This window comes from Caretta caretta, chromosome 1, assembly GCF_965140235.1.
Source record: "Caretta caretta isolate rCarCar2 chromosome 1, rCarCar1.hap1, whole genome shotgun sequence".
Classification (NCBI taxonomy): Eukaryota; Metazoa; Chordata; order Testudines; family Cheloniidae; genus Caretta; species Caretta caretta.
This window is the reverse complement of record NC_134206.1, coordinates 263,897,716-264,373,015: the sequence shown is the minus strand read 5'-3', so window position 1 is coordinate 264,373,015 and position 475,300 is coordinate 263,897,716. Positions and strand designations below refer to the sequence as shown.

The window sequence follows — 475,300 nt, the reverse complement described above, 5'->3', positions numbered from 1 at the left end:
CTCCTTGATGAAACCCCCCGCCCCTTGGTTCACTCTACTTCCCTGTAAGCTAACCACTCTCCCCTCTTCCCTTTGATCACCGCTTGCAGAGGCAATAAAGTCATTGTTGCTTCACATTTATGCATTCTTTATTCATTCATCACACAAATAGGGGGATGACTACCAAGGTAGCCCAGGAGGAGTGGTGGAGGAGGGAAGGAAAATGCCACACAGCACTTTAAAAGTTTACAACTTGAAAATTTATTGAATGCCAGCCTTCTGGTTTTTGGACAATCCTCTGTGGTGGAGTGGCTGGTTGGCTGGAGGCCCCCCCACCGCGTTCTTGGGCGTCTGGGTGTGGAGGCTATGGAACTTGGGGAGGAGGGCGGTTTGTTACATAGGGGCTGTAGTGGCAGTCTGTGCTCCTGCTGCCTTTGCTGCAGCTCAACCATACACTGGAGCATACTGGTTTGATCCTCCAGCAGCCTCAGCATTGAATCCTGCCTCCTCTCATCATGCTGCCGCCACATTTGAGCTTCAGCCCTGTCTTCAGCCCGCCACTTGCTCTCTTCAGCCCACCACCTCTCCTCCCGGTCATTTTGTGCTTTCCTGCACTCTGACATTATTTGCCTCCACGCATTCGTCTGTGCTCTGTCAGTGTGGGAGGATAGCATGAGCTCAGAGAACATTTAATCACAAGTGCGTTTTTTTTTCTTTCTAAGCTTCACTAGTCTCTGGGAAGGAGAAGATCCTGTGATCATTGAAACACATGCAGCTGGTGGAGAAAAAAAAAAGGGACAGCGGTATTTAAAAAGACACATTTTATAAAACAGTGGCTACACTCTTTCAGGGTAAACCTTGCTGTTAACATTACATACATAGCACATGTGCTTTCATTACAAGGTCGCATTTTGCCTCCCCCCACCGCGTGGCTACCCCCTCAACCCTCCCCCCTCCCCATGGCTAACAGCGGGGAACATTTCTGTTCAGCCACAGGCAAACAGCCCAGCAGGAACGGGCTCCTCTGTGTCCCCTGAAGAAAAGCACGCTATTTCAACCAGGTGACCATGAATGATATCTCACTGTCCTGAGGATAACACAGAGTGATAAAGAACGGATGTTGTTTGAACGCCAGCAAACATACACTGCAATGCTTTGTTGTACAATGATTCCGAGTACGTGTTACTGGCCTGGAGTGGTAAAGTGTCCTACCATGAAGGATGCAATAAGGCTGCCTTCTCCAGATACCTTTTGCAAAGGCTTTGGGAGTACATCCAGGAGAGCCGCGAATGCCAGGGCAAATGAATCCTTTCACATGCTTGCTTTTAAACCATGTATAGTATTTTAAAAGGTACACTCACCGGAGGTCCCTTCTCTGCCTGCCGGGTCCAGGAGGCAGCCTTGGGTGGGTTTGGGGGGTACTGGCTCCAGGTCCAGGGTGAGAAACAGTTCCTGGCTGTCGGGAAAACCGGTTTCTCCGCTTGCTTGCTGTGAGCTATCTACAACCTCATCATCATCATCATCTTCTTCTTCCCCAAAACCTGCTTCCGTGTTGCCTCCATCTCCACTGAAGGAGTCAAACAACACGGCTGGGGTAGTGGTGGCTGAACCCCCTAAAATGGCATGCAGCTCATCATAGAAGCGGCATGTTTGGGGCTCTGACCCGGAGTGGCTGTTTGCCTCTCTGGTTTTCTGGTAGGCTTGCCTCAGCTCCTTAAGTTTCACGCAGCACTGCTTCGGGTCCCTGTTATGGCCTCTGTCCTTCATGCCCTGGGAGATTTTGACAAAGGTTTTGGCATTTCGAAAACTGGAACGGAGTTCTGATAGCAGGGATTCCTCTCCCCATACAGCGATCAGATCCCGTACCTCCCGTTCAGTCCATGCTGGAGCTCTTTTGCGATTCTGGGACTCCATCATGGTCACCTCTGCTGATGAGCTCTGCATGGTCACCTGCAGCTTGCCACGCTGGCCAAACAGGAAATGAGATTCAAAAGTTTGCGGTTCTTTTCCTGTCTACCTGGCCAGTGCATCTGAGTTGAGAGTGCTGTCCAGAGCGGTCACAATGGAGCACTCTGGGATAGCTCCCGGAGGCCAATACCATCGAACTGTGTCCACAGTACCCCAAATTCGACCCGGCAAGGCCGATTTAAGCGCTAATCCTCTTGTCAGGGGTGGAGTAAGGAAATTGATTTTAAGAGCCCTTTAAGTCAAAATAAAGGGCTTCATCGTGTGGACGGGTGCAGGTTTACATTGATTTAACACTGCTAAATTCGACCTAAAGTCCTAGTGTAGACCAGGCCTAGGGGGGATGGCATTGTGAGATGGAAGATCAGCTCACAGTTTCATCACTTTCTCCATTTTCAGTTCCAACAATTCTAGGGTCTGAATCTCAGCAAGGGTCCAGTTCTTAATTTCCTGCAGTCAGATCAGGACATGGTAGCATGTGCTGTTCTAGTTCCCAGCTTCTTGGCGAAGTTCCTTACTTCCCTTTACACACTAGTCTAGACATTTCCAGTTCCTGAACCATGGCAGCTCCTCTCACCAAGCCCTGGAACTTCCTGCCTTTGTTCTGCAAAGTGAGATGCTCAACTGGTGCCCGAGGGGATGCTGAACAGTGCTCTGCTCCCTTCATCCTGTAGTTCTCATTCATTTAACACTGCACAGAAAATACTTAGTTCATTTACTCAGACTTATCAAAGAACCAAACCCCACAGTAGGTTCAGAGCTCTGTAATAAAGCACAACACTGGAACCTCACACCATTAGTGCCACTAACCCAAAGCAAAAACTTCTCTTTTGGGCCACCTTGTGACAATGGGCTGCCCATTAGAGCAGAGCCTCCACACTGAATGCATCTCATCAGAATTTAATGCTTTTATTAAAGAAATGCTACCAGACCAAGGAGCTAATATTCCAGTAAGCTCTAGCCCAACATACAAAGCTTCAGGACTGTAAACAACCAAAAACTCTTCCTATGCTTGCTAGTTTTCCACAGGCACGGGTGCACGGGCTGCATTCCCCAGCTGATGTCAGACAAGGATCCTGAAAGTCTCCAATGGAGTGGATGGGAAATACTGTATGGCTACAATTGCTCCTCCCTCATTTCTAAAGTAACCTAAGGGAGGATTCTGGCAGTTCCCCTAGACCCCACACCATTGCAGCCAGTCGGACACTTCCAGGGCTGACCGAGTGCTGGGACGTGGCGGGGGAGAGGGGGGTCAGAGCCAGCCCTGAGATATCAAGCAAACTTTCAGCAATTTGACAAAGGTGATGCAGCTCTCAGCCCCATCTGCCTCCCCTTGCCCACCATTCATACTCCGTTCCCCCAGCATGCACGCACGGGGGAAAGAGAGGAGGAGCTAGCGCTACAAGACCTGTAGCTGACACCCCTCCTTCCTCAGATGGCAGCGGTATGTCTCTCTCTCTCTCCCACTCTCCCCAGGTGGCTGGCAAGAGAGACGGAAGAGACGTGAACTTTAACTTTTCTCCAGGATGGCAACATCCATTGGGGCGGCTTCCCACACATGCAGCAAGGATGTTCGTCCACAGCCATGAAAATAACTTGACTGGGTGATGGCATCTCAATGCCAGGAAATGCAACTTCAAACCCCTGCCGCACTCCTGCCGGCACTCAGCACTGAAGGCTCCTCACTACTCTGGGATTAACTGCCCTTCTTGGGTCACTAGCTGCACCATTGCTTTCTGCTGCTTGTGCACTGGCTGGAGCAGTTAGAATTACACTGTGCATTGACAGCTCTTTTCATGCTCAAAAGGTTCTACAAACAGTAGCTAGATTCTCTATGCGCCTATGAGAACGATACAGGTTATCCTCATTTAGCCAGGGAGGAACAGGTAAAGTTCACTTTCCCAAAGCCTCACAGGGACTCTGCATGAGCTAGAATTAGACCTCAGTCCAAGGTAAAACAAATCCCAGCCTCGTCTTTAACCCCTTTAAATCTCTCAGAAACTGACAGGCCATTGGGGGCTTGTTGGTTTCTTATTCAACAGACTAGACCCCATATCCCTGCATTTTTGGCTAGTCTATCTGGAATCATATTTATTAAATACAAAGACTGGGTGTAAAGGCACCGTCATGCGCTGCCTGGAGTGACGGGGCTCCTGCCCTAGCAGACTGCATGAGTGAGACTGTGCTGCCACCTGCCGGCGTATAATGGGGAGTGTTAGACAAGGACAGAGCCAAATGGTAAGGGGAGGAAAGCTCATTCCCCCCTCCCTCCCCGGCTGCCACACGACTGTACCACTAAATTCCAAGTGGATCAATTCATTAGATACTGGTCCTGTTTTAAAAGACATTTTTATTTATCGGGCAATTAAAAAAGGAATAAAGGCAAGTGGAGTGTTTGACACTTTGTACACATTAAATATAACTGTCCTCTATTCACGCCTACAGAGGAAGCAACAAGTGTAACAAATGTACCTACACACTGCTTTTATGGAACTTAAGTAGTACCAGCCAAATGTAAAAGACATTACTTCCATCAAGGGCAGAGAAGCGATTACTGTATTCAAAACCCCATGCAAAGTGACATAAGGGAGCGGGTGGTGCGTCAGTCCAGCTGGGAGCCTCAGCAGGCCCAATAATTACAACTGAAAAGTCCCATTCTCCTGCTTTCTCCATCTGTGGTGATGGTGTTCAGGCAGCGAGCCAAAGCCCTCAGTTGGACGTGTTGCAATAGAAATGGCTAATTTATAGTCATATTATTTTGTTACCTTTCATTTATTTCAAGAATTAAATTGTTCTTCAACTGCATGCATCCCTGCCCCCACATTCTCCTTGCGCTAGGCTAACACTCCCCCTCCCCTTACATTTGCAAGTATTTGTTGTACAGGGCCTCCTGGAGAGAGAAACCCTTCCTTTCCATGCCCACAGTGTGTTTAGCCACAATAAAATTCACCCCATGTTATATCTGTGCAACAGCTTGATCCCAATAGGTCAGTTATGTCTTTCCTTGGAGAAGATTGCCCCTTATAGTGAATTAGTCAGACCATATAGGCACAAACTGCTCACCCTTGAGTCAGGAGCTCTAGCACGTTGGCCAATCTGGCATATGGAGCTTTGAGGAAAGACCAAAATAAACCCACTTTTCCCCCTTCATATGAATAAATACTAGGACTTAGAGAATCTTAGGTTGGACAGTAAGCTCTTCAGGGGCAAAGACTGTCTTTTTGTTGGGTGTGTACACAGTGCCCAGGACAATGAAGCCCTTGACCATAAATGGGGGTCTAGGCACTACCATACAAATAATAAATGGAGGTTACTTAGCTGGAACTGGAGGTTCTGTATTCTACACAAGCGCGCACACACACACCATGTGCCTCAGCTGGGGAACTCTTGCAAGCCGTGTCCATTGGACTGTGGCTGCACCCTGGAGTTCCCCCATGCTCACCATCGAAGCTGTAAGGGGAGGTGCTGATTGACCACTTCTCCAATTTCTTCTCTAACATGAAGCCAGTCATGATCTGAAGCAGACGGGAAGGAGCAGGGGTAATGGAATACAGATAGGGACCACACCGCTCAAAGAACCTCCAATGACAGGTAAGTAACCGCCATTTCTTCTTCCAGTGCTGGTCCCTGTGTGTATTCCACATGTGGGTGACTGGTAAACAGCAGTCAAATAGGCATGAGATGCAAGGATGCAGGCGATATAGATGTCTATAATACTACTGTTCCATGGGCTGTGTCTCCAGGAGGGCCTTGGACTAAAGCAGAATGCTTTGTGGCAGTGTGGATGGAATGCCAGGTTACTGCCTTACAAGTGACCAGCACAGGACCAGCTCAAAGAGATGCTACTGAGGTTGCCTATACGCTAGTGGAATGGGCCCCCACCCCCATCTGGGGAAGGGAGATGCACTAACTGAGAGTAAAGGAGGCTACAGCCAGAAATCCACCAAAAGTGTCTCAAAGCTGCTATTGCTTGCTCCGTGCTCATCCGCTATAGCAACAAATAGACTAGGCATTTTTCTAATTGGTTTTGTTCTTTGCAAAGCTTGTCTGACGTCAAGAGAGTGAAGCCTCCGCTCTTTGCTGAAGTTATGTGGTTTCAGAAAGAATATTGGTGATCTGATTGATGTATGTGAAATTTGGAAATTACCTTAGGGATGAATTTCGGTTGGAGTCACAGGGAAATCTTTTCTTTATGAAAAGCAATGTTTGGTGGGTCAACCATGAGTACCCCTAGCTCATTCACGCTCCTGGCTGATATGATGGCGACAAGGAAAGTCCTTCATAGACAGGTGGGACATCAAGCACATGGCCAGTAGTTCCAAGGGTGGTGTGTTAAGTATTGAGAGTAGAAGATAGAGGTCCCATTGAGGTGTTGGTTTCACCACTGGTGGGAAGGGCCTAGGAGACCCTTCAGGCATTTGGTTGTTAGGGGGTGCGTAAAAGTAGCACTGCCCTCTGTCTGAGGGTGGAAGGCACTAACTGCTGCTAGGTGGACCCCCAACGAGCCAACAGAAAGGTCCAACTTCCCGAGAGTGAGGAGGTAGTCTAGAAAAGCAGAAATACCTGCAGTCCCTGGAGATAAATGCTTGTGTTGTGTCCAGATAAATGCCTCCATTCAGCTAGATAGCAGAAAAGACTCCACCAGAAAATACTGTGGCTGAGAATAGTTTCAGTAGCCTCTAAACATGAATGCTCTAGGCCTGACACCCACCCAAATACCAGGCCGTGAGGCAAAGAGAGTCCAGGTTAGGGTGTCTGTTCCATGCCATTCTCCTGCGTTAGGAGATCTGGGAAGGGTTGGTTTGACATTCACAGGAACCAGAATTGTCTGGGCTAGCTGTGAGCACTGAGAGTGAGTTGTGTTGGGTCGTGATGAATCTTCAGTAGAACCTGGGTAGCAGAGAAATGGAGGAAAGGCATACCTTGGGTGGGCTGCCCAGGAAAGTAGAAAGAGGGAGGTTACTATTGGAACTCCACATAGATCAGCCTGGGACCAATCTTATTTAACATTTTTATTACTGACCTTGGCACAAAAAGTGGGAATGTGCTAGTAAAATTTGCAATGACACAAAGTTGGGAGTTATTGCCAATACAGAGAAGGACCGGAATATCATACAAGGTAACCTGGACGACTGTGTAAACTGGAATAATAGAAATAGGATGAAATTTAATAGTGCAAAGTGCAAGGTCATGCATTTAAGGGCTAACAACAAGAATTTTTGCTATAAACTGGGGACATATCAGTTGGAAGTGACAGAGGCAGAGAAAGACCTGCTTATATTGGTTAATCACAGGATGAATATGAGCCACCAATGTAATTTGGCTGTGAAAAAGGATAATGCAGTCCTAGGATGCATCAGGCAAAGTATTTCCAGTAGAGACAGGGCAGTGTTAGTACCATTATGAAGGCACTGATGAGACCTCATTTGGAATACTATATGCAGTTTTGGTCTCCCATGTTTAAGAAGGATGAATTCAAACTGAAACAGGTGCAGAGAAGGGCTACTAGGATCATCCAAGAAATGGAAAACCTACCTTATGAGAGGAGATTCAAAGAGCTTGGCATGTTTAGCCTAGCCACAAGAAGGCTGAGGAGAGATATGATTGGTCTCTCTAAATACATCAGAGGGATAAATGCCAGGGAGGGAGAGGAGTTATTTAAGTTTAGCTCCAATGCGGACACAAGAACAAATGGATATAAACTGGCCATCAACAAGTTTAGGCTTGAAATTAGGCAAAGGTTTCTAGCCACCAGAGCAGTGAAGTTCTGGAACAGCCTTCGAAGGGGAGCAGTGGGGGCAAAAAACCTAACTGGCTTCAAGGCTGATCTTGATGATAACATAAGTGTATGGAGGGGATGGTATATTGAGACTGCCTGCAATGGCATGTAGCCAATCTGCAACTGCTACCAGCAAATATCTCCAATCGCCAGTGATGGGACACTAGATGGGGAGGGCTCTGAGTGACTACAGAGAATTCTTTCCCAGGTGTTTGGCTGGTGGCTGTTGCCCACATGCTCAGGGTCCAACTGATCACTATATTTGGGCTTGGGAAGCAATTTCCCCCAGGATCAGATTGGCAGAGACTCTGGGGGGGTTTCACCTTCTTCTGCAGCATGAGGCAGGTGTTACTTGCAGATTTAAACTAGTGTAAATGGTGGATTCTCTGTAACTTGAAGTTTTTAAATCATGATTTGTGGACTTCAGTAACTCAGCCAGAGGTGAGGGGTCTATGGCCTGCAATGTGCAGAAAGTAAGACTAGATGATCATGATGGTCCCTTCTAACCTTAAAGTCTATGGGTCTGAGTCCTGACCTAGTGCTGCTCTGGAGCAGTATATGCTGAACTTCTTGTTCATCTGGGAGTCAAACAGGTCCCAAGAATGGCATTCCCCACTGAGCAAAGTTTTCATTTAACACAATTCAGTGTATCTCCCACTCATGGTCATGGAGAATTGCCTCCTGAGATTTGTCCACTGGTGAGTTTTGTGCACTTGGGAAGTATGTTGCTGAGAGCGTGATGTAGTCCGGGTTACACCGGTTCCATAAGTGCACCACTTCTACACAGAGAGGAAGAGATTTCATTCCACCTTGTTTGCTTAAACAGAAGACAGTCGTTATGTCGTCCATTATCCGGATATGTCAGGGCCTTTTAAGTAGGAGGTGTGCATTGCAGGCCCATCTGACTGCTCTTAGTTCCAGGAAATTGATATTCATCCATGTAGCTTGTATCGTGTGGTTGCCTATGTGTGCACCTCAGCCTATGAGGGGTGTGTCTGTGATTATGGTTGTGTCAGGCATGGGAGGAAGGGAAAAGACTCCTATGCACACTTGCTCCAGTTTCATCCTCCAGGCAAGGGAAGCCCTGATGTTGGTGGGGACTGTCACTTTTTGGTATTCATGCTGTCCCTGTGAGTATACAGGGTGGAAAACAGCATTACACAAGTACAAGAAGCCATCTGGCCTAGTAGGGAAAGACAGACCTTGACTGTAGTTCAAGGTCTGTGAGTGACTTGTCTTATCAGGCTGCTCATGGCCTAGAATCTATCCATAGGCAGGTTGGCCCTTGCTGAGGTTGAGTGTAGGGTTGCTCCCATAAAGTCTATTATCTGTGTGAGAGCCAGAGTAGACTTCTCCATGTTTACACAGATTATCATAGGTGCCAGGAGGCAGAGCGAAGATAAGATTGTCACCTGAACTTCCTGGCTAGATCTGCCTATTAGAAGCCATTTGTCCAAGTACAGGAAAATGGGGTTGCTGTTTTGTCTCATCTGTGCTACTACCACTGAGAAGACCTTTCTGAAGACTCTGGGTGCTGTTGCCAGACAGAACAGGAGTGCTCAGAAATGGAAGTGTCCCTGTGCTACCAGAAACCTGAGGAATCTCCTGTGGGAATGGTGAATATTCACACACAAACACCTTTCCTGAACCATATTTCTTTTTCCAGGGAGGGAATTACTGATACCAATTTAGCCATGGGGAATTTTAATTTGCAAATAGAAGTATTTAGCTGATGCAAGTCAAGAATGGGCAGCCATCCTCCCTTTTTCTTGGGAACTGAGAAATATTGGGAATAGAGTCTTTACCTTGATGCTGCGGTGGCACTCGCTCGATAGCCCCTCATTCGAGCAGGGAGTGCCCCTCTTATTGGAGGATCTCGTGAAAGTGGTTGCTGAAGAGAGGCTGGGAGGAGGGGTTGTGGGGAGGTGGGAAAGAAACTTGATGGTACAGCCCAAGTGGATAATATCTAGTACCTACTTGTCCATTGTTGTAGCCCTCCAGCTGTGCGTGAAGTATGTTAGATGGCCACCAAAGGTTTGGGAAATAGGTGGGGAGTGATTTGGTTTGCAACTCTCAAATGTCCTTTCAGAAGTAAACTTTAGCTGGTGGATGAGGTTGGATGGCTGACATCGAGATTGATGGGTTTGCATACGTTGGTCTTTGCAACTTTTGATGCTTGCATAGCGCTTTGTATGGTCATTGGCTGCAAAAAAACTGTGGAAGAAGCCTGGGTTTATATATCTGTTTATGTTTCCTCTTTGGGGCTACGGTATAAATGCCCAGGGAACAGAGGATTGTCCTTGAGTCTTTTAATGAGTGCAAGCCCTCAATGGTGTTCTGAATCTCTCAGAGGAATCCTCAAGAGAGAAGCCACAATTCATGCCACATTACCATTGCAATTGCTATGGTTCTAGATATGGGATCAGCCATGTCAACTGCAGCTTGGAGTGAAGTTTGTGGCATGAATCTACCCTGTCCTCCTGAGTAAGTTTATCTGTATAGTCCAAGAACTTGGAATCATTCATAAAATCATACTTCACTAACAGGGCCTGGTAGTTAGCAACTCTAAACTGGAGGCTGATGGATGCAAACACCTTCCGCCTCAGAATGTCAAAACATTTAGCACCCTTCTCTGCAAGGGTAGTCTTGGGGTGTTGTTGCCTAGATCCTTCCATGGCTGCTCGTACAACTAGAGAGTTAGAGGCAGGACGGGTGAAGAAAAATTCTGACCCTTTCACAGGGACAAAGTATCATCACTCAGCTCTTTTGGGGGTAAAAGAGCATGATGTAGGTGTGCCATCCCAACCTGGTAGGTTCCATGATAGCCTCATTTACTGGGAGACCTACCCGATTGGGTCCCCTGGGCTGTACGATGAACAAGAGCTTATGCTGTGTGTCATGAACTTCCTCAAGTGGGATCTGAAGTTCAGTTGGCACCCTCTGCAAGAGTTCTGGGTAGTGCTTGTGGTTATCCGGCAGGGATAATGAAGATGGGGCAATTGCCTCATTGGGCAAGGAGGATGATTCACCTGTCTGTACCAGTAGATCCAGCTCAACGTCTTCCTCCTCTGTTTACTTCAGAGGCGCCAACTGCTATTGCCTAAGGGAAGAGGACTGGTGAGACTCACATGGATCCAGGATACCATATATAGGGATCCCATGGACCCCAATAAGGCCAGTTCAAAGGCTGGTGGGGGGAGGATCCCCAAGGCATTGGGCCAGGGCCAATCATAGGGGGGACCAGGAGGGCCATTTGGCCTGGGCCTCAAGCTCAAACGGGGCCTCAAATTTAGACATTTCTTATTTTTTTTGGCATTTGATAAGTTTCGCAACTTGTTTTTATGCGCATTCCTATCGGACCAAAATGTGACACTCTCTCTCGGCTTAGAGCTTCAAATTTAAGCAAATAAGAGATGTGATTTGGTAAAAAAACCATTGTTTTGCACAGAAAAAGGCTAGAAAAGCATTTGTTAAATAAAAAAATATTCAAATTATTTCTCACTTTTTTTGGTGCCTTATTTTGTTTTCATGTGTCGTTATTTTTTATTTTTATTATGGCTAGGGGCCTCAAAAGCTGGAAGGTGGCACAGGTCTCTCTGGACCTCTGAAAGGGCCTGCTTTGGGCACCAGTGGTCCCTGGGAGGGTAGTCTTGTCTGGTTGGAGGATGGCTCCAGGACAGTCTAGAAGCTCTCTCTGGGCTAACCTCCCTTTGTGGAGGTGATGGTTCCCCCTGGACATCAACTTCAACCCATGTAAAGGTCAGATCCAGTTCCATCACTGGTACTCTGTGCTGATAGATGGAGCAGGGGAGTAGCTCTTTCTCCTTGAAGTGGATTCATTCCTCTTCTGATGTCAGAACAGTCCCACCTGGAGCTTTTGATCAGTGCCAGAAAATACCAATTCTTCAGCTTACTAGCAGGTACCTGAGTCAGTACCACTGGATCCTTGTCCTCGGCCCCTTGCTCTCATGATCAGGAGGCTTAAGCAGCCCTTAAGTCTGAAGTACCTAAACATAAGGACTCACCTGAGTTGGAAGGAGTCGGGGAGGGATCCTTTCTTTTTGGAGCAGATGTGGAAGGAGATATGTTCTTGTGCCCATGAGGCTGCCCTTACTCCTGTGAGAAGCCTAAGACAACCAGTCTTTGGCTATATCAGATCTGGCCTCCGCTCCAGTGCTCGTGGTTGGAGGGGCACTACTCAAGGGCTGAGGCTGATGAGCAGGGAGGTGTGAAACTGCACCCCATAGTCTTCAGAGTGATATGACATAATTAAAATGAATTTTATGCAAGATAAGTCATGTGAAATGTCACTGGAAAGGTTATGATTTGCTGAATATGATTATCCTATTTGTATGCATGTATCATTTTTGTATCTGAAGTTATGAATATTGACTATGTCTCTGAATTTCAAATGTAGTTACACCTGGGGAATGCCTGCTAGACAAGATGATTTCATTCTAGACAGTGAGTGGGGAATGGGTCATTAGGAAAACAGTAGGCCTTAGGAGAAGCTTATCTCCCACCTGGAGAGTCTTCTTGAGAATGCTACTGACAGCCTCAGAGTAATGCCTGCTAGGACTCTGCAAGGACATGCGATGAGACCACGTGTCTCTAGACTCCATCTTGGGATGTCAGTGTTTTTCCACAGTCCAGTCTGGGAACCAAGAGTTGAAACAAACTGTTCCCACCATATGCAAAAGCTATATAAGGCAGGGAGTGACATCAACTGTTGTTCTTTGTGCCCCACTCAAGAAGATCCTGGAAACACCTGAGGAACAAGGACTGAACTGTGGGAACTGCTGGACCCAGGCTAAAGGGATTTCTAGCTTGTGAATGGAACACTTGGGAATTCCAAGCTGTAAGCAAGTGCAGCTTGCCCCTTAAGAATCTGCAGCCTGCTTGTATCATCTCTTAGGGTGAGAATCTGCTATTCATATCCAATCTATATTAAGTTTAGTTTGTGTTTTTATTTGCTAAGTAATCTGATTTGATTTGTCTGCTATCACCTATAATCACTTTACCTCTATCTTTTGTGGTTAATAAACTTATTTTTGCTTTATCTAAACCAGTGTGTGGTAATCATATTTCAAGGGCAAAAGGCTGTTGCATATTCCTCTTCACATTGATGGAGGGGGCAAATTTTATGAGCTTAAGCTGTACGGTTCTCTGTGTAGCGCAAGATGGCATAATTTTGGGTTTATACTCCAGAGGGGGTGCTTGCCTGACAACCTGGTAGTTGCCCTAGCTGTAGCCTTCCCATGCAGGGGCTGGTAAAAGAGCCTGCATGTACTGCAGCTGGGTGTGTCCCTACCTGTATGTAGGCTGGTGAAAGTACAGGCTGGAGAGGGCTTTGCAGCTTGTCACAGCAGTACAGTGTAAAAGGGAGCCCAGGCTGGTGGGTCGGGGGGGTTCACTGGTACCCCAGTTCCAGGTGGCACCCTAGAAAGAACCAACATAGGAGGAATATCCCCAGCCTGGATCTGATTGGGGTCTCATGGCTTTCTCCATGAGGTACTTCTTTAGCTGAAGTGCTCATCCCTCTCAGGAGAGGGAAGGAGGAGCAGATCCTGCACCTGCAGAGATATATGCCTCCCCAAGGCAGTAAAGACAGTGGTTGTGGTCATTGCTGACCGAGAAGCAAGAACAGGAGATATGATTCTTAAACCTCAGAAATCTCTGCATAGTCCTTCTCCCAAGGGTGCGGAAAACTAATCTACACAAACTCCTAAAGAGACTATTAAAAACACTAAGAACCATCTACAGTTATAGTTACAGATAAGAAATCTGGTGCTAAGACAGCTTCAGGCTCAGAGGATTTCAACTCAGGCCATGAGGCATTAAGGATGAACTTGGAGAGGTGGACAGTCCGCACTTCCCCTTATACCCTTCGTGTTGACCTAAAGGATCTTCAGGGAGCAGTTGTGGACCAATGGACACTACTTGCAAGGTTTTCCAGTCTCAGGCACATGGGTATCGAAGAAATAATAGCTACAGTACTGCTCCTTCACAGATGTTATAGATTCATAGATACTAAGGTCAGAAGGGACCATTATGATCATCTAGTCTGACCTCCTGCACAACACAGGCCACAGAATCTCACCCACCCACTCCTGTGAAAAACCTCACCTATGTCTGAGCTATTGAAGTCCTCAAATCATGGTTTAAAGACTTCAAGGAGAAAAGAATCCTCCAGCAAGTGACCCATGCCCCATGCTACAGAGGAAGACGAAAAACCTCCAGGGCCTCTTCCAATCTGCCCTGGAGGAAAATTCCTTCCCGACCCCAAATATGGTATCTCACAGAGGAGGATAAGTTCCTATGCCCCTTTTGCAGACTTGACAGAGAGTCTGTGCCCTGGTCTACACTAGGACTTCAGGTCGAATTTAGCAGCGTTAAATTGATGTAAACCTGCACCCGTCCACATGATGAAGCCCTTTATTTCGACTTAAAGGGCTCTTAAAATCAATTTCCTTACTCCACCCCTGACAAGTGGATTAGCGCTTAAATCGGCCTTGCCAGGTCGAATTTGGGGTACTGTGGACACAATTAGACGGTATTGACCTCCGGGAGCTATCCCAGAGTGCTCCATTGTGACCGCTCTGGACAGCACTCTCAACTCAGATGCACTGGCCAGGTAGACAGGAAAAGAACCGCAAACTTTTGAATCTCATTTCCTGTTTGGCCAGCGTGGCAAGCTGCAGGTGACCATGCAGAGCTCATCAGCAGAGGTGACCATGATGGAGTCCCAGAATCGCAAAAGAGCTCCAGCATGGACTGAACGGGAGGTACGGGATCTGATCGCTGTATGGGGAGAGGAATCCCTGCTATCAGAACTCTGTTCCAGTTTTCAAAATGCCAAAACCTTTGTCAAAATTTCCCAGGGCATGAAGGACAGAGGCCATAACAGGGACCCAAAGCAGTGCTGCGTGAAACTTAAGGAGCTGAGGCAAGCCTACCAGAAAACTAGAGAGGCGAACGGCCGCTCCGGGTCAGAGCCCCAAACATGCCGCTTCTATGACGAGCTGCATGCCATTTTAGGGGGTTCAGCCACCACTACCCCAGCTGTGTTGTTTGACACCTTCAATGGAGATGGAGGCAACATGGAAGCAGGTTTTGGGGACGAAGAAGAAGATGATGATGATGAGGTTGTAGATAGCTCACAGCAAGCAAGCAGAGAAACCGGTTTTCCCGACAGCCAGGAACTGTTTCTCACCCTGGACCTGGAGCCAGTACCCCCCAAACCCACCCAAGGCTGCCTCCTGGACCCGGCAGGCGGAGAAGGGACCTCTGGTGAGTGTACCTTTTAAAATACTATACATGGTTTAAAAGCAAGCATGTGAAAGGATTCATTTGCCCTGGCATTCGCGGCTCTCCTGGATGTACTCCCAAAGCCTTTGCAAAAGGTTTCTGGGGAGGGCAGCCTTATTGCGTCCTTCATGGTAGGACACTTTACCACTCCAGGCCAGTAACACGTACTCGGGAATCATTGTACAACAAAGCATTGCAGTGTATGTTTGCTGGTATTCAAACAACATCCGTTCTTTATCTCTCTGTGTTATCCTCAGGAGAGTGAGATATCATTCATGGTCACCTGGTTGAAATAGGGTGCTTTTCTTCAGGGGACACTCAGAGGTGCCCGTTTCTGCTGGGCTGTTTGCCTGTGGCTGAACAGAAATGTTCCCCGCTGTTAGCCATGGGGAGGGGGGAGGGTTGAGGGGGTAGCCACGCGGTGGGGGGAGGCAAAATGCGACCTAGGAACGAAAGCACATGCTATGTATGTAATGTTAACAGCAAGGTTTACCCTGAAAGAGTGTAGCCACTGTTTTATAAAATGTGTCTTTTTAAATACCGCTGTCCCTTTTTTTTTTTCTCCACCAGCTGCATGTGTTTCAATGATCACAGGATCTTCTCCTTCCCAGAGGCTAGTGAAGATTAGAAAGAAGAAAAACGCACTCATGATGAAATGTTCTCTGAGCTCATGCTGTCCTCCCACACTGACAGAGCACAGACGAATGCGTGGAGGCAAATAATGTCAGAGTGCAGGAAAGCACAAAATGACCGAAGGAGAGGTGGCGGGCTGAAGAGAGTAAGTGGCGGGCTGAAGACAGGGCTGAAGCTGAAAGGTGGCGGCAGCGTGATGAGAGGAGGCAGGATTCAATGCTGAGGCTGCTGGAGGATCTAACCAGTATGCTCCAGTGTATGGTTGAGCTGCAGCAAAGGCAGCTGGAGCACAGACTGCCACTACAGCCCCTGTGTAACCAACCGCCCTCCTCCCCAAGTTCCATAGCCTCCACACCCAGACGCCCAAGAACGCGGTGGGGGGGGGGGGCACCGGCCAACCAGCCACTCCGCCACAGAGGATTGCCCAAAAAACAGAAGGCTGGCATTCAATAAATTTTAAAGTTGTAAACTTTTAAAGTGCTGTGTGGCATTTTCCTTCCCTCCTCCACCACCCCTCCTGGGCTACCTTGGTAGTCATCCCCCTATTTGTGTGATGAATGAATGAAGAATGCATGAATGTGAAGCAACAATGACTTTATTGCCTCTGCAAGCGGTGATCAAAGGGAGGAGGGGAGGGTGGTTAGCTTACAGGGAAGTAGAGTGAACCAAGGGGCGGGGGGTTTCATCAAGGAGAAACAAAGAGAACTTCCACAACGTAGCCTGGCCAGTCATGAAACTGGTTTTCAAAGCTTCTCTGATGCATACCGCGCCCTCCTGTGCTCTTCTAACCGCCCTGGTATCTGGCTGCGCGTAACCAGCAGCCAGGCGATTTGCCTCAACCTCCCACCCCGCCATAAACGTCTCCCCCTTACTCTCTCAGATATTGTGGAGCACACAGCAAGCAGTAATAACAGTGGGAATATTGGTTTCGCTGAGGTCTAAGCAAGTCAGTAAACTGCGCCAGTGCGCCTATAAACGTCCAAATGCACATTCTACCACCATTCTGCACTTGCTCAGCCTGTAGTTGAACAGCTCCTGACTACTGTCCAGGCTGCCTGTGTACGGCTTCATGAGCCATGGCATTAAGGGGTAGGCTGGGTCCCCAAGGATACATATAGGCATTTCAACATCCTCAACAGTTATTTTCTGGTCTGGGAATAAAGTCCCTTCCTGCAGCTTTTGAAACAGACCAGAGTTCCTGAAGATGCGAGCATCATGTACCTTTCCCGGCCATCCCACGTTGATGTTGGTGAAACGTCCCTTGTAATCCACCAGAGCTTGCAGCACTATTGAAAAGTACCCCTTGCGGTTTACGTACTCGCCGGCTTGGTGCTCCGGTGCCAAGATAGGGATATGGGTTCCGTCTATGGCCCCACCACAGGCCAGGGGAAAGCAAGTCACAAAGTTCCATGAAAGTGCCCTTACGCATGCGAAAGTTTCGCAGCCACTGGGAATCGTCCCAGACCTGCAACACTATGCGGTCCCACCAGTCTGTGCTTGTTTCCTGAGCCCAGAATCGGCGTTCCACAGCATGAACCTGCCCCATTAGCACCATGATGCATGCATTGGCAGGGCCCATGCTTTGAGAGAAATCTGTGTCCATGTGCTGATCACTCACGTGACCGCTCTGACGTCGCCTCCTCGCCCGGTATCGCTCTGCCAGGTTCTGGTGCTGCATATACTGCTGGATAATGCGTGTGGTGTTTAATGTGGTCCTAATTTGCCAAAGTGAGCTGAGCGGCCTCCATGCTTGCCTTGGTATGGCGTCCGCACAGAAAAAAGGCGCGGAACGACTGTCTGCCATTGCTCTTACGGAGGGAGGGGCGACTGACAACATGGCTTACAGGGAATTAAAATTAACAAAGGGGGTGGCTTTACATCAATGAGTATTTCAGGCAGGACTTCACGGAGGGTTCCAATAAGAAATGGTGCACCTAAGTAATTGTTCTTATTGGAACAAGCAGGTTGGTCTGGCCTCTGATACATGGCTAGATTTACCTCGCTGCACCTTCTCTGTGAGTGACTGCAGTGTGACCTAGAGGAATGAGTCCCCTAGACGGGGGATGGGGGGAAGCAAATGAGTACAAAACAAATCTAGTCTATTTCTTGTTTTGATCCACTCCATCTATCTTTTACATCTTTGGCTGGCAGCAGATGGTGCAGAAGGACTGCAAGCCATCCACATCTCATGGCTGCTTGGCAGAAGATGGTGCAGTAGGACTGCTAGCCATCCTCATCTCTTGCCTGCCTGGCAGAAGATGGTACAGTAGGACTGCTAGCAATCCGTATTGCCTGCCTGCTCACCATAAGATGGTTCAATAGGACTGACTGCAGGACTAAAGAGAATGACCTGGTCAAGTCACTCCAAATTTAGTCCCTGCGCCCACGTCTGCCCTGGCGCTCCTGATCGACCTCACAGAGGCGAGCAGGAGCACCTCGGACATGACGATGACAGCTACCAGTCCTATTGCACCGTCTGCTGCCACAAGGCAATGGGTTGCTGCTGCTGTGTAGCAATGCAGTACCACGTCTGCCAGCACCCAGGAGACATACGGTGACGGTTACCTGAGCGGGCTCCATGCTTGCCGTGGTATGGCGTCTGCACAGGTAACTCAAGAAAAAAGGCATGAACCGATTGTCTGCTGCTGCTTTCACGGAAGGAGGGAGGGAATGGGGGCCTGACGATATGTACCCAGAACCACCCGCGACAATGTTTTAGCCCCATCAGGCATTGGGATCTCAACCCAGAATTCCAATGGGCAGCGGATACTGCGGGAAGTGTGGGATAGCTACCCACAGTGCAACACTCCAGTAGTCGACGCTTGCCTCGGTACTGTGGAAGCACTTCGCCGAGTTAATGCACTTATTGCACTTAGAGCATTTTCTGTGAGGGGACACACACTCGAATATATAAAAACAATTTCTAAAAAAACAACTTCTATAAATTCGACCTAATTTCGTAGTGTAGACATACCCTGTGACTCATACAAGGCCACTGAACAATTCAGTAGATAAGATAGTAACAAATTCCATGTCTCTGGCTGCCCAGTCACATGCCTGTATGTAGAGAGGAAAATACCTCGCTTTCCACTAAACTATTCCTCACAGCTATTGACTCGCGCCAATCTAGCCACAAAACAGCCTGTTTGAGTCCAAAGGTTTCTACAAAGCCTCCCTTCTGTATATGACTGCCTCTCGGGTTCCAGGGCTGGATTTTTAATGGCATTTAGGCATCTGGTGGGAAAATCGCACCAGGTGCCTTTCTGCATCGTTAGCTTTAACACAAACTACTGAAAAGAATGCACTGTAGACAGGACAGTTTCCACCCAGCCCCAGGGAGCAGCACTATCAGAGCCTCGTTGTGAAGTGGACCTGTTCTGCCTCTAATTTGTAATAATAATATTTAACTCTTGTATAGACTTTTCACCCATGGCTCTCAGATGTACCTTACAAAGGGAAGGCAAGCGTCATCCAAATTTTACAGATGGAGAAATTCAGGCACAAAGAAGTGAAGTGACTTGCCCAAGGAGCCTCCTCATTCACTGCTGGTTTGTGTCATTATTCTCATTCTTTGACTGCAGTTTGTGAATAACTCATGTAAGATACTATGTTCTTACAGGACTGATTAGATGGTGCCTCCCCAAGCCCATTGCCTCATAGAACAAAGCTCTGGAAGCTAGGTAAGCAGAGGGCAGTTAAGGCACAAGCACAGGGACTTAAAGAATGTTTTATTTTGTGGGAGAATGAAAGTTTTCAGAAAAAGGAAAAATATTTTTTCATCAACGCTGATACCAGTTTCACAGGATTGGCCTCATGGTGACGAAGTCAAAGTTGTAGAATTCTGGCAGACCCTGATGCTTGGTCCCATTGAATTGTTTCCAGCTGAAAACAGGAAGCCCATCCTCTACAGGTGGGCCACTGACAGCATAGGCTGCAAACACTGAAGCCATATGGAAATCTGCCACCTGTGAAGGACAGGGCAGGATTTTATAGCTAGAGGATACGTTGTTCTATTGCATTTGAAGTGTTTAAACACTATGGAGAGGGAGGGCATTGCTCAGGTTGGTCCAAGCGGGTATATGCAGGAGTAAGGGAAAGAAACTGAGTAGAGGAAAACTTATGCTAGTTCAAGCAACATCCCCCCAAACAGAAAGGTTTATTAAACCAAGCATTGCCCACACCTTAAGACACCAAGGACCCAAGTGGCTTATGGCCCCAATGATGTAAAGGCAGCCCCCTGGGGAATACCCCCAGCATAAGGGTCTCCCCAGCTGGTGGGGAGGGGACATGGCCAAAACAGTGCTGTGCTCCAGCTGTTCTTGGCTACTGCAACAACCACTTGGGGGACTTATTGAGAAAATACAGGGAGGTATAAAGCCACTTTAGCCACCTTCCCATTCACATTTCTGCACCCAGTGTAACTGCCAGAACGAGGCCCCTGGGTCCCTGCTGACCCCTGCTATCTGACACAAGTCAGGCAAGCCAGGGAAGAGCAGAAATCCTCAGAACTGGATCTGCCAAAAATTTCTGATGCTGCCTGTCCTTGCAGCCTCGCACACAATCCCTGAAACAGGCTAGCCCTGACAAGGTAAAACACTTTAGACCTTGCCAGTGTTTTAAGGGTTATTATTAATTTGCCTAGCATTTGTACTAGGAACAAAGCTGCCATAAATCCTGCCTGTAAAAATCATTCCTCTTTATTGAATCATGGCTTAAAACTAAAAGTTACTTGACCTTTGCCATCTTTGTGCTGAGAATAATTATACAGGTTAAGTCTAGAGAAAATGACTCACTGAAGAGTAAGGCATTAGCAAACACAGGGGTCACTGGAGGTCAGGAGGAAGAAACTTTCCTGCATGGTCCCCGTTAATGAGAGCAGACAGCTGCGTGGCAAATTCCCATTCCCTCTGTGCCACCCTGAAAATAAGATAACTTTGAGGGCCTTTGATCACTAGTACACTCCTGAGCCCTACTTACTGCCAGGCTTTAATAGAATTTGGGTATTAATCCTTAGACCCCTAAGGGTAAGCAATCTCACCCCAGCATTCTGCACCTGGATACACAGGACAAGTATGTACCCACGTACCTTGGGGTCCAGCATCCATCCACCCACAAAATGTACAGCTCACCTCCATCTGCCATCTGGTTCCAGCCCTCTTGCTCCCTGTGTTTAAGTGAGACTGACCTCACCCCAGCTAGTCGTGACCCTGGCTCTCCCAGTGCCACCTTGAGGAGAAGGACCAGAATGCAGCTGCAGGGAGGAGATGTGGCCAAGCAAGACTCACGGCAGGCAGAAGCCCTATCCTGTGTGGCCCAGGTGCTTCCCCTCCACCCCACAGCACTCCCTTGTGGCCTCAGGAAACCCTGGCAATTAGCTAATCCTTTGGAAAGCAACTAATTCCCAGATGGTGCAGAGGATCAGAGATCCTAGAAACCACATAACACTGTACAGAGCGGTCAGTTAGGCTGGCAGGGCCCTAGCTAAGTAAGCAAATACAGCAGCCAGTCTCCCCTAACCCTGCCCTACAGATGCTTTTCTTTAATCGCTGGTAAGAAGTGTTGGCCAGGATAGTGTTTTATTCCTGACTCTCCCCCACTGTCGAAGTTTGGGGGACAGAAGGGACAGACAGGGAACCTCCTTCTGCAGAGTACAAAGACTTGGTTGGCAGGTCCAGAGCAGGCGCCCTACTTTCACTCAGACAGTATGTAAGGCAGGCCATGGGCTTTAGGGGTCTTTACCTTTGAGTCATAGCAGCCTGCTGGCACTGGGAGAGAAGGGTTCAGGTCTTCGCGGCAGCAGATAGTGTTGCACGGATTGTGCCTGGCATAGGGCTCCTTCAGATAGTCTGGGAAATAAATGGGGAAGAGAAAAGAAATAAAGCCAGTCTACTCACACGACCGTCCCCAGCAGGGGCTAAGGGCTCCTCCTATACAGTCCCAAATGGAATACTCTGCAAGCTGATGCGACACTACCTGGGAGGTTGTAATGAGAGAAAGTCAACTCGTACAAGAGAATGGGGGAGGGATCAGGAGAGAGAAGGTAGTGAGCAGCTCTGGCCTTAATATTTTAGTCTAGAACAGAAGAAAAAAGATTACAAAACAAGAAACTAAAAATGAAGATGGCAAGGAGCAAGGTCTATCAATGCCCCCTGCAATAGTAGGAAATTGGGGAGTGGGGGAAAACTATGCCCATCTGATTGCAGTAGTGTATTGCTACTCAGTGAACCAAAGAAAGGCAGTCCCCAGGCCCTTTCCCTCAGATCACTTCCAGTTCACCATGCGGAAAAGCCCTTCCAAACTTCACATGTGGCAAACAAATGTTATATGCAAAAGAGAATAAAAATAAAGCAGCTATGGTCATCTGTACCTAGAGATGGTGTTTATTCAGACCACTTTTTCCCATTAATCCCAGTAAGGCGGATTCTGACAGCACCAAGACAGAGGATTGTGCATTGAAGGACATTCCTTCTGAGAGGGGAAAGTTAAAGGAGTCTTTTAAAACGATTTTATGCTAAATCCTCTATGTTAGTATTATAGACACATTGCCTAGTACTTAAGGCTTTGCAAGACCCTTTCCTTGCTCCAGCTGTGCTCAAGAACAGTTCTCCCCAGAGAGCCCTAACAAGTCTTCTAATTCTGTTGGTGTTTCAGATGTTCTCTGGAACGGTTAGCTAGAATAGACCTCAATGGCATGTGCACTCAGAAATGAAAACCTCCCTTGTTCCTGCATGGGGTTTAAAAAAAAAAAAAGATTTTCAAGTCTTATTTCAGACATAGATTGTAAGCGCCTCAGGGCAGGGACTGTCTCTTTGTCCTGTGTTTGTACAGCGCTGAGCACAATGTGGTCCTGAGCCATGACTGGGGCTGCTAGGCAACAACATAATACAAAAAATAAATAAGTAATAAAAAATCAGATCAATGGAAAACAAATGAGCTTCTTACTGTTATATCTCATTATATACTTCATGGTCTCCAAGTCAGTCACTTTCCCCTGGTCCCGTCGGAAGATTTTTGCTCTGGGGGCCAGTTCATAAGAAAACTCCAAGCCATATTTCTCAACGTACTTTGCATATCCACTGAGGTTGTAGATCCTTTCATGGAAAGGGATGTTGTACGAAGGCCAGTATCCTGCAAGGGAGATAACCCATTCTGTTGTTTAATTATTTAAACAAACTGTGCACTCATTTAAAAAAAATGTTTAATTGCTGTGTTGCCTTAACAGTGCCGGCTAGGGAACAGGATCTAGACCCAGTCTGACAGCAGCAGAACATATCAGTCGCCATTGGAAGCAGATGAGTTAATTCATAAGTAATTCCACTGGAGAGACGGTGCTAACAGAGTCTCAGGCCTCCGGTTTCCACTTTGAAGGCTTATCCCACAAAGCAAGTTTGAGCCAGTTTCAAGTTAGACTTACAGGAGGATCTTGAGGTCTGAGAGGTTCAGGTCTAGATAGTGCCCACAGGAAGAGCTGACCACCTGTGCGCCCTCATGATCTGATGAAGCAGAGGATGCAGCAACAGTGCTCATCCACAGTAATACATGCCTCCTGCAAGCACATCTGGAAGCCACTGAGCTTCTTTCTTGAAAGAAAAAATGATTCCTAAAATGAAAAGCACATCAACCTCACACACCAAATATATGCATCAAAGCGGCATGCTGAAAAGTTGAGATGTGCCAAAGCACCAAACAAATGCAGAAGTGAGGAAAAAATTGTGTGCCAAGGCACTGAACAAACAGGCACCCAAGACATCAGGGATACAATTAAGGCCCTGAAACAACAAGCAGAAAGAGAGGTCACAGCAAAACAAACCATGAAACCAAAGAGGCCAGTAGCCTTCAACTCAAGTAACCCAGAAAGGAGCCACAGTGAAGTAAGCTTATGCTCAAATAAATTTGTTAGTCTCCAAGGTGCCACAAGTACTCCTTTTCTTTTTGCAAATACAGACTAACACGGCTGCTACTCTGAAACAGAACTAACTGTTATTATAGACCTGATCGGAAAGCAGATCAACACAAAAGGATCCCCAGAGAAACAGGCGACAGGCTAGTGAGAGCCAGAGTGGAGAAGGCTGGAAGGTTGTGGTAGCTGATGGCACATATTGACCAATAAGGGAGAGAGAGAGAATCTTGTGCTTGCCACTGCCATCACTGCCTCAGCAAGCCCAAAGACTTCGAACTAGGAGAGTTTTGTCCTATCTCACATAAGACAACGGTCAAGACAATCCTGTCATGAAAGTACCTGTAAAGAATACTGTATCCAACTGAAATTACAGGGAGATTATTCGGAAGGCAGAATGCAATTGTCTATAGTACAAATAAGTTAGGAACCTCCTCAGTTTGCAAAAAATACAAAAATGACATGGGATCATTCAGGACCATAAATAGGACCTGGCTCTGAAGTGAAATCCTAGAAGAATTAAAATGTGATCCTTTTCTGCCAATTAAAAATGTACAGTAATGTAGTCTTTTCCCCCATGGGGGAATGAGGTGGTAATGGGATGGCATATATTGAAACATGGCACCTAGAGCTACACAGCCATCTTCATCCCCAGCCTAGGGCACTGGTTTGCTACTGACAAAGAGAGATTGTCACCTACTGAGTCTCAACACCAGGGTTTTGCTAGGTCTCCCACCTCAATACCGACTGATGTAACGCCCCTTGTTCTGAGGAGTTGGAGTGGGGGAATCTGATTGGTTGATGCTCAAATAATAAGTTGGGGCTCATTAGGCAACTGTTACAAAAATACAAACCAAGCGTTTAGACATATAAAGTTTTGAACTAGTAGCCAATATGTGGGAGCCATGCACTTCTCTGAGTAGGTGGCTTGCAGTCTTATGTCTCAATACATACATGGCACAGAAGTGGGTGTCCTGTATAACTGCACAGCCTGCATTGTCTGACATGACACACAACCTAGTTGAAGGGAACATCCAGTGTAACATGTTTCTCTGAGCAGTAAAAGAGATGTCCTCCATAGATTAATGTACTTGAGCCATCCTCCAAAGAAGTAGCTGGCAAGGTGTGGGCGGGACAGCTTTCAGGAACATTCATTTCCAAACAGAAGGGGGTTAATTATTATTTAGCAATAAGTTCTACAGTTGTACTGTCTCAAAGGAAGGCAAAGAATGCAGATGCCTCCCTACCCCCACCTGGAAAGCAATATATTTAAAAACTACAGCAAAGTAACCCACGTTAAGTTCTCCTCAAGTAAAGCCTCTCCCTCACCGTTCCCTGCTTCTGCAAGGCTGTAAATCCCACCTACATAGTGCAGTGCCCTCATGTAACAACTCCTGGGTGAGTTTCTGCTCCAGATAGAGGCATGCCGTTGCTGCAGGTTAGACCATGCAGAGTGCACAACGAGCAGTACATAGAGCTGGGAGTATGGGGGGCGGCTGGCCCATGCATACAGCAGGGACTCTCCTGGGTCTCTAGGAGGAACTTTCTTTTTTACTTTTCCTGATTGTGAAGCAGCAAGGGACTGTACTGAGTGCTGTGTGGGGAATCAAGGACTGTCTTGTGGTTAATGCACAAGACTTAAGAGTCCAGAAATCTTGACTCTATTCCTGGCTCTAATACAGGCATGTTTTCTGACTGTAGGCAAACAACCTCTTGGGACTCTGTTTTCCCATCTATAAAATGGGGATAATACTTGCCAACCTCGCACAGGGGCTGGAAGGCTTAATTCATTACTATTTGCAAAGTGCTGTGAGATCTTTGGATGGAAGGTGCTATGTAGATGCAAAGTAAGAGGTTCACAATCTCGGTGTCTTACCTGACTCACCTCTGCTCCAGAGGCCAAAGACAGATGCAGTGGCCAGCAAGTCCTTCTGCATTTAAGGCTGGCTAAGAAATTGCATCCTTTTCTCTCAGATATGGACCTCGCCTCAACAATCCATGTCTTTGTCACCTTAAGGTCTCCACTGCTGCTACCTGCTGTACCTAGGGCTCCCCATGAAGGCCACCTAGACGCTTAAGCCAGTACAAATGCAGGTGCCTGACTTTCAGTAGAACAGGGAGGTTAGAGCATATTGCTCCTGCTCTGAGCTCTGCACTGGCTGCCAGTTCACTTACAACTAAAACTCAAGGTGCTTGTGTCTATCTGGATCCTGGCTTTCAGAGACCTCCTCTCCACCTTTACTCTGCAGCATCACCTGTGTTTTGCGGGAGCACATCGGCTGCCTGTCTCATACGTGAAGCTCAAAGGAGACAAAGATATATCCTTGGTTGCAGTGGAGAAATACACTTAGAAATGTTACCTAAGCCCAAGCCTGGACAACTTTAATGAACACTGCAAGATTCTCCTCTTTGCTCCAGCTTTCCCTTAAAGTAAGTCTTGAGTCCCTTGTCATTCAGCTCACTTGCTCCGCAAGAATGCTTTAAGGGCTATTATTTTGATGCTGCAGTGTATATATTCTTCTCTTGACACCATCTTTAGTTGCTGAGACTCTTCTTTCCAGAACTTTTGCTTGTCCAATCTTTGTGATTTCGTCACTGCTTTGGGCAACTGCAACACTTTTATTTCTTCCACTTTCCCAGCAGTCTTGGCTTGTTTACACTTTTCCTGTAATGTTCTTGTTTCATTGCATGTCCAGCTTTCCCTTGTTTGCTTACACCTTCCAATAACTTCCTCCACTGTATTTTGTCACTTCCTTGAATATTTCCCATCCAGTCTGTAGTGAGTTTTCTTCATCAAACACAAATTAATGAAACACCTTTCAAGCATCAACTTGTACACCTCCCTCACATAGCTAGCCTTATCAAGATCAAATTTGGCTCCAGTTACACCCCTCTGTTTCTTGGACTTTAACTTACTATTAATTTTTCCCATTCGTCATTCATGATCACTGCCACAGCCAGCACCTCTATAGTCTAACATCCAAAAGTGCCCTTCTATGCTTTTTACTAATAATAATGTGGTCAATCTGGTTTTTAGTTTGACCGTCTGCTGAGCTGCACATAATCTTGTGCATATTTTCATGAAGAAACCAAGCTCCACCAATAATCAGATTGTGTATCTCACAGCAAGTTCATTTGCCATCCTGATACCATGTTGTCCCAACTTTATTCATTTGCTTATCATATCCGCTACCAACCTTTGCATTCATATTTCCCATTATAAAAATCATATCATGATCAGGAATCTCATCTACAATGCCATCCACCTGTTGTTACAATCCACCCTTCTCTTCCACTTCTGCTACTTCTGGTGGTCCATAACAACAGGTCACAGTTATGCATAGTTTACTGCAGGCAGTAGCAAACCTTGCTATGACCATCTGCTCAGACACTGGTTTCCAGCAGTTATTTGAAGTAACTATTCTCTTGTCCATTGCTATAGCAACCCCATCCCTATGCTTCACTTGTCCACCTGAGTGTCCTGAGTAAAAGAAAGTATAATGTCCAACTGTGAACTCTCCTGTTCTCAGCCAGTGTGTCTTCTGTTTGGCAGCAAAGGTAATGTGTAACTTCCTTAACTCCTCCACTACTACCTCAGTCTGGCCTGACACAAACAGTTCTAACATTCCACTTGCAATATGTGTAATATGTTTAGCTGTTAATCAAAATCCATGACCATTCCCATTTGTTAGGCCATATAAATCAGTCTGGCTTGCTGTATTGTTTCTATAACAAATCAACTTCAGATGTAATGGCTTGTTAGCACATTCTACCCCATCCAGTTCATGGGAACGCGATGTCATAGCCTGCTGGCCTGCTAGGAACAGGCACGATCAACAGTTCCACCTTACTTGCCCTTCAAGGCTAACAAGCTTGGACTGCTTGGATTTGAAATCAGTTTTCCTTCTCCTAGACAGACTTGCCTAAAGAGGTGAAACAAGCCCTATCTGCCCTGGTTTGAAATCAGAGTTCCCATCTATATACAAAAAGGTTAAATTGTACAGAAACACAATCAAGTCAACAATGCAAGTGGTAAGAAATGCTACCAGTGAACCAACAACAAATATCGAAGAGTTCCTGGAAGTATGGAAGGAGCATTTTGACAAAGAGCTGAACCGTGTAATTTTTCCAGATGCAAGCATTCTAGACATGCCAGATGAACAGGGCAGAATGGATATAAGCACTAAACCACCATCTGAAAAAGAAACAGAAAGAGCAATGAAGCAGTTAAAAAATGGGAAAGCTTTAGGAATGGATAATATAACAGCTGAGCTGCTAAAAGCTGGTGGAATAAGTGCTATCAAAGCATTAGAAAAATATATAAGGTCTGGGAGCAAGAGAAAGTACCTGATGACTGGGTAAAGGCAATAGTTGTACCAATCCTGAAGAAAGGAGATCCTGCCAATTTGAATGATTGAAGAGGTAAAAGCTTATTATCAGTACTGGAAAAATCATGATGAAAGTAATTGTCAACTGATTATGGCCAGTTTTAGAAGTAGCAGTAGGCAAGGATCAGTGCAGCTTCATACCAGGCCAAAGTTGAACTGATCTGACACACACTCCAACAGCTGATGGAAAAAAAGCGAGAATGGGGATTAAAGATGTTTGCTCTTTTCGTCGACTTCATGAAGAAATTTGATTTGGTTTGGAGAAAAGCATTATGGAAAGTAGTAAAATCATATGCAGTTCCAGACAGAATAACTGCAATTATAAAAGTTATGTACAAAGATTCCTGTGGTGCCGTAAGAACTGGTGGAAAATTAAGCAACTAGTTCAAGTCAAAGTTTGGTGTAAGACAAGGGGGCATGGAATCACCATCACTTTTCATCATGTTCTTAAATTGGACATTAAAAATGGTATACAAGTTGGAGGGCGTGACGCTGGGTGATCTAAAGTTAAGCTCTTTGGCTCATGCAAATGACACTGTACAACTAGCAGACATGTTTGAATTGATGATGACGCTCTTCACTACCTTGGAAAATTGGTGTAGTTGACTTGGACTTACAATAAATGCCAAGATGATGAAGTGGTTGCATCTTGGAAAAGGGACAATATGTAAAGTGTTGAAATGCAGCAGTGGTGAAGTCATAGAACAAGTAAAACCTTACACGTACCTAGGAAGATTGATCAGAACCAACAGTTCCACCAAAGATGAGGTTAAAAGGACATGTGCTTCAGCTACACAGAAGTTGATGAAATTATGGACTGACAAAAACACTGTTTGGCATCAAAATGAAAATGAATCAAACCAATGTACTAGCAGTATTATTCTGTGGTCTGGAAGCAGCTGCGGTAAATGAAACAGACATCAGAAAGCGGCTGGAGATAACAGAGATGAGAGTTCTTTGGAAGATGGAAGTGTACGTACTGTGGAATGACATTGACAACTGACGAAATTAGAAGGAGCAGGATGTGAAGTGACGGTATAGGTCTGGCTGAAATCAAAAAGATTATAATAATTACAACACTTTAGAAGGCAAACAGGATGCAGAGGAAAATAATGCAAACGCAACCACGGTCAGTCAGACCTGAAGGCTGACCACCAACTACATGGCAGGAGATTGTATGCAGGGACTTGACCAGGCTGGGCTTAATGGAGGGACAAGCCACAGACAGGAATGAGTGCCGGTTCTGTAGTGCTCCTCATGCTTTGGGATGAGAAGAAGAAGTGTATGTATTTCAGACTTTGGGGAAATGGTTGATTTGTACTGTGCTTGATCCAACATATGCAAAACATGTCCAGAAACTTGGGAAATGGCCATGTTATCAAAGCACGTAATGTAAAATGTTATTTTTTTCTAACATTTAACACACATGAAGATTTTCCCAAAGCAGTAAGTTGTTTAAGCCTCACAATTCATTTCATTTTCCACTCCTGCATATTCTCTTCTCTAAAGCCTCCAATCCTTTAAAACTTAGCCATACACAACAGCTAAAAAACTTCTTTTAAAAAATTACATGCTTTTAGTTTTCCCAAGTGCCTCTGAATTGCACCTTTTGGCTCTGCCTCTACCCTTCCCTAAAATCTTCTACATGTGGTACAAAAAACATTCAAATACAGAGTTGATCTTTCTGTTTTTTGCCAAAATTTCAGTTTGTGGGTTGTTTTTGTAAATGCCCCAGCTGTGACTTGTTCCTCTTCCTGCTCTGATTTCCTTTAACTCTTTAGTCCTCACTGCACATTTTCTATCTTCCTCTCTCACACCTGCTGGGTGGCCACTCATGGACCACCAGCTTGGAAGACACCAGGACTTCCCCAATGACTTCTGATGTTACCCCATCACTTTTCAGGCCCTTAATTGACCAGAGCCATTGCTAGCCCTGACAACCTGAGGGAAGGAGCCAACTGGCAGCACTGGACCCACCGTCTCTCAGTTGCTCTTTCTGGTGGGCAGGAAGATAGCCACTGAGATCAGCTGCCTGAAGTTGCTGAACAGAGGGATTCCGGGTTCTGCTCATCTGGAGACAAGGGACAGGCCATGAGTCTATTTGCTTGGCTCTCATGCAAATGTTTAGGCCTTAAAAAGGAGCTCCAGGCTTAGGGCAGAACATTCTGTACAAACTATGGAGAGGAGTGACTGCAGATCCTGGCGTGAGGGGTAGGTCAGGTCCAAATACAGCCTGACTATAGACAGGCTCCAGGAAGTAGCTATAGCTGGGGGACGAGACCAGCAGCTTCCCTGACTGTAGCCCAAATGCATAAGTCAGGAAGACTTAGGGTTTGGAAACACATAGAATAGCTTAAACCACACCCAACCAGCAGACGACCTGAATCAGACTTCCCCATGTTCTCTTGAACTGAACACATGGTACAAGTGAATGGCCAGGCCAGGGGGCCTGGAGACAGAAGCATAGTCAGAGAACACACCTTAATCTGGTCCAGAGACAGAGGGACTTGACTAGGAAAAACACAGATCATCAACAAAATGGGCTAGAAGGATAATACTAGACAGGCAACTGGCCTCCCAAATGAGGACTTGGCAGAAGCAGGCAAAAATGACTGTGCCAAGCACAAGACCAAAATGAAACTGCACGACAGCAGTTCCAGCTCAGTCTAAGAAAGGCTTGGCCCAATCACGCAGGGCAGATGGTCTGGTCCCAGTCACTGATGCATCATCCTCTGCCATCACCAGTGGGCACTGCACCTCAGGTATCTGTCGCAATCCCAGAGCAATGGGAAGGAGGAACCACCTCTCTAAAGACCTCTCTCCTGCTACCCCACTTGAGATCAGCTATTAGGCTCCTTCATTTCTAGCCCCTCGGAAGAGCCACCAGAGTAGCGATGCTAAGCCCACCCACGCAGCAGCAGGAACAACCAACTGCCATATAAGTAGCCATGTTTCAGATCCTCAGTGAGAATCTGGGAGAAGCATGTGTCCACAATGTCCAACATCAGATTCTCTAGGTTTGCAGGTAGTGAAGTTTGCCATGAGCTCCCCAGTCAGAGGGGATTAATGAGGCCTCAATTTGTTAGTCTGTCCCTAATTAAGCCATTTCAAAAAGTGAGAAACAGAAGGAGAAAAACCACTTATTTCTGCATCTTCAGCAGATTAGAGGTACACAAAACATAAAGCAGATGAAGAAAATTTATAGATTATTCATGATAAGCACACCCCCCCCAAAGCGTTATTTATATTGCGATAGCACCAAAAATCTTCTAGACGCTTCCACGGAATTAGAGAGGGCAGAAAGCCAGAACAAACCCACCACAGTTATGACTGATGCATCTTCCTGAATGTTTGTGTATGTGGGTCAATTCTGAAACTCATCACATCTTCAGCTGTGCAACTGCACAATAGAACAATGGAAACAAAACAATGAAGTCTGTGGACAGAGCTCAGACACAAGTGCCTGGGAAATGCTTGTGAATGTGCCCTGATTGCTGATGCTGGCTGCTAGCATGATTTCTTACAATGCCTTTGGGTTATATTTTCAGTCAACCTGTCACTAGCTTTGCTGTGGGCTTAAGATATCTTCTGGAGAGCAAATATTTGCTAGATAACATAGCCCCATGAAAGCTCAGCTCAGAGACTGAGTCTATCGGAGTCCTTTTTTTTCTTTTAAACCCATTTCCCTCTGGGGTGACAATCACAAAAAGGTTCAAGTGACTCTCAATGTCAAAATAATTCAGCACTAATTAAAAATGCTTCTTCCCGCCTCTGAGAAAAAAATAAAGGCACTCCAGTAGAGAGGAAAACCATGCAGGAGAAAGCCAAGTCAGCGAAAGAAGAACAAGTCACCAATTCTTACCTTCAGCACATCCTAAAAAGATGTTCACGGTGGCCATTTGCATTCAGATGCAGCAGGTGGGAGCCAGTTTCATATGAAACACCAAGGTGCACACAAGAAATTACTGCCATTGGATCTCGGTGACATTTACACAAAAAGCTTCCCAACTTGGAGTCCCAGAAGTAAAATAACACTCCCATCAGTTTGCACAAATGGTTGAATTTTCCTAACCCTAAAGCTATCAAAGCAGTGATTACCTTTACGGAGAACACTTGTCTGATCAGAATACTCCACGAGTGTTGGGATCTGCTCAACGATATAGAGTGCTCCGTCCTCCAGGCTTCCTTCCAGCTTAACCTTCTTCATATCCAGGACCATGTACTGATTGTTATAGGTTCCTAGGGGGCAAGTAGGAGGAGGTTAGATCTTTCACTACTGCCTGGAGAAGCTGGGTGGGAAAAAAAGTAGGGAGTGTTTTCTTTATTCAGAAGTTCATATAAACTTACTTACCAGAGTTGCATCTTAAAAAAGTTTGTGCCCAGGTTTTGCCACTGTCTGCCATCATGTTGGCAATACGGACTCTCTGCCAGGCAAAGAGAGATTCGGGCACCACTTGTTTAAGTAAAGTTTGGTTAAACACATTGTTTGTGGTCTGCAACATTACCAAGCCACTGCCAAGTAAGTAAAAGTCATCCAGAGACATCAAAAAACCTTAAACAAAACAGAAGAGTTCCTGTTATCTTTGTGGGCTCTTAACATGGAATAGACTCCAGCTCTGCCTCACAGTCCCATGCTTTAACCAAAAGATGTTCCTTTCTCAAACAAAAAAGGCATATAACTTGTATCAGGCATATGTGCTACAATAGAGCCAGAGCAACTTTGAAGGCTCAAGCCATTATCCTCTCTCATAAATCAGGATTCCATGGCTTTTCTCAGATTGGAATACACCTAGAAGAGAATTACTCTACAAATAATTGTTCTCTGAACATAGAGCAATAACAGGTTTCTGCAAGCACAAAACAGGCAGGGAACACTCATAGCTTGAAGTTCTGAGTAGTTAGTTCCAAAAACCAAAATGCAGCAATAAATAAAACCTATCCCAAGCACAGCTTTAGAATCATAGACTATCAGGGTTGGAAGGGACCTCAGGAGGTCATCTAGTCCAACCCCCTGCTCAAAGCAGGACCAATCCCCAACTAAATCATCCCAGCCAGGGCTTTGTCAAGCCTGACCTTAAAAACTTCTAAGGAAGGAGATTCCACCACCTCTCTAGGTAACACATTCCAGTGTTTCACCACCCTCCTAGTTAAAAATTTTTTCCTAATATCCAACCTAAACCTCTCCCACTGCAACTTGAGACCATTACTCATTGTTCTGTCATCTGCTACCACTGAGAACAGTCTAGATCCATCCTCTTTGGAACCCCCTTTCAGGTAGTTGAAAGCAGCTATCAAATCCCCCCTTATTCTTCTCTTCCACAGACTAAACAATCCCAGTTCCCTCAGCCTCTCCTCGTAAGTCACGTGTTCCTGTCCCCTAATCATTTTTGTTGCCCTCCGCCGGACGTTTTCCAATTTTTCCACATCCTTCTTGTAGTGTGGGGCCCAAAACTGGACACCGTACTCCAGATGAGGCCTCACCAATGTCGAACAGAGGGGAACGATCATGTCCCTTGATCTGCTGGCAATGCCCCTACTTATACATCCCAAAATGCCATTGGCCTTCTTGGCAACAAGGGCACACTGTTGACTCCTATCCAGCTTCTCGTCCACTGTAACCCCTAGGTCCTTTTCTGCAGAACTGCTGCCGAGCCATTCGGTCCCTAGTCCATAGCAGTGCATGGGATTCTTCCGTCCTAAGTGCAGGACTCTGCACTTGTCCTTGTTGAACCTCTCAGATTTCTTTTGGCCCAATCCTCTAATTTGTCCAGGGCCCTCTGTATCCTATCCCTACCCTCCAGCGTATCTACCTCTCCTCCCAGTTTAGTGTCATCTGCAAACTTGCTGAGGCTGCAATCCACACCATCCTCCAGATCATTTATGAAGATATTGAACAAAACCGGCCCCCGGACCGACCATTGGGGCACTCCACTTGATACCGGCTGCCAACTAGACATGGAGCCATTGATCACTACCCGTTGAGCCCGACAATCTAGCCAACTTTCTATCCACCTTATAGTCCATTCATCCAGCCCATACTTCTTTAACTTGCTGGCAAGAATACTGTGGGAGACCGTGTCAAAAGCTTTGCTAAAGTCAAGGAACAACACGTCCACTGCTTTCTCCTCATCCACAGAGCCAGTTATCTCGTCATAGAAGGCAATTAGATTAGTCAGGCATGACTTGCCCTTGGTGAATCCATGCTGACTGTTCCTGATCACTTTCCTCTCCTCTAAGTGCTTCAGAATTGACTCCTTGAGGACCTGCTCCCTGTTTTTTCCAGGGACTGAGGTGAGGCTGACTGGCCTGTAGTTCCCAGGATCCTCCTCCTTCTCTTTTTTAAAGATGGGCACTACATTAGCCTTTTTCCAGTCGTCTGGGACTTCCCCCGATTGCCATGAGTTTTCAAAGATAATGGCCAATGGCTCTGCAATCACATCCGCCAACTCCTTTAGCACTCTCCTTTAGTTTTCTATCATCAGATATGGGAGAAGAGCTAGAGATGCCAAGAAGGTCAGAAGACTCTTCTCTATTGATAGTCTATTTTACACACTTGGATACTCCAGTGATGAGTGGCAGTACAAAATGCTTAGGACTTGTCTGTAGTTGTAATTAACACCTTGAGTTATTTGGGAGCAAACCTGTGTGTGGACACTCATTCGGAATAAAAGTAGATTTTACCAATTTAAATTATATTGGAATAGGCCATTCTTACTCTGAAATAAGTGTCCACACACAGGCTTGCACCAAAATAACTCAAGCTGTTAATTATAAACCAGTTTAGTTATATTGGTTTCAATTTCCATGTAGACAAGCCTTAGATATCCATATACAGGCCCTGTAATGGAGTAATAGCCCCTACCATGTGACTGCAAAGGCCAATTCCTGTTCCTCCTTGAAGATATAGTGGTCTGATGGACCTGACTCAAACAAGCCATCTTTTAGAATACCATGTCTTTCAAGGATCTTAAAAGTAGACATTTCCAGGAGATTGTGTGTGGTTGTTTGTAGTGTGTGGTCTGGCTGGCTGGGTCCCCCTCCCGGGCAGGTCACATCTTCTGTTATTTGTGATTTTTTTCTTAATTTATACAATAAATTGTTATTTAAAAGTGGAATTTTTAATTACAAAAACATCAACATCCAGGTAAGCTAGAAAGGATGATTTCTTCCTGGGTTTTCATATTCACTGATTTTTATCCTCAATTCTTTTTCAATAAAATATCATCTGTCATCCTTTCCCAGCCTAATAACATACGTGCAAATATGCCAGTGTGGCCTGGAATATATCAATATTTGGAGAAAGGAAAAAGTTAAATGCATGCTACAAGTTCAACAAGGGGAAAAATCCCTCAGAAATAAGGACAAGTGGAAACTAGAGATATCAGCAGATGGCTGGAGTTCCATTCATTCATCTTTGTCTTTGTCATCTATGTTTAAGGATGCATGAGAGCTTGATGTAACTGAAATTGCTTTTTTTTGGTCAATTGTTGCCTCTCTGTACAATCCATCTAACCTATCTGTAAACCAGTCTCCCATCGTTATCAGCATCTCTCAAACAAACTTCTCAAATGAACCCTGTCACTCCTGTATCAAAGCCAACACAAGCAATCTGATTACATCTTCTGGATCAGAGCCATTTACCTTATCTCCAAACAATGTAGGAAACTGAAGTTTCCAGGACCTGGAGCCTCATTCATCATGGCACTATTAACTGCTGAGTAAAGTGAGGCCCTACACTTAACTTGATGGCATTTCTCGGTTTGTCTGCATGTAACACAATAACTTTTGACCACTGCATCCATAAATTCCAAAATTACAAGAATGTTCTAGACATCACTTAGAATACAAAGGTGAGGCAGTGACCTTAAAAAAGCCTGTAACAGGGCAGCAGAGTCACTCTGGATACAGGGGTGAGGAAGAGATCTCAAGGTTAGGGAAAGGGTAAGAATTGGGTATGAGTTAGTGGCCCCCTCACTCTATTCCAGCCAGACTCTTCACCCCAACTCCAGCCTGCCCCCCAACCGGCATGCTTGTTCCCACTTCAGCCAGAACCCTCCACCCCCCGCAGGGCCACTCACATCCCTGCTCCTTCCAGGCCCCTCACCCTTCACATTCCAGGCAGAACCTATTGGTTTTGGTGATGTGACTAATGCTTCTCTGCTCCATGTCCTGGCAGAAGCCTGACCAGGAGGCGTCCAGGATTATTGTCAGTAGACAGGTGTAGTTGGAGGTGGCTCTCAATTAGTTTGCTTAAATGGAAGGTTAGATATCAATAAGTAACTCGCTCAATCCACAGGGTCCGGAGATGGCTACTCGACAGCTGGCTAATGTATTGTGTTCTTTAGTTTTCTTCTTCAAAAATGGCTATAATTATCTCTTTCAGGAGGGGGGCCCAAGTGATTCTGAGTGGGGATCCCATAAGTGGGAGTCTTTCCAAAGGAAGCAGGCATATTATGCAAGTCGTCTTCATCAAGAAAGCAATCTCTGTTTTGCTCCTTCACGCTGAAGGCCTTCTTTGAATTCTTGAACAGAGCTGCACACAGCAAACACATTGGAGAGTCCATGATGAAGCCACTTCTTGCCTGGCTTTCTTTGCTCTTTTGCTAGACATGCTGGGAACCACACCCAATGGAACATCATAGTGCTAGGGCCAGGGCTGGCTCCAGCATTTTTGCCACCCCAAGAGGCAAAAAAACCCCAACTTGCCACCAAACGGGGAGGCAGAATCCTTCCCGCCGAACATGGAGGCGGAGTGATGGTGCGGCTGCCGAATTGCTGCTGGTGACTGAAGAAGAGTCATGTCCCCGCCGCCGAATTGCCGCCAAGTGCGAAACGTGCTGTGACAGAGCGGCCACCGAATTCCCGCTGCCACTGAGGGCAAATTGCCACCCCGGAGCGCAACGTCCTGCCGCCCCTTTACATTTGCTACCCCAGGCACCTGCTTGGTTCGCTGATGCCTGGAGCTGGCCCTGGCTAGGAGCATCAGGCTCTGGTTCCTGCCTGAGGCTTGGCTCCATGGTCCATGCAGCAGGGCTTCCCACAGCAGCTGCAAAAATCAGGTCCTGGCCTGTGCAATTTTGTATTTTATCTGCTGTATTTAGATTCATGTGGTATTCTCTATAGGGGTAACCCGGTGGCTAAAGCATCATTTATTTCAGCCTGGTTTTGAAATCTTAATTGGCTGAGCAAAGCCAGGCCTTACACTCAACTCAATGGCATTTCTCTTTGTGTCTGTTGTCACAATGCTCCTCTGTGTGCAGCATCACATGGGCAATGTCCAGGGGAGAGATGACCAATGCAGGCAGCAAGGTTAGGGTTAAGGTCGCTGAAGGGAGTGAGTGATAACTGGCTGAGTTACCTCTGTTGTCACAATGCTACTGCTCAGGCTCCTCTGCCCGCAGCACCAAATGGGCACCATCAAGGAGAACTTGTTGTTGACAGGAAACTGATAAATCAACAAAGAGGAGCGGCTAAGACAAACTGACAATAAAATGTAGGTTTTGTGGCAGTATCCTGTAAAATTGCTGCAGTTTCAGAGATGGAGAGTGCATTGCTACCTCCCTCCACCCCTATCTGTCAGCTCGACCGACATAAGCAATGAAGCGTACGACCCTCTAGTTGTATCTATTGTTAACTACAAAATAAAGGATGCTTAATCAAAAACATAATATGTGCTGTGACCCAATGTTAACTAACTAACAACCTCTTTACCAGACTGCAAAAGATAGGGTGCTATAATAAAAAAACAGTATTTATTGCGACACAATGTGGAGGATCTGCTATCTGGGGCAACGTGACTCGTGTTGGGGTCAAACAGTACACTGACTGGAGAGGAGGTATATTTTTTTTTCTGGGAGGACATGTCACTTCTTACAGGGGATGTGAAGCAGCTTTGGAAAGTAGAAGAGCCAAGACTTTTCTGTCATGAGGTAGGCCAGATATAATCTAGAATTACTTTTTGTAAACTAATTATCAGGGATGGCTTGGAGGGATGGCTGTCTCTGTTTTATGCCTTTCATACCGTCTCTATCTGTGAAATGTCAATTAATACTTATATTTACACTGAGCTGATTTGCGTTTCCAATTACAGTAGATTCCGCTTATTGCTATTATCCAGCATTTGCTAGTAAGTGGAAGTGAAGCAACAGCCAGAGAAGGAAGCGTTGGGACGTGCCTTCCATGGATGCAGCCCTGCAAACTTGTCTGGGGGCAGGGCAGCAGCAGGGAGGGGAGCTGCAGCCTGGATGCTGGGGCTTTCTGTGGGGAGTGGGAGACTGGGGCCCACGGAGCTACATGGCACCTTTCCCTGCGCTCTCCAGGGGTCAGAGTTCAGCATGTCCCAGCGCTTCCTTCTGTGTGTGCAGTCCCCCAGAGAGCACAGAGAGGTACCGTGCAGCTCCGGGATCTGGGCTGCAGACCCCCGGCCTGCAGCCCTTTATCTCCTGTGGTCCCTGTGTGCAGGCCAGTTTGCTGGGATATAGCCCCAGAAGGAAGTGGCTGGGACATGCGAAGCACTGGCCTCAGGCAGGTTTGCACATCCCAGTGCTTCCTTCCGGGGCTGCAGTCTTGCAAACATGCCTGCAGGTGGCCCTTTCTTTAAAAAAAAAAGCTGTTAATAAGAAGCATGCTGTTGCTAATATCCAAATCCCATTAACACTGATGTTAATGAGATGGGACTGGTTCCCAACAATATGTTGCCCTTAACCAGAAGTTGCTAATAGCACGATTGCAACCAGGCAGAATATAGTGTATTTTATCAAGACAGTTTGCTGGCTGGCTCTGTCAGAACAAACTTCTCTTGGCTCAGGGGAAAAAGTGATAGCCTGGTGTGGGTCATGTACATGGAAAAGGCTGCAGTCTTCATTTGGAGCTGTGACATGGGACCTGTGGGTTCCACTGTAGACCCCAGAGGGCTAAATGACCGAAAGGTACAAGACTCCATCACATTACTGCAACTTACAGCAGAAGAATTTGGAAGTTTTCCTTATTGCAGGATGTCCCTAGACTGACACCAAGCTTGCGTCTCAGTTGTTGTCCATCATTTGGAAAAGTGCAAGAGTCTGTGAGCCGTACTGTCAGCTAGTGCCAACTGATGAGGTCACTGGATCTGGCTCTCCTAATGGCATGTGATACTACACCATAATTCAGAGTCTGCTGAATTTCTCTCATGTAGACACATACCCTGGGAGCCAGGAACCTCACTGTGGCCATGACACCTAACTTTTGTAGCTTTTTGTCTTTGCTGAAATTTGCAGGTAATGGCAAATTCTACCATATCATTGTATCAGAGTCTGTCCTGGCACAAGAAAGCTTTAAGATGAGCCATGTCTACAACATTTCTGGGCTATTCTGACTGTCTCTAGGGAACAAGTTGAGACTTTGGGTCTTCTAGAATGAACTCTAGTTATACCAGCACCTCAGTGGCTGATTCTTTGATATCTTCCAAGGTGAAGTGTTTGACGAGCCAATTGGTCAAATCAGGGAAGACTCAGATTTTTGTCTTGTGTGACGAGGCCACAAAGATTGCAAAGCATTTTGTAACACTTGGCACATATGCCAGCCCAAATGGCAACACTTTAAATCGGTAGTTCTGGTTCCATATCTGAAGCACAGAGAGTATGTCTGTACACATGTAAGCTCCATCTCCCTTTCTAAAGGGTGCAATGGTTCTCAACAGCATCTTTTCAGAGAGATCTCAGATCCAGGTTGGCCCTTAGCCTTCTGTCTGTTTAGGTACCTAGACAGTACCTTTCCTTCTCAACAGGTGACAGAGACTGAGTGGCATTCCTTGCCAGTGGGGACTGGAATTACTATAGAGACTTTCTTCCTAATACTGTTAGAATGCACTACTGAAAGGAGATAATTTGGTGGAAATTTTCTAATCTGACTTCAGTAGCCTCTCAAAGATGAGAGCCCAAATCTCTAAGAGAAGGTGGTGCCTAAGGACCATTGCGGAGAGAGAGGATGCACAAGACAAGCAGTCCCTCAACCTCAATTTCATTCAAATGTCATTCAAAAAAACACTACCACCCCAGGGTTATTGCTGTTTGTAGGTAGAGACACTGAGGACCCTTCAGCTTCTGTTGCAAGGGAAACACACCAACTAACTGGAGTACTGAAATCCTCAGCTAAACAAATTGATGACCACAGTTCTATCAGAATTAGCCTCTGCCTGCATACCCATCTCAACTATTTTTTTAAAAAAACGATTTTAAGTTTTGAATTTCAGCTTCAAACGTGTGTGATGCAAACACAAACAGCTTTTCATTTTGCTTACTTTTTCCAGTCCTGAAGTTTAGAATAATTTCCACCACCCATCCATCTGAACTCCCACCCATTTTTTTAAAACCAAGAATCCACATTTTAACATTAACTACTGGCACTTTCTAACATTGCTCTAGGATGAGGAGAATGAGATGTGCTGCCAAGTCTGTCTGTGGCAGTTTATAAGTAGTTTTGGCTACATAACTAAAACATGAAGCATACATAAAGAACAAGAAAAAAAGACCATCCTCTGAAGGGAGAGTAAGCCTAAAGTTCGCTGGTCAGGTAGAATCGCCCTCCCCCAACACGTACCCCCACCTTCACAAATCAAAAAGGCGATTGAAAAATCAATTTGAGGACTGGCAACCAAATGTCAAAGATGATGTAAATTTGATACTCCCTAGTAATCCCATTAGTATCAGTCACACCACTAAAGTGAAGTGTTCAGAACTGTATTATCACCAGAGACACACTAGCACTGTAGGGCTACTCTTGGGCAGGGTGGGGAAAAGATCAGTAATGCAGGCGAACATGTACCAAGCAAGCAGAATTCAAACTCTTTCAAAAGGAATGACATTTGCGCCAGGGGGTTGCAGAATATTTAACAAGTACTCTTCAGAACACAATCTCAGACAATTTTTTTAAAAAAGGACACATTCAAAACAATAAATCTGGAAAATATTTTCCTCTATTGGCTTCTAAGGGTATTAAGGTAGGTCAGCCTCAGTGCCTACAGTAACAGTGTCCTGTCTATAAGGCTTTTATAGAAGAGTCCACAAGAGTCAGTGAGCTGTGGAGAAGGCACATACAGACATAGATGCATTTATGAAAGCTGAGTATGAGGTTTCCTATTCTCACCCCAGTTACCTGGGTAACTGCTGAATGAGATCCGACCAGTAACAGTCTTTGGATCAGTGATGTTGAAGTCCCAATGTTTATATATTCTCAGCGTAGCTGCATATGTAAACCAACTGGAATGAGCAAAATAGATGTTCTCATATCCGGGGAGAACCTAGAAAACAGAAGCAGAACAGTGAGTAATCCTGATTATTGTAACACTCTACTCTACACCAGTAGACCTGGAAGAACAACTTGTTGCAAAAAACCCATATGATGGATTTTGCCTTTGTTCAAGAATTATCAGACTATCAAGTTTGAATCTCTTGTTATAATGGGAGATTATAATCTTTATAAGATTTAATAATCTTTAAAGCCAGAGAGGGGATGCCTGGGAGACCAGGAATTCTGGAGCAGATATAAGGGCCTAAGAAATGACAGCTGCAGGTGCTGGGAGAGAAGAAGTGGTCTGAAGGTGACAGTGTCTGGGGAAACCCAGGGTACTGTTTCTTTAAGGGCCTGGGATTAGGAGCTTTGCAGTGTGGTGTGGGACAAGGCTCCCCTCTCTGTCCGCCATCCAGAATAAGTTCTGGGAAAAAGCATGGCATACAACCTGACTCTTGCCTTACTCTGAGAGAGACGTGAGCAGGGGAAGCACTGGTTGCCTGCTGACCTCTCCCAGCCCACAGGAGAAAAGATTGAGGTGGTGTGACCTGGCCTCCAAGTTGGGGAGGAAGGCTAACACCTTCACCCCAGACAAGGCACCTGGGAGGAAAGAATTTTTGTTATGAAGGTTTGTTTTGTGTTCTGTTTGCTTTTTTTAAAAAAAGAACGTGTTGCCAACCTGGGTGGAACCGGTTAAGGGAAATTTACAGAGGTCAGCTTGGAGAAGCTGCCCTACAATGGCAGCCAGCTATAGCTGTTAAAAATTAGTCACTGACATTTCTGGGAATAATCCTTGGTCAGTTCGCTGTTTACAAGCAATTAGTAGTAATTATTTGAAATTAGTTAGTTTAGTTTTTATTGGACACATGTATTATGATATGTTTCAGTTCCCTGAGTGCTACTTAGAATCAAGTTTCCTGCTTAAATACTCATATTTACAAATGCAAAATTTGCTTTCTACAATATTCTTCAATATGAGCTGAAAATATGCTGGTTTTGTGTATGTTCCTCTTGGTGACCTGGTTAAATAGAAAGTACAGAAGGCAAAGACAAGGGACCTTGTCAGTAAAAGCAAATTTGTTTAAAATTTTAAATGTATATTGACAGAACATTTTTAAGTTTTCACTCAGCTCTAATATCCAGGAGCCAGTTACAGTACATAAATATCGGACTCTTTTCAAGGTTAAGCTAAGGTTCCTGAGATGCGACATTCCCCACACCAAAAGGGAGTGTCCCAGAAGTCTTCAGATCCCATCTGGAACCCTGAGAATTCCCCATTTTGTCACCTTAATCTTTGAAGCACCATGTTGCGGCCACCATCTGCAGTGAGATTCTTTCCGAAGCCCAATAACAAAACCTCTCTCAAAAATTCTTTTTTAAATCAAACCAAGACTGCCTGTTGATCTAGATGGCACTCCCTCCTCAGAGCACTGTGCCCACACCTGCAGTGTTCCAACCCCGTACCAGCACAGGGAAGGAGACCACCCCTAGAAACGAAAAACCAATTTCTAACCATTTTTATATCACACCAATTGCCATAGGACCATAGTGCTTCTCCTGGATGATTGTGAAAATCACCAGTTGCACAGCCTCCTATAGCATCTTTAACTCCCCAAATTTACACAAAGAGGTTACCTCTAAATCAGATACAGGTATCCCCCGGTCCTCCCCCCAGAAAGCTAAAATGCTGCCTCAACAGTCTTCCTGATCACTACCAGACCAAGGGACAGAGACTGGCTCTGGAAAATCAGATGCTGACCTTTTCAAAGGCATGCTGCAGAGTCACATGATTGGCCATTCTGAGATGTTTTGTACCCCTTAAAAAATGCATGGGAACTTATCATCTATCTCTCCAAAGTGGCTTTTAGCCATCTTCAGATCTTAAACAACTTCAATTTAGAGACAAATGAAAGACCAAATACAAGAGTAACATGATACAAAAGCAAGAACTAGAATGATTTGTTAGAAAAATTATCTATGTACAAAAAGAAAAGGAGTACTTGTGGCACCTTAGAGACTAACCAATTTATTTGAGCATGAGCTTTCGTGAGCTACAGCTCATTTCATCGGATGCATACTGTGGAAACTGCAGAAGACATTATATACACAGAGACCATGAAACAATACCTCCTCCCACCCCACTCTCCTGCTGGTAATAGCTTATCTAAAGTGTTCATCAAGTTGGGCCATTTCCAGCACAAATCCAGGTTTTCTCACCCTCCGCCCCCCCCCACACAAACTCAATCTCCTGCTGGTAATAGCCCATCCAGAGTGACCACTCTCTTTAAAATGTGTATGATAATCAAGGTGGGCCATTTCCAGCACAAATCCAGGTTTTCTCACCCCCTCACCCTCCTCCAAAAACCACACACACAAACTCACTCTCCTGCTGGTAATAGCTCATCCAAAGCGACCACTCTCCCTACAATGTGCATGATAATCAAAGTGGGCCATTTCCAGCACAAATACAGGTTTTCTCCCCCACCCCCACCCCCATACACACACAAACTCACTTGATAATAAATGGCCCACCTTGATTATCATACACATTTTAAAGAGAGTGGTCACTTTGGATGGGCTATTACCAGCAGGAGAGTGAGTTTGTGGGGGGGGGGGGGGGGGGGGCGGAGGGTGAGAAAACCTGGATTTGTGCTGGAAATGGCCCAACTTGATGAACACTTTAGATAAGCTATTACCAGCAGGAGAGTGGGGTGGGAGGAGGTATTGTTTCATGGTCTCTGTGTATATAATGACTTCTGCTGTTTCCACAGTATGCATCCGATGAAGTGAGCTGTAGCTCACGAAAGCTCATGCTCAAATAAATTGGTTAGTCTCTAAGGTGCCACAAGTACTCCTTTTCTTTTTGCGAATACAGACTAACACGGCTGTTACTCTGAAACCTATCTATGTACAGTATCAGTTAAAACAAAATGGAATCAAGATGATGGGGCCCTGACGCCTGATTGAGGCCCCTATGTGCTCCTGAAATATAAATAATAATGAGGGTTACATCAACATGATCATGATACAAGTCTACTCAGGGGCTAGAAGCTATGAGAAATTTTGTTGCCCTCACCTTGATAAGAGCAGAGCAGTGACCGATGTCCCACTGATATCTCCCAAAGCCTGCTGGGTCATCCTTATACCAACCCACTACTGAATACGTGAATAATGCAGGAATAAGGTCCAGTAAATCTCCAACTGCATTCAGGAAGCGGACATCAAAGACACTCAGGGGCTGGGAGGCAAAGAGACCAAAACAAAATTATTTTCAGATGGAGAAGTGACTAAGTGAGCAACTTCAGCTGTTAATACAAGTTTGTTTTTCTTTCACCCCCAAAGGAATCATTAAGTTATTCCCTTTACATAAAACATTTGTTCATATAATGCCATAATTACACTATATTGATACTGGAATACTGCTACGGAGAAAACAACTAAGGAAGAAAAGGAGAAGTTAACAAGAATTATTAAAACCTGTTGTATCTGTACAGAAAGCCCAGAGTCAGCAGCTACTGTACTGTTAGGTTTGAAAACTTAGTCAGTTGTACATTTATCTAAATGTCTTTATTAATGACCCAGATGAGCACTAAGGTCTCACAAAGACTTTGGGCTTGTCTACATGAGAAAAAAAAGCCCACAATAGCTAATGTGTTTAGCTATTCATACTAACTTCCCTGTGTATACAAACTCTTTGATCAGACACATCCTGAGGTTGGAAAGACTGGAGATAAATGATGCATGGGGAGCTAGGTAAGCTTAGTGATACTAGCCAAATGTGAAACTACTTACTCAGATTGGTTAATAGAGAAAGCCAATCACCAGGAACTAGACTAAGGACTTTCAAAAATCCCATCCTGGCTTTAGGAGACCAGAGTGATCTAATTCACAGTTCATTTGTAACCTATCATTTGGTAGTCTCTCCCCTGGCCTCTTCCAGATAAACATATAAACAGAATTCTAATCTTAAGCCTTCTTGACACCAGGGTAATTTTTAGAAAATTCTCCATGGTTGTTAACACCATACCCTTTGTGTAGACAAGGCTCAATAGGGTGACAGAGTGCTTGTGGCTGGAAGAATAAGACTGGTTGATTTGCAAGGGGAAGCAACCAGGTAGGAAAGAAGTACAGTGCTTCCATGAAGCCCTGTTCCTAACCATGAAGCTGGCCTCTCTTAAGAGAGACTGCTGGGGAGAGGTGGAAGAGAAGAGAATGGTGTTCTCTCAATTGCTACCTATTTTAACATGGAAGTAAAATGGAGAACTGTATTGTCCACGAGCTATTCAAACTATTCTGCTTTTCAAGTGGAAGTAATCAGCAGAAAGAATGTAATACACTGCTTTGTGCACATGTGCACAAAGGGGAAGGGAAAAACCTTCCAAAAATAAAGCATTTGCCAAAAGTTCCAATAATAAGCAAAATTTCCCCACTAAGCTAAGATCTTGTATAGCAGGTGACCCTAATATTGGCTGTGATTTAGAGGCGGAAGGCCGAGACATACATTTAACTTTTATTATATTGCTTTATACTCTCACATTTTTTAGTGAAAAGATATGGCAGGGGAGGGGCAGGCAAGGTACCTCAGGTCTATAAACAGCGGGATGACTCAAGTGTTGAGTTTTTTTTAAACAACAGTGTGATGTACCCAGAAGAGGGTCCTAGGAGTCGGTATATAGGACAACTTTAGTTTCTATATTAAATTATACATGAGAAACCACTTTCAAAAATAATCAAGAGTTGGACTGAGAGATTGCAGGGGAGAAGGCCTGACAAGCTGAGTAGGAAGAAGCCCATGGAGGTAGCAGCAAGAAGTGAGATGGAGCAGTCTTTGGCTGCTGGTTATAGGTTCCCTGGGCTAGGAAGTGGTGTACTGTGTGTGCCTGGGTTCCCATACCAACCACTGGTATGGTGGCACAAGGCCAGAGAAGGGGAAAGGACTACAGGGCCCAGCATTGGAGCCAGACACCAGATATAAGGACTGGATTTTTATTTTGTTGGACTGTATGTCACCCTGGAATGGGTGGACTTAAATCATGACCTGGCTGTAGGATCATCCCAGGAAGAGGCTGACCTCCAGAGGACCAGAGCATCGGTCGGCAGGGGGTGCCAGACAGGGTGAGAGCTGCCATGCCTGACCACAAGGAGCAACTCCAGAGGTGAGCTGAGCCCTTTACAGTGATCTACTTAAAAGGGCCATGTTTTTTGGCACTGTGTACAAGGTAAGTGATTGTGATGATGCATACACCATTGCTGACTGGATCAGGACAATACTTTGTATACTGTCTGCATGGGATTTTCAAAAGCGCTCAGTGCTGGTCTAACTCTTTCCCCCACTGACATCAATGGTAAAATTCCAAATGACTTCAATGGCAGCAGGACTAGGCCAATGCTGAGTGCTTTTGAACATCCTGCATCTGGCTTTAAGTCATGACCACCCAGAACCTGGAACAAGCATTCCCCCTAGGGAAAAGTGGGAGAGGTGAGATGGAGAAAAGGGGACATCACAAGCATACTCCTACATGTCTAAAGTCTTCCGATGAATCCATTTGCTCAGGAATTAGCATCTTGTCTTCAGGATTCTGGGAGAGCCTCAAGACACTGATCGAAGTCCTGCAACAAATCCTTTGAAGTCCAAAGGATGCTGTGTAGTCAGGGCCCTACCAAATTCACCATAGGTGCCGACTTCCCCTCTACCCAGGGGGTGCTTGGCCCCCATTCCCCCCCTAGGCCCCACCCCCACTCCACCCCTTTCCGCCCCACCCCTTCCCCCAAACCCCTGCCCCACCTCTTCCATCCCTGGCTCCTCCCCAGGCCCTGCCCCCACTCCACCCTTCCCCCAAGCTCCCACCCCGCCTTGCCCCGCCCCGCTCCGCCTCGCCCCGCTCCCACCCTTACTTCTGCACTGCTGCTGGCAGGGCACTGTCTTCAGAGCTGGGTGCCCGGCTAACAGCTGCTCCTCTCCAGCCACCCAGATCTGAAGGCAGCACAGAAGTAGGGGTGGCAATACTGAGACTCCCCTAAAATAACTTTGTGACCCCCCTGCAACTCCCTTTTGGGTCAGGACCCCCAATTTGAGAAATGCTGGTCTCCCCCATGAAATCTGTATAATATAGGATAAAAGCACACAAAAGACCAGATTTCACGGTCCGTGATGTGTTTTTCGTGGCCGTGAATTTGGTAGGGCCCTAGTTATGAAAGCTTGTGCAGTCTTGTCCGAGAGTCAAGCTTTCTTAACAGAATCTCAGCAACTCTGGCCTACAGAGAAGTGTCTCTCCATTATTCTGAACGGACCCTGTCTCTTTCTTTTTCACTGTCTGGCTCCCCCTGCAATAAAGGCCCAAAGCAAATTCTACAGAAAAAAAAAAAAGGGCTTTGCTATTTTAAATGTTTCTGCCTTGCAGTTCACCACTCCCAACCTTCCCTCTTCCTTGCAGTCCTAGGCAAAGATTGAAAGGTCAGTTACTGAAGTCCTTACTTTCACTGTGTGACATGCATTAGACATTTTGGGACAGATCCTTAGCCGTTGTAAATTACTGTAGTTCTACTGAAGTTCATGGAGCTACACTGTTTTACACCAGCTGATGATCTGGATCTTTGAAATGATACTTCCAATACAAATTCTAATATGAATCACAAACAACTCTGCCATAATACTGTCACACACACTCTAAAATGAAAGACTAATTTTTTTTAAAAAATCCAGGGCTTTAAAGTTACCTTTGAAAATAAAGGTGAAAGCTTTAGTGACCTCCCAGTTTTTTATTCACAATATTCTTGCCACTTTGAACACCCAAGAATTATTTGCCCAGAAACCAATTAAGAGTGCAATCTTCCAATCTGAGTGTGCATTATAAAATCATTCCCCACCAGCATTCAAGAAGACAGAGTTGCAAATTAGTTTTAGGGAAAATTTCTCTGATCTGCACTGAAGACTTCTTACATAATCCATATCGAATATCCACTAATGTTAATGAAAGCTTTGTTTGCTGAATAGGTCAGCAGAGACCCTTGTCTTTAAATATCTTCTACATCTTTGACTTTGAATTACCCTATCCTTCCCTCCTCCCCCTAGAATCACTTAGAGAGCTTCATCACTCTTACTCTTTGCTTGTGGTGCTTAGCCCATTCTTGGGCTCCCATGTACAGCCCATCCAGCTGTGCAATAACATAGCCAGCATGCCTCCAGAAGGGGTCATCCTTATTATTTTTGATTTGTTGTCTGGTCCATTGATCCTGTTTCCTGCAAAGGAAAAAATTTGGTTTTACAGAGCACTCTTCATATTCCATGTTTCCTACAAAGAAAAACACTTTACACCATAATTAACTAAATAATAGAGAGGATTAACCATGGACAAATGTAGTTGTGATAATGCTGCTCAGCCATAGCTGTCTCTCCCCTTCCCTCCCCACTCCACCTCCCAGACAGAGCTTAGAATATAAAACACCATGTTTTGTTAAAATAGGCCAGACCAAATTCTGGCCCCTGCTCCAGCCCCTTTACCCAAGTCTGGTAAGCATACAGGAGTGTAAAATGACTGCAACCGAATTCCCTTGGTGCTGTCGCAAGGTAGGGCTGACATAAATGGCTCTATGATGCCCCCATTCCCTCCCTCCACAGGCTCAGGAATAGTGTGCATCCTGGGAACATTTGGGGGCATGGTCATAGCTCTCAGGCCTACAGGTTTTCTGTACTGTATAGCAGCCTATAGCCAGCCCAGCAAAGGTTGCTGTAAAGCAGATCAATCCCCACAGCAATCCATAGTCTGGGCCATGCAATGGTGGGTATAAAGCCACTTTCACCCCCATCCACCTCCCTGAGCTGCACCTGCTGTGCAGCGTCTCTTTGGAGATGCAGCATAGAACTTCGCCTGGAATGTTTACCAGGGCATAGTGATTGCCTGCTATTTTTTTCATTGAGGAAAGGCTGGTGGTTAGAGGGGTATAAGGAAGCATTGGGATCCTTAACTTCTGCTTCAACAGGCCAAAAAAATGCCTTTAATGTAGTACCTTATGAGAGGGATCACTACTTATATGTGCAGCAATAACAGCATGAGCCACAAGCACAAGTCCTAGTGTGGGGTCCAGAACTACTGAAAGCATGCTACCCATGGAGCCATCACTTCCTAGCATAAAAATGGGCAAAAGGCACAGCTTACAGAAATGGCTGAGGTTTTGCAGAAATATTTGTAGTCGAAGAAAGAAAACAGAAATTATATCAACACATGAACCTAAGGAAATAAATAAGTTAGGCCAAATGCTGAGCCACCCAATTTAGAGCCTGGTTCTCTTCTCATGTGCACCAGTTTTAAACTAGTGTAACTCCATTGACTTGAACAAAGTCACTCCTGATTCTCGCAGGTGTAAGTGAAAGATTCCAGCACTTAGTAACTAACATACAATGTACTTGACCTTATAGAATATACACTATACAAATGTCTACAGTAGGAAATATATAGGAAAAATTACAGGTGCCAAGAGATAGTCCAATGTGGTATTCAGTACACAAGCTTGTCCATAAAGTAACTGAATACAGTAAGCTTGTGAATTAGTTGGCATTAATTAAACCTGTTTGTGAGAGTTCAAATGCCTCTTTGAAGGAACAGAATAGGGAACAGGGCATATTCCCTTCTTAATATATGTTTGCACTTTTTATTCTTGTTAGGTACATAATCATAACAGAAGGAGCCTCTACTTCCTCTTTAGCACACAAACAAGATCAACAAACTCTGCTGAAAGACCTGAGGATTCCATCATTCTTTTATTTCTAAGCCATGAATGCAAGAATCACATTTCTAGTAACTCAATACATACCCCATAAACTCCTGAATGGTGCTTAGAATGGTGGGATTCTTAATTAGTTGTGGATACAGGTTTGAAGTATGGTCATACATACGCCTGAAAGAGTAAGTGTCAAAAGTTATTTTCTGCCATTTTTCCTTCATTTCTTTCAATTCTGGTTTCATGAATAGTAACAGATAAGCAGCATAGTTTGCAAGTCAGCTGTTTCTTTATCACAGTATTAGCTTTGCATCTCTGGTGCAAGACAAACCATGATGCATGTAATAAGAGGAGACTTTTCAGAGTATAAATGGCGTAGCTCACCACCCACTCAAACTGTCTTACAATGGAAAAAGATGAGAAAATGAGATTAAAGTATCTCTATAATGAAACTTCTGTTTTCCAGCATGCTTTAGGTCAGTAGCATCTTGGATGTCCTAACACGTTAACTGAAAGTATGACACAAATGGTTTACTGGAAGATGATCCCATTTGGGATCAAGAAAGCATTCAGGTGGATGCTGATTTGATAGCTTGTGAAAAACTCAACTGATATCTAACAGTGTTTTACTACCAATTAACCAAGTGTTTCTTCCTCAATGGATTAGCTAAATATCTATGCAAAAATGTATATTTAAAGAGGAAAAAAGGGGTCCTGCACACTTCCAGAGCACTAAAGACTCTCTCTGGCCTTACTGTTTTGAGGAAGAGGAATGGATGGGAATTGCCAGGAGCTTTGCTGGGATCCAGAGTGAGCAGAACTAAGCCACTCATCTGTGTAGGGAGCTCCCGCCTAGCATTGAGAGCAATACATCATGGCCAACTATGTAACCTGGGTTGCATATGATCATGCTGAGCACTTGTCACAAGGCCAGACTTCTTTCTGTTAAAGTCTGCAACAATCCTAGGTCATTTCACTGTAAGGGCAACCCTCATTGGGACGAATAGGTTTGCAAGATCCGCAGGCCTTATTCCCAGTTCCTATCTGAGGGTGAAATGCATTCCTCTGCAGAGGGCCTATGTACCACTTAAGTCCTATGTAAGCAGAAAACTCTCATCTCTGCTTTGCTCCCATTGTACCACTCAGGCAGCACAAAGGAAGGAGAGACTCACCATGACTCCACCTCTGGGGATTCTCACAGCAGGCACAGAACCTGCAGAGTGGGCCCCTACATAGTGCTCCCCCTCAGACCCCAGCGGAGGGGGCATGTTGGGGACAGGGAAGGGGAATGGCCAGAGTGCAGTACACTACATCTGGCAGATGCTCCCTTGGGGATGACAGCCAGATAAGCAAGTTAGAGAAGCTCCCAGGTTGTTCTAATAAGTGCTTGGGCCAGGGCAGGTAATCAAGGAGTTGTAACCAGCCCCCCGACAAACACCTCTATCTGCCACACCTAGTGAATGTCCAGCAACAGAGGGCACACTTTACACCAGTGGCATCTCTAGGCTGCTCACTGACCAAGCCAGTGCAGAATCAGGGACTTGTAGCTTCTTGAGAGGCCTCGCCTCCTTATACGAATCAGAGATCAGACAGAAGGGAGGAAGGAGTTCAGGGACTCAAGTGATCTTTTTTTTAATTGCCTTGAGATATTAAATGAAACGTCTAAGTCCTTCATGCTTTATAATGGTGTCATACTCAAGCAGTAATCAGCTCATTAGATTAAGTTTAAGCTTTTCTGTTCTACCTAGGACAAAATGTAAGGCAATTAGGAAACCGGACTGAGAATCTCAAGGTACACGCCAAAGGAGAATTTCAATTTACCTCTTTAAATCAAGAGGAGCATCACTTGCAGGATGCAGGCTGGGAGAGATCATACCAGAGTGATGTTTGACCAATGATATTTCAAGTTTAAAGTTAGCTCTCTCGGACCTATCATGTTCCATTGAAGTACATGAGAAACGCAGGGGCTCAGTGTGATGGATTTGGAGTTGCTCTGTAATTGGATGAGCAAAATGAGGCCTAGTACTCCTTTCAATTTTATTTCTGTCTGCCACTGAAAGGAAGTATGACGAGACCCAAACCCAGTCAGGTCTGCAGGGGTAAGTGCAGCTGATCCACAGATACTGTAACCCAGGGCCACGTCTAAGTGAGCATTGTAGGATTCCACCCTGGAAAAGGTGAGGACATGAGGGCTATTACCTGTGGGGGTGCACTCAGAGACCAGAGAAGGGATCCGAGGTGCAGCCAGCCCTGTAACTGTGACACTCAGTGCCTCTGAAAGTCAGGACATTGATTTAGCTGCCTAAACATGGATTTAGGTGCCTAGCTTCAGGCACCTGCTTTTGAAAATCTGTGCCAATAATTCTCAGTTCATGTATAAAACAAGGGTACTTGAAAGAACTCAGAGCCATTTCTAGTCCAAGCAATGACAGATTGCATCCCAGTCTGAATACAACTAGTTAGTATTAAGGAATTTAACAGGTAGCGTCCACCAGATTTGAACTGTGAATTCTGAAAATCCAAAAGCAATTATAAAATAAACTATTTTCCCCCTCACTCCTTATAGTACCAGGTAATGCAGCTTTTGGGAGCAATGCTAAAAAATAAAATTGTCCTCATTTTAATCAGGGTACTAAATGAACACAGGTACAGGGTGTTCAGGGTACTAAATGAACACAGGAACAGCCAAATTATTCCCTTTTAAGAGTGGAGGGGTGTGTGGGGGATAGGGGGGATGAAGTGGTGATTTTCCTTTATTTGCAAGTCATTTTGTTTTTACAAGTTAAAAAAAAAAAAAGCACAACAGGACACATACTTTTAGTCTATGTGGTAAAGGATAAGATCTAGTAGAAGAGCATCAGCACCTCTTAGTTTATTTCATCATACATTTTTTTCATAAGTTTTCTGAAACATAGGGAAGTTCTATGTGCTCCTTAGTGAAATAGAGCATGCCAGTCTATTTAGATAGCTTTGCTGTAGCCTGATGCCTGACAGCTGAGCAGTTGTTGATGCAAGTAAAGCCTTCAGCATCTTGGAACAGACTGTTATGCTTTCCACTTGCTGTTATCAGACGAGGAGAGTCTTTAAAAGCAATAGTTAAGCTGCATGGTCACAGCTGTGTGCAAAAGGAGAGAACAAGGGCATAAAGAGACTTACTTATCTCTTATGGGAGAAAATTCAGACAATGCTGGCTCTTGGAGAACAGACCTTCCAAATGCACAGAGATGAATGTGGCAGGCAGTTAGATGGGGAAGCTTGAGATGCCCCCATTTGTTTCCAGATTTCAACATGGAAGACTTATGCAAGTGTCCCAAGGGAGAACAACTGCCTTATGTTAACTCGGGTACTTTCAGCATTTGAGCAAGGAAAGGAAGGGAAGATGTACGTATCCCTCCATAAGAGCTATTTTTCAAGAATGACTAATTCATCCATTTGTGATCTACTTGGGGGAAATGTGAGACAGGACTCTGGGCTTGCATTCCAATTGTTGAATTTTAGAAAAGTTACTTAATCTCTGTAAAAAGAAAAGGAGTACTTGTGGCACCTTAGAGACTAATCTCTGTGGTTCAATTCCTCATCAGTAAAATGGGTTTAATACTCATCTCTCTCTCTCCAGCCTGTTGTGAGACTCTCTGTTAAAAAACAAACTTTTTGAAATCTTTGAATGAAAGGTGATAAGTATTATATTGTAACAAATATCTGAACTGCCACATTTATAGTTAACTTATATGCATCAAAATAGAGAGGGAGAAAAGAGACCTGAAGAAAAAGCTGGCAGTATCATGCACTGAAATTAGGTACTTACAGAGTAAGCTAACTTGAAAGGTACTTACGGAGCTGTGAGATAGCCCTCCAAAAAGCCAGCTGCATACATGAGGTGTTCATTGCCTATGGACTGACTCCCATAGCCTGCTCTGATCTCCAGAATCCCCCACCCTGTTGATTGTATGGTGTCATTGTAAAAGCCATAGGCATCTCCATTTCTGTCCAATATATCTTTGACCTGGATTGTTTTCTCAGTTTTCATCCAATATACAGTTGCATAGCGGATTTCTGCAAGCAAAAACCAAGGAGGAGAAAGTTAGAAGGTTGTATTACATATCTCCAGCAATAAGACGTGTGGGGACCTCATTCCACTGCAATATCCTATCCCTCATGGAGAACTAGATGGATGAGACAATTGGTAGTGAAGTTTATGCAGCCAACCAATTCTAGGTCACTAGTTTCAATCTATAATTAATGATCTAGAATAATCATCATCAGATGCCTGTTTGCTCACTTAAGTAACAGACAACTGGACAGACTGGTTGGTTCACCATATCTGATACCTCTGTTCACAATCTTAAAGGGTGAAAAAAATGAAAAGCTACAAAAACCAGACTACCTACTCAGGCCTCGAGATGGCCCCTGAGGAACAGAGCTAAGGTCCAGTTCATTGGCAGGGCAGAGACGTGGAAAAGCATGTAGAGCCACTTCCTGTCTCATATTGGACCTGTGGACATCCTCAGTTTCCAGGACTGAAATTCTGGCACATTTCAAAACAATTATACTGACTTTTTTTTTTTAAACAAAACGCTCCACCCAGTACTCGCTCAATTAAAGTTAACACATTTTACACTACAGCAAACTCTCCTACTGCCTTTCCAAAGATAGAAACATATTACATTAGCTGCACACACTGTGACTGTATTAAGAGTAACCCTCTAAAAAGCTAGTGACCATGTGCTATATCACTTGCAGGAAACTATGTCCACAATCTTTTCAACGCATAGCATGAGCCACAGTTGAGTCCTGATATAGAAAAGAAGATGCTCCCATACCTGACCCAGAAGAAATTCTACAAAGAGAGGTTTCAGAGTAACAGCCATGTTAGTCTGTATTCGCAAAAAGAAAAGGAGTACTTGTGGCACCTTAGAGACTAACCAATTTATTTGAGCATAAGCTTTCGTGAGCTACAGCTCACTTCATCGGATGCATTCTGTGGAAAGTGTAGAAGATCTTTTATACACACAAAGCATGAAAAAATACCTCCCCCCACCCCACTCTCCTGCTGGCAATAGCTTATCTAAAGTGACCACTCTCCTTACAATGTGTATGATAATCAAGGTGGGCCGTTTCCAGCACAAATCCAGGGTTTAACAAGAACGTCTGGGGGGGGGGGGTAGGAAAAAACAAGGGAAAATATTTCCCCTATTTCCCCTTGTTTTTTCCTAACCCCCCCCCTCCTCAGACGTTCTTGTTAAACCCTGGATTTGTGCTGGAAACGGCCCACCTTGATTATCATACACATTGCAAGGAGAGTGGTCACTTTAGATAAGCTATTACCAGCAGGAGAGTGGGTTTGTGTGGGGGGGGGGGCGGGGGTTAGAAAACCTGGATTTGTGCTGGAAATGGCCCAACTTGATTATCATACACATTGTAAGGAGAGTGATCACTTTAGATAAACTATTGCCAGCAGGAGAGTGGGGTGGGGGGAGGTATTTTTTCATGCTTTGTGTGTATAAAAGATCTTCTACACTTTCCACAGTACGCATCCGATGAAGTGAGCTGTAGCTCACGAAAGCTTATGCTCAAATAAATTGGTTAGTCTCTAAGGTGCCACAAGTACTCCTTTTCTTTCTACAAAGAGACATATGGAAAGCAATTTACGAACAGAGTACCATAAGCATCATCAACTTTGATTTCCAGTTGAGATTCAAAAGATTGCAAAGGTTTTTTTTAAATAGTTCTCCTGTTTAACTAATTGTGAAGGAGCCACTTGATAGCTGCTTTGCACCTCTAATCCAGGCAGGCAACCCCAAGTTATTATGACACTGGCTCCCTAGAACTTGAGATTTCATCTTGCTTTTCTATAGAATCCTGACAAAAACACAAGCTTATTTCCTTTAGCATTTTGAAAATCACATTAAATAAAACAGCAATCTTGCTAAAACAGCAATGCACTTAAGTTAGACTGATGGTTTCCTCAAATTTCAACACCATGTTCACTCTTGTCTTATATACAAATACATGGATGTTTCTCAGTATAATTTCTTCAAGGCACAAGACTGAAAGGATGATGATGGTTACATCCAGCTTCCCACAAAACTTATATAATCAGTGCACTTTCCCACTGATGAAGATGTGCCCCCAGCAATCCATGTATTAGTCACCTACAGACTGGCCAATTTTAAATCGCCAGATCAGAGGCTGAAGGTGAAGGCAGCACAGAAACTCAACTGTACAGAATACAGGAAAAGATGCCAAGAGCATATCACTCTGCTGTTCTATGACCTGTCCCTATTCACTTATTCTACCAATTCAAAATCCTAGTCTTCAGCTGGCATTTTGAAAAAGTGCTCAGTTAGCCTAACTCTGCTCTGGTAGGAAGTCAATGGCAAAAGACCAATGCTGAATACTTTTGAAAATCCCAACCTTCATCTTTCAGCCCTCAGTGACATGGGACCTGGTAACATCAGGACTCCATTCACAACCCATCAAGACACCTGCATAGTACCGCAAACACCAAAAGTTAAAAAATCAGGAGTCAGAACCCCCAAAATTATGAGGTTGTCTCAAATTGTAAGGTGGTGGTTGTTTTTTTTTAATTTTAACGATTACTGAGCTGTCTTCTGACTTTAACTTCCCCTGTCCGCCTCCAATACGTTTGTCAATTCACATTGCCAATTTACAGTGAGAAATACAATTTTGGCCAACACAAGTAATTTTATGTCCCAGCCCCCACATCAACGTTGCACTCCCAACCCCAAAACAACTTATTTTGTGACAAATCCCTAGCCCTCACACTTATCCCAGTTACATATCAACTCCACACACCCAGCCACACAACAATTCTGTGCACCTCTTGCCTTGCAACCCTGTATGTGCCCCTTACTCCCAGCACACCTCTGCTCCTCCAGTGTAGGTTATTCATCCCCATCTAGACCTAGTCAGAGGAAAAGCTCCAGAGGGAGAGAGAGAGAGGCGCGCAAACGCACACACCTGGGAGGAGGGGCAGCTCCACTGGATCTTCACAACACACCAGGCCTAGGCAGCTTCAGAAGATCTTCACAAACACCCCTCTCACAGGCCTTGGGAGAGGGCAGCTCCAAGAGGGCCTTCTCCTCCTCCTCCATCCCAGGCCTGGTATGGCAGCATTATAGAAGAGGAAAGGGGAGGATAGAGGAGCAGAGAGAAGACTGACCCATTTTTCGAAAGAAGGGTGGGACAGGGACACCCTGAGCTGCTGGGTAATTTTTGTTCTCTCCTCCCCTTCTTCTCTTGAGAAAATAGTATTGGCTGCTCTCTTTCCCTCCTCCAAAACCTTCTTGGCTCTTGAGGAGAGAAGAAGTGTTCTGCAAGTCTCTTATCGCAGCTGTGATTGAGTGACTATACAAACAAACAAACTCCCCAGGAGGTGAGGACATGGGGGAAGGCAACCTATCAGACGGGATTTTCTCCAGACAGCCTGAAAAAAATCACTTGAAGGATGAGCCTCTCACGTCATGGGAAGACTGGCTCCAGCAAGGGCCAAATTTGTGTTTCTTATGATAAATATGTGAGAGTGGGCAACACTGCCTACATTCCTCTAGGACAATACAGCTAATGGTGCCAAGCACAAAACTTGCAAGAGCTAGAGACAAGGCATATTTGGTTAAAGGCTACTGACCATGGAACTTTATTCTAGAAGAGATAAGACTAAGCCCAAGGCTGAATTTTCAGAACAAAATACATGACTCACCTTTGTGCAAAAGGTTTCCTGCAAGAACTGAAGACAAGGAAAAACAGAGGAGAGAAAAATAAAAGAAACACACTAAGGAAACCTGCCAAGCAGAGAGCTGAATGCAGCATGGACAACCGTGAAAATCTCACCATATTTAGCTTTCATACTATGATGACTGGCACCATATAAACAGCTAAGATATGAGTATCAGCATAATATCTAATGCTTTGCAAAGGCAGTATGTAATGGCATTCATGATTGGATACCTAGCTTGATTTCAAATAAAATGCACCCATTTTGCTCAGTGCCCTAAAATACCCTGTTAAGAAGTAATTTTTTTCCATCATAAGCTATGAAGTTTTTCAATTAAAAAAAACTATTTTCTGAATTGCTAAGCTCTTGCTCAAGCACTTCTGACACGGTGATAACTCAGTTGCTTTAAGGCAGTTTTCATTCTTTTTACTTCAGTGTTTATTACTTTAAAAGGTTGTAACTTTACAGTCAGAAACACTTTATTGGCTAGTCTAGTGTTCAGAGGCAGAGCAGTAACTGTTTCTAATCATGTCAGTGTTCATAATACTCAGCTACATAAGAGGTACAGCTCTCTTGAATCAAAATTTAAAGTCCAGCTCTGGTTATTATTTACCAGTGAACTACATTTCTCTTTTTCCAGACTCAGTGTTATAGGAGTTCTGAGGATATCAGGTACTTTGGGTGTAACGCAAACATGTATATTTGGGAAGGGAACCACTCCAGTACTCCCTCCCAAATGGCAGTTGGAGCAGATGTTTTAAAAGGTGTTGCTTGACTAGTGTGGATGGAAGCTAAATAGAGGGTGCTTTGAGACATGAAAGACTTGACATTTCTTCAAGCACATATGGCAGAGAAGACAGGTTAAACCTCCTTAGTTATCATCTAGTAATGCATAATGTATCTGTACTGCTCTAGGTTTAGGAGAAACTGAAATCTGTAGCTCACGAAAGCTCATGCTCAAATAAATTGGTTAGTCTCTAAGGTGCCACAAGTACTCCTTTTCTTTTTGCGAATACAGACTAACACGGCTGTTCCTCTGAAACCTGAAATCCCATTGTCATGTGAGACTCACTTGGGCTGAACGACCGAAAGCTGAACAAATAAGAGCTGGTTTCATCAGGCTGGTAAGCAGGTAGTGCTGAAAAGAGTTACAAACAATCCCTGCAAGCCAGGGTGGATTTGATTTAAATCAAATTGATTTAAATCATTATTTAAATCACTAGTCCGGAAGACTCAATTTAATCATGGATTTCGACATCAAAGTGCTTTCTTGTTGGTTGTTATAACCTTAATACATATTCTTCACAACTCAGAGGTAGATGTAGGTTTCATTTTTAGAAGGTACATTTTTAAAGTGATTTATTTTGAAAACTTTTCAGATTAGTTTTACAGCTATATCAGAAAATGAATGATTGGTTATTTCATTTACCAAAGGTAATTGAAGCAGATATTTATGAAATCAATGGGAGGTGAACTATCTCCAATTCAACAGGTTAATCATTAATATTTGGCGGATTTTCTTGCCATGCTGTATTAGGAGAAGAACATCACCAGACAGACATTTAAATTATTTTATTTAACTAAAACAACAACGTTATGTATTCTAGATGGTTTTCTTCAACAGCAAACATATAATATTTTAACAAAACAAGCATATGATTTTTTAATGTAGTTAAACATTCAAGTTTTTTAAAATCAGGTTTGTTTTTGTTAAACTTGTTTTTAACTAAAATAATAAAATGAAATATATTTTTTAAAAAATAAAAAATTAAATTGATACTGTCAGCCAGGTCAACATGAGAAACTTAAAATATTGGCTTCTGCAGCTAACCCAGTCGTCTTCACCTTCATTTTCCTGTTTGTTCATAATCTGGAAAAGAAAAACAAGCTTTCCTGCTTTTTCAGGTCCCAAACGATTTCTCAATTTGGAATGAATTAGTCCAAAGGAAGAAAATATTCTTTCTACACCAGCAGAAGAAGCTACTGCTGTTAAAAGTGAGATTATCACTTCAACAGTCTCTGAATCCAAGTGCTTCAGTGACTTCCACCAGTTCCCTGGTGTGACTTTCTTTAAAACATCAGCAGCAAGCATATTTATTGAGTGGTTCACCCTGAGCTCTGAAGTTTATTATAGTTGGCATTATGTAGGGATGATTGCTGGATGTCCATGTCATAGCCAACTCCTCTTCTTCAGCAGTTAAGGTTTGACCCTGGTACCAAGTACTGAGAATATTTGTAAGAAAATGAGCTGGAAATAGTGCTTGTCCCATTCATTTTTTTAATGCTTGTAATTTAACTTCATCATTGCATATTTCTCTTTTTAAGATCTCACTCAGTTCCTTCCAAATTTCGCCAGCGTCTTCAATAAAACAGCTATTTCCCTGAATTTTGTTCAAGGCTACAGAAATAGGCTTCAGGGTATTCAGCATGTGTTCCACATTTCTCTTAAGCCCAATGTTAAGAACTTTGGCTGTGACAGTGCCATCTATTTTTTCATGTTTTTGTTCGCAAACTATCATCAGATTAGGCCAGTTCTTGATATAGTGCTCAAAAAAGTCCACTACTGAGTTCCATCACACATCTTGTGGGAGAGTTAGGTTGGTTCCTCCCACTTTTTTCAGAGCAGCTGCTGAAAAGTGGTTGTTATGGAAATATTTTGCAATTTCAACAACATTAGCCTTTATTTCTGGAACACTGAAGTATTTGGCTAGGAGGTTCACCAAATGAGCACTGCAACCATACGTTATTAGCTTGGGACTTTCCTCACTCTCTTCTAAATAATTTCTTCTCATCTTGGATACATTTGCAGCATTGTCTGTGACCAAGCTGCATACTAGACATTTGAATTTTTTCCCACAGTTTATAGCTTTTACTGCTACTTCTTGTAAGTATTCTGTTGTGTGTGCATTTCCTGATGTATCAATTGTTTCTGTAAGGAAGACATTCCCTTCTTCTGTTGTCACACAAGCACATATAACAGGATTATTGTGGACATTGCTCCCCACCCATCAAGACTCAGGTTAACAATTTCACCCTCTAGACCTTTTGCACACTGCTCACTTCCTTTTTCATACACTTTATCCAGCAATTTGCCTGCGACATCTGCTCTGTTGGGTGGACTGTATCCTGGTCTTAATGACTGAACCATGTTAATAAAGTGTGGGTTGTCAATCATACAGAAAGGAGAGTTGGTTCCATAAACAAACCAGGCAATTTTTTCATCAATTACCTCTTTCTGTAATCTGCTCGTTCTTATCACAAACTTATCTGTGGTTGTTTCTGGATGATGGAGATTTTCTTTTCTTTTTGCTGCAGGTGATATACTGTGGCTATGTGACATACATGATGTGACTGAAACACTATCACTGGCAGATAACTCTGAAACTACAGAAAATGATGGTGATCTTGAAGGTGGACAGTCTTCAGAATCCTGTATGTTGAGGATGGGTTCTCCTAAACAAAATAAGTCAGTGCAGTTATTTAATTATTATTACCATACTGCTCATTTAGTATTACTCATTGCATTCACTGAGACTCAGTACTACTTTAAAGGTGAAATTGTAAAAGGAAGATCTGCCTATTTCAACTATTTATTTTTTATCACAACTGCATCTAAAATGATAGTACCATAGAATAACAACTATATTTTTTGCTCAAACGTGAGAATTCAAGAATAGTCCAGAAGGAAGACAGGCAGTCCTTAAGAAAGAAGTATGAAATAAAAAAGTTTACCAACCTGAAGATCCTGCATGTTCAGACATGTTTCTTTCATCATCTTCAACGCAGCGTCCTCCTGAGAAGGAACACTTCTCATGATGTTGTTTCATTCGGGCAACTGGGCCTTGCATTTCGTTGTTGCACTGTTTGCATTTTGCACGCATGCCTGTCTTACCCACAGGTAGAGGAACTTCATTAAAATATTCCCAAACTGGGTCTCTTTTACGGCCTGCTGCCATTATAGGTTTTCCCTTCTAGTGAGAGAATGGTATGATAGATCTCAAATCAGTGAAGGCTACACTCAGAAAGACCTCAAGACTTCTGGAATATGCTGCTCAAACAGTTTCACTTTTGTTTCTGCTGCCTGTCCCTCCCTTCTCACATTTATCTCCAGACTTATTCTCCTTGTCCAGATCTATTCCGCCCCCAATAATCTTCTATTCATTGAACTTTTTGAAACTTTGCACTTTTAGAGAGAGGTAAGGGATTGACTCTGTGTACACAAATTTGCAGAGGGACAGGGTTGAGGTCTGTTATTTCTCATCTCTACATATTATTTATTTAAAAACATTTTAGCTGTTAACAAGCATGTTATCTCTGGAGACACAAATCCAGTTTGAGAACTGCAAAACTAAGTATCTCTGATGGTATCTTCTAGACTGAACACTGAGTCCCATTGAGCAGATAGAAAGATTAACCTAAATCTATACAGAAGCCCCTGGAACCTCATAAAATTGGGTGCCTAATCCATGAACTATTGGAACTCATTTACAAAACTTTTCTTAAACGTTACATGAATATATTGTCTCATACTATAGAATTAGAATTTATAATCTCTATTCCATGATGAGATATCTTTGAGCTATAATATATCTTTATCTTTAGATAGGTTTTTTCCTCAAAAAGCATTTTATCAAAAAAATCCTATTTAAATTAAAAAAATCCGATTTTTAATTTTTTTTTAAAAAATCATTGATTTTTATCCATCCTGCTGCAAGCTGAGTTCACAAAAACTGACCATGTAGGAGTGAAGGGTAAGGAAGGGGGAGAGAACAAGAGTTAATAAACAGTGGTACAATCCAGATTCCCCTGAAAACAGATGGTGCAACAGGTCCACTACAGAGCAGCACTAGCATCTCCATCTACTAAGGTAGAAGCTAGCTTCCAATTATAAGTCTGACTTCCAGCCTGCTCCGCAAAGCTCATCTTACTCAAAGAAGCTAATACCCTGAATGTCACAACCCAGAACCATTTTTACCCAGGGATGAGAAATTTCTCAAGACTGTTTTGACTCATCATATCTCCAAAATGAGTTGGCCTACAAACTCCAAATGTATATATTTATTTTGTTGGCCTTGCTGAAGAGTAGAATCTTTCAGTGTTTGAGTTTGTTTGTTTGTTTGTTTTTCCAGCGATAGAGAGGAAGAGTTAGTGGAGAACTTGTAAAGATTTATAATATAAAGAGCTTATGTGAAGGGGTCTGTGCTCTGTGCTTCAGTAGGGAGGACAGGCATTAACGAGGAGCGTATAAGAACAGGGATACAAAGAGGAGGAATTGGAAAACTGGGTGCAGAGGACAGCAAGTACTCTATTCCTCCTTAACCTAGTGAATAAATGGGAAGCAACTAAGAACAAGTAGAGAAGTTAATTATTGTTCTTACACAGAAGGATTAATTTAGTAATATAAGGATTTGCATGTTGCAAGGTGTTCTCTTCCTTGAAGTGAGCCAACTGTTTGCTGTTTTGCCTTTAAAAAAAAACAAACACATTGAAGTAAAACCTGATCCTGACTCTCAACCAGTTAAACTAAGGTGGAGAAACAGTCTGTGCAGAGGTGCTTCAAAACTGCAAGATGCAATATTTTACTTTACGCCCTCCCTTCTTGTAATCCATGGCTCCATTCTGGGCCACACTGGTACAGAGCTGTCTTTATGAGGCTATTATAGTAGGCTTTCAATTTATTTTTAAATGTTTATAAATATAATCTGACCTGCTGCTGACAGCATGGTTTCCTGAGCCTAAACTAGGGGATGCTTGGATAGGTTGAGAGCAGGAGACCATGGGAAGCATTAAAGGGTAGGATTTGTGGGAGCCATGGAGAGCTGTACTCCCTGGTCTAAAAATGAGGGCAAGGGGCAATGAGGGAGGCAAGAGGCTTTGTGAAGAACTGCTTTAAACTATGGATGAAAAGAGCTAATTAACTGTTCAGTCTTATTATTAAAGGGAGAAGGCATGCATGTATGTGTGGGCATGTGTGTAGAATCTGGGAGCACAAAAAAGGGACATCAAAAGTAAGTATGGAATGGGGAAAGCTGGAGGTTTTTATCCACATTTAAAAACTAGACACTAACATTTTCTAAATATAAAAATCTGTTAAGTGCATAAAGTTTTCGGTGTGAATAGAAGACTCTCCCCCTCTGTCATCCACTATTCTCACATCTCAAGCGGGTATAATTCTCTTCCTCCATCCCCAACTCACTCCTCCCCTTCTATGACTTACTACAATCTGCAGAAGGGGAGACAAGCTTTGATGTGCTCACAAGAACTGCCAGAAAAGTACTCTCCTCTCACAGGCCTTACAAGCTAACCCAATTTAAACTTTTGCTGTTTGTTTTCTTTCTTTGATTTTTTTTTTTAAATGAAGGAAATCCCCAACAAAAATATCCATTCAAAACGAAGTTAAGTTGTTTCAGTAGAGTCCAGCTAACTTCCAAAAACATTTTATACTTTTTTAAAAACTCAAACACTACTACTAGAGTCTGAAAAAGTACATTTAAGGGATCCATCCAGTCCTTCTTAACTCACTCCACCTGGCTTGCAGTCAACCTATTCAGCCTTAGCACTGCCCTGTAACACTTCTAAACACATGAAACCGCAAACTAGCAAGGTCTGAATGCACTTACATAAATTTACATCACAATATAATCCAAACTTTTTCAACACAGAGACCATTTCAGTTTTTCTATTCTACTAGCATTTCACTCTGTAAGCAAACACACAGAACTGACATATGATGATGGACCTTGTGATTATAGTTCTTCTGAACTTTTGTCACATTAATAAACCTTCTATGAAAATCAATAGCATACACAGGACTTGAGAAAACTTGTCTGGAATCTTTCCCAGGTGAATAATATCAACTTCTGCAGAGTCTAAAGTGTCTTAAAAATAAATAAAAAATTAAAATTTCTACCCCTGGTATTTGCAAAGATAAAGAGGAACCAAGTGTAAGTGATGCAAACAGTTTCAGTGCCGCAGCTGCTCATAGATTTGCTAAACTGCAGCAGAGTGAAAGCTGGTCACTGTCTTATCAGTTTCCACTGCAGTCCACAGGGATTCTGAATAACAGCAGTACCACTGATAATAATTGGGTCAGTTTCTGTTCTGTTGCTGCTTGGGAAGGTCTGAGTAGCAACCAGAGGTGAACATTGGAGCTATTCACTGAGGATGAGTCAAAAAAAAAAAACCAACCCTGCCGACAGGGTAGTTTGTGGAGATACCTACTACCACACCCTACAGCAGCCAAGACACCATAGGGGTGGGAAAGCAAATGAAACAAGAATACTCCTCCTCCCTTCCAGTAGTCATTGAGGGTTACGGGGGGAATTCAAATTTAGCAAATACATACTGGCTGGGGGCTGATAGGAAAGATTGACTTCCTCAAGGAAAGATCTAGAGACAGCACTCTAGTATTAATCCTAGCACCCTCCCCTTTCCCAAAAGCTAAGTGGTGTTTGCTTTCAACTAATGATATCCTAGACAGTGGAAGCCACTTCCCATCTTTTATCAGTCTGTGTCTGGTAGATGGTGGTCCTCCGTTGTCAGGTGCTGGTAAAATTCCCAAGCCCTGTGTCTGCATGTGTGGGTAGGTATGGGAGAGAGGGAGAGATTAATGGGATATGCTAAAAATGAGGTGCTCTTTTATTTGGTGGTGTAGAAAAAAGAAGAGATATACAAAGCATGGTAGACAGTGGAGCACACAATGAAGAGAAATAAGGAGAGAACAGATTGAGGGAGAATGGAGGAAAAGAGGAGACAGACACTGCTGATGATGTCCAGAAAAAAAATCACAATCTACTATAAGAAATAAGAGAAAGTAGAGAGAAAAGCAAAGAAAGCAGGTTCAACAGTATTCAGTATATGTTATTTGACAAATGTAATTAATATTTATCAAATAAGTTAAAGACTGTTCCCCCCCAGCATTCAACCAGCTCCAAAGCTATTCAAATACCATTTGGCACATCTCATAACACCAATAAAATTCTTCAAGTGTTGCTTAATTACTATTTTTTTCCTTTGCTGCTCGGCCAGTCCTAGGTTAGATTTACATATTTTAAAAAGCTTATTAAATAATGGACCTTATCTTAAAATTAGACATCTTAAACAAGCAAGGAGGGATAGCTCAGCAGTTTGAGCATTGGCCTTCTAAACCTAGGGTTGTGAGTTCAATCCTTGAGGGGGCCATTTAGGGATTTGGGGCTTGGCCCTGCTTTGACCAGGGGGTTGGACTAGATGAGGTCCCTTCCAACCCTGATATTTTATGACTTATTCCTTAAAACTGCAGGAGTTGCAACTTTGGAGGAGCGATAGCACCAGTATTTTTTGCCCAAGTTTGCAGGCTTAGTCCTCAGTGGTGTTTGGGTGTATTCACCAAGTGCTTTGAATGTACTAAATAACATATTTTAATTACAAAAAGTATGCACAATTAAGTTTGATGGACAGTATAAATTAGGTGGGGTAATGCAGAGGATTAATTGTACAACACCATACCTACCATCTCCGTGAAAGTGATTTCTGCAGAACTTGGCAACCACAAATGCAGAACTTGTACAAATTTGTACCTCTTTCATTTTCAGCCCACAAACACATTGCTCAATAGTTAGATGTCAAGCTTTAGTGCAACATTTCAGTTCAACTACAGTGAGGAACTTATGGTGTTTTTCCAGTTTTATTTTTATTTTGATACTGCTTGTACTATCTGCTTAATAAGATTTCAGAAACCCCGCCCCAAAAATAGGAAGTTTACACTCTTTCAAAGTACATTTAAGACTGAAATATGTATCAAATGTTAAATCTCTAGTACTTGTTCATAGATTTCCTTATACTGCATATATATGAGAGAAGAAACCTAATCCTTTCCAAATTAAGAAACAAATCTAAGGACAATACCTTCTGTTTTATTTGGATATACACTACTTGGGTTTTCCTTCTTCCAGTAGGGAGACTTAATTACTGGTCCAAACTCATGTTTATTCCCCCCATACTATCAAGTCAAAGCAAGATATTTCATCTCACCACACTTACCATTATATAAAACTAGTTACTTGATATGTGCAAATGGTGGGAAGGTGTGAGGGGGGAACATTCAAACCCTATGTGAATTATGTATTGCATTTTGAATCTTCCATGCATGATTTTCACAAACATACATACAAGCATAAGCTCCGGAGCCTCACCACTTTTTTAGCCAGGCCAAACCTAAGTGGTACTACAACCCCACGCACCAGGTCTCAAGTCCACTCACTCAAATTTGGAGGGGAGGGCATAGGGGTTCATTGGCCAAGTGAATCAGGCTCTTGGGGGACAGGGGAATGCCTAAGTACAAAGCTGTTGAGGCAGTTAGATACTGGCTATAACACTTTCTCCATAGCTCAAGTTTCTTTTTGAGTTTCCTTACCTTCTGAATCACACAAATGATTCATGTTCTTTGAAAAATAGGTCTTTGAGATAAGGTAGGACAGCTTTACATCTCTTCCTATGACCACCCCTCCCACAAAATTGGACTCTCATCCATTTTACAGCAAAAGTTTCTTGATTTTTTTCACTGTTCTGTGGTAAGAAAAAAGAAAAGGAGTACTTAGAGACTAACCAATTTATTTGAGCATAAGCTTTCGTGAGCTACAGCTCACTTCATCGGATGCATACTGTGGAAAATACAGAAGATGTTTTTATACACACAAACCATGAAAAAATGGGTGTTTATCACTACAAAAGGTTTTCTCTCCCCCCACCCTACTCTCCTGCTGCTAATAGCTTATCTAAAGTGATCACTCTCCTTACAATGTGTATGATAATCAAGGTGGGCCATTTCCAGCACAAATCCAGGGTTTAACAAGAACGTCTGAGGAACAGTGGGGGGGGGGGAGGGGAGAGGAATAAACAAGGGAAAATAGGTTACTTTTTATGATGACTCAACCATTCCCAGTCTCTATTCAAGCCTAAGTTAATTGTATCCAATTTGCAAATTAATTCCAATTCAGCAGTCTCTCGTTGGAGTCTGTTTTTGAAGTTTTTTTGTTGAAGGATAGTCACTTTGAGATCAGAAATCGAGTGACCAGAGAGATTGAAGTGTTCTCTGACTGGTTTTTGAATGTTATAATTCTTGACATCTGATTTGTGTCCATTTATTCTTTTACGTAGAGACTGTCCAGTTTGCCCAATGTACATGGCAGAGGGGCATTGCTGGCACATGATGGCATATATCACATTGGTGGATGTGCAGGTGAATGAGCTTTTGATAGTGTGGCTTATGTTATTAGGCCCTGTGATGGTGTCCCCTGAATAGATATGTGGGCACAGTTGGCAACGGGCTTTGTTGCAAGGATAGGTTCCTGGGTTAGTGGTTCTGTTGTGTGGTATGTGGTTGCTGGTGAGTATTCGCTTCAGGTTGGGGGGCTGTCTGTAAGCAAGGACTGGCCTGTCTCCCAAGATTTGTGAGAGTGTTGGGTCATCCTTCAGGATAGGTTGTAGATCCTTGATAATGCGTTGGAGGGGTTTAAGTTGGGGGCTGAAGGTGACGGCTAGTGGCGTTCTGTTATTTTTTTTGTTAGGCCTGTCCTGTAGTAGGTGACTTCTGGGAACTCTTTTGGCTCTATCAATCTGTTTCTTCACTTCCGCAGGTGGGTGTTGTAGTTGTAAGAATGCTTGACAGAGATCTTGTAGGTGTTTGTCTCTGTCTGAGAGGTTGGAGCAAATGCGGTTGTATCGCAGAGCTTGGCTGTAGACGATGGATCGTGCGGTGTGGTCAGGGTGAAAGCTGGAGGATGTAGGTAGGAATAGCGGTCAGTAGGTTTCCGGTATAGGGTGGTGTTTATGTGACCATTGTTTATTAGCACTGTAGTGTCCAGGAAGTGGATCTCTTGTGTGGACTGGACCAGGCTGAGGTTGATGGTGGGATGGAAATTGTTGAAATCATGGTGGACTTTCTCAAGGGCTTCTTTTCCATGGATCCAGATGATGAAGATGTCATCAATATAGCGCAAGTAGAGTAGGGGCGTTAGGGGACAAGAGCTGAGGAAGCGTTGTTCTAAGTCAGCCATAAAAATGTTGGCATACTGTGGGGCCATGCGGGTACCCATAGCAGTGCCGCTGATTTGAAGGTATACATTGTCCCCAAGTGTAAAATAGTTATGGGTAAGGACAAAGTCACAAAGTTCAGCCACCAGGTTAACCGTGACATTATCGGGGATAGTGTTCTTGATGGCTTGTAGTCCATCTTTGTGTGGAATGTTAATGTAAAGGGCTTCTACATCCATAGTGGCCAGGATGGTGTCATCAGGAAGATCACCGATGGAGTGTAGTTTCCTGAGGAAGTCAGTTGTGTCTCGAAGGTAGCTGGGAGTGCTGGTAGCGTAGGGCCTGAGGAGGGAGTCTACACAGCCAGACAATCCTGCTGTCAGGCACCCTATCAAAGGCTCGTTCACCTACACATCCACCAATGTGATATATGCCATCATGTGCCAGCAATGCCCCTCTGCCATGTACATTGGGCAAACTGGACAGTCTCTACGTAAAAGAATAAATGGACACAAATCAGATGTCAAGAATTATAACATTCAAAAACCAGTCGGAGAACACTTCAATCTCTCTGGTCACTCGATTTCTGATCTCAAAGTGACTATCCTTCAACAAAAAAACTTCAAAAACAGACTCCAACGAGAGACTGCTGAATTGGAATTAATTTGCAAATTGGATACAATTAACTTAGGCTTGAATAGAGACTGGGAATGGTTGAGTCATTATAAAATAACCTATTTCCTCTTGTTTATCCCCCCCTTCCTCAGACGTTCTTGTTAAACCCTGGATTTGTGCTGGAAATGGCCCACCTTGATTATCATACACATTGTAAGGAGAGTGATCACTTTAGATAAGCTATTAGCAGCAGGAGAGTAGGGTGGGGGGAGAGAAAACCTTTTGTAGTGATAAACACCCATTTTTTCATGGTCTGTGTGTATAAAAACATCTTCTGTATTTTCCACAGTATGCATCCGATGAAGTGAGCTGTAGCTCACGAAAGCTTATGCTCAAATAAATTGGCTAGTCTCTAGGGTGCCACAAGTACTCCTTTTCTTTTTGTGAATACAGACTAACATGGCTGTTACTCTGAAACCTGTGGTAAGAAAGAAACTAATTTAGTTCCTGCCTCCTACTCTGATATATTTCTATTGTTCCTGTGCTGGGGGAGATGTCAGACTACTTCTTGCAAATTTGAACTCTGGATAGTATTTTCTATACCATGGGCTATTGCCTTAACTTCCTGCTCCTCTCCTCAAAAAGAACAGGAGTACTTGTGCCACCTTAAAGACTAACAAATTTATTTGAGCATAAGCTTTCATGGGCAAGAGCCCACTTCAGATGCATAGAATGGAACATATAGTAAGAAGATATATATACATACAGAGAACATGAAAAGGTGGAAGTTGCCATACCAACTCTAAGAGGCTAATTAAGATGAGCTATTATCAGCAGGAGAAAAAAAACTTTTGTAGTGATAATCAAGATGGCCCATTTCAGACAGCTGACAAGAAGGTGTGAGAATACTTAACATGGGGAAATAGATTCAATTTGTGTAATGACCCAGCCACTCCCAATCTCTATTCAAGCCCAAGTTAATGGTATCGAGTTTGCAAATTAATTCTAGTTCGGCAGTTTCTCTGTTCTTGAAGCTTCTTTGTTGCAAAATTGCCACTTTTAAGTCTGTTACTGAGTGACCAGACTTTTCCTTTTAGTTTCTCTTTCCTCCTTCCTTCCAGTTACTGAATAATCTTTTCTGTTCTCATCACGACGTTTCGTATTTCCACTGAGGTTAATAGGACTGTTCACACTTCTCAGGGGCTATTTTTTTCTAGCTGCATACAATTAGACCCATGGCATTCATTCATATCTGCAAGGTTTCTCAAATGAAATAGGTGGGAAATTAATTTTTAAAATAGAAGCTCCAGTTCTACGGAAAATTGCAGGGCTACCAAAAATGTACATCTCAATTAAATCCAACCCTTGGCTTTGAAGTCACCAGGGAGTGGGACAATAGACAGAATAAACAGGATGCAGAAAAATCAAAGCAATCCATGAAGGAGTTTGAAAGTGCTACAGCAGTTTTACAAAAAGAAAAGGAGTACATGTGGCACCTTAGAGACTAACTAATTTATCTGAGCATAAGCTTTCGTGAGCTACAGCTCACATCAGTTTTAGTTATTAAATTAACCTAATTTTAACCTTACAACTTTGGCTACAAATATCTTATGCAGATATAAAATGAAAAGCAGCTCTGTGCAGGATCGCTTCTCGTCTTTGTAATATAGACAAGAAACTTTTTTAAAATAACCTGATATTTTCCCACTGACCACAGTAAAAGCAACAAGTTAATATACAGACACAAAACACCAGATCTTTAATTTATGTAGCACTTCTGGGGCTAAAAGGACAATATTTATTATACACCCACAAATCAGAACATTAAAGTTACAGATTGTAACATTGTATCACGGGGTCCCCACTGCGGTGCCCACGGGTGCAATGGCACCCGCCGGGGTAGTTGTGTGCACCCGCAGGACACCACGCTGCCGAAATGCCGCCGAGAAGCATTGCCATTTCTCGGTGGCATTTCAGCGCCGGAGTGTCTGGCACCCACCACAGTCTTCTGGGAATAGGAATATGCTATTCCCACAGAAAGGTTGGGGACCACTGTAATGTATCATATTCTTTACTATAATATTTCGTGCCTACAGCCACTATTCTCCACTGGGTATGTTAGCTATACACAAGGAAATATGGGCACCTAAATAAACTTTTTTGTACTGACTGCCCTCTGGCCTGCAGGGCATGATCTGCTCTGGAAGTAGTGCTGCATCTATTCTTGCCTACCAGTCGGCTATCATTAATTCCTATCAGAACTGAAGGACTTGACCGAGGGGACGTTTGTTTTAAATCCCTTTATAATGTGTCCTGGCTGCCTCAAACATCCCTATCATGGCTAGACCCTCGACTTCATGCCAGTTCAGCTACACTGATCCTTCTGGGCAGCAAGGGGCACAGTTATCGGCTCACTAGGGAATGGACCTGGAGATGCACAACACAATCACTGAATTTGCACCTGCTTCCACTTTGAGGGGTTTATTATAGAAAATAAGAAGATTAAGAAGAGTAACTCCACAAGCAGCAAGAAGGGTTTGTAGCTATGGGCGTCAGTGGCAGACAAAACCAGCTCCAGCTGCCTTTCTGATACAACGTGACTCGCTGAGAAGACCCAGAGGGACGAGCTCAGGCAGGCAGGCAGAGCCATGGAACTGATCAGCCCTTTGCCCGGCGAGGCCGCGCCGCGCGGCGCTCAGGGTGTGGAGGGGGAGCCCTGCGGGGGTCTGTCTGTCTGTCACTGCGCTGGGAAGCCACCCTGGGTGCCTGGCACAGACTCCGACAGGTTGTGGGGGCTGCAGTATCTGTCTGGCCCCCAGACGGCCCCCGTGTCTGTCTCTCTCTCCATCCCGCTGAAGGGGCTGTGTACTGTCTCCCTCCATCCCCTGCCGGAGGGGGGTCAATCTGTCCGTCCCCCGGGGCAGCGGCGGTGTCTGTCTATCGCCAGGGGGCCGCTCTCACCTGCTCGGGCCGCCGCCCACAGGAGGATGAGCCCCCAGCAGCAGCAGGCTGCGTGGCGGAGTCGGGCCATGCTGCTCCCCGCGTCTCCCGGCTGCGGGACTTGGGGAAGTTCGGAACAGCTCAGGGCAGGTCCCGCCGCTGCCCCCGCCTCCTCCCGGGGCCGGCTCACGCCCCGTCCGCTGAGCCCTGTGCTGGGGGAGAGGCTGCGGCTACACAGGACAGACTCGCTGCCCGGGAGCCGCCCTCCCGCCCGGGCTGTGCCTTGGCGGGGGGCTTGTCCGGGGGACACTGGCACCGCCGTAGAGGGGGCGGGCGGCAGCGCCACCTGGACGCTCCCGGGCCCGCCTCGGGCCAGCATTTCCCGCCAAACACGGGGGCGGGGCAGGCCCTGCCTGGCTCGCTCCGCTCGTGGCCCACAAAACCCACCCAACACAAGCCCCTCAGCGCCGCAACAGCCCCAGGGCTGCGCCACCCACCAGCCCTTGCTCACACTTGTGTCTCTCTACCTAGGTGCCTGTGTATTCCTCAGCCCTGACGCTCAGCAAGGGACTTATGGGCTGGGGGAGGGGAGAGAACGGCTCCTATTTTACAGGTGTGTTGGGGACACTGGGCACTATTCTAGGTAACTCGGGAGGGTGGAAGACCAGGAGTGTCCATGAAGCCTTCCTGCTCTAGGCCCGGATAAACCAAGGCCCCTTTGCTTCTTGAACCCTCTGTGATCCTGCATAACACTGAGGAAGCTAGCGCACAAACAGACAGGTTTGCACACCGCTCGCCAGCCAAGGCCAGCCTCAGCCTGGGAAACAGATGGATAAGGCAGAAATGTTTAGCAAAAACTAGTAACAAATAGGACCAAATAAGGCAAGGCTCGGGCAATGCTGCTGAGAAAAAACACAACTGGCTGCTTTCGCCGATTGGCTACGGTATTGTACGGGGCAACAGGTAATTGGTTGCATAAGCTTGTGTAGTGAAGTAGGAAAAGGTATAAAATGTATACTGGAATCTGTTGCACTGCTGCAGGATTTGAGACAGCTCACTCTCCCTGCGCCCTATTTGGAGCTCCAAATAAATTTCTCTGCTTCTCCACCCCATTGTGGTCATTGGCGCGACGCACACTGGGCAACAAACCCAGCTGTTGCTTGCCTCGGGCACTCTGTGCCGGTGTTGGGGACACTGGGGCATGGCCACTAGGTAACTCGAGGGGATGGAAGACCACGAGTGTCGATGAAGCCCCCTCACACTAGGCCCAGATGTCCTTGGCCCCACCCCACCCCGCCTGGAGGCACTCACAGGAGCTCTGAGTAGGAGGCCCAAGTGTCCTTCCCCCTCCCCCTGCCCCCCCTCCCCCCCGCCTGGAGGCACTCACAGCAGTTATGCTGAGGATCTGCAACAATATGTTGTTGCAGAGTCAGACTGTCTGAAACTAAGCAAGGCCGAACAGGGCAGATATGGAAGAACGATGCTGACTAAAGCAGCTTTATGTATGGTTTAACAAATGATACAGAGAACAAGGGAACTAGCTGGGAACTGGATTGGCTGGCTATATGGATACTTAGGGCAGCTTGCTATTGGATAAATATGCTGGGGAAAAAGATGTATAAAAGCCTGTGTAACTTCCTGCTCTGGGTGCAGGATTTGAGATTTTATTCTCCCTGTATCTTTTTGCAGCTGCAAATAAACTTTTCTGCTTCTCCACCCCGTTGTGATTATTGGGTGTAGCACACCGGGTAGCGAACCAGCCCCAGCTGTTGTTTAGCCTCTCGGCACTGGGTGCCGGCAACAGCTTTTGGCATCCCTGGGTGGGTGACGGGGCTGCTATTTTGCCTTGCCCGGACCCCTCCTGGAGGTCGAGGATTGCGGCGAGAGCCAGCGCGCACCGGTGAGTTCATCGGGGGCCTCAGAGGAGACGCGATTTGATCGACCCCGGAGGGCACAACGGTGCAACGCACTCATATAGTGGAGAAGCAGCTGTGGACGACGGTGAGGAACCGGTCCCTTGGATAAGGTAGGAACCTTTTGAAATCCGGATTGTATGCTCTGTTGGAACCTGGGGATGCCCAGAGTTACCCTGTAGGTATGGGACAGAGACAGAGCTCGGGGATTAGGGCATGGTGTACGCCCCTAGAGTGCATTCTAGCAAACTGGAAGGTATTTGGTGAGGATCCGATGACTAAGAGCCAATTAAAATGATTCTGTACAGTTGACTGGCCTCAATATCAACTAGAGGACCAGAAGTGGTGGCCACCAGGAGGGTCAATTAATTACAACACGATCCTTCAGTTACTCCTGTTCTGTCAGAGAACAAGGAAATGGAATGAACATATGTATGCGCATTTGTTTCTGACTTTATGTACTCGACCAGATATTTTACAGCACTGTAATCTGACTCCGACTGGTTCGGTAGCAGCTAATGTTAGTCCCCAGACCCCCACCCCCACTGTAATGGCAGAGCCGGTGTCCCCTTTGGCCCCTACACTCACACCTTGTAAGTCCCCAATGGTTGGCCTATACCCCTTAATCACCGAAACTAAAGTTGCCCGGTCTGGATCGGATAGGCGTCCGGCGACGACTATACAGGTTTATACTTATGTGCCCTTTAATCCTGTGGATTTGGCTGCCTTCAAAGCACAGGCAGGAGAGTTTTCCACCAACCCAAGCAGGTTTATATCAGTCTTTGAGAGGTGCCTCAGTAGTCACAAGCCGGACTGGGATGATTGTAACATCCTCCTGCGAACCCTATTGTCTGAGGTTGAAAGACAACAGGTTGTGTCCAAGGCAAGGGAGGAGGCGCAGAAACGGTATGACCGGGATCGTATTAATGTCCCTGACCCGGATGCACAAGTCCCCCGAGCAGACCCCAGGTGGGATCCAAATGATCATGGGGATATGACCCGCCTTACCTCCTATAAGGAGTTACTTTTGCGTGGACTCCGTCACTCGGCTGTCCGACATAATAATTGGGCAAAGCCATATGAAGTAATGCAGGATTTAAAAGAAAGCCCAGGGGCCTTTCTACAGCATATTCGGGACACAATTTGACAGAACACTAATGCAGACCCCGATGATCAGGCAACTGAGTCAATTATTAAGGGAATTTTTATGAGCAGAGCAGCCCCTGATATTAAGAGAAAGTTACAAAAAAAGGAGGATTTAATGGGCATGACCATGGCACAAATCTTAGAGACTGCAAACCGAGCTTATAGTCTGAGAGAGACAGAGAAGGATAGAAAGCAAGTGAGACTGATGGTAACAGCTGTACAGGCCGGCACTAAGGGAAGTGGCCGGGGAGGAAGGGGCCGTGGACAAGAACGTCCAGGCTCGCAGGAGAGACAACTGGGTCGCAACCAGTGTGCCTTGTGTTGACAAGAGGGACACTGGAAAAATGAGTGCCCAAAGAGGAAGAAAAGGGGGGTGCATCTATGATGGCGATGGCGGAGCAGGAATAGGGGTGTCAGGGGAGACGGACCACCCTACCCGCGGAACCCTGAGTAAAGATGCGGGTGAGAAGCTCAGAAATAGATTTTTTAGTGGACTCTGGAGCGGCACGAACTGCTGTAAATCGACCCCTTCAGTTGCCAGTAGCAGATTCCCTTACTGTGGTGGGAGCCACAGGCAGGGACACCAAGTGCCCAGTGTATGCCCCAGCAGAATGCGCTTTGGGAAACCGAACTATATCCCACAAGCTGGTATACCTCCCTGAGAGTCCAACACCTCTGCTGGGATGGGATCTGCTTTGTCGCCTCGGTGCCACCCTGCATTTTACTGAGGATGAAATAACTCTTACCTTACCCCCTGAGAATGCATGGATCATGACCCTTGCAGTTGAGCCCTCAGCCATGCAAGCCCCAGAATGGAGCCCGTGGGAAGACCAGGTGTACCCTCTCGTGTGGGCATCAGGAATCCCAGGAAAGGCTACCCACTAGACCCCCATTACTATTCAGCTCATACCAGGGAAAGGCCCTGTGCAAGTAAAACAGTATCCAATCAAGAGGGAAGCCAGAGAAGGTTTACAGGAAACTATAGATCAATTCCTAATGTATGGTATTCTCCGGGAATGTCAGTCAGCCTGGAACACTCCCATTCTACCAGTACAGAAGCCTGATGGCACTTATTGGCTGGTACAGGACCTAAGCGCAGTCAATGAACGGGTTAAGACTCTGCACCCTCTTGTCCCTAACCCGTATACCTTATTGGCTTCTACAGGGGGACAGTATACCCATTTTTCAGTCCTCGATCTGAAAGATGCTTTCTTTACCATCCCAGTTGCCACCCCGTCACAGGAGATTTTCTCCTTCGAGTGGGAGGACCGAAAAAGGGTCAAAAAGCAACTTTGCTGGACAGTGTTGGCCCAGGGATTTAAAAACTCCCCCACCCTCTTTGGCCAGGCTCTGGCCAGGGACCTAGAGGAGTGGGATAATGCGGAGGCCCTCCTTCTGCAGTATGTAGATGATTTGTTAATTGCCACTGTGGGCCAAACCCCCTGCCTTAAAGCCACCGTGAGCCTCCTGAATTTTACTGGACTCCGGGGATATCGGGTAGCATGGAGTAAGGCTCAAATTGCCCTCCCAGAGGTACAGTACCTCGGGTTTCACATACGGCAAGGGGAGCGTCAGCTTTCAAGTGAAAGAAAGGAAGCTATCTGTCAAGTTCCTACCCCAAGTAATCGTAAGCGGCTCAGGGCATTTCTGGGTATGGCAGGCTTTTACAGGATATGGATCCCAGAGTTTGGACTGTGGGCTAAACCCCTGTGTGACTGTGTAAAAGGAGCGGATCATGACCCCTTCTATTGGACCCCAGAGGCTGACGGGGCATTTAAAATCTTGAAAAGGAAGTTGATGGAAGCCCCGGCTCTGGGCCTGCTGGATCTCTCTAAGCCATTTCAGGGGGTGGCCCTAGGAGTGCTCACACAGCTGTTAGGAGCATGGAGACGTCCTGTGGCTTATTTTTCTAAGCACCTGGATCAGGTTTCAAAGGGTTGGCCGGCATGTTTACGGGTGATCGCAGCTACTACCCTAGTGCTTGAGGAAGCCGAGAAGCTAACATTGGGAGGGGTTATGCAAATCTATACTCCCCATATGGTCCGAGCCTTATTGGATGCAAAGGGAGGGCTTTGGCTCACCCAGGCTCGGATTGCTCGGTATCAGGCTAAGCTGTTAGAGAACTCTGAAGTCACCTTACAGCCTTGCCCCTCCCTTAACCCAGCCACCCTCTTGCCAGAAACAGAGGAACACAAACATGACTGTTTAGAGATCATAGATGTCCAGTACTCCAGCCGTCCGGATTTAAAGGATGTACCCCTCCCAAATGCAGATTATGAGTGGTACACTGATGGTAGCAGTACTGTAATAGATGGGCAAAGGAGGGCGGGTTATGCTGTTGTGACCCTCCATGACACCGTGGAAGCTGAAGGTTTGCCTGCTGGGACCTCTGCCCAGCTTGCCGAACAAATAGCCCTGACCCGTGCACTTGAACTGTCAAAAGGAAAGCGGGTCAACATTTTTACTGATTCAAAGTATGCTTTTGGTGTGCTGCATGCTCATGCTGGCCTATGGAAGCAAAGGGGAATGCTGACAGCCCAAGGCTCCCAGTCAAGTACGGGCCCCAAATCCTCCGGCTCCTAGAAGCCATACAACTTCCCTTGGAAGTGGCGGTGGTACACTGTAAAGCCCATCAAAGGGAAGACCAAGATGTGGCCAGAGGTAATGCCCGGGCAGATAGAGAGGCTAAGCATGCTGCCACGCTGCCATCCCCTCAGACTGAGAACATCCATATGCATGCCCTTATCCCATCAATAGGGGAGCTTCCAGTACTCTGGGGAGGAGAGACAGCTAACTGACAAACTCGGTCTCCGGGAAAAGGAGGGATGGCTCCATTCCCCGGAAGGGAAGGTCCTCTTACCAAAGGGCCTGATCCAGCCGGTGCTGCAGAAACTACATCAAACCATTCATGCTGGCAGGGAAGCACTTATCCAGCTAATGGCAAAATACTTTATCACTTCCGGACTCCGACCCTTGGCTGCCCAGGTACAAGTGGACTGCTTAGTCTGCCAAAAGAATAACCCCCGACCGGGACATCCTGTGCCACCAGCTGCCCTAGAACCCACTCCGGGCTATAGACAAATGTGGCAAATAGACTTTACTGAGTTTCCCCGGACCCAAGGGTTCAAATATCTCCTTGTCATAGCGGATCGGTTCAGCGGATGGCCAGAAGCCTTCCCATGCCGTAATTGCACTTCCAGAACAGTGGCCCTCAAGTTTGTTAAGGAGATCATTCCTCGCTTTGGACTCCCCCTGTGGATGGAATCTGACAACGGGACACACTTCACGTCAAAAATCATTCAAAGCATCTCACATGCCTTACAGATCCCCTGGAAACTCCATACGCCCTGGAGACCGCAAGCCAGTGGTGTAGTGGAGCGTACCAATCAGACCCTTAAACGACATCTCTCAAAAGTGTACCAAGAAGCCTCACTGCGATGGCCTGATGCTTTGCCCCTCGTCCTACTCCATATCCGCGTTCTCCCAAAGGGTAGATTAGGGCTTAGTCCCTTTGAAATTATGTTTGGAAGGGCATGGCCTATGAATGGCACCCCGGTTCTGTCAGGGGAATGGGGAGCTGGGTAATGTTTTTTTGTCACAGTATATGTGTTCCCTGTCTGCTGTTCTCTTGTCTCTTCACAGGTATACAAGGATTCCCAGCCTCTCCCCTTGGACTCTCCCGTCCACTCCTTACAGCCTGGTGACTCCGTGCTTGTTCGTACCTGGAAAGACGAGCCTCTCCAGGAAAAGTGGAAAGGGCCCTATACCGTCCTGCTGATCTCCCATACAGCAGCAAAGGTTGAGGGACACAAGAACTGGATCCATCACTCTCGTCTGAAGGTACCCGCCCCCTCGTCAGCAGAACAGTGGGCCGTCCAACCTGCTGACTCCTCATCTAGTGACGATCTCGGGCTAAAGCTACTGTTTAAAAGACACAAATAGCGGGCACCTTAACGCGAAAATGGGCCCACCCAGGTACTGGAGACCCTGGGTTGGGAAGACTCTGGTGATAATTAATTGGGTAACATTGTTTTTCTCTGTATTGTTATTTCCAAACTGTCCATATCGGGAGCATAACTCCTTTGTTTCGCTTGCGCACAATGTTGCTCATTTAACAAACCAGACTGATTGCTGGGTATGTGCTCCAACTCCACTGTCCCCCAAAACGGGAATGCCCCTTGACATGCTGCCCCTGACCCTAGCAGAATTAGCCGCCACCAAAGAGCAGGAAAGAACGGACTCGCCGTTCTGGAATAAGACCTCTTTACAGCAAGCCACCTATCAGGACCAGGAGTATTCAGTTGCAGTACTCACTGAGGAAGTGTTATGTTTTACCCTAAGCCAATCTGATCACTATGGGTGTCCTGTGGGAAAAAGCTCCTTTGTTATTACACAGTGGGCTGATGGGTATTGGATAAAGACCAAAAGGGGACGCCAACAGTGTAGGTGTAATGGTTCCTCCTCTTTTAGGGAAACTCTTACAAATAATCTTACCACAAAAGAAAGGTTTGGAAATATAACTTGCCGTCCAGTTAATATCTCCAATGTAGCAAGCCAATGATGGGTTTGTAGTGGTCCCTATGGCGAGTGTAATTTGAACGGCACAATTAGAAACGCCCCCACTTGTACCCAATCAGGAGGATGGGATGCCCCCTTAGGGGCATATGAACTGTTTGGAAAAGCAGCCAAAGCAGCCTTAAATATCCCAGGAATCCCCTTAAGAAACAGTCCTTACTGGGCCCTACACGGTCACTATTTTGTATGTGGCCAAAAGGCTTACAAGGTGCTGCCAGTCAACTGGACAGGTAGCTGTTATATAGCTCATGGAGTTCCTCTTCTTTCCATAACTGCCACACTGCCCAAAGGAAAGATTAGAAATGCCCGAAATACCTCTGTTGAGTCACGAGAAAAGACCCTGCGGCGACTGACTACGGCATTGGAGGGCAATATGAAGAATTCCCTCACAACCGAGAAGCTTGTAGGGTGCTCTGTACTGGGAATAGCGCCACTGTTTACTGGGCCAGCCCTGGCATGCATAGGCCGCTATACTGTAAGGCTGCAAATGGTACTTGAGAAAGTTGCCTTAGAGTTAGAGGACTCGGTTAGTGATTTAGGGTCAGAAGTAAAAACATTAAATAAAGAGGTACAGCAGCTCAGGACGTTTTCCCTCCAAAACAGGCTGGCTTTGGACTATCTCTTGGCATCCCAAGGAGGGGTTTGTGCCCTCGTCGGGCCCCAATGTTGTATATATTTAAATGATAGCAGTTATGAAATCTATGAAAAGGTGGTACAGGCTGAGGCCCATGCCCGAGCCGGAGCACAGGTGGCCTATGCCGCCCCAGAGAGCGATTGGTTGCAAACCTTGTTTTCAGGCTGGGGTTTGTCGTTTTGGCTTGGTGGTTTATTTAGCCTGTTATTGAAACTTCTCTTTCCTGTATTGCTTGTATTACTGGTATTATGCTGTGCAGTATCATGTGTCAGGGCCCTTTTGCAAAAGTTAATAAGTCATTCTCTTCAGGGCTATCACAAAGTGCTTATGCAAAGTCCTATTTGTAAAGAAATAAGTAGCCCAAGTGAGAAAACTCAGAGCCAAGGTTGTTGAGTGTTCTCAAAGGAGGGAGTTGTTGGGGACACTGGAGCATGGCCACTAGGTAACTTGAGGGGATGGAAGACCACGAGTGTCGATGAAGCCCCCTCGCACTAGGCCCAGGTGTCCTTGGCCCCCCGCTCCCGCCTGGAGGCACTCGTAGCAGCTCTGCGTACGAGGCCCAAGTGTCCTTGCCCGCCCCCCTCCCCCCCCCCACCTGGAGGCACTCACAGCAGTTATGCTGAGGATCTGCAACAATATTTTGTTACAGAGTCAGACTGTCTGAAACTAAGCAAGGCCGAATAGGGCAGATATGGAAGAACGATGCTGACTAAAGCAGCTTTATGTATGGTTTAACAAATGATACAGAGAACAAGGGAACTAGCTGGGAACTGGATTGGCTGGCTATATGGATACTTAGGGCAGCTTGCTATTGGATAAGTATGCTGGGGAAAAGGATGTATAAAAGCCTGTGTAACTTCCTGCTCTGGGTGCAGGATTTGAGATTCTATTCTCCCTGTACCTTTTTGCAGCTGCAAATAAACTTTTCTGCTTCTCCACCCCGTTGTGATTATTGGGTGTAGCACACCGGGTAGTGAACCAACCCCAGCTGTTGTTTAGCCTCTCGGCACTGGGTGCCGGCAACACCGGCAACAGGTGGGAGCTCATTACAGGGTGAATCGACTTGCCCAAGGTCACAGGGGAAGCCTCTGACCTGGGAAATGAACCAAGATCAACTGTCTTTAGTGTCTCATGCCCTATTGTCTACTTAATACCAGTGATTCACCATCTGGGGTCTGATGCCCCTGTGGGGGCCATCAAAGTAAACCAGAGAGGAGGACTAGCATTGGAAACGCTGGGGCTTAGGCCAGGAAGCTGAAGCCTGAGCCCCACCGCGCAGGGTTGACGCCACAGTCTGAGCAACAAAACTTCACTGGGCCCGCTATGGTATGGGGCTCCAGGAGGTTGCACTGCTTGCTATCCCCTAATGCTGACCCTGGCTTTTAAGCTACTGGATATGCAGAAAAACAGTTGTGGCACAGACGGGCCAAGGAATTTTTATAGCATTTGAGGAGGACCTCAGGAAGAAAAAGGTTGAAAACCCCTTCTCTATACCATTCTTCCCACTGCTGGGATCAGGGCTGGCCTCTCTTCAGCTTCCCCTATGGATGCTTGTCTTCCAATCCTAAATCCTTGCTCTTCCTGCCAGAGGCAGATTCATCACAGCAGCAATTTCCTATATGTTGCGTGGGTCATGCTGTTATGCCTCGGACTTGCTGCTTCATCCAATGGCCCATAGCACCTAGTTCCAATAGGTGCCATTTTAACCCATCGCTTCCAGGTACGTTCAAGAACCACAAAGTGGCTGTCAGAAAAGCACGCAATATAACAATGTATTTATTACAAGAATGAGGCCATGCCCTGTGAGACCACACATTTTCCATCAAAGAAAGACCAGTTCCTTATGCTGCTAAAAAAATATGTCCAACATGGTCATGCCTCAGAAGGCGAGATGATAAAGCAGCAGCATCCCTCCTCTGCCCCCTGCAATCCAGATTACTTGTAGATCCTGTAGACTTTCTTGTCCTATTTTGGGTATTCCTCCTGATGTTCTAAAGCAGCTGTTAATACATGCCCACACCTTGAATACTGCGTGCAAAAAAAAGATATATTAGAATTGGAAAAAGTACAGAGAAGAGCAATGTAAATTATCAGGGATATGGAGCAGCTTCCATGTGAGGATTAAAAAGACTGGAACTCTTCATCTTAGAAAAGAGATGAGTGAGGGACATATGATACAGGTCTATAAAATCATAAAGCGTGTGGAGAATGTGAATAAGGAAGTGTTATTTACTCCTTTGCATAACACACAAACCAGAGGTCACCCCATGAAATTAAGAGGCAGCAGGTTTAAAGTCAACTTGTGGAACTCATTGCCAGGGGATGTTATGACAGTCTAAACTATAACTGAGTTTAAAAAAGAGAGAAGTTCATGGAGGATAGGTCCATCAACGGCTATTAGTCAAAATGGTCAGGGACTCAACCCCATATTCTGGGAGTCCCTAAACCTCTAACTGCTAGAGGCTGGCACTGGAATGTCAGGAGATGGATCACATCATAAATTGCCCTGTTCTGTTCACTCTATCTGAAGCATCTGGCACTGACCACTAGATGGACCATTGGTCTGAACTAGTATTGCCATTCTTACCAGGACTCTTTTAAAGGTTGTCACTGTAGTTTGTGTGGTAGCTCTTTCATATCTGGGTCAGATGAGCTCTCATTCAAGTCACACACCAAGGCTTGGGCTCATGCCCAAAGCTCATATTGCAGTACTGTAGCAGTAGCAGGGATGCAGCACTACTAAATATACCATCCTTGTGCAAAACTGTTTTGTCCTTGTTGCTATTCTAGTTGAAAGGTAAAGGTCCCAGAGTGCTTCTTAAAAAGAGGTGAGGATAAACCCCCAGTGCGGTGGCTAACTATTCCTCCTTCAATAAAATTAGTTCTAATGTCTAAGGCTGAATGCATAAGTGCTAGGTTTGCCTGAAAACAAATATTTCATGATTTTTCGTTTATGAAACATGCTTCATAAAATGAAAAATTCACTTTTATCACATGCTCTCTCCATTTGACATTACTGGCAAGGAAGGAATATTTAAATGAGTTAAATATATATCTATGTTTAGCTCCAATATGTGATTTACAGCTGATTGTCATAGCAGAAAAGTTTTAAAACACGGTTGGAACTATCGTCAGGGTGATAAAGGACACGCTGCGTCTAGCTGCTCTTTCCTTTCAACACCTCTCTCTGCATTCCTCTCAGATCATCATACAGGAGATTACTGCAGTTCTATTAGCAAGGAAAACATTTCAGGTTTTAGTCTTTCCTTTGGTTTCCCTATATTTTCTAGGATCTCCAAGTGAAGGGCCTGTAGTGCTGTGTTGGGCGCAGAATATTAATTTGTTCCTCATTTACTTTAATCAAACCCATAGCAAGGTATTATGTTTAAGAAGCCACTGTGTTCTAATGTGAGTTGTGCTGAGATAGGTTTGGAATCAATTACCTATAGAGCTACATAACACCACCACAGACTATCTTCAATCCATGAAGATATGCCATAACACAGAATGTATGCAGAGATGAACATGGCCAGCGGGATTGCAGGTGATGCACAAATGGAAAGGGAATACAGACAAGCAATGCTGTTATGAACATGAAGTGCAGATGTACAAACTCAATAGAAGGAAATGTAGATGCTCATTAACCAAAACACAAGGCTCTCACGCTGATCAAAGACAGCTAGCTGTAGGTGGTATTTGGTGAGATGACTTCAAATGAGCAAGTGAAAGGTGCAACCAAAATCTTCTCCAGTTGTGGGGCAGAAGAATGTCTCACTAAGCCATTTGGAATGCAATGCCTTGCAGTTTGTTTTTAAAACAAGCAGGGAGAAATTTGGGGTTGAAATAGCAGAAAGGGAGAAGATTTCTGGTAGTAGAAGGCACTCTGATCTAGCAAAGACATAACAAGATCCAGTGGTTGGAAGTTGAAGCTAGACAAATTCAAATTAGAAACTGCATATTTTTTAAGTGAGGGTAAATGAATATGAATTTGCCTTGATATATGTGGAAAGGAAATGCACAGGACTGGAATATGTGGACAGGAGACACATAATAACACATTCCAACTGATTCATCAGTGGTGTAACTATTTAAATCAAAGGACTTATGCAGGAATTAATGACCCCAACCGTGCATGAGAGGAGAGGTCTAATAAAAACTGCATTTAGGGACTGTAAATGTAATACATTGGTGGCTGCAAATATGGGGTCTGTGCTAACCTGTACATGAAAGGCATCGGGGATGGAACCCATAATATTTATCTCCAAAAACATAGTCCATTGCAACTTGAGTTAAGGGAGAATCTCTGTTTAGGATAATAACATTAGACCTTTTCTGTCCTGAGTGATCTAGACACCAGAGTGTGATTTGGTTATGCAGACTTAAACAGGTCAGATATTCCACCAAGTAGAGTGGTGTCAGATAGCCAGTATATTATACCAGCTTGCAGAAATTTTTGGCCATTCAGGGAGTGCAGACATGCACATGAAGATTTGTGAATAGGCAGCAAAATTGGGACAGGGGATAGAGGATGTGTTGTAATTATCTTTGTTAATATTTCAAGACTGAAAAAGATCCATCTTAGAAAGACAGGGCATTTAAACTACTACTTTAAAGTAAGGGAGCGTACCCTTTTGCTCACCCACTTAAAACTAATTTAATAAGGAGCCAAACAGAAGTGCAGGGCAACGGTTCTCAATTTTTATTTTTATTTTTATTATTTTGGAACTATGGACAAGCCATCTTTTGGACCTCCTACCTTCTTCCATTTTCATCCAAGTCCTCCCCATTCCCTGTAGCAACTATAATGCTATAATACAGGGAAGAAAAGTAATTTAAAAATAGTAGTCAGAACACAATATTACAATTTAGTTCAATCTGGTCCATATGTTTGCTTGGTTATATACCCAAGTTGTTTCTGTGGTGTGTATTTCTTCTTCCTGAGTGTAGGATTTTACATTAATATGATCCCTTGATGCCTGCAGCCCTGGCTACTGCTCTCATTTTTCCAGGAAACTTAGCACTTCAATTCTGTCCTGATGTATGTTCGCTCCACCTTCAATTTTTATGTTTAAAAAAAAAATCACTGTTGGACTTAATCAAAGAAATACATGATCAAGAAAGACACAAAGCAGCTGCTCAAGGAACAAGTTTGGGGTTGTTATTGTTTTATAAAGCATTTCCTTAGTCAAAGAAGTTTCTGGAAACCATAATGTTGCCGGCACCCAGTGCCAGAGGCAAACAACAGCAGGGGTTTGTTGCCCGGTATGCGTTACTCAATAAACACAACAGGGTGGAGAAGCAGAAAGTTTATTTGCAGCTGCAAACAAGGTACAGGGAGAATAGAATTTTAAATTTTGCACATTAGAGCAGGTTATTATATACATTTTTATATTTTTTAATGTTACTGTACTACACATTAGCTAATTAAAACTTTGCATAAATACTTTGCTTTTTTCATATGGGTTATAATAATGTTTATTTTTTGCAACTTTTAATAAGCATTTTTAGTAACTTAAACAACCAGCACATTTTGTTTGGCTTTGTAGCTGTTTCTTTTGTTATTTTTAATTTGGCGTTAGCAAACTTTATATTATGAGGCATTATTTGCGGCTGCAACATTATTTTAAGAGCAAAAGAGCTTACTTAAACCAGCCAGGCCTGAGTTTTATTAAGGGGGGGTTGAAAAGAAGTCCTTAGCCCTACAGCAGGGAGACTTTTTTGATTTTTATGGCCTTTTATTTTTTTGACTTAACTAGTGGCCACACCCTGGGGTTTTTAATAATTTTTTTTTTGAGAATACTTATTTTTGTTGCTTGAGTTTTTTTATTTTTATTGCTTACTAGTGGGCTATGCATAAAATTAAAATTTTTAAAGCTATGCAAAATAAGCATTTTTACACAGGATTACATACAACACAGTAAACATAATATGATTAATACAGGAAAAAAAGCTTAAATTATAGGCTAAACAATTTACTTAGTTACAAGGAAAGGCTTTAACCAGAAAATAAAGAGCCCAGCCAATTTTTTTTAGTTTGTTGATGAATGCTTTTTTATTTATTTTTTTGCCTTCCCGGCGGGCTGCCGTTTGAATAGTAATTTTAGTTTAAGATTTTTAGTGGAGGGGGCTGAATGCACAGTTTACCTTTCAGCCGGGGGCGGGGAGGGGGTTGACACCGCTTTTAGCTAGGTATAATTAATTTAATTTTTGTGTTTTTTTACTTTTGTTGCCATATGGGAGACTACAAGGATGGTATAGGGTTTTTTTTACTTTTTTTGGAGGGGCTTGGTTTTTTAGGTACATACCAGCACTGAATTACCAGGCTGCAGGGAGTGGATGGGTGAGTTTAAGGGTAGAGGCTGGGAATTTTTAGTATACCTGTGAAGAGACAAAAGAACAGCAGACAGGGAATATATATACTGAGACCGAAACCCATTTTTTAATTTTAATTTTTATTTTGATGCAACTGGTGTATTATTTATAGCCCATGTTTTTTTAAATATAGTTTTAAAGGGACTGAGCCCTAATTTACTTTTTGGGAGAGCACGGATGCGGAGCAGAACTAGGGGCAGGGCATTAGGCCACCGTAGGGAGGCTTTTTGGCATACTTTTGAGAGATGTTGCTTAAGGGTCTGGTTGGTTTGTTTTACTACTTTACTGGCTTGCGGCTTTTAGGGTGTATGGAGTTTTTAGGGAATTTGTAAAGCGTCTGAGATGATTTGGACGATTTTTGACGTGAAGTGTGTTTTATTGTTAGATTTTATTTACTGGGGAAGTCTAAAGCGAGGAATGATTTTTTTAACAAACTTGAGAGCCACTGTTTTGGCAGTGCAATTGCGAAATGGAAAGGCTTTTGGCCATTTGCTGAATTTATTTACTATGACAAGGAGATATTTGAACCCTTGGGTCCGGGGAAACTTAGTAAAGTTTATTTGCTACACCCGTCTGGGGCCTGGAGTGGGTTCCAGGGCCCCTGGTGGCACTGGGTGTTTTGGTCGGGGGTTATTTTTTTGACAGACTAGGCATTTTGCCTGTACCTGGGCAGCCAGGGGTCTGAGTCTGGAGGTTATAAAGTACTTTTTTATTAGTTGGGTAAGTGCCTTTTTGCCAGCACGAGTGGTTTAATGTAATTTTTGTAATATTGGCAGGATTAGGCCTTTTGGTAAGAGGACTTTTTTTTCTGGGGAATGAAGCCATTTTTTTTTTTGGAGATTAAGTTTGTTAGCTAGCTGGGTTTTTTTTTTAAGAATACTGAGGGGTTGGGAGCTCCCTTACTGATGGGATAAGGGCATGCATATAGGTGTTTTTAGTTTGAGGGGACATCAGGGTGGCAGCATGCTTTGTCTTTTTATATGCCCTGGCATTACTCCTGGTTATATTTTGATTTTTTTTTTTGATGGGCCTTACAGTGTACTACTGCCACTTCCAAGGGGAGTTGCACTGCCTTTAGAAGCTGTAGAATTTGGGGCCCGTACTTGACTGGGGAGCCTTGGGCTGTTAGCATTTTTTTTTGTTCTTACAGGCCAGCATGAGCATGCAGCACACCAAAAGCATATTTGGAATTAGTGAAAATATTGACCCTTTTTTTTTGGGACAGTTTGAGTTCACGGGTCAGGGCCACTAGCTTAGCCAACTGGGCAGAGGTCTTAGTGGGCAAACTTTTAGCTTTTATGGTGTTATTGAGGGTTACAATAGCATAACCCGCTTTTTTTTTGCTTATTTATTACTATGCTGCTACTATTAGTGTACCACTTATAATTTGCATTTGGGAGGGGCACATTTTTAAAGTTTGGGCGGCTAGAATATTGGGCATTTATGATTTTTAAATAGTTATGGTTTTGTTTTTTAGTTTTTGGTAAGAGGGTGGCAGGGTTAAGGGATGGACAAGGCTGCACCGTGACCTCGGGGTTTTTTAAGAGCTTTGCTTGGTATTTTTGCTTGTGGCGCCCATCACAGTGAGGGAGTCTGCTACTGGCAACTGAAGGGGTGATTTATAGCAGTTTGTGCTGCTTTAGAGTTTACTAGAAAATTAATTTTTTTATTTTTTACCCGCATTTTTACTTGGGGTTTTGGGGGTAGGATGATTTGGGTTTTTTTGATATTTTTATTTTTGTTTTCTTATTGTTATTATAGAGGTACTGCGTTTTTTTTGAGGCCCCCGATGAACTCACCGGTGCGCGCTGGGCGTCGGTTGTCGCTGCAATCCTTGACCGCCGGAAGGGATTCGGGCAAGGCTAAATTGCAGCCTTACGCCCACCCAGGGACGCCAAAAGCTGTTGCCGGCACCCAGTGCCAGAGGCAAACAACAGCAGAGGTTTGTTGCCCAGTGTGCGTTACCCAATAGGGTGGAGAAGCAGAAAGTTTATTTGCAGCTGCAAACAAGGTACAGGGAGAATAGAATCTCAAATCCTGCACATTAGAGCAGGTTATTACACACACTTTTATATTTTTTAATGCTACTGCACTACACATTAGCCAATTAAAACTTTGCATAAATACTTTGCCTGTTTTATATGGGTTATAATAATGTTTATTTTTTGCAACCTTTAATAAGCATTTTTAGCAACTTAAACAACCAGCACATTTTGTTTGGCTTTGTAGCTGTTTTTTTTTGTTATTTTTAACTTGGCATTAGCAAGCCTTATACTATGAGGCATTATTTGCGGCTGCAACATTATTTTAAGAGCAAAAGAGCTTACTTAAACCAGCCAGGCCTGAGTTTTATTAAGGGAGGTTGAAAAGAAGCCCTTAGGCCTACAGCAGGGAGACTTCCTTGACCCTTATGGCCTTTTATTTTTTTGACTTAACTAGTGGCCATGCCCTGGGGTCTCCAACAATAAGAGTGCTAGACTGAATGACAGCTCAAGCAGTAAGCTTCATTGTTTGAATACTGACTAATGCTTCACCACTGTTACAGAAGCAACCCTGCAGACAACCATTTGCATACAGGTCATTTACAAGTCCATGGACCACAGTTTGAAAGCCACTTATGTAGAGAAAGTCATTTGCCAAAATCTTGCTTGCTAGTGATTATTTCTTCAGTGAAATGCCAGTTGTCTCCTCTGTTACACATCTGTATTTTGTCTCTTTGCTAAAGTGGATAATTAATATCAAGTGTTGATTTTAGCATATGGTTGAGCCAGCTCAGATAAAATCCAAACAAAATGCTCACCCATGAAACTTCACCCAAAAGTTGAAATGAAACTCTTTAAGTTATGTTATGTTCCGTTATGTTTTATTTTTAATGTTTGCAGTGGTTTATGTGTTTCTGGTTTTGGGGCCAGAAGCAGAAGTAGCGAAATACTATGACAGAGCCAGTTTTTGCAAGATTTCCAACTTAACTCTGTAGACCCAAGAGATTCAGATATGCTTCAGAAACCATCCAAACTTTGGAATATTCTCCTTAGAGAAACAGTGGAGGCACCATTTTTTGAGCTAGATTAATTTGACTAAACAAAACACTTGAGAATATACAGTGGGGAAATTACAAAATTGCAAAATATCCAGGTCCATATCTACATACATTTTAAATATTTTCAAAAATACATACAGGCACTTTTTTCCAAATAAAAAATTGACAGTTAAACACAAAGTTTTAAATCACGATAAATTAAGACTCTACAGAGAAGACTTTGGGAAATGGGTCATTGAACAGCCAATCACATTTAAAAAAAATATTAGACAATTATCTTTCAGTCTCAAATGGATATTTTCTCTTTCCCCAGATCAGGGTGGATGTGCATGGGTGAAGCAGTCAGGTGATTGGGAAGATGCAGCAAGCATGGAGGTAACTACATTTTGGCACCACAGCAAAGGGTCTATCTGATTCGCTGATAAAAAGTCAAGTGGTAGAGACATTTCCCAAAGAGAGAACAGTTTCGTTTTTTCCCCCAGCTCTCCCTGAGAGTGCCAGTCTCCAGCCTCTGTGTAGTATCTTCCATAGCCTGTACATGGTTTTTATGTCACACTAGACATCCAGTTTTACAGATAGGTGGTGGAATTTTCTGTGGTGGCCAACTGCAGGTACTCTAGGGTGCCTTTTCGGTAGCTGCCCACCCGGGAAGGCTCACGGACCAGGACCCCTTCAGATTGCCTTTTCCCCAGAGACTCTGTTATCATCCCTGCTAAGTCATCTTGCAATCGCTGTTGATTCTCCCTGGAAATAGCAGGAGAGGAAAGATTTCAGTGACCCATGCAATACAGGTACTATGATCCTCAGTTCCCAAGCCATTTTTAGACAATTTCTATCCTACCATCTTTCCAGAAGCCCTCAATATACTAATAAGATTGATTCTGCCCACAATCTATTTCAAGTGGACATAGAAATCCAATTCAGGATCTACTTGTGACTGTTCCTGACAATATGGGTTATTGTCTCTGCCAAGGAAGTTTGCTTTAGCATCACAATCTCCCACCTGTAGAGTCTGTGAAATTACTTGGAATGAAGAGGAGAAAAACCTGAACTGGATTCACAAACCTAGTTGAAATGGACTATGGCTCTGACTCTGTGACCAGACCCAGTTTTAAGTACCTGTAATATTCAGCTGCAGGTGTCTCTCAAAATAGTGGTAGTATTCTTAGAATTGCCACTCTGCCAGAAATTCATGGGACACATATGATTTTCACAGGCATGTCCCATGCAGAACAATTAAAAAATTCCCATATATATCATACTGGTGCCATATCACAGAGTGAAGACAAACATCACAGATAGCAACGGGTAGGGTCTGAGGGATACCTTCAAACACACCTTCAGAGGGAGAGCTAAAACCCTAAAGACAATACTCTCTACTGCTCTTTTTAAAATTTCTTTAGGTTAAAAAAGTGCCTAGTTAGAAAATAAGTGTACTGAAAAAAGTAGGCCAGGAATATCACTTCCTAAGCCCACAGATGAATGTGTGTACAACAAATCTCTCAAGAGTGCATGGGATTTTAAACTACCCAGAAAACTTGATGCTCTCTGGTCTGGAAAGACCCTGACAAAAATCACCTCTTATCCCTTAGAGAAGGGCAGTCTCTTCTGCTTTAGCTAGATATGAATGAATGGTCAGAGTGTTGAATTTGTGCAATGGGACATGACCTAATTCTCAAAAAACTTTTGCAATAAAAATAATAATTAATAGTATCATATTTATTTAGTGCCTTTCACCCTAAAAGATCCCAATGTGTTTTACAAACTACCATATACAGTATGTAAAGGAATTACTTCAATCTGTATTGAAACACAGTCACTCCTGAGGTGGATCACAACAGCTGCATAAATAGTACACAGCAACACTACACAACGGGTTAGGATAGGAAGTGAAGAAGAACTCCATATCTCACTGAAACTATTTGGAAAAATGTAATCAGCCAGACTTGAATTTGATCATGTCACTGGAACTAATGCCCTTTGTACGGAGCAAAGTACATCTTAAAATTACCACAAGTGGTCAGGAACTCAGTTTTATGTCACTTCTGAAAGGCAGCACTTCAGTGTCACCACACCCCTTTACTTTGGAAACTGACTGAGTGTCAATTCAAAAGGAAGACTGTTACCTACCTGGATCTGATTAAACCAGGACATCAACCTAGTATTTTTTTCCTGGTAACTCCTCTCTTATGCTCCAGAAACTGAAGTTTTGTTTAGAAGTTTTTAAAAATTAAGTCTCTAGACCTTATGCCTGTGAAGGTAATCTTCAAAATGAGAACCCAATATCAACAAAGAGGTGCCTGAGTCTGCAGACAACCTCAAATGGTAACTAAGAGGTGTGAACTGCTCTCATTCATCTCATTTTGGTATTGAGTCTGAAGCTTCATGATGACAGTTTAATGTTAATGTTATTAACTGTTTCACTACTGATCAAATCATACAAGAAAAAAAGAAGGGAAATTACATAATGAAATCTGCACACATTCTATTGTGATTGGTGCTTGGACTGGGGATAAAGCTTGGGAGAGTATCACCACTCTTTTTCCCCCAATCTGAACTTGCACCTACTAAATCAACACCCCTTTCTGGTGAGTTTTCCTTGAATGTCTCCCATCCAAGGCCCTGATCCAGTAAAGTATGTAAGCCTATTAGCAATCCCAGAACTAATACTATTATGTATACTTGCATGTGTTCATATGCACATACACTGCTGTGTCCTTGACATGAGCCCAAGGAATACCAAAAAGTATAGTAAGTTAAAAATTCTGAGGGGAGAAGTGCACTTCAGCACTTTTGGTGAAGGCTGAAGTGCAAGGCCTGAAAGTTTCATTTCTCCCTTCCCACAAATAAAGAACATCTTACACAGAAGGAGGTGTTGGGAGATTATACTGCTGGTCCTTCACCCCTGTCAGCCAGTAGGTAATCTCAGTTCCTTTGCCCTAATATGTCAGAGAAGAGAGAAGCACAATTTAGGGATTAGATAGGCACAATATATGATTTATATGCTTTATGTTGCACTGTATTATATGATTGTTCTATTATCTTTGCTTACTGTATTTAACAGGCACCCAGAGCATAGGATGGGCACCTATCAAATTTTATAAACTGAAACAAATAAATGTAACAAAGCAAAGGTGAGCAAATTAATAGGCCTCTCCCACCATACCCATTCACCACTGCCTCCTCGCCAAATTTTTATTACCAATGATATGTTTCACCTACAGTACTTCCCAGACATCTGCGTTGCCTTGACTTTTGTCTCAGATGCTTTTTCAATGGCTATATTAACTCTAGAGGGGTGTCTCCATCACCCTGTGGCTGTGTTGCCAACAGATACGTCTCTCTTGCTCTCCTGCTCTGTGTCCCTGGTGTAGCCTCTCTCCACTATGCCCTGTGCAATTTTGGCATATATATTACAATTTTTTCTTTTTGATCGGAGTTCTGCCTGCACAGATTCTTCTCCCCATACAACAATCAGATCCAGTGTCTCCTGTTCACTCCATGCTGGAGCTTGTTTGCTTTTCTGGGACTGCATAGTCACCTGTGCTGCTGAGCTCGCCATGCTGAACAAACAGGAAATGAAATTCAAAAGTTCCCCAGGGGCTTTTCCTGTGTACCTGGCTAGTGCATCAGAGTTGAAAGCGCTGTCCAGAGTGGTCACATTGGAGCACTCTGGGATAGCTCCCAGAGGCCAATTCCATCAAATTGCACAACGCTGCATCTGCACACTACCCCAAATTTGACCCAGCAAGATCGATTTTAGCACTACTCCCCTTGTCAGGGCGGAGTACAGCAGTAATTTTAAGAGCCCTTTAGGTCGATGGAATGGGGTTGGTTGTGTAGCCACATTGCTTATAAAATCGACCTAACGCAGCTAAATTTGACCTAACCTCGTACTGTAGACCAGGGCCAAGATAAGTGAACATCTCAGGTGTGTGATACCTTTAGATAAAATTTCATTCCTGTGTGTTTGTAGGCATGGTCTATGTTACCTTCAAGTAAGTCTTTCCTCTCACTTTATACTGAAAATGGCAGTCTGTCCTCTTCAGGATGGCGATAGTAGATGCACTTACATGAATCCGTAGAGCTAAAAATAAACAAACAAGCAACAAATGTTTGATTCAGAAACAACGCATGAACATATTCATTTTCTGTGAAAACCTGTGCTATGGTAGAGGTGTATCTAATTGTCACTGATGTCTTAGGACTAATTCTGTGCGCAAATGACATTAATGCTACCCATATATTGTTGAACCCAAAAATAACTACTCCGTCACATAACATTATATACAAGGAAAGACTAAAACTACTAAATAATTATAGCTAGACCAGCCAATGCCTCAGGATAGAAGTGATAACAGTATCTGCGGGGTAGGGGGACAGGGTAAATATCAAGAAGGGGAAGGAATGGGAAGAAACTGAGCAAAGGGAAGAAAATTTAGGCTGGATCTCAGGAAACATTTTTAGTTGCAAAACTATTAGATTGTGGGATATTTATTTATATATATTTATATAATAAAGATGCCTATCCAAGTCACCAGGCGCCCGAACATAATCAATTAAATTAAATCTCAGCAGCATTAAAATCACCAGTTCCACAGGAACTGAGCCAGCCAGCCACCTACCCCCTTCATCAACTAGGAAGCAAAAGAACTAGGAATAGGCCTGTATTTTCCAGGGTGGAGTGGAGGAATGGAAAATTTGATCTTCTATCTTTAAACGTCTATGCTTTGATGATAAAGTTGTTCTTGGCTGGAGAAGGAACTCTAGATTTGAATGCACAACTAGCCTAGTGTCAGATTACACAGAGAGGTGAGGTTCAATTCTTACGTAAACCTGTGGATTCCATCCTTGAAGCTGTGTTAACCGTGTCTCCAAATAAACAGTAACGAGGCATCTTAATCCCAACCACACCAGCAGCACATGGACCTGAAAGCAGAGGACAGGGTGAGGAAAGAGGAAGACAGAGAGGCTGTTATTCCATGGGGATTCAGAGAAGCCCTTGAGGTCTCAGACGTGGCTGAAAGAAATTGAAACTTAGGAATTAGCGTGATGCCATCATAACTATGGGAGTTATCTGTTAGTGTCCTGGAGTGGGTGAGTGGTCTCATCTCGAAGATGGCACTTCTAGCAGCAGAGCAGGGGCACTGGGGTCAGCAGTGATTGAAAGCACTATCTACATCACCTTGTACAGTGTCTGGAGGTCTCACATCCAACTGTAGACCAGGCCTGTCTCTGTTCAGCTTGTAAAATATATTAAATATATTAAAAGACTATTCATACTATTTGAATATATTTCTGAGCAGACAAAAATGCAGAAGTATTAGCATAATTCCTAAGTGTCAGCTCTGGAAGCAGGGGATGGAAAGAATTAACTTAATTATGGAGAAGTTTCTGTTGGTGTCTTTAGGGCCTTCCCGAATAACTGAATTGTTATATTCCTTCTCTTGTGATGGACATAAACAACAGAGTACTGAAACAAGCAAAAATAAAAAGAAAGTTTCCCCAAGTACTTGGGTTCTTTGGATTATCCACAATGCCATTCTAATAAAGTAAATCAAAAACTGATTCTCAAGTGGGCCTGGTGAGAACATTTGCCTCAAAAGCATTTAATGTAAGTCTGCTTTTCAGTGGGGGAGGAAAGGTCTCTAAGGACTCAGGTGGGTATAATGTCACCAACTCAATCTCATAAAAAGAAAAGGAGTACTTGTGGCACCTTAGAGACTAACAAATTTATTTGAACATAGGTGCCACAAGTACTCCTTTTCTTTTTGCAGATACAGACTAACACAGCTGCTACTCTGAAATCAATCTCATAAGGAACTACAGAGGTTGGTTTGCTCAGCTACCAACCTCACAGAGATGGAGTTGTTAAATGGAACGGGAGCAAGCCAATGGTCTATTTAAGTCCACCGCCTTTCCTCTAACAATGGTCTTTTATACCTGACGCTTTTGAGGAAGGCAATTGACAGTGCTTCTGGCCAGTTGTGTCATGCTATACCACAGTCTTCACAGAGAATCAATTTATGAACAATGAGGCATGAGCTCTTTTAACCATTGTTTACTTTTTGATCTAGATAGAATAGCTATGTCATTCATATTCACATGCCGTGACCCCATACCAGAGTGAATCCCTATGCGAATCCAAACAGGCAGGCCAGGAAGATGTCGTAATTCAAAGGATCCCATGAAACTAAGGATATCCAGTGCCATCATAGAGATGTCCACTGCGTGGCGGTTGCCATTTCTCTTTGGTAAGCCACTCACCACCATGTACGCATCACCAATGGTCTCCACCTGTGGAAACACGATTAACAGTTACCATTCCCGTTTACTAGAAGATGCATATAAATTGCAGATGGAAATGGGCTTTTAGAGTCATTTTCTTGATCTCTTCTTTGGCAGTGCAGGGTTGCCAAATTCCTTCCAATTAGATGACCTCTTTCTGGTAGTGAAGTGCTCAGTACACAGCATTCTAGGTAATGAATCTGTGACCACTTGGTATCAAAAACCATTTACAGAGAGCTATGTGAAGCACATTAGAGAGACGTAATCTTGGCCTGTACTTCTTTCATTTGTCTTTACTTAGTGTACTGGTTTTGAGCCTTTGTTACCACATTCTATTCCCAATTACTCTGACTGCGATGTTTTATGTATCCTGATTATTATTTAAGTGTAAGTGAGGCTCTGTTCACCTTGTAAACATCATGATGGTCGAGAATGTGGTCAAAGTTCTTATAGATGTCATTGAGCATGTCCACCACTTCCATGGGGGTGCTGTATTGGCATAGCGTGGTGAAGCCGACAATGTCGCTGAAATAGATGGTGACTGCTTCGAACAGCTCTGGCTCTACCCGCCCAGTTTCCTTCAAAGATTTTACCACTGGCCTGTGAAGAAAGGTGGAAGGGAAATGGAGATAAATATACCTTCTGCTTTAGAGGACAACTCAACCTCCTAGACCTGTCGGCCGTAAGTGTTCCAGAAATAGAAGTAAACAAACCAACATTCTGGTAATGAGTTCAACGGGCACTTGGAAAGTCAGACACGCTAGCATTTCTGGCTACTAGAGCCTTCTAGATTATGAGCTCTTATTTAGATTGTAAACTCCTTGGGAAAGAGACTTTTCTTATATTTTTGTAAAATGCTATGCATCCCTACGCTTCCCTATACATAATAACTGAGAAAATCCAGAGACAAGACTGTATCAGGCAGGCAGTCTCCTCCGAAGACTTGCTTTCAAGTTTCTAGCGTGGAATTGTGCACACTAAAGCCAAGGAGACACAGGGCTTGTCTACACAGCCCCACAGTTTTGACTATGGGCCATAGTCGAATTGCAGCACACACTTGTGTGCTATGCTATAACTCCCCTGTGTGGCTGCTGTGGATGCAATCTAAAAGGTACCTAGTTTGTACTAATTTAGTCCTGTTTAAAGAGGACTATGTTAATGTGAAGTAGTTAGTTCATGCCCGCAGCATCCATATGGAGAAGTTACAGCAGAACACACTAGAGTGTGCTTCAGTTCACACCCTCATCGTGCAAACTGCAGGGCTGTGTGGACATAGCCATACTGCTTTCTGCGTAGTTCCAATCTGTCTGGTGAACATCTGACAGCTTTGGAAGTTGAATCCAGTTTTCAATTTTCTTTTGTACACATACACTTTCTCTGTACATCTTGTTCTTGACAAGACTGGGGGTGTTTGGCTTGGTATCCTGGCCAAATTCCACGTTGGTTAATTACATTCTGCCTCCCTGAAGTCCCACTCCTGTTTCAGTTGTCAGTGGCAGTCTGTCATTCTTCACATCCTAGGGCTTTGGAAGTATATTAAGCTAAAGCACATAAAGACCATTTTAGTGCAAACAAGAGTGTCTATACGGGGAGCAAAATAGATAGTGTGCTTTAAATTCACACCCTAGTTTACTCTACACTAACTTCCCTATGTAAGACAAGACCTTAGCGTTGTTGTTTGCTGTTGAAACTGCTGCTGTATGCCACCACAGAGGTGGCTGCATTTCTGCAGAAGGTGAATTGATTCTCATATATATCATTTGTAAGGCTTGTAAAAAAAATTCAGGTTCCTTGAATATGAAAGAAGCTAAAGATATGTAAACATTACATTCAAAATTCACTGGTTAGGTCACCTAATTAACTGAAAAGTCATCTTAAAAATAGGTGTTAATTCATTTTGTGAAATGTTTGTTCACTGTACTCCCAAGGACCTCATTCCTTCCTCAAGCTAGTTTTTAAATCAGTCAGTCTGAATGTCCATCATCGTGTATAATGATTACATGAAGTCTGGGAATCCATGATGTTTCAAATTATCTTCAGACTGTTTAGCCCTCTGTTTGCACATGGCACCTACAGGTCTCCCTCTAGCATCTTCCTGTAAATCTTTCAGATGTGACACCTAGATATACTGAGGAGGACTGGTTTAGCCAGTTCTAGGCAAACAACCCTCTTAAACATCATTAGCATTCAAATAGATCAGTTATTTTATTGGTCATGGTGAGACATGCATAAGATAGAAAGTGCTCATCTATTGCAAGACAAATGTAAATATTTCAGTTACAAATCTTCTCTACAAGTGAATCAGAAAGGGCCTGCCACAATACTACCCTTTTCCACTCAACCACACTTTACAGAAAACAAACTGGAGTACGACTACACTACAGAGACTATACTGGCATAGTTAAATAGCCATAGCTATGCTGGCATAACCCTGTAGCGTAGACGCAGCCTCCACCAACTGAAGGGGATTTTTTGTTCGTTTAGGAATACCACTTCCCTAAACAATGGTATTCTTCCATCAGCATAGCTGTATCAACACTGAGGATTAGGTCATCACAGCTGTGTGTGTGTGGGGTGGGGGGTTGCTTTTTTCACACCTCTGACTGATGTAGCTATGTCAACCTGACTTTTAAGTGTAGACCAAGCTTGGATTTTTTTCTCCCATCTTTTAAATCATTAAATAGTATTTTAATTCTAGATCAGATCTGGGTTTTTTTGAGCATCTGCAGGTACTTCCTCGTTAAGGCTCTGATTTAGAAAATAATTTTAACTTTAAGCATGTGCTTAAGTGATGTGCTGAATTGGAGCCTTAGACAGGGACTTCCTGGGCACTGGCAGGTCAGAGCAGTTCCTAGGTAGCTGACAAACTCTGTTGAAACTTTGAAACTCTGTCTGTGCAAACAATGTCACATTTTCCCTCTCTGCTATACATTTTCCCCAAAGATCTTGTATGGGGAATCAGAAAGAGTAGAGTGCAGAGGGAACTGGGAGCCCTGCAAATTTACCATCTGCTGAGCTGGGTAGATGAGGGAAATAGAACAGAGGAGAGGTGGAAGCAGCCTTTGATTCTCTGATTCAAAGAAATACAGGATGAGTGTTAGAGAATATCTGTAAATAAACTGCAAGTAAGAACTTTCAAAATGGTAGACACCTTTTATGATAATAATTTTATGTTTCTCTAGAATCATTCATCTTGGAGGATCCCAAAGCACTTGTGGACATTGTGGGTATAAGGATTATTTCATCCACTACTGAAATACAATAATTTCTGGGTTAGAATATGGCAACTTGTTAGTAGCACATAACAAAAACAATGCTTCCATTTTAGAAAGAACCAAGACTTTCTCCAAATGAAACTGCAGGCTGATTTTAGGTTAGCAGAATATAATTCTCCAAGTTGGAATTTGTTAGGACCACCAACACTGACCCCCACCCCCATTCATGTAAACAGTGACATTCAGTTATGTTTATGAATTTACTTTGATTTATAACTCTAATACCAACAGACACACATTTAAAGCTCTGAGTGTCCTCACAACAAATAAAAATCACAATATCAAATACAAGCATAAATTACATTGCTCTCATTTTTTCCATCCACCTCATCTACAAATGGACCCTGTAGCATGTGATGGGGGATACCAGGCCTTCCCTGCCCCCATGCTGGAGGCATCACCACCCTGAAAAATTTGCCCAAAGGCAGAGTGTCTCCTGGGAAAGAGGGGCCATGAGAAGTGGTGAGCTGGAGCCAGTTGTTAAATTTAGAAGCCCTTTTAGAACCAGTTGTTCCGCGAGGGACAACCGGTTCTAAAAGGGCTTCTAAATTTAACTGGCCAAAAGTGGCACCTTGGGCACCGACTCCATGGGTGCTCCAGCCCTGGAGCACCCAAGGGGAAAATTTGTGGGTGCCGCCGGCTTCCTGCGAATCAGCTGTTCGCGCGGGAAGCCGGGGGGCTGAGAAGCAAGCCATGGCTTCCCGCTCAGGCCCAGGGAGGCGGAAGTGAGCTGGGGCGGGGGGGCGCGAGGAGGGCTGCCCGCGCTGCAGCAGGTAACCGGGGGGGGGGGGGCGGGGTGCAGGGGAACCGCTCCCCACCCCAGCTCATCTCCGCCACCCTCAGCCTGAGTGGGAAGCTGCGGCCTGCTTCTCTGCCCTCCCCGGCTTCCCAGCCGAACAGCTGATTCGCGGGAAGCCGGGTGGGGGGGAGGGGGGGCTCGGAGAAGCAGAGCGGGGCGGTGCGTTCAGGGGAGGAGGTGGAGCGGAGGTGAGCTGGGGACGGGCGCGGGGTGGGGAGCTGCCGGTGGGTGCTCTGCACCCACCAAATTTTCCCCATGGGTGCTCCAGCCCCGGAGCACCCAGGTTGTCAGCGCCTAAGGAGCCACTTTTGATGTGATCAGTGGGGGGAGCGGCCGCTCCCCCTGCTACCCCCCTAGCTATGCTCCCCCCGCCCCTAGGAGCCAGAGGGACCTGCCGGATGCTTCCTGGGAGCTGCCCCAGGTAAGCACCACCGGGACTGCCACCTCGCCCCCCGGCAGGTGCCTCTGGCTCTTAGGGGTGGGGTGGGCACCCACTACGGTAGCCCACAAGACCCTCCTGTCTGGTTCTGGGGGCAGTCAGGGGACAGGGGAGAGGGGTGGATGGGGCAGGAGTCCTGGGGGGCGGGGGTGGGCAACGACCCCCTCGTGGGGTGAGGAGGGATCCTGTTGTTAAGATTTCGGCAGCTCATCACTGGCCATGAGTATAGAAGCCACTCAGGCTTTGGTACTGGCAGGACCAATAAAACTTGGTCCTTCAGCCGCTAGAAGAGCCCTGAGGAGGCAGTAGGCAATCAGACTCACCTGTCTGCTTCTGCTAAGAGCGGGGGAAGCTGGGGCAGGAGAGCAGCTCCCCAGTGTTAACTCACAGCATCCACACCCAGGTCAGGGGCTCACAATTTGACTTCACCTTCAGTTTAAGCATGCAACAAACTCTTCATTTTTATTGAGAGTTTAGAAGTCCAGGTGGCCATTTTTTAGATTAATTTCAACTAACTGTGACTCGTCTAGCAAAGGGCATATGGCACAAGTTGCCTTGCTCCTGACAAGCTGTGACGTAGCTTCTCTGGAAAGCTAGCTAATCTGGCAGACCAGGTGAGAAGCACGATCCAGAGCAGATCAGGCTTCACAGAGAACGACCTGTTGACAGCCCCATTTCTTCTCTATCAAGGTCTTCTGTTGAACACAATTGCAGCAGTATAGTTTGGGGAAAGAGGTGGTCTCATGGGCAACCAAGTCCCAAACTATTTAGTACTTTATAGGTGAAACCCAACCCTTAACTCCACTTGGATACCAACAGGCAGTCAGTGCAGATCCCAGAGCACCAGCATTATAGGCTCTTAGTGTGACATTCCACTCAATAAGCAGGCAGCTGCATTCTGCACCAGCTTCAGTTTCCAAATGATCTCATCTCATTAAAGTAGTCTAGGCTAAAGGTGACAGAAGCATGAACAACGGTGGTGAGGTCTGCCTGCATCTGAAAGAAACTGTCCCATTCATCTCACCAGATACAAGACTATTGGCTATAGCTTCTATCAAAGCACCCTGAAGCAGTCGTCAGTCTAACAAAACACCCATATTACCAACATGTTCCATAAATGGCTATCCCTCCATCTGGGGATCTGATATAATCTTTGCAAGTTCTTTTGATACTTTCCCTCAACCCGCTAACATAACCTCAATCTTATGTCTATGATGCTTCAGCCAGCTAGCTCTCAGCTAGCTTTCCACAAACAAATCTTTCTTTGCCTCCTGCACAGCCATGGCATAAAACTGTAAAAGTTCTTAATGTCCCAGTTAGTCTAATTAGCACAAAACTTCCTCCTCAAGTGCTCTAGCAGTCACTCCCACTTGCCCCCCTCTTGCAAGTCATCTGTAAACCATGGCGTCTTAGGAGATGAAAAAACTGTTAGAAAGAGCATGTTGGGGATACTGTATTAATAGCTGTGGACAAAAAATCATTATAAAGTTCAACCAGGCCATGAATATTATAGTCTGAGGGCAAAACAGTATTTTCAATCAGAGCACTGCAGAATCAAACCAAATCCATCACCTCAAGAGGAGAGGAGTGTCCTAATGTGCATTAACAGTCAGTAAAGGCTAAATGATAAAAACATGGGATCTTTAATCACCTTACAAGTTCAGGACCTCAGTTCTACAGCTCATTTGAAAGGTGATAATGCCAATCATAGGGAAAAAAAGAAAGAAAATGGGCCAAATTCTGCTTTTAGTCACTTGTTATAACTGACAGAATAATTTAGCCCATTTTGTCTGACCTGGATCCGGAGGCAAGCACTATGAATTGTTACAATTTATTCTGTGGAGTAAGTATTATTCATGCCTTCATGCTCACTGTGGTTGGAGCCTCCCACAATGATTCTGATGCATTACACACCAGTGGGCTTCACAGTCAATATTGAACGCTTCCTACTGCATGGAAGCCCCTGCTGGTCAACACTCACCGTGGGAGCAGCATGAAGTTAAGCCTGTCCGCTCTGTCCCTTTCTGCCTTGTATAGCTCCGTCCTCTCCTCTACCAGGTGCTCTAGGTTCCGGGAATACAGCTGCAGACGCCGGATCAAGGTATCCATGTAGCTTTCATTGGTCTGACTATGGTAGTTACTGGGAACAGTGGTTGGGAAAAGGATGAAGAAAGCTTATGCTCAAATAAATTGGTTAGTCTCTAAGGTGCCACAAGTACTCCTTTTCTTTTTTTAAAATAACCTGAGATACAAATATTCAATGGGAGAGAGTACCGTGGAAAGCGAGAATCCTGAGAAGGAGAAAGAGGTGATAGGAGGCAGCAAATTAGACAGGAGTTTGCAGTGGGAAAGAGCACCAAAAAAAGCCAATGCAATTTTGTGCTGCCTTTGCAATGGCATCTTATCACCAAAAGGGGAAGTAAACAGGCTGTGGGTCACATTCACTCATTGAGATCTGCAGGTTTCCACTGGTGGGACCTGGACTGAAGACTCCCATCAGTGGACCATCTGCCAGAAGCAAAGATGATATAGCACAAGCCAGTCATAATCTCTGCTTCACTGGGGGTCCTGAGCTAGCAGATGCAGCCCATGAAGTGGATGGGGCCAAGATGACTGGAAGATCCAATAATTCGGATTCTGATTTTAAAATCTGGCTGGATTTTAAAACTGCCTTTTCCCCAAGCAAAACATCCATGTTAAGGTGGCAGTGGAACCAACTGCCCTCCCCTAAGGTAAGCCCCCCTCTAATGCAACTGCCGCTGCAGTTGTAGGGCGTGAATTGTGTGTTCCTCCATACCCTCGGAGGCGAATCTAACTATTTTCCTGCACTTCTTTGGTGTGGCCTCATCTGGAATGTTGTGTTCAGTTACAGACACCACATTGTCAGAACAATCATGACAATCTGGAAGAAGTTCAGAGAAGAGCAATAAAAATATAAGCAAGCGGCTGGTGGGACAGACTTATGGGGATAGGTTTAAAAGTTGTGAAATAGGCTCTGAAGGGAAGTGGCTGAAAACCCATTGCTTGGGACTTTTAAATAACTAGATTAGAAAAGGTATGGCAGGGAAGTCATTTCACTCAAACCCTATAATTATCTTACTCTGGGTAACCTGATCTTTTCAATCACCTCACTTTGTGGTCACTTTGAATCCATTAATCTCACCAAAACAAGTCACCTAAACTTTCTAATCATCTCATCCCCAGAATGTCCAACTTCATTAAATTTCCTGAAACCTGGATATCTGACCCACTATCGGACACTTGGGTAGTCCCTATTTACAAAATGTAATAATTTGGGCTCTGAGTGATCATCTCTCTCATGCACCCACACCTCCCATTTTGTCAAAGGATGAGGAAGGGCCCAGTCAGTGAGCCCTGTTTTTTCACTGATTGAATCATGTTGCCTCAGACTACACCTATAACTATCAGCTTCCAAATAGCTGGGAGTTTGGAACACAGTGCTTACCTGAATATTTTAGCCAGAGTGCTCTCAATTTTCTTAAAGTCAGGTCTTTTCTCTGGATCTTCCTCCCAGCAACTTTTTACAAGCATGAACACCTGAGAATGTACAAACCAGTGGAAATTCAGGTGAGCAGTTACAAAGAATGGTAATAGGGTTAAACAGCAAGACCAGGAGCTGTTCACTAGTCAGTATGGAATTCCGCTCCCATCCCACTTGGCCAGTAACTTATTAAAATGTGACCAGTTGTTATTAATCTGTGATGAGGGAATTCATTATAGGCACCTTACAGCAATACTCTCTTCACATTAGCCACTGATCAGCAGACAGATGATACTGACATTCAGTAATGACTACCAACCTGAACAGAATTTGAATCAGTGGTCCATAAATGAAAGCCAAGTGAAAGGATTCAATCCCCCAACCTGGTATCAGACTGTAATTATTGACCTAAAAGTGAAAGCCTTAGTAATTCCATCCCCAATTCTCTGAGCTTGGGTTCTGGCTGGAACTGGTGACTCAGAGATAAAAAGTCATGCTATTACCAGTCCCTTGAGATATCCACTCTAGTGTTTAATGATTATTGTGGTTTAATAATATCAACATTTTAAAAGACATGCTACTGTAATATAGAAATTAATACTGTAATACTGTTTGAAAGTGTTGTCAAAAGATAATAGTAGTCCTTTCCCAAATAGTTACATAGACCCCATAAATCACTCCATTTAAGAATATAGGATTTGCCACACTGGATCAGACAATCCATTAATGAAGTCCAGTATCTGGGCTCTTGTCATGTGGAATCAGATGACTAATCACTTAGCCCAGTTATCCCACATGCAGAATTGGCTAATAGTTGATGCTTCAGACAAGGTAAAACACCCTCCCCATGATGCATCTGGTCAAGATGAACAGACACTGTGCCATACTAAACATACATGTGTTCCTTAAAATGAAACAGGGGTCTTCTTTGTCCCAGATGTCCCATCAAAAAATTAATGCAATTTTAAAAAAATAATTCTAAAAGTGGGGAAAATATCCTCTGATCTGTGTGCTTTTTTTTTCTTTTCCAGTGGATTGGCAAACGCCTCCCACTGGACACCATGTGAATTCAGAAAGAGCCACCCTTAACACATGTTGTAATTATTAGAAGTTACCAGGTGCAGAATAAAAATGCTGTGTTGTGGGTACTGGAGTGAGGAGGAAAGAAGTCCAGTGAATTACATTTCACTGCACTGATGTTAATTATGGGACATTTTTTCTTCCTGAAAGGCCACAGCATTGGAACGTGTAGTGTGTATAGCCTTCATCCTCCCACACCAGCCATCTCTGGCCTGGCTAGAAGCATTTCCTCTTTTCCTTTAGCGTAGGCTTACTTCCAGCTCTCTTTCTCCTGCAGTCTCTAGGATCAGGTCTGGGCGGAAGGGTCTAACTCCTTTGCCACTCTCCACTCTGTAAAGTTTCTCTAATGAAAAAAAAAGTGCAATATTTAAACAATAAAGTGGCAGTGCATCTACAAAAGGTTTTTTTCTCCTTCTGATAATAGCTCACCTTAATTGATCACTCTCACTATAGTGTGTATGGCAACACCCATTTTTTCATGTTCTCTGTGTGTATATATGTATCTTCCTACTGTATTTTCCACTGGATGCATCCGATGAAGTGGGTTTTAGCCCATGAAAGCTTATGCTCAAGTAAATTTGTTAGTCTCTAAGGTGCCACAAGGACTCCTCGTTCTTTTTGCTGATACAGACTAACACGGCTACCACTCTGAAACCTGAGTGAATTCAGTATGCCAAGGTAGTTTTATAAATAGAGATGGGCCCAAAGCAAAAGCATGGCTCTGGACACCCATGTTTTTTTTATCTGGATCTGAACTTTGGGGGGTTTCTAGTTATAAGGCTGAAGGCCAGAACAGAGTGTCTTGAAGCCACCTGAGAAATGAAAGGAACAGAAATGTATACATGCATGTATCGCGGCGAACCGGGGAAGTCCCGGATGACTGGAAAAAGGCTAATGTAGTGCCAATCTTTAAAAAAGGGAAGAAGGAGGATCCTGGGAACTACAGGCCAGTCAGCCTCACTTCAGTCCCTGGAAAAATCATGGAGCAGGTCCTCAAAGAATCAATCCTGAAGCACTTGCATGAGAGGAAAGTGATCAGGAACAGCCAGCATGGATTCACCAAGGGAAGGTCATGCCTGACTAATCTAATCGCCTTCTATGATGAGATTACTGGTTCTGTGGATGAAGGGAAAGCAGTGGATGTATTGTTTCTTGACTTTAGCAAAGCTTTTGACACGGTCTCCCACAGTATTCTTGTCAGCAAGTTAAGGAAGTATGGGCTGGATGAATGCACTACAAGGTGGGTAGAAAGCTGGCTAGATTGTCGGGCTCAACGGGTAGTTATCAATGGCTCCATGTCTAGTTGGCAGCCGGTATCAAGTGGAGTGCCCCAAGGGTCGGTCCTGGGGCCGGTTTTGTTCAATATCTTCATAAATGATCTGGAGGATGGTGTGGATTGCACTCTCAGCAAATTTGCGGATGATACTAAACTGGGAGGAGTGGTAGATACGCTGGAGGGGAGGGATAGGATACAGAAGGACCGAGACAAATTGGAGGATTGGGCCAACAGAAATCTGATGAGGTTCAATAAGGATAAGTGCAGGGTCCTGCACTTAGGACGGAAGAACCCAATGCACAGCTACAGACTAGGGACCGAATGGCTAGGCAGCAGTTCTGCGGAAAAGGACCTAGGGGTGACAGTGGACGAGAAGCTGGATAGGAGTCAGCAGTGTGCCCTTGTTGCCAAGAAGGCCAATGGCATTTTGGGATGTATAAGTAGGGGCATAGCGAGCAGATCGAGGGACGTGATCGTTCCCCTCTATTCGACATTGGTGAGGCCTCATCTGGAGTACTGTGTCCAGTTTTGGGCCCCACACTTCAAGAAGGATGTGGATAAATTGGAGAGAGTCCAGCGAAGGGCAACAAAAATGATTAGGGGTCTGGAACACATGAGTTATGAGGAGAGGCTGAGGGAGCTGGGATTGTTTAGCCTGCAGAAGAGAAGAATGAGGGGGGATTTGATAGCTGCTTTCAACTACCTGAAAGGGGGTTCCAAAGAGGATGGCTCTAGACTGTTCTCAATGGTATCAGATGACAGAACGAGGAGTAATGGTCTCAAGCTGCAGTGGGGGAGGTTTAGATTGGATATTAGGAAAAACTTTTTCACTAAGAGGGTGGTGAAACACTGGAATGCGTTACCTAGGGAGGTGGTAGAATCTCCTTCCTTAGAGGTTTTTAAGGTCAGGCTTGACAAAGCCCTGGCTGGGATGATTTAACTGGGAATTGGTCCTGCTTCGAGCAGGGGGTTGGACTAGATGACCTTCTGGGGTCCCTTCCAACCCTTATATTCTATGATTCTATGATTCTATGATAGACATGGACACGACAACTTCCCAACTGGGCAGTAGCCATATTAGTGCCTCTCTCAGGATGGGGTGTAGCCATAGTAAAAGGCAATGTGAGAAGCCCTTTAGGATATTATGGCCTGATTTTCAGAAGTGCAGAGCACAATCTCACAAAGGGAATTGGAGCTGCAGATGCTCAGACCCTTTAAAAATCAGAGCATTAATATATATGAATATAATTTTGAAACACAGCAGTTTGTTGCCTTATTTGTACCCATAAGCAGGAAGACACTGTCCCATCCTAGCAAAACTCTCTGACTCCTGACCACGTCAGAATCCAGGTCATGTTTTCAAAACTCATTCATACTGTGCCATCAACAAACCATTAGTTTGCTTCCTAACTTGCAGTAATGAATGTTCTGCTAGTCCAACCATGTAAAGGGCTTCTGTAAGAGATATCACAAATGATTCTACACATTCAGCAGGGGGATTTTTTGCCTATTACTGGTCCTTCTATGTGTCTAGTTTCTATCTACCTACCTACCTAAGGTATTTACAGCATGTCAATCATCATAGTATCTTGGTGCTTCATTTCAAAAGCAGAATATGACTCAAGCATATTCAAAAAATTCTTCATTTGTTACCTGTCCTCTCTCTGATCCTAGCTAATGAATTAGGCCAAACATTTACAAATGAGGAGCTGTTGAGGGCCTTCAAAACCTTCCTAATAGTGAGTCCCAATCCCCCTGATTCTTGGCAATAAAAACCTAACCCCTCAGCTGTCTGAATGTATGCTGAACTTATTTAACCAACTTCTGAAATCAGAATCAATATCAGATCCCATTACATTAACCACTCATATATCCCTAATACTAAAATAAAGGGAAAAGCTCCATGGAGTGTGGATGTAATCTCGTTGCTAAAGAGAAAATTTAAAATCTTAACAAAAGATTGGCCCACAGATTTAAAATTAATTACTCGGTGAATCCAGAGTGGCCAAAGAGGCATCAGGCCCAGTAGATTTAACCACTACTACTATTAGGAGACTATTAAATGTCCTGTCACCTGTGAGCTGGCTCCAGCAAGAGGCATGGATTGCATCCCATGATGCTGACAAAACTATCAGTAAGTTGGTCTAAGTCTACAGGATGGAAACACTAAAGTGATTCGGAATGGACCAAACTTTTCTAAAATGGTGAAGCTTCATGAAAAAACATAGGTCAAAGCCAACACAGAGACAGATTGTGACCCTAACACCACTAGCTAAGTGGGGGTGGCAGGCAGTGAGGACCTAGGAACATTGTGCCTGAGCTGGCATAATGCCTCCAGCACAGCAGGGAGAACATGGCCACTGAATCACTTTTTTGAAAGAGTGCAACTTGCTCCCTCACCCTCACATGCAGCAAGCCCTGCTGGCTGAAGCATGGAAGGGGAATATATCCCTTTCCCCTCTCCGCCCATTTAGGGAGTCTTTTGCCAGTAGTGACACTACACTTATAAAATCCTTGTGTTCACTGGGATTGTGCCTACCCCCTGCAAAAGGAGGAATAAGACCTCTTATACTCTGCTCCCAATTGTACTCCCACACAGAACCAGGCATCATTTGACACACAGTATGCTCTTGGGCAGACAGGGCTATAAAGATGACGAATATGCCGGGAATATAGTATGTTTAGCTAATGATCCCCTATCTTCTAACTAAGTAGAGCACGGTAAACTTTGCTTGTTTGTTTTTTAGACAAACGGAAACCCAAAAGTAAATCTGAAATGTCCCCTCCCCTCAAAACGAGCTCTCTCAAATGTTCATTTGTATTGAGTTAGCAATTTGAAAGGCTGTGTTTCCCAGAGTATAAACATTACATGCCTGGGCAGGGAGCATGCTGAGGTTACCCCAGAAATCCTTTGAACATGTTTAGAGGGAAAGAGCTAATTGGGAGGCTGAGGTGCTGCTGTATTACCTGTTTAAACAAAAACAGGGAGGGTTTGCAGGATGACTCAGAGGTAGAAGAGGTGTCTGAACTCATTATTAATATGCAGTCTGGGGAATTCTAAACTCTTACATTCTTGTGGTTATTCTAATTTATAAAATGATAGATGGATTCTGGTGCTGTGGCATTACTGGATTTACATCATATAAACAAAATTTGTCCATTTCAGGAACAATACACAGTTGGCTTCCCAATAAAAGAAACTTCTTCGATATCTGCAAACAAGAAGCTTCATAGTTAAGTTTGTCCATTGTGGGTCTTTTATTAGCATAGCCTTCTATCTGTGTAAACCTAACACAATTATCTCACTGGCCTACAAAGCTTTTGGCAAAGTCTTTTGCAAATCAGGCATATAGAGACCTAAAAGTTATGTTCATAATATGAGGAAGGGTCATGCATTGTCCACAATAAGATGAAAACTAGACTAAAGGTAAAATTTTCAGAACTGCCTAAGTGACTAAGAAACCCACTAGGACTTAAGTTTACGTCACTGAGGCAGTTTTGAAAATGTTGCGTTTAATTCCCACTGAAGGTGAAGCCCCAGCTGGCCTCAAACAGAACTTTAATGGAGTTCTGCTTTAATAGTTGTATAGACTTACTGTTTCATCATTTACACAGTGTATACAAAATTCACTCCTAAAACTCCAGCTACCTGACAAAAATATGGGCACAGAAGACTTAACTGTATCCACATGGTCTGGGACTACCCATCTTCTGGATCAAAGGATTCAAAACCTTCCTGCTTGCTTTTACTAGCCATGAGAGGTATAGGTCCATAACTCAAAAATCACAAACTGATGTTCACCCAGTAATTCCAGAACCTCATGTAGCAAAACTTCCTAGAATGCCCCTCAAGGCATGGATCTGCTCTCTAAAATAGCAGTCAATTTGGCACAAATATAATTAATCTTCTCCCTGAAGGATGTGGAAAATTCCCTGCAGCACAAAAGATCTGATTAGGTTTCTGAGCCAAGGAACCAGAATTTACCAGGCTGTCAACTATTTCGAACAGTACCATGAAATGTGATTTCATGGATGCAGTGGAGAAGAAAATGTTCTTCTCCTGAAGCATTATTGGTGAGATCTGCAAAATGCCATAGTGAATGCCTAACGAGCCCACCTATAAATGCCAAGCACTCTTATTTCATGTCATTGGGTTTCTTTTGCCCTTTTGGTGTCCATGTGGGTTTGTTGATGTTTGGTATTACTGAATTGTAACATGTTGGAATATGTAATGTTGCAAGGGGGAAGGATGGAAGGAAAAACAGTACAAATCTTAATTTAAAAAAATCACAGCAATTACTCCCATGTGTCACTACTATTCGACTCTTCATTCATTGCCCAGTGAGAAAAGTAGCAGCTCAAGTACTTAACAGAGACAATGTTTTTCACTAAAATTGTGGAAAATGTGACAGTCACCGCCACAACATCCAAACGTTACGTTTGTAGTGTAAGATAGATGTGGGTTTTTAGTCTCTTACCTTTATGGTCCCGGCAGAAGTTAGTGTAGAAGGTCTCCCTGCGCAAGATGATCTCCTGTGCAACGATTCCATAGCTGTATACATCACCTTTCTGAGACACATCAGCATGACGAAGGTGTTCAGGAGCTGTCCACAGATCTGAGCAGCCAGAAGAGGTAGATATATATATATAGAGAAAGAGAGAGAGAGAGAGATGAAACTGATTTTTGTGAGCTTCTTCAGAACCTCATCCCCTTCGCATTGTTTTAATTTTATCTTTTTACTATTGTTATCCCCACCCCCACTAGAGCTTGGTATTGTTTAGATATTTGTTCAGCTATTGTGTGGAAGGGCCAACTTCAATACACACTGGATAACTGACTACCAGATATGCTTAGGTTCAAACACAAGTTGTTGAGCCGGATGCAGGAATTACTGGGTGAGGTTCTATGACCTGTGTTTTGCAGAAGGTCAGATTGGATGGTCATAAGGTCCTTGCTGGCCTTAAATTCCATGAACCTATGAAAATAATCCCCAAATGTTTTTGAGGCTGACAACATCATTGTGTCATAACATCTGTGGCTGTATAACAATATACATATGTATTTCTTGTACACCAGTCACGATATCTAGACATTGTGGTGTTATTCTGTTGTGGCAACCTACCATGACATGTTGATATTGTATCATAATGTAAAGCAAAATCATTCTATTAGCTGCAACACAGCAGTCAAAATGCAACCACCACCCTGTTGTGATGAAATAACTTTGTTTCAAGGGATGAATTCTAACACCCAGAAATTCTCAGTATGCTTGTAACAACATTTCCCCCTGAGCTACCAGAGAAAGAAGTGAAACCTGTTACTAATAAAAAAATAAGAACATAAGAACGACCATACTAGGTCAGACCAAAGGTCCATCTAGCCCAGTATCCTGTCTTCCAACAGTGGCCAATGACAGATGCCCCAGAGGGAATGAACAGAACAGGTAATCACCAAGTGATCCATCCCCTGTCGCCCATTCCCAGCTTCTGGCAAACAGAGACTAGGGACACCATCCCTGCCTATCCTGGCTAATAGCCATTGACGGACCTATCCTCCATGAATTTATCTAGTTCTTTTTTAAACCCTTTTATAGTCTTGGCCTGCACAATATCCTCTTGCATGGAGTTCCACAGGTTGACTGTGTGTTGTGTGAAAAAATCCTTCCTTTTTTTGTTTTAAACCAGCTGCCTATTAATTTCATTTGGTGATCCCTAGTTCTTGTGTTATGAGGAGGAGTAAATAACACTTCCTTATTTACATTCTCCACACCAGTCATGATTTTATAGACCTCTATCATATCCCCTCTTAAGTCATCTCTTTTCCAAGCTGAAAAGTCCCAGTCTTATTAATCGCTCCTCATATGGAAGCTGTTCCATACCCCTAATCATTTTTGTTGCCAATAATTTCAATAAAATGAATATAAATATGAAATGTGACAATGAGAAAAACCTGAGCAGGAGGAATGTAACATTTACATTCAGTGCACTTTTCCTAGCCACGAATTTTCCATATTCCTACCTCTATTACTACAAATGTTTGTGTGTGAATCTAAGAACTTTCTCTTGCAATTCCAGCCCCAGGTTCTCTTCTGTCCACATATCACAGAGATGATACAATATGTGTTTATGACATTCCAGCTGGTAATCATACAAAATGATTCCAGAGTCACAATTTCAGGTTTATATCTTCACTCAAAAATCAAGTGGGAGGAGAAGATAGGTGGGGAGAAGAGAGGAATGGTTATTTATACAGAAATACCCCATGATGATTAGCAGAAATAGAAAAAAGGTGATGAAAAAATCAGTGAAAGCTATAATTTACTGACACTCCATCTAAGGAATATAATATATTAAGAATCTCTTTAGAGAATTATATAAAAATGTAAAAATTATGTAAATTTATGTAAAATGACATGTTAATATTTGAATTACATCATAGTACATCACAAGATATTGTGATATTTCATGCAGACACTCCACTGGACAGTGGGGTGGGAGGAAGTATTGTTTCATATTCTCTGTGTATATATAAAGTCTGCTGCAGTTTCCACGGTATACATCTGATGAAGTGAGCTGTAGCACACGAAAGCTCATGCTCAAATAAATTGGTTAGTCTCTAAGGTGCTACAAGTACTCCTTTTCTTTTTGCGAATACAGACTAACACGGCTGTTACTCTGAAACCTGAATAATATCATGGTGTACCTAGCCTCTTTTCTGCCCTGTCACACAATCTCATTGCTATTGGTGTGTCAGAGTGACTCTCTCCTTTGAGAGGGAGCAGGATCCAGTGCACTGTAACTGATCAGCTGCTTCCATATTGGGTTTCAGAGGGGGCAGTAAGGCTCTAGGGAAAGAGAGAAAGGGCAGGTGAGAGCTGCCTGAGAAAGAAAGGAGAGACCAAGAAACAGATAGGAGCAGCAAAGGAGAGTTGTTGGAGACAGAGAGCAGCAGAGGAGAGCTGGCAAGAGTTACTGGGAGAGAGCTACAGGAGACTTGGAGGGTGGGGGGAAAGATGGTGATACCGAGCTGGTACCGAGGGCTGTTGGGAAGACCTGAAGTTGAAGAAAGTTGTTAGTGAGCCCTGCCAAGTTGCAGGAGAGCTTGTACAAAAGCTCCAGGGCAAAAAGGAAAAATCAACTTGGTCAGGGAAAGCTGAGAACAAAACAAAAGGGCTGATGCCAATTTTTAAAAAGGGCTCCAGAGGTGACCCTGACAACTACAGGCCAGTAAACTTCACTTCAGAATCGGGCAAATCGGATGAAACTATCGTAAAGAACAAAATTTTTCAGACACATACATGAACATAATTTGTTGGGAAATAGTCAACATGTTTTTTGTAAAGGGAAATCATGCCTCACCAATCTACTAGAATTCTTTGAGCGGGTCAATAAGCGTGCGGACAAAGGAGATCCAGTGGATATAGTTTATTTAGATTTTCAGAAAGCCTTTGACAAGATCCCTCACCAAAGGCTCTTAAGCAAAATAAGCAGTCATGGGATAAGAGGTAAGGTTGTCTCATGGATAGGTAACTGGTTAAAAGATAGGAAACAAAGGGTAGGAATAAATGGTCAGTTTTCAGAATGGAGAGAGATAAACAGTGGTGTCCCCCAGGGATTTGTACTGGGCCCAGTCCTATTTAACATATTCACAAATGATCTGGAAAAAAGTAAACAGTAAGGTGGCAAAATCTGCAGATGATACAAAACTACTCAAGATAGTTAAGTCCCAGGCAGACTGCAAAGAGCAGCAAAAGGATCTCACAAAACTGGGTCACTGGGGAACAAAATGGCAGATGAAATTTAATGTTGATAAATGCAAATTAATGCACATTGGAAAACATAATCCTAACTATACATATACAATGATGGGGTCTAAATTAGCTGTTACCACTCAAGAAAGAGATCTTGGAGTCATTGTGGATAGGTCTCTGAAATCATCCACTCAATGTGCAGCGGCAGTCAAAAAAGTGAACAGAATGTTGGGAATCATCAAGAAAGGGATAGATAATAAGGCAGAAAATATCTTATTGCCTCTGTATAAATCCATGGTACGCCCACACCTTGAATACTGGGTGCAGATGTGGTCGCCCCATCTCAAAAAGATATATTGGAATTGGAAAAGGTTCAGAAAAGGGCAACCAAAAATGATTTGGCGTATAGAACGGCTTCCGTATGAGGAGAGATTAATAAGACTGGGACTTTTCAGTTTGGAAAAGAGGCGACTAAGGGGGGATATGACAGAGGTCTATAAAATCATGAATGTTATAGAGAGAGTAAATAAGGAAGTGTTATTTACTCCTTCTTATAATACAAGAACAAGGGGCCACCAAAAGAAATTAATAGGTAGCAAGCTTAAAACAAACACGAGAAAGTATTTTTTCATGCAACGCACTGTCAACCTCTGGAACTCCTTGCCAGAGGGTGTTGTGAAGGCCAGTACTATAACAGGGTTCAAAAGGGAGCTAGATAGATTCATGGAAGATACGTCCATCAGTGGCTATTAGCCAGGGTTTGTTTTTTAAATGAACACTGTAGTTAATCTTTTAAATGTAAATATTTCAATGGCTGTTAGTCAGGATGGGCAGGAATGGTGTCCCTAGCCTCTGTTTGCCAGAAGCTGGGATTGGGTGACAAGGCATGGATCACTTGATGATAACCTGTCTGTTCATTCCCTTTGGGGCACCTGCCATTGGACACTGTCAGAGGACAGGATACTGGGCTTGATGGACGTTTGGTCTGACCCAGTATGGCCGTTCTTATGTTCTTATGCTGGAGTGTGGATCTCAGGAGCAGAGGTAGGACTCACAAACAAGGAGGCCTGGGGAACTGGAACATTGTGCGGAGCCCTCTTGTACCAGGCCTGAATGGAGGGCTGCAGGAAGCTGAGCCCAGAAACAAGAGGGTTGAACCTGGAGGGATGTTCCTTAAGCAGGATAGGACTTACAGGCAGGAAGGCCTGGGAAGTAGAACTCTGCAGTGAGCTCTCTTGAGGAAGACCTGACTTGGGAAACTCTGGTACCAGAGTTGTGGTAGAAAAGCAACTCTGATAACTCTCCAGGATATGGCCTGGAGAGTGGGCCCTGGAACAAGGGCAAAGGAACTGTGAACAGAGTGGTGACTGACTCTTGGGTGGGTGACGTGGAAATGACATCACTGAAGAGCACATGAAAAACTGTTTCGTTTATACCTGCTGTACCTTTGGATTTGGAGAGAATGGTTTTATCAGGAGGGTTATGTAGATTACTGAATGTGTACACGAATACATTATGCCTACACGTGGGCTTTTGAATTGGACATTGAGAGAGACTGTGTTGTTTTTTTTATGGCTGGACCAGGGAACTAGTGCTGCAGTCTGCCACAGGGGGACACTTTAGCTGGGGCCGCCCTGCACATGCTGTAAGAGAGAGCCTTTTCCTTGCAGTCCCTGCCAACCTTCCTGTCTTTCCCTCTCACAAACTCCCTGTGCTTTTCAAATATCAGTTGAAAATATCTTTTTTCTCTCTCTTCTTTTTACCACTTGTTTTCTTTTTCCTTCTTCCATTACTGCTCTCTATGATTGTATTATTTAACTCAGTAAAATGTTTTCAGACACAGTTTGTATAAAAGATGCTATACAAAATAAAGTTGTATTGCATGTCATGCATTCATTTCTCTGTACTCAGTACATCTAATGCATAATAGATCACAGGATATCATGTAGCTTTCTAGAGAGTAAACATTAAAAAGTCTCCGTGGACTAAGAAAATCTAATTTTCCTCAACATTATAGTGAATATGTGTTAGACAAACCAGTAAGTGTACTTTTGAATAGAAACATACATATTGCTTTCACTTAAGCCTATTTTCCCACATGCTGTATTTTGGCCTAATAGTCCCACAATCTTATTCCAGGGCTGGGAAGAAGATGAGAAGAGTTGGGATTGTGACTATTTTTGCATACCTTTCCTTGGAGGAAGAATGGAATTGCAGCCAAAATCAGTGATCTTTACCACCATGCGACTGTCCACTACACAGTTTGTGGACTTGAGGCGGCCATGGACCTCAGTTTTGCTTGAGTGTAGGTAGGACATTCCCTGTGAGAAAAAGAGAGAGCGAGACTGTATGTGACTTGATTGTTACCAAAATTAGTAGGAATTTGAAGGTTCATCATAAAATATATTTAGGTACTTACATGGCCCTCATCAGCATAGTATGTGAGCATGTCACAATTATTAAAGAATTTTATCCTCACTACACCCTTATGAGGTAGGGAATTATTTTACCAAAGGGGATTTTCCAAGGTCAAATTAGATGTCTGTGGTGGAGCTCAGAAATGAAGCTAGGTCTCTAGAATTCCAGGCCAGTGCCTTAACCAGACTATCCTTCTTTCCAGCTCACACTGTGTGATACTGTGATGTGCTTCTTGACAGTGCTAGATCGCAACAACTGCTTTTATGGTGTTTTCAGTAAAGATTACAGATTTGTATGAGTATTTTACAACCCTAAAAAATGTGGCTGGGGAAATGCTCCAGTTTTTTATTTAGTAAAGAATGAGCACCTTCACTAAATGAAAAATCCCCATTAACTGACAAAAGTATTAGGGTTGTAACCTTTCTGTAAGACATCAATCTACAACTGGGACTCGTAATCAGCCACACTTGAGCAGGTTTGAGTCTCTGAAGCAGAGGGCAGCTGAAGGATCAATGCAGAGATTGCAGGATGACGTTCTGTGGCCTACGTAATGCAGAAGGCCCGGTTAGATGATCATAAAGGTCCTTTCTGATCTTACGATTTATAAATCTACATACACTAGTCAATACATAATACCTGCAGCCTGTGGGCTAATTTCAGAGGTGAATCTTCCAGTTCCCTCAGCATGCAGGTTATGCTAATTCAGATATTTTTAGACTCCAGCTTCCTGAACTCTCTGTCTCTGACACACATGCTTGCAGACATGTAATCTGCACTCCTTTACTCATCACTTCTGAATTTGGCCCACTTAGTCTAGGGGAGTCAAGGATGGCATATCTGATATGTCAAGGAGCTGGAAGAGCGATGTAGTAGGAGCAACAACTGGTAGGTAGGTGTAAGTTTAAGCAGGCGGTGTACAATTTACACCTATTTACAGTCTCCTATTAGTTGTTTTTCCTTCTACACTTCTCTCTTCCAGCCCTTTGATATGTAAAATGCAATCTGTATGCTGAGGAGGCTAGAAGGTCTATATGACCCCAGTTTGGAACCCCTCTGAATTTGGCCCCATAACTTTAAACACACATATGCAAATGTCATCCTCAAGGATGACAGATGATAATCATGAATCTGGATTATACAAATTGAGTGATCATAATCATAGGGTGTGACATGCCGCTCTTTCACAAGAGAGAACTGTGCTTTGCTTATAGTAGGGGAAGAGTCAAATAGTGTTGTGAAACAGCAGAGGTATATTTGAACCCCAACCCTAGGGGGATACAAGCATCCCTAAAAATGTGGTTGGAAATGGTTATGTTGTGCATACATATATCATGCTGGAACCTGTGGACACTATGTAATAATGTGTGTCCAAAGGAAACACTTCTTAACACTGCTGCTACTCCCATGGAACCCTGCTGCCACCACCTAGTTTAGAGAGCCTACAACAGCAGGCCCTTCTGCAAGCTTCAGGGCCCACTTTCTGCTGCTACATCTCGTGTGCACTCCTGCTGACTCCAACCCAGGGAGCAAACCCACTAGAGCAGAAACTCCTCACCACTTTTGGCCTCCTATGAGATGATTCAATGATACTGTGGTCTACATGTGACAGAATTCTCTCATCTTCAAGTTGAGGAGCTGGTGTGTCTGAGAAGGCTTTCTCCTCCGCAGCCATCCTTTTTACTGGGGAAGCGGGTTTGGAAGCAGAAAGCCTGGTAAGCACCCAGGTGAAAATTTCAAAATTGCCTAAGTGAGTCAGGATCACAAATCCCATTGACTTCCAGTGAGGTTTGTGCTCCTGTATCTCTTAAGGACAAATCAATGGGAGTTAGATGGCTTGGCACTTTTGAAAATCCCAGTAGGTGCCTCTCTGTATCTTTAGGCAACAAAATAACTTTTCAAATATAGCCCCAAGGCACTTTTGAAAATCTCATCCTTCAGTTTTAATTCTGACCAAGCCCTTTCAACAGGGCCATTTTTCTGGTATGGTACAAAACCATTGTATTCAGCTGTACAATTTCTTTCAACTTATTTAACAATGCCCTCTTGTTTAACAAGCAACAGCTTGCAACAGCAACGTGGGCCCTTGTGCCCATAAGGCTCAATTACTGTAATTCCTTTGTATCATGGCTGTTGTCAGGTCTTTTCTGTCACTTGCACCTAGTACAGAATACAGATATGCCAGTCCTGGGGTCCTGATATATCTGCTGAAGAAGGTGCCAGTCCTTCGACGTGTCAGCAGTCACTGGCTCAAAACTACCTCTGCTGCTGGAGCCTGCACTGTCTCCTCCACATTGCCAGGGGCTGCTACAGTGGCTCTCTTTCTGGCTGCAGCTAGCAGGAAATCAATGAAGATAGCACCAGCTGCCCTGCACAGTAACAATGAGCTGCTATAGGAATCAGCCCCTGCACCAGCTCTCAAGGTCAGCTGAGGAGCATGGGAAGCAGAAGGCAGAATTCATAGGTTGGGTAGCAGTCAGGGAGGCAGGAACTGGGGTGCAGGGGAACAAGAGGTGGTGATGGAGGGCGCACGGCTGCAAGAACTGGGTGTTGGATTATTGAACTGCAGGAAGTAGCAGTTGGGTCTGAGGGATGCAGGAGCTGGGTATTGAGGGAAATGGGAGCTGGAAGGCAGTGAAACAGGAGACGGATATAAGCAGAGAAGGAGTTGTTGGGATAAAAGTAGGAAATTGTGTGTGTGCATGAGGGTCAGGTAAGGTGATGACAGCAGAGTGGTGTATGGTAATCACTAGGCCACACCATAGGCCGCCATTACAATACCATTTCCAAATTGCAAATAACCTTATGTGTTTAGGAGGACTCCTCAGAGAACTTTTCTGAATCATCTTGACTGGTTCAAATAACATCAGGTGATATGCCACAGAAAGGGCCTCGTACCCCTTTTATTCTTGGCTCCCATATCCATTTACAAATAGTACAGTGGCTAGCAGGTAGTCTGTGAAATCCTGGCCCCATTGAAGTCAACAAGAATTTTGCCAGAGACTTCATTGAAGCCAGTATTCGCCCTCTATCTCAGTGTATGATCTCATCAAATCTGATACTCTCATCAGGGCCAGGCTTGGTCAGTGCCTGGAAGGGAGTCCTATAAAGATTAACTGCAAAGGATTAAGAAAACTTGCTTGTAAGATTCCCGAAGAGAGGGAAGCATGTCCACAGTTGTTATTTAAAAGAGCTCTTAATGCTGAAGGTTAACTGAATGTGAAATAGTCATTAACAGGACCAACAAACTGTGACAATTTGGATTAAGGAGATTTTAATAAAGAGTGCGATTTTCATTATCACATTGAAACAGACATAGCAGAATCATTCATCACAGAGACCACATCTGAGCTGAGGCATGTAGGGAAATGGGAGGACTGGCCAGGAATGGTGGTAGGATTTTGATGGAGCAGTAAGAAAGGTAAGGGCATAGATTATCTAAATCTGTGTGTGAAATTCTTGGGCCCCCATTTCACTAAAAATAAAACAAATACATATTTAATTTAAAAAACTCTTGTTTTACTACCCATCTCAACTCTCCACCTTCCAAAAATGCAAATACAGTAAAAGCTTTGTTATCTGGCATGTTAGGGGAATGGGGGGTGCTGGTAAGTCAAAAATTCCAGTTAACTAAGAGGGAGGGAGTTTGGGTGCAGGAGGGGGTCCAGGGCTGGGGGTTGGGATGCGGGAGGGAGTGCAGGGCGCAGGCTCTGGGAGGGAGCTTGGGTGCAGGAGGGGGCTCGAGCATAGGTGCCAACTCCATGGGTGCTCCAGGGTTGAAACACCCATGGAGAAAAAATTAGCTGGTGTTTAGCACCCATCAGCAAAGCTCCATCCCTCCCCCCCACTCCTGCTGGCGGCCCCCACCAATCAACTCCTCCCCCGTCCTCCCAGCACCTCCTGAACGCTGCGGATCAGCTGTTCAGTGGCAGTGGTGTGCAGGAGGCACCAGGAGGGTGGGGGAGGAGCGGGGATGGGGCACGCTCGGGAGCCGGGGGTGGAAAGAGGCAGGATGGGGTGGAGCGGGGCATGAAGGGGTGGAAGTGGGGGCATGGCCAGGGGCACAGCGGGGGCGGGAAGAGGTGGGCCAGGGGTGGGCCAATGAGAGCTGTGGAGCCAGTGGGCGGGACGGGGGCAGCGCACAGAGCCGCCTTGCCGTTCCTCTGCCTAGGAGGAGCCGGGATGTGTCACTGCTTCCAGGGAGCCACACGGAGCCAGGTAGGGAGCCTGCTGGTCCCATACCAACCGGACTATAAACCGGACTTTCAATAAAAATCAGAAATGCGTTTATAGAGCTTTCCGGCTGGTAAAGTGCCGGATAACACAGCTTTTACAGTACGTAGTGAAGGTTACTTAAAATCAGCCTTGATTTCACTGCAGGATTAATTTCTTCCCATGCTAATTTGCCCTAACTTCCTGAAATGGTTACACCTAGTACTAGTAGTGAGTTTTACCATGAACATAAGATTGGCCATACTGGGTCAGACCCAAGGTCCATATAGCTCAATATCCTGTCTTTCGACAGTGGCCAATGCCAGGTGCCCCAGAGGGATTGAACAGAACAGGTAATCAAGTGACCCATCCCCTGTCGCCCATTCTCAGCTTCTGGCAAACAGAGGCTAGGGACACCATCCCTGCCCATCCTGGCTAATAGCCATTGAAAGATTTACATTTAAAAGATTAACTACAGTGTTCATTTAAAAAACAAACCCTATTCTGTTGTTTTTGATACAAGATGGTGCGAGTCTACCATTTTGAACAAACGCTGGAGTTTTCCTTTAAGCAGCTTGCCCAACCCCACACACTGTAAATCAGCAGAAGAGCTAGGAATAGAACCTAGGGCTCCAAGTGCCTAAATCCCTTCTCTAGCTGCTGGACCACACCTTTTCTCGTGGTAGCCTAAAGCATATATTATGTTAGGCCCTGTCACCTATAGCTACCCACTATGTAAGTTTCATAGCATGTGGACAGGTTTATAAATGCTTCAGTGCCACCGATTCACTTACCTTGGCAATATCATACATGACAGAGATTTTAAACTCCCAGTCCATGAAGGTGCCATCTGGGTAGGAGATCTTATCATTTAAGACATCCTGGGAGGACAAGAAGGAGACAAAGGGGCTAACCTATAGCAAGGAAACAGCCAGGGAAGGCAAGGCGTCTCTGTGTAATGTTAACAAAGCTCTGAATCACGCAGCCTTTTGGCCAGTGACTAAAAAGGGGTTCCTCTCTGTTTTACTTAAGAAGTACATAAATTATGACAGACACTGGGTTACTTGGAGGCTAGGGAATGGAATATAAATTTTTCCTACACAGGAACTACAAAAAGGTGAGAACCTAACTTCTAGCCACTGTAACAAGGAGTCCAGTGGCACCTTAAAGACTAACAGATTTATTTGGACATAAGCTTTCATGGGTAAAATACCCACTTCTTCAGATGCATGGAGTGAAAATTACAGATGCAGGCATTGTATGCTGACACATGAAGAGAAGGGAGTTACCTCACAAGTGGAGAGGAAGATGATGTTTGTCTGTATCTGTGCGAGTTTTTTGTTAAGGTTGACGGATTTCCACTCCATACGGCTAAGTATATAATGCCTGCATCTGTAATTTTCACTCCATGCATCTGAAGTGGGTTTTTTACCCATGAAAGCTTATGTCCAAATAAATCTGTTAGTCTTTAAGGTGCCACCGGACTCCTTATTGTTTTTGTGGATACAGACTAACATGGCTACCCCCTGATACTTTCTAGTCACTGTGGTTTCCGGAGGCAAAAAATGAGCCTCTATGAATATGTTTGCCTATATGAACACTGCAAAGCCTAGCAAGACATTCTGACTTGTCTGTCACTGCATCCTTTAATTATGAGAGTGATCTAAAGCCCACTGAAGTCAGTGAGAGTTTTTCCACTGACTCAGGAGCAATGTCAGCTTACACCTGCTGAGGATCGACTCCAAGCAGGAGAAGGGAGAGAAGCAGAAGAGAAGTCAGTGAGATTACTTCATAGAAGTACTGAAGTAATATTACTGACTTCACTTCTGCTCCTCTCCCTTCTCCTGCCCTAGGACCCAGCCATCTGGCAGGTTAGCTTTTCCTTTTACAAACTGGTAAGAGGGGCTTGCACAGTTATTTACCCTCAATGATCCTCTCTCACAGTATTCAATCACCCCAAAGATCATCGTGTCCATCTTCACTGTGCCATAGAATTTTGTCAGGTTGTAATAGTCCATCTGGAAGAGCTAGAGCAAAAATAATGTATCCATTAAAAACATTGTGGGAGCCAAAATTAAGTCTGATGGTGTGAAGGGGCTCTCAATCCCAGACCCTGATATGATGTGTGGGTTCTCTGTGTGCAGGTGTGTGGAGAACCAAAGTGAGTGATCAGAGCCTTCTGATCTAGGAGATAAGGGTGGGGAGTGACTGTTGACTGTATTCCAAACTCCGCTGTCTCCATTATTGCCTCTGCAGTAGAACCTCACAGTTTCACACTCTGGACACGGATACCCATTATAAATGACTGAATGTTGCCAATTAGTTCATAAATGAACAAATAATAGAAATATGAGGATCCTGCATGATAGTATGTACTTTGTTCATTTACTTAGGCTATTGCAGTTTCATTAAAATTATTTATAATACTTTACAATGTATCTGTCCCTAATGTAAAAATGTACTTCATAATTTTTTAGAAAATATACTATTAAAGCCAAATTATGTAGGACATAACTCTGTGGAAGTTAATGGAGATGTATTTGTATACACCAGAGATGCATTTAGCCCTTAGTAATAGGAGATTTGACGACAACACTCCACTATTAAATGATTGGTATGAAGTGAGGAAAGAGAAAGCATCAGTTTTCCCACTGATTATAAAAATGTGGATTAACAAGGTTCTATCAGGTTCATGAGAGATCTCAGTCATCTTCAACGTCCAAGGCTTACAGTCCAGAATCAGAACTGTGCATAAGACCCCCCCATAACACACACAGAGGGACCCTCAGGCTGCAGTAGCCTGTGGGATGGACACACACATGGATTTGGTGGAATGAGTTCACTAATTAGTTTCATTCACTCTGTAGTGTCTAGCTGCTACATGAAACAGTTACCTTGTTCAGTTCTATCTTTTGTTTCTCTGTGAAATTCCCATCATGTCTGAGATCTTTCAGGATCACCACCTGGAAAGAAAAAAACAAACTGGGAGGAAACCATAGCAGCAGAACAACAACAATCCGTGCTCCCCTAAACTACTTCTGGTATTTGAGTATATCCTTATCCACTAATAAGTAATGGAGTTATATTATTTTTTACAAGATTTACCAAGTTGATAGTTCTGTTGTTCTGGAACAGACTCAGTGGCTGATCTTTCAAACCCTTCATTCACATGAGTGACCTTATTCAGGCAAAAAGTTCAGCTGACATTCAGGGGACTTCACACATAAATAAGAGTCCTCCTTTGCCCATCTAGTCCACTAATTTACCTCATGCCACATCAAAACAGACCAGTGATCTATTGTGTCCTGGATCCTGCCTTTTGCCATTCGGGACCAGGCCAGTGGTTCACTGAGTCCAACATTCTGCCTCTGGCAGTTGCTAATAAAAGGGGGCCTCAAAGGAAAATGAACGCCTCACCCCTTCCATTAACTTACCAGTTTTGCAAGGTTGGATGAGAATGGGGGTGGCATTGCTTCCTGTTCTCTAAAGAGAATCAACTGCCTTTCACAGAAGCCTCTCACTAAAGAAGGGAAGGGGAGCAGAGATGCTGTGGTCATTTTACCTTCTTGTCATATTTGGCTTGGCACTGTCTCTGGATTGTGTCACGCCTCTTGTCTTCATCAATCTGGGGAACAAAGAAGACTCATTAGCCAGCAATTATAAAATACCCCACCCTGGCAGGCACCAGACTGCAGAGAGAAAAATAATGCCAAACTATGCCATTGTCTGCATGGGTGTCTTTCTTTTTAGAGCCCAACTAAATCCCAGAACATGCAATCACCATTCATGCGACTCCCATATGCCGTCAGGGTCTCTTCCTCTGATCAGTACTATTGGCCTGTGTTTTACAGACAAATCAAGGATCAACTCCTTCTTGAAAAGGGATGTCATTTGTGATATGAATGGTGTGGGAATCCAATGGAAGAGCCTGGAAAGAAATACCCTGCCTATTTCACAGTTGTGCAAAGAACTTGTACTTGCTGTATTAAGTGGGGAAGTTACTGGGGATTAATCTCATTCCTCTTCTGCATAGTGCATAGAAGGTGAAAAGACAGTGAACCAGTTTTAACAGATACTTCTACCACTGTCAGAGCCCAAGCAGTAGTCTTGATAGTGCAGAGACTCTGAACCCCCCAACCCTCCCTCCATGGGGATATCTTGTCTCTCCTACCTTCAGACTGACGTGGCTTGTCTCATTGGTCTCCAGAGGCAGGATCTTGTCAGGTGGTATGTGAGACCATTTCTTCTGCCGAAGTGCAATATCTCTCCTGTATTTCCTGTGAAATAAGCGAACCTGTTTAAGATCATCCTATCAAACAACTGGAATCCATACTGCTGAGTGCAGTGGGGAATCTTGGAGTACTAGAGAGAATTCTGCACACCAGCTCCTGTACTCTCTTCTTCATGCATTCCTGGAGAGCTTGCTCCTACAGATCCCAGCTTTGAGGCCTGGAAGGGAGAAATACCCTCTCCATCACATACTCCTTTTTCCCCTGACCCTAGGGAAATCTGGGCTCTCTGAGGTTTCAGCACTATAGATTTGAAGGGGTCAATGCAGAAGACGAATTGCTGGCAGGTTGCTGCCGAATTCTTCACATTCACACACAGGGGAACACAATGCAGAATGAATCTGCGATAGTTTATACTGTTTACTTTTCTATGCTATTGAACATGCTCTGAGGGCAATCCCAGAGGCAAACATGGATCAGATGAGCCCCTGGCAGCAAGGCTCTTGCAGAAATAAGTTGTACTAGCCAGGAAAAGCAGGAAGCCAGTGAGGAGGCAGCAGAATGAAGTAAGGTGACTTCTTGTAGAAGGCCTTTGCCTCTGGCAGATTTCCTGATTATATCAGGGAATAATCCTTGGAATTGAGGCATGGAATCCCCTGTCTTTTCTGTAGGAATGTCCTCCCTCAACAGAAGAATAATAAGAAAACTGTGAAACAGGAAAACAATTCATTGGAATTTCTATTCTTCGATGCAGGTTACTCCTGTATAAAAAACATGGGCACCACAGATTGGTTAGTGGAATGCTGGCAAATCCTGGACAGTGATTGACTGCTGGAGAATGCTCTGGAACACTGAAGATCCTAGAATGCTGACTGACATAAATATTTTATGTTTCTAACATATTTTAACTACCATTGCTAAGGGGAAAGGGAGGAAGTGTCCATTTTTAGATGTAAATGTTTTTTCTGATTTTAGTCTGAAATGTTTAGTTGCATTTGAACCATCATAATTTGCCAGTAGGAGCACCAGTTAAAGTGCTAGACAGTTAGGAGATCATGGGGCTCTAGTTATATGGGTCTCCCTGTATCTCTCCTGAATTCCCCACATGAAGCTCTAACAGCATTCAAGAACAGACAGATTTCATAAGGGAGAAATTTCAAGATGGTTAGGAAAACATTAAATTGTGGAAAATTCCCATTTCATAATCTTAACTAGAAAATTCTATAAACTATCAATAAATAAGCCAAATAATCCCAATAGAAAAGAAATCAATTTTACTTGTTAGTATCTAAGCACTTATTGGACTGGAATGACATGTCCAATGTCTAATACTGGTTTTGTGTTTTTTGAGGACTCTGGATTGATTTGTTTACTTGGAAGTCAGAACTACCCAGAAAAGTGTGGGATAGTTTAAGAACTCCACACACTGGGTGATATGTAAGGAATGATTTGAGCTCTTGTTCATTTTCTTGCCTAATGGATTCTGAGGAGTATTATTATCATCTATCAAGAGATGAGATTTACTAGAGCAGGAAATCACTGCACAATTGAAACTCGGGTCAGAAGACCTCAGTTTAGGTAAGCCGCTTGTGGAGCCTGGCTATATTGATGGGAAGAGCAAAATTGGTATCAGTTGTAAACAGTCATTAATCAGGTCATTAACTGGCTGACAAAAGAGAATGACATTGTCAGGTCTGTCTTCTTCCTTGAGAATTATGAGGTGATCCACTGCATCATCTGAATTAGCTAGGACTGTGAAGTTTGGTAACATTTCTACATGCAAAGTGTAAATTTTTTGGAAAAAATAGCAAGAATTGATTCTGAGGAATCCCCAAGAATTTCTTACTGCATTGGAGGCTCTCGGAGACCACAGTGATGGGTGTGGCATAAAACTCTAAATAGAATTCAATGATTAATTATCTTTGCCATCAGTAGATTCATTGGAATAGATTCAGGAGGGGTAACAGCACCTTTGGCAGAAGTACAAAGTGTCTGGAAATAGCCTTTTGTCAAATTTCTGCTAGCTCTTCAACAAATAAACAAATACAGATTAACTTTGTCTGTCAGTCTGTTGACATGTTTGTCCTTAGGTTTGGGAACAATGAACTCTTCTGTTTCTTGGGTACAGCTGGGCATCCAAGTGTGGACTGACTACATCAGCTTGGATTCTTACCTCATGGAGAGTGTTAACTAGCAAAGAGAACACATCAGGGCAAAATGACAATGGTTAAAGTGTGTTACAAATCAGGTGTTCAAAGACAACAAGAAAATTGGATTCGTATGAAGTCCTTTGATCTGTGGAAAAGGAATCATCTGAGCTACTAAAGGTGGAAGGTCCAGGTAAAATATACATCTCTGAAACCGCTGAAAACGACGGTTCTGAGTCTTATGAATATGAGAGATATATAGATGCACTGGAAATGGGTTGAATTTTTTCTCTGAGAGGATCCTAGAGTGGGTTTCAGTTTCTATTTATCTGATTTTTTCCATCATGATAGAAGCTTTACCACAATCTAGTCAGAAAATTTTAGCCATAGAAAAAGTGAGTGAACTAGCTGCAATGAAGCAGGACAAGTCTGGGAAAATAGTAAGAGACAAAGTTGATCTAGACACTGTGGTGCCAAAACTTTCTGGTATTTTTATTTGTGCAATGACACAAGATTGAGTCATCCTTCCAGGAAGAACTGTTGGAAGTCACCAAAAGGGTAAAGAAACATAGTAGAGTAATAGAAAGGACTAAGTGTGATCAATAAGTGAGAAAAAATCTGAAGGTTGGCCTTGTCCTCACAAAGACACTTGCTAAGTTTGTGTGTGTATGCAAAGCAGTGCTTTCTAGGGGGTGGAATAGGCCTGACCACCTGTCACGTCTACCCACCTGAACAACTGGATCATTTCTCAAAGCAGGGAGTGCTGAATGCAGGTGCCATGCGTGGTGTCTACAATAGAGTGGCACACACAGAGAGAGAGAAGCCAGCAAGAGCCTTGCCAATGGGTAGGAGATAATTGGACATATTTTCAAGGAGCGATCAAACAACCCATGCCCAGAAGTACCAAATGGAGGAGAAAAGAAACATGAGGCTGATACCTCAACACCAGCAGAGCGATGATCACAACCAACACCACGGTCCCTGTGAGTGCAAAGACAGCGATAGTCAGGATGTGCGGGCCTGCAAAGGAGGGAAATTGGAAAATATACAACCTTAGTGAGAACACTGAACACATTGTATTAAAAAATACATACCCAGGGCCTGATGCAAAGCCCGTTGAAATCAGTGGAAGATTGCCTCCAGTTAGGAAGGCAGAACATCAGGTCATCAATAAATCCGTCAAGCAGATATGCATGAGGAGTCATGAGGTGTCTTGTCTCCCTGCCAACCCCCTGAAACATGTGTCTCACTTGTTGAAGACTGCACGATTCCAAACTCACATTTTAATAATGTGACTGGGTGATGTTTGAAATGGGAGTATTAGAGCACCAGTTTTGTTCTTGAGGCTATGCTACCCTCTAGTGGCTACTGACACTATAGCATGCTAAACAGTATTCCACCACGAATTAATATTCTGTATTCTTCCTAAAGAACCAGAATGAAATTTATGTTGGAGTGTATAGACCCATCCAGGGATTGGTAGGGTGGGCATTAACACTCTGAGCAATAGAAAAATCAAAGGTAAAAGCCCTAATTTCAAGGAATGTCATGGGAAGAGTAGCAGAATTGGATCAGCAGTTGCAAATTACAAATTAAAGTTGCCAAATTGCTATAAAAGGGTTGTGTTCTAGCTATTGAGTTTGGTTAGCTTGCTAGAGGAAAGAGCACATAGCTAGCTAAAAAAGTTTTGATAGGAGGTGGATGGTAACAGTGACTTAAACTTTGGCTATCTAAAGCGATTTTCTGTTTGCATATATTTGTTTGGAAACTGGCTGGAGGAAGCCTTTTTAAATTCTTGGCTTTGGAAAGTGTTTTTGTTTGTTTGTTTTGCCTAAGCTGCAAAAAATCTGGTTATATCAGAAGTTGGACTTCTAGATTTGCAAGTATTGGTCCCGTGCTTTACTATAGCCTGCTTGGCTGCTACAAATTGAAAATGGTAGTTCAGGATTAAGCATATACTAAGCTTAATAGCTTTGCATTTGTGTTTTCATAGACTTTTGGACGGTTCAGGCAGCCTATTTGTGGGGCTAAAACATATGATCTGGTCTCATTACACTGTTTCTACTATAGAGGAAACTAAACTGTGTAAAAACATCGGGTTTCCTACTTTGGGGCTATAAATGACTCCCTGAGGCATTTTCTTAAGGAGTTTGAGGGTGGTGGAAGAATGTAAATGAAAATACTACACTCCATGTAACATTTTACTGCAAATGGACTCAAAATTGGGGGGAAACAAATGAGTGGTACCTCATCTTAGCTACGTTTGCACCATAACACTTATCAACATAGACAGGTAGGACTTTAGCTTAATGTGCTAAGTAACTCTCATGCTAAATAATCAAAGTGCTCATTTGCTCTCTACTGGGCTTTTGGTGCCACTGTGTTCCACAAAACTCTGAATTCTAGTAGTCTGGATTTAAAATCTGATTGAATACAGAAGGAAATTCTGGTCACCAAGAGAAAGTGGTATGTCATGGTTCTGTGGTCCAGACTTGTCTTGGGTCACACAGAGGATCAGTAGAAAGCTATCAAGAACTGAAACACAGTCTGGGTCAAGCCAGTGGGAGCTAGGTTGAGCTGACTTTTACTGAGAGCCTCCCCTTGCTTGTTTCATTTGCAAAGAGTGAAACTGAATGCAGGTTAAGTTGAACAAGTGGAACTTCATTAAACCCTGTGCACTGCTCTCTCCCTGAGGCTGGAAGCAACTCAGACAAACTCCACCCATTCCCTGTCCCCTCCTGTGCTGTCAATAACAGTCCCCATCCCTTCAGGGAACATGGCTCCAGTTCCACTGATCACACTATACTGATGGCTGAGTTAGTATCAGCCTGTGATGGAGAGTCTGTCTCAACAGGACAAGGGAGAAGGGGTTAAAGTGGTTAGCTGGGCCAATTAACTGCCCAGGCTGCACCTGGAGGAGGAGCCAGAAAGCAGGGATTAATTAGAGTCAAGGCTTAGCTAGACAGGAACAGGAGCGGTCTGTATAAAGCCCAGAAGATGACAGCAGCTGGGGGCTGCAGGGAAGTAGTCTGCAGTCACTCCCTGGGAGAAGGGAGATATGTTTAGGACTGGAGAGTAGTCTACAGCTACTCCCTGGGAGGATGGAGTTTGGGCTGGCAAACCCATAGAGCCAGAAAGGTGGGAAAAGCAGCAAGGTATGGGATAGAGAAAACCCTAGCAGCTGATGGAAGGGCCCCTGATCTGGAACCCAGAGTAGAGGGCAGGACCAGTTTCCCCTGCCAGCCACTGGGGAAGTAGCGCAGACCAGGAGGCATGGAGCAGACTGCCTGGGACAATTTGTGTTAAAAGATTTTGATACCCTGGAAGGGGAAAACACTGAGTAACCTAGCTGGAGGGAAGCAGGAGCTCTTGAAGCAAGAGGGGGACTGTTGACAGATTGATGGGGTAGAACCAGTGGTGAGCTGGAGCCGGTTCGCGCAAACTGGTTGTTAAATTTTGAAGCAGTTTTAGAACCGGTTGTTAACCCGCTTCCCTGCAGGGGGCGCTGAGGCTTTGATGGGCTCCAGCCGGGAAGTAATGTAATTCCTCCTCCGGCCACCGGGGGCGCTGCGCTGCGGGAGCCATGTGGGCTGCCGCCTGGCCCTGGACACAAGCCCTGTTGCTGCTGCTGCTCCCCTGGCCCTGGGGCTCCCGATGCTGCCTGGTGGGTCCCCGGCTGCTCTGCTGGGCCTAAGCTGCGTCCTGCTGCTCTCCCCATGAGTACCCACCACCCTGCCCGCAGCCAGCTCCTGCAGCCAGCCACCCCCGCAGCCGCTACCCGCAGCCAGCCCCTGTCTCCAGCCACCCCCCGCCCTGCCTGCAGCCAGCCCCGCCGCACCCCCCGCCCTGCCTGCAGCCAGCCCCTGTCTCCAGCCAGCCCTGCACCCCCCCGCACCCCCCTTGCCTCCAACCAACCCCGCACCCCCTGCCCTGCTCGTAGCCAGCCCTGCACCCCCTGCCTCCAGCTAGCCCTGCCCCACGCCCCTGTCTGCAGCTGGCCCCACATCCACTGGTGCCCTGCAGTTCCCAGGGCAGTAACCCTGCACACCTGCTTCAATGAGGGGGGCAGGGAGCAGCTGGGACCCACACATGTGCACACCCCAGGGTGACCAGACAGCAAGTGTGAAAAATCAGGACAGGAGATGGGGGGTAATAGGAGCCTATATAAGACCCCAAAATCGGGACTGTCCCTATAAAATCGGGACATCTGGTCACCCTAGCAAACCCCCAGGGAGTGGCGGGGACCCACACATGTGAAACGGAGCTCATTTCTAGTTCAGGCCCATCTTTTTAAAAAAGAACTTTAGGCAGGGTTAACATACATCTGTATTTTCCCGGACAGGTCAAGCTTTTTGGTTCTTAAATCGCCGTCCAGGAGGAATTTTTAAATTTAAATCGCCGGGAAAATACGGACGTATGGTAACGCTGTTGGTACAAAAATACATACTGGGGCACATCCCTTAAATCAGAACTTTTTATAGGGAACCAGTTGTTAAGATTTTGGCAGCTCATCACTGGGTAGAACTGCAAGAAGGGGTGTTGCCCTGGCAGAGCTAATCCCCAGAACAGCCAGAGGAGGCACCATCTAGTCGTGAGTGAAGTATAGCCATACTGAACTGTTCTCTACCTGAAGCTTTTTGTACACCTTGCAGCTACTTGCATACAAGACACTTTGTTAATATAGAGTTAAGCTTTCTGGCTCTCCACACTGCCCTAGGCTCTTCATGCTCATCCACAACATAAGAGTTTGTGTCCAAAAATCCAAATGTTAGAAAACCAGTAAATGAGCAGTTCAGGTTCCAGGATTATGGAGGTACTATTGCATGGGCCAGGGAAGCACAAATCTTACAAATGTAGGAAATGCAAAGTTAGGGAGACACCTGCCATGCAACATTAACTCTGCCCTTTTGGTCCATCACAGTGCCATTGCACTTCAGTAAAGGTTTTATTGTCCAAAGTGATCTCTTCCAGCCACCATCATGTACACCACAGATCAACTGTGTTGCATAGAGAACAGCAAGGCTCCTAGCAGTATATGAACAGAAATGAACATTTGAAGTTGTATTGGGTACACAGAAAATGACAAGTTTAGTTAGGGTAGGATAAGGTACTGTTATATTCTCAGCTCCTATTGACATCCCTATGGCAGTTAAGATTGGGTGGCCACATTGCTTAGTAAGTGTTATCTTAACCATGCATGAGCCCCCTCCATTAGGAACCAGTTTTAGTAGGTATCTCACCAGCACTTGGAATGTCACTAGGCAGCTTCTGGTTCCTCCAGCTGAAAGATGGGCTGGTAGTCATTGGTTTTGTCTTATTCTGATGAGTGTCATACTGCAGGAGGGGCCGGAACTGTGAGAGAGTATAGAAATGAACTTTGTTAATAGCTGTCACACTCAGTCCCTTTCCTTTGCTTCATCCTCCCATAATGCACTACAGACTCTCAGAAAAATAGACTCATGCCCTCTACTGCACTGCTGTGTCCCCTCCAGCCTGGTTCATGTTTCTGTTTTTCATATTCTGCCTGTACTACTACTCTGTCCTTCCCAGAAGTGCAGCAGTCTACCAAATAATCAGGGTGACTTCTTTCCCCACTTGCCTCATTGTGCTGCTGTGAAGAGGCATGCCCTCAAAATAGCAGAGAGGGGATAAACAAGTTCCCCTGGGCCTGTTCAACACCAACAAGGCACACCTGCAAGGCTTGTTCTGCCTGGAGTCGGGGGAGCTTAAAAGGGAACACCTGCCCCAGGAAGGGGCAGTGAAAAGGATGAAAGCTGCCCTGCCTCAGAAAGCCAAGATAGGTTCATTGAGAGACAGCAACAAGCTTCACTTCTCCCAAAGCTGCACAACTGAGCCTCAAAACAACATGCCTTATGAGGAGGGGCTGGAGATTAGACCCCCGCATCTAGATTAAGCCCAAAGAGCTGACCTAGGGAGACTGCCTGAGTCCCAGGTCACTCTTACTTTTCTTTAATTTCCCTTGGACTCCTCTTGCCCAGAAGGGAAGAAAGAGAGAAGACTTTTCATTTGTTTGCTTGCTCCAAGAACCCCTTGGGCAGCTTCTAGCAGGGTGAGAAAGACAGTACAAGGACCTGAAGTGGGGTCTGGGGGGGGACTTGGAGGGACCCCTCCCCTACACCAACAGCTCTAGTACACCTCCATTTCAGCTCTCTCTCTTGTCATAATCACACCCTAACCTAGGGCCTCTAGTTTCCCTCTCACAGTTCACCACAGGATACCTTCTTAATGGAATTACATACTTGATAGGTATCTACTGATGTATACAATAGGGACAAATTGACATCAAGATCTCCAAATTCATCCAGGGTTACTGGACCCAATGCACCTGTAGACACAAGGAACAGATCAGTGAAGGAGCCTAGCACTTTCCCAAGAAGCATGAACATGTGACAAGAAGAGAGGTGTAAATTAAGAGACTTCTGATGTTAGGATTTTTCTTCCCATTAACCTTCTGCATCTACACTAGAGCATCCTTCTTAGCACGCACCTCAGCTTATTCAGCCTCTGCTTCTCCCTTATTTGCATACTATTTTTTGCTTTAAAATATGAGTTTGACATTGGTAAAAGGAGTAGATCTAACAATACTGAAGAATGAAGCCCTCCCTAGCCACAGAAAAGATACAACTTATGTAGCAACCAGTCTGTTTTATTTCCATACACTGATCCTGCCACTGTGCCTTTAAGGGACCATCTCTAGAGGTGAGAGGGAAACTCTGATTCTATCCTTGGCCTCAAAGTCGGTCAACAAGGAGGGAAATACAGAGATAATTTATGTTCTTTTCTGCTGGCTTCACTTGGTCTAGATTTTCATCTTTTGAGGGATATCTGTTTGGGTCTAATAACCTTGTGTACCTTGCCATTTTAACCATACTTTTTCTTACCCTGCTGCTTGCTTTCTTATGGTGGGGAATGCATACATTCCATAACTCAGGATATGTTAATGTTACAGACTAAGGATTTTAGGGTGGAATCTTCAAAAGCACTTAGTATTGACCTAATTCTGCTCCCTCTGAAGTCATTGGTGAAATTGATGCTGATGCTTTCTTGGCCAATGTTAGCTGTGGCTGAATATTTTCTACTATACATACTCCCCACACTGCCATCCAGGACAATGACAAAAGAAGAACTTGCTACATTTCTGGGGATGAAGATGAGAGATGGATTTGGTTCAATGTTATGTATACTTCATCCTCATCCAACCTTGTGTTTAGCCTAAAATAAAACCTGGATGCCAGTCAGATGATAGGAAAGAGTCTAATGGACTCTGCAACCCACTTGGATGCCTCACTATTACACATCCTTTGGTCCACCCAGGCAATAGTTCCCATGTAGACAATTAAGTACTCTATACCTACATCAGAAAAGCACAATGTAATAAGGCCAGGGAGCTTAACATATGTCATCCTATTCTGTGCTGACCAGGGAGTGCCCCTCCCACTATACAGGAATATTCCTCCTTTGTCATTTCTGTACCCTTTACACCGCAAGATCAGTATGAAGAGCCTGCAGCCCAGGAGAGATTCTGGCCCCCAAACACTTTGGTCCTCATTGAAATTTATAAAAAGTTTCACCTCTTTTTTGTAGGTGATGTATACGGAAGGGGATTCTCTGTGTATGGATATTACTTAGTCTGTTTCTTCAGTGCTGATTATCATAGTATATTTGGGAAAATCAGTTGAACAGAAAAAGAGGGAAGATAACTCATTGCAGAGTCTAAACCCATTCAGCAATAAGGGGAGTTCCCCTCATGCCCACCTGGAAAATGAACTCCCTCTCCCCACAGTCCACTCAGTGAGCTGTTGCTCAGAATTGTACTTTATTACCTTTAAATGTGATGTTCCGAAAATGTTCAATGAAATCAGCAGGACTCCCAACTGACTGTTGGGAGAGCAGAAGTTTCTTCAGGACGTGTCCAAAGAGCAAGACTCCATCCAAATAGCCAACAATATAGTCATTATTCAGCTAGAATAGGGGAAAAAAAGAAGTTGGCAACACAGCCTGTTTATACCTCCATCCAAAACTGCAGCATCGTTTGGAGTATCAGCTCAGGAGAAACTTCAGAAATGGAACAGCAGAAGCTGCTGCAGGTCAGTCAGGTGCATTGGCAGTGGCGTGTGGGGGCTCAGGCTTGGGAAAATAGGATGCTGCAAGATGGGATTGAGGTGCATAAGCGGAGTGAGGTGACGAAGCCACCGGTCTGTAGTAAGAGGATATTGCGGGTCAAGATTAAGGTGCAGTAGTAGAACTGGGGAGGTCCTAGGACTGGAATAGCAAGAGGTGCTGTGGGTCAAAAGTATTTTCCAGTCGACACCTCATGACAACTGTTGGTTTCTGCATCTTCCATGCCTTGGGTTTAGTTCACGAGTCTATAATACTTGATGGTGCCTCAAAGGTTTCTAGAAGCCTGCAGGGGAGACTTGGTGATATTAAAGGTACATAAGGCACTAATCCTGCCTGACTTTTTTCTGATGCAACCCAGGTAGCAGAAAGTTGACCCAGAAAAGAAATGCAGCGGCACAAGCTTCAAACAACCCTGGATCTGCTGTGACATTGTAGATGACAGGTCCCAAATGGACAGAGTCAGGGCACCCATAAAAAAACAAAAATCACTGAATTACCTTTCATCAGAGTTTAAAGCTGTTGTTCTGTACCAGAGGGCAGTAGCGACACCATTACACTTATCCCCAGGGGCACAAGGGAAGGCAACTAAGCCCTGTAGCTGTACTGCTCAGCTAGAAACCTGTTACAAGAGGCTCTCCCACTTATTCTCCTTTGGGAGCAAGGTGCTTCATCTCTGTCTTCCCACAATTCCCGCAAATCACAATTCCAGACCCTTCCTTTTTCCCTGGCTTCCTCTGTACTGTAGCGGAGTTTCTGTCTCTCAGGCCTTGTTTTCCCCACAGTCTATGTCTCTGAAACCCGGCCACCACTCCTTTTCCCCCCACAGACCCACCACATCTATAAATCCTGCCTGAATTGTGTAGTATAGCTACTCTAGAATACAACTGATAGACTTTATAGTCACCCCAAAACTTGAGATACAGTCTATATTTTCTATTCCTGAGGGCATTCTGTGCCAAAAAAATAAAAAATTCTGTGCACAATATTCTAAAATTCTGCAAATTTTATTTGTCAAATAAATGTGGAGGCTCCAGCATGGCATTGGGGAGCACAGGCCACTGGCTGCACAGAGGTGAGAGATCACTGTGCAGCTCCACCTTCCCTCCCCTCCTCTGGGACACGAACTCAGTGGTGAGGCTGCACCCAACCCTGACACAGCGCAAGAACCAGGCCTGCCCCAGAAACACCCCAGAGCCCTGCCCCTCCATGCCAGGTGTGGGCAGGCAGGCCCAGCAAGGCAGGATCCAAGTGTGAAGGGGCTTAGGATGGGGAGATCCAGGTATGGGTTTAGAGGGTTCTGTATGGGGCAATCTGGGTGCGGGTGGCTCAGTGGGGGATCTGGGTGTGGGGGGAATCTTGATGCACAAGGTCTTGTTGTGGGGTTCTGGGTGCAACACTAATGGGACTCTCCCGGGGGTCCAGGTGAAGGTGGTTGGTGCTCAGCAGCGGGGGGTCTGAGTGTGTGTGGGGGGGATAGAGCTCAGCAGGGAGGGTCTGGATGTGGGGACTCAGTGTGGGGGTTCAGGTGCAGGTGGTTGGGGCTCAGTAGGATGGGGATCTGGGTGTGGGTGGCTCATCGGGGTGGTCCAGGGAGATCATCGGCGGGTTCTGAGTGTGAGGTGCAGGGTGAGGCTCAGCAGGAGAGTCTGGGTATGAGGGGGTCTGGAAGCACGGGAGTTGGACGGATGGGGGAGCAGGTCCCTGTGCAGTGAACCCTCACCCTGCAGCTGAGGAGCTATGGGTGCAGGAAGTTCTTGGGGGGGGGGAGAGGCATTGCAGAATTTCCTACAGCCAGGGGAGAAGTCTGGGGGTGGGTCTGACCTGGCCCCAGATGCCATGCTGGAGAAGAGAAAGTCCCATCCTCCTCAGCTCAGACGGGACTAGCAGCTGAGCCCAGCGCAGGGTAGGAGCCACCAGCCATGTCTTCCCCAGTCCTGCCCCCACCCCACAGTGATTTACTACTCTGCTGGCTGCCCTGGGCACCTGACCGCTTTTGTGGCTTCCCTTTGCTTCCCCATCAGAAAGTCATTTTTCTGTGGGGAAACAAAGAAATCTGTGGGGGACATAAATTCTGTACATGCGCAGTGGCATAGAATTCCTCCAGGAGTAAAAATTTTCACAGTTCTCTCCCAAGTCCCATGAACTAGACATTTGCAGGCCAATTAAAAGCTTTGAACCTAGTTTGGGCCTCATAATGTAGCACAACTATCTTGCATCTTTGCTTTGTGATGCTGTAACTCTACATCATGATGTCAGATTACAGCAGGAGGATGAGAGGTCATCCTGCATCATCACATTGTCATGACATGAAGAGTTAAACATTGCTATATAATGCTGCTGTGTTGTAATGTGATTAATTTGTTTTGTGGGATGAGTACAGTCAGTAGCAGCCATTTTTTCTGGAACACTGTTGTGTGAACACAGGTGAACTGGATGAAATGATCAGATATGAAATAGTGTGGTTACCAGGTATTCATCCGTGGAATTTGGTCTGTAACTGGGTGGTGGCAGCGTCAGGACAAGGACATTCCGCATATAATTGTCTGATGTGGTGTTCTGAAAGTACATGTTACTGTAAAGAAAAACACAAGTGCTTCAGGGACAATGATAGCAGGAGCAGGGGAGACCTACAGCTCTTCATACCTAGAGAGACCTTCCCTCTCCCCAAAAGGAACTGTTGATTAACAGGTTCACATGGTGGTTCTCAGACTTGACATTGTAAATCACTTTTCACTGTGGTAGATATATCTCTTTCCATTGTTCACACTGTCTCTGTGGCAGCTATAGTGTTTAGCTACACAAAATGGTAATATTGAGACAAATCTGAAGAGACCAGATAAAAATAAACACATATGCCTAAGTAGATTCTATTGCCCTGCTTTGTTTCTGTGCTGTTTATTTTCTCTCCCTGCTTGCAGCACTTTACACATAGAGAGACTGAGTCCCAAATCCAAAATGCTATCTAGGCTCCTAACTTCTATTAAAATCAGTGGAAGTTAGGAGCTTAAATACCTGGGCCTGAGTCTCTTCTTGGTGTCTTAAGTCTCCATGACTACAATCTCTCCAGATCACTGGTCAATTTGTTTTTGACCTCTGATGCATTTACTATCCCTCTAATTTTGGTGTCCTTTACAAACTTGATCACAGTACAATTTACACTAAAGAAACACTTGGCCAAGAAGGATATGAAATAGCTAAAAGAGTCTTTGGAAACCATCAAAGTCTGGTGATGAGCTACGATAGCAGGATGAGTCACTGCTTGAAGTTGGCTGCTACTTCACTCCATAACAGAAGCAGCTCCGCAGACTATCTGGAAGTGCTCCACAAACCACAGTCTGAGAACCACTTGCTGAAAGCATCACTGAGAGGAGACTGGCTATAAGTATCAATGGGAAGGGGCAGTATTTGTATTTGATACAGTTGGATTGCTAAAAACTCCTTTTGTGAATCTCATCCATTAACTCACATTTGATTGCTCATTCTTGTCTTTTTAACTTTCAGAATGAATTTGGTGCTAGAATAAGAGCTTTGGGGACCAAAGTCCTCTCTTTAGCCCAAGCACAGGCAGCAGCAGCAGCTTCCCCACCCCCAAACACACTGCCCCTGCCCTTAATAATACCCTCAGACATTCACTCTGCAACTTTCACCCTGAAGGGATCTCAAAGTGCTTTACAATCAGGCGTGGACTGACCAATATGGAAAATTCCCTGGAGCCCACAGGATTTAGTAGCTCTGCAAGATCCCTCCTAGCAGTGGCTGACTTAGTTCTACAGATCAACATGATCTATGCTTGAGTCCTGGCTGGCAGAGGGCTCTTGGCCCAATAGAATTTAAATCCACAGAGCTATCTGGAGAACTCCAGCACTGGAGAAAAGTGGGGCCTGACCCAGTTACCCTGTTTGGATTTAGCATACTTCTGTGTTTGTGTATGAGAAGGCCTGATCCCATAAACTACAGGGTTATTCTAAAATCAAACACAAGCAGCAGTGAATGGCAGCAGGGCGCCACGGCACTGAGGCAGCTGGCCCTGTCAGAAGACCACATGCTGCAGCAACTGCAGTGGTGGCTCCCATCCTCCTACTGAAGGGAGAAAAAATCATCTCATCCTCCCCATCCTGGGCAGAGTGGAGATTTAGTCTGTGCTATCACTGCACAGACCACCCTATCTGTAAATATTTATATGCAAGGTGGTGATGCAGGGCCATGTATAAATGAATTTATCTTCAAAGCACTTCTGTAGAGGTTGTCTATTTGGCATCGGCAAAGCACATTAGAAGGGTGTGATTTGTAAAATGCTTTAACTGCCCCATGTTGACCTTGCTGGCATGAACTAAAAGGTACATAGATCGTGTTAATATAATCCTTTTAGCTTGTTCCAGCAGGATCTACACAGGACAGTAGGAGCACAGTTCATTGAAGCACTCTATCAGTTACACCCCTCTAACGTGCTTTGCCAGTGCCATGTAGACTAACCCTTAGTGACGTGCCCAAGGTCTGTGGCAGAGCCAGGAATGAAGCCCAAGTGTCCGAGTCCAAGGAGCTTGCCTTAACCAGGAGCACATCTTCCTCCCCAGTCTGCTCTTTACAACTATATCAACAAGCACCACTGAAATATAGGCAGCTGGGTGTGGGAGAGAGACAACCAGTTTCAGACACCACTCTGCACGCTAGTGAAGGCAGGGAAATTGTGGCTAAGGACACCAGGGCACCCCCCTGATCTGATGGCAAGTGTCATAGAATCCTTGATGTCAACACAACGCTTATAGGACTCCACGTTTTAAAGGTGCCATCTGAAAAACACAGACACTGAGTGAACTACAGGCTACTTCATGTATTCCCTTTGGAGGAGGAAAGATTGAGCTGAGCCTGCTGGAACTTTAACCTGTGATTCCAAGAGGCGTTTGAACCTAGATCTTAGATTACTAAACTATTCCTTCAGTGCCTCAATCCTGAGCCAGAGAGGCCAGCTCTAGGATTGAGAGGCATTCAGACTCCATGGTCCTGGGGATTCTTGGCCTCTCTGAGGCTACCACTACTGGAACCAGTTAGTATAAATGGTGAAAACACCTACTGTCCTAGTGATATTGAACTGAGATAACCATTTCGCATAGACCTGTAACCAGTGAAAGGCTCCATAACCGATTCCTAATCTGAGTTTTCCAATTTCTTTGCCTGCCAGCCATAGCATGGATCTGATTGGAACTGGTGATTTATAGTCACAGGATATTTAGAGTACCATGAATAGTACCCTGTTTTGTGATATTTTCAATAGCTCTTACATCATTCTAACATCCATCATAAAAAACTGTCCTATACATACTAACAAAGAGATGGTCAATATACTACTGCTATCTGATTTCCTTCAGATTTATATACTTGCTCATGTCCGAGTTTAGTATGTTTCAAAGAGAGATTCAATCCTAGGGCAAATCTGAAAGATCATTTCTCTCAATGCCATCAATACTTATTGACAACAATTCCCTTTCCTGTTATTGCAGATATGTGTTTGAGTGAAAACTTCTAAGGCCTCCAGCTTCTGTTCCATCCTGTAATGAAGTCAGAATCTTGTATTTGTGAAATCCCATTGAGATCACTGCCATGGAGGTCATTGCAATAACTGGCCTGGTGATAGCCTCTCTCTCTCTCTCACTCTCACTTTTATATATGTGTGACAAACTGGAAGATCAGAATAGCAAGAAAACACTCAAGGGGTTAGAGGAAATGGTAAATGTAGGGAGATTTTTTAAAAATCCCGTATGTCATTTGGCCAAATTATGCAACCAAGTAGAACTGTGTAGGAAACAGTTTTCCTGTCCTGTGAGAAATTTCATGATTTTGAAAAGCTTCCCATGCTACAGTGGAACAAAACTGAGACCTCTGAAATTTGTTTTGTGAAAAATCAGAATGACCAACTATAGAATAATCAATGGCCTACTGGTTACAGCACTCACCTAAGATGAAGGAGACATGAAAGAGCTAGGTTTAAGTCACTGCTCTGCCTAATTCAGAGCAAAGACTTGAACTGTGGTCATCTACATCCCAGCTGAGTGCATTAGCCACCCAGCTATTCTAAGGTGGATCTCTTCTGTTGGAGCTGTTCCACTTTGTGTAAGTTAAATATTCATTGGATCAGAAGGAAAGACTGACTCTATAGCCCCATGATTAGGGCACTCACCTGGGATGAGGTAGACTTATGTTCAGGTCTCTGCTCTGAATTAGCGAGCAGGCCCATGAACCTAGACATCTTATGGCTCCTGCATCCTAAGAGAGTGCCATAACCAGCAGGCTATTCCAGGGTCTCTTGCTCTTTTATTTTGAGTAGAAATTTCAACTCCGAGCTGAGGAAAATTTAATCAAAACTGCCCTTTTCACAGGATTTGACAAATCAACATTTTTGGATGAAAAACTTTGTCAAAAAATTCCTGACCAGCTCGACAGCTAAGGGGGATATGAGAAATGTCTACAATTACATTAAGGGCATAAACACCAAGGGGCAGACCTTCACAGGTATTTAGGTGCCTAGTGGGATTTTCAAAAGCACCTAAACAGGTTAGGTCCCTAACTTCTATTGATTTGAATGAGTTAGGTGCCTAACTCACTTAGATGTTTTTGAAAATCCCACCAGGTGCCTCTCTGCCTCTTTAGGTGCCTCTATACCTTTGAAAATTCTAGCCTTCTGGCCAGATTTTCAAAGGAGCCTTAGGTAGTTAGATGCCCAAATCCTAACTGAGTATCTAACTACCTTAGGGTCCTTTGAAGATCCCATCTTAAAGAAGGAGAGAAATCATGTAAGGTGATCTGAAGAGGCTGTAATTAGGAATACTAAGATGAAATCAAGCAAGTGACTATTTAGGGTTAATATCAGGAAATACATCCTAGTAGGGAGATCCATTTAGCTATGGAATAGTCTCTCCGTGGAAGTGGTGGAAGCCTCACTGCTTATGTCATTTAAAATTGGACAAGACAAAGCCCTGGAGAATATCTTTTAGGGTGCATTCCTGTGTTTTCTGGTGGGGTAGTAGGGAGGAAGATAGAAAAGATGTTAGGTTCTAACTTGATTTCTATTATTCTATAATTTCATCCTGCAGTGAGGTCATGACTCTATGACATCACAGTCCAAAATTTAGATGCCTTAAAAAAAATCTAACATGGATTGGATAAGTGATGTGGAGGATGTGTCCTGGTTCAAACACCAAAAAAGCTTTGATAATTGGCTAAAAGGGGGCCAAGAAGACTATGAAAAGGAGGTGACAGGGAAATGTTTCATGGTAAAATGTCTCCTCAGCATGAGAGTTCCTCTTGGACTATTTCCATTAGCTCCATCCTGCAGGAAATGGGAGTGGGGACAGAAGGAAAACCAGCGGCGATACTTTACTTGTGAAGATCCACCAGGATGATGACTATGTCCTCATCTACTTTCTCTCCCTCTAGGATTGTCTTGACCTCAGCTGGAGAGCCACACATGATGATCACTACAGACCAGGCAAAGACAGATGGAGAGAAGGTGAGAGGCATACAAATAAGGAGGAGGAGGACAAATAGAGTTTTACATACTGTTCCTAGAATATAAACTCTAGAATAACAGGGCTACAGCTGGTCAGGGCTGAGAGGTATTGCCAGAAATGAAAGAACAGATAGTTGTGGGTCAGGACTGAACTACACAGTGGGAGGAGAAAGCTTGCTCAGCATCTGCCCACGTTATGCCTGACCCAGTTATAATCACACCTTGCTTTCATGAGCATTAAAATCGCACGTAGATTGAGTGCAACATAAACTACAATCAGTAACATGGTATAGAAGGTTCTAAGGCAAAGGGTATTAGAAGAATAAACCATTAATCTGTCACTGGCTTCCTTATTCTCATGCTCCCCCCTCCAATGATGTCAGGGATTAACATTACCATAAGCACTTGTTAATAGAGCTGAGGCATCACCACCATGGCCAGGGTTTCCAGTAGGGATTGTTCATTCCCCCATGTTTGAAATGAGCCCCCTTGTTGCACAAAAGGGGTGTGTGTGTGAGAGAGAAACAGACACAGAGAAAGCAGCTTGGCATTCTAGTAACACTGGAATCCAAACTATGACCAGGGGCTGCTGGGTTATGAATGCTCCACTGGACAGGGCTTGTAGGAAGACAGTGTCATGTCTGCAGAAGATAATCTACCCCAAGAGGCATCTACAAGCAGAATATGCCCATATGCTTTATCAGGACAGTGGGGGAATTGAGTTCTGTGCCATCTTCCCACATTCACAAAAATGGAAAAGAGTATCTGTGCTTATGATCTTCTGTCATAAGTGGAAAGATTTTCCCCATAACATAACCCAGGCAGTAGTGCATAGACAGAGATCAACAGCATGCATGCAAGGGAAAGAGAACTCTCATCTCCCCTTACCATTGCTTTTCCGGGTCTGATCCTTCACAATTTTCTTTAATTTTTCTGGTGTCCTTAAAACCTCTTTGAACGTCAGCTTTAAAGAGAAGTATGAGATTCCAGCCTCTAGTGCATTGAGGTACCTGATGCAGGGTAGGAAGTGTGGGTTATAGATCAGCTGAAAATATTCTAATGCCTTACATTTATATAGCACCTTCCCGCATTAATAATCCTAAAATGTCTAATAGACTGTTTACAGCACATAAGGATCACTTCACCGACTACGGAAATGTAGCCACTTCTGGGTTGGAATGCAGCAGCCATTCTGCATCAATAAAGTTAAACAACAGAATTTGGGAGGGAAAGCAGTACAGAGAATGTGAGCATAAAAAGGAAAACCTTGAACCTGAGCAAGAACCACTTAAATCTGGTATTATAAAGGATTGGTTCAAATAATGCATTAGTGTAGTAAGATAATTTTCAAAACAGAAAACTTTGAGGAATTACAAAATCTAGTGCAGGTTTCAGAGTAGCAGCCGTGTTAGTCTGTATCCGCAAAAAGAAAAGGAGTACTTGTGGCACCTTAGAGACTAACAATTAAAGTGCAAAGGAGCAAATGTGGTTTTCCAAGGGACTGCTTAAAGACCTGAAGTTTTAAAAAAAAGTGATTAAAAAAAGATAGGAGGCAAGAAAATAAAAATGCAAAGTCAAGTAAGACTCGCTGGAAAGAGATAAGGAGAGGAAAAAAGCAGAATGAGTAAATGCTAGGTAAAAGCAATAAAGGGACACTGTCAATTTGAAAATCCTATTTCTAGCTGAAAATTTTGTACCTCCTATAGTTACAAAAGAGACTTTGGGTCACTGTATCTGAAAAAATTAGTGGGAGAAGAAATAATTTTCTCTATTTTTCCTCCCCTGGTTTGCTTACTTTGTGATCTAACAGCACTTGGGGCACCATCCTTTGAGGTGCTCAACACCTTTTTCTCCCATTGTCTTCAGTAAGAAAAGAGGGTGCTCTGCACCGCAGCAGGTTCATACCCTTAGTGAGTAAGGCTCCAGTCTTGCACACATTCAGGTATCTTAACAACTTTACACACATGAATAGTCCCATTGAAGATACTCATGCCTCTAAATATTTGTGGGGGATGGGAAATAATCAGGCCATATTATTTAATAGGTGCTTTATCAGCAACTGGATTTTTTAAAAGAAAATAGACAATTTAAAACACTTCAAGTTAACCACAACACTTTACACAAAATAAGTCCTTCCTGAATATCACAACAAAAGAAAAAAAGTTTGAACAATTAGGAAGTAAGAAAGACCATGAAAAGTAATATTGATAAAGGAAATACAAGAAAATACTTGGAAAATATGAAAATTCACAAATATGAATGGTAGGAAACCTAAGGTATTAAAGGAATCTAGCTAAAGAATGTATGGTACCATGGACATTTATTTTTGGAAAGTTATGGAGAACTAGGGATATAGCAGATTAGATAAAAAACACTAATTTTCAAAACATGAAAGAAAAATGATCCTGGCAATTACCATCCTGTAAGTCAAGTTTCTATCCTTAATAAAAGGACAAATACTAAGAGAAAATGGTCATTAAACACCTATGAGATAATGGAACTGTGATTGTATTTTAGTTCCCAGTGCTTAAATCACACTGAAGTCAGTAGGGTTTAAGCTGATGCATAAAGTTCAGCAGATACTTATGTGTTTTCCTGACAGAGGGCAATCAAAAATAAATCTTTCCACAAAAACTTGATTGCTTTTTTAGTTTAATTTCTGAATCAGTGGAAGAGTGGAGTGCACTAAATGTAATATTTGGATGTTAATAAAGCAATTGTCTCAATCTTACTTGAAAAATTAATTCAAACTGGGATAGGAACACACTCAAACTGACAATTGGCTGATTGATGGACATAAACAAAGGGTAATGATAAATAGCAATATATTGTGCGGGAAAATGTCTATCGGACTATCACAGAGATTGATATTAAGTCTGCACTAACATCTTCATTTCTGGAAGAAGGAGTGAAATATGCTCATGAAATTCCAATATGATATGAAATTAGGAGGAATTGTACATACCAGTGAGGACAACGAAAAAATCCACCAAGGGACTTAGAAAGATTAAAGTCTGGGCAAAAAGTAACTAAATAAGATTGATTCAACTTGGGAAAAGGGAATATACTGTAACTAAAGGGAAAAAAATCAGAATAATTGATTGAAATTCAGTGGTAATGAAGAAGACTCTAAAAAGCTGAACAAGGCCTAAGGGTGATAGCAGACAGCACATTAGACATGATTTTACAATGCTATGACAGAAAGAGCAGCCCCTGTAGTTGCATATACTGAAGTATCATGTCATAGAGCAGAAAAGTAATAATATCCTTCTATGGCCACGGTCTGGTGAGACCATACCTAGGCTACTGCTTTCCTTTTTGGTAATTTCATTCAGAGAAGAACATTGATCAGAGTTTGAAAGGCATTCAGTGTAACAAAAATAACCAGTGACTGGAGGAACTGAGGAGAGAAAGAATTAAAAGAGCTAACTCAGGCCCTGAACTTGCAAACTTTTATGCACATCAGTAGTACTAAATGAGACCTCTCGTGTGTTAAGCCAGATGTATAACCATTTATGTCAGGGATTTAAAAAGTCTACAAATGTTTGAATGGTGTAAAATCAAGAGCTTGATTTTTTTCCTCCCCTCCATAACCACCATATACACCCTTTCCCCCAGCAAGATACAAGTAACAACCAAACTGATTTGTATCCTGGCATCAAGGAGGAAGGAGAGGAATTACTTATGATGATACAGAAGGTCATTACTAGGAGTGATGTGATGAAATTGAAAGAGGAAAAATTTAGTTTAGATGCCAAGAAATATGGCAGTGAAATCTATTAGCCTGTGAAATATTCTCCCAATGGACATGATGGAAGTCTGTAGCTTGGGAACATTTGCAAGCAGACTGGACATAACATTGGTAAATGTAGTGGAGAGAATATTGCTGTTCTGGAAAGGAGAGGGATTGGATGGTCTAATTGGTCTTTTCCAACTCTCTGTTCTATGAGAGCAACAGAGAGAGTTAGAGAGAGAGAGGGACAAATCTAAGGACAGCCTAAAGAAATCATGTCAGAGGTGAGTCCAAGTTTTCTAGGACAGTAGCTGGGAGAGACTTGGGAATGCTCTTACCAGAAGCAGTCTTCTGGGATGTCATTTGTCTTATAGAGGTAGGTGGATTCCCAAGAGTTGGTTTTGAATGGCAATTTGGACTCTTCCCAGAAATCAACAAAGAAGTAGATCAGTTTTCTGGCTGGAGTCAGGATTCGAGTTAGGTTGTCTTTGTAGTCACATGACAGCCCAAAGCTCCCTGCGGAGATCAGAGGGAGGCCCAATATTGTGTCAACGCTAAGGGGGAAGAGAAGAGGGGAAAAAAAACAACATGGCTGATACATGAATTCATGTCACATCAAGATAGCTACCATGTGATTCACATGGCCAGTACTTTCTCACTTTGTGTCCTGACTTAGTTTTACAACAAACTAAATTTGAAATAATACCCCACCCCATCCTACCAAAGAACAGGTGAAATCTTTAATTAAAATGTCATTACAGCGTAATGGTGCTCGACTGACAATTTAACTAGCCTCGGTATAGGTACACTGCATGACTCCACTACACACTACCCTTCCAAATGATTACGACATAATTATAATGTATTTTATGCAAGGTAAGTCATGTGAGGTGTCATTGGAAAAGTTATGATTTGCTGAATATGATTATCCTATTTGTATGCATGTATCATGTTTGTATCTGAAGTTATAAATACTGACTATGTATCTGTATTTCAAATGTAGTAACGCACGGATAGATGGGTAATGCACACTAGACAAGATGCTTTCAGTCTAGATAGTGGGTGGGGAAGGGCCTATTCAGGGCAATGGGCCATTAAGAAAAAACAATAGGCCTTAGGAGAAGCTTATCTCCCAGCTGGGGAGCCTTCCTGAAAATGCTACAGACAGCCTCCAAGTGATGGCTGCTATGACTCTACAAGGACATATAATGAGACCACATGTCTCTAGGCTCCATCTTGGGATATCAGTATTTTTCCACAGACTGGTCTGGGAACCAAGCTTTGGGAACAATGGGTTCCCGCCATATGCAAAAGCTGTATAAGGCAGGGAGTGACATCATCTGGTGTTCTTCACTCCCTACCCAAGAAGACTCCTGGAAACACCTGAGGAACAAAGACTGGACTGGAGGAAGTGCTGGACCCAGAATAAAGGGATTTCTAACCTGTTAATGAAACATCTGGGGATTCCAAGCTGTAAAGCAAGTGCAGCTTGCCCCTTAAGAATCTGCAGCCTGCTTATATCATCTCTTATGGTGAGAATCTGCTATTCATATCAAATCTATCTAGCATATCAAATTTAGTTTGCATTTTTTGTTTATTTGATTGGTAATCTGCTTTGATCTGTTTGCTATCACTTATAATCTATCTTTTGTCATTAATAAACTTGTTTTTGTTTTATCTAACCAGTGAGTTGGAGTGAAGTGTATGGAAATCATAGCTTGGGGCAAAGGCTGTTGCATATTCCTCTCCACATTGAGGGAGGGGGTGAATTTTATGAGCTTACACTATACAGTTCTGTGTGCAGTGCAAGATGATATGGTTTTGGGTTTATACTCCAGAGGGGATACGTGCCTGAGGAGCTGGGAGTTGCCTTAACTATAGCCTTCCAATGCAGGGGCTGGTCAGAAAGCCTGCATATAACTGCAGCTGGGCGTGTCCCTACCTGTATGTATGCTGGTGAAAGTGCAGGCTAGAGGGCTTTGCAGTTTGTCACAGCAGTACAGTGTGAGAGGGAGCCCAGGCTGGTGGGTCAGGAGGCCAAGTGGTACCCCATTTCTGGGTGGCATCCTGGGGGGAACCTGCCACAGTTGTTGTGATGCCATCTTCTGCTGCTAGAGGTGGGTCTGAAACCTATCAAATTATTTTAAACAGTTCATGGAACAGCTATCAGATGGTGATGATTGTCATTTTCTTGAGGCCAGAGGGGAACTAGAAACAAGCTACCTGTCTGCTGACTGATCCCTTGTATAATCTTTCTCTCAACCTCTAGGTGTGATATAAGAACCTGCAGAACCAGTTATCATATTCCATCTTATGTAGAGGGGTAAAATTATTGTACAGTGCCAGCCTATGCACTAGGAAATCTAAAATAGCTTAGTGAAGTCTTGTTATTTCCATCAAGCCAGTTTTGGATGAACTGTGGGTTGACATCCTTTGCCAGGTGAACGATGTCTGATGAATCACAGGCCATTAATAGCCACTCTTCTTAAATGGGTTTTACCACTTCACAGAGCAGGGCTGGAGGAGAGATTCTCAGAGCTATTGACAAATCTTACTTCTACAACCAGATTTCTTAGTGTATTATGGGGAAGGGGAAATAGTAGTGGTTATAGAGACAAATATGGCAAACCTGGGGTGAATTTATGAAAACACCACTATTTTTTCTCCATAGAGAGGTTGTAATGGGTGAAAGCATTTTCTGCAATGTTGCGCTGTTATCACATTACACTAGAAAAATTCTCCAATTCTTTTAGGAGAATCTTTTACACTTCATAGGGAATATTGTACTGAACAATATGGCAATTACAATTATCTGGCACTGGTATGATAGAACTACTGTCTAACTTTATGTCCAGGTAAAGGTCATTATTATTATTATTATTATGAAGCAATGTAGCTTATGTTTGATGCAGTAGAAAAGGGGGAGCCAGTGGAGGGATGTACAGTGCTCTGGAGGACAACTGATGCAATGAGCCAGAAACATGATTTCATTATTAAAATGGAAATTTACCAGGCTGGTTTAGAGTACTGCCAGGTAAAGAACCTGCTTTTGGTTCCCAAATCTGTTCATTTTACCCTGGGTCAACCTGGTTGCCTAATGGTTAGTGCTCTTCATTGCTATGCAGTAGCTTCAACTCCTCAGAAACCTTCTGAATTAACTAGGGGAAGGGGGGGAGAAGACTTGGGAATTATGGTAAACAACTCAGTGAAGCTCTTTGATCAAGGTACAGCAGGAGTCCAAAAAAGTAATGCTAGGATGCTTAAGGAATGGGATGGAGTGTAATACAGAAAATATTATAATACTGCTATATATAAAGCAGGTAATATTACTGTATAATATAAATCAATCATATACCCTCACCAGGAATAATATGTTCAGTTCTGATCATCCCACATCAAAAAGGATATAGGAGAAACAGAATGGGGTCAGAGGTGGTCAGTCAGAATCAGTAGGGACATGGAAAAACTCGTGTATGAGGGAAACTGAAAAGTCTGGGATGCTTTACCTTTAGAGAGGAGGCAAATACTAGACAGTATGATTAAAAACATACTAAACAGTGAGTGGAAAAGAGAAGGTGGATTTCTATTCATGCTGACTCAGTAAAAGAGCAAAGAAACATTAAATGCAGTTGAAAGAAGGTAAATTCAAAACTGATTAAAGAAAATATTTCTTTCACACAACACACAAATAGCCTACAGAATGCCTTGCAACACAATATCATTTTGGCCTGGGGCTCAGCAGGATTCAAAAAAGGGTCAGACCATAATTTTATGGATAACAATATCTGCACTTATATATACACACAAAATTTTACTCTTGTATTGTTTATGTATATAACAGTAAATATATTTTTAAAAACAGGAATTTTGGAAGGCATATAATCACACATAATTCAGGGAATGAGCAACCCTCTAAATATTGGGGGTTAGGAGAAAACTGTCTCTTAGTGCACGTTATCCCAGCACTGTCTTCTGCAAGGTTTCTTGCACCTTCCTCTGAAGCATCTACTACAGTCCAATGCCAGTGACAAGATACTTGTCTAGATGGACCACTTGTCTGAGCCAATATGGACATTCCTCTGTTCAAGATAATGTCTGTCTCCTGCTGGGAGTGTTGAAGAGGTAGCTTGCTGAGACCTTGAGTGATCAGACTACTTTTTGTCAATCATTATCGCTCCTCTCCTGAGTCCTACCTAGTAAAGCAGTTGCATTAATAAGCCCTTTAGGGGGCATTCTGTCCCTGCCAGAGGTAGTGGCCAGGTATAGGAGCTCTGTAGGACTCTGATTGTGAAGCACAGTATGCCTCACACACAAGTTCAGTGTCTATTCTAGTCTGAGTAGGAAACAATTTTGTTGAGTATTTTACTTCCTTGGAACACAGTAATGTTTTTTTTCTGATACTTACTAGAACATCTGGTACGTGGCATAAGTACAAGTGGGTCCCAGGACAACGCAGCCAAGTGTGCCGCTATTCTGCAAGAGATAAAAGAGCATTTGCAATGGAGAGTGCAAAGTGAGGGAAGGGGCTACTGATATGGGAAATGCAGAATGTGGAGCAAGGCACAGGCAAGGGGGATGGGGGGAGACTGTGAAATGTGAGAAGACACAGCACCAAGATTAACTGCCACTGAGCAAGTACAGAGTGGTGAGAGAAGGGGCTGTGGAATGAGGGAACAGATAAGAGGATGAATCTGGAGCAAGAGAAGAAGGGAGGTGACAGAATGATGCATGGCAGTGTGTGGTCTGCACAGAGGTGTATGACAAAGCTAGGTGGGAGCTCAGTTCTGGAACAGCAGGGGGACTACATGTCGGAATTAAAATGCATCATCAGAGCTGTGTTGGAGTTGCAGGTGAGGAGTGAAGTGGCTCAAGAGAGGCTAGCTATACGTATGTATGGGGCAGACAGTAGGAATTAGGGGGTGCTATAAATTGGAAATGAGGTGAACTGAGTGTCTGTGTAGGAAGCCTGTACTTTGCTGCCAGTACTCACTATACCTGTCTCTAGCCAACACTCAACACAATTTCACAAACAGAAAAGAAGGATTTCTGTAGAAATGCCTAGTACTCACATAGAGCTGCTTGATGACCTCCAGACCCTCACAGGTGGTAGTGCGACAGCCCTGTGAGACATACAGTGATGTGTTGAAGTCATGGTAGGTGGCATTGAGTTTCACATTTTTTCCTATAGAAGGAGAAATGGGAAACAGCATTAAAAGACACATCTACTCACTGATGCACTGAGGGTCCCTCCCTGTTCATTCGTGACAGAGACCAGTACAGTCTCATACTAACAGGGCCAGATTAAGAACATTCTAGGTCCTGGAGACAGAATATCCTGAGCCCTGCTATACTCTCTGCTCTCGGGGGCCTCCCTTCCGTGTTTTTAATTGTTTGGAAGGGTGGGAGGGCCTCAGTTTCAAAAACCTCTGTGCAGCCTACACTTACCCTACAGCAGTGGTTCCAGTCCCATGGGGCTGGGGCTGGCTCCCTGCTCTGGGCATTGTGACCTAGCACTTGGGGTCACAACACTCCTCAGGTTTGTCCCAGTCGCTCCTTGGTCATGATGCAGCAGTGGCTGGGCCAAATTTGAATGCCATTGCAAGTGAGTGCAGATCACAACAGTACTTACTGCAATTCCATGGGTTTGGCGAGGGTGTAGTCTTCTGAGGGGCCTGGGCTATGGCCCCATTAGCCCATCCATTAATATGGGCCTACATACTAAGGTGCCTCCATTCCCAAAATTCACTGGGAAGCAATTCCCCCTACCCTCCATTCCACTGGATAAGATTGCAGAATTAGCTCCACTATAGAGGGCTGACATCTTTCTCTGAAACATCAGGTATTGGGCATGATCAGAGACAGAATATCAGATGCTTTTTAAAGCTACAGGAAAAAAAATCAGAGGGCATCAAATTCAAATGAAACAAAAAGACAAAACATTAAAAATGGGGAGGAAAAGGAGATAGTTTTCTTAGAACATTTCAATCTCTCTGGTCACTCGATTACAGACCTAAAAGTCGCAATATTACAACAAAAAGACTTCAAAAACAGACTCCAACGAGAGACTGCTGAATTGGAATTAATTTGCAAACTGGAAACAATTAACTTAGGCTTGAATAGGGACTGGGAGTGGATGGGTCATTACACAAAGTAAAACTATTTCTCCATGTTTATTCCCCCACCCACCCCCACCGTTCCTCAGACATTCTTGTCAACTGCTGGAAATGGCCCACCTTGATTATCACTATAAAAGGTTTTCTCTTCCCTCCACCCCACTCTCCTGCTGGTATTAGCTCATATTAAGTGATTACTCTCCTTACAGTGTGTATGATAACACCCATTGTTTCATGTTCTCTGTGTATATAAATCTCCCCACTGTATTTTCCACTGAATGCATCCGATGAAGTGAGTTGTAGCTCACGAAAGCTTATGCTCAAATAAATTGGTTAGTCTCTAAGGTGCCACAAGTACTCCTTTTCTTTTTGCGAATACAGACTAACACGGCTGCTACTCTGAAACCTGTCATTAGAACCTGCTGTAATAGGACATTATGGAGGCAAATAGTTTAGTGCAGAGGTTTTCAAAATGTGGTCCGTGGACCACCAGTGGTCCACGACCTCCATCCAGGTGGTCCACAGATAGTTTCCTGTAAGGTGCGCACCTGGATGGCCACACACAAGAGAATGAAGGGCCACCCACCTAATTAGTGGAGCCGTGCAGTCGTGGCTCCACTAATTAGGTGCCTGGACCCTGGAGAAGATGTGCATGTAAGGTGAGGTGGTGGCCTTGGGGGGAATAGGGTAGGTGGGGGGGCAGTGGGGCGAGAAGAGGGGGTGGAGGGAATTTGAGATGTGCAGGGTTGTGGCGGCCAGAGAAAGAGGCGACTTTCCGCAGCTCCAGGGCTGTGGCTGCCAGGTAGAGACGCCCCTCCATCCCAGCCTCAGCTCTGTGGCTGGTGTGGCAAGGGAGAGAACCCTCTCCTTCCCAGCCCCAGCTCGGGGGGCTGCTACGGTGGGGGAGAAAGGGCACATCCATTGCATTAGAAAGGTAAAACTACTGATATAAAAATATGAGTTGTGTGCTTTTATTTGTAGAACAAAAATGTTAATTTTTTTTTATATAGCGCTTTTATCCAAAGCACTTTACAATAGCTAATGGTACAAACAACATTTGGAAAGATCATTAAATGGCCTTCCGAGACCCTCAGCAATTTTCAAGTGGTCTGCGGAAAAAAAGTTTGAGAACCACTGGTTTAGTGATATTGAAGAGAGGGGTTAGATATGAAAATGAGTAAGAATAGCATCTGCAGTGATGCTACCTAAATTAAAAATTATAAGGGCTGCTGATCCCCACACTTCAGGGAATAATCTGAGCAGCAGCTGGGGTCAGGATGAAATTTCTTTATCATAATGTTACAAAGTTATGTGTATCACTGCGGGAGTGGGCTGACACATCTGTTATTATCTAACATAGAAGTTACCAGAATAGATGGATCACTGATCTGTTCTGCTAGAGGAGAAGCCAGGATACTGGACTCAATGGACCCTTGATCTGGTCTGATTTGGTTCAGCAGTTTCTATGTTCTCAATCCCAACCTAACATCTTCAGAAATTAACTCAGGGAATGGTTTGCATCAACTTGCACACAAACATCCCTGGTTCAGTCCTTGCACTGTGGCTCCGCTGCTTTGAAAGAAGGGGAGAGTTATTGTCTGATCTACATGGTGACTGGAGAGCCCAAAAACAGCTTTGAGGGGCAGTTTGTAGAAATACTGACTGAGGGAGGGCCAGGGCTCAGAGTCTGACCCAAAAAGTCTAAAGGGGAAAAGAACACACAGCATCACGCCCTTACCTGCACTCTTCAGCTCCTCTTCTACCATACTTAGTCCCAGCTGGACAGCTGGTTTTATTTTATCGAAGGTCCATGGAAGGTCTGTGTGATTCAGCTGCATCACATTGATTACATAATTGTCCTTGACACACTTGCCCTCACCAACCTGCCACAGCAGCTGGAGACAGAGGAGCGTTGGCCAGAGGTCTGGACCCAGCATTCGTTGCCTCATTACTCCTCTCAGTTTAGACCCGTTGCCCAATGCTCACATATACACACACTACACTGTTGTTGTTCCTGGATAGGCTGAAACAAAGATTCATGTTGTATATCCACCGATCAGCTATACCGTATCTCTTTCACCCCTTTATTCTCTCCCCTTTTCTGCCTCCACCTCCACCCCACACCCATCTACCCTAACTGGCACGTCTGCTTGTGAAGAATTAAAAGCAACAGAACTTAGGAAAGGAGAGAGGCCAAAGGTTGCTTTGTGTGTTTGCTCATGAAAAGGTTGAGGCTATAAAAGAGAGATAGTACTGGCACTTTGTCTGATAAGGAAACTTTAACTCTGCATCACAGTGAATTGATGGGTAGGGAAGAGAAAGAAGGAGGGGCCAGCTGGGTTGTAAAAGGAGGCCATGTAAATGGATATAAAGTAAAAGATCCATTAAAGCCCCAGAGAAACACAGATGGTTGCTTTGTGTTTGTTTTGCCCTTCCAGGTCACCCCTTTTGGCTGTGCCCCTAAGTTTGGGGGTTATTATATTACTCTATATAATTTTTATGTCTTTAAGATACTATTTTCATTCCTTTAGTTTTTCCAATCAAAATGATTTTTAGTGCTGCCAAAAAATGTCTGACTGAAAACCTCCAGAATCAGCACAGAATCAATGTTTTAGGAATCCCCCAATATCACCCTGGGCAATGTACCCCAATTTTGCTATACAGACAACACTTCTAGGGAATGCAAGTTTTCATAGTCTATTGAGGCTTTGGCCTGTCTCCTGAGACTACCAATGAGGGGGCCAATTGTGTTAATTGTTTTTGTGACGTGACTGCTAATAGTCATGCAGGGACCCAATTCCTGCAGGTCACAGATTTGACATGTGGGACCTCAAATCATTCAGCGATAACAAGGCAGTATTCTTGAGTGGATCCTCTCAAGAACACATACTGAGAATGTTCTGAGAATGTTCTCAGATCAGGGGGTAAGAAAAGGTAAAAAAATCTACCCATCCCCTGGCTATTCTGACAAGGGAGAAAAGGAAACAGAAAGGTAGAGGGAGCCAACAGCTCTTAAGGCAGATAAATATTGAATCCATATTTTATTGAATGTGATGGATCTTGCATTTTGGGACTAATGGACATCCATAGCAGCTACTACCTGTCCACCAGAACCTGGACTGAAGCCCCACTGAAGACTAAATAAACTTTTATAACTTTCCAGAGATTATTTTAAAACAAAACAAGGAAATTAAACACCAACTGTGCAAATACAGTGTTTGTGGCACAGACCAACTGAACTGAAACCAGAATTTTCTTGGTTTATCTCATTATAAAAGTCTGTATTTAAAGGAGCACTATATATTTTATACATGTTTACAAAGTCCATGTAATATTGTATATGAGCTTACCCCTACTGCCAAATAAATACTTCACTGTTCTTTATCTTTGGAGGGAGGGGGAGATAACTCAATGTCAGCTGCCAGCTTTATGAGCAAACCACATTATTCTATCCAGCACTTAAAAGTGAGCCTAGAATTGCAGACCAGCACATTCAAACCTGTTCTTATAAACTGTAATGTAGGAACTCTAAAATAACAAGCTGGTATAGAGGTATGAGCATAGGAGTGGATGGATGGACCATCAGATTGGGAATGGATGATGGAGCCTTTCATGTCTAGTTTATTGGCTTATCTCTGGCTGTTCTGGGGTAATTACTCATGGAGGGCCTGAGCTTTCTCCCACTTAAGTCAATGGGAATCTTGTCAATGGGAGCAGGCTTTGAGCCTAAATGCTCTTCTTAGTCTGCCTACTGGAAGCAATCAGCAAATACTAGTAAAGTTACTGGAATTAAGTATGTTACATTTGCATGTCATTATAACTATGGGAATTGTGTAATGTACTGGGCTGTATCTACTATTTATTTGGATTTAATTGCAGCTTAAAACTGCCCTCTAAAAACACGATGCAAAAATAACTAAAGTATCAAAACAGCAGCACATTTCTTCCCTCTTTGCCACAAAACTGAATTCCCAGGCAGCACCCTATTATAAATCAGTAGCTCCCATCCCTCAAGGCCTCACCAAGCAAAAACAGAAATCCTGGTTTTTTATATCTGTTGCTGTCCTCTTCTGCATGGAATGTGTCATCTGGTCATGTCAAGTGTTTATCAGTTTGATTGCATTGTCCTCAAGTGGCTAGAGGCCTTGAAAGCAGGTACAAGCCCTAGTATTACTAACGGCTAATGAAGATCTTCCTTTAGATCACCTAGTCATGAGTACTATGTCATGAGTACTCGTCCCTGATGCTTTAGGCCATATTCTGCCTTCAGATATATATGAACAACTCACATTCAAATCAATGAAAGCTACACTTTGTTTAGGGGGTAAACTTGGTCTCTTGCCAACAAGTATAATATCTGGGTATGTGTTATGTGGCCACAGACTGTTGTAAATATCCAAAACACTGAGAAAGAGAGAGAGATTCCTGAATTTCAGTGTTATATTTGAAATCTTGGCTCTATTGAAATCAATGGGAGTTTTACACTGACTTTAGTTGAGCTAGGATTTCATCCCGACTCAAGGACACTACCTGTTTGCTCAGCTTGCTGTTCCACTGGATAATAAACAACTGGATTTCATTCAATCTAGTTTAAACAGATAATACTGCATTAACTTCCTGTTCCAAAACTATTCTGAGTGCTCCTCTCTTATTCTTCTGGAACATTCATAGACACATAGAATAACAGAAATCAGAGCAGAATACCTGCTGAGTTGTTCTGTCAGTTCCCTCAGCCCATCAAGATTGGTCCCTGAAATATGTTCTCCAGTGCTTTGTCCAGTCCCGTTTTAAATTACTCAAATGATGGGGCTTTCAACACCTCTCTTCAGAGACTAATTTTATTATAAACATTATTAGAAGTACAGGAACACTGTGCAGTGGTTAGAATATGGCTGACATAGTGCAATAAGGTCCCTTAGCCTAGAGAGCTCACATTCTAAAGGAGGAACTGGGAACAAAGTGGGCCAGAGTCATATTTCCACAACTTAATAGAGCTCATTGTTAACATTTTTTCTGATATCCATCCTAATCTTCCTTTTCTTAATTGCATCCCACTACATCAATTTGTACCTCCTTAGGCTACTCATAATAATACCTCTACATCCATGGAAGGTGGAGACCAGAGACGTAATGGCCACAAGCAAGTAACTGAGGATTCCTGAAAATTTATAGTCTAGGAATCAGTAGATGATGTGAAAATATCAGATGAATGTAGCAGCAATCAATCACACAAACATGGATGTTGACATCAGTTCTGTGGCCCTAATAGTTCTGCGGGGTGTATGAACTCACATCCTGCATTTTAAGGGACATCTCTTATTTGCTGCCTAATGTCCCACATTCTGTCTGAGCTACTAAGGAATATTCAATCAGCTAAATGGTATGTTTTCAAACAACAGTCATATTGAGAATCATATACTGCTACGCAAATATCTGATTTTATACTGTGAATGAAACATTGTGGTATAGTGTCCTATAAAATTATTTTTTCACTGAATGTTTCTTACAATTGTTTATTTCTTCAGTGTTACCAACTTTTGTGATTCTATTGTGTCTTGAATTTGTAGTGGTTTTTTTCCTGAAAGCTCCAGATACTGATATCGTGCAGCTTTCATTTTTAAAAAAGTAAGTTTCTTGCTCTCCTAGATGCAGAGGCAAAACTTGAACATGTGAAGCAAGTGCACCAAAAGGCTCAAAAGTCAGAAGGCAAATAAAAAGAACCAAACATTTGTTGGATCATATTAAAGAAGTTCTGTATTAAAATCACAAATGAGTTTGATTACCCATAGTTTAAATTCCAGGGTATTACTAATTAAGAGGTCTCTTGGTTTTTGGTACTGTCTCTCCCTCTATGTGTGAAACTTGCAAGCTGCTAATTGTGTTAGTACATTCTAAGACAGAGTCTGTTCTCAAAGCAATTCTTTGTAACAACAATTACTCACACAGAGAGAGACTTAAAGCAATACTCTGTAACAATAGAAACAGCACCCAGAGACTCCCCGCCCTTTTGTTGTATTCATCTCGCTTTGTTAACAACTGTGATTAAAATAGAGATAGAGGATGTATGTGGATGGATGCTTGGTGTGGATAATAACTGAATGATCAGGGAGGTGCCAGCCTAAGAATCCAGTGTCCATTGGCTGAAGAAGGCGTCAAGTGGAAATAACCAGAGGACCCTCGGAGGGCAGACTGGAATCCACCCAACAGCCTCAAGAATGGGAGAACCAAAGAACAAGATAACATCTAGCAGCACGGAGCCATCAGGAATGTGCTATCTGCTGATTGATTCAGCAACAGCATGATGAAGCAATTCCCATAGACTGGCATAAGAAGAAACTCCTATAAAAATGGACTCTAGAAAGTGAGAACTTTGGGGTCTGATTCTGCAAACCAACTTCCAGGAGCATCAGATGAGCATCTGACAAGGCCCTGCTCCCTCCTTATGTCCAGGCCAGCTGGCCAGTGGCTTGGCATGAGCAGCTCTAAGGCTGATAACTATGATAACTACCTTGCAGAACCTGTGTGTGTGTGTGTGTGTGTATGAATGAATGTATGAATAAATATGAGATTGAATGGAATCTTATAGCTATAACTAACTGCTTACTATGATTCTTTCTATATTCACAATAAATGTGGTATTTTGCCTTTTCCCCTTTAATAAGATCCTGCTGGTTTTTATTTTATTGGTATAACACATTTATTTTTTTAAATCTCTTTATTTTTAAGCCAATCATAATTCTTGGGAAGCTGGACTCATGATTTGTATATGTTTGGATTGGCAGTACTGTTTCCTTCCTTATGGATGGCTATGTTACATAGAATTTGTTTAGGAAATTTCATGTTTTGGTGGTATTTAACCCCTCCAGCTTTGGCATAGGGCAGTGGTTCTCAACCTATTTACCATTTTGGGCTCTATATGTTATGTGGGCCACTTCCACACAAAATATATGCTACCTGTATGACCCTGAGGATGTCACACAGGCCGCAGCTGTGTACTGATTGAGCCGCAAGCAGACCACGGGTTGAGAACCACTGGCCTAGGGGGTGTACGATGTAGCAAGATCTCACACACACCTTTTTTTCTGCATTCTGTCCTCATATGACAATAGCTGGGATTCTTTTCAAACGTCCTTGATCTTCTTCACTCCAGTGACTTTTTCCCATATGTAGTATGTTCAAAAATAAACAGTCGCATTTGCAGGTAAGTCAATAACAGATGCTTCTGTTTTAGTTTATTTATTCAGAGTTGTTAGATGCCAGAATCAAAATGTCACTAAAAAGTCTTAAAAAGCAAACCTGTGACAATAATGTAGTGTCCAAGTTTATTTGTTCTCAGTGGTGTCCTGATCCAATATGGCTAGTTAGAAGATGATTTTTCTAACTGCCAACATTCCAAAATCCATCTGGGATCTGAAATTCAAACTTTTTCTGCCTCTTAAATCATCAGTGGTAATAAGGATTCTACTATCCAGATCTGATAGACAGCATTGCTGATGATAAGCAAGGCATAATAGAAACTGCACTGGCTTTTCAGAGCTAACTTTATTTCTAATTAAAGTTGGCTGATAGATTATAGGGAAAAGGTTTGTGGAGACAGGTGTCATTATTACACAGCAATATTTCTGTCCATAGCCATGTTTCGCTTGTTGGAACCTGACATGCTGAGAATAAAGGTTCTGATTCTCCCACATGGAGCTCTTTGAACTCTTATTGAAACCTGTAACCAGGCCAATGTTACACAGAAAAGAGAACAGGGAGAGAGTTCTCAGCTCAAAGTGATGGTCAGAGATTTTTTAAAAATCAATACAAAATTCAAGCTCATCCAGTGTCGTAAAATCCATAATGAATCAAACAGCTGAATAATCTAAATGGTATGAAAAAAATGTAAAGACTGGTAATTTCTCTTCTCTTCCATCTTTCTAGCTTACAGCCAAGACCCATCTTTCCTTTGGCCAGAAGGAGTCACCCTTACTTAAAAAAAAAAAAATTACTGCAGTTTTCAGACAATGTATCCCTCCTGTAAGATGTGTTTGGGACCCCAATACTGTAGATAAAACAACTCGCTCCGTATATGACTTTGGCTTCCTTTCTTTGTACATGTGTCTAAGCAAGGCATCAGACAGGCAAAGGCTATAGGATACTGGCCCCAGAACTGCCCATCTTTCAGAAAGCCTATAGGATTCTCACCCTGACTCCTGCACAGCTTTCAATGTTTGCCAGACTGACACCGGCAATGTCTTCGTGAACAATGTTTAAAGCTGTCAGGATGCACTCCACTTCCTGACTTTCTTTTCTCTCCCTTTCTTCTTTTCTCTTTCCCTTCTTTCTCTTTTTTCCCTATTCTCGATCCTTACTCTCTACTCTTTGTTTTTTAATTTAAACTCTTATTGTGTTCCCACACTTATCTCTATGTTTACCCCCAGTTGCAGGACTTCCCCTTTTGCTGCTATCAGTGCACATAAATCCACTGTCTCCCAGCAATTCTGTGTGGGAATAAACAAGATCATCAGTCACACTAAAAGTACACAGCCTGGGAGATAATGCAGGTGATTCATACACTGTTGTTGCAGCAGTATGCCATCATTATTAATAAAGAAGCCAGATTTCTCAATCTGGCACTACATTTTAAAAAACGTTTGTTGGCATTTAATATGGGGAACAAGACTACTACAGCTACCTCCTTTGATCTGACTTTCCATAGTATTTTCTACATTTAGTTTTCCTAATTTTTAAAAAAGTGAATTTGGTGCTGATAAAACATGCTGGATTAAATAATAATATGCCTTTGAAGATGAAGTCCTGTATTTGGGCCTGATCCAAAGCCAAATGAAGTTAATGAAAAGATGCCCATTGACTTCAATGGGTTTTGGATCCGGTCCTTTATGCATGGAACCCTTACACCACCAACTGCAGTAGTACAATCTACCAGCTATCTGCCACCTGCTTATGTCCCTCAGCCTTGACATGAAGGGAACATCTCAGGGTGTTAAGAGAGGAATTCAGTCTCCATGGTCCATTCAGTCCTTGGCCTTTCTGCTGCAATGGGCAATAAGAATGTCAATAAGCCCTATTTGTGATGGCAGTTTCTCTGATTTGAACAACTGACTGCTAATTGTAACTGAGAAACCACCAGCTTATTATTAATGAAAGAAAGGACACACTACCTATTTTACTCTAAGCAAATTTGTTCTAAATGGTGATGTGAATGCCTGTGCACTGCTGGAAGTAACTTTCCATGTGGACATATGCTGTGTTACAACATGTTAAGAGTAACACCAGCACTCCCAGCTATCTTCGAGACACCACTGACTTCCTGAGGAAACTACAATCCATCGGTGATCTTCCTGAAAACACCATCCTGGCCACTATGGATGTAGAAGCCCTCTACACCAACATTCCACACAAAGATGGACTACAAGCCATCAGGAACAGTATCCCCAATAATGTCACGGCAAACCTGGTGGCTGAACTCTGTGACTTTGTCCTCACCCATAACTATTTCACATTTGGGGACAATGTATACCTTCAAATCAGCGGCACTGCTATGGGTACCCGCATGGCCCCACAATATGCCAACATTTTTATGGCTGACTTAGAACAACGCTTCCTCAGCTCTCGTTCCCCTAATGCCCCTACTCTACTTGCGCTACATGGATGACATCTTCATCATCTGGACCCATGGAAAAGAAGCCCTTGAGGAATTCCACCATGATTTCAACAATTTCCATCCCACCATCAACCTCAGCCTGGTCCAGTCCACACAAGAGATCCACTTCCTGGACACTACAGTGCTAATAAACAATGGTCACATAAACACCACCCTATACCGGAAACCTACTGACCGCTATTCCTACCTACATGCCTCCAGCTTTCACCCTGACCACACCACACGATCCATCGTCTACAGCCAAGCTCTGCGATACAACCGCATTTGCTCCAACCCCTCAGACAGAGACAAACACCTACAAGATCTCTATCAAGCATTCTTACAACTACAATACCCACCTGCTGAAGTGAAGAAACAGATTGACAGAGCCAGAAGAGTACCGAGAAGTTACCTGCTACAGGACAGGCCCAACAAAGAAAATAACAGAACGCCATTAGCCATCACCTTCAGCCCCCAACTAAAACCTCTCCAACGCATCATCAAGTATCTACAACCTATCCTGAAGGACGACCCATCACTCTCACAGATCTTGGGAGACAGGCCAGTCCTTGCTTACAGACAGCCCCCCAACCTGAAGCAAATACTCACCAGCAACCACACACCACACAACAGAACCACTAACCCAGGAACCTATCCTTGCAACAAAGCCCGTTGCCAACTGTGTCCACATATCTATTCAGGCGACACCATCATAGGGCCTAATCACATCAGCCACAATATCAGAGGCTCATTCACCTGCACATCTACCAATGTGATATATGTCATCATGTGCCAGCAATGCCCCTCTGCCATGTACATTGGTCAAACTGGACAGTCTCTACGTAAAAAAATAAATGGACACAAATCAGACGTCAAGAATTATAACATTCAGAAACCAGTCGGAGAACACTTCAATCTCTCTAATCACTCAATAACAGACCTAAAAGTGGCAATACTTCAGCAAAAAAACTTCAGAAACAGACTCCAACAAGAGACTGCTGAATTGGAATTAATTTGCAAACTGGATACAATTAACTTAGGCTTGAATAGAGACTGGGAGTGGATGGGTCATTACACAAAGTAAAACTATTTCCCCCTCCCACCCACTGTTCCTCAGATGTTCTTGTCAACTGCTGGAAATGGCCTACCTTGATTATCTCTACAAAAGTTCCCCCCCCCACCCGCTCTCCTGCTGGTAATAGCTCACCTTAAGTGATCACTCTGGTTACAGTGTGTATGGTAACACCCATTGTTTCATGTTCTCTATGTATATAAATCTCCCCACTGTATTTTCCACTGAATGCAACCGATGAAGTGAGCTGTAGCTCACGAAAGCTTATGCTCAAATAAATTTGTTAGTCTCCAAGGTGCCACAAGTACTCCTTTTCTTTTTGCGAATACAGACTAACACAGCTGCTACTCTGAAACCTGATATCTCTGAGTTACTGCCTGATCATTAACTGATCTGATGTCCAAGACTATATTTCCCCATGAGCCCTTTGGTAATTCTACTAGAGTAAATGGTGCAGGTGTTATTTCTTTATGAACTTTGTCACTTTGACCATAATTTTCATATTTAGGTGCATAAATCATATGTAAGTTCTTAAATAAAAGAAGTGCTCTTGTAATTCAGCAGATATCTGTTGATATGCAGATGATAATTCCAATTAAGTATCTTTCAGGTTGTTCAACATTTCATTTATTTTTGTAAGGGATGGCAATGCACTGTTTACAAGAGTTCAAGTCTCTCATATCTGTGTACATTTATATTTATCCATTGGATTTTTGTGCTACTACTCTTGGAGATATCCACTCAATCAATGGTTTCATGTATGTTATCAAACAGAGCTTGATCTAAGTGATTTCACTGGAACATCATGGGAGCACAAATCCCCTTTCAGGATCAGACCCATGGTCTCTGTGTTTCCATAATTAACTATCCTCTTTTTGAAAGTGGAGTATTTCTTACTTTGGGCACAGAGATTGCAGACTTTTTACAGTAACTCCACGCCTATTGTTGTAGTTATGTTCCTGAAAAATGTGACTTTAAGAGAAACGATATTAAGCTAATCCAATTTCTCCATAAGAATTAATGTAAAGTGTGGGGGGGTTTAGGTTCCAGGGAAATTTTTTTCACCAGACAAAAAACTGTATTTTATATATATACACACACAGTATAAATTTTAAACAAACAATTTAATACTGTACACAGCAATGATGATTGTAAAGCTTGGTTTAGGTGGTGAAGTTAGAGGGTGGAAGAGGGTGGGATATTTCCCAGAGAATGCCTTACTGCTAAATGATGAGCTAAAATTCGGCTGAGCCCTCAAGGGTTAACACATTGTTGTTAATAGAAAAGGAGTACTTGTGGCACCTTAGAGACTAACCAATTTATTTGAGCATAAGCTTTCGTGAGCTACAGCTCACTTCATCGGATGCATACTGTGGAAACTGCAGAAGACATTATATACACAGAGACCATGCAACAATACCTCCTCTCACCCCACTCTCCTGCTGGTAATAGCTTATCTAAAGTGATCACTCTCCTTACAATGTGTATGATAATCAAGTTGGGCCATTTCCAGCACAAATCCAGGTTTTCTCACCCTCTGCCCCCCCCCCCCCAAACTCACTCTTCTGCTGGTAATAGCCCATCCAAAGTGACCACTCTCTTTACAATGTGTATGATAATCAAGGTGGGCCATTTCCAGCACAAATCCAGGTTTTCTCACCCCCCCCCCACACACTCTACAAGGCAGCACAAATGGAGGGAGGAGAGACAGCATGGCAGACAAAGACAGAGACACACAACTTGTGCGTGGGAGAGAGAGATGCGCATTGCCCCTTTAAGTACCCTGACACCACATTCTAAGTATATTTTCTTTAAAAAGATCAGGAAGTTGAGACAGCAGCTGCGGCCCACTCTCTCTGTCCTGAGCCTTGTTGTGTCTCCCCCATGCTTTACATGCTTTATATGGAGAAGGGGTAAGCGGGGGATAGGAGTAGGGGGCAGGGGGACACTCTGACATTAGTACCCCTCTTTCCCCCTCCCCTGTACAGCAAGCAGGAGACTCTTGGGAGCAGCTCCAAGGCAGAGGGCAGGAGCAGCACATGGCAGTGGTGGGGGGACAGATGAACTGCCGGCAATTGGTAGCCTGCTGCACAGGAACTTAGGGGAGCGGGGTGCTGATGGGGGGGCTGCCGATCCACCCTGGTTCCAAGCCCCCACCAGCTAGCTGCAATGGGCTGCTCTTCCTGCAAGCAGTGGACAAAGCAGGCAGCTGCCAAACAACGTTATAAGGGAGCACTGTGCAACTTTAAACAAGCACGTTCCCTAATTGATCAGCAATGTAACAATGAAACAACATTAAGTAGTTACTGTATTACTGTATGTACATGAAAAGAAATCTCTAGCCCCTTTGTTTGCAAAATTAGCCATCTAAATTAAAATTGATGTGGTGTTCTCTTTCTGAGTCTGCAGGCAGACAGGCTGAAAAGTAGTTCTAAGAGAAATGTGAACTGCCCCATTCACTTCAATGGGGCGTTAACTCTGAAGACTAATTATTACCATTTAAATTTCGACAGTGTTAACCATTTCACTACTGATCATTTTAGAGAAATATGCAGCAACTGTGCTTATCCATTATTGCTGAATTGTTGCACTGGCCGATAGAGCGGGACAGCAGAGATATTTTTCTCTCCCTAAGAGTTTTCAAAAGAGCATTTCCATAAGTGAGGGAGTCAAGTGCTATACTTGCTCTATGACTCTCAGTGTTGCAGGTTTCCATCCAGTTTCAACACCCTTGTCAAGAAGAAGAGGGGATGAAGATGAAATGAACTGCTTCTCCACTTCCAGCCCAGGAAAGGTAAGGCAAGACCAAAAAAGAGCCATCTGTGGATTTTCCGGCCCCCTGGAAGGAGAGAGGGGGTGGGGCTAAGCATAGGCACCGATTTCTGCTGGCGCCGGTGGGTGCTCGGCCCCCCTCTGGCCCCAGCCCTGCTCCACCTCCGCCCTGCCCCCATTCCAACCCCTTCCCCAAAGTCCCCGCCCCAACTCCGCCCCCTCCCTGCCCCTATTCCAACCCCTTCCCCAAATCCCCACCCCGGCCCCGCCTCTTCTCAACCTCCTCCCCTGAGTGAGCCACATTCCCGATCCTCTGTCCTGGAGCTTGTTACGCCGTGAAACAGCTGTTTTGCAGCGGCAAGCGCTGGGAGGGAGGCGGAGAAGTGTGGATGCGGTGTGCTCAGGAGAGGAGGCGGAGGTAAGGTGGGGCGGGGGGGAGCTTGGCTGCCGGTGGGTGCAAAGCACCCACCAATTTTTCCCCATGGGTGCTCCGGGGCTGGAGTTGGTGCCTATGGGGCTGAGGGAATATCTCCGACCTGTGTTCTGCCCTCCAAAAAAGGGATTATTTTTCTGGTGCTTGATTTCACAAGGCCCTCAATCTCACCCCAATTCACTTCAAAATGTATTATCTGCCAGAATAAGCATTATACAGATGAGTGAGGCTTTGCCCGTGGACTTGCATGGAGGTGGATGTGCCAAACTCAGGCTAGAATTGGACCAGTCTCACTGGTTCAGTGACCCAGCACTTTTTCTTTTTTTTCTCCAAAATCTCAGCTTTATTAAAAAAAAAAATTCTCTGACTCTTATGGTTGCAAAGAAAGCCTTGAAGACGTGAAATGAGTGTATAAACTGATGCAGTGACTACCAGATTATCGATTGCATCTGCAGAGAACATAAAACAATAATTCTGAGAGATATGAACTGCCCCATTCATCTCAATTATGTGTTGGCTCAGTTTACCAATGATGATTATAATTGTCAACATGGTTAACTTGCTGCTTCAAAACAAGTAAGAAGAGAGACGAGGGATCACAGACCTGCACAATTTACTGTGAACAGTTTCTCCTTTGATTCCATGAGCAGACTAGTGGAAGCAAAAGGCCAGAGCGACAGTGGCACATTCAGATGCATGTGAGCCCAACCAGTGGAGAGCCAATCCCACAGGCACCAGCATGGCACACAAGCACCACTCAATGGGGTGAGCCAATATTGGAGAGCTTGTAAGGCATCAAAGCTCGGCAATCCAGCCAACCTTCACTTCCAGAAAAGTGGGGACAAGGTCTGCTCTGGTTGTGAGTGTGGCCAGGTGGTTTCTTCCCTGGCTCTAATGGCTTCAGCTCCTCTCTTTGCTACATGTTGTCTGCAGATTTGGCAGAAGTCATGTACACCTCATACATGATAGGTTGCAGGGCTGCTACTGACAGGTCAAACTTCTATGTCATTTATTTAGTTTCCTTCTCAGAGAGATACACCAGAGATGCATCTTCCATAAGATCCTTTAATGCTCTGCCCTGTAAGGCTGAGGTTAGCTGAAATAAGGTATGTTGCACACTGTGACACCTCATGGCTTAACAGCATAATACAGTTTAGCATTCCATTACATCTCCCCCTTTAATACGTTCCTAGCATTTACAAAATGTACCTACATGTATCTTTGAAGTTCAGTATAAATTATTCTGTTAAATGTCTCTGAATCATACTGGCTTTCGAATTACACAACCTGAAAGCGTAACAGCTTGGTCATCTGGGTGTCCATTAGTTGCAACAACTGGATGTGGTCAGTTTGGAATCCACTCTGGTTTAACTTGGATTTAAACTTGGAGAGTGGTCAGTTTAGATGAGCTATTACCAGCAGGAGAGTGAGTTTGTGTGTGTATGGGGGTGGGGGGGATGTGAGAAAACCTGGATTGGTGCAGGAAATAGCCCGACTTGATTATGTAAAGAGTTGTCACTTTGGATGGGCTAGCACCAGCAGGAGAGTGAATTTGTGTGGGGGGGTGGAGGGTGAGAAAACCTGGATTTGTGCTGGAAATGGCCCACCTGATGATCACTTTAGATAAGCTATTACCAGCAGGACAGTGGGGTGGGAGGAGGTAATGTTTCATATTCTCTGTGTATATATAAAGTCTGCTGCAGTTTCCACGGTACACATCTGATGAAGTGAGCTGTAGCTCACGAAAGCTCATGCTCAAATAAATTGGTTAGTCTCTAAGGTGCCACAAGTACTCCTTTTCTTTTTGCGAATACAGACTAACACGGCTGTTCCTCTGAAAACTGTCTGTAGAGTTTTCTCTGCTGATTGTTCTCTCTGAGGAACAAACTTTAGATGCCAATGGTTTCAGTTGAACTCTCCTCTGTTAGTCTCAATCACATATCTGGGCTCTAAGTTATTTTTCTTTATGACAGCTGAAGTTGTCCATCCTTTCTCTCTGTCCAATTTGACATGAACATGGTCACCAGGTTCTAGACACAGCAGTTCTCTGAGTATTGTGTGATGTAAAAGTGTTTATAAACTCATTTTACCTTTTTATCAGATTTAGTTACTTTCTTCATGTCTGGCCACTTTGGAAATAGATTCTTTCCAAAAGTTGGAGCAGTAGTTTTGAGTTGTCTTCCCATCATAAGTCATGTTGGACTATATCCTGTAGCTGCTATTGACCTGTAGCTCAGATAAAAAGGAATGTATCTTCCTGTTGTAGGGTCTTCTTGGCTGTCTGTACAGCTCTCTCAGCCTCTCCATTCACTTCTGGGTAACATGGGCTGCTAGTGATATAATCAAAATCATATTTTGTTCAGAATGACTTAAATTCTGCTGCAGTGAATTGTGGTCCATTGTCCATCCCTTGTTGTTCTGGAATGCCAAAATAAGCAAACGTGCACTTCAGTTACTTGATAGCACTGTGACATGTTATGTCTTTCAAGTACATTATTTCTCTATACATGGAAAAATAGTTCACTACGACCAAGCAATGATATCCTTTGTATTCGCAGAAATCTGAAGCTAGTCTCTTCCAACGTCTGTTTGGTAGATGTGGTGTTATTAAAAGTTCTTTGTGTTGTGTTGGTCTATTAGTTCTGCAATGTTCACATGCAGATACTTTATTGTTTTTATCCTTGCTGATGCCAAGCCACTGCACTGGCTGGTTGGCCCATTTATGGCATTTAGTTAATCCTTGATGTCCTTCGTGGATGAGGTTTAATATTTCTTCTGTCATTTCATTTGGAATTACAATGCAGTCGTCTTAATCTTGAGTCCTTTCGATTTACTTAATTGTCTATGTACCACAGAGCAGTTTCTTATTACTTACTTAGTATCCTTTATAGTTGAGCCAGCCAGCCCTAATGTAATTTAGAACCTATTGCAGTTGCATGTCTGTTGAGGTTGCTTTTTTGTAGCTGGTGTAGCCTCTTTTCTGACACTGATCTGTGTGCATCGCCATATGCCTTTACATCATCTTTGAGATCATAGGTAGCTGAGAGTGTGACAGTCTATACAATCATGTTCATCACTTTTACAAGACTGTGGTAAATTTTGTACAAAGTATGCCTTGTGAGGTATCATTTGAAAAGTCATAATCTACTGAACATTATTACCCCATTGATATATATGTAGCAACACTGTATGTGAAGTTGTGATATTCTACTGTATGATTGTTACTGAAATGTGTTGTAATACTGGGTAAAGCCCACAAACCAGTTTTTCAGAGACAAAGACACACTGACCCCAGCGAGGTGTTAAAAAAACTAACAGCTGCTTAAGTGGCCATTCTTCAGCAGGAGAAAGGTATGAATAAGAATTTACATTGCATCACAGGAAGTCCAAAAGAGGCTGCTTGTCGCCTACACCCAGCTGGGGGTAATCCTCAAAGAAGGGAGAGGGATATAAGAATGAGAGACAGTGACCTCAAAATCACCTCTCCTCCTCCCATCTCTATGCTCATGACATCAATGAATACCAGAGAGACTCTGAACCAAGGCAGAAGGGGGCAAGGGAGAAGTTCCAGGCTGAAAAGAGGATCCAGCTGTGAAACTTACTGCAGCTTATGGTGAGACAAAATCTTTTGCTTTTAAGTTCACTTGTTAAATTAGGTATTAACTTGAGTTTTACTCTTTTTTTTGTAGCCAATCCTGACTTTTATGCATCATCACTTACACTTACATCACTTGTAATCACTTAAAATCTATCTTTCTGTAGGTATTAAGCATATCTTATTGTTTTGTCTTAACCAGTGTTTAAATTAAAGGGTGTGGGATAACAAGCCTGGCGGATTATCATTTTCCTTTGATGAAATGATGGACTTTCTATGAACTTGTATTATACAGGAGGGTGCTGAGGAGCACAAGATGCACATTTCAGGGAACAAGGCTGGGACTAAGAATTTGCGAGTATTGCCCTATATGTAAAGTGAATGCTCAGAGTGCTCATGTATTTAGCTGGGAGTGAATTTACATGCTGAAGATTGTGTGAGCAGGCCAGGAGTGGCTGTTTATACCGCAAAATAATGTAAAGGGCATCCCAGGCTAGAGAACTGAAGGGGCTCAGCTATTCAACAGTCCAAATTGTACCCTGGGTAACGTCACAGTGTGATGCGGGGTTCCATGACAGAGTGTTTGCTACTACCAGATTTTTCTCAGGAACATATTTAGAAGTTGGTTTAAATTACACTAACCTTATCAATACACACTGACATCTCAGCAGTGCTTGATCCAAGCCTTTTCCATTGATGAGGGTTTTATAGTCTTTTATCATTGTAAATTAATCCCATCCACACAGATATCTGTAAAAGTTTTCATATGCCCACACACTTGCCAGGCCCTTGTTTTCATTCACTCTGTATAACTTTTCTGCTTCTGTGAGTGTGCAAGAGCAAAACACAACTGGCTTCCACACAGATTTGTGTTGTTGCAACAGTATACCACCTAGGCCATAGCGGTGTTTGCATCCACACTGACCATTGTGGGTTTGTTCGCATCATAGTACTTGAAACTGGAGCCGCTGAAATAATTTATTTTGCCTTTTAGAAGGCAATGTCTTGATTTAGCGCCAATAGCCAAGATGCACTGGACAGTTCATGCAGTGATTTTGTCACTGTAGAAAGGTCTTGTAGGTATTGACCAAGGTAATTTGCCATGCCCAGTATGCTCTCAGTTCTGGTACATTTGTTGGTGCATTCCATTCTCAGATTCCTTTTACTTTCTCAGATGGACTGATTCCATCTTTGTTTATTGCCTGTCCCAAAAGCTCAATTTGGGGTAGGCGGAAAACACACTTTTCTTTGTTTAACTTCAATCTGGACTGACTGATTAGGCCTAGGGCTTTGTTGAGGGTTTTGTTGTGTTCTTCATTGAAGATCCATATATCAAAACATTGTCCATGAAAACTACAACTCCATTTGTGTTCGTTAACAGTTCTGCCATCTTTTTTTTGGAAAATTTCAGGTGCACTGGTAATCCCAAATGGTAATCTTCGAAAGTGAAATCTCCCAAAGGGTTTGATAAATGTAGTCAGTTCAGCTTTGGCTAGAGGAATTTGCCAGAGTTGGTTCAAGGTATTCAGCTTGGGAGAACAGTTTAGTTCCTTTCAATTTGGGAAGGAAATCATCCAGAGTTGGGATAATATATTTTTCTCTAACAATTGCTTCATTAAGTCTTTTAAATTCCACACAGATTCATATTTTTCCACTTTTCTTTATAACTACTACCACTGGGGCACACGATACTGTTGGTCTTTGTAAGTTGTGTCTCTGGCCCATTTGTTCAGAGTACTTTCAGGGCTAGTCAGGGCTGTGTCAGGTGACTTCTGTTCTGGGAGGTGTTGAAGTTTAGATGTCTGCTTCTGGATTATTTAAAAGTCACTAGTGTTTCCATGAATATTCAGTTTCACTCTCCAGGCAGGCTCTGTGTCATGAGATGTGATAGACGACAGAAACAATGGGTTTTCACTGTCAATGAGTTAACACCCTGACTGCTTTGGTGCAACAAACAACTGCAAAATGTCCATATTTTGTAGAGTGTTGGAGAAGCCATATTGGTCCCAGGATATTAGATGTACAAGGTGGGTGAGGTATTATCTTTTATTGGACCAAATTCTGTTGGTGAGAGAGACAAGGTTTTGAGTTTATGCAGAGCTCTTCTTCAGGTCTGGGAAACTTATTCAGAGTGTCACAGCTAAAGACAAGATGGAACAGATTGTTTAGCACATATTTCAAGGGATTGCTCAAGGTGAAGAGGCCCACTAACAGTTCACTTACACAGTTTTAATAAGCCATAAAGCCAATGTCTATTCATTTCAGACCATGATTTTTAGTGTCTAGCAAAGTTAAGAAGTTAAGCTCACAGACTTGTCTTTTGAAAGTTTTATGCAGGTTTCCTTTGAGGACGAGGACAACAATCTATAACCCACTAAAAACCCCTTCAGCTGCTCTCCCACTTCCTTTCTTCCCTCTGACTTGAAGAATGTTAATGGGCCATTTGTGGGAGGAACTCATCTATTGAGTTGTCTGTAAAGGCCCCTGCACACTGATGGCACTGAAGAGAACAGTGATGACATCATATAGCACATGCTGATACATGTCATGACATCATCACTGCATCATTTGTTGCCTGGGACAAAATTCAGGAGTTCCCTGTTCCGATTTTCATAATTTAGTGTTATATCCTATGTAGAGCCCCTAAGCGTGTTGTCAAAAGACGGTACTATGGTCTCGCCTGACAAAAGCACTGGTGTTGTACCACAGCACCAAGTTTTCTGCTGCACAATCACACTATTACCCCACCCCAGGCACTGAAAAAGCATAAGTTGGACACCAAAAATCTGTTCCCTTTGCTTTCTTGATTGATGAGCCCTTTGGGGGGCAGGGATAGCTCAGTGGTTTGAGCATTGGCCTGCTATACCCAGGGTTGTGAGTTCAATCCTTGAGGGGGCCGTTTAGGGATCTGGGACAAAAATGGGGGATTGGCCCTGCTTTGAGCAGGGGGTTGGACTCGGTGACCTCCTGAGGTCCCTTCCAACCCTGATAGTCTATGATTCAAGCGTACCTGGGTCCTGTTTTCAAGCTTGTCTCCGTACCCCTGAAGGCTGGGTTTTGTATTATAAATGAAAACTCACGGTTTCATCTCAACCGCTTGTCCCCATGAGCTGGGACATTAACCCCAAACCCCCCAAATATTGTGACACTGCGGCGACAAAATTAGCTCCTTGGGTTGCTATGGTGATAACCACGCGCCACAGCGGAAATGGCCCCTTCTCAAACTCTTCCCGGAAGAATCGAGCGGCTCCTCTTCTGCGTTAGCCGCGGGGTCGGAACTGTGAGCGGGGACGTGAGTTCCAGCCGGGGCCTATTCGGTGTCTCACTTAGTCATTCTCCCCCCCCCCCCCCGCGGGGTTACCGGGGTAACGGAGTCGTTGGAGAGGCGAGGAGCAAGATGGTGAGGGACAGGGCGGGGAGGTCGCCGCCGCCGCCGCCTCTGGCGAGTCGCCGCTTGGGGGATCCAGGAGCGGGGAGGTCTGGCGCCCCCCAGCACCTCCCCGCTCTGAGCCCGTCTCCCGTCTTCTTTCTGCCCCCTCCAGATGCTCTCTCGGGCCAAGCCGGCCGTGGGGGGCGCCCCGCCCCAGGGTGACAAACGGAAGAAGAAAGGCAAGAAAGTCCTGCAGCTAGAAGAGCTGCTGGCCCGGAGGGACTTCACCGGCGCCATAGCCCTGCTGGAGGTAACGGGGGCGGGGGCTGCCCCGGGGTCACTGCAGGGCTCGGCCTACGGGGCTCTGCGCTTCCGCAGCTAACGAGCTAACTCCGCCAGTCTCCCAGACAACGGGGATGCGAACGGGAGGGGCCGCAGGTCACCGGGTCCACTCCCCCCATCCCCCGCCAGTGCAGGGTTGATGCCCAGAGCACAGCCCCCGGGGCCTTGCCCAGACCCTTCTCCCAATGACTGGGGTGATGAGGCTCCTTCTAGCAGACTGTTCCCAATTGCAGCAGAGCTTCCTGTTTGGGAAAAGTTCCAGCTATTCCAACTAATTTGTCTTTTCTGTTCTTTCTCACACCTTAGTTATGCCCCTTGCACCAGCCTGAATAACCGCTTGCCCTCCTTTACGTTTACAGCTTTTAAATATTTGTACAGAGACTGTGTGACTGGATAGAATGCCTCTCCTTGAAAATGTGATATTGATACGGCTTGACTTCAGTGTCCAGGGTTGTAAAGCCAGCAGAAATCATCCTAATATTAATTTTATAAATGGATTTGTTTCACATGAGACAATCTGACAAAACTTGACAGCTGGTGTCATTTTTGCATCCCTTTTTCTTTGAAGTTTAAACGGCATGCAGGGGAACAAGATGAGGACACTGACCTCTGGATTGGATACTGTGCCTTTCACCTGGGGGACTACAAGAGAGCATTGGAGGTGAGATGAAGAAATTCTGCTTCCTGCTGGAGAGAATCAGGATGTTGTCCTAAAGTGATGGCAGCAGGCATGAGAGATGGTTTTTGGTGATGCGGAAGAAATGGGCCAGGCCATTTGTCTATAAATCCAGCAGCAATAGAGCAAACTAATACAGAAAGGCAGTTTGGATTAGGGAAATAGGAGTTTCTACACTGAAACAGTCTGTTGGTCCAGCATTCTGGTTAATCTTTGTCCCAAAGCCTAAATTGTCCCCTTCTTAATTTCATGACAGTTGTTCTAACATTCTTTTTCCTATTTGGTGTGTACACCTTCAGAAACTAATTTGTGGAAAGGTTTCAGAGTAACAGCCGTGTTAGTCTGTATTCACAAAAAGAAAAGGAGTACTTGTGGCACCTTAGAGACTAACCAATTTATTTGAGCATAAACTTTCGTGAGCTACAGCTCACTTCATCGGATGGCATCGAATTGCATCCGATGAAGTGAGCTGTAGCTCACGAAAGCTTATGCTCAAATAAATTGGTTCATCTCTAAGGTGCCACAAGTACTCCTTTTCAATTTGTGGAAAGTTATTCTTTGAGCTGGGTGGAACCTTGTTATGGGTTGAGTTAAAACCTTTTTGTAATTGATGGGTGTGAATACACTCTTCAGTTGGCATAACTGTAAGGATAAATTAACCACAGCCCTCCATCTAAAAGTAAAGGGTTATGTGAACCCACCGAAGAGGTTTGGACTGTATGGGCAGGGGGTGTGTGTGTGCACCCACTAAGTATTATTTTTGGTGGGGTAGGCGCAGAACCCGTGTGTGCATAAATGCACAGGACCAGAGAGAAACAGAGACTACCTGGAAAAATCCAAGCAGAAGCCTATAACCAAAGTGAGATTCCGAAAGAAACTTAGAGAGAGGTTCTGGTTCTGGGATGCTGGCTGAAAAGAAGCTTGGACCTGTAAGCTAAGAAACTCCTCCTTTTGCCTTTGGCTAATCCTGTATTTGGAAAAGGAGGACTTTGATGCAATCTTGTTTATTTACAAGGAATGTACAAAGGAAATATGAGATTCTATCTTCAATACTTCCAGCAGGAATATCCGCAGGGCCCTGAACTTTGAATACCCATTCAGGTCAAAAAGGGGCAACACAATCATATCCCCACCTTCACTATTTAGCCAAGCAGTAGTATTACATATTTAATTATTTTTAATCTTTTTTTCTCAGTCCCTCTAGCCCCTTAATTGATTTTGTTGCTCTTCTATGAATTTTCTGATGTCTGCATAAAACCTCCCTTTTACCCCAAAGAGTTTTCAAGGTTTTTAGAAAATATGTTTATTCAAATAATCTATAGATTATCAAGTTGCTTGCATCATATAGTGCCTATTGTACTCCTTTTGGGTAAGAAGGTGCCCCTGTGGGATTCTGCCTCTCCCGCTGTGAAATAGAATTTGCTGCCAGTCCTGGGTCACTGAGCCCATACTCTGTTCTCAGGTGTGCCCAACACATCACTCTCTCTTGACATCTAGCAAAACCTAAGTCTGTTTCTATTGACTATCTTGCCTTGTGCCATTCTGAAACGAGCCTTCACAGCCTATTAATTTGTTTCTATGCTTTCCCATTTTCACACCTCCCTTTAGCCCTGGGAGGGCTAATATTAATGTGAAATATTAATGTGAATTCATAGAACTAAGGATCCCAGGGGAAAAAACATTCCTCTATAGTTTTAGAGAATTATGCTGGGGAACTATGATGACTTTTTCCCTTATAGAATTAGGTGGAGATTTCTGCTCAAAAGTACAGGGTTAAATGGGTTTCCAGACTTGGGTTGGAGATGGAATATCCCTTCCCAACCAGCCCTGAATATGTCTGCAAGATTTTTGAGAATATTTCATTTTATCCTTATTCTGGAACAATGAGCAGGGGTATAGGTTAGGAGCAGCTGGAAATATCTCACTTGATTAATTCTCTTCTCTACAATTGCCAGGGATGCTTGGAATTGGTAGACCTTAACCTTTTCCATCACCTTAAATGTTAGAACTGGGTAGGCTAAAGGGCATGAGTTGGCAGTACTGAAACTTTCTTTAGTTGCATTTGGTAATATCTGCTTGTAGAGATGGAGAGACATTCTGTAAAAAAAAAATTGTTAAGTTTATCCTGTTGCTTTGAATACTTTGTAAGGGCTTACATTACTAGAAGGAAATCCAGGATGGATTTTAAATTTCGAACACTGTCTTGGATGTAAGAGTAAAAGAGGACCTGACACATCAGTCAATAAAATAATGCAGTCCGTCTAAATCTGTTTCACCACCAGGTGGTGATATTGATCCAGGCTTTTAAAAAGTGCAAGTATTTGTATTCATCTCTTCTGCTGTCTGCTAACAGAGGCATTAGGAGCTGGTCTGTGTGACACATACATATATACACGGACCAGCTTTTAACTTAAAATGGAAAGTGGCTTGGAATTTCTTTATGCACTTGTAGAGAGGTCTCAATTTTTTTAACTAAGTATCTCTCCATCCCCACAAGCAGATAGTTTCTGGATGTAACTAAAGACGATTTCAGTGATTTTTATCCTCACAGCTGTCTTTCACAAGGCACAAAGTTGCTTGATATTTAAAAAAAAAATAGAATAAAAAATTTAATCAGTTAAAGACGCTGAGCATAATGTGCTTCGTTCTACACAAATGACTGATGAAATTAAATGGCGTATATGGCAACATTCAAGCATATGGAATGAACATAAATGTAGAAGGAAGTTAGAGGTGAGGTATTACATATTCAGTACCTTTGCATAACTGTGGCTGATTATTTTAAAATCTTAAATTTGGACCCCGTGTCCAACAGTGGTGTTGTAATACTCAATGTGGATTTTATTTTATTTATTGTCGCTATTATGGAATTCCTGATACAGTCTTTTTATGTCCATATTTTAGTCTGTGCTAAACCATGACTTACAGTTATTTAAACAGGTATATACCGGAATCCACAATAGATGAGTTCCATTATCGAGTGGGGTTTCCTGGCGGATATGATGTCACCAGAACAGTGCATACTAGGGTGTGACATGGAATAGGGAACTTCAAAGCATCAGAAAAGATTAGAAAAAAGTTGTTTGTTATCTGGGACACAGAATATATTATATAGCCCCACAGTTAACTTTTATACTGTTACTGGTCCCCCATTGTCCATTCTATTGACTTATTCTATAATGTGGACAGGGAGGGACCAGTAGCACACATCATATGTCAGAATCTAATATGAAATAAAGGTAATAGAGTTTGAGGTCAGAAGGGACCAGCAGATAATCTAGTCTGACCTCCTGTATGTGACAGGCCACCAACAGCACCTGTCCCAACACTAAACCCAACCACTGACACTAGACCAAAGTATTACAGCACAAAAGAGACCCAACTATTATGTGGCACAGGCAGAGAACAGGAGGAACTGCAGTGTATGAGTGGCAGGGTGGTGAAACACTGGAATGTGTTACCTAGGGAGGTGGTGGAATCTCCTTCCTTAGAAGTTTTTAAGGTCAGGCTTGACAAAGCCCTGGCTAGGATGATTTAGTTGGGGATTGGTCCTGCTTTGAGCAGGGGCTTGGACTAGATGCCCTCCTGAGGTCCCTTCCAACCCTGATATTCTGTGATTCTATGATTAAGTGAGATCTAGCTAAACAGTCCTGGTAAGGGACCTGTATCTCTTGTTGCAGAAAAATTCCTAAGGTTCCTGCCAATCTGACCTGGGGAAAAATCCCTTCCCAAACCTGCATATGATCAGTTAGACTGAGCATGTGAGCAAGAACCTGCCAGCTATGCCAGTGAGGGAGAGAATGCTCAGTCCTGCCTTAGAACACTGGCTCACTCTGTCCAGCGTTCCTCTCCATCTGTGGTCATCTCTGATCCTTCAGAGGAAGGGCACAAAAGCAGACAAACAAATATAAACTCAGAATAGATTGGGGGATGAGAAAAATCCCTTCCTGACCCCTCCAGGGGACTGGCTGAAGCTCTGAAACATGAGCTTTTGGAAACATAAATTGGAAGGAACTCCCAGGGCTGCCAAGCCTTGCCCCCTACCATCACCATCATACAATCCCACACAAATTTTTCCAGCTGTCTCTCAAAACTATTTATGAGTTGTTTCCCCCTTCCCCAAGTTCTATTGGGATGTTGTTCCAGAACCCCACTTCTCTGATTATTAGAAACCGACTTCTAATTTCTAGCCTGAATTTGCTCACGGCCAGTTTATACCCATTTGTGCCTGTGCCATCATTGTCATCCAACTTAAACAGCTCTTCACCCTCCCTAGTGTTCACCCCCCTGATATATTTATATAGAGCAATCATATCCTCTCTCAGCCTTCTTTTTGCTAGTCTAAACAAGCCAAATTCTTCCAGTCTCATAAGGTAGGCCCTCCATTCCCCTGATTATCCTGGTAACTGTTCTCTACACACCTGTTCCAGTTTGAATTCATCTTTCTTGAGCAGGGGTGACCAGAATTGTATACAATATTCTGAAAGAGGTATTCTCAGTGCCTTGTATAGTGGCATTAATACTTCTCTTTCTCTACTGGATCCTGTGCTTGTTGGGAATCAGGGTCTGCAACAGAGCTAGTCTGGAAGCAGTGCTTGCCGCAGAACCAGTCTCTGGGCAATCTGATGAGCGCAGCTGGCCTGTAGTAGACTGCCTGAGTGGCTACACTGCCTGATTGATTGGAAGGGTCAGAAGGCTGGATTTTAGGCCCAGCAGTAGCCGCAATTCAGCGGCTGCTCAAAGCATTTGCCCATGGCTGTGATAGCTCCTGCCTTGTTCCAGCCCTGCTCCTGCCTTGCCTCACTCCAGATAACCTGGTTCCGACCCTGGACTTGTACTCATGGCTCCTGACTCCAGCTGTGACCTTGGGCTTGGGCACCTGGCTTCCGATTCCTGGATATTGATTCCTGCTCTGACCACTAGGTGGGAGTCCTGCTTCAACTGCCCACATCCTGGCCACTGTCATCATCTGATATATCCTAGTATTTTTCTTTTTCGCAGTTACATCACATTGGTGGCTCAGAGTCATCCTATGATCTACCAGCACACCCAGGTCTCCCACCTCAGTTCCAACTGATGAGGCCACAGCTTGTGGCAGAAATACTTAAACCCTAAGTGCATGACCTTGTATTTTGTACTATTGAATTTCATACCACTTCTATTACGCCAGTCTTCAAGGTCATCTAGATCTTCCTGTATAACATGCCGTTCCACCTCTGCATTGACGATGCCTCCCAACTTTGTATCATCAGCAAATTTCATTAACACACTCCTACTTTTTGTGCCATGGCCCCAGCATTGGATAAGATTGATCCAAAGAGCAGTCCTTGAGGAACTCCACTAGTAACTGCACTCCAGTCTGATAATTTCAGCACAACTTGTTGCCTTCTCCCCTTTAGCCAGTTCCTTATCCATTTTACATTTCTTGTACTAATCCCCATCTTCTGTAATTTAACTAATAATTTCCTGTGTGGTATCATGTCAGAGCTTTACTGGAGTCCAAGTATATTGGATCTACTCCATTTCCCTTATCTAAAAAATCAGTTTTCTTCTCAAAGAAGGAAAAGTCGGTTAATCTGGCATCATCGGCCTTTGGTAAACCCATGTTAAATTACAGCTTCCCTCTTCCGTTTACCTCCATAAATTTAATTATTCTTGCCTTCACAGTTTGTTCTAAAGCCTTGTGTACTACTGAACTTAGACTAACAGGTCTGTAGTAGCCTGGATCATGTTTTTAACTTTCTTAAATATAGGTACGTCATTAGCTATTCTCCAGTCATACAAAACTACCCCAAATAGATTTATTAAAAATCCTTGATACCGGATTACTTATCTCATATGTCAGTTCTTTCAGTATTCAGAGTTGGAAATTATCCAGTCTCTTCCATTTGAGCGTATTAAGCTGTTTAAGTTTTTCTTCCACCTGTGGTAATCTGTATTTCTGTACACTCACTTCCATCAGCTGTCCTGCCTTCATGCCTATGTTCCATTTTATCATCCATATTGAAAATGTAGGCAAAGCATTTGTTTTAATCTTTGGGCCATTCCTAGATTATCTTTAATCTTGTCTCCATTCACATTGCATAGCAGCCCAACCTCATCCTCTTTTTAATTATATAACTAAAAAACCTCTGATTTATTTTAATTTCCTTGGGAAGAGCTAATCCATGTTGACTTTTAGCAATTCTCACTTTATTACTACATTTTCTAACCTCCAAGATGTAGTCTTCTTTGCTGATCAGTCCCTTTTTGAATTACCTATAGGCTCTCTGCTTACTCCTAAAAACCTTTTAGAGGTGATTATTCATCCAACTGGGTCTGGAGCCTTTCCCCACAAGGTTTTTTTCTCCCCATCCCCATTCCCCTAGCTTGGGATGCAAATTGCTGATAATTTCATTAGATCAGCTGTACAAAAACTCAAAGCCTCCTACACGTTTAAGTCAGTGATACTCAGTAGGCAGCCTGTGGGCCAAATGTGACCCACCAGCTCACTTGAAAAAAATGTTTATTATTAAATTCATGAACTGTGATGCTCTGCCAATCATTTGCCTATGACTGCCTTAGTGAGTAACTTACCAGCAGTACTTAATTTGTAATGAAAGAGGTACCAGGGCACAGCCCTGGCAAGCCCCAGCACAAACTAAGCATTGGCTGGGCAGCTGGAGAGCAGCAGCTGCTGGCTGGGTGCCAAGCTCTGAAGGCAGAACTGGTGCAAGCAGCAGCACAAAGTAAGGGTGGCATGGTGTGTTGTATTGTTACCCTTGCTTCTGCACTGCCGCTGTCAGCAGTGCTGCCTTCAGAGCTGGGTGGCCAGAGAGTGGCAGGTGCTGGCCGGGCAGCTAGCTCTGAAGGTAGTGCGACCGCCAGCGGCAGAGCAGAAGAGTGGCAATAGCGGTGGCTCTGCCTTCAGAGCTGGGAGGCCAGAGAACAGCGGTTGCTGGCCAGAGGCCAGAGGTGCCCGGGCTATCAACTGCCAAGCCTAGAGGTGCTGTGGCTCAGCCCTAGCAAGCCCTGGCACAAATTAAGCACTGCTTACTGGATCTTAAGTTCTTCTTCGAGTGCTCGTTCATGTCCATTCCAATCAGGTGTGTGCGCGCCACGTGAACGCCAGCCGGAAGATTTTTCCCTTAGCTGTGTCTGTAGGGTCGGCCTGTGCGCCCCCTGGGGTCGTGCCTTCATGGTGCCCAATATAGCGCCCTGCCGACCCCCCATCCCCTGAGTTCCTTCTTACCGCTAGTGACGGCTAGCTGGAAAATAGCTCGCTCTTGCTTGCAAGTTGTTTGGCAGTGTCCTCTTTAGTTAATTGTACAATAGTGTAAATAGTTAGTTAGAAATAGTTGTAATTGAGTTTTGTTTGGGAAGTTCCTTCCCCCCTCCCCCCAACAACATCTTCCCCACCTCTGGGATATGCGCGGTTCCCCAGGGTTCAAACTCTGTGAGGACTGTGGCAAGTTTTTGCCCAAGAGGGACCCACACTCTTCTTGTCTGCGGTGCCTTGAGGAGAGCCACCAAAAGGACAAATGGAAGATCTGCAAGGGTTTTCGACCTAGGACCCTTAAAGACGGGGAGCAGAGACTTAAGATCCTGCTGATGGAAGCGGCACTCTGGCCACATTCCAACCCTGGGTCCGCAGAACCCACGCCGAGTACTTGATCGTTGGTCTGCAGTGCTCCGGCACCGAACAAGGACCCTAAGGCCCCTCAGCACCACCATGGCTCCGCCAATAAAAAGCAGTCTTCAGTGCGGCACCACTTTCAGTCCCCAGTGCCACTAAAGAAGAAAAGGCCAGAGTGGGGTCAGTCACCCCCTCTAAAGTCCAAGAGACCTGTGGCATCGATGAGCACCTCGAACCAGACTGCCTTGTCCCTCCAGCCCTCTAGGGTTTCTCAGACTCCTGCCCTGTCTGGGGTTCAGTTGAGTCCGAACCCCTCACGGTCCCCGGAACATCAAGGTGACCACTTCAAATGCCTCCGGTATGGATGGGAGCTGGAAGTGGCTAAGGACCTTATGTGCCTCATGGTGCCGTCCTCCCCGCAGAGAAGGGACAAGTTGCTGGTGACTGCACAGCCCCACTTTCAGTCAAGGGGCAAACCAGCACTGATGGTGCACCAATCCACATTCCTGGCGCACCTCTCCTCAGCATGGCCCACCCATGCAGGGGAGCTGCACCGATCTCCGGCCTCTCAGTATCGCTCTCCAGCAGGCCAGGGCACCTCTACTCCCTGGTTCTCCTACTCGGAGACCTCAGACGCGGAGGCGGACTCTTGTCGTTCTGATAGGAGCAGGAGGTCCAGATCCCGTCGTAGCCATCATCCCTACCCGGCACCGTGGCCTCTGCCATCGCAGCCTTTGTCACAGTGGCCCTTTTGGACACCCTGGGCCTATCACCAGGGACAGGTCCAGGGCCCAAGGTCCAGGTCGGCGTTGGTGTCCTTGGCGTCCTTCGCTCCCCCACAGGCAACGTTGGCACTGCTAGCAGTGGCACCACTGACGGAAACACCAGCACCGCTGTTACACCCTCCCATCAGCAGCACTGCCGGCGGCTTCGGCTCCAACTCCCCGGCACCACAAACCGTGGAATACCGAGTGCCACAAGACCCACGGAGCATTGAAGGCAGTGAGCAAGGTCCGCTGCCAGGTCTCTCCTCCTCATCCTCCCCAAATGAAGCGGTCGCGGAGACATTGATGGCCCTGGCCCTGGAGGATAACAGGGCACTCCAACAGCTCTTACACTGTGCTGCCCAGAACCTGGGCATACAGGCGGAGGAGGTGGTGGAGGAATCGGACACAGTTGTGGAGATCCTCACACCCTCCGGTCCCTCGTGGGTTGCCTTAACTTTGATAAAGAGGATCACTGAGGTGACCAAAACCCTGGGGCAGACCCCTGCTTCTCTGACCCCTATGGCCAAGAGGAATGAAAGGCAGTACTTTGTCCCTTCTAAGGGATATGAACATTTATATACCCACTCACGCCCCGACTCACTGATGGTTGATGTGGCCAATCAGCAAGAGCACCAGGGCTTCCAGGGCCCCTCCCCTAAGAATAGAGAGGCAAAAAGACTCTATCTATTTGGCAGGAAGGTCTATTCTAATGGGGGACTACAACTCCGCATCACGAACCAACATACCATTGTGAACACACACACACACACACGTTTGCAGAGCTCCTGCCACAGGACGCTCGTACTGAATTCTCTGCATTAGTGGAGGAGGGAAAGCTGATCTCCCGAGCTTCCTACAGGCGGCATTGGACGCAGCAGATGTGGCCTCACATACAATGGCTATGGGGATTGTAATGAGAAGGGGCTCCTGGTTGCAGGTCTCTGGTCTGCCCCACGAGGTCCAGCAAACCTGGATTCCCCTTCGAGGGTTCGGCCCTCTTTTGCGACAAAATAGATAAGTGACTCTATAGTCTGAAGGACTCAAGGGCCACACTGAGATCTTCAGGGCTCCATACACCAGCCCCTCAGTGTAGGCATCTCCAGCCACAGCCTCCCTCCAAGTTCTACCAACCCCAGAACTGCCAGGGTGCTCCTCATAGGAGGAATAGGAGTGGTAGAAGGAGGCAGCAATCCTCGGGGCAGAGCTCCAACCAGCCCAAGCCTCTGCCGGGCCCCAGACCCCCCTTTTGTAGGTGCGGTTGAGGACAGCACATCAGTACCACGACTGGATCCATCCCTTCTTACCTTCTCGTCCCGTCTATCCCCTTTCTACCGTGCTTGGTCCCTTATCACCTCAAACCGCTGGGTGCTCTGCATGGTAGAGAGGGGATATTCCATCCAATTCTGTGCTCTCCCGCCCTTCCACCCCCTTTCCCCATCCCTCTTTAGGGATCCCTCTCACGAGCAACTTCTAATACAGGAAGCAATAGATGAGGTTCTTCAGGGGCAAAGGCTTCTACTCCCGATATTTCCTAATACCGAAAGCCAAGGGTGGCCTCAGACCCATCCTGGAATTGCAGGAGCTCAACAAGTTTGTCAAGAAACAGGTTCTGCATGGTCTCCCTGACCTCCATTATCCCCTCATTGGATCCAGGAGACTGGTACACCGCCCTCGACTTGAAGGATGCATATTTTCACATAGTGATAGTTCCATGTCACAGACGATACATCAAGTTTGTGGTGAACAACAGCCACTATCAGTTTACTGTCCGACCTTTTGGCCTGTCAGCAGCATCTCGAGATTTCACGAAGTGCATGGCAGTTGTCGCGGCATTCCTGTGCAAGCAGTAGATACAGGTTTTCCTGTCTCTCGACAACTGGCTGATCAAAGGCCACTCCAGATCTCAAGTGGAGGAGCAGGTCAGGTTCATAAGAATGACCTTCCTTGAACTAGGTCTCCTTCTCAACGAGGCCAAATCCACACTGTCCCTGGTGCAGAGGACAGACTTTATAGGCGCAGTGCTAGACTCAACTCAAGCAAGGGCATACCTCCCAGAAGCCAGATTTTGGTGTCTGGGTGACGTCATACGGGGTCTCAGACAGTTACCTACGATCACGGTAAGGAGCTGCCTGAAACTGCTGGGGCATATGGCTGCTTGTACCTACGTAGTACAGCATGCCAGACTCAGACTTCGCCTGCTCCAGGCATGGCTAGTGTCAGTTCATCGACCAGCTCGAGATGCTTTGGACAGCGTTGTAACCCTGCTTGTCCAATGTTAGACTCCCTCCTGTGGTGGCTCAACCCTCAGGTAGTTTGTGCAGGAGTGCCCTTCGCCATTCCTCTTGTTAGTGACAGATGCCTCGGATCTGGGATGGGGAGCACATTTGGGAGACCTCAGCACACAAGGTCTCTGGTCTCAGGCGGACCTAGCTCAGCATATCAGTGTCAGAGAACTGAGAGCGGTGCACCTGGTGTGCCAGGTTTTCAGAGCCCTCATATCAGGCAGATGTGTATCAGTCCTTACGGACAACACCACAGCGATGTTTTATATCAACAAACGGGGGAGTGGGTGCACGCTCCTCTCCCCTGTGCCAGGAAGCCCTCATGCTGTGGGACTTCTGTGTAGAGCACTCAATATATCTGCAAGCATCATACCTCCCTGGGATACAGAACAAGCTGGTGGACAGTCTCAGCCAATTTTTTCATGGCCATGAGTGATCCCTTTGGCTGGACATAGTGAGCTCAATTTTCCATCTCTGGGGCTTTCCCCAAATAGACCTGTTCATCTCGTGCAGCAACAGGAAGTGTCAGCTATTTTGCTCCTTCATGAATCACAGCCCGGGTTCCATTGCGGATGCCTTCCTTCTTCCATGGTGGGCCGTCTCCTTTACGCCTTCCTGCTGGTTCTGTTGGTCCACAAGGTGCTCCTTAAGATCCACAGGGACTGAGCCCTAGTGATATTGATAGCTCCGGCCTGGCCATGCCAGCACTGGTTCACATCGCTCCTGGAAATGTCCGTGGCAACTCCGGTCACCCTACCACTTGTCCCGGACCTAATCATGCAGGATCACGGCCTCCTCCGGCACCCGAACCTTGAGTCGCTCCACTTCACAGCATGGATGCTCCATGGCTAAACACGGTGAAGCTGTCCTGTTCTGATCAAGTCAGACAAGTTCTCCTTGGCAGTAGAAAGCCCTCCACAAGGACAACGTACCTTGCCAAGTGGAAGAGGTTTTCTCTCTGGTTGGAGCAACACCATCAGTCACCAACGCTTGCCTCGGTGCCATTTATACTGGACTACCTCTCCATTTTATGCAACAGGCTCTGTTTATGTTGTCAATAAGGGTCCACTTGGGCACCATCTCCACCTTCCATCCAGGCGCAGATGGTCACTCAGTCTTCGCAAACCCTATGGTTAGTCATTTCCTTAAAGGTCTCCTCAAGCTCTACCCGCACACGCAACAGCCTATCCCAGCTTGGAACCTTAATCTGGTCCTTTCCGGACGTACGGGTCCACCATTTGAGCTACTGGTGACGTGCTCCCTGCTTTATCTCTCATACAAGGAGGCCTTGCTGGTGGCAATAACCTCAGCTAGGAGAGTGTCGGAGGTCAGGGCCCTTACATCTGAGCCCCCTTACATGGTATTTCATAAGGACAAGGTTCAGCTCAGGCCTCACCCTGCTTTTCTCCTTAAGGTTGTCTCCCAGTTTCACACCAACCATGACATCTTCCTCCCAGTGTTCTATCCTAAGCCGCATTCCTGCAGTAGGGAACAAAGGCTTCACTCAATGGTTGTCCACAGAGCGCTGGCCTTCTATATAGAGAGAATTAAGCCATTCCGAAAGTCTGTCCATTTATTCGTAGCGGTGGCAGACAGGATGAAAGGCCTCCCAGTCTCAACCCAACGCATCTCGTCATGGATCACGTCATGCATTCGGGAGTGTTACGACCTGGCGAAGGTGCCCGCTTTGCCGATCACTGCACGCTCCACCAGGGCTCAGGCCTCCTCAGCAGCATTCCTGGCACAGGTCCCCACACAGGAAATCTGCAGAGCAGCAACGTGGTCCTCGATACACACTTTCACAATGCACTGTGTGATCACACAACAGGCCAGAGACGATGCGGCCTTCGGGCGAGCCGTGCCCCAATCAGTGGTTGACTCCGACCCCACCTCCTGAACTTTGACTTGTGAGTCACCTGATTCGAATGGACATGAACAAGCACTCGAAGAAGAAAAAATGGTTACTCACCTTCTTGTAACTGTTGTTCTTTGAGATGTGTTATTCATGTCCATTCCAATACCCACCTTCCTACCCCTCGATCAGAGCAGCCAACAAGAAGGAACTAATGGGGAGGGGGGTCGGCAGGGCGCTATATTGGGTGCCATGAAGGCACGATTCCAGGGGGGGCCCAGGCCGACCCTATGGATGCTGCTAAGGGGAAAATCTTCTGGTTGGCATGCACACGGTGCGCACAAACCTGATTGGAATGGACATGAACAACCCATCTTGAAGAACAACAGTTGCAGGAAGGTGAGTAACTCTTTTTTTCATGTGATAGCATCGGCTGTGATTGAACTAGGACGCCACTCATTTTTTCATTAGTGTTGGAAATGTAGCCAGAAATAAATGTGAGTAGGAGTAAATGTCACAGTCAACAGTGGAAACTGAACTTTTAACCTAAACTGGACAGCGGATTTTCTTTCTGTTATGCCACCTCATTTAAATGCAAAACATTTGTGTTTAATATGCCAAACTACTGTATCTGTCTGTAAGGTCACTGATGTGAGGCACCATTTTGAATCAAAACACAGTAATTTCAACATGTCCTATCCTCCTGGCAGTGTTGCAAGATGTGACAAAATTGAAAATCTGAAGTCTTCATATCACACTTCAAATGTCATTCTCACAACATCAGTGACTGAACAGGAAAAAAATCAACGGCTGCTTCTCTTCATAGATGTTGGTACCACCTAAAAAGAAAGTCTTTCCTAGCTGCCAAGTTTGTGAAGAAGTACACAGAAATGGTGGAGGAGCTTTTTGCCAGAGATAAAAACAAAGAAGACATTGTGAACCATGTGAAGCAAGTTTCTCTCTCTGATTCCACAGTAGCGTAAAGATTGGAGGTAATTTATAAGGATTGTCTGTCAGGACTGCTTTCCGATTTAAAAAACATGTCTCTTGCGGGGGATGAATCAAGCATTTTAAGTGATACTGCCCAGCTATCACTGTTAGTTAAATTTTTATGATAGTGAAATTTTCAAGGAAGAGTTTTTGTCCTTAATACCAATAGAAATCTACACCACAAGAGAGACCATTTTTGAAAAGGTAAAAGGCTTTTTTTGAAAAAAAAAATTGTTTGAATCTGCAGAAAGTAAACTTGCTTGTTATAGATGGAGGTCCCTCTATGACAGAGAAAGAGAAGGGTTTTGCTTGACATTTGGAAGCGATACACCCTTAATTAAATACACTTCACTGCATCATTCACCAGACTGTCCTATGTGTGCCTTTCAGAGGAATCTTGAAATCTTTCTGACAGACTTAACAGGAAAGATATTGACCTTTCCCACTTTGCGTGTTCTTGCTACAGATGAAACTTTTACTCCTGAGGACATTCTGCGCCAAAAAATTAAAATTCTGCAAGTTTTATTTGTCATAAATAAATGCAGAGGTTCCAGCATGGCAGTGGGGAGCACAGGCCACCGGTTGCACGAAGATGGGAGATCACCCTGCAGCCACCCCACCCCCAGGACATGGACTCAGCGGTGCGGCTTCCCCCGACCCTGACACAGCACCAGGTCTGGGCCTGCCCCAGAAACACCCTGGGACTCTGTGCCAGGCGCACCAGGTGTGGGACTTAGTGAATTCTGGAGTCAGTATGCTGACCAGTTTCAGAATAGCCAGAATCTAGCCATCTATCTTTTAACAATGTTCGGATTAATGTACCTCTGCAAATCTGGGTTTTCTACCATGAATGTAATAAAAAACCAACACCACAATCGCCTGACAGATGAGCATCTTCACATAATTCAACTGAGTATCAGTAAAGTTCAGTGACTTATTTAACTAATTCCCTAGACTTCCCTTTTTGAAATAAAAATCCATAGTTGACAACTTGATTTTGATTATCTTTCCATAAAACAACTGTGATCACTCGATCCAAGGTTACTTCCTATGACCAGCTCTTTTAGAATGTCCTCATCACTTACCAAAACCAAGTCTAAAATTGCATCACCTCTTGTTAGTTCAGTTACTACAAGATGAAGAAAACTGTCATCTATCACATCCAGGAATATCTGGGCTCTGCCAATATTAGTAGTATTTATTCTCCATTTTATATCCAGGAAATTAATCTCCCATTATGACACTGTTCCTTGTAGTATTTATCTTTCCTAATAATATTAGAGATCTCTACCATATCTCAGTCCAATCCTGGGGGTCTATAAGCAGACCACGAACACTATCCCAATAGAACCTCTTTGACAGTCCTTCCCCAAAGTGATTTTGACCCAGACAGACTCTGTTTTGTTCATGCTATCACATCCTAATTCTGTAGAGTTTACTGCATCACTGATGTACAGTGCTACTCCACCACCTTTACCTTTATGTCTGTCTTTCCTAAACAGCACATACTCTTTTATACCTGTATTCAAATCATGATTACTATTCCACCATGTTTCTGTAATCCCGATAATATCTGGTTTGACCTCATCTACCAGTAGTTCCAGTTCTTCTATTTTATTGCCCAGATTCCTTCTATTCTTGTACAACCATGTCAGTTATTTCTCTCAGCCCTCCCACATTTTTCTAGCCAGATTAGGTACAGTCCTTTCACTAACATACTACAGTCAATATTTGTACTTTTCTTCTTGCTGTCCATACTCTTACCTTCTGGTGTATTTTTATCCCTTACTGTATCTTCATTTAACTGATTTTCCTCCTCCTGCGTAGTGAAGGCAGGCATGGAAATTTCACAAGTCTTTCTCAACTTTCTCCCAACTTCTCCTAATTTTAAGCCTGTCTTATCAATTGTGGCAGCCTTGATTTCAGAAGGTTAATACCCCAGCTGCTCAAGTGAAGTTCATCAGTCAAGAAAAGTCTCCTTTCTGTAAATGTCTCCCAATGGTCGATCATCCCAAAACCTTCCTCATTCCACCAATCCTTGAGCTATCTGCTGATCTTCTTTGTCTTGTCACTCCTACATGCTTCTCTAGAGACAGGTATTCCACTGAAGAGCACCTGAGCTTCTTTAAGTGACTTACCCAGCCTAGCATAGTCATCGTTGATCCATTCAAAGTCCCTGATCACATAGATCTGTCTCTTCCTGGTGTTGGTATGAATCTGTCTTATGTTCTCTCTCACAGTCCGCTCTAAATTATCCTCATTTTTCCTGGGTCTGCATCTGCATCATCTCTTCCTCTCTTCTGCAGGGACTGGCTTCCTTTCTTTTCTTCCTTGCCACCCTTGCTTCTGCCTGTTTTCTCCTCTTTGTTCCCCAGTGCTGCAAACCTGTTAACTCAATTTCACCACCACTAGCCAATCTCTTCCTCTGCCTTGTCCTTGTGGTCACATTCTTCCATGGATCATCCTCCTCTTCTGTCAGTCCACCATCCAGGTCCTTTTTGTTTGGCAAGTGTCTGCAGATCTTGAATTGTCGATACCACCTCCTTTCTCCTTTCCTGCATTTCCTTCAAATTCCTGTCCCAAAAGTAGTTCATACCACTCACTTACCTTTTTGTATTTTGGAACAAATTGGCTGATCTGTATCATCTGGTAACACTTTGTCTGGTATCAGAAAGGGAGAGTAATATTGTCTACATCAGCGGTTCCCAAACTGTGGTACGCGTACCCCTGGTGGTACGCGACACATCTCTGGGGGATACATGGGAGAAATTGTGTAATGGTGGATTTTATTTATTATTTTATTTATTGCATTTTTGTAATAGGCTACTCAGACAAAGCTTTAAAACTCTGTGGGAATTTGTTATATAAAATACGGTAGTTAATTTACTTGGGAATTTGTTATATAAAAATATGGTAGTTAATTTACTTCAAGATGTACAAATGAGAACACAGATACAGAAACACTGTTGAATAGAGCCCTCACTTCCAGTCACTGTACAGTGTGGGTTCAGTTGCCTAGCAAGTGTTCAGTCTAACTGAGCTCAGAACTTTAGGTTTTTTCAGTTGTATACATCGCACTGTAACTATATCTGTATGCAACAGTGAAATATGGACAGATGGCTAAAGACAGGTAGTGTTAAGAAGAACACATAAAGTATCAGTGCTGAGAAGGGATGGGATGGGGTGGGGTATGTGGGCAGCTGGTAGATTTGGAAGGGGGTATGCAATAAGAAAAGTTGGGAAACCTCTGGTCTACATAATGCTTGTCTTGCTGTCAAATGTCTGGGTCATCACAGAGAAAGTGTCTCTCAAACCTTCTGTCTTTCAGGAGTATGAGGCTTTGACCAAGCAACCAGGTTGCAACCCTGATGTCTGGGTGAACCTAGCATGCACTTACTTTCTCTTGGGGATGTATACACAAGCTGAACAGGCAGGCTTGAAAGGTGAGGTGTGTCTCTTGGATTGACTGTGGTGGGAGTTTTGGTGACTTAAAAACCCTTACAATGCATCCTACAGAAAGTATTTTATGCTTTTGGAAAGTAAGCTCTGAAACAAGAACACAAGAAAGTCTTGGGCAGGTGGAACATCTGGAATTGAAATGGTCTATTAGAAATAAATTTCTCCTGATTATGTAGTGACTTGGATAATGGAGTGGAGAGTATGCTTATAAAATTTGCAGATGACACTGAGATGGAGGAGTTGCAAGCACTTTAGTTACAGAATTAGAATACAAAATGACCTTGATAAATTGGGGAACTGGTCTGAGATCAACAAGATGAAATTCAATAAAGACGGGCACAAAGTACTACACTTAACAAGGAAAAATCAAATGCATAAATACAAAATTGGGAATAACTGGCTACATAGTAGTACTGCAGAAAAGGATCTAGGAATTATGGTGGATTATAAATTGAACATGAGCCAACAATATGATACAGTTGCGAAAAAGGCAAATATTCTGGTGTGTATTAACAGGAATACTGTATGGAGGTACAGGAGGTGATTGTCCTGCTCTACTTGGCACTGGTAGAAACTTCAGCTTGAGTATTGTTTCCAGTTTTTGTGTGCCACACTGTAAGAAAAATATGGACAAACTGGAGAGGGACTAGAGGAGAGCAACAGAACTGATAAAAGGTTTAGAAATCCTGACTTATGAGGAAAGGTTAAAAAAAAACTGGTCATGTTTAATCTTGAGAAAAGAAGACTTGGGGGTGGGAGTGGTGGGGGGAGAACCTGATAACAGCCTTCAAATATGTTAAGGGCTGTTATAAATGGTCAGTTGTTCTCCATGTCCACTGAAGTTAGGACAAGAAGTAATAGCTTAATCTGCAGCAAGGGAGTTTGTTAGATATTAGGAAAACTTCCTAACCCATAAGGGTAGTTGAGAACTGGAATAGGTTACTAAGGGAGGTTGTAGAATCCCCGTCATTGAAGGTTTTTAAGAGTAAGTTGAACAAACACCTTTCAGGGATGGTCCTGCCTCAAATGTGGTGGGATGGACTATATCAACGCTCAGTGTCCTTTCCAGCCTTACATTTTTGTTATTTAAAGATCTAAAACTCAGTTTGTGATGTAGTTGTAGCGACAGGGAGTTACTGTTCTGTTGATTTTTTCCATATCTGTGAGCCAGTGCTACTGAAGCTAACTAGAGCAGCACAACTGACAGAAAATGAAATGTAGGCAACAGTACAGTTGTTCTCCCTGACATGGGTAGGGCCCTATATAGACTTGGAGTGATTCAATAGATGATGTGCTGGTTTATGAGTCAGTGCTGAACCAAATCAGTTTAGACATTTGGGGGCTAATATGTGCAAGGTGCTGAGTTCACTTACCTATTGAAAACTTCTGTTGGAGTTGGGGATGCTCAATATCTTGCAGGAGGACTTGGCTGTTGCAAGAAAGGGTCCTAAAGTTCCCATGGCACTGTCTGAAAGAGGAGGGGTGAGAACCCAATTCCAATCCCATTCTGCCTGTCTAAAATTCTCACTGAAGTTTTACTTTGAGAAGTTACCCATCATTTTCTGTCTTATCTCAGTGTAGTATTTGAATAAAATCAAATTCCATTTAAAATCAATATTGGTAGTGAAGTGCCTAGTGGACTTCATGGAGTCTCTGACTCTTCTCCCTTTTCAGGATAAAAGCCCTGCTTGGAGTTGGGTGTTTTGTCTCTTGGTTTATTGTTTAGGTTCGTTGATTTGTTTTGGGGAGGAGGGGTTGAGTGGGGAGGGTGGGATTGTTCATGTAGTTGTGAGGTGTCAGTGTTGCAAGTGTCATTCTTGCTTTGGTAGAAAGGCTTTCTCAAAGAGGAAGGTTTCACAGCATTTTCTAAAAATGATCAAACCTGATTCACTAAACTGAGTTAATCCAGTTTGAATATGCTTGTGTACAGATAGTACAGTTCATTATAGCACACTAACTCCTCATTTATCATGAACTTTGGAGTCCTCTTTCAAAGTGAACTAAGTTTGATGCAAATTGAGTTAGTTCAGTTTTGTGTGCACGCAGTTGCTGTGCACTGCTTTGGCAGTCCAACTGCTATCCTACACTGCTTTGTGGGCAACTGTTAAAATGACCTGTCTGTTTACTTGTGTGCACTGCTCTGGGGTCAAGTTGACCAGATGTCTCCTCCCCTGTTTAAAAACTAGCGCAGGGTTAGAATTTGCCCATTTGCTCATGGATATGAGTGTATCAGCCTTGCTGCAATATTAATCCAGAAGCCTTACCACATGCCTTTAATAGCCACTTAAAGCCATGCTGGGACCCTAGATCTCATTGCCATCTGGGGAGAAGCATCAATGCAGGAAGCTCTTGTGAACAACCACTGGAATAAAGATGGTTTTGTGGACATTGCTAAGCACATGTCTGCAAAGGGGCATAATAACTGAGATGCGTACTGATGCAAACAGCTCAGGAGAATGTACATTAAACCGAGGATACCAGGAAAAGCTCTGGCAGTGGAAATGTGACCTGTTGATCTTTTGAGGAGCTGGACAGGATTTTGATCAATTACAATTACACTACTGAACCTCCCACCCCCCCAAATCCCTGAGGACAAGAAGCAAGAGTCATCCAAGGATAAACACAAGGAAGCCAGAGATGAGCTGTTACCAGAAAGCCAGGATCTCTTTGGGACTCAGGACCCTGATGCTGGCCAGGTAGGAAGTGCACCCAACTCCCAGCCAGAAACCCAGCCTGGATCTGAGATCCTATTGAGGAAATCTTGTCATGTAAGAGTCTATCTTTACAATTTACTATTATTATTTTATTAATTATGCTCTAATACTGTGCTAGCTTCTGTTCTGAGTGCCTAACAGCTGCAGCCATTTTAGGCAGATGTGAACATTTTAGGCAGAGGAGAGCCTTTATGAGTCTCCAGCCCCTGCCTCCCTCTCTTCCTTTGGCCCACGCTGTCCATTTGGCCCACCTGTACACATTTTCAAAATGGTGGCTGCTTCAGCTGAGCAGTAGGCCTCTGTCTCATGATAAAGCCCCAACTTTCAACCATTTTGAAGTGAACACCCTGGACAGCATGTGCCTATCTATCTATTTTCCTTCCCCTCCCCACATCTTTCCTACCTGGCAAATGTCACCCTCCCCCAACTCTGTTTGCCAGCTCAAAATGGCATCTGGCATCATGGCACAGCCATAGTCTGTACACCACCTCCTGTCCCTCAGCATATATGAATACTGAAAACATTCAGTTGTCAGAAATTCAACAGCTCATTGAGACAGTGCTTACAGAAAAAAAAGTTTAGTTAGTATTCTCACTTTACATGAGGTAATTATGAACATTGCATGCCCATAAAGGTACAAAGACCACAGCTCCCTGCTGAGGTATAAGTGCCCTGTAACGTGCATTCTTACAGGAAAAGAGCTTTACCTTAGGCATTGCAAAGCTCTTTAACTGCTTTACACAGGGTTTCATAGAAGGACTGGGAATATGAATGCTTCAGGCAGGCAGTGCAGAACACTGTTTTTGTTTGCAGAGGCTAAGACTGAGAAATTGCTTTATTTTGGTCCAGATGTTATGCAGAATAGCTGCACGGTATAGTTTGCAATTCCCTTCTTCTCCTGTAATACTTCTTGGTGAATAACTTCACAGTGTAAATCGCTGGCCTGTCCTTTTCTTTCTTGAATAAGGCAATTATTTGCCTCCTGGTCACCTGTCTCAGTGTAATCAAGAGTCAGGACAGCCTAAAGGGGATGCAGTGGGGATTACTGTCCAGTTCACCCCCAGATGTCGCCCATTAACCTCTCTGACAACATATAAACGCCTCCAAGGCACAGCAAAACTGCAAACCCTAACCAGGATCATAATTTCCAATGAACACACCCAGTCTCCAAGGCACAACACAAATTTAAACATCATATACAAAAATCCCAATACAGTTCCCCTCATGCACACACCACTTAATATCTCTGAGATTACCCCAAGACTAGGAAGACTGTCAGGGAGGGAAAGCAGAACTATATATAAAAATAATGCTAGAATAGCCTATCTGGAATTTGAACAATAACTGCTTGTGGTTTTTTGGTAGTTTTTTTACTCCCACAACCGTGGCACCTGCAGCAGCCAGACCCTCAAGGTCAGGACCTTTATCAACAGCTGAGCAGCTTGCCAACTGGGGTAGGGGAGACAGAGAACTCAGGATTAAATGTTCACAGACCTTATTGCAGACTCCCCAAGACCCCCCAGATCAATGAAGAGGTGGCTGTTGTACTTGAGGTCGGAGAGGGAAAAAGAAATGGAGCTCTCCAGAGAAGTAGTTGGATTGGCCAAAGACAGCATCACAGTCACCAGGGACAGTGTTACCATGGCAAAAGACACTGTGGAGAAAGGTAGAGATGCAGAGACAATACAAAGCCAGAATGCTTTGCTGCAGCATGTGCTGCTGTTGGGGCAGCAGGCAATGCAGTGCTCTAAACCAGGACCCAGCCATGTCCTGTAGCCCCTGGGCAACATAGGGTACTGGGAACATCAGCATCTGCTCCCTGCATCAGCATCTGCTCCCTGCAGAGGCCTTTCCCTTCACAGACCCACACTCAGAAAAGTGAGAACAGTTGCTCCCGGGAGCCGAGCTCTTTTGAGCTACCTAGAACCCCTGATAACTTCGAGCCTCACTACTTAACACTGGAAGGCCCAAGAACAAGAAGTGGCAGAGGCCAGGCATATACTCGCTTGTGGCTTACGCCCCTCCTCTTGTGTTCTGCCCTTCACTGCATTGTGTCACTTTGAATTTTGTTTTATTATTGTTTTAATTAAAGGTTTATTTCTGGTGTTATATAATAGACTGTTTAATAATGAAATCTGTAAAAGATTCATTCATAAGAGTCATCAATGCATTTTGGAAGAAGGACTTTCCCAGCAGAGCTTAGTAGCTCTGTAGGATAAGCAACTTCAGTTGTGGAGCTCTTAAGGTGTACGTCTTAAGAGCTCCACAGCTGGGGATGTGTGCCCTATGGAGTTCCCAATCTTGGCAGAACAGGGTTGGCTGCAGTGAAGTTTAGGAGCTCCACAGAGGAGGTGCTTTCTGTAAACTCCCCTCCTCTTGATTTGAATATGAACAGCTCCCTGTATGCAATCTCCTTCTCAAAACTCCCTGTTCTTCCTGCCAACTGCTGCCACATACATCTTTACACAGAGAAGGAAGAGAGATTTGTTGTGATAATTGGGCCTACAAATTTACTCTAAACTGTGAGCTCAACTGTAAAAAGAGAGTATTAGTTCATAAGATGTCACAATAACCGTCCTATATCAACAAATGTTGATGAGAAAAGATGCAAAAGTGAGACAGACTGAATTAGTCCAAACAGAAAGGGCTATAGATATAACTTAAGGGCTGTGTTAAGATCATGCTTGGTAAACAAGAAGAATGTGGATCCAGAAATCAATTAACCAAAGTTGGTGTGCTGGATATTATGCCTAATGGTGGAAAAAATAATGAGGAAATGGGCTGTTCTACCCATCACTCCATTTTGGGGGACTTAAAAAAGAGACTTGGGAGAAAAATTGGCTACTGGAGCAAGCTTTACCATCGTGGCTGCCACTTCCACCATCTCCTGGGACCTCGCGCCTTTGTCATCCTGATCCTGAAAGATGGCCTGACAAAACCATGCCAGAGAGAGGGAGCCAGATGACATCTCTTCCTCCATCAGGTTTGGCTGAAACCTGAACACACCTGGGAGGAGAGATTTTGTCTCTCTCTTGCACCATTCCCATGTGTTCTTTTTCCTTCCCTGCCTTATATCTTCTCTCTTCTATCCCTCTGCTTTTTCCTTCTGTATAATAAAAGTCTGGCTTACCCACCCAAGACTGCATATTTTGCAACATTGCTAAGCCTGTGACCAGAAAGAAGCAACTGAAAGGGATGCCCTACAAAGCCCAGTGCTCGTACAAGTTTGCCAGATCTCAGAGTGGCTGATAAGATTGTGTGCTGGGCCTGTGTTTCTCCAGCAATGAAGTTGCAAGTGAAAGTCAGCACCAGAGACAGAAGCTACATTTTCTGTTTCCACCCCCCACTCCTCACCCACACCTTTTGTGTGTTTTTTTTCTTGTTTTGTCTTCTTAGAAATGAGATCAAATTTTAACAGCAGCAGCAATAACAACTCCAGCCCATCTTAATTAATTTATAGAATCATAGAATGGTAGAACTGCAAGGGACCTCAAGAATTTTTTAGTCCAGTCTCCTGCACTCAAGGCAGGACTAAGTATTGAGTGGAGGGGACTCTTGTATTTTTCCCCAAAAGGACAACAGATATCTTTAATACCATCTAAGAGGCTGGCGGTCTAAAATTTCTCTCCAGCTAAAGGAACAAGGGCTGTTGTTAAAAAGAAAGCCTTATTTACTATTTTACATTTCAAATGCTTTAACTGTTTTTTCCTTTTCTGTATCTTTATTAAAAGGTTAAAATGATTTTAATGGTGTATTTGCCGTGGTACTCAGCAGACAAAAGTCTCTGTATACCAAATCCTGAAATTTATTTAAAACTCTTTAATGTTGGACAGTGACTAGGTTATAATACCTTCGACACTTTCGGGCCCATTTATTCCATCTAAATTGATACAATAAGTTAGAGCTGATTTGTGTTAGCAGGCCTAAATAGATAGTGTTGTAGGAGGGTGGCGTAGTGCCTGGGTTCTCTGCTGTGCAATGCCTTGCCTCATAATTCCAGGAATATTGCCGTGTAATTTTTAAGGGTCTTGCAACATAATTTACATCAATTGTGGCACATGGTACTTGAAGCCTTGATTAAGGGTTGGTTGCCTGTATTTCTTTTGAGATGCATTGTGCTCAGCGTGCTTTGTATAGCATCTTTCATACAAACTCTGTCAAATGTACTAAATGTTTTAGAGAGAAGTAATAAAGCCATGGAGTTAAGGAAGGCAAGAGGCAAAGGCATGGGAAAAATGTGTGTTCAGCAGAGAATTAAAAAGAGCTGTAGAGCTGATGAAGATGAGAAATACAGGAAGACACCTAAACGGTGGCAAGATTGTGAGAAATTGCGAAGAAGTTCAGCTATAGGCTATGTGGGGTGGGTGGGTCAGTGAGGTGTGCTTGAACAAGCTAGTAGTGTTTATGAGGGTGTCTTACAAACAGTGAGGGAAAACTTGAATTAGAAATGTTCCTTGTATTAGTACCAGGGCTCTGAAACGTACTGTTGGATTTTTCTTTCAGCACCGAAAAGTCGACTCCAGAATCGTCTGCTGTTTCACCTAGCACATAAGGTATGTATGTCTCTTTGCTCACACTTCATGTTTCTTTCTGAAATTTGAACTGTAATTGGTGCTGGATTGACAACCTTCCAGAATGTGTCCGCAGGATAGGTACATCAATGGGTAGCAGCAGAACAAACCTTCCCAACCACTAACACAACTGCATTAATCTGACATAGAGGAATCATCTGTAGGTGTAAGAGGGGAACTCAGAGGAGACACCGGTCTGCTAGGAACTAGAATGAGACCCACCAGTTCACTTCACATAGGCCTAATAGAAACAATCTGATGGTATTTTTTGGCTGTTGCCACCCTAGGACCAGCTACTTCCACTTCCTTTCTTCTAAGATCATCTAGTTCTTCCTAGGTGGGCGCATCTTGGAACTAACATTTTAAGTAGGGCTGTCGATTAATTGCAGTTAACTCACGCGATTAATTAATGTTTTTAACCGTGAATAATTTTTTTTAATCACGATTAATTGCACTGTTAAACAATAGATTACCAATTGAAATTTATTAAATATTTTTTGACGTTTTTCTACATTTTCAAATACATTGATTTCAATTACAACACAGAATACAAAGTATATAGTGCTCACTTTATATTATTATTTGTTATTACAAATATTTGCATTGTAAAAATGATAAACAAAACAAATAGTATTTTTCAGTTCACCTCATATAGGTACTGTAGTGCAATCTCTTTATTGTGAAAGTGCAACTTACAAATGTAGATTTTTTTTTTTTTTTTTGTTACTGAGACAGGGTCAGGCCAGATGGCTACAGGAGAGTGTTAGAAGGCAGATATATTAGTCCCAGATTAAGCAGGTCCATTTTCCCTGAGTAAGGTAACAGGGGCAGTTCCAGAACAAGAAGGAACTTGCTGGAACAAATTCCGGCAGGCAGGCAGGCTAATTAGGACACCTGGAGCCAATTAAGAAGCTGCTAGAATCAATTAGGGCAGGCTGGCTAATCAAGGCACCTGAGTTTAAAAAGGACCTCACTTCAGTCTGTGGCGTGCATGCGAGGAGCTGGGAGCAAGAGGCACTAGGAGCTGAGAAAGAGAAGGCGGACTGCTGGAGGACTGAGGAGTACAAGCATTATCAGACACCAGGAGGAAGATCCTGTGGTGGGGATAAAGAAGGTGTTGGGAGGATGCCATGGGGAAGTAGCCCAGGGAGTTGCAGCTGTTGCGCAGCTGTTCCAGGAGGCACTCTAGACAGCTGCAGTCCACAGGGCCCTGGACTGGAACTCAGAGTAGAGGGCGGGTCCAGGTTCCCCCCAAACCTCCCAGCTCCTGATCAGACACAGGAGGACTTGACCTGGACTGTGGGTTCCACCAGAGGGGAAAGTCTCTGGGCTTTTCCCCGACCCACATGGTGAATCAGCAGAGAGTGCGGGGATTGTTCTCCTTCCTTTTTCCCATGCTGGCCAGTGATGAGGTTAGCTGTGTGAACAGCAGGTTTGATGCACTAGCAAAAGTGGCCAAACTGAGGGCTGCCGTGAATCTCTGAGGCAAGCAAATCTGCCAATAAGCACAGGACCCACCAAGGCAAAGGAGGAACTTTGTCACATTATATAACTGCACTCAGAAACAAAACAGTGGAAAACTTTAGAGCCTACAAGTCCACTCAGTCCTACTTCTTGTGCAGCCAATCACTAGGACAGACACGTTTGTTTACATTTATGGGAGATATTGCTGCCTGCCTCTTATTTATAATGTCACCTGAAAGTGAGAACAGGCATTCGCGTAGCACTTTTGTAGCTGTGTTGCACGGTATTTATGTGCCAGATATGCTAAACATTTGTCTGCCTCTTCATGCTTCGACCACCATTCCAGAGGACGTTTTCATGCTGATTATGCTTGTTAAAAAAAATAATGCGTTAATTAAATTTGCAACTGAACTCCTTGGGGTAGAATTATATGTCTCCTGTTCTGTTTAACCCATGTTCTGCCATATATTTCATGTTATAGCAGTCTCAGATGATGACCCAGCACAAGTTGTTCATTTTAAGAACACTTTCACAGCACATTTGACAAAAAGCAAAGAAGGTACCAATGTGAGATTTCTAAAAATAGCTACAGCACTTGACCCAAGGTTTAAGAATCTGAAGTGCTATCCAAAATCTCAGAGGGACGAGGTGTGGAGCATGTGTTCAGAAGTCTTAAAAGAGCAACACTTTGATGCAGAAACTACAGAACCCAAATCACCAAAAAGAAAATCAACCTTCTGCTGGTGGCATCTGACTCAGATGATGAAAATAAACACGTGTCCGTCGGTCTGCTCTGCTTTGGACCGTTATCAAGCAGAACCTGTCATCAACATGGACGCGTGTCCTCTGGAATGGTGGTTGATGCATAAAGGGACATATGAATCTTTAGCGGATCTGGCATGAAAATATTTTGTGACGCCAGCTACAACAGTAGCATGTGAATGCCTGTTCTCACTTTCAGGTGACGTAAAGAAGTGGGCAGCATTATCTCTTGCAAACTTGTTTGTCTGAGTGATTGGCTGAAGTAGGACTGAGTGGATTTGAGGGCTCTAAAGTTTTACAATTGTTTTATTTTTGAATGCAGTTATTTTTTTCTACATAATTCTACATTTGTAAGTTCAACTTTCATGCTAAAGAGATTGCACTACAGTACTTGTATAAGGTGGATTGAAAAATACTATTTCTTTTGTTTTTACATTGCAAATATTTGCAATCCAGAATAAATGTAAAGTGAGCACTGTACACTTCATATTCTATGTTGTAATTGAAATCAATATATTTGAAAATGTAGAAAACATCCAAAAATATTTAAATAAATGGTATTCTATTTTTTAACAGCGTGATTAATTGTGATTAATTGCGATTAATTTTTTTAATCACTTGACAGACCTAATTTTAAGTAAAAAGACTGTTGAAAAATATAAAAATCTCCTGAGCTATTCAGTTCCCCCAAAACACAATCTTGTTTATAGCAGGGAGATTTCGTTTCATTTCAACAATGATTGAGGCACAACCTTCACTTTGTTTCATCTTGGTATGTTCAAGAATAATTAAACAGATTTTAGAGGAGTTGGTCCAGTCTTATCCTAGCCCACTCATGAGAGCTCCTTCACTTCTAGCCTGCAAATTGGATTGCTTTTTTTCTATAAATAGATCAGTTTATTACTAACAAGGGAACTTTTATCTCCATGGCATGAACCACTTGTGAATAAATGGCTATGTCAATTTAGAAACATCAAAGGTTAAAAAGACAACCACAGCAAGATGTGCTTTTTTCAGAGTAAATGTGTTGGTAAAATTGGATTGTCTTTCACAGTGGCCTTTTAAACTTGACAAAAGTACAGATAAAATGCTACTATTCTAAGCCCTCCACTTCCCAACAAAAGTCTTTATTATGTATGTATTATAAAGCTGCTGTGAATTTTGTAAGACCTTATAACCTAAGCAAGGTCACAGAAATCCCAAGTGCTGCAAGGAGTGGTATTTGTTATTCAAGCCCCAAATCTAGCAAAACGGGTAAGCATATGCTTAACTTTAAGGATATGAATATGGTTAAAGTTAAGAATTTGCTTAAGTGCTTTGCTGGATTGGGTCCTCATTAGATGTTTGGGCATCAGTAGATAGTCCATTATTCCCTCTGACTCATTTTTGTGCCGTGCTCCAACATGCAGCAAAAGGGCACTATTTCTAGAGAAGCTGTGTTTTGGGTGAGAGATAAAACCCAGATATTGGCACTTTCTGCAAAAACTCCTGTTAACCCTGTTGTCCCAGCCAAATTCTAATTTGGATAGTTGCATTCTGTCTACCTAAGTCTCTCTGCAGGTTTATTTGAAAACATAACTTTCATTTCCTTGCCTAAAATCTGTTGTGTAGTGGCATTGGCACAAATTGACTAACACCCAGAGGTGTTTACACTCCAATGGTGATTGAACAATCGCTATGAATATAGTCTGCAAAGTACAGTAGATCCTCGGAGTTACAAACACCTTGGGAATGGAGGTTGTTCCTAACTCTGAACTGTTTACTTGTGGCACCTTAGAGACTAACAAATTTATTTGAGCATAAGCTTTCGTGAGCTACAGCTCACTTCGTCGGTTGCATTCAGTGGAAAATACAGTGGGGAGATTTATATACATAGAGAACATGAAACAATGGGTGTTACCATACACACTGTAACCAGAGTGATCACTTAAGGTGAGCTATTACCAGCAGGAGAGCGGGGTGGGGGGGACCTTTTGTAGTGATAATCAAGGTGGGCCAGTTCTAGCAGTTGACAGGAACGTCTGAGGAACGGGGGGGGGGGGGGGGTGGAGGGGAGAATAAACATGGGGAAATAGTTTTACTTTGTATAATGACCCATCCACTCCCAGTCTCTATTCAAGCCTAAGTTAATTGTATCCAGTTTGCAAATTAATTCCAATTCAGCAGTCTCTCGTTGGAGTCTGTTTTTGAAGTTTTTTTGTTGAAGTATTGCCACCTTTAGGTCTGTAATCGAGTGACCTGAGAGATTGAAGTGTTCTCCGACTGGTTTTTGAATGTTATAATTCTTGACGTCTGATTTGAGTCCTATTCTTTTACGTAGAGACTGTCCAGTTTGACCAATGTACATGGCAGAGGGGCATTGCTGGCACATGATGGCATATATCACATTGGTAGATGTGCAGGTGAACAAGCCTCTGATAGTGTGGCTGATGGGATAAGACCCTGTGATGGTGTCCCCTGAATAGATATGTGGCCACAGTTGGCAACGGGCTTCGTTGCAAAAACACCCCTGGAACCCCAACCCGGGGTATTGTATCTGCTACCCAAGATCCATAAACCTGGAAATCCTGGACGCCCCATCATCTCAGGCATTGGCACCCTGACAGCAGGATTGTCTGGCTATGTAGACTCCCTCCTCAGGCCCTACGCTACCAGCACTCCCAGCTATCTTCGGGACACCACTGACTTCCTGAGGAAACTACAATCCATCAGTGATCTTCCTGAAAACACCATCCTGACCACTATGGATGTAGAAGCCCTCTACACCAACATTGCACACGAAGATGGACTACAAGCCATCAGGAACACTATCCCCGATAATGTCACGGCAAACCTGGTGGCTGAACTCTGTGACTTTGTCCTCAACCATAACTATTTCACATTTGGGGACAATGTATACCTTCAAATCAGCGGCACTGCTATGGGTACCCGCATGTCCCCACAGTATGCCAACATTTTTATGGCTGACTTAGAACAACGCTTCCTCAGCTCTCGTCCCCTAATGCCCCTACTCTGCTTGCGCTACATTGATGACATCATTATCATCTGGACCCATGGAAAAGAAGCCCTTGAGGAATTCCACCATGATTTAAACAATTTCCATCCCACCATCCCCCCCTGCACTGTTCCTCAGACGTTCTTGTCAACTGCTGGAAATGGCCCACCTTGATTATCACTACAAAAGGTCCCCCCCTTAGCCCCCCGCCCCCGCTCTCCTGCTGGTAATAGCTCACCTTAAGTGATCACTCTGGTTACAGTGTGTATGGTAACACCCATTGTTTCATGTTCTCTATGTATATAAATCTCCCCACTGTATTTTCCACTGAATGCATCTGATGAAGTGAGCTGTAGCTCACAAAAGCTTATGCTCAAATAAATTGGTTAGTCTCTAAGGTGCCACAAGTACTCCTTTTCTTTTTGCGAATATAGACTAACACGGCTGCTACTCTGAAATCTGAAATGTTTGTAACTCTGACCAAAACATTATGGTTGTTCTTTCAAAAGTTTATGACTGAACATTGACTTAATATAGCTTTGAAGCTTTATTATGCAGAAGTAAAATGCTGCTTTTAATCCTCTTAATGTAAATGAAAGAAGCACAGGAAACCGTTTCCTTACCTTTTTAAACTTTCCCTTTATTTTTTTAGTAGTTTACATTTAACACTGTACTGTACTTTCTTGTCTTGTGTTTTCTTGTCTCTGCTGCTGCCTGGTTGCATACTTCCGGTTCCAAATAAGGTGTGTGGTTGACCGGTTAGTTCGTAACTCTGGTGTTCATAACTCTGAGGTTCCACTGTACTTTAGGAGGTTTTGGAATGAAAGATACTAAGTTGATACTACTATGAAGATATAAAATTACTGTTTTTGAGCACTGTTGGCTGTGCTGGAGTGTTATTATATGACCAGCACAAGCACAAAGGAAAGAGATATGAAGCAAAGATGAGCAGCTAGATATTTTAAATGTGGGAGACTTATCAATTTTTTAAAAAACAAATAAAAAAATCCCTAATGTAAAAAACAGCAATAACAGCAATAGAATGGGTTCACAATTACCATTGCTAGCAGCAACATACATAAGAAGGGGAAGCATCAGAATTGTAAGTGACTTGAGTGGTCCGATTTAATGGACATTCTTGGCTAGTTTATAATGTTGATGCAATTGCAAAATTGTTTGTTAACCATGCTCTCTCCATTTTACATTTGCGCATTTGTTATGTAAAATGCAACAATTCTTTTAAATGGAAACTATTACATTACACTGTATGGAATCACAGAAATTGGATATGTGAGGTCTGGAGAAAGAGAACTAGTTAGTGCCACAAAATAGCGTTATGGGAAATGTCTTTGCAATAGGCTTTTACTCAGTGAGAGTTGTGGGTTTTTTTGTTTTGTTTTTGGTGAAGAGGGATGGGAACTTAGTTTCTGAGAATTAAGCTTTGGATCCAAACCCAACAAATCTTTCTCTTAGCTCAAATTATAGTAGTAAATTTTTATATTACAGATTTATTTTGAGTATGGAGTATCTAATCCATCTCTCTGCTGTTACCCCCTACATCATGGCATATCAGATTTAATTATGCCTGAATCGGACTTGATAGTTGTGTGTTTAGCCTCAAGCTCAGTTATTTCCAATGATGGCTTTCTACGTCTTCCCTCAACAGATTTCGCCATTGGCAAAACAAGTCTTAAACTTAGAAAGCAACTCCTAATGTCTAACCTGAATCTTCTCTGCTGCAGTTCAATCTCACTTAATATTGTTGTATGCCCTTCCTGATTAATATGACTAATTGCTCTTGTTTTCCTTGCTGAACTCTTTTGGAGGTTGTCTGTCTCTTTCTCTTTAGTTCAGTGATGAAAAGAAATTGATGAGCTTCCATCAGAATTTGCAGGACATCACAGAAGATCAGCTCAGTCTGGCATCTATCCACTATATGCGGTCCCACTACCAAGAGGCTATTGATATCTACAAACGCATACTGCTTGATAACCGGTTTGTGTCTCTCTTTCTCTCCCCTCCATTCTCAGCCTCACTGCAGTATCTCTGATGAATTTGTGTTTCCATTCCATGTAATTGCTTGGCTTCTGGAAACTTATTTGTAGTGGTATCAATACTTTTGTGTCTTTCCCTCTGTAAGAAGGGGACAATGCAGCCATCTCCATTTTGTCACTGGAATCAGAACTGTTACACCAATAAGGCACAAGGAGAATGTGTCCACCCTAATCCCCCTTTTTTAATGTACTTTGTTCTGTGACCCATCCTGGGATCCCCTCTCCTGTTTCTTATGAAATGCTACAGAATTACAAGCAGAGCAGAAAATGTTCTGAGTGTGTCTTACCCACAATACAAAGCATGTACCTGTCTCTTTTGTTTTGTTTGGCTGATTGCCTGTCTGACCCTAATTTTTAGTTACTGAACTCTCTTCCACCTCAGTCTTCATAAGAAATCCTCAGTCTTGTTGTTTTTATTCAAGGATCCTGTGTGTCCTTTTGAGCTCTGAGTATTCTTTCCATTCCCATTTTCCCGTTATAACCCCTGTCCCAGGATTCCACATTATAGCCACCAACCTCAGCCAGGAAGTGAATAAAGAACCAAACCTTTGGAGATGTTGCTGTTGAGAAGCACAAGGCATGTGTTTTCCCCCAACCACATCTTCACAAACAGTTTTTAGTGTGCTGCCTATGTAATATTCTCTAGATGCTGCTGGCCTGGGAAGCATGGTCCAGAGTCAAAGGAAGGCTTGGCAATGTATAAACTGCTATTCTGGAACAGGTCAATGGTCTTTTGCCTCTGATAGTGTATAATGCTGAATGCTTCAAAGAAAGCTGAAACACCTCCATAATGCATATCATTGTGTAATTCTGTGCTTTGGGAGGAAATTTCAGCCTGACAGTCCCTAGGCTATGATCAGCTTATGCCCTGAAAAATCAATAACCTTTGTGAGACAAGGTGGGTGAGGTAATATCTTTTATTGGACCAACTTTTGTTGGTGTGAGACACAAGCTTTTGAGCTTGCACAGAGTTCTTCAGGTCAGATGAACAGAAGTCAGTCCAATAAAAGATATTACCTTACCCACCTTGTCTCTCTGATATACTAGAACTGACATGGCTACCACAACACTGCATACAGTAACCTTTGTAACAGTTATCCTACAAATTGTTGTTACTGCAAATGTTTTTCTTATTCCTGTAAATGTCTAGTCCTTTTTGGCTTGATATTGTGCAGTAGTGAATTTCACAGGTTACTTATACATGACATAAAAGTAACTACTGACATTAAAGAAATCTTTTTGGAGTTTTGTATGTATGCAATATACTTGGCAAAGGAAAACAGTCAAATTGCCTTGTATACATTATGTGGATGAACCTTAGTTCATCAGTCCAAATAAAATGATTGCATTCTCTTACATTCCTTCACATGGGGTTATCACCATTTCCTAAAATAACGAGCCCCAAATTTCACAGGTCATTCTTGTATGCACTAGTGCTTGGAAGAAACTAGCTCTTGTTTCACCCTCATGATGCTGGGATAATGTGTTGTAACATTGACTCAGTACATGTTGAATTATGGTTTCCGTGCATGACAAGGTAATGTCTTCATATATGCAAATGTCACAATACAATTACTTCCTCCTGTGGGACAAATGCAGTTGGCATCCCTGCAGACCCAACCCTCAATAGTTTTGTGCTTGTCTGCTGAATCCAGAAAGTCACATATAAGGCTATTCTCAGGAACTCAATATTTGTTGTATTTCTAAATGGTACATGGGGAGGTGAGGGAAAGTCATAACAGATTTTAATATTCCTTTTCAGCACAAATTTCTGGTAGAAAATGAATGCTTCTGTGAACTCTTCCTCTTTTGCCCTTCAGGGAATACCTGGCTCTCAACGTATATGTGGCTTTATGTTACTACAAACTGGATTACTATGATGTGTCACAAGAGGTGCTGGCTGTTTACCTTCAGCAAGTTCCTGACAGCACCATAGCTCTTAACCTCAAGGCTTGTAACCACTTCCGACTTTACAATGGCAAGGCTGCTGAGGTATCTATTGTAAAGCCCTTCTGGCTTGTCAGTCTCATTTGAAGTCCCATGCAAGTTTCTTTTCCCTGTTGTGTTATCTGCCTTATACTTAATCACAATTATTGACAAATGACCGTTTATAATGTCAGTATCCTCCCCCAAAGGATATCACCTATCCATAATCCTCACATTGTTGAGCACTTAAGTTTTCTGTTTCCATGTTGGCTTTTCCATTTTCCCAATGCAAGTTTTGCTTTACATTTGTATGAATTATCCATTTGCAACAGTCATCACAGTGAAGGGGGGGGTGTTTGTTTTCCTCCACCAACCCAGCTCATCACAGCTGGAGTTGCCTTCCAATCAGTTTCAGATGTGGTGTGGATCTGCACTTGTGGGGGTATTTTTGCTAAACTTTTTATAGGTATAATATTTAATTTCAGGCAGAACTCAAGAGCCTGATGGACAATGCCTCATCATCTTTTGAGTTTGCTAAGGAGCTCATTAAGCACAATCTGGTGAGTAATGGATTCATCTGAGCTGTGGATCTCAAACTGTAGTCTACAGAGCTTTTCTTGATGTACCACCATTGAAAATTGGGAATTAAGCAGTAGGAGGTGGGGTGTTAGGAGGTGGTATGAATCCATAAGAGTCACCATGTAAGCAATGGAGGCAATCTGATCAATACGCTTCCCACTTTTACTTAATCAGTTTCATTTTCTGATGCTTTCCTTGTCTCTGTGCCACGTTCAAGACAAGAACCTGCATTCTTACCCCCTCTTTATACTTTGTCTTCTGGGACAAAGTTGTTGCATTACACCATTCTGGTATTTTTATATTGTCATGGCTTGTTACCATGTCATGAAAAAATGTTGCTTTATCCTTAGGGATATGTTAGGATGCTTTAAATGTTCTGTGAGCCTGTCCTTGCAAGATACTTGGGATTAGGCTTGGCAAGCCAGTCAGTTGACTGCCTATTACTTGATCGTGATCAAATATTCCAGCAAGAATGCCCTGATATAGAGGGCAGCCTATCTTTTTGATTGCATCATGGTGCCATTCTTTAGAACTTCATTTAATTGTATTTCACGTTTTTTGAGTTAAAATAACTATCTAAGGCTAAGCCTGTTGGAGACCATAAAGTCTTACTTGTTTTGTTATCATTCTAATAAATCATTGCTTTAAAATATTTGACCATTTTTAATGTAGTCTGACCAATTATTTTTGGACTGGTCAAATCCCCAACACTACCTGAACAGCCCTGTCAAAATCAGGACTTTAGTGCAAAAATCAGAATGGATGAGGATCCCGAACAATGTTGTCTAACCATGGTACAATGTCAGTGGAATTGAAATGTCTCAAGATAATAGTCTCTATTTGCAAAGTTAATGACTAGGAACTAATGGTGGGCAGATACTGAGGCAAAGCCAAAATATTTGTGTTTGAAGTAGGAGATATACTGATCATCTGGCAACATTCTACTCCAGTGATTTTATTGCTACTCTGTTGAATGACTGGTTGTAGTAGTTCGCTTTTATTTGATGTTGGCGTGTTGCTCAGTTTGGTGTGCTCACTGGATGGAAGAAGGCAAGGACATCGTGGCCTGGTTAAAACCCATACCAAACTTTATTAGTCAAATTACATCCAAAGGTCGCGTTGGAGGACAGCCCAGCATGGTCTCTTCACCCCATTGACCCTTTGCCAATTTTTAGGGGCTCCCTCTGCAGGGGATGGGTCATACTAGGAGGGTCTCTGCATGTCTCCAATTGCCTGCTAGCATCCCTCCTCCTTTCCGGGGTTGAGGCAAGAGGGGGCCTCGACCCCATAGCCAGCACCACCGTCAAGTGCATTGGTGGGGTGGTTCCCCAGGATAAAGTCCTGACCCCTGGTTCTCATTTTCCCCTAGGGGTTAGACGTGATGCCCTCACGATACCCACTATGTTACCCTTTTGTATCTGGAGCCTAAATCAGCAAGTTCCTTTACCCAGCGCCTGCCACAAGGAGGTGCCCACCTTAGCTTGGCTGCCTCAAGCCCACTACCTAGAAGTTCGGCCAACCCAATACCAAGATCATCCAGAAACAAATTGTATCAGAGTGGTACATTCAATCCTCAGTAAAGCTCAGCTGCGCTCTGGGCTAAGTGGCCATGCCTGATAACTGAAGCACCCCTGGACTCCAGCCAGGTTGCAATTTTCTGGTTGGCTTTCCTCCAGGCCCTATCCACCTTTTGTGGGTATGCTGCAGTCCAATATCTGTGGTGACACTGTCCCCACGTAGAGAAACACATTTGCCAGCAGTCCAATATCCCATTTGGACTTCAAAATCAGTTTGAGGCCAGGGCACGTTCTAAGGTAGTTTTCTCCTAAATGGATAATGATGATGTCCAATGTGTCCTTTCGGTGCGCCAGCCCATCCAAGAGGGACACAAGTTAATTCCAGGTCATGCCCCGGCTGCCGTGCCAAGACAAAGTCATGTCCCTCCTGAGGCCCAGCTGCGAGCTTCTTGCCCAAATTACATGCTCTCTTATAAGCCCAGTGCACAATGCCATGCCCTCAATCCATATTCTCAGCTGTGTGTGTGCTGTGTGATCATTTAGTGTGATCAGCATGGGGAAGGAAGCAGACATGGTTAAAACCTGTGGCACTTACAGCCCACACCCTGTGTTGGCTTCCCCTCAGGCAGCTGCATGTAGGATTGTAGATTGCCAGCATCCTTTAGCCTGGTGCGCTTAAAATGTGGGGAGCCTGAAGATATGTGCCCACCTCCACAATGCCCATGTTCGTGCCAAACCCTACAGTATGCATGACAATGCTTCCCTGTCTCATTGTAGTTTCAGCATGAAAACCTCGGCTGGTCAGGCGTGTAGTGTCTTGAGACCAGCTCCATTGCTCCCTTCACACACCAGCTTTTCCAGTGCATAGCCACAATTGTTATGGGGTTCTGTTCACAAGTGCCCCTGAACCGTGCACTCCAACCATAGTTCCTGATCAGTTTTGTCTCAGCACAGGGAGGGGTTCAGGATTATCCTCATTCTAAAGTGCTCATCATACAAGACCAATGAGGTGCTTGAAAATATGTTATATGCCCTATGTATAATGTCCAAATGCATCAGCATGGGCCCATATATTGCTGCGTATAGCTGTCCTTTCACCCCTGTATAGGTAATGTAGGTCACAAGCCAGTTGTCGCAATTCCTATGTATCTTGGATGCTTTATCCCAGGGGTCGGCAACCTTTTAGAAGTGGTGTGCCAAGTCTTCATTTATTCACTTTAATTTAAGGTTTCGCATGCCAGTAATACATTTTAACGTTTTTTAGAAGGTCTCTCTCTATAAGTCTATATATTATATAACTAAACTATTGTCATATGTAAAATAAACAAGGTTTTCAAAATGTTTAAGAAGCTTCATTTAAAATTCAATTAAAATGCTGATCTTATGCTGCGGGCCGGCTCAGCACGCTGCCGGCCTGGGGTTCTGTTCACCTAGGCCAGCAGCAGGCTGAGCAGGGCCTGCGGCCAGGACCCCGGCTGGCAAGGGGCCAGCAGTCAGAACCCCAGACTGGCAGCGGGCTGAGTGGCAGCCAGGGTCCCAGCTGCTGGCCCCTTTCAGCCCGCTGCCAGTCTGGGATCCTGCCCCTGCCCACATAGAGTGGGTACGTACCTACCTTCTCCCTGGTTCTAGCCCATTCTCTTCCTCTCTCTGCACTGAGCTGAGGGTGGGAGTGCACTGAGCACAGGGCTGGGGGTGAAGGAGCAGGCTGGGAGTTGGGGTGTAGGGTCTGGCCAGGAGCTAGAATGAGGGAGGGGGCTTAGGGTTGGGGCAGGAGGTTTAGGTGTGGAGTGCTTACCTGGGCAGCTCCCATTTGGTACGAGGGTGCAGCTAGGAATGGGGGGGGGGGGCGTGCAGGAGCTCCCATTTGGTGCTCAGGGTGGGGATGGGAATGTGGGGGGTGCAAGAGTCAGGGCATAGGGTGTGGGGGGGCTGGGTATGTGTGGGGGTGCAGGAGTCAGGGCTGGGGGCATGTGAGGGAGGTGCAGGAGTCAGGGCTGGGGTCATGAGGGGATGCAGGGGTCAGGGCAGAAGGCTGGGGTGAGTGTGAGGGAGGTGCAGGGGGTTAGGGGTGCTCCCAGCCCTCTCCCCAGAGCGGCTCACGGCAGGAGCCTGGAGGGGATATGCCCTGATTCCACCCCCCTTCCCCAAGGCCCGTCCCCACCTCTTTTCCGCCTCCTCCCTGGAGCAGCAAGTGCACTGCTGCTCTGCTTCTCCCCCTCCCGTGCAAGGGCCATCAGCTGATCAGTGGCAGGGAGGGAGAGGAGGAGGGGCAGGAACCCAGCATGCTGGGGGAAGAGGCAGTGGAGGAGAGAGCTTGCTTGCCCTGCAGCAGAAGCCGGCAGGACCAAGCTTCTTCACCCTGCCCCCACGAAGGGGTTGGGGGGTGGAGAAGAGCGGGCCGGGGCGGGCAGGATTTTTAATGGCACTCTGTTGCTTGCCGGGGTCCCGGCCGCCGACCCCGCTCAGCCCACTGCCGGCCTGGGTTTGACAGCGGGCTGAGCGGGGCCAGTGGCTGGGACCTGGCAGGCAGCAGCATGCCATGAAAAATCAGCTTGCATGCCATCTTTGGCACGCATGCCATAGGTTGCCGACCCCTGCTTTATCCTGACAGGTTTCAGAGTAACAGCCGTGTTAGTCTGTATTCGCAAAAAGAAAAGGAGTACTTGTGGCACCTTAGAGACTAACCAATTTATTTGAGCATGAGCTTTCGTGAGCTACAGCTCACTTCATCGGATGCATACTGTGGAAACTGCAGAAGACATTATATACACAGAGACCATGAAACAATACCTCCTCCCACCCTACTCTCCTTCTGGTAATAGCTTATCTAAAGTGATCATCAAGTTGGGCCATTTCCAGCACAAATCCAGGTTTTCTCACCCTCCGCCCCCCCCACACACAAACTCACTCTCCTGCTGGTAATAGTCCATCCAAAGTGACCACTCCCTTTAAAATGTGTATGATACTCAAGGTGGGCCATTTCCAGCACAAATCCAGGTTTTCTCACCCCCCCCCCCCACCTCCCTCCAAAAACCACACACACAAACTCACTATCCTGCTGGTAATAGCTTATCCAAAGTGACCACTCTCCTCACAATGTGTATGATAATCAAGGTGGGCCATTTCCAGCACAAATCCAGGTTTTCTCACCCCCCCCCCATCCCCATACACACACAAACTCACTCTCCTGCTGGTAATAGCTCATCCAAAGTGACCACTCTCCCTACAATGTGCATGATAATCAAGGTGGGCCATTTCCAGCACAAATCCAGGTTTTCTCCCCCCCCACACACACAAACTCACTCTCCTGCTGGCAATAGCTCATGGGGTGGGAGGAGGTATTGTTTCATGGTCTCTGTGTATATAATGTCTTCTGCAGTTTCCACAGTATGCATCCGATGAAGTGAGCTGTAGCTCACGAAAGCTCATGCTCAAATAAATTGGTTAGTCTCTAAGGTGCCACAAGTACTCCTTTTCTTTCTGCTTTATCCTATCTCTCTTTCTCTTCTCTCCACCTAATATAGGTTCCCTGAACAGCAGGGAATATATGTCCATATACGCCACCCACCATATTTTCTCACGTGTTAACTGGAGAAAATGAGTCCCCAGCCGATGAGAAGCAGCTGCCTACAAGCCATATTCAAACACACATTTATAAACCTGTTGGACAGCTGCTGTAAAGGCTGTGGGGTAGGGAGTGGGGGCCTGAGGCTGTAGTGCCATGAGCTGTGTGACCAGTGGCTGTGATGCCGGAATCTGTAAGGCTACTGTCTGAGGAGCTGGCAGCTGGAGGGCCAGTAGCTGGGGGTGGGCCTGGGCATTTGGGGCCCCACTATCCCACACTATGGTGTGTTCTATAACCTCCCATTCATGTCCCCCATGTGGTCCCCTGCAGGCCTAACCATTAAACCACCTGGAGACCTACCCATTGCTCCCACCAGAACTGCCTGTCTGAGACAATATGGTCACCCACTGAGGGTGCCATACCATTGGGGCATATCCCCTGCACTTCTAGTGGGCCCCAACTGTTTGTGAACTCACTCTGTAAATGACTATTATTTTCCAGGGCTCCAATCTGATCTGAAAAGGACTGCATCATCTCCATGAGGTGCCCTGTTTTTGGCCACTTAGGACGTAGTTCCCTTCCTGGCCTCTTGCTCTTTTCTCTCTCCTTCCTGATGTTCTTGGTTGCCTCCTGGTCTGGGATAGGCAACACACATCACCCTGTACTAAGTGGCTAAATGGGTCTGTTAGCCTATTCTGCTGCCTCACTGGCTCTTGGTTCCAGCCCTGCAGACGCCCAGCCACATGCCTTGCATCATCAAGCAGATACTGGTCATTGCCAGACTGCTGTTTATGATTCATGTGTTCTGTGTGCTCTGTTCCTATTTTGACTGCTGGAAACCAGCAAACAGGAAGTGTGGCTCTGAGCATATGACTCTTATCATGGCTCCAAATCTCATGCCAAATCCCACCAGATTATGGCTCCAAATCATGGGCCAAAGTCCATAAAACTCAAGATTACCCTGAAAGTCTGGTTGGAGCTGGAAATCTCTCAGGGCCTGTCCTTTTGTCCTCTCCCATCGTAGGAGCCGCCAAAGCAAGCCCCTTGCTAGACTCAGGGCCCTCTTCTTTTTGTTTAGTAGCTGCATTGTGATTTACAAATTTATCCAAATGTAGGATTACCAACCCTCCAGTAAAAAGAATGAGGAGTACTTTTGTGGCACCTTAGAGACTAACAAATTTATTTGAGCGTAAGCTTTCATGGGCTAAAGCCCAATTCATCAGATGCATGCAGTGGAAAATACAGTAGGAAGATATATATACAGAGAACATGAAAAAATGGGGGTTGCCATACCAACTGTAACGAGACTCATCAATTAAGGTGGGCTATTATCAGCAGGAGAAAAAAAAACTTTTGTAGTGATAATCAGGATGGCCCATTTCAAACAGTTGATAAGAAGGTGTGAGTAACAATAGGGGGAAAATTAGCATGGGGAAATAGTTTTTAGTTAGTGTAATGACTCGTTCACTCCCAGTCTTTATTCAAACTTAATTTAATGCTGTCCAGTTTGCAAATTAATACCAGTTCTGCAGTTTCTTGTTGGAGTCTGTTTTTGAAGGATTTTTTGTTGAATAATTGCGACTTTTAGGTCTGTAATTGAATGTTCAGGGAGGTTGAAGTGTTCTCCAACTGGTTTTTGAATGTTATAATTCTTGACGTCTGATTTGTGTCCATTTAGTCTTTTGTGCAGAGACTGTCCTGTTTGGCCAATGTACATGGCAGAGGGGCATTGCTGGCACATGATGGCATATATCACATTGGTAGATGTGCAGGTGAATGAGCCTCTGATAGTATGGTTGATGTGATTAGGTCCTATAATGGTGTCCCTTGAATAGATATGTGGATGTGGACAGAGTTGGCAACGGGCTTTGTTACAAGGATAGGTTCCTGGGTTAGTGTTTTTGTTATGTGGTGTGTGGTTGCTGGTGAGTATTTGCTTCAGGTTGGGAGGCTGTCTGTAAGCGAGGACTGGCCTGTCTCCCAAGATCTGTGAGAGTGAGGGATCATCCTTCAGGATAGGTTGTAGATCCCTCCAGTATTGTCCTGGAGTCTCCAGGAATTAAAAATTAGTCTTTAATTAAATATTATATCATGTGATGAAACCTCCAGGAATATGTCCAACTAAAATTGGCAACCCTATCCAAATGGCACATTGACTGAACCACAAACCAAGTCGCAACAAGCTTGTCCATAATTTTTTTCTAACATATTATGCATTCAAGAGTTAATGCTGTTTTCTGATGTCAGTGGTGGAATTATGTTTTGATCCTTTTACCAATGATTCAGCAGGTGGTAAGCTTCCTTCCCAAGTCACACCTGAACCAATGTCCCATATGATGTTGTTGGAGGAGGGAATTGTTATGTGAAACTGAAGACTTGACTATTTTTGGTCATTTAAAGATCACGTGACACTTTTCACATGTCTAGGATTATTAGCCCTAATATTTTGGTATAATTATAATTAAAGCAAATTGTAATTTTCCATCTATATTCCCCTTGCAGTTTCAATTCAGTTCATAGTCTACCTAACTTGTTCGACACTGTATGTGTTGTTGTTTTGAACTGTTGTATAGCTGATGTGTTCTGCTCCAAGAATAGTTACCACTTACTGATGGGTTAAATATTTTTGTAAAGTGCTTAGAGATTTCTCAGGATAAAGACACTATAAAATGTGAGATGTTTATAATTATTAATAAACTAGGGGTCCAGTTGATGCTGAATCCGTTGACTATAACATGTCATTACTGTGGAAATTTCAGGGATGATTGTGAGACCACAGACTGGAACACTCTATAGGACTAACAAGATGGGTGCTTTCTTTTCTGCAGGTTGTATTCCGAGGAGGGGAAGGGGCTCTGCAGGTTCTGCCACCCCTGGTTGATGTTATTCCTGAAGCCAGATTGAACCTGGTGATTTACTATCTCCGGCAAGGTAATGAAATCTCCCTCTGGCTCTCTCTTAGATGCAGGGATTAGAAACTTTTTCTTTTCTGTGACATCTGTTCATCATCTCACAACTACCTTCTTCAAATGGGCCACAGCATTCTTTGCACTGTTTCATCTGTGGTCCTATGGTAAATAAGCTAACGTCTTACATGCTTTCATGACTTCTGAAGGAAGACCATTTGCAAAGGGTTGAACAAATCCACTTCAGCAGAAGATCAGAGCCTTTTTTTTACAGTAGTGAAACACTTCCCCTTAAGCTTGCTAAAATGCTAAAAATGTACACAGGATTGCCACCCAGGCAATGAAAATTATTTCTGTAAATGTGGCACAGAGAAGCTGTGAAAAAAAGGGACCAGAAACAAGGCTGCAGTCTGCAAACAAGACAATCCATTCCACACACATTTGCCAACTGTTGAAAAATGTAGGTAGATTTCCCGGGCAGCAAGACTTTCTTGTGTTTCCAAGTCATTTCTGTCTTTGCTTTGGGTTCCTTTTGTATTTTTTATTGACAGGTTTCAGAGGAACAGCCGTGTTAGTCTGTATTCGCAAAAAGAAAAGGAGTACTTGTGGCACCTTAGAGACTAACCAATTGTCTTAGTTTATTGGTTAGTTGGTTAGTTTCTAAGGTGCCACAAGTACTCCTTTTATTTTTTATTGGTTACAATGCCTCCCTCTCCCCTCATGCTCATCACCACTGTATTTCTCCATTCAGAAGTGGATTGACTGATGATTTGGTGTTAACTGCAAGAACCTGTGTAATGGGATATGTTGATCACTTTTCCACTCATTGATTTCCTTATTCATGGTATTTCATCACCTCTGCATGACTAGTTATTCAGAGCAGTGTTCTTAAAAGCAGATGATGTTATCTCCTTTGTCTTTATGGTTTAGTCCCACGCATTCTGTTTTATTGTATTTCAAAGGAGGTTGCAGTAACGTTGACTGCTTCAGCTTGTAACCTTTGCTACTTTGTCATCTAGCTGTCTAGAGTTCAGGCTGGTCTACAATGAAAAGTTATATCCGCATAGCTGTCTCTCAAGGGTGTAAAAAATCAAACCCCCCCCCCCATAGCAATGTAGTTAAGCCAACCTAACTCTAGTGTAGGCAGTGCTAGTTGATGGAAGAATTCTTCCATCAACCTAGTACAACCTCTTGGGGAGGTGAATTAACTACAGGGATGGAGAACCCATCCTGTTGCTGTAGTAAGTGTCTTCACTGAAGCGCTACAAGTGCCATAGCCTTGGTCAAGTTGGTTCTTTTTAGATGAAAGAAATAAAACTGTGATATTCCCACAAAACTCAAAATAATCCGAAAAACTTTGGACTTCTTACCTAAGAAGCAGAAATAAACCACACCCTAAACTTTACATACCAATAAGTGCATCAAGGCATTTGAGTGGCTATAAAAGTATTAAAAGAGAAAGCTCTATGGGCCTTCTGTAGCTTAACTATATTAATTCTGAAGCTTGATGTGCCGATTTTTAGCAACATATTTATGCCATGCCAATAAGGTTATTGAAATTGAATCCCTTTGTCAGAGGCCTTGTCTCAAATGAGTTTTCTGCTTGCTACTTATTTGCATCCTAGACTGTCTCTATATCTGCACATCCAGTTGGTACTCAGCTTCATTACTTGAGCTGTGACAAATTTTAGTACATAGATGTGCTCTCTTTTCCTATTGCCATAAATGGATATAGCTCACTTATGGTACATACTGTACAGAAGAACCTCATTAATATCATTTTGCTAATCCACAAGCCCTTTAATTCTCACAAAAATGGCAATTTCACCTGATTTCTCATCAAAGATTTAATACCAGAGATCTGCAGTAAGTTCGCATATTAAGACTTCATTACTTTTACAAATTGTACTAAAATGCATGTACTAGTGAACCAATAATACTTGGTATTTAAGAGCAAAGTATTTAAAAAAATTATTGGCCTCATATGTACCTAAGTACCTCATGAGCATGTGAGGTTTGATTTATTTTATAGTGTTTTGAAGATGTAAAATGATGTATAAATATTATACAATGAAGTATAATTTAAGTTAAACTGTACTTGTCAAAATACATGAACAAAATATGTTGTTCTATAGTACCTTAGTTTAAAAAAACAAAACAAATTTATTAGCTTAATAATTATCAACACCTGGTAATTTGCGATGGATTTCCTGGTTATTAGTGTGAATTAACTTTGCTGGGTAATTTTGTGACAGAGAAGAACCCTGGGCTAATATATACAAGTGAAGGGGATGGAGTTAAGATATTCTAAGACTGGATCCTTTTTTTTAGAATGTACTTTTTTTAGAACTTTTTTGTGTGAGTTAAATTCTTTAATTAACTTCTGCACTAACAGTGCTTTTTACATGGGAGAATTAGGATCAGATACACTAATTTGCCAAATGTTGAGGTAGTAATAATGAAACTGTAAAGTCTGTATTCAGAAGCATCTAACCCAGTCTTCCCCTGAGGGAGAAATAAACGTGTCAGGGGAGACAGAAGTATGAGGGATACAAGGGATGACCTTGTGCTATTGAGAAGTCATCCACTGGACTATGAACAAGGGGCCAAGTGATCTCTGTACTAGGGAAAATGTAGTAATAAAGAAGCTATTTCTCAAACCATGTCTGTTATACAGATTCAAGAAAGCCACCACTAGCAAGGTATAAATTTACACAGATTTATAGTCCCCTTACTCCTCCCCTTCAAATGCTTTATCTATCTATGGCTGGGTAAAGGAATCTTGTAGAGGATGAGTGGTCTGTCTGAATACGGTTCACTGTGGTTTGTCATGCATGTAACTTCTGATATTTCAGATGATGTGCAGGAGGCTTATAACCTGATTAAGGACCTGGAACCTACAACTCCACAGGTAATTTGAGGTTTATGGCATGGTTATTTAAAGAGAGAGTTTGTAAGTTGGGGTAGAATCTGCCATGTTCAAGCCAGTACCCTGAGGATTCATCCCCTTTAACACCCTGCATTCATCCTTCCACTGCCTTTCACCAGTGCTGAAGCTTTGTATGTGTGAAATATATACATATATACATACATGTATTATTTTATTTATCATGTTTATTATGGCAGTGTGTAGGGGCCAGTGGAAAACAGGGCCCCACTGTGCAAATGTAAATGCACTGTACAAATGTAGAATAAGAGACAATCCCTAACCTGAAGAGCTTACAGTCTAAATAGACAAGACAGACACAGGGTAGGGGAAAAGGATAGAATGCACAAACAGAGTGAACAATGCAGCAGTGGTAAATGTAATGTTAGTTTTGCGATTTTGTTATTTAAATCCTTTCAGTTGGGTTATTTTAAGCATATTAGCTAGATGGGAAGAGTGACCGTTGGAGGTGTTGGAGGAACAGCCAATCAGCACAGGGCAAGGAATGTTCAGAGTGAAAACTGCTGTGTCCTTGGCCCTGCTTGAACTGCTCTCTGCAGCTCCTGGCTGACTTCTGTCTCATGCTGACTCTTCCCTGCAGTTTTTTTCTCAAAGGTCACATGGCTGGGAAGGAGAGGGAAGACTTTATGAATCCTTGTGAGGGGATGGGGTTGTACTCTGTATAGGTCTGGGTCTGGGAGGTGCTAGGGGGAAGAGGTGGTCCCAGCTAGGCCTCATTTTATCTCCTCATCCCAGTTCAACACTATGTATTTGAACTGCTTTTTGCAGCTGCTGGGCCAGCTTCATTCTCTTGCTCCTCCCTGCATTTTCTTTCTCAAAGCCCACATATATATATATATACACACATGCACTGTATAAATACAGTGGATGTGAACAAGAAAAAATGTCTGAAAGAGACACTGAGGAAGGCGTACTCTGGAAGATTATATGATACAGTGACCAAAACGCCTGAGATCTGTGTACCCTAGAACTTCCACTGTTGCTGATGGTGGAGTGGCACCAGCAGTGAATTACGAGTCCTAGTTTTGGCCGCATTGGAGCAGCTACTGATGGCTTTGCCACTCGAATTATGCAAGTCATCCCAAACTCATGCTGATAAAACCTTTTGTCCACTCCACTCCTTCATGTGTTAGCTGTTTGTGTTCATGTTCTGTATCTACCTATTGGTAATTGCCGTGTGCTGTAAATGTTACATGAATATGGAGAATGGTAAAACTACAGGCAAATTATGCAGATCATCCTAGATGTGTACCAATAAATATTTTATACCACACAACAGCCATTGTGAATTGTGCATATGCCATATATGTTACAGAAAAAAAGTTTTACAATGTTTATTGGTACTGTTTTATGATCTCTCTCTACCTGCAAAGCCAGGCTCCCATAGTTATCACGAGTCCCACTGTGCCGGCTTTTTAAAAGGGAGAAATTATATTGAATAAATGTTAGAAAGATTTAATATTACCTAAAAGAGCTTTTTCAAAAATAATGTAATATTTAACATCTGACATTTTAGGATCTTCCACAGCTCAAATCAAATGCTGGTTCCCACTGGCAAAATGGAAATCTTTCTATAGCAATGGTATAAATTCCTTTATTTAGCCTTGCAGAAACCTTCTACATTTATAAATCTGTCACTGATTCTAGATTGAATGTTATCAAGTCCTGCTCCTCAGTGTTTGTCAGGAAATTCATATTTCAGGAAAAAGAGGAAACATTTCTCTGGTGGGCTTTTTTGAAAAGGTGACTGGAGCTCCTTGGGTTAAGAATGATAGATCCATCTCCACATGAAGGACTTCTATGTGTGTGTCTGATTTAGAAATACTTTTCCTCACATACATGTTGGTACTCGCCACAAGACTGATAATAGACAGTATGTTAATATGCATAAGAAGCGTCAGATTGGATCATACCAATGGTTCATCTAGCCCAGTGTACTGTCTTCCAAGAAGAAAAGGAGTACTTGTGGCACCTTAGAGACTAACAAATTTATTTGAGCATAAGCTTTTGTGAGCTACAGCTCACTTCATCGGATGCATTCAGTGGAAAATGCAGTGTGGTGTTCTGTATTTTCCACTGAATGCATCCGATGAAGTGAGCTGTAGCTCACGAAAGCTTGTGCTCAAATAAATGTGTTAGTCTCTAAGGTGCCACAAGTACGCCTTTTCTTTTTGCGAATACAGACTAACACAGCCGCTACTCTGAAACCTGTCTTCCAAGAGTGGCTGGTACCAGATGCTTCAGAGGGAATGAACAGAACCGAGCAACTGAGTGATCCATCCCCTGTTGTCCAGTCCCAGCTTCTTGCAGTAAGAGGTTTAAAACATTCAGAGCATGGGGTTGTGTCCCTGGCCATCTTGGCTAATAACCAATCCCAGCGGTTCTCAACCAGAGGTCCGGGGCCTCCTGGGGGGCCATAAGCAGGTTTCAGATGGTCTGCCAAAATAAACCAGAGAGCAGGACCCATGTTAGACTCACTGGGACTCACATCAGAAAGCCGAAGCCCAAGCTGCATGGCGGTGAAGCCAAAGCCTTAGCTTTGCGAGGCCCTCTGTGGTGTGGGGCCACAGGCAGTTGCCCTGCTTGGTACCCCTAATGCCAGCCCTGGCTTTTAATCTACTGGATATGCAGAAAATCAGTTGTTGCGGAGGTGGGACATGCAGGTTTTTACAGCATGTTGGCTGGTGCTCAGAAAGAAAAAGGTTGAGAACCCCATGCCTATCCTGCATGAACTTATCTGGCTGAATCGTTCAGTGACCTGTGTAAAATGCAGTGAGTTTCTCAGTCCAGCTCCTCTTATTTACTACTGGTAACATTCCATTGTTGTGCTAATGAACAAGTTGCACCAAAAACCATAATCACAATTGGCATTAATTGTCCCCCTCTTTGCCATCTCAACAGAAGGGTTCAAGAACTGCAGAGGCTTCAGAGGTGCCTGTCTCCAGGGCAGGGTGGAGGAACTAAATATACATATGTGGGAAAACTTGCAATGCTTCTGCCCTTGCTGTACCTGACTTATGGGCAGAGGACTTCGTTCTCCAGCACTGTCAATCTAATACCTTTTTACCGGCACCGGATTTACTTTTTCATGCTGGTTGAAAGATATCAGTCTGTTTGACAACCCTGGAGACTCAAGTTCTCTTTACTCACAGGATAGATGTAATACTGGCAGAGTCAATGCAAACTTCCATACCCTGAGGCAGACACACATATCCTCCTCCCTGGAGTGACCAGAGGCCTGAAAGGGGAGTTCAGTCTACTCGGGCACTTTGCTGTGACTGACAACAGCAGGACAATTCCTGGCAATTTTGATGGTGTTTTTATAATGTTGCTGTCTCTACACAGGACCTTGATTCAGAACCCTAGCTCAATTCACATAAACAACTGGCTCATATGCAGGATTGATTTTTTTTTTTTGTTATTATTATTTATTACACACTGCTGGAGTGCAGACTACTAATAAAATGAAGTTTGAATAGAGTTGGCATGGGCAGGAACAAAATCATTTCTAAGTTGCCTGCAGGTTTTTTTTTATGTCTTCTGAATTCTTTAACTTGTCTTCTCTGATCCTCTTGTTTGTTGCAGGAGTACATACTCAAGGGAGTGGTGAATGCAGCCCTTGGACAGGAAATGAGCTCAGTGAGTAAAACCCCTCTGCTGCTCCAGCATTTACATCAGTACTAGGGGAGAAAGAAATGTGGTATCTGGAATGCAGCTAATGGGAAAGAGGTGGTAGTTTCACACTCAGATCCCATGCTTTCTGAGTTCCTTCATTTATTCTCTCTCCATAATTCACAGTCCAGAGTGAGTGAATTGTGAGTTTCTGTTACTAGCCCTGAGACTCATACAAACTGAACTGAGCCTCTCTATCCTGCTTACAAAAGCCTTGCTTCTTTTTGCAATGATTCTGTGTATATAGGTCCATGCAATAAGATTCCTTCCTTCCTTGTTTATTGTACCTCTGTCCCCATCTTTCCCCTCACCCCACAATATGTGTATTCACTTTACTTTACTTCACCCTACTCACCCCCCTTGGAGCATGCGTTCATTCAGTCCCATGGCACCACTCCATACTCTGGATCTCATGTCATTTGTTTCTCTCCAAGAGGGATCATCTGAAAATTGCTCAACAGTTCTTCCAGCTGGTGGGAGGATCAGCCAGTGAATGTGGTACGTTTGAATTTTTCTTTCTCCATTATGTATATGTTCTTCTACTGATACTACAGTATATACCAGAGGTTCTCAACCTTTTTCTTTCTGCAGCCCACCTAAACACGTTATAAAAACTCCATGGCCCACATGTGCCACAACTGTTTTTCTGCATGGAAAAGCCAGGCTTTTTAGGGGGTAGCGAGCAGGGCAACTGCACAGGACCCCAAGACACAGGGGCCCCCACGAAGCTAAGCTGCTCAGGCTTCACCTTGAGGCCCGGTTGCCAGGGCTGGGCCGGTGGGGCTTTGGCTTTCTGCCCTGGGCCCCAGTAAGTCTAATGCTTGGCGGAACCCCTGAAATCTGCTTGTGGCCCCCCAGGGGGCCTTGGACCCTGGTTGGGAACTGCTGGTATATACTGTCTTATAATAGTGCTTATGCAGTTGCTGACTCTCAGCATGTCTAGTGCCAGGCGTGTTGCTGTAGTTATGCTGGTAACAGCATAATGTTTCCACACAGTGCATCTGCTGTCATACGAAACTGAGGATATGCTCTGACACACATGTGCACACAATTTTGAACGTTATAGACACCTACATGGTTCCAGTTAGAGAAATAGGTTTGTAATAAAACAGCATCTCTATCAATGTAAAATGGTACTTCTATCATAAACAGTCACATTAATAGCAGCATTTGGGCTGGAGATGGGCCCAGTGATTTACCAAATACACAATACAGTAAAAGCTGTATTGTCCGGCATTTCCCCAACCGGAAAGCTCTATAAACTGGCATTTCTGATCTTTATTGAAATTCCAGTTTATAGTCTGGTTGCCACGGGGCTGGCAGGGGGTTGGGGCGCCGGAGGGAGTGTGGAGCACGGGATCTGGGAGGGAGTTTCGGTGTGGGAGAGGGCTCAGGGCAGCAGGTTGGGGCATGGAGGGAGGTGCGGGGTGCCAGATCCGGGGGGCGCTCACCTCAGGCAGCTCCCTGCAAGTGGCGACCTGTCCCAACGGCTCCAACGCAGAGGCACGGCAGGCGGCTCTGTGTGATGCCTCCGCCCATAGGCGCTGCCCGCGCAGCTCCCACTGGCCATGGATCCCAGCCCATGGGAGCTGCGGAGCTAGCTCTCGGGGCAGGGCGGAGCTGCTTGCTGAGCCTCCTCTTAGGAGCAGCTGGGACAGGTTGCTGCTTGCGGGGAGCCGCCCGAGGTGAGCGCCCCCTGGATCTGGCACCGCGCACCCCATCCTGCGCCCCCTCCCATGCCCAAACTCCCTCCTTCTTAGTTAACTAGCATTTTTCACTTACCAGCAACCCCCATTCCCCCAACATGCCAGATAAAACTGCTTTTACTGTATTATCTTCATGTAGGATATTTTTGTCTAAATTAGACTGTAAGCTCCTTGAGGCAGAGACAATATTTTATATGTTTTTTGTTCAGGGCAGCACATGCTAATGGCATTTAATAAAGAGGAATAATAAGAACTCTCAGTGAAGTGTTCCAAAATGTACTGTACTTATATATATTATAATACACCAGCCATTCTATTGCCTGCTTAAGGTCATTCTGCTGACCTTGGACTTTGCATTTGCTTCCCTAGATTTGGATGGGGATTATAGTTTTGCTGCCTTTGTATGAGAGCCCTTGCTAACATAGTTGGCCTAGAAGTCAAAATCTAGCACTTCCTTCTATTGCCAGTTCTTGGTGGTCCCCCAGGAGTAAAGAGCTAGTACTACCAGATTGTCTGTCTGTTTAAAGTCTCATACAGTGCCCTGCATCAACATATCTAACTGTTTCACAAAACTAGAAAGGAAAGATGGTTTGTGTTTCTTAAAGTGAGGAAAATCCTGCTTTAGTGTTTTGGGGTTTGTGTTTTTTGTTTTTTTTGTTTGTTTGTTTTTGGAAGGGGGCCAGAGAAGTGATTGATAGCACCTTCACAAGCCTGTTAACTTACTGGGAATTTTCAAAGATCAATGGACAAACAGAAAAAGCAGAGCACTTTCTCTGCTCTGATTCTGGTCTTTCTACATCTCTCACTCTCTACAGAGATCCCAGGACCAGACATGGAGACGGTAAATGTTTAAAAAACTGTTGAGAACAGGGTAGTTTATGAGAACGATGTCACACATTCAGCAAAGTCTTACAGGGGTCAGTGGTTAGATTCTGTTGTTTCTGGTTAGGTTACTGACTTAGAAAATTAAAAAACATACAATGAGCAGAGCTAGTGTATGAGTCCTTCCATTCAGGAGCTATGTAAGTCTAGACTTTTAATTATTGTGTGGTTTCACAAAAAACGAAGAAGCATCCATTCTGTAGCAACCATTATCTACCTTTCTTCCACAATAAAACCTGCCCAAAATCAACAGCTGTACACTGCATTTCAGCTAGGAAAAAAGATAGCTTAAACTATTGGTCACCAGTGGCTTATAAACGGGAATTGACATTGCAGATGAGGGCACTAGAGGTTGCTTTTTTGTTTGTTTTTTTTAATTGTTCCCTAGACTCCTGGCAGTTAATGCCAGTACTCTGAGTGATCTTTCTCAATAGCTCACCTTTCTTTAGCCTCATGGTGGAAAATGAAATAAGGATCAGATTCCTTGGAGAGAGTAAAAGAAGAACTGAAGGTGGGAAACGCAGTGAATTGTCACATTTTTAACACTTTCACTTAATAAATGGTGTATCATTTATGTGGCTGAGCATAACTCTTCGTAAGTATCCAGTTCTCATTAGACAAACTTAATTCACAATATGAATGGACCCTGTAGCTTACTCAGGTGGCTGCTGCTGGCACACCTATAGCTGGTAGCTCTACTGCCTAGAACACAAGGATTGCACACTATGCCAAAATAATGGGAAGTAAGCACCCCCTCTTCATCTTCAGTAGTTTTAAGACCAAATCTGGCATTTGGTGAAGGAAAAACATCAGATCACTGGGAGGGAAAACTCTTTTCTGGACTTCATATTACCTTCCTTTTGAGTCACTTTAAGTTACACAAAGTATAGATTTCAGAGTAACAGCCGTGTTAGTCTGTATTCGCAAAAAGAAAAGGAGTACTTGTGGCACCTTAGAGACTAACCAATTTATTTGAGCATGAGCTTTCGTGAGCTGTAGCTCACGAAAGCTCATGCTCAAATAAATTGGTTAGTCTCTAAGGTGCCACAAGTACTCCTTTTCTTTTTACAAAGTATAGAGCTTTTCAAAATGAGCTTTTTTTCCTCTTTCTGTGTGACTCACATGAGATGGATTAGGTCTATAAAATCCCAACTTTCCTATTTTACTTCCATTTCATTGTTCAGAATGGAACAGAGCTAAGGCAAAGTCACCCATTCACCTCCTGCCATAACAAGTAGTATCCATGGTAAACCAGGGTTGGTGATAGTGGCACCAATCCATGACTGTTTTGTGTTCTTTTTATTATCTTTTTAATATCATATTTTATATAGTCATCATCCCAAAACATTCTATGAACAATAGTTATTCAGAAAATATTTCATCCAGCACTGGTACTGTACCAGCACAATACTGGTCAGATATTTAACAAAGCACAAAAATGCTATTTATACCTAAGAACAAGGAGTGAAGAATAATATTCTGTTAAAGTGAAATCATAGATAATTGCATTTTGCCTACATAAAATTATCCTCTAACGGGGAATTTGGGCAGAACACTGGAGCAAACAGACTTTCAAAGTGTGCCATTGAATTTTTGTATGACCACAGGTAGTCAGGGACCCAGCTTGTCTTTTCCCAAGATAGCATTTATCTAGCAGCACAATATCCTCAAAACAGTGCTGGGGCTTTAGTTTATTACTGACTCCAGAAAAGAGTATGTTATACTGAATTATAGACACTGCTTCCTGTAGGTTTTCCTCTGGGTGTTTCGCCAAGTACTGATCAGGACCAATTACTTTTCTTAGATGTGATCAGACCATAACCTGAAGTCTTCCTACTTGTTATGGAATTTGTGCCTCTTAATAATGATGAAAATCTCAGTTCAGTTTTGGACTCTTTTTCCTACTTCAACTGCTACCAAAGAACAATGAGGATAATGAACAGGAATGACAAAACTTTCTTGGCAGCTGGCCATGACTGTGGAACTTGCTGCAGGAGATCAGAATGACCGTAAACCTTGCCATCATCAGTGCGGAATGCAAAACTTACTTCTTCCACTTAGCTTTTCCACAATAACAAAAACTGTGTGAGGGAGAGAAACAGATTCTTCTTTAGAATTTGTAAGGCGCTCAGATCCTATAGTGATGGGTGAAGTATTAATTGCCTGAAATAATATGAGTTAGTCAGGTCTGTAATCTTTATGGGGAAAGTGAACTAAGTCTAGTGGAGTATTCAGCCCATCACGTAATGATGGATGGGGACATGATGGTATCTCTGGCACATACATATGGAAATAACATACAGGATGTTATGGTTTCTAGCCATTAATGGGAAAATAGTCCAGGTCTCCAGCCATTTTGTGTTGTGTGTTTGGAGTTCATAAACCAGTGTATAGAATTTTCTAGGGGATAGTTTGCAGGAAGGGAAAAAGGGGTGTCTGTGGCTATATTCTGAAAGTTCATTGGGAGGCTGTATTTTACAAATATGGGAATACAGGTATTATGAAGAGGAAAAACTAGAACTCTAAGATTAATGCCCCAGTTGACTGTGTCTTGGAAATGTGTAGTATTAGCCTGAGTTGTATGAGATGTATGGATATTACTTTAATAAAATGCAATTTTTTAAAAATAACTATGTGGAGGGGAATGTGCTGGGATAAGGTGATCTCCAACTAGAAAGTAGAAGATGAGTGGGAATGTGGAGGGAAAAAATAAATCTCAAGAATTTCTTGACCTTTGAACATTCTGATTTTTATAAATTAATTTTCCATTACCTTGATTAATTTATAAAGAAAATATATTCTTAACTTTTACTCTCCTTAAATATTTATTTGTATTTTGTTTGGATCTTGTATAATATAAATTGCTATGGATTTATGAACTTAAATATCTTGGTAGATGTGTGTGGGGGTCTCTTTTGGGGTCTCTTTGAGCCCTCCATTGCCTTGAGGAGGCATGAAAGAACACTGAGGTATATATAACTTATTGCCCTGACACATGAAGATGCACATCGTGATGGGCATACACGTAAGCAAGGGGAAAATTAAACACATAAGCCTATTTCAGTTCTCAAGTAGGTACTAGACTATAATGCATAGTGAAGTGACCTGGGAAGCCAGAGTATAGAGCAGTGGTCCCCAAACTGTGGGGTGTAATCTCCCCCAGGGGGACCCAGAGGAACATGCGGGGGGAGGGGCTGGCCAGCCCCCACAAGGGGTGGGGAGGGAGCACCACCTAGCTCTGAGCTCAGTCCCACAGCTCCACTCCGCCCCCAGACCAGCTCTGCCTCCAGTGGCAGCTGCACTCTGCCCCCTGCTCTGTCCCCAGCCTAGCTCCAGCCCCAACCACAGCTCCACTCTACCTGCCACTCCAGCTCTGGTTCCGGTCCCTCCTCTGCTCCCATCCCAGTTCTGGCCCCAGCTGCAACTCCACTTCCTGCCCAGTTCTGCCCTCTTTCCCTCTCTGCCCCCAGGCTAGCCCCGTCTCTAGCCCTAGCTCCTCCCCCAACCCCAGTTCTGTCCCCAGCTCCGCCTTCAGCCCAAGTTCCTCTGCTATGGAAGCCATGGCTGTGCAGTAATTGGGGGGAGGGAGTGGGTAGCAGGGACAGATTCCATTACTGGTGAGAGGGGGTGCGACAGGAAAAGTTTGGGCACCACTGGTGTAGCAAAACCACACTAGAGCAATCCTACAAGGCAGGATAATAAGATTGGAGTCTGGCTGTGGATAGAGAAGGGAGCAAAGCCATACCTATTTTCAATTGGTTTCTTACATTCCCCATAAATGGACTCTATGTAAACACTCAAGTTGTTGTTTCGTTTTGTTTTTACATTCAACCAAAGTGTGTGTGTGTTTTATACAAAGACATCACACCTAGAGGTGATATTAAGGTGTTAAATTGCAGAGTCATGTGATAACACTTTTGATTGCCTCCTAATCCTCTGTCCACTAATCCATATCCTAGGGGGATTTATTCTAATTTTTCAGGGCCCCCGAACAACTTCAAACTGCTGCTTCATTAAAAAAGCAAAAACAAAACTTTTTTCTCTCAAATGGGGAATTTTCCGTTCCATAACTCCTGCCTAAGGCCCAGATAAAACCTTCAGATAGGGATGGATTTTCTGTGTTTGAAAACTGTCATAATATTGGGGTTAACTATACATCTGCCCCCTTCATGACTTCCTCAAGGGCATACCCTTAGGTCTCAAGCCTCTAGCTCAGGGGCGGACAAATTTTTTGGCCTGAGGGCCACATCAGGTTTCCAAAATTGTATGGAGGGCTGGTTAGGGGAGGCTGTGTCTCCACAAACAGCCAGGCATGGCCAGGCCCCTGCCTCATATCCGACCCCCCCCCCCCCTGCTTCTCGCCCCCTGATGGCTCCCCTGGCACTCCTGCCCCATCCAAACCCTGTCCCCTGAGGGCCCCCCGGAACTCCTGCCCCATCCACCACCCCCTGCTCCCTCTCCCCTGACCACCCCTGCACCCCCACTCCTGACTGCCCCCTGCCGCCCCATCCACCCCCCCCCCAATTCCTGACTGTCCCCCTGGGACCCTTGCCCCATCCAACCCCCCTGTTCCCCACCCTCTGACTGCCCCGACCTCTATCCACACCCCTGACCACAGCCCCCCAGCTCTGCTGCCCTCTGTGCAACCCCCCGTCCCCTTACTGTGCTGCCTGGAACACCGGTGGCTGGTGGTGCACCGGGTCAGGCTGGGGCTCTGCAACTGCGCTGCTCGGCCGCCCAGAGCGTTGCTCCGATGGTGCGGCACGCTGAGGCTGCAGGGGAGGGGGAACAGCAGGGGAGGTGCCAGGGACTAGCCTGCCAGGGCAGGAGCTCAGGGGCCGGGCAAGAGGGTTCTGCTGGCCGGATGTGGCCCGCGGGCCATAGTTTGTCCACCTCTGCTCTAGCTGTACCTTTTTTCAGAGCAGGAACCGGTGTTCCTCTCTCTCCAGATCCTAATTTTAGAGCTGCAGTCCCCTTACAATTCACTATGATTATTATCCCAGCCAGTCTGACTTTATTTCAGCACCTGCAGTTCTGCTGTTTCTCAGGGTCAATAACAGTTAATCAGGGACCAGTCAGCTTTCACAAAACATAGTACAATTATTTATGACAAAAGCATTACAGAGAAAACACATCATAAAACAATAAACAGCCTACATACGTGCTAAACTTACCAGCTATTTCCATCATCCGCATGAAATCCTGGTAGGTCCATATACAAATTTGTCAGTTCTTTGTTGCAGAATGGGTCTGTCCTGAGTAAAATCAGACTGACTCTGTACAGTTTGGGACCTTTGTCTTTCAGACCTCCTGAATCAGATAAATTAAGTCAATGCTACTTCTCCTGGGGGGTGTAGCTTCACCGGTGTGAATATCTGCATAACCAGCATTGAGAACTTGCATTAATTATTAACATCCCTCCTCTAAGTGATTCCAGATTACACAGGAATCCCATCCAGTGAGCCAGGAACACAGAGATACACATAACGCTTATTGATACAATAGTCAATGAATATCCCCTCGGTCCATAACCTTTGGCTCATCTCAATACTTGAGATTTTGAGGTTTCCACACTTCCAGGGTCTCACATCTGTCACAAAAATGCCACAGTTTCCAATCCTGTTATTGCTTGACCCTGCAGGACAAGAAATGGAAGCTGTATACCCATATACTAAGTAGTGTTGCATGGTGGATAGAGTACTGGACTGGGACTCAAGAGATATGGGTTCTATTTGTGGCTCTGCCACTGACTGTCTTAGTGACCTTGAGCAAATCACCTCACCTCTCTTTGCCTAATTATTCCCCATCTGTAAAATGGGAATAATGATACTGACCTTCCTTTGTAAAGTGCTTTGAGATCTACTGATGAAAAGTGCCATATAAGAGTATTGTATTGTTAGACCATTGCAAAGGGAGATTAACAGTTTTCCAGTGGGACATGGCAAGGCCTGGTATGGAGTCCAATATAAAGGACTTAATATATGTGAATTTTTTAGGTTTAGAAAAGTTATTTTAGGAAACAATCTTGCATTATCTGTGGAGCAGGATAGGGAGGGATGACCAGATGAACTAATAGCTCTTCTCCATCTGTAGTGTAGCCCCTTGTCTGAAAGAGGCAGGTTATACTATTTTCTAGGACTTCGTTGGCAATTTGGGAGGAAGATATCCAAGTTAATTTTCCACCACCACCACCCAATTTTAAATATCTGCCTTTTCCTCTCTTGCCTTAGATACAATCCCAGGGAGACAGTGCATGGCCTCCTGCTTCTTTCTGCTCAGACAATTTGATGATGTCCTGATTTACCTCAATTCAGTCAAGGTCAGTAGAGCACCTTAACTACTGTTGTGTTTACCAGCTTTTTCTGGTAAGAGCTTTTTCTCTCAGGCCTGTGTGTGCATAATTCCCATTGAGAGAAGAAGAGATCTTACTTATGTGGGATGGGAAACTTTCATTGGGTGCCTGATCTTTTTTTCTATCTTTTCTATCTTTTTCTTGTTGGAGAAGTGAAAACAATGACGCATTCTTGTATATAATATTGATATACATAACATCAAGAGGTTTATCTTCAGCTGCAAACCAGCGTTCTCTACTTGCTGAGTGACAGGAGCTGCCTGCCTTCCAAACTCAACCAACAGAGGGAACTAATATATTCATGGGAAAGCCTGACCTTGTAGCCTTTGATTAATTTAGCATGCAAATTGCCCAAGTCACTAATAACAGGTTATTTTGCTCAAGTGGCTACACAAATTTATTATAGGAGATGAGATTGGTGAGTCACACACAGAGACACGAGGACTTTATTTAGTATTTAAATACATACAGATATAATAGCAATAATAGAAAAGCAAAATAAGTATAGCAGAACAATCCCCTGCATTATGCATTCTCACAACCATATGGGGACAATCAGAAGTATCAGAGGATGGAAGGAAAAGTAAGTGGAGAACATCAGAAGTGAGGTGTGTCAATCGAAACTTCCACATCCTGTCATGATGATGTGCCCACTGATGTAACCATATTTAGATTGCCTATCAGCTCCTGTCCATGTGTGGCTTTCGGGGAAACCATAATTGGGGTTCTGATTGCTGACATAAGCTATTTGTGTCAATACATTTCCCAATATTTCCAACACATTAACGTGATTAACCTGATGGTTACATGTACCAAAAATCCACTAAATATCTGTTGTTTCAAGATTAAACTCCTCTTTTGTGGTTTATTTGTTTACACAAGATGCATATTACTAAATCTTATAACCGTAGGTCAAGCACTTCAGGCTAACTATCTAGGCCTCCTACTTTTGCAGAGCTTATAACAGATATTTTTACATTTGTTTTCCCTAATTGCATTACAGCTTTAATTATTTTTATCATCAACATCTTTACACATTTTAACTTTCCCTAACGTATAGGCTATAATTTGATTTTAAACGTAAACCTTCCAAGAGCAAATCAGGGGTCAAGGGTGAATAACCTATCCCATCCAGCACAGTGCAATATACACTTGTTTGTCATTTGCATGCCTGAAGGAGCAGCTTCCTGAGCTCAGTTGGTGAAGAGATTCTGATTTGCACTAGAGCAGATCTTTCCTGAGCCACCCACTAGAGGACACTAGTGTATGCAGGCGTGCACACACACCCTCCCTTGTTCCTTTGTTCAATTCACTTGGAATATGTACAAACAGTTCCTGTAGTTTATTTGATATTATTTATATTATCTCAGTATAATATAGCAGAGTTCGAAGTAACCGTGGAAATGGGTAGTAGATGAGAAGGAAAGCAGATTAGAAATTAAACATGCAGATGAGATGACTAAAATAAAGCACTAGGACATGAAGCTGACAAACAATGACTGTTGGATTAAAGGGCAGCTAAGGAGTGCCAGAGAAATAGGGTGCTGTACAAAGGCAGTTCCAGAAGTCTGATAACCCAGCCTATGAGTGCTTGAACATTCCCTGCTGACTAAGGCCTGGTGCCAGTTGGCACCAGGCCCCTCCATACATTCCAGATCAGGGGTGTTTATGTTAACCCCTTGTATACCAGGGAAAGCATTGCCAGTGCTTTCAATCATAAAGAGCTCACAAAAGAGTCTAATATGTCCATACCTACAGATGAAAGATGGGTCCCTACACATGGCTAAACATTAACAAAGGTGGGTAAGGGAATAGTACTTTGATGCTCCCAAACAAAGCAGCCAATGATCTTTTAGGCCATCTCAGCCCTACAGCTTTTATCCATGATTTTGTAAACACTTAGAGGCCAGAGCAGTTTAACTGGATACATATAACAGGGCAGTTTTTTTGCCCAAAGAGCCTTGTTTGTACATCTGCACTTACTATGCTGTCTAACCATGTTTATCAGTGCATTCTGGGAAAATCTGGGCAACTACCCTGTAGTGCCTACACAGGTAATAGACTGGGCTGAGGGCATGCAAACAAAGCAGCTTCAGCAGCATGTGGAACAATGCACTCTGGGATGTCATATCAGAGAGCCTGGAGGAAGGAGGGCAGGTTAAACTGGTTATATGAATATAACTAGAGCATCCACTTCACTCTGTAAAAAGAAGTGCGGAACTGGATAAAGGAGGCCAACCATTTGCCAGCCTAGAACTCTGAGACTTGGTCGACTCCAGAAAAATGTGGTATGCTAATAACCACTTGCCCCTCCCACCTTCTCACTGTCCCCCAAGAATGCATGGAACACATCACATGTCTGCAAATGTACATGTTTCCAATGGCATGCAAGTGATCATAATGCTGTTTTGATTAGACATGCTTCAAGCAAAATTAACCAACATGTGGTCCACCTCTGTCAGTTTCCTCTAGTGCAGTGCCAATGTGCTCATCAAGAGCAAATAAAATTAGGATGCATGAGAAATGGGATACAGATTAATACAGAAAAGATGGTGCCAATATATACATTGGTGGTGCGCCCTCAGTTGAAATACTGTTCAGTTCTGGTCACTCCAGGGGGACATCAGAATTAGAGAGGGTTCAGAGAAAAGTAATTAAAATGATTAGGGACATGAAAAAATTCTCATATGAAGAGAGATTGAAAAAGTTTGAGACTGTAGGCTTTAGAGAAGAAAAGAATAAAAGGAGACAGGAGAAAAGTGTACAAAATAATGATACAAAGAAGGTAGATCGCAAACTTCTATTCGCTCTTTCCTAGGACAAAGAACAAGGAGAGTCAGTGGAATTGTGGCAAATTCAAAATGGATCATTTGAAGGAAATATATTTTTCAGATAAGCCACAGTTAACCTGTGGAATTTATTGCCACAAGATTATATTGAGGCCAACATCTTAGCAGGATTCAAAAAGATTGGACATTTAATATATCCAACTAGACTATCCAGAGTTATAACAATAAGTATTTAAAAAATCTTTTTGAAGGGATACACATCCTTATATTTGAGATCATATGGTGACTTCTAAAGAGTAGGGATTGAAATGAACTGTTCTCTGGGAGTAGGCTATCCCATACTGCCTACTTCATGGTTTTTTGCACCTTCCTCTGAAGCAGCTGGTACTGGCCACTCTCTGAACCAGGATGTAGGCTAGATGGACCACAGGTCTAAGCCAGGCTGGCAACTCCTATATTCCTATAGCCCTAATGGTACAAATAATTTTCCCACTACAAATAGTTCCTACCAGTCAGGTCTTAGATGGCCTGCCCAGTATGGTTTGTGCTTTGTAGCACAGGGCCAATTTTGCTGGAAGCCACTTAGCTTTACAAGTAGAGCTGAGCACACTATGGAACTCATTTGCATTATATTTCCTCAGTAATCCCCTTTATCGGTGATTGAGTTAAAACTGCATATCTCAAAGGACGCCTTGCTATGAGTGTGCCAGCCGGTCTGAGGGCAACATACTGGCACTGATGACCATCTGGGGAGATGAGATAATCCAGGCCAAAATGAGTCCTGGGCATAAGGAACACGTTAATGTACAACTGAGTGTCTGAGAAGCTAGCTGAGATATACATTACTCAGAACAGCAAGCAGTGTTATGAAAAGATCAAGGGACTTAAGATCCAGTTCTACAAGACCCAAGATAACAATAGTGAGTCTAGTGCAGGGTAGAAAATGTGCCTGTTCTGCAACCAGAAGGGCATGGCTACTGTGAATTCACAGAAGCATTAGTACTTACACAAGGTCTGTTTCCCCCCAACTTATGTTCACTTCTGTAGTACAGATACACCCTAACTGGGGTGAAATGGTGTTAGTTGACCGTAGTTGCTGTCAGAGTTTTTAATCATGTTTATAGCTGACCAAGTCAATAGCTGATAACAGACTCTCTTAAAAGTTGTAGAATGGACGTGGCCTTATTTGTGCTGATTCCCACAGCATAAAGAACTCTGAGGTGTAAAGTCACAGAAAGGGTAGCATTGAAATTCTCTGGCATCCAGTGCTGAAGGACTTAGAAGTGAACTTTGAGCAAGAAGGCTGGCTGTATCTGTACAAAAGGAAGTGGGGATGCAGAGAAGCTAGCTTCTTGCTTACCAAGTTTCGCTAACCCTGGTACTTTTTTCTAACCCTGACAAAACCATTGTTGAGGGAGAATATTCAGCACAGTATTATGATTCTGAATGTCACCTAAATAGCCTCACAAAGGAAGAGAGCCCCACTGCTCACTCTTTTAAACCACTGGAGAGTCGGGGCTACCTGTTCACCAGCCCGGATTTTAACGTGTAGCGGATATATGAGGGGTCATGGAGGAAGTGGCCACAGCCTCATAGCAGGTCTTAGCATGTGCAGAATGAAAGCCAAACCCAACAAAAGCTGCCGCACTGTAATTTTTGGCTTGGAACATTCTCCAAACCAACCATGATTAATACCCAGGAATGTTTCAGTTTTTATTGTAATCACAGACTCAGGATGGAAAGCCCCTCCATAATTCTTTAGCCACTGTTTGTAAATGCCTAATGTTTACAGTGTATCGTTTAGGTTTTTTCAAATTGTCTGCAATAGGCTGACTTAGATTTTTGGTCTTTATTTTTAATGTTGTACACCATGATTTTCTGTCGGTCTGGCTTATTTTCCAGAGTTATTTCTACAATGATGACACTTTTAACTTTAACTACGCCCAAGCCAAAGCTGCCACTGGCAATACCAGCGAGGGTGAGGAGGTATGTACATGCTTTCTTAAAAAACAACAACAATGGAATTCTTTCCTACGTCCCGTCCCCCACCCCCAGCACACACATACACACACACACACTTTCATCCCCACACCTTTCTGATTCTGCATATTGTGTGGAAATGGATCTGCTGCTTCCTGCAGGAATTGAGATATATATCTTGCTTTCAGTGAACCTTATTCAGAGGAGTCAGAGTCCTGCTAACCTCATATGGTTGGGTATGTGGGGATCATGCTTTGAGTGCAGAACTCCAATCTATCTCTAACTGATCAAGGAATGCTCTCTTGATCAGTGTTCTGTGTACTCTGCCTGAGATCACAGGCATACTTAGGGCTTGTTCAGGTGGAGTATGGATCACTGAGCAACAGAGACCAGATAGATGAGAGCTTTAGGTGTCCCCCTTGGAGGTGCGTGAGAAACAAACTTTCTTCCCCTGGGACGAGGAAAGAAAGAGGAAATGCTCCCCATCCTATTCAATATCATCCAGTAGTGCTTAAGGAGGTTCATTTCTCCCCACACATAGCTTTTTTTTGTGTGTGCATCTGATGTTGAATTATCTCTGAAATGCACAAAAGCAATTGGCTGCTGGGAAGAAGGAAGAGAGATTTCCCACAAGGGTTAAAAAAAACAGAGGACAGACCAAAAAACCCCCCAAAACCCATGTGATTTTATTTTAAGCAAATTGTGTGATTTTTGAAGACCAAAAAAAACCGAAATGGTTTTATTTTGAGTTTTAAATTTGAATCCCAGGAGCAATATGGTGACAGCTTTTTCCTGAAAGACTGCTAGAGTTGACGCAGGTAATGCACTGTCTATTCTAGCACTATGTTGATGGAAGAACATAGACTAGCTTTGGGTTGTTGGGGGGTTGTTATTGCAATGGTGTTCGTGGGTACCTGCGTCAGGTGTGGTGTGGATAGATGCAAAACAAGTCAACTTAGGTCAACCTAACGTTCTAGCGTAGACCTCAGGAACTCAACAAGATCACCCCCAGCCCTCCTTAGATGTGGAATGACTGTAACTCCACTATATGTTGTAAAAATCTAGTATTTTGACAGCCTTGATAAAACTAATGGTTAAGGACTGTTATTGCTAGTCCAGGAATGCTCTGTTACATACAATATGAGGCAGAGGGGTGGGAAGGGATCATCATTACAGTGAGACTTCTGGTATTTCAGAAAGACACTGATTTCATTCTTTGCACTGCATTCTAAATTAATGCATTCTCAATTGCTGCCTATGCAAACTAGTCTCTTCTCTCAGCCCCTGTCTTTATGGCTGGCTTGCTATGTACCAACACCCGCTGGCAGCTGTTCAAGTGAGGCCACGCCATAGTTTGGCATTTTAGAGCTCCAGCTAATCCCATGATAAATGTTGTATTGTTTGAATTCCCCACTTTACCAGATATACAGAGATGCCCCTGTGGATTACAATTTCACACCCTAATTCTTCTCATCAAGCTGTTGTTGAGTATTCTCTGGCCTGGGACTTGGCTACATATGCAACAAGGACATGTCTACTATGTATATGGGAGAGCAGATGCACATAATTTTCTTTTCCTTCTTTCCTGCAGGTGTTTCTCTTGATCCAGAGTGAGAAGATAAAGAATGATTATGTTTACCTTAGCTGGCTGGCTCGTTGCTGTGAGTCACTTTACTTGCAAGATTGCAGGATGTGGATCCTCCTGTTTTGCATTAGTGTTGCCAATCCGCCTTCCATAATAGTTTTTATTGTTGTGTGTGGATTTAGTACTTATGAAAGTGAAGTGCAAATAGCACTGGCTCTAGCCAGCTGTAGTGCGAGCAAGTATTGTGCAAGCAGTATATCTTTGGCTGCATAACCACTCCTATTTCAGTTCTGGCCCAACACAGCTCTGCCAATGCACCTCCTTCCTGACCTGCAGGACCTCATTCTTCCAAGTCCAGGACATTGTCTGAGCAGAGACTGCCAATTATAATAGATTACATTAATTGCTATTACATTAATATTGGTTCGCTCCAGTTTTTACAAAATCCCTCTCATGAAAAGGTGCTAATATACAAATGATGTACAATATAAAACCTTAGAGGAATAGGAAGAGGTGAGTGGAAGGGAAAGATAGTCTAGTGGATAGGGTACCAAGCTAGCAGTCAGGGCCCTGGGTTCAATTCTACAGACTTCCTCTGTGATCTTGCATAAGTCACTTACACTTGTGCCTCAGTTCCCCATCTATAAAATGGGGACAGTAGTTCCCTAACTCAAAGGGATGCTGTGAAGATGAAATCCATTAGTGATTGTGCAATGCTCAACTACTTTGGTGAAGAAGACCATAGAATATCTAGATAAATAAAGAACATGGTGGCTGTTACTATGATTATTGCTCGCCAATGTCACTTACTTTAAGTGGCATTTTGTCAATTTGAGAGCACATGGGCAGTACCACTGTTTCAGTGCAGAGTACCACAGAGGTGGCCTTTGCTACAGGCCTGTGCAGCTCAAATATGGAGACTTTTCCTGAGGCAACTCTTTCCTTGTAGCCTCAGCACAACAGTAAGAGTGTTCATTAGACTGCCCTTTTCCCACCCCAATGACTTTCAGAGCAGCAACAGTAGCTTCATTATACTGTGTTGGAGATAGGGTCACCATCTATGCTATGCCTTTCCTAGACAGGTAACTGTAGACTTCTACACCACAAACATTGACCAAACATCCCTGATTCTGCTTGGGGACCTCACAGTTTCTTACTTCATGAATCCATAAATCTAGAATATTTGGTTTATTGTGAATTTTATGTTTTGACATTTACCCATTGTGACCAGGGTCCCAGGGGAGCCACACTGAAGTTACTCAATTAGGGCAAACTGTAAAGAATGGGGCAGACAGTCCCCAAAGCTGGTGGATATTCCAATACCAAGCCAACACAAAACAGCTTCTAAAATACCTTACTGGTTACCAAGAAGCCAAAACACAGTTCCCTTAAAGCAACCCAGCCTTGGGCTTCCAGCCAGACACCCAAGTCAGATATGAGAATTACTGAAAATCTTATTCATCATAGAAGAAAGTTCTACCAATCCCAAAGGATCGGACACATTACCTCCCAGGTTAAGGAATATCTCAGATCTTACCAAAATACACACTTACAGCCAATTCTGATTAACTAAATTAAAATTTATTTAAAAAGAAAAGAGAGAGAGTATTAGTTAAAAGATCAGAATACATACAGACTTGAGTACAGTTCTGAGATCAGTTTTATAGTAGAGATGGTAAGCTTTGTAGTTGCAAAGAGTTCTTTCAGAATTAGTCCATAGGTTATAGTCCAACATTCATATTCAGGGTGATCCAGGTGGGACTGGAGATCTCAGTCTTAAAATTGAAGCTTCCCCTGTGTAAAACATCAAGCAGATCTGAGATAAAAAGGATCAGGACCCAAGGGTTTTTTATGCAGTTCCATGTCTTCTCTTGATAGCTCGGAGTTCTTAGGCGAACAATAGGCAATTATCGAGACTTTGAAGTAGACTTATTTCCTAAGCATCATTGGTAATTAGCTACAGGGATTAACATAAGGCAATTACCTGTTTTCCACTATTCGCAGGTGATTTGCTATACATTTCAAAGAGAGATCAAAACAGTGATATCACTATATTTACAGTTCATTTAAATGTTAAGATCTCCTTTTGATCTCAATTAATAGAATACAGCAAAGACAAGAACTGTTTGGTTACATTGTTAACCTCTAAAGTATATATGTAAACACACAAAAACACAAACATTATCTACCAGTATGTCCCTAAAGATTGAATTAGGGTCATTTATCCTGCAGGATGCTTAACCCTTTCTGGCCATGTGTCACACCCATGAATAAAGTTTTACCTGATGGGAGAACCCAAGATGCAGAATTAAATGGTGGTGCTGATTCAGTAGGTGATGCGCTTCCATTTAATTCTGTACTAAAGCAATTCCCTACTACAGTGCTAGGGATGCTATAAGATCCTTGTGGTCATTAAAAGATCCCATGGAACTTTCATAAGAAAAGTTAATTATTCTTGGGTACATTAGGTAATTGTAGCATTAGAAATCATTTTCTTCATGCTAAGTTTCCACTGAAGTTTCATTAGAGTTGCTGTATTCTTCCATATCTCTTAAAATGTTGAGGTGTGCTTCTAAACAGTTACCACAACTTATTACATGGGCAGCTGCTTTCAGTGGTGGATGAAATTATCCCTTCATGTGTAAAGTATATATATTACTTTGGGATCCTGCTGGATGAAAGATGCTATAGAAATATAAAATATTCTGGCATATTAATTTCTGAGTATGAGCAGATATTGTAGGAACATAAGAATGGCCACACTGGCTCAGATCAGTGATCCATCTAGCCCAATATCCTGTCTTCTGCCAATGCCAGATGCTTCTGTGGGGATGAACAGAATGGGGCAATTATCGAGTAATCCATCCCTGTCCTCCAGTCCCAGAATCTGGCAGTCAGAGGCTTAGCCATCTTGGCCAATAGCCACTGATGGACCTGTCCTCCATGAATTTATCTAATTCTTTTTTTAACCAAGTTATATTTTTGGCCTTCAGATCACCCCTTGGATATTTCTGTCCTCAAATATTTGCAGGAGGCTAGAGATGCTGGAAATGCAACTAATTCAGGGCTATATGTAATATGTGTGGTCTCAAGCTATTGTACCAATTATTTAGACCTTATCTCAAAGAGGAGATGAAAAGCCATTACTGTTTCGCTTCCCAGCATGGCACACTGTTTCTCTATATGCTGTGACGGGGCAAGGCCAGATGGCTATAGAAAAGTAGTGGGAGATAGATATATTAGCTCCAGGCTAAACAAATCCCTGGTACCAGGATAAGTGAAATGGCAGCTGCTCCAGGTCAATTAAGACACCGGGGGCCAATTAAGAACTTTCCAGAAGGCAGGGAGAACGCTAGGTTGATTGGGACACCTGAAGCCAATCAGGGGCTGGCTGAAACTAGTTAAAAGCCTCCCAGTTAGGTAGGTGTGCATGTCAGGAGCTGTGGGAGGAAGTTGCGCTGATGGAGAGACTGAGTAGTACACACCATATCAGGCACAAGGAAGGAGGCCCTGAGGTAAGGGTGAAGTTGAGCTTGAGGAAGTGAGGGCTGCTGTGGGGGAAGTAGTCCAGGGAATTGTACATGTCATGTATCTAAAAGGTCAGCTACCATAGCTGATACTATTAGGGTCCCTGGGCTGGAGCCCGGAGTAGAGGGTGGGCCCAGGCTCCCCCTGCCCTTTGCCCCCTGATCAATCACTGAGACTGGGAGACAACAGAGACTGTACAAGGAAGGATAACTTCTCCTCACTCCCTAGCTGGCTTATGATGAAAATGGCTCAGTAGACTATGACCCTTGTCTCTAGAGAGAGAAGGGTTACGTGGAGGGTCACAGTGAGCCTCTGAGGCTAGGAAAATCCAGCAGGAAACGTGGGACCCACGGAGGCAAGGACAGAGCTTCGTCACAACTGGTGTCAGGAGTGGGACTTCATTCACAGCGTGGCGGAAGAAAGAGGTTTAAAAAAAAAGTGCACTGGGGTTTTGGATTTTTTTTTGTTTTGGTTTGTTTGTTTGCTTTGTACCACCATGGAGGAGGTGGTAAGAGCTCTGGTAAAAGCCACAGCAGCCCAGCAGGAGGCCACCCGGGTTCAGGCAATGGCACAACAGGAGTCTACAGCAGGAAACCAATCAATTATTGATGAGCCAGGCGACCCAAGATCGTGCCCTCTTGAGAGAGGTGGGGGACCAGCTGAAGATCCTCACCACCCAGGCCTAGGGGTCCGACAGGATGCGAACCCTGAGGGCCACTGGTTGTCTGCCAAAGATGACATCAGGCAATGATGTAGAGGCATATCTCCTCTCATTCGAAAGGACTGCTCAGCGTGAGGCGTGGCCCCAGGAGCAGTGGGCCAGCATTCTCGCCCCTTTTTTGTGTGGAGAGGCCCAGAAGGCCTACTTTGACTTGCCTGCCACGGATGCAACTGACTATACCTGTCTGAAGGCAGAGATTCTAGCACGATCGGGGTAACGGCAGCAGTAAGGGCCCAGAGGTTCCATGAGTGGAAATACTAGGAGAACAAACCCCCGAGGTCCCGGCTATTCGACCTCATACACCTCGCACGGAAGTGGTTACAGCCCAAGGTGTGCAGGCTGGAGGAGATTTTGGAGACCCTGGTCATACACCATTACATGCGGGGACTGCCGCCAGATCTCCGCAAATGGGTAGACCAGAACGATACGTCCACGTACGACGAGATAATCACACTGGTAGAAAGACAGATGACAGTCAGGGAACTGACCCGACTACCCAAGGAAGGCCCCTTTCGAAGAAAGCACGTGACCCCAACCCTGGAAGGTTGGGCAGCCAAACCCCCGGGGAGTCCTAGGTGGTAGAAGGGGGGGGGCCGAAAACCAGCGGGGACCCCAGAAGGAAGGGATTGGCCTGAGTGGGGGGAACCTCAGGACTAAACCCCCTAACTCCCAGGATAGGGGAGTGATTAAAAGCAATTATAGATGTTATGCATGTGGGCAGTGGGGTCACATAGTAGCACAGGTGTCCCAGCACCGAGGAGCCTATGCAATGTAACTTGGGGGATTGGGAGGTCCTATGCTCCCTCATCCACCTCGCGGGGGTCACATTGGCCCCACATAATTACACCAGGCCAGCGAGAATAAATGGAGCAGAGACTACAGCGCTTGTGGACTCTGGGAGTGCTATCACCCTCATATTGGGTAAGCTGGTAAAAAGTAGTCAGCTGCTACAAGCCAAACGCATAGCAGGGATGTGCATGCATGGGGCCGTGAGCCATTACCCCACCATCCCAGCGGAGACAGAGGTTCAGGAAAACCCCATTGAGGTGACCGTGGGCGTAGTTCCTAAACTCCCATATCTTGTAGTCATTGGGACGGACTATCCAGGGTTTGATAATTTACTCCCCCTGGAGAGGCTGGAGGGAGGTGGGGACCCTGAGACTCGTCACCAGGGGAATGTCAACCCCCGATGTTCGCTGAGACTTCTCAGGATCTGTTCTCAGCCCTCCAAAAGACCCGGAAGACAAAAAAAGAGAGGAAGGCCATGAAGGCCTTGGGAACCCAGATCCTGACCCAGGGCCAGAAGACCTTCCTAGTAGGCAGATGGACGCGAGCAGCCAACAGAGAAACTTCCACCACAGAAGGTGAGCCAGAGGCTGCCCTCAGCCATGATGGCGGCAAGCCGTTGGAAGAAGCAGAAGCTGGCCCCTGGGAGCTGGGGCAGGTTAGTCCTGGGAGAGAGACTTTTGGGCGGGACCAGGCGGAGGACCCCAGATATGATAATGCCAGGAAAGAGGTGGCCAAGATCAGTGTGATACCCTTGGATGGGAAGGTCCGGGGTCCCGGACCTTACTTTATAGTGAATAAAGATCTCCTGTACCGTGTGGTGCAAATGCAGGAGCAAGAGATACAACAACTTCTGCTGCCACGAAAACATCAAAAAGCCATATTGAGTCTCGCCCACAGTCACCTGTTTGGAGGACACCTAGGGGTAGAGAAAACCCAGGCACGGATCCTGCGGAGGTTCTTCTGGCCAGGAGTACATGAAGAGGTCTGGCGATACTGCATCTCTTGTCCAGAGTGTCAGTTACATAACCCTCGCCCACACTTGCGGGCTCCTTTGATACCTATTCCAATAATAGAGGTTCCTTTTGAACGGATAGCCATGGATCTGGTAGGGCCCCTAGAGAAGACAGCTGAGGGCCACCAACATGTGCTTGTTGTATTGGACTATGCAACCCGGTACCCGGAAGCTGTTCCCCTACGCAACACAGCTTCCAAGACAATAGCTAAGTAGCTAGTTCAGATCTTTGCCCGGGTTGGGCTACCCAAGGAGATACTGATTGATCAAGGGACACCTTTCGTGTCCAAGTTGATGAAAGATCTCTGTTCATTGCTCCATGTACAAGCCCTACGGACCTCTGTATACCACCCGCAAACAGATGGCCTTGTGGAAAGGTTCAATAGGACCCTCAAGGCCATGATCATGAAAGTGGTGAGCCGGGATGGGAAAGATTGGGATACCCTATTGCCTTGCCTCATGTTTGCCATCCGGGAGGTTCCGCAAGCCCCCACGGGTTTCTCTCCATTCGAACTACTATATGGACACCATCCTCAGGGCATATTGGATATAGCCAGAGAAGCCTGGGAAGATGAGCCAAATCCCAGAAGGAACATAGTTGAGCATGTACTGCAGATGAGAGATCGGATACCCCGAGTTACGCCCATTGTACGGGAACACTTGGAGAAAGCACAGGAGACCCAACAAACCCATTATAACCACGAAGCGAAGCTTTAACAGTTCGAAACAGGGGATCGGGTGATGGTACTGGTGCCCACAGCAGAAAGTAAACTGTTGGCCCAGTGGCAGGGACCCTACGAAGTAATCGAAGCTGTGGGAGAGGTGAACTATAAGGTGCGGCAGCCAGGCCACCGGAAATCAGAGCAAATTTACCACATCAATCTTCTAAAACCTTGGCACGATAGAGAGGCATGCTTAGTCATGCAGGAGTCCCTTCCCCAGGAGGATAACTTACACAAGCAAGTGAGGATATCATCCGACTTGACACCGATCCAAAAGATCGAGGCAGCCGACATGATTAATCGCAACAGAGATGTGTTCTCTACAAACCAGGGTGGACGACTGAGACCTATCACCATATCCGCACGATCCCCGGAGCCAAGGTAACACTGAGACCCTACCGAATCCCAGCAGCCAAAAGAGAAGAAATCAAGGCCGAAGTAAAGAAAATGTTAGCATTAGGGGTTATTGAAGAATCTTACAGTCAGTGGTCCAGTCCAGTTGTTCTAGTGCCTAAACCTGACGGTACCATGAGATTCTGTAATGGCTTTCGCTGACTGAATGAAATATCCCAGTTTGATACATACCCCATACCATGCATTGACAAAGTGGTTGACCAACTGGTTAGTGCCCAATTCTTGACTACACTGGATCTGACAAAAGGGTACTGGCAGATTCCTCTGACCAAAGAAGCTAAAGAAAAGACAGCATTCTCCGCCCGGATGGGCTATTCCAATACACCGTCCTCCCTTTTGGGCTACATGGGGTCTCAGCCACATTCCAGCACCTCATGGATAACCTGCTGCGCCCCCATACTAGTTATGCATCTGCATACCTAGATGATGTTGTCATCCATATGCCAGACTGGGGAACCCACTTGGAGAAAGTTGAGGCAGTACTGTGCACCTTAAGGCAGGCTGGCCTCACTGCTAATCCCGCTAAATGCGCCATAGGGCTAGCAGAGGCTAGGTACCTGGGATATATTGTGGGAAGGGGCATAGTGAAGCCCCAAACAAATAAGCTACAGGCAATTCAAAACTGGCCCTGGCCGACCCGAAAGAAGCAGGTCCATGTGTTCCGAGGTGTGGTAGGCTACTACCGACGGTTTATTCCCCACTTCGCCACTACGACAAGTCCCCTAATGGACCTGGTGAAGGCCTGAGGTCCAGATGTGGTAAAGTGGACCAACGCAGCAGAGGGGGCATTCACAGACCTTTGGACGGCCCTCTGTAATGACCCCGTACTCATAGCCCTGGACTTTAATAGGAAATTTATTTTACAAACAGACGCTTCTGAGGTGGGGTTGGGGGCAGTTCTGTCGCAAATGGTGGGAGAAGAGGAACACCCGATCCTCTACCTAAGCAGAAAGCTCTTCCTAAGAGAACAGAAATACACAGTAGTTGAGAGAGAATGCCTTGCTGTCAAATAGGCTATGGAGACACTGCGTTATTACCTCTTAGGCCGGCGATTTACTCTTCTGACAGACCATGCACCCCTCCAGTGGATGCAGCGGTATAAGGAAAAGAATGCAAGGGTCACCATGTTGTTCTTATCCCTCCAACCATTCCAGTTCCGCATACGGCACAGGGCTGGATGCCACCATGGTAATGCTGATGGTCTGTCATGAGCATACTGCCTGGTGTCCCAAGTTGTCCAACTCTATGGTGTTGAGAAGGGGAGGATATGACGGGGCAAGGCCAGATGGCTATAGAAAAGTAGTGGGAGATAGATATATTAGCTCCAGGCTAAACAAATCCCTGGTACCAGGATAAGTGAAATGGCAGCTGCTCCAGGTCAAATAAGACACCGGGGGCCAATTAAGAACTTTCCAGAAGGCAGGGAGAACGCTAGGTTGATTGGGACACCTGAAGCCAATCAGGGGCTGGCTGAAACTAGTTAAAAGCCTCCCAGTTAGTCAGGTGGGTGTGCATGTCAGGAGCTGTGGGAGGAAGTTGCACTGTTGGAGAGACTGAGTAGTACACACCATATCAGGCACAAGGAAGGAGGCCCTGAGGTAAGGGTGAAGTTGAGCTTGAGGAAGTGAGGGCTGCTGTGGGGGAAGTAGCCCAGGGAATTGTACATGTCATGTTTCTAAAAGGTCAGCTACCATAGCTGATACTCTTAGGGTCCCTGGGCTGGAGCCCGGAGTAGAGGGTGGGCCCGGGCTCCTCTCCCCCTGCCCTTTGCCCCCGATTAATCACTGAGACTGGGAGGCAACAGAGACTGTACAAGGAAGGATAACTTCTCCTCACCTCCCTCGCTGGCTTCTGATGAAAATGGCTCAGTAGACTATGACCCTTGTCTCTAGAGAGAGAAGGGTTATGTGGAGGGTCACAGTGAGCCTCTGAGGCTAGCGAAATCTGCTAGGAAACGTGGGACCCACGGAGGCAAGGACAGAGCTTTGTCACAATGCACAAATTGCTAGTTGTTACTAAATTATAACGACATTTTTTCCCCATAAGGAATCATGGTTTGTGAGGTTTTCAGTGCTCAGACATCTGGTCATCATATGTGCGACTAAGACCTGTGTCCTCTCTGCTGAGTGTGCTACTACCGAAGCTGAAGAAAGAAAAATCTAGTCTGGTGTCTCAGTTTCTGCCATACCAGGAGAGTCCAATAATTACCTGTTCTTATGTACTATCTCCAATGGTGGCCATTTCAGGATATTTCAGAACAGGATGTAACTTCCCCATAATGCACCTACTTGTACAATACTATACCATGTAGGTTGTGAAGGAAGGGTGGATTTCTTCCTGACTCCAGTCGGTGGACAGTTTGTGCCCGGACATATGAGAAGTTATTGTAATTTTTAATGTAGTTATCCCTAGATTATAGTTTTTCTTAGAATCAGATAGAGAGAGGTTGGTTGTGCAGAGTACGTTTCTAGTGCAGTGTGAGGGATTTATATTGGTATCTCTGATAAATGTCAAGAAATGATTGTTATTCCACTTGACTTCTGTATACATAATGCCAAGCATTCCCTCACCTTGAAGAGCACAAGAATTTTTCCCCATATTAATGACCAGTGCACAGAATGAATGTCTGGTGGAACTCTGAGAGGACATAGACACCTGATCTAAGGGGATTTTTTTCTCTTCATAATAAGAAAACATTGGGATATGCCTGGAATTAACAAGCCAAACTTTAGGTTAAATACTTTCTTACCTTCAGAGGGTCTGTTTGTGGAATTTTCTGTCTCTAAAAGTATTGGATGAAACTCTGTTACGGGGATTCATGAAAAAGTCTGTTCTGGCACTTGTGACTAGTTGTGTTATACCAGAGATGTTTCAGGTTAATGGCTGGTGGCAGTTCTTGCTCACATATGCACTGTTAAAATGACCACAAGATCTATGGAATCTATGGATCTATGGAATATGTGCACCTCATAGGGTGCACAATGGCAAGGATCTTGTGGATATTTTAATCTTTCTTTGGAGCAATGAAATGGAACTTAGAGCTATTGGTAGTATCTGAAACTAAAGAGGTTCATGTGTTGAGCTGTAGATAACCTTTTGGGTCTAAAACTCTGCTGACTTAGGTGGCTAGGACTTCTTTACTTTTGTAGTTAGTGTGTGCAAACTAAGATAATGAGAGCAATATAAACTTCAGCTTTAAAGCATAAAATGGGGATCAGGAATTGTTTCTTTCATGTATAGCATTGTATAACTAGCTACGTGTTATGGGATTTCTCTTGGGTTTTATTTCCATCCCCCTTTCCCTCATTCTGTTAAGCATTTGGTATTGTCTGTAGTCAGGGGCAGAATACCAGACTAGCTAGAGCAATGGACTGATCTAATGTGTCACCAGGCAGGATGCCACTAGATAGACCATTGAGTTCCAGCATAGTAAGTGCTGTATCTGTGAAATATAAATCTGACGTGGTGTAGATTTCATAACTCTTCTTTCTTATGTTTACAAACTGTAGCACTTTACCACCATCATTGATGTGGCTGAGGGGATGGTTAGCTTTCATTCAAACCCCATGTCTTTCAGTAGGGAGCAGGCACTTTGATGAAGGGGGTGATAAGATTACGAACATTTTAGTCCTGTTGTCACTATGGCATTTCTTCACCTTCTCCAACTTTCTATTCTCATTGTAGATATCATGAATAAGAAGCCTCGACTGGCCTGGGAGCTCTACTTGAAGATGGAAACCTCAGGGGAGTCCTTCAGTCTCTTGCAACTCATTGCAAATGACTGCTACAAGGTGAGTCTTCACTTTGAGGCCTGGTATCTAGTTTGTTAATTCTGTGGCCTTGCCTACACTCAGATGCCTTGTCTACAGCAGGCTCCTCTTCTTAAAATTCCTCACCATTGCTACCTTTAGTGAAGCTCCATAATGTATAGAGGCTGATAGAGATCTGTCAACGTTTAAACCAGCATGTCTTCTAGTTCGACTGGTGACTGGGCTACAGTAGGGCTAATCACAATTTTTATCTCTAGTAGGGTTTCAATGGTGGGAGCAATGGGAAATTTTAAGAGAAAAATCTAATATAGACACAACAAGAGGCTATACATTGGAGTTCTTTCTGGGACAGCAGATTCTGCCCTTCCAGCCCAGACTGTGAATCTTACAACCCCATCCCCCACAAACCCACTGCAGGGACCTGCTACAAGCTTCCCAAGATACACAAACAAAGGAACTCAAGCAGATCCATCATATCTGACCACAAGACTTTTACTGAAGGAATATTAGGTCTCTCAGAAACCATCCTCAAACCACTCACCGCACAAAGGCCCACCTTCCTCCAAGATGTTACTGACTTCCTCCAGAAACTCCATCATCAACATCCTCCCCGAGAACCCCATCCTTGCCACCATGGATGTCACGTTCCCTATACACCAACATTCCTCACCATGGCAGCATTGCTGCCTGTCTCAAATACTTACAAGATAATATATAACACTCAAAAATCCACCTGAACGCATCACCAAACTCATCAAATTCATCCTCACACATAGCAACTTCACATTTAACAAATACTTTCTCCAAATATTGGGAACAGCCATGAGTACTGAGATGGCCCCCCCAGTATGCCAACCTCTTCATGGGCCACCTCGAGGAAAATTTTTGGAAAAATGCACCACAAAACCAATGACATACATGAGGTACATCAGTGAAGTTTTCTTCCTCTGGACAGATGACCTCAGTTCCTTCAGATTTCCACCACAACTTCAACTACAACTGCCCATCCATCATACTCCCTAGAAAACACTCACACCAGTTTCAACTTCCTGGATACCACAGTCAGCTTCAGCAATGAGATCCTACAAATGACTGTATGCAAGAAATCCACAGATCACTACACTTACCTCCTCAGCTCTTGCAACCACCCCAGACACACGAAGAAATTTGTTATCAACAGCCAGGCATTTAATCACACTCAAAACTGCATTCACTAAACAAGGACACTCCACCAGAGAAATAGATCACAGTGTGGAATGGGCCATTTAGATATCCCAGGAGAACCTGCTTCAACAGAAGGTGGGAAAACCCACATACGGGGTGTCATAAAACAATTATAACCCATACATGATGGGGACCACATTCTGAAAGAAATCTTTCCTGAACCCCCTATTCTGGCTTTCAAATAACCCCCCAGCCTCATTAAGCTCATCATCAGAAGGAAGCTTCCCAAAGACCAGGACCCCACCAATTTAAAGTGGCACCAGGTTCTGCCAGAACAACAGATGCAAAACCTGCAGACATACCTCCATTGCTACATTGATCAGTACCCCCACACAACAAACCTTTCAAGATCCATGGGTCCTACAGATGCCTAGCACAACATGTGTACCTCATCTAGGGTATCATATGCCGCACTAACAACTATGTGGGTGAAACCAGACAATCACTGCACTTTTAAGTGAGCTCTCACAGGAAAATGATATAAGACAAAAACATCATCACCCCTGGCAAACACTTTTCACACAATGATCACTCCATATCTGATGTCACAATCCTCATCCTCAAAGGAAACCTTCACAACAGCTTCAAAAGAGGAGCTTGGGAATTTAAATAACTCTGCTAGACACTACAAATCATGGGCTAAACTGAGACAGTGGTTTTATGGCTCATTATGATTACCTATGCACCCTACTGCCTGCTAACCCTTAATTGTCCACTTCCTTCTAAGAGGTCTCCTACAGCATGTGTAAACCCCTTAATGCTTAACAGTCTGTCCCAACTTGTATTGAGTTCATATGGTTCACTTACTTTCCACAGACCAGAAGAAGAGCTCTGTGAAGTTCAAAAGCTTGTCCCTTCCATCAACAGAAGTTGGTTCAGTAAAAGGTTTTACCTTACCTACCTTGTCAGTCTTAGCACAGATGCTCTGGTGTTTGTTTTTCCACCTTCAAAAGTAGGTACAATAAACTAAGAGATGAGATCAACGTCTTCAGCCTCTAGCACTGGGATTCTTGCCCACTCCTTTAGATTGAGAAACAGGCCATGAAAGATTTCAAAAGCACATTGATAATTGTCCTGTGATAATGTAGCAATGCATTGCTGGAAATTGTCTTTCTCCCAGGACTGTGTGCACATGTGTTTAAACTTTTTTCACTCTTATGAGAACAAATATGAAGCTAAATGCTTCTGTGATTAGATACCCTTTGAGGGAATTGAGGCTATGTTTCCTGATTAATTTCCCACGGGTCCTCCCCACTAAAATCAAGGCCGTGTCTAGACCAGGATTTAAAGGTAGGTTGTTAGCATGTGTTTGCTAACACAGGCTAACTAATATGTTTTAGAAGTCTAGTGTAGACAAGGGAGCATATACTTGAATGTGTGCTAAACTGTCCTAGGCTTTAACTTGACCAACTAGCATATATTAAAATATACACTGCCTTATGTACCGTAGACTTTTAAAACATGTTAGCACATTACACCTTTTAAACCCCACCTAAGAAAAGGCCCAAGAGAAGAAATGAGTGTTCCCCATCTGTACTTATCCAGGTGCCCCATGACCTATCCTGCAAGTAGATAACTAAGGTGGACTAGTTGGGTGTACACATGATATTCCTGTAGGTTCAGGAAAGCTCAGAATTGCAACTCTTCTGCATTTGATTTTTCTTCTACTTTTATAGAGAGGGGTAAAAATTAGTTCTGAATTAATACCCCAGCAGCCTTCAGAGCTGTCTTTATGACCATATCTAGACTAGGAAAATCCATCATGTTTTAAAACTTGGATAAACTTATTTTAACTAACATGCTTTTAAACAGGAGTTTGCACCTAGGGTATACAGGGAAGGTCATGCATAAAGACTAGGGCTAGTTGGAAAAAAAAATTGAAATTGACAAAAATAAGGGGATTAGAGACAAGGTGGGTGAGGTAATGTCTTTCATTGGACCAACTTCTGTTGGTGAGAGAGACAAACTTTTGAATTTACACAGAACTCTTCTTCAGGTCGACGACGCTGTGTAAGCCTTAAAGTTTCTCTCTCACCAACAGAAGTTGGTCCAATAAAATATATTACTTCATCCCCCTTATCTCTCTAATATCCTGGAATCAACATGGCTACAACATTACATACAAAAATAAAGGGATGCCATTTTTGACTAGCTCTATTAACTCATGTTAGTTGAATGTGGTTTACCTAGTGGGGAGTCTAGAGTTGATCATGACCAGTTAATAAAGGCCACAACTTGGCCTGTCTATACTAGATTCAAAGTCCTGTTTAAAATCACGCTAGATAAAACATCATCTATTTTCCTAGTCTGTACATAGCCTATGTGGAATTGGAATGTACCTGTTCTAGTTAGACTACCTGGGAAGAACAGGAAAATGCATGCTATTCCTATGACTTGTTCACACCAGACAAACAGCATCAGAACCAGCCCGTAACTTTGGATCTCATTCTGTATGGGCAGTCTTGTGACCTGAAATGTGTAATGTTTTTTTTTTTCTTCCTACACAGATGGGCCAGTTTTACTATTCAGCCAAAGCCTTTGATGTTCTGGAGAGACTGGACCCTAATCCTGAATACTGGGAAGGCAAGAGGGGTGCCTGTGTGGGCATCTTCCAAATGATCTTAGCTGGCCGAGAACCCAAGTACGTACCGTTGCTGTGTATGAACTTCTCTCGTTAGTCTTCCGTTCCCAGCTAGCTGTAGCTAGAACCACACTGACAGCTGCTTTTGTGAAGAGATGCATGACATCAGGAACAGATGTCCCCTAACCCTCCATTTTTTTTTTGTCTTTTGAAAGAGACCTGTGCTGCCCCACTAGTTGCACACTCAATAACCATTTTTGGTCTCTATCTTCCAGCCCAACAGGGACAGGATATGTTGTGGAGGATAGTCCATCAGCTAGTGCTCTGCAATGCAGGGATCCCAAATAGGTTGCTGGTCATTGTTCTTGTAGTAACTAAACTACAGACGCAGCATGCTTATTCCCTAAAGGCAGGGAGGGAGGACCTCATTTCACTGATATGGGAGAGGTACTGATGGCTTGTGGATGGAAGTCTATCCACTCCTCCTTGGTCTTGGAATTTCAAGGATGGCAGAATTAAAATAGGTGGATGGTTACTCACAACTCCAGAAAGGACGAAGAACATATTTCTGAATGATAAATGAATGTTTTTAGTGAAGGCCCAATCTCTATTTCTGCAAATTTTGTTCAGTCCAAGCTTAGCTTGGATATTGGTTTGATTAAACCTCCAAGAGAAAATAGGAAATGGTCCTTCCCATTGATTTGATAGATTGTTTTGCTTTTGGTCTACCTCACTGGATAGGGGAATGGGGGAGGATAGAGGGGATGCCTTCTGTTCCTGTTCTGCAGTAAAAAGTCTACTGTGCTGCTGGGTGACCAAGCTCTGCAAGCAGTGGCATTAACTAATGCACCGTCCAATTTTCCCTCTGGCAGAGTTCCTCTACGTTTCGGTTAAGATTCATATAATCTCTAGAATTCTTATTTTTCCCCCCATTTGGGACCACACAGAAGAGGAGTTGCAGTTGCTTTCTTAAATGCATACCTTTCAAGAAAACAGGAGCACCCATAGCCCTCACATCTGTTACTGTCTCCCTTGTCTGCCTTCCATTTTCTAACAGTGCCCCTTACTAAGGTAGTGCAGATACACTAGTCCACCTCAATCTCTGAACTGGAATTGAGTTAATCCTTCCACAAAATCTGAATTCTGCATGGAGATGGCAGACATCTGAGAAACAAACTGATATACTTATTATGTCAGGTCTTGTTCCCCCTAAATGCAAACCACCTCAATCTATGAATTAATTCATCAGATATCTCTAGCTAAACAAGATTTGATCTGGTTAGTAGTTGAATGGGAACCCTCCAAGGAAAACATAGGGTATTTCAGGGAGTGATGTTCTGAAGGAAGCACTCTTCTTTCTTAGTAATCAAAAATACATAATGCTTCATGTGGTCAAAACGCATTGACTAATTAGTGCTGAGTGGTGCGCCAGTGTTGAAATAGGGGTTGCTGTGCTGTTGAAGTTGTCTGTCAGATGGCCTGAAAAACTGAAGCTCTAACAATTTGCCGTTAAATGTCTTGTGGCATTTTTTTGCAAGAGTAGGAATGTTAATTTTTATATCCTGGCAAGCTACAATATGAATAATAATTTTTTGCTGATTTGGAATTTCCCTTCTAGTTGCAACTAGATACAGTATTCTTTATTTCTTGACTCATACAATTGTGTAGGTTTACTGTGGTGTTTATTAGCTGTCACCTTCCTCCTCAGTTGTAGGTGAAGTAGATTGCATACCTAGAGTCTGTGCTTTGCAATCCTTCAAATGTAAAGATGCACCAAAATTTCAGCTGTTTCTAGCCAAGTGATCGTCACCCTGCTTTAAACCTTTGTCTTCTGTCTTCTCAGAGAGACACTGCGGGAAGTGTTACATCTCCTAAGGAGCACTGGTAACCCTCAGGTAGAGTATATCATCCGCATCATGAAGAAGTGGGCCAAAGAAAACAGAGTGGCTGTCTAAGACAGTACCACCAAGAAAACCAGGTCAGATGCCATCTTTTTGTGCATAGCTGGAGGGCATGGAACCTAGCCCCTCCCCTTCATTCACCCTCCCCCCCCATCTTCCTTGTAGTCTTCATTTGTCGCTGGCCTATCATCAAACATTAAAGAGACTGCCAAACTCTCAAATGGAGCAAAAAGAGTACTGCAGTTGGACTGCACAAAATTTCCATGACTTTGATATGAAGGATTTCTTTTGGACAGAAGGGATTTGAATTCCATGCTCTTCCCACCCAGATCCGAGTGGCATTTTTTCTGTTCTACATCAATCCCAGTGTCTAGTTCAAGGGTTCTCAACCTTTTTCATACTTTGATTCCAATGTTCAGCAACTCAAACTGCCCCTCACAGGCACTCCAAACTCCTTTGCACCAGCTCCCACAGTACTGCATAAGATGTACTGTGGCAATTTGAGAGGTTTATATTTTAAAATAGTTCTTCTGGCCTCCAAAGAAGAATCATCTTTAAAGTAACTCAGCAAATCTGCTTCAGCACAAGAGTGGTGATGGCAAATGGAAGAAGGATTGTGTTATCTTAGTGATTAATTTACCATTAACAGTTAACATGTTTTTAATATTCCTGGCCTACTTCAGGGTGGAACACACCACATCCTGAGCAACATCCATTTTGAGATGGATCCTGCTGATCAATTTATAACCTCTTTATCTCTTTCCTTTTTGTCCAAAAGGATTTGTTGTCCCTTGGCCAAAGTCAGATTAATTCTGAACATGAAGCTAATCAACCACGAATGCAGGGCCCCAGAATTGCTTACTTATTTTCAAGGAAGATAGTTACAAGATATGGGGGATTGCTTTTCAAAGCATGAGGTTCTCATTGGCTGAGCTCTTTCTTGCTATAGAACCTGATCCTGCAAATATTTGTGCATGTTAGTAAATTTGCTCATGTGCGTTGTCCCACCAGTTTACCTCTCGCATCAATAAAGTTATTCATGTATTTTTACAGGATCAGACCCTTCGCCAGTCACTACCTTAGACAGCAATGTATCATGTGTTTGCTTGACAGTTTTGCCCAGCAAATACTCTGCTGTGTTTCAAGGTGGTCTGGAAAGGGAACTGGGGAGAATCCTTTTCAGAATAGACCACTTAATCCTAAAGGAGATGAAATTCTAAGAAAATGCACAATGGATATGATATAGAAATTAATTGTAGGGCTTACAGTACATAATATCTGTACATTATTTGTGAAGGAAAAATTACTTAACTTACAAAGTATTTTTGTACCTTGTGACAAGCTATTTCATTGAACACTATGATGTCTGTACCTTGATTAAAGCTTATATTTGGATTTTCAGTCTAACTTCTTGCTTGGCTTTGTTGCCTCATTATGATGAGGCTGGCAATTGAGATGGCAAATTTATTTCACTGCAGCGGTGGGTGAATGTGTGATTGACTGACTGCCAAATCAGCATTTCATGGTCCGATGAAGATGAACCATGTTAAAGCAGACTGGCCCAATAGCCTATGTACTGACCTTTGATGTTAGATCCTGAAATGAAGGTGGCTGGATAACCCTTATATTTGTAAGTGGTTTGGTTTGGTTTTTCTTACTCCAGAAGAGATTCTGAATTCTCCCCAGCTTCTAAGGAGTAGGCGCCTAACTCTGGGGAAATCACTAGGCCTCTCTGCTGGAGCTCAGGAACTTCAGTTACCTTTTATCATCTCACTGCAGCAGAGACAAAGGTGTTCCTCCAGCATGGCCAAGTCTTCAAACAAGAACTTCCACCTGTATCACTTCCACTTCCACCAATGTAATGTCTGGCATGATTTGATAGGCTGTAGGCCACTTGTTTTATATGAAAAAAAGGAAAGATTCCATTTTAAGGAGCCCACCATGATAGTGATGGGAATAAGGTCCTCAAACCGTGACAGGAATAAGGGTAGGGTCACCATGTTGCAAAAAGAGACCACATAATGGGTCATAAATGCTGTCATTAAAGACAGTTACATAAAACATTCCATTTGTAAGAGGCATTTTTATTTTCCTTTCCAGTTTAATTAACTTGGAAACAGATTGGAATGGCTGCTGTGAGCCTTGGTTAAAGCTACAGAAAAATCAATGTGGTGGCTTTGTGACAGATGTTAAATGCAGCTAATTATTCTATTCACTGATGCTTAACCAGCAGGAAAGCCCGATAGCCTCTAGATCCATTGCAAATCATGTAACAGGGTGGGGGAATCTTCCCCAGCAATAAATTTTAAGGCACTGCAGGCTGGTAGACAACAATCATAAAATCGTAGGACTGAAAGAGACCTTGAGAGGTCTTCTAGTCTACACCCTACATTCAAGTCAGGACTAAGTATTATCTAGACCATCCCTGACAGGTGTTTGTCTAAATCTCCAATGATGGAGATGCCACAACCTCCTCAGCAATTTATTCCAGTGCTTAACTATCCTGACAGGAAGTTTTTCCTAACGTCCAACCTAAACCTCCCGTGCTGCAATTTAACTCCATTGCTTCTTGTCCTATCCTCAGAGGTTAACAAGAACAATTTTTCTCCCTCTTCCTTGTAACAACCTTTTATGTACTTGAAAACTATATCATGTCTCCCCTCAGTCTTCTCTTCTCCAGACTAAACAAACCCAATTTTTTCAATCTTTCCACATAGATCGAGTTTTCTAGCCCTTTAATCATTTTTGTTGCTCTCCTCTGGACTTTCTCCAGTTCGTCCACATTTTTCCTGCAATGTAGCACCTAGAACTGGATGCAATACTCCAGCTGAGGCCTTATGAGCGAGGAGTAGAGTGGAAGAATTACTTCTCATGTCTTGCTTACAACACTCCTGCTAATACATCCTTGAATGATGTTTGCTTTTTTGGCAACAGCGTTACACTGTTGACTCATATTTAGCTTATGATCCACTATGACCCCCAGATTCATTTCAGCAGTATAGCGGTCAGCAGGTTTCCGGTATAGGGTGGTGTTTACGTGACCATCGCTTATTAGCACTGTAGTGTCCAGGAAGTGGATCTCTTGTGTGGACTGGTCCAGGCTGAGGTTGATGGTGGGATGGAAATTGTTGAAATCATGGTGGAATTCCACAAGGGCTTCTTTTCCATGGGTCCAGATGATGAAGATGTCATCAATGTAGCACAAGTAGAGTAGGCGCATTAGGGGACGAGAGCTGAGGAAGCGTTGTTCTAAGTCAGCCATAAAAATGTTGGCATACTGTGGGGCCATGCGGGTACCCATAGCAGTGCCGTTGACTTCAAGGTATACATTGTCCCCAAATGTGAAACAGTTATGGGTGAGGACAAAGTCACAAAGTTCAGCCACCAGGTTTGCTGTGACATTATCGGGGCTACTGTTCCTGATGGTTTGTAGTCCATCTTTGTGTGGAATGTTGGTGTAGAGGGCTTCTACATCCATAGTGGCTAGGATGGTGTTTTCAGGAAGATCACTGCTGGATTGTAGTTTCCTCAGGAAGTCAGTGGTGTCTCAAAGATAGCTAGGAGTGCTGGTAGCATAGGGCCTGAGGAGGGAATCTACATAGCCAGACAATCCTGCTGTCAGGGTGCCAATGCCTGAGTTGATGGGGCGTCCAGGATTTCCACACAACAAAAACACTAACCCAGGAACCTATCCTTGCAACAAAGCCAATTGCCAACTGCGTCCACATACCTATTCAGGGGACACCATCATAGGGCCTAATCACCTCAGCCACAAGATCAGAGGCTTGTTCACCTGCACGTTTACCAATGTGACATATGCCATCATGTGCCAGCAATGCCCCTCTGCCATGTACATTGGCCAGTCTCTATGTAAAAGAATAAATGGACACAAATCAGACGTCAAGAATTATAACATTCAAAAACCAGTCGGAGAACACTTCAATCTCTCTGGTCACTTGATTACACACCTAAAAGTCGCAATATTACAACAAAAAAACTTCAAAAACAGACTCCAACGAGAGACTGCTGAATTGGAATTAATTTGCAAACTGGACACCATTAAATTAGGCTTGAATAAAGACTGGGAATGGATGTGTCAGTACACAAAGTAAAACTATTTCCTCATGTTTATTTTTCCCCCCTACTGTTCCTCACACGTTCTTGTCAACTGCTGGAAATGGCCCATCTTGATTATCACTACAAAAGGTTTTTTTTTTCTCTCCTGCTGGTAATAGCTCACCTTAACTGATCACTCTTGTTATAGTGTGCATGGTAACACCCATTGTTTCATTTTCTCTGTGTATATAAAATCATCCTACTGTATTTTCCACTGCATGCATCCGATGAAGTGGGCTGTAGCCCACGAAAGCTTATGCTCAAATAAATTTGTTACTCTAAGGTGCCACAAGTACTCCTGTTCTTTTTACCTTAAAGACTCATTCTAAATCCTAACCTTTCAGACTAAGCAAAATTTGAATCAAATAGTTTTTCTCACCCCACTGGATGTCACAGGCAGGTTACAGTTCCTAATACACAGGCTGAATTTTCTTCTCAGTCTTGGACCAATCTCCCCTGTTCAAAGTCTTTGTGTTCCCAGCATTCTTCTTGCCTTCAGAGTAGGTGGGGGAGGAAAGAGATGGTCTCATGATGCCACTGGCCCTTAATTTATACTCTTGATTCATGTCCCAGGAAAGACACTGGCCCAGACATGTCCTGGTGTGTCTTGCTGAGTCACAGAGTTGAGCAACCTTCATTGTGTGGTGCTTACGCAACTGTCTCTTACAGAACTGTAATTCTCTTGTTTACAATTCTCCTGCTGTTCAATGGCTCGTGGTGGTCGCTTAACTCCCATTTGGGGGTGGGTCACCCCCTTGTTGCCACTGGAAAGCCAGCTGTGGTCATGTCCCAGACTCACAACATATTTCAGTAACAACTATATAGCAAAATCTCATAACTTCATACACAATTATATATATATATACACACACAGAGAACAATGAGTTTTAGCAGATCATGACCTTTCAGATGATGTCTTACAAGGCATGCTTTGAATGCAATATCACAACCATATACAGATGATGAATACCGAAGTTACTGGGTGCTGCTTTGAGGTACAGTGCATCACAGCCATAGTAGTTTTAAAAAAACCTTTACAAAAACATTTTTATAGATAGTTTCTTCTGTCCCGGAGTTTTACTTTACTGGAAGGATCTGCCCAGTTCTCCAGGTTTCAAACATTGCCTGTCATGCCGGGAGGCAATACAGGTGAGTGCCTTGGGGAATATCATATTTCCTAAAAGTGCAACTTCTGTCATTAAAATCTAGAGACAGAAAAAACAAGGAGATCAAACTTTGACCCCTTATGATGGAGACCTCACTGCATCCAGCGTTTGACCCAGGCCAGGAGACCACCCGCCACTCCCTGTATGCCAGTTTCTGAGTAAGTCCACTGAATCCAAGCCTCATTCCTCAAGGGTATTTAAGAGGAAGGTCCAAGATTCCTCTTGTATGACTCCCAAAGACCATCCTTTGAGTTCTCCGGGTAGGAATTCTACCTCGAAGAAGTCATGGTCTCCAATGACTCATCCATTTTAGCACTCATTGCTCTCCAACCTGGTTCCCACGAGACTGCTTGTTCCTCAAGTACCAAGTGCTGTCAGACCTAAAGACAGGCTCCAAGAGGTCATTGGTACTGGCAGTGGAGCCGAGGTAGCAAGAAGAGCTCTACTTCTTCTCGGTATCAAAAAGATCTTGAGATCTGTCCACTTGAGATCTGATCCACTTGAGATCTGTCTGGACTCCTCTCAGAGCATTGAGATTCATGGTACTGTCAACTTCCTCAGCCACTATTGCTTCAGCGCAGGCCATGGATGCAGTACTGACAACACTCTTGGTACGCAGAAGCTTCACTTTCCCCAAGAGTGCTGCATTCACTTGCTGTGTTCAAGATGCCCGACTCACCACTGCTCTGCTCTGACATATTCTCGGTACCACAGACTTCCAGATCTCTGGACATTTGCTTGGTACTGATGGTTTCATCTCATGCTTCTTCCAGTGCTCCACCGGTACAGAGTGATTTGGAAGAGGTGAATTCTGAAGATCTTGCCTCAGTCTTCCAAATATCTGTGCAGGGCTCTCCTCTCCATTCTTATAGAGACCCCTTTCCTGAGGTCTCTGAAGAGACTGGTGCCACTCGTGAGAGATTGCCACAACCACCATCTTGCTGGTATGAACACCCATGGCTATTTCCACCCATGTCATATGCACCGTCTCCTTGGCCTCCTTGGTCATACTGACCCTTGTGTAGCCTATCATCAGCAGTTTTCTAGCCCTCTAGCACCACCTGTCACAGTGATAGACAGCCTTCATCACCTTCCCTCTCTAGGAGACTGGAACCTCAGGAAGAAACCTTTGTGAAACAGAAAGCTAGAGCTGATGAAGATGTCTCTCCACTAGCCAACATCTCTTTTTCATCCCTGGATGAAGCAGTTATGCCAACTCCTCCATCCTTGGTAGATCATTTTAAACAGTTTCAGGAACTAGTCAAGAGAATTGTGGACTCTTTGCAGATCCTTCTTGAGGAGGTTAAAGAACCACATCATAAGCAGCTTGACGTCTTCCATACAGCTTAATCTACCCGCATTACCCGACCTGTTAACCTTTGCAAGGTCCAGCAGGGCCTTGTTATCTGGCACACCCTAGCCACAATTCTGCCCACATAGAAGAGAGTGGATAAGAAATACTATGTTCCATCTAAGGACTCAGAATTTGTATTTTCTCATCCCTCTCCTAACTCTTTGGTGGTTGATGTAGTTAACAAACATGGAAGGCACATCTTGGACACTCATGCTAATTCTACACCCTCTCACAAGGACCATAAGTGCCTTGACCTCTTTGGTAGACATTTGTATTTATCAGCTACTTTACAATTCAGAAACAGGCATTAATGGTGACAATACGATCATACAAGTTATACCTAGCTGAACTCTTTTATTGAGTACCTACCAGCTGAACATAGAGCGCAATTTCAGGCAATTATTGCAGAAGGACAGCTTCTCACTGGAACATCCTTGCAGGCTTCTCTAGACACTGCTGATGTTGCTGCCCATTCAGTCTCTACAGCAGTAGTTATGAGGAGGGACTCCTGGCTCCAGCTCTCAGGATTTACAAAGGAGGTCCAAAATATGGTTAAAAATCTACCTTTTGATAGTACTAAACTGTTCATAGACAGCACAGACAAATCTCTGTGTGTGTTAAAGGACCCTAGGGCCACTTTGTGTTCTCTCGGGGTCTATACACCTGCCCACAAGGGAAAGTTCAGTAAGTCCCAGACAGAGCAGAGATCCTGTCCTGCCCAATTGTCGAGCTCCCAGAGATCATATGATCCTCAACATAAGAGACAGAGGTTTCAGAGAAGAAAACCACCCACTTCTCAACCTTCAACCTCGCAGCCTTCCATCTCCAAGCACCAATTTTGATGGGTTGGTTGAGGTCTTGAGTTACCATCCCCATTCTTACTAGCTGCATCGATTCACCCGCCTTCCTCCCTTTGGCAACTGCCTTTACCACTTCTGGCGGGCTTGTGAGTCCATAACTATTGGCAAGTGGGTTTTAGAGATAATCTCCACAGGGTACTCCATCCATTCAACTTCTCTTCTGCCTGTGAGCCTCCCTACCCCATCCCTTTTCAGGGATCCCTCTCATGAGAACCTGCTACAACAAGAAATATATTCTCTCCTACTCTTGGAACTGTAGAATCAGTCCCATGCAGCACAGAAGAAAGGGATTTTATTCCAAAATAAGAATGGCAGTTGGAGACCTATCCTAGATTTAAGTATACTCAACACCTTTGTGAAGGCACAAAAATTCAAAATGGTGACACTTGCAGCAATAATTCTGTCACTAGACCAAGGAGATATATATTTCCATATAGTGATCCACCCATCTCACATAAACAATTCCTACATTTTACTGTCTGTCAGGATCATTTTCAGTACAGGGTGCTCCCTTTTGGCCTATCACCTGCTCCAAGGATCTTTTGGAAGGTTATGTGAGTGACAGTGGCACATCCCCTCAGAAAAGGAATTCTGGTGTTCCGTTATCTAGATGATTGGCTTCTGAAAGGTTGCTTCCTGGACATAACATCTGGGCAACTTCAGACGCCACAGACCTCTCTTTCAAATTGGGCCTACAATTAAACATTCAAAAATCCATGTTGACCATTCACTCCCTCCCGGTTCAAAAGTTAGAATTCACAAGAGCTCATCTCAGTTCAGTACCTCCCAATGCACAGATTCGTGGGTATATCCAACATAGCCAAATCAGCCCTCAATCTCTAGCCAAGAACTGTCTTCAGCCATTGGGGTACATGGCAGCTGGTATTTTCATTGTAGATCATGCAAAATTCTAAATGTGTTGCCTTCGGGGTGGCTCAGGACTGTTTACCAAACAGACGCAGTCTAAGTACACTACTTTCCATACCCATCTTCATAAAGGAATCTCTCAGTTGGTGGAAAGATCCTCACAATGTTCGTGCAGGAGTACCTTTCGCCTACCCTTCACCAATGGTTATTGTAACAATGGATGCACCTGTGCTGGGGCGGGGAATACCTCTGGACACTCACACGGCCCAGGGCAGGTGGATGCCTCAAGAGACCACTCTGCACATCAACCTCCTGGAACTCAGGGCTGTCAGATATGCCTGTTTCCAGTTTCTACGACTAATCAGGGGCAAACACATAAAGGTCATGATGGACAACATGTCATTCATGTTCTACATCAAACAACAAAGAGGGGCAAAATCCCCCTCTCTCTGCGCTGAGGCTATCAAGCTTGGATTGGTGCATACGCAATCAGATTGTCATCACAACATCTTATCTTCCAGGAGTTCAGAATGTGATTGCAGTTACAGTCAATAGGCACTTTTTTCAAGACCACGAGTTGGAAATAGATTCCATCATACTGCACCACATATTCCAGCAATGGGGCATCCCTCAAGTAGAGCTGTACGCCATGGTGATAAACAAGAAATGCATCTGGTTCTGCTCCAGAGGTGGCCTGGGTCATCGATCCTTGGGGGATGCCTTTCACCTTTAGTGGCTGTCGGGTCTATTATACGCATTCCCCCAACTTTTCTAATATCCAAAGTTCTCAAAATAAAAAAAGACAAGGCCGAGTTATTCTAATAGTTCTGATCTGGCCCAGACAGGCGTAGTTTCCTTACGTGATACAGCTGGCTGTTTACTCACCAATCACTTTCCAAGCCATTCCTCATCTCCTCTCCCAGAAAGGCGGGAAGATCCTTCACCCTAATCTCAGACTTCTTCCTCTCAAAGCATTGCTGCTCGATGATTCACGGGATTAAAAATAAACTGCTCAGAGGAAGTAAAAAGAATGCTATTACACAGCAGAAAACAGTCTACATGCTACACTTACTTCCAGAAATGGACAAAATATGTCTGCTGGTGTGACTTCAAACACATTCTACTAACAACCTCATCGCTGCCAGATATACTGGATTACACCCTAGAACTCAGGGCTCTTGTGGAGATCTGTTAGAGTCTACCTAATAGCCATCATGGCTTTCCATTCTCCAAAGAAAGATTATTCTGTATTTGCCCATCTAATGACAATGAGGTTTCTTAGGGGCTTTGGAAATCTCTTTCCACCAGTCAAGCATCCTACTCCAATTTGGGACCTCAGTCTGGTTCTTAAATTCACTACAAGATCACCATTTGACCAGAAGGCTTCCTGCTCACACACTCCATGTATGAAATGATGAAAATAGCATTTCTTGTAGTCATCACATTGGCTCAATGAGGTCAAATTGGGGAAATAGGGAACCTTATGGCATATCTCCCTTTCACAATATTTTTGAAGGACAAGGTCACATTATGACTATATTCCAAGTTTTTACCAAAAATATTTTCCAAGTTCCATATTAACCAACCAATTTATGTTCCAATCTTCCACCCTAAACCTTGTGTAGGTAAAGAAGAGGTGCTGTTATATACACTTGATGTCAGGAGAGCCCTGGCCTTCTATCTTGACAAGACTAAGCCTTTCAGAAAGGCTCCCAAATTATTTGGCTCAATCGCAGACAGATCAAGTGGGTCTGCAATCTCTAAACAGACTTTCCAAGTAGATATCTGACTGCATTTGTTCTTGCTACCAATCTTGTAATATTCAAGCATCCTTGTTCATATGAATTCACTCTGAGGTTTGTTTTCACCTCTGCAGCCTTTCTCAAAAATATTCCCATCACTGAAATATGGAGAGCCGTGACTTGTACTTTTATACATATGTTTGCTGAGCATTATGCAGTAACTCACAATTCTGCTTCTGATTCTGCATTTGGCTTGGTTTTACTTTCTTTTATACTGGACTCAACTCCGAAGTCCACTCCTCCTTAGAGGAAACCGCTCAGTAGTCACCTAGAGTGGAGCACCCATAGGGACACTACTTGAAGAAGAAATGATTACTCACCCTGTGCAGAAACTGTGGTTCTTTCAGATGTATGTCCCTATGGGTGCTCCACTATCCACCCTTCTTACCCTCTGCTTCCGAGTTCTCTGATGGAGCTTCACTGTAGAGAAGGAACTGAGGGCAAGTTCACCCACACAATGCTATATAACAGCATTACGGAGCATAAGACTGAGTAACACATATGCACAGGCCGAATAGACACTGCTATGAGAAATCTCCAATCAAAGGTGCAGAGGGCATAAGTGCACCTAGAGTGGAACATCCATAGGGATACACATCTTGAAGAACCACAGTTGCTCTACAGGGTGAGTAAACATTTCTTTGCTGCTGTTTGGTGTTTAATATTTCTAAGATTAAAAAAAAACAAAGGAAGTGGAGGGATGTAGAGAGGGAAAGAGCAGGGATATGAGGAATGGAGGAACAAAGAATGGGATGTAGGAGGGAAAAGGGGATAAGTCAAACACAAAATGGAAACTGATAGCTACAAAACACAGCCTAAACACTGAGAGGAGTTATTGTACAGCTAATGTAAAAGAGGAGAGACTGAAGCAGAAACACTTTCTTCTTCAATATCCAAAATACAAGAAAGTTCAAAAAAGATCTTTCAGATTATCAGGAGTCATAAATGACTTCATCAAACAGTGATGAGGCAAAACTGGAGAAAACGATAAATCACCTGAGGTATGGCTTCCCTCCCATTCCATTAATATCTTTGGGAAATCCATCAAGACAGAGCTTAAATCATCCTTATTGCACCCAGCTGGCTGAGACAGTTCTGGTTTACAGACCTAATGAAGCTTTCATCTCAACCGCCCATTAATACCTGCCCATTTCTGGACCTTCTAACACACCACAAGGACACTTTCAGACACCCTAATCTGGAACTACTGCAGCTCAGAGCCCCGTATTTGGATGGGCCTCAGATGTAGAGCACTTATGTTCCAGAATGGTGCAATCCACCCTTAACCAAAGCAGGAAAGACTCTACTAGAAGATGTTATTCAGCTAAATGGAGGAATTTCTCCTCTTGGGCTCAGCAAGGCCAGCTATCTCCAGAACGTGCTGGGATCCCTGCTGTCCTGGAATACCTATTTACCCTTAAGCCTTCAAGTCTCTCTTTTAGTTCTCTTTGGGTTCATTTAGCAGAAATCAATGCTTTTCATCCTCCTGTTGATAATCGCACAATCTTCTCTCATCCTGTCACAACTACATTTTTAAAGGGGGTCCTTAGATACTTTCAACCATGGGTGGAGTTTGCGTCCCAATGGGACCTCAATTTTGTTCTTTCATCTCTCACCAGACCTTCCTTCGATCCTCTAGCCACAAACTATATGGCCCATCTGTCTATGAAAATGGCCTTTCTGATCACCATAGCATTAGCCAGAAGAGCCAGCAAGCTGAGAGCACTCATGGTGGGCCCACAATATACTACCTTCCATAATGAAAAGTCTCACTGTGTCCCTACCCAAAATTCATCCCTGAAGTAGTTTCCAAGTTTCATATGAGTCAAACCATCAGCTTACTAGTATTTTTTCCAAAACCACGTGCCTTGGATGAAGAGATTCTCTGGATGTCTGAAGGGCACTGGCCTTTTAGCTACAAAGAATACAAGTTATTAGAAAGACACCTAAATTATTTGTTACCATAGCTAGATCCCTTGATCTCTCTGCTGCCTCTGTGCAGAGACTTTCAAAATGGATCTCAGGTTGTATTATCCTGTGCTACCAACTAGCTCACATCCCTCCCCCAAAGGAGTGTGGGATCATTCCTCCAGAGCACAAGGAACCTCTGTTGCATCTCTGAGAGACGTACATCTACTAGAGATATGTAGGACAGCTACCTGGAGCTCTGTGCACACCTTCACAAGATATTATGCTTTGGTCTAATCTTCAACTACAGATACAGCTGTGGGGACAGCAGTATTACCATCAGCTATCACCTCTGTGTCCTCGCAGCCACCTCGTTTGACCACTGTTTGTTAATCTCCCACGTGTGGAACACACATAAGGACCATCACAGGAAGAATAAAGGGAGGTTACTTACCTGTAACTTGAAGTTCTTGGAGATGTGAAGGGGAAAGGAGTCCAGGAGAGCTGGCTGTATTTCAAGGAATCCCTGTTGAGGTTACAGGGACAAACCATCCCGATGTGTCGAAAGAATAGTAAATATGGCAGGCGACCAGATTGGCTTAACGGTGAAATCCTAGCGGATCTTAAACATAAAAAAGAAGCTTACAAGAAGTGGAAGGTTGGACATATGACCAGGGAAGAGTATATAAATATTGCTTGGGCATGTAGGAATGAAATCAGGAGGGCCAAATCGCACCTGGAGCTGCAGCTAGCAAGAGATGTTAAGAGTAACAAGAAGGGTTTCTTCAGGTATGTTGGCAACAAGAAGAAAGCCAAGGAAAGTGTGGGCCCCTTACTGAATGAGGGAGGCAACCTAGTGACAGAGGATGTGGAAAAAGCTAATGTACTCAATGCTTTTTTTGCCTGTCTTCACTAACAAGGTCAGCTCCCAGACTGCTGCGCTGGGCATCACAACATGGGGAATAGATGGCCAGCCCTCTGTGGAGAAAGAGGTGGTTAAGGACTATTTAGAAAAGCTGGACGTGCACAAGTCCATGGGGCCGGACGAGTTGCATCCGAGAGTGCTAAAGGAACTGGCGGCTGTGATTGCAGAGCCATTGGCCATTATCTTTGAAAACTCGTGGCGAATGGGGGAAGTCCCGGATGACTGGAAAAAGGCTAATGTAGTGCCAATCTTTAAAAAAGGGAAGAAGGAGGATCCTGGGAACTACAGGCCAGTCAGCCTCACCTCAGTCCCTGGAAAAATCATGGAGCAGGTCCTCAAAAAATCAATCCTGAAGCACTTACATGAGAGGAAAGTGATCAGGAACAGTCAGCATGGATTCACCAAGGGAAGGTCATGCCTGACTAATCTAATCGCCTTCTATGATGAGATTACTGGTTCTGTGGATGAAGGGAAAGCAGTAGATATATTGTTTCTTGACTTTAGCAAAGCTTTTGACACGGTCTCCCACAATATTCTTGTCAGCAAGTTAAAGAAGTATGGGCTGGATGAATGCACTATAAGGTGGGTAGAAAGTTGGCTAGATTGTCGGGCTCAACGGGTAGCGATCAATGGCTCCATGTCTAGTTGGCAGCCGGTGTCAAGTAGAGTGCCCCAGGGGTCGGTTTTGTTCAATATCTTCATAAATGATCTGGAGGATGGTGTGGATTGCACTCTCAGCAAATTTGCGGATGATACTAAACTGGGAGGAGTGGTAGATACGCTGGAGGGCAGGGATAGGATACAGAGGGACCTAGACAAATTGGAGGATTGGGCCAAAAGAAATCTGATGAGGTTCAATAATAAGTGCAGGGTCCTGCACTTAGGATGGAAAAACCCAATGCACAGCTACAGACTAGGGACCGAATGGCTAGGCAGCTGCTCTGCGGAAAAGGACCTAGGGGTGACAGTGGACGAGAAGCTGGATAGGAGTCAGCAGTGTGCCCTTGTTGCCAAGAAGGCCAATGGCATTTTGGGATGTATAAGTAGGGGCATAGCGAGCAGATCGAGGGACGTGATCGTCCCCCTCTATTCGACATTGGTGAGGCCTCATCTGGAGTACTGTGTCCAGTTTTGGGCCCCACACTACAAGAAGGATGTGGATAAATTGGAAAGAGTCCAGTGAAGGGCAACAAAAATGATTAGGGGTCTGGAACACATGACTTATGAGGAGAGGCTGAGGGAACTGGGATTGTTTAGTCTGCGGAAGAGAAGAATGAGGGGGGATTTGATAGCTGCTTTCAACTACCTGAGAGGTGGTTCCAGAGAGGATGGTTCTAGACTGTTCTCAGTGGTAGAAGAGGACAGGACAAGGAGTAATGGTCTCAAGTTGCAGTGGGGGAGGTTTAGGTTGGATATTAGGAAAAACTTTTTCACTAGGAGGGTGGTGAAACACTGGAATGCGTTGCCTAGGGAGGTGGTGGAATCTCCTTCCTTAGAAGTTTTTAAGGTCAGGCTTACAAAGCCCTGGCTGGGATGATTTAATTGGGGATTGGTCCTGCTTTTGAGCAGGGGGTTGGACTAGATGACCTCCTGAGGTCCCTTCCAACCCTGATATTCTATGATTCTATGTGTGGTCCCTATCTGTATTTCACTACCAGCCTTTCATCCCTTCTGCTGAGGATTATCTGAATTTGTGGTAAAAGAAGGAACTGGAGAGGTGTCAGCCTACACTGTCCCTTATACCCTTGATCTGGAGCATAAGGAGAGCTACGGTGCACGTGTGGACCAATGAACTCTGCCTACTAAAAATTCCAGATTAAGGCACATGGTGCACATGCGTATCCTATATGTGGAATACAGATAGAGACCACACATCTCAAAGAACCTCTATTTACAGGTAAGTAATCTCCACTTTCTACTCTTTCTTTCTCTTCCCTCTCTGTTCTCTTCTGATTCTCTTTCTCTACCTCATATTTTTTTTCTTGTCTCTGCGCTTCCTTCCTTGCATCAACTCCAAGTTCCACCCTCCTAGGCTTCACTTCAAGCCCCTTTCCCATTTCATCCATTAAAATTATCAGCTGTTATGTAGCTAATATTGGCATTAAAGTATCATCAAGAGGCTTTAGAATTAACATTTATAGAGTTTAAGGCCAGAAGGAACCATTAGATAATCTAGTATGACCTCTTATATGTTACACACCATTAAATTTCACCCAGTTACCCTTCTACTGAGCTCAATAACTTGTTAAAGCAAAACTTGTTTAGCTAGAGCATAGAAAGGCATCCAGTCTTGATGTGAAGACAGCAATAGATGGAGAAACCACCATTTCTCTTGGTGCTTTGTTCCACTGTTAATATCCCTCACTGTTAAAAATTTAAGCCTATTTTCTAATTTGCATTTGTCTGGCTTCAGCTTCCAGACATTGTTTTTTGTTATGCTTTTTTCTGATGAAGAGCCCTTTAATACCCAGTATTTTCTCCCTGTAAAGGTACTTACACACAATAATTAAGTCACCTCTCAATTTTATTTTTGATAACAGAAATAGATCAAGCTCCTTAAGCCTGTCACTGTCAGGCATTTTCTCCAGCCCCTGAATCATTTTTGTGACTCTTTTCTGCACCCTCTCCAACTTCTCCCCATCCTTTTAAAAATGTGGACACCAGTTTTATGCAGTATTGGTCTCACCAATGCTGTGTACAGAGGTAAAACTACCTCCCTACTCCTACTCACTAGTCTCGTTTATACATCTAAGGATTGCATTAGTCTTTTTTGCCACAGCCTAGCACTGGAAGCTCATAGTTGCTCCACTTTGATCCCTAAATCCTTTCCAGAATACAGTCCCCTACTCTGTAGGTATGGCTTGCATTCCTTGTTCCTAGATGAATGACCTTGCATTTGACTGTATTAAAATGCATTTTGTTTGAATGGGCCTGGTTTATCATGTGATTCGGATTACTCTGTATGACTGTCCTGTTCTCATCGTTATTTACCAATCTGCCAAACTCTGTATCATCTGCAAATTTTATCAGCAGTAGTTTTATATTTACTCCAAATCATTGATAAAAATGTTAAATAGCGTCTGTCCTATTATCAGTTCCTGTGGAACCCCTTTATAAACCCCTCCAGTCAGTGATCCCAATTAACAACTACTTTTTGAGATCTGTCAGTTAGCCAGTTCTTAATCTACTTAATGTGTGCTTTTGCTGATATTGTGTACGGTAATTTTGTATCACAATGCCATGTGGTACGAAGTCAACACCTTACAAAAGTCTGTATTACCTCTATGCAATTACCTTGATCAACCAAGCTTGTTTATCTCTTCAAAGAATAAAATTAGATTTGCTTGGCAAGACTTGTTTTCCATAAAACCATGCTGACTGGCTTTAATTTTATTGCTATCCTTTAATTCTTTTCTTGATTGGGATGATACAGGATTCAGTAAGATTAGTAGAGATGGAGGAGTTTGTACCTCTCAGTCATTGTTTCAGATTGTTTGCAGACTCAGGAAGACAGTGTATTGGTTTGCATTCAGATCACATTTGGAAAGTTCCCTTTATAACCAAAAGGGCTAGAAACTAACTTTTTGTTTGTGCAAAATCTAAGCTTTCATTTTCAATTTGAACATACCATGTAAGCACATCAAGTAGGCCAGGAGTCTGACATCTCTGACCAGTGAGGCAATTACTGACATTCTTAGAGGGCTTATTTTTAATTTTAATTCAAAAGCTATATTAATATTTACTTATACATTTTCAGAAAATTCATTCTGTATTAGTAAGTGTTGTAAATTTAGGAAAGACACATACATAAGGAGGCTGAATCACCGTTTTAAGTGAAAAAAAATCAGCTCAACCCTACATATAGTGTTGTGTCCAAGGGGTCTATAACATATTTATAATCCTGTAGGATACACAGTGCTGTATAAATACCTTGACATCTCTGTATACTGTTTCTTTTTTACATGGATTTTAAAAAGATAAAAGGCCTTGAGCTATTAGATAGTCAAATACTGTATGCAAGTAGTTAATACATAACCATTTCATGTGTCAATCAAACCTAGCTGAAAAATGGGATAACTGATCCAGTGCAGTCTCTGGGCTGTGCTTCCCTGGATGTAGGAATTACATTACAAAGTCAGAATCTTCAAACCACATTTTAAACGGGCTGCAGGAGGGACAATGAGCCTCATCTTTTATCATCTGTTCCTTTAATACGCTATCAGTCTCAAATGACCAATATTCTGTGGAACACCATGCACCATCTAGTGCAAAGTAACTGCAGTAGAGAGATTTCTTGCTGTGTGGAAAAGCAACCTGACTTGTTATGTAAAACTTAAAGGTATATCTCATCTTGCAGGATTAACAAATTTATGCAAGTAGCACAAAGTGAATGGCTTTAAAATTAGTCCTTAATCTACTGCCACACACAAGCAAACTTTAGAAAAATTTTGTTACAAAACTCTGTCAAACATGATTCTGAAGTTTGTGTTTCTTTCTCATCAATACTGATTATCATAGTAATTTATATGTAAAATGGCTCTCCTTTGTAAAGTACCTCCTACTCTTATCCTGTTCATTCAAAGATGTCACAAATGCAGTGAACTGGGAAAGAACAGAAGGCTGGTTGTTACAATCATAAAGATCTATTAGGTCAGATGCTGAATAAACTCAGTGAGAAGGTATACAAGTTTTCCCACTCAATGTACCCAGTCATTCTAGGGTAGGTTCTATACAATGTGTCCATTTTGCATTTTTGTTTCAGCCACAGTGCCACTTGAAGAGATTTCTGCACCTTAACTTTCCTGCTAAACTATTTCCCTTCTCCTCTATCTACCAGTGTGCGATTGTTCCTATAATACAACCCACAGCTTTGTCTAATCTGTTTATAAATTACCTGCTGAAGTGGTGGGCCTTCCAACACTTTTTTTATGGTCTATTTCAAAGTTGAATAGATCTCATAATCAGAAAATGTTTTCTGCTAGTCAGCCTAAATTTTCTCTTTTTCAATTTAATCTGCAAACCCACTGTGCTTAGCTTGCCCTACCCCACAGAGGTATTCTGTTGAGGCTTTATTTGTTATTTGTAGAGTATACTGAGATCTTCACATGGAAGATTATATTTAAGTGTGATGTATTAAATAAGTCCTTTCATTCCTTGGTTTTAGACAGTGAACCTCTTACTTAAAATGGTGAGCAGTTATATGAGTAGTCCCATTGACATAAATCTGAGTATTTGTGTAACTGCTCACCATAGATCAGGGGTTCTCAAAATGGGGGTCATGACCCATTGGGGGTCATGAGGTTATTATGTGGGGGTCATGAGCCACCCAGCTCTGAAGGCAGTGCTGCTGTGAAAAGTGATATTTTCAAGTTTCTTTGCACAGCCAGTATTGAACGAATTAACTATTTAAAAAAAACCTTTTCTGCTTATAACAATTCAATAAAATGTGTTTTAGTCTTAATTTAAAAGTGGTGAGAAAAGGTACATTCATTTTAAATAACAGGGTTATAAATTTAGCATTTAAAATAATGATAAATATAAAAATATGTTTTTAATTTATAAGGGGGGGTTGTCGCACTCAGAGGCTTGCTTTGTGAAAGAGGTCACCAATACAACAAGTCTGAGAATCACTGCCATAGATCAGCAGTTAGAGCATTGTCCTGAGAAGTGAGAGACCCCAAATCAAATAATTTCTCCCTCATTGCCTAAGGGGGAAATTGAACCTAAGGCTCCCACATCCCAGGTTACTATTCTGAACATGGGGCTAAAGTTGTTGAGGTGGACATCGCCATCTTGTCCAGTGCCCAGATTTTGAATGGGCCATAATTCAGCGGGCAGCCTCTGAGCACACTTACCAGGTTGGGTCCCACATGAAAGTTAAGCAGACAAACACTTATTTTCCCTTGGTTCATGGACTGTGCTGGAGCTTAGGCGTGAGATAGGCGCCTGGTCAGCTAGAGTTGGGCAGCAGTGTACCTGCTCACTGGCAGAAATTTAGGTGCCTCTAGGCATCGGCGCTGGAATGGGGGGGCCAGGAGGCCATGGCCCTCCCACCCCCACCCCGCCTCATCCCCCCCAAGGCCCTGCCCCCCAGCCAGGCTGGCAGCTGGAGCCTGGCCGGGAAGTCCAGGGCAGTTGTTTAAGCTGTGCGGAACCTCCACCTGCCTGGGATGGGGGGGGGGGGGGGCCGAGAGCAGCCCCTGGCCCACGTCCCCGTCCCAGAGCAGATGGAGGGTCCGCGGCTCCTCACAGCTGCCTGGCCACGTGGCTGGGCTGCAGCTCCGAGGCCCCAGCCAGAGTTGGGTCGGGGTAAGAGCCACGTGGGCAGCTGTGGGGAGTTGGGAACCCTCCACATGCCCTGGGCAGGGTGCTACTCTTGGCACCCCCATCCTGGGCAGGTGGAGGGTCTGCGGCTCCTGGCCCACTCTGGCTTCCGGCTTGGCCAGGGGCCCTGCTTCCCCCCCTCCCCCCCATTTTTGGGAAGGCTCTGCTGAGGCTGTGCCTAAGGAACTTTTACTGCAAAAATTAGGTGATGAGTCAGCTAAGTGCTTGCAAGGTTAGGTGGCAACCAAGTGGCAGTTATGTGGATCGCAGTGGAGCCTAAACAGGGATTTAGGCATCCAAGTATCTTTGTGGATCTGGCCATTATAAAATGTCCATCATTTAAGTAACTCAAAGCATTTTGCAAATCACTATGAGAAAGGCATGAATGAACTGTTTAAGAAATTGGTAAACGGAGGCAAAAAGCAGTTGAGTGATTTTCCTAAAATCCCACAGCAAGTCAGCGGTAGAGCTGGGGAAACAACTCAGCAGTTGAGTCCCAATTCCCTGCTCCATTTGCTCCCAATTGGATCCACTAATCTTTCTGGTTCTCATGGAAACAGTTTACAAATATTCATCTGAGCTTGTCCTTTCTCTTGGGGAGAACACTACTCAGTGCTTGTTCCTGCCCTAATAGCCCTCCTAATCTTGTTACCTGTTCAATAGTTTGTAAATGTGTTGAATTGCTTTGGGAAATTAATGAAGTACTGGTAACAGTTAAAGATGACATTGAAGAGGAAATAGGTAGCTACTTAAGAAGCAGTCTGTTCTGGTCTGAATGTGCCCAATTTTATTCTCATCTAGTTTCAAAAGCAAGATTGTGCCCACTCTACCTGCATAAGATCCCTCAAAGGGAAAACATCTGTCATACCAATATATATTTTGTACAATGGGTTATTTACAGGCTTCAAGCGAGAATGTTCACAGCTTCTCTTTTAAAACTATTGCCTTTGCATTCAGAAGTTCCCATTTTCAAGTCTTTGCTGAAAAGGATTCCTTATCAAGGATAATCCTCCTTATTCATCTTACAAATGGGTGTGGTGGCTTCTTAAAACAAAACTGTGACTCATGTATCATGTAAGTTTCGTTTAACGCTTGACTGTGAATACAAATAAGACACAATAACCTGGCTTCAACACTTCAAAGCCAGATTTGCAACCAGACTGCCTCCAGATGTGCTGGTCTGATAGAACAGCTTTTTATACCAGTCTGGTATCCATTTCAGGCAAACTTCTTTAAAGAAACAGTGCAAATAAACAAAACAGCATTTAAGACAAAACTCCAAGGGACACAATCCCTCCTGTCCCTGAAAATGACCTGGTATTTCTAAACTGCAAAATGACCAACTCTGACTCACAGTTTCTACCACTATGTAGGTAGACAGCTCAGCTGAATTTTAGCACCACAGTGGTCATAATCAGCATTTTACAGGCATGTGTTGCTCAATTTAAATGTCTCTATCAGCTAGCCCAGCAGTTCTCAACTAGGAGTCTGGAGCTCCCTGACCCTGGGGGGCCATGAACAGGTTTCAGAGGGTCCACCGAGCAGGGCCGGCATTAGACTCATGGGGGCCCAGGGCAGAAAGATGAAGCACCACCATCCAGGTCTGAAGCCTGGGTCCCTAAGCCTTGCCACCCAAGGCTGAAGCTGAAGCTTGAGCAGCTTAGTTTCACAGGGCCCCCTGGGCATGGGGCCCCAGGCAATTTTCCTGCTTGCTGCCCCATGACCCCAGCCCTGGCTTTTATATGCAGAAAAAGTTGTTGAGGCACAGGTGGGCCATGGAGTTTTTATGACATGTTGGGAGGCCTCAAAAAGAAGGTTGAGAACCCCTGAGCTAGCCTGTTCATTGAAGGCCTTTTTTTTAAACAATGTTTATCTTCCATGTTTTCAGGTTAGTGGGCTCTTCTTTGCAAAACCTTTTCTGTATTTTTTCTCTATGTATTTCTTTTTGATTTCCTAAGTGATCTGTTCATAACCCCTCAAACGGAAACAACAAGCACCTTAATTAGCAGGCCTGTTTCATGTCTTCAGTGATCTACAGTTCACAGAAACAACAACCAAAAAAACCCCAACCCAACCTCTTGTCACTTTTTACCATAGAGAATTGTTCTGGAGCTTATCCTTCATCAATGGGAGAAATCCAACAGCAAAGGTGCTACTTCTTTCACAGGCTTACCTGTGGGTTTGCCTCATATTTCAAAACCAGTGGGTTTGCCTCATATTTTGGGTGTTCCAAATGCAGCAATGTGCAGTGCCTTCCCTGACCAAATGAAGCAGCTAAACATAAATACACTTCTAAAGGTAAAATGTGTTCTAAAGCTACAATACCTGTCTATGTATGAAAACTGCTGTTACTTGCAAAACTCCTTGTTGGTCACTGACGATTTGAGCTCTAACCAGAAGCTACCAAGTGGCTTCTGACCTTAGCCCAATGAGCCATAGGTCCAAACTTCCTCCTTCAAACAGTAAGGCTGTGACCAGACTACAGAATGCAAAACCATGTATGGGGGAGAGAGCTATGTTTCACAGCCACTGTCCTGAAATAAAACTGTCTTTATTATACATGGCTAATTGCAGGTTTTCTGCACCTTCTCACTGTCTGGTATCTCTGCATCTATCTAGAATCCTTCTGAATTATTTTACTTCACCTTCATCAGAGAAATACCAGACAACTTTACATAATCATCTCAAAATTACTGTTCTTTTGAGGGCTGGTAAACTATATGTTCCATTCTATGCATCCGATGAAGTGGGCTGTAGCCCATGAAAGCTTATGCTCTAATAAATTTGTTAGTCTCTAAGGTGCCACAAGTATTCCTGTTCTCTTCCTTATAATTTAACAGATACCTCCTTCAAGAAGAGAACTTCAAACTCCCTCCAGAAGGTTTGCTCATTCATTGGATATTTCAGTCTCTAAGTCTTATGCAGACAGGAAACCTTCAAAATAAAGAAGCAAAAAAGGGAATCTGTATCCTGTCTGGTTTCAGAGTAGCAGCCGTGTTAGTCTGTGTCCGCAAAAAGAAGAGGAGTACTTGTGGCACCTTAGAGACTAACAAATTTATTTGAGCATGAGCTTTCGTGAGCTACAGCTCATTTCATCAGATGCATGCAGTCTGGATCACTTAAATGTTAAAGTCTGAATGGTTGCATCCTGAGGAGAAAAAAATAAATGGTCATGACATGTACATTTACTACACTTGTTGTTTATAGTTTATGTCCCTACAATGAATGTTTATCTTGAAACTTGCAAAGAAAATGTATCCCACAACAGGAATTTGACTCCAAAGAATAGAGTGGATGACAAAACAGAAAACTCACAACTCACTTTGAGAGAGGCTTCCACTTCCTCTTTCCAAACTACTTTGTTGTATGGTAAACCGCCAGAATATCCTGCTGGTGCAAACAAATCTCTAAAAAACAACAACAACAAAAATGTTTAAATTGCTTTAAAGAGTTGTGCTCTGTTTATATTTCATGCAACAACTGATTCCAGTGACCACTCTTCTTGCATCTGCTGCCATGTGTCTTCTCTTCAACTTCTGTACTAGATATACCATATCTCACCACTTCTGGACTCTCTGCTGGTGCAATATTCTTAGGAGATTCTCTGGATAAATCCATTAATGAAACTATTAATCTGAAAAACCTTCAGACAATCTAAAAGACAAGAGAAGAATTTTCACCTTAGGCTTATACATAAGGCTTCTGACTTTAGGTTTGCCCCACAAAACCCTCCCAATTAAAAAAGAAATTGGTGTTTATCCAATAAACTCTGGAAATGGTGCACTATGGAGGTGAGATTTCTAACGTGCACTAATGTGTTGCATATTAATTGGTCTACATAGGCCCTGCTGGTATGCACTAAAGCACTATACTAAAGTTCACTAAGGAACATCTCAAAGAGATTACTCATTACAGTATATGATACTGAAATAAGTAATAATATACATGACTCATTACCATATGTACAAAGAGCCCCAAAAAACCCCAATTTTTGGACATCTTCATAAAACTCAAAAATTGCTAAAAAATAAACCCTGAAAAATGAAATGATTAAACCCCCCAAAACAGAAGTCCTATTTATACATAGACTACTCTCCTTATCAGCAAAAAAAAAAATGAGGCGTACTTGTGGCACTTTAGAGACTAAAAAATATATCTGGGCTTAAGCTTTCATGGGCTAAAACCTACTTCATTGGATGCATGCAGTGGAAAATACAGTAGGAAGAGATATATACACAGAGAACATGAAAAAATGGGTGTTGCCATACCAACTGTAACGAGACTAATCAATTAAGGTGGGCTATAATCAGCAGGAGAAAAAAAACTTTTGTAGTGATAATCAGGATGGCCCATTTCAAACAGCTGACAAGAAGGTGCGAGTAACAGTAGGGGAAAGATTAGCATGGGGAAATAGTTTTTACTTTGTGTAATGACCAGAGGTGAAAGTAAGCCGGTACACCCCGGTACGGCGTACCGGCAAGAGCCCATGTGCCGTACCGGGATGGATCGGCTTCCCCAGGTGCAATTTAAAGGGCCTGCGGCTCCCAGCAGCAGCTGGAGCCTCTGGCCCTTTAAATTACTGCCGGAGCCCTGGGGCGGCGATTTAAAGGGCCCGGGGCGGTAGCGGCAGCGGAGCCCTAGGTCCTTTAAATGGCCCCAGAGCCCCACCGCTGCTTCCCCAGGGCTCCAGGGATGATTTAAAGGGCTCGGGGAGGTAGTGGCGGCCGGAGCCCCATCCCCGGAGCCTTGCTGCTGGAGCCCTGGGGAAGTGGTGGTGGAGCTCCGGGGATGATTTAAAGGGCCCAGGGCTCTGGCCGCCGCTACCGCCCGGGGCCCTTTAAACCGCTGCCAGAGCCCCCGGCTGCCGTTGTTACCCCGGGGAGCGGGAAGGAAGCACTTGCTGGTACACGGTGGGCCGGGGCTGACTCTGACCCCCAGCCCTGCCCCTTCCACCTGAGGCCCCACCCCTTCCGGGGGCCAGAGCTGGCCCCAGCCCAGCCCAGGCCCATACCGGTAAGGCCCTAGACTTACTTTCACCCCTGGTAATGACCCATCCACTCTCAGTATTTATTCAAGCCTAATTTAATAGGGTCCAGTTTACAAATTAATTCCAATTCTGCAGTTTCTTGTTGGAGTCTGTTTTTGAAGCTTTTTTGTTGGAGAATCTTCCTACTGTATTTTCCACTGCATGCATCCAATGAAGTGGGTTTTAGCCCATGAAAGCTTATGCCCAAATAAATTTGTTAGTCTCTAAGGTGCCACAAGTACGCCTCGGTTTTCTTTTTTTTGCTGATACAGACTAACACGGCTACCACTCTGAAACCAGTCTCCTTATCAGATAAATTGACTTGTTCTTGGTAACTTCAATTTAAATCCAAAGAAATATCCAGACCTAAGATTACAAGTATCTAGTGCCAAAGGAATAAGGAAATATGTTGCTGCAAGCTCACAATTTAAATTAGACGTGTACAACAAATAACAGTAAGCTTATCATGTAATGCAAGTTAAGAAGAGGAAAAAACACAACCAGGAAGACCTGTGGCATAGGTTCTGACTGTGTGGATGCGCCGGAGCACCCATGGAAAAAAAGTAGTGGGTGCTCAGCACCCATTGGCAGCCCCACCAGTCAGCTACTCCCCTTTCCCCACAGTGCCTCCCGCTTGCTGGTGGGCCCTGCTGACCAGCTCCTCCCACCTTTTCCCCCGGGGCCTCCTGCCTGCTGGTGATCAGCTGTTCAGCAGCATGCAGGAGACACTGGGGGAGGAGCAGGGGCAGGAAGAGGCAAGGTGGGGGCGGGAAGAGGTGGGGTGAAGCTTGAGGAAGGGGGGGGGTCGAGCACCACCTGAGAACTCAGGAAGTTGGTGCCTCTGCCTGCCAGAACCTCGCAGGTAGAAGACTGCTACTTTCATTAAGGACAGGTTTCAGAGGAACAGCCGTGTTAGTCTGTATTCGCAAAAAGAAAAGGAGTACTTGTGGCACCTTAGAGACTAACCAATTTATTTGAGCATAAGCTTTCGAGGGCTAAAGCCCACTTCATCAGATGCATGCAGTGGAAAATACAGCAGGAAGATGTACATATATGTATATATACACATACACACAGAGAACATGAAAAAATGGCAACTCTAACAAGAGCAATCAATTAAAGTGGGCTATTATCAGCAGGAGAAAAAAAAACCTTACAAAAGGTTTTTTTTCTCCTGCTGATAATAGCCCACTTTAATTGATTGCTCTTGTTAGAGTTGCCATTTTTTCATGTTCTCTGTGTGTATGTGTATATATACATATATGTACATCTTCCTGCTGTATTTTCCACTGCATGCATCTGATGAAGTGGGCTTTAGCCCTCGACAGCTTATGCTCAAATAAATTGGTTAGTCTCTAAGGTGCCACAAGTACTCCTTTACTTTCATTAAGGTCTGGAATGGCATAATTCAGAACAAGTGGTTGTTTGAGACTATTTACAAGAAGTAACTTCCTCTAACTTTTCTGTAGTCCAATCACTTACCATCAACACTATTTCTTGTTTTCTCCTGTCAAAGAAATAGACATTCAGACACTGTACTCAAAATCTGGCCAGAGTGTGTATTCAAATATGACTCTACACCCAACCTCCACATTGAACACAAATTCAAGGTAGTTTTCCAGCTACCATGTATCGAATAAAAATTTGAGCTGTTCTGCATTTGTCATTTCTCTTAATGTCAAGAATCTAGATAGCCAGTTTACCAGTGATTTCTCTGCCTTCCTATCAACTTAGTTTTACAGTAGGTAGCCTCCTAAGGGCGCCTTCAAACTTGCATTACAAGTTGTGACCTTGCTCAACCTAGAGGATAGTATCCATGTTGTTAGGGGGCTTATTCATTCACCCACTTACTTCCCTGGTCCTTCTCGCATGAACAGAGAGCAACAATACCCGAAGTCCAAAGGTGCAAACAATTCGATGTTTATTGAGGTGAACTTCCAGCAGGCATGATTCCAGTTTCCTTCCTTAGTGTCCCCCTTCCCAGCTCTTACACCACGGAGGCTTACCTGTGTCCCTGTTCCCATTTCCCCCTTTAGCAAAAAAAGATTCCAATTTCCCCACCCCCACTCCCTGTTCCCATTTCCCCCCCACATACCCACACCCACTTCCTGACTGACTGCAGACTATATAGTAAAACTTGAGTTCTGCTTAGCTATATCTTAACCGATCATTTTACTGAAATTCAACTAACCAATCCTAACATATTGTAACATGATTCTGTAACCAATTATATCCCACCACCTTAATTAGTTTACACCCAGCAAAATTAATTATACAGCAGACAAGAACAATCACAGAACCAGACAGAGATTATACAGACAAACAATAGCAAAGTGGGAACTATAATGATAAAACAATACAGAAGTGAGGATTTTACATCCCAGCTATTGATAAGTGAGTTCTTGCCAGACAGGATGCTATCAAACTAAGTTTCCTTTTACATTTTCTAGGCACTTCCCTTTCTCTGGAGGCGATAGGCATTATCAGGACAGGATTGTATTCCTAACAGCCCAATAGCACCTTATTTCAATGTGACTAGGTTGGAATGTGAGGATGTGACCGGTCGCTTCCCAGCTTATGGCTGCCTCTCTTGCTTAGCCAAAGGCCTTAGCCTAAGAACAGGGCCTCAGACTGTCACAGTAAGAGAAGGCTCTTACACCGGCAGACAGTGATTTTGATTCTTTCTTTTATACCTCTATAACTAGCCAAGTGGTAAGAATACACCTAAATTCTTAAGAGTATAGGCCTTTACAGACAGGCCTGAATATCTATCTCTTAACACGTGTGCCTTTTTCTAAATAAAAACAAGCTTCTATTGGCTCTCACATCCTTGTCAAATTGAAAACAAGTATTCAGCAAAAGGGGTTCACAGCAGCTTGCTCAAAGTTCCATGGATCCCACACAAGACCAGTTACCTGAACACCAAGTTCTTCCCTCAATAAGGTTCGGTGAAATATGGAATTTAATCTCACAGAACCTAAGGAGCCCTAAAATTTCAATCGGGCAGGGTCAGTAGATCTTGATTTGATGGTTTCCTATGCTAGTCCAGAGACTAGAGCAGGGGTTCTCAAACTTCATTGCACCATCACCCACTTCTGAGAACAAAAATTGCTACATGACCCCAAGAGCGGGGACTGAAACCTGAGCCCACCCATGCCCTGCCACCCCTGGTGGGGGGTGGCAAAACCAAAGCCAGAGTTCCACCGCTCTTGGTGGTGGGGAGCGGTGGGACAAGAGTCGAATCCCAAGGGCTTCAGCGCCAGGTGGGAGGCCTGTTACCTGAGGGCTCCCCCCACACTCAGGGCTCAAGCCCTAGGGCTTCGGCCCCAGGCAGTAGAGCTCGGGCTTCAGTCCTGGGCCCCAGCAAGGCTAATACCAGCCCTTGCCAACCCCATTAAAATGGGGTTGTGACCCACTTTGGGGTCCCGACCCACAGTTTGGGAACTGCTGGAGTACAGCAATGTCATTTGACCCCATCAGATTCAAGTTTCAAGAAAACAATAGAGGGAAAGTGATTTTACAAATCATATGGTTTATTCATTGTAGTGCCGGAGTCCAAACACAACTTGCTTTTACCAAAACCTTGATGAAAGCTGCAAATTTTCAGGGCTGAGAAGTCCACTTGGATAGCAACACTTGCCAAAGATTGTCAAGCTTCAAAGGGAAAACCTACATTTCTCAGAGTTACAGTCCATCAGCAGTGTTTTTCCTATTGCTTCTTTCTACTCAGAAACAAAGCAACGGCTTACACTTTCAAGTAAAGAAGTATGATTTGCCCTATCTTTGACCAGGCTACTTGAATTCAGATGAGAGAAAAAACAATGCTAATCTATGCAACTGAAAGACTATGAGGTGGGCTGAGCAGGAGGACATGGGAAACTGAGAACTAAATTCATTCTTCACAATATTCATCTTCAAAACACAGGACAAGCGACCCTGTCCCCATTTATCCAGAATAAGAACGCATCATATGTTGCACAACGCTGAAAAGGTGTATGGCTGATTGTCTCTTAAAATCTATATTTCAGACTCCTACTCCCCTTTCTCTGATCGCCAACCTGGCAAGCTTTTAAAAGTAATTCTTACTACAACTCTGTATCTATCTCCTGGGCCCTGGCTTTCCCTTTCCAGGATATGTCAATATCTAAATGCAGGATGGTGACAATGAAGGTGCAAAAAGTTCTGGGCAGGAATTGTATGGACACAAGATATTTTCATGCTTTGCTCCTTGTTAGTAATTTGAAAGGACTCGTGGGATTTGGCTTGTTTTGTTTTGGCATACTTATATGTCCCCACCAGGGCTGCCAGGATTTCCCACCCCCGGTCCTATAATAAGGGACTCTTTTCCTTGCTTTATTTCCATACTATTCCAGGCTCTTGCTTACCCCCTTATACCAGCAGAGCTCAACAGCTATCAGGATCATATAAATGCAGAACTGCAGGAAACCTTGAGAGGTCATCCACTCCATCCCAACACACTGAGGCAAGACCAACTATGCCTAGACCATCCCTGACAGATGTTTGTCTAACCTGTTCTTAAAAACCTCCAATGATGGGGATTCCACAGCCCCCTTGATAAGCTAGTCCAGTACTTAACTATCCTTATAGTTAGAAAGTTTTTCCTAATATCTAACCCAAGGGTCCCATGCTGCAGGCTAAGCACATTAGTTCTTGTCCTACCTTCAATGGACATGGAGAATAATTGATCACCATCTTCTCTGTTTTCAGAGTAACAGCCGTGTTAGTCTGTATTCGCAAAAAGAAAAGGAGTACTTGTGGCACCTTAGAGACTAACCAATTTATTTGAGCATGAGCTTTCGTGAGCTACAGCTCACTTCATCGGATGCTCACGAAAGCTCATGCTCAAATAAATTGGTTAGTCTCTAAGGTGCCACAAGTACTCCTCATCTTCTCTGTGATAGCCCTTAACATATTTGAAGACTGTTATCAGGTCACCCCCCAGTCTTCATTTCTCAAGACTAAACATACCCCATTTTTTTAACTTTTCCTCATAGGTCAAGACTTTTTATCTTTTTTGTTGCTCTCCTCTGAACTCTCTTGTCTACAACTTTCCTAAAGTGTTGTACCCCAAACTGGACACAATCCACCATCTGAGGCATCACCAATGCCACATAAAATGGAACCTCCCACTACCTCCCATGTTTTACACACAACATTCCTGTTACTACACAAGATACAGAATATTTGCCTTTTCTGAAACTGCATCACATTGAATATGAGTAATAATTTGTGATCCGCTACAACTATAAGATCTTCTCCTGCAGTGTTGCTGCTTTCCCAATTATTTCCCATTTTGTATTTGCTCATTTTGATTTTTTCCTTCCTCAGTGTAGAACTCTGCACTTGCCTTTACTGAAATTTATCTTGTTGATTTCAGATCAATTCTCCAATATATCCAGGTCCTTTTGAATTCTAATTCTGTCCTCCAAAGTGCTTGTAACCCCTCCCAGTTGAGTGTCATTCAAAAATGTGATAAGCAAACTCTCCATTCCATCATCTCAGTATTTAATAAACATACTGATTAATTCTAGACACAGGACAGACTCTTGTGGAACCCTAGTAGATATGTCCCTCCAGTTTGACAGCAAACCATTGATAACTACTCTGAGTACAAAGAAAAAGAGTACTTGTGGCACCTTAGAGACTAACAAATTTATTTGAGCATAAGCTTTCATGAGCTACAGCTCACTTCATCGGATACATTCAGTGGAAAATACAGTGGGGAGATTTATGTACATAGAGAACATGAAACAATGGGTGTTACCATACACACTGTAACCAGAGTGATCACTTAAGGTGAGCTATTACCAGCTCGGGGGGGACGGGGATGACCTTTTGTAGCGATAATCAAAGTGGGCCATTTCCAGCAGTTGACAAGAATGTCTGAGGAACAGTGGGGGGAGGGGGGTATAAACATGGGGAAATAGTTTTACTTTGTGTAATGACCCATCCACTCCCAGTCTCTATTCAAGCCTAAGTTAATTGTATCCAGTTTGCAAATTAATTCCAATTCAGCAGTCTCTCGTTGGAGTCGGTTTTTGAAGTTTTTTAGTTGAAGTATTGCCACTTTTAGGTCTGTAATCGAGTGACCGGAGAGACTGAAGTGTTCTCCAACTGCTTTTTGAATGCTATAATTCTTGACGTCTGATTTGTGTCTATTTATTCTTTTACGAAGACACTGTCCAGTTTGACCAATGTACATGGCAGAGGGGCATTGCTGGCACGTGATGGCATATATCACATTGGTAGATGTGCAGGTGAACGAGCCTCTGATATTGTGGCTGATGTGATTAGGCCCTGTGATGGTGTCCCCTGAATAGATATGTGGACACAGTTGGCAACAGGATCTGTTGCAAAGATAGGTTCCTGGGTTAGTGGTTCTGTTGTGTGGTGTGTGGTTGCTGGTGAGTATTTGCTTCAGGTTGGGGGGCTGTCTGTAAGCAAGGACTGGCCTGTCTCCCAAGATCTGTGAGAGTGATGGGTCGTCCTTCAGGATAGGTTGTAGATCCTTGATGATGCATTGGAGAGGTTTTAGTTGGGGGCTGAAGGTGACGGCTAGTGGCGTTCTGTTATTTTCTTTGTTGGGCCTGTCCTGTAGTAGATGACTTCTGGGAACTCTTCTGGCTCTACCAATCTGTTTCTTCACTTCAGCAGGTGGGTATTGTAGTTGTAAGAATGCTTGATAGAGATCTTGTAGGTGTTTGTCTCTGTCTGAGGGGTTGGAGCAAATGCGGTTGTATCGTAGATCTTGGCTGTAGACAATGGATCGTGTGGTGTGATCTGGATGAAAACTGGAGGCATGTAGGTAGGAATAGCAGTCAGTAGGTTTCTGGTATAGGGTGGTGTTTATGTGACCATCGCTTATTAGCACCGTAGTGTCCAGGAAGTGGATCTCTTGTGTGGACTGGTCCAGGCTGAGGTTGATTGTGGGATGGAAATTGTTGAAATCATGGTGGAATTCCTCAAGGGCTTCTTTTCAATGGGTCCAGATGATGAAGATGTCATCAATGTAGCGCAAGTAGAGTAGGGGCATTAGGGGATGAGAGCTGAGGAAGCGTTGTTCTAAGTCAGCCATAAAAATGTTGGCATACTGTGGGGCCATGCAGGTACCCATAGCAGTGCCGTTGACTTCAAGGTATACATTGTCCCCAAAAGTGAAACAGTTATGGGTAAGGACAAAATCACAAAGTGCAGCCACCAGGTTTGCCGTGACATTATCGGGGCTACTGTTCCTGATGGCTTGTAGTCATCTTTGTGTGGAATGTTGGTGTAGAGGGCTTCTACATCCATAGTGGCCAGGATGGTGTTTTCAGGAAGATCACCGCTGGATTGTAGTTTCCTCAGGAAGTCAGTGGTGTCTCAAATATAGCTAGGAGTGCTGATAGCATATGGCCTGAGGAGGGAGTCTACATAGCCAGACAATCCTGCCGTCAGGATGCCAATGCCTGAGATGATGGGGCATCCAGGATTTCCAGGTTTATGTACTCTGAGTACAGTTTTGCAACGAGTTTTGCACCCACTTTATAGTAATTTCATCTAGACCACATTTTCTTAGTTTGTTTATTAGACTGTCATGTAAGATTGTGTCAAAAGCCCTACTAAAATCAAAATATATTTACACATAGTATTTTCCCCCGGCCCCCATCCACTTGGCAACTGACCCTGTCAAAGAAGGAAATTAAGTAGGTTTGGCATGCTTTGTTCTTAATAAATCCATGTTAACAAGTACTTATCAAAATTGATTAGTTTACAATTTGTTCCAGTATCTTTCTGAGGTATCAAAGACAGGCTGACTGGTTTATAATTCCCTGGGTCCTCTTTGTTCCTTTTTTAAAGACAGGTATTTTGTTTGCTCTTCTCCAGTTCTCTAGGCTCTCATGCATGCTCCATGAGTTTTCATAGCTTCCAAGGCCAGAAGGGAACATTATGATAATCTTGTCTGACCTCATGTATAGTACAAGCCATAGAACTTCCCCAAAAAATTCCTAGAACAGACCTTTTAGAAAAACATCCAATCTTGATTTAAAAATTGCCAGTGATGGAGAATCCACCATGAACCTTGGTAATTGTTCCAATGGTTAATTCCTCTCACTGTTAAAAAATTTACTCTGAATTTGGCTAGCTTCAACTTCCAGCCATTGGATCTTGTTATACCATTCTCTGCAAGATTGAAGAGCCAATTATTAAAAATTTGTTCCTCATGCAAGGATGTTTTAGCACTGACAAAAGGAGACTGCTAACACTCAAACTGGTAACCCAGGGTCACATAGCTTTTTCCCCTACTCACTATAGAGAGGTTCATCAGGAGTTAGTCATCTTGTTCCCTAGTGTGAATTGGTAGTCTGTAGCAGGTACCATTGAGTGCTTTATCTGTTTGGACAGCAAGCCCCAAGCATTTAAGATAATTTTCTTTCAAGTTATCAGTAACTCAGAACCAGGCAATGCCCTTCCTGAGGGAGTGCCATTCCTGTTCCCCTTTTGCCCACTTGATCTCTAACTAGGTTATAGCTATTGATTTTTAACATTCCAGTTGTGCAACTCATGTCATCAAGTTTCAGTAATATTAACTATATCAAACTTAGGCTCATAAATGAGGAATTCCAAGTCTACTTATTTTGCCCAGGATCCTAGCACTGGTATATAGCCAATGAAAGAATTCATTCTCTTCACTCCTTTGGTTCCTTGATTAATGTTCTCAACATTAACAACAAGGAGTCTGGTGGCACCTTAAAGACTAACAGATTTATTTGAGCATAAGCTTTTGTGGGTAAAAACCCCACTTCTTCAGATGCATGGAGTGAAAATTACAGATGCGGACATAAATATTCTGGCACATGAAGAGAAGGGAGTTACCTCACAAGTGGAGAACCAGTGTTGACAGGGCCAATTCGATCAGGGTGGATGTAGTCCACTCCCAATAACAGATGAGGAGGTGTCAATCCCAGTAGAGGCAAAGCTGCTTTTGTAATGAGCCAGCCACTCCCAGTCCCTATTCAAGCCCAAATTATTGGTGTTAAATTTGCAACGTAAGTGGGCATATCTTCCCTCTTTTTACCCTCTCCTTTTGTTATTAATTTACAAAAGGGGAGGACAAAAAGGGGAAAGATAGGAGTACTCAGTCAGATCTTGAAGATAACTAATGGTTCCAAGATTGGTTCACATAGTTCCTTAAGTAAATCTGAGGTGGATTTCATCAGGCCCAGACAATTTGAATACATCTAATTTATCATAATATTTCAACCTGTTATTTTCCTCTTCTGGTTTGTGTTCCTTTTCTCTTATTGTTAACATTGTGTTAAACATCTAGTCATAACCTTTTCAGTGAAGACTGGGAAAAAAAGGTATTAAACACCTCAGCCTTCTCAGTGATGGCGTCATCCATTATTCACAGGCCTCTCCAGTGAAGTAAGGCCTTTCACTTTCCTTCCTCTTTCTCCTAATGTAGTTTAGGCTCACTTCTTATTACTTTTTATGTCCCATGCTAGCTGTAACTCTGTGCTGTGTCTTAGCCTTTCTGTTTTATCCCGACATCCACATGCTAGTCTTTTGTACTCCTGGCAATCTGTCCAGGTTTCCACTTTTTGTAAGATTCTTTTTTGATTTTCCGGTTATTAAAGAGCTCCTGCTGCAGCCATATTGGTCTCATTCTCTCCTGCCTTTCCTCTACAGCGGGATACTTTCCTGTTTTGCCTTCAAAGATGACAGCTGAGCCCTCCTGGCCGGCTTGCGCAAGGGGTAGGCCTGGGGCCGGCGCTCCTGTAGCAGGAGAAGGATTTTACTAAATCAAAGTGTGCAGTCCCCAACGGGGCCGGCGCTCGCTGGGTCCCGGGGGGAGACCTCCGCTGGTGGCGCCGTGAGGAAGGCCCAATCCGGGCAGCTGAGTGAAGCGGGTCAGGACTCAGGACCAGCCGCGTCACACGCACCCGCACCTGACGGGCCCCGCTGGGGAAGGGGGGGTGAGGGGACGCCTCTGGCGGCGCGCCCGGCAGCCGGGCCTAGCGTTACGCGCTGCAGCCCCGCCATGGGGGTCACGGTGCGGCCAAGGTCCGTGCCCCACGCAGGCCTCGCACCGAGGCGCCCCCGCCGTCCCGCCGGCTCTATGCGACTCCCCCGCGCCGTCACCTCCGCGCTCCTGGCCCTTTAAGAGCCGTACCGCAGGCAGCGTGCGTATTTCCAAGGCAACTGTGGGCGGGAGCTGGCGTCAGCAGCAGCGTGTGGGCGCTGGGGCTGCCGTGACGTAGCAGTCAATGAGCAATAACAACAGCGACGTGGGGCGGTTCGCCCGTGGCCCATGTCATCTTGCGCATGCGCGGCTTAGCGGCCTGCTTCTATTTATGTGGGGGGGCTCCAAAATGGCGGCGGTGGTAGCAGCGAGAACGTAGGGGGCAGCTCCGATCGGGGGGGGAGGGAGGAGGAGCCGGCGGGGGAGTGTCGCCGTACGGGTGAGGCGGGGGGCCGGTGAGCGGGGGGGTGGGGGTCGGAGGATGGCGGAGCCGCGTCGGGTGCCGTTCATTAGTCTGGCACCCGTGAGGCGACGAGAGGGCGAGAGCCCGTCCCTGGAGCGCGAGCCCGGGGGCCGCGAGCCGGAGCAGCAGCTATTGCTAGGGCGCGAGGGGGTGCCGCCGCCGCCCGACCAGCAGCACGAGCTCTCCCGGGCGGAGCCACAGGTTCAGCTGCCGCGCGAGACCAGCCCCCGGCCGGAACCGCCGCGTGAGACCAGCCGGCCTGAGCAGCAGCGCGAGCCCCCACGGCCGGAGCCGCCGCCGCCGCAGCAGCAACAGCCCCAGCAGCAGCAGCGCGAGAGCAGCCGGCAGGAGCCGCCGCCGCCGCAGGAGGCGCCACCGCCACGCCAGACGGTCCGCCTGGAGGTGGTGCTGAAGGACCCAACCGAGGAGAGCTGCGTGGAGTTCAGCTACCCCGAGCTGCTGCTGTGCGGGGAACCGCGGGTACGGGACCCCAACTCCGCCCCGGGGACCTGCGCACAGTGCCCACCGCACGGCCCCCCCCCCGCCCTCGGAGCGGGGCCTGCTCACTCTCCCCGCCCGGCTCAGAGCCGGCCGCGCCCGCAGCCTCTCGGCCCCGGCGGCGCAGATAAGGCGGTTGTTACTGAGCGACTTTTAGCCTGGGGGCGGGCCCCGCCGGAGATGGATCGGGCAGCGCGCTGCTGAGGAGCCCAGTTGCCCTGCTCCTCTGCCGTGTGCCTTGTGCGGACGACGGGGCTCCATCTCCGCACTTGCTGGCTGGTGTCTGCGGCACGAGCCCCTCCTTGGGCTCCAGTATGCTGCCCCAGTGCGTGGGGGAGGCCTTGCTATTACTACATGTCTCTCCCAGGTCTTTCTGCCCTGTGAGTGGGTCAAGTGTTTCCTTTCCAGCAGTTGTGAGCTCTTCCAAACAGCTGCGGAGTGAAACTGACAGCTCCTGTCAGGTCACAGTTGTCTGCAAGGTTTTGACCATCAGGATGAAACTGAGTCAGAGCTGTGCCAGGGTCTTGGCTTGGCAAAAGTACAGTGTTAGCAGTAGCAGTACTGGAGGCATGTGTCTGTAGACTCAGGCTTATTTGGATTGTTAGAACTGCTGAAAACTTCACCTAGTGGGAAAAAACCCTGAATTCTGGAGGGGACACCCCACAACTGGTGGGCTAGGCCCCTGAACTCCCCAAGAAAAGCTTCCCCTTTGGCACTGGGGAGTGGATTACAAAAAAGCTTGTGGATACATCTTTATGGGAGCTAGGCAGCACCTGTTGTTCACTAGAGACCAGCATGTGGCGCAATGCTAAAGTAGATACTCTAGGGCTATCTTATTTTTATCAGTTCTTGAGTGCTGCCCATCACCATAATACCTGAGCATTTTTTGGTATAATATTCTGGCCGTAGTGAAGTCGCTAGAGGACTCCTGTAATTATTGCTTTTCTTTCTTTTAATATATAGAAAATTCTGGGGTATGTTTTCTCTTTTTTGGGGGGGTGGGGTGATGAAAGGGGGTAGCTGACATCATTCTGGTTATGGTGGATATATTGATTTCAAAAGGCTTAAATGCTGTTGTCTGTAGCACCACTAGACTTGGAAAACCAGAGCATTGGGTAGATAAGCCCCGGGCTCTCCTTCAAAGCCTTTCAAGAAGGTGGTACTGCAACCTTACTTTCTCACCCCCCCCCCCCCCTTGATCTTCTGCTCTGTTTGGAAGGAATAGCATCACTTTCTCCTTGAAATATAGAGGGATAACAGAAAATAAACAACTTCATTCCTAATTATTTCTGTGGGATCTGCTTTCCAAAGTGAGATCCCTCCCTGTAGCTACTGTGAGAATACAGTGCCAGTTCAGGCTACTTAAATGGCTGGTCTGCACTTTGCTGGAAAACTGTATACTGCATATGGGGCTGTATGGAATATTACAGTTATCATCTTTGTTCACTGTTCTGGTATGAACATTAAGGAGTGTTGGGAGAGGGGGTTGGAAATTGATGTTAAATGTTCAGAGTTTGTGGAGGTTAACTTCTTCCCAATTTTTCTTTAGCCCAGTTTCTCCTGAAGGTCTTAATATACTTAATTCTGATAACATCTAATATTCATATCTGGCTGGTAGGTGATAATCTCATATACTTCCTTTCCACATCTCTTTTCCCTCTTTGAAAGCAAGAGAGTATGAATTCCGAGTTTTGACCATTGTTAGTGATTGTGCTGACAAGGGTCTTGCCTACACTAAAATAACTATATTGCTTTAACTATGCCAGTATAGTTAAAGTGTAAACTTCTGCCTGTGTGCATATGGATATACTAGTTTAAAGGTGCATTAAATCAGTATAGATGTTCCTCTAAGGGAATGGGAATAAGCTATACTAGTCTGAGTCCACCCTGGGGTAGTACTGGTATACCTATAATGGTTTAAAAAAATAATGCCCCTCACTGATAGTTATACCAGTAAAACTTTCACATGTAGACTAGTTTAAAAAATATTGGCAGGTTAGTGGATTTTAGTACCACTGGGATGAAAAGGAACATGTTTCACGTTAGGTATCGGAAAAGACAAGAATTATACATGCGCTTAGAAATCAGTGCTGTTTATCAATTCCCTGCAGAGTCCTGCTTTATAATAATAGATCATGATGTCTTCTCTCCCCTGAACAGTGTGAAACCATCAAATGGTGAGATTTTTTCCATAAAGAACCTCCATCCTTTTGGAAAAAGAACAGGAATACTTGTGGTACCTTAGAGACTAACAAATTTATTTGAGCATAAGCTTTTGTGGGCTACAGCCCACTTCATCAGATGCATAGAATGAAACATATAGTAAGAAGATTCTCTCTCTCTCTATATATATATAGAGAGAGAGAGAGAGAGAAAATGAATGAAAAGGTGGAGTAAGAGGCTAATTAATTAAGATGAGTTTTATCAGCAGAATTTTTTTTCCTGCTGATAATAGCTCATCTCAATAAATTAGCCTCTTACTCCACCTTTTCATGTTCTCTATATATATATGTGTGTGTGTGTGTGTGTGTGTATATATATATATATCTTAGAATCATAGAATAACAGAGTTGGAAGGGACCTCTGGAGGCCATCTAGTCCAACCCCCTGCCCAGAGCAGGACCAATCCCAACTAAATCATCCCAGCCAGGGCTTTGTCAAGCCTGACCTTAGAAACTTCCAAGGAAGGGGATTCCACCACCTCCCTAGGTAGCGCATTCAAGTGTTTCACCACCCTCTTAGTGAAAAAGTTTTTCCTAATATCCAACCTAAATCTCCCCCACTGCAACTTGAGACCATTACTCCTTGTCCTATCATCTGCTATCACTGAGAATAGTCTAGATCCATCCTCTTTGGAACCCCCTTTCAGGTAGTTGAAAGCAGCTATCAAATCCCCCCTCATTCTTCTCTTCCGTAGACTAAACAATCCCAGTTCCCTCAGCCTCTTCTCATAAGTCATGTGTTCCAGATCCCTAATCATTTTTGTTGCCCTTTGCTGGACTCTCTCCAATTTCTCCACATCCTTCTTGTAGTGTGGGGCCCAAAACTGGACACAGTACTCCAGATGAGGCCCCACCAGTGTCAAATAGAGGGCAACGATCACGTCCCTCGACCTGCTGGCAATGCCCCTACTTATACACCCTAAAATGCCATTGGCCTTCTTGGCAACAAAGGCACACTGTTGAGTCCTATCCAGCTTCTCGTCCACTGTAATCCCTAGGTCCTTTTCTGCAGAACTGCTGCCGAGCCATTCGGTCCCTAGTCTGTAGCTGTGCATTGGATTCTTCCATCCTAAGTGCAGGGCTCTGCACTTGTCCTTGTTGAACCTCATCAGCTTTCTTTTGGCCCAATCCTCCAATTTGTCTAGGTCCCTCTGTATCCTATCTCTACCCTCCAGCGTATCTACCTCTCCTCCCAGTTTAGTGTCATCTGCAAACTTGCTGAGGGTGCAATCCACACCATCCTCCAGATCATTTATGAAGATATTAAACAAAACTGGCCCCAGGACTGACCCTTGGGACACTCCGCTAGATACTGGCTGCCAACTAGACATGGAGCCATTGGTCACTACCTGTTGAGCCTGACAATCTAGCCAACTTTCTACCCACCTTGTAGTACATCCATCGAGCCCATACTTCTTTAACTTGCTGGCAAGAATACTGTGGGAGACCGTGTCAAAAGCTTTGCTAAAGTCGAGGAATAACACGTCCACTGCTTTCCCCTCATCCACAGAACCAATTATCTCATCATAGAAGGCAATTAGATTAGTCAGGCATGACTTTCCCTTGGTGAATCCATGCTGACTCTTCTTGATCACTTTCCTCTCCTCTAAGTGCTTCAGAATTGATTCCTTGAGGAGCTGCTCCATGTTTTTTTTCCAGGGACTGAGGTGAAGCTGACCGGCCTGTAGTTCCCAGGATCCTCCTCCTTCCCTTTTTTAAGGATTGGCACTACATTAGCCTTTTTCCAGTCTTCAGGGACTTCCCCCGATCGCCATGAGTTTTCAAAGATAATGGCCAATGGCTCTGCAATCACATCCGCCAATTCCTTTAACACTCTTCTTACTATATGTTCCATTCTATGCATCCAATGAAGTGGGCTGTAGCTCATGAAAGCTTATGCTCAAATTTGTTAGCCTCTAAGGTGCCATGAGTACTCCTGTTCTTTTTGCGGATACAGATTAACACGGCTGCTACTCTGAAACCTTCCTCTTTTGAAACTGTTGAACAGTAGAGGCTTAAAAAAGAAGTGTTAAGGTAAAGACAGGAGTGAAAGTCTGCTCAGTTAAATGAGGATAACAACAAAGGGGGAAAACAGTTGTTATATTATAGAGGCGCAATTGTGACTCCATAGCTACTAGTATTGAATTTTTCACTTAAACCAAGGAGATATGAGACAAGAGGGTAGCCCTGCAAGATACAGGGGCCATAGGCCTTGGGGTGATAGTAATCTCTTTTGGCCCTGCTGTCTTTCAGTCTGATACTTCTCACTTTTCTGTATATATCACAGATGTAATTTTTCAAAGCAAACTAAAATATCAGGGAAATGGCTTTCATGATGTTAAAACAGAACTGATTATATTTGTCATCTAGAAGAGCCACACTAACATTTTGCCAGTTAATGCAATGAGGAAAATATCCTTATTAAAATGAGGCTTAAGAACTAACACCCTTATCCTTTATGGCTCTTTCAATAGAATCTCTTTGGGCCTGTTTCTTCCTTTTCAGCAGAGATTAACGTTGTTATTAGCAGTGTATTTCTCTCTCTCTTTTTTTTTTATAAGTAGTAGTTTTATCTTTTAGAATTCAGAATAATTTTTAGCAATATATCAGATTTTAAAATAAGGTCTTTATATAAACTGTTGAGTTTTACACATTACTATTGCACAAGGAAGATTAGTTTTTGAAAGCTTTTGTTTGCTGTCCACTTGTGTATAAGGAGTTGCTGAATTTCACCGTAACTGTTCCCAGTGAAAGTTTGGTGTTGCGTAACAAGATAGGGAATACGCCTTTCCATCTTATGGTGTCTGATAGAATTGGAATAGCCTGAGAGGAATCCCCAAGAGACAGAAGATTACTGCAAGAAGTGGAAGGGCATTTCAGTTTTCTCATACATATTTCCAAAGGAAGTTATAACTTTTAAATGTCACTATAATAATTGACCCCTTGTTGGCATACTAAGCAAAGAGTCCAAAAATGTAATGGCCATGAAGAGTGAATTCCTCTTTCTGGCCTAGAGATGGGTTTCCCACCCTGAGAAAGAAACAGATGGTGGGTTTACATGGAAGAAATATATGCAGCCCTTGCTCTGATTTTCCTCTGGATAGATGGAGAAATTAATTTGTCAAGGCTTTTAGTTTAGCGCTGACAAGATGTGCTGTACTAACCCTAAGTATGAAAGATTGTTGTGTGTGATTAGCAGGATGTCTTGGTAAGTTGCAGTAGTAGTTGTCCTTAAATGTTAAGAAGTCTGAGGTATTAACTAACAAAGGTGATATTACAATGTAGTGTGGCTTTTAGGGGTCCCAACAGGAGGGAAATTAACCTAGAAATAAAAGGCTGAGATATGCCAGTGCAAGATTGTGCTTGTTAAGTTGTTACCTCTGCTGCCAATGTTTTGTCTTCATGTAACATTTAAAGTATAAGATATGTTCTCTAACTTAAGTATAGATCATGATTTTTCCATTTAGGAATGAAAGTGACCAAGGGGTTTAGTTTAGTTAGCCCTGCAGTAAATTTTTGATACCATTACAGAATGGTATCAATACCAGATAAGTAATTTCTTCTACCTCTTCTCTAAGCATTGGTTCAAAAGCCCTGTGAACTTTAGAAATGTGGGCCTTGCAGACCTACTTCACCGTGGCCCTATCACATTGAATAAGATAACAGTTCACAATCCTTCGTTGTGCTAGAATTGCAGCTATTTGGTCCTAGTTTGGTCTTCCATGTCCTAATTAGAGAAGGCACTTATCTTTCTGTAAGTTTAGAATGTCACTAATTTTCTTATCCTGAAGTGCTAAAATAAAACTAGGATAGAAAGGCCAGGCTCAGTCAAATTAGTTGGCATCCATTAATGATTGCATTAGCCCTAAAAAACATTTTGTGGACCATTTTAGTATTTTTTGTTACAACTCCCCCATTCTATTGATGAAATCTTGTCTGAGGAAAGTAATCCGGCTTCCTTTGCTATCCCTTACTCCCAAACAAAAATCCTTATATTCTTGTCTCCACTCCTCTCCTCTTCCCCCACCCGCCCCGTCCTTATGTCAGTATCTCCACAGCTGGGTGAAAATGGCTTTTTTGAAACCAGTACCTCTTTCCTGCTTATTTGTACAGTGAAGTCATAATCTCTAGTTTGCAACATCCCTGTGGCTGCCATAGCAGCAGATGCGGACAGTGATGAGCTGCCAAAAGCTGAAGAACTGGTTCCTTCAGTCGCTCCGGGTCTTCGGTGGCGCTTCGGCGGCAGGTCCTTCACTTGCTTGGGGTCTTTGGCAGCACTGAAGGATGTGCTGCCAAAGACCCGGAGTGAGTGAAGGGCCTGCCGCTGAAGTGCCGCCGAAGACCGAGAGCACTGCCGGGTGAGTAAAAATTCAAAAGGGATTCTCAGGGGAGCCTCCCCAGCTGAGAGCTCAGGCGGGCCAGACAGGAGGGAGTTTGCCCACCCCTTTAACAACTGGTTCTAAACCGGCTTCAAAATTTAACAACCGCTTCATGCAAACTGGCTCCAGCTCACAACTGGATGTGGACAGTATGTACTGTGACTCCTTATTGTTCGGAGGAGCCAGGAGGAGATGGTGAGAGAATGCAAAGGGAATTACCCTCTTTTCCATTTTGGCTATGCTTTATTGAGTGTCATAGTTCTTTTGCATTGCTTCCATGCTGAAAATATACCAAGTTCATCTTTTTATCATCCCAAAATATCACATCACAAAGATGTTGATAAACAATAAGGAAGTTGTAATTCTTGGAGGTAATTGTTCCTTTTGTTGCTCCTCAAACCACAGTTCTCCCATTTCTGCTAAATGCTGAGACTTGCCAGGTAGGATAATTACTTGGGCAAATGGGTATACTGTACCTTGGAATATGCCTGATTTCAGATATGCCAGCAAAAGAGTTATGAACTGAAGTGTAATTTCTACCTCTCTTCTCTCAGAAGAAACCTGCCCACTCAGAAGATCCATTTAATGATGAACAACGTGAGCGGTATGAGGTGGAAATGCTGGCCAAGAAATTTGAGGCAAAATATGTGAGTATTTTAGCAGAGCTACTGTAACACTCCATTTATTAGTAACAACATCAGTTGCTAACATTTTCAGGTTTTTTTGGGTATGGTTGCTACTTTGACTTCGCAGCTGATTCTTATAACTATATCAGTCAGGTTTCTCATCTTATTTAATTTGCTCAGGTTGTAATGGACGCACTTTCAGTCTGATAACTAATAACTATGCTAATGAAAAAAACTCAACTAGATATTATCTGTGCCTTGGAACATATCCTTAGGTGGGTTCCCTAAGCAAATACCTGCACCTCTTATACAGTGGTCTGTACTCATGGTAGATCTCTCAAGGGAAGAAGTCAATTGCACCTCTTCAGTACTGGATGGGAAATCTCAGAGGAAAAACATATGTGCTGCAGAATACAAGGATGGTGACAATAGATGGTACTCTTCTCTCTCTATTTGTACCAGTGATGCAGACCACTCTGCAAGAGGATTTTTCTCCCCACGCTACCATCACAGTCCACTTGTCCAAGTCTTCAGATGTCAGTCATTATTTAATGCCTTTTGTCAGGCAGCTGCTTCATCAACAAAAACCCCCAGAAATTCTGATGGTGCAATTTTTTTGGATGAAAGATAAAAATGTAGGTACTGACCACTGTGGTTATCGTGATTAAGACCATGATTTTGCCACGGGTATTTTTATTAAAAGTCACAGACAGGATATGGGCAATAAACAGTAAATCACAGAAGTGTACACATACTAATGCAGTTTTCACTAAATCAATACAGAAGCTTTTTATATTGCCTATTAAACCTTATATAATTTTGACAAGATCTACTGACAAGATTAATTGTTAGAGGGTAAAATGGTCATTTACTAACAGAGCTTTCCGTGATTCTCAAAGACGAAGCCTGTACCCTGCTGCTCTGGGCTGAAGCCAAAGCCTGAGCCCACTGCCTGTAACTTAACTTGTTACCCAGTAGTGCCCTGCTTGTTACTCGCTAATGTTGGCCCCGGCAACAATGGTGTGCAAAATGCTATTTTCAACACTTGTACTGCAGATGTTAAAGGAAATAAGTGATTTCTCATTTTTTATAAATTCTAATGCTGTTATTGGAATTTTCAAGAACTCGAGGACATCTCTTAAAATCACCAAATCTGTGACCTCTGTGACAGAATCATAGCCTTACTCATAATCTTTTTTCCTAACACTGGTTGTGTAAGCCGTGTTGATACCGTATTCTCTCTTTCCTTGAATTGTTGTGGAGTAGTATTGGGCACTGTTAAATAGTTGCTGCATTCCACCTCCAACGTAGATGCAGCAAGATAGAGCCATACTTGTTTTGGGATGCCTCTATTGGAAAGCATAATAGAAATGTCAGTCTTGAATGAGTTTTATCAGGCAGCTGCCACATCACAAAAAACTTGCAGGCTGCTAGGGACAAGCACTAACATAGTACTGAGAGTAATTTGTACAACACTGCATGGTAATGTAAACAAGCCAGGGTGGATAAAAATCAGTGATTTTTTAAAAAAAAGGATTTTAAAAATTTAAATCAAAATAATTTTTACTTTTTAAATAGGTTGTCATAATTTCACATATGTTAAGGCATAAATTTACTATAATCTATTAACATCACTTAAAACATTAAATAGTATGTTTGGTGCTGAAATTTTTCAAGAAAGTCAAACCACTGAACTGGGGAAGTCATGGGCCAAGCACCTGGAACCAGAGTTTGACAGCAGTAACTGCCAGTGCAGAGAATATTTTTCATTTCAGTTCAGTTCAATGAGTAGTTCATTCAGAGTTGAAAAACTGGTTGGGAATGAAAAAGCAGGAAAGTTTGTTTTCCTCTTCAAATGTAAATAAAAAGTAGGCATAAGAGGATGAGATCTGCTGATTCTAAAATCTTGAAGGTGACCAGAAACAATTACTTTAATTCACTAACTGCAGATATTTTCTTTGTTTAATAAATCAGTGAGTTCTAAATGCAAAACTTATTTTGATTAAACTTGTTTCTTGTGTCTAGCACCTTTTTAAGGTAATTATATTTAATAAATAAACTAAATGCTGTTGTGCATTTTTCTTTGATTTCCAATTTCAATCCAAATAGAACTTGACAGAAATCATAAGTAAAAATTAATCATATAGTAAATAAAAAAATCACCATCTACTAACTTGTTTAAAAAATTCAAATTCAAATATATGTTAAGCTATGTAATTGCTTAAATAAATGTGTATAGAGTATATCCTTCTGGTTAGTAAGAAATTACTGAATTTAGTGTAAAAACTACATTTAGTTGCAAATTAGCATGTTTGAAATGGTTACCAATGAATGAGACTCAACTTTTTCTTTAGGAAAATAGCTAAAACGTACAAATGCAAAGCAAGATTAAAATCGGTTACTTAAATCAATGTTCCCTGCTCGGTAATTTAAATCATGATTAATTTATTTTAATTGTTTTGATTTTCTTTTAGATAGTCCACCCTGAAACAAGCTTCCACTAATAAATGCCAAAGTAGAAACCAAGAGATGTTATCTAACACCACACCCAGCCAGCTCCTTAAATTCACATGGATAGTCTTAGATGATAAATTATGAGCTGGCAATAAAAATAACTTAATTGTATTTAGAAGACTTCAATATCCAGAGCTGTCAGTGTGGTGCCTTTCATTAGAAAAAAGACTTTTGGTATTAATGTCCCTATGTAAACTGATTTTTCTGACTTCTCTGGAATTTTTCCTATCAAAAAGGCAAGTTTCCTTAATAGGATAAGAAACATTCAGTCTGATATCAATATATTATGCAGAGATAATTGTTTTTAGGTACAATACCTTAGATGTGTTATGGGGGATGAGATTGCTAATGAGGAGAGATGACGTAGGTACATAAAATGTCTGGTATAGAAAAAGGCAGTTGAAAGCTATTGTTTACCCTCTCCAATAATAAAAGAGCAAGATGGCACTTACTAAATTTGAGAAAAATTTAAACTGTTAAAACCAATATTTTTATACAGTATATAATTATGTTATGAAATGCATTTCCTTGATGATGTCTTGAAATATTGTGGAGAGACAATTTCTTCGTATTTAAAGGTGCAACTAAACTCCTATCCTAAGTTCAGTTTTTACCTCCCATTGCCCTTGTAACTTTAAAAAAAAAAATGTTAACTCAGTGAAGTAGAACTTTTTTCTGAAAACTTAGTCTCTATTTTCTGGTTGTAGAGATTTAAAAACTAACTATTTTTGGAAAATTAAACTGGTTAATGTTTGTATATATTGAGAATGCCCCTAGGGGGCATGAAGGAATGTTCAGGGAGGCACAGCGGGGCCTGGGCCAGCCCCCATAGTGTTCAGGGAGGGAGTACCACCCAGCCCTGCTCTGCCCCCAGCTCTGCTCTAGCGCTGGTCTGCGATCCTGGCCCTGAACTGTGGCTTGGCCCCAAACCATTGCTCTGATAGATTCCATTACTGGTGTGGCAGGGAAAGGGTGACAGAAAAAGTTTGGGAATCACTCATCTAGATGCTGTGTTTCGCCGGAACACTCAGTTGATTCAGCTGGTAAATAGCCAGCATCAGAACCTTATGCGTAGGCTAGTTTTCAAGCAGACCTGTGTGTGTAATATATATATAAATAAATAAAAATCAGGCATAAGTCTCATTGAACCAAATGAAGAAGAAGGAAAAAAGCATGCCAGTAGAAAATTTTTCCATAAAAGTAGATGCATACTATGAGCATTTGAACAGGGACACCTTTACATAGCTGCTCATTTGATCAGGCAGAATTTTCTAGGTGGATTGACTCCCGCAAATGTTAGACTTCAACACAAAAAGTGTGCTCTGAATGGGCCCCATTCTCCACTTGATCCATGCAGCCACTTCCCTTCCCTGGCTAAATCAAGTCTATGGTCTGTGATTCACATTACTACCTAAATGACCAATCCATGTAATTCTTCTAAGATCACGCTGAGCTTTCAACACCACATAGATTACAGATGCTAGGAGGGAGAGTGGACCCAGAACCTTATTCTTTCTTTTGGATGTAGAGGCTTAAGTCACTTAGAAGGATGGAATCATCAGGCACAGTTCAACGCATTAAGTTTTGAGTGCATATTGTGCAATGAAGTATTTTCATTGTCTTTTTGTGTTCAGAATAATTCAATACATGGTTTTCTGCACATCACATTTAATATGAAAAGACACAATTACACAGTGCATACTTTACTATGGAAAAAAAGTAATGAGCTGAAAGGTACTTGGTCCATCCTCTTCAACTGCCACTGATATCTGCAGCTAAAACTGTATAGGCTTCTGATTCTGAAACTTAGAAATCTAAGTGCAGTCTCTCTGCATCTTAAAAGCACCACCTTTATTTCCACATTGGTAGGTGGTGTCTCTTGAATAACTTTGAGAGACATAGCCAATACCTTGAGTGATGTGTATATATTAGATTGAATTAGCTGAAATGGCTGTAATTTTTGACTTTTTCAGTGAATGGCTTTGATTTGACTAGGGATTTTCTTTGACGTTGTTACTTTATTTTTGAAATGCAGCAGATTGTAGTATATTGCTACATCTTGTCTTAATTCGTACAGGTACAGATGCTAAATTTGCATGTGAAAAGGTGAAAGCTTTAATGTTTGGGTTTTTTTGGCCAAACAATTTTTTTTAAAGTTTGGATGGCCAGCACCAATAATAGTCTTGGTGTGCTAAGAATTTTGTTTAGTGGCTCAGTGTTAGGACACTTCACTTCATTCCAACCCAAGAATCTACTTTGTGACAACTTAAGTCCAAACCCGGTGCACCTGGGTTCATCTGGTATCCACAAGCAGGTCTCAGACTCCAATATCTCAGGTGGTGTCTACAAGTGGGTCTTACAGTTGTGACTGCAAACTATCTGCAGCAGAGTGCAAGCATGCCCACGAGAAGCACTCTAATTGCAATCACAGACAGTTCAAATGTCTTCACTTGTTTGAGTGTAATTTACTGCTCCCTAGTTTTGTTTTATTCCACTCAAGCTTTCTGTTACGTTTGTTTACACTTTCCCATGCCTGCATCCTCAATTGGCTGGAGAACAGCCCCATCCTTTCATACTGAAAAACCATTAAGGTTTTACTTTGAGAAGATGACGATCCCTAGAAGCACTATTCAACTTTTTTTGGACATCTTTCCCTGGTAATATTGCTAGAGGACCATATTAAAATTACTGCCTGATGGCATTTCTCAGGGCAGTGATATAGCTGGCCTGGGTCTTAAGGAAAATGTCAGGGTTCTGTTAGTCCTTAATCAAGGCAGCTTCTATTTTCTGCTATAAAAAGATATTTAAATTATGGGGACACACAAAGTAGTCATTGAAGCCCTGCTCCATATGTTTATCTTTTGGTCTTGCTTCAGTTCATACTGTCAAGGGAGATGTTTAGTTTATCATTATTAGGACATGCCTCAATCTGCTTCCTTTCCAAAAGAAGAATTCTTCCATGAGAGTGTTTTAGGGAAGAAAATGGTTGACTACATGTATCAAATACAAATATTTAATCTGGAGACCGGAGTTCTGTTCCATGCTCTGCCACAGACTTCTTGTGTAACCATAGGTGAATCATTTAGTTCCTTTGTGCCTCAGTTTCCCCTCCATAAAATGGTGTTAATACTTCCCTACATCCGATGTTTTGTGAATATAAATATATTAAAGATTGTGAAGCGCTCAGATACTAGAGTAATGGGAGCTATATAGATATATAAAATCAGTGTTTTGTATATAATTCAACTTTAGGGAGGTCTTGTTTGCCACTCTTGAAAGGAACTGTTGAAGTGTTGAACTGTTGGATCCAGTGAAATACATGGGGATGAAGCATGCTTAGAAGGACATTGCTCTTGAGCCATCTTAGAGGTGCCTCAGAAGGCCAAAAATGTAAGAATTAGCGGACTTTCCTGCATGATTTATATTGGAGACCCAAGAGTGAGAATCCTGTAGGAATACCTTGTACGTCTTTAAAGAGAATTAATTTTCCTTTCAGAACTTTGAAAAATGTTCTGTACGTGTGGTGACATGAAGTTATTCCAAGTTTGACCTGCTCTTTGAATGAAGGAGGAGTTGGGGAATGTGTTACAAAATTAAAACCAGAAAGCTCAAACCAAAAGCTAAATTTGCCCTTGTATAGTTTTTCCATAGTTGCCATTTCATATTGAAAGGGATATGCTCAAGTCATCTTGTCTTAAAAAAAAAAAAGGGGGGGGGGAGGATGGAGGGAGAAGAGGGCTTCGGTCTTGTTCAAATTTGTTTGTCTGCCTGCAGCTATAATACTTTATGATGAGGGCTGTCAAGCTATTAAAAAAATTAACCTCGATTAATTGCGCTGTTGTTAATAGAATACCATTTATTTAAATATTTTTGGATGTTTTCTACATTTTCAAATATATTGATTTCAATTACAACACAGAATACAAAGTGTACAGTGCTCACTTTATATTTTTGTTTACAAATATTTGCACTGTAAAAACAAAAGAAATAGTATTTTTCAATTCACCTAATACAAATACTGTAGTGCAATCTCTTTATCATGAAAGTTGAAATTACAAATGTAGAATTTGTTTAAAAAAAAAAACCCACAAAACCTGCATTCATAAAACAAAAACTATGTAAAACATCAAGGTCTACAAGTCAACTCAGTCCTACTTCTTGTTTGAGCAATTGGCTGAACAATTTTTTTACATTTAGAGGAGATAATGCTGCCCGCTTCTTGTTTACAGTGTCATCTGAAAGTGAGAACAGACATTCACATGGCACTGTTGTAGCCGGCATCGCAAGATATTTATGTGCCAGATGCGCTAAAGATTCATATGTCCCTTCATGCGTCAACCGCCATTTGGTCAACTTGAATGTCAGCTTTGCTCATGATTTCTGGTGTGGATGTTATAAAGAATTTACACATATGCAAAAAAATTAGTTGGTGATAAGTTTAAAATATAGCCATTGGATATTAATGGCTTTTTGGTTTCTATATTCACTAGTTCAGAGTTGTCCTAGGTGTCGAAGAGGTGAAAAACTCTTATCCGATTAGTAGTCTCCTAAATTGAGCCATCCTTCCAGGATTCTTGTTTCTATGTCACAGACTTCATTTGATACCAGAACAGTGTGATTCCCAGACTGGCTTACCACAGTTTTGTTTTCTTTGCAGGGTGGGAAGTTTCACAAGCATCGAAAGGATCGCTTGCAGGATCTGATTGATATAGGTTATGGCTATGATGAAACAGACCCTTTCATCGATAACTCTGAAGCTGTGAGTAAATCTCATTTAAACAGGAATAAAGATGTGAGGCAGTACACCGGACCCTAGCTAGAACGTCGGATTTGGGATCCATGCGGGGACTGCATTAAAATGAATTGCAATTAAAATAATAGGAGTACTTGTGGCACCTTAGAGACTAACCAATTTATTTGAGCATGAGCTTTCGTGAGCTACATCGGATGAAGTGAGCTGTAGCTCACGAAAGCTCATGCTCAAATAAATTGGTTAGTCTCTAAGGTGCCACAAGTACTCCTTTTCTTTTTGCGAATACAGACTAACACGGCTGTTACTCTGAAACCTGTAATTAAAATAATTAAATTTGGGATCCATGGCCGTGACCGTGTTATATGCAAATTCGCGCTATATATGCGTGCGTTCTAGCGAGGGTCCGGTGTACTTATTTCTAAGGAGAGTGAGGGGAACATACTTTTTACTTTCTGCTGTGTGCATGGTATGAATCCAAAAGACACAAATGATTTCAGGCACCCAAGAAACTATTATTGTATTAATTTTTATAGCCATTCACAGGCATCATTGCATCAGAAGAACAAAGGTACACTGTATCTTAAAATTAATTATTTGCCTTACTATCCCATAGATAATTAAAACCAGAGATTTTAAAAATCAAATTGACTTCCTTATTGATCACTAGTTCACTTTATCATACTTCGCTCAGCTTTGTTCGTGAAATTAGACTAGTTTTGTTTGACTGCGTCTCCTGTTCTGGCAAAATGCTGGTATGTTTGGGTTTCCAACACTTCAGAGGAACGTTTGTTTTTTGGAGGAGAACCTAATCACCTTGTTTTCATTAACTTTAAATGTTTTGTTATTGAAATAAGTACATAAGGAGTACTGGTGATAAGCCAGTATGGCTTAGAAGCAAGATTCAATAGCTTATTTAACCCAAACTTCAGAAACTGGACATCCAGTCGAAGTGAAGTAAATAGAAGCATTAACTCACTCCAGATAAAATCTTAGATGGAAATTAGGCTATGGCCTAGTCTACACCTAAAACTTAAGTCAGTCTAACTATGTTGCTCACGGGGTGTGAAAAATTCACACCCTCGAATCAGCCTAAGCCTCGGTATATACACTTCTAGGTCAATGGAAGAATTTCTCCATTGACCTAGCTAACTGCCTTTCAAGGGGATGGATTAACTACTGTGACAGAAAAAACCCTTCTGTGCCTGTAGCAAGTGTCCATGCTGTAGTTCTGCTATAGCGCTTGTAGGGTAGACCTATCCTAAGAGGGTATCTGAAGAGAAGTTAGATATAAAAACAAATAGCTGGAAATTCTTTATGTATACCAGAAGCAGTAAACTCATGAGGAATTCACTGAATATCAGACAATTAAGGGAGGAAACAGGCTGAGGGAAATCCTATTGCCTGGATGCCCCAGATAAGTGAAGTGCTATCCAGGCAAGTAAAAATGCAGGGCTTTTTGCCTGTAGGACAAGGACAATAGTGGCGGTCTGGGTGTAGGCTGAGTCATATCAGGCCCAGCAATATTGAGCTGCTATTCATAGAGGAAGGTGGCCAGAAGGCTTGAGAAAGAGTGGAGCAAAGAGAACTGAAGTGAGTCATAGCCAGAGGGAAGGAGAAGGAAATTGGACCCAAGAGAAGTGTGTTGCTTGGCATACGTCATGCAAAGCCTCTTTTGAATGTAATGTTGGTTAGTACTTTAATCAGAGGCAGAAATTAAGTCTGGGCTTTTCAGTGATAGTTATGTGCTCAAATGCAATTAGAGTAGCTAGAAAGACAAGCAACAGTTGATTTCTTGCTTGAGGGCCACTGTGAATTCTCACTTTGCTGTGGAACTGCCTCAAATAGCAGTGTCTGTTGTAGGGTGCTCAGAAGATCTCGTGTGAGGATGACTTCATTGCCCTACTTTGTATAAAGGAGGTCAGCCAGCTCCCACCCACCTCTGTTCATTTGCTGCAACTACAGAGAGCAAACTGAACGTGCTTTCATTTCCTCAGGCTAGAACTTCCCTTAGTCTAGCTTGATGTTTACAAGAAAATTGTTAGTTTAGAGTAGCATAGGACAGTTCAGTGTAGACACCCTTCCCATGTCTTGGGAACCTGTCAGGTCCCAAACCAGGCTAAACTAAAAGTGACATCGAAGACCAAATCAGCACCATCTATTCAGGTCCCAGTAGCATTGGTGGTGATGCAGGCAGCTCCTACATTTTGCTGCCTACCCTCACTCAGCACTACTGTCCTCTGCTCTAACACCAAACCTATCCTCCATTGTCCCTATCTTGGCACTGAGATCCACTCAGAGGCCCATCTGGCTAAAAGGAAGGAGAAGAGGAAGCACATCTCCCTACAAGAGAGACATAAACAGAAGAAAAGGAGGAAGTGCTCTCTCTTGACTCATGAGGGCCTGGAAGACACTTAAACAGTACTTAAACTGTCACCTCTTCTCCACGTGCCGCTAGAGCTAGACATCTCAGCACCAACTGGACTCCTCATTGCTGCAGGTCCTGATAAAACTTTGATCTCTCCATGCCTGAGTGGGGAATGCACCATGGAGGCTACTAGCCACCACATCACATGGTTTGCTGCCTGACTTCGCTGACTTCTCCAGTCTCAATCTGGAACTGCTGCAGGGTACCTTGGACTCTTTCAGAAATAAAACCGGAGGGTCCCCCAATTTGACCTCAAGATTCTGGTCCCCTTCCCTTGCCTTAGATCCAGACAGTCTTCACCTCATCTTGTGGCCTTACATATGGGACTCCATGAAAGACCTGCTGGAGGCTGCAAGATCAACTCTGGCATAGACCTTCACACTGACATCCGTGCCAATACTCCTTTCAGCACGATCTCCTCCTCTAGCATCAGTGCTTTTACCAGCATCTCTATTCCTCACTTGGTGTCAATGCAATCTTCCTTGCTTTCAACAGATTCCTCAGATCTGCACGTATTCTGTCTTTCATCTGAGAAATACAATGAGGTTTCTTCCTAGGAACCATATAAATCCCCTTTAGAGAAACATACAAGTGGCACCTCATCAGAGGACAAGATAAGTGCTTCATCTCTTTTCCCTTCTGACTAATAAATGTTTCAGAAACTATTGGGCAATCGCAAATACTTCTCCAGCTAGCTGCAAGCAAGGGGTCACAGCACTGGAGAAATCCCTGTGATTCCCCCTGTTCAACATATTACAGGTGCAGATCGGGGAGAAACTGCCTCTGCCTACTGGCTTCAGCCTTCTCAGTCCAGCCAAAAATATGTCTTTAAAAAATATTTTGGCCCTGCCTGTATCCAAGATAGTGATAGGATATACCCTAAAAGACACCAGTTCCTGCTGCAGCCTCCTTTGGCAAACTCCATGATTGTATCTGTAATAAAGGAGACTTAAGGGGAACAAGACATCGGACACTTAAGGGCAACACTCTGTCAGAGAGAGAGATGAAATTTGGATGTTTTGGCAGGAGAGCTTACTTACGTGGTTCAGTAGGCCTTCAAGTGGCCAGCTATAAAGCTGTGATATCCCACTACAGTTATGGTTTGTTTGATGCCATAAGCCCCAGCCTTGAATCCTTGTTCAAGGAACAGAAGGAAGTGGCCAAGACTCTGGTCACAAATAGTCATATACTTGCTTGATGCTCTTGAAGAGCAGCCTGGGTTGCCTTAGATGCTAGTGCAAGAAAAATGGCCACAGGAATGGCTCTTGGGAGGTGCTTCTGGTCTTTTACCTGGATCCTGGGGTGGGATTGGGCAATTCCCTTTTGAGGGCACTGCCCTTTTTAGGGACAAAATGATGAAGACCTAGAGATGATCATGGCCACTCTCCACTCCCTGCAATTAACGCAGTTCTCTTCCTCAACTCTGAGGTTTTTCTGCCTGTCATTTTGCTTCCAAAGACAAGCTCCCAGGCAACACCAAGGGATACATCCCCAGAAGTGATATCAGCCACCTCTTAAACCTGCTACTGGCAAATAACCTCAGCAGTATAAAAGTAGGCTTCCTCCCTGTGCATTGTCACACCCCTCAACATCCGCTTCTAAAAAGCAATTTTGACTGTCTGTTTGAGTCATGTACCATGTCTCCAGTCTACATCTCCTCTCCATACATTCACACTTTCGGACTTTGTCTTTCTGCAGCACCTGTTGCATGATTACTTCTGATTGCTGGTTACTGGACACCATTTGTGACAGATTCCGTCTAGTTTCACACATGACCATCTTGCCACCCTCACCTTTCTCTTCAAACACCCATCCTATAAGAGCATCCTGGTGGAAGAAGTGGATTTCCTTTTTCAAGAAGTGAGTCAGAGAGGTGGGACACTGTGAACAGTGCCTGCAGGAAAACTCAGGGAAAGTGAGAATAAAATCCTATTTCCTGATCCCCCAACAAGAGCAACTTTCTGAGATTCTTGACCTCAGAATTCAGAATAGATATATAAAAGCATTCAAGTTCAGGATGCTCTCTAGGGGACATCTCTTCCTTATACCAGTGGATAGGTGTGCAGCTCACAATTTAAAGAATGCCTGCTTTTATCTGGCAATCAAACATGCTTACATCAAGTATGCTACCAATTTTGACTTGTCTACAGCCCCAACAAGTGCCTCACAGTGGCTGGTGCACATCTCAGACATGAAGGAATATTTGTCTACCCATATTTTTGATGACTGGCTCCTGAGGGCTAACTCACTGAAGGACCTCTCCTCAGAGATCATTACATGTGCAACTTCTTCCAGTCATTTTGGGACTGTTAACTGGAAGAAATTGACACTTCAACCTGTACAAAGAATCATTTTAATCAGAACAGTCTTGGACTCCACTCAGGCCAGTCTTTCTTCCACAAGAAAGTTTTCAAATTCAAGACCCTCTGGCAATTCTCAGGGAATAACCAGTATGTACTACGTGATTTCCTCCCCCCCACTCCCACCCCCAACACTATTAGGCCTGATGGTTTCATCACTCTCTCACACCCTTTGCTTGTCTGAACATGAGACTTTTACACCACTGGCCATGCCAAATGTTCGGTCTTCAAAGGAGACTGTTCCTTCTCAAGTGTTCCAATAGCTTCATTAGTGGGAACAGGCACTGCTGCAATACAAATAATTCACAAGGACCATGTCCTCCAGGGGATACCTTTTGCTCTCCTCTCTCTTATCATAATCCTCACCAGTGCCTCCAGTCTGGTCTGGGGTGTGCATTACAAAGACTGCCAAGGACATAGGCTGGAAAACACTTGAGTCTATACCCCTTATCAAGGTACTGGAACTTAAGTCAACTTGGTGGGTCCTCAAAGCCTTTCGGCTATCTCTGCAACAGTGTGTGGTATGTGTGCTTACAGACCATACCACTGTCATGTAACACAGGAGCAGATAGGGAGGAGTACTGTGTATTTGTAGCTCTCTTCTTGCTTCCACAAATATCTTTGGCTGTGGTGCATCCAAAGCCACCCAGTAGCTCTTTGCCTTGCAGGCGAGGTGAATGTGTGGGCAGACTTGCTTAGCAGGAAGTCTCAGGATCATCCATACAAGCAGTCCTTGAATCCAGCAGCCAGTGTGCTATTTCACAGATGGGCCCAACCAATAATAGATATATTTGTGACTGAACAAAAGACCAGATGCCAAGTGTATCGCACAAGAGCACTCAGGCAAAAACCTTCTTAAGGATGTGTTTCTGGTGGGCTGGAGTCAACATCTTCTATGTCTTCCATTCCATTCTCTTGATCCTTGAGGTCATAAGAAAATCAGGTCAGACTGTCAACATCATATTAATTGCCACAATGTGGCCTCATCGGCACTGGTGTCTAGATCTTCTGCAGGTGGCCCAGAGAACCACCATACCTGCTGCCTTATATCTCTGGATGTCTGCCTCAATAGCAAGGGAAGATTCTGCATCCCAGCTCAGAGAGAGAATCATAGAATATCAGGGTTGGAAGGGACCTCAGGAGGTCATCTAGTCCAACCCCCTGCTCAAAGCAGGACCGATCCCCAATTAAATCATCCCACCCAGGGCTTTGTCAAGCCTGACCTTAGAAACTTCTAAGGAAGGAGATTCCACCACCTCGCTAGGTAACGCATTCCAGTGTTTCACCACCCCCCTAGTGAAAGTTTTTCCCAATATCCAACCTAAATCTTCCCCACTGCAACTTGAGACCATTACTCCTTGTTCTGTCATCTGCTAACACTGAGAACAGTCTAGAGCCATCCTCTTTGGAACCCCTTTCAGGTAGTTGAAAGCAGCTATCAAATCCCCCCTCATTCTTCTCTTCCGTAGACTAAACATCCCCAGTTCCCTCAGCCTCTCCTCATAACTCATGTGTTCCAATCCCCTAATCATTTTTGTTGCCCTCCGCTGGACTCTTTCCAATTTTTCCACATCCTTCTTGTAGTGTGAGGCCCAAAACTGGACACAGTACTCCAGATGAGGCCTCACCAATGTCGAATAGAGGGGAACGATCACGTCCCTCGATCTGCTGGCAATGCCCCTACTTATACATCCCAAAATGCCATTGGCCTTCTTGGCAACAAGGGCACTGTTGAGTCCTATCCAGCTTCTCGTCCACTGTAACCCCTAGGTCCTTTTCTGCAGAACTACTGCCGAGACTTTTGGTCCCTAATCTGTAGCGGTGCATGGGATTCTTCCGTCCTAAGTGCAGGACTCTGCACTTGTCCTTGTTGAACCTCATCAGATTTCTTTTGGGCCAATCCTCTTGTCTAGGTCCCTCTGTATCCTATCCCTACCCTCTAGCATATCTACCTCTCCTCCCAGTTTAGTGTCATCTGCAGACTTGCTGAGGGTGCAATCCACACCATCCTCCAGATCATTTATGAAGATATTGAACAAAACCGGCCCCAGGACTGACCCTTGGGGCACTCCACTTGATACCGGCTGCCAACTAGACATGGAGCCATTGATCTCTACCCGTTGAGCCCGACAATCTAGCCAGCTTTCTATCCACCTTATAGTCCATTCATCCAGCCCACACTTCTTTAACTTGCTGGCAAGAATACTGTGGGAGACCGTGTCAAAAGCTTTGCTAAAGTCAAGGAACAACACGTCCACTGCTTTCCCTTCATCCACAGAACCAGTTTTCTCATCACAGAAGGCAATTAGATTAGTCAGGCATGACTTGCCCTTGGTGAATTCATGCTGACTGTTCCTGATCACTTTCCTCTCGTGTAAGTGCTTCAGAATTGATTCCTTGAGGACCTGCTTCATGTTTTTTTTTCCCAGGGACCGAGGTGAGGCTGACTGGCCTGTAGTTCCTCCTTCCCTTTTTTAAAGATGGGCACTACATTAGCCTTTTTCTAGTCTTCCGGGACTTCCCCCGATCGCCATGAGTTTTCAAAGATAATGGCCAATGGCTCTGCAATCACATCCTCCAACTCCTTTAGCACACTCGGATGCAACACATTCGGCCCCATGGACTTGTACTCGTCCAGTTTTTCTAAATAGTCGCGAACCACTTTTCTCCACAGAGGGCTGGTCACATCCTCCCCATGCTGTGCTGCCCAGTGCAGTAGTCTGGGAGCTGACCTTGTTCGTGAAGACAGAGGCAAAAAAAGCTTTGAGTACATTAGCTTTTCCACATCCTCTGTCACTAGGTTGCCTCCCCAATTCAGTAAGGGGCCCACACTTTCCTTGACTTTCTTCTTGTTGCTAACATACCTGAAGAAACCCCTTCTTGTTACTCTTAACATCTCTCGCTAGCTGCAACTCCAGGTGTGATTTGGCCTTCCTGATTTCACTCCTGCATGCCCGAGCAATATTTTTATATTCATCCCTGGTCATTTGTCCAATCTTCCGCTTCTTGTAAGCTGCTTTTTTGTATTTAAGATCAGCAAGGATTTCACTGTTAAGCCAAGCTGGTCGCCTGCCATATTTACTATTCTTTCTACACATCGGGATGGTTTGTCCCTGTAACCTCAATAAGGATTCTTTAAAATACAGCCAGCTCTCCTGGCCTCCTTTCCCCCTCATGTTATTCTCCCAGGGGATCTTGCCCATCAGTTCCCTGAGGGAGTCGGTCTGCTTTTCTGAAGTCCAGCGTCCGTATTCTGCTCCATCTTGCAGTGCGGAGGCTAATTGGAAGACAGTTTCTGATTTTGGAGGGTTCAGACATCCCTCTTGCAATCCAGGAGGTTCTCTATCCTAAAATGCAATATGCAAAAATGGAAACAGTTAACTGTCTGGGCCATAGGTAAGGGACTCACTCCATCTCCAGTGGAGATCCTTGCAGTTCTAGAGTACCTCCTACATCTTAAGTTTCAGGGCCTAGCCATACTCTCCATAAAAGTCCATTTGATAGCAATATTTTGCTTTCTTGCAATTTTGTTGGGGACAAATCCATCTTCTCTCATCCTACAGTCTCCAGGTTCCTTAAAGTTATGGTAAATGTACTTCCTGACTCTCCTTTCATGACCCCTAAATTTCGTTTTAATGAAGCTGATAGGTCCTGTGTATGAGCATCTTGCATGAGCCTCTTCAACATTTATTAATCAAAATTAGCCTTCCTGATCGGTATTACCCCTTCTAGAAGCATGAGATCAGTGCTTTGATGGCCACTCAACCTTGTATACTGTAGTACACAAAGACAAGCCCCATTCCAGCTTCATGCATAAGGTGGTCTCAAATTTCCACTTACCTCAATGTATTTCCCCCCAATCCCATTCCCACTTAAGAAACTTGTCTACATACTGTAGATGTAGTGAGGGTACTTTTTTTTTCTTAAACCTGAAAAGAGAGAGAGCTCTTTAGAAAATACTAATGGGCTACTTGTAGCATTTAGGGAGAAATGCTAGGTAGAACCCATTACCAAATAGATTTTCATATTGGGATAGGTGGTGTATAGAACATTCCTACATGTCAGCTAGGAAACCAGTACTCCTTGATTTAAAGACCCGTTTTGCAAGACCTACTGTATCAGTGGCAGGCCTTAGCTAAGATTTCCTGGTGCAGATTTGCAGAGCAGCAACTTGAAGTTCAATGCACACTTTCACCAGACATTGATCCTTGGATTTAGCATTATGCTCTGATGCATAGTTTGGGAACGCAGTGCTACAGCGTGCATTTAGTGAAGAAATCCTTGCCTGGTGCACTTCTGGTAGAGCACTGTTTGATAATCTCTCTGCAAATTAGAATACTCAGAGGCTCTCCTAGGAGAAAGAGGTTATTTACCAGTAGCTGTTGTTCCTAGAGTTGCCTCTGTGTTACTGCATCTCCACCTTCCCCTCTACCTCCAAGCCCTACATAACATAGGACTTTGCAGCTGGGAGATGTTGTCCACTGTATGAAAGCCCTTGTCTACACTACACAGTTTTGTCGGCAAAAGGTAGCTTTTGCTAGCAAAACAGTGGAGGTGTACACACTACAAAGCTACTTTTGGCAGCAAAACTCTGCTGTTTTGCAAACAAAATAAAACCACCTCGATGAGAGGCATAAAGCTTTTTGTGGCAAAGTTAAAGTGACAAAGCGTCAGTGTAGATTCTGCCGTTCATTATGTTGACGTAACTGGCCTCCCGCACTGTCCACCGTGACCGCTCTGCTCACTATACCCCTCCCCTTTCAAAACTCTGGGAAACTTTGACATTTCTCAGGGTGGAGAGCTCTCAGAGGTGATGAGGATGCAGCTCCTGGTATCTGAGGAGTATGTGGGAGAACTCAAAGGGAATCACAAAATCATTAATGTGGAATCAGCTGGCAGGCAAAGTGAGCAGCTGGGGGGGGGGGGAAGAGCGGTGTTAGGGGAAGAGGTTGCTGAGCAGAGCTGGGGACCAGTGTGCGGGGGGAGGGGTGAACTGGGGGAGAGTGTGTCAGCAAGCTCTCGCTTAATTCAGACAGCAGCCCAAGCAACCAAACCTGGGGGACAGGGACACCCCCCCCCACGCACATCAGTCCTAAGCTCTGCTCAGTAGCCTCTTCCCGTAACGTACACGCTTCAACACACACTGTCTCTCACATACACAATCTCTCACGCTTCCCGAACACGCACACTGTCTCCCCGACGCTTGCATGCTCTCTCTCTCGCGCACGCACACACCCCTCCTGTCCTCCTCCCCCTATCTATGTCAATTGAAAAGCAGCTGGCAATCTAGTAGGATGCCTATGGAATGATGGGATTGAGAAACCTGCATCATGCTATGCTGTACTTGCCCCAGGAGGTATTGCAAACTCTTCCCAAAGTATCCTGTGGCCAGTTGCTTAGTGGGATAGCTTCCCAAAGTGCACTGCTCTCTGTCAATGCAAGAGCTGCTAGTGTGGATGTGCTCTGTCACCAGACACAAGGATCATAGTGTGGACATGCAACAGCGGTTTAATTAAAGCACTTTAATTGAAGCAGCATAACTTCTTTGAGACAGTTCTGTGGTGTAGACAAAGCCTAAAAAAAGTGCACTGTTACCCTCACACAAGCTCTCTTGTGCACTCCTCTATAGAGACAGCTTTTCAGGGCACAACTGTACCTCGATGCCAGGAGTGCAATATCCTGTAAGTGTGAATGCACAAAGGTTACTAGTAAGTAACCTCTAGTAAGTTACTAGTAAGTATCTTTTCTTTTTTTCTTTTCTTTTCCCCAAGGAGGACAAAGTAGTTAGTTTAGTAGCTTCTAGAACCTGGCAAATGTCACGGACAGTTAGTTTAAGATGAAGAATAAAGCTATATTGCAAACTACAGTCAGATAGTTCAAAGACAGTTGTTTTTGCCAAGCAAGCCTGAGTAGGCTTTGTAGTAAAATAAACAACAATTTGATTTGCTATTTTTATAGTGTAATTTGATTCCCTTTAGATGGGAAAGGTCCTCTGTACTACTTGTTCGTTACCAATATAATAATTGCAATTGTAGGCCTAGATTCAGCAAGGTACTTAAGCAGGGATCTAACTTCAAGCACGTGAGCACTCCCATTGACTTTGATGGGACACCTGAGGTGCTTAAAGTTAGCCATGTGTTTAAGTACCTTGCTGAACTGAAGCCTTTGGTGCTGTCAGGGCCAGGTAGCTTAACATAGTGTCAAATATTAATTTCCAAACTAAACATCTGTATTTTTTAAAAATTACCCACAGACTTAGTTGACTCTTTTTATGAAGAGAAATGTCTGGAAAACATCAAATCACCCTGAGTTCCTTGGGTTTAAAAATAAAAATAAAATCAAATAAAATCCTGAATCGCCAGAAGGCAGTACTGACGGCCCTGGTCCAAGTAATCTTAAAGTTTGCATGTGGTACAGAAGAGTATGTTAAATCAATATGAAAAACTGAGGACACTTCTCACAATTCATGGAAATCTAAATATTTATTTAATAGCAGATTTTTTTGTAACTTGCCAAATGCATGAGTCTTTCTGAGAAGAGTAGTCCTCTTCTAAGTGTTACATGTATGTGACCGCTCTGCATATGAAATCTGTGGAAGCAGAAAATGGCAATTTGTCCATAAAAAAAAGTTCTCACTTCTGTAAAATGAAAAATGAGATCCAGAAGTTCGTCACCTTGATTTATGTCACTTATTCAGTTACTAAATGCAACTTCAGTTTTCGAGATCTTGCAGTTGCATAAAAGGCAGTGATCAAAATTTATGTGATTGTGACCTATTTGGAGCATACCTAAGAAACTGAGCTGGGGCTGAGACAGTCAGAGTTAAGGAGATCAAGACAGGCAGATTTGTGGACATGTGTTTCATGATGGACATAACTACCACTATGACTGGAGTCTTCCTTACTTCTTTCTGAGGAGGGGATCTCTTTTTGAAAATTTAGAAAGTGCTTTGTCATTGTTCATAGTACTGAAAGACAATCCTGGCCATTATTTCTGAAAACTTACCCTTAGGGGCAGCAAACCTGAAAAGTAAATATTTCTGGATCTTTAGCGCTATAACTGCAGAACAATCAGATCTACATACTTGAAGCTGCCAGATTACCAGGCTACAGCAACTACCATTCACATGGTTTCAATTTCTTGACTCCATACAGTGGGCTAATGATTGTGAACTTGGTCTAAGACTGACAAAAATTACACAGGTATTGAGAGAGGAGATAAAGGAGAATGTGATATGTCAGTGCTTAACTATAAAGTTACTCTTGAATATTATCAAGCTTACAACAGATGACATTGCACGTGCATGTTTAATAAAAGCTTTTAACCACTAAGCCCACCTGCATTTCAGGCTAAGTTGTGCTTGATGGAAACGTGTTCTTAGTGTCCTACAGCACTGTAGTCGAAGAACATAGATTTTCCACAGTGAGCTTAACAAAAACAAACCCATGTGTCTATATATACACCAAACCATCTCCAGGACTTAATACAGATGTGACTGTAGAGCTCAGTGTGAATGTTTCTGCCCTGTCAGTTTTTTTTTTTCTACTGGCTTGAAGCTGGAGTGTGGGATACGAGTAAAATATTTGTGGAGACAACAAATGGTAGTGTTAGTAAAAGGCTAAACCAGTGTTACTGCCTATGACCAGATCTAGATTTCAAAACCAAATAGACATCCATAATATTTAGATATTTGAATATTTGTTTAGATTGCATCAGAACTGAGACTATGGTAGTTCTCTTACATAAAGAGACAAACCTAAATATTTCTGTCTGAGAATTAGACATGCTCAGTATAAGAACAAAAATAAGGAGCCCTTCCACAGTAGTCCAAAACAGAATGCCTAGAGTGCATGATTGTCTGAAGAACTGTCTTTAGACAGTCATAACAGTAATTGATTTCATTCTTAACTTTTGAGAATGAGTCCACAACCCAAGAGAGGGACAACCTTTCTTAAGACTGGCCACATGGGGTCAAACCAGTCATCCATCTAGCCCAGTATGTTGTCTTTTGACAGTGGCCAGTGCCAGATGCTTCAGAGGAAGTGAACAGAACAGGGCAATTTATCTAGCGATCCATCCCTTCTTTTCCAGTCCCAGTTTCTAGCAGTTAGAGGTTTAGGGACACCCAGTGCATAGGGTTGTGTCCCTGATCATATTGGGTAATAGCCCTTGATGGACCTGTCCTCCATGAACTTATCAAATTCTTTTTGGAACCCAGTTATACTTTAGGCATTCAAAACATTCCCTAGCAATGAGTTCCACAGGTCGACTGTGCGAAGTATTTCCTTTTGTTTGTTTTAAACCTGCTGTCTATTAATTTAATTGGTTGACCCCTGGTTCGTGTGTTGTGTGAAAGGGTAAATAACACTTCCTTCACTCCATTTATGATTTTATAGACCTCTGTCATATCCCCCCACTAGCCATCTCTTTTCTAAAGTGAACAGTCCCAATCCTCTAAATCTCTCTGCATATGGAAGCTGTTCCATACCACTAGTAATTTTTGTTGCCCTCTCTGTACTTTTTCCAATTCTAATATATCTTTTTTGAGATGGGGCAACCAAAACTGCACACAGTATTCAAGATGTGGGCATACTATGGATTTATATAGTGGCATTACATTTTTTGTCATCTTATCTATCCCTTTCCTAATGGTTCTTAACATTGCTTTTTTGATTGCTGCTGTACATTGAGTAATGTTTTCAGAGAACTATCCGCTATGACTCAAAGATCTTTCTTGAGTGGTAACAGCTGACTTATACCCCATCATTTTGGAAAACACAATGTGCATTACTTTGCATTTATCAACATTGAATTTCATCTGCCATTTTGTTGCCCAGTCGCTCAGTTTTGTGAGATCTCTTTGTAACTCTTCTCAGTCTTCTTTGGACTTACTCAAGATAATTAATTTTGTATCATCTGTAAACTTTGCCACCTTACTGTTTGCCCTTTTCCAAATCATTTATGAATATGTTGAACCTCACTGATTCCAGTATAGATCCTTGGGGGACCCTGCTATTTACCCTTCTCCATTGTGAAAATGGACCATGTATTCCTACCCTTTGTTTCTTGTCTTTTTAACCAGTTACTGATCCGTGAGAGGACCTTCCCTCTTATTCCATCATTCATTTCTTTGCTTAAGAGCCTTTGATGAAGGACGTTGTCAGAGGCTTTCTGAAAGTCCAAGTACACTATATCCACTGGATCACCCTTGTCCACATGTTTATTAACCCCCTCAAAGAATTCTAATAGGTTGGTGAGGCATGATTTCCCTTTACAAAAGCTGTGTTGACTGTTCCCCAGCAAGTCGTGTTCATGTATCTAATAATTCTGTTCTTTACTATAGTTTTAACCAATTTGCCTGGTACTGAATTTAAACTTACCAGCCTGTAATTGCCAGGATCGCCTTTGGAGTATTTTTATAATTATGGTTTCACGTTAGCTATCCTCCTGTCATGTAATACATGCTGACTTAAGCAATAGGTTGCATACCACAGTAGTAGTTCTGAAATTTCATATTTGAGTTCCTTCAGAACTCTTGGGTGAATACCATGAAGTCCTGGTGACTTATTACTGTTCAGTTTATCAGTTTGTTCCAAAACCACCTCTACTGACAGCTCAATCTGGGACAGGGCCTCATATTTCCTCCCTAAAAAGAATGGCTCAGGTGTGGGAATCTCCCTCACATCCTCTGCAGTGAAGATTGATACAAAGAATTAATTTAGCTTCTCTGCAATGGCCTTGTCTTCCTTGAGTGTTTCTTTAGCACCTTGATTGTCCAGTGGCCCCACTGATTTTTGGCAGGCTTCCTGCTTCTGATGTACTTAAAAATTAACCGCAATTTTTTTTAATAAGTCTTTTGCTAGTTGCTCTTTATTTTTCTCATCAGATAACCATATCTGAAGTCTTAGCTGCTATAGTCCTGTGATAAGAATTTTTCCCCATGCCTGACAGCAAATAAAGAGGATTAGGCATTTCAGAAAATCATTCAGCTTCTTTGCATTAGGAACAAGGAGGAACAAACTGATAGGGGACCATATGTTTTTTCATACAAGAATTCTGAAGGAGCTTCAGAATGAAGTAGTTAAACTGCTCCCAATATTTTGTAATCCACATTGTAATCAGCTAACACAGTGGAGCATTAAAAGTTAGCAAATGTTGTACCTATTTTTTAAAAAGGCTTTCGGTGTGATCATGGGTGTTATAGATCAGTTAGCATTATTTCAGCGTTGGGTAAAGTGGTCGAAAACAAATTAAATATAGAATTCTAAATTAGACATATGTGTTGTGATGGGAACAAACCAGCATAACTTCTGTAAAGGAGAGTCAAGTCTACTAGAATTTTTTTGATCAGGATGAATTTTTGTGGACTTTCAAAAAGTCCTTTGACACTTTCGCAAGCCGCTGTTGAAACATCATCTGGTATCTTTCTGTCCATCTGTGTCTCACTGATCTTGTTAGCCATTTGCTTATTGAACCACTGGATAGTTTATATTCTGCTTGTTTGGTTTTATACATATTGAATGAAATCCTTAAAATTTCTGTTTGTCTGGTTGATTCACTAACTTTCTGTGGTATAGTTCCTGCTCTTCTCCTTCATCCCGCTTCTTTTACACAGCTCTCTTCTCCGCTCATGTCAGTACTTCCTGCCCAACCCTCAACAGTTCACTCCCCGTTTTTGCTTTCTTCTCTCTCACTGCCACCATTTTCTGGCCTGGGATGACATTTGTCCCAACTTTGGCTTCCCCCAATCTCCCTGCAGAATTGCCCTTGTCATCACTTGCTCCCATTCCTTTGAACTTGCATATTCTAACTTCACTAAATCTACTCCTGTTCCCAGTGGAATGCCCACTCCATCTCTAAAAAGAGTCATCATTCACAGCCTTTCTTTTCCGACTTCCTTTATCTCCTTGGATCACTAGGAGTCTATGAAGAAAGTTATATGGCTGCATTGACTTCTTCCACTACAAGTTCCCCCCCTTGTTGATTTTTATGCCTGAAGTCACTGTTGCCTGTTACTACTGTTGATTCTCACCTTAAACTTCCCTCTGCACCTTCTTTTAGCAAGATTTTGCGGACTTTTTAAAGAGAGGATTGACATCATAGTGTACTTCTTTGCGCTATCTGCCTTCCACTTTCTCTCCCTCTAACACCACCTCCCCCTCACACTTGCATGATCTTTTTTGTGACCTCAGTGTGTTTCAGTGATTCCTCATTCCCTCTTGCCTCCTAACCTCCTTTGCCTCACTACTACTGTTTCCTCCTTCATCTTCATTTAACCTCTTGCCTTTTTCTCCAGTGCCTTCTCCATTTAACTCTTTCTTTTTACCCATGACCTTATCAAATATTATGATTTACAACCACTGCCACATTCATCTCCAACTCCCTACTGGATCCCCTCCAGTCTGGCTTCTGCCTCCTTTATTCCATTGAAACTGCTGTCATCGAGGCTTCTAACAACCTCTTCCTAGTCAAAACTTAAGGTTTTTTAATTTATGCTCCTCCTTCTAGTGCTCTACTGCTTTTGATACCATTGATCATACCCTCCACATCTTAGCCACCCTAAGCTTTTGCTATTCTGTTCTGTTCTTTCCTGGTTCTTTACCTACATCTCCTGGCTTTTGTTGACTACCTCTTTTGATTGGGTGGTGGTCCTCAGTTTCATCCTTCATTGTTCTGTTCTTGATTTTTTTCCCCCTTCTCGTTTTTTATCCTTTCATGAAGTGATCTCATATGCTCTTATGTCTTCAGTTACCATCTCCATCCCAGTGACTCACGTTCACTTGTTTGCTCCTAATTTGTCTCCATCTGTTCAATTCTGGATCTTGGCCTGTCTCCAACCTTTCCTCTTATTGGTGTGTGTCAGCTCAAGCTGACACAGCCAAAGAGTAATTCCTTTTCTTTCTTGCAAGCCGTCGCCTTCTCCATTTCTTTTATATTTGACAAGCACCAGTGTCCCTGTTGCTCAGGCCTGTATCTTGAGGTCACCTTTGACTTTTCCATCTCCTATGCCTCATACCTCTAAGGCACATCCAAATGCTGTCTCTTGTTCTTTCAAAATAGTTCAGAAATCCGTTTCTCTATCCACACACTGCAGTTGTGATAGTTCTTGTAATCTTTTCTCATAGGTATTGTAAATGTCTTCTCTCTGGACTCCTAGTCACCAGTGTTGTACAGACTTCCCATTCTTTCACCACTCCCTACCCATAAAAAATGTTGTCGCTAGAATCATATTTCTCACTCATCAAGCTGACCATCTCATCCCTTCCACTCCCTCTTCCACATCATCAAACTTAAGATGCTTGTCTCATTTTCATTGTCCTTTCATGCTGCCGCTCAATGCCCCACTCTTCCAGTCCTCTTGCAAGCACTTCTTTCATGACACTCTGTGGAATGTTGTTCCTGAGTGAATCAACGAGACTGCTACTCTCTGTGTTCAGAGCCTTCTTGAAGATTCACTGCTAGCAAAATATCTACAAGAAATTGACTAACATATGACTAGGCTGTGGGAGAGGGGGGTAATGTATGGTTTGTTTGTTTTTTTTTAAAGTTTTTAGCAAATTATAGTACTTACCACGACCAGTTACCATCTCAACTATTCCATTTAATATTATACCCTTTCTCTATATGTCTTTTAGTCTAAACTTTGAGGTAGAATTTGTGCTTTTTGCTTTTTTTCAATCTATCTAGAAATCAACTATAATGGTGTAGGTGCTACACAAAATAAAGAAATACTGTTGTGGATTAGAAACTGGCTGAGTGAGGGTAAACCAAGTAGGAGTAAATCTCTAGTTACGAACATGGCCTCTCAAGGATGGTCCTGCCTCAGCTCAGGGAGCTGGACTTGACTTCTCAAGGTTCCTTACAGCCCTACATTTCGATGATTATATTGCATAAGGTTAATTTTGGGGTGGTATAGTGTTTTATGCTACCATTGGTGGTATATGACACAGTCATGAGCTGGGAATGGTAAGGTGGTAACTTTTGCAGATGACCGTTCTGTAGGCTACTTGAGAAGATTGTGAGGAACTTCAGATGACTGTCAAAGCCAGTTGAATGGACAACATGGTGGTAATGTCATTTAATGTTGACAAAGTAAAGGACGGTGGAAATAATGATATGAACTATTCAGACACGCCGCTGTAATTAAATGTAATTACACAAGAAGATGACCTGGGTATCATTGCAGACAGCTCAGTGAAACAAACGCTAAACTGAGCAGAGGTTCAGAAAAAAGCAAATAAAATATTACAATATTTTCAGTATTATACTTTTAACACTGAAAATATTCTAAAACCCCAACATAAATTGATTATAAATATTATAAATCCTGTACATAAATTCATGGATCCCCTTACCTGCAATATTCTGTTCTGTCTGATCACCTTATCTCAAAATATATAGCAGAAATAAAGGGTCTAGGAAGAGGCGATGACAATAATTAGAGGCACAGAAAGATAAGGACCATTTAGAGAGAAACTGAGAGAGGATCATGGAGACATGCCAAAAAAATGAACGGTATAGAGAAGGTAAATTGGGCACTCTTTCTTATACTAGAAAAATAAGAGTGAATTCTGTGAAACTGAAATGCAACACATTAAAAATTGATAAAGGGAAATATTTTTATTCAATATATAATAAATCTGTGGAGTCTGTGGCTAGCGGACCTTGGTGAGGCCAAGATCTTAGCAAGATTTTGAAAAAAATTCCCAGTATATTAAATAAATATTAAGTCTGCATACTGCAGGATGTAAGTCATTCAATAACTGATGGAGTTGGGAAGAAATATTCTATGTTGACCTTTGGGAAGTTATTCCGTAATTGTCTGCTACGTGGTTCCATGTATCGTCATCTGAATCTTCTGGTAGTAGACACTGTCCGAGACAGAATATTGACCTAGATGGACCACTGTTGTTTCATCTCCTAACAGTTTGTGTTTTTTGGTGTGCCACCGCTGCCACTCCATGGATAGTGTGTCATCACCACTGTGGTGACCCTAGCCTTCTCCCAAAGATGAATTTTTATTAGTTTGCTTCAAAAGCAGTGGATTAGTATTGTGACACTAGCACTCCACAGCGTTGACAAATAACTTTTCAGCAGCATTGGTATGTTTATGATTTGAAATCTAGCAAGTTATGTAAGATGTTTGTGTTTAATACCTCATGTTCAGAGATTGTATTTAAGTAAGTGAATTGTTTCCGATTAATAAGGTGATGTTGGTTAATCACCTGACTCTTCTATTTCCTGCCCAGTATGATGAATTGGTTCCTGCATCTCTGACAACCAAATATGGGGGATTTTACATCAACACGGGAACATTGCAATTCCGCCAAGCATCTGATTCAGAGGATGAAGACTTTGCAGAGGACAAAAAGCACCGGCCACCTAAAGTGAGTGATCTTAGTTTCTCTTCCTTCTGGAATTTATGGCTGATTTGAAAATCAGGAAAGGCTTCATAATCTGGCTACAACAAAATGAGAAGACTGAGAGCTTGCTGATAAATAGATACAGGTGATGCCGGGGTGAAAGTGGGCCGGTATGGCATACCGGTAAGAAGCCAGTACTGGCCCGTACCCAGCCGATGTTAAAGCGCTGCCATGGCAAAGGACGCTCTGGCAGGGACTACTGGCAGGCAGTGGGGCAAAAGGGGAAGCTGCCTCAGGGCTGGCGATTTAAAAGGGTGCCTTCCCAGCTGCTGCTACTACAGCAGCGGCCAGAGCCCCAGGCCCTTTTAAATCGCCCCCGGAGCCCTGGGCGGTGTGGGCCAGCCAGTGTGGATGGTCTGGCTGGGGGAGGCTGACCCCCAGCCCTGCCCTTTCCACCCAAGGCCACGGCCCTTCCAGGGGCTTGGAGTCAAGCCCCCGTACTGATAAGAATTTAATATTACTTTCACCCCTGAGGTGATGTCAGTCTCATTATTTTGCTGCTCTCATATAAGGGATTGGGAAGTCACAAGGTTTCCTAACATAAATAACCTGAGATTTCTGCAGGCTATCTAGCCTTCCAAAGCTACGCAGCGGTTTAAAGCAGGCAAACAAATTGGACCCATACCATTTTTAAAAACTTGTTGAAGTCTGCTCATGTTATTTCAATAAAAACCAACATCGCCATATAAAATAAAATTCAATGTGAATTCCTCTAGATAGGGAGGATATTTACAATTTCATGAAATATATTTGCAAGATTAAAATTGTTCCTAATGCCCAAATTAGCCTTGGAAAAACATTCCCAAAATATTTATTTAGTTCTGTTCTGAAAAGTGACTGCGTTTTATTAAAATTTACGCTGTCTGTTTCTGTCTCTGGGTGGTTACAACTCATTCTAGAATCTGTTTATACCACCCGTTGGACGGAGCCAGTGGGATTGCATGAGTTCTGTGTCCGTCCTAGAATTTTCCATCTTCTCTGATGTCTTTGCCTGCTGTCTGGAATTTTTCTTTACTTGGCAGAATAGTTGTGGAACCAGACATGATGTCTTTTCCAAGGCTGCTGTTGAATATTCAATTATGTATCTTTTAAATTTTTAAAAACATTTCTTAATATTTCAGTATTGCCATACACTCTAATAGCACAAGGGTGGTACCTTATTCACGTAGCTGAAGTAGTGTAACTTAGGTCAACTTTACCCGAGTAGTGAAGACAGGCCCTTTCAACTGTTGAGAATAGGCCACTTCCACCTTAATTGAATTGGCTCATTAGCACTGACCCCCTCCTCCCCCGCCACTTGGTAAGGCAACTCCCATCTTTTCATGTGCTGTGTATCTATACCTGCCTACTATATTTTCCACTCCATGCATCTGATGAAGTGGGTTATAACCCACGAAAGCTTATGCCCAAAGAAATTTGTTAACCTCTGAGGTGCCACAAGGACTCGTCGTTGTTTTTGCTGATACAGACTAACACTGCTACCACTCTGAAATATGTCTAATTTGTCATCTGAAGTGGTGAGAAGCAAAAAGAAAGTACATAAGAAAATATGTAATTGGGACCTCGAGCTCGTGGTTGGCTAAACAGGTGAAGGAGTGCCCTTCACACTCTTTTCTTCTTCTTTAACCCAATTGCTTAGTAGTGATGTCAGCTCTGAATTGCTAGACATAAGGCTGAAGCACTTTTTATACAATAATAACATTGTAGAGCAGAGGTAACACTATCACCGTTTTGGTTCTTTAGGTATCCAAACTAAAAGAAGGAGAGGACCGCGGGATTAAGAAGCGGAAGCGGAAAGAGGAGGGGACAGAGAAGGAGAAAAAGCCTCGGAAAATGAAAGTTCCTAAGCAGCTGGGGTAGGTCTGTCTGTCAGGTTTTTAAAGGAGAGGGCACCTCACAGCAACAAGAGAAGCAATAGCTTAATGTTCCCTCACCCCCTGTTGAGTTTGTTTGCCAGTCTTTACTTTTTTGCTGAATATAGTTAAACATAAATAGTGTAGGCAGAATTTGAGTTTTTTATTTTTGAGGGATATCGATTTTTTTTAAAAAGCTTTTTTAGATTTTTATCTGTTTAAATTTTCACAGCTCTGGAAAGTTATTTGACTCCAGCTGTTTTGGTGCTAGAACAATGGGAGGAGGGGGGAAAACATAAGAACTTTCTGTGATGAGGGAGTTTATTTCCCCCATGCTCCTAGTGAAATGGTTAAACTATTGTTTAACTTTCCAAATTTACCTTCAGATAGAGAACAAGCCTGGAAAATTTTCAGCCTAAAGGTGCAAGGTTATGAATGACTAAAGTCAGTGTTAAGGTTGACCAACAGTTTCCATTCTAAGTGCAACTGTTCTGGCTATATATGAGAGAATTGGGGATAGATCTGAAGGTGCTATTGTAGGTCTTCTGAGTGAAATAATCTGCTATTGAAAACCAACTCAAATGTTTCATAATCTTTTCTACTTTTTGTTTGACATTGAAGTCATTATGCAAACCTGAAAAAGCCAATGTTTGCAATATATACTCTTATTGTGACCCTTCTGCCAACATGTTGCAGTCATCTCTTATCTATGTAAGTTCTGGCATTTAATGTGTTGCAGTACCTAGTAAATGAAAAATAGCAGGTTAGCCATCCATAGCAACAACAAAATATAATAGTCAAGCACAGACAGTTTTCCCGTCCAGTCTTGTTTTCCTTTGGCCTCAGTTGTTTTTAATCCTTGGTCCCTTTATTTCTTCTCTTCTCACTACCAGTTTTGATCTTAATGCAATTTCTAACAAACTTAATTGGTTGACCATTTAAAGTGGAGAAGTGCTTCTCCAAATAGCAAGTACAATTATATGTATTATTCAAGGTATTAAAGGCTTGCAAAATTATGCCGTTAAGTTTAAAGATTTGGAGTTTTTTGGATGAAGAACTTTAAGTAGTTATGTAGAATGTAAGTTTTGGACATAGGACATTTTAAAAAATGCCAATATATTGCTATCATAACTCTACCATTCCCATCTTCAGTATTCCTTCAGCATGATTTTTATCATAAGGAATTTAAGCAGTCTTCTGCAAGATGAAATCGTAAATCTGAAGAGTGATGTAAACCTAGGTGGTGTATATACATATACTTGTGTAATTGTCTCATCCATTACTATCTGCTTTTGTATACCATGGTGATAGGGTTTTCAGAGAGCCTAATGTACACAGACAAATACAGAAATAGAATGTTATGACACTCTCTGTGCTGTTAGTCCAAAAAGGAGTGTGTTATGCGCTCTACTCATAGTGCCATCTTTAGCTAAGGTTACACAGCCATTCTGCATTTCATTTGCTTAGTTATAAGTATGCCAAATTTTAGCCATGTGGGCTGAAATTTCCCATGCTGGGTGCCTGCCTCAGGCTGGCTTTTTTGTTTAAATTTCAGCAAAAATGGTTCAGTAGTTTGTGAAAATAAGATGAGGGAAAAGTGAGTTGTTTTGCCCATCAAATCAAATCCAAAAGCTGTGTCACTGAGAAGTTTAGTGCCACCATGCTTTGGAACAGTGACTGGAAATTTGACAGGGATGTCATCCTGGCCTTGGACGTGTCTCTTGCTGTTCCTGTGATTAAACCACACACATTTGTCCAAGTTCTAAAGATTTGGGGGAAAAAAAAATCTCAATTCATACATGCTCAATAGAGTCTTGTTGGAGTTTGACAGCTAAATTCTGCAGGGCGGCAGAGGCTGAGCAAGACTTACTTTGTAGTTGCTGCTCCTGGCTGCAGTGGTACTGAACAGCTGACTTCAAAAAAGGGAGACGGTCTCTCTTTGTAGTTCCCCTTGCTGGGGCTCAGGCAGCAAGGAAGAAAAGGCCTTCTGACTTAAATGCAGAGGGGATGAGAACTGGACCTGGGATGGGTGTCAATAGAGAGAGTAGATTGGGACAAGAGGATGGGGGGAGACCAGGGCTGGGATAGAACTGTGGGAGTAAGAGCTTGCCTTGTGTGGTGGGAGGAGAGACTGGAATTGGGAGCCAGCTGTGGGGAAGGGAAATGTGAACATGAAAAAGGACTGGGAACCAGTTCAGGGGGAAGACTAGGATTCAGAGCCATTGCAATAGGAAAGAGAGATCACATGAGGAGCCAGTGGTAGGTTAGGGGCTGGGACTGGCTAGATAAGGAGGTAAGGAGACTAGTGAAGAGCCTGGGGTGGGAAACTGGGAGTGGGAGCTGAGGTGGAGGAATGAAGACTCCAACATGCTGTTCAGAGGGGAAGCTAGTACTTACTAGGTGAGAAGACTGAGACTGGGATTAGAAGCTAGAGGGGGGATACTGATACAAAGAGCTGGTGGAGAGGGCAAAGAGAGGATTGGGATAGGTATAACTTGGAGAGCATGGGGCAGAAGAAGTTAGGCCTGAGGGGACCATTAGAGTGCACTCCCCTCCAGAACCTGGAATGTAACCCAAAATTCCCAAATCTTGCCATTACCTCTGCTGTCAGCAAACATCTGTGAACCCCATTAGTAGTGTTTCTTTTCCACTTCTAGTGGTTGGTCCATATACATGATGACAATCTGATAGTGCTATCAGTAACTCTGTTAGCTTAAGTGGCAGAGATCTGTGTTGTGAATCTGACTCTGTTGATGACCATGTAGGTGACCATATGATTCCACATGATGGAATGTCTGTGTTTTCAGTTTGGTTTTTTAAAAACCAAAGGGATTACACTCAATTTAAAGTTAAAAGAATGTGAAGACATTAAAAGAATGTTAAGTTTGCAAAGATAGGCACTCAAGTTAGCAAATGCAGAATGAAGGTTACCTGTGCAATCATAATTTGGTCCCCTTGTCCATATGTGTTATAGCCTTTAGTTATGTGGTCACATACTATATGACTTTGTAAATGACTGCAGGATCGCTAATGTGACGCCACTTTTTAAAAAGGGGTCCAGAGGTGATCCTGGTAATCACAGGCCAGGAAGCCTGACTTCAGTACCAGGCAGACTGGTTGAAACAATAGTAAAGAACAGAATTGTCAGACACATAGATGTATATAATTTGTTGGGGAAGAGTCAACATGGTTTTTATAAAGGGAAATCATGCCTCACCAGTCTACTAGAATTCTTTAAGGGGGTCAACAAACATGTGGAGAAGGGGGATCCAGTGGATATAGTGTACTTAGATTTTCAGAAAGCCTTTGACAAGGTCTCTCACCACGGTTTCTGAAGCAAAGTAAGCTGTCATGGGATAAGAGGGAAGGTCCTTTCATGGATCAGTAACTGGTTAAAAGATAGGAAACAAAGGATAGGAATAAATTATCAGTTTTCAGAATGGAGAGAAGTAAATAGTGGTGTCCCCCAGGGGTCTGTACTGGGACCAGTACTATTCAACTTATTCAGAAATTATCTAGAAAAAGGAGTAAACAGTGAGGTTGCAAAATTTTGCAGATGACACAAAACTATTCTAGATAGTTAAGTCAAAAGCAGACTGCGAAGAGCTACAAAAAAATCTCACAAAACTGGCTGACTAGGCAACAAAAAGGCAGTTGAAATTCAGTGTTGATAAATGCAAAGTAATGCACATTGGAAAACATAATCCCAACTGTACATATAAAATGATGGGGTCTAATTTAGCTATTACCACTCAGGAAAGAGATCTTGGAATCATTGTGGATAGTTCTCTGAAATCATCCACTCAATGTGCAGCAGCAGTCAAAGTGAACAGAATGTTGGGAATCATTAAGAAAGGGATAGATAAGAGAAAATATCATATTGCCTCTCTATAGATCCATGTTATGCCCACATCTTGAAGACTGTGTGCGGATGTGGTTGCACCATCCCAAAGAAGATATATTAGAATTGGAAAAGGCTCAGAAAAGGGCAACAAAAATTATTAGGGATATGGAACCGTTTCCATATGAGGAGAAGTTAATGAGACTGGGACTTTTCAGCTTGGAAAAGAGATGACTAAGAGGGGATATGATAGAGGTCTATAAAGTCATGACTGGTATGGAGAAAGTAAATAAGGAAGTATTATTTACTCCTTCTCATAACACAAGAACTAGGGGTCACCAAATGAAATTAATAGGCAGCAGGTTTAAAACAAACAAAAGGAAGTATTTCTTCAGACAACACACAGTCAACCTGTGGAACTCCTTGCCAGAGGATGTTGTGAAGGCCAAGACTACAACAGGGTTCAAAAAAGAACTAGATAAATTCATGGAGGATGGGTTCATCAATAGAATCATAGAATATCAGGGTTGGAAGGGACCTCAGGAGGTCATCTAGTCCAATCCCCTGCTCAAAGCAGGAGCAATCCCCAACAAAATCATCCAATAGCTATTAGCCAGGATGGTGTCCCTAGCCTCTGTTTACCAGAAGCTGGGAATAGACGACAGGGGATGGATCACTTGATGAGTACTTATTCTGTTCATTTTCAATGTTGGAAGACAGGATACTGGGCTAGACGGACCTTTGGTCTGACCCAGTATGGCTGTTCTTATGTATGATTGGTAGACTGTATATAGCTATAAAGCAGAATAGTGTTTGTGCATCTACTTTACAAGTCTCAGTAATGCATTATGGTGGCTGTTGTCACTGAGATTAAAACTTCTTATGGATGGGAAGGTTGTTTTGAGTTTCTTCTCTCCCCAACTTCAGAGCAGTAATACAGATGCCGAGTTGAGACTGGCTTGTTGCTCAGACAGAAATTTGCAGTCTAGATAGGTGTACGTTAACGAATTGCATGGGGAGGGCATGTCTACTCTGCCCTGCATTTTGGAGTTAGGAAATGCGAATAGCTGTGTATACCAAAGAGCTGTGCTTTATCTCTCCTATGAGGATACTGTGAGTGCAGTCTTAAAGGTCCTGAGATCACACTAATATAGATTTGAGTTCACGCTCAGAGCGTCTGCATGGGAGAGTTACAGAGCAGCACTTTGGTACACACTGCTATCCACATCTCCTTAGTCTGAACTGCGGGGCATTATAGACATGTCTGAAGTTTGGCATCAGAATTGTATACCTTAGCTGGTGATTTCCACAGTTTATTTTTTATAATAATTGTAATAATACTCTGTAGTAGCACTTCAAACCATAACTGTTAACTAATGAAGTTCTTGTTTGGGAATTTCCATGGTTTTGCATTCGTAATTAACGTTTAAATATCCATCGTAATGCCACAAAACCTTGAGCAGGGAAGAGAGAAGCAGGAAAAATTAAGTACAATAGAACCTCAGAGTTACGAACACCAGAGTTACGAACTGACCATTCAACCACACACCTCATTTGGAAGTACACAATCAGGCAGCAGCAGAGACAAAAAAAAGCAAACGCAATACATTTAACTCAGTACTGTAAACTACTGGGGGGAAAACGGGGGGGGGGGAATGCAGCATTTTTCTTCTGGATAGTGAGGCTTCAAAGCTGTATTATGTCAATGTAAACTTTTGAAAGAGCAATCATGTTTTGTTCAGAGTTACAAACATTTCAAAGTTATGAACTACCTCCGTTCACAAGCTGTTTGTAACTCTGAGGTTCTAGTGTGTGCAAAAGGAGCCTGGAGTCCATGAAGATCAGCATCTCTGCTCTGACCAGGGCCCCTTACCAGCTATATTTTCTCTTCCCTTCTCTCTCTTTCATGTCATGAAGTCTCCTTCACATCCTGAGTCTCCTTTTTTCATTTTGCCCGTCTCTTCGTGCCCTTGCTTTCCTTTGCTCCATTCACATTGGTTAACGGCAGGTGCCCAGAGAGGCATGCAGTGAGAAAACTATATGTTATAGGACGAGATAACTGGCTCTGTGGATGAGGGGAAAGCGGTGGATGTGTTGTTCCTTGATTTTAGCAAAGCTTTTGACACAGTCTCCCACAGTATTCTTGCCAGCAAATTAAAGAAGTATGGGCTGGAAGAATGCACTATAAGGTGGGTAGAAAGCTGGCTAGATTGTCAGGCTCAACGGGTAGTGATCAATGGCTCTGTGTCTAGTTGGCAGCCGGTATCAAGTGGAGTGCCCCAAGGGTGGGTCCTGGGGCCGGTTTTGTTCAATATCTTCATAAATGATCTGGAGGATGGTGTGGATTGCACCCTCAGCAAGTTTGCAGATGACACTAAACTGGGAGGAGAGGTAGATACGCTGGAGGGTAGGGATAGGATACAGAGGGACCCAGACAAATTGGAGGATTGGGCCAAAAGAAAGCTGATGAGGTTCAACAAGGACAAGTGCAGAGTCCTGCACTTAGGACGGAAGAATCCCATGCACCGCTACAGACTAGGGACCGAATGGCTCGGCAGCAGTTCTGCAGAAAAGGACCTAGGGGTTACAGTGGACGAGAAGCTGGATAGGAGTCAGCAGTGTGCTCTTGTTGCAAAGAAGGCCAATGTCATTTTGGCGTGTATAAGTAGGGGCATTGCCAGCAGGTCGAGGGACGTGATCGTTCCCCTCTATTCGACATTGGTGAGGCCTCATCTGGAGTACTGTGTCCAGTTTTGGGCCCCACACTACAAGAAGGATGTGGAAAAATTTGGAAAACGTCCAGCGGAGGGCAACAAAAATTATTAGGGGACTGGAACACGTGACTTATGAGGAGAGGCTGAGGGTACTGGGATTGTTTAGTCTGCGGAAGAGAAGAATGAGGGGGGATTTGATAGCTGCTTTCAACTACCTGAAAGGGGGTTCCAAAGAGGATGGATCTAGACTGTTCTCAGTGGTAGCAGATGACAGAACAATGAGTAATGGTCTCAAGTTGCAGTGGGAGAGGTTTAGGTTGGATATTAGGAAAAAATTTATAACTAGGAGGGTGGTGAAACACTGGAATGTGTTACCTAGAGAGGTGGTGGAATCTCCTTCCTTAGAAGTTTTTAAGGTCAGGCTTGACAAAGCCCTGGCTGGAATGATTTACTTGGGATTGGTCCTGCTTTGAGCAGAGGGTTGGACTAGATGACCTGCTGAGGTCCCTTCCAACCCTGATATTCTATGATTCTATATAGAAAGTGTTGCTAGAAAGGTAAGGTGGAAAGCAGTATTGTTGCTCTTTATGCCTCCAGTCTCCTCCTCCCTGCATTTCTCCATGCCTCTCCTATACCATTCCCTGTAGTTTTCTAACTGTATATCATCTTCAGATTTCATGTGTAAAGATTTCAGTGCTGAATGTTTCAGTGCTTGAAGTGCTGTGATACTCAGGCATTCATGCACTAGTGAAATCCTAACATGTTAAATGTGGAGTTTGAGCGTCAACTTCAAGTAACTCATTGATGTTGAGCTCTAAGATGATACTGAATTCCAAGTTGATAATGCCAAATAAGACAGCATTTGAGGCACTTGCAGCGTGTTTTTTTCCTAATGCAGACTTTTCTCCTCTGATTCTTCATGTTCTCACTACAGTGTATTCCTTTTTACACCTATTCATTTTTACCTCTATCTGTTGTCATTCCTTTATTTACTTCTTAGTCTACTATTTTTCATCTTTTTGCCTTGTTTCTTCTCATGTACATCTTCTTTTTGCTCCCTACAACTTCACCTGCCCTTCTTTCCACAACTAGACTCTCCTGTCCTGCCTGCTCCCGTTACATTTCATAACCACATCAGGTTTCCTTTCTCAGTAAATCTCTGTTAACCTCCTCAGTCCCTAGCTTTCTGCTCCAGGCATCCATCCTATCCAGTCTTCCTACCAATTTAGTCTTTGTTAGTTGAGACTTAAAAATATATATCCAATGGGACAGTGTCATGTTTTCTGTTCTCTGATCCTGGAGAACTTTTTATAGTCCTCCAAAATCTTAAATATTTGTAACAAACAGGCAGGGTAACTAAACTATCTTTTACTTTGATCCTTCCTGTTCTCTCTGGATAGTACATAAAGATAAAGATTCTTAATTTGACTCTTGGGAAATTCTCCATGAACTAAAACTGACCTGTTTGTGAGTGTCTAAGAATTAAATATGAAAACCTGTTATTGCTTATAAACATGCTAAAAAAAATCATGAGAAATTGAGGAACTATATAAGAACTTAATTTTTATTGAGTAGGATATAAACATTAATCCTACACTTTCAAAATTCTTTGGAAAATTTTCTGCCATATGATAGTTTAAACATACCAAATCACAAGCAAACTGGTCACCATTCAAATGTTTGCAGGGCAATACAGGAAATAGCTTTAGAATATAAGTTTAGACTCTGTCTTAACTATGGAGTCTACTGATTCCTCCATAATTTGCTCTTCACCATTCATTAGGATAAGCTTTACTTCATTAATACTGTATTGTGTGCAGGATTTAGTAGTGGTGGATGATGAAGAAATGGGCAGTGTGCAAAAGGAGCAATTTGGTTGGAAATGAGGTCTTTAATGTTTTGATTGGGTAAAAATCTCATGGTGCATGCACACAAGGCTGACTTTGCTCTTAACATAAGAACATAAGGATGGCCATACTGGGTCAGACCAAAGGTCCATCCAGCCCAGTATCCTGTCTGTGGACAGTGGCCAATCCCAGGTGCCCCAGAGGGAGTGAACCTGACAGGTAATGATCAAGTGATTTCTCTCCTGCCATCCATCTCCACCCTCTGACAAACAGAGGCTAGGGACACCATTCCTTACCCATCCTGGTTAATGGACTTAACCTCCATGAGTTTATCCGGTTCTCTTTTAAACCCTGTTATAGTCCTAGCCTTTACAACCTCCTCAGGCAAGGAGTTCCACAGGTTGACTGTGCGCTGAGTGAAGAACTACTTCCTTTTATTTGTTTTAAACCTGCTACCCATTAATTTCATTTGGTGGCCCCTAGTTCTTATGGGAACAAGTAAATAACTTTTCCTTATTCACTATCTCCACACCACTCATGATTTTATATACCTCTATCATATCCCCCCGAGTCTCCTCTTTTCCAAGCTGAAAAGTCCTAGCCTCTTTAATCTCTCCTCATATGGGACCCGTTCCAAATCCCTAATCATTTTAGTTGCCTTTTTCTGAACCTTTTCTAATGCCAGTATATCTTTTTTGAGATGAGGGGACCACATCTGTATGCAGTGTTCCAGATGTGGGCTTACCATGGATTTATATAAGGGCAATAAGATAGTCTCCATCTTATTCTCTATCCCCCTTTTTTTTTAATGATTCCTAACATCCCATTTGCTTTTTTGACTGCTGCTGCTGCACACTGCATGGACATCTTCAGAGAGCTATCCACGATGACGCCAAGATCTTTCTCCTGATTAGTTATAGCTAAATTAGCCCCCATCATGTTGTATGTGTAGTTGGGGTTATTTTTTCCAATGTGCATTACTTTACATTTGTCCACATTCAATTTCATTTGCCATTTTGTTGTCCAATCACTTAGTTTTTTGAGATCTTTTTGAAGTTCTTCAGTCTGTTTTGATCTTAACTATCTTGAGCAGTTTAGTATCATCTGCAAACTTTGCCACCTCACTGTTTACCCCTTTCTCCAGATCATTTATCAATAAATTGAATAGGATTTGTCCTGGGACTGAGCCTTGGGGAACACCACTAGTTACCCCTCTCCATTCTGAAAATTTACCATTTATTCCTACCCTTTGTTCCCTGTCTTTTAAGCAGTTCTCAAGCCATGAAAAGATCTTCCCTCTTATCCCATGACAACTTAATTTACATAAGAGCCTTTGGTGAGGGACCTTGTCAAAGGCTTTCTGGAAATCTAAGTACACTATGTCCACTGGATCCCCTTGTCCATCTCTTTGTTGACCCCCTCAAAGAACTCTAATAGATTAGTAAGACATGATCTCCCTTTACAGAAACCATGTTGACATTTGCGCAACAATTTGTTCTTCTATGTGCCTGACAATTTTATTCTTTACTATTGTTTCAACTAATTTGCCCAGTACTGATGTTAGACTTACCAGTCTGTAATTGCCAGGATCACCTCTAGAGCCCTTAAATATTGGCTTTATATTAGCTATCTTCCAGTCATTGGGTACAGTAGCTGATTTAAAGGACAGGTTACAAACCATAGTTAGTCGTTCCATAATTTCACATTTGAGTTCTTTCAGAACTCTTGGATGAATGCCATCCGGTCCCAGTGACTTGTTACTGCTAAGTTTCTCAATTCCAAAACCTCCACACTAGTTATTTTTATTATTATTCTTCCTCCCTACTTGGTTATTTTTGAGCTGTTGTGAATTCCCACAGAAAGTGATTTTGTCATTGGCAGTTATATGCGTTCTAACAGAAGTTTCTGTTCTCTGCAGAGTAATGGCTTTAAATTCACACAAATCTGAGAAGAAGAAGAAGAAGTTATACAAGGACTCGCTTTCTCTGGCAGCCATGATCCGGAAGTTCCAAAAGGAGAAGGAAGCCCTGAGGAAGAAAGAATCCAATCCAGAACCCCCAGTGACTGTTGCCATCTCCACCCCTAGTAAACCCCCTTCCTCCTCTGCTACCACAGGAAATGATGTCTCAGACTTGAACCTCAGGGTTACCGATCCTGTCCTCTCCATTTTTGGTAGCACAAATGAGCATGAGCTCCTGCAGGAAACCGAAAGTGCCCTGGAGATTCTGGGAGAGATTGACTTTGACAAGCTGCTTGACGGCACCTCTAATGGCAGCCCAGCATCTGAGCCATCAGGAGAGAATGGAAGTGCCACTCAGCCAACCAATACCTCTCAGGTCATGACACCAAAGCAGGTGCCTGCCCTCCCAGAAGGCCTACCTGTACTTCTTGAAAAGCGCATTGGAGACCTACGAATAGTAAGTGTAAACTCATTGGTAGGGGATTGCATTCAAGGATCATTGAGAGCCGAGAGTAATAGTTGCAGCCTGAGCTGTGATGTCATACCCTTAAAATGCTGGTAGAAATATCAGGAAGGGATCATAATTGTTTGGTTGACCCCCAGGGGCTATGAGTAAGATTAATTAGATGAAACTAAGCAAAGATGATGTAGGTTGAATATAAAGGAAATATTGTTCTGTTTAGTTTATTTCAACTTACAATAGCTTGTGGAATGCTTTCCCTAGGGAAGTTGTGGTAACTTCATTGCTTGAGCTAAAATGACTAGACAAAACAGTTGAATATTCTGTACAGAAAAATCCAGCACTAGTGAGGTTTGGGCTCGGATAGACTAGATGACTTAAATCTTTTCCATCTTTAACTCCTAATTCCTTGCTCATTTATTTTGCTAATAATGTCTTTTTATTCATGCCCTTCTTGCCAAGTTCAGTCAGAAAGGAGTAAACCTGTGATATTTTTAAAGAGACTTTCCCAGTTTGTGTTAGGGAGAGACACCTGAAAATATGTCCTTTCGGTTTCAGTGGTAATTTTTAGAACTTTGATTCTTTTGCTAATTTTAATGATTTCTAAACATTTTCATTTGTGGAGGTAGGAAGGAGGACAGAGTCCAAGTTCATTCACAAAGATACTGTCAGGTGTAAAATCTTTGAGGATTTAGGTTTTTTTTTTTAAATCTAAGTTATTTTATTGTCATCTTAATCTTATTGAAACTGAAAGTATTGATTTTTTTCACCATGCTGCTTGTTTACTGTGTGCATATCAATTTGAAGGATGAAAAATAAACTAGTCAGTTTTTCTTTGAGTGATTAAATGTCCATTCCACTTCAGGGGTGCGCGCACCCAGTGCACTACAGTCAATTTTTTCCTTCAGTAGGACCCATTGAGGCATCCCCAGCTACCCTGCACTGCTGCATGGTGTTACAGAGGGTGGGGCTGTCCCTGAGCTCCCCCTCCTCAGTTCCTTCTTACTGCCCATGACAGTTGTCATGCTATTGCAAGTTCGGTCCTTCTATTTATATATAACTTGTACACATTTTTATTAGTTTAGTAGTTTATGGTGTTAGCAATAGTTATAAGTTTTTCTTTTAAATGTTTTTCAAAAACTTCAGTTCTCATTACTGGAAACCGTACTAGGGCATGTCTTGGTCACTAGAATTTAAGCCCTGCTGATCCTGCAAGGAACTGATGCCACTGAGTGACTTGCATTCCTGTTGCCTGAAGCGTCTTGGGGGGTTGCACATCAGAAATCAGTCTCAATTTTGTAGGGACTTTAAACCTAGAACCAAGAAAGACAGGACAGGCAGACTTAAATTTCTCCTCATACAAGAAGCGCTGTGCCTTCCTGCTTGGAATGGATGCTGAGTGCTTTGGCTTCAGTGAGGAGCACTCGACCTGTATTGTGTGAGTCTCTGCACTGGTCACCTTTCCCAGTGCTAAGGAAGAAACATTGCAGGTCTGCCTCCAAAGGGAGAGGAAGAATCCGTGGCACCGAAGTTCAGCAGGCATGCAGATAATGGAAGTAGAGAGCACTCGAAGCTGAGACACTTCCTGAGGCAATCATCCGCTCAGGCAGGACTGTCGACTCTGGCACAGGCACTGTCATATCCAGCTCCTGAAGTGGCACTGTGAGGCTCCTCTGTGCTGTCTGCATTGACCCGTCAGCCAGAGGCAATCTTGGTGTTATCAACTCCAGTGGCTTATACTGCTGCAAGTGACTTATTGAGTCTCTTGGTACCATTGTCTGAGGTGGTGTAGGAGTCCTCTTATCTGGCACTAAAGACCACAGGTCAAACTTTGCCAGCTGCTACAATACAGACTTTGGTACCATGGGTGCCTCATTGCGTGGTGCTATCAAGAGTGAAGCTGGTGACTCCTCTGGTCCATCATCCCAGGATTTCCAATGCTGATCACCAGCACGAACATGAACAGCGCCTCCCTTCCTTCCTCCTTGATCAGAAGAGGCTGATTCATCTTCGGACTATGAGGTTAGCTCATATGTCTTGCAGTCATGTTGTATATTTCATCATTCCCCTCTGAGGTCTTAACACCCTGGCACCCAGAGCAGGCACTGTCCTGGCTGATGTGTAGCAATCTATGGCCTGGAAGTAATTAGGCTCCTGGGCCTAACCAATTGCTGTTTTGGAACCCTTGAGAATTGCCACCTACTTCCAGGTCCTTTCCACACCCACTCCATTCTGCTGCATCAAGTAGGTATCAAGTACCATCCCACCAAGGAGACCATGCCTGGTAACAGGCTCAGTACCACGCAGGAGGATGTTGCTCAGGTGAATCTCCCCTTTGAAAAGCCAGGGGAGGGTCTACCTCTGCCAATTTTGGCTTCATCCTCTTCATCACCTGATGAGATGGTGGTTTTGGAGGATTCGTCACCCCCACCTGTTGACTATTTGGCCCATGAAGACCTTTTAAAAAGAGTGGCTTCCACCTTGAATATCCAGATGGAAGAAGTTTGAGTCATCCCACAGGCTGATAGACATTTTAGCAACTGCAGGACCTTCTTGGGTGGTGCTTCCAATTAATGAAGCTGTCGTGGCGCCCACCAAGGTTTTGTAGCAAACTCTGTCTTCCCTTCCTCCCACATCAGAGCTGGCTAAGTACAAACCCTTCAAATGTGTATGGAGAGGTGTGTGTGTGTGTGGGGAGTGTTGTGTTTTCTCCTCTTCAACCAGTTTTGACCCTGGTTACAGATGCTTCTGTCCTCGGGGTGGGCTCAGCTGGGTTCCCTGCAGGTGCATGGTTTGTGGTCTACACAGGATTTAACTCTGCATATAAATGACAGAATTGAGGGCCATTTAGCTGGCTTGTCGAGCTTTCCATTCCCATACCAAGGGAAGAAATCTGTGTGTACTTACAGACAATATGGCAGCTACATTTTATGTGAACATGCAAGGAGGGGCATGCTCAACTCTGTGCTAGAGGCAATCAATCTATGGGACTTTTCCATCACCAGTTAAATCAGCCTCAAAACCTCTCACTTTCCATACATGAAGTACAATTTGGCAGACCAGTTAAGCAGATTGTTTTACCAACCACCATGAGTGGTCTCTGCTGGGCCTTTCCAAGTCCATTTTCCAGCTGTGGGGGACTCCCCAGGTAGACCTCTTTGCAATGAAAGTCAGTAGGCAATGTCATCAGTTTTTGCTCTCAACAAGATCAGAGCCTGGAATCTCTTTCACAGACACTTTTCTGTTACCCTGGACAAACCTGATCTTGTACGCATTTCCTCCAGTTCCACTCCTTCCCAGAGTATTGTTAAAAATCAGATAAGACCATACAATAGATCAGACTTATAGCTGCCAGTTGGCTGTGGCAACACTGGTTTTCCACTTGATCAAAGTCAGTCACTCTGCCAGCAGACGCACATCTAATCTCTTGGGACCTCCTCCACCCCAAACTGCAGGCCCTCCACGTGACAGACTGGATCGTTCTGTGGCTAACCTCCTCGGAAGAGACTTATTCAAGAGGAGTTAAGATACGCTTTTAAATCATAAAAAAAAATCCACTGGATATATGTATCTAGCAAAGGGTAAGAGATTTTCCATCTTGTCCCAGCAGAAATCTGTTTTCCCTGCTCCAGTTACCAATGCATCATATACTGGATTATCTGTTATCCCTAAAACATTAGTTTAATCAAACAAAGTCCATCTAGCAACTATTTTGGCTTTTCACCCTCTGATTGATAGTCATTGTCTTTTTCAACTCTATGGCAATAAAGTTTTTGAAGGCTCTGGAGAGGTTGTACCCTCAGGTAGAGGATCCTGTTTCCCCTTGAGACTTGAACTTGGTGTTATCAAAACTAATGGGTGCTCCCAATTAAACCTTTAACTATATTTTCCTTGCTATATCTCTCAGTGAAGCTAGCCTTTTTGGTGGCAATCACCTCAGCCAGCAGATTAGGTGAATTATGTATTCTAATGAGGCAAGTAACATATCTTTTTTTTTGGGCCAATTTCTGTTGGTGAGGGACACAACCTTTCAAAAGCTTGTCTCTCTCTCTCACCAATAGAAGTTGGTCCAATAAAAGATATTGCACCACCCACCTTGTAGCCATGTTCTGCAAAAGCAGAACTGAAGGACTTGAGAGCTACCTTACAATCTCGTGTGTGTGTGTGTGTGTGTGTGTGTATTCACACCTACAAATAAGAATAGGTATAGTAGGTCACACACTGCCTAGAGGTCATGTCCTGGTCCATTTTCTGTTTTCAGTAGATTCTCTGAAAGAGCAAAGCAATGCTCTTCATGTTCTACATCAACAAGCAGTGGGGAGCAAGGTCCCCCTCCTTGTGTGCCAAAGCCATGAAACTCTGGTGCATAACCCATCAGATCCATATATCCATGATCTACCTCCCAGGCTTTCAGAATACCATAGTCAATGCCCTTAGCAGATGCTTCTCACAGGACTACAAATGGGAGTTGGATACTCAGATTTTCTGAAGTATATCCCAAAGATATACTGTCGCAGGTCGACCTTTTTGCCCTCTCTGAAAACAAGAAGTGCCATCTTTTCTGGTTAATAGGGAGTCTGGGTCACCATTCCTTGGGAGACGCCTTCCTTCTACCTTGGAAGAAGGGTATTTTTTGAGCGTTTTCCCCCTCCCAAACTCCTAAAATTACAGGCCATGGAAACATATCAGACAGGACAGAGCCATAGTTATCCTTATAGTGCCTAACCGGCCCTGACAACTTTGGTACTTGTCTGTCCAACCGAAGTTCCAGCTGTTCTTCACCTCCAGTCTCAGAATGTGGATTGCATGCTTTATCCCAGCCTAGCTGTTCAGTGCCTCAGGGCTTGGTTCCTCAATGGTTTTCAGGGAGGGCAGAGCATTCCTGCTCTGCAGACACACAGGTGCTCAGCAGAAAGATGTCAACCTGCACTACTTACCTACAAAAGTGGAAGAGCTTCTCTCACTGGGTCAGTAATTGCTCCTTTCAGCCTGATTCTGTTCCAGTTCCGCTCATCCTGGATTACCTGCTGGGTCTGAAGAAATTAGGATTCTCCATCAGTTTGGCTAAGATACAATTGGTACAGTTTTCATCCCTTGGTAGAGGGATTATCTGTATTTGCTTAGCCAGCATCATCTAGGTTAATTAAGGGGTTGGGCAATCTCTATCCCCACATTAGACAGCCCAACCCTACCTTAGACCTCAACCTTATTCTCAGTCACCTTATGAGACTTCCATTCGTACCGATGGAAAACTGTTCCCTGCTCCATTTATCTACAAAGACTGCCTGCTTAGTTACCACAATGTCAGTCTGTACAATCAGGAAATTAAGGCTTTAGTAGCACATTCCCTCCCTTATGGTGTTCAAGGGTGAGGTCTCCTTATGCCCATGCTCTGAATTCTTACCAAAAGTTCTGTCAGATTTCCATCTTCATCCATCCATCTACCAGTATTTTTTCCAAAATCTCATAGTTATCTGCAGGAATCTTTCCATACCATGGATATTAGAGCTTTGTCCTTCTATTAGATAGGACCTGACAATTTTGGAAGGTACCCCAGGCTTTTCATCTCCACCGTGGATAGGTCCATGGGATTTTCTGTCTCTACTCTGTCAGAATAGATATCTCATTGCATTTCCACAGATGTCCAATTTCCTCTCCCCCACCTTAGGATGATAGCACGTTCAATCAGATCTCAGGCAACATCTATGGTATTACTTAAAAAAAGGGGGGTGGGGTAGGGGGGAACCAATTTCTGAGAGAGAGAGAGCTTCCAAATACACATGTACAAAACAGTATACCCATATCCATGCCGTCAGATATGGTATGGTACTTAGTTCTGCGGTATTATCGTCAGTTATGGACTCTGTTCCAAAGCTCCCTCCTCCAGGTGACTTCTGAGCAGTATCCCCTCAGAAAGTAGAGCACTCATAGGGACACTACACAAGGAAGAAGCGGTTATTCACCTTGTGCAGTAACTGCAGAGTTTTTTTCAAGCTGGCCTCCCCACTGATGCTCCACTACCCTCTGTCCTTCCCCTTCCCTTAGGACTGTTCCCTAGGGGACACTGGGATAGAAAAGAAATTGAGGGTGGATTGCCTGTGCACCCCATATAGCCTTGGTGTCTGGCATGAGGAGGCCTAGGGCGCATGTGCAGGCCAAATGGACACTACTAGCTGAAAATCTCCAATCAAGGGCTTAGGTGCACATGCGCCTCTTAACATGGAGCAACCGTAGGGACACACATCTTGAAGAACGGCAGGTATTGCACAAGGCGAGTAACCTCTTCTTCGATATGTGTGGCACATGTCCGTTCCATGGCCCGACTCCTTCCCCTCTATATTGAAGTCTCTTCAGTAAGAAGGAACTGAAGAGGGTTGGGTATACCACCATCCAGAGGGGCAGGGGGTGCATAGGCCAACTCAGTGGATACCACTGAGGGAAAAATCTCCAACAACAGTGCACTTGGGGATGCACACACCTGAGGGTGCAATGGACGTGTACAACACATCTACTCCTGGGTTAATTCTGCGCTCCAAAATTAAAAATTATGCACACAGTATTTTAAAATTCTGCATACTTTTGTTTGTCAAAATAACATGATATAATCATGCTCCCGTTGTCACCTCCGGGCGACCCAGGGTTCCTGCTGTCAGCCCTAGGCGACCGTGCTGGGGGGAAACCTCAAATTCTGTGGGGAACATTAATTCTGTGCACATTCTGCATTGTGCAGTGGCACAGAATTCCAGCAGGAGTACACATCTTGAACAACAATTATGGAACAGGTTAGTAATCACTTCTTTCTCATCCATTACTTGTCCAAGTTCTCCTATGCTAACAGAACTTTGCAATTTTTGGGACTCAGAAATTAGAGAGGAATGTTTTATTTAGAAATGTTTCCATCTAAGATACAAAAATGCAATCCTTTCTATTGGACTTTAAGTTTTGAAAAAGCTTGTTTTTACTAAATTCTAATTTTTAGATCAAATATTACCTGAAAGTCTCTCTTAAATTTACCGTTTTCCCCAAGTGTGTTGGAGTTTCTTAACTGGTGCTTGGAGAAATGATTTTTTTCTGAGGATCCTTCACTTCCTTCCCTTTTTCTGTGCATAAGTTTACAAAACTCTTACTTGGTCTAGGGTAATGGTTAATACCTTTTTTTTTTTTTAAATGAGTGATTAAAATATTCATAATCATCATGGTAAAAGTGAGTATTGTGTCTAGCCTAGTACATTTTTATGCCACATTTTGCTAGGCTTCACTATGTGACTTAGTCAAGGCCTCCTGACAGAGTACAACTAGAAATAAACACAGTCCAGATCCAGTATGTGGTGGTGATCTGCCCCAAGTTGACCCTCCATTTCACCATGTACCATGTTACCCAGCTGGTCTGGAGAAGGCTTTTCAAAATAACTCACACAGTCTCATCCTTCAGCATTTGATCATTGTGGTGTTTTTCTGAATAGTGTGGTAATTTCTTAGGAAAGCAAGCCTATCCTATAAGAATAGGAGGTGGCCTGGACATCAGTTGAGTAAATGTTTGGGAAAGAAAACTGTGTTGTGATTTGATTTGAAGAAAGATGCTTCCTTGGCATACAGTGAAATGTGGTCCCCTTGTTTAAACATTATCAGTGAAAGAAAAAACATTTTAAAAGGCACAGAGAAAAATGGTTCCCACAGACTATATTTAAAGTTTTTTTTTTTTAAGGTGGTTGCAGTTTTATAAAAGTTTTCTCTGTTACTAGGGTTTTTTGCACAAGTTTGTAGGATGGGGAGAAGAGCTGGTGGTCAGTTTAAAAATGAGTGGGTTTATTAAATGATTTGTTTTACATGACAGCTTTTTTAAAATGTAGTTCAAAAAGCCATCAACTGAAGATTTTTAACAGGCTAAATAGTTCTTGCTGAGTCATCTTTTCATAAATGCTCAGATTGTAGGAATATGAGTTATCTAGTCTGGTCAGCTATGGATCACATTGGCTGCAGACAGTGATGTTAACATAGGTGTAATATCTTTTAAAACCGTAACATTCATTTAAATTAGGACATGCTCCTACTAAACATTTCATTTTTTTTTTAAAGTAAAAGTAAATTCCCAAATTTGTTTAAAAAAACAAAAAAAATCAGGTAATTCCTTCCCCCTCACATACTGCTACCTCCACTGTTGTGAGACAAGTAATATTTAATTTCCAAGTAATTCTAGTGCTTTATAGAACAGAAAAAAGTCTACCGGGAAGCAGTCTAATAGGGAGACTGCAGGATGACTTTTTCTACTGTGAGAGTAGTTGTCCAAATACCATATAATCCTTACAAGTCAACAGTTGAGTATTATCCTAGAGAAATCTGTGATAAAATGTATCCAAATCTCTAAATGTTTATCTCTTCAATGGAAAACTACCATGTGTGCCATTTGGCAGACCTACAGTGCTGAGATCACCTTTAAACCTTTATGTTTGGGGATGTTATTTTCAAGCATGTACTGTCTTCTGGGGAACAGTCCGAGGGTCATTACAGTACTTCAGTTATTCTTGGTCAGTTCAACTCCTCTCACCACCCTAACTAATCTTTCTCAGCAGGTGTTCTGATACGAGGCTAAAAATGATGCAAGAGAAATTAATACAAAATATCTGAGAGTGAGGTTAGAGTGGGGGAGAAAAAACACCATATCAATGTGGCTGTCAAAAGGAATGAGATGATTTAGTGTGGAATCCACTTCACAAAAATTAACCCTTTCAAAGACACACTGGGGTTGAAATGCTTGCTATTAAATCCACTGTCCTGTGGCAACGTTATAAGGAAAGTTCTTGTAAAGTTTATGAATGTTTCTTAATAGTCTTTTACAAAACAAGTGCTTCAGGGTTTTAAAAATAGATACAGATACAATGCCAGATTTCCAGACTCTACAATAAGAAAGCAGTGAACACAGTCCAGCACTTAAACTAGTTTGCTATTATAGGCTTGTCTGTGCATGATTGAAGGACAAAACATATAACACAAAAAGCTTTTTTTAATGATTTATTATTGAATATTAAACTCCTGTTTTCTTATGCAGTACAAAATGCACTATCCCAACAATCAGCTATTTCACTTTCAAACATACATGTGTCTATTACAAAAGAATGAGAACAGGTATTTCAGTATAACATTGTCAGCTCAAGACATCATCTGTCTGCAATTTAATTGCTATTGTCAGAATAACACATTGACTGTGGAAATAGATTGGAGAAAGTTTTTCATTTTTTAAAAATTTGACATTCCCTATATAGTCAGTTGCACTGCTGTGTGATTATCACATTATCTATAGACTCACATATTAGAATATCACACTTGCACAATGCTCCAGGCATTCACAGGCACACTCTTTTCAGTGGCCTAATGTGCTAAAAATAGGAGTGAAGATACAGCAGCATCGGTTAGCAACGTAGATACCCAAGGTCTCCAGGCCAGCTTGTACAGCCTGTGCTATAGCCCATGCCACTGTCTTCACTCATATTTTTAGTCTCTTACCCACGTTAGCTTTAATCTAGCTATGCCTACCAGAGCTGCCAATCACACCTTCAATTTCAGTGTAGACTGAGATCAATGGAAAGGAGTAGGAGCAAGGTCATCTTCCCTCCCACTCCCCATAGGGCTAGGAATAGGAAGATACAGGAACAGGAGGCGGGAGCACAGATAGGATCTCCACTCCACAAAACCAAAGCTGGAGAGAACACTGGACAGCACCATAGAGGAGGATGTGGATGTGGCTCCTGTCTGCATGGTTCCTTCACAGGGATTCCATCAGGAGCAGTGGAGATAGGTCCCCTTAGGGTATGTCTATACTACGAAATTAGGTCGAATTTATAGAATTCGGTTTTTTAGAATTCGGTTTTATATATTCGAGTGTGTGTGTCCCCACAGAAAATGCTCTAAGTGCATTAACTCGGCAGAGTGCTTCCACAGTACCAAGGCTAGAGTCAACTTCCAGAGTGTTGCACTGTGAGTAGCTATCCCACAGTTCCCGCAGTCTCTGCTGCCCATTGGAATTCTGGGTTGAGATCCCAATGCCTGATGGGGCTGAAACATTGTCGCGGGTGGTTCTGGGTACATTATCGTCAGGCCCCGTTCCCTCCCTCCCTCCATGAAAGCAAGGGCAGACAATCGTTTTGCGCCTTTTTTCCTGAGTTACCTGTGCAGACGCCATACCACGGCAAGCACGGAGCCCGTTCAGCTCACTGTCACTGTATGTCTCCTGGGTGCTTGCGGACGCGGTACTGCATTGCTACACAGCAGCAGCAACCCCTTGCCTTGTGGCAGCAGACAGTGCAATAGGACTGATAGCCATCATCGTCATGTCCGAGGTGCTCCTGGTCGCCTGTGTGAGGTCGATCAGGAGTGCCTGGGCAGACATGGGCGCAGGGACTAAAGTTGGAGTGACTTGATCAAGTCATTCTCTTTAGTCCTGCAGTCAGTCCTATTGAACCATCTTATGGTGCACAGGCAGGCGATACGGATTGCTAGCAGTCCTATTGCATCATCTTCTGCCGGGCAGCTGTGAGATGTGGATGGCATGCAGTCCTTGTGCACCGTCTGCTGCCAGCCAAAGATGTAAAAGATAGATGGAGTGGATCAAAATAAGAAATAGACCAGATTTGTTTTGTACTCATTTGCAAACCCGCCCCCCGTCTAGGGGACTCATTCCTCTAGGTCACACTGCAGTCACTCACAGAGAAGGTGCAGTGAGGTAAATCTAGCCATGTATCAATCAGAGGCCAGACCAACCTGCTTGTTCCAATAAGAACAATAACTTAGGTGCACCATTTCTTATTGGAACCCTCCGTGAAGTCCTGCCTGAAATACTCCTAGATGTAAAGCCACCCCCTTTGTTGATTTTTAGCTCCCTGAAGCCAACCCTGTAAGCCGTGTTCTCAGTCACCCCTCCCTCCGGCAGACAATCATTCCGCGCCTTTTTTCTGTGTGGACGCCATACCAAGGCAAGCATGGAGGCCGCTCAGCTCACTTTGGCAATTAGGAGCACATTAAACACCACACGCATTATCCAGCAGTATATGCAGCACCAGAACCTGGCAGAGCGATACCGGGCGAGGAGGCGACGTCAGTGCAGTCATGTGAGTGATCAGGACATGGACACAGATTTCTCTGAAAGCATGGGCCCTGCCAATGCATGCATCATGGTACTAATGGGGCAGGTTCATGCTGTGGAACGCCAATTCTGGGCTCGGGAAACAAGCACAGACCTCATAGTGGGACCTCATAGTGTTGCAGGTCTGGGACGATTCCCAGTGGCTGCGAAACTTTCGCATGCGTAAGGGCACTTTCATGGAACTTTGTGACTTGCTTTCCCCTGCCCTGAAGCGCATGAATACCAAGATGAGAGCAGCCCTCACAGTTGAGAAGCGAGTGGCGATAGCCCTGTGGAAGCTTGCAACGCCAGACAGCTACCAGTCAGTTGGGAATCAATTTGGAGTGGGCAAATCTACTGTGGGGGCTGCTGTGATGCAAGTAGCCCACGCAGTCAAAGATCTGCTGATATCAAGGGTAGTGATAGTGGATGGCTTTGCTGCAATGGGATTCCCTAACTGTGGTGGGGCCATAGACGGAACCCATATCCCTATCTTGGCACCGGAGCACCAAGCCGCCGAGTACATAAACCGCAAGGGGTACTTTTCGATAGTGCTGCAAGCTCTGGTGGATCACAAGGGACGTTTCACAAAATCAACGTGGGATGGCCGGGAAAGGTACATGACGCTCGCATCTTCAGGAACTCTGGTCTGTTTCAAAAGCTACAGGAAGGGACTTTATTCCCAGACCAGAAAATAACTGTTGGGGATGTTGAAATGCCTATAGTTATCCTTGGGGATCCAGCCTACTCCTTAATGCCATGGCTCATGAAGCCGTACACAGGCAGCCTGGACAGTAGTCAGGAGCTGTTCAACTACAGGCTGAGCAAGTGCAGAATGGTGGTAGAATGTGCATTTGGACGTTTAAAGGCGCGCTGGTGCAGTTTACTGACTCGGTTAGACCTCAGCGAAACCAATATTCCCACTGTTATTACTGCTTGCTGTGTGCTCCACAATATCTGTGAGAGTAAGGGGGAGACGTTTATGGCAGGGTGGGAGGTTGAGGCAAATCGCCTGGCTGCTGGTTACGCGCAGCTAGACACCAGGGCAGTTAGAAGAGCACAGGAAGGCGCGGTGTGCATCAGAGAAGCTTTGAAAACCAGTTTCATGACTGGCCAGGCTACGGTGTGAAAGTTCTGTTTGTTCGTTTCTCCTTGATGAAACCCCCCGTCCCTTGGTTCACTCTACTTCCCTGTAAGCTAACCACCCTCCCCTCTTCCCTTCGATCACCGCTTGCAGAGGCAATAAAGTCATTGTTGCTTCACATTCATGTATTCTTTATTCATTCATCACACAAATAGGGGGATGACTACCAAGGTAGCCCAGGAGGGGTGGTGGAGGAGGGAAGGAAAATGCCACACAGCACTTTAACAGTTTACAACGTTAAAATTTATTGAATGCCAGCCTTCTTTTTTTTGGGCAATCCTCTGTGGCAAAGTGGCTGGTTGGCCAGTGGCCCCCCCACCGCGTTCTTGGGCGTCTGGGTGTGGAGGCTATGGAACTGGGGAGAAGGGCGGTTGGTTACACAGGGGCTGTAGTGGCAGTCTGTGCTCCAGCTGCCTTTGCTGCAGCTCAACCATACACTGGAGCATACTGGTTTGATCCTCCAGCAGCCTCAGCATTGAATCCTGCCTCCTCTCATCATGCTGCCGCCACATTTGAGCTGCAGCCCTGTCTTCAGCCCGCCACCTCTCCTTCCGATCATTTTGTGCTTTCCTGCACTCTGACATTATTTGCTTCCACGCATTCATCTGTGCTCTGTCAGTGTGGGAGGACAGCATGAGCTCAGAGAACATTTCATCAAGAGTGCGTTTTTTTTTCTTTCTAATCTTCACTAGCCTCTGGGAAGGAGAAGATCCTGTGATCATTGAAACACATGCAGCTGGTGGAGAAAAAAAAAGGGACAGCGGTATTTAAAAAGACACATTTTATAAAACAGTGGCTACACTCTTTCAGGGTAAACCTTGCTGTTAACATTACATACATAGCACATGTGCTTTCGTTCCAAGGTCGCATTTTGCCTCCCCCCACCACGTGGCTACCCTCTCAACCCTCCCCCCTCCCCATGGCTAACAGCGGGGAACATTTCTGTTCAGCCACAGTGAAACAGCCCAGCAGGAACGGGCTCCTCTGAGTGTCCCGTGAAGAAAAGCACCCTATTTCAACCAGATGACAATGAATGATATCTCACTCTCCTGAGGATAACACAGAGAGATAAAGAACGGATGTTGTTTGAACGCCAGCAAACATACACTGCAATGCTTTGTTGTACAATGATTCCCGAGTACGTGTTACTGGCCTGGAGTGGTAAAGTGTCCTACCATGAAGGACGCAATAAGGCTGCCCTCCCCAGAAACATTTTGCAAAGGCTTTGGGAGTACATCCAGGAGAGCCGCGAATGCCAGGGCAAATTAATCCTTTCACATGCTTGCTTTTAAACCATGTATAGTATTTTAAAAGGTACACTCACTGTAGGTCCCTTCTCTGCCTGCCGGGTCCAGGAGACAGCCTTGGGTGGGTTCGGGGGGTACTGGCTCCAGGTCTAAGGTGAGAAACAGTTCCTGGCTGTCAGGAAAACCGGTTTCTCCGCTTGCTTGCTGTGAGCTATCTACAACCTCATCTTCTTCTTCTTCGTCCCCAAAACCTGCTTCCGTGTTGCCTCCATCTCCAATGAAGGAGTGAAACAACACGGCTGGGGTAGTGGTGGCTGAACCCCCTAAAATGGCATGCAGCTCATCATAGAAGCGGCATGTTTGGGGCTCTGACCCGGAGCGGCCATTTGCCTCTCTGGTTTTCTGGTAGGCTTGCCTCAGCTCCTTAAGTTTCACGCGGCACTGCTTCGGGTCCCTGTTATGGCCTCTGTCCTTCACGCCCTGGGAGATTTTGACAAAGGTTTTGGCATTTCGAAAACTGGAATGGAGTTCTGATAGCAGGGATTCCTCTCCCCATACAGCGATCAGATCCCGTACCTCCCGTTCAGTCCATGCTGGAGCTCTTTTGCGATTCTGGGACTCCATCATGGTCACCTCTGCTGATGAGCTCTGCATGGTCACCTGCAGCTTGCCATGCTGGCCAAACAGAAGATGAGATTCAAAAGTTCGCGGTTCTTTTCCTGTCTACTTGGCCAGTGCATCTGAGTTGAGAGAGCTGTCCAGAGCGGTCACAATGGAGCACTCTGGGATAGCTCCCGGAGGCCGATACCGTCGAATTGTGTCCACAGTACCCCAAATTCGACCCGGCAAGGCCGATTTAAGCACTAATCCACTTGTCAGGGGTGGAGTAAGGAAATCGATTTTAAGAGCCCTTTAAGTCAAAATAAAGGGCTTCATCGTGTGGACGGGTGCAGGTTTACATCGATTTAACACTGCTAAATTCGACCTAAAGTCCTAGTGTAGACCAGGGCTCAGGAAGGCAATGGATTTGCAGCAGGAGCCAGTAATCCTAGGGAGGAAGAGAATCCTTAATGAACTGAGATGAGGGATTTCACTGTTGGTATAATTTATCGAGTCGTGTTTTTCCCTTCAAGTGAACAGTGAACCACTGACCCAGTATGATTTTATTTTATTTTTTTTATGGGGGGAGGATATCATTGCTGGTGGTATCTTTTGGAGGAGACATTAAAACAAAGAACCTAATAACTTTTCATTGAAAGGTCCTTTGGCACTTTTAGCAAGAATGGGGTACTAACCCCAGAGACCTGGCCACAGTCTAAATTGAATGATTGTTTTGCCTGTTTGCACTTCTCCTGCAGTTTCAATTGGATATAGTAATATTCTTCACTTCCTATTCTAAATAGTCATGTAGTGGTTTTGTATTACACTGTTATGGTGGGTGTATTTCAGGGCAGGGTGATATATGGCCATAAAGGTAGTTTGTATATCATTTAAGTCTGTAAAGATCTTTAGGGTAAAATGTGCTATAAATTTCTTAGTGCTTTTATTGCTCTCCTTCCAGGCTGCCAAGCTGTTTGATGAAGAAGGCAGGAAGAAATTCTTCACGCAGGATATGAACAATATTCTGCTGGAGTAAGTGTTCACCTCTTCAGTTCTGTATGTTTTGGGATGTTATCTTTAAATTACTCCTACAAAGACCTTAAAAAAGGAAACTAAACAAGTGGGGAAGACAAGTTAATCTCAGCCAGTTAGTGACCAGCTGGAAGATCTGTACTGGTGACAAGTTCCAATACAGAGATGCATCTGTATGGTTTATCCAGTGTAAAATATTTTTCAGTGCCCTTGGCCTTGAGTTCGTTAGCATAGTTCTGTGGAAGTTTGCATATCACTTCCCTACAGTCCCATGTTTTAATAAAATGAATAATTTCAGATTTTATTAAGAAGGAAAAACCTAGCCCATTCTAATTCTCTAATCTTTGCAGCACAGTGTCTGGTGTGGGAAGGTGATTTTGTATGGGGGAGGGGGCAGTCCTTATATGATCATAGTGTAGGTTAAAAAGAAATATTTTAGAAAATGTTAAATTATTTCTGAATAAATGTAACAGCCACAGTTGACTCATTCATGGCATGAAATTGGCATAGTAATTGCAAATTTGAATGGCATACAAAACCATGTTTAGTATTGCCAGGGTAATATTTATTAGATTAGCATATTTTTCTGAATGTACTCTCATTGTTAGCTAATGGACTTTAATCTCTCTGCAAAAATTAGTCTTACTGACACACCTATAGAAAAACACTCCACCCTTCATGTGTGTTTGTATGCATAACTAGAGTATGTGATGTACACAAAGCGCCTTAGGTATCTGCACAGTTTCCATCCTCACCCAGGATTGCCTCACTAGTTAGCTATCTCTTTGTTTGTTTCTGTCAGTATTGAGCTGCAATTACAGGAGATAAGTCCTATCGTCCGTCACAACGTGTACTCCCATCTTGAGGCTTTTGTGCCATGCAATAAGGACACACTGATAAAGCGTCTGAAGAAATTACACCTCAATGTCCAGGTAAAAGGGGGAGAGAGAGTGGCTTCTGCAGGAGTCATGTATGTAACAGTAAGGGCAGGGTGTGAGAGACTGAAGGCAAAGCTAGTTTTCCAGGTATTATTTCAGGACCTTTATGGCGATGGAACTGCTTCATCTTGAAGGTTAGATGAGATCAGAAGTCAAGAAGGTTGTGGCTGTGCCTGGTGTCTAGCTCTGCTCTAATGGTAGATTACACAGATAATAACACACAATGAATGGACAAAAAAATTGGGAACCTGATTGTATAAAATTCCATGCAAATAAGCCATTATCGTAATAGGAGGTTAGCCAATTTAACCCTTTTTGTGAGTCTAAATATGCTGCTTTCATAGAATCATAGGGTTAGAAGGGACTACAAGAATCGTCTAGTTTAACCCCCTTTTGTACTTATTATGACTGTCAGGTGATTTTCGTGCTCCATTTTCACCGTTGCTTTGCTTTTAAATATGGGTGTGTATATTTTCCCTGTGAAGATGAGTAAATTAAGGTATTTTGTGATCTATGATTGAATAGTAGAGCTGCCCTGGTGGTCTGTTTAATGCATTGCTACTTGTGTGAGTAGTTAGAGTTGGTGGTGGAAGAGCTCAGGACCAAGCCTTGTTCAGGACCTGGAAGCGTTCATGGAGGTAGACGGCTTGTCACCTATGTGGTATGGAGGAGGGGCCGGGGGTGGGAGGATGAGTAGATAAATGCCACATGTTGCATGCTAAAACGTCCTCTTGCTGGTTGTAGGAATGTTGTTAAAGCCTTTCTCGGCAAATGGTTGCAGTGGCCATGCATAAAATAATTAAGAGAGGGAAAATGGTAGGTGCATAATATAATATCAGCTTAACATTTGCTGGAGATCTTTTGCTGTGAAGATGATCATTCCTCAAAATTTGGCAGTCTTGCATATTGCCCGAATGGCTTGTATACAACTGGGAATTTTTGGCCACTTTAATTTTAAATTACTTACTGGCAAGTGTTGGTACCCACTTCAGTCCATTTTTCTTTCTTTTCTATCAAACACTTTTAGCCCCTTTTTGGTAAAAAGGGTCCTCTGAAGAGACCAAGAAGTAATGCTGTGAGAAATGCATAAAGATAGAAATGTTTTTCTTTCTAGATATTTGCCCTTTTTTTGGTTTTTCGGTTTCAAGAACATCTCAGCTGTATTAGCAATTAAACAGTATACCATTGTTTTGTATCATTGTTAACCAAAATGTGGTAGTTCAGTGCCATTTTAGAGAACCATGTTGGAATTTCCCATGCTTTTTTGTTACTACCAATAAGCAGGTATTGCTTGAACTGTTTCTAAAGTTTCCATACGTTTTGATGGGAATATTGATTAGAAATCACTGTTAAGGTCTGATTGCAGTTTCTGAGCAGCAGCTCATAAAACATGTTGGGTATGTCCTTTGCAGTGCATGTACCAAGATTACTTTGGTGTTGTTGCCTCTTCCCAGGATGACCGTTTGAGGGATCCACTGCAAAAGCTGAGACTGGCTGTCAGCAATGTCATGCCTGAACAACTATTCAAGTATCAGGAGGACTGTCAGGCTCGCAATCAAGCCAAGAATGCAAAGTGCGTACTTTTGAAGTTGGGATATTTGTATTTGGCCAGGGGATTCATACAGGAAACATGGGTTAAATTTCCATGTTTCTCAATTCTGGGGTATTAATACTGCAAAGGCAGTGTACTCAGACCATATGCATATAGGGGTGTAAAGGGAAATTGGGACAGTGCAAAGTACTCTTTGATTCCTTCAGCTAATTAAGTAACACTATCAACTAACTCTGAAAAGAAGTCTCATTAAGTGACTTTGAGGTAAGATCTTAAGGACAGGAGGAAAAGGAGGCTGTAACATATAAAGAGTGGGAAACAAGAAGAAGATGGAATTGAGATGTATTTTTTTATGTTCTTGATTATTTTTGTCCTGATTATTAAAACTCTTATCTCTTCACTGCATGAGGGAAACTGATTTGGGCTTGGGTTTTGGTATAGGAGTAAGAATTGACTGGTGAGCATCATAGAATCATAGACTAGAATCATAGAATATCAGGGTTAGAAGGGACCTCAGGAGGTCATCTAGTCCAACCCCCTGGTCAAAGCAGGACCAATCCTCCATCTGTCATCACATTCACAGCACTAGACTGACAGTGAGCAGGCCTGAAGGAGTCTACACAACTTGCCCTGGCAGCCAGAGGTGGTGCGAGTCACATGGAGAGATGGAGTGGGAGGGTCAAATGTTTGCCTCTTTGGGAACGGTATAATGAGAACCTGAGGGCTGCACCCCTATTTTTACAGCCTGGTAAGAGAGAATTCGTGCCTTTCTAAGGGGAATACACCATGTGTCTGTGTCTTTAAGTCCTAATTCTCTCACAAAAAATTTGTTCTAGATTGCAAGCAGAAGATGAACGAGAGAAAAATGGGTCAGAGGAAGATGATGATGAGAAGCCAGGAAAGAGGATTATTGGGCCAAGAAAGAAATTCCACTGGGATGATACAGTGAGGTGTGACATAACATTCCCCTTTTTCACCTTGCACAAGTTTTTTAACGTGCCTGTGTGGACACTGAGCCACAGCACCATCTAGTAAACAATCCCAGTCAGAAACAGACTTGATAGAGATTTGGAAAGGGACAGGTGCAATATGGCTTTATAAAAAAGATAGGTATGAAGGAAGGCATCTCAGTTTCCCATGCAGCTTTGTTTCTGAAACTTGAGGGGTGGGAGACCTGAATCCCCACTCCAGTCTCTTTATACCACATAAAAATGCTGGAGCAGTATAAAAGGCCATGCGTAAAATCCTGTATCCAGCCAAAGGGAGGATATCCCTGATGTAGAATTTCAGAAGACAGTTGAAAAGCTGCATCCCAAGGACTTACCTTAAAAACTTTAATATAAGAGGATGTGCTGGGGGTGGGCTGCATCACATAGCACTGTTTTGATTTTGGACAGCACAGAACCTCACCTGACATAATGATGACTTGTCTACTCCAGGAAATTTAACAGTTACTGAAAATTGTTTGGTTTTTTTAGCAAATGGATTTCACTAAATCAGTATTTAAAAAGGTAAAAATTTCCCAGTTTAGGCAAGACTTAAATTCACTTCAGAGCAGAAACTAGCACTAGTGAAAAGTGCTGGATTTGCAGCTCTTGGACACTGATGAGGTCTTTGCCCATCTACATCTGTGGCCAATATATCACAAGCTGACCTAGAGAGACTACCTGTAGAGTCAAGAAGGGAGTTCAGTTTTTGTCCCATTCATTCAGTCTGTCCACCAAGGCCTAAAAAGGCAATTTTTCTGGTATAGCTCAATGTCAGATGCTTCAGTGACAGTAAAAAGACAAGGTCCCTGCGCAAATGAGCTTGTGGTCTCAATAAATAATGTACTGTGATGTGGAATACGGTGTATCAATAGAGTTTTAGGCATCCTCTGTTCTAAGAAGAAATTGGAGCCATGATAGACCAGGTGAGGGAGAACGTTCCAGACATGGGGATGCCATATAAAAGAGGACATGTCAAGAATTGGAGGGCACAGAGGCAGTCAGTCATAAGTCAGGCTGCATATCTGTCACGGAGTCCATGACTTCTGCAGTGGCACTCCAGGGTTGCCTGAGCAGATCAGGCAGCCCCTAGGCCAGTTGCACCAGCTGCTGTTGGGGTAATCTTGGGCTACTGCGGTCCCTCCACCCGCAGCAGCAGCAGTTTAGGTGTGGGAGGGGGCTCAGGGCTGGGGCAGAAGGTTGGGGTGCAGGGTGGCACTTACTTTGTGGGGGCTCCCTGGAAGCTGCCGGCATGTCCCTGCAGCTCCTAGGCGGAGGGGTCAGGGGGCTTTGTGCACCGCCCCTGTCTGCAGGCACCGCCCCTGCAACTCCCACTGACTGCGGTCCCCAGCCAGTGGGAGCTGCAGAGCCAGAGCTCGCGGCAGAGCCAGCGTGTGGAGCCCCTCCTGGCCTTCCCTCCCCCTATGAGCTGCAGGGACAGGCTGGCTGCTTCCAGGGAGCTGCACGGAGCCAGGTAGGGAGTCTGCCAGCCCCACCAATCCTTCCCTCTTGGCACCAGCAGGGTTCCCAGGGTGTGTGCTGCCCGCCCCCCCCTTCCCCCCGCCCCCCCAGCACCTGTGGCAGTCCTGGACTACCCTCCCCCAGCACCCGCTGCAGCCCCCTGGCCCAAGTTTTAGTTAGGGGTATATAGTACAAGTCATGGACAGGTCACGGGCCGTGAAAGTTTTACTGCCCGTGACCTGTCCATGACTTTTTTTACTCAAAATATCCGGGACTAAAATGTAGCCTTAGTCATAAAGCCTGGAGGGAATTAAGAGGGAAGTGGAGAGGTGGGTCATCAATGCCAGTTACAATGGTTGTCTTTTACATTAGCATCTTTCCTACAAAAGTGGACTGAGACTCGTGAGCTCTTTTCACAGAGTGCAGTGAACAGCCCATTACATGGCAACAACTCTTCCATTCCTCAGTCTTTCTGCTGAGTGTTCAAATTGACTTTTGCAGTCCATTGAATGGTTCATGCCTGGCTTCTCTCTCTTTCTCAATAGGGCTTTGTTGTGTAACCTGGTCAAGATCAAGCTGGGATGCTATGAGCTAGAGCCAAATAGAAGTCAGTCTCCTGAGGATTACCTCAAGACCTTTATGGAGACAGAGGTGAAACCACTCTGGCCTAAAGGCTGGATGCAGGCTAGGTAAGATACTTGCTTAGTATCTCTGATTGCCACCGTGTAACAGCTTCTTGAGTCTCGCTTAGGGTGACATGCTTCTACAGACAGTTGGTATAAAGGGACACTGTCATAATTTTAAAATACTGTATATATCCTATTACTGATAACATTTTATGTCATTGAAACTGAAAGTTTAAAAACATCTAACGTTCATCTGATGCAGTTTATTTTTTTTGCATTTCACCTGGTTTGAACAATGTAGCTACTTGAGGTTTTCTCCTTTGCTCTTTTATACTAACATGATGCTATAATATTTAGGTTCCCTTAAGGGGAATGTTTTGGTAACACATCTCCTAATTGAAATGAAATGTTCCTAAAAATATTTCAATTACGTTCTGTAAATCTCTTCTAAATATACTTAAATATTGTGCCATACTACGTGACATTGTCACTTTAAAGGGTGGCTGGCAGGCATCTTTCGCATTACCTTGTTAAAGTAGTGAAGGTCATGTAAAGTTACCAGCTGTGCTTTAAACTGTGCCAGCTGAATTGGAACAGAGTTGTAGGAAGATTGACAGATTTTACAAATTAATTTGTTTCTTCCAGCCCTCAAGATTCTGTGTAAATACAGAAGAGTGCTTTTAGTGGAGAGTTATTCTCTCTGTTGGTCTGCCAGAGGTTGAGTTTACTAACCTTCAGAGCATGGTCCAAGGCACATCTTTTTGGAGATATACAGGAAATTATGGGGTGATTGCTGGGGAGACTTCTCCTGTGATGTTTAGGGTGATATAGGAAGTAGCGCTGTCTGTGTAATCTCTGACCAATTTAATGTGTGACTAGATTATGGTTTTAATAGGTCAGTGCTCTCATATTATAGCGAGAGTGCACAGAACATTTTATAATAATCCTTTGTACTTTTATTTCTAAACTGTCCCCTGCTAAGGCACTTATGTCATTGCACATCATCCAAAGTACAACAATTTCTTAATCTTGTTAAAATTCAAATAAACCAATGAACCAAGTACAATGCAGAAGGGAAAAGGAATGGTAATAATGAGGCTAAAATGCAAGTTTGAAATAAAGTCCTATGGTGTTTCCTAAAAATAGGAAGAGATGAACAGAGTCAGATGGTAAAGAGGTGAGTAAATTCCATACTTTAGGGCCCATCACAGAAAAGGCATAATTGCCTGCGAATTCTAAGACATAACTAGTCTTGGAAGGATAAGATTTTTGTCAATAAATGTTGATTTCACCATACATACAGAAAATGAAAAATATTTCCATAGATGATGAAAATTTACAGATCGGAAAAGTAAGAAAAATGCTGCATGAGAACTTTTTAGAGTTAAAATCCAGTTATTTAGATTTCAGAATTAGGCTCATTACAAATGGACTAGCAAGTGAAAAATAAAAACATATATGTTTTGTTGATTTAAGGATATATACTTTGTATATTTTGACATGTGATGTTGACAATTTGTTTTAACATTGATAATGCTTTAACCCTTTGAATCTCATCATTTACTCTCGTTAAATAACTGACACCCCACCCCATACTTTCTGCAACTGTGAATATTGATAAAAATATTTGTAAAAAGCTTAAAAGTAAACATCAATATTATCCATCAAAATTATTTTAAAATATGAATTCTGCCATGCTTAAACATAATAGTTGGAGTTCTAAAAGGTGGGTGGTGTCAGTGTTTGGGTGATGATCTGAGACTCAAGGAGGTCCTAAGTGTAGCCAAAAGCCAACACTACTTATGACTGAAAAAAATAAATAACCAACTAACTAGCTTATAACCCAGAGGAGGGAAAACCCGCGGGCCACATCCAGCCTGTGGGACCATCCTGCCCGGCCCCTAAGCTCCCAGCTGGGGAGGCTAGTCCCCAGCCCCTCCCCCGCTGTACCCCCTCCCCCGCAGCCTCAGCACATTGCACCACCGGTGCTCTTGCCCGCCACTCCTGCCGTGCAGCACGGCGGTGTGGCTGGCTCCAGCATGGTAAGGGAGCAGGGAGCAGTCAGGGAATGGGGAACAGGGGGCCTGGGTAGGTGTGGGAGTCCCAGGGGGCCCATTAGGGGGCAAGGGTGTGGAAAGGGGGCAGGGCAGTCAGGGAGAAGGGGGCATTGGATAGGCGTGGGAGTCCCAGGGGGCCTGTCAGAGGGCGGGGGTGTGGATAGGGGTTGGGGCAGTCAGGGGACAAGGAGCAGGGGGGGTTGGAAGGGTCGGGAGTTCTGAGGGGGGGGCAGTCAGGGGGTGGGAAGTGGGAGGGAGCGGATAGGGGGTGGGGGTCAGACTGTTTGGGGAGACACAGCGTTCCCTACCTGGCCCTCCGTATAGTTTTGCAACCCTGATGTGGCCCTTGGGCCAAAAAGTTTGCCCACCCCTATTCTAACTTGTCTACCATCACATAAGCAGCCAATGTAAAGAATACAAGGGAGGGTGTAATGATTTTCGTAAATTAGTGAGTAAATGTGCTAATGGATAAAAACTTTCATGTTTACATGGGTATGTCTATTATTACTAAAAAAAAGAAAAAAGGAGGACTTGTGGCACCTTAGAGACTAACAAATTTATTTGAGCATAAGCTTTCGTGAGCTATAGCTCACTTCATTGGATGCATTCAGTGGAAAATACACCCAATGAAGTGAGCTGTAGCTCACGAAAGCTTATGCTCAAATAAATTTGTTAGCCTCTAAGGTGCCACAAGTACTCCTTTTCTTTTTGCAGATACAGACTAATACGGCTGCTACTCTGAAACCTGTCTATTATTACTATTATTAATGTGTTTATTATTTATATACTGCTGTAAATATATCTGACTCTACAAACAGTGAAGCACATGCTCTGTCCAGGAGTGTTTACAGTCTAAGATAGACAAGACACAGGACAACAGTTTAGGTAAGAGAGGGTCAGGAGAGATTATTGGTGAGGAAAATTAAGTACTGGAGTACTGTTGCAAGGTCATCCTAGCATAAATTAAAGCGAAACCTGTGCAAACTTTGCTACTGAAAACATTGTACCACTTCTGACATATGGCTTTCGATGCAATGAATGTTTGAAAAGTGTCTTCAAGATTTTTAATCTTACTACCTCCAGATGAGTGGTCTCAACAAGTGGGGCTACATAGGAGAAGAGTCGTCTCATCTCAATTACTTCTTCCCAACAACAAGATTTCTGTTTTATCAGAGTTAAGGACTAAGCAGTTTTATATATTCATCTGGTAATTACGTGACAGAAAAATAGCTTGCTGAGTCTACAGAGAAAGACATACATAATTATATATCCACATGCTGACCCAATTGTATCCTGCATTTAGAGGCTATTTCACCAAGAGAGCTCATGTATACTGAAAAATGTGGAAGATATGTGATATACATCAGGGATGTGTCCTATCAAATCAGACATGACAGTTTTCCATCACTATTAAATATGACCTGCACCCACTCCTGGGTAGTTTTAGAACACATCAACAAAGATTTAGTCACCAAACAGCCTACTTTCAGTCATATCAAAATTGCTGAGAGGTCCAGCATGCCCATCTGACCCTGCTCTAAAACCAGCAGAATACTCTCAATCATGGTTTCAGTTCCAGAAAAAGAATGGACCAATCTACCCAGGTTGTTAATTTTAAGTTTACCTATAAACCTGAATAGCTGTTTTCTCAACAGCCAAAATAGACAAATCAGATAGGGTGGTTGACTGTCACTCCAGCATCAAATGGTACCTTTTTGAGGAGGGGGTGGGCCTCCATGTGTTTGAGGGTGACCAGCACCCATAGTTAAGCATTTTGTTGATGATGGTATCATATTCAGACTATTTGCTATAGCTAGCCAGGTTGAATGATGGTCATAGTTCTCAATGGTAAGTCTTAATGAGCCCAGAAGACCACAGGTATCCCCAGCTTCCCAACATGTACACAGGAAAAAATGGAGTACTTGTGGCACCTTAGAGACTAACAAATTTATTTGAGCATAAGCTTTCGTGAGCTACAGCTCACTTCATCGGATGCAGTCAGTGGAAAATGCATCCGATGAAGTGAGCTGTAGCTCACAAAAGCTTATGCTCAAATAAATTTGTTAGTCTCTAAGGTGCCACAAGTACTCCTTTTCTTTTTGTGAATACAGACTAACACGGCTGCTACTCTGAGACAGGAAGAAATGATGCAATCAGAGAATACAGAAAGACCAGCCTGAAGCCAGTCCTATCTACAAAGAACATAGCATACTTGACTGTAGGAACCACTAACTAGACACAAGAGTTCATGGTGTGTCTGTCTCTGAGGATAAAGATCATTTTTGTTCAGTCCTATCTTTTATGTATACCCCATGAATTCCTTGTACAGGAAATAATCTGACTTCAGGATGCTTCCCTGCCATCATCTCTAATCTCTGCCCCCAGCTGCTTCAGCTCCCACAGATGGAACCATGGTGGTCTCTGAGCATAAGAGGCAACCAAGTTTATATAAGTAAAGCAGTCTAAAGCCAGTTAACACGGATGATAATAGCAGTTGCTGAGCTGATCGATTTCTTCCAATACTCCTATAAGGGAAAGTTGAGCATTTCTTTACACCAGTTAGCAGGAAACAGTCCATCAGTCTGAGGGGCCATAGAGGAATGAAAATACTCTGGTGTGGCATAGCTCCTTCACTGAAATGTGAGGTTGTAATGCAGTTCAGCAAGATGACCAAATACCCAAAATAGACAAGATCCAAAGACAGGTATATATGGCTGTCCTTATGGGAATGCACTTGTATTTCTGTCCAAAAATCTGTTTTCTAAACATTAATAAGCACCCTTGTGAAATAGGCAATCCCCATATTTTATTGATGAGGAAACTGAGGCACAGAAATGCTAAGTGACTTGCCAAAGGTTTTGCAGCAAGCCAGTGAAAGAGACAAGAAGAGAACTTAAGTCTCTTGACTCCCAGTTGCTATACTTACCAGTCTGTGGAAAAGAGAAGCTAAGGCAAAACAGGAGAAATTGATCTTGTAACGCATGTTCCATTGCAGTGACATTATAAGAAACAGAATAACTGATGTAGACTTGATCATTATTATGTGTGATTCATACTGGTGTGACAGCTTGACTTTTGAATGTTGTACCATTTTTGATGCATAACATTCTGATTGGCTTGCATTTCAGTTAATTGAGCTATAAAATATAATTTTAGGGGGAGAGGAGGGTGCATGCAAATAAGGTTTTGGGGTGATGCTGGCCGGAGATTTTTTACTACATCTGGTGGACTGGTCAGCAGTCAAGCTATAGTATATTCTAATGGGTATAGTAAACAAATTTGTGCCAACAAAAATTTGATTCAGCTGTGTAGGAGATAAAATTGTGCAATTTGCTACTGCCCTGGAAGATAAATATCTATCTGTACAATTTCTGGCATATTGGCAAGGCTATACATAGTGACTAGGAAGAGGAAGAAATTTCAATATAACTTTTTACAGAAACTTTTTTCTTTAAGTAAGAATGGGCATCAGCAGACTCCAAGGAGAGTACTTTGTAGTCCTTTATATTCAGAAAGCTGTCCATGGAACCTTTTAATCTAAAGGTGTACATAGGAAGGAAGAAGTGGGGGGAGGGAGGGTTCCTGTTGTCTGACAATGGTGAAGATGACCTCTTACAAACCATATACTGTGGTGTAAATAAGCAATTAGCACTTAACATGTGGAGTATCTCTTTTATTAACCAGCCTGCCTATTTGATGTGTTTGTAATTATACTTGGTATGTTCCATTATTTATGCCATTTTTTGGCTTTGGATTGGTGTTTGTTCAATGGCAGGAACTATATAAACTGAAAATTAATGAGGCGCTTTATGTTGAATCATGGATAGATGGATAAGCATGTAACATTCCAGATGAGAATGGTTTGAGGATATAAACAAGAGGTCTGAAATATCTAGATTCTGTGGAATGACAGGTTCAGCTCAGTTCTTTGCTCTTATGAACTAAATAATACATTGAATTCCATGTAGTTTACTGCTTCAGGGAGACTGTCAGAGGAAACATTCAAATCAATGTTTCGTCTATTCTGCCTGGACACTAAAGATCTCCTGGCATTTGGTTAGTAGGTTGCCCCAGTGTCATTGGCCAAAACCTGTCACCGCTCCCCTACCCGCTCCCACTGTCATGTGATGTGCTGTGTTTATATGCCATCTGCCTTTCTCCCCCACAGGGGTTATATTTCATTGGTGTGCATGTGTATAGATGAAGTGCTTTGGGATCCTTCAGGATGAAAGGCATTATATGAATGTAAAATATACTTGATAAACATTAAGTTTACTGATAGCTTTTTTTCTTCATCTGGAAACCCCACCATCCCTACCCCCATTGTATGTTGTGGGTAGGGGGTGGAGAAAGTGTTTTTTTTTCATTGTTGTGAGGCTTTCATCTTTCTTGGAGGGGATTTTGCAGTTAGCTTTTGCTGAGTGTACTAGCATAGCTGTTATGGGAGCCCTGCTGCAGCCTGTGCATGTTCTTTGAACTGGATAGAGTTCTTTTTGAGTGTCTTAAACTGAATGTTCTCGTTAGCTTAAACTTTTATATATTGTCGAGCACAGTATTTTTGTTCAGAAAATTTAATATTTCCAGTTCATTTTTTGCTTTAGAATTTATGCTGCCCTGTCATTTGAGTATTGCCTCTAATTTCAGTTCCTTTAATATAGACCCATTACTTTGCGTCTTGAGAACGTTGTAATTTCCACCCCAGATTCCAGGTTGATGGTGGTTGGTGTGTCTCAGTTGAGGAAAGGATCTTAAGGTAAAGAAAGTGCACAGGAAGGAGAATGAGGAGAGATAAAACTGTTTGAATACGATAGTAGTAATTAAGCAGAACAAAACAAATTTGTAGAGGAGGACGTTCATATTCTCCCTGGATTTTCTTTATAGGCGTTCAGTGGCTTGGGAGCAGGAACAGTAGATGGGATGTGAGACAAGGTTGAAGACTGGTAAAATTGATGGAAGTAAAAGGGAGCATAGGACTAGAGAGCAGCCGAGAGAATGGAGTCAAAAGAATTAACAATGGAATTGAGGAAGGGAAGGGGTTTGGAGTTGTAATGAAAAGACACTTGGGTGAGTTTTTGTATGGGATTTGAGTTTTCTTATGGGATGTATGATGATCTGCTCTTGGACCTGCCTCATGCTACAATGCTTCATATATACTAGGAAACATGTTTTTCTGCTGTGGTGTGCCTCTACACACACAGCTCTAGACAGCTGTTGAGGATTAGGTGAAATGGTGGGTGAGTTGCCTGATAGAAGCCATACAGAAGAATGCTTCGTTATCCTAGTGTAAATGCCTTGCCTGGGGGGACGGGACGGGAAGGAGGAGGGACTGTAATTCACCGCTGATGCAGCTCCATCAATGGTAGCATCAGTGGAAGTTCTAGTGTAGACAGCATGTAGGCATTTTTACCACCATGTTGTTCAACCCATCTCAGAGTAGGATCTGATGACAAGGTAATAACACCTGAACCCTATCTACATTAAAACATCCACTGTTGCTCTCATTGGTAGAGCTGTACTTGTTGATTCCATTAGTGAATTTTTGACCATGTCGAAGCAGCCTAAGTGATGTAATTGTGAGTAGCAATTTTTTGGTATTCTGTACGTGATGCTGAGATGTTTGGGAGCTAGCATGTCTTTTGGATTCTGCTTTCCTCCTCCCCCATGGTAAGGAAACTATGGTGTGTAGACCCTTGCAGTGCCAAAAATTAATTTAAATCAAGGACCATGGTGTTACCCCATTACAATGTGTTGAAGTATTGATGGGATTTTTTGGTTGTACGTTGCACTGAGAGCCTTGGCAAGGGGAGGAGGACATTTTAAAATACAATACTTTATTTTGTTACCATTGAAGGTAATATTTGTCTACATTGCTTTCTGCCAGCTCAGTAGTTATCTATATCGAATGTGAATTAAAATCTGTTTTGCAGCATTCTTCCGTTCATGGATGACTGTTTGTTTTTAACTATACCAAGACAACTGTACAAATAAATTGCTTGTTTCGTGCTTAGGGGGCAGATAAACAAATGCCCTATCTGAAAATCCAGTAGTAGATGAGTTGTTAGTAACCATGTCATAGTTGCTCATGTAGAATCACTGTATGTCTTTCTCTTTCTCCCTCCCTCTCTTTCAGGATGCTCTTTAAAGAAAGCCGAAGTGTTCACAATCATCTCACTTCTGCTCCGTGAGTACAAAGCTGGCACCTGCTGGTATCCCTTCCTTGTGCTTCAGTTGTCTGGGTAGCTGTGGCGAGCCTTGTGTGTTGCTCTATTCCTTAGGAGTTCAGACTGATTCTGGCTTATTTTCACTGCTTCTACCTCCTGCTGTTCGTTTGTTTTGCTTGAGGAGCTTTAGAATACAATGGGATTTTGTCTTTTAATGATTTAACTCTCTGACCTACCACTTTGGTGTTCTTGAGGCACTGTGGTTTGCGTAATTCAAGTGTGAAGTGGTTAAACAGCTGAAACAGATATTAATGCTGGTATAACGCCTTTCATCCAAGGATTTCAAAGTGATTTATGAATCCTAAACTTCACACCACCCTTGGCAAATAGGTATTATAGCATGTGGGCATTTCTTTCACTCTTTCTCTCTTCACTCCACTCCACAAAAACACATCTACTAAGATATCCACTCTGATTTGAGTGAAACTCTACCTTCCCTAGCCCTCAAACACTGCTGCTCTTGTCTGTGAGAACTGATTGTAGTTCAGACAGAACTGGAATAGTCATTTATAACTTTGAGCACCAAGCAAATTGTAACTCCTGTAATAAGCAAAAATAAATAAATAAATAATAGGTTAATCTTACAAATAACAGACTAATGGTCCATCAAGTATAGTATCCTGTTTCAGAGCAGGGCATAAAAACAGTACAATGCACTAAACTATTTAATACTGTTGAGGAAATGGAAGGGCAAAGGTATGTGTGTGGAGGAGGATGCAGGTGGGAGTATGGTACTCCTCAGACTTTGCAGCTGAGGATTGTTAGCCCTTATTGTTGTTCGAGCTGGTATAACGGCAGATGCTATTCATATTCATTTAAATGTTTAAACTTTTTTGCATCTTACTAAACTGGTTGCCTCAATAATATCACAGAGTTCCAAAAGTTAATTATCGACATTTTGCCATTTTATAAGCTAATCAGACAGAAGTTCAGTCTTTATTGCTCTTTTGTCCTTTTTAATATTTATTTTTCCTGTATGGTTTGACAACAAAATACAGATGTGAAAACATTCAGGGCACCCAGATGCCATAGGTTGTTCTCAAATCTAATAGCAGGTGTATGAGGCACTTTTATCTATGTAATAAGATTTCATGGTTGACTCGGACATTAGGCTTCAAAGTGACAATATAAAGTGACAGAAACTGCTACAAGCATGTTTGAGAGTTCTTTTTATTCAGATTATCACCAGGTTCAATCATCATTAGGACTTGCAGTCTATTACCATCCAATTCACAAGTTTTCAGTCATTTTGACTTACAACTAAACTCATGTAACAGCAAAGCATGTATCTATGCCACATCAAGAGTTCTAGACCATTGTGATATCAGTGATAACTCAACCAATCGCCACCTTTACTGTATATCTAATTTGCATGGAACAGTTTCCTTGATCGTGTGAGGAAGATTGCACATTGGTCAATTACTTCTCCCAACTGCCACACCTGTGGAGCAGTACAGGCATTCAGCTACGGGTATAACTATCATAGATCACTCCAGATTGCACAAAGTTATACCTGCTACCAAGTAGGCAAACACAGTTGTGACTGAAATAGGCTGAAATATGAGTTTACATTAAACTGTGTAGTCTCTATTATAATTTGGAATAAAAATATTCTCTGCCTCAAAAGGGCAAAATGAGTCTCTTTTAACTTGGTATTTATGAGGCAGAATTAATAGTCAGCAAGCATATCAGATGTATCTAAGGAAGCACAGGGAAGCATGACAAGCATGATATTGCACTACATATCATCTCTACTTCCTCCTTTTTGCCCATTCCGTCCCATCCTTAACTGAACTTTTGTCTCAGGGACTTTTGCAGTTTAGATTGGGGGAGGAACAGTCTTCTGTGGTCTTGTGAACTTGCTGCTCTGATGATTGTCTTAGAATTAGAATGACTAACCCTCTGTCTTTTCTCTTGATTTGTGTGTGTGTGTGTCTCTCTCTCTCTCCTCTGCTTTAGGGCAAAGAAGAAGGTGATTCTGGCACCTAAACCCAAAGTGAAGGTAAATATTGCAGCAACCCATACAAATGTTCAGGAAGTGATGTTGAACATGGTGCATGTTAAAAAAAAAAAAAAAAAATCCTTTTTCCATAGCTAAATCACTAGAACTGGTTGAAAACTTTCCAAGGGAACAGTTTTCCGTCAGAAAATGCTGACTTCATGAAATCAAAATGTTTCATGGGAACATTGATTTTGTCGAAATTTTCTACAGAAAATGAAACTTAACATTAAGGTCAAAATTTTGTTTCAACTTATTATATTATGAATTATAATATATAACAAAAGTCTGTTTTGACATAAATTATACATGAAAGTCAAAACAAAGTAAAAATGAAATGTATAATTTCAGTAAGATCAAACTGAAATATTTCAGAATATTTCATTTCTCAAAAAATACTGAGATTTCAACTTTTCATCCCAATTTGGGATTAAATCAAATTTTGGAATCTCAGAATTTCCTATGGGCTAGAAATTCCATTTTTTGACCAGCTCTTTTTATCACACACTTGATCCAGGTTCTTTGAGTGGACCCATTTGGTAACCTCCCTAAAAGAGCATATGCACATTTTTAAAAAATCTGCCTCCTGTTCGTTGTGGCCTCTCAAGTGTTTGGCTTAATGGCTCTGTTGACAAGGAGGAAATATGGTGGAATCCAGTTAACATCAGTTTGCACAATGCAATCTTTGTTCACATACTAAACCATTTATCATGAATATATTGCTAATGATCCTGTTTTATATCAATTAAAAATCACTGGTTACTTGTTTCAAACAGCACTTAATTGCATGTGGTGGCACCACATGCAGTTACTCACTTTAGAGACTTATGCCATAGGCTTTAAAGTGGGTAATATACCATTTGGCTTTATTGTAATTTTAAGTTATAAAGCCATTTCAAATGGGCTGTAAGAAGGTACTAAATGCGTTAAAGTATTACAAATTTTTTAAAAATGCATGTGCTTTGGTGAATTCATTTTCGTCTTAAATTAGGTTGTAGCACTGGAAAATTTTGCATATTTGGGTGGACAAGTTCAGTGTAGTAAGCTGATGTAGCCTCTAACTAGGCTTGACTGTATTTCATCTGAGTTCCATTGTAGTTATGTTTGTAGCTCAGATTTGCCTTAACTTTCAGCATACTGAAGACTAGCTCTGTAAGCCTCTATAATACAGTTTACTCTTTCATATTCCAAGTGGAACTACAGCTCTAGGTCTTGTTCCTGTGAGCAACACTGAGTATACTGCTAACATACTCCAGGAATATGTCGGCCTGGTACAGTAGATCATGTTATCACTTTGTTACATTATGTACACAGGACTGAATTTGACTGAAACTACCCATTTTAAAATGTTGCATTCTAGAACCACTTCCTTGCTGCACCGTCTCTTCCTGTGTGTGTTCAGTTATGCAGGCAGAGAAAGGTGGGACAGTATGCCATAATGTGTAACCTTATTGATGTCTAGATATTAAGGGGTGAGTGCCTTACATACTCTAAATGTCAGTTTCTTTATAGGTCTCCTACAAACTCTGACCCAGATCCTCGAAAAGTATTTAGGTACCTAACTCCCATTGTAATCAATGGGAGTTAGGCACCTAAATACTTTTCGAGGATCTTGGATCCTGTTCATAGCATGGTCATTATCTGGGATTTTGCATCAAGATGGCATGGAGGCCGTTCCCAATGCCTTACCACTTAACTCACATTTTTACATTCAGTGTTCTTAATATGATCGCTTGCAGAGCATAATACCTGTTCCTCATAACTGAATATTATGTTTTCCCCTTCCCGTACCCTATTACCTGGTAAACAAGGTATTCTGTACTGCAGCATCTAGGTATCAGATAATGCGTTAAAGGAAATCTTTAAAGGAAAAATACAACAATAGAGCTTTGCTTCTGGATTTGCAGAATGATAGCATTGCTAAATAAAGTTATGTTGATCTGCTTTGGAGAGGGCATTGTGACTTCCTATTGTTTTTCTATATTTTTATCCCATACCCCCAACCCCCCACCAGGACTCCAGTCCAAAGAAAGAGCAGAAAGCCTGTACATCTTTGGTGACTTCAGCTTGTGTTACTACACTGAATTCCAGCGCACCTATCAGTACAGTAGCTAGCTCTATCTGTACATCAGCTCCAGAGACCATCTGTTTGGATGACTCACTGGATGAAGACCTCTCTTTCCACCCACCTTCTCTGGATTCTATATCTGATGCTTTGGCAGTTATCAACAATGGAGCCAAGATCTTGCCCGTGGGGTCCACCATAGACACACCAACCTCAAGACCTCGCCCTGGGCTGAGAGAAGAGAAACTAGCAAGCATCATGAGTAAGTTGCCTCTAGCAACTTCAAAGAAGGTAGAGCCAGCTCAGACTCCACATTCATCCAGTCTTATCGCTGGTCACACAGGACCAGTACCAAAGAAGCCCCAGGACTTAGTTCACACGGGCATCTCTTCAGGCCTTATTGCTGGCTCTTCAATTCAAAACCCCAAGGTTTCCTTGGAACCTTTGCCAGCCAAACTACTTCAGCAAGGACTACAGAGGTCAAGCCAGATCCAAGCTGCTTCCTCTTCGCAGACCCATATTTCTTCCTCCTCCAAGGCCCAAGCAGTTACTTCCTCCTCCTCTCAGAAGTGCAAGGATGCTGCTATCGTGGTATCCTCTTCAGAGGGCCAAGGTGGTTCTTCCTCAACATTACAAGTGACAAAGATGCACCAGCATTCAGCTGTCCAACAGAAATATGTGTCTCCTCTACAAGCAACTATTAGTAAGTCACAGACCAATCCAGTGGTGAAACTGAGTAGCAATCCCAAACTCTCCTGTTCATCCCCAGTCATCAAGAGTCCAGATAAGCCAGTAATGTACCGCCTTCCTTTGTCTAACCCCTCATCTGGAAGTGGTTCTCAAGTATCCCACCCTCTAGTTTCTCGGACAACATCCAGCACCTCTACCTCTAGTAACTGTTTTGCCAAGACTATGATGTCGCAGGGTTCTTCCCAGGGTTTCAAGCCTCCCTTCTCCATGGCTGCCTCTCCTAAACCTGCTGCCTCTCCCAAGTCCACAGCATCCAAACCCTCTGTCACACCCAAGCCCACAGCATCATCTAAATTTCCATCTAAATCAACCTCATCCTCCAGGCCCACAACATCACACACTTCTTCCAGTTCAAATGCACTAGTATCCCAGAGTAGTCACTCCAGTAGCAGCCCCCTTCATAAACAGCCCAGCGGAGTAAATATCAGCAGGCAGTCTCCAACAATGAATTTGCTGCCCTCTAGTCGCACCACAGGCCTTCAGCCTGCAAAGAACCCTCAGGCCTCTTCAAAGTTGCCCAACTCTTCTCCCTCTGGGACTATTGGCAAAAATAACTTGAGTGGAGTCGGAATGAATGTACCTGCCAGCAGGGGCAGTAACCCTAATTCAAGCGGAACAAGTAGGACTAGTCTCTCTGGGGGAGCAGGAAGTGGAACACAGGGTGCTACTAAACAATTGTCAACGCCACACAGGCCATCTTCTGCCTCAGGGTCTCCAGTTGTAGCAGCCAGCGTGCAGGTATGTATCTAATGAGACTTAATTGTGGGACTCATAATGTGATTTACTTTTAAGTTTCTTTTTGTCACTATCCTTTCTCATAAATGTGATTGAATATTGGTCGTGAACATGTTTTCACTAAATCTTTCTAATGCATATGCTGAAATGGTTTCACACTGGTGAAAGGGATGCTTCCTCACAGGGGCAGGGTTCCAACTGACCTTAGGGTTCAGGAGGGAAGGAATTTTCAGCACAACATATATTGGCACGACTGTGGTGTAATGGAGCAGATTTTGTCTTCTCTGGAATACTGAGAAGAGATATATTAGATTTTGTGGTCTACAACTACTTAATGGTATTTCTGGAGATTGCAGTGGAATTAAGCATTGGTGAACTGAGGCCATTCCTTCTGTTTGATTTCCTTTATTGTAATGGCACTGATAAAGAAGGGTGTCTAGTACATCTACTAGCCACTCTTCCAGGATTGACTTGTACAATGAGAATTAAGTTGTGTAGGGTTAGAATAACAAGTATGACCTCTGTTAAATTGATGGATAACCAGCATAATTTTAATATTTATGCTATGGAATACTTTCAGAAGGCGTATGAAAGCCCAGGAGTGTGTACACATCCTGGAAATGAACTAAGTAAAAAGGGCTTGGGCAAGATTTGGTTGTACATGGATAAAAACAACGCTTCATAGTTGCTCATATGAGATAGTTTGAAATATGCCCTGGCCAGACTTGCGGAAGCTCTGGTACCACTAACCAGGGAAGAGAATTTACAATTTCCAGAGTATTCTGTTCCACTTAGTAGGAATAATTAGGTTATTGGCAGGTTTGGGCAAAACAGATTCTCAGATTAATCGTCTCTTCAGGTCTGAGATCTTCAGTTCTCAGGTTAACATTTGAGTAAAGCTGGAGTGTAAATAACTACCTTTTGTTAGCATATGGTTCTCCACACTCTTATCCATAGGCTATTGTTTATGCTTTTACAACTCTGTGTGCCAAATTCATGGGACACATCTTTCCTCTACTATCCCTGCTGCACAGAAGAACTGAAGAAAGTAGGAAATAATAGACCTTGTGATCGTGTAATTAAACACTGTATCGTAATGCATATGCACAACTGTGCTGACTTAAAGTTGCATAGTAGACAACCATACATTTGACTTTTTCTCACTTCTTGAGAGCTTGACTTTGCAACCTAAATAATATTCCTTTAACATGGCTTTTTGTATGTAGTGTCCTAGGGTTTTGTTTGTTTGTTTTTTAAGAAAAAAGTAAAAACAGATATATTATGTACATCTGTAATGGCCTCCTTCATAAAGCATCATCAGCATCCTTTGAACCCTAAATCTGTGCTGCAATGCTGAAGACTTGTAGCACTTACAGATCTCACTTTATTAGCTGGCAGCAAGAGAAATTTGTTTATGCCACAGTAAGAAGGGATTTACAGGCACCATATCTTCATAAATGATCTGGAGGATGGTGTGGATTGCACTCTCAGCAAATTTGCGGATGATACTAAACTGGGAGGAGTGGTAGATACGCTGGAGGGGAGGGATAGGATACAGAAGGACCTAGACAAATTGGAGGATTGGGCCAAAAGAAATCTGATGAGGTTCAATAAGGATAAGTGCAGGGTCCTGCACTTAGGACGGAAGAACCCAATGCACAGCTACAGACTAGGGACCGAATGGCTAGGCAGCAGTTCTGCGGAAAAGGACCTAGGGGTGACAGTGGACGAGAAGCTGGATATGAGTCAGCAGTGTGCCCTAGTTGCCAAGAAGGCCAATGGCATTTTGGGATGTATAAGTAGGGGCATAGCGAGCAGATCGAGGGACGTGATCGTTCCCCTCTATTCGACATTGGTGAGGCCTCATCTGGAGTACTGTGTCCAGTTTTGGGCCCCACACTTCAAGAAGGATGTGGATAAATTGGAGAGAGTCCAGCGAAGGGCAACAAAAATGATTAGGGGTCTGGAACACATGAGTTATGAGGAGAGGCTGAGGGAGCTGGGATTGTTTAGCCTGCAGAAGAGAAGAATGAGGGGGGATTTGATAGCTGCTTTCAACTACCTGAAAGGGGGTTCCAAAGAGGATGGCTCTAGACTGTTCTCAATGGTATCAGATGACAGAACGAGGAGTAATGGTCTCAAGCTGCAGTGGGGGAGGTTTAGATTGGATATTAGGAAAAACTTTTTCACTATGAGGGTGGTGAAACACTGGAATGCGTTACCTAGGGAGGTGGTAGAATCTCCTTCCTTAGAGGTTTTTAAGGTCAGGCTTGACAAAGCCCTGGCTGGGATGATTTAACTGGGAATTGGTCCTGCTTTGAGCAGGGGGTTGGACTAGATGACCTTCTGGGGTCCCTTCCAACCCTTATATTCTATGATTCTATATGCTGGATTTGGAGGTTTATGGGGGAGTCTGGCCCATTTTTTTTCTTCCTGATTGAGGAGTTGAGGGAGCACCTGCCCTATGTGGTACCCCCACCAAGGAAGGGGATGTGATGCTGGGGCCATCCACTGAATTAGAGGATTATGGTTCATAGATAAGGCCAGAAAGGACTATTGTGATAATCTAGTCTGGCCATAGTAGGACTTCCCTGAATTAATTCCTGTTTGAATTAGAGTATCTTTAAAAAAAAAAAAAAATTAAGAAATTGTAATCTTTAATTTTAGAAATTCCAAGAATGTTTTAGTTCTGGCTATGGCTATGGAGGTGCGACAACTTCACTTCAGAAAGCACCTCCAGGCTCTCCGGCGGGAAAAGCGAACAGCAATATGGGCTTCCCTGAGGCAGTAGAGACAGTGTTGGTGCTTGTCATTCATAGAGAATGAGTGAGGGCAGGAAAAACAGTTCTTAAACCCAGGACTGGAAGGCACAGTCCATGGGAGGAGAAGGAGATCAGATTCCAACCAGTGAAAACTATAACTATCTACACACTACGAAAAACAACAAAGAACTATATAGGAGGTAGAATAAAAGTTCTCTTTGCGTAAACACTAAGATCGCAGAGGAACAGCGGTTCTGACTCCAGCCATGTGGCGGTAAGAGGGAACTGGAGAGGCGTCAACCCATATGGCTTGTTGTTTTTTGGAGGAGGACACAGTGGATGGCTGTGGACGCTGCTGTGTGCTGTACTGTACTGCAAACAGCGTTTCCTTCTGCATCCATGTATCCACCTCCATACTGATTACTGCTCGCTACTCATCCACGATTGGAATAAATACAAGGACCACTACTTGAAGAGGTTACTTACCTGTAACTGGAGGTTCATCAAGATGTGTGGTCCCTATTTGTATTCCAATAACTGCTCGACAGGCATCGACCTGCACGGCCTGTTATAACCTCGGCTGGGAGCACAAGGAGACACATGACGTATGGGTCAGCGGACACTGCTACAAAAACCCTCCAGTGCATGGCCTGCACACGCATCCATGATTGGAATACAAATAGGGACCACACATCTCAAAGAACCTCCAGTTACAGGTAAATAACCTCCTCTTATTCATTAACTCATCCAGCCAGCATAAACTTGTAGCACTTACAAACCAGCCAGCAAGCCAGCTGTCCAAGTCTGTTCTGAAAGTGTGAACAAAGAAATCCTTTTAAACAAACTGCCATTGTGTACCCATGGTATTGATCAGAGAGCTCTGAGAAAGTTTGTTGTGTTTTAACGACATATCCGTAGAACCTAAAGCAGCAGTTTATTTGAATTTTTTTAAGATGCACTAAGATCCTTCTCCCAGCTTTCAAAATAGCTTTATTCTTTCTGTTTAGTCATCCTCTTGCAAGCTTGAAACTGACATTTTCCCTTATTGTTCTCAGTGATTTATTCTGACGTATGCATTCTAGTTGTAGTAGAACACTTGGGCTTGCTGGGGCTGTATGATTTTTTTTTGCTTAGTTTTCCCGTATGGCCTTTACCCCTTCCATCTGATGCTGTAATCTCCTCAGATGTAAACCACAATGGTCGTACCTGATCAGAACTTGCATTAAAAACTTCCAAAGAGGAGATCCAACAACTCATTTCTGGGAGACTGTGTGGTCGAGTGGATAAAACACTAAACTGGGACTTGTGTTCCATTTCCGGTTCTGCCACTGGCTTGCTGGGTAGACCTGATACCTCCTTTTGTAAATTGCTTTGAGATCTACAGATGAAAAGCATTTATATAAGAGCAAAATTCAGTTATTAATTTTTATTAAAGAATACCCAGGCTTCTGTGTTTTTTAAAAAAAAAAAAAAAAATTCATGATATTCTTCCCACTGAGCTGTTACTGTACCAGTAGCACAGTACCCTGTTGTGAGGTGCTGGATTTCTGTAGAAGTGTCATCTTTTGAATGGGATGTAAAATAGAATGCTTGACCACTCATCACCGTTAAAAATTCCATGCTACTTTTTGAAGAATAGGGACAATAGCTCTGGTTATTTGGCCAAATTCCAATTAGGGTAATTACGTTCTGCCTGCCTAAACCAAAAATTAGTCCTACAGTTACACCTAGAAAGATTCTTTACTTTCTGTTAAACAGTTGCGGCATTTTACAACATATGACTTGTTGTGGGGATGGGTATATATGCTATCTGTCATAGGCAGCGATACGCTTTTTAAAACATGCTGTTTATTGCACAACAAATCAAGAGAACCATATACAACATTATATAACTCCAACTAATGAAAGCATGTATTATGTATGTGTACAGATATACACAAAGTATTAAAGGCTTCAGTTCTGCGACACATGCACTTTTGTTAAAGTACAATGCATGTAAAAATACACATAATCTACTGAAATGCTCATAAAGCAGACAGGAGCTTGATTATTAAGGTTTTCTCTACAGATCAACAGAAAGTAAACTGCCTGACGCTTAATTTATCTGTCTCAGAAGGATAAGGGGCTGGTTGAGTTGACTGTAAGAATATGAACCTGTGGTTTCTGGAAGAATAGGTATTTCATACTTGATGCTTTCTCCATTAAACTATTACCTGCTGAAGGCTGGAAGTTTTATTCCTATGGAATGTCTTTTCCAATTAATGAACATACAGCCATATTGCGTAACTACATTGGCTTGATTTTTTTCCCAAAATGTGAAATAGTGAATGATGACCATTTGAATGTCCGCATAGTTACTGTAACCTTCTCTCCAGCTTGTTAGATTCTGATATCTTCCTTCTCCAGTTAATCTAAAATGCAGTTTCCTTTTCTTAACCATGTCTCTTGCTTCTTGAATTTCTGCATTACTTCCTGCTATTTTCCTGTATGAAGTTCAAGCTTCTCTTCACCTTAATGGTTCTCAGTAATTTTACCCTCGTCTTTTTTGTCTTCATCTCCTTCCACTACCTTCTTTGCTGCTTTCTGCACCACCTCATAGGTCTGAAATACCCTTCCCATTAATAAACAATAATCTCCCCTCAACTTCTATATCAAGAAAGTACTACAGCCAAAATATATTCTGTGAAACATTTGAGCTTCGTGGCCAAACCCTAACTGTGTCTCCTCCCCTCTCTTGTTTTCACTTGTGCCTTTAGTTGATGAGCCCTTTGGGTAGAGGTGTGTTATGTTTGGCAGTGATGCATTTACAGCAATATTTAAAGGATGAATACAACTAGGTTTCAGAATAATAAGGGGATCACATTTTGCAGTGGTGGTGGTTGTCTATCTGTAGATTCAGGACAGAATTGCAGTTCACATTGGGAAGGTTTTCTCTACAATGAGGGAAGCTAGTAACTTGTTTTAAATGAAAGTTTTTATTTTATTATAACCCTCCTCCTGCCCTTAAAACAGCCAACCAGCCATGAGTGATACCAGAAAGTTGACAGTAGTTCATACACCTTCATGCCTTATGGGTGCGATCATTCTGATTATTTTAGCTTCTCCAGATTAAGTATGGAAGCTTTGTCTCCTTTGTCCACCGAGCTCTTGTTGAGAAAATCAAAGTTTTCTTGTATGACCAATCTGAGATCAGGTGGGGAAAAAAGCAATGTAACTGTCTTGAACTCTGTCCTTAGTGGTCCAAGTGACGTACACAATCCTGTATTGATCCATCAGATCAGACAGGGTGCTTGATTGACAAAGGTAGTTGAAGTAACTTAAACTTCTAAATGGTATTTGACTTGATATCACTTGACATTCTGATTAAAAAATGTTGCACTATACAAAATCAATCCTGTACATATTTAATGGATTAAAAACATGTTAACTGATAGCTCTCAAAGGAATTGAAAATGGGGAATCTGAGACCAAGGGCAGTAATTCTAGTGGAGTCCCATAGGAATCTGTTTTTGGTCCAGTACTATGCACAAGAACATCAGAATGACCATACTGGGTCAGACCAGTGGTACATATAGCACAGTATTCTGTCTTCCGACAGTGGCCAGTGCCAGGAGCTTCAGAGGGAGTGAACAAGACAGGGCAATTTGAGTGATCCATCCCATTGTCTAGTCCTAGCTTCTAGCAGCCAGAGGTTTAGGGACACCCAGAGAGTAGGGTTGCGTCCCTGAGCATCTTGGCTAGAAGCCATTGATAGCCCTATCCTCCATAAACTTACATAATTGTTTTTTAACCCAGTTTTACTTTTGGCTTTCACAACATCCCCTGTCAGTGAGTTCCACAGGTTGACTGTGTGTTGTGTGAAAAAGTACTTCGTTAAGTTTGTTTTAAATCTGCTGTTTATTAATTTCGTTGGGTGACTTAAGGGGTAAATAACACTTTGTCCACACCATTCATGATTTTATAGACCTCTGTCATATCCCCCTTCAGTCATCTCTTTTCCAAAGTGACCAGTCCCAGTCTTTTTAATCTCTCCTTATGTGGAAGCTTATATGGAAGCTACTCCTAATAATTTTTGTTGCCCTTTTCAGTATTTTTTCCAATTCTAATGTATCTTTTTTAGGATGGGACAACCAGAACTGCTCACAGTATTCAAGGAGTGTGCATACCAAGGATTTATATAATTGCATTGATATTTTCTGTCTTATCTATGCCTTTCCTAGTGGTTCCTAACATTCTGTTAATTTTTTTGACTGCCGCTGTACATTCAGCAGATGTTTTCAAAGAACTAGCCACAATGACTCCAAGATCTTTGAGTGTTGACAGCTAATTTAGATCCCATCGTTTTGTATGTTGGAATTTTTTTTCCAGTGTGCATTATTTTGCATTTATCATCTGCCATGTTGTTGCCCAGTCATCCAGTTTTGTGAGATTCCTTTGTAACTCTGCAGTCTGCTTTGGATTTAACTATCTTGAGTAAGTATTCAATATCTTTATCAATGATCTGGAGGGAAACTTGATTGTGGGTAAAGTTTGTAAATGACACTAAAATCAGTGGAGCAGTAAATAATGGGGACAGGTTAGTTCTTTAGAGCAATGTGGATTGTATAGTAAGCTGGGCTTACTCAAACATGTGTGCAGCTAAATCCATGCAGGACCAAAGAATATAAGTCACTTATAGGATGGGAAAATGTATTTTGGGCAACTGTGACTTGAAGAAAAGGACTTCAGGGTCATGGTGGATAACCAACTGTTTTTTCCCTTAATAGTATCCATTGGGCTGCTGTAGCACCCTCTGGAGCCACACACTTATGCGCTCACAATGCAGTGCAGCTACTTAAAAGCAAAGGCAATGTACGCAGGGGAATATTGGGTAGAGTAGGAAGGGATGTATGGCATTAGTGAGACCATTACTGGACTACTGTGTTCAGTTCCATGTCCATGCTTCAAAAAAGGCAAATTGGAAATGATTCAGAAAAGAGCTACAAGAACAATTCAAGGTCTGGAAAATCAGTTTTATGGTGGAACATTAATGATCAATCCATTTAGGTTATCCAAGAGATGGTTGGATCCAGATAACTTGATCGCTATCTAGCTATCTTCATGGGAAGAAGATTTCAGAGAGTCGAGGGTTTTTTAATCTAGCATACAAGGCATTAAAAGATCAAATGGCTGGAAGTTGAAACTCGACAAATTCAGATTTGAAGTGAGGCACAAAATTTTAAGTTAGAATAATTAGCCATTGGTGGATTCTCTGTTGCTTGAAGTAACTAAATCAAGACAGAATATCCTTCTAAAAGGAGGATGGGCTGTGTTGTGCAGGACGTCACCACAGATGATCAAATATGGTCTTCCTGGCCATAAAATCTATGGCAATGGTGGTGTTGGCACCTAGCAGCCATGTTTGAAAAGTACTTTTTCTTCTTTGAGTGATTGCTCATGTCCCTTCCATCTTAGGGGTGTGTGCACCATTGCTGGAGATTTTTCCCTTAATAGTATCCATTGGGCTGCTGTAGCACCCTCTGGAGCCACACACTTATGCGCTGGTATAAGGAGTGCTGCTGGCCCCGCACCCTCGGAGTTTCTTCTTACCACCCATGGTAGTTGTTGGAACAATCCTCCTTACTTCAGAAAGGCTTCTTGCTAGTGATTTTCAGACTTTCTACATTTGTGGTTGTCATAGTGTAGTGTATATAGTTTCAAGTAGTTTTAGTATATATATTTAGTGTGAATAATTAGTTCCCATTGTAGAGGGTCATCTTCGCCCCAGTGAATCGGCATGCCCCAATCCCTGGGCTGCAAGCCTATGCCCGTGAGTGAACCGCACTCCAACTGCTTAAGGCGGCTAGGCAACGCTCGTGTGAAGGACAAGTACCTGATCTGTTGGGACTTCAGATCCTGCATCAAGAAAGACGGGGACATCAGACTGAAGGCTCTCCTCGTGGAAGCCGCGCTCAGACCTGTCTCAGAGCCAAGCCACTCCAATTTGGAGCAGAGTACTTTGGCATCGGTGTGAAGTGCTCCCCTGACACTGAGCTCTTCCTGTTGCCATTCTCCATGTCCAGTGCTAAGGAAGAAGCATAAGAAGCAGTGCACTAAGAGAGGGTACTTGCTGGTGCAGAAGAGTGGCAAGTGGAGAGAACAGAGTTTAGTGAGACCCAGGCTGGGCCACTCTTCTACCCCCGGACCAACGCTGAGGGCGTTGAGCCTGGTGCGGGACCCTCCATCAACACAAGGAAGCCACCATGGTGCTAATGGACTGATGGTGCCATTGACCCCACAGGCTTTTCAGGTGACTAGGGACCTTCCCTCTCTTCTGGTTCTGCCAACCCCAGTGGGGGACCTACCAGCTCCAGTGTCCAGAAGCAGGAGGGAACAGGGTGCATCAGGAACCTTCCTGGCACTGGGGCCCCCAGCACCATCTAGGAGCAAGCCATACCTGATACCAGCATCCCTATCTCTGGCATGCCACTGGTCCCCAGACTCCCAGCACCATATGGAGGCAGAAGTGGGTACCGCTCCACCATTGTTGCCGAGAGAAGAATCCTCTTCGGAGTCCAAAGAGAACCTTATGTACCACCAAAAGCCCACCACCTTATGTACCGCCAAAAGCCTACTCTCCACCGCGCTTCAGTGTTGGCACTTCAAAGCTGAAGCTAGTCCAAAATAATGGCAGTCTGATTATTAAGTGTAGCTTCATGTTGATAGCTCGTGCTACTACTGCTACTTCATGAGCTGCTGTTGGTTTTGACCTTTTAAAGCTGTAAATGGCTTGGGTCTGAGTTACCAGAGTTCACCTCTTTCATTGTACCTTGCAGCTGTAGGTGAGATCAGAGGCACTTGAGCTGGAACTCTCTCTGTATATGTCTTCAGTCCCAGAGTGTTCTTCCCTGCCCTTTGCTCTGCCAGAGCCTGGATTTGTTTACTTTTGAATGTGCTAGAAAGCTCAGCTCTGTTTCTCAGACATTTCACAAGAGAACAGTTGGAAGAGATTAGAGTCATAAAGTTTAAGGTCAGAAGGGATCACCAGATCATCTAGCCTGATCTCCTATATATCACAGGCCACCAACACTCACACACTAAAGCCAACAACCAAAATTAGACCATGTGCCACAGGCAGAGAATAGGAGGGACCGAGGTGCACCAATGCCTAAGGCCTGTGCAATGGCAGGGAATTATCATATGACTTCTGTGTCTTTGGAGAACTGGTGATTATAATTATATAGGCAGTAAACAGTTGACTTAAGTGATTTTGCACATGATATATGGGTTATTTTTAAAGACTCCTGTCATAAAGGGAAGGGTAACCACCTTTCTGTATACAGTGCTATAAAATCCCTCCTGGCCAGAGGGAAAACCCTTTCACCTGTAAAGGGTTAAGAAGCTAGGTAACCTCGCTGGCACCTGACCCAAAATGACCAATGAGGGGACAAGATACTCTCAAATCTGGAGGGGAGGGGGGAACAAAGGGTTCTGGCTGGCTGTGTGATGCTTTTGCTGGAAACAGATCAGGAATGCAAGCCTTACAACTCCTGTAAAGTTAGTAAGTAATCTAGCTAGAAAATGCGTTAGATTTTCTTCTGTTTAATGGCTTGTAAAATAAGCTGTGCTGGAGGGAATGTGTGTTCCTGTTTTTGTGTCTTTTTATAACTTAAGGTCTTGCCTAGAGGGATTCTCTATGTTTTGAATCTGATTACCCTGTAAGGTATTTACCATCCTGATTTTACAGGTGATTCTTTTATCTTTTCTTTAATTAAAATTCTTCTTTTAAGAACCTGATTGATTTTTTTCATTGTTCTTAAGATCCAAGAGTTTGGGTCTGTGTTCACCTGTACCAATTGGTGAGGATTATTATCAAGCCTTCCCCAGGAAAGGGGGTGTAGGGCTTGGGGGGGATATTTTGGGGGAAGACGTCTCCAAGTGGTCTCTTTCCCTGTTTTTTGTTTAAAACACTTGGTGGTGGCAACATACTGTTCAAAGACAAGGCAAAGTTTGTACCTTGGAGAAGTTTTTAACCTAAGCTGGTATAATAAGCTTAGGGGGGTCTTTCATGCAGGTCCCCACATCTGTACGCTAGAGGTCAGAGTGGGGAAAGAACCTTGACAACTCCAGAGCAGGAATTGTACTTTCTTTTATGAAAAGCAATTGTTATCCCTGTTTGTTGTTTCTTGTGGGATGCAGTAGGCCTCCATCTAGTTAGGATCTTTCACTGTTAAGGCTAGTCCAAATGAATTAGTAGAAATAAGCTTTCCATAAACAATCAGGCTTATTTCTTTGTCCTTCTGGGACACCAGGTATGCTAGCATTCCACTTGCTTGCTTTGTATTTTCTTTAACCACCTTCATCTTAGTTTTGTTGTTGATGTAGTTAGCAGAAGCTTTCACCATTCTGTCAAGAACTGTCCTCACTTGGTTTCTCCTACCAGAGTCTCTACTAAAATTCAAGGAGATTTCCCCCACATCTTGGTGATCTCAGTTCACCTTTTAAAACTATTATGTATTTAATCCAAGTTTACTATTCGAAAACACCCTATTTCCTCGTACTATATTCAGTACATGTCTGTGACTCAGATGCCTGTTACATATCCATGTTGGTTTCCATTCAGACAGGCTCTCCTGTTTTTTTTTTTTGTTTTTCCTTTTTACCTTGATTCTTGAATGAACAAGAATTATTTGGTGAAGGAGGAAGATTGGTGAATGAGCTGGACAGTTGCTGGTATTTAGATGGCAGGCTAATTAATGCATTTTGGAATATTCTGAATATTCCTGGCTCTTCTTGCATCCATCCTGGAGATGAAATTAACACAAATGTAATTTGGATATCAGATGGTATGCAGAGATTATATTTTCTCTGAGCAAGATTTTTTTTTTCTGCCTTCCCTCTGAAATTCTCATTAGTGTGATTATGGCCACTTATTTGCAGTGCCATGTATCTCTTGAAATGGAGCCATTTTTAAATATAGTTGTGGTTTTCAGGACTCCTTATTGTAAACATCTTGTTATGAAATAAAAAATCTACTAGTGTACTCAGTGTTTTTAAAGTATATATTTTGAAGGGGAAGAGGTTCCACATCTCCAAAAAATTCAGAGCTACTCTTACTAGATTAAAAATAACAATGCAAAACATTAATGGGAAATTTCCTCTTTAGAGCTCTGATTACCCTCCTTCTCATGTACAACCAGCAAAGAAATGGTGTTATGCCTAGACTGAAGGCAATCACAAGAGATGAACAAGAATGTCATTATGCCTGAATCTTATAAAATTGAAAATTGTGCTTATATAACAAGCCAAGAATGTGAGGAAAAACTCAAACATTGATAGCAGATACTTTTAAGGAATTAAGCTTGGTATTTTAAGGAACACCAGATATAACACAAACATTTCAATTCTTTAAATTTTTTTAACTTTCTGTTCTTGGTTTTGTCTCAGTACGGCTTTGATTGTAAACTCCTTGGATCAGGAACTGATTTTTTTTTTTCTGTGTCTGTACAGCACCTAGCACAGTGGGTCCTGGTCCATGACTAGGGCTCCTAGGTGCTACAGTAATACTTTCAAAAAATTGCTTATTGTTATTTGTAACCCCTGTCTCTGTACAGTCAACAGCAGGAGCATCATTACTGGCAAATGCCTCACCTCTGACGCTTATGACATCACCCCTGTCTGTAACCAATCAGAATGTGACATCTGCACCATTGACTCCTTTTGGGATGCTGGGTGGCCTTGTTCCTGTGACTGTACCCTTCCAATTTCCCTTGGAGCTGCTTGGCTTTGGGACGGACACAGCTGGAGTAACAACCACCTCGGGATCTACCTCAGCGGCTTTCCACCACAGCCTAGCTCAGAGTAAGTGAAGCTAGTTATTCACACTGCAATGTAATTCAGCGTCCTTACTTCACCACTTGCGAACTCAAATTGGGAAGGAAGTGATGGAAACACCATTGCTTGAGTTACTTTAAAGTTGGACTGGGCAAAGTACAGTGTTATAATGTGTTATATAATTCTGTAATTGTGTATGATTCTAAAAATTAGTCACAATTTTCTTCAAGATGATGACCAGCACTAACATGTTCATAGTATACAATGGGATTTGAACTTACTTTTTGTATTAGTTTGTCCCACCTTTTTAGAAGAGAGAACACAGTTTTATTAGAGTAGTTTCTGTGCTATAAGTTTTACAAAGCAATTAATCAAAAGACTGGTAATGCAGAGACACTTGGTCTAGGTCAGAGCCATGTTCCCCTCGGTAGCAGCTCACACAGAGCCTCTGATACTAGAACCATTTTTAACTGCAAGGGAGAATATTGACCAAGACAGGATTTATTATCTCCTAGTGTAGAAAAAGCCTTTAGATTTTCCACTTGGATTATTATTGGAGGCAATAGGGCCTTTCTGTTTACTGAAACAGTCCGAAGGATTGCATCTCTAACATGCCCTGTGCACAGGTACTGAATAAACCCATGGCTGAATGGACCAGCTTTTGGTGATGTTAACCCATTGGCCCTTTATCCCACATGTGACAGTGCTATCATGTAATTCTTGATATCTCATTTAAGGTTTGGAGTATGGCTTAAAACAAGTAATGGGAATGTGCTGATGTGCATCTAGTTATTTATGTAGCGCCTATCAACATAGCTCTGAAAATAAGAGGCTGCTGTTTTTAAACATGACAGCCTTCTTGTATACATTGGATTTGAATTCCTGCTTTTTTCCCCAATCTTTTCATTTCATTCAGATTTACTGAAGGGTTTGCAGCCAGGTGCCCAGCATGCAGCAACACTGTCTCATTCACCTCTGCCTGCTCATTTGCAGCAAGCTTACACAGGTAAGGAAATCCTTTTCCCCTCCTCCCTTTCACAGAAGTTAAAAACCTAAAGGCCAAATTTATATTTTTGGCCTGAGAATTTGTCTGGGCTTCAGCTTCCTTACTGGGGACCAGATTGATGATGATCTGAAGATAACGAAGAGAACAAAGGAAGTGGCTGGAATATTCTCAGGCTGCAGTAATGGCAAATGGTGCTCATGCTATTGCAGTTTTATGTGTGGAAATGGAATGGTGGGTCTTTCATTCATAAATTGTCACTACTATTGACTCAAAAGGTCAAAAATCTTGGAGGTAGTGAACTTTCTTGCACTGGAAGCTAGAGACCAAAGATTGCAATGAAACAGAATTATTAGTACCCATTAAATAATTTTATTGGTTACAAGATGAATGAGGGACTTATTTGTGAAGCCATTCTTCCCCTTTGGAGGTGACACTGAACTTCCATTTACCAGCTTGATTTTTCTGTAATTCCTTTGTATACGTACAACACCTCATACTTCCAATAGGAGCAGGAGGTTGAAAACTCCTGACAGATTAGCTCAGACAAATATTTTCCCTTCCCTGAGAGGATTAGTTTGATTTTTTTTTTTTTTTTTTTTTTTTGGCAGTATGGTCTAGAGCAGAGGTTCTCAAACTGTGGGTCGCAACCGCGTTTTAATGGGATCGCCTGGGCTGATGTTAGACTTTCTGGGGCTCAGGGTCAACCCTAGGTGGTAGGGCTCAAGTTACTGACCCCCCGACCCAGGGCTGAAGCCCTTCAGCTTTGGAACCCCCGCCTGGGGCAGTGGGGCTTGGGTTTTGGCCCCTCTGCCCATGACAGTGGGGCTTGAGTGGGCTCAGGCTTCAGTCCCTTCTCCTGGGGTCATGTAGTAATTTTTTGATCAGAAGGGGGTCACGGTGCAATGAAGTCTGAGCACCCCTGGTCTAGAGCTGTAGCTCACGAAAGCTTATGCTCAAATAAATTTGGTAGTCTCTAAGGTGCCACAAGTAATCCTTCTCTTTTTAAGGATACAGACTAACACGGCTGCTACTCTGAAAACTGGTCTAGAGCAGTGGCCCTCTGTCATGCCAGCTCCAATTAAGGGAGGTAAATTGGAGCTGGTTAGAGAAACCTGCACCTAATTGGGAAAGGGGAAACAGCTGCCAGACTATTAGCCTGTGGCTATATACAGGCCCAGAGGAAGGAAGGGGGGAAGCCAGAGAGGGAAGCCACTAGCTCTTCCCTTCCGGGTGCTGAGGCTAAGGAATCCTCAAGGCTGAAAACCCCAAGCTGTGTAGAGTGAGAAGGTGGTGGGATTGCACCCAGTAAATAAACTGCACCGGTGATTGCTGAACCTGAGGGTCTCTGAGTGGTTTTCGGAGCAGAGCACAGGCAGGACCAAGGGGGACCCTGCTACACCCTGTTACAGTCCACAAGCTCAGCATGGCTGAAAAATCATTCCACAGTTGTAAAGGATCGTGCAATTTAGGACATGGAATTTTCTTGGCTACTTCATGAGTTGTGGCTCAAACAGGGAATGGGGGTCTGAAGTGGGCAGAGTGGAGCTGGGTGTGTTCTTTATTCCACCCACACAATGCTCAGCTCCACAGGTTTTAGGAAAAAAGAAAAGGAGTACTTGTGGCACCTTAGAGACTAACAAATTTATTTGAGCTCCACAGGTTTTAGGCTGTTTCAAGAGCCTGTGAAAGCAGTTAAACCTTTCTTACTCATCTGTTTGCTTCAATAAGTCCTTGTGGCAATAAGTACCATAGGTTGATTTTTATATGCTTTATTGCAAAGAGTGCTAGAGACACCTGAGGATTAGACTTAGCACTCTCCCAAATGACAATTTAGCTGTTATTTCAAGAAAGAATAGTGTATTGTCCTGAGTGTTAAGCATCAACAATTCTAATGCAAATTAAATAAGCTGGTGAGAAGATAATGAGGGACTCCACTCCGTGAAGACAGCACATTATAGCAGTGTTTGAGCTGGGCATCCCCAATTTAAATTTTAGTTTTAAAAAATAACCAGAAGCCGCCCACATCCTGTAGACAACTTATCAGTCAGTCACAGCCTTTGGTGCAAACAAGTACATTCATTTACTGCAAGTCACAGTTGTGCACTCTCACTAGCTGCTGGAATTCACATATTTGGGGCAACCAACAGGAACACAGTTCAGTATTCTGCAGTGCGGGTTGCTTTATTTGTAGTGTAACTCACATAATCACAAGAGAACTTTATACCTGTGTTTCTTTGTTCCTCTTCTTTCCCCCTTCTACCCCCACCCCCAAATTCCAGATGGAGGCCAAAGTAAAGGGGACACTAAGTTACAGCGGAAAACCCAGTGACTTCTGGATGAGCAAGGGAGCATGAAGCGGTTCTGATTGGCTGATGGAATCTGCCCAGTTGGGAAAGTGCTTACATGGTCACAGGGCTGCTGTTTCTGTCAATGTTTACATACTCTCATCCCAAGCACTGTGGTGGGAGGAAAGAAGAAAAAGAAAATACTCGATCAAATAGAGGAGGAAAAGGAGGAAAGGCTTTCATGCAGATTGATCATAGTTTGAGCTTACTAAAGAAACTCAGCCTTTTAAAATCTATTCTGACTGGCAAGTTTCAGTTGTCAAACCCACAGTGGCACAATGTTTACTTTCTGGGTAATGCCTAATGATAAGGAGGAAGCATGAAGAGCGATGGAGTAAATTTCTCCATCTATCCTGGGAGGTAGGAAGCCACCCACTTTAACAATTTGAAAGAATATAAGTGGGCCCTGCAAAAGAATGCAAAAGAATATAAATGGGCCCTGAGTGTATCATATGGTTGTGGACCTTACGTAGTACAGACCAGAGACGGTCTGCTGCTTGGGCAGTCTGACGTAAATAAGAATAAACTTTCCACAGATAGTTTCTGATACAGACATTTGTCCAACATTACCTCTTTGGAAAAGCCTAATGAATACAGGCCTTGTTTGGTTTTGTGGGTACTGTGGCTAAAGCAGTCTCATTACTCCCCAGGCAGAGCTCCCTTTCAAAGAGAGAATCCTGTTGGAGAGGCAGGAGAAGAGTAAAGAGCGGTTTACATTAGTCTCTACTCCCAAGTTAATTTTGGCACAGAATGTTTGGTATTTAAAGAAAAAATTCTGTCTTTTTTACATAAAATGGAATCTAAATTTTGTTTCAGATCAGACAGCATTCTTATCTCCCCACACCTAATTTTTTTGGAAGATGGACACTATGGTTTTCCACCCTTAAACTTGTTTCATTTCTTCAATTGGTTCTCCTTGTGTATCTCTGCTATTACCGTATAGAATCTACATCCTTCATAAAACACAAGGGCACTTGCTCATCCCTGCTGGATCCGTTCCCTCTTCCATCCAACTACTTTCAAAAGCTAGACATGGTAGTGAACCCTTCAGCTCAGGAGAGCTGGATGTGGTTTACTTCAGAGCCAAGTTATACTGCTTCAAGCATTAGCCAAAGAGGAATCGTTCAAAAGCAATCTGGGGTGCCTTTTCTCCTCCTGGGGCTGAATGTGTTGTCTCTTTAGCATTCCTGGCCCCTGCTGGCCTGGGGTACTCATGACCTGAACTCTGCCCTGCATGGTATTTACAAGACAGCAAGGCTGGCTTTCATTTTTGGATAGCAATATATTGGGTAGTCCGTTTGTATGTTTAGGAAACGTTTAGCACGCATTGCACTTTTGATAATAGGATAGAAGAGGTTCTTAGATTAAAACTTTATTGTTGAGTCCCATCTTTCTATAAGCGGAAAGAAAAGCATGGCAGAAATTGCAAGGTAAAAGTAAGAAAGTATGGGATCTTCTGATCTGGAATATCACAGTTTCTGATTTGAGGTCCTTTCTCTTGCAAATCCAGTATATCCCTGTGATCAAAGATGCTGGAATTCTAGTCTGTCTTGAACTTTCCAGTAGTTCTGATCTGAGATTGTACTTGTGACTGACTGTCACCTCACCCCTTCCAAGTACAAACTTTGACCTCTGGCTATTAAATCTCTAGTGTTTTTGCTAGACCAACTTTTAGCTTTCCATTTTCTTTGACATGTGAACTATTTTTCTTAAGACCAGACAACAATTCTTTTTTCTATTTAGATCTCTTTAATTTTATATATATAAATTATATATAAACATGAATTTAAAATAATATATATTGTATATATCATATAAAAATAAATGAATGTTGGGTTGAGCCCAGCAATAAAGGATTTTGCACAAGGAATTTCTGTAAAGGACAGATTGAACCAAAATAAGATCCATTAGGTTTTGAATTTCACCCCTGTGGCACTAGGCAAATTGTGTTTTTCTGCTAATGTAAGTGTTCCGTAGGTGGCATGTTGGTTAGACAAAATTACAACTCTTAGCATCAAGGTTAATTTCAAAAAGGGTGTATATATTCATACAGACCCTGGCATTCCTACTCAGATGAAAATTCTCCAAGGCATAAGACTCCATTAACTATTCAGAGGGTAGCATCCAAGTTTTGCTTTTGTGTGATCTTTTACCCCAGGAAGGGAGGAAGGAAGAGATTCTGTGAGGCCAGAATTCTTTGACCTATGCCAAACATACCACACTTCTAATAATGCATGTAGCTGAGGGGCTGAAGTGGAGAGCCACCCAGCAGCAATATGTGGAAAAGACCCCCCGCTCCAAGAGAACTCTGCCCTCTTCTATACTTCCTCCCTCAAAGTGTCTCGCTCATATTGCCATTCTTTACTTCCATACTACTTTTTTTTTAAGTGAAATTCTAGATCTAGTGACAGGTACACAATTGACAGTCCTGGAGATTGGAGCCCTTTATCCGTACAGCACAGACAATGACAGCACAAGTTTCCTTTCTTCCGCAAGTGTGCCTCATTTGCAGAGCATCATCTCTAGGATTGAGAGGGGAATTCAGTCTCCACAGCCCATTCAATCGTTGGCCTGTTTGTTGAGAATGGTAACAAGAAAGCATATTAGTACTAGTTTTGGAAATAGTTGTATGATGTGAAACTGAACTGAGGTCACAAACTCACTTCATATAGGCCACTGAAACAGTAACTATTTTTAGTCACTACCAGTCTGATGGGCCACTTCGGAATCAAGTGACCCAAAGGAGAAAGATTCTGTATTTCAACGCCTTCTCTATGCTCCACTTGTTCAACCCAGAAAGACCAGGTCAAAAGATAACTACAGAGTAATTCCCGGGATCTTTGCAGAATGGGGGAGCATGAGCAGATGTGCAGTGAAGGATATCTGCAACATCCCAGTGCAAAATTAGACTAATACACTTTACTACTCCTTGCACAGCAACTTGTTGTTTAAGCTGTTTTTCAAGAGTTACTATTTTTAAGGGCCTTTGGTAATATATATAAGCTGTTGTACATACTAAACCCTCAGTATTCACAAGCAATAAGAGCCAGTTGAGCTGTCTTTCTGGGCAGCTGACCTTAATTTGGGGATTGTTCATGAGCTGGATTATCAAGCTCACTCTGAGCCTCAAATAATGCAAGCAATAATTTCAAACACAGGTTTTAGATGCTAAAAACCCTTTGGGTAATGCCTTCTGCTACATGTTCCAAAGCTCCAAAAGGCATAGGTAGCAATTTTAAATCCTCTGGGAACTTTGCAAATAGAGAAAGGAGCTAGGCTAGGTGAACCACAACCTGCAAAATTTCTAATAATTTGGATCATTATTGCTGTGTTCTCCACCTCCCCAAGATAGATGTTGATGACCTAAATCGTTATTTTTTGCCCATCATTCTCTATTATTTTGCTGTTAAAATGAATTACTAATATTGAGTCACCAAGTCATGAGTGGATGCTGTGGGTTTAACATCTGTTTTCAGCTAATCAGAAGTGACTTTTAATAACCTGGGTTCTGCTTTTTGTTTGAATCCTGTCAAGGCTGTTTGGTGCATAGATTTTGGGTGAAACAGGCACACAGGGTCTTGTTCCTTTCCCCCACTCCAACTGCCTGACACTTCCTCCACGCTCCTCCTCCACTTGGTCCAGGACACGAAAGCAGAGAAATCCTGCAACTCTCCCAAGCTGCCATCAGTTGTGCAAACCATAACCTTCTGGGGGTTGTCTCTTAAGACTCCAACTAACTTTATCACTTTTGCTGCTACATTTGTAAAATGAACTTTTGGCTGTATTTATTAGCAAATTTTAATCTAGTTTACAGTTCGTTTTTGGAGTAGTTTTTGCCCACAGATGGATTAGGAGTGATGGGGTGTTTGATTTTTTTTTTGAGTGCATTGTTAAAGGCACAGTGATCCCTCTTCTATTTTAGTTTTGGACTTTCTTTGAAGATGGAATTGCAGGAAAAAGCAAAACCTGCTGTCAAGCAAAGCTCTGGAAGGTTTACACCCCGGACTCCAGCTCCCCATTTTTTGCTAAGATGGGGATCACAATAGGGACACTTGCTGTTTTGTTTTCTTAAAATGAACCAGAAGGTAAATGTGGTAGGTAAATGACTGGTTAATTAACACTTTATGCAATTTTAATTTTATAGAAGTTTAAAAATAAAAGTTGGTAGATTCTGATTGGTCCTAGCTCTGGTGAAATGGCTGTTACCCCTCCATGACTTACTTGATTCAGGCCTTTGTCCTTTGTTTAAGTGCCTTTTCTTTATTTTATTTTCCCCTCTCCCTTCCTTTAAACTGTTCTCAGAGATCCTAAAGTGCTGGGAGGCATTTGGGAGAAAAATTTTAAACTTGCCAAGATGACTTTATGCTGTTATACTATTTTCCCTTTTGTAAAAAGTGTGTGTGTGTGTGTGTAATAAGTTATAGCTGCTGTACCATGGCATTCATTCTGTATGCTCTCTCACACACAAAGCAGTATTCCTAAGAATCCTGTTTTCCTTCTGAAAGGTGGACATTTGGGCACAGATGACAGTATAGTAAGGTGGGGGGAGTGAGAGAGAGAGGAGTTTAGTAGGAAAGGAATTTGATGTATTTCCCTTTGGAGGTCTATGTTTGAATCTTGTTTAGGTCGCAGATGAAATTAGTTTGGTAGTCTCAATCTGTCTACCTCTAAGTATTAGACTGTCTCTCATAACCACTCCTAGAGTTTGGAACAATTCCCCACAACTGATGGCCCTTTTAGTAGAGGAGACAGCTAAAATACTAGGTTGCAACAAGTCTGAACTGAGATGTATTACAGGGAAGCTTGCATGGTGCTATCCACATCTGCCTGACATTAGTCATGCCATCAGTTTCTAGCTTAAATTAGTACTTAAATTCACCAAAGTTGTGCCACTTTCTCGCATGCAATAGATGAATGGAGTGGGCTTCCTTATGTTGTTCTCAGCAAATTAGTCTCAGTAAAATTTAAAACCTTGTTATAATCCACAAACTGCTTAAATCACACACCAGAAAAAGTGCATTTTTCCAGCTCTTAGCAAAGATTGGAGTAAGGTGTCATGTTGAGAGACTTCATTATTTGTAGAAGATCTACTGATTAGCAATATAAAGAATTACAATACATCTTAACTACAGTGATCAAACTAAATGAACATAGATTTTCTTTGTTTATTAAATTTTGCTTGTTATATAACAAGCAATCTGCTAATAGGTGTCAAGTGATTTAATGCAAATTAGCAAGGTTTTACTATATGCTGAAAATAATTGAACAGATGTCTAGCTTGCATTTCTATAAAAATGTTCAGAGAAATCAGTGTTGACTAGTCAAAAGCAAAATTAGATGTTGACTAATGCTGAATGTTGCTCCACCTACGATAACAAACGTAAGTAGGCTATGGTGGTTCTGTGCGGTATTTCTACTAGGTAGTGTGACAGGGTTGGTCTGGATGCAATGTGGAGGAGGAAAGAGTGGGCTTTCCCCTTCCAGAAACCAGATCAAGGTTTGAGAACTTCCCTCCCTAATTAGGAGCAGAGTTAATCTAGGGAGCAAGGTGGGCTGTCAAGTATCAGGGTTTGGTTTTGTGAGAGAAAATAGGGTATGGACGTAATTTTAGTTTTTAACTTACCCAAAAGCTTTTTTTAATATGTTGAAAATCATGAATCTATCTATCTAATCTGTGATCCTGCCAGCACAAAGCAGCCCCAAAGCTGGCTTACCCACCTTTCCTGAGACCCAGCAATTCCTGGCTGTTAACATAGCCCCTTGGGGCTATGGGTAGGTGAAGTAACTTAAAGAATCTATGAATCTGCTCCAAGGGACCAGCGTGGCATGCAGCTGTCCCAGGACTGGGGGGAACACAAAGGTGCCCTCCAGCCATGTGTGCACCCCCTACCTGAGTTGTGCTGTACTCTCCTTAGCTGAGGCAAAGGATGTCTGTCTACATTTTTAGTATCCAACGTGATAACTGTAACTCTATAGAGCAACTCTTAGAATGAAGAAAATCTTTTTGCTACTTATTCCATCTTTCTGGAAATGAACTGCAACTTCTCCTTTTCTCTCACCACCCCCTTCTGGCTGTAAAGCAGGAAGCTGCTAATAATTTTTTAATACTAATGAAAGTGTCCAGTACAAGTGGGATACACTACCTTTGGTTAACTTTGACAGTGTTCTTGACTGCCCAACAACAAAAGAAAGGATGTGAGGGGGAAGATCTGTTGTCCAACCAAAACAAGTTGGGAGATACTACCAAGTTTAAGATAAACCAAATAACTAATGATACCCAGAGCTTATTTGGAACTGATTAGTTTCCACCTATGGGGGGAAAAAATTGTTTTGTGTTCTCAGCTTTTTCCAGATAAGGCCTTAGTTTGATTAGTAGTCATGAATATCAACTATGCAGATAAGTATTCTTTACATATTCCAGTGTTATGTACACTCCTCACCCTGCCCCCATTAACAAATGTTAAACTTCTACCCAAAGAAACAGGACATAGTTTTTGAATGTCTGTACTACAAAAAAGTATTTTTTTCTAACAGGGAAAATGAACTTTGTATTCAAAAAAAAAAAAAAGAAAGAAAAAAAACCCATTTTCTTGTGCAAACTCTAGTATCAGAAGTGTAATGAAATGGCTTTTGAAGGGAGACTAAAATCTCCAGTTGGTGATAAGTTTGATTCTGAGAGCTTTTTAGATAGTTGCACAATATTCAGCTCTGCAGAACTGGACCAAGAAGCCACAGCAATCTGATGTATAGGTTACACTTTTGGGTGGTGAGGGATTGATTTCCTGTACCCTTCCTACCACCGAAATATAGGATTTAGTAAATGCAATGTTTAGTGAACTGACTGCTTTTAATTAAGGGAAGATTTTAGCTAGTCAGTGGCTGGATCTCTTATAAATGGAGCCTCTTCTAAATAGAGGCTGAATTGGGATCCCCCACTGCCTTCTTTTTCACTGCTCAGTGTTGCACTTGTTACAGCGGAACAATCCAGCTCAGAGGCAAGAGCTGTAATGAATCTGTTTTAAAGTCAGTATTTCTATCTTGCTGTAGCAATTTGTGCAATTTTCTTGCATACATTCTCACGGTTTAGACTGGGATTTGTTTCTCTCCAGAATATTTATTTAGGACTGTTGATTTAAAGAAGTAAAATACGTTACACTGTTAATTAATTATTCCTCTCTACTTCCCCCCAAAAAGTCTCTGCTGAGCATTGTTATATTTTAGCAGTTAAATTAGTCCCCTTTCTATGTGATTTGTCTCCCTCGTCCAGCCTCCTTCCCCTGAGGGTTGGGGATCAAATGCATTTTGTGGTTAAGTAATCCTTAGAATGCTGGTAATTTCTAGGCTACCAGTCAAAGATGCGTACTACAGTAGGAGGGTATCTGTTGCTCTAATTTAGAGAGAGAGAGAGAGAGAGACAGAGAGAGAGAGAGAAAGCACTGTACTAGAACTCTTCCTTGTGAGCAGACATGGGCGAGTCCTTTTACCTCTGCCTAGTGAAGGCATTTGCTCAACAGCAGAGCTTCCAAGCTTAAAACTTGCTTATTCTAATTGCAGCAAGAGTCCTCTCAGTGAAAGGGTTTAGGCTGCAGTATCCGGTTTACTGTTTCATTCAAAAATATATGAAAGAGTTAACCAGCTTAATTCTACTTGGCTGGCTGGTGCTCTTGAGAATGTAGATTATGTATAGTGAGGGGCTGAAGGCCCTTTACATGGGTACTTTCCTGACTGTCATTGCCAAGTTTAGAACAATAAAATAGCAAGCAAGTGCTTATTGTGCCTCAACTAAATTAAAAAGAAACTGTCAGTATACAGACTTTTGTGATCCTCCTTAATACCAAGAAAGGGAATGTACAATTCCTGTGCAATGGCAGACATATTTGAAGTGGGGATTCTGTGATTTTTTTTTTCTTTTTTATTCCACACGAATTCACGTCTACTTGCTCCTTAATACCTGCTTACTTCAGAACATGGGGAAAAGCCCTTGGCTTGGTGAAAGAGCAGGCCCATGTGCTTATCTGATGAACTCCCCTGTAAAATGCTTCCCCCATGTGACAAGAAGCATGTATAACAGCCCTTGAGGAGAGGGGCCTGAATAACCAAATCCAGCTACTTATTGGTGATGGGTGCCAATTACTTTGGTTTTGTTTTTTTACAAAGATGCGTTCCACTAACTTAAAGGGATACTGTATTTTTAAACAAGTGATTTTTTATTTCTCTCTCCTTATAAAACTGGACCTGAACACAAGTTTTGAGTTGATTTTTTTTTTGTAATAATCTCAGGACCTGAAAGATTGTAGCATTTAGTGTGTCTTAAAAATTATGTACTGTACCAGCCATGGATTTTGTAAATACACGTGTCTCCCTTTTTTTCTATTATTTTAGGGTTTTTTTTAAAGAAAGTGTGTAAGGCTCTTTGCCAGAGGAACTGGTGCCTGCTTAATTTCCATCCTGAACTGAAGCAGGAAAATGGGGGAGCTGCTGCCACAAAAGCCTGCACCAGTTCCAAATGTGTATGCTTGCTGATCAGTTTAATACATGCTAGCCATTTAACTGGGAAGCTAGAGTTTCCTGTGTGCATTCCCAAGTGTGGTTGGCAGTGCTTTGTCCACCTGGGAGGTTCCTGATAAAACTCTTCACCTTGATACTGTGATGTTTTCCCTTTCCTCCCAAATATTCAGGTTTATTGTCCTACCTTTTGCAGGACAGTTCAGTTTTTTTTTTTTTTTTTGACAGGTCACATATCTGACATTCTGCAAGAATAGCTGGTGGAACATAATTCCTTTTATCATACTTTGGTCCTGCAGGATAAAATTGCAGAGAAGGCAGTGCTATCCCATAACCACATATGTGCACTCACTCTTGCAGATCTTAGTGGGGTAACTGAATCTACTGAACCTGCCTCACAGGTCCCAAACATGTTCTGACCCTTCCTACTTTCACTGTCCTAAACAGGGTGCTGAGATTTTTTGGCAATAGGCTTGCTCTGAGATTCCAAGTGTAGCTAGCAGACCTGTGTTCTAAAGTAAGAGCCTTATTTAATTGAGTGTAGATGTTTCCTGTCCTTAACTGGGACAGGGTTCTTTTTCATGAGTGTATTTTTCTTTTGTATGTGTCACGTGTCTGTGCTGTATTAAATAAAGAGGAATGTACATATTAGCAGTGTGTGTGGTTGTGAGATAGATAACTTCTCAGTATCATAAAGACTGGACTATTTACATCTATCTAAGCTTTCCGCTGTAGCTGCCTTCATTCCACGTGTTGGTTCAAATAAGTTACAGTTTCATCAGCGACCCACTGCCAGGTAACATGATCAATCCCCCACTGTTGGGGGAAGAACGCCTCAGCTTCAGCCTGCAAGCAGCAATAATGGGACAGAGCGGGAGGAAGATTCACAACTCCACCGGGCGGGGGGGGAGGACTGGTAGCTATGATTAAATAAACGTGTACAGGCAGGGGTGTTAAACTACATCTTTTCTTCCCCCTCCCCCCCGCCCCCCAGGGCTGGCTCTGCACACGGTGGCGGTGCTGGGCCGCTAGGTCTTGTTCTCAGCTTTGCTCTAGCGCCCCCCCGGCTGTAGCTAATCTGCTCGTTTCTGACACTGAAGAAGAGCCCTGCGCTGAACTTCGATTGGCCCATCAGTGTTCGCCCAGCCCGCCTGCGGCTGCAGAGGGGCGAGCCTTAAATTAGCCCGGGGAAATGTCGGCCCGGGTTTGGTTGATCAATTAACCCCGACCCCGCGCGTCAGAAGCTGCTGACCGTGCCCCAGAAAACTCAGTCCGCCCGGGGCTGGTAGCGGGCTGGGTTGGGGGCGAGCTGAGCAGTGGTGCCGCTTGCTCCCCTTACGGGCCACCCAGCATGCGGCAGCCGGGGGCGGCGCCGGGCGGGGCACGACCTCCCGGCCGCGGCGGCGGGCGCCCGGTGGTGGTCCTGGCACGCAGCGGGGCCGCCCGCTTTGCTCCGTGGCCTCCCCAGTTCAACGCCGGGGCCAGGTTCCAAGGCCACGCACCGCCCCCAGCGCCATCATCGCCGCACGGCCTTCGGGTAAAACTACACTTCCCGGCGCTCCGTGCAAGGAGAGCGGCCATTCCCATGACGTAGTGCGCCTCGTTGGTGTGCAGACACGATACGTCCCAGAAGGCTGTGCGCACAGCTTCCTGTCTACAGCTCACAGGAGAGTGCTACTAGATTGGCCAATCGGCGTGCATTAAAAGGAGGAGGGGTCGGATGAAGGGAGAAATGAAGGAAGGAAGAATTGCGCTTCGTGGGAGCCCCAGTGGCCTAATGGATAAGGCATTGGCCTCCTAAGCCAGGGATTGTGGGTTCGAGTCCCATCTGGGGTGAAAAGCATTTTTTTCCCCTTCCCCAAATTGTTTAGCCGTTTGCTCGGGACAAGTCTTTGCACAAGTGTGCTTTCAACGCGGGGAGTGGACTGAAGTCACTAAAAGAGACTTGTGCCCAATAGAGCCTTATGCATAACGCTGAACACTTGAAGTGTAACAGCTCGCCCTCCCAGCGGAGAGTGTCTTTGACTGACTGCCCCACAGTGGGGGGAGGAACCACACTCCATCTTACTGAACCTGAGCAACATACAGTTGTGTCAACGCCAAGCATTTAAATATCATTGGTTTGGTTTCAAACTTATGAGACTTTATTAAACGTGGTTTTTTTTATTTACCCACATCCCAAAAAGCAAATGAAAATAACCCAAAATGTCTAATTTTAAAGTTTTTTTAGCGCTTGAGGTTGATAATATTATATGGTGATCAGGTTCAATAAGATAGACCCCTCTGGTTGCCCACCCCCTCCCCCACTCTGGGAACATAGCTTTGGGCAGATTCAGCAAAACAAGTTGATTGGTTCATTAACAAGTGGAAGACAAAATATATGGCTATCAATGTCCCAAAAGCAACCATTAGACTGGATGAAGAACCACTAGAAAACAGGTGGGCAAACTTCTTGGCCGGAGGGCCGCATCTGCGAATAGAAATTGTGTGGCGGGCCATGAATGCTCAGAAAATGGGGGTTGGAGTGAGGGAAGGGGTGAGGGCTCTGGGATGGGGCCACAAATGAGGAGTTCAGGGTTTGTGAGGGGGCTCGGGGCTGGTGAGGGCTCTGGCTGGGGGTATGGGCTCTGTGGTGGGACTGGGGATGAGGAGTTTGGGGAGTAGGAGAGTGCTCCAGGCTGGGACTGATGGGTTTGGAGGGCAGGAGGGGAATCAGGGCTGGGGCAGGGGGTTAGGGGAGCAGGAGAGGCTCAGGGGTGCAGGCTCCACGCAGCGCTTACCTCAGGCAGCTCCTGGAAGCAGCAGCATGTCCCTTCTCTGACTCCTATGTGGCGGTGCAGCAAGACAGCTCTGCACGCTGCCCCATCCACAGGCACTGCTTTGTGGTTCCTAGCCAATGGGAGCTGTGGGGGCAGTGTTTGGGGCGGGGGCAGCATGTAGAGAGGAGCACCCTGGCTGCCCCTACGCGTAGGAGCTGAAGAGGGGTCATGCCGCTACTTCCAGGAGCCCTGTGGAATGGCCCCCGACCCTGCTCCCTGGAGCGCCGGAGCAGGGCAAGCCCGACCCCACTCCCCAGCAGGAGCTTGAGGGCCTGATTAAAACGGCTGGTGGGCCAGATCCAGCCTGCGGGCCGTAGTTTGCCAACTCCTGCACTAGAAGAAGTAAGTTATTTTATCTAGCTAAGGAGTGAGATGTGTAATGATGATGACACCATGCTATTTGTCACACAACAAATATAAAAAAACACCAAAAATGTTCACAAACTTGAAAAGATTTGAAAAAGTAACATGGATTGGCCCTCATACAAAAATATGTTGCTGTTTTTTTTAATGCTAGCATCTTGCCTTCCCTCCTTTATGACATCATGGAAATCTATAAAAGACGTTGATATGAAAATCAACTCATAGTAAATGTCTATGGAAGATCTTCCAAGTCCATTGGAAAGAGTTTCTTGCAACATCAGAAACTCTGAAGTAGAGCAATCAAACTGTGACATGAAGATAATTGACATATTTAGGACACACATTAAGAATGACAATAACATGACTTCTATGGCAAGTGATCATATGAACAGGCCACTTAAGACAAACATTCTACAGACCAATTGAAAAAGAAACCAAGTCCATCAACATGACACTCAGAAGCCTGAACAGACCAGCACAAGAATGAAATAAACAGCAGAAAATAATGAAGGTCCTGTCCTCCAGAGGATGAAGGGGAGAGGTGTGTATTTTTGTTTGTGTTTTTTTTTTTTTTGCGGCGGGGGGGGTGGGGGGTGGGCGAGGGTTGATATTGTTGTTTGGGGGAGAGTTGGTGGTGGGTTTTCTTTTTTAGCTTTTAGGATTCATGTTTTTGAGGTTTTTTGCTACGTAAGAAATAGAAACTTTTAAATTAAAGCTGAGAGGCTCATGGACTCATTTGACTCCAGTGGTTGGGCTCATACAAAAACAGATAGCAAAATTCAAAATAAAATAAAAGTTAGTAACACTAGCTTGTGGCACTGAGCTGTGCACACCAGTTTGTTGCTGTAGATCTGCTCACTAGACACTAGACTGCAAACATTCATTTGTAATTAAAGTGCTACTCATCAGTCCTAAGACTCCAGGCACTCAAAATACAGCAAAGGAGGCTTAAAAATAGCTCAGATGCCTAAAGCTCATGTAAAACACAGAAGGAAAAGTGCAAGTCACTTGTTTAGCCTGGATTATTTAATTCCTGGTCTCCTGCCCCGCATGAGTAGCCCGACTCAGTGTCCCTGGCTGAGCTCGTCCCTCGCCAGCCTGCTGGAGCCACTTCGCTCTGTACGGGCAGGGTCACGTGGCAGGGTGGGCTTGTGTGTCCACACCCCGTTTGAGTCACAACGTGTTACGGGCTAATTTCCCTCCGGCGCAGCGGCTGAGGCCTGCGAGCTTGGCAAGCCAGACAAACTAAGCCGAGCTGCGCCTGCCCCGCGGTGGGGCGGTAAATGCGCCAGGCCCCTGCAGGGAAGACAGGGAAGTGGGGCGGTGCCTGGGACTCAGCGACTGACACAGGGGGCCGGGGCCCCGCCCGGCGGGATCTCTGGGCGTGGGGCACCCCGGCGCGGGGCGCTGCTGAATGACACCGCGCCGCAGCCCCCCGCCCGCAAGGCCCGGGTGCGCGGCGGCCCCGGGGACGGGACGGGCGCATTGGCGGCGCAGGGACCCGACAGCGCTGTGGGACAGCGGCCCCCTGCCCCCCCCCTTCCGAACTCGGGCAATAAACGGGACGCGGGGGAGGGGGGGGGGCACTAAATCCGCGGGGAACGAGAGTCGTTGGGGCTGGAAGCAAAGACCGCGCCAGAACCGCCGCCCCGCAACGCAGCTAGCGCGACTCCCCGAAGCTCCCTCCCTCAATTGCAAATCCGCCTCGGGGCTCGATAGTCCGCCCTGCCAGCGCTTTTGGTGGCCGCCATCATGCAACTCGGCCCTCTATAGCGCAGCCTGGCGGTGTCTCTCCTGAGGGCGATTTGCTGGCTCGTGCGGCGCCTGCTCTCTCCAGCCGCCCTCCCTGAGCGCGATGGGTAATTCAGCGCCCGATTGCGCCGCCTCCCCGGTTTTGTTTGAGTTTTTTAGCGCTCTATTGCTCTCCCCTAATTGGGGAGGAGTCGGCGCCAGATGGCTGCTTCCCATTGGCTGATTGGTGAGGCGGCTGCACCCCATTGGCTGAGGGCACAGAGAGACGGGCGCGGAGGGGGAAGATCAAGAAGATGGCGGGTCTGGGCTCGCCGGTCCGTACCCTGCGGAGCCTCGTTCGGGAGCTGCGCTACGTGAGCGCCCAGGCGGGCCGCCCCTACCGGGACACGGCGGCCTATCGGTACCTCAGGGAGGCCTTCCGCGCCCACCGGGTACGGGGCGGGACGCCGCGGGCCGAGCCGAGCCTCCCCCCCTCTCCCCGCTGTAGGAAGCTGCCGGCAACACCCCCGTGGCTCCGACCCTCCCACGTGGCCTGGGGAGCTTCGCGAAACTCCAGGCAGGGCTCCGAGGCCGTCCCCCGCCCGCACACACCACGAGCCAGGGCGGGGCGCTGCTCTCTGCTGCCCCCTGCAGCTGGAACCTGGCCGGGGCTCCGCTGCCACGTTCTTCGCCTCGCGCGGGGGCGGGGGGGGGCCGCGCCCCGAACCGCCTAGTGAGGCCGCGCTCTTCGCCCGGGGGCCTCAGCCCGGGCCCTGGTTTGCCGGTTACTCGAGCCGGCTACTCGGGCGGGGCAGAACTTGGCCTCCGGAGTGGAGCTGAGTGGACACAACGGTCCCGCCGCTGCAGGAGCCGGACGCTGGCTGCGCAGCGCTCACCGGAGCGAGCACGTGGCGCTCAGCCAGCCCCCGGGTGCCGTGTTTATACACGCCCTCCCCTTGGTGGGGGACGCTGGCGGCAGAAAGGCCACTGCGGGTCTTGAACAGCAGGGGCCCTTTAGCTTGTCTGCCGGTCGGGCATGTGCTAAGCCTGTTGTCTGGCTTCCTCCTGCCTGCAGGTCACCAGTGAGAAGCTCTGCAGGGCCCAGCATGAGCTGCATTTCCAGGCTGCTACTTATCTCTGTCTTCTGCGCAGTGTCCGTCAACACCTAGCGCTTCACCAAGAGTACCACGCCAAAGGAGAGCGCTCCACTGAGGAAGCTGCTGGCCTGGTGGGCCTTAAACTGCCTCAGCAGCCAGGCGGGAAAGGATGGGATTCATAGGAAGGGAAGAGTTCACTAGAATGTTTGCCTCTCACAAGGACTTAAAAATGACATTTGCTTGTTACAATTCCTATTTATAGTTAAATAAAACGGTTTATTGAAACTTCATTTAGGTTTCCTTGCTTAGGTTTTCTGTTATTCTTAGGCTTAGATTCTCACCTGAAGGAGACACAATCTGCTTATCAGATGCTAGTTTCTGATATGACAGACAACATCCAGGGAAACAGGGCAAAACTCTCCCCTGATATGAGTGCTGATTTGTCTCATCTTCTAGAAACTTTCCTTCAAACAGTTATTTTCTAGCTGTTCTCCATGTAGTAATTGGCCCTTTTAAGAGCAAAGACAGCTTGTAAGAAAAATACCAGAGGATTCCTAAGGAGCACAAGAGGTCAAGACCTCAAATCTGTGCTTATTTGGAAAGATTTCACTAGCACGTACCACCACTGTAGCCCCTGCAATAGTAATTCAAAAAGAAGAGCACCACCTACCAAATCATCAATTTCTACTGTGGCTGGGTTTTTTAAATTTCTCCAGAGAATAAAATTGGGTTTTCTTTAATGCCTTCAATATGTTGTATATCTTAAATGTTTCACAAAAGAGGCCTGAGGGACACTTGTAAGTATGTGGATTATGAATGTAAATGTGGCTACTATTCTTTGCTTAGCATACATGCTGGGATACTAAAGGGGGGGCAAAACCCAGCAACATGCTTTCCCCTTAGTCAGTAAATCAAGGTCTTCAACCTTTCATGATCCACCCAACTTCGAAAAAAGTTCTATCCCCAACTGCCTACTTCAATGAAGGGAAGAGGGTATGAACTCCAAAGTCATGGGGTCTTCATGGAGAATGCCCTACCAACAGCTCCTCTGTTGATCTCAAGTATAGAAGTATCACACGAAGAGAGGTGGCATCTCAAGTAGAAAGGTCCCAGGCCATTTAGGGTTTGAGAAGTCAAACTACTTGAAAGCCAAGAGGCAGCCAGTGCATGTCCCAGAAAACAGATGTAATGTACTCACAGAGCTATTTTATTTAACAAGTCAGCTGCTGCATTCTGCTCTAGTTTCATCTTCCAAATGGATTTAAGGTAAAGCCTCATGCCAAGCTCATTGTGGTAGTCTGATCGAGAGATGACAAATCACTCCAGCCAGGTCTGAATCTATGAGGAAATGTTGCAATCTCTAGGCCAAACACACATGGGAAGGAACACACCTGGTTGCTTCTGATTCTATGAAAACAGCTGGAGTTTAGCCATCTTCCCCCCAACCTTCAGCGCTAAAGGTTCCAGTATTTGGGAGGGTTCAAGCGTCATTAGAGTCAAATAGTGGGGGTGGATGTAACCTCCACTAACTCCTCAAGATGCTTTCCCCTGCCTAGCATAATCATTTGGATTTTATCAGGACTGCTATAGGCTGTTAAAAGCCAAGACAGATATATGCTGGGAACTGAAATGAGTAATGTGATTGATTTCCACAGTTAAGTGTGCCTCATTTCTGGGTCCAGCGAATGTGATGAAAGGTAGCTGTACTATGTGCATCTTCCTTGTCAGATTCAAAAGCTTGGTGACACCTAAAATTACCAAACAGCAATGTAAATTAGCTGAATGAGTTTGAGACAAATTGAGGATGCTTCATAGAGTGGTAGAAAAGCAAAGTGTGTTGAGGTTAAAACCTAGTACTACTAACTAGCACGAAGCACTGGCTCCCTGGGCCAACCACTTTTTTCCTTTCTAGCACCTCTCAACCTAGTTTTTCCTCTCCTGTGGTGGGGTGGTCCTTCATATAACTCTTGAAATCCTCCATATACAAACAAATATATACATGTTAATCCCAGCTTTACTTCCCCATTGTTGTAGTGATTACCTTCTCTCCAGCTGAGAAGAGGAGAGTTCCCTTCCTAACTTGGTTAAAGTTGGTTATTTTTGAGCAACGCAACATACTTTTCCCTCTTTCAACTCAAACTTTTATCAAGAACTTCAAATCTATAATGTTAAATCTGTTTTTTGTTTTACATTTTGGTTCATACTAGCCATGTGTAAAACTATTTTAATGTGTTCCTGGACACAGATAGAAGAGTCTTTGCCTCTCTTGGGACTTGCAGAAATCAGGGGCTCTTTGGAGACACTAGATGGCAACATTGTTCTAGGGATTGGATAACTGGGAGGTTTGTGAGCTTGGATGGATAGCCATTGCTGAGGAGTACTTGTGGCACCTTATACTCCTTTTCTTTTTGCGAATACAGACTAACACGGCTGCTACTCTGAAACCAACCATTGCAGAGTTATCTTGGTTTTATACTGGAGATCTCTTTGGGTTGAGCTAATTCCAAGAGCTCTTAGATCATTGCTCTAAAAATGTAAGAAGCAGATCCAACCCATTAGTCTTGCCAGTTACACCCACAGGAACCTCACTTTTAGGGGAGGGGTTTCTGAAGAGCTGCTGTTATTACAGTCATCTTTCTACCTGAACTGCCATAATTTCATTCTGCATTTTAATATGATCTCTCTCTGAACTTACCCTGATATGAAAAGGGGAACCTTAAGGTGATGCTCAATTCCATCAAAACAAAGGAGCTCAGAAGAAAGAAAAAAAGTGTTTGCTCAGGCATACATTGTTGCAGGTGCTTTGACATACCATGCATTTGCACTCACCCCACACAATTCCTTTCGAGTACTCTTTATTGGCATTAAAGTTATACCAATATTACCACACTGTAAAAGGCAACAAAAAAAAAAGTCCATCCATACACATTACAAAAATAGGTGGTTGACCTTTATGTGTGGCAGTTTTAAGATGGAATTGTATGGTTTCCAAGGAAACAATGCATGTAAGAGTAGACACTGGCTGAAAAAGAGATATGGGTCATATTTTGACTAAAAATGAATACATCTTCACTCAATCTTGGGTAATTTTTTCATTAAAATAATGAAAACTATGCCCCATTGCCATGGCAACCACCTAAGGGGGGGCGGGTACACCATGCTTCATGTGAGAACATATGATTCTACAGGCATTAAAGTCATTATTTTTCAACTTCTTAGATCACAGTACTTTATACAACTACCTACAAATTGATTTTATGTATTTTTCCTCTGTTTGCTTTAGATTTGACTGCTATGCAGCTGTGGTTCCTGAATGAACAATGGAATCTGATTTAGAAGTTCCCAGAAAGGCTCCATGAACAGAGCAAAGGTCTAAAAACATGAGTGATATGTGATGTAGATGCTCTTTTCACAGAACTGACCAAACCAAGAGACCTGGAATCATGGACCAATCTTTTAAGACAGGGGTTCTCAAACTGGGGGTCGGGGCCCCTCAGGGAGTCGTGAGGTTACCACCTTGGGAGTTGCGAGCTGTCAGCCTCCACCCCAAACCCCACTGTGCCTCCAGCATTTATAATGGTGTTAAATATATAAATTAAAAACACTTTTTATAAGGGGGGGGGGTCACACTCAGAGGCTTGCTATGTGAAAGGGGTCACCAGTACAAACGTTTGAGAACTACTGTTTTAAGAGCCATAGAGATCCAAAAATGTGCTACCATTATGCAATATAAAGACACCAATGAAGTACCTAACATATTTCACCATCTGTGACAGGGTGTACAAATGCCACACTGAGCAACAAGGGCTTAAGGGCTCATTTTGGGCTCAGCCAGCCCCGCCTCTCACACCTGCAGCAAATGCTCCATGTGCTAGAGGAATTAAAAGTCAGTGAATTATCTCAGTTGGGGAGCAGTGCTGAAGGTGAGCAGAGAGAAACCTAAAGGCTCTGACACAGCTGCCCAAAGGGGCCCACCATGAGGGAAGAGACAAACAAAGAGGGAAGTATCCTGTGGCCCTGGACAGCGGTGACTCCCTCTTGCTTTCTTTGGATTTTCCCACCAGGCAAAGACCTTGGACTGAGGTGACCCCAGGGGGAGAGATGAGAGGAAGAGGCCAAGGGAGAACAGCCTTAAGTAGTCTTGGTTGCCAGGTTACTGGTAGCTCAAAGGGCCTTGGGTCAGAGCCTGGGGGAGTGTGAGGGCCCAGGCTCCCCTCCCCACAACATCCTTGGCAGTCCAGGGTTGTGGCCATGACCACTAGGCCACGCTTCCCAACCAGACCCTGCGTGGAGACCATTATACCATCTCAATTGTAGAAAGATCACACTCACACACGAAAACTTTGCAACAGCTTGAAAAAACAAGTAGAACCTTGCAACTATAGTGAAGAAATTGGCCATGAATTGTACAAATCAATAAGGGGAATGGGCTCATCATCCACCAGAGTGTATAGAAAAAGTCTATATATTCTGTAACAAAGTATCCACGTATGTGAAAGGGACCAAGTTCGAAGAGCCACTGTGTCTAGCAGTAGATCTCAGGTCAGACAGGAATGTGTGGAAAAGAGCAAAATAGAAGGACAGAAAGATATTGACTGTTACATCAAGAGAGCTGGTAGCAGCAGAGGCACACTGTCGCAATCTTGTTATAGAGCCTACACAAGACCAACAGAAAAGCACCGGTGTCGTTAAGATGATGATGATAGCATATACTCTATGAAAGAAAAAGCAGTATATGATAGGTTATGCAGTTATATCCATGCTGATTTATTTTCAAAGCCTTGTTTTGTATCAATGGTGAATCTCACACAGAAATTTGTGACCAATATGAGCTATCTTGATATTAAAAAATATCAGGCCACAAACAAAGAGACCCATTCAGAGAAAATTAGAAGCAGACTTCAGGAACAGCCTGGAGATTATATCAGATAATCACAAACTTGTGGTGATACCAAACAACCTGTCTAAGGAAATATTAGATTCTCCCTGACTAAGAATGAATTCAGCTCAGAGGCCACTTTTCTCAGAAGAGCCTGATCAGGTCTTGAAGCCATGTACCATGATCAGATGACTGGATTTGAAGAAATCCAACACTGAACAACTATAGCCTCCACCACCAGAGAGGCCTGATGATGATTACACCCTAACGCCAAAATCTCACAGACTTCCTCAAGATGTTGTTAGCAGGGGACACAAACGAAACTATATCATCCTCACAAATTCAAAGATTCATAAAGTCCTTTTCACAAGATTTTATATATGCATTAGTGTAGGTGTGCTGAAACTTGCCAAGCATATCTTATTACCATGGGCAGTGAAATCCCTTGTGAGGGGTTGGGTCACAGATACCCGCTTGGGACGGTCACCTGATGTGCTGAGACTACCTCTGAGCCTGTTTTCCCTGCCAGCTTGGGACTTCAGAACCCTGTCTTGTTGAGTCAGACATGCCAGTCTGCTCTGACACAGACCCAGGGTCTGAACCATGGGCCCCAAAGCTGCAGACTTAACTGAAAACAGCTTAAGAAGTGCTCCTGTCTCTAGCACCCAGACACCCAACTAAATCCATTTTACTCTGTATAAAGCTTATACAGGGTAAACTCAAATTGTCTGCCCTCCATGACACTGATAGAGAGATATGCACAGCTGTTTGCCCCCCCCAAGCATTACTTACTTACTCTGGGTCAATTAATAAGCAAAAGTGATTTTATTAAGTATAAAAAGTTGGATTTAAGTGGTTCCAACTAATAACAGACAGAACAAAATAAGTTACCAAGCAAAATGAAACAAAACACGCAAGTCTAAGCCTAATACATTTAAGAAACTGAATGCAAGTAAATCTCACCCTCAGAGATGTTCCAATAAGCTTCTTTCACAGACTAGACTCCTTTCTAGTTTGGGCCCAATTCTTTCCCCGGTATAGTCCTTGTTCCAGCTCAGGTGGTAGCTAAGGGATTTCTCATGACTGCAGCCCCCTTTGTTCTGTTCCACCCCCTTTTATAGCTTTGGCATGAGGTGGGAATCCTTTGTCTCTCTGGGTCCCCACCGATCCTTCTAAATGGAAAAGCACCAGGTTTAAGATGGATTCCAGAACCAGGTGACATGGTCACATGTCCTATGAGACCCCAAGCCTTCCTAATTCCTGGCCTGACTCACAGGAAGGCTTGCAAGTAAACAGAGCCATTTACAACCAATTGTCCTAGTTGATGGGCGCCATCTAGATTCCAAACCACCATTAATGGCCCACACTTTGCATAATTACAATAGGACCTCAGAGTTATATTTCATATTTCTACTTTCAGATACAAGAATGATACATATACAAATAGGATGACCACACTCAGATTATAAGTTTTGTAATGATACCTTACAAGAGACATTTTGCATGAAGCATATTCCAGTTACATTATATTCACACTTATTAACATATTTTCATAAATCATATAGATTGCAATGTCACACCCTCCTCCTGAATTTACTGCCAGAGACTTGGCAGTCCATGGCAGAGGCAATATACCTAAAATTCCTCTTTCGGCTCCCCTCTGGGGAAGACACTCCAGTGTCCCCCAAAAGGGAAGGGGACCCTGATCCAGCTCACAGCTACGACAGACCCTTCACTGGCCAGCAAAATCCCGCCCCCCCTTTCACTTAGGTTGGGCTTGCTTCCAGCTATAGAGTCCTTGGGGGCTGTTCCCACTTCAGCAGTCACCAGGACTCCAACTTCCACCTTCAGGATACATGTCTCTGTGCACCTCTTCCACTTCATTACAGCCAGTTCATGCTTTTGGGTTTCAATTTGTGCTTGTCTGTGGGTCTCAATTTCTTTGTCTTTTAAGTCCAGGGTTTGCTGGTGGGCAACCTTATTTTTTTTCCAGGGCAGCCTTTTGTGCTTTAATTTTAGCCTGTTTCTGGGCCTCAAGTTCTTTGTTTTTTAAGTCCAGGGCTTGCCGGCTCTCTCTTTCCTTCTTAGCAATTTGTAACCTGTGCAGTTTTAGCTTCTTCTGAGCTTTACTCTGACCTATTTTGCTGATTTTCCTGCCTTTATTTCCCTTACCTGCAATAAGCAAACAAAAAATAACCAGTAACCACTTTGTCTGTTCTCCAGCGACCACACTCAAAACTCACTTAAAATCACTACCAGTGTCTCAAAGCAATCAGCTGCGCACAGAGTCTGCTGACTACGCCATTGTGAGGTGTTCGGTCACAGAAACTCCCTCAAGACTGTCACTAGATGTACTGAGAACAAATCCCCCTGCCAGAGAACGCTTCCCTCCACTCCCGTCTTGCTGATTAAGACACTCCAGTCAGCTTCAGCACAGACTCAGAGGTTGGGCCATGTCCCCTTGCAGTTCACTGAAATGGAGATCCACTTAGCTTAGGGGCTTCATAGTTAGCTAACAGAGACTTTCCCAGCTCCCAGTATTCAGTCTTTCTGGGAGCCTAAACCGCAAATAAATCCATTGTACTCTGTATAAAGCTTATACAGAGTAAACTCATAAATTGTCCGCCCTCTTTAACACTGATAGAGAGATATGCACAGCTGTTTGCTCCCCCAGGTATTAATTACTTACTCTGGGTTAACTAATAAGCAAAAAGTGATTTTATTAAGTATAAAAAGTAGGATTTAAGTGGTTCCAAGTAATAACAGACAGAACAAAGTAAGTTACCAAGCAAAATGAAACAAAACATGCAAGTCTAAGCCTAATACATTAAGAAACTGATTGCAGATAAAATCTCACACCAGAAATGTTCCAATAAGCTTCTTCCACAGACTGGACTCTTTCCTACTCTGGGTCCAGCAATCACTCACACCCCTGTAGTTACTGTCCTTTGTTCCAGTTTCTTTCAGGCATCTCTTTAGGGTGGATAGGCCATCTCTTGAACCAGCTGAAGGCAAAATGCAGGGGCTTCCAGGGCCTTTATTATTCTCTCTCTTGTGGGCGGAAACCCCTTTGTTCATCTGTGCAAAGTCACAGCAACAAGATGGAGTTTGTAGCCACCTGGGCAAGTCACATGTCTATGAATGATTCAGCTTTTTGCAGGCTGAAGCCATTGTTTACATGTTAGTGTGAACGTTCCCAGGAAAGCTCAGATGTGGATTGGCGTCTCCCGAAGTCCATTGTCAGTTAAAAGAAAAGGAGTACTTGTGGCACCTTAGAGACTAATTGGTTAGTCTCTAAGGTGCCACAAGTACTCCTTTTCTTTTTGCGAATACAGACTAACACGGCTGTTCCTCTGAAAATTGTCAGTTAAGTGTTTCTTGATTGGGCACTTACCGAGAATAGTCCTTTCTCAAGAAGGTGATCAAATGCTTCACTGAGGCTACTTAGAATCAAACAAACACATTGATACAAGTACGTAGCCAATATTCATAACTTCAAATAAAAAAATGATACACACAGACAGCATAATCATAACCAGCAAACTACAACCTTTTCACAGACACCCTACTTGCCTTCCTCTGCACAAGACCCGGTGCAACCATAGGACCCTGGTTGCAACAATGATTTATATGGTCACAGATCATGTAAATAACATCACATCCCTCACAGGCAACATGGAGTTGATTAAGATACTCAGCCAACAGGTATATCATACAGTCAGTGGAATGAAATGAAATGGACACAGGCTCCTGTCTACAGAAGCTGATTAATGAGGATGAGTCAGGTGTGGCAATACCACCCATCATTCTGCCCTTCCTCCCCACACCTTTGGCATATGATAACATCAACAGACTTGGGGAGATATTCAGTGCAGGAACATCACTGAATAATTGGTACTGCAGTGCAGCCTCAGATATCAACAGTTAGAGAACCCAAATCTGAGAACCCAAGAAGCCTCCACGTGCAGAGAAAGTAAATTGATTTTTTTCCAGTATTTGTATTATTGTGGGCTTGATAGGTCACTTGCCAATGTAGTGATGGCAGAATATACAATAACATTAGTAGCATGGAAAAAGCTTCAAAAACATGGACAGAAACATTTCTATTACATTATGTAGTATTTAGATGTCAGGAGTGGTTTAATTATCATTTTGTAGATTTAGATTTGAAATTAATGTCTTTAACCGGATACCAAAATGCATCCGTTTGATTATATTTTATTCAACACGTTCATTAGCAACCAAAGTGTTTCCTTTCACTGAAGTCCTTATACAACAAACATCTGCATATTAGGAATACTTTCAAAAACTGACGGCAAAGCAAAAACAACCACCAGGCTCAGTTCTACTAAACTACTCTGGAAGAAAGTCCACCGTAACTTTCCACCGTCTGTTGAGACCGAGCTGTTCCCAATACAGGAAGAGATTTTGCCCGTCCAGATGTTGCCAACGGACTATTTTTTCGGTTTAGCTCAGATTACACCAGGCGTGTGCCAGCGGCTCAGCCAGGCCACAGCGGGGACCGCGCGGCCCCTCCAGCCTCCTCAGGCAGAACGCGGATTGTACTAGTCTTGGGGGGAGGGGGAGGGAGAGGTTCTTCAGCATTTATCGAATGGGGAAACGCAACGATTGGGTTCGCCCAACTCGAGGGAGGTGGTTGGAGAGGACGTCACACAGAAAGAGAACGAGAGCCCCGTGTCCAATCAGCACGCGCGCTAGCCCAGCCGGACGAAAGGTTCTAGAATCCAATCAGGAAACGCGGAGCTGCTTGTGTCACAGACAGATATAGGTCTCCTGGCCCAATCAGGGGGTGCTCAACCTGATAGCGCTGACGTCGAAAGGGGCGGGAGTGGAGAGAGTGCGCGCGCGCGTCGCGCGGCTTTCCGTTACCCCTGGCGCGCGCGCGTGTAGCAAGCGTGAAGGGTCGCGCGCGGGGGAAGCGAAGTCGCGAGACCGAGAGCAGCGCGAAGCAGTTTCCCGCTTTGCCCTTCGGCCCGAACCGCGAACGCGAGGCGGAGGCGCCATCGTAGCCCCCACCGGCCGCGGAGAGAGGCTCCGCCCGGACCCGTAAGAGGGAGCGAGCGCAGCATCGGGCCCGAAGCGCTGTAGGCCGCTGTCGGCGGAGCTCACACAGACTCCGCCGGCTCGGCCGGGCCTCGCGCGCTCAGGATGTCGGCGCAGGCCCAGATGCGCGCCATGCTGGACCAACTCATGGGCACGTCCCGGGACGGTAAGTGCCACCCGGCCGGGGGGCGGGGCTGCTGCCCCCTGCGGTCACAGCCAGGGGCAACGGTTGGGAACAGCAAGCGAGCTAGGCTGGTAGCGATGATTGGCAGGACGAACGCCAGCTCCCCCGGCCGCTCGGGGCGGGGCTAAGGGGTTAAAGGTCATCGGCGGCGCACAGGGCCGGTCGGAGGCGGTTACGCGCTGTGTGAGGGGCGCGGGCGGGCGGGGCTGGCCCTATTGCGGGCCCCTAGCGGCTGTGGCGAGCTCTTCCCGCAGCTCGCCGGGTCTCGGCGGCGCTTCCGCCGCCGCAAGAACCGGGCTGCGAGTCTGTAACGAAACCCCCATTGCCCGCGGCCCCGCGCGCCCCAGCTCGAGCCCCACAGCCGCGGGCTCTCCGGTCAGGGGGTGGAAAAATCCATCCTTCCCCTTGCTGGTCGGCGCAGGCCTGTCCTCCGAGCCGGCAGAGTCCGCGACCAGCCAGGGCTCGGGGAGCAGGCCGCCCTCCGAGCCGGCCCGCGCGCCCGGCAGAGGACACCCCCCCGTCCCCCCAAGTCACAGATAAACCCTTGTAAAGCCTTCCTCGTAGCTCGTTGTTCTGAGACAGGGCAGTTTGCTTTGTTCGGACAGGAGAAATCAGCCTTTCAAATCGTCAGGTGCAGAGCCATGGTGGGAGGTGAAATAGTCTGTCCGAGGGAAGTCTGACCCAAACCATCATTTCAATCAACAGGCGGGAATGATGATCACTTTTGAAAGTGAGAATCAAGTTAATAAAATTTACTCCAGCGGGGCTGAGGCATCGCCATTAGAGTTGTTCAGAAAGTAGGTAAAAGGGAAGATTAATGTATGCAGGCTGATTCTACAGGCGATAGACTAGACCATAGAAGGACCTTTCCAGAGATACCGTTTGACATTCTTGCTATTCAGTTTTCCTTTTATTAAAAGAAATTATTAATAACAAGCTGTCAGAATATAGCACTGTCATTGAGACATAGATTAGATATTTTAAATGTTATATGCAATACTGTTGAGAATGTATCAGACAGAGCATGAGCTTGACCTTCAGGCTACATTGGCAAATCTTACCTGTTTTCCCAGACTCTTTCTGGCAAGGGTATATTGAATAAGATTGAGAAATGATTGCATAGGGGCTCAGCTTTTAAGAATTTCTCATGAATGCTGTTTGGGGGGAAAAAAAATGGAAAGTGGATTGGTAGTAGAGCATGCCATAATTTAAAAAAAACAGTTCAAGTTCTGTGGTGGTGACTAGAGTGAAACTCTGCTCTGGAGGTTTGGAAAATTAAGTCATTTAATACAACTATATCAAGACTTACAAATGAAGATGCTTTAAATATAGACAACTAAATAAGTGGTCTTATTTTCAGAGATGCTGAAGTTAATGAAAGCTGCAGATGTAGGTGCCTAACTTTAGGTACCTAAATTTGAAAATGTTGCCCTTTTTATTGTTCCTTTTGAACCTTATAGATTTATTTTGACTGCCACATTCAGACAGAAAATAAGGTGTAAATTTGTAATTGTGAGTAATTAATCACTGGAACAGTTTACCAAGGCTCCTGGTGGGGATTTTCCATCAGTGATTTTTTTTTTTTAATCAAGATTGGATGTTTTTGTGAATGATCTGCTCTAGGAATTATTTCAGGGAGGTTCTATGACTTGTGTTATACAGGAGTCAAATGTAATGATCACAGTGATCCCTTCTGGCTTCAGAATCTGTGAATCTATGCCTCAGTAACTTGCAGATCAGATTTTCTCAGTTTACAAGTAAATGGGTGATTTTTTTGATGTAACTGCCCGTCCTGCAAACTCAATTTTGGTTCTGAAAATTCAGTAACAAAAATCTTGCAATTGAAACTTAGGAACCATTGTTGAAATGCTGAATACTTATAAGAGATAACAGTAAACGCGAATAACTAGGGCTTGAAAAATATATCAGACTCCGATTGGCTCAAATTTAGATACAGAAGATAAAGATGAGGTATTGAATAATTGCAGTGTTGCCTCTCCTCCTGAGCTTTCCCAACGGTCAGCAGCATAAAATTGATGTGGTCATTGACAGTTTCATTGAAGTTCACGGGGTTATGAGTAGCAGCAGTGAAAATGAACACAGCGTTGCTGCTGCTTAGCAAACTATGACCAGCTGCAGAAGTACTGGAACTATATGTAGATTTGTGCAGATGGTATGTTCCATCATTTACATTGGGTTCATATATGGAAGTGTATTTGCAACATTAAGGACTAGAAACTTCCCTATTTAAAAAATGGAAGCTTAGAACATAAGAATTGCCATACTGGGTCAGACCAAAGGTTCATCTAGCCCAGTATTCTGTCTTCTGACAGTGGCCAATGCCAGATGTCCCCGAGGGAATGAACAGAACAGTAATCATTGAGGGATCCATCCACTGTTGTCCATTCCCAGTTTCTAGCAAACTGAGGCTAGGGACACCATCCCTTAGATTAAGTAGTCCTAATTTAGAGAGAAGGCAGAGGTTATATGTCTGTAATATATATAACCTACTGGGGGAAGATGAGGGTATATCAAGCATATCTCTTAGCATAGTAAATTAAGGAAATATATTTTTGCATAGTATTAAGTAAAACAGTCTCTTCCTGAATTTAGTGGTATGTGTGTTATGGCAACTTTGAAAATTCTGTTTCTTATTTTCTTTTTTTAGCGCTGGAAATATGTATCACTGTTTTGTAACATATCCGTTAATTTACTTGCATGCCTTTTTTTCCTTTGCATATGCTGTTTTTAATCTAAAAACTGTAATTGGGATGAGAGGATCAGCATCCAGTTCTAACTCAAGTACTTCAAAACTTGCTAGTAAAAGGGAGAGTGGGAGAGGGGCCCTCAAGTTGATAACACTTAGCCCTGAGCTTATTAAATTAACTTTTTTTTGTACATTCGATAGACACATTTTCTTTTAAATTCTTTTAACAAGAATTAGTGTCAAACTCCTACTACTGTTAGATAGTAACTTTGTCCTGACAGTAAGCCCTATTTGCTATTTTTAAACTGAAATATATTTGAAAATAAAGACCTTTAACTAAAATTGGCAGTGACCATGTATGCTCAGTGTCAAGATGTTAAGACTAGTTTTCATTTTGCTTTACTACTGCTTACTAACAGAACTCTAGTATTTACTTAGTAGGCAGTAACATTTTATTTAAATGTTAAATAGTTCAATATTAAGACAAGGTAGAAACTTGTCTTCCAATCTCTTATTGATCTGTCATTACCATCCCACAGAACATGTTTGTTGAAATTACTTAATTTAGTACTTACAGGAAGTACATATTTAAGTTTTTAATTATTTTCAGCATTTTACGTATGTGATTGTGACCATGTAAACACTCTGTATAAAGTATCGAGCAAATGGAGTCCGACTTCTTTCTAAGGTGAAGTGACGTAGCAAGTTGTAGTCATATAGTTCAGGATATGGCATTTATCTTGTATGCAAATAACCTGACAGATGCTGTAAAGTCAAAGTTGAGTAGTCTGTTGATGAGGTTTATATGAGGAAAATCAGGGATTAAAAAAAATTAAGTTATATAGAAGAAACTATTAAAATGAGTTGACTAGAGTAATCTTTACAGCTGTATAGGTTACTTGTGTAGTTTTAGATCACGAGCATTTATAAGAACTGGAATCTAAGTGGAAGCAGAGTACACACTAAATGTGGAATTGTCTGTTAATGGAAAACAAAACCTTCTCTAAACATAACGTGTTAGGATTTAACCACCTCATCATGAGACTCTCAGGACTTCTTAAATCCATTTAGTCCATATATACATGATTGGTGGGGTGGAGAACAGGCCAGCACTTCTATGTATGCCATCCTGTTTAGTTTATCCACTGCCTTTGGAGCCTTCAGTTCAATTCCTTAACTGTGGTCCGCAAAGGACCTCTCCAGTCATTGCTCCAGCTCTTTCCCCTGACTCCTGGAAACACACAAAATATAATTTCATAGTGAAGTCTTCGGCTTCCACTCTGGTCCAAGTCTCTTAAATTTTGCCTTTTGCACCAGCTGTTTCAACTCTTCAATCAATGCTTACCCGTGGTCTTTGCCTATTTGTCTATTTGCACTTCAAAACCTCTGAAGCAGCTTTGCACGTGTCTCATATTTTAGGCACCTGTTGTTTAGTTTCAGTGCCAGTGGTTTTCTTGGAATTGGGAACCTGTCTTTAGCACCCTGGTGCTGGCATTTGTGATGCATCTGCAGTGCTCTTCTGCATCATTTGAACCTAATATCTCTTGGAGGTGTATTTTGTTTTTTTTCTGAAGGACATAGGGAGCCAGGAAGACCACTCACAACCTTCAAACCACATCCTTGCAACAGGACTATTAATGACAAATGAGCATATTTGTTACATTGTCTGCGCATAGAGTCAACCACAATGTTAAGGAGTGCCAGATATATTGGCAGATGTCACCTTGGGCTCTAAGAAAACATGAAGAATGTCTCAAATGCATCCTCCCGGCAACTCCAGAAATTCATGTACATCTGACATGAGTCTGCGCCAGAATGCTTCAAAGGATAAATCTTCAAGGCAGAAGCCTCAGTTGGCCGAGACATCTGAGTCATTTGACTTTGTGTCTGTGCCAGTCCTTTTGGCTCAAATGTAGCACTTCTGTGGTCAGCTCAGTGAAGCAGCCTAGTCATTGAAGTGTCCCACGCCATCACCTTGGAATACAAGTGCCCTAACAAGTCTTGTCTCTGTCATACACTGGAAGTCTCAGCTTTTAAAGTCAGTGATACTGAGCTCCAGTCAACTCATGAAGTATTAGAAGAAAATCAATAGCTCTCTGACACATTGCTGACAAAATCTCAGATTCCAGACTTCAGTCAAGAAGCCTCAAACTCCATCTGTGTTCATGTTCTTGAGATGGAGTTAGTGATTCAGTGATCCATTATATGATTGGATTTGACATCCAATACAGAATGGACAGCAAGCTCTTCGGCCTCAATCACCTCTGATCCAAGACACACATTCTCACTAAATCATTCATTGAACTCCAATATGCAGATGAGTGGGCCCTGTGTGCCCACTCAGAAGACTATCTTAAAAAAATCTGAGGCCTAAAACCAACTCGGCCTCACATGCAACGCCAAAATAAAAGTACTCCTTCAACAGGCTCTGCATCACCAGGATCCTGCTCCCATAATTCAGATCAATGAAGAGACCCAGGAGAATGTCAAGCACTCACTCCCTTTACCTTGGTAGCTGTCTGTCACAGAAAGCTTTGACATTGACAAGGAAATTCAACACTGCCTTTCATGCTCTAGTACAGCTTTCAGATGCTTGAGAAAATGTGTCTTCAAAGATCAAGAATCAAACCAAGCTTCTCGTGTTCCAGGCTTTTTTTATCCCAGCTCTCTTGTATGGTGCTGAAACCTTAGCCATGTAAAGTGGACGCCTCAAGGTTCTTGAACGATACCATCAATGGTGCCTCCGCAAGATCTTCTGAATCAAGTCGGATGACTGACACATCTAGGTCCGTGTTCTGTCCCAAGCCAAAACTTCCAGCATTGAAGCTTTGACCTCCAGCATTGAGGCTTTGATCATCCATCACCAACTCCATTGGCTTCAAATGCCAGAAAATCAACTCCCAAAGCAGCTAATGTTCTCACAACTGAGCCGTGGCCAACAGACGAGGGCTGGGCAAAGAAAGTTTTTCAAAGACACCTTCAAAGCTAACATGAAGAAGTGCAGTATTGACATAAACTCAAGGGCTTGGGTTTCCCAGGACTGACCAAAGTGGAAAAGGACCTTGTGGCAACGACCCCAGTATTTTGAAATCTAACTGAGAACAGGAAATGGAGAAACAAGAAAGGAGGAAAGAATCCACTGCAGCCCAACTCAGCAGTCCAGATCTACCCTTTCCGTTGGGAAATGTCTGCCCCAGTTGTGACAAGATCTGTGGATCCTGGATTGGTCTCATTAGCCATTTGCAGATCCGCTAGTGATAACTGGCAATCCATTTTATGGAAGACAGTCATTTTCAGACTCGAAGAGCTCGCCAATGGCATGTTTGCCAAACCAGCGAGATCACTGCAGATCCTCTGTGAGGCTACCATGAGGTCTCTAGTACCAGCTTCAAACCATTTCTTTATCCCTGTGTTGGGAACAATCAGAGTTCTCAGTGTAGGTGGGTATATTTTGTATTGTGGCTTGTTCTCTCAATGCACAAAAGTTCCAGCTTTGACACTATAGGTTCAGGTATCTCTTGCACTTGGGGCTACAAGAAAATTGGTGCTTTCCAAGGCAGTTTCATGGTCACCTTGAACCACATGCATTCTGAGAGTTGTTTAATGGAGCTACAAGTTCAGGTTTTCAGAAAAAACTAGCCTGACGGCTTCTCTGTCCCTACCCCACTGAGAATATGTTCATGCACCTTGTCAGGAAGAGATGCTGGAAGAAATCTAGTACTTCCTCACAGAGCCTGTGAGCCCATGTTCTTAGTTGCTACTGTGAACAGAGTGGTCAAATAAGTACCTAGATACACAGTTGTGGCCGTTGCTTTGTAGTACCCATGGTGCATCTCCACATGTGACAACCTCAGTGGACCCTGAAATCCCAGAGAAAACAAGTGTCATAGGGGGTCTCTAACATTGTATACAGGTAACTGCCAAGTCCATGCAAACCATCCTGGGGAAGCCCTTCTCCATATATTTGATGATTAAAATGTTCTTGTAAATTTTCCTTGAGAGGGACTAAAGTCCTTGCAAACTCCAGCAACTTTGGAAATGTTTTGTTTAGAATTGATTCAGTAATTTTTATGAAGACCATGTCAAAGTGGCTGGATCTGTTTTGTGTTGCTGTGACGTGGCTGGTGTGAACTAGATAGTCATGTCAAACCTCACTGAATCCAAGGCAAGTTTGTCTCCTCTGCCTCTCTGATACTTGGCTCACAGACATCTTCATCGTTCTTTCTCCACATGTTTGCAAAACATTACTCCTTAAATTCAGCTATCAAGAGGGAATTATGTTTTGGTTTCTTTGCACTACAGAATTTGTTTACAGAGTAGGGAATAGCAAACTCTTCTGTCCTGAAAAGTTTGTTTCATCTTAGGATATCCTGTATCTGAGTTGGCTTATCTTGAGGTTTTTATACTTTTTTTTTTAATGCTGTCTGTGTTTTGTTTGATGGTAGAAGGTATTTAACCCCTCCCTTATGTGTTTAATTTTGTTTTTATAAACCTGCCTGGTAACATTATTAGTTTTGGACTTAGTGTTGTGTGTTGCAGCCTTGCTCTCTTTTGGGACATCCCATGTACTTTTTACTCTCCAGGAATGAGAATCTTGTTGGATGGTATCTTTAGAGAAGAAATCATTCCTGACATGCAATTCTTTTCTGAAGCTGTAATTCCAACAGGATTCTTCTCACCTGCCCACTGCTCCCTCAGAGTTTGGAGGGTTTTTTATTGAAGTGATCTTTGTTTTTTGCAGCTTAATTTTATTTCACTTCTTGATGCAGATTTTTAACATCAGGTGGCTTGTTTCTTTTGGGACGTTTACCTCCTTCATAATTGGGAACTGATGGGAAGGTTCCCAGGGCAGTGATCCATGCTCAGTGACTGGCATCCATCTGCCATTGGGGGAGTGAGCTGCTGACTTGTGCTCAGCCCCGCTGCTGCTGCCCTTTAAATAAACAAACCTAAAAAATGTTCAAGAAATTATCTCTGTCAGTCTCAGGCTGCAGAGTTGAGACCTAGGATTTAAGATCCTGTTGGAACAACATCTCTATAAAAATAAATTGGTAGCTTCTTGCCTCTTGGGACAGGCTTGGGAATAATGTTCCTTCTTGATACGTTGCATGTTCAGAAGTAAATTTTAAGTGAACTGTTCGTGACTGTGGCGTATAGCTGTCAATTTTATATTCTCAGGGAGCAGTGTAAAGTATGAGGGATACTGTACTTAGAATATATTATTCCTATTAATATATTATGGTAAAGACAGCGTGGTAGGTATTAAACAGATGTCAACTTTTAGTGCTATGAGGAAAAAACCTAATTTGTCTTGGTAAATATAGCTTAATACAGAAAAAACTAAGCGCTTGATCCTGCTCTCCAAATGCAAAGAGACATCGCCATTGTGTTTGGTTGCATTGCACTTGTGCCTTGGTATTAGAGTTTAAGGTTTAGCACTAAATGAGAATTCCTGCTAGAATGTGTGATTCTAAAATGGAAGGAATAAATTGCTGTTCATAGTATGTTACAATATTGTGAACAAGAAATGGACTGAAATGAAACTAGTCTGTAGTTAGTTATTGCAAAAGATGGTTGAAATATACAAACTCCTTGCCAAAATCAGCAGTCAAAATGTACTGTAAATTCCTTCAAGCATGAACTGAAGGAAAATAGTGGATGTTCACAGCAAAGTTTGATTTTTGGAGGGTGTTTAAAATGACTTGTACTTATGAGGATCGATCTTGAGAGCTTACAGGTACTAAGGACAGGTTTCAGAGTAGCAGCCGTGTTAGTCTGTATTCGCAAAAAGAAAAGGAGTACTAGTGGCACCTTAGAGACTAACCAATTTATTTGAGCATAAGCTTTCGTGAGCTTCATCCGATGAAGTGAGCTGTAGCTCACGAAAGCTTATGCTCAAATAAATTGGTTAGTCTCTAAGGTGTCACTAGTACTCCTTTTCTTTTTACAGGTACTAAGTGTGCTCTTAGCCCTTAAATTTTCTTTAAAGCTCAGCAGTATAATTGGTCTTAGCTGTTGACTTTTGTTGCTTTTTAGTCAACTTTTTTTTATTTAATGTAGCAAAACAATTTCCTAAAACGACTGTTGCATTATTACTGCCATTGTTTGGGGTCTGGTCTCCTCTTGATGTGTGTATTAATACTAAGAGGGGTGTTGTGTGCATACATCTCAGGAAATGAGATGGATAAGCATAGAAGCATCCTTGAGAATTGGCTTTTTTCCTGAATAGCGTCATTCCCATTTAAAGTTCTTCTCCCACTCGCCCCTAGTGTAATACATCACAGAAATATGGTTTGGGTCAGATATCTTGTATAAAACTGAAGCTGCTGTTTCTTTAGGTGAATTAAATCAATCCTTTTGAGTTTCCATATAAATCCACTGTCAATCAACATAAATAAAATCCAATTGGGAGCACTGAAATGGGTCATAATAGAATAGATGCTGATTGCTGTAACACATTAATACATTAACGTTACATTTTTAATAAGTGTAAGCCCTGAAGATCAACCATGTAATACTCTGCAGGAGCAAGGTTAAGAATAGGGTTGGTTGGTCATTTGACTAGACCAAAAATAATTGACAATATCTGACTTGTCAATTGACCAATATCAAAAATAGTCAAATATTTTAAAAGACTAATTTATTAGAATAGTAACAAAAAACAATAAGGCTTTGGTGGTCTCCAGTAAGCTTAGCCTCAATACATATGTCTAATTACAAAAACCTAGTTACTTAACTGAGTTATTTTGTCTCAGAAAAATGTGAAACACAATGGAATCAAGGTTAAAAAAAAAAAAGGCAGTGTGGTGCAATCAAAAAGCTAGGCTACAGCTTACAAAGGGCTTTAATTGTATTTAATCAGTTAGGATAATTTTAAAACACTTCAAAATTATTACTACTTGCATTTAGATTTTTTTTTCCCTTGTGAAAACACAAGGTTATATTCATAAATATTTCATAGGTTTGTTTAGTGACTGTTTTCATATGGTAACATATTAAAGTGAATGCTGTGGCTGCTTAATTAAATCCAATCAAACCAAGAGGAACATTCATTTTGATTAGTAGAACTCTTGTGAACCTTGGCTTATTCACACCCAAATCACTTGGTTATTGGAAAGCTTTGGGAAGGAACATCTGCTATTGCATTACAAAAATAATTCTCACAAGGTTTCTCCCTTTGTAGCAGACTGAGCCCTAGGCATTTGGTGGTTTCTTGTCTTTCTCCCCTCTCACACACCTTACCCAGCAAAGGCACATACAAAATGAGCCCTCACCTTCTCGTAGCAGAAGGTCATCAATTGGTTGGGAGTAGACTGCTGTGACTGCATCTTCTTCTATGATGTGTGAAGATATCTGTGCAGTTTTCGGAAAGCACCAATTCACAAAACGCTTGAGACAGAGTATTCAAGGGGATCTAGCTGTGGAATGAGCTCTCAGATGAACTAACTCAGAACTTAACCACCTTTTAGGGTATGTTGCAAGAGCCTTCTCTTTGAGAAAGCTTTTCTATTGTAACAGCAGAGTTGATTAAAAAAAATCCAAATATATATTAAACCAGTCTTTTATAACCAGAGAAAAGAGAAGAACAGAATGCTATATATGTGGATCCAACTTACCCAGGAAACATTTAGGTACTAGAGTGAAGACATAATACAGAATCCATAAATAGTGACTAGAATGTAAATGTGGAACAGTTTCTTAAAGCTGTTGTCACTCATGCGTTCATTTTTGTAGCTACACTTCTACCCCGATATAACGCTGTCCTTGGAAGCCAAAAATTCTTACCGTGAATCTTAGGTGAAACCGTGTTATATCGAACTTGCTTTGATCCACCGGAGCGTGCAGCCCCGCCCCCCAGGAGCGCTGCTTTACCGCGTTATATCCGAATTTGTGTTATATCGGGTCGCGTTATATCGGGGTAGAGGTGTACCTCTGTTTTCTCTGTGTTATCCCATCCCTTCTTCCTAAATCTCACATGCTATGTAAATGGAAAGGCAAGAGAGACTGAGTACATTGCTGCTGTACAATTAGCGGTTGATTGTTGGAAAGGTACAAAGAATGCTCCCTCTGGAGCTTAGTGACATCTCTAAAAACACTCCTATCTCCCTAGGCCTGAGGAACATAAGTCCTTTAGCCACTCCCCAGTCTCAGTATCCCTCTCTGTAGTTCTAGTAGGCCATCAGCTATCTTTTTTTTTTTTTTAAAACACTCCAGTTGGTTTTGTTCATTTGTTATGTACAAGAATCTTTACAGTCAACATGTATTTCTAGATGCTGTGTTGAAATTGCTGGCAGAGACTATTCTATACAAACTGAACAATCTGGCCCCTTGTTTTATTTATAAAGGTTCAATGTATCTTTGCCTGCCTACTTCAATCTGCAAGGGAGTGTCAGAAAGGCCCCGCATTCGCCGAGCCGTGAGTTATCACTAACTTTTCAGATGTGTTAATGAATGTGGAACAAACGCAGTTATGTGTTTTTTAAAAAAAAAATGGACCCCCAAAAAAGCCTTTTACTGCAGTAGCAGGCGTGATTGAATAAGGGATTATTCTAAATTTTTAGTTTTACAAATAACCTATTAAAACTGAAGACTTAGCCTCTAGAAAACCTATTGTTGAACTGCTCCGAAGCTGTTCTAGCCTGTGAATTACTGGTTTTAAGATTGTGTTGCATCCTACAGGCAAATTAAGTGTGTCTTGTTCTGGAAATTTTCAGTTGTTTAACAACTTGAATGAAGTTCAGCCCATCTGAAAATGTTACGTTTTAGTTTCCTATGCATAGCAGTGATATTTAAAAATGAGATTACATAATAGAATGAAGGGCATGACCATTTTATTGTATAGTAAACAAATGGATTGGGCTTGTTGAACCATTTCATAGATTTAAAATTCTGAGATGTTTCAGGTTTATTAGAATGGAGAAGTGACTACATTCATAACTGCAAATATATCCACCCTCTTTAAAGTACTTTGGTAATGGGATGGGAAAAAGTTGCAAACTGAACTCATTGTACTTTTTCTCCAACAGCTATCCTTGCTTCAGTAATTCACCAGTAGGTTTTCATTTAATAGTGATGTTAGGAGGTTATTGTATTTTAATGAGTAGATAGACACCCTGTGAGATTTTGAGATGTTTTATAACTCCTGTATCTCTACAGGAAAAAAATCTTTGAGTGACCTCACTTCCAGAAATGGAATAGTGACTGTTCCATTTTGACTTTTTAAGGAAAACAAATCCTGCAATAAAAAACACCCCCAATAATTGGTTATTTGGAACTGAACTATCCAACCTTGTTCACAGATGAGATTTTTTAAACTTGCAATTGGACCTCATTGTGTGGTAAGCAGGTTGATGCTTCTGCTGTGATGCAGGAGCTACACCATTATGAAAATAGAATTAAAATGCTTCCAGCTCAGCAACATGCAGCAGATGGGGTCTATGACATGGGGGTTGCAAGCTTCTGTAAAAGTAATGTTACATATAGGCAATGTCTATTTGTGTGACTGGTTCTTTCAGGTTTCTAATCCCTTCTTTTGCCCTCTATTTACCCTGCCCCATCAGAAGTAAGGGGATGCTTTGCATCCAAGAAGAAAGTAATGGAAGAAATGGCAGATGGTGCTCAGTGGAGGCTCTAAGTGTGTATTATTATATGTTTGTAAGACTGTTATATGCTAACTGCCAAGTACAAATCTATTATGGTAGTTTACACAAAATCTGGAACAGACACCTATATAGCATCTTACATTGATGCTATCTTAGCAAAGTGTTTTTACCTAATACACTGCTTTTTTCAAGAAAAAAAATATTAAAAACACTTGAAAAAGTGGAAGCTTATAATTACATTTAAACAGCAGCATATAGTATGTAAAAATTTAATGCATAGTTAATGTTTGGGTGTGGATTAAAGGGTACTTAATCCTTTAAATTTTAGCTTCCAGTAGGTTTCTTTGTTCATTTTGGGGTAAAGGAATTGTTAACACTTTGAACGTAAAACTTGCAAAAGCAGGCTGGCTTCTCCATTTGTGTAACCTGGAGTGTCTTCATTTCTATATTTCAGGGGACACTACTCGTCAGCGAATCAAATTCAGTGATGACCGAGTGTGCAAGAGCCACCTCCTAAACTGCTGCCCTCATGATGTCCTCTCTGGAACTGTATGTAATTTAATCTTGTATTTTGTTTACAGAAACAATAACAGAAATCCGTTCTTCTGTTTCAATCTTAATTATGCCAGCAACATACCTCTTTTTGATATTTAAGTTAACTTGACTGTTTTTTTAAAATGTCCGCCTTAGTTTTCCCTCTAGTGTTGTGGGATAGTTTGGCCAACTTTGTACATAGCCAAAGTCTCTGTGTGTGTGTGTTAGAGGTTATAGAGAAGGAATGAATGTTTGAATATTAAATATCTTGTAATAGAAGCTATGATGTAAATTGTGCATGAAGTCTCATGTAGAGAAAGTAGTGCTTTCCATTGTAGGATCCACTACAATGGCCTCTCCTTCCAGGTATTCTGCCATTTCCACTGATCTTGAAGGAGGTTTAAAAAAAAATCATTCTTGAAAATAAATAAAAAATCCTAGATACCATCACTACCTGTTCTGGCACTGTTCTGCTTATGTTATCCTGGTTGTTGGTAGTTTTTTTGCCTCCACATGCTGAGCCAGAGGTTCCTCTGCTTACTCTTTCCTGGATGGATTTTTTTGCTGTCATCTCTCCCTTTCATAACTTTTAGGTATTGAAAGGTAGCAGGAGGGCTCCCTTAGCCTGGTGGATTTCTGCAGCACTTCTCCAGTGCTAGAAGTAGTAGAAGTATTATGACTCAGAGTGATAATCAAAGGGTGTGCCACATGTAGGCAGCCCACTTCCCCCCCCCCCCCCCCCCGCCTATTCAGTAGCAGCACTGGAAAAGGTTTTTGGGGGGCCATCTGAGGCAGAACCTGAATTTTTTGTTTCATATTTCTTCACCAATTTTCTATGCCTTCTCTTTTCATCGTTAAGCATGTCCTTCAGAGAGATTTTCCTAAATGGAGCTTGGAAACAATGTAAGGACTTGTTGGAAGACAGAAGAACTGAAATTAGTAGATTTGATGGATAATGCACCTGTCCCTCAGTGTATTTCCCTGGTAGACATGGTGGCTGGTTCAGTTTACCTTAATTCCTAAGGGATGGTCATAGACCCTTTTAGGGTTCTTCTCCACAGTATTCTAAGGTGCACAAAGGGCTCACAGAACACAAATACACAGATTTACCCATTAGTAATCCTTGCGTTCTCTGTACTCATGATCTAGGAGTTGCAGCTCTATCCCTCCCTTCTCTGAAGTGGCCTTTACGAGAGCAGAAAGAGAAGAGAATGAGAGAAATTGAGGAGAAGGAAAAAGGGCAAAATAAATAAGTTATGGGGCTGATTTGGAGGACTTAGCTTTTCTCCTAACAGTGTGGAAGGTAGTGGATTCTAAGTAGCTGAACCTAGAACAGAAAGGGCCATGTACAGAGCACATCTTTAGCTTCACCGGATTACACAGACATTTGTGTTCCAACTCTCTTTCCTCATTTCCTAAAACAGACTCTTCCTTACTTTAGCATAACAAAGTTTGTCCTGGTTTGGAAGAGCATTGTTATCTCTACAGTGAGCTCAACAGCCCTCCACTCCCCCTCACCCGCAAGCCTTCTAAAAATGTAAAGCAGTTGATCCCCAAGTCACTGACTCACTTCAAGCTTCATTCTTTTTTAGTCATGTTCAGCAATCAGACTTTCTGTAGCACTCCAGGAATACCATGGCTAATCCACTACTTCTTATTCTCAAATCTTTCTGTGTGCTAGCAGGTTAGAAAACAATGATGGTCTATGTATAACCACATGTATTGCTCCACCTTTATCCTCTCCTTAATTCATTATTATAGGAAATATGAAGAAAGGGGGCACGGGGGAGTTAATATCTGTTGGTTGGTTTGTTTATTTTCTGTAAGGCTATCCATGATGTGATAAGATTCTCTGCAGATCCCTTTTACTGTCAGTAGCTGGGAGAGGTATGTGGGCCATAACAATACAACATTCAGATGCGTTGTGAAACACTAAATTGCTCAGAAAATAATTTCCCCCCCCACCCTCCCACAAGTCTATAAAAAGGTTGCTCTGACAAGCACCTTCCTGGCCTAGTTTCCATTAATCTACAGATGAGCTTCAAAGTCCTATACTGATCATAAAAACTCTGATTTTTGGTGTGGGCCAAACTTCCTGGTTCAAGAAGAATGAAAAAACTTAGTCTATTTTCAGATGTGTGCGTTCTCATTAAGTGCATTGAAGACTTCTGTCTTTTTCTGGACCTCCCTACTCTAAATGTTGCATTGTTAGATTATTTAATGTCGAGTTCATCTCTTCTAACCAAGGCACCTCAGGAGAATCAGTCCCCTCAAGACATATCTCCATATTCCTAAATATTTTTATCAGCAACACTTTTTCCACCTCATTCAAAGGGAATCCTCAAGGTACTGAGAGTCTCCCACAGTGTAGCTCTGAACCCAACGAAAAACTGAGTAACTTACTCCCTTCATTAGGAGCAATTGGAAGGGAATCCCCAGAGGAAAGCCTTTGTGACCTATCCTGTATCCTTCTGTTTACTGAGAAGCCTTCTTTAAGAGCAGGAGTTCAAATGAACTTTCTCATGGTTCTGGGGAAATGACCATTTCAGGAAGCCTACAGCACCAGTAAAAGGGGAACATAAAAACTTGTAGTTTGTCTGACCAATTATTGCCCTTGAGAAATGTCCATGAGATTCTGCAGAATATTATTACAGTCCATAGGAAAATCATGATATATCTGACTTCTGGGGAAGAATCAAGAAAGGGTTACCGAACTTCGAGTCCATCAGAATCTTCTGAAGGAACAAATTCTCTTGTTCACAGCAGCATATGTCCTAAGGTCAGCCTTGTATATTGACTGTTTTTTGCAGTAGAGGATTGGGAGTTCAACCACAAGGCTTTTAAGCTATTAGTGGCCAGATGGAGTCTCCTTTAAATTGAGCTATCTGTGGCTAATCCGATGAGCAAAGTGCAGTTTTTCATGCTACATACACACAATTCCTCTCCCCCTGCCCTCTTGACATTCTGTGTGTGTGTGTGTAAAAAGAAAAGGAGTACTTGTGGCACCTTAGAGACAAACCAATTTTTTTGAGCATAAGCTTTCGTGAGCTACAGCTCACTTCGTCGGATGCATACTGTGGAAAGTATAGAAGATCTTTTTATACACACAAAGCATGAAAAAATGGGTGTTTACCACTACAAAAGGTTTTAACACCCATTTTTTCATGCTTTGTGTGTATAAAAAGATCTTCTATACTTTCCACAGTATGCATCCGACGAAGTGAGCTGTAGCTCACGAAAGCTTATGCTCAAATAAATTGGTTAGTCTCTAAGGTGCCACGAGTACTCCTTTTCTTTTTGCGAATACAGACTAACACGGCTGTTACTCTGAAACCTGTGTGTGTGAACATTCATATGAACACAAGACAGAGAAACGCAGTGGTGGGCAGACCTGTAGGCTTATACATGATCTTGTCTGGCTTAATAGCCAAGTGGCCAATCAGGAAAAGGTGTTAGTCATTCTGATTTCTTTTTTCTACCTTGACTAGGGTCTCCTTGAATATTACATATGTTGGCAGAAACCCTGTATGTAGACTTTCCTGAGGATCAAAGACCATTCATAAAGTTCCTCTGAATAATCCAGATCTCTACATGTATAACTTGGGATCCATACTGATAGTGTTTTTGAGCCATGGATGCTCTAAGGAATTGCTTGATTTCCTTTAACACTTTGAAAGGACTTCACTCAACTTCTCAGGACTGTTTGGAGAGGTTGTTTTCCTAGTGCTTTCTCAGGGGGATTAACCTGTTTTTGGCTGACTTTTCAGATGAAATTCCAGATGACCTGTAAAGCTTCTGTAAATTCTAAGATGGAATTTCAAGAGTTCAAGTCTGTGTATTAGAAACAATGTACACAATTTCTTCTATTTCCTACTTTTGCATCCTCTTATGTCTTGCTTCTCCAAAGCAATTTCTTAGGACGGCGCTTCTGTTGGGCATTCAAAGTAGAGTAATGGAAGCTAAACAGAGTATTTTGGGCTCTGTCAAAGACATCCTTTGAATAGAGGGCAGAAGCGTTAACCATGTTGTGAACCTAAAGTCCCTTATAATATTGGCCATTGTTTCAGCTAGGAGAGTATCTCTCTAGTAAGTGACCCTACATGCAGACAAGGTGGTTTTCAGACTTATTTATTTCTGATTTTGCCCCTACAAAGACTATTTCTGCGTAGTTGGATGAGCACTCCAGTTTTACTAGCTGCAAACATTCAAAAATAAGTTGGACTCCAAATCATGAGTGGCTTAAAAATCATGAGATTTTTAATTGTCTTTTTGTTTTGAGCCTTTAGAATTCATATCTTCAAGCTTTTCTCCCCAGCCATGAGGGCAAGAAACTATTTTTTTTCTTGTGGAAGCAGAGATTCTTGCATAATGATTCCAAGAACAGGGGCTTTAAATTAAATTAAATAAAAAAGAAAAACCCATCAAGTATTGCTAGTCTCATGACAAAATCTTGAGAGATGGCAACACTTTAGATTGCTATTCTCTTTCATTGCTAATCCTTCGAACAGGTTGGAATATTAACTTCGTATTCTGTGTGTGGTTAAGGGGTATAAAACTGTATTTGGTATAAAGCCATATGTTTTAAAAAAATGATTTCAAGGCTGATCAGGAGCTCCTGAAAGGAAATAGTGCTCACTCCACCAGTGACTTGCTGGCTTTGCAAGCAGGAAGCTACAGTGCTTCATATGACTAAACCAGTAGCCTTGAAAAGCCTTCTGTTCATATCTTTGGCAAACTGCTAAGCCTTAATATTTGTCTCTTACCTGCTGTTTTCGTATGCAGAATCTCCTAGCCTTCTCTCAATTTTGTCTAATAAAACAAATGCAAAGCTGTATCACTTATAAATACAGTATATAAATGGTCTCATCATACATCAGATATGCTCTTGCTTTGATTGGGGAACAAATAAAACACTCGGACACAAGTGGATCTTCTGCTTCTGTCTTCCTCTCAGAGCAATGGATCGCTAAAATGTACATCTCCCTCCATATTTTTTGGAAGGGAGTTTGTGCACTTCTGGCCATTTCCCATAACTACTGCTTAGAGTGATGAATCCTACCGTGGAGAAAGGATAAAACTACTTTTCTTACCTGTAGTTTCATGTTTTGTATATAGGATCTGCTACTATGGACAGACCCAGGATATTATGGGAGATTCTGTTGATGACTGTTGAGCTGTCACTCATCTGGGATGTGAGAGACCTGAGTTCAATTGACTGCTCTGCCTGATGAGGTGAAGGGATTTGATCTAGGGTGTCGTATATTGGCTCTCTTCATCAGGTAGAGTGGAGAATGGAACTTGACTCCCAAGTCACATGTGAGTGCACCCTAACTACTGATCTAAAGCTTACAAGGGAGGCTCCTCCTCTGATTGTATCGTGAATCCTTTCCTTTTGTCAAAATGCCTGAAAGTCTAAACAATTTTGGGACAAAACATTTTGTTTTGATATTACTGCAGTGTTTAGTGTGTGTGTGTGTGTGTGTTTGTTTGGTCAATATATTCATGAATAGTTTTGGTCAACCTGAAACTTCCTTTTTCATTGAACAAACTATTCATCTGAAAATTTTGCCCAGCTCTACTTTGAAAGCCACTGCATGGATCACACAGTCAGCTGTGTATATTCCAGCAGGAGAAGTTGGCAAGGAGAGGGGGAAGAGGAACTTTTATTGTATACTCTAGTACACAGTGGAACAGTGGAAGTAAGAGAATAGATCCTATTTGAAAAAGTTAAAATTAAGGTTAAAAAAAACCCCAGTGTATTCTGTTCTATGTGAATGTCTGTTTACTCAAAGCAGTCTTCAAGTTCTTTACAGGTAATACTATATCATGCGGTAAGCTGTAATATATTAGTTATCATGGGCCACAGAAAGTGACTCCATATAAAACAATGTCTCTTCTAAGCCTGGTTTTGACATTTTCCTCTTTTCTCTCACAAAAACTCTTCTTTCAGATTGATATTTTATATACTGATGCCCTGCTCTTTCAATCTGACTATATGGGCACAGGGTTCATCTCAGGCATTATGTGGATGCAGGCCTTAACCCATACATTTCAGACACAAGAGAATTTTTAGGAAGTTTGAGATTAATTGACCCAGCTCTTTCCAGTTATGAGTCTTTCCAAATAGAAAAGTCATGTTTCTCTCACTAACAATCTGTTTATATAAGATTTTTTTTGACCATTTATATCTGAAGTACTTTGTCCTAAAGGCTTCAGACTTATTTTTATGCCTTTTAAGCCCAGTGAAAACTAGTAAATAGGCTTAATTTTTCCATTTTCTAAAAAGAAGTCCTGAATTCTTTAGTATTTTTCCCTCTCTAGTATTACAAACTCTACACAATATTGGTGGAGTTTCTAAGCTATAATTAGTGGTATGGAGCTTACAAGCAGCCTGCAGGTTTAAGCACTGTGTTGGCCTCTGTGTACTTTACAAGGTTTGCAAATCAAAACCTATAGAGCTTATACATGTCTTTACAGTGTTATATTTCAAATTTCTGTATAAATAGTGAAATATCAGAATACTAAAATGAAAAGTAAGAAAAGTTTCAGACAAATAGTTAATAAAGATAAGGTCATTAATACATAGGTAGGGCCCTTCGTTTTCAGTTTTTATTTTATTTAATTTTTTCCAGGAATTTATCAGTGTGTGTTACCCAAAAAAACAGGTGCAAATCAGTGCAAAAAACTATTAATAATTTTTCTGGGTAAATACTGGGGTTTATTTTGGTGGGTGGAAAGGCAGGCGGGGGTGGGAAGTATTCAGTAGATTAATGCTTTGAATTCCATTCATCAGTGTGGTTTGCTGCAGACCTAAAATAATGCCAGCTCTGAGTTTAAGATAACAATATATCTCCAATCCCCAGATAAAACTTTTCATTGGAATAAATAGTTCACTGTTGTAGACTTAGAACTATTAGCCTATAAATATTTACATTTAATAATTGGGCTACCCCATTTGCAGTGCATACACTCCACTTCATCCTTTTCTCCTGTTTTTTGTTTTGTTTTGTTTCTCCTGTTTTGTGTTTAAACTTTTGAATATTTGTATATGTTCTGAAACATATTCTGACACAGATTTTCACTTTCTTCTCATTTTAGTGTGTCAAATATTTAAACTGTTATCTGCTAACAGCTTGAAATGTGTACGTGATGGGTGTGAGATTCATCCATACAATCAGATGTGTGTGCACTTCAGAGCTCGTGTGCGTGCCTGTTTGTTTAGAAAAGTAGAGTAAAAATCGGGGAAAAAATGAATACTACTTTCTGTAAAATGTGGGAAATTTTTGGTAAAAATCAGTTTAAACTGAAAATGAAGGGGCTTATACATAAGTTATAAATAATATATGTTCAAGAAATTATTAAAATGTTGTTTAAAAAAACCCAAACACTAAAGCCTTGAAATTGAGGAAATTCACTTTTGCTTTCCTGCAATAATCTTAACTCTGCCCCATTAAGATTGACCATACTTCCCTATCAGATACTCAGGCATGCCACAAAAATACTGCATGTTGTCTTGCGAATTGCTATCCCATATACAACTGATGAACCTCTTATGCTTCCTTTTTCATTATGGGCCAGAGAGCACCTTGTCTCACTTTTTGCACATTCCGTATGCCTACCATAAAGTACACTATGTAGGTCTGATCCTGCAAGATGCTGAGTACCTTCAACGTCTCTTGAAGCCATGGCACTTAACACCTTCCAGGAGGCTTGCAGGATAGGACCGTATGGCTAGAGGCTCCAAATTATCAAGATACTTAAGAACATGCTTAACTTTGAGCGCATGAGTAGTTCTGTTGACTTTAACAGGACAACTCACGTTGTTGAAAGTTAAGTACGTTCTTACGGTTCTTGTTAAAATAGGCCAGAGCTTTGACTACATTTACTTCACCTTCCCAGTATTGGTCAGTCTCCAATCTCTAGATGACTGGCCAGAGCTCACACTTTAGTATTTACACAGCTGGTCTGTAAAATCCTAATATTGCAGACGCCCTTGCAATACTGGCCTGAAATCACCCAATGTCTGATAGAGTGGGGAAGGATGGTTGCAGGCTATATCTAGTGAAAATCTATAATGTTGTAATTAATGTATTCCAAAGGAAAGTATAGATAGGGGAAAGATTAAAGGGGTGTGTGGGTGTTTAATTCTGTGGAGAAACGTGGAACTCTAGATTGGTATTTTAAATCTGATGCCTAACTAAAAATCTAAAATGTTCTTTACAATACTTTAGGTCAGGAGTTTTTCCAGTTAGTAAGCTCTCCCACAAAAAATAGATACTCTGCCCATTCACGTCATAAAATAAGTTAAATCCTCATCAGTCTCCACGCCCCTCTGGTGCCTACAAGAAAATATAAGCTTTGCAGCATATCCAGAAGACAAAAAATTCTGGCTCTGTTGGATCAAAAAAGGGAGTGAATTCCATAATAGAAGACACTTCATAAAAAGCTCCCTTTCGTGCTCCAGCTTGAGTACCTCTCTTCTTCTGTACTGCCACAGTGGAAGACAAAGATGCAGTACCTCAGATACCAAACCATTTAAGACTTAGGTTGGTGGGTTTTTTTTAAAAAGGCACCTTGAACTTCTCCCAGAAACTTATCAGGAAGCAGTGCTGCTCCTGGAAGTATTGATGTTATATTCTGCTACAGTATGGCTGGCTCATCATATGGCCATCTATATTGTGCACTAGCTCCAGTTTCTGAATAGTCTCTTTGCAACCCCCTGTAGTGCTTATTATACCAGTCTTGTCTCAAGGTGGCAAAGAAGTGAATGATTGATAGCAAGATCTGTAACAGAAACAAAATTGTCACTCTAACTAGATCCAGATTCTTGGAAAAGACCTGTTTAGCTACAGCTGTCAGTTAAAATGCCAAAAGCAGCTCTGAATCATACAGTTCCAGAAGTGAATTTGGGGTACAAATGGTGGATGCTCTCATCCAGGGGTACCTATACTCATCTTTCAATTGCTATCCCCAACCTACCATCACTGCTTCAATCTTGTTTTAATTAATACTCATCAAGCTTGCCCTCCTCTGTTCTGTCTTCATAAAGACACTGAGTTTATTCATTTCATTGCACCAGCTGGATCTAATGTGATTGAAAAGCTGACCATACTGAATTCAGTGCAGTCCATATTTCCTTACTAACTCTGATGGCCTCATGTACATGGCACACAAAAGGGGTGGCAAAACTGTTTCCTGAAAGAGCTTATGTGTAGGATCTCTTAATACAGATGAATAGTTATCTAAAACATGACTGACTTGGAACTAGGAAGTTGGAGGACTTGAAAAATTGCCATTTAATCTGCTTCCACCTTTTTGCTGACCTTTTCAGAAAAATGGAAGGTTTTACATATGTGGATAGTTGGCAAGATTTGATGACAAACAATAGTTTCTGAAGCAAGAGCTCCATCGCAGGATGTCATTTGTCCTTAAGGAAGTTTTTTCCCTTATGGATATATTGATAGCCTCCAATTCAATATTGCCACACTGGCCTTTGCTAGCGAAGGGCTTACATCTGGTTTGCAGTGAGAGAGTTAGCAGATGCTGTGGTGGAGGTGAAGAACTCTTCTTTGTCTCTTGCACTGTTCCTGCATGTGACTGCGAATACTCTTATACATTTGCAATCAAATTCAGCCAGGGACTTCCAGTGCTGTAGCCATTCTGCTTGTGCTTTACCTTCCTCTGTAAACCATCATGACTTGTAAGGGTGAAGTTAAGAGGACATTTAAAGGTCACTATATCATTGATGGAGGACAAAAGGTTGTTGTTCAGTCCCAACCCTTCAATAGTGGCCTGATGGCAAACAATATATTACTTCAGAGCCATCTGGAACCTCAAGTTTCATCAGCCTCTAAGGCATGGACGACCACAACATGCGCTCTCTGTCCCTATGGAAAAGATGTGTCCTGACCTCAAATCACAGAAGATAAGAGACCTGTCCTGATTAACATTTTCTTTCTCCATCTCCAGTCCCATTCCAAATACTTGACTACACTGTATCTGGCTCTGTCAGCTGATTTGCAAACCAATTTTTACAGTGCCCTAGTTGTCATGGCACCTGATATCCATGAAAACCTGAATCTATGCAGAAGTCATTAACTTCAGTGAAGTTACCAAACATTGTCAGCCTTGGTGCCTCAGCACAGTGAAGAATCCGATTGGTTCAGCAAAAGCCTCTTTGGTGTTTCAGAGTGACCAGTGTACCAATATTAACCCCGTTCCAAGACCTGAAAATCAGATGACCACTTATAACTATCTTTTAGGGCTGTAGACCTCCTACATGTGACTGTGGCTACAACAAGCCCAGCAATACCCTCTGCCTGAGTTCCCTGTGTCTTGTGCTGCACAGTATACTTGGCTGAAGTCTGTTGAGCCAACAACTACAACGTCATCTAGCCAGGTTTTGTTTAGGTCTGCAAAGCTTGGTGTAAGAACGTTAAATCTGAATATTCTCATGTCCAAAATGTTGTTTTTGATTGCTTTAGTGTTTTAATATATTAACTAAATATAATTTGTAATTTTCCTTTTAGTCTAATCTTCTGTCTCTGAATTGGAAAATTTTCAGATTTACTTTTATCACTTCATCTCATGCTGGACATATTTCAGATCTTATGTCAATATTTTCATATCACTTATTACTGCAGATCATCAGATTGAGGTAAAGTTTTGTGTACATCTGGAATGGGGGAACTCTGTCCAAAGTGGTGACAAATTTGATAGTTCCCTTTTAAACCCAAGGTTTTAACTCTTAAGTGGTTATAATTTTACCTAGTCCTAACTTCAACAATGCTCTAGATACAATGTGCAGTGCTTTCTGAGGCTGCAAGACAGACACTTTCTAATGTTGATTAATTACATTTGTCAAAACATAATTCATTATTCTCGTAATCAAATCTTCTAACTCCAGTTGAATAAAGAATTGGAATCTGCTAGCATGGAAAGCAGACCTGCATAATAACTTACATGGCCACTAACTCTTAGTTGCTTATGTCACCTAACAACATGATTGTCACCAAGTTCTGTGTAGCAATTATAGGGAAATAATCCAGTCCTCTTGCTACTCTCAACAATTAAATAAAATCATAAATGGAAAAAATACCGTAGATTAACAAGATGAAGAGTATGTAAAGAACTAAAAGCTTGGGGTTTTTTAAACTAAGAAAGAACATTTAGGGTTCTTTACTTCTCCACAAACATTTTAAAATGTTAAATTTAAACATACTTTTCACTGATGTGAACTATTGGAGACTGTTCTCTTAAATGTTTACTTTTGTGAATAATTTATACTGCTAGTAGTTTCTGAACGTCTGGCAATACATTAGGTATTTTGTTAAAGTGAAATTGTCTTTGACAATTGAAGTCAAGTATCAGGTGACTTTCAAATTTCCCCCTGCTGTTAATACTGTGCTTATTTAAAAAAAATGCTTTAAACCCATTTTTATGATTCTATTTTGGTTGTTAAACCAGAGCAGTGCCTTATTTCCAGTCTCTGACAATGGTCAAGTCTCTCCATGCATACTGACAGTTGCATGCATGAGGTCATGTTTTAGCAGGATGGCCACTGCCAACAAGTGGCTTAGAAATTACAAATTATTGTTTCTTCTGAGATACTTTTCATAGTTTATTGATTACATATTTCTCATTGTTATCTTGGATTGTTGATTTAAGGAAAATTCTACTCATTTTGTTTTTAAAAATGTTATGTGATATAGTCAAAAGATGTTGGTAACCTATTTTTGTTGTCTTAAGTATTTTCACATGGGGGGAAAAATCAGACACATCTTTGCAGAATCTCATTTAGCATAAAAACATGGTGTTTTGGGTAACACTTTGTTCCTTCTCTTGGTATGAATCGATTGGGTTATGTTTATCTTGCTTTGTCTTGCCTCCTTACAAACTCATGGGTAGCTAATTTCATTAGAACGTTATGCTTTATTGTAGCTGAATTTCAAATTAGAAACAGAATTTAACTGCTAGCTGTGTGTACCCTTATGGGCACACTTTAAAAGACTTCTGTGCTCTTCGCAGGATTTTTCTCCATAACATATAATGGGCAGTGGCTCAATCCATTTCATTTTCTACCTCATTCCTTTTGCCTCTTCCTCTTCCCACAGCATCCTTTTAGTACTACTTTAGATGAAAGATAAACTATTTAAGGGGCTGGGGGTTTTTTTTTGGGGGGGGGGGGTTGGTTTTTGTTTTTTTTTATTTCTTAAGTCTTAAGACATGCACTTGTCTTCGCTCATCACAAAATCTTTTGAGGGAGAGGGAGATTTCAGCCAGACTTTTTATTTAACCTGTCCAGTTCTAAACAACGCTTCTCTGTAAGAAAGCTTAGATTACAGCAGTTTCAACAATGATTAAGACCAAGTCATTTATCTCCTAGTGTGGGCCAACAACTGTCACTGCAGATTATCCATTACCCGGTTAGCTGAAAACAGTGCTGCAGTGACTTGGACCTTTTAAATTGTTTAGCTAAATACAGGATGTCTATTACTTGAATCTTTTTCATGAACTTTGGTTAATGAGCATGTTTTAAAATAGGGTGGGAGATGATGGTTCTCAGGTCATACAGCACAAATAGGATCTGACTTAATGTTAGTCATTTTTCTGCTTTATTTCTTCTGACACCTGCATGCTGTAATCATTCCAAATGCCACATTGTTATTGTAGCAATACTGAAATAACCTGTAGCAATATTAAAATAATCTTATCTGAAGTTCCATTAAGAAAAATGGTTTAATTTCCAATATTTTACAATTGAAAAAATCATACACACTTCACTTATAGTAATATTTCTCCTACAGATGAAGCTATACCTCTTCTCCCACTCCACCCCCAAATAATCATTTGTGTCTATTTTCAGAGGATGGACCTTGGAGAATGTCTGAAGGTGCATGACCTGGCATTAAGAGCAGATTATGAAATTGCATCCAAAGAACAAGACTTTTTCTTTGAGCTTGATGTATGTTTTTTGCCTTAAAATACGCTATTCTCTCTACCACTGGTTATGCACATACAATAGATGTAACATGCTAAGTATAGAGAGAAAACATAAACCTTGTCCACAAAGTGATAGATTTGGAGGGTGGGGCTCTTGCATGATTATCTAGATACTACAATGATGGAGGCATATAAATAGCTAAACACCTAGTTTGTGGCTAGACCTGAGTATTGTGTTTGTGGCTAGGCAGTTAAGTTTCCATATCTGTTATCCCCATAACTCTGGATGTCATCTGACTTTTGCCATCAACTCCTGTCTCAAAACTGATTGTGGTTCATTATAGTGCATAAATGGCTAATCACAAATTACTCATGAGGGAATTCTGCACCAAAAAAAAAAAATACAAATTATGCACACAATATTTTAAAATTCTGCCTATTTTGTCAAAATAACACAATATAATCATGCCAGTTTCAATTATTTTAGTACTTTATTTAAAAATACTCATCAACAAGTATGTCTGTAACAATACAGACAATGAAAAAGGTTCAGGAAATGTTTTTTTGACAAATAGGTTCCTTACTAGGCAGACAGTAACCTTAGAGTAACAGAGTAAACACCAGAGCTATGAACTGACAGGTCATCCACACATCTCATTTGGAACCGGAAGTACACAATAAGGCAGCAGTAGAGGTGTACCCCCTCCCAACCACCCTCCAAAAAAAGGCAAGCAGGATAGTATTGTGTTAAATGTAAACTACTAAAACGGAGGGAGGGGGTTAAAAAAAAAAAAAGATTTGACAAGGGAAGAAAACGGCTTCTGTGCTTGTTTCATTTAAATTAAGATGGTTAAAAGAAGCATTTTTCTTCTGTATAGTAAAGTTTCAAAGCTGTATTAAGTCAGCATTCAGTTGTAAATTTTGGAAAGAAGAACCATAACATTTTGTTTGTTAAAAGCATTTCAGAGCTGCAAACAACCTCCATTCCTGAGGGAACTCTGAGGTGCTACTGTATTAATATAGAACTTTGATTAATAATTCATTTAAACTACAGTACAGAAATGTAGTTCCCGCACCCATCAGAAGCAGTGCAAAGGCTTGAGGGAGTCGGGTAACGGAGGAACTGAGGGAGAGGGACATAATTGCTGGGAAGGAGCCTGGGAGCGAACCTGGAAGGCTGTTGGGTGTGGGTGGGAGAAGTATGGAACAGTTGTTTCTTGGCGGGGATGCAGGGGAGAGTGATAGGGAGTTGGGGAGCCTCCACCATGCAGACTCTGGCTGACCCCTAGCCTCTCCCATTCAGTCAGGCACATCTATCCCTGTGTGTCTCTGCTACCCTGTCCCCATGTGTCCCTTCACCCCCACTCTGATTCAGCCCCCACCCGAGTTTGTCTCCCCCCTCCCCAATTGGCCTTTCTGAATCCCAGCCTGTGACCTGCCCTGTGTGCCTCTGCTCTGTCTTTCTCTTCCCCCCATATGTGCCGCCTCCACCTGGCTCTGCGAGCTGGGTGTTGTGAGGAACGCCTCCCCCTGATGCCCCCGATACCGCCTCCACTCCACCCCTTCCATGAGGCCCTGCCCCCGTCCTGCCTCTTCCCACCCCTTCCCTGCCCCCATTCCAACCCCTTCCCTGAAATTCCCACCCCAATTCCTCCCCCTCCCTGCCCCCAGGGCGTGCAGAAGGGGGCTCAGGGCAGGGAGTTAGGGTGCAGGGTTAGGCAGGGGGTTGGGGTGTGGGGTGCAGCAGGGGGTTGGGGTGCAGGAGGTGTGCGGCAGGGGGTTCAGGGCACGGAGTTTAGCGGCAGGAGGGGTTTGGGGGGCGGGCTCCAGCCCGGCGCGTACTGGGGGCAGGGCAGGCTCCCTGTCTGCCCTGCCACTGCGCTGCTCCAGGAAGGGGCTGGAACCTGGGGGAAGGGTGGGCAGAGGGCTGTGTGTGTGTGTGAGGGCTGTGCTATGCTCCTTCACATTGGCTGTGGTTCCCCGTTCCCGGCCAAAGGGAGCTGCAGGGGGCGGTGCCTGGAAGCAAGGGCAACACACTGTAGGTAAGCACTGGTTGGGGCGCGGGGAGCTGGTGGGCTGCAGAAAATAACCTTGCGGGCCACATTGAGTCCCCTGGGCTAGTGAGTGACTGCCCTTTGTTTTGGCACCACAGCAGCCCCTAGTGGGCAAAAGACATAACTGTAGCACCTCCCCGACAGAATGTATTTTCTGTGTAGAGAAAAAAAAAATTCAGGGGAGGACATGAATTCTGTGCGTGCACAGTGATGTAGAATTCCTGCAGGAGTAACAAATGTATGTTTCGAAGAGAGGCTTTAGGATGCTATTCTTATCCACAGAATTAAAAGTATATTTCTGTTTTACATCTGGGTTAACAGAATAGTCACGTTTGTGAGCTCCTAACGCCTTATATTCACTAGAAATAAAGATATATTTTTAACTCATGTTAAACTACTCCATGTTAATTAACTCTAATTTACAATCTCAATGATGAAGCATTTTTAGTTTTAACCCATATTGGCTGGTTTGAAGTAAACTCTAGGCTGCTTTCTGAGGACTTGAACACTGGTTAAAAATGATCCTTTTTTCTTAGTGAAGAGAACCTAAAAGGAGTTTATTAGGTAATTCCCACACATTCTCAAATATGGCTTTGCCTGGATTTTTCTTGTCTAGGTGGCTTTGCTTGTTCTTTCTGGCAGTGATAGTCTTTTGATGTTTTAGGCAATGGATCACCTACAGTCATTCATTGCTGACTGTGACAGAAGAACTGAAGTGGCTAAGAAAAGACTAGCAGAAACTCAAGAAGAGATCAGTGCTGAAGTTGCAGCTAAAGTAAGCATTTAAAACTGGTTCCTGACATGCTGCAAAGCCCTTTTGGATTGCTTAAGGGAATACTTACAATTGGGGTGATTTTCCTCTATCAGAAAGTAACCATTTCTTATTTAGCACAAGTGCAACTGAGGTGAATTCAAATGAGATTACCCATTAGTGAAATTCAAACCATTTTCTGAAGGAAGGAAGTTTAGGCTTTGACAGGCCACCCAAACTGAGGATTTTTGTTTGAGAGATACCCTCTTCTCCCCGAATCTCTTCCTAAAATCATTGTTTCCCAAACTTTTTACTAAGGCGACCCACCCAACAGCATTTTGTCTCCTTTTTATAAAACCCACCATTACATATATGCACCCTCAACCCTGGCTCCACAGCCCTAATCCTGGCCTGGTGCATGTGGGAGTTCAGAGCAGTGGTTCCCAAACTTTTAAGGGTCATGCTCCCCTTCACCACCACCCCGTGCCCCTCCCCCAACTGGGCTGGGGAGAGGGGGAAAAGGATGACATGGGTAAAGGGGCAGAGGCTGGGGGGTCATAGCTGGGGGTGGTGGGAATGGAGCTGCAGCCAAGGCTGGGGGCAGGAGTGGAGACGCAGCCAGGCTGCAGTGGGGGCTGGCAATTGCGTGTGGAGCTGCACTAAGGCTGGGGACGGGGCCAGGCATGGAGACGGGAACTGGGGATGGAGCAGAGCTGGGGCTGGCCTGTGCCCACTGCACCCCCTTGAATGTTCCTCCGCACCCTCTTATGGGGTGCACCCCACAATTTTGGGGACATCTGGTTTAGAGAGGGAGCCTGACCCATGCTAACCCCACAGCAGCAACTCTTGTCCCACGGGGCTGGGCCTGGCTGTTTGTTCAAGCCGAGCCTGGCTCGCCAGATGTGAGTGACCCTGCAGTCCTGTGTGCCAGGTTGCAGCTCCCAAAGTGGGGAGCTAGGGCAGGAGCTGCCACTGCAGAGTGAGTGCAGGGCAGGCTCGGCTCGTTCTCCAGGCCCTCTACTCCCCCATCCTGGTGCCTCCCCTCTGGGCCATAAGTGTGTATTTGTCTAGGCAAAATATCCTAGAGGATATTGTGAAGGCCAAGACTATAACACAGTTCAAAAAAGAACTAGATAACTTTTTGGAGGATAGGTCCATCAATGGCTATTAGCCAGGATGGGCAGGGATTGTGTCCCTATGGGGCACTGGGCATTGGCCACTGTCGGAAGACAGGATACTGAGCTAGATGTGGCCTTCTTATGTTCTTAGGCCAGGGCCCGGTGATCTGGTCATGGACATAACTCCTCTAATACCTTTCTGCAACCCACTCATTGGTTAGGACTCATTGTTTGGGAAACACTGCCTGAAAGGAGAAGGAAAAACAGGGAGACGACTAGTCATCCACTTCTCCTTCAGGAAACTTCAGTCTCTGTGGTGGAGCATGCCATGAAAAAGTGATAACTCCATTTTTGTCCCGAATCTCAGCAGCTGAGAGAGCTTAGAGGTTCATGATGTCTCATCTAGTTTTTGTAACTGAAAAATTCAAGTCTCCTTCCAGTGAGTGCATGCACATGTTTGGAGGAATGGTTATATTAAAATATTAATTCTGCAAACCTATTTATTGGATATAGAGCAATGACTTTACAATTTTTGTATTGTTCAGGATTTGTAAACAAATTTATGGTCTTGAAGGGGAGCATAACCAAAGACCAAGCAAGGAGAGTGCAGATAGCCCTTTCAGCAGCCTTGAGAGTCTTGCATCATAACAGTTACCATCATAAAAATCCCAGATACAGCTGCAGAAATGTCCTAACTTGAAAATTTAATAACTTGTGAATATGCAGGGTGGATTTCCTACTCTGGAGTATACGTGTTGGAGAATACAGAGTGGGTGGGGCCTACACTACTTGTTCATATACAAATATCTCTGATCCACATGTGTGTCCATTGACTTAGCCTTAAAGAGTTTATTTTATATATCAATGACTTCTGGATATTAATCCCAACAAGCACGTTCTAGCTTCTCTGAGAAAAATCCAAACCTAAAACACATGAAAACCTGCCAGTATTTGAGCTCCCCCTTGTTTTTCCAAGGCTGAACGAGTTCATGAATTGAATGAAGAAATTGGGAAGCTATTGGCCAAAGTAGAACAGCTGGGAGCTGATGGAAATGTGGAGGAGTCCCAGAAAGTAATGGATGAAGTGGAGAAAGCCAGGGCAAAGAAGAGAGAAGCAGAGGTAATTTTGTTGTCTTTACATCTGTGAATTCATTGACACTTCATTCCAGATGGTCCTTATGAGAGGAGACCAGATCTTCTTAAATCATATTTTTCTGAATAATTTGGTTTAGAATGCTCAGCATGTATTGAAAAATTTTAAACTGTTTGTATTATTTTTATTTCCAAAATGGAAATGGCTGAGTGTATCTTTGACTTGAACTTTTATGTAAAAGGGTTTTTCCTTCCAAAAGTCTATTTTGTCACCTACATTTTTTGAATGCCCAAAAATAATAACTTAAAATTTATCAGCAGCTATGTACTATACAATTGTTATCAATCAGCAGCACATCCTTAATTTTGATTCAGGGATTGAGGCAATCAATTGTAGACAGGGTGGATTTGATTTAATCAAATCAAATTGATTTAAATCACTAGTTAGGAAGACTTGATTTAATCATGGATTTCTACATAAGGTTATAACAACCAAACTTTTAATACATATTCTTCACAACTCAGAGACAGATGTAGGTTTTATTTTTAGAAGGTGCACACTATACTTTTTTAAAGTGATTTATTTTGAAAACTTTTCAGATTAGTTTACCACTATACCAGAAAATGAATGATTCTTTGGTTATTTCATTTACCAAAGGTAATTGAAGCAGATATTTATGAAGTCAGTGGGAGGTGAACTATCTCCAATTCAACAGGTTAATCATTAATATTTGGAGGATTCACCAGACAGACATATAAATTGTTTTATTTAACTAAAACAACAAGGTTATGTATTCTGGATGTTTTTCTTCAACAGCAAACATATAATATTTTAACAAAACAAGCATATGATTTTTTGATTTTAGTTAAACATTCAAGTTTTTTAAAATGAAGTTTGTTTTTGTTTAAATTGTTTTAACTAAAATAGTTAAATGAAATATTAAAAATAAATAAATCGACTGTCAGCCAGGTCAACATGAGAAAGTTAAAATATTGACTTCTACGGCTAATACAGTCGTCTTCACCTTTATTTTCCTGTTTGTTCATAATCTGGAAAAGAAAAACAAAGCTTTCCTGCTTTTTCAGGTCCCAAAACAATGTCTCAGTTTGGAATGAATTACTCCAAAGGAAGAAAATACTCTTTTAACAGCAGTAGCTTCTTCTGCAGGTGTAGAAAGTGAGATGATCATTTCAGCAGTCTCTGAATCCAAGTGCTTAAGTGACTTCCACCGGTTCACTGGTGTGACTTTCTTTAAATCATCATCAGCAAACATATATTTCTTGAATGGTTCACCCTTAGCCCTGAAGTTTATTATAGTTGGCATTATGGAGGGATGATTGTTGGATGTCCACGTCATAGCCAACTCCTTTTCTTCAGCAGTTAAGGTTTGACCCTGGTACTGAGTATTGAGAATATTCACAAGAAAATGAGCTGGAAATAGTGCCTGACCCATTCAGGTTTGTTTTTGTTTTGTTTTGTTTTTTAATGCTTGTAATTTAACTCTCTCCTTGCATATTTCTCTTTTTAAGATCTCACTCAGTTCTTTCAAAATTTCAACAGCATCAGCAATAAAACAGCTATTTCCCTGCATTTTGTTCAAGGCTACAGAAATAGGCTTCAGGGTACTCAGCATGTGCTCCTCATTTCTCTTAAGCCCAATGTTGAGAACTTTGGCTGTGACAGTGCCATCTATTTTTTCACGATTTTGTTCACAAACTGTTATCAGATTAGGCCAGTTCTTGATATAGTGCTCAAAACAGTCCACTACTGAGTTCCATCGCCCATCTTGTGGGAGAGTTAGCTTGGTTCCCTTCACTTTTTTCAGAGCAGTGGCTGCAGAGTGGTGGTTACGGAAGTATTTTGCAATTTCAACAACATTAGCCTTTATTTCTGGAACACTGAAGTCTTTGGCTAGGAGGTGCATCAAATGAGCACTGCAACTGTATGTTATTAGCTTGGGACTCTCTTCTAAAATTCTTCTCAACTTGGCTACATTTGTAGCGTTGGTCTATGACCAAGCTATGTACTAGTCATTTGCATTTTTTTTCAGTTTGTTCTATTCTGCTATGTGTGTATTTCCTGATGTATCAATTGCTTCTGTAAGGAAGACATTCCCTTCTTCTGTTGTCACACAGGCACGTACAACAGGATCATTGTGGACATTGCTCCCCACCCATCAAGACTCAGGTTAACAATTTCACTCTCTAGACCTTTTGCACAATTTCTCTTTCATACACTTTATCCAGCAATTTGCTTGCGACATCTGTTCTGTTGGGTGGACTGTATCCTGGTCTTAATGACTGAACCATGTTAATGAAGTGTGGGTTCTCAATCATACGGAAAGGAGAGTTTGTTGCATAAATAAACGGGGCAATTTTTTCATCAATTACCTCTTTCTGTAATCTGCTGGTTCTTATCAAAAACTTATCTGTGGTTGTTTCTGGACGACGGAGATTTTCTTTTCTTTTTGCTACAGGTGATATACTGTGGCTATGTGACATACATGATGTGACTGAAACACTATCATTGGCAGATAACTCTGAAACTATAGAAAATGATGGTGAACTTGAAGGTGGATAATCTTCAGAATCCTGTATGTTGAGGATGGATTCTCCTAAACAAAATAAGTCAATGTAGTTATTTAATTATTATTACCATACTGCTCATTGCATTCACTGAGACTCAGTACTACTTTAAAGGTGAAATTGTAAAAGGAAGATCTGCCTATTTCAGCTATTTATTTTTTATTACAACTGCATCTAAAATGATAGTACCATAGAGTAACAACTATATTTTTTACTCAAACATGAGAATTCAAGAATAGTCCAGAAGGAAGACAGGCGGTCCTTAAGAAAGAAGTATGAAATAAAAAAACTTTACCAACCTGAAGATCCTGCATGTTCAGACATGTTCCTTTCATCATCTTCAATGCAGCTCCCTCCTGAGAAGGAACACTTCTCATGATGTTGTTTCATTCGGGCAACCAGGCCTTGCATTTCTTTGTTGCACTGTTTGCCTGTCTTACCCACAGGTAGAGGAACTTAATTAAATTATTCCCAAACTTGGTCTCTCTCACGGCCTGCTGCCATTATAGGTTTTCCCTTCTAGTGAGAGAATGGTATGATAGATCTCAAATCAGTGAAGGCTACACTCAGAAAGACCTCAAGACTTCTGGAATATGCTGCTCAAACAGTTTCACTTTTGTTTCTACTGCTTGTCCCTCCCTTCTCAGATCTATTTCCAGATTTCTTCTTGTCCAGATCTATTCTGCCCCCAACAGTCTTCTATTCATTGAACTTTTTGAAACTTTGCACTTTTAGAGAGAGGTAAGGGATTGACTCTGTGTACACAAATTTGCAGAGGGACAATAGGGTTGAGGGCTGTTATCTCTTACCTCTACGTATTTATTATTTATTTATTTAAAACCATTTTTGCTGTTAACAAGCATGTTCTCTCTGGAGATTCAAATGCACAGTTTCAGAACTGCAAAACTAAGCATCTCTGATGGTATCTTCTAGACTGAGCATTGAGTCCAATTGGGTAGATAGAAAGATTAATCTAAATCTATACAGAAGCCCCTGGAACCCCATAAGATTGGGTCCCTAATCCATGAACTATTGGAACTCATTTACAAAACTTTTCTTAAACATTACATGAATATATTGTCTCGTACTATAGAATTAGAATTTATAGTTCCTATTCCATGGTGAGATATCTTTGAGCTATAATGTATCTTAATTAAAACTATCTTTAGATAGGTTTTTCCCTCAAAAAGCGTTTTATCAAAAAAAAGTCCGAATTAAATAAAAAAAAGGATTTTTTTTCATCGTTGATTTTTCTTCACCCTGATTGTAAAGCTAACTTTGCTACAGAGTTAGATGGCCTAAATATATCAGAGTATTTTCACCACTATTCTGCAACTGGTCAGTCCATTGGGGTCTCTGTTGGTGATCCCACATTTTTTTTAAGGTAATCCTACACTATTTCAAGTGTATTTATTTCCACAGGTAAGGCTTTTACTTAAGTTGAGCTACGTTGGTATGTTTAGTTTCTATGGACGGTGTATTTAATTCTACAGTTGTTAAGACCAGTCGGTGTCATGGCTAGTGCTGGTAAGAAGACTAGTTTTCAGCCTTATGCATCGTAAGCTACGCTGAGTGAGACTTTTTCAAAGGTGTGTAACTCTAACAAGACAAACCAGTTTTCACTGGAGCTCTCAAAAGACTCTTTTCACTGAGAGCTATTTCCATGTCCTATTTCTGCTTTCTAGCTGATTCTTTTTGATGCTTGAGCAGCTTAAAATAACTGTTTAAAAAAAAAAAAATTCAGAGGATTGTGTGGCTTTGTTCCTTCTCCCAGCTGTCCTCATATACTCAAATGGCCAAACACATTTTGCTCAATTAAAAATAACTCTTCAGTAGAGATCAATGCTGGAAAGAGATGATTTTTCAGGATAGCATTTTAAATAGATTCACTATGGAAGCCACTGTGCAATCTTCATAGATATGGTGCTCACTGCTAATATTTACCAGCTACGTTGAACTCTCAAAAATTGTCAGGCTCCTCCAAAGTAACCTGCTGTGGAGCAGAGATTAAAGAACAGGTCTGTTTTCTTTTGTCTTTATTTGGAAAGCAAAATGAATTGTCCATGGCCCTGTTTTTTGTAGTTAGTGTCCAAATAATGTTATGTTTAAAAATAATGACACTTCTTTGTATTTTAATGGAGACATTTGATTTATACCTTACATGGATAAAATTAATAGTAAAACAGGTCTAATATAGTATCCTGAATTACTTTGACTCTTAATTGACAGGTATAACCCTTCATGTATGTTGCTTCTAGCAGGACATTCTTGTGTTCATATTTTCACGTATTGAAGAGTAAGAAGCTCTCAAAATGTATCTTCCCCCCCTAGGAAGTGTACAGGAATTCAATGCCTGCCTCCAGCTTTCAGCAGCAGAAGCTCCGTGTTTGTGAAGTGTGTTCTGCCTACCTTGGTCTTCATGATAACGACCGACGACTTGCTGACCACTTTGGAGGAAAACTGCACTTAGGGTTTATCGAAATAAGGGAGAAACTTGAGGAGCTCAGGGTAAATCAGTCTTACTTATTTTTTCTTTCTCTTTTACTGACGACTTAATCACATATGAGAAGATCTTAGAGGAAACTTTCTATTATGTGTGAATTTATTTGTTCATCTTGTAAATTTAAAACTTTTGAGGCAGGCCCATATTAAAAATTGGTAAGTTAAAGATAATGATAGGACAGTTTTATATGAAATGATCTCTTGGTATGGTGAGTTCATTTAACAACCTGCATTTTAATATAGCCAAAGGCAAGATCATAATCTCTGAACAAAGAACGTAGGTCACACTTACAGAAGAGGGAACTGTATCCTGGAATGCACTGACTCTGAAAAGGACTTGATGGTCATGCTGGATAACGACCTGAACATGAGTTCTCATTATGATGCTATGGCTAAGAAGGGTAATGCTATTCTTGGATGTACAAGCAGGGGGAATATTGAGTAGGAATAGAGGTGGTATTTCTTCAGTGATCAATGTGAACAGGACCGTTACTGGAATGTGGTGTCCATGCTTCAAAAAGGATGTTGAAAAATTGGACATGATCCAGAAAAGATTTACAAGAATGACTAAAGGTCTGGAAACCCTTCCTTACAGTGAGAAATGAAAGAAGCTCTGTCTATATAACGTATCCAAGCAAAGCTTAATAGGTGACTTGAGCACCCTGTAAAAGTAGCTACATGGGGAGGGAGAAGTTGGTAGTAGATGGCTCTTCAATTTAGCAGACAAAGGCATAACAAGATCCAATGCCTGCAAGTTGACGATAGATAAATTCAAACTAGAAATATGATGCAAACTTTTAACAGTAGCTTAACCATTGAAATAACTTACCTTGGGATGTGGTGATTTCTCCGAGATGTGGTGATTTCTCCATCACTTGAAACCTTAAGATTGAATTAAATGGCAAAAACTTTAACACAGTTAAGGTTCCTGGTGATAGCCCATGACCTTCAGAAAACTTAAACTTCTGAAAATTAGGAAATAGAGTTAAGGTAAAAGCCCCACATAACCTTCTCCCTCTTTTAGTGATGCCCCATAACACACATGTTCGCTCTTTGCCTTTTTATTGTAATGTCAGGTTCTACCTGCACTTGCACTATATTCAAACAGAAAACTGTGCTTTCCTCAACACATCATTCAGTCCATAGACTGCTCTCATATCTCACCTCACTACTGACAGTACCTGTTGGAAGAAGGCCTCAGTGTCCTGCTACTGACACAACCTACATAATTCTTGTATTGAAATGGTGTGGACTGGAACCCCAAGGTACTCATGTGCGCCTCTTTTCTTTGATGATGCACATGGGGGGGACTCAGACACAGATCTCATATTACAATCACAGCTCTTTCAAGCTGCTTCAGTTTATTCCTTCACCATTCAAGACAGCTATACCTGACACAATGAATGCAGCTGGAGTGCATGCAGATAATTCCCAGTGGCATTTGTCAGATCAAAGGAAGTGCAGAGGTAAGGTTGCATGGGCATGTACCTTGACTATTTCCTGGTTTTCAGAAGCTTGATTTTGTAGAACTCAACATTCTGGAAGGGCTTGAGCTATCATGCAATCTTAACTGTATCTTTTGCCATTTAATTTCCTAGCCTTTTAAAAAAAGAAATGTATGTTGGTAAGAGTTTGTGGTCATTTAGGCAGTTGTAATTCTCACCGAGGTTTGCAGTTGATATGTTGTTGTGGCTAAGTAGTAATAAAAGACCTAGCTTTTATATAGTGCTTTTAATCAGTAGTTCTTTAAGAACTTTTATATTGTTATGCCCATTTTACACATGGGAACCTGAGGTGAAGTGACTTGCCCAAGGTCACCCAACAGGCCAGTGGCAGAGTTAGGAATAGTCCTAGTCCAGTGGTCTTTCCACTAGGCCACACAATTGCTCTGTGGTTCCTAACTGCTCCTATGCATATTTTGTTATGGTGAAATCAAGAAAATGGTCATGCTTTGAAATGTTTGCAATGTGTAGTTGCTAACTGGGCCAATGAGAGAAATCTCTTTCACAGTCTATATCCCAAACCCTTGACAGTTTTATTACATGGTTGTTAAAGTAACTTGAGTATGCAAGAGAAGACTGGTGGGTCTGTCTCCTTCTCCCTCCTGCCCCACCGTTCCCAACATATTTGTAACACCTCCACCACCACCATTTCCAGCTCCCCTTCCTCTTCCCATTCCATCAAGCCATTAGTTCACACTGTAGAAGCTTTTAACATGTAAGAAATTGCTTCCTGCTGTCTCCTGTCCTGTGCTGCTACGTATACTTATTCTAGACAGCAGGTTACTGGAGGGATGCACTCTACCTTGACTAAGTAGCCCAGGGTGGGCACTGAGCTGGCTTCCCCTCTCCCATTTGGGACTCCTGCCTCTGGTTCAGCCAGGCTTCTCCAGCCATGCCCCAGGGCCATCCAGTCTGCATTTCTTCCAAAGCAGGCCAGTCCCCTCACCCACACAGGGGTAATATGTATCTTAACTATTCATTTTCTGGATGTTTAAATTTTTGATACTTTCAGTCTCCCTACCCCAGATTCCATCTCAGATGGAAAGTCGGGAAGAGGGGCCCAGGCACCGCAAGAGGAGCACAGTCCCCCAGATTTCAGAACACACAACAGGAAGAGAGAGGGGCGGGGCTCCCCGAGATCCCAGCACACACAGAATGGGAGAATTCAGAGCTGACAAGCCCTCACACCACCTCTAAATTCCCAACTTTGTCTGCTCTCCTTGCTCTGCTAATATGTCTTTTCTAAATGAGTCTCTAGCTTAACTAGAAATTGTGGGCTTGATGCAAGAAATACTGAGTGAAATTCTGTGTCCTGTGTTATGCAGGACTATGTTATCATAATGGTCCTTTCTGGCCTTAAAAATTATCTATGAATTATGGTTTTGCAATTCAGTGAGATATGTAAGCATGTGCTTAAGGTCCATTAACTTCAGTAGGAGTTAAGAACAAGTTTTCCTGAATTGGAGTCCAAATGCAGAAAATGCTTCTGTTAGGATCATGAGTAAAAGTGCTAGTGGACCCAGAATGTTTTGTGTGGTTATGTGCGATATTTATGAGAAGGCATTAATGCAAATAGCTCCCTGGAACAAGAATAGTTATTAAAAATAATTACAAGTAAATTGTCATTGTTGTACAAGGAATTACTTGACATCAAAACTATAAGAAATTGAATACTCAGCTATTACCACCAACTGAAAAAATTGTCCATGGATAATTATTCCAAATTCCTAAAGTAAACTGTATTATGTAATCTTTGAAGTACGTCACTTACAAAAAAAAAGATAACTGTCCTCCTTCCTCAAATTCTCCTCGAGATATAATCAAGATGGTCTGGGACAATTCCACAATTCAGAAGACCTTTATAAAGAGATGAATCTCTTGCATTATGCCCAGAAGGTGGAAAGACTTGGGGGCTTTTCCTAATGTCCAGTTCCAGTGTGTTCCATTCCTAAGGGCCCTCTGCTCAGGGTGCCCTGCCCCTAGCTGTAGTGAATTCAACCTACATACTACTAGCTGAAGCATCCTTTCTCTGATTGTAACTGTCGTGTTCACAGTGTGGAGAGAAGTAGCCTCCAAACCAGGGTCTTTGATGCAGACTAAGACCTTATTTATCTTCCAGTGTAAACAAAGGAAGCTCATTAAATTTCCAGCTCTACTCATTCTGATTTACCACCCACTGGCCAGAGTGCGATAGAATTAGTATGGAAACTCTCATGTTGAAATCCCACTGCTTTTGAACTCCCTTCCATGCGAAACTTTGAATTAGTATAGTTCTACCTCCTTCAGGTCTTGATATTAATACCATCTCTTCTCTGTAGCTCTCTTGTAATAATGGCCACTTCCTAAACAAAGTAAATAAGGCAAATATGATGCTGAGAGAATGAGAAGAGGGGGGATAATATACGTGCACAGAAAATGGGGAAGAACCAACTGTCAACTGTTTTATATGACTTTATATGACCTTTCAGCTGAAGTGATGTATTGAAAATGTCCCTTTGTTTTTAGAGGGTTGTGGCTGATAAACAGGAAAAACGAAATCAGGAACGCCTGAAACGCAGAGAAGAGAGGGAGAAAGAAGAAAGGGAGAAGCTAAGGAGGTAGAGATCTGCTCTGTTTTTGACAGCATACATTTAATAATCATTCTAAAATCTATGTAAGACTGAATTTTCTTGCATGTTTGTGTGTGTCTACTTGGTGGCAGAACAGGCTGCATTTGCTGAAAATTCTACATGAATTGAAAGTAATTTGCTATTTGACTACTTTTCTCAAGCCTATAACTCCTTGTTTCTGGAGGAATACTTTTTCTATATAAGTAATGGATACAACTGGGTGAATATACACATGATCAAATACTGACTTTTCAGTGTGATTTCAGACATGTAATTTTCTCTGAGAGTTAACAAGTAGATTATAATTAGGTGTCTTTTAGGGAAAATACTTTCCAATCCATCTATGCAGGGTATCTGAAATTATCAAATTAGACCTAAAAAAGAGGTGAATATATGATTGGCAGTTTTGGAGCGGTCCTGAATCTTCTCCATGAAATACGCAATCACTGTTTCTAGGAATTCACATGCAGACTTGTTTAAACTGCTGTTTGCATGCATTTTGTTGTGGCCTCAAGAAGTCCACAATGACTTTCGACAACAATGTTGATGAGCTCACATCTCAGCTGTGAAATCCCCCATAAAATCAGGTGTTCTGTGCATCAGAAGAACAGAGGGACAGTATTTTCCTTAACTTTCTAAGGTTTTGATGAAAAACAAGAAAGAGTTTAAATAAAATAGGGAATTTTTGTGGCATGCTATACTCAGAAAGAAAAGAGAAGCAGCATTTAAACAGTCAGATCAATGTAGTATTGGGAAATCTTCCTCTAAAAAGACTGTAACTCACATTTTAAAAGGGCCTTTATCATAACTGTTTTTTATAGAATAAGAAATGTAATGGTAAGTCGGGGTTGGCAACCTTCGGCACACGGTTCATCAGGGTAATCTGGTGGCGGGCCGTGAGACATTTTGTTTACGTTGACTGTCCGCAGGCACGGGACCCCTGCAGCTCCCAATGGCTGCGGTTCGCCGTTCCCGGCCAACGGGAGCCGCAGGAAGCAGCGACCAGCTCATCCCTGTGGCCTGCCTTGCTGGCCGCTGCTTCCTGCAGCTCCCATTGGCCGGGAACGGTGAACCGCAGCCATTGGGAGCTGCAGGGGGGCTGTGCCTGCGGACGGTCAACGTAAACAAAATGTCTCACGGCCCGCCAGCCGATTACCCTGATGGGCCGTGTGCCAAAGATTGCCAACCCCTGTGGTAAGTAATCAGTTCCTTTAGCTTGTTCTCTTTGTAATATTCTGCATTTTCGAAGTGTGAATCTGTTTGTATAACAAAAGCTGATCACCATTTTCCATTTGTTTCAGGTCCAGATCCCATAGCAAGAATCCCAGAAGGTATGTAATCTGCAGGAAAGGGGTACTAGTAGTGAAGCCAGGCTTTTAAAAGCTAGAACCTTTATAAATTTAATTGTCAAGCATTACTAGACTGCAGTGTACTTGTTTAGCACCAAAGCAGCATAGAGGATGGCCGTTCTCAACAGATTTATACTGCACTGATCACCATGGTATGGGACTGTGTATGCATATGTGTTCGCTCATGGCGAACAAGATGTTTTTTTCCTCCTCTGATAGTAGTTAGAACATGTTAAAAGGCTTGCATCTGTGACTGCTTGCAAGCTGATGGTCTTAGCTTAAGCAATAGACACTTGTCCTTTTAGACCCAGAGGTCCCAGGTTCAGTATCCACAGATGACCCGTCCAGAGGTGTCAGTACTTAGGCAATGCACCTTGCCTCTTAAGCTTCAGTTGGAAGCCACTAGTTTGCATTGCCGTCCTTTTCAATAGGAAAGAATTTGTAATAATAAACCTTCAGGGGTTTGAGAGCCTGCAAATATAGTCTTGTGTTAGTGGCCCTAAACCAGAATATAGCTCTTGTTTTAAAACTTCAGTGATAGCTGGTGCATATCATGTCGTAAATAGAAGGCTTCATAGACAGAACTGCAACATAAAGCACCTACCCAAAGGCTCATTATCACAGCATCTTCCATAACATCAACACTCTGTAACTTTATCTGTTTGTTAAATAGACTCTGTCAAATAAGCACTTTGATTTCTTTGAAAGGTAGTGGCAAATGGCCAAACGTACAGAGTCTTCCCTTCATCTGCTCTAAATTTGGTTGGACTTGTCAGAGGGGAATTTGGAGGATTCCCTCATCACTTTCCTCCTTCGGGCCAGTCTCTCTGAGAAATGCATAATAGCTGTGATAATTGGAAACTGATCTCTGTACAGACCCAATACTATGTACACAGCACTAAATATTGGTATACTGGTAGAGCAGCTGACTGCCTCATTCACCGTAAATCCTTTCTTTCTGTTTCCAGATCTAGGTCTCGAGATCGCCGCAGACATCGATCTCGCTCTGCCTCCCGGGAGCGAAAGAGAAGAACTCGCTCCAAATCCCGTGAGAAACGCCACCGTCACAGGTCTCGCTCCAGCAGTCGCAGCAGGAGCCGCAGCCATCAGAGAAGCAGGCATAGTTCCAGGGACAGGAGCAGAGAGCGCAAAAAACGGTAAATGTTGGCCTCCTGACAGAAGTAGTTTCCCTTCCCTGAAACCAGAAAACAGTTGTAACTGTTTCCAGAAACTATGGCTAGAAATGTAATTGTTTACCAAGAACACTTAGTAATTTTAAACACCTTGTGGGGCATTTCCAGATTTCAGTCATTGTTTTAGCATGAGCAGTGATACAGAAACAGGGTTACCTTTTGTCTGTTTGGGGGGGGGGGGGAGGGAAGGAAGGAACTGCTGTGACAAAGTGCAACATATTTGTCAAATTGTGAACCCCGTGCTGTACTGTGAGTGAAAATAAGCCTGAATGTTCCTGAAGATAACCTATTGTACTGCATTCCAGACAGCTTCCCTGCCTGGGAAAGGTGTTTGATATCTCATTGAAGGACTGTTGCTGAGAGCCATTTGTTGTGATTTTTGTATTACTGTAGCATCTCTGAGCCCTAGTTGTGGACTAGGAGCCCATTGTGCTAGGTATTGTCGAAACACAGATCCAAAAAAAACCCAGTTTCTGCCTCAGAGAGCTTATGGTCTGGTATACGACAAGAGACAACAGATGGATACAGACAGACAAGAGTACAGGGAAGCAGTGAGACAGTACTGGTCAGCTTGATAAGCAGTGGTCTCAGCACAAGAGCAGCCAAACCATTGTTAGGTTTTTTTTTTAGGCATCATGGCAAAGCAGTGCCTTGAGGAGGGTCTGGAAGGAGAAAGTTTATGGGGAGCTTCTCCCAAACGTGTGGTTGAAAGCACAAAGATGCCTATTAGAAAATTTAACAAGTAGGTGATGGAGGCTGGCATCTTGGGCCACTTGTAGGTGAGGATCAGCATCTTGTTCTCTAATGAGAGATGATAGGTATGTGGGAATAGGCTGTCCTTAAAAGTGAACACAAGCAACTTATGTATGTTGTGATAGAAAAAAGGGAACCAGTGGAGGGTTGCAAAGAATGTGGTCAAAGCAACAGGCTAGGAAAACAATCTTTGCAGCAGTATTCTGAATAGATAATCAGGCAAAACTGTATTGTCAAGAGTAGAGAATGATGTTGCAGTAATTGGGACAAAGATGAGATCTTGGATGAGAGTTTGAGCTGTGTGGATGAATCAGAAAGGCAATATTTTAGACGTTATGCACAAAGAATCTGCAAGACTTAAACTTGGCCTAGATGTGAGGACCTAAAGAGCGGTCTGAATGAAAAATGATACCCAGGTTATAGGCCTGAGTGACAGGCAGGATTGTGGTGGTGTCCACAGAGATCAAGAAAGGCAGTGGGGAAGTCTTGGTGAGAATAAAATTAGGAGTTTTGTTTCAGCTATGTTGTGTTTGAGCTGACAGCTAGACATGCTCAAGAAGATGTCAGAGAGACCAGATTAGATTGTAGTTTGCATAGAAGGAGACAGGTCTGGAATAGAGAGGTAGATCTGTGAATCATCAGCATCATGATAGTAGTTGAATGTATGTTTGCAAATGGGATTACACAAAGATAAAGCATGGAGGGAGAAGAGAGGGTACAAAGCACAGAGCCCTGTGTAATCTTCACAGAAAGTTGGAATGAGGAAGATCTGATGTACATGTTGAAGTAGTAGTTAGAGGTGTAGAAGAGGCGTATCAGGAGAGAGTGCTATGGAAGCTAAGGGAGGGCATGATTTCAAGAAGTGAAGTGTGGTCAGTGTTGTCACAGAAGGCTGCAGGTCAAGCAGGAGGATGGAGTACTGGTTCTGAGCTTTAGGAGGAAAAAGTCATGAGAGATTGGCTAGAGTGGTTTCAGTGGAGTGCAGCAGATAGAAACCAGATCAGAGAAAGTATAGGACTGAATTGGACAAGAGGCACTCCAGACAGAAATTGTAGACCATGTGTCCAAATAGTTTAGAGATGAAAGGGAAAAAGGCATGATAGTTGAAGAGGCAAGTGGAATTAAGGGTGGTGTTTTTAAGATGTCAGAGACTAAAGTATGCTTGTATTGTGAGGAGAGTTGGAGGTTGAGGGGGGAAAAAGTAAGGAAAGGCATAAGAGTGGGCATGAGTGAGATAAGGGTGTGGGATGGGATTACAGTGACAAGTGGAAAGGTTACAGGAGGAGAGCAGACTAGAAACTTCTGTGACAGGAGAAGGAGATGAGAAGTGTAGGACAGGGAAGGGAAGCCAAGGTAAAAGGAGGGGGAAGTTCATATGCTGTATCTTGTCAGTTTTCTCTTGAGAGAAATCTGAGATCCTGTGCGGGGAGAGAGGTAGAGGCAGGAGGAGGGGAGATTTTGAGGAGTCAGTAAAAGATGGCTGGGGTTCTGGGTGTAGGATTCAATTAATGTGGAGAAGTGGAGTTGCTTAGTAAGGGAACTGGCAGAACTGAAGGAGATAAGAATGAATTTGTAGCAGAGGAAGTCAGCCTGGTCACAGAATTTCCTCCAGAGATGTTCTGCGGTGTGAGAGGAGGAGCTGAGGAATTGGATGTCAGGGTGAGCCATGGCTGTGGATTGGCAGGGTGGACCTTGTGATGGGAGGGGAAGGCAAAAGAGGAGAGGGTGGGGAAGTGCGAAGCAAGGAGCTAATCAAACACCTCAGTAGAAGAAAGACAGGAAGGAGAAGGCTAAGAAGTCACAACTGATCAACACTGATGGATTGGAAGTCATGGAACATCTGATAGACAGAGCGGGGAGCTGTTGATTTTGAATGGCTCAACTACTGGCACATCCTCATGGATGAATGTTTTTTCTAAACAAGGGGGGGCAGGCATGACTCGTGGAAGGGGCTGGAGTTTCCTAGTGGAGCATGTGGCAGAGAGAGGGCAGCTGAACAGGGGGGTACTGTTCTGTGCCAGGGTCCCACCTTCACCATGCAAAGGAGAACTTGCAGAGACAGAGAGGGGTTGAGCAGGTTGGACTCTGCCCAGCCTGAAGTGCTGGCAAATCTTAGACTTGCGAAAGGGGAGAGATCAGACATGGGGAAGATGAATCTTAAGACTTTTGTTGTTTTCAGAGAAATCTCTCTCTCTCTCAAGTGCTTTAAGAGTAAAGTCACTATGGTTAACAAATTCTTATTAGTCTGTATTGTTCTTCATTAGATCTGTTTATTCCTAGGCACCTACACTATGAGCTTCCAGAGCCTTCTGGAAAGCTGCATCCGTTGGGGCCACTTGCCCCTTCCTCCCCCTCTTATCCTGGAGGGTTCTGAAGGTAGGAAATGGGGAGTGGCCCTAACTGCCTTACAATTCATTTTAACCACCAGAGGGGCAGAGAACCTATATTGAACACAGGTTTCAGTGTGGGAGCTGTGTTAGTTTGTATCAGCAAAAAGAACGAGGAGTACTTGTGGCACCTTAGAGACTAACAAATTTATTTGAGCATAAGCTTTCAGTGTCCTTGATGCTTTCCTCATCTATTCCCACCACCCATCTCTTTGGTAAACTTTGGGGCAGATTTTGTTTTTAGTTAGTTTGTGAAGTTTTTCTTTTAAAAGAGGAGAGCAGATGCTTGTCTGACACAGGTTTTGTCTGGACTGACAGGAGGGGGTTGGGCCATTTCACACCACCCAGCTGACAGGGGAGGCTCCTCCGGCTCAGTCAACTAAGTCTGGCCATTTGTAAGTCTAGCATCAGCTTCGGCATCTGGTCATCCTCAAGGTTCCAGGGTCTGTCCAGGTTGACCTCGGAGACCTAATGTGCCTAAAGGGGCTCTCTGGCCACTGGATCCAGTTTCCAAAGGATCATGATCAGCAGAGTCAGGATTTGGAGCTGCAAAACCCAGATCTGGGGCTGCAGCAAAGCATGGGTTCAGGCTACAAAAGGGAAAAAAATCCGAATTTTACGGCTAAGCATAGATGAGTGGCTGGCAAGTACATATCCAGAGCCAGAACCAACGTGGATCCTGAGTGATAACATGGATCCAGATTCAACAGCCAGATATGAATAACTGCCAAGCATGGTTGCCAAGAAGAGATCATATTGCTTGGGATGTAGCCAGCATAAGAATCAGACATCTTTAACTATTGAGAAGTAATTTGTCTAGTGGTTCTGCACCACTAAGACCAGGGGTGGGCAAACGTTTTGGCCCAAGGCCCACACTGGGGTGCGAAACTGTATGGAGGGCCGGGTAGGGAACGCTGTGCACATGTTCCCAAACACCCTGGCCCCCATCCTCTATCCTACCCATCTCACTTCCCGCCCCCTGACTGCCCCCCTCAGAACTCCCCCATCCAACCCCCCCACCCCCACATCTAAACCCCCCCGTTCATCATCCCCTTCTTCCCCCCCCCCCGAACCACTGCCCCCAGGGACCCCCTGCCCCTTATCCAACCCCTCCCCCCCATCCCCTTACCATGCCGCTCAGAGCAGCATGTCTGGCAGCCATGCTGCCCAGCCAGAGCCAGACACGCTGCCACTCTGCCCTGCAGGAGCGTGCAGCCCTGGTGCCCAGAGCACTGCCCGCGCAGCAGTGTGGCTGCGGGGGAGGGGGGCTAGCCTCCCTGGCCATGAGCTCAGGGGCCGGGCAGGCCAGTCCCACGGGCCATAGTTTGCCCACCTCTGACTAAGACCATGTTACTGAAATTCCAACACCATGATCTTGGCAGAACTACTTGCCTTATTGATTCTGTACCCAATATAGTGGCTTGAGGAAACAAATTCATTGTGGAGAAACCCTTGCAACACTGGAAAGGGGGAAGAACAAGCTTCTGATCAGATCCAAGTTTGCAAGATACAGATGCTGAGATCTGAAAGGCTGAGAACTGATACCTAGATGAGACTCCCTTCAGATCTGAGGGTCTGTACCCACTAAAGTTCTATTGATTCTGAGAGATTTCAAGTATACAAAGATTTCTCTGCTGTTCAGCTTTTGTAGGAGAGACAGGTTACGGTGTCACAGGATCAGTCTGATCCAGAAAGGATTGCCTTTTGGCTTCTGAACCCTTTTTGTAGCCCTCAAATGCAAAGGCAAAAAAAAGATACTGAAGTCCAGGGAATTAAAAAGCATGTTGCCAAGGTTCTGCAGAGAAGATACCATGCTGTAGGACATATTTAGATTTAGAGATGTATATGATGGGCTTTGAGGCCCACTCTGATATCTCCTAGATCAGTGGCTGTTAACCTTTACAGACTACTGTACCCTTTCAGGAGTCTGATTTTTGTCGTGTGTACCCCCCAAGTTTCACCTCATTTGAAAAATACTTGCTTACAAAATCAGACATAAAAATACACGTGTCACAACACACTATTACTGAAAAATTGCTTACTTTCTCATTTTGACCATGGAATATAATTATTGTACTTATATTTCGGTGTATAGTGTATATAGAGCATTATAAACAAGTCATTGTATGAAATTTTAGTTTGTACTTATTTTGCTAGTGCTTCTCATGTATCCTGTTGTAAAACTAGGCAAATATCTAGATGAGTTGATGTAGCCGTTGGAAGACCTCTGCGTACCCCCAGGGGTACGTGTACCCCTGGTTGAGAACCACTGTTCTAGATCAGACATAAATAGACACATGGATTAATCAACATAACCTCTTGCAAGAGGAAATTTTATCAGAATATTATTGGGCTCTGTATACCTAGCTTCTGGTTCTAAACGAGAAAGGAGTCCAGTGTCTGGGATTGGCTACCAATGACATTACGCTTCCCTCCTATGTGTAGTTGAAACGCGTATAGGCACTGATATTTAGCTTTAGTAAGCGAGCCTTGGCTCTAAGAGTACTCTGGTACAATGGAGCAGTGGACCCGCCTTTCGGGTCTCAGTAAACCTAGCTTCTGTTCATTCCAATTTGGAAGGACCGTTGAACCTAAGGGTTGAAACATCCATTGCCTGCACTTAAATGCTGCATAAGGTTTATTTCCTGGCCACAGTGTGAATGAGGTTTGCCACCTCTCATACAGGGTGGACAACAGGACTACGTGGCATGGAGAAGTCTGCTGTCTGGTTGTACTAATATCCTGAAGGGCATCATACTTCTGAGTTCCAGAGAAAGAGCTCTTTTTAATTTCCAGAAATGTTCCAGACTTACCCCCCTTTCTGTGCAATTGTTGCATATTTATTTCTTTATACGTATCTCTAATTGGAGTTGAAGAAGATCTCAATCAGTAAAGCTGTACCTTTCTGATCGCCATTTCTATGGCAGTAAGTGTTGCCTGGCTGTCATGACTCTCTCCTTGAATGTTTGAGTGTTTGTCTCTATATAGACTTGACCCTCTATGTGTCTAGATGGTTCTTCCCTCGTAGTTTACACAACTTTGATACTCACTTAGAAAATTTGTGGTCACTAAAGCCTTGATATATTCCAGAACTGTAAGCTTTTCTGCACTTGACAGGTTCCTTATCTATGCAGTTACTTGATAGCTTTAATACCAGGTTATGTCTGAGACTTCAGCAGAACTCTTTAGGACTCTACAACCTTTTCTAGGAACTACTTAGCTACAATGCCTCAGTATCTTCCAGATGCAGGATTTCATAAGATGGGGAAGAGCATGCTTTCCAGAAAATTCTTTATATTCCAGTTGTGTGCAGTAATAGTCCTAGAGGGTAGAAATGGGTCTTCTCCATCCACTCCCAGGTTTGTGATTTTGGGGGAAGATGTAGCTCCATGTAAAGACATAGCAGCTGAGTGAAAGACTGCCCTGACCAGCCATGCTCTTCTCCCCGCCATCAAATGCAAATCTGTCTAAATTATGATGGACAGCATTACATGAATGTATCACACACACCACAGAAGAGGAGTTTGCTCTAACAGTTTCTGACAGGGAAATTTCCTGTTCACAAAGTCAAATACCTTCATTGGATTGGTTCTGTGTCTTATCTACCAGGGAAAGAAGATGTATTGACAGATTCTTTGAGAAGTTTCATTCAACTATACAAGTACTCTGTTTGAGGTCTCCATCTTGTATTACCTTGTTCTGCAAATGGGTTAAATATGACTAAAGTCCTTTCCGAATAGGGATAATGTGCCTTCCTATGGCTCTGAACCAGAGATAAGTATGTCCTAAGGTACCACTCCTTTCCCGCACTTGGAACAGGAAATTCTTTGCATGTTGCCCTTGATTTATTAAACCAAAAGGGATTTTGATGTTAGGTTGGTATAAAGTTATCAGTAGTCATGGTTAGAGATGGACAAGTCTGTCATTCAGTATTTTGGTTATGATGTATCCATCAAGTCCTGCTTTCCGAACAACTGAGTCTCCTGTTTCCATCCAGATTTGAAGTTTCTCTGGTTGACATCTTGACTCTATATTGTTCGGTCTCTTGATGGAGCGTTTATGCTGATGTCTGAAAGTTGAAAAACACGAGCATTTAATCAGTCAGACCTACTCTATGAATCCCTTTCAATTCCCCATCTGAACAATTCCTAAGTTGGTGAACTTGATAAGGCTTCCTTGACTGTTGTTTTGACTATTACATTTGAGATAGTTTTGTGGGTTTTTTTTTTTAAAAGAAACTCCAGCCAAAAGACATTTGGTTGTCATCTTTTCTAACATCTGATACACATTGACAGTCTTTCTTCCTTTAGGAATAATCTTCTCTGTGACAGGGTTGCTCTCTGTACCTCTAGAGCTGCTTGGGGTAGTTATTTTGCTGTAAGAGCTGCATTAAAGTAGACTAAATTCTCCATTGTAATGTTTAGGATGTACTGCAAATGTTGCAGAAGAATAGGTTCATTTGTCTCACCCTAGGGTGTTTCCGTCTAGCGTGAGCTGTGGGATTGTAATTTTTATCCTCGTAAACCTCAGAGGTTTCCATTTAAACATTGGTCACATGTTCTCTGGACTGTGTCTCTATGAAGATACTATTCTTGATAGTATAGATAGTCATTAGGCTTGTATCTCAGAAACTATCTCCTTTAAGTTTCATTCTTACAGAACAGGTGGTCCTGCCCTCATGTCTATCTTAAATGAGATGCCTGGGCTTTCCATCTTATTCTGACCACTTGCATGTCTATATAGACCTACGCCTCATTTACATTCAATGAGGAAGTATAGAAATATAGGATGTCCACCTCTCCAGGCTGAGGAAGGATTAAATATACCTGCAACATCCCTGACAGATATTTGTCTAACCATTTCTTAAAACCCTCAATTATATGGATTTCACAAGCTCCTGGATAACCTGTCCCAGTGCTTTACTAACGTTATAGTTAGAAAGCATTTCCTAATATCCAGTCTAAGTGTCTCTTGCTGCAAACAAAGCCAATTACCTTTTGGTATCGTACTTTGTATATTCAGAAAACTTTGCCATTATTTATATGGGGCCAAAGCTTATCTATAAGAACTGCAAGCCCTTGGAGAGATGGAGCTGACATAAGAGGAGTCAGGCCCTCGTGGTCCAAAGATTGTCCATGTAAAATGCACTGTTTCACAATTATCATCTGACAGGGCTTCAGTCTCCTGGAACTGTCAACCCTTATCCAGGACAAAAGTAGCATCCATGGCATACCTTCACACTGTCGTCATCACATCATGTTGCATGACTGTTACTGTACATATATATGTGGTCTTGTTTTATTTTGTTTTTTTTTAGCAAAATTTTTCCCTCATTAACACTACTTTGAGTGCTTACACATATCCATTCCAATTAGGTGTGTGTGCGCCCTGAGCACAGTTGCCAGAATTTTTTCCCCTAGTGGCATCTGTCAGGTCAGCTCTAGCTCCGTATGGTGTTGCACGCTCATAACTAGAGCCCTGCATGGATACAAAATTAGTATACGCATCCATCCGCAATCTGCAAAAATGGTCTGCAGATATCCACATCCACAGTTGTAGATATAAAGTGGATATTGGCAGATTTACAGGACTCTACTCATACCGCTGGTGTAAGAGGCCTTACCAACCCCGCTCCCCCTCAGTTCCTTCTTACCGCCTGTGATGGTTGCCGGAACACCTCATTTGCATAGGGAATTTTCTCCTTGTTTTCCAACTGACTCTCCCGCTTCCTCAATGCCTGGACCCACCTTACCTCAGATCGTTGGGTTCTAAGCACAGTAGAAGTGGGATACACCATCCAATTTTTGTCTACCCCACCTTCTCACCCCCACCTTCTCACCCATCTTCTGGGACCCTTCTCACGAGCAACTCTTAGAACAAGAAGTGCAGTCCCCCATTCGGAAGGGAGCTGTGAAAGAGATTCCGTTCCACTTAAGAGGAAAGGGGTTCTATTCCCATTATTTTCTAATCCTGGAAGCCAAGGGTGGTCTCAGATCTACTATTGGCCTGCATCATCTCAACCACTATCTCAAGAACTTAAATTTCACATGGTCTCATTGGTTTCCATCATTTACTCACTGGGAGTGGTATGCTGTCCTCTATCTAACAGATGCATACTTCCACATATCAATCTTTCATGGCCACAGAAGGTTCCTAAGATTTGTCATGAACCAAGTTCCTTACCAGTTTGCGATTCTTCTTTTCAGCCTGTCAGCCGCCCCATGTGTCTTCACCTAATGTATGGTTGTGGTGGTGGCCTTCCGCAGAAAAAAGGGAGTTCGCTTATTCCCGTACCTAGACAACTGGCTAGTCAGAGGCCAGTCCAGAGCTCAGGTGGAATCCAATATCCATCTCATCCAGTCAACCTTCTGGGCACTAGGCCTACTGATAAATGATCAGAAATCCACCCTTCTATAGAGTTCATCAGTGTGATTCTCGATTCCATGCCTATGAGGGCCCTACTTCAAAAGCAATTTTCCGGGTCAATTATGGCCCTGAAAATGTCCCTCCAGGTTTATCCAGTTATGACAGCACAAAACTGTCAGGGACTTCTGAGCCACATGGCTTCATGCACATATGTAGTGCAACACGCGAGGCTACATCTCAGACCTCTCTAAGCCTGGTTGGCCATGGTATACTCTCCCTTGCATCATCACCTGGATTTGGTGCTCACTGTTCCTGCTCATGTCCTCGATACACTGACGTGATGGCTGAACCACTGCATAGTATGTATGGGGGTACCCTTTTCACAGCCTCTACCGTCCATGTTGCTAGTAGCTGACTCCATAGCCCTTAGCCGGGGAGCACACCTAGGGTCCCTCAGGACTCAGGGCCTCTGGTCTCAGGAAGAGCTTTCCCTGCATATCAATGACAGGGAGTTCAGGGCAATTCATCTAGCCTGTCAGGCATTCTTATCTCACATTACAAACAAAACTGTTTTAGTTCTCACAGACAACATGACAGCCATGTTCTACATCAACAGACATTGCGGCATGTGTGCTCTCCTGTCGTCCGTCTCCACCCTCCACCTCCCCCCCCCCCCCCCCCCCCAAATATTAGGAATCAGCCCAGCTGTGCGAGTTCTGCATTACACACTCGATCAGTCTAGAAGCATCTTACCTTCCGGGAATTCAGAACCAGCTGGTGGATCACCTCAGCAAGTTTTTCTCCTCTCACCACGAGTGGTGCCTCCAATGGGACATCTTCCAACAGTGAAAGACTCCCCTTATAGACCTGTTGCTACCTGAAACAACAGGAAATGCCACCAGTTTTGCTCCCTACGAGGCCACAGCCCAGGGTTTCTGACAGACTCGTTCTTGTTGTCATGGACAAATCACCTGTATTATGCATTCTCTCCTCCTTGGCTGATACACAAGGTTCTGATGAAGATTAAACTGGACCGGGTGCAGGTCATTCTCATAGTCCCAGCATGGCCCAGACAACATTGGTTTACCACCCTGTTAGGGCTTTCAACAGAGACCTTGCTATTGCTCACGCTACTCCCAGACCCGATCTCCCAAGATCACGGTTGACTGCTTCATCGGAACCTCAGCTCTCTTCATCTAACACTAGCATCTAAGCTAGCAACGTGCTTGTTGCACCGCTCCTGGAAAGTGGCCACCTTCGTAGCCATCACTTCAGCCAGAAAGGTTTCAGAAATTGGGGCACTTACATCCGAACTCCCATATATGATCTTCTTCAAAGATAAGGTTCAGCTGCTACTACACCTGCCGTTCCTCCCAAAGCAATTCCATTGCAGTCAAGCTATCTTCCTGACGGTATTCTACTCTAAACCGCATGTGAACAGAGAGGAACAACGCCTACACTTTTTGGATGTTATGCGGGTTCTGGTTTTCTATATACAAAGGACCAAACCATTCTGCAGATTGACTCCGCCGTTCATAGTGATAGAGAATGAAGGGCCTTCCCATCTTCGCTCAGAGAAGTTCATCCTGGATTACTTTATGCATCCTAGCATGTTATGAACTCAGACGTATCATCCCTAGCTAACTTGACTGCTCGTTTCACACGATTGCAGTCCTCTTCGGCCACTTTCCTAATGCAATTCCCTATTCAGGACATCTGCAGAGTGGCAACTTGGTCATCCGTGCACATATCTCAACGCACTATGTCATCACCCAACTAGCTAGAGACAACGCCAACTTCAGCTGCGCAGCCTTGCTGTCAGGCTGTCCTTGAACTACAAGCTCCTCTCTACAACTGCTTGTGAGTCACCTAAATTGGAAAGGACATGTGCAAGCACTTGAAGGAAAAAAAACACGTTATTAACCTTTCTGTAACTCTTGTTCTTCAAGATGTATTGCACGTGTCTATTCCAAAACCCACCGTCAGTCCCCTCTCATCGGAGTCAGTCGGTAAGAAGAAACTTAGGGGGAGCAGAGTCAGCAAGGCCCTTTATACCAATGCTGTGAGTGCGCAACACCAGAGGGTGCTTGGAGCCAACTTGATGGACATGTGCAACACCTCTCTAAAAACAACAGTTACAGAAAGGTTAGTAACCAGGGTGTATGGGGTTTTTTTGGTTTTGTTTTTTTTGGTTTTGGGTTTTTTAAAGAAAGCAAGAATTTTGGTCACTTGTGTTCACTCTATGCAGAGCTGATGCTTGTTTTAAGTATTCTGTTGACCTGGTCTACCCAGAACTCTTCAGCCTACCTTCTTGCAGGTTGTACTGCTTACTAAACTCCCACAAGCGGGAATGTGCAGATGCCACTCAGAAGAAATGAAGGTTATTTACCTGTAACCGGAATTCTTCGAGATGAGGCTCTGCATATTCACACACACACATATGCACACCCATTCCCTACTTCTGGAGTGTCTCAGGGTAAGGATTCCAAAATTAGTGGAAAGAACTGGAGAGCAGGTAGGGCCACTTTCCCTTTCTATCCTCAAAAATCTAGGGTGGGTGGAGGAGAGAGGGGAGAATGGCCTCAACAGACACTGCTTTCCAGAAGGTACTAAAAACTCACAGCACAGGTGCCATGATTCCCATAGTGTGACTATGCAGAGGCTCATCTCAAGGGAGTCCAGCTACAAGTAAGTAACCTTCATTTCCTTGCTTTCCTGCCACGTTGTCCCACAGGCTTGGTGGAGCTCTGGGAAGCAACTGGGGTGTGGGGTGCACAGTAGGGCTCAGACACTGATTTGGGGGTGTAGGGCCTCTGGGTGGTGGCACCCTAAGTCCAAGATAGAGTGTCAAACAGGTCTGAACCTGAATGTGTATCCATAGTCCCAGAGCTAGAGACAGTGACTAGATTCTACCCAGACCCAGTTGATTTGGAAGCGCAATAGGATGTGGTGATTGGATCCACTCATAATAGACTGACCATACAGGGTGGTAACTAGGCCAGGTTGTAACAACTTTTATAATTTCTTAATTCTTTGGTCTGTAGTTTGAGTTACTGTGTGTAACTAATACTATGTACTTCTATATGACCCTCCATCTGAGGGCCTCCAGATGTTTTTTAAATATTTAAGTTTCACAAAAACTCCTGTGGTGTAATCCCCATTTTACAGGTGGGGGAACTGAGGTTGTCACTTATCCAAGCTCAAAAAGGAAGTCTGCATCAAAACTTGGGAACAGATTGTAGATCTTGTCCTTTGAAGAGTTAAGATAGTGAGACACTAATACAAACTCTCAACACCATTCCGTTAGTGGAGACAGGGGCAATCTCCTATATTAGTTTTAAGTACACAGGATTTCTTGATCACTATAATAATTTCCCTTTCCATCATTTAGTTTTTTTATAACCCTGGAAAGCTTCGGGGGTACTATCACTTAGAGCCTTTTCGTCTATAGATTCAAAGTGCTTTACAAAGGGGAGTAAGTATTTACCCCTTATGGGGCTGGGAATGTGAGACACAGATTTTTACTTGATTAAAGGTATACCACAAATCTGCAGAAGAAAATTCCTGTGACTGTCTGACAAGAGTTCTTGAAAGTTCAAATAATTATAGTTAAGCATCTAAAAAATAAAATTACTCAAAAATGCGAATTTTCATGAGTACGGATGAATAAAACAACTCTGGAGTCTGTAAACAAAGCTGTTCTTGAGGGATGGCATTCCAAAAATTAGAAGACTTCAGTAGTTTGCTTTCTGTTTATAAAAAGAAGGAAAGAAAAATGTTTCATATCTCAAACTCACTGTCTTATCAACCTCAAAGTGTGCCAGAAAATTCTCCTTGGGCTGAAGACCACACATGAGAAATTTCAGGCAGAAACTTTTATTGGTGAAAGTTTCAGGGGAAAGGGTCAAAATCAGAATTAATGAAAAGCAAGTTGCAACCTTAAGCTTAGCTCCCTAATAAATGACAGGTTTCAGAGTAGCAGCCGTGTTAGTCTGTATCCACAAAAAGAACTGGAGTACTTGTGGCACCTAACAAATTTATTTGAGCATAAGCTTTCATGGGCTTCAGCCCACTTCATCAGATGCGCAGAATGGAACATATAGTAAGAAGATGTCTATATATACATACAGAGAACATGAAAAGGTGGAAGTTGCCATACCAACTCTAAGAGGCTAATTAATTAAGATGAGCTATTATCAGCAGGAGGGAAAAAAAAACGTTTGTAGTGATAATCAAGATGGCCCATTTCAGACCATTGACAAGAAGGTGTGGGGATACAGATTCAATTTGTGTAATGACCTAGCCACTCCCAGTCTCTATTCAAGCCCAAGTTAATGGTATCTAGTTTGCAAATTAATTCCAGTTCAGCAGTTTCTCGTTGGAGTCTGTTTTTGAAGCTTTTCTGTTGCAAAATTGCCACCTTTAAGTCTGTTACTGAGTGACCAGACAGGTTGAAGTGGTCTCCGACTGGTTTTTGAATGTTATGATTCCTGATGTCAGATTTGTGTCCATTTATTCTTTTGCATAGAGACTGTCCAGTTTGGCCAATGTACATGGCAGAGGGACATTGCTAGCACATGATGTCATATATCACATTGGTACATGTACAGGTGAACAAGCCCCTGATGGCTTGGCTGATGTGATTAGGTCCTATGATGGTGTCACTCGAATAGATATGTGGACACTGTTGGCAACGAGCTTTGTTGCAAGGAGATAGGTTCCTGGGTTAGTGTTTTTGTTGTGTGGTTGCTGGTGAGTATTTGCTTCAGGTTGGGGGGCTGTCTGTAAGCGAGGACTGGCCTGTCTCCCAAGATCTGTGAGAGTGAGGGATCGTCTTTCAGGATAGGTTGTAGATCTTTGATGATGCACTGGAGAGGTTTTAGTTGGGGGCTGAAGGTGACGGCTAGTGGCGTTCTGTTATTTTCTTTGTTGGGCCTGTCCTGTAGTAGGTGACTTCTGGGTACTCTTCTGGCTCTGTCAGTCTGTTTTTTCACTTCAGCAGGTGGGTATTGTAGTTTTAAGAATGCTTGATAGAGATCTTCTGGGTGTTTGTCTCTGTCTGAGGGATTGGAGCAAATGCGATTGTATCTTAGAGCTTTGCTGTAGACAATGGATCGTGTGGTGTGTCCTGGATGGAAGCTGGAGGCATGTAGGTAAGTGTACTTCAAAAATGCTGACTCTGCCAGTCTACTGTTTTTAAATTGGATATGGGGGGCGGGGGTGTCTGTGTTTCCTGATGGCTTCTCATGTATTTGTCTATATGGAACCAAACTGGGGTCTGTCTGCAAAAGATAAATACAAAATTTTAACACAACATGTTTTTTGTGGCAGCAACAGATTCGTGACTAATTTGGGTTCTCAAATGTATTGCACTTTTCAGATCCTCAAAAGAAAGATCTTCCAGAGACAAAGAACGGTCAAGAGATCATGACAGAACATCACGTGACAAAGACAGGAGCTCAAGAGAGAGGTCACCCCGAGATAACAAAGACAGGAAACGTTCATATGAAAGTGCTAATGGCCGATCAGAAGACCGGAGGAGTTCAGAGGAGCGCGAAGCAGGGGAGATATAACTGCTGTACAGTCACCGGATCCTCTAGCTTCCTATGGAGTTGCATACTATGGTTTAGTTTACAGTTGTTCAAAGGGACACCAGTGAGCAGTTCCAGACACTGATGCAACTAGGGTAGATGTACAGTATATAAAAGTGGTTATAACTAAGTCTGAATTGAACCCCTTCAATTGATGATGCCTAAAGCTGTGTCCTTGACTTTGACCAAGCTGTAAAACTTATCTGAACGATTTCTCTTTATCCAGGATGACAGTTTTATGTACCAAGGTGCAGCTCTCACTGTTTTACTCTCCTTTCCAAAGCAAGTTAAATAGTGACAAATTATATTGTACTACTTGCCTTGGGTGCTCTCAAACCTTTATAAAATTCTCTAATTCTGGTCCAGTCCAAACAGCAGCATTGAACGCTTTTTTAAGAGGGCGGGTGGGTACTAAACTTTTATTCTAAGGTTGTTTCCCAATGATTGTATGGGAACCTAGGAGTTGGTTACAGTCAGAGCATTTAGACTGGAATATGTGCCAGAGAAAGCTGAAATGTCGTTTTTTACAGTGCCTATTTAGACTGGGGAATTGAGCAGCTGTTGCATTACATCTTTTTTTATTTTTATTGAAATTTTGAAATCAAAGCCAGTCCCATCTTTCTGTACCATTCGGTATGTGTTCAGTATATTTGGGTTTTTTTCCATAAGGACTTTTTCTGCTTTTTCTTGTGGGATGTAAGCTGTACATCCTTAATTGTAAAAATAAATAAATAAAAATAAAAAAATTAAAAATAAACTGCATTGTCCGGTAAGTTAACATTGAGCACCTTGGTGTCTCAAGGTGAATGTGGCTAATTATTGGTGTATGTTCTTTAGTTAGGTAAATTGTATGAGAAGAAACAGTACAGAACTTTCTCATTTGGAGAAAAATATTTTAAATACACAACTCTACTACTGGAAGTTCTGTCTTTCTGATGAGACCTAAAACAGACCATGACTACTCCAAGATCATGAAGAGACAAAAGCTGTTAAAATCCGTGTCCTGGCTGTTACCAATTCATACCTTTAGCGGCTTCGACTTGAAAAAGTTAGTTTTTACTTCTCCTCCTAGAAATGAACATTGTGTTGCTGACACAGAATGTGATCCATGTTCCACCCCAGAGGCAGTTGCGTTTCTGTTGAGAGTGAGTGATTCCTTATAAAGGGACCCTTTTGGGATCCTGCACAATGAAAGGTGCTTTAGAAATGTAAGTTATGTTTATATTTATTTGTCCTAGTTTGAATTTCTGCACCCTTGAACTACACAATGATGTAGTGATAATACTGTCGTTCAAAAAGTACCACAGTGTGTCCTTCGTACCCTCAGGTAAGGGCACATGTGAGCCCTTGCAACACGGACATATGCATGTTTTTGCCCCCTCCTATCTAGAGACTGTTACTGCATGTATTTCTTTTTCATTGGGTTACTGTACCATTCAGTTTATACTCCAGTCCTGAAGTGGGCAGCACAGTTGCTCTGTACTAATCAGGTATACCAGTGTAGTTCTAGCAGTATTTTATCCTAAGATAGACGGTATGGGCAGGGCACATTTACATTTTAAACTATATGTAGGAGTGTCATAGATGCTCAGAAGGAACTGAAATTTGTTTTTGTACCCTGTGTGGCACATTCCATCCTTTTTTTAGGTCAGTGACTTCAGGAACTTACAAAGATGGTACAGCAGTTTTGGTGGAACAAATTTTACAATGCCATGAAACCATTCTTAAATCTGGAGCATGAATTTCCTTCTCCAGCAATGTTTTGTGAAATTGTGTATATTTCCAAGTGCACTGTAAATACAAATCACCAACATCTGTCCGTCTAGCACAGAAACCTACTGTGACACTGCACCCCATATTCTTCACAGTGATACGATTATGATATGTTTATGGCATAATTATGATGCATTGTATGCAAGATGGGTCGTGTAAGGTGTCATTGAAAAGGTTATGATATGCTCAATATGATTATCCTATTTGTATGCATGCATCATTTTTGTATCTGAAGTTATAAATACTGACTATGTATCTGTACTTCAGATGTAGTTCCACCTGGGTATCGCCCACTAGACAAGTGGGAAGCTGGTGGTTAGAGAGTCTACATGTAACTGCAGCTGTGTCTGTCCCTACCTGTGTGAATGCTGATGAAAGTGCAGGCTGGAGGGTTTTGAAGCTTGTCACAGCAGTACAGTGTGAAAGGAAGCCCAGGTTGGTGGGTCAGATGGCTCAGTGGTATCCCAGTTCCAGGTAGCATCCCGGGGGGAACCCATCACAGTGGCATGGTCTTACTGGATTAAATGCACAGCTTGTTGTTCTGAGTGAGATTTGCACTTCATACACTAGTGATGATTTTAAGTCCTATTTAAGTGTGGTGGCTAGAGATCAGTCAAAGAGTTAACCAGTTTGTTATTTTCTGTTTGCTTATTTCGGACAAGAGAAGTAGAGACAGAAAAACAGGAAAATGAGTGAAACTAGTAAGAAACTGGAGCATATTGCAGGCAGAAGAGAGAAAAAAAGAACACAAGACTTTTAGAATTAAAATCATTATAGATAAAAGAAATGGAAGCAGAGAATGCCAGGCAAGAAGCTGCACACCGAAAGGCCATGGAATTGCAAGTCAAAGAAATCAAGGCCAGAAACTAGCCATGGAAGAGAAGGAAGAAGAGAGAGAAATCACTAGCTGCACTTGATAGAGAAGCAGAACCAGAGTCCCCACACACCAGGGAGTCCCACCTCTCCAAAAATCCACAAATGGGAATGATTGTGTCCTGCATACAGTGCGACAGGATATTGCTAAATATTTTATCAGCTTCAAAAGGCTGTATGTATTTCATGAGATTCCTGAGGACCAAAAGATGCCCACTTTGGTTACAAAGGTGTCCTGGAGAGCTCTGGATATATTCAACAAGATGCCAATTAGAGATGCTTCAGGTTATGGTAAATTCAAGGAAATGGTTTTAAAACCATTTCAGATGACACCTGAAACATATAGAGTAAAATTTCAAAGCCTTAAGAGGGGTGCTGGGATGAGTAATGTGGTATCTGTGAACCAGATGAAAGATTTGATGGAAAAGTTGGCAAGGGGAAAAAGTGTTACAAGTTTTGAAGGAATGTATGATCTTGTTGCTCAGGAACATTTCCTGAGTATATGTAAAGATGATGTGAAACAGTGATGATGGGATAAAAAGATGAAAACTGTTGATGAAGTGGCTACCCTACATGATGAATTTGAGAAAGCTCAAGTATCTAATGCTAACAAATCACAGAAGAAGGGGTTTAAACCTGGTGTAAAGCAAGATCACTGCTTTACCCTTTGGAAGAAGGAGGGTGATAAGGAGGCAGGACACTCATCTCTTCCCCACCCCCCGAACCCTACCGTCATAAAAACAGGAGAACCCAGAAGTAATTCCACAGAGCACCTGAGGAATAAATGTCCCAAATTGAAGGAAAGTAAGCCTGGTTGTCTGAGGTCCCAGAGGGGACCCAGGTGGGAACACCCATAATTTACCTCACAAGCTTGAGGGAAACAAGGCCTGATGAACCAGACAGGTAACATGTTAAGGCTGTCAATGGCATAGTGCGCCTGGGGTGGAGGGATACTGGGGCCCAGATTTCTCTGGTCCAACCAAGTGTGGTCCCAGAGGCTAGTATTTTGCATCACCAAAGGGCCAAGATAAAGGGGGTTGGTCTGGACAGGTTCCCCATGCCAGTAGCAAAAGTTCATGTGGAGTGTGAAAGTTTGGAAGGTGATTTAATTATAGTAATTCTAGAGGACCTTCCAGCGGACATGTTGGTAGGGAACAATTGTTTCCACAAGGCCAACTCTGTTGGTGTGGTAACCTGCAGCAAAAAAGAGTATTGTGTTAGGGTCCTCAAAGGGGGAGAAGAGGGTATTGTCTATCAGTGAGAAGGCTGTTCCAGCTGGTAGCTGCAAGCCTGTTGCAGCTAAATCCGTGACACAACCTGCTCTAGAGAACACAGAGGTGTCTCTCTCCGAGGGGAGCATGGAGAAGGATGATGGAACCTTAGAAACCATTGAAGAGATGGATGGGGGTTCCATTGACACTACAGTGCAGGGGGGCAGCATGCTCCCAAGTCAGAGAAAGGCAGAGTCAGGCCTCTATCCAACTGAAAGCAACACATCCCCAAGGGCAGGAGAGATATCAGTAACTGAGGACATTGTCCCAAGTGTTAAGTGTCAGGAATTTGCAGCTAAGCAAAAGGCAAGACCCCACTCTAGAGAACATAAGGAAATGTGTCCTGGAGGGAACTCCAGGAAAGGAGTGGGGGAGAAGTTTTCAAAAAAAAAGAGGATGAGAAGCTGTATAGAGAGGCTTCTGTGGGAAGAAACAGAGGCCCTGGGCAGCCCTATAAGCAGTTGGTTTTAGCCACCAGCACTGTGGAGAACTGATGCTGGTAGCACATGATGGTCCTTTTGCGGGTCACTTGGGGATACAGAGGACTTAGGACAGGATAAAGAGGAATTTCTACCGACATGAGAGATTATTGCATGTCTTTTGTAGTGTGTCAAGAGAGGGAAAGATGCATAGGACTCCAGAAAGCTCCCCAGATTCCCTTAACTGTCGTACAGGAGACATTTTTCAATGTGCCAATGGACATTGTGAGGCCTATTCCATGCCCAGCTCGGAGGGGGAACAAGTATTTCTTAGTGCTGATGGATTTCACCACTAGTTATTCTGAGGCAGCTGTTCTGTCTAATACAGAAGCTGAGACGCTGGCAAGAGCCCTTCCCACTATTCAGCAGAGTGGGCTTCCCTAAGGAGATTTTGTCTGACTGGGGGGCTAATTTTATGTCGCAGATATTCAACGAGCTATGGAAGGTGTGTGGTGTGAAACAACTTAAGGCTGCCCCCTATAGCCCCTAGGCCCATGGGTTGGTGGAAAGGTTGAATGGGACCCTAAAATCCATGCTGGTAATGTATCCATGCTGGTAATGTAAGAAAAGGGGCCAAAACTGGGACAAGTTATTGCCATTGCTGTTGTATGTTTACAAAGAGGTAACCCCAGGCGTCCACAGCGTTTTCTCCATTTGATCTTTTAGATGGGAGAAAAGTAAGGGGACCGCCTGATCTCATTAAAGACGCATGGGAAGGGAGCAATGAGGTGAGGGAATAACCAATATCTGAATATGTTGGGTGGTTCAGGAAGGAGTTAAAGGACATGATGGAAGTCGTCCAAGCCAACCTCCAAGACAGGCCAAACAAAAGGCCCGGTATAACAAAAATACGTGTAAATGCGCTTTTTAACAAGAGATTTGGTGATGGTACTTAGCCCCATGAAAAAATTCAAAATGCAGTACTGCTGGGAGGGGCCCTTCAAGGTGCTATAAGTGGCAAATGAAGACACATCAAATTAGGCAGCCCCATGAGGATGCTATTCCCACAGCTTGTACATGTGAACCGTCTCAAAGCCTGTCACAGCAGGGAGACTGTAGTAAACGTGATCTGTTGTGTGGAAGGGGAAACTGAAGCACACCCACTCATTGATTTGATGGCTGAATGCCAAGGTGGTTCA

At 43.2% G+C, this 475,300-nt stretch overlaps 6 protein-coding genes, 3 long non-coding RNA genes, 1 other non-coding gene and 1 pseudogene across 19 annotated transcripts; 6 read left to right on the top strand and 5 right to left on the bottom strand.

The window, feature by feature from the left end:
• Positions 1-14,725: 14,725 nt before the first annotated feature.
• On the top strand, positions 14,726-16,141 carry LOC142070697 (uncharacterized). Its single transcript, XR_012666656.1, has 2 exons — positions 14,726-15,013; positions 15,602-16,141. It is a non-coding gene; the product is annotated as an uncharacterized LOC142070697 (long non-coding RNA).
• A 3,230-nt stretch (positions 16,142-19,371) lies between these two features.
• PLBD1 (phospholipase B domain containing 1) lies at positions 19,372-72,594 on the bottom strand. Of its 2 annotated transcripts, XM_075124246.1 has the most exons (12): positions 72,258-72,550; positions 67,063-67,214; positions 53,767-53,986; positions 50,027-50,110; positions 48,317-48,455; positions 44,292-44,453; positions 41,081-41,225; positions 32,301-32,501; positions 32,048-32,188; positions 22,607-22,792; positions 21,404-21,510; positions 19,372-19,629 (listed from the first exon to the last, which is right to left on the bottom strand). In XM_075124246.1, exons 2-12 carry the CDS (start codon positions 67,085-67,087, stop codon positions 19,462-19,464), a joined length of 1,578 nt encoding a protein of 525 aa, XP_074980347.1. In that variant the 5' UTR covers positions 67,088-67,214; positions 72,258-72,550; the 3' UTR covers positions 19,372-19,461. The 2 variants fall into 2 exon arrangements, with proteins under 2 accessions (XP_074980347.1, XP_048691286.1); XM_048835329.2 differs by lacking the exon at positions 67,063-67,214 and having other exon boundaries at positions 72,258-72,594.
• Positions 35,354-36,560, bottom strand: LOC142071017 (myosin regulatory light chain RLC-A pseudogene; annotated as a pseudogene).
• A 17,123-nt stretch (positions 72,595-89,717) lies between the features above and the next one.
• On the bottom strand, positions 89,718-173,582 carry GUCY2C (guanylate cyclase 2C). 3 transcript variants are annotated; one of them, XM_075124244.1, is made up of 29 exons: positions 173,350-173,582; positions 170,982-172,479; positions 154,560-154,844; positions 151,778-151,890; positions 151,114-151,181; positions 147,047-147,262; positions 143,864-143,985; positions 142,847-142,943; positions 137,938-138,043; positions 135,174-135,312; positions 133,590-133,675; positions 132,570-132,681; positions 128,268-128,349; positions 125,125-125,230; positions 124,516-124,578; positions 123,848-123,916; positions 122,876-122,980; positions 121,748-121,834; positions 116,515-116,647; positions 111,054-111,191; positions 105,554-105,642; positions 104,184-104,275; positions 102,699-102,857; positions 96,612-96,804; positions 96,039-96,213; positions 94,747-94,845; positions 93,909-94,003; positions 92,779-92,855; positions 89,718-90,660 (listed from the first exon to the last, which is right to left on the bottom strand). In XM_075124244.1, exons 3-29 carry the CDS (start codon positions 154,768-154,770, stop codon positions 90,486-90,488), a joined length of 3,207 nt encoding a protein of 1,068 aa, XP_074980345.1. In that variant the 5' UTR covers positions 154,771-154,844; positions 170,982-172,479; positions 173,350-173,582; the 3' UTR covers positions 89,718-90,485. The 3 variants fall into 3 exon arrangements, with proteins under 3 accessions (XP_074980345.1, XP_074980346.1, XP_048691282.2); XM_075124245.1 differs by lacking the exon at positions 154,560-154,844 and having other exon boundaries at positions 173,350-173,580; XM_048835325.2 differs by lacking the exon at positions 173,350-173,582 and having other exon boundaries at positions 170,982-172,502.
• Positions 173,583-173,675: 93 nt separating this feature from the next.
• Positions 173,676-256,721, top strand: IFT56 (intraflagellar transport 56). Of its 3 annotated transcripts, XM_048835326.2 has the most exons (18): positions 173,676-173,739; positions 173,882-174,019; positions 174,620-174,712; positions 191,562-191,676; positions 198,910-198,959; positions 206,048-206,193; positions 208,073-208,244; positions 208,664-208,738; positions 216,668-216,770; positions 219,601-219,656; positions 223,278-223,331; positions 223,799-223,862; positions 232,183-232,271; positions 236,996-237,079; positions 238,665-238,734; positions 249,529-249,635; positions 253,346-253,479; positions 255,263-256,721. In XM_048835326.2, the coding sequence occupies exons 1-18, from the start codon at positions 173,737-173,739 to the stop codon at positions 255,372-255,374; spliced, it is 1,665 nt and encodes a 554-aa protein (XP_048691283.1). In that variant the 5' UTR covers positions 173,676-173,736; the 3' UTR covers positions 255,375-256,721. The 3 variants fall into 3 exon arrangements, with proteins under 3 accessions (XP_048691283.1, XP_048691284.1, XP_048691285.1); XM_048835327.2 differs by lacking the exons at positions 173,676-173,739; positions 173,882-174,019; positions 191,562-191,676 and having other exon boundaries at positions 174,677-174,712; XM_048835328.2 differs by lacking the exons at positions 173,676-173,739; positions 173,882-174,019; positions 174,620-174,712; positions 191,562-191,676 and adding an exon at positions 194,323-194,460.
• LOC142070542 (uncharacterized) lies at positions 240,345-289,976 on the bottom strand. 2 transcript variants are annotated; one of them, XR_012666396.1, is made up of 3 exons: positions 288,543-289,976; positions 277,965-278,049; positions 240,345-240,452 (listed from the first exon to the last, which is right to left on the bottom strand). It is a non-coding gene; the product is annotated as an uncharacterized LOC142070542 (long non-coding RNA). The 2 variants fall into 2 exon arrangements; XR_012666395.1 differs by lacking the exon at positions 240,345-240,452 and adding an exon at positions 264,597-264,691.
• A 181-nt stretch (positions 289,977-290,157) lies between these two features.
• On the top strand, positions 290,158-396,641 carry UBN2 (ubinuclein 2). Of its 2 annotated transcripts, none has more exons than XM_075124243.1 (17): positions 290,158-290,635; positions 297,812-297,901; positions 305,052-305,153; positions 324,182-324,319; positions 326,099-326,211; positions 336,529-337,027; positions 352,099-352,169; positions 352,972-353,101; positions 354,562-354,680; positions 355,496-355,609; positions 357,652-357,795; positions 365,920-365,970; positions 367,970-368,012; positions 370,024-371,562; positions 383,915-384,161; positions 385,051-385,140; positions 387,420-396,641. In XM_075124243.1, the coding sequence occupies exons 1-17, from the start codon at positions 290,174-290,176 to the stop codon at positions 387,467-387,469; spliced, it is 4,002 nt and encodes a 1,333-aa protein (XP_074980344.1). In that variant the 5' UTR covers positions 290,158-290,173; the 3' UTR covers positions 387,470-396,641. The 2 variants fall into 2 exon arrangements, with proteins under 2 accessions (XP_074980344.1, XP_048691274.1); XM_048835317.2 differs by having other exon boundaries at positions 297,809-297,901.
• A 1,112-nt stretch (positions 396,642-397,753) lies between these two features.
• On the top strand, positions 397,754-397,826 carry TRNAR-CCU (transfer RNA arginine (anticodon CCU)). The gene has a single exon. It is a non-coding gene; the product is annotated as a tRNA-Arg (tRNA).
• A 2,945-nt stretch (positions 397,827-400,771) lies between these two features.
• Positions 400,772-402,290, top strand: FMC1 (formation of mitochondrial complex V assembly factor 1). Its single transcript, XM_048835324.2, has 2 exons — positions 400,772-401,355; positions 401,979-402,290. Exons 1-2 carry the CDS (start codon positions 401,218-401,220, stop codon positions 402,180-402,182), a joined length of 342 nt encoding a protein of 113 aa, XP_048691281.1. The 5' UTR covers positions 400,772-401,217; the 3' UTR covers positions 402,183-402,290.
• A 5,395-nt stretch (positions 402,291-407,685) lies between these two features.
• LOC142070541 (uncharacterized) lies at positions 407,686-411,740 on the bottom strand. The gene is made up of 2 exons (XR_012666394.1): positions 409,739-411,740; positions 407,686-409,051 (listed from the first exon to the last, which is right to left on the bottom strand). It is a non-coding gene; the product is annotated as an uncharacterized LOC142070541 (long non-coding RNA).
• An 81-nt stretch (positions 411,741-411,821) lies between these two features.
• On the top strand, positions 411,822-470,522 carry LUC7L2 (LUC7 like 2, pre-mRNA splicing factor). Of its 3 annotated transcripts, XM_048835323.2 has the most exons (11): positions 411,952-412,109; positions 423,180-423,250; positions 424,891-424,985; positions 437,836-437,934; positions 440,631-440,741; positions 442,812-442,955; positions 447,845-448,021; positions 452,023-452,114; positions 453,428-453,457; positions 454,444-454,632; positions 469,555-470,522. In XM_048835323.2, the coding sequence occupies exons 4-11, from the start codon at positions 437,839-437,841 to the stop codon at positions 469,745-469,747; spliced, it is 1,032 nt and encodes a 343-aa protein (XP_048691280.1). In that variant the 5' UTR covers positions 411,952-412,109; positions 423,180-423,250; positions 424,891-424,985; positions 437,836-437,838; the 3' UTR covers positions 469,748-470,522. The 3 variants fall into 3 exon arrangements, with proteins under 3 accessions (XP_048691276.1, XP_048691280.1, XP_048691275.1); XM_048835319.2 differs by lacking the exon at positions 423,180-423,250 and having other exon boundaries at positions 411,822-412,109; XM_048835318.2 differs by lacking the exons at positions 411,952-412,109; positions 423,180-423,250 and adding an exon at positions 424,395-424,468.
• Positions 470,523-475,300: the final 4,778 nt, after the last annotated feature.

Bases quoted from the DNA above. Each gene is read 5' to 3' on its own strand.
- PLBD1 (XM_048835329.2), bottom strand. From the start codon at position 72,327: ATGGCCCGACTCCGCCACGCAGCCTGCTGCTGCTGGGGGCTCATCCTC. The intron at 32,189-32,300 runs GTAAGTAAGTTT...CTTGCCCCCTAG, and splicing joins TTTTTTAAGATGCAACTCTG to GAACCTATAACAATCAGTAC. The intron at 21,511-22,606 runs GTAAGAAGCTCA...TTTATTTCCCAG, and splicing joins GTATATAATGAGATATAACA to ACTATCTGAAGGAGCCCTAT.
- GUCY2C (XM_075124244.1), bottom strand. From the start codon at position 154,770: ATGAGGCAACGAATGCTGGGTCCAGACCTCTGGCCAACGCTCCTCTGT. The intron at 128,350-132,569 runs GTGAGATACCTA...CCTCCTTTGCAG, and splicing joins TAGTGACATTCCAAGTGCTG to GCCCGCACATCCTGACTATC. The intron at 96,214-96,611 runs GTGAACAGAGCC...GTGTTTCCACAG, and splicing joins ACCATCATGATGTTTACAAG to GTGGAGACCATTGGTGATGC.
- IFT56 (XM_048835326.2), top strand. The intron at 174,713-191,561 runs GTGAGATGAAGA...TCTGTCTTTCAG, and splicing joins ACTACAAGAGAGCATTGGAG to GAGTATGAGGCTTTGACCAA. The intron at 232,272-236,995 runs GTCAGTAGAGCA...CTTATTTTCCAG, and splicing joins TTTACCTCAATTCAGTCAAG to AGTTATTTCTACAATGATGA.
- UBN2 (XM_048835317.2), top strand. From the start codon at position 290,174: ATGGCGGAGCCGCGTCGGGTGCCGTTCATTAGTCTGGCACCCGTGAGG. The intron at 352,170-352,971 runs GTAAGTGTTCAC...TGTTTCTGTCAG, and splicing joins ATGAACAATATTCTGCTGGA to TATTGAGCTGCAATTACAGG. The intron at 365,971-367,969 runs GTGAGTACAAAG...CCTCTGCTTTAG, and splicing joins AATCATCTCACTTCTGCTCC to GGCAAAGAAGAAGGTGATTC.
- FMC1 (XM_048835324.2), top strand. From the start codon at position 401,218: ATGGCGGGTCTGGGCTCGCCGGTCCGTACCCTGCGGAGCCTCGTTCGG. The intron at 401,356-401,978 runs GTACGGGGCGGG...TCCTGCCTGCAG, and splicing joins AGGCCTTCCGCGCCCACCGG to GTCACCAGTGAGAAGCTCTG.
- LUC7L2 (XM_048835318.2), top strand. From the start codon at position 424,405: ATGCTTTGCATCCAAGAAGAAAGTAATGGAAGAAATGGCAGATGGTGC. The intron at 424,469-424,890 runs GTGTGTATTATT...TCTATATTTCAG, and splicing joins GTGCTCAGTGGAGGCTCTAA to GGGACACTACTCGTCAGCGA. The intron at 437,935-440,630 runs GTATGTTTTTTG...TTGATGTTTTAG, and splicing joins ACTTTTTCTTTGAGCTTGAT to GCAATGGATCACCTACAGTC.